Source organism: Chlamydotis macqueenii, chromosome 11 (assembly GCF_036417535.1).
Source record: "Chlamydotis macqueenii isolate bChlMac1 chromosome 11, bChlMac1.mat, whole genome shotgun sequence".
Classification (NCBI taxonomy): Eukaryota; Metazoa; Chordata; class Aves; order Otidiformes; family Otididae; genus Chlamydotis; species Chlamydotis macqueenii.
The window spans coordinates 13,030,821-13,607,536 of NC_141566.1; the positions used below are offsets into that span (position 1 = coordinate 13,030,821).

At 43.7% G+C, this 576,716-nt stretch overlaps 6 protein-coding genes, 1 long non-coding RNA gene and 1 other non-coding gene across 13 annotated transcripts; 5 read left to right on the forward strand and 3 right to left on the reverse strand.

The window, feature by feature from the left end:
- Nucleotides 1-13,347: 13,347 nt before the first annotated feature.
- Nucleotides 13,348-294,764, forward strand: HTR2C (5-hydroxytryptamine receptor 2C). The gene is made up of 4 exons (XM_086756328.1): nucleotides 13,348-13,470; nucleotides 245,087-245,729; nucleotides 280,146-280,346; nucleotides 293,492-294,764. The coding sequence occupies exons 2-4, from the start codon at nucleotides 245,345-245,347 to the stop codon at nucleotides 294,322-294,324; spliced, it is 1,419 nt and encodes a 472-aa protein (XP_086612454.1). The 5' UTR covers nucleotides 13,348-13,470; nucleotides 245,087-245,344; the 3' UTR covers nucleotides 294,325-294,764.
- A 15,625-nt stretch (nucleotides 294,765-310,389) lies between these two features.
- IL13RA2 (interleukin 13 receptor subunit alpha 2) lies at nucleotides 310,390-325,397 on the reverse strand. The gene is made up of 9 exons (XM_086756307.1): nucleotides 325,258-325,397; nucleotides 319,467-319,618; nucleotides 317,188-317,341; nucleotides 316,598-316,718; nucleotides 314,599-314,783; nucleotides 313,337-313,494; nucleotides 312,354-312,498; nucleotides 311,631-311,733; nucleotides 310,390-310,707 (listed from the first exon to the last, which is right to left on the reverse strand). The coding sequence occupies exons 1-9, from the start codon at nucleotides 325,340-325,342 to the stop codon at nucleotides 310,665-310,667; spliced, it is 1,146 nt and encodes a 381-aa protein (XP_086612433.1). The 5' UTR covers nucleotides 325,343-325,397; the 3' UTR covers nucleotides 310,390-310,664.
- A 21,386-nt stretch (nucleotides 325,398-346,783) lies between these two features.
- On the reverse strand, nucleotides 346,784-407,031 carry LRCH2 (leucine rich repeats and calponin homology domain containing 2). Of its 2 annotated transcripts, XM_086756739.1 has the most exons (22): nucleotides 406,722-407,031; nucleotides 386,452-386,596; nucleotides 383,678-383,804; nucleotides 381,464-381,569; nucleotides 381,223-381,359; nucleotides 380,874-381,007; nucleotides 379,374-379,461; nucleotides 378,116-378,227; nucleotides 377,706-377,803; nucleotides 377,552-377,619; nucleotides 377,218-377,322; nucleotides 375,303-375,380; nucleotides 370,614-370,682; nucleotides 366,868-366,916; nucleotides 365,644-365,760; nucleotides 362,387-362,431; nucleotides 361,881-361,931; nucleotides 359,518-359,575; nucleotides 357,317-357,429; nucleotides 356,019-356,156; nucleotides 355,654-355,731; nucleotides 346,784-354,524 (listed from the first exon to the last, which is right to left on the reverse strand). In XM_086756739.1, exons 1-22 carry the CDS (start codon nucleotides 406,987-406,989, stop codon nucleotides 354,405-354,407), a joined length of 2,304 nt encoding a protein of 767 aa, XP_086612865.1. In that variant the 5' UTR covers nucleotides 406,990-407,031; the 3' UTR covers nucleotides 346,784-354,404. The 2 variants fall into 2 exon arrangements, with proteins under 2 accessions (XP_086612865.1, XP_086612864.1); XM_086756738.1 differs by lacking the exon at nucleotides 375,303-375,380.
- A 362-nt stretch (nucleotides 407,032-407,393) lies between these two features.
- On the forward strand, nucleotides 407,394-414,296 carry LOC147599401 (uncharacterized). Its single transcript, XR_015259806.1, has 2 exons — nucleotides 407,394-407,572; nucleotides 413,770-414,296. It is a non-coding gene; the product is annotated as an uncharacterized LOC147599401 (long non-coding RNA).
- Nucleotides 414,297-416,528: 2,232 nt separating this feature from the next.
- On the forward strand, nucleotides 416,529-431,128 carry LUZP4 (leucine zipper protein 4). 4 transcript variants are annotated; one of them, XM_086756591.1, is made up of 9 exons: nucleotides 416,529-416,653; nucleotides 421,012-421,155; nucleotides 424,507-424,649; nucleotides 426,602-426,729; nucleotides 427,580-427,664; nucleotides 428,092-428,135; nucleotides 428,222-428,296; nucleotides 428,945-429,056; nucleotides 429,807-431,128. In XM_086756591.1, the coding sequence occupies exons 1-9, from the start codon at nucleotides 416,572-416,574 to the stop codon at nucleotides 429,900-429,902; spliced, it is 909 nt and encodes a 302-aa protein (XP_086612717.1). In that variant the 5' UTR covers nucleotides 416,529-416,571; the 3' UTR covers nucleotides 429,903-431,128. The 4 variants fall into 4 exon arrangements, with proteins under 4 accessions (XP_086612717.1, XP_086612720.1, XP_086612718.1 ...); XM_086756594.1 differs by having other exon boundaries at nucleotides 428,095-428,135; XM_086756592.1 differs by having other exon boundaries at nucleotides 427,583-427,664.
- A 47,929-nt stretch (nucleotides 431,129-479,057) lies between these two features.
- PLS3 (plastin 3) lies at nucleotides 479,058-532,215 on the forward strand. Of its 2 annotated transcripts, none has more exons than XM_086756142.1 (16): nucleotides 479,058-479,174; nucleotides 510,249-510,335; nucleotides 517,271-517,434; nucleotides 520,249-520,378; nucleotides 520,832-520,964; nucleotides 522,256-522,337; nucleotides 522,996-523,161; nucleotides 524,404-524,546; nucleotides 526,027-526,122; nucleotides 526,643-526,838; nucleotides 527,199-527,277; nucleotides 527,935-528,049; nucleotides 528,166-528,299; nucleotides 529,236-529,359; nucleotides 529,936-530,060; nucleotides 530,903-532,215. In XM_086756142.1, the coding sequence occupies exons 2-16, from the start codon at nucleotides 510,260-510,262 to the stop codon at nucleotides 531,033-531,035; spliced, it is 1,896 nt and encodes a 631-aa protein (XP_086612268.1). In that variant the 5' UTR covers nucleotides 479,058-479,174; nucleotides 510,249-510,259; the 3' UTR covers nucleotides 531,036-532,215. The 2 variants fall into 2 exon arrangements, with proteins under 2 accessions (XP_086612268.1, XP_086612269.1); XM_086756143.1 differs by lacking the exon at nucleotides 479,058-479,174 and adding an exon at nucleotides 501,937-502,014.
- A 7,664-nt stretch (nucleotides 532,216-539,879) lies between these two features.
- LOC104479135 (uncharacterized) lies at nucleotides 539,880-541,166 on the reverse strand. Its single transcript, XR_015259643.1, has one exon. It is a non-coding gene; the product is annotated as an uncharacterized LOC104479135 (transcript).
- A 17,047-nt stretch (nucleotides 541,167-558,213) lies between these two features.
- Nucleotides 558,214-560,350, forward strand: AGTR2 (angiotensin II receptor type 2). Its single transcript, XM_010116735.2, has one exon. It carries the CDS (start codon nucleotides 558,283-558,285, stop codon nucleotides 559,399-559,401), a length of 1,119 nt encoding a protein of 372 aa, XP_010115037.2. The 5' UTR covers nucleotides 558,214-558,282; the 3' UTR covers nucleotides 559,402-560,350.
- The last annotated feature ends 16,366 nt before the right edge of the window (nucleotides 560,351-576,716 follow it).

Genomic DNA, 576,716 nt, shown 5'->3' on the forward strand with positions numbered 1-576,716 from the left:
GAATCATAGAATCATAGAATAGTTAGAGTTGGAAGGGACCTTCAACGGTCATCTAGTCCAACCCCCCTGCAAGAAGCAGGGACATCCCTGACTAGATCAGGTTGCTCAGAGCCTCATCCAGCCTGGCCTTGAACAATTCCAGGGATGGGGCTTCCACCACCTCTCTGGGCAACCTGTTCCAGTGCTCTACAACTCTCATTGTAAAAATTTTTTTTCTCATATCTAATCTAAACGTACCTCCTTCTAATTTAAACCCATTACCCCTTGTTCTATCACAACAGGCCCTACTGAACAGCTTCTCCCCATCTTTCCTGTAGGCCCCCTTGAGGTATTGGAAGACCGCTATCAGGTCTCCCCGGAGCCTCCTCTTCTCCAGGCTGAACAGCCCCAACTCTCTCAGCCTGTCCTCATAGGAGAGGTGCTCCAGCCCTCTGATCATCTTTGTGGCCCTCCTCTGGACCTTCTCCAACTGGTCCATGTCCTTCTTGTGTTGGGGACTCCAGAACTGGACGCAGTACTCCAGGTGGGGTCTCACCAGGGCAGAGTAGAGGGGCAGAATCACCTCCCTCGACCTGCTGGCCACGCTCCTCTTGATGCAGCCCAGGATGCGGCTGGCCTTCTGGGCCGCAAGGGCGCATTGCCCACTCATGTTGAACAGGCCAGCCTTTACTTACAAAGTCCAGTTGTTTGGAAAAATATCCCACTGGTCGTTTCCAACTTCCCACCTTCTGAGTCAGCACTCCCAAGGCGATATGTTGTCTTTCGTGTACAAACAGCTAGAAGTCTTTGGTCAAATCTGGAAGTCCCAAGGCTGGTGCTGTCATCAAAGCTTGTTTTAAGCTTCGAAAGGCTTGTTGCTGGTCTGGACCCTATTCGAATGGTGGACCTTTAAGAGCTTCATATAATGGCTTAACCAACAGACCATAGTTCATTATCCACAGCCGACACCACCCAGCCATTCCCAAAAATGTTCTCAACTCATGGGTATTCTTTGGCTTCGGAATACTGCAAATTGCTTCTTTGCGATCTGTCCCCAATTGTCTTTGCCCTTGTGAAATTTCAAAACCCAGATATATTACAGTTTGTTTTGCTATCTGAGCTTTAGTCCTGGAAACTTTGTATCCGCTTAGCCCCAGAAAGTTTAAAAGGTCAATTGTTACCTTTATGCATGCTGGTCTTCCTTCCGTCGCTATCAGTATGTCGTCTACATACTGTAGAAGTAGATGAGCAGGTTTAGGGCCATCCTGTTTCCACATCTGCAGTTCTTTCGCCAATTGGCTTCCAAAAATTGTTGGAGTATTCTTGAATCCTTGTGGTAATCTGGTCCATGTCAATTGTGTTCTTCGTCCTGTGTGGGGATTCTCCCACTCGAAAGCAAACAACTTTCGACTTTCTTCTTCCAAAGGTATGCAAAAGAAAGCATCTTTTAAATCAAGCACTGTAAATCATTGATAATTCTCTCCTAAAGCTGTTAGGAGTGTGTATGGGTTGGCTACCACAGGGTGTATATCTTTCACTATCTGATTTATTGCCCTCAAGTCCTGCACTAATCTGTATTCCCCAGATGGCTTTTTCACAGGTAAAATTGGAGTATTATATTCAGATTCACATTCCTCCAAAATCCCATATTTCAAGAATTTATCAATTAATTTCTTTATCCCCAGTTTAGCCTCAGTTTTAATTGGGTACTGCTTCAATCTTACTGGCCTCACATTCTCTTTTAAGTCCACTTTTACAGGTTGTGCTGCTTTAGACTTTCCAGGTACCTCTGTGTTCCAAACTACAGGGATTACAGCATCATCAACTTCTTTCGGAATTTCCTGAATTTGAACCTTTTCTCGAATCATTAATATTTCTCCTGCCTTTGACTCTGGTATCTTTAAAAAAATTTCTCCCCCTTCAAAAACTATTTGTGCATTTAATTTAGATAGCAAATCCCGACCCAGCAAGGGTATTGGGCATTCTGGCACATACAAAAATTCATGTGTAATTGCCTTATTTCCAAACTTCAAATTAAAGGGTTGAAGGAATGGTCTATTTTCTTCTTTCCCTGTCGCTCCAGCTATGGTTGCGGTTTTATTCCCTAGTTTCCCTTTACAAGTATTCAAAACAGAATACACAGCTCCAGTATCCACTAAGAATTCAACTTTATCATTTCCCGGCTTAATTACAACCAGAGGTTCAGCTGGGTTCCCCTCCAGTCCCCTTCAGTCATCTAAAATCATTATGTCCATAACCCCTTGCTGATTTGCTTGCAGCTTTGGACATTCCCTTTTCCAATGTCCCTTCTCTTTACAGTATGCACACGGATTTATTCCTAGAGGTGCATTAGATTCTCATGTACCAAAGTTTCTAAAATTTCCTTTTCCCTGAACTCGTCCCCTCCCTGCTGCTGCGCTCCCTGTTAAAACAGCAATAAGCCTATTGTCTCTCACCCTTTTCCTCTGTTCTTCCTCTCTCTCCCTATTATTATAAACTTTCCACGCTGTTTCTAACATTTTAACCAAACTTCTCGAGTCCTCTCCCTCCAATTTTTGAAGCTTTCGTCTTATGTCAGGTTGTGACTGTGCCATAAAAATTAAGGCTAATTGTTGTTCTTCTGCCTCTGTTTCCAATTTTAAATCCGTATATTTTCTAGAGGCTTCTTTCAATCTTTCCATGAATGCAGAAGGCGACTCAGTTTTGTCTTGTTTTATTTCATATAATTTAGACCAATTCAGGGCTTTTGGCATTGCATGTTTTACTCCATACAGTACCCATTTTTGGTAACGAGTTAGCCTTTCCCGATGTACCGGGTCATTCGGATCCCACTGGGGGTCTGCCGTAGGAAAATTCTGTTCCAGTGTTCCCGAGAACACTCCACCCACACCTGTCGCCTCTGCTTGTGCTTTTCCAACCTTTAAAACCATCTGCTTCTCCGTGCTATCCAACAAATTATCTAATATCACTTGTAAATCATTCCAATCAGTATCCTGAGTTCTAATAATTGTTTCAACCACTCTCCCTACCTTTTCTGGGTCCTCTCTATAAACCCCTGCTGCCTGTTTCCATCTATCTGTGATAGAAAATGGTGTTTTAACGTATACCGGTCCATTTACTCCCACTCCTTGCCTTAAGGGAGCCAGCATCTGGGTTTGCTGATGAGTTCGTCTAGACACCGGAGTATGAACTACTACCTCTGATATTTCATCAGTTTCCTCCCTTGTACTGTCCGGTTCTATTCGCCCTGACTCACTCCTTCCTTGTGAGGAGAGAGACTCCGCTCCCCCCCCTTCCCGGTGGGGCTACATCTAAGTCTAATTCCATTTCATCCTCTTTTGGCACCGTACACCTAATGTACCTCTTCCCAATATCACAAGCTGAGCAACAACTCTTAGTTCTCTTAGTTTTCTGATTTCCTGAAGTTAATGCCATCACAAAATTATCTCGACTTATCAACTTACACTCATTCTGCCAATCTGTCCTTAGTCTCAAGTAAAAGAACAAATCCACATACGGCACCTCACTCCATTTACCCTCTCTTCTACAGAACAGCATTAACTGTAAAATAGTATTATAGCTCAAAGTCCCATTAACTGGCCACTTCTCCTGATCTTCTAGGACATATAAAGGCCACAATGATTACAATATTCAATCATTTTACTCCTGCGTAAATCATCATGCAGCTCAGTCCAATGTGCCAACAAACATCCTAACGGTGATGTTTTCGGTATCTTTTCATTAAGGCTTCCTGTACTATTACTCTTACTCTTAAACAACTTAAACAAGGACATTATAACAAGTAATAAGTATAACGAATATAGCGAATATAGCAAATATAGCGAGGATAGCAAAGATAGCAAGTATAGCAAGTACAGCAAGTATAGCAAGTATACACGTGTATATATATCAGAGTACCAGGTGTTTCCAAAAACCAAATGCCGTATTCCATATATCAGTTACCGTGTTCCGAGTCCAAATATATATACCAAATAATGCAAATGACAATTGTCCCCAAATACACAAATGTCCAACCCAGCAATAGCTTTCGCTTATGACTTACGGGCAGACGCCCAGGCTCCCAAACAAATGGGTACCCTCTGAGCCCCAACCCTGCGAAGCTTTCGCTGCATCTTATGGGCAGGCTATCCAAATTCCAAATAAAAGAAGTGCCTTACCCTAATCCCAGGGGTCTTGCTTCGAGCCCTTCAGTCCGGGGATCGGAGGTTCTCCCTGAGAATCCCTTGGTGCGCGCTGGAGGTCCTGCGATCCCTCGGATCCGTCGAGGTTCAGAAGCTGTGTCCCATCTGGGTCGCCAAAACTGTTACCGAAATCCGGAACAAAACTCCTTAACAGCAATGAGAAGTTAAGAAGCAGGCACTTCTTTATTGCAGCGCTGGGCACATGGGGGATCAACAGCATGGGTTAAATACACATTAATTATACATATTCATTAAATTCCAAGGAATAATATGCATAAACATAAATTTTCTGAGAAACCATTACATCATTTCCCCACCCACTCGCGCATGCCCAGTCTTTTGAGTCGAGGGTCTTCTGGTGGTCTCGGTGGTCGTCAAAACGCCCCCTCCTCGAATTTGCTGGTCAAACTCCTCCTTGAAATCTCCATATATGGTCTTGAGAACAGGTCGTGTTGCTCCTTGGTTTTCCTGGCTCCAAAGTGATGGCTCAGGGCCTATTTCTGCAGGTGGGGTTTGGGGGTGTTTGGGATTTACCATTGTATTAAAGATATGCTAGGCTAGCTTCTAACAAATGTGTATTATAAGATCTCTAGGGTCCCACTCCCTATGTGGCTACAGTTCTACGATTAATAAAATTATCTCATTAATCTCCCTTATCTCTATTGCTTCGATTCCCAGATCGAGATGGAAAGGGTAGGGGATTTCTAGCAGTAAATTGGTGTCAGTGGCAGTTTCCTTATTTTAAAGTTATAATTTGTAATTACTGTTGATTCTTAACACTTCTATATTCTATGATTCATTTTAACTCCTAATATCTGCAACAGCGGGAGGCCAGAGGGTGAGGCCTGCAAGGCCCACGAGGCTCGCACCTCCCCCTCTCTGCCCCCCGCTCAGCTGCTTCACATCTTCTCCTTCTCTTTTCCTGTTTTCCCCTACTTAAATATGTTATCGCAGAGGCATTATCACGGGACATTCTGCTACCAATTGGCTCGGCCTTGGCCAGCACTGCGTCCGCCCTAGGCCCGGCCGAGTCCACTGAACAAAGGGGAGCAACTTCTAGCAGTTTCCTACAGAAGCTACCACCTTAGCCCCCCCCCTCACTAACAAAACCGGAACAGCAGATCTGTTCCATGTTGCTTGGTGTGGACCTTTGAACAGAAACCAGATTTATCAAATTTTGACAAATGTGTGGGCTAGAATTCTTTCAAAACCATAAATGAGTAGAATGGATATGAATCAAAATTTGAACTTGGATATAAAGTTTTATGAAATTATTGATGAAAGGAAGAATTTCATTTGGAAGAAAATCCCTGGAAGGAACATGAGTTGGGGAAGGGTGCCAGAACGTCTCCAGTTACTTTGGTGCATCTCACTGTACCACTAGCTGCTGGTTTGCTCCCACAGTTTTGTGGGTCCCAAGCCTGTGCATCTCTGATTGCTGCTGATGGCACATGAACTCGTCGTTTGACATCAACTGCAGTGTTTCTTCAAGAGATCTCTTCGCAATATTTCCATAGTATTTGTATCTCCCAGGTGACCACAGACCTTGGTCATCATGGCTGCCTGGACAGACCTTTCTGGTTTTGGAGCCTGTGATGTTGCAGGCAGATGCCGACGGGGTCTATGTGGCATCGTCATTTTCCAAAGCACCTCCCAAATGTGTATGGAATCATTAGAACTGTTTTAAAGGATAGGTTATGAGCTTAAATGGTTAGCCCAAAGTAATTCACCATGCCAGCACTAGACGGAGAGGCAGAATCCATGTTTCCCAGCTTCCTGCTAGCAATGAGTATTACTTTCGTGTTTGCTGAGCAGGAGAGACAAGGGCCCTGGAGCAGGAAAGTCAAGAGAGATAAAAGTTACATGTTCTTCCTATGACTGGTCAGTCATTCACAGCACATATGGCCAGAAAGGAAGTTTAAATAATTCAGTTTCATTCCTTTATAACGCAGCTCAATTTAACCTAGTTACCCCTACAGTAAACCTGTGCTTACTTTCCTAAAATGCTTCTAGCTGCAGTTTGCCAGCAGCAGAGAATCTACTGCTTGCAGTTTGGAGTTTGTATCAATGTTTAATCATTCTTGCTGCACCTGTCTCTTATGAGAGTTCACCTTTCAATTCTTAGGTGGCCAGTACTGCCACACTTTGCTGCAGCCTGTTTTCCATTTGGTATTTTTGTTTTTTTTTATTCATAGTTATTATCTTTTTTTTTTTTTTGGTCACTGAACCAGGAAGAAGAACCACCAGTCAGAATTGTGGCCCTCAACTGCTGAATGATGCCATTTCTTCTTTGAGAACTCTATTTCAGGATAGATTGATTTGTACTTGTAGACCCCATAGTTGGTTGTGGGTATAGGGTTCAGCCCAGATGTCTCTGACTGCATGGAGTATATAGAAGATTATTATCTGATGAGTTATTCCTGTAGTCCTATTTTAATGTTTCATTTTTCAAATACATTTGAACATTTCAGAGAATTCAAGACTGACTTCTTAAAAACAACAGGATGTTTTTTGTCTTGCAAATACGGTGTTTGAAAGGGCATTTAGGTTGGTAATGTCCCTAGTTTTTTCCTCCAGTAAACTCCCATTCTGATCCACATGCATCTCTTGGGGTAAATACTGCAGACTGGTCCTGTGATGTTTCCCAGTGAGGTGCTGTAGCCTTGCAATGTGGCTTGGATGCTGTGGTGGTTTAGCCCTCCTCACCACACAGTTTCTCGCTCACCCTCTCCCTCCGCAGCAGGATGGGGGAGATAAATTGGGAAGAAAGGAAAACTTGTGGGTTGAGATAAAGACATTTTACTAAAATAGCAAAGGAAAACTACAAAAATAACAGAATATAAGGATATTAATATATACAAAATGAACAATGTATGTTTTCTCACCACCCTATGTCCCAATGACCAATACAGCCCGTTCTGAGCAGCAATCATGGAAACAACACTGAGCAGCAAGCAAAGGAGCGAAAGCGAGCCAGCAAGGCAGAGGGAATGGTGCCAGCAAGCAAGAGAGATGGAAAAATGGATACAAAGGATGCCAAGGGTGGAAACGATGCCCCCTCCCTTGGGCAACCCCCACTTATATACTGAGCATGACGTTTATGGCATGGAATACTCTCTTTGGCCAGTTTGGGTCAATTATTCTGTCTGTCTTTCTCCCAGCTTCCTGCATCTGCATGTTAACAAGACTTTAACAAGACTTGGAAAGCCAGACAGTGTCCTTGGTCTCATTAACAACAACTCATATAATCAGAGTGTTTTTATCAACATTCTTCACAAATGGAATCCAAAACACACTGGCTATGGAGAGAAAAATTAACTCCATCTCTGCTGAAACCAGGACAGATGCTAATGTCTTTTTTGAAGTTCTGAAGTTTTCCCAGTGTAAATAAACCTCAGGATTGTCAGCTCACCATGCTAATATGTGTGCAAGTGTTCAAAACTGTACATGCTTTAGATGCTCCTATTGTTATCTTTGCTGGGAGTTAGTTTCTGAGAAAACTGCACATTAAAGCTCAGTGCCATTACTTCTTAGCCTCCACACTCTGTTATCTGCTATTGCATCTGAACTCCCTCTCCAGTCCTCTTTTCTGGCTGGAATCACCTTGCTATCAACCCAGCATTTCCGAACTGTAGACATCGACAGGGTTATGGTAAGTGCTCAGCTGGTTACTGGTAGGGGTTGATGAGTAAAGCTGAAGAGTGGCACAAAGTGTTTTGTGGCTGCTCTGCTAGGGAGCCTGGAGAAAGTGAGTGCAAGGAACCCTGGTGTGAAAAGCTTGGTATATCCCGTAGTCCCCTTAATTTATTTGTAGCTGAGAGCTTGTAGGGAGTACAGAATTGAGCATTACTCGTTACTGTTTCTGGGCATGTGTGTGAAATGTCCTTCTAAGAGAAGCTTACCTATATGATATCATCTCACCATTTGGCATGTTTTTTTTTTCTTGGAAGTAATCTTCAGTTCATGGTCTGTACAGGAACTATTCACTAAACTGAGTATGGCTCTTACTGCATGTTTCAAAAGTGAATGTAAGGCTTAGGAGGTTCAATCTCCCTGCCTGCCACTTACACAGGGCATGCTGGCTCCTTCCAGTGCTGCTATTGCCATAGTTACATGCAAGAGTTCAGGTGCTTGCCCGTGGCAGTGTACGTGGGGGTCCTATGCAGTTGCTTCAGTGCATGAAGCACAGAGTGAAACTCCAGCCACCTTCCATCACCCTCCAGAAGTCTGAAATGATTGTGCTGACATTGGTTTTCAGTATAGAAGCTTAGAAATGGGAGGAAATCCCATTTCTAAGGATTTTCTTAAACATTACCTGAAGGATGTGTTGGCAATAGATGTAAGAATCATTTACTTACCTGTTACAAACCAATTATGATCATGCGCAACTTGCTAACAGCAGATTCCCTAAAGAATGGGCAAACTATTTCTTAGAAGATGGATTAGCCTTCATGCACTATATGAATGCAGTAGAAGAATAATTAGAAAAGGGAGGTTAGATGTTGGATTTCAGGAGTGTAGTAAGTTAATTTTTTTTTAGATGTAGAAAATTGAGGCCAGTATTCCAGGATTTCTGAGCAGAATTAGCCACAGTATTTTGCAGGACCCATGCAAGTGAGTGGGTGCAGTCTCATCCTGCCAGGCCTCCAACTGTCTCTTGCCCCTGCCTGTTGTTTTTTTTTTTCCAAAGCCATTTAAACTAGTGGTGTTATTTCTTATACAATCCCAGTAGGGTCAGCATGCTGGATGCTGTCAAATATGTCTGCTGTCTCATGGATAGTTGCTTGTTTTGTGTGCTAGGCATGTCCTTCAACACGGACACATCCACCACCTGAGAGGTTTGAGTTTCAAAAGGTTTTACAGTTTGCATCATTATTCCTAGGGTATTGAGTTGGAATACAGTTTAAAATATGTTTCTAGAAGTTTTGAATAATTGTAGTTAGGTTTCTGACTTCGAAGATCCTCTTTTTTAAAAACCACTGTAATGGTGGCTGTGCTTCTTTAGGTTTACATTTATTTATTATGCGTTTAAAGCCTTTGAGAAGGGTTATTTTGTAGTGTTTTCCTTTTTTGTGAAGAGCTTTGTATTCTAATTGGAACACATAGTTTTGGTGGAACATACAGTTTAGTACAAATGCCATGTGAATTTTGGGTCACGTGTTGTAGACATCTTTAATGATTCAGCTTTCTATAGTATGACACTTCATAGCCTGATGGTTTCCTTATACTTAAATCTTTTTAAAAACTAAGTCTCATATTGTCCTGAATCAGAGACAATGTACTCCCTGCAGCTAAGTGTGGCCCACTTCTACCCTCACACACTCGTGCATAATTCTAAGTGACTGATCTGGTAGCTGACAGAAGAGGTGACCTGGGTTTTTCACACCAAACTACTCCATTGTACACAATGCAATAGCTCAAATCAATATTTGATCTTATTGTCGTAGTTCAACCCTGATCAGGACCAGACTACGCAGTCTCTCTCTCACTCCCTCCACCCTCCGAGAGAACAGGGAGAGAAAATATGAGGAAAAACGGCTTGAGGTTTGAGATAAGGACAGGGAGAAATCCTTAAAGTTACTGTCACGGGCAAAACAGACTCGGCTTGGGGAAAACTATGCATTTATTATTACAAACAGCAGGATAATGAGACAGAGAACAAGATAACCTCCATCCACCCCTCCCTCTTCCCAAGCTTAACATTATCTCTACTACCTTCCCCCCTCCGAGTGGCACAGGGGGGAAGAGGGAATGGGGGTTGCAGTCAGTTCATCATACGTTGTTTCACGCCGCTGCTTCATGGTTGGGGGAAGAACTCCTCACATTCCTCCCCTGCTCCGTTGTAGTGTCCCTCCCACGGGCCACAGTCCTTCGTGAAACTGCTCCGGCGTGGGTCATCTCTTCCACGGGGTGCAGTCCCTTCAGAACAGCTGTCCCAGCGGGCCCTCCATGGGCCACAGCTGCCTTCAGGCATCCACCTGCCCCGGTACAGGGTCCTTCATGGGCTCCAAGTGGATCTCTGCTCCTCCGTGGACCTCCATGGGCTGCAGGGGGACAACCTGCTCCACCATGGTCGTCACCACAGGCTGCAGGGGAATCTTGGCCAGGAGCAGCATTACTCCTCCCCCTCCTTCTGAACTGACCTTGGCGTCTGCAGCCGTTCCTCACAACAGGCTGGTAGATGTCTCTCAGGATCTTTTTTTACATCTTATTCACTTCTCATCTCCTTTCCACTTCTTGCAGCTGGGCTGGGCCGAGTCGGGCCCAGTCGGCTGCCTGGCGAGAGGCCAGAGGGTGAGGCCTGCAAGGCCCATGAGGCCTGCGCCTCCCCCTCTGCACCTCTGCCCCCGCTCAGCTTCTTCACATCTTCTCTTCTCTCTCTTTTTTGTTTCTGTTTTCCCCTTCTTAAATACGTTATCGCAGAGGCGTTATCACGAGACCAATCGGCTCGGCCTTGGCCAGCAGTGGGTCCGCCCTAGGCCTGGCCAAGTCCCCTGAACAAAGGGGAGCGACTTTAGCAGTTTCCTACAGAAGCTACCACCTTAGGCCCCCCCCTCACTAAACAAAACCACGACACTTATGAATTTAATAGGCATCCTTTCCACTGAATTTAATTTTGATTGATCAGTCAAGTCTTGCACATTAAAAAAAATAATAATGCCTGTACATAGAATATTTCTATTCAATACGTTGCAGGGGACTGCTACACATCAGGACAGATACTTGTAGTGATGTGATGGTAGTCACTGTGCTGTGTTTGCATACTAATCAAATGAGTTCATGAAGCACTATACTTGAGAAATCCTCAGCCGTGCTCTGTAGAACAAATTTGATCTTTGATACTCAAGGGGGAAAACTTCAGGAGTATAAAGCTTTAAGTGTCTCTGCTAGCATTTTAATTACTACTTACACGTGTTTTGTAGGTCTGGAGTCAAAAAGACTTCAAGACACGTGATGCTTAATAAAGACAAATTTGAACTAATTCACTGTGATATTTTTGCACGAAGATGCATGGCCTGGAAGCAGTGAAATTTGCATTGCACTCGTCTCATCAGGTGGTCACGTTTTAATAGCCCCTCTATACTAGAACAAAGGAAAGCAGATATTTATTATGCTGTGATGCACCTTTGTGTCAGTGGTAACTCTGCACTGATTCTCTGTTAATGGTATAAAGTCTGTACCTTTTATTTTCAGGCTATTTTTCAGAAAAACCTGAAGTTAAACTATGCTTAGCTTACAGCTTCCTCACCATAGTAATTTGTTTTGTCATTGCATGCTCAGGCTAAAATGTCCATTCTGCTAATAGCTTCCCTCATGGTGATAGAGGCAGGTATCAATCAGGTTAATTTTGGTGCCTCCAATGGGATTGGAGAATTGAAGGTGTTAACGCGATGCTATGTGATGCAAAGCGGTTTAACAAGGTCTAGGGCTTCATGTAACTGTCCTACTCAGACAAGCATGTTGCATATGGCAACAATCGCTACTGAGGAAAAAGTATAGATTTTTAGTAGGTTAAATTCCCTGTTTAATAGACTTCTAGAGGGTGTTCCAGATGCTAGCTGTTTGGGGGGCAGGGGCAGGAAAAGCTTGATGTGGGCTGGAGTTACTGGCATTGTCCTTGTTGAATCCTAGCTGTGATAAACTGAAGGACAAACCAGAGTATCCCAAGGCACACAGAAGTGGGTATTGAGAGAAGCAAAGAGAAAACATGTGGCTTTCAGCTGGTGCACAGCCCCCTGGCCACAGCCCTGTGGCAGGAGGGCGGTGGCTGTAGCAACAGATACTACAACCAGTCTAAGACCTGCTGAACTCATCACAGCTTTAGCATGTGTGGCACATCAGTTTTCAGTGTCTCACAGCTCTTGGCTCTGAGAAGAATTGCAGAAGGGGTATCCTTTCGGGGTAACATCAGGGTGCAAAACTGCAGCTACTGTAGGCCTGGCCAGCATCTCCAGTGGGAGTAGTGCCACTAGCCCAGCTCCCCTGGCAAGTCTATAAGATGGGCACCATGCCCCCAAGGTGCACCAGGTCCTCCTTGCCTGCTGGAGACGATGGCTGGGGCTGTGTGTGGGATATGGTGCAGCAGTGGCCAGGCTGCCCTGCATCTGTGGCTGGGATGCTGGCAGGGGGGACAGTGATAGGGACAAGCATTCAGACTGGGTGAATTTGGCTCCTGGGACAGTGGTGGAGATGTAGGAGGCCTCACTCCCAGACCCTGATGTAGGGGCTCTTCTGCTGGCTGCCCCTTCCCTTCCCGGCTCCCGGGGTGCTCTCCTTCCCCTGACTGGGACAGGGCTCCTGCCTGGGCTTCTTGGCTGCCTGCAGATGGGTGAGATGCTGGGACTGGAGCTGTGGGTGTTTGCATCTCCAACAGGCACATGTGAGCAATGTGCCTTTAAGACTAGCAGGAGAGCAATAGTATCTCCCTCCCTCCTGTTAATTGTAGCATATTTTTCAGCCATGCTTTCCAGTCACATTCGCAGGCTGAGACAGAGAGAGAGCAACGTGGAAGCTTGCTGGCTGAGCGCCATCCGGACAGTGTGAGCTCGCCCACGGCATGGGTGCCCACAGGTGATGTGCAGTGCCTGGAGACAGAGAGCTTTGTGCCAGAAGCAGGAGCCCTATATGCCTGAGTTTCAGTGACGCTGGTCGGCTCACCACATCACCTGTGCCTCACCTCCTCGCCTGTGTGGCCGTGGCCTCCAGCTGCAGGTCCAGTGCACTGGCCACCCCACCACAGTGGGCCCTCGCCGGGGCTCCCACATGAGCTTTGCCTGTCCTTGGGGACCTGCAGTGGGTGATGCAGCGGGAGCCTGGCCGGGGATGCTGTGAGCTGCTGTGAGCTGCTGTGGGAATGCCTGGCTCCCTGAGTGCAAAGTGACTGCAACTAACTCGAGGTTGAGACTACTGCTCGGAGGATGCCCTGTGTGTCTCCAGTCACTCCTCTCTGGCCTCACTGCAGGATATTTGCAGTTGCTTGCTCACCCTTGCTGAAGGAGGACAGAGACTTAGGCCTCCAGAGGGTTAAGAGCACCTGCCTTTACGCCAAGTGTTCGAGCAGGAAATAATCTGCAGAGATACATGTGCAGCAATTCAACTGCTGCTGCTCTCCGAGGCTGCCACTGCTGCAGTTCGGTGTGTGAGAGAAGCCGTGCTGCTCACCGAAGATGCTTTCTTGGTGTGTCTGAAGCGCCAGGCATGGCAGCAGAGCCCCGGCTGTCTGAGCTGGGGTAAATGTCTCCATCCAAGAGGAATTATGTTGACTTTCTGGCTCTGTTGGCTCACTGAGGTAGGTGCTGCTGCCTGTGCAGTATACTGTGATCTTTGTCAGGGAGATACAGTCCTCAACTCAGCCTGGGCTGTAATATTAAAAAAATCTTTCAGTGGGAATGGGGTTTAATTTGCAGCCTAATGCCAGATAGAAATATGTGTGTGTGGTTTTTGTGTGTGCAGCAGGGAGGAGAGAGCAGAGGATACCTAAGTGATACCTTTCATGCCTGGCAATAAAGTTGTTGCACTTAATTGGAACAAACTTGCCTTGGTCTCTGTGGAATGCACCTGGGAGCTTTTACTTCTTCCTGGCATATGACCTTTTGAAGGGATTGGCCACGGTAGGCTGGGTTATGCTTCGATTCAGAAACAGGGACACAGTGCACTCTACAGGTCCCTTCATCCTGCTCCTGTGGATGTAGGGAGGACAGAGGACACCCGCACTGAGAGGGAAAACGCTGCTGACAGGGAGGCGGTGTTTTCTGGTGGAGTGCAATTACACTAAAAGGAAGAAAAGAGGTGTCTTTCTCTGAGGCAGAGGTTACTTTGAGGTCCTAAGGATTGTTCTTGGTGTTTGGAAGTAGAGAAGGAAATTTGTTTTAGAAGTTTGGTTTTTGTGTTTTGCCTTCCTGGCTCTATGGAGAGGAGTTTTGTTCACCTCTGCTAACTACTTTGCCACCTGCAGCCTTTGCTTGAGGATTTTTTTTTGCAGCAGTACCTGGGAGAGAAAAACTGCCCATGCCATCAAATTTCCTTAGGCTTGTTTAGGAAGGTGCCTTCTTGGGAAACTCCTAACAAAATCAGTAGCAGCTAATGCTGTTCCTTTCTCACTGGCAGGGCATGCATTTTCAGTTTGTCTTGAGACCTCTGGTGGGAGCTTTACTCTGCAAAAATTAAACTGAAAGGGAAGTTTTCAAACAATTTTCCTGTGGAAAAATGCCATGTTGGGCATTGGATATGTATTTGATTTGGTTCTTCTGGTTGACCTACATCTGTATGTTTCCATGTTGGCTCCTGAGCATGTGAGGGCAGACCCTGCCAAGGAAACCTGGCAATGCAGAATAGGTAGAAGCTCCCTGGATTACGTGCCTGGATCACGCAGAGAGAGGTTTGTGCACGTTTCTGGCATTGCAGATCTATTGAGATAGCACAGCTAACAGTGCCCTTGCTGCGTAATAGTTCCAAAGTGATTCTGTGGCATCCTGGCAGTGCAAATGTGTCATTCATAACTGCACGCTTCAGGGAAAGAGCAGGACTGTCATCTGCACTGCAAATCTTTTTAGTTGCTTTAGTGTTCTTTTGTCAGAGCTTCCTGACTGGAGTGTGTTGCTACCTGAGCAGTTTGGTCAGAGCATTTATCATTGCCTCCTCAGCTTCCCCAGGGCTGTTGTGCTATGCTTGACTCAGCGCTGACATATCTCATAGGGAAGGCTGGAGAAGAATCCCCTTTTTAGCTGTAATTTGGGCCCAAATGCAGGCAAGAACATGGTTCCGTTTTTGCAAGAACAGGGCACTCACATGGTGCATCCTCCTTTGGGATCTTGTAGAGAAGACCTCTGCTGCTCTGCAAGACCTCCCTGGAGGAGGAGGAGCAGGAGTGGGTCTGGTGGATTCGCTGCTGTGTATGAATCAAGAAGCCATAACCCCTGCTGGGGACAGAGGCTGTGACGATGCCTGGGGAGTAGCTGCTCCTCTCCGTCCTGGGAAGGAGGATCCCTTCTTACTCACACACTAGGTAGGGCTGGACAGCAGTGCTCCATAGCAACACCTGTTTCTCCCACAAAGAGGAGAAAAATCTCCTAGCTTTGCTCAGAGAGGTGAAAACACAAAGGTAGAAACACTCAGTGGAGTCTCACTGGTGTAATACTGGTGTAAGGTCATCTGAATGACTTCTCTCTAGAAGAGCACTTATAAAAGGTGGTGAGCGTTAAATAACCCAATTACCTGTGCAGGAAACGCTAGAAAAATTATATGATAGTTATCCCATTTACTGCTATTTGCACACAGACAGAATGGTGATTAGAACTGGCTGAATAAAAGTAAAATTCTTCTTAGAAACCTGTTTTCAAAATTCAAAATTAATTTGGTCCTTTCTGGCCAGCAACTGTTTGGTGGTCTTTGTGCCCTTATTCCAGCAAGTACATTTTTTGAAAAGTACTTTTGTGAAAACAGCAAAACGTTGGAGCTTATTCACGTGTGATGTGGTCTGAAGCAGCGGATGGGAATATGTGCCTTACAGCCGTACTCACATCCACTCAGGAAATCAAACCAGTACATTTGAACTACTGATTGTTTCTAAGCAGCCTTTCTGGCTCTAATTATGTGAAAGTTTAGAGCTATTTGCTAGAATTAATAATGATAATTTTAAAAATTGTAATTTATTAAATAAGGGCTGGTCAGCATTGCGTGTCACATGCAGTATACTATTACCTTCCTCTGCCTGACAGTCACATAACTGCCCATCTCGTAGAGCAAGGGTAGGGTGCTCCTCAGCATGCAAGATGGGGCTGAGCTTGGCATTCATCTGGGCCCAGTGGTGACCTGGCAGCAGTGATACTAGGATCCCTGTGGGGTTTGCGTTTTTGGAGACAAATGTCTATACTTATCCATCAGGTTCCATGCCTGGCGAGCCACACTGGGGCAGCTGGGCTCTCGTGTGCTGCTTGGCAGTCACAGGTGGTGCAGGGAATGGGTAATGGACAAGTGCAAAGGAAATAAATTGAATATTCAACAACTGTTTGCTAGGGAGTGATTTCCTTGGTTTCTGTGGGGCAGTAAATGAAGGCCAGTCACTAGGTGCCTGCAGTCTTTCAGCAACCATTGCATTTTTATGTGTTGGATGCTGCCTGTAAACTAGCTACAGATGATCAAAGCCTGTGGTCCAGATTTGAGATAAAATTGTGCCTTTCTAGTAGTGCCTGGAGTATCTTTAAGAGACAATGCTACTGCATTTGAAATCTCTCTGGCTTTGTACCGCTTATAAAATATGTTCACAGTAGGTGGTGGCATCAGCCTCCTCTTAGTAAATGCAGATATTTACATTATGCAAAAGGTTTTCTCACTTTGCTGCATTCAGATGATGACTGGAGATACCATCCTTGTTAGACAAAAAATTGAGTCTGACTTTAGAGGTGAATTCAAAGAGTAATTTCTTTTAACATATATAGCAGCAAATAGGAACAAAGCTGCTTAAAGATTACTTTAATGATGAATCATTATATGGCTCTCACCCGTCTGAAAAGCAGCAAAAGTCAAAACGGAGTGCTAGGATTCAGTTGCTTAGAAAATGCATAGAAAAGGACCTATATTGTAGAGATGGTTTTACACCACATCAAAGTAAAAATGTTTTAAGGTGCAAAAGTATCAAGTGACCTTCCACTCCAAACATAAGAGGCAGCTGCTACCTTTTGTTTATTGTTCCAGAAGGTTATTTTCTTTGGTTGTTAGTCAATCTTAATTTTTTTCTTTTTAAGCCTGATTGATTTTCCTCTTGTCCTCACCCTGTTTCAGGACAGATGCTGTCATAATACTTTTTCTTTTGAACGCTATAATTTTTATTACTAATCTTAATTAAATACTGTAACTTTTGAAAATTAGATTAATTTGAACCATCAGCCCAATGGAAATGCTGTAATCATCAGAGATCATAAAATGTTCAAGGGACCGTAATTTTACTACAGAGCTGCTGTGGCATGTGTCCAAGGATCTTGCTACCTTTGTCCAGATGACATGAATTGTAATGTGTGTGCTTCTGCATAATGCAGCACGAATAGAAATTATATGTTCCTTAGCTGTTGAATTGAACTCTAGCCGTAAGTCAACAAACATTAGAGAAATGACATCACCTCTCCCCTCCCTGAAATACTTTTTCCTCACTATAAATATTGTATGAATTCTATGGTTTCTGCACAACAGATAAGGGGGCAGATAAAGCTGGGAAGTTGTAGCACACCAAAATTGCACTTTATTTGTGAGCTATTAGTGGATACAATACAGGTAGTCCCACTGTCACCGAAAATATTTCCACCCTTGGACCACAATCAGTGAACTCAGGCTGCACAGAAGCTACTTCAGGTGGTTTGATCTCCAGCCAGGACACACAGTGATCATCGCTTCAGTCTCCTGGGCAGTGAGATGGATACTGTGAGGTTCTGGTAATCTGGTTCCTTTTAGACCAATTTTTGGTATTTTGGTCTTTTTTTCTTTTGCCACTGATATTAGGTAGCAAATAATTAATTTTTGTTCCAACTCAAGCAGTGGCAAAGTTGGTCTCCCTGCTCTGTCCCAGCTTTATTTCTGAGGTGGTGACATTAGGGAAAATCTCACAGGTCATTATGGATGTAATTACCCAGCACGGAAAGACAGAAAGGGATTAATTTGACACTGCAAACATTTACACTGGAGTTTGTTGTTTATACTTTCTTCACAGTAGAGGAAAAAGGCATGCTGAGGCAGCCATTACCCCTACTCATTTTAGGAGTCTACAGTAAGATGAGATGAATCACAGGCTAGAAATGCCCAGTACTCTCTAGTCATGCAGATGGAGCCTGCATAACAGGCTTAGGGGGGTTGTCTGCAGCACTAGATGAGATGAACCCCACTAAGCAACAGTGGCTGATTTCAGTCCTCATCCAGCAATCTGCTCAGCTCCACCTCGGCTGCTCCAGGCACTTTTGAGGGATTTGGTGGGAATGAGAGGCATGATGGAGGATCTGACTCTGCAGGTTTAACTCTGCCTTACTGGACTTGAGTGGTTTTGTCAATCCTTATTATTGAGTATGGCTGTGAAGTAGGTGCTGCTGTTAGAACACTGAGCATCCCAATAGCAGATACCCCTTATGTTTCTGTTCACTGGGACCTGATATTGCTGCTTGACTGTAAATATGTCTTTGATCAGTACTACAAGTCATGCTTTTCCCCCGTCTGTTGAATAGCAATAAAATCTTCCGAACGTGTACTTTCCAGGCTTTATAGTGAAACTGAGGTGGGAAAATCCATGTCAGTTTAGAAACCAATGTGCATGATACATGTTTGTGTCAGTGGGTTTTGCGGATCTCCTGCTCCTGTCCACTTCCTCACTACCTTGATTGTATGCTGGCAGTTACCACTGCAGAGAGAAGACTAGTAGTATGAGATTTGTCCCATAAAACATTTTATATTTGGGATTTACCCAGCAGACTCATTTCAGCCAAAATGTGGAATTCAAGAGTGTGTTTTCATGCCAAGACTTGTAGCATTTGACCACAAATGCGTAGCTCTGTTCTTTTTCAGCATATGCAAAATTCAGAAAGCTCTGGGCAGACATGTATGATTTTATAACAGCTATTGCTTGCAAGGGAAAAAAAAAAAAAAAAAGATTGCAAGAGCATATTAATTATCCACAGTTTAATGTATATGGTGGTTTGCAAACATTTATTGTGGACATTGTTATCTGAAAGATTGTAATTTTAATGGTTCTGATGGGGGCTATTGTAGGTCTACTGAAACTCTTACAGTTGTGGTTTAATTTTAATATGGATTTTATTTGGAAAAGCCTGTATTTCTAGATTTTATTGTACCCAGTGTTATGTGCTTGGCTTATGACAATAAAATCCTAGCTGAATGCTGGAATTAATGTGAATATATCTGTACCAAAGAGATCTCTTGTCTTGATAACTTACCTATTTTTAGGTGTTAATCATCACCTTTTCTATTTTCTAAAATTGCATGTAAATACAAAACCTCATGTAAGCATGTAAGTCTGAGCATTGTGGTGTAAATGTGGCAAATACTGTCTAGCAGTCCTGGGTTCTGTAAGATACACGATTGTTAGGATCATGTTGTTTGATCTCCTGATAACATAGGCTATAGAAGATTTTATCCAGCCATTTCTCCTTGCCTTTCAGAAGCATAGCCAGCCTTATTTAAAGAGTGCAGATAACTAGGACTCAAAGGTGCCCTGAGAATAGTTGTTTCAAAGAGTAATTATTTCTGGTGATTTAAAAAAAAAAAAAATCTCCAATCTGAGTTTATTTCCTTGCTGAATCTTCTTCCTTTGTTTACTTAATTACGGAGCCTGCTAGTAACGGAAATAATTTCCCATGACTGGACAAATCATTGTTCAGCCTTCTTTTTGCTGAAGTGATAATACCATTTAAACTCTTTCCACACAATCTCTTTTCAGGCCCTCAAATCCTATGCATTTCTCTCTCAGTTTTTCAGCATCTTTTTGAGCCATGGACATCAGAGGTGGCTATTCTGGGGCAGTAGAACACCATATTCTACTAATATTCTCACTAACACCGTACACAGAAACATCATCACCTTTCTAACCTTGGGCAACCTTGCCTCTCTTCAAACATCCAAGTGTGTCATTATATCCTGTAGCTCCAGCATGGCCCTGGGACCTCATGTTCCATTTATCTGCCCTGACTCCCGTGTATGTTTTGAGTTTCTGATTTCCAACATATGGTTCACCCCTGTGTAAGTGGGGTAGATCATTCATTGTTGCATTCTTTGATCCTAGACAAGCAGACTTGTGTTTTCCTGCATTACAGTGTCTGGTCTTTGACGAGGCCAAGCATGTGAACAGGACTGAGGTGTTTGGCTGTAGTATCTGACTTTGGCAGTATTTGTCACTTAAGCCAGTTCTGAGCTTTGGGCGGAGAAACTTGTCTCTGTAGGCCCAGTTAAAAGCACTCCCATTCACTGATGGTTCCTCATTAAAATTACATCTTGTTGATTATCAGTAATTTTTAAAGTATTCTGTAGTAATTTCATGTGATGATTTTCTTACAGTCAGTATGTGGTGTGTCACTGAGCTGTTTGCAAAAAACAAGACTGCAATGCTGGCACAGCTGCTATTTCTCCTGCCCCCCTGTCACCTGCATAATTAACTGTATTAAAAATCATTCCAGGCTGATCCAAGAGGGCTGAGTGAGGTTCCCATCCCATGCAGATACAGGGGTCCCTGCAGTTGCAGCCATCTCTACTGCTTTCCACTTCCTGATGGCCATTGGGTGATATTTTCCAGGAGAGACTGAACGGATTTCTGTTGCTGTTGAGGTATTCATAAAATCACCCATGACAAAGATAAAGCAAATTACAAATCTGATGTTTAAGCACTTTTTTGTTTCCCCGTACTTTTTGTTGGTTTTGGGTTTCCTCCTGGTGTCTAATTTAATTACTTTCCTTTCATTTCTTAGGAATTCAGTCCTCTAGCAATTGCTCTGTGATGTTGCTCTGGGGCTCATGTCCAGGCTGGATAGCCATCTTGACCACTTACAATTGTTGGAGTAATAGATCCCTTTGTGGTCCTGTTCAGCTCCTCACCTCACACTGCTGGCATCTGGGTCTTTTCCTTAGCTTGATTATCATTTTCCATTGCTCCTCCCTTGAGGTACTTCCCTTCTAGCTGGAATATGGAGTAAAATCTTTCCTCTGCTGATCACTGTGAGGTTGCTTTCTATTTCCCACCCCCTCAGTGCTCACCCTGGTATTTATTATTTATTTAGTACTCCTTGTCCTTATCTCTGGGTCTCTGTGACTCCACCTTGATTATGTTTTTCTCTCTCTTCTTGTCATCTTCATTTTTTCACACTTTTTGCCTGAATAGTCCATTTGTTTCCTTGACATAACAGTTACTGACAGCATGGTATCCTGTCTCCAACAGTGGCAAATAGCAGATGCTTAGAGAATAGTATAAGAATCAGGGTGAGAATATGATAACACTAATATATCCTGTCAGCAGTGATCAGTATCACGTATGCCTGACTGTGTTGTGAATGTGTTTAAGCACAGCCCATTGGGTGATATAAAGCCTAAAACCATGTAGGTAAGGAAAGGGTAATTTTACAAAATGGCAAATTTTCTTGCGTAACTGCCTCTGTCCTTGCTTGGTGTTACTTTGCTTAGTATAGAAAGCCACGGCAGCACCACAATTGTTTCTGAGCCAGTCCTGAGACTATCTGCAAGGCTCCTCGCACCTGACTGAGTAGGAGCTTGTGTTTCTCTCCCTTAGAGGCTCCTTGGGGAGATGATTGCAGTGTGGCAATATGAAGGGAGAAGTCCTGGTGTTTGGTTATGAGCCCTTATATGATCATACTGTCTGACAGATTCCTCTAGCTTTCAAGCTCAGACTAGTTGTAACACAAGCTGACATAGCTGGAAGTGTGATGTTGCAAACAATTTTGTGAAAATCATGGCCACATAGGGGAGGGAGAGACCCAAAACAGTGTCATAGAATCATAGAATCATAGAATGGTTAGGGTTGGAAGGAACCTTCAAAGGTCATCTAGTCCAACCCCCCTGCAAGGAGCAGGGACATGCCCGACTAGATCAGGTTGCTCAGAGCCTCATCCAGCCTGGCCTTGAACGTTTCCAGAGATGGGGCATCCACCACCTTTCTGGGCAACCTGTTCCAGTGTTCTATAACTCGCATCGTAAAAAATTTTTTCCTAATTTCCAATCTAAATCTACCCCCCTCTATTTTAAAACCATTACCTCTCGTCCTATCGCAACAGGCCCTACTGAACAGCCCCTCCCCATCTTTCTTGTAGGCCCCCTTGAGGTACTGGAAGACCGCTATCAGGTCTCCCCGGAGCCTCCTCTTCTGCAGGCTGAACAGCCCCAACTCTCTCAGCCTGTCCTCATAAGAGAGGTGCTCCAGCCCTTTTATCATCTTCGTGGCCCTCCTCTGGACCTTCTCCAACTGGTCCATGTCCTTCTTATGTTGGGGGCTCCAGACCTGGACACAGTACTCCAGGTGGGGTCTCACCAGGGCAGAGTAGAGGGGCAGAATCACCTCCCTCGACCTGCTGGCCACGCTCCTCTTGATGCAGCCCAGGATGCGGTTGGCCTTCTGGGCCGCAAGGGCGCATTACCTGCTCATGTTAAGCTTCTCATCCACCAGCACTCCCAAGTCCTTCTCCTCAGGACTGCTCTCAATCCATTCTCCACCCAGTCTGTATTTGTGCCTGGGATTGCCATGACCCAGGTGCAGGACCTTGCACTTGGCCTGGTTGAACTTCATGAGGTTTTCATCGGCCCACCTCTCCAGCCTGTCAAGGTCCCTCTGGATGGCATCCCTCCCTTCCAGCGTGTCGACGGCACCACACAACTTGGTGTCGTCGGCGAACTTGCTGAGGCTGCACTCTATCCCACTGTCCATGTCGCCGACAAAGATGTTGAACAGGGCCGGGCCCAGCACGGACCCCTGAGGGACGCCACTCGTGACCGGTCTCCACCTGGACATCGAGCCGTTGACCACCACTCTCTGAGTGCGGCCATCCAGCCAACTCCTTATCCACCGAGTGGTCCGTCCATCAAACCCATGTCTCTCTAGTTTAGAGAGAAGGATGTCATGCGGGACAGTGTCAAAAGCTTTGCACAAGTCCAGGTAGATGATGTCAGTTGCTCGTCCCTTGTCCACCGATGCCGTCACCCCGTCATAGAAGGCCACCAAATTGGTCAGGCATGATCTGCCCTTGGTGAAGCCATGTTGGCTGTCACCAACCACCTCCTTGCTCTCCATGTGCCTTAGCAAAGGAGGTGTGTCCTTCACTTCCAGAGAGGTTACAGGTATCTGTCTTGCTTGCCTCATGGCAGGGCAGCCTGGGAGCACTATCAGCATGCCAATGGTGGCCAGGGCTGGCCCAAAGCTGCACAGCTGCTCTTCTTGATCAGAGATTTGGAGATGCAGGGCTTCACATACAGCACATGGGAGGCTGTGAGGGTTACCAGGATGTGGACTTTGCTAGGGTGCGACATCGAGGTGTATTACAGCAATGAAGGTTGTAAGAGGGTGTATATGGGAGATTTGGGGGGATTTTTCTGTCTGCATCTTCATGGTTACTTTGGGGTTTATTCTTTATTTCCAGATTATTTGTTTTCTGAAAATTTCTTGAGTATTAGTTTAAACCTGAAACAAGGTCTGAGCTGTGTGAAGCAAGTAGAAAAATGTATTTTATTTTTAAAAAATGCTAGGTTTGAAGTTGTGTTTAAAAATATCTTTCTTAACAAGAAGAATATATCATCCAGGGCACTAAGCAGCTTAATTAGAGGAGTGATGTTGCAAGTGTTAGACCTCTAATTACTAGTTCTTTCAGTTGTGTGCTTCCTCTGTTACCATCACTACTCTAGCAGCCAACATCCTTACGATAGTTTGATTTATCCTTAGCTGATGGTCCACTTTACTGATAGAATGATTTTATTTCAGAGTCATATTTTCTTCATGTGATATATTTTCTTTTGTGATTGTTGCTTCGTTCATTACTATCTGCATTTTTTTTTTGAGAAGTCCCTGGAACTTCCTTAGGATAACATAAAAAAGACCAATGGGAAGACACAGGCACTTTATTGACATGACTAGCCTTCAGTACCCATCTCTTCACTGTTTAACCTCACCAGTAATGGTAAGGGTTCTTCTGTTCATATAGGTGAGTCCATAAGTCCCTACAGCTCTAACCACTCCAATGTGGATGGCCATGTGATTGTTGAATAAGATTGGACATTATTCTTTTTGTCTATTTTTTCCCCTCTCCTCCCAGAAGCAGAGGAGTACCTCTAATGACCTATGCCAAGTGATCCTAGCAGTGGCTTTAGGGGATGTTCAGAAGAAGAGGGTGGGGCACGCAGTGCTCGTTTCTCAGACAGAGGTTTTCAACTTTGCACAAAGTTCTGCTTGTCAGAGCTCAGGAGTGTGTGCATATGTAAATTAGCTTTTTATAAATTCAGGGCAGAAAGGCACATAATTTCTCTGATGCCAAAGGGAACTGTATCTAGAGAGTCCGAGTAGAAATATGCCTACCAATATATGTTTTAGTTCTGGATAAATCATCTGTAAGTTTAGCATACTCTATTCATTTAGCTGGTGACAGTGTTATTTAGGGGTGATATGAAACAGTCACAAAGTAATAAGGATTGCCTGAGAAGAAAATATGTGCTAAAGCTCTTAGATGTAATGCTAATTTAAATAAAATATGTCTTATATTAGGGCTGTAGAATATTTTCCTTAGAAGTCTTAATAATATTCAAGCCTTGGATGCTTAAAAGTTAGTTTTCTTCAAAATGAAGATGCCATGATTATTTAAGAACACTTAGACTAATTTTTAGCTTGGGTTGATTCATTCTGTTCTTAAAAGAATGTTTTATGGTTATCTTAGCAGTATGGATACCTAATGTACGTAAACGCAGTCCAGCTGCTTATACCCCTAACCACGATGGAAAGCAGAGGGAGCTAACTGCTCATCATGCTGCCAAGTCAGACCATGTTTCAAGTAAGGCTGATGAACAAGGGCATGTTAAATGGATATTACTTTAATGATTGTTGATGCTGATACGGTGCATAGAAAATAATGTAACTCTTTCTAAAAGCTGAATAAAAATAAATGTTGCAAAAAGAAACCTACTAACTTTATATTAAGCCAAATCATAAATATGCCAAAGCGTAATAGAAAGACATTCTACTGGGGAGGGGGTGTGTTATTGCCCTTGCTCTTTATTTCTCTAAAGGTTATTCACTGTTTGTGAGGACATTATACTGTAAAATCCTTTGCTGAAGAGATAACCTTGTGCTACTTGCAAACAAAGTGTGGTTAGATTGTAGTTATTGGTGCCGTGTTGCAATGCAGATGCTTTCTAGTCATGGTGCAAATAATACAAGAAACAAGTCTTACTAACTTTGAGTACACTTTTATATATATTAAAAGATACATGTGCGTTTTAAAATGTTTTAAGTATTGGAATGTGGATTAGAGTATAGTCATGACAAAAGATTGCTACATTGACAGTCTCATGCCATAGGACTGCTGGATGAGGTCTCCTTTTCAGCTTGAGAAGCAGTATTTTTTTCCAAGGTGAGATGAAATGTTTTAGTCTGCGGTGAGCCCTGAAAGTAATAGATGCTACTAACTGGAGATTTAAACTTTGTCCCTGGCTGCTACTGGCTGTAGATTTTATGATAGTTCTCTCTTTATTTCTCCAGCTTGTGTTGTATAGGTTGCATTGATTTGGTCCGTCAAAGTGGGCTGGAGAAGCTTGGCTCATCTTGGGCTTCCAATTAATTTTCTGAAGAGTTGCAAGGGGATAAGGTATGGTTTTCCCCCGCCTCTTTCAGCTGTGTCAGGGCAAATACTGTATCTTTCTGCAGCACTTCAGTGAGACCTTCTGTGCGTTGGGAAAGGGTAGATGCAGATACTGTGCTAATGATAGTAATTTTGAAGAAGAGATACCCAGGAGGCAAGTTTCCTCCCTCCCCACTGGAGCAGTAAGCTCCGTGTGTTCATGAGGGTTGCTTCCATTGCTGCTTGGGCTGCTTGGGCTCATGTCACTCCTTTTTTTAACTCTCCTCACCTCTCAGAAAATACCGTTTCAAAGGTCACAGGTTTTTTTTTTTTTAATGTATATCTTAGGGGAAGGAGATGGCTTGCAGTGATTTATTGTCCTGCCATATAAACTTTTCAGTAAATGCATGTGATGATGTGTATGTGGCAGGACAAGAGGCAGTTCTGCCATTGTCCCAGGCCATGAGAAGACACCTGGACATGGATGAGCAGACTGAGGAAGATTCTTATTATTGTATAATTTGAACCACACATTTTAGATTTCTTTTTTTAACCTCACATTTTAAAGTCTATCTAAAATTTAGAGTGTACTAGACTGCTTAGCATCACCACTCTTCCTGAGGGTACAAAGAGTTTAACTGCCTGATTTTTTAAAAATTTTGAAATACAGCTCTTTAATGTTTACAGATATTTTCTTATTTTTGATATCAATATGTTAGGAAAGTTCATACTTCACTGATGAATGCAAAATTCAGCATGTTGACATCTAGCTGTTGTGTACAGACTTGCAGAGCAGTGTAAAATGACTGCACTAATCTTGTAGGCTGTTTATTGCTTCCACAGTACTGGCATTTTTTAGGGGAAAATAAAATAAAGAAAGAAAGACTTGTTTCATGCTGTGCAGCTGTGTTAATTAAGCTGGTGGCAGGTCTTGGGTGACTCTGTTTCCTTCGAGTCTGCTGCCTGTCATTTGTCACGTGGGTGTGTGTTATGCTGAATGAACCTTCTTGACCAGCATAGCCAGTGAGGTGCATTACAAACATCCTTTTACTGTAGTACTGGCTTATGTAAAACGGCATGATGGAGAACTGAGCCAGTATCTGTGCCTATCTCTGCAACGTGTTACCAGTTTAACGTTCATGGATTTAACTTTCATGAGCCCCCTCCTGAGAGGAATGAAGCTAGGAGAAGTGAAATGACCTGCCATAGCTGTAAGACAAACAAACACTTAAGTTTTTGTGTAATGATCTCCAGTACACCTCTACCATACTGTCCAAAGGATCTCTTATTAAGGCTTTACAAGTTTAGGTACTCATGTAGCTTTAATGCTCTGTTTGTCATCCAGTTATTCACTGTGGCTGAAGGAAGAACTAAATCCAGAATCTAAATGAAAAACACTCAGTATTTCTGTAATAAACAGAACAAAGAAACAACCCCTGCCTCTTTTTACTCTCTAAATAATGTAACTCTAAGCTGCATCAACGTTTTTGAATATAGGCTGTGTCCTGGCCAGGGATTCCACAAGATAATTTTGATCCGGAGATGACTATCAGTGACATCACTGCCCCAAGCAATGATGAATCCAGAATCCTCTATAGAGTTTGCAAGTGGGTTTACAATGTTGTCTTACATTGATGCAGAAGACTACATCTCCCAGAGATGAGTAAAAAGCTTGCTGGCAAGCATCATCCCAGAGATGAGTAAAAAGCTTGTGAATGATAATTATAGAGCTGTGTTCACCTCTGATTTTTGTTTTGAGATTTCTGGGAGAAAACTGTGCACACTGAGATAGATAGAATTGTTTCTTTCACTATGTGTTGCTAAGGGACTTATTTTTTGCTTCTGGCTGATAGAGGGAAAATGAGAAAATACTTAAATTGGACACTAGATTTCCTAATAGTATGAAAAACATCCTAGGGGCTGGATGTATGTTGAAATGGCATTGGTTTCTTTGAAGACAGGTAGCTGAGAGGTCAAGCTTGAAAATCTTCATATAATTTTCTAAGATAGCAGAAAAGAGTAAGGGCTCCTTTTTTTTTTTTTTTTAAGATGACAGGAACAGGTAGCTCCTTTTGGACAAGAAGCCTTGTGATCCCCTTCTTGTTTTGCACAAATGTAGATGCTGACTTCAGAAAAGATGACGATCCAAGGACAAATTACTGCCTGGAGTTGTTGCTGCCATCTTTTAAAATATCTCTTGTTGTACTGCTATCTAGAAATCTATTGCAATGGCAGTGTTGGGGTATTTGTAATTCTGGAAATGCATTAGGTTTTTAATGCCTTCTGAGGCTAAATTACCTGTTTGTTAAGAGTTCTTTGTCTATTAGAAAAGCTTTTGAGAGTGCTCAATATTTATAGATTTTGTGATCTGTTTCTTGGGGTTTGGGGCAGTTACTGCTCATGGCAGAGCTCTGCAAAGAGTTGACTTTTTGGATGACATGGTTCATTTCTGTGCAATCTCTGAGGCTTGTCATAGAACGTAACATCCCCGGATTAAACATTTTCCCAAGTTAGTGACTTTTATGTGGATGGTGATTGCAAGCAAAGAGGTAAGGATATTAAAAAGGGAAGTTGTATGTGGATTTAGCACATAAAAGCTACATAAAAATTATGTAGCAGCTACATCCTGTTAAATGCCTTTGAATATCTTATGCGACAGCATCTCCCAAATACTGATTAGTGTTTCACTGTAACTGCAGTGATTCAGGTGGACTCTGAGTCCCAAGCTACTGAAGGGTTCCTTAAATCAAGACTGAGTCTTTCACAATAAATATTTTACTGCTCAGGTTTACACTGTGTGATTATAAACAGCACTGAATAAATGTGTGAAATCCTAGAAGCATGTTATCCAGAAAGGTGCCTGGTAGCTGTGAAATCTGTGTTGACAATCAGCAAGGGGTTACGTCCTCAGGAGCCACACAGTCGCCTACGCGTTATGTGAAGAGGAGGAAGGAAAGAGAGAGGTTGGCCCTCAGTGCAGGAACTCCTGAAGTTTGCAGCTGAATACTTGCCAGAACTAAGTGGAGAAATATCTCTCTTGTCCCAAACTCACTCAAAATGTCCCTCAAAACAGCTCTATCCCACTCTGCCCTACATTCAAAATAAAGATTATAACTTTGCTTTCTGTCTTCTGATTGCACTCAATGAAACACACAAATGCTGGTAAGATGAGACTGAATATCATGTTCTGAAAGTGCAATAGTCTTTTTTTTTTTCTGAGAGGCTTTATTTTATGATTTAATTATTGCATGACAAGGGTTCGTCTGTACTTATAATAAGAAGGCAATTTAATTGAATGCTTAATTTTATAGGCAGGATCTAAAGAATTACTATAAGGTATTTCTCATAATGTTGACAACTCTCCTTTTATAACACTTATTTATAGGCATTTCATAGCTGACACCGATGTATGTACAGAAATAGTACATATTTATAGACCAAGTCTATAGTTTAAGGCAAATAAGCAGGCTTTGCCTTTAGTAGAATACTTTCCTGCATAAGGACTCTGATTTCAAACACTGTGTATAATGGTGTCTTTGCTATCTGAGGAGTGTATGTGTATGACTCACAGTGTCATAATAATACGGCATCCATATTACAGTGTGCATCCAAGTGAAATTACACAAAATTATATATTTGCCAGGATTCTTTTCTCTAATGGCCAAACTTCAAAATAGAAAGCTTTATTATGTATTTTGATGCATTTGAACTACTGAATGTTCTTGCTGGTCCACTAGACAGTTTAATAGGGCTCCTGAACATCATCAGTAATTCATACATGTCTTAAGCAAGGATTTGGTACTTGCTGTTCAATTATAATCTGAGCATATGATATTGTGAGCTACTATAGGATGCAGAGGGGCATGCTCAGTGCTGGCCCTTGACCTTATAGGGTTGCAAGTTTCTTGGATTTGAACCCTCTGTGGGTGGTGCTCCCAAACAGGTGTTCTGGTTTTATTTAGTGATGGGGGGGCTAAGGTGGTAGCTTCTGTAAGAAGCTGCTAGAAGCTGTTTTCTCTTTGTCCAGTGGACTCGGCCGGGCCTAGGGCGGACCCGCTGCTAGCAAAGGCCGAGCCAATTGGTAGCAGAATGTTCCCCGATAATGCCACTGCGATAACGTATTTAAGAAGGGGAAAACCAGGAAAAAAAAGAGAAGAGATGATGTGAAGATGCTAAGCAGGGGCAGAGAGGGGGAGGCATGAGCCTTGTGGGCTTTGTGGCCCTCACGCTCTGGCCTCCCAATGGGCGGCCGTCTGGGGCCGACTGGGCCCGGCCTGGCTGCAAGAAGTGGAGAGGAGATGAGATGTGAAGAGATCCTGAGAGGCATCTGCCTGCCAATGGTGAAGAATTTCTTGTGAGAGGAACGGCTGCAGACACCAAGGTCAGTGAAGAAGGAGGGGGAGCAGTAATGCTGCTCCTGGCCAAGATTCCCCTGCAGCCCGTGGTGCAGCCCATGGTGGAGCAGGCTGTCCCCCTGCAGCCCATGGAGGCCCACGAAGGAGCAGAGATCCCCCTGCAGCCCGTGGAGGACCCCATGCTGGGGCAGGTGGATGCCTGAAGGAGGCTGTGGCCTGTGGAAGGCCCGCGCTGGGGCAGCCATTCTGGAGGGACTGCACTCCGTGGAAAAATGACCCATGCTGGAGCAGTTTCACAAAGGACTGTAGCCCGTGGGAGGGATCCCATGCTGGAGCATGGGAGGAATGTGAGGAGTTCTTCCCTCGATGATGAAGCAGCGGCGTAAAATAACGTGTGGTGAACTGACCATAACCCCCATTCCCTATTCCCCCTTGTGCCACTGGGGGTGTGGGGGGAGGTGGTAGAGATAATGTTAAGCCTGGGAAGAGGGAGGGGTGGGGGAGGTTATCTTGCTTTCTGTCTCATTATCCTGCTGTTTGTAGTAATAAATTAATAGTTTTCCCAAGTCGAGTCTGTTTTGCCCATAACGGTAACTTTAAGGCTTTCTCCCTGTCCTTATCTCAAACCTCGAGCCTTTTTTCTTATATTATCTCTCCCTATTCTCTTGGAGGGTGGGGGGAGTGAGAGAGAGACTGCGTAGTCTGGTCCCGATGAGGGCTAAACTACGACAACAGGGAACTCTCCTCTTTGCCTTCACTGTAACTGTTGCTTTTCCTGAAAAGACGATGACTGTTAGCTGAGGATGTGGTGTGACTTGCCTAATGTGAATGTAATCACATATGACCGTCAGTGCTGGCTGGACCAAAGAGGGGAAACTGATGGTCCAGGTGGAGAGGTGTGAGGAAGTCCAGGCTGGGGTGCATGAGGGTGGAGGTAGCATTAGCAGAAGTGGAAGTGAGTGTTAAACTGGAATGCACTGTTCCAGTTCAAGACAGAACTGAAAAGCCAGTGATCATTGCAGGATATGTTAACTGATATTTATGAAGAAACCTAATGGGATGTGATTTTTTTTTTCTTTTGAAGTATATGTTTGACTTTATTGGTTTTGTTTTTATTTTCGAGCACTGTGACATCCCTTGTTATGCTACACACCATATCCAGATAGAAGATTTTAGAATCAAAAAGGACGTGAAGGGCCAAGAGTGAGTACAAGAAAGGCTATGCCCGAGGGCCTGTCCTCTTGGCATGCCTCAGGGGAGTTCTACTGGCGACATTTGCTGTCTTTGATCTCCTTCTACCATTGGAGAACTGAGGCATGCAAAGTATTGAGGCATGATATGTCTAGGATGATCATCTCGGCAGAGCTGAGAAACGATTTTTAGTTTCCTGGATAGCAGTCCAGTCTTTTCCTGCAAGAACCTTCATCCTTTAGACTTGTCACATTCAAGCGATGCTCATATGTCTCTACAAATAGAGTAAGAAGTTACAAAGAACTCAGAAATTAAGGGTGTAGTGTCTTGCAGAGGTATTCCTGAAAACTGTTAATGATGTTATTTTTGAATAAGAATTTGTTACACAAGAACCAGTGAGATTTTTACTGTACATGGCATGAGTTCAAAGTCAAGACCCTCTTCTCTGTCCCTATTTGAACTTTTTGTTCTTTATCAGGCTTCTAAGAAAAATCTCAAGCTGACTTCCTGAGTTCTGAATTTGCTGCCTGGATAATGACCAGATTGTGCTCCATCTTTGTTCAGGATGCAGAAGAGTGAAGAACTCCATGGCTATGCAGCTTTCGGGAGTCAAGCTACAATTCCCAGGCAATTGTGAGCTGTGCTGGTTTTAAAATAGGTTATCTGCAGCTAGCTTAGGACTAGTAATGCAGCACAGTGTTGCACCCTGCCAGTGTGATGTCTGTGTTGAGTGCATTGAGGAGCAGCAGGAATCTGTTCAGCTTTGTCCCATCCTGACATTGCTTAGGGCTGAGGGAGATGCAGTTTTACTGGCACTGGTGCTGTGTTCCTTATGCTTTAGGCACAGCGTTTCTAGCAAAAATGGGCTGGAGCTCCCATTTTTCCATCCAGGCAGCAGTGAGGTTAGTCTTAACAAACTGCAGCTTGTTCTGGAAATAGTTCTCAGGTGATGGGAGTGTTTGAAAAGAAAGATGATGGTTCTTCAGTTGCTTTTGGCTGTAATGATGGCATTAAGATTTCAACAGTCCTCTCTTAACTGCTGTATTTCAGTGATCCTTTTCCTCTGGCTGGCTGGAGTGTTTGGGCTGAGATGAGAATTCTGGCTTCGCAGCCAAAGAGCAAATGATGAAAGTGGCTGACGGTGATAACCAGCCATCTTGCGCTTATGCCTTGGAGTGGTCTCTAGTATGAAAAGGCCGGTTGTTCCATACCAGGGGTTACTGTGCTTGCTTGTCTAGGACATGGCGCCTGAGCAAACTCACTTTCTCATTAGACTGTCAAGCAGGACACCTGAGATCATAGCTCACGTACCACACAGAACGGTGTTTGTCATGCAGAAGGTGGAAATCCTAGTATTTGAATCTGCAGATCAAAGCTTGTTTCCAAGATGCACTTGAAGCAGTGTGAGTCCCTGCTCATTGTGGCTGAGCTTTGAGCAGTGCTGCCTCTGTTGCCTATTACATGTCTGGAGCTGCTGCTTCTGCAGTGGTACAGGTTGTGTTGCTGTTGCCCAAACTGCTCATCACCAATGAAGTAGCTCTGAAATTTGACAGGATGATACTATTTCATAAAGAATTATTTTACCCTATTTTCCTTTCTCATCACTGTTACAAGTGCTAGAATCCCTCCAGACTGTCAATGGGCTACAGCCAGGGACCCTCTTTTCAAATCTGTTTTCTGCTTTATTTCTTAGTGTCAGGTTTTGTTTCCATGGAAACTCCCCAACTTAACTCAAAGTGTAAGACTGTCAGGTACATAAACAATGCTGTCATTAAAGAGCATTCTCAGCTCTGGACAGATGCTCATCATGTGTCCTACCAGGCAGGCAGTGTGGCGGCATGAGAGACTTCATGGCCACCAAAACTTGATGGGAACCTGCAAGGCTTTGGAAGAGCTGGTGAAGCCAGCTTCTGCACCCCTGGAGAGGAGTTTCCTTTGACTGGTGTTCTGACGTGCGGAAAACAAACTCCACAATCTGTAAGATTGTAAAGTAGGTATGTTTATTCAGTGCTGGGCAGCACGGGGGATCACTCCTCCAAACGTGTGCAACGTGTTAAGGAACAAGTACAGTATTTATGCATCACAGACATACATATTCATAGCATTCCCACGGACTTGGTTATATATTAATTAGGTTTCCAAAAAATCATTATCATAAATTTCCTCCCACAACAGGTTATTCCCCAGCCTCTGTGTCCATCTCGTGTCTGTGCTCAGGAGTCACAGTCTCTCTGGTGGTCATTCTCTCCTCCTTATCACTATGTCCAGCTGCGTGGATTCAGACCTTTGTCCTGCTTTGTTCTTGCTGCCAGGGTGGTTTCTTGATGACTTAATTTTGCTGGTTCCCAATTTCCTTGGTTATTCCACCTTATCAGTTGGTTCTAAGCTTCTTAAGTCCCTTTATCTTGGTTTCAGCCAGTGTGTCTGTACCCTCTCAGGGTGTTCCCATCTAACTTATCTTAGCTCTTGCTAGAGCATCCTGAAAGTATCTCATTATGTTAAGTTTATGACTCTACTGTTCTTTCTCTCAAGGTTAGTAAATCATTAATCACTATTTATCAGCTTGATTCCTTGGTATTAATCCCTTCTTTCAGTTCCTTAAGCTGTTGTGCCTATAACAATTACATCCACAGGAAAGGAAGAATATTTTGCCATGTTCACAAGGATATGCTTGGCTTACATGTAAAAGCCCGTCTACAACTTTCATATTGAAAAGATTTACAACAGTAGTAAAAAAGTTAAACATGATAACGTTGTTTCCAGGCAAAATGGATTAACCACAAAGTGTACCTTGAAGTGAGTGGTTAACTTCCATCGCTGAGCATAGAAATATGCTTGTGAGATATCCAGGTGATTTTTGTGTCTGTAGTGCTGTGATGAATAAGAATGGTTGATTAGCATCAATATTTCCGATCCTGCTTGCACCCTGGCATAACATAAACTGCTCATGGCAATATCTTCCTCCTTTCAGTCCCACCCCTGCTGTTGTAATTGAAGGAGAACATCAGTAAGAGAAAAAATCTTACTTTAGTGATGTAGAGACAAAGTACTGTGCCTGAAAGAATAGTTTTTCCCTTCCTGTCTTTGTGAAGCTTTACAGATACTGTTATATTGGTAATCACTTTTTGTAACTGCCACATTAGCAGAACAAAACCACAGTGCACAAGAGGATTTGCAATCCTTTAAGGGAGAGCTATTAGACTGTGAGATAAAATGTGGCTCTGCATCTCTCTAAAAAGAAGATATTTGCATCTGTATAAAGATTTCAATTTTGGTAGCCAGGAATAGTCTAGGCATCTTCATTGTAATTATTAAGAATTACTAACTTGCACAATTACTACTTTGAGAGAGATGCGAGTGTACATGGTGTTTCAGAGGACATCGAGAAGTGAAGATTTTATTGCTATTTAAAAAGCTGGAGGAGTCTACTTGTTTGCTGGCAAATAGTATGGGAATTCAAGAATTGCAAGACTGAAGAAGGCTTCAGATCCCTCTTGTTTGGTGTCTCTGCTCTGACAGATGCTAAGGTCAGACATTTCAGAGAAAGGGACGAGCCTTGCCTTACAAGAGATGAGGTAATTTCTTCAGTCAGTGAAAGCCAGTAGGAAGAGGGAGGACAGCAGAGATGCAGCATGTGTATTACTTTTCTTATAACTTTTTTTTTTAAAGACTGTCACTTTACATTTGAAAAACCCTAAAAGAAAATAATCAGTTTGCAAAGTGGTCAGTACCACGACGTTGTTTCACGTAAGTCAGCAGCTACTCTGGTTTATGAACACACGATTTTGGTGCTCAGGCTCCTTTCTACATTACCAGTCACACAGCCATAGCCTGAGGGCTGCCTTAGGGCCTCCTGAACTCGAGGAGGAGTCGTCTCATTATTGATTGGGTCTCAGACCATGTTCAAATAGCAGAATTGGGTCCCCAAGGCCTGTAGCCTGGAAGTTTGGAGCAGCAGGAGTTTCTGCAATGTGGAGTGGGGTGGTAGGTCATGGATTTGCTGATCATCATCTTATACAATGCAAGAATAGTAACCTTTTTCTGGAACTATTGCAAAATGCGCACAGCTCTGCATCTTAGAACTGTTTTCACATACTAAGTAAAACTATTTTCCATTTTTCATCTGTAAAACACTAGTCGTGTATTGTCATTCTGTAACGGGACAAAATCTTTCCATTCAGCAGTGTAGATCAGCTCTATTCTTCTGCATCCTCTCTGTAGCATCTTTCAGGTTTTTGTGTGGCTTTCTGTTTTTCATTAAATTATTGATTAAAATAGATGAGATAGGATATACTTTTTGCATAAACACTGCCAGAACTGGAAACCTAAAAATAGGGGTGTACTAACAGGTGCAGATATTCCTTGTCAACAAATAGGTGTCAGAGCCTTGTTCCTGATTGCTTCTTTCATTGGTTGAGTTGTGAATGCTCCTACTGGGTCTTGATGCAGACTACCATTTGGCTATCGGTATTTCCTGCTGCAGAATGCTATTGGAATAAGCTCTTAACATGCCTGTCTCCTGGTCCTTGAACAGCCCCATTTTTCACAGCACATTTTCTTTTAAAGTCTGATTCAAAGCCCATTGTAATTGATGTAGTCTCCCATGCATTTTAATGCAACCAAATCGATCGTCATGCATTTAGGAACAAAGAATATTGCTCACATCTGCAGGGTGGGAGGATTCGGGTGGATTGACAGGGATTCGGGTGTCGTGCTGAAACCCAGCCACGTGTGAGCTTCGGCTTTGTGCGACTGAATGCAGCTCTTGGATGTACCTGTGGAGGGAAGGATTATTGCTCCCGTACACCCAGCTGATGACATGGCTGCCTAGACATTCTGCCCCACTCTGATGTTAACATGTTTTAAAAAAGGATTATAGCATTTTGTAGGGGGTTCAGAAAAGTTCCGCAAAAGTGACTGGATGTCTATAAAACCTGCATTTTTATTTAGAGGCTCGGTCTAGTTAAAATAAGTTTAAGAGGATACTTATCAGAACTGTATAAATCCTATGATGGGAGACTTATGGTTGCGGGAGGCTTTTTAAGCTAACAGGCAAAAGTAGAACTATATAAGTCAGTGGATGGAAGCTAAAATTAGGCTAATAGATGTTAGAAGAAGGGTAACCCTAAAATCTTACCTAAAAACAGAATGGATCTTTATCACTAGAAGTCCTTAGGAATACACCGGTTTTGAATGTCAGCACATTACTGACTTCCGGGGTAGCTGCAGGAGACTATGATTAAAGATTTCTGGGTTATACTATGTGCAAGACTGCATTAAATATTTAGACTCTCGGCCTTAAAGCCTAAGCACTTGGCAGCTACAAACATGAGTGAGCTTTGGAGAAAATTCTTTCAAATCACACCATTAGGTGCTAATTCCCATAAGGATCCAGACTCCATTGGCCAAGATTGATATGGGACACAATGATTTTAAAAAGGATTATTTTTCTTTGCTGTTTTCATTTTTTTTTTTTGTTAACATTTGTTATGTTAAATTTATATTTCTTAGCAGATCTTTTTTTTTTTCTGGAGCAGTTTTAAAATATAATGTTTTTATGTATATATAAAACTATCTTGCAGATGCTTATGAATGTTTTCTTCCAAGAGCAAAATCTCTAGCTAAATGTTCTGGGCAAGTAATGAAACTGTCTTTAAAAGAGTATTTGAAATCCACATGTTAAGCAAGTGAAGAAAGGAAGGATGGGTGAAGAATTTTTTTTTTCTTTCACAACTTAAAGCTGTACTGATCTTAGATGTTGCTCAAAGATTTAATAGGTATAAAATTATCAGAAAGACTTTATATTTCCCAGATTTTACTTTCCTTTAAACAACTGTCTTCAGATTTACAGGTCACTACGTATGTTGCAAATAGAATTTTATACTAAGATCACAGTTTTGAGATTACAGCTACTTTTTTTTTTTAATACAGCATTTATTATGGTAGGACTGAATAATTTTTCTATGCATCGATGTCCTTTGAGTAGCACTCTCCACTTTTCAGTTCTGTTAATACCATGCTTAGCTGATAGCACCATTCATGTAAGGGTCTTATTCCATCTCCATACAGACAGATTGCTACCCATGACCGTATGGCATCAGTTTATGTCCTGCATCTTCCTTAACTGTTTATAAATTTTATGCTTTGGAAAGCAGAAAGTTATTTTGATTTTGAAATACAATGTTCTCAAGGCAGACTTGCCTTGGGAAGCTGTAAGCTGCTTTCTTGCCTTGGAGATTTTTAAATTCACTAAAAAACTTAAGCTTGAGTAGAAGCAAAGGACGTACATCAGTGTGGCAGTGTCACAAAATCCAGATGGAAGATATTTTAATGCCAAACGGAATTGTACTTCTGGAAAATAATAACAACAGTACTTTACCCTGCTTGATTTGTTTCAAAATGTTTCATTTGCATTAATAAAGCTTTGGAATGTCCTTGTATGGTTGATGCTATTAGTACTGCAGACCAATGCTTTTAACATAGTAACATGCCTGTTGAAGTACAGCATATGGGAAATATTGGAGAAAGAATAATATAAATTTAACTGAACTGGCTTAATGTGCCCCTCCTGCTGGGGAAAAAAAAAAAAAAACAACAAAACCCAACAATAAGCAGAGAATGAGAAGGAATGAAGAAGTGAAGAAGCTCATCAGATAACAAGAACACAGTGTGCAATCAGCTACACTGGTCTTTGCAGAGAAACTGCCCCAGAGCTCTTTCCAGGGAATGGGACAGTTGCAAATCCAAAAAGGTAAGTGGGAATAAAAGAGTCTCTGCATTTAAAAGAAAACGGCAAGCAGAATTAATTTTAAGAGATGATTATGATTTTCCCAAGATTTTTGTAATTTAAAATCTGAAGCATCTAAAATACAGAATTTTGGTGTTTTTTTTTTTTCTTCACAAAATTCTACTTTTTTTTTCCTACTTCACAAAGCTCATTTAGCCTTCTGGGAAAATAAATTTGTGTGCCTGGAATTGATACTATGTGATTCTTAGCAAATTTCAGCTCCACTTCAAACAGAAATCCTTTTGATTTAGGGCGCTTCATACCTAGGGTTATCTGTATTGCAGACATGATGCAAACATTTATTTAATTTACACCTAACACAGGTGTATTGTCCTTTTGCTGGATCTTTTTGTGCACATTTTATAACTGAAGCATCTGTCTGAAGTCCTTGCTGCAGAATAGAGGAAGATAATTTTCCCTGGTTTGTGTAATGCAATATCCTTCCGTTGTATGCTCTGTTCTTACTGAGTCCACAGCTTCCATTTGTCCTTCATGTTTTGTTTTTACCCAAGTACCTGAGATATTTCTTAGCTCGCAGACTTTGTGCAGCTGCTGTTCTTCAACTGCTGTTTTGTCAAAGGGCCTGTAATATAGTACATATTTCTACTGTCAAAAAAATAAGAACATCTTGCTACCATCACTCACTAATATGGTTTGCTTTGCTCCTGAAAGTACATAATTCAGAAATTGGAGTCGTCACTTCGGGATGAAATTTGCTGTGCCAAGTGTACTTCTACTTCAGGGAGTGTGTTTTGCAATTGAAAAAGGAAAAGCTTCTTGATTGGGAACGTTAATCATTAAAGATATAGGACACCTCTGTTCCTTTTCTTAGAAATAAAAGTTTTGCAGGTGACTAATCTAGTGTGTGTGGCGTTATTATCATACTGTGTTTGATAAGCCCAACAGGGCTTATGCGTTTGTAATTTTTTTGGAAGCGTATGAGAGTCAATGGCCATTTTGTATAAGTATACATAAATAAAATATCTCCGAAGAGGGCACTGCCAGGCAGTACAGTGCAGGCCTTAATCTGAAGTCCTTGCAGACTGAAGAAAAATATGACTTCTCAAATCATTACCGTTTTGCTGGTATTCTATTTTATTCTCATTGAGTTGTTCTTTAACTCTCAAATATTCCTTATACTGATTTGAACAAATAATCTGCTGTTGTGGAAAGTAATTACTGACATACAGTATGATCTGTAATACTGCTATTTATTTTTTGTTTGCCTTTAAATAACATAAACCCCACCTCCTTGTGACCAGCTGAATTTCTGGTTATTCACTGACAGCATGGCTGCTGCATGGGGAGGGCACAAGCTGGGCGCTGCCTCTCTGACTGTCTGCTGCACTAACTGGGGCTGAGACGCTTTCAACAACTTGCCAAGGATGCAGAATAACAGAAATAATTTCTGAGATTTTGAGACTATTTATAACTACAGAAAAAAAAAAGGTGCTTTTTAAAGACAGAAATTTGTCATGGTTCAGCCCCGATCGGGACCAGGCTACGCAGTCTCTCTCTCGCTCCCCCCACCCTCCGAGAGAATAGGGGGAGATGATATAGAAAAAACGGCTCAAGGTTTGAGATAAGGACGGGGAGAAATCCTTAAAGTTACCGTTATGGGCAAAACAGACTCGACTTGGGGAAAAACACTTATTTATTTCTAAAACTAGCAGGAGAATGAGACAGGGAACAAGATAACCTCCCCCCACCCCTCCCTCTTCCTGGGCTTAATATTATCTATACTACCTCCCCTCCCGAGCGGCACGGCGGGGGGGGGCGCGGGGGGAAAAGTCTCCTGTCAAAATTTCCCTGATCAATGTCAAATTCTCATGACATTGACAAAATAGTTATTTCTGCATGGAAAATGTGACAAAACTGAGTTTTTAATTTGCTACTGAATTTTGTGTCCACTGCTTTCCTTGGAATTAGCTCATTTCTCTGGGAAGGTGTTAATTTTAAGCTAACAATTCTAGAAATTTGTGAATTTTCCCCTCAAAGTGATTTTGATGTTGATTTTTTTTATTAAAACTGTAGTTTACTCTTTTTGAAATGCCTATCACAGGAGCTAGGAGGAAAACTGTGCATAGCAAATTGTACAGCCGGTATACAAAGCAGTAAATTCATGTCCTCTTTCATAACTCAAGAGGAGCACCTTTTGTCATAGGCTTGCCAAGCTGGTTAGGAGGGCTTTAAACTAAAGTTGCTGGAGAATAGGATCCTCAATCCATCCTACTCCTACTGATTTGATGCCAATGCCAGCAACAGATGCCCAGAGCCTGAAGCAGAATCACAAGTCAGCAGGAGAGCACCTGAACAGCAACGCAAAGGAATTCCAGCCGCTCCAGCCAGCAAGTCAGTTTCATCAAAGGCCCAACTTAAATGCCACTATGCAAATGCATGTATCATGGGGAATAAACAAGAGGAGTTCAAGACCTGTGCACACCTACAGGGCTATGATGAAAGACAGGGCCTGGGAGAATGAAGAGCCACCCACTGTAGTAGAAGAGCAGATTCAAGACCATTTAAGGAACCTGAAGGTGCACCAGTCCATGGGACCTGATGAGATGCATCCACAGGTCCTGAGGGAACTTGTGGATGAAGTTGCTATGCATCATATTTGAAAAGTTGTGGCAGTCCAGTGAAGTTCCCACTGACTGGAAAAGGGGAAACATGACTGCCATTTTCAAAAGGGGAAATAATGCAGACCCAGGGAACTACAAGCCAGTCAGTCTCATCTCTGTGCCTGGCAAGGTGTCCTGGTTCTGGGGGGAGTGAGAGAGAGACTGCGTAGTCTGGTCCCCGTTGGGGCTGAACTATGACAGTTATTTTGGTGCCCAACGTGGGGCTCGAAGGGTTGATATAATAACAGATCTGACCTTTTTTTTTTTTTGCTTGAAACAAATTTGTTTATACATGCTTGTTGTATTGGTTGTCAGTTATTGGTCATGATGTTGCAGTGGTTGGTTATGTTGTTGTATTGTCTACGCTCTTATATGTACTATGTGTTCCCAGTGGTGGTGTTTATCACCTCAGGGAAAATGATGAGAATTATCCTTCTGTTATACTATGCCATATACATCTATGACATGGCGACATCAATGGCCTTAGAGATAAATTGGTATTCCTATGTGGACAGCTTCCCGAATTCTTTCACTTCCAGGGTAGTTAAGCCACTTTTTGAGAACTTTAAAGATCTGGGGGATATTCAAGCCACTATGATGTTGTTGTTATGTATCTTGAATGTGTGCCAAGTCTTGTCTAGGGCTGCAAACCCACTTTTTGGGAATCTCCTCCCGAGATTTACCCTAGATAGGCAAGATACTAATACGTGGCATGGTATGAGGGAGAACAAACTGACCTGCAGTGTAGGGACTCAAACCCCAGCAACAGGCATTGCAGATGAATCAGAGGGTGAACCTGTGTTAGTTTCAGTTGCCCCTGTATACAAGAAGACTTGGAAGCGGAAGTCAGCTCGTTTAGTGAGGGATGAAGAAGCCCCTTCTAGGACGGAGCAGGAGGAAGAAGAGGAAGGTTTATTTGCTTCATGCCCAGGAAGAACTCGGCAGGCAGGCTCTTCCTCAGAGGAAGAACTCCTAAAGGAGACAGTGAGCACCAGATTTCTATCCCTGAGCAAGCTGCAAGACATGCGAAAAGATTTTAGCCGTCATCCTGGGGAGCACATTATCAGCTGGCTGCTGTGGTGCTGGGATAATGGGGCCAATAGCTTGGAATTAGAAGGCAGAGAAGCTAGGCAACTGGGATCCATTTCTAGAGAAGCGAGCATTGACAAAGCAGTTGGAAAAGGGACACAAGCACTCAGCCTCTGGAGGCGACTCCTGTCAGGTGTGAAGGAGAGGTATCCTTTTGAGGAGGATATAATGTGTCATCCAGGCAAGTGGGCTACCATGGAGAAGGGTATCCAGTACCTGAGGGAATTAGCTGTGCTGGAGGTTATTTATGATGACCTGGACAATGATCAGTTACCTAAGGATCCAGATGAAGTCAGGTGCACACGACAAATGTGGCGGAAGTTTGTTCAAAGTGCACCATCATCATATGCCAACTCATTGGCAGTTATGACCTGGAGAGATGGAGAGGAAGAAACAGTGGATGAACTGGCTGGCCGACTCCGGCAGTACGAGGAAAGCCTGTCTTCCTCCCTAAGGGCCTGTGTCTCGGCTGTGGAGAAACTATCCCAGGAGTTCCAGCAATTCAAAGCAGATATGTCCCATTCCCCACCGGTACGGGCCAATATTTCAGCTATTAGGAGTAAACGTTTCCCTGCTCAAGAGAGATGGTTTACGCGGCGAGGTACCCTGTGGTTTACCTTGCGTGACCAAGGAGAGGACATGAGGGAGTGGGATGGGAAGCCTACCTCTGCCCTAGAGGCACGGGTACGTGAGTTGCGTGGAAAAACCATTGCAAATAGAAGTTCTCCCCGGAAAATTGTTGCACCAGTCTCCAATAGGGAGTGTAGAAGGAATAGCTTTAGTTCTGACCCTCTTGAAGGGACCTCTCGTGCATATTTAAAAGAAATGAATGATGAATACTGTGGCCAGGATTAGAGAGGCCCTGCCTCCAGCCAGGTGGAGGAGAGGGATAACAGAGTTTATTGGACTGTGTGGATCCGATGGCCTGGCACGTCAGACCCACAAGAGTACAAAGCTCTAGTGGATACTGGTGCACAATGTACCTTGATGCCATCAAGCTATAATGGGGCAGAACCCATTTGTATTTCTGGAGTGACAGGGGGATCCCAACAGCTGACTGTATTGGAGGCTGAAGTGAGCCTGACAGGGAATGAGTGGCAAAAGCACCCCATAGTGACTGGCCCCGATGCTCCAGGCATTCTTGGTATAGATTACCTCAGAAGGGGGTATTTCAAGGACCCAAAAGGGTATCGGTGGGCTTTTGGTGTAGGTGCTTTAGAGATGGAGGAAATTATACAGTTGTCCACCTTGCCTGGTCTGTCAGAGGATCCTTCTGTTGTGGGGTTGCTGAAGGTTGAAGAACAACAGGTGCCAATTGCTACCACAACTGTGCACCGGCGGCAGTATCGCACCAACCGAGACTCCCTGATCCCCATCCATAAGCTGATTCATCAGCTGGAGAGCCAGGGAGTGATCAGCAAGTCCCACTCACCTTTTAACAGTCCCATATGGCCAGTGAGAAAATCAAGTGGAGAGTGGAGGTTAACAGTGGACTATCGTGGCCTGAATGAGGTAACACCACCACTGAGTGCTGCTGTGCCAGACATGTTAGAACTTCAGTATGAACTGGAATCCAAGGCAGCCAAGTGGTATGCCACCATTGATATTGCCAACGTGTTCTTTTCAATCCCATTGGCACCAGAATGCAGGCCACAGTTTGCTTTCACTTGGAGGGGCGTCCAGTACACTTGGAATTGACTGCCCCAGGGGTGGAAACACAGCCCCACCATCTGCCATGGGCTGATCCAGACTGCACTGGAAAAGGGTGGCGCTCCAGAGCACCTGCAGTACATTGATGACATCATCGTATGGGGCAACACAGCAGCAGAAGCTTTTCAAAAAGGGGAGAAAATAATTAAAATCCTCCTGAAAGCTGGGTTTGCCATAAAATGATGTAAGGTGAAAGGACCTGCAAGAGAGAGACAGTTTTTGGGGATAAAATGGCAAGATGGGCGTCGTCAGATTCCAATAGATATAGTCAACAAAATAACAGCTATGGCTGCACCGACTGACAAAAAGGAAACGCAAGCTTTCCTGGGCGTTGTGGGTTTCTGGAGGATGCATATTCCAAATTATAGTATGATTGTAAGCCCTCTGAATAAAGTCACCCGAAAGAAGAGTGATTTTAAATGGGGCCCTGAACAACAGCAGGCTTTTGAACAAATTAAACAAGAAATTGTTCACGCGGTGGCTCTCGGGCCAGTCCGGACAGGGCAAGAGGTAAGAAATGTGTTCTACACCGCAGCTGGGGAGAATGGCCCTACCTGGAGTCTCTGGCAGAAAGTGCCAGGGGTCGACCCCTTGGGTTTTGGAGCCGGGGATATAAAGGATCTGAGGCCTGCTATACTCCAACCGAAAAAGAAATCCTGTCAGCATACGAAGGAGTTCAAGCTGCTTCAGAAGTGATTGGTACTGAAGCACAGCTCATCCTGGCACCCCGACTGCCAGTGCTGGGCTGGATGTTCAAAGGAAGGGTCCCCTCTGCGCATCATGCAACGGATGCTACATGGAGCAAGTGGGTTGCTCTGCTTACACAGCGGGCCCGAATAGGAAACCCCAATCGCCCAGGCATATTAGAAGTAATTACAGACTGGCCAGAAGGCAAAGATTTTGGAAAGCCACCAGAGGAAGAGGTAATGCATGCTGAAGAGGCCCCACCGTATAACAACCTCCCAGAAAATGAGAAGCAGTATGCCCTATTTACTGATGGGTCCTGTCGTATTGTCGGAAGTGGAAAGCTGCTGTGTGGAGTCCTACAAGACGAGTTGCAGAAGCTGCTGAAGGCCAAGGTGAATCGAGTCAGTTTGCGGAGGTGAAGGCCATCCAGCTGGTTTTAAACATTGCTGAACGGGAAAAATGGCCTGTGCTCTATCTCTACACTGACTCATGGATGGTGGCAAACGCTCTGTGGGGATGGTTAAAGCAATGGAAGCAGAGCAACTGGCAGCGTAGGGGCAAACCTATCTGGGCTGCCACTCTGTGGCAAGATATTGCTGCCCGGTTAGAGCATCTGGTTGTAAAAGTACGTCACGTAGATGCCCACGTACCCAAGAGTCGGGCCACTGAAGAACATCAAAACAACCAGCAAGTGGATCAAGCTGCTAAAATTGAAGTGGCTCAGGTGGATCTGGACTGGCAGCATAAGGGTGAACTATTTTTAGCTCGGTGGGCCATCAGGGAAGAGACGCAACATACAAATGGGCTCGTGATCGAGGGGTGGATTTAACCATGGACACTATTGCACAGGTTATCCTTGAATGTGAAATATGTGCTGCAATCAAACAAGCCAAGCGGTTAAAGCCTCTGTGGTATGGAGGACGATGGCTGAAGTATAAATATGGAGAGGCCTGGCAAATTGATTACATTACACTCCCACAAACTCGCCAAGGCAAGCGCTATGTGCTTACAATGGTGGAAGCAACCACTGGATGGCTGGAAACATGTCCTGTACCCCATGCCACTGCCCGAAACACCATCCTGGGCCTTGAGAAACAAGTCTTATGGCGACATGGCACTCCAGAAAGAATTGAATCAGACAATGGTACCCACTTCCGAAACAATCTCATAGATACCTGGGCCAAAGAGCATGGCATCGAGTGGGTATACCACATCCCCTATCATGTACCAGCCTCTGGAAAAATTGAAAGGTACAATGGGCTGCTGAAAACAACTCTGAAAGCAATGGGTGGTGGAACCTTCAAAAATTGGGATAAACATTTAGCAAAAGCCACTTGGCTAGTCAACACTCGGGGGTCCACCAATCGAGCTGGCCCTGCCCACTCTGAACTTCTACATACTGTAGAAGGGGATAAAGTCCCTGTGGTGCATGTAAGGAATATACTGGGGAAGACAGTCTGGGTCATTTCTCCCTTGGGCAAAGGCAAACCCATGCATGGGATTGCTTTTGCTCAAGGACCTGGGTGTACCTGGTGGGTAATGCAGGAGGATGGGAAAGTCCGATGTGTACCTCAAGGAGATCTAATTTTAGATGAAAAGAGCCAATAATTTGAAGTGCTTGATGTCGGTTACTATACAGTACTGTATGTTGTTATCTAGCTATTATGTGTCCCTCCTTGCTTCTTCCTGCTCCACGCCCTGAGATACTTATGTTGTGTCAAAAGTATTATAGTAAAATCATTTATACCAACAAAGAATGAACTTTAATAAAATAGGAAAAATTGCAGCAGTGATGCAACCAGAACTGGCTCTTGCTACTAGCACCTGCCAACAGATCTTCAGTCTGCAGACTATGAACTTGCTAAGTCACTTGCACCAGACAGATTACCTGAGGAAACACTGCGTCATCTGTCCTATGCTGAGAGACTGTTATGACAGATGGAGCCCAAAGTTATGGACTGGATAAACTCAACAGACCTTTTGAAAGGATGGGCCATGGACTAAGAGAGTTACATCTGTGTGTCTGCATACAAGTAGGTAAAAGGAAGAAACAGTTGATGATTAATCGGAAAGTGTAGGATCTGGGCATGATGTAGATGCTATGGAATAAGGGGTGGATAATGTCCTGGTTCTGGCCAGGACAGAGTTAATATTTACCTGAGCTGGGTGGAGAACTGAAGCTGGTAGCCCCTATGGCTGGGATAGTTAACTAATTAGCTAACAGCTGGGGTTAATTTACCCAAATTAGCCAAAGGGCTATTCCATCCCATCTGACATCATGCTCAGTATATAAGTGAGGAGGGTGCTGAGGGGAGGCTCCCTGCTACTTGGAAGAGACTGGATGTGGAGATCTGTTGTGAGCTGTTGTACTGTATTTGTGTTCCATCACTGTTTTGTTTCCTTCTGTCATTACTGTTAAATTTACTTTTTGTTCAATCTCAACCCACGTGTTTGGTTTTTTTTCTTCTGGTTTTCTTTTGTTTGTCAAATCTCCTCCTATTCTCTCGGAGAGTGGGGGGAGTGAGAGAGAGACTACATAGTCTGGTCCCCGTTGGGGCTGAACTATGACACAAGGTCATGGAGCAGATCCTCGTGGAAACTATGATAAGGCGCATGGAAAAAAAGAGGTGATTGGTGACAGCCAATGTGGCTTCACTAAGGACAAATCATGTGTGACCAATTTGGTGGCCTTCTATGATGAGGTTACAGTATTGGTGGATAAAGGATGAGTAACTGATGTCATCTACCTGCACTTGTGCAAGGCATTTGACACTGTACACCACCCTTGTCTCAAAACTGGAGAAACATTGATTTGACAGATGGACCACTCGGTGGATAAGGAATTAGCTGCATGGCCACACTCAGAGAGTGGTGGCCAATGGCTCAATGTTCAAGTGGAGCCATTGGTGACATACGGTGTCCCTCGGGGATCAGTATTGGAACCGGTCCTGTTTAACCTCTTTGTTGGTGACATGGACAGTGGGATTGAGTGCATCCTTAGCAAGTTCACTGACGACACTAAGCTGTGTGGTGCCGTCAACATACTGGAAGGGAGGGATGCCATCCAGAGGGACCTTGACAGGCTGGAAAGGTGGACCTGTGCAAACCTCATGAAGTTCAACCAGGCCAAGTGCAAGGTCCTGTACATGGGTCAGGGCAATTCCAGGTACAAATACAGGCTGGGCAGAGAATGGATTGAGAGCAGCCCTGAGGAGAAGGACTTGGAGGTGTTATTTAACGAGAAGTTCAACATGAGCCAGCAATGTGTGCTTGTAGCCCAGAAAGGCAACCACATCCTGGGCTGCATCACAAGAAGCATGACCAGCAGGTTGAGGGAGGTGATTGTCCTCTACTCCGCTCTTGTGAGACTCTACCTAGAGTACTGCATTTAACTCTGGAGCCCACAACAAGAAGGACATAGACTTTTTGAAGCAAGTCCAGAGGAGGGCCTTGAAGATGATCAGAGGGCTGGAGCACCTCTCCTATGAAGACAGGCTGAGAAAGTTGAGGTTGTTCATCCTGGAGAAGGAAGGCTCTGGGGAGACCTTATAGAAACCTTCTAGTACCTAAAGGGGGACTACAAGAAAGCTGGAGAGGGACTTTTGACAAGGGCATGTAGTGAGAGGACAAGGGGTAGTGGCTTTAAACTGAAAGAGAGTAGATTCTGATTAGATATAAGGAAGAAATTCTTTACTGGGAGGGTGATGAGGCCCTGGAACAGGTTGCTCAGAGAAACTGTGAATGCCCCATCCCTGGAAACATTCAAGGCCAGGCTGGATGGGGCTTTGAGTGGCCCCATGTGGAAGCTGTCTCTGCCCATGGCAGAGGGGTTGGAACTAGATGATGTCTAAGGATCCTTCCAACCCAAATCATTTTATGATTCTGTAACTCTGACCATGGAGCTCCTAAAGATGTCCTCTCCCAATCAATGCAGCAGGAGAAGCTGTTGCCATACACTCTGTATGATGAGTAAGGCAGTCAGTTTGCCATTATAGTGTTGCCCAATACATTATAGGCTTGTACTTAAAAGACTTTCTATGTCTTATGAAAATTTCCACTTGTCTTTCTCACGATAACTGTGAAGGACAATGGTAACCAAGTATATATGAATGTTCTGTGGATGTGATACTGTTCTGCATTGATTTTGACCAAAAAAAATGTAGGTTATAATCCCACAAACAGTAAATTATGGGCAGCTATTTGTTTCTGAGCCCAACCGCTTTTGCATTTAATTTCACATCCTAAGGGAACATCTCTATAGTGGATCAAAAATGTTCAGAAGTTAATAGTCCTTCATCTGCAAGATCATCTTGCTTTTAACCACATACCAAAAGCTGCCCCTTTGGGCTGCGACATCCTCAGCTTCTATTTCGAAAGTCAGGCTCCGTTTCTTGGAGAAGGAAGTATCTCAGGATGTGCACAACATTCTGCTCTGCTTCCCTACCAGGCTCCCTGGAATCAACTGCTTCTGGCTGGCATTCCTCTTAGGAGAGGCAGGACTTGCCAAGGGAGCTGTTTGGAGGCTCTCCCATGCTCACTTTGAGGCTGATTTTTATCCTTCTTTTGCAGATACCTGTCTTTGCTTGCTTGTCTCACAGATCCTATTCAGAAGCCTGCTTTATTTGCATATATATATCTGTATATATAAAATACAGGCATTGCAATCTGTATTAGTGGTATTCGGTTTTTTTTTTTCTGTTTTCTCTCTTTTGGCAGCAACGCACTCTTTTCTGTGAAAAAATTGCTTCGTTAATATTTGTCATGTGGATTGGGCAGGCAGAGGGGTGAGAAAGGTGGCTAAACATCTCTCTCTTCTCCCCAGTAAGTGTGCATGCTGGTGCAGGCTCTGGAGACACAGTGTCATGTGCTGGTGTATGGCTCCAGCTGGGACTGTAGGTACGGCCCTGGGCCACCAAAACCCACCAAGGATCACACTCACAGTGTAGAGGTTGTAATTTTAAAAGCTGTGACCTCAAATGTCTTAAGAGGACACAGTGAAAGGCAAATGGAAGTTTTGGTCACAGTGTTGCTAAGATGGCTTGTCTTGTCCTTTGATATGTGAGCAGAGGAGGATAGAGTGGGAAGGTGGTAGAGGACCGTCAAAAAGGATGCTGCTAACATGGCATTACCTGGTTCCAGAAGGAGATACATGGAAATTAATTTCTGGAGAGTATGTTTGATAAGCATCTTGAATTCTCCTGGGCTTGACTGGGAGCTGGCGATATTTAAGTATACCACTGAGAGGTTCAAATAAAGGTTTGTCCCTTACACAGCCTGTCTGTTACACAGATATCTGTGTTTTGTGGCTATCAGTGATAAGAAAGCAAAGTGAGCAGATGATGCTGGGTTATACAGGCAGTAGTGCATAATCATATTTCTCATTCATGGTGGAGGTGGATGTAGAGATATATCTGAAGTTCTCCTTAAATGTTTTTAATAAAAATCATGACTTACTGGTTTCAAAGCAACCAGTTCCTCAATCTGTTTGATTACGTGTGGCATTACAGAAACCAAGACATTTTCAACATAAAAGACTGCATACAAGTTTTGCAGCTCCAAGGTTTATTGTAAATAGTGTAGAAAAAACCCAAGCATCTTAGTATGTGAATTAAGATGCAATCCTTCTTTCTGCATATTATCCATTCCTTGTTGATTAATTTCTTTTATAGGAGGAAATCCTATCTGCCACAGAACACTGAATCCCAGTAGTAATAAGTCTGGTACAGATAAATATATTTAGCATCAGCCCCAGAGTAACCTATGGAATTTTTTATGCTGTAATAAAAGCAACTTTAAAAAAGAGGAAAAGACAAATCCTGCAATCCTTCATTCATCTTGAAGTTAAATTCTTCTGTACTCTCTGTCTGCATGAGAGACAGCTGGTCCATCAGGCACTAAAGCTTCATGTGCTTCAGAGGAGGAAGCACAGAGTAAATATTTGTAGCTGTCAGTTGAGTCCTGTTTATGTGCTAACATCCAATGTTTGTTTTGAAACTTTTGGATTGTGTGGATCCCATGTGCCTAGCTTAAATATCCCCCAAGAACAATATAAACTAACCCTCTCATTTGATATCCGTAGTGCTTTGTTTTACTGATCCAGCTGCTCTGTAGGTTTAAATCTTCCTGTTGTGGTCCTTGACCCACTGCAGGAAGTTGCAGACTGCAAATGCAGACTCTCTTTAGCAAATTGAATGGCTTAATTGGAAGGTAGAGTTCCCATACACAAGACAGGTATAACAAGATAGGCAGCTTTGTGGGTGCCTCTTACATTGTACATGTTGGATCATAGTGCCTTCATACTCACTCTTTCACAACATGGGAAGGCTAGCATCACCATCCTACTAAAGCACCAATGAAAGGCTGATATAGTTTGTGTGGTAGATCTAGGACAGAGTGGAGAACTGAACTTGCTTTCTTCTATGGCTGCTGAAGTAGTGATGAGCCATGGATGCAGCCAGTTCCAGGCACTGAGTGCACCCAAGATCGCAGTACAGCTTAGTACTGCAGCAGTACCAGCTTTGCAACTGAGTTGCCTTGCAGTATCCAATACTGGAGCATCGTGGGCTCACAAGTGTCTTTAAAGGACATTGGATTATTGGAAAGTAAGCATGTGAGAGCAGGGAGTTTGATGAAGCAGTGGCATGAAACAACGTGTGATGAACTGACCATAACCCCCATTCCCTCTTCCCCAGTGTGCTGCTCGGGTGGGAAGGTGGTAGAGATAATGTTAAGCCTGGGAAGAGGGAGGGGTGGGAGAGGTTATCTTGCTTTCTGTCTCATTATCCTACTGTTTTTAGTAATAAATAAATAGTTTTCCCAAGTTGAGTCTGTTTTGCCCATAACAGTAACTTCAAGGATTTCTCCCTGTACTTATCTCGAACCTTTTTTTCTTGTATTATCTCTCCCTGTTCTCTTGGGAGGGGCTGGGGGGTTGGTGAGAGAGAGACTGCGTAGTCTGGTCCCAATTGGGGCTAAACTACAACAGTGTGTTTGGAGTTCTTTGTGATGACAAGTTTGAAAATTAAATTACACAGTTTTGTCCATCTCTTAAGGAAAGAAGCCTTGATAAATTATTCAGGCCTTTTCAAAAATAGTGTTTAATAAATACTGGCGTATTCCTGTATGAAGTTAGTTCTCTTATCTAAGGTTAAACTATAAAAGGATCTAAACCTTTTACCAGGGTAGAACTGATGCATTCATAATATCCACTTTAAATGCCAGCTAGAATTTTTTGAGCTACTGTGCAAAATAAGTTCATCTTCAGTCAAAGTTACTCTGAATTTGAGCAGCAGCATTACAAAAGCTTATAATTGATTAATTACACCAAGGTAAAGAGAACATCTAATAAATCAATCTATAAAGCTAAGAAGGGTCCACTCTCTCTTTTTGTATGATTTCTTGAATATTGGAGGCCATCATGTTCCATCTCCAAGGCAGGAATCTCTGTATGTGAAAGAATATGTCAGAATTGAGAGAATCATAGAATCATATGATGCTTCTTTTGGGAGCTGGTTTCAGCAACCAGTTATCAGATTTGTGTGGAAGGGAATTCCACCAGGCTGGAGGTGCATGTTTAAATCCATGTACTTGTCAGTGCTTGAGTGCTGAGCCAGACTCAGGCTGCACAACAGCAATGAAATGGCTTTGGTACAAAAAATGGAAATGAGCAAATGTGGAAACACAGGCACATGGAAAAATTGGGCAGGGAGAGCTCCAGTGTATGTGGATCAAATCTACATTTTCAGTTATGGATAGTCAACGAATCTGCATAGCAGCAGCACAAGTTGGGCATGAGAAAGATGAGACTGGGAGCCTGATTGTGAGATAGCTCCAAGCACTCAGGAGTCAGGGAATGGAGTACAGCCCTGCCTTGTGCTTTGTCCCACAGTGGCTCTGACAGCTGTCTTTGTCCCACAATCAGCAGATTTTGTATTGAACAACTAGGAGCAACAAACTCCAAACATGGTAAATCCAAGACTGAGGAATGAGGGACTGTTGATTCCAGTTCATTATGTAACTCAGAGGCTTCATTCTCAGCATATCATGTTGAATGTTTTGCCTTCTTAAATGTCCATGGAACAACTGGGCAAATAGCTGGCTGTGTGCCATTCTCCATGCACTCTTCTACCACGATTTATTTTGTTCACCTAGTCCTCTCTCTTGTACTTTTGCTCTATAGTTAACATCTGTGCACGGAAAATTGAAAGAAATACATTGCAATAAGGATATATAAGAGAAAAGCATCGACAATGGTTATGGGACTTGATTCTATTAATACCCTCTTTCCATCCTTCCTTTTTTTTCTATTCAGATGCTATGTAAGTGGACTGCGAGTCTTTGGAAAATGTTCCAAATGCACAGTTCCCCATGCACAGTAAAAGGAACTACCAGTGTGATTTTGAGTATCAGCAGGTAGCCTCAGTCTTCCTACTGCTATGGGGAATGTCCTGCCTTCATCACACTGGAGACATGCTTTTGTTTTAATAGCTGCACTATGCCACACTTCTGACTCTTTCTCCTTCATGTGGATGTTCTTGTAGTCATGGCTCACCTGTGATCCACCTGATTGAAATGATGAAAATACCCAATAATCTAGAGTTGCGGTGTTTCGAATGGTTTCTGCTCCATGTGTGGTGGCATCCCAACCAGTCAGAAAGTACAGTAAAAATCTATATGCATTTTGCATCATTATTCTCTTATTAAATTCCTTGATGAGGAATCATCTCTTCTGATATTAACATAAAATAGCAGAATAACAAAAGGTCAAAAGAACGAGCTTGGAGTGGCTACTATCTATTTTGAAATTGTGTTTTGTTCCTCCTTTCTTTCCTGAGGCTTTCTTTTTCTTCCATCACTATAATACATTGAAAAATACAATTAATATAAGCAACTGCATCCAGCACTGCACTCAATATATCCTGATCATAGGAATGATAAATAAAATAAGTCACATGCTTGTGTGAGGTATTAAAGTCTTGAAATGCTTTATCTTTTGCTCTGTCTTAAATGTGTTGCTTTCTGTGGTACACTGTGAAAGCTCTTGTCACTTTTATGTATTATATTCTACAAAAGGAACTCAGGGAATAAAGTTAATAACAGTTTCTCAAATACTGATTTTTAGTTGCTTATCTATTTTTTTCTGGACTGCTACAAAAGTGCTTGGCTTTACTTGCAAGAAATCCAGAGCAGATTTGGGGGAAATTATAACAAGTTAAAGTGATGCTGAGGTCTATGACTATGACAGATGTTTGCTGAGTAGCTGGTGATATCTTTAAAGTAATGAAATAACTAATAAGGTTTTTTTTTTTGATTGCTAATGAGTTATACATTCTCATGACCTGTAACTTTGTTATTGTACATCTTGTCTACCAGATGATTTTTATTTCAGATTGCTTAGGAATTATTATTTTATCTTTAATTAAACAGTTTTTTTCCTCGTCTTTGCTTCTTATGTTCAACTGGAAAATAGAACAGATGAAATATACTTTGAGAGCTGAAAACATTATTTTATCTGAACACAATTTTTATAAAATAACTTAGGACTTCTTCAGAGGAATATAATAAGTGTTCACTTTCAATTCGTCCTCTTTATGCTGTCACCTGTTTGTGAGGGGAAATGTCAGCACAGAAAGAGTTTGTATGTTGATTTATTTTCTTTGAATAAAAATGTTTGGGTTTTTTTTGAACTGCAATTATTTTTTTTTAAAGCTTCTGGCCTTTCCACTTCCATCTAGACTCCAAAACCGAGGTTATGGCTTATTAGATATCATCGGTATCTGTTGTTTCTTCATTTGCTGATAAGTTTTTTTTTTTATGTTTCTGGTATGTATAGGTGATAACTATGCAAATTAAACTTCAGAGACTGGGTAAAAGAAGCCAAAGCTGCTGTCAGTGGATGTGAGATCTCAGCTCCCCAAGGAGCAATGTGGGATGCAGTAATACTGTATATGAGGCTTTCCTCACTGCATCTTTTGATTATTTACTAGAATAGATGTTATGCATAGATGCAATAGCATCAGTAGCTTCATCTGAACAGGCTGTAGCAACCAAATACGCCCGTAGCATCCACATTTAAAATCAGCTTGCTCATCATTACAGTCATAATAGCTATATATCAACCTTGCAGCTCTTTTGACAAAGAGAAAAGGGAATGTATTGGTGTCTGGAGTCTTGTAGCTCCTGTAGTTTAACTGAGGCTGGATCACTAGGAATTAATTTATCTAGTGGAATAAATACCTCCAGGCTTGTCTCCACAGGTTACTCAAAATACAATGAAAGGTGGGAAAATTTATTAGTTCAGCATCTTTTCTGTGAATGCAAGGAAATTCTTTGAAGGGACCTTTTGGATCCATCCTGTATTGATGTGGCAGCCTTGCAGAAGATCTGGTTAAATGCAAATAAAAGATGTAATTTCCAAGAGAGTAAACATGTATTGAGGAACTGATGTTATAAGTTTGGGCGTATTCTGCTTTGTGGCAGTTGATATACTGCACTATTTCCATACAATCTCAGTGTTTTTTCCTCTCTTACCAGCAAAGATCTGATACCGGTATGTTTCAGAACAGGAATTGAAGTGGATTGACCCTGGCTGGATGCCAGGTGCCCACCAAAGCTGCTCTGTTGCTCCCCTCCTCAGCTGGACAGGGGAGAGAAAATATAACAAAATGCTCATAGGTCCAGATAAAGACAGGGAGAGATCATTCACTAATTACTGTCATGGACAAAACAGACTTGACTTGGGGAAATTAGTTTAATTTATTACCAATCAAATCTGAGTAAGGTAATGAGAAATAAAAACTAAATCTTAAAACACCTTCCCCCTACCTCTCCCTTCTTCCCAGGCTCAACTTCACTCCCCGTTTCCCTCCCTCCTCCCCACTGAGTGGCACAAGGGGACAGGGAACAGGGGTTGCGGTCAGTTCATCACACATTGTCTCTGCTGCTCCATCCTCCTTGTGGGGAGGACTCCTGACACTCTTCCCCTTCTCCCACAGGAGATAGTCCTCCAAGAACTTCTCCAGTGTGAGTCCTTCTCATGTGCTACAGTTCTTCATGAACTACTCCAGCAGTGGTCCCTCCCAGGACCAGGTCAGGAACAGAATGCTCCAGTGTGGTTCCCCTGTGGACGTCACAACTCCTGCCAGCAAACCTGCTCCAGTGTGGGCTCCTCTCCCCACAGGGCCACAGGTCCTGCCAGGAGCCTGCCCCAGCATGGGCTTCCCATGGGCCACAGCCTCCTTCAGGCATCCGCCTGCCCCGACGTGGGGTCCTCCACGGGCTGCAGGGGGACAGCCTGCTCCACCATGGGCTGCACCACGGGCTGCAGGGGAATCTGCTCTGGCACCTGGCGCACCTCCTCTCCCTCCTTCAGTGACCTGGGTGTCTGCAGTGCTGTTCCTCTCACATATTCTCACTCCTTTCTTCAGCTGCATTACACAGGGTTTGTTTTTTTTTCCCTTCTTAAATACGTTATCACAGAGGTGCTACAGTTGCTGCCGGGCTCGGCCTTGGCCAGCGGCAGGTCCGTCTTGGAGCCAGCTGGCATTGGCTGTATTGGACATGGGGGAAGCTTCCAGCAGCTTCTTACAGAAGGCACTCCTGTAGCCCTCCTGCTACCAAAATCTGGCCACACTGAAGCCGAAAAGGCTAAAATAAAAGAGACTTAATAGTCCATGTAACTATTAAGCAGGTATTCTTTATTACAGCGCCAGGCACACGGGGGATCGCTCCTCCAAACGTGTGCAACGTGTTAAGGAACAAGTACAGTATTTATGCATCACAGACATACATATTCATAGCATTCCCACGGACTTGGTTATATATTAATTAGGTTTCCAAAAAATCATTATCATGAGTTTTCCTCCCATGACAGGTTATTCCCCAGTCTCTGTGTCCATCTCCTGTCTGTGCTCAGGAGTCACAGTCTCTCTGGTGGTCGTTCTCTCCTCCTGATCACTATGTCCAGCTGCGTGGATTCACACCTTTGTCCTGCTTTGTTCTTGCTGCCAGGGTGGTTTCTTGCTGGTTCCCAATTTCCTTGCTTATTCCACCCTATCAGTTGGTTCTAAGCTTCTTAAGTCCCTTTATCTTGGTTTCAGCCACTGTGTCTGTACATCCTATCAGTTGCTCCTAAACTCCTCAAGCCCCCTTATCTTGGTTTCAGCTAGTGTGTCTGTACCCCCTCAGGATGTTCCCATCTAACTTATCTTAGCTCCTGCTAGAGCATCCTGAAAGTATCTCATTATGTTAAGTTTATGACTCTACTGTTCTTTCTCTCAAGGTTAGAATTAAATTGTTAGGCAGGGTTCCTGCTAGGATATATATTTGATAATTTTATTACTCTGATTAGTCTTTTATTCTTCTAAATCTCCTCTTCAACACAAACACAATACATTTCACTCCTACCAAGTTTAACATTAATTTATAAGAATAATGCACATTTTCTGATACATGACCCTTGCTTATTCTTTAAACAGCATCTCCCACAGGTATCTGAAGGAAGTTCTGTAGTAGTTCTTGAATATACTCATGCCTTGAAACCTGGGAAAAGCATTTCTCTGGCATTGCTTGTATTTAGTAGAATTGTTCACCTCTGAATACTTTGTCAGCAGGCAATCCCATTCCCTTAATTTAGGGAGGTGATTGCACTGCACCTGATGCTGAGACTTCCATTAGAACAAAGGGGCTGCTGCTGGAGTGGTGCAAATGTGTTTGTTTGCACTCTGTGCGTGTGCAAATGAAACACACACAGCTGGCATTCCTATGCGTGAGCAACTAATGCAGGTCTAATTCATCATCTGCAACTAGAAGAATTCCCAGTTTGGTTTATTCTAAGGAAGATACATGAAAATAGTCCAGATATCCTCACAGATACATCATTACTGCCTCATCATAACATCGTTGTCTGTTTATGAAACTTCTAGAGAATATATTCATGCAAAATAGACATTTCCAATATGATAACTTCTGCATACCTGCAAAAAAAAATTCATTTTAATTTATCGTACCCTTTCTTCTGTTTTCTAGGGGAAGTACTGAAATAAGATAACACATTGTAAAGGAGATTTATTCCTATGCAATAAATTTATTTTCCTTCGCATTGAGTCTATTATGTATTTAGCAATTTACCAGTTTTTCATAACAATAAACACTTTTTATAGTATGAATAGTTTTACTAAGTTTTATTAAGTTTTAATAATACTTTAAAATGAGCATTTTTTTATGACATATGTAATTTCATTGTCCCACAAAAACAGTTAGTAGAATAGAAAAACTTAATGGTGCTTACCAATAACGGATCTTGTCAAAATTCATTTAAAAATAAAAATGATCACAGTAATTCATTGCAATAAGTTTATTGTGTCAAGCACTCTTTGTGCAATCTACATTTGATAAGAATGATGATTGCTCATCAGAACCCATCTTGTGATCTTGCCCAGATTTCAGCTTTATTTACCCAAATAAATGTGAAAATAAATCCACAGAATCAGTGGATAAACCTCAAAAAGTACAATAAGCACAATGCTTAAATAATCAAATACATATATTTACAAGAACAGTTAAAAAAATATCAAATAAATATCATCTGCAGGAGCAAAATGCTGAGATTTACACTTTATTGATTATTTTGCTCAGCTGAGATTTTTATATTGATTCCAAAACTTACTTGCTTTGCCAAGAGCATGAATTATGAATGCAGTCTGTTGAAAGTGTACCTCCTCTTAATGCGATTGCTGCAGACATTGTGCTAGGCTCTGAGAACAAGGTGCAGGTAAAATAGGGTATGGACGTACAGTGGTGACTGTTGTCTATGATAACTGCTTGAATATCTACTCTCAGGGCTTAGGACAGCTATTACAATATGCAGCTAACATGCTAATTTATAGCTCTAGCCACAAAAGAAACATGGATTGCGTTGACCCAGTCTACAAGCCAAGGTCTGAATAGTATCTTCTTCCCCTTGCTGCTCTTTTGTTTGTTGTCTATTACTGGTCAGTATGCTTCCCATTTTGAATCAGAGGATTTGTAGTTCAGTATTTTGGATATCTTCTGAAAGTTCTGCTGTAGCATCTTTTTTTATTTTTTTATTTATTTTTTTTTTAGTTGCCTCTAATAAGCAAATGCCAGAATCAATCTCACCTTCTCTAAATCATATACTCCCCATGTGCTTTTTACAAAGGACACTTCACTTTTTAGAGAGGTAAAGTGAATAATATTCTGGCCACTATAAAGGCAGTGATGCTCAGCAGCACTGGTGGTCTGATGCTATCATTTCATTACCCTGGCTGGCTTAGGGACTTGTTCCCCTTTCCTACTTATGGGTACAGCTCAAGGGAAATTCCTGCTTAACGGGAAATTCCTTTTTGCCACTCAAGCAATACTTTGCTTTTTGTGCTTCCTGTAGAAGAAATGGTATTTGAATCTCATACTTCATACAGCAACTGGTTAACAGCAAATAAACTTGCAGCATTTTGCATATGTCATGTATTTTGCTGTACGGCATAAGGATACTCTTCTACTGTAGGCCCTGAAAGAGAAAAGCCTCTTGAATTAGCAAACACAAGGACATTCTGTGGGGCAGAAACTGTAGTGCTGTCCTGGCATCTCATAGGATCTCTCTACATCTCCAGTGCTTGTATGGCAGATCCAGAGAGCATTGAGCACGTGTGTATTATTTAATGTCGGATATTTTTCATAACAAATAGTGATCCAGATTTTAATTTTTATATATCAAGCAATATTTTAATTTATTTTATATTCTTATTTTATTTTTCTGCAGAAGTGTCATGCGTGCTGTTGCCATCCAGTGTGCAGTGACTAGGCACAGAGCACTGTTACTCCTGGGCACCGCAGGAAAGTCTCCTCTAGGGAGCTGGGGTGTAGAGGAGGATGTGATGGAAAGTTGGAGAGAGGTACTGAATAAATTGTGCACCTGCTGAGAAATTTATTGTTACCAATTAGTTGTTACAATTATTGGTGTTTTGCCACAAATTTAAAATTACAGTTTCAAGTAATAAGAAACTAAATTCTCAGCATGTTTGAGACAGTAAGAACAAACCAACAGTATCACCTCCCAGAAATATGGATATTTGTCCACATGCCAGACTTTAAGATGTTTTAAACTGAGTATATTATGTCCTACAGACATTTGGAGAACTAATGTAACTACATAATCTATTTCATAAGGCTAGTGTTTAAACTTTAAAACACTGTTTTCAGGAGTTGTTCATTTGGCCTTGAATAAATTCAAATGGATCTGAAACCTGTCATGCAAAATTCAAGTCATAAAGCAATTCTCTGCACTGGTGTATTGGAAAAAAGAAGAAGGTAAGTAATTTTCTTCTGAGATGTTTACTATGAAGAGAACAGCTTGTTGCTACAGAATCAAAAATAAGTTTTTCAGATTTGATTTTTGCAAAAGCTTTAGCTTTTGCACTTAAAAGTGTGGAATTAATTATATTTGAAAATTGAATATGCTGTAGGAGTAAAGAATCTAAACTACCATTTTTTAGAAATTAATGGGCACAGCATTAATACACATTTAGGTCAATCTCTCATTGTCTGTCATAGTAACTGATGCATATTACCTCTCCCTGAATGACACAATTGTTTCAGTGTACTGTGTGACACCCAGCAAGAAGATGATTTAGTCTTCTTTCAGAGACCTGGTATCATCCTGGCTGCAGGCACTGAGTGAAAAAGGAGGCTTTGAGGAAGGCTGGAGGGTGATGGAGCTCATGGGTCAGTCTTGAGGAGTTCGTGCTGAGCTGGCGCCAGCTGCGGACTCAACAGAACTGATGGCTCTGGGCAAGCAGCAAAGGCCCCAGCACGGTGGTAGCATGCACTGCAAGTAGAGCTGTTCCTTCTGGAAGACATCAAAACCTGAGACCCAGCTTTTGTGATATGCTTTGGCAATATTCACCAAGCTTTTATTTAAACCCTCATATTAATATGCTAATATGAGTACTTTTGCTAAATTCTAGTCTGCTTAATTATATTCTGCTTGGCTGCCTTTCCATTGATATAGTTTTATTCTGCACTTCTTACCTTAATTTTTTTTTTGTATTGCATGAGATCTTGTGACAGAGGCTAGGTATTCCACCTATCTTAAGCAATTCCATCTAACTGATATGTGATACGGACTGGGATTCTTCTCCTTAAGGAGCTGCTGGACAGAAATGTGAGGTTTTCCTGTAATAACACTCACCAAAATTTATGATAAAGGAACATTTTACTTCCTCTGATGCTCTGAAAATTCATTGCAACAGATGGGCCCGTGCTCAGTGATTTCTACTCTTAGCTTTGATGCTGTTTATATATATAATATTTTATACTTAAAGAAAACAAAACTTCAGGTCTTTCTGGGCTGAGATAAGATGCAGAAGAATGAGTGAAGCATACTGGTAAATAAGTTATTGGTGTGCTTGCTGACCCTAAAAGCATTATCAATTACATCTGCAAAATAGAAATCACAGTAAGAAAAGAGCTGAATACTTCAGGGAATACTAAAAAAGGAGCTGTCTTGGTGATCAATGGATGCTGCTGGCTTTGGCAGAGCTCTTCAGAAGCTTAACAGTTTAACACAAGCATCTTAAAGGAACTGCTTTTATGAAAATCTTTTATACCTACTTCGTAATAAAGTGGTTCATGAAACAAAGATGGCTCTATATAATAGACTAATTTTTCTAGCCCTGTATTTTTTGAAAAGGTGTGAGTTGTCTGAGGTAGAGGTTAGATGCGTGGAACAGCATCCATTTAGCACTGTCTTTGGATATGCGGGTGCTTTTCCTGCTGGTTTTGCTATGAGAGGGTGGAGTTTATAACATTCGTATGGTTCTGCAGAGATAACATGATTTTTTTTGCCAGTTCTTGACATCAGTTCCTCACAGCAGCGTGGCACTGCTGCAGTTGCTGGCTTTCTGTGAGAGGTGGAGCATGCCACCTTGGCCAGCAATGACGGTTCCGCTTAGCTCACCACCCAGTCTGGCACTGGTGGGCGGTATCCTGTCCCCAGAGATAATAGGAACCGCCTGGCTCAGGACTGGGCTGAGAATGTCTCAGAGAGGCAGGTCCCATACTGTCTGTATTACAGTTTTCTTGCAGAAGAGCGTAGTGGAGGAGAACTAAGTTCTCTAAGTGGATTTTGACTTTATAGATGCTACTGCAGTTGATGGTAAGTGTTTTCAACCTTAAGTGTTGCTTTCCCATTAGTGTAATTATGTCATACTGGTAGAGCAACAAAGAAGTCGAATAACCTAGTGTAATTAAAACACTGATGAGACCTGAATTTGTGGCTCTCTCTAGAGGGTTATGTTCTTTTTTAGATTAAAACCTTTAGGCCGATTGACTGAAATTCAGAAGGAGCTTAGTATTGCTGTGCAAGATGTCAGGGGTACAGTGATCCCTCTAATGACAGAAGCTACTGAGAAGCCCCAAAGTTGGGCAGCTGCAGCCTGGCTCGAAGCAGCCCTGACACTGGGGAGGGGCTCATGTTGAGGGTTTCTGTCTTTATTTATTTATTTATTTATTTAAACAGCAGGCAGGAACTTGATTTGAGAAGGAGCAAGATGGATTTTGATAGGCATAGGAAGACTTCTGATGGGTGATGCACTCTGATGGGGACTTCAGTGCACTTTGGGCCCTTGTGGATACCAGGACCCATGGAATATTCCATATGGCAGGTCCCTCAGCTCTTATGGTCTCTGATGTCTCTGCAGAGCACTCCAAAGCAGTCATTTGGTTAAAGGAGTGGTATGAAGCACTGCAAAGAAAGATGGAGAGCCCCACCATGTAGTGCCCTTCACCAGAGATCAGCAGGTGAGGCTCATCTGGAAGTGAAATCTGACTGCACAGACAGAGACCAGACTGATGCCCTGATTCTGGCTCAGGAATTGAGAGATACTAAGAAAACTGCCTTGCTAGTTGAGTCCTGTATTCACAGAGGATGTAGCACTGGCAGGTATTTTTTCCCCTTCTTGTTCTGTTCATGTCTTTTGGCTCTGGCTTCTGTATAGAGGTGAGCCTCTATCTGCTCCAGACTTCCTGCTCTGACCAGTGTGGAAAGGGTTGGAAAGCATGTTTTACCTTGAGTTGTGAACCTACAGTGATCTCTGATACCTTTGGCCTGGAGTGGCCTGGAAACAATGGGAGGTAATCTGGATGACCCATCATTTCCACCTCTGATACAGTGAAACCTAAAGTAAAGGGCTGGCTGAACATCACTGCCTCGCAGAAAGCATGGTGAGATCACGTAGTGCTGACTCTCTGGGATGATCTTTTAAATGGGACAATGACTAGAAAATGTGGGCTATACAGGTTTCTATTTAATTTATTAAATTTCTTAAGGGATGAATCCTCCAGGCAAGATTATACATTACTGCAGCAAATTATCCAAATGTACGAGAGTTATTGAGGAGTTAAATGCGTCTGAGTTATGGAGTGCCAAACGTCCTGGGAACAGACAATTCTGATAATGTCCTTTGATTGTGTTAGAGCCATTTTATGGGTAATATGTCTGAATAAATCTGAAAATGTCAAACGTATACATTAGCAAGAGATTTGTCTTAATGCTCCACACTACTGAATAGCATACCGCACAAAAATTGCATTGGGCAGTGCGAAGGGCTGGGAATGTGAAGGAGAGCTCATTCGAAGGGACAGCACTGCTGTGCATCTCATAGTTCTGCCCCAAACTCATCCAAACCATGTCTGTGTGTGTGTGTGACCCTGCTGTTTTCTGGGGAATGTTCTAAAAATTTTCCACTTAGTCTGAATGACTGGCAAAATGAGTAATATGGTCAGTTGTAATTCACCTCTACACTGCCTTTGTATTCCAGCTGCACACTACACCTCTCATGGGCTGCTTACCTTATCTCTGGTTATTGGAGCACAAGGATGCCATGGAAAACAGAGCTAACACTCCTGTCCTCATATAGATATGTGGAGAAGTGAATGTAACAGGTGGTTCCTGTGTCTTTTATGTGAACAGAATTGACCACTCCAAATACTATCACAAGTGAGATGAAAAGAAAATCTAATTTTAAAAAGCGTGATCAGTATACTTTTTTTTTGTGGATGTTTTATTTTTCGGTGTTATTTTTTCTTGATGGTTTTTTGATTTTTTTTTTTTTTTTCCCTGTTGTTGGGTTTTGGGGTTTGTGGGATTTTTTTGTTTGTTTGTTTTTCTTTGCTTTAGGTTAATATCAATACAACTGTGTCTGAAGGAAAATTAACCAGATGGACTTCCAACAACTACCTGCACTAACAATGGGATAGCTTTGTGAGGGCGAAGCTGCTTGCTCTGTGTGCGCACCTATGATAGTAACACTGAAATATTAAGTGGCCTACTGTTTTGGGAACAGGTAGCCAAGAGAAAAGCTGGATAGCCTGTTTTGGAGAGGCAAGGCAGGAGACTTTGTAGAATGAAGCTCTCTGATGCCTGTAGCCTTGCTGTGGTGGGAAGGTACATGGGGTAAGGTCTATCCAGCATGCAGGGCAACCTCTGAATAGTCTTGTTCCTGGAGTATTAAGCAGACTTTGCAGTACATAGAGTTTCTGCCACTATGTTAAATTAATCAGGCTGTAGAAATCATGTGAATGCCTCTTTATGAGAAAGAGCCTGTGCCCAAATTGCACGACAGCTTCACTGGTATCACTCACAGGTGTGGATTTGTAGAAATGATAGTGACAAGAAAAAGGTACAGGAAATATATCTCTCTAGAAATGAGACAAGCTTTGTAGCTGATTCACCACCTCCATCACAATGGAGAACGTTTTAGAAGAAGGTATATCCTAGACTATTACATATGTGGCACTAGAAATCTTGCCATGCCATATTACACTGTAGTATCTAAGGCTTTTAATGAAGTTATTTGTCTTATGGGCCTCTGTTTTTTTTCATAATTGTAATTAAGTAGTGTAAGCTAAGAAAAAAAAGTGTAAATATTTTTAATGTGAAAATAATACATATAATAGCAAGCAAGTAGTGGAGCTACTTTTGCTTTAAATGAATAGCAGATCAAATCACCAAGTTCAACTGGGCTTGATGTGTTTTGTCTAACAACATATCTTTGACTTTACTACTCACCTGTATAATGCAGTAAAATGCTAAAATGTGCACCATACACAATCTAAATAAGAAACAGATGAGACATTTCAGAAATTATTTAGGGAATGGTCAGCAGTGGATGGCTTTACAGAATTACTTTTTAGGGCTTGAGTGATTTAGTGGCTGCTGATAAAGTAACTCTTTTTTTTTTTTCTGTGGATAGGAAATCCAAAGAAGAGGCCAGCAATCCAAAGGCAGGTTTCATTTGATGTTCCCAGGCTTTACTGGTTCTCGTAAGAGGAAAAAGATGCAAACTGCAGAATGTTTGGATTGGAACCTCTGCTCTCCATGCTGTTTAAATATTTAATTAACAATAGGCTCCTAATTGAAATTTCTCATAGAAATAAATGCAGAAAATACTACAAACAGATCTATGAAGGAAGACTACGCTGACAGTGTTTGTATTGCTTACAAACAGAATTACAACTTCATAGTAATCCTTTTCCAGTGCTGATGAAGAGCTACTTACCCAAATAATTTAAAAATAGGATCCTGCACCAGGCTGCAGAATCACCTCTTACCCCAGGGAGACATAGACAGTGACTACCAGAGACTAAGTAACTGATGGCACCATACCATGGGGACGAGACATCAGAAATGCCTGGGTTGAGGTGCTATGCCAAGCGGATAAAGCTTGTAAGAGAAGCAGTTTATGATGAGTGAACTGTAAACTGGGGACAGAGACAGTTACTTTGGTTCATGTTCGTAAAGTGCTTAGAACTGGAGCCCTAGTACATATGTTACTGTGTGTGCTGTGGTGCTGTGGTAGTATAGGTACTTACTGAGAAAGATGGTGAATATGGGAATATATGATTATGACTAATTATGGCAATGTAACAGCATTTCCTAGAACACTTTGAATGTTCTTGTATGAGTGTTTGGTTATGTATTTTAGAGTCTCCTTTGTTAAAGGGAGTCCTTGAATAAGTAGCAATATTTAGAGCATAATTTAGGGAAAAAAATAAAAAGAAAGCTTCCACTCTAATGAATATCTGCCCATTTAAGAATTTAATTGTGCAGCTAAATAAGTGCCCTCAACCTGAAACGTGTCAGGAAGCTTTGCCAATGTGGAGTCACAACATGCAGAGCTGTGATCCATCACCTACTAAGCAGCTGTAGCCTCTGCAATCCCATTGATGTATAAGAGTAACTTTGCCTCCTCTGAATGAAGATACTGGTGGTTCTTAAAGCCCTCCTCAGTGGTTCTGTTTTCCAGACTAAGACAATACAACGTTTTTTTGGTCTTTTGAGGATTGGGAGTTCTATCTTTAATGAGAAGCCTATTTCTGACTGACTGTCCATCAGGACTATTCAAGAATTGTTTTTCACTAGTCTAGAAAATGGTAGAGTATGTTGAGTCTTTTTTCCCTTTGCTTTTGTTCTAAACCTTTTTTTTTTTTTTCCCTGCCTGTCTGTTTTTGTTTGAACAGGCTGATATGCAGGAAGCAGCAGCCCACTCTGAGTAAATTAAAGGCTCTGCTGAGCCCTTCTCAAACCTCCCATGAAACCGCCTGCTCCACAACAGGCTCCCCAGCATGTCCAGTTGTAGCAGTGGGAAGGTCCCTCCTTAGTGCACTGCCCTCCCAAACGGCTCATCTCTTGACTAGACCCTGTAAGGGCATCTGGAGGAGCACCTCTGGAAGGCTTGTATCTGTCTTGGACACCTACCTTGGCAAGGGATAGATTGCCTTTTTCTTTGCTGATTGTGCAGTGAGGCTAGAGCACCAATATAGATTTGGATGCCAGTGTTTCTCCTTTAGGCTTCCTATTGCACCACGGTCACTAAAGTGGAAAGAAGCAAGCAGTAGCATTGGGGCTCAAACCTAGAAAGGGCTGGGTTGGGTTGAGTTTGGTTTAAACCACCCTTGGCCCTGGATTCTGTGTTCCCATCCCCCTGCTGAGGAAGTCCAGTTTACTGTGTCCGAAGTTTCCAAAGAGATAGTGCATTTTTCCAAGTAATGACAAAATTCCTAGCTTCTTTCATACTTTTTTTTTTAAATTTGGGTTTGTTTCTCCTGATAGGAAAATACAAAATACCTCAGAGAAACTTCACTACTTTGCATTTTAAAAACTTTTTTCAGTGTATTTCCTATGTGGGAATAAATGAAAAGAACCCATGAGAGTACTTCAGCAGCTGCTCATGATATGCAAATATATTTGCATGCTCTTTTTTTAACCTTGTTTTAAAGCCTATTCTTAAAACATCTAATTTCCAACAGAAATGAAAGAAAAATTTAAAAATATTGAAAGAAGAGGTAGAAATGGAGTTACTTTTGTTTTTTGCTGAGGCAAGATTTCATCCCTCTGAAGACAGAGAGTAGGTGATGGTAAGGACAGCTGTGAATCATTCATCGCTGAGACCTTTAGTTGTTTAAGGAGATGCAGGCCAGCACATCTCAGCTCATGGCTGATCTTATGCCCCAAATTTCCATGCTCCAGAGCAGCTTGCATATTGGGAATATGAACAAGAAGTAGGTTCTTGAGGGAGAAGAGCAGCAAAAAATGGATCTAGTTCAGATGCTATCTGTGTTGCCAGACTCTCTGAGAGAAGGATAGCATCTAGCAGATTTCTGGGCTAAAAAAAAATGGTAATTATGTGAGTCAGCAGAAACTGGACTATCTACCAGTTTGCAAATAGCATAGAAAGCTCACATTTTCCAAGGCATTTTTTTTAGCAGTTCTCTGAATCTGGATGATTTGTGTCTGAGTCTGATCTCCCTTAGTGTCTGAAATGGCAAAAATGCTCCTGACTAATCGATGATATTGGGATGGCTTTTTTGTGCTTATAAGCATATCAAGCCACTTCATCTCCCTGGCCCTGAGATCTGCCTGTTCTCCCTTGTGCTGGGAGCCTCGTTGTTTCACTGTATTGTGGAGTTGTTTCAGCGCCTACAGGAAGCAGCAGAATTGCAAATTCTTCAAGTTAAAAGATATCTTAAAAAGAAGCACCAACCAAAGAAAGGACAAGTGTAACTTTTTTTTTTTTTTACCAGGACAGAAGAAATCATAACTCTCAGACCCTGAATCAGACCCTCTGACCCATTGCTTTTGCTGTTTACATTTTGTCATAGAATCATAGAATGTTTAGGGTTGGAAGGGACCTTTAAAGGTCATCCAGTCCTGTGGGAGATTCAACAGAGGCCTACATGAACCTAGTAGATACAGCAGTAAAATAAGGTCAGGAAAAGGACAAACACAGGTGCAGGAAACGAAACTGTACTCAAAGGCAAGAAATGAAACTGTAATTGAGTAAGAATGAAGAGGTGGAAACGATAAGGAGAAACTGGATGAGAGCATCAATAACCAATCAGAAGTAAGGACAATCAGGGCCAACAGCCAATCATAAACATACATGCTCGGCGCGTGAACAAGGAAAAAATATATAATGAGAAAAACAAGAACAATAAAGGTCTCCATTCCCCAACAGCCTTGGAGTCTGTGTCTCATTCCTATCACAGTCCAACCCCCCTGCAAGGAGGAGCAGGGACACCTCCAACCACATCAAGTTTCTCAGAGCCCCATTCAACCTGGCCTTGAATGTTTCCAGGGATGGGACATCAACCACCTCTCTGGGCAACCTGTTCCAGTGCTCTACTACCTTCACTGTAAAATTTTTTTTCCTAATGTCTAATCTGAATCTATCTCCCTCTATTTTAAAACCATTACCCCTAGTCCTGTCACAACAGGCCTAACTGAAGAGTTTTTCCCTGTCTTTCCTGTAGGCCCCCTTTAGGTATCGGAAGACCACTATAAGGTCTCCCCAGAGCCTCCTCTTCTCCAGGCTGAACAGCCCCAACTCGCTCAGCCTGTCCTCATAGGAGAGCTGCTCCAGCCCTCTAATCATCTTTGTGGCCCTCCTCTGGACCCTCTCCAACTGGTCCATGTCCTTCTTATGTTGTGGGATCTAGAACCAGACGCAGTACTGCAGGTGGGGTCTCACCAGAGTGGAGTAGAGGGGCAGAATCACCTCCCTTGACCTGCTGGCCATGCTCCTTTTGATGCAGCCCAGGATGTGGTTAGCTTTCTGGGCTGCCAGTGCGCGTTGTCGGCTCATGTTGCGCTTCTTGTCCACCAGCACACCCAAGTCCTTCTCCTCAGGGCTGCTGTCAATCCATTCTGTGCCCAGCATGGATTTGTGCTTGGGACTGACTCAACCCATGTGCAGGACCTTGCACTTGGCCTGGTTGAACTTCATGAGGTTGGCACGGGCCCACTTCTCCAGCCTCTGTCAAGGTCCCTCTGGATGGCATCTCTCCCCCCCAGAGTGTCAACAGCACCACACAACTTGGTGTCATTAGCGAACTTGCTGAGGGTGCACTCTATCCCACTGTCCATGTCGCTGACAAAGATGCTGGACATGGTCGGGCCCAATACAGATCCCTGAGGGACGCCACTCGTCACTGGTCTCCACCTGGACATTGAGCTGTTGACCACCACTCTCTGAGTGCGGCCATCCAGCCAACTCCTTATCCACTGAGTAGTTCGTCCATCAAACCCATGCCTCTCCATTTTAGAGAGAAGGAAGTCTTGCAGGACAGTGTCAAAAGCTTTGCACAAGTCCAGGTAGATGATGTCCATTGCTCGTCCCTTGTCCACTGATGCTGTGACCTCATCATAGAAGGCCACCAAATTAGTCAGGCACGATCTGCCCTTGGTGAAGCCATGTTGGCTGTCACCAATCGCCTCCTTGCTTTCCATGTGCCTTAGCATGGTTTTGAGGAGAACCTGCTCCATGACCTTCCCAGGCACAGAATTGAGGCTGACCGGCCTGTAGTTGCCCGAGTCCTCCTTGTTCCCCTTTTTAAAAATGGGGATTATGTTCCCTCTCTTCCAGTCATCGGGGACCTCACCAGACCACCACGACTTGTCAAATATGATGGCCAGCGGCTTGGCAACTTCATCCGCTAGTTCCCTCAGGACTGCTCTTTTGCTACAGAGGGCAGTTCTTTGTTCTCCCAGTCCCAGCTTTTGCTTTCCCCAACTTGGGTGACATGCCTAGAGCCCTTATCGGTGAAGACTGAGGAAAAAGTCATTAAGTACCTCAGCCTTCTCCACATCCTGGGTAACCACGTCACCTGTTTCCTTCCAGAGAAGGCCTACATTCTGCCTGGACTTCCTTTTGTCCCTGATATAACTGTACAAGCTTTTCTTGTTGCCCTTGTCATTCCTGAACAGATTCAATTCTGTCAGGGCTTTAGCCTGCCTTACCTGATCCCTGGCCTCTCGGGCAACCTCTCTGTAATCCTCCCAGGCTCCCTGTCCTTGCTTCCACCCTGTGTAGTCTTCCTTCTTGAACACCACTGTACCTATCCGAACAGCTAGTTTATCCTATCCTATGCTGCTTGCTTAGTTTTCATTGTATTGGGCAGAAGATGTTCGTGTTCCTGTGTGTCTTTACAGAGGGACAGGAGCTGTGGATCATATGCTGCTCAGGAACAAGTATCCTGGATATGCCCACGTGCATGCTCATCCTATGGCCCATGCTGAGTGGCTGCATGCTCCTCTGTCTCTTCACTGTGGTCTCTAAAGGGCTCCACAATGTGAAGCTGCAGAGATTTTGACATGCTTCCGCAGTCACTGGGCTGCTGAAGTTGGGAACATTTTGGACAGTGCTGTGTAGTATTCGGGCTTCCACGTGGAGGACCTGAGGCATCATGAAGTATCATTTCTGAGAGTGCAATAGAAACATCTCTGCCTGGATGGCCCCTGCTTCTGCAGCTGTTCTCCAAGCTGCTGAGACAGTGAGCAACTGGCCTTTTGCTAGTGGGATAATGCAGACTCTAAATGTCTCCAGAGTCCATAATTACAGTTTAGAGCCTGACCACCTTTGTGGGAAATCCCCACCAAAATCATTAATCAGGCTGTGGAGCGAGGTTCACAATCATACTTATTAATCCAGCATAGTGCTTCCCATTGCTAACACTTAATAGCCTGTCTCTTTAATGGCAGTAAGCTGTCAGTTCTGCTTCTGTTGATCTTTCTGAGAAATTGGAAGCATTTACTAATTGAGGCAAAAGGAACCATTCAGGCTCACACGACCAGCAGCTTATTTTGAGAAAACAGATATGAATTCCTAAGGGTCTTATTCACCCTATATTAACACTTTTTCCTGAAGCTGGACAAACTCAAGTTATTGTGACCCTAAAGCAGCAAAACACTGAAATATTCTGGAAATGCAGTGCTGCCAAACATACATGAAATTGTTGTGTGTTTTGGTGGTTTTTTTTAGTTTGAAAAGTCCTTTCTGTGCCAAATATAGGCACTACAGTGTTGAAATGAAGCTCAGATCTGGGATGATGATAGCTGTAGCTTCAAAGAATTAATTGTCTGTATTTTGTATAATTAAAAAGAAAATTATCGCAGTTATGTTTCTGTGTATATAGTCAAAGGGGGATTCTCATCACATGCTAATGTGATTCCATTTCGAAGTATGGATTTACTATTGCTGTAACTTCAAATGTAATGAGACCAGGGGTGGGCTTTAAGTAAGTGTCACAATAAGCTGTGTGTGCCTGAAGTGGCACGGAGCTATCTTCTTTAATTAGCTGAGTGACCATCTCTTGTGAGCAGTGTCACCTACCACTGCCTCACCTCTGTAATGTAGGGCAAAGCATAGCTGCAAAGGCCTGAAAAATTGTAAATCCAAATTTGTACCTGTATGGTTACAGGGCATAGCGATTAGGTTAAAGTATTTGATATTACTGAGTGAAATATCTGTAGATCTACGAACGGATTAACAGTCTCCACAAGGCACCAGCGATATTGTATGGAGGAGGATGTGCGGACAGGGAGATTACTAAATATAATGTTGAAAGATACATAGGATGAACTGAATGCATAGCGCTACTAACAATTTCTGTGCATACTAACCATATGGATGAAACACTCGTTAAATAAGTACATGAGAGATACTTGATAGAAGGAATAATGAAAAGGAGTGCACAGTATCACGTATAAAGAGTGCATATAAGTGCTTATAAAGGAGAGAAAGGATTCTTTGGATAATGATCACAGTGGTCTTGGCTTTTGATTAACGGCAGACCAGTTTGGTGCTAACCTCTAACAAGGAAAGCTGAAATCTGCAATGAAAGCAGCTAGATATGGTGATGCTGGAATCAGTAGTTTAGTGAATTTAGAGGAGCCAGTTAAAATTAAATACCAGCAGCCAGATTGTTTCCCATCATGTAAAGCCATTTCATGCTGCTGAACATCACCTTCTCAGAGACCTGGGTGGGAGGGGGACGTTGCAGCAATTTGCTGGGGCAGAAAATCCTTGGTAGTACTGGCTGGCAGGAGGAGTCAGAAGGACTGGCACTGATGAAACCCCACATTTTTGTTGGTGTATGTCATCATAATTAGCCAATTAATATTTGCTCTTTTTTCCCCCCATTTTAAGGCCTGACCTAATGCATACTTAATTTAAGCATTTACCAATGACTGGAGTATGCTCTGCAAAGTGTTTGTGTATCTGAATTACTTATTCATTTAGATCTAGTTTCTTTTATCCTACACACATCACTTCAATACTTCCTCACTGGGTGTTGTGGACTTGTTTTTCTCTTGAACTAACGTTAGAGATAAAAAGCAGTGCTGGATCTTACCTGTAGCCCAAGAATTTCTTGCCTGCAGTAGCTGTTAATGCAAATTACACGGTTTATCTGTAGCTAATTTGCCATTCTTAATGTCATTCTGCAGATAACTTCAGGAAAAGTAGGTAATACCTACATCTTGATTAATTCTAGATGAGCTCAAACAAAAGCTACACATCCTTTAACACTATGGGGGAAATACAGCCATGTCTTTTAAGCTCAGCAGCATACACATAGCTTGGAGACAATCTTCTCCTGTCACGATGTGAGGATATTGGGGCCCTGTAGGATGTACCGGGAGAAAGTGCTGAATGATGAGACAGATGGAAAAGATGTGCCACAACTTCTGCGGTAGGATAGCGATAAGGCAGAGGTCCCTGGGAAACCTCCTGAGTAACATGCACAGGGTCCAGCAAGGAGTAGAAAGAAGCAAGAGAAATCCCGGTCTTGTCCCCTACTCCATATCTCCCAAAAACCTCTGGGCTGCTGATGTCCCAGTCTGGCCTCAGCTTGTTCCTGTCCTCACAGAGGTGCCTGATGCCCTGGGCTGGAGCTGCCCCCAGACTGCACTGTTCCCTAGCTGGGGTGGTAGGAAGTGCCCAGGCCCCCAGGGAGCCCCCAGCCCTCACTGCACCCAGACAGCAAATTCTTTAAAGTTGTATTTGTGTCTGTAATTAAAACTCTAAATGACTTATGGCTCTTTATCAATGCCAAGATTTGAAAAGAAGAGAGAAAGACAACTTGTGGAGTTCAGTATGAAACATTTAGGTCTTCTTGTACCAAATGTAAGATTAGAAAGGTCTAAACTTGACTGATAGCTTTGAAGAAGGAATAGATAAAAGCATCCACAGTCTGTCTGAAGAAAAATTGCCATGAAGAAGTTACAGTATGATCAAGACAAATAAACTTAAAATTACACTTTGAAAGATTATGGTGGAGGCCCCATCTCTGGAAACGTTCAAGTCCAGGTTGGATGAGGCTCTGAGCAACCTGACCTAGTCAGGGATGTCCCTGCTCCTTGCAGGGGGGTTGGACTAGATGACCTTTGAAGGTCCCTTCCAACCCTAACCATTCTATGATTCTATGATTCTATGATTCTATTACGTAAGCTAGAGGAGAGAGGAAGGAGAGGTTTGAATACCACAAGCAACCTGTGGTTATGTTTGTGAAGTCTCTGCAAAACCATAAGGAAAATATAAATATATGAACTCAGACCAATGTCAACTGTGTCTATGAAAAAAAGCTTGTAAGAGTGGAAACATTCAAAGGAAAACAAGAACAAATCAACAGCACTAATCAGTCTGATATGCAGTGATTGACAAGAACAGGACAGAAAGCTCTATAAACAGTTTTTATTTGGGATTATGCTTCATGTGGTGTAACTGTTGCAAACAAGAAATATTACTGGTTTTTGACAGACTTGCCATCTAGCAAAATATTTCCCAGCAGATGAATAATAGTTTAGCGATATGCTTGTGAATGAGCAAATAAAGGTGATGTGGTAGTAGTTTTCCAGTGAAAGCAAAAAGAATGTTTCTGAAAAACCTACTGAGTTCAGAGAGGCCTCTTTCTATGTTGTGATTTCTGAAGAAAGCTAGCATAGCAACATGGTTCCCTTTTGCTAAACAGCAAAAATGAAAATAAAAACTTCATGGCTTGAAAGGACGAGGCAGGCTTGTTCTTAAGCAGAGGACACACAAGGCAGAGCCACAACTTTGTGTCCAGGGGCACTTGGGTTCATTTGATGCCCTCACAGGGTTTTGACTGATCTGTTGAGATTGTCCTTGTGCTTCTTATAGCACAATTATTCAGGTGCCAAATAATTAGTATAGCATCAAAACTGGAGATGAGAAAAGACCTTTTGGTCTTTCTCCTGCTGCATAAAAGGCACATCTATGTCAGTGGTTTTGTTTTCCTGTTCAAATTATGGAGATTATTTCACCATTTCCATTGAGTGTCTCTCCCAGGGATGGGAAGAGATAAACCTGTGTGGGTAGCCTGACATTCAGCCCTCCATTCTCTTTGACTAATTTTCCCCATTTTTTTTTCATCTCTTATGTATTCTAATTCCTTTCTGCAAACCCCTCAAAGCATTTAGCATCTACTGCATGATTGCTTGGTCCACATGTCCATGGTGCTCTGCTCTCTTTCCATAGTAATCTCTATAGCCCTGTAATCTCCGCTGCTGCCTAAACTAAAAAACTGTATTCATCTGCAAACTGCTCTGATGACTTGGTCCACTGAAAAAGAGCATTAAGAGCAGGTGGTGAGCTGTGATTGCTATTTCTGATTGGAGAAGAATTATGCATGTCTTTATTTTTATGATCTCTTTCCTCTATCTTCCCACCTGCTGTTAAGTCTGGTCTTAATACTGCAACAGGGCCTCCCTTTTTTCCTCTCTCTGCAGTTAGACATGGAGATAATGCTACAGAGAGGCCCTAGTTCTCAGCTGCTGTACTAACTGCACGATTGACATTGAGATACCAGGGTAAAATGTTGGCTGAGAACAAGGGAAGAGATAATCGAATGAATTAATGATGGAGGAAGGATTAAAATTGTGCTCCTAGTTTCCAGCCATGTGTGTTGATTTTGTTTAGTGAAGGGAGGCTATGGTGGCAGCTTCTGTAAGAAGCTGCTAGAAGTTTCCCCTTTGTCCAGTGGACTCTGCCGGGCCTAGGGCGGACCCACTGCCATCCAGTGCTGAGCCAATTGGTAGCAGAATGTTCAATGATAATGCTGCTGCAATAACGTCTTTAAGAAGGGGAAAAATAAAAAAAAAAAAAAGAAGAGAAGATTTAAGAAGCTGAAGTGGGTGGCAGAGAGGGGGAGGTGTGAGCCTTGTGGGCCTTGCAGGCCTCACCCTCTGGCCTCCCGCTGGGCGGCCGACTGGGCCCGACTCAGCCCAGCCCGGCTGCAAGAAGTGGAGAGGAGATGAGATGTGAAGAGAACCTGAGAGGTGTCTGCTTGCTGATGGTGAAGAATTTTTTTGTGAGAGGAACAGCTGCAGACGCCAAGGTCAGTGAAGAAGGAGGGGGAGCAGTAATGCTGCTCCTGGCAGAGATTCCCCTGCAGCCCGTGGTGCAGCCCATGGTGGAGCAGGCTGTGTCCCTGCAGCCCATGGAGGCCCACGGAGGAGCAGAGATCCCCCTGCAGCCCATGGAAGACCCCACCTCGGGGCAGGCAGATGCCTGAAGGAGGCTGTGGCCCATGGAGGGCCTGCTGGGGCAGCCATTCTGGAGGGACTGTACCCCGTGGAAGAGATGACCCAAGGTGGAGCAGTTTCATGAAGGACTGTAGCCCGTGGGAGGGACCCCACACTGGAGCAGGGGAGGAATGTGAGGAGTTCTGCTCCTGAGGAGGAAGCAGCGGCGTAAAGTGATGTGATGAATTGACCATAACCCCCACTCCCTATTTGCCCTGTGCTGTTCCGGGGCGGAAGGAGGTAGAGATAATTGAACATAAAGTTAACCCTGAGAGCAGGGAGGGGTGGGGGGAAGTTACTTTGTTCTCTTTCTCGTTATCCTTCTCTGGTTTTGATAATAAATAAATAGTTTTCGTCAAGTCGAGTCTGTTTTGCCCATAATGGTAACTTTAAGAATCTCGCCCTGTCCTTATCTCAAACCTTCAGCCTTTTTCTTATATTATCTCTCCCTATTCCCTCAGAGGGTGGGAGGAATGAGAGGGACAGAGACTGCGTAACTTGGTCCCAAGCAGGGCAAAACTATGACACCATGCAAAATATTTTGAGACCAATATTTTAATAAGAAGAATGAGAAAAATGCTAAACCAGTGAGATGCCCGAAGGGCTTGGTCGTTATCTCAAGCCTGGGTATGGCCTTTTCCTTATAGGGAAACTCAGCTCTCTGGGCTGGATTTCTAATGACATCTGTTCCAAGACGTGAGTGGACAGGACTCACTACTTCAGAGTTTACTTGCTGGGACACTCTAAATCCACAGCAGAATAAAAGGTCTGTGTTCTTCGTGCTGCTGAGGTTCGGCACATAAGAGCCTGCTAAACAGAGATTTAGCCCTTGGTATGCCTGCAGCTCGAGGAAATCCCAGTTATCTGCGAGCCACATGAAAAGTGCAAGTGGGAATCCTCCAGAAACAGAGCTGTTAAAAGACAGAGGTTCATAATTAGAATATAATAGTTAATTGTTATTATGTTTCTTTTCATGGAAGAACTGCCTTATTAGTCAGTGTGAAGAGGAGGTCACAGATGCATTCCTGTTGGGTTCCTTACATGCAGGAGGCTCAAAATATAAAACCTGTGAAGGGCGAATATTTGCATGCCCAAACAGGCTGCCCTGATGTGCACTGTTTATCCAAGTAGGCTCCCAATGGCTGTCTGGCATTATTATTCCCATTTTTTAGTTTGTGAGCAATCCAACTCTGCCTCAGTTCACAGTTTGGACACCAAAGACTGGTGACTGCTGGGCTGCTTTCAAGTTTTCCTCTCTTATCTGATTCAGCTGTAAGTTGGTCTGTCCATTTTTGGGCAAAATGAAGCCAAAAAATACAGGTGGCTTTACTTCATTTTCTCTGCATTCCTTTTCTGAAGTGCATTTTTATCTTCAGAAAGGGGACACCTTCATGCTTTAACAGCACTACAGAACATGTAGTGAGATGTGTCTTGTTACTGAACAGATAGTGTTTAAGTGCTGTTGCTTGACATTTTCTTGTATGAATATGAAAAAGGAATAGTGAACAAAATATTTTTTACAGTATACAAAAGCATCCAACTACTGCTTTAAGCTGAGTATTTAAAGGGTTCATTGAGCCCTGGGAAGAGGAAGAGCTTTCCATTCATAACCAACTCTAGCTACCTTTGAGCTTTTTGCATGAACTCAGATAGCTGACAGAAATGCTTCAGCTTTTGAAAAAAAGGTGAGCTAGAGTCCACTGCTCTTTGTTGCGGTCTCGGCTAAAATAAACTTTAATAAACACTAATGTGTTCTAAATTAACAGGCATTGTAGTAACTGTGTTCTTTTGATGAGGGAGCAATCAGGAAATTGCAAATTAAGATAATAAAAGAAAAATATAGTAGCTCTTATATACCTTGCAAGTCTAATGAAGTTAATTTTACTGGTTTCAGTTTTAAAACACAGGGAAAGAAAAGCTGCAGCAAGACTACACCGTGCATCAGGAGGAAAGGTGGTGGTATATATGAGCTGCAGAAACTTTAATGCTGTAGACCCAGGAACAAGGCTGTATGTGCCAAAGCATGGGCTTGAGTGGACCCCATGTAGGAGAGTGTCTGCTTTTTAAATAGCTGTTTCTGCCTTGTACAGCCACAATGTGTAGCTACACCTGATGGTATACGAGGAATAGGAGGGAGGTTGTGCCACTACAGTGGGCCAGCAATGTCAGGTGGAATCCCTTTGTGAGCCCAAGTAAAGGACGAGTGATGGGAGGAGGAACTGGACCCCACACTGTGGCCGGGGGACTAGCCAGACTGGGTGTAGATTGGAGCGGTGAGAGGGAGGAATAGCTTTTCCAGGAGAAGTCAAAATTCCCTGAAGTCCCACTGGGGAAAATGACCAACTAAAAAAATTCCTCAACACATGCAGCTCTTGATGCTACTGCTTTGGTTTGGGAAGCCAGTGCTTGCCACTGCGTGCACAGTTACTTTGTACAGATGGGAAATGGAGGGGCTCTTGTTGGAGGTGATAGTTTCAGAATTTTTTTTCTCTACTCACTGCTTTTGTTTCACTCTTGTTTCCAGTTGGTGTGTGCAGAGGATAATGGTGAGGTGCAGGGCACTGCAGGTACCCCAGAGCACCCATAGCCCATGTAGCCTGGAAGCATCCTGCAGGCCCCCAAGGGAAGGCTAAGGGAAGCCTGCAAGTACTCAGCACAGTGCATTACTACAGTAATACCAGTAGTGAAGGGGTTTTCTGAGTCAGAAAAGGATTTCTGAGTCAGAAAATAAATCTTCAGTCTGAGGATTATGTGTAATCCCAATTTGAGATGAAGGACTGCTGTGGGCACTCTGGGGCACAGCCACGCAGCTTTTTGAGCATGGGAACTGCTGAGGTGGATCAGACCTCCACTCAGTCTGATCCTGGTCTGGCTTGGCATCAGAGACCTTTACTTCAGGAGCAGCAGCAAGAAGCTTGCTGCAGGTAAGGGTGAAATGGGCGGCTTGAAGGAGCTTAGTCTCCTGCAAGGAAATCAGGGGCTTGCTGTCATTGGGGAGTCTTGTTTCTTCTACTGAAACCTAGTTTTCTTGTAAGCTGGTATCGGTGCCTCGTCCTCTTTTGAAATTTGCTTCAACCTTAACCTCTGGTGTTTGGCACAAAGTTTTAGTGGATTAGCTGACATTTTATGTTTGGTTTTAAATTGCTGGCCCTTCACTCCTCTGACTCTTCTCATTTCTCAGCACAAGAAGGACAAGAAGCCTAGACGTTTTTGGCCTAGTGGCTGTAGGCTCCTCAATGCTTTATACCATCTTTTGTTTTTCATTGATGTCTTTTCAAAGCTTCTTCAATCTTTTTGTTTTCTATTCATGTAGCATTTCCCCCTGGTTTATGTAGTTATTGTTGCACTCTCTGACCTTCATCCTCTCCATCCCTCACTGTAAATATTTTTCTTGATAGTAATTTTAGGATTACCAAACACAGTTTCATTTGGTGGATGATTGGATTTTTATAATGCATTAATGAATGTGTATTACTGATGTCCCTAGAAACTGTACTCTTGAACAAAGACCTCATTGTGCCAGCAACTTTATAAACACATGATGGAAATAGCTTGTACCTGGGAGAGCTAAAAAGTATGAGATGAGCTGGTGGCAGGCAGGGGCTGCAGCAAAGGGATGGAGTCACTCACAATAGCAGGGGGTCATCAAGCCACAGCTGTCTCTATAGGTGCCTGATTTTGTGATGGAGGTGTAACAAGAAATGGGTGGTGAATGAGCAGGTATGAGTTACAAAAACTTCTGGCTTGAGAGATGTGAACAAAGGCAGGAGTGCTCCCAGGTCTGTACCTTGTCCCACATGGCAGAAAGTATGGAAACAATCTAAATGAGATAGATCCTGTGTGTGTCGTACCACTGCCCATTGTCAAAGTCAGACAAATGCAACTTCTGTTATGGTATTCATCAGACATAGTAATATTCAAGTTCTAATTTATGAAATTAATGTGCTTTGTAGATAGATGAAAGATGGTGATCATCTTTCACGTTGCACTCATTCTCTGTTGTGTTGACTCATACTGAAGAAGTTTCTCAGCTTTTGGTTTTCTTCCTCAGATTCATTCACTATATCTGTCTACATGAAGAAATGTATTTTGTTTAAATTACAAGTGTGCATATCTTAGCTGCTGGGCTAAGCAGGGGTTTTTTTTGCTATGTTGTGAGCAGTGGATGTAAAGAGGGTTTCTGCTTCAAGATAAGTGTGTCAGTAATTCAAGAGCAGTTGGTATCTTCTCAGTTATTGTTATAGTGATCTAAAGACCACAGTTAACCTCTGAATCACTGTTGTATTAGACAGCTGATTTTTGTAGTGTCCTCCAAGAGAAGTCTGCAGATGTGAATAGTATGAGATTTAAGTAAAATGTCTAGAAATTTCAAAAATGAGATGCACAGCCTGTGAGGGTGGGAATGAGCTGAGAAGGAAACTGAGTTGAGCATCAGAATGGAAACCTGGCACCATTGCTGCCCAAGGAAACCTTCCTGGGCCACTGCATTGGTGTGAGACCAGCTGATCCTCTGGTGTCTGGACTTTTTTCTGTCTGGAACTGAAGTGAGCAGGGAAGATCAGGATTCACATGCTTGCAGTATCACATCTGTCTCCAAGTGAACTTTAAAGAAAAGGCCAGTGACGCTGGCTGTCCCATAAGCTTTTAATTAGCTGACTCACTTAGCACTGGGAATAAACAGGGAACTGAATCAAGCTGGGCCTGTCTTGGACTTTTCCCCTGAATCCTATTTTTAGCTACACAAATGCAAATCAGACGTACTTTGCTGAAACTAGTGAGGTACTTTCTAATTTATTTGTCAAATTGGTGCGAAATTTCCGAAACATACAGTTCCAAAAGAATAAGATCTGTTGCTGCAAAACATCCACGCCTTCTGGACAGTGAAGGCTATTCAGCTGCGCCTAAGGCCGTGATGAACTGCTAGGACTGGGAATGTCAGTCAGCACTGCAGACATGAATGATGTGTACTTTCCATGAAATGTGAAAGCAGAAAATATTTAGTATCATTAAAAGAACAAAGTTGACATATTAAATAATCAGCTTAGTAAAATCCATTTTACAAAGAGTCTGCTTTTGGAAATTAGGTGTTAGCATTTAGTAATAAAAGGATAAATATGGGAAAATAGTGAAATATTGCTGTGTATGTTGTGAAAGAAAAACAAGCAGTGTCTATAAAGTCAGCTGCAGGCTATAGGTCAGCACTGATGCTGAAATAAACAGCCTCGATATCCTCAGATTTTCTCTCTTGTCCATGTTCTGCTCCATCTTGTGTACTCACACAAGCAGCAAACTGAATTAAGCTGATCAAAATAAAAAATAACTTTTTTTTTTTTTTCCCATGGAAGGCTTAGTTTTAGCTTACTCCTAAAACTCAGAATGAACCTCATACACACGGTGCATAACATTGTGTATTTTGGGAATGCTGTTGCCTTTATACTTTCATATACGGGTGTATATAGTTTTTTTACATGTTTAGCAGATGCCTGACACTTGCAAACAGTGCTGGATCCCAGTGCCCTGTGCTGTGCTTGCCTCTCTAGCTGTGGTTCAGAAGCTTTCTCTGAATATAGCCTCTGCTGTTAGTGAAATGTGGGTTGCTCTGCAGAGCAAATTACGCCATGAAATAATACTTTAATAGCAATCCTCAGTACTAAGCCTTTTAGAAGCTGTCACTATTTAGGATTTATCTGTATGTAGAGGCTTAGTTTTATCTGCAAGGGAGGCTAGAGATGAAGATAATTTGTGAGTAGAAGCAAATGGGTGGACTCGTTTGTGCGCTCAGAAAGTTCCACAATGTCTGTCCCTGCTCTCGCTTGCAGCGTGGTGCCAGCTAAAGGATAAGGTTTTTCCTCTGTCCAAGGCAGTTGTAAAGATCTTTTGAGATACCAGTTTGATTGAAAGAGGAGGCAAAACACAGGTTAGTGTAGCACAGAGTGTAGCAATCACTGACTCAGGATCCAAACTGGTCATGGTATTAGCTCTCTGCCTATGCCTGTGTAGTTTTAACATGTGGAATAACTCCTTTTTGGGCTACTGACTCATCTGGGATTTTTGTGGTACAAAATTTGGGTTAGGAATGGAGAAAATAAGACTGAGATCCTTCTGTTTGTAATTCATTCTCTGCAACTGCTTTTATGTCTGGCTTTCTGGTGTTTGAGGTCTTCCATCTTTATGTGTAACCTGGCACAAGTAGCCCTCGTATTCAGGCTTGGACTTGCAGGATTACCGGGGTTGAAGAGATGTGTGTAGGAATTACACCGTCCTGAATTCTGTTCTGTGCAGAAACTCAGTTTCTCTGTCTTCATCCCCTGCTTCCTGCAGGCTGTGGACTTGAAGCTTGTTACAGCAGTATGAGGGTCATGAGGCAGGAGTGTGGCAGCAGCATCAGTTGTGCTTTCTTCTAAATTAGAATAAGCCTAATGAAACACAAATTCTTTGTAAACAACCTGTCCTCTGAATTCAGCTATTTGAGGGCTAACACTTCTCCTCTAAGAGATATATTTCCCTACCTTCGATTGAGCCTTTCTCGCTTTTTAAGGTCAGTCATTGTTTACTGAAGTGTCTCTTCACTTCATCATCTCCTATCAGTTGTGTTGTATCGTTTTATTTGGGTGCATTTCTGATTGTTATTATACACAGCCGATGCCCTTGCAGTTATTAATTTGGCTCTATATCTTTCAACCTTTCACTGCTTGCTGAAATGCTGATAACTTCACACAGCCTGTACTGTCCTGTCCTTGCTGCATCTGTAATGTTATTCTTTCTGCCTTTTATAATATATATATACTGGTGGCCTTTTTTTTCCAGAACACTGGTACTGACACCTGGTGAAACAGGATAAAATAATTACCCTTCTATAAAATAATAATACCTCTTTTATATTTCTGAATGTAAAATACACTGATAGGCAAACATTAGCACTTTCCTGACTTGTAATTGATTGCTATACCAATTATGGCTGTTTTTCTTGTGACAGGGAGAGATTGTCTGTTTGTGCAATATAGTTCTGGAGACAGTGGGAGTTATTGAGCTGCAAGGCAAAGCCCAAAGAGGATTAAGCCACTCAGTGTGACAAGTTTCCTGAGGATCTATCAAGGGGAGCAAATGTAGAGGGGGGAGGGGTGGGTAAGTGTGAAAAGATGCATAAAAAGTTCCTCATAGATCACCACTTGCAGAGATGACACCTGCACATATCCCATCTCTCTTTTTTATTTATCACTGAGGTGGGGGGTTAAGAAAGGACTTGCTGTAGTGAAGAGCTGTGCCACAGCTCCAGGGCTGTGTCTGTAAAATTTGGGGTGGAGAGAAATACACTTAGATGGGTAAAGGCATAGCTGTGTGCACTGCACCTTGGGGAAAGGCTGTCAGTTTTGAGGTAACTTGTATTAAAGTATCTGTCAGAAGAAAAGCTGAAGCAAAGCTAGACAACTGTCCAACCTGTCTGAATGCAGTCCTATAGAAAAAGCAAAACAAGTGTCCTGTTGTTAACAAGCACTTTTGTGATGGGAAGGGAGGGTTGATTAACAGCAGGACAAAGACCACAGACAGACCTAGCAGTGGTGCTTCCCATGGTTTACAGAGCCTTACTGAGGCCTCCAAATGTTTACAGAGGTCTGGAGATATGTAACTGGCTTGGCACAGTGGAGGTAAAAATAGGACAAAGACTATTTCCTGAAGATTAATTAATTTCATTGTCATAAATCTTGCTTTATTAAAAAGTGTCTGAAATGTTACTAATCTTAAAGATACATGTTATGAGACATGCGAATGCTACATCAAGGATGCAACCTCTGCATTGACGGCTTTGACAGGTAATGAGCAGCTGCCTACACTGGTCTTCTGTCTGAACAGTTTGTGTTGAAATGGGTGAAGAAGCACCGAGTGAGCTTGGCTAACAAAAAGGAAACAATCAAAGATCAGAAGGCTCATTTTTGCTGGAGATGTTTAAGGACTGTTCACATAAACAGCTCACATAGATGGAGAGGAATATAATCTCTGGTGGCAGGCATGGTGACAAACTGTTGAGGCACTGCTGGGGCACAGCTTCAGGTGGAAGAGGACATCCCCGTACTGACAGAGAAACTGGATTATCGGGTGCCATTTCTGAGTCCACTCTGCCAATGGCAATTCTGTTTGTAGCATTCCTGCTGCTAAGTTTAGTTTATCACAATGTTGTTAGTGGAACCTGGATGCAGTTCTGCAGCTTGATAAACAGGTTTGTTGCACTGTATGTTTAAGCAGAAGCTCCTTATAAGCAACATATCCTTCTGACATTATTTTTATTGCTTTTGTTAATGCTCCTTGAGAGCAGTCACTTTAATTTTACATGATATGTTGTAGTCAGAGTATAAATATCTATATCATTCATGTGGTTGCAGGAAAATTTGACCTGTAGTAACTTTAGGGGAATACAACTCCATAGGGACTCAGAATATATATTTCTTGAAGTCCATGGTTAGTTGACTGCTCTAATCTAAGACACTTTTCTCATGAGTTTCATTAGTTATGCCAAAAAATCTCAAATCAGCATGGTTGTAATCTCCTTGGAGTGTCTTCTCTGGCCTGTTGGATAAGAAGCAAGAAGAAAATGCTAAGCATTAGTGTTTATAGCTGTTATGTTAACTTGCTGTGTTCTTATGGCAAATTCAGCACTGCTCTGGGATAGTTTTTACATGGTGTTAGAATATCTGCTATATAGCACCTTAGCTTTATTTTTTTCCAGTGACCTGTTTTTTTGCTTGTCTACATTTACTATCTAAAATACTCTTTAGCTAGTCTAATTCTGTCTGACTTTTCCTGCTGCTTGCTGGCTGTTCTATCTTCTGAAAAATGTAATGCTGAAATTAAAATTCCTCATTTCTGCTACCTTGAGGGGAGTGTTGTTCTGAGATACTGTCCTGAAAGTAGTAGTGGAAGACACTGTGCCCTTTTATTAGGTCTATATTGGCATTTTGAATTAATTCTAGCAACAGAAATGAGACAGCATGTCAAAGATGATATGCCCCTCTTGTGCTGGCTTACAGAAGAGGATAAGAGCCTACAAATGCTGTTGGGTGATGGTCATTCTTTCTGTGCAAGGGAACCTGCTTTTATTTCCATGTTGAATGAGAAGACATTGCTGAATGTGCACAGCTGAGGGTGAATGAGATAGAACAAGTCTGGTTAAACCTCCTGGCTTAAACCTGGGGCAGGCAATGGATGTGGCCACTGTTTTCTTAAATAGAAAATACTGCTACCGAAATAGGAGATCTAATTTTTCTTCTTGGATTCCAGCTGGACTTTGCATGGCTGCCTGCAGGTGTATCATGTTTGAACTGGGTGGTCTATGACCACAAAATTTTATAATGCATCTCTGTGCGGTTGGCAAAACTTTATGTAGTTATGGTTGACTTAACTTTACATAGTAAATATCTCCACAGTGTCTAAGAAGTTAGTGTAGGGCACAGCCTGCTGGAGAAGCCATCTCCCGGGTGAAATGCAATGTTTGTCCAGGTACTGATGTTTCTATCATGTTGTTTTGGAATACCAGGACTTACACTTTGGCTTAGAGCACTGCATAAGCCACAAAGAGAAAGCAATAGAGCAGCATGTGGGGAGCTGCAGTAGGAAGCAAGGCCATTTGCAGAGAATCAAATACTTGAATAATTTGTTAGATGATTCATCCTGTGATGGTTCTTTGGATCTGTAATAAAAATTAGTACTTCTCCTTACACAGAAAAGGGAAAAATTAATTCAGAGTTTCTAGAAGAGCATAAGAAGTGACTTTGAAGCCTTGTCAAGTGTTTTATGATTTAGGGATTTATGATTTATGATTTACTGCATGGGGGCAGTTTATCAGTCTGGGCCAGCTGAGGGACTGCTTGAAGGAAGTCATCTTGATCAGCACTGGAGTCTGCTGATAGAAAGATGTGAGCAAAGCCAAATATATGCATGCTTCTAGTTTTCTGTCTGATGCTGACTTCAGTAAGATGCTCAAAAAATAGAAAATACAGTAGTTTTGTTTGTATTAAAGCAGTAAGGATGCAGGTCAACTTCAGATGGTGACCTCTTCAGCTACCGGCAAAAGATGTTGCATTTCTTCACTAGAAGAGGCAGCAAGGTAGATCAATTGGAACACAGCTCTCTACTTCTGCTCAAAAAGCATAAACTGTTATGTGCATAAGAGAAAATCTTTCCAGTTCATTAACAAAGAAAGAAGAGACCTCTTGGTCAGACTGTTGGATCACTCCACTAATATTGACTCTCTCAGTGGTACAGATTGGGATATGCTGTCCTTTCATCCCTCTTGTATCAGATCTGTACCTTCCTCCTCTGCCTGAAGCCATGGTTCTAATTTTTCTCACATTCAGGAGGCCCCAGTAGAATCCCTGCCATCATTTCAGATACTTTTCTGGCTGTACTTCTTAACCTGTCACTCCTCCACATACACAGGGCCTTACTTCTGAGGGTATCGGTGCTTGTTGTCTTGATTTCCTAATTTGATACTTAAAGGTTTGTAGTTTTTGGAAAAATGTTAGTGAAGTAACAATGTGTTACTTGGTGTGCTTGAACAATCATTTGAAAATAAAAGTCATCTTCAGTCAGTAACTGTGCACATGCTTTTTGTTATATATTTGCAAAGCAACTTTTAATAATGTAGCTTCAACAGTTGCAGGATTTTATACACAATGACCCGAGTGAGCTTCATCAGTAGCTCTGTAGTTTTATAGACTGTTTTTCTGGCTTTTCTTTTTTATTTTTTTTGGGATTGCTTTTGTTAATTTTTTTTTGGGGGGGGGGTTTGTTTCTTTTTGTTTTTGTTGGGGGAGGGTTGTTTTTTGTTGTGTTTTTTGTTTTGTTTTGTTTTGGTTTGGTTTGGTTTGTTTTTCTGGAGGGGCTTTCCATTTTGGTGGTTCATCCTCCACTTTTATTTCTACAGAGCTTTATTCACATCTGCAGCTGCTTCTTTAGCTGTTTCTATTCTGTATCTCCTGTCCAAGTCCTCCCAAGTACTTCCTGTCAGGGCATCTCCTGACAATGAAGTGAATGCAGCGCTCCTGCTTTTTTCCTGCAGCTCTGCCTTGCTGCTGCCTGCCCTAATGGTGCAAGCCTCCTCCTTGAACATATGTCGATCCTTTCTGTCCTGAATCAGGTTAAAGAGGCAATTCCTGAATCTTTCTGCTTCTTGAGAGAAGCCATGACTTCATTCCTTCCACCTCTGCCGTTCCTCTTTGATGCCCTTTTCTGCCTCTGTCTTCACCTTTCAGGCCAAGGTCCTTCATCTCTTATGAGTCCTCAAGGAAGGCAGTGTGTTGGGCTCCTCAAATATGAGTGTCTTGATTTTTATTTAATTTTGGCCAAACGTTCACTCCTCATCCTCTTTGACTTCCACCTTCTGCCTTTCTGCTCATCTGCCCACACCAGGCCCAGGCACAGGGCACCTGTCAGAGGTATCCCAGTCCTAGTTCAGCCTCTCTACCTGAATCCCAGACTGTCTGTTTCACTTCTCTACCCTCAAAGCTGGGGTTTCTCAGACCGAGAGTTGTGGTGTTGTCCTCTGATATAATTAATTATGCCTTTGCATTCACATCTTCTATGGAAAGATGCTATCTTGCTCTGTTGTATGATGGTATACAATACATTGCTCTCACCGTAAGGCACCGGTGGATGTTGCTTTCAGGTTTGGCTAAAGCTGTTTGTCTTGGGCAGTGTTCACTGGAAATTGTGTGGTCTCGGCTAGCTTCCCCACTAGTGGTAAAAGGTCATCACGTTGCTTGAACAGAACAGTGTGGTGGTGGGTTATGACTGCTGGCATCTGCTCTCCGAGGTGTTCTGAGCATACTTTACCTTTCTAAAACCAGCCAGTCTAATGTCCTAGTCTAATGAGATTTGGTGGGGGAAAGAAGAGGTTTTATATTGAAGATGTTGAGGTATTAAACACATTAACACTTTTAAAACATTTTGTACCTCTTCAGTTTTCGATCTTATGGAAATTTTCTGAAAATGTTAGCTCTTTGCACAACAAACTTATTATAATAACAATTTCTTACCAAGGAGGGGACATATCTAATATTTGCCATCTCTGATTGTAACTCTGAGTGTGACTTGCATTAGATTTTGGTGCAATTTGGCAAGTTTTGTGCTGATTCACTTTGGATATGTGAGGGCTGAAAACTATTCATGCCAACCTGAAAGTGCAGGATGTGAGTCATTGCCTGATGGTCATTGCCTGGTCTGGCTAAGAAGTATATTTGCTATGAACTGAATCTGTGCATCTTTGAAAAATATCCTTTTTCATATTCGTGAAAATTTACCTAAATTCATTGCAGCTTTGCACTGACAGCGAATTTCATCCTAGGAAATGCCATATGGCCTGTGCTTTTATACTGAAAAAATTACTGCATCAGAAATATAAAGCCCCTAAACCTGCTCTCAAACCTTTGGAGAAACAAATCATTTAACTGCCACTGTGGACACATAAGAGCTGCATGCAATCCCTTGCAGGCTTCTTGAAGTCTCTGGTCCGGAGCTGCTGTCTTTTTTTGATCTTTAATCCATTTCTGATGACCCTCCTCGAACACTGGTGTAAGAGCAGAGTGGGTCAGCTTGATTTTTGTGGAGAGTCAAGAGTGGGTGTTGTGTGATGTTTAATGGCTGGCCAGTTTCTAGGGATGACCCTGTCTGTGACACTGGAGCCACTTATTGCCCTGGAAACAGCATCTAAATCTATTCCCTCTGCTTGCTGCACGCTGTCCTGCTGTTCTGCCAGGGAAAGATCAGCTTTAGCATGCCCAAGCTGTGGTCAAGGCCTCTCAAGCTTCTTCTGGCTGCTTTGAGTAGGTTGCACACAGGGCTTTTCAGAGGCACAGCTATGTTAGCCACCAGAGAACATTCTGGCCTGGGGTCAGAATTGAAGTCTCCTTCTGATAAGCATGCAGCAGTATTTTCTGCAAAAATATATATAGACAGCAAGACTATAAACTGTATCAACGCTTTGCTGGAAAGCCACTATGATAGATGCTGCTGTATATTCAAATGTGCTTGAATTTAACTCAGACCTTGCTGGGGAAATAAACATCATGATCCCTAAAGAGACATTAGTCTATGAAACTGGTGTCCTTGAATAGATTTAAGGAAGCTAATTTCTTGTTGAACATCTGGCCTTTTAGGTGACTGGCAATGGTTAACCATGATGCATGGGTTTTCAGTGAATACTGTCTTTATAGAAAGTGTGGAGCTGGTGCAAACCTGCACCATCAGGCCCTAAAATAGCATTCCTGTTCTCTGGTAAGGCGTGAACATTTTGTTATTGCAGATTGGCATGGGATGGTGCACACTTTTTTTTTTTTTAACATTAAGGAAAAATAAAATCATATGCCTTTGGGTTGAGAGGATTAATTAGTTACTGGATGCAAGCTATTAGTGTAAAACACTAAATATTGTTCTTCTGCAGAGTATATCAGCTAGAACTGGCCAAGTATTGGAGTGTATGTTTGCCTCTTCTCCCATGGAGTAATTCGTTAGAGTAATTACTATTTGAAGTCTCCTGCAGAGACATGTACATGGAGGGGAGGAAAGGGCTGTGTCTAAAAATTAGTGTTACAGAAATCTTTTTTTTCCAGCTGGCTCTATTCTCAGTTTTTCCTTCTACTCAGAGTTGCTGCTTCCCTCTCACAACTGATACTGGTAAATAGTTCAGTAAAAGCACTAATGTTCTGTCATAGCAGAGACAGAAAATGAGAGAAAGGATGTTTCTGCCTCTCCCTGCTTATCTCTGCCATTACAAGGTAAACAGCTGTCTCCTTGCAGGCATGCAGGGAGCTGAGGAGAAGCTGGAAGGGGAACCACCACCCAGCATTTCCACTGCACCTGCTCAGCATAGGGTAGGGGATGCACAGCTGTGAGTAGGATGTTTGCTAGTTTCTGTTTTCTCCTGTACTGGCTCAGGATGGCTTGTGGTTACCTCTCACATGACTCCCCCAGCAGTTAGCTTTCTCTGAAGCCCCTTCCTCACCCCAGGTAGCTTTTTATCCCCTTGAGTTTCAGTAAGCAACTAGCTCCCTTTCTTTCTCATCCTGGCTCAGCTGTTGGCAATGTCTTCCCAGCAGCCCACTAGGTTGGGATGGAATCCTTCCGTCCACTCTGAACTGCAGCTTAAAAGATGGAGCAACCCTACGACATCCTTTAAAGGACAAGGAAAATTGGAGTCATTTTTAGATTCTAAAAACTTGCTACAAAGCCATCCTTGGTGAGACTGGTTGTGACAGTTGTAGCACTCCAGAGAGGACGGACGGTTTTGAAGTGTTGCCCTGGCAACTGGGACAGTGAGCACTGGGACACAGTGGTCACTGCCACAGGGAGAACTGCTGCAGGCTCTCCATGTGTTCTGGTCACAGTAAGAGCGTGTGTTGCTTAAAGTGGTGCAGGCATAACCTATGGGACAGGCTGTGCTTATATATATTTAATAGCATCTCAGGCACCAGTTTTTGCTCTGTGCTGACTCTAAGGCTCACTTTTTCACCACCATTCCCTTTCACGCTCCTTCTCCCACCACCCTCCTCTAGCCTGCAGACCAAGGCAAGGCAGGATCTCTGGTCCTCTCTTCCATGTTCCTATTTCAAATCATGGTAAGGGCTAACTTCTGTACTGCAGGTTTTTCTGCATATATTTGTCTGATCCATAGCAATTCCAGAGTTGAGTTCAACTTTCCCACTTGGGGATGGGAACTATTTTTTAGAAAAGTTTTCCCTCCGTTTCCACTATGCTTCAGGTTGTCTGGAGATACCTTCTGCCCACTGCAGGGGGTGAGAAGTTTGTGCCAGTTCCAGCTGCCTGTGCTGGTACAAAGGAGTCTGTGCCCAGCAGCTGTCTTCTGTTTGCTGGTGCTCCTTTGACCAAGGAGGCTGCGTGCAGTGGCTTTGTGCCCTGGAGCTGTACTCTTGGTGGGACACTTCTCTGTCCCTGTTTGCATTGTGCCTCTGGCAGACAGTGGCAGCAGCACTCTGTTCTCCTTTCTGATGACAACTTTGCAAAGCTTGGTTCACCAGTTTTGATGCTCTGAAGCTGAAATACTTGGTAACAGGTTATGATGGGAAAGGGTCATGTGTCATTTTCCAGTAGCATTTGCACAGTCTTGAAGTGAGCTCTCCTGAAGAGACTGCCAGGGTGCGATTCCTTATCCTTGAAGGTGTCTGCAGCTCCTCTTCCTACTGTCTTGTTGATGTAGATAATTGTGCCGTTCTTGAATGCGTGTCATTTCAGCATAAGGGAGTTTTAGCCTTAAAAATAGCAGTAATAGGCCATGGCTGGCTTTTCCTCTGATCCAAGCCAAAGCAGATCCCAGCTCTGAAGACAGTTGATGTGGGGCTGCCTGCTGACAGTGCTAGGTGAAGCAAACCCTCCTCTAACATGTGTCTGTTAATGAATGAGTCTGGAAGGTGTGATTTCACTTTTGTGAGCTAATCAATTATCCTGAGGGCTGCAAGACTCACAGCTTCATTTTACAAATTGGTACTAAGTAATTTTGACTCTGAGAAGAAGGCAAGAAAGAAAAGACCTTATTTTCCTACTTTGCTGACTCCCTAGCCATGCAGGCACATAGAAGGCTCTCTCTGCAGGAAGAACGTAAAAATATTATGGTTTCAGTTGGAAAAAAAACCAAACAACAAAACAACTTTCCTTTCCTGCTTTCATCAGACTGCATCTTTTCTTCTGTGGGATACTTAAACTGCTGCCTAAAATTGCAAATGCAGCTTGTGTCTGGATTTATGCCTGTACCGACAACAGCCTGGTCTGCAGCAGTTTGGTTTTCAGCTTGCTACAAATGGTATTCAGGTGTAAATGCCTGGGTAATGAGAACACCTGGGCAGGTGCATGGGCAGGTAACTTGTATTGGCTGTGAGATTGGGTTTGCTCAAACTAGCTGCAGCTGTGCTGGAAATGCCACCAATTTTTGAGGGAGGGTCAGAGGCTACACTAAAAAGCTCAGGACATCTTCAGTGTTCAGAAAGGAACATAAGGCATAAGGAATTGTTAACAACAGGAAGCTTAGGAAGAAGAGCCCTGCAGTAACACACCCCAAATAGAATCATAGAATGGTTTGGGTTGAAAGGGACCTTGAAAGGTCATCTAGTCCAACCCCCCTGCAAGGAGCAGGGGACATCTCCAACTAGATGAGGTTGCTCAGAGCCTCATCCAACCTGGCCTTGAATGTTTCCAGGGATGGGGCTTCCACCACCTCTCTGGGCAACCTGTGCCAGTGCTCTACAACCCTCATTGTAAAAAAAAAATTCCCAATGTCTAATCTGAATCTACCTATTTTAAAACTATTATCCCTTGTCCTATTATAACAGGTCCTTCTGAAAAGTTTCTCCCTATGTTTCCTGTAGGCCCCCTTGAGGTACTGGAAGGCTGCTGTAAGGTCTTCCCAGAGCCTCCTCTTCTCCAGGCTGAACAGCCCCAGCTCTCTCAGCCTGTCCTCATAAGAGAGGTGCTCCAGCTCCATCTACGTGGCCCTCCTCTGGACCTTCTCCAACTGGTCCATGTCCTTCTTGTGTTGGGGGCTCCAGAACTGGACACAGTACTCCAGGTGGGGTCTCACCAGGGCAGAGTAGAGGGGGAGAATCACCTCCCTCGACCTGCTGGCCACGCTTCTTTTGATGCAACCCAGGATGCGGTTGGCCTTCTGGGCCGCAAGGGCACATTGCCAGCTCATGTTAAGCTTCTTGTCCACCAGCACTCCCAAGTCCTTGTCCTCAGGGCTGCTCTCAATTCTTTCTCCACCCAGCCTGTATTTGTACCTGGGATTGCCACAACCCAGGTGCAGGACCTTGCACTTGGCCTGGTTGAACTTCATGAGGTTGGCACGGGCCCACTTCTCCAGCCTCTGTCAAGGTCCCTCTGGATTGCATCTCTCCCCCCCAGCGTGTCGACAGCACCACACAGCTAGGTGTCATCGTCGAACTTGCCGAGGGTGCACTCTATCCCACTGTCCATGTCACTGACAAAGATGTTAAACAGGGCTGGGCCCAACACTGACCCCAGAGGAATGCCACTCATCAGTGGTCTCCACCTGGACATTGAGCTGTTGACCACTACTCTCTGAGTGCAGCCATCCAGTCAATTCCTTATCCACTGAGTGGTCTGTCCATCAAACCCATCTCTCTCCAGTTTAGAGAGAAGGATGTCATGCAGGACAGTGTAAAATGCACATGTAAGGTGATGGATCAATAAGCAGGTATCTAAAGTGTTTTACGTACTTCCTCCTCAGCTTTGTGTATTCAGGTGAGTAGTAGTAGCAAAGTTGACTTCAGCAAAGTCCTGTACCAGATCTATGTGATCCATAGCAGAACTGTTTTCATTTGTGCATATTATTTTCTTGGTTTTGTGCATCTCTTTCTTGAATGTATCTTAGGATTTAATGATTAGGGTTGGGGTGAGATAGATTTTGGATATCTAATATGGGTCAGTGTCGTAGTTCAGCCCCGACGGGGACCAGACTATGTAGTCTCTCTCTCACTCCGCCCACTCTCCGAGAGAATAGGAGGAGATTTGGCAAACAAAAGAAAACCAGAAGAAAAAAAACCAAACAAGTGGGTTGAGATTGAACAAAAAGTAAATTTAACAGTAATGACAGAAGAAAACAAAACAGTGATGGAAGACAAATACAGTACAATAGCTCACAACAGATCTCCACATCCAGTCTCTTCCAAGTAGCAGGGAGCCTCCCTTCAGCACCCTCCTCACTTATATACTGAGCATGATGTCAGATGGGATGGAATAGCCCTTTGGCTAATTTGGGTAAATTAACCCCAGCTGTTAGCTAATTAGTTAACTATCCCAGCCATAGGGGCTACCAGCTTCAGTTCTCCACCCAGCTCAGGTAAATATTAACTCTATCCTGGCCAGAACCAGGACATTATCCACCGCTTATTCCATACCATCTACATCATGCCCAGATCCAACACTTTCCGATTAATCATCAACTGTTTCTTCCTTTTATCTACTTGTATGCAGACACACAGATGTAACTCTCTTAGTCCATGGCCCATCCTTTCAAAAGGTCTGTTGAGTTTATCCAGTCCATAACTTTGGGCTCCATCTGTCATAACAGTCTCTCAGCATAGGACAGATGACGCAGTGTTTCCTCAGGTAATCTGTCTGGTGCAAGTGACTTAGCAAGTTCATAGTCTGCAGACTGAAGATCTGTTGGTAGGTGCTAGTAGCAAGAGCCAGTTCTGGTTGCATCACTGCTGCAATTTTTCCTATTTTATTAAAGTTCATTCTTTGTTGGTATAAATGATTTTACTATAATACTTTTGACACAACATAAGTATCTCAGGGCGTGGAGCGGGAAGAAGCAAGGAGGGACATGTAATAGCTAGATAATGACATACAGTACTGTATAGTAACCGACATCAAGCACTTCAAATTATTGGCTCTTTTCATCTAAAATTAGATCTCCTTGAGGTACACATCGGACTTTCCCATCCTCCTGCATTACCCACCAAGTACACCCAGGTCCTTGAGCAAAAGCAATCCCATGCATGGGTTTGCCTTTGCCCAAGGGAGAAATGACCCAGACTGTCTTCCCCAGTATATTCCTTACATGCACCACAGGGACTTTATCCCCTTCTACAGTATGTAGAAGTTCAGAGTGGGCAGGGCCAGCTCGATTGGTGGACCCCCGAGTGTTGACTAGCCAAGTGGCTTTTGCTAAATGTTTATCCCAATTTTTGAAGGTTCCACCACCCATTGCTTTCAGAGTTGTTTTCAGCAGCCCATTGTACCTTTCAATTTTTCCAGAGGCTGGTGCGTGATAGGGGATGTGGTGTACCCACTCGATGCCATGCTCTTTGGCCCAGGTGTCTATGAGATTGTTTCGGAAGTGGGTACCATTGTCTGATTCAATTCTTTCTGGAGTGCCATGTCGCCATAAGACTTGTTTCTCAAGGCCCAGGATGGTGTTTCGGGCAGTGGCATGGGGTACAGGACATGTTTCCAGCCATCCAGTGGTTGCTTCCACCATTGTAAGCACATAGTGCTTGCCTTGGCGAGTTTGTGGGAGTGTAATGTAATCAATTTGCCAGGCCTCTCCATATTTATACTTCAGCCATCGTCCTCCATACCACAGAGGCTTTAACCGCTTGGCTTGTTTGATTGCAGCACATATTTCACATTCAAGGATAACCTGTGCAATAGTGTCCATGGTTAAATCCACCCCTCGATCACGAGCCCATTTGTATGTTGCGTCTCTTCCCTGATGGCCCACCGAGCTAAAAATAGTTCACCCTTATGCTGCCAGTCCAGATCCACCTGAGCCACTTCAATTTTAGCAGCTTGATCCACTTGCTGGTTGTTTTGATGTTCTTCAGTGGCCCGACTCTTGGGTACGTGGGCATCTACGTGACGTACTTTTACAACCAGATGCTCTAACCGGGCAGCAATATCTTGCCACAGAGTGGCAGCCCAGATAGGTTTGCCCCTACGCTGCCAGTTGCTCTGCTTCCATTGCTTTAACCATCCCCACAGAGCGTTTGCCACCATCCATGAGTCGGTGTAGAGATAGAGCACAGGCCATTTTTCCCGTTCAGCAATGTTTAAAACCAGCTGGATGGCCTTCACCTCCGCAAACTGACTCGATTCACCTTGGCCTTCAGCAGCTTCTGCAACTCGTCTTGTAGGACTCCACACAGTAGCTTTCCACTTCCGACAATACGACAGGACCCATCAGTAAATAGGGCATACTGCTTCTCATTTTCTGGGAGGTTGTTATACGGTGGGGCCTCTTCAGCACGCGTTACCTCTTCCTCTGGTGGCTTTCCAAAATCTTTGCCTTCTGGCCAGTCTGTAATTACTTCTAATATGCCTGGGCAATTGGGGTTTCCTATTCGGGCCCGCTGTGTAAGCAGAGCAACCCACTTGCTCCATGTAGGATCCGTTGCATGATGCGCAGAGGGGACCCTTCCTTTGAACATCCAGCCCAGCACTGGCAGTCGGGGTGCCAGGATGAGCTGTGCTTCAGTACCAATCACTTCTGAAGCAGCTCAAACTCCTTCGTATGCTGACAGGATTTCTTTTTCGGTTGGAGTATAGCAGGCCTCAGATCCTCTATATCCCCGGCTCCAAAACCCAAGGGGTCGACCCCTGGCACTTTCTGCCAGAGACTCCAGGTAGGGCCATTCTCCCCAGCTGCGGTGTAGAACACATTTCTTACCTCTTGCCCTGTCCGGACTGGCCCGAGAGCCACCGCGTGAACAATTTCTTGTTTAATTTGTTCAAAAGCCTGCTGTTGTTCAGGGCCCCATTTAAAATCACTCTTCTTTCGGGTGACTTTATTCAGAGGGCTTACAATCATACTATAATTTGGAATATGCATCCTCCAGAAACCCACAATGCCCAGGAAAGGTTGCGTTTCCTTTTTGTCAGTCGGTGCAGCCATAGCTGTTATTTTGTTGACTATATCTATTGGAATCTGATGATGCCCATCTTGCCATTTTATCCCCAAAAACTGTCTCTCTCTTGCAGGTCCTTTCACCTTACATCGTTTTATGGCAAACCCAGCTTTCGGGAGGATTTTAATTATTTTCTCCCCTTTTTGAAAAGCTTCTGCTGCTGTGTTGCCCCATACGATGATGTCGTCAATGTACTGCAGGTGCTCTGGAGCGCCACCCTTTTCCAGTGCAGTCTGGATCAGCCCATGGCAGATGGTGGGGCTGTGTTTCCACCCCTGGGGCAGTCAATTCCAAGTGTACTGGACCCCCCTCCAAGTGAAAGCAAACTGTGGCCTGCATTCTGGTGCCAATGGGATTGAAAAGAACACGTTGGCAATATCAATGGTGGCATACCACTTGGCTGCCTTGGATTCCAGTTCATACTGAAGTTCTAACATGTCTGGCACAGCAGCACTCAGTGGTGGTGTTACCTCATTCAGGCCACGGTAGTCCACTGTTAACCTCCACTCTCCACTTGATTTTCTCACTGGCCATATGGGACTGTTAAAAGGTGAGTGGGACTTGCTGATCACTCCCTGGCTCTCCAGCTGATGAATCAGCTTATGGATGGGGATCAGGGAGTCTCGGTTGGTGCGATACTGCCGCCGGTGCACAGTTGTGGTAGCAATTGGCACCTGTTGTTCTTCAACCTTCAGCAACCCCACAACAGAAGGATCCTCTGACAGACCAGGCAAGGTGGACAACTGTATAATTTCCTCCATCTCTAAAGCACCTACACCAAAAGCCCACCGATACCCTTTTGGGTCCTTGAAATACCCCCTTCTGAGGTAATCTATACCAAGAATGCATGGAGCATCGGGGCCAGTCACTATGGGGTGCTTTTGCCACTCATTCCCTGTCAGGCTCACTTCAGCCTCCAATACAGTCAGCTGTTGGGATCCCCCTGTCACTCCAGAAATACAAATGGGTTCTGCCCCATTATAGCTTGATGGCATCAAGGTACATTGTGCACCAGTATCCACTAGAGCTTTGTACTCTTGTGGGTCTGACGTGCCAGGCCATCGGATCCACACAGTCCAATAAACTGTTGTCTCTCTCCTCCACCTGGCTGGAGGCAGGGCCTCTCTAATCCTGGCCACAGTATTCATCATTCATTTCTTTTAAATATGCACGAGAGGTCCCTTCAAGAGGGTCAGAACTAAAGCTATTCCTTCTACACTCCCTATTGGAGACTGGTGCAACAATTTTCCGGGGAGAACTTCTATTTGCAATGGTTTTTCCACGCAACTCACGTACCCGTGCCTCTAGGGCAGAGGTAGGCTTCCCATCCCACTCCCTCATGTCCTCTTCTTGGTCACGCAAGGTAAACCACAGGGTACCTCGCCGCGTAAACCATCTCTCTTGAGCAGGGAAACGTTTACTCCTAATAGCTGAAATATTGGCCCGTACCGGTGGGGAATGGGACATATCTGCTTTGAATTGCTGGAACTCCTGGGATAGTTTCTCCACAGCCGAGACACAGGCCCGTAGGGAGGAAGACAGGCTTTCCTCGTACTGCCGGAGTTGGCCAGCCAGTTCATCCACTGTTTCTTCCTCTCCATCTCTCCAGGTCATAACTGCCAATGAGTTGGCATATGATGATGGTGCACTTTGAACAAACTTCCGCCACATTTGTCGTGTGCACCTGACTTCATCTGGATCCTTAGGTAACTGATCATTGTCCAGGTCATCATAAATAACCTCCAGCACAGCTAATTCCCTCAGGTACTGGATACCCTTCTCCATGGTAGCCCACTTGCCTGGATGACACATTATATCCTCCTCGAAAGGATACCTCTCCTTCACACCTGACAGGAGTCGCCTCCAGAGGCTGAGGGCTTGTGTCCCTTTTCCAACTGCTTTGTCAATGCTTGCTTCTCTAGAAATGGATCCCAGTTGCCTAGCTTCTCTGCCTTCTAATTCCAAGCTATTGGCCCCATTATCCCAGCACCACAGCAGCCAGCTGATAATGTGCTCCCCAGGATGACGGCTAAAATCTTTTCGCATGTCTTGCAGCTCGCTCAGGGATAGAAATCTGGTGCTCACTGTCTCCTTTAGGAGTTCTTCCTCTGAGGAAGAGCCTGCCTGCCGAGTTCTTCCTGGGCATGAAGCAAATAAACCTTCCTCTTCTTCCTCCTGCTCCGTCCTAAAAGGGGCTTCTTCATCCCTCACTAAACGAGCTGACTTCCGCTTCCAAGTCTTCTTGTATACAGGGGCAACTGAAACTAGCACAGGTTCACCCTCTGTTTCAGCTGCAATGCCTGTTAGCTAATTAGTTAACTATCCCAGCCATAGGGGCTACCAGCTTCAGTTCTCCACCCAGCTCAGGTAAATATTAACTCTATCCTGGCCAGAACCAGGACAGTCAGTAATGAGAACTGAATTTTCTGTCGCTGCTCCAGCAGTGGTCAGATGCCCTATGAACAGTTCCAGAACAGCTCCATGCTGCGTGAGTCCAGGTCTGCACTTGGGTCCCATGTAAATGGTTTTATACTGCAAAACCATCTTTTTGTTTGCATGACCGTAACTTTTTGAGACTGTATGCAAGTTAGATCTATACAGAAAAATGAATTCAGAAAGTTTAGAGCTTATTTATTTGGAATACTGTTAAGATTAGAAAAGCCTTTTATTGGATAGGCTTGACAGTGATAGTTAATACCTGCATGTAATTTAAAATTTCAGTCCCTTCTTAGGTGAGGGATTTCCATAAGTATTAATGTGACACCACATCTTTGGCATCTTTGCAGCAACCTCTAGGCAAGACATTTAGGTGGCTGGAGGCGCTGGTCCTGTGAGCATCACAGCCAGCAGCTCCAGCAGAATCTGCCTGCAGAAATCAGCCACCATCCCTGACCTGCCATGAGGATAAGGAGGCAGATGGATCTACAGCGATGGGCATTCCTCACCCTGGACTTCTGTGCTTGCAGATCCCACAGCATTGTTAGGAACCTCTTTAATCATGCAGCTATTTTGTACCCTAATCAACTTTTCCTTGCTGCTTGGAGAGCAGCAGCTGTGGGGGTTACTCACTGAGTGAATCATAGCAAAAATTAGTAGTTGTTTTTATGAATTATCCCCTCACTCACTTACCAGATTTCTGGTTGGGGTTTTTGTGTTTTTAATTTTTTTTTAAATTATTTTGTTTAACATTAGGCTTTAGCTTAATGTGAATGTCTGGAAGTCCTGGTGATTCCGTTGCTTGTATAGATTGGCTTTCCCCCAGGGTACTTCAGCTGGTACTCAGTACAAAAGTACTCAGGGTACTTTTGTTGAGTTACCATGCAGTGTTTAAATGAAATCGGCTCAGTTTTTTTTTTATATATATATATATACAAAATAGACTGCTCTGTTACAAGAAAGAAGAGTATTGCAAATAATTCTTCTTTGTAACACCTCTAATTTTTGCCAAGCTGTGGCTGTGTTTCTCATTCACCCTTAATTTCTCCTACCTGGTAGAGTTCCATTTAGACCTGCAGAAGATGACAGACCCCCTGCTACTCAGGTGCTTCTCATTCTGGTGGCAGACAATTATTTACGTGGTTGAAGGTGTAACTTCCCATTCCTGCATAGCCACAGGAATGAATTTGTCTGACATTTGGTATAATCCTTCAAAGCGAGCACTTGCATTAGCAGAGGTTCAGTGTGCTGCAAGAGCTTCTCATATGCTTCTAACAGGGAAATGTAGCTGTAACAATGAGCTAGCTGAAAAATTTCAATGACTTGATATTGGCTGGATTTTCAAAGAACCACCAGCCTGTGGCTGATGTTTCCCAGACCTGAGGTCTAGTGCTTGAAATCAGTAGATGTAAAAAAAAATCAAACACTGATCATGAGCTTATATAGGCTGGATAGACATTAAAATCACCCCCCCCCCCTTTTTTTTTTTCATTACAAAGAACTTTGAATTCCTACTGGGCTATTTTTGTTCTTTTTCTTGCATTATATTTTAAAATTTTTCTATTCTTTTTTATTTATTTCATTTTTAAAGTACATTTGAAACTCTTGCCCTTGCATTTTTGCTTCCTGGGTGTTCCTGCATTCCCTTCCCAGATCCGTTAGGGCAGTGGCATTTCTGGGTTGAGTTGAACTGCTGCCATTGCTTCTTTCTCCTTCCACAGCAATGGGACTGCTGCCATCACCTCCCGTCTGTCCTCTGCTGGGGATGGCACAGGCCCAGGTGATAAAACTAGCACAGCTGTTAGCCTGGATGCTGCTCTATGCTTGCTAGAGGAAGCTGACCTAAAGAGAGGGTACAAACCAGTCAACTACCTGCACAGCCTATTTCCATGAGTCTTGCTGGTAGTGGTTTTATCTGCTGCTGAGATGATTAATTTTCAAATTGATCCATAATTCAGTATGATCAAAGGTGCCTTCTGTAACAGGTTAATTACCTTTTACAGCAGAATGTGCCATGCCAAGTACTACACTGGCTGTTTCCAAGGATCAGTTTTGGTTGACCACAATCTCTCATAGAGTGAAATAGATTAAGAAAAATGAATTAATTTTTTTTTTCAGGTTTTGGGCAGCATAAAAAAAAAAACCCAGTTAATGTAGCTTTTATGAGAAGTGTGAAGTGATGCATTCACTTTCCCAGGCAAGTGTTGAAAGTTTGGGATGTGGAATGGCTCCTTTTACTGAACCCTGAAGCAGCACAAGTGCTCCACATAGAATCATAGAATCACAGAATGGTTAGGGCTGGAAGGGACCTTGAAAGGTCATCTAGTCCAACCCCCCTGCAAGGACCAGGGACATCCCCGACTAGATCAGATTGCTCAGAGCCTCGTCCAGCCTGGCCTTGAATGTTTCCAGGGATGGGGCTTCCACCACCTCTCTGGGCAACCTGTGCCAGTGCTCTACAACCCTCATTGCAAAAAAAAAATTCCCAATGTCTAATCTGAATCTACCTATTTTAAAACTATTATCCCTTGTCCTATTATAACAGGTCCTTCTGAAAAGTGTCTCCCTGTGTTTCCTGTAGGCCCCCTTGAGGTACTGGAAGGCTGCTGTAAGGTCTTCCCAGAGCCTCCTCTTCTCCAGGCTGAACAGCCCCAACTCTCTCAGCCTGTCCTCATAGGAGAGGTGCTCCAGCCCTCTGATCATCTTCATGGCCCTCCTCTGGACCCTCTCCAACTGGTCCATGTCCTTCATGTGGTGAGCTGAGTATTGCCGTTATCCACTCTGTGAGTTTTAAAAATGTCTGTTAGAAGTGCTTGTCTTAGCTGCCAACTACCTAAGCTGGCAAGATAAAGGTACCCTTTAAAATGTATCTTGCTTTCTTTTGGATTGATTGATTTTTTTTTTTTTTGATTGTTTGTTTGTTTGCTTGTTGGGTTATTATTTATTTATTTTTAGCAAGGTAAAAATGATGATGCTAAACTAATTAGTAGTCAATTTAAGTAGCTTCAGGAAGAAACTCCACTACTTTGAATCTCATAATCTTGCCGTAGGACACTGAAATTTTGCCAATTCTGCAGTATGAGATAACTGGAAGAAAAAATATCCAATTAGGACCTAGAATAATACAGCATGATAGCAAATACGCAGCTTCCCGCAAGCACCAGTGACAGCAATTCAGTTTTCCTTTTAATTCTTATCAATGGGGCTGCAAAATAGAGGAGCAGATCTGTAGTCTCAGAAACTTCCCAGAATAATTTGTAAGCAAATGGGGGATGCAGTGCCGCCTTCTCTGAGGATGTTCTGCGCCTGCACTGCTACCAGTGCTCCCAGTTACTTGTGTGTCCCCCAGTGGATGGGCTTGCTGGAGTGCCTCACTGGGATTTCTCAGTTGTCAAAAAAGTAGCAGGTCCCTTGACAGACCTGCTGTCTTTTAATAGGAAGATATTTTCCCATTTGTCCAGATGCTGAATACATTTTTATAAACAATGCTTCTTGTTCTGGTTTTGTTTGGGGGGGCGGGGGGGGGGCGCTAAGGTGGTAGCTTCTGTAGGAAACTGCTAGAAGTTTCCCCTTTGTTCAGTGGACTCGGCTGGGCCTAGGGCAGACCCGCTGCTGGCCAAGGCCGAGCCGATTGGTAGCAGAATGTCCTGTGATAACGCCTCCGCGATAACATATTTAAGAAGGGGAAAACAGGAAAAAGAAGGGAGAAGATGTGAAGCAGCTGAGCGGGGGCAGAGAGGGGGAGGCGCGAGCCTTGTGGGCCTTGCAGGCCTCACCCTCTGGCCTCCCGCCGGGCGGCCGACTGGGCCCAACTCGGCCTGGCCTGGCTGCAAGAAGTGGAGAGGAGATGAGAAGTGAATAAGATGTAAAAAGGATCCTGAGAGGTGTCTGCCAGCCTGTTGTGACGAACGGCTGCAGACGCCAAGGTCAGTTCAGAAGGAGGGGGAGGAGTAATGCGGCTCCTGGCCAAGATTCCCCTGCAGCCTGTGGTGATAACCATGATGAAGCAGGCTGTCCCCCTGCAGCCCATGGAGGTCCATGGAGGGGCAGAGATTCACCTGCAGCCTGTGGAGGACCCCATGCAAGAGCAGGTGCAGGCCTGAAGGAGGCTGTGGCCCGTGGAGGGCCCGCTGGGACAGCTGTTCTGGAGGGACTGCACCCCGTGGAAGAGATGACCCACGCCGGAGCAGTTTCATGAAGGACTGTGGCCCGTGGGAGGGACCCCATGCTGGAGCAGAGGAGGAATGCGAGGAGTTCTTCCCCCGACGATGATGCAGTGGCGAAAAACAACGCGTGATGAACTGACCACGACCCCCATTACCCCTTCGCCCCTGTGCCGCTTGGCAGGGGAAGGTAGTAGAGATAATGTTAAGCTTGGGAAGAGGGAGGGGTGGGGGGAAGTTATCTTGTTCCCTGTCTCATTCTCATAAAATGAGCCTCACTACCAAGCCCTAGGGAACACCACTTGTTACTGGCTGCCAACTGAGGCCTGATGGCACTTGAGATTATCTGCTCCATAACCTTCCCCAGCATCAAGGTCAGACTGATAGGCCTGTAGTTCCCCAGATCCTCCTTCCGGCCCTTCTTGTAGATGGGCGTCACATTTGCTAACCTCCAATCAACTGGGACCTCCTTAGTTAGCCAGGACTGCTGGTAAATAATGGAGAGTGGTTTGGTGAGCACTACTGCCAGCTCCCAAAGTACCCTTGGGTGGATCCCATTCAGGCCCATAGACTTGTGTTGGATACCTGGAGTACCAGGGGCACTTAGTGAACAATCCAGACCGAATGGAATTGTTATGTTTGTGAGCAGCAGGCCTCAAGGACATCACTGAAGCCGCTTGTGAGAAAGTACTGAAGCTGCCTGTAAGAAAGTACTGAAGCCACCTGTGAGAAAATAATGAGGCCGCCTGTGAGAAAGTAATGAAGCTTCCTGTGAGAAAGTAAACGAAGCAACCTTGAGAAGAAGGAAAACAGCTGGCATACGTGACTGGGGGCTGAACGTGACACAGGGTGCAGGTGGAGAGAGCCGTGCGTGTGAACATAGAGACTTAACGAATCATATTTTAGCTAGGAGCGCGTGCATGATATAGTTAACCAATTAGTAGAGAGCTTGCCCATGATACGGAATTAGAAGGGCTATATTAACCGGGATGTATCAACAATAAATTGGCATTTGCTTGATCATATTGGTCGTCAGCAGTGTCCGTTACTTCCGCGTCAACAGACTTGTGTGTGGCTAAGTGGTGTAGCAGGTCACTAACCATTTTCCCTTGGATTATAGGGGCTTCGTTCTGCTCCCCATCCCTGCCTTCTAGCTCAGGGGGCTGAGTACCCAGAGAACAACTGGTCTTACTATTAAAGAATGAGGCAAAGAAGGCATTAAGTACCTCAGCCTTTTCCTCATCCTTTTTTTATTTCCCTCCACATCTAATAAAGGATGGAGATTCTCATTAGGCTTCCTTTTGTTGCTAATGTATTTGTAGAAATATTTTTTAATGTTTCTTTTATGGCCAGCCAGATTAAGTTTTAGTTGGACTTTGGCCTTTCTAATTTTCTCCCTGCATAACATCATGACTTCCTTGTAGTCCTCCTAAGTTGCCTGCTCCTTCTTCCAAAGGTCATAAATTCTTTTTTTTTTCTGAATTCCAGCCAAAGCTCTCTGTTCAGCCAGACTGGTCTTCTTCCCCACTGCCTTGTCTTTGGGAACATGGGGATGGTCTGCTCCTGTGCCTTTAAGATTTCCTCCTTGAAGAATGTCCAGCCTTCCTGGACTTCTCTGCCCTCCAGGACTGTGTTTCCAAGGGACTCAGTCAAACAGTTTCTTAAACACGCCAAAGTTTGCCCTCTGGAAGTCCAAGGTAGCACTTCTGCTGATCCTGCTCCTTAATTCTCCAAGAATCAAAACTTCTGTCATTTCATGATCGCTATGCCCAGGATGGCCTCCAACCATCACATTGCCAACAAGTCCTTTTCTGTTTGCAAACAACAGGTCCAGCGAGGCCCCTTCACTAGTTGGCTCTCCTACTAGCTGTGTTAGGAACTTATCTTCCACACATTCCAGAAACCTCCTAGACTGCTTCCTCTTCACTGTATTGTATTTACAGCAGACATCTGGTAAATTGTCTGGTAAGACATCAGCTCCAGACTCGAAATGTTCACACTATTATTTTGTGACTGCAAAAAATTACTTTAGCCAATGAAAAATGCCAGGGAAATTCCACTCTGGATGGTTTGTGATTCTTGGAGAGAACATCTCATCTCATACTGATGGTGCTCTCTATTACATTTTTTCCCCTACTTTTTTTTTTTTTTTTTTTTTACTCAAAAATTAGATGCAACTACTTTCAGTAACTGGGAAAACCAAAGATCTGCCTTTTTGGGGGGAAGGTTAGCATCACTCTTTGTTCTACAACTAGCAGAATAAGCAAGTATTAGAGGATGGTGTTAAAATAGTACCCTGCACCTTTCTTTAAGAATATCAAAGTCTTTTCTGCCATTCAAAAGGGAAGCAGAACAAAAACTATTTTATAATAGAACAATGAGCCTGAATAGATAGATTTTAAACCCCTTGTTTCGTAAATGTTTAAAAGAATTTTCACAGATTTAAACTTTATTTTTTATCATTGCTTTCCTTATTATGCACCAGCTTTTAAGTTCCATGATGCCACTACGAAAGAAATAAAATGTCAGATGTGAAGGATCTTATTATCAGTATACAGTGGCACTTTTATATATTGATTATAATGAAGCCTTTGCACATCACTTTCCTTCATTATTTTTATTTCTGCATCTAAAATCAAAAGTAATCAAAAGTAATAAAAGTGCTTCTTGCTCAACAAATATTTTTATAAGATCAGCAATTGATAGCTAAAAGTCAGGCTACATGGATGCTTCTGGACATACCTAGCAATGTGTGATGACTAGTGGAGAGCTACCTCCCTCTTTTTTAAGCACCTCTGTTCTCACAAAGGCATCTGTAAGGGAACTAAGCATGGTGTGGTCAAAGGGCACTTGCTGCAATGTATAGTTTTCCGGTGTCACAATACTCTTCATCCCCTCCCATTCATCTTGTTGTAATAGCGTTCAATTCAATGCATCTACAAACTGTGCTGATGTTCTAAAACTGCGGGAGTCTTGGGAGTTCTTGAGTGGCAACCTCTAGCATTTGTTTTGATAACGTTGGACAATGTTAAAAAACAAACAGCAACAGCTGTTGAATATCTTCAAAACGGCACATAATGACCTGCTGCTGAACCTCACATGCAAGTCTTCGCAGAGGTAGTACAGAAATCTGGCTGAGTGGTAGGAGAAATACCTGTTTCCCAGGTATTTCAGGGAGTGAATAATCCCTTTTGGTGATGTACAGTAAATGAATGGTCTAGCTTTTTCTGCGTACATTTTCAATCTGATTATTTCCTGTTATTTACAATGTTGTGTTAATTCAATTTTCTTAATAGTAATAAATAATATGTAGCCATATGTTGACTTTCACAACTTTATTGTACAGTAGGCATTAATGCAGCATAGCTGAGTAAAGCTTTTGTACCCCTGTGACATAGAGTGTGAAGCCGGAAGAGTAGAAAGATCTATTTAAAACCAAAGTAGGGGTATTTCTGCAGTTCTAGAACATGCCAGGTACTTTCAGGCATCCATTTTTGGCCTATTGCTTAGAAACAAACTTAATAAATAAAAATGAATCATAGAATCATAGAATCATAGAATGGTTAGGGTTGGAAGGGACCTTCAAAGGTCATCTAGTCCAACCCCCCTGCAAGGAGCAGGGACATCCCTGACTAGGTCGGCTTGCTCAGAGCCTCATCCAGCCTGGCCTTGAACGTTTCCAGAGATGGGGCCTCCACCACCTTTCTGGGCAACCTGTTCCAGTGTTCTATAACCCGCATCGTAAAAAATTTTTTCCTAATTTCTAATCTAAATCTACCCCCCTCTATTTTAAAACCATTACCTCTCGTCCTATTGCAACAGGCCCTACTAACCAGCCTTTCCCCATCTTTCTTGTAGGCCCCCTTGAGGTACTGGAAGACCGCTATCAGGTCTCCCTGGAGCCTCCTCTTCTGCAGGCTGAACAGCCCCAACTCTCTCAGCCTGTCCTCATAGGAGAGGTGCTCCAGCCCTTTTATCATCTTCGTGGCCCTCCTCTGGACCTTCTCCAACTGGTCCATATCCTTCTTGTGTTGGGGGCTCCAGAACTGGACACAGTACTGCAGGTGGGGTCTCACCAGGGCAGAGTAGAGGGGGAGAATCACCTCCCTCGACCTGCTGGCCACGCTTCTCTTGATGCAGCCCAGGATGCGGTTGGCCTTCTGGGCCGCAAGGGCGCATTGCCTGCTCATGTTAAGCTTCTCATCCACCAGCACTCCCAAGTCCTTCTCCTCAGGGCTGCTCTCAATCCATTCTCCGCCCAGCCTGTATTTGTGCCTGGGATTGCCATGACCCAGGTGCAGGACCTTGCACTTGGCCTGGTTGAACTTCATGAGGTTGGCACGGGCCCACCTCTCCAGCCTGTCAAGGTCCCTCTGGATGGCATCCCTCCCTTCCAGCGTGTCGACGGCACCACACAACTTGGTGTCATCAGCGAACTTGCTGAGGGTGCACTCTATCCCACTGTCCATGTCACCGACAAAGATGTTGAACAGGGCCGGGCCCAGCACGGACCCCTGGGGGACGCCACTCGTGACCGGTCTCCTCCTGGACATCGAGCCGTTGACCACCACTCTCTGAGTGCGGCCATCCAGCCAACTCCTTATCCACCGAGTGGTCCGTCCATCAAACCCATGTCTCTCTAGTTTAGAGAGAAGGATGTCATGCGGGACAGTGTCAAAAGCTTTGCACAAGTCCAGGTAGATGATGTCAGTTGCTCGTCCCTTGTCCACCGATGCCGTCACCCCATCATAGAAGGCCACCAAATTGGTCAGGCACGATCTGCCCTTGGTGAAGCCATGTTGGCTGTCACCAATGACCTCCTTGCTCTCCATGTGCCTTAGCATGGTTTCCAGGAGAATCTGCTCCATGACCTTGCCAGGCACAGAGGTGAGCCAGGCACATGAAGTTGAGCTTCGCGCTTTTAGTGGATCTGAACTACTCCCTCTATGACTATAAAGCTCGTTTTGCCATTCCATATCCTCTCATTAGATGTACCAGAAAGGCTGCAGAGTCACCTAGCTTTCAGAAAAGGACGTATCATGCTTTCCTTTGGCAGGCTAAAAATGATAACAAGAATTGTTATTTAGCATTCTTTCTTGCCATCAGATCAACCAAGAGCAGTAGATGTGCACTGATTTATCTTTTTTTTTCCTATAATATTTGAATATTAGGATTGTTGAGGGGTGATAGTCACTTGTTTATTTATTTATAATTATTCTGTCCTATTTTCTAGAGTGGAAAGGGCAGTCTATCAGCTGGCATGGAGCGTGCTCACAGCATCAAACCCTGCGCTAAAACATCACATCTCTGAGAAGGAAGGAGGTGGGTTACCACCTCAATCCATTATAAGTATGCTGCTTTCTTACAGCCACTATAAATACTGCTTTGATTGGCATGGTAAAGGGTTATATTTTTGGTACTGCAGGTATATACAGGGCTGCAATTTAACATAATCACGTGCTGCTCATTTCCAAATGAATGATTCTCACCTTGACATTTTAGTACCTGCAGCACAGCTGCCTGGGACTGCAGGGAGCACAGTGGATGGCAGGCAGGTGACTCTCCCATGCTGTCCTTGCCTGCCTCACCACTGGGACTGGCAGAAGCAAAGGCAGGTAGGCTCGAAGGAGGTATAAACATGAGATAAGATAAAAACCTGCCTGTCTAGGGGGTTAGTGCTGGAGACCTGCAGACTGCCACTTTTGCTGTGCTGGGTGCCCTGCATGAGCACATGAGCACTGGGAACAGATTCAGAAATACTGTTTGCCCAGCTTCATCTCCATCTCACTCTGAGTATCCATTTCCTGTTCTGTGTTTGGCTCACTAATCTGATTTATCAGCTATCTCCCTCTAAACTACAGGATTAACTTTTATGTAGTATTTTGAGCATTATACTCTACTTATATTCAGGATACTTTGTAAGGTAAATAAAGCATGCTCTGATATCAAGTATGCATTAAAAACTAACACATTTTCTGTAAAAATATTTTTCCACTGCAGTTTCAAAAAAACCTTTATTTTGCACAGTTTTTTAACATGGTTTTCATTTGGTGGTCACTAAGCTGCATCTTTGACAGTCTCTTTCTGTTTGTGATGAGAATGTATTTTTCCACAAGATCAAATTGACTGAAACCATTTCATGTTTCCAGAGGTGTAGACATGTAACAGGCTGCAGATTGCTTGATAATTCCCTTGTGAGTGAAATTGGAAGAAAAAGAAATTTCCAAAATTAAAAGATCACTTAAATTATAGCCCTTTGTTCTACATTCCAAACAGCAATGTACAAACCTCATAATTTGTTTTGCTGAAATGTACCCAGTCATCTGTGTAATAGTTGACATTATTTCTATTCAAAAGAGACATTGCAGTAGTGGGAAGAGCCCCTACTCCTAGCTAACCATTTCCAGAGTGACTCTAAATTGATTTACATTCATTCTCTATTAACCTATTATAAATTCATCTGCCACTTTCAGCTCTCTTATCGTGTTGATGTACTTCTGATTTTCCAAACTGAATAGTGATTTACTGCAAAGATGTTGGGATGAATCGTTCTCCAGTGAATATCTGAAAGCCTGTTATGCCTTAGATAGCCTCTTTCATTTGAAACCAAGGCCAGCAGCAATCTCTTTGCAATTCTGGAAATGTCCCTTTCCTTTCTGTTCTTCCTGATCCACTGAATATACGCTTGTCTTTCCAAGAAAAGTATCTACGAGATAACAGGTTCAGTGTCTTTGGAGATGGAATGACCCTTGTAGTCTTTCTGGGCTTTGCCTTGGATGCTCATGGGCAGCATGAGCTTATTTTCTTATCTGTTTAGGAGGGATATCCTATCTTTAGCGAAGTGCTTTGATTTAACTGGGTACTGTACGCTATGCAGTTGCACTTGGTGGCTCTTCCATGCTTACTCTGCTTGAGTGGGTTTTGTTCTGTTCTAAAATGTGTGTTTGCATACTGTGCAACCACTAGGGAAACCATATAACTGTGCAGGAATGACGTTACTGCCAAATGTGCATTTTTTTCAGTTAACTTATATGGTAAAATAAATTTGGAGAATGTTTGAATTGAAAGCTGTGACTTAGAAATAATTTTTGAGAAAATTGTAAAGCAATAGTAAAGTAAAAAGCAAAGTTATATGAATGCCATAGGAGAGCAAAATTAGGTATTCTAGGATTGGTCGGTTTTGAAGAGATCTGATTTGATCAGTACTGAGTACAATATAGTTTTTCATCTTTTCACTGGAATTTTAAAGGTATCGCTCTGAGACTCTGCTCTGTGTTGTTGACTCACTAAAGCTGATTTTACCAACACCCATGAAAAATGCAACTAGTACCTTACAGCGTCTTGAAATGACACATATAATTGTTGCTATAGGTGCCACAATTGCACAGCAGATGAGAATCGAGATGAAGGATCCTTTTTGGTCCATGCTCCTGCAGTAAGCTCAGTTCTGCCTCATGAGTGCTGCCCTCAAAATCTTTAGTGAAATATTTGAGCCCTCAGCTGCCAGCAGCAGCAGCTTGGGTATCCAACTATAGTGCTCTGTTGTTTTCCTGCAGTGCTTGTACGCTTCTTGTACCCCGATCGGAAGAGTCAGAGTTAAAATGCACATTTTGGGCTTTGAGGTGTGATAGCTCAGCTCATAGAGATCTGTCTGGAAAGCCTACAACAGCTACCTACAACTGGGACCAGTCTTCCTTCCTTCCGGGATAAGCCCTAACCTTGCTTTGGAGTGAGGATGCTGAACCGCAAACCTCCTTTTTCCTCATGATATTTTGGGGTGATAGCGGATGAGCTGCACAATTAACTCACCACTTATCACTTATTTCCTGGCTGAACCAGAGCCTGTTTTTGTGGACTGCCTAGTGTTTCCTTTTTCCTGTGGCTGTACAAGCCACCATGTTGAAACCACAGCAGTTGCTTCTGTGTTGGGTTTGTGTAGTGAGGGTGGACTACGTAGCTTGGTCCCAAGTGGGGCCAAACTACAACAGCTTCCTAAAGTGGATGATGCCCACACGACTCCTGAAGGTGATCCTGCAGGTTGACTACTGTGATGTGGGAGGGCCCTGGTGACACAAATGGTGACAACCACCCCTCCATGTACCCACAGAGGTGTGAACTGGCAGCTGTAAATGGTGACATGGGACAGTTGTGTAGCAGCATGCCGTACTGCTGCTTCATGGTGGGGAGAGCCTGCACTGCAAACGCTGGTGGTAGCATGGGATTAACTGATCCTGGTGAGTCCTTGCAAGCATGGGAAAAGACTGCCAAAGCTGCTGGCTCTGTGTGAGACGGTGCTTTCGGGCTCAAGACTTCCTCCACGTGGAAATCTCAGCAGGAGCAGTGAGACCCTGCAGTTCACCAAGACATGATCTGTCCTCGTGGTGTACAGAGGCTCCCAGGCAGGAGCTGCTGGGCTCACCAGGGGGGCTGTTCTCACCAGGGAAGTACTGCTGAGTCTAGCCTTGTAATCCCATGTTCTTCTTTATTTCTAGCCTCAGGGTCCACATTCTCCCTCTTGTGTGTAGTCACCAATCGTTCCTCAGTGCTGCTCCCGCCATAGCGGTGGTGCCGCTCTGCACAAAATCCCTCCTGCCGTTGCCAAGTCTGACTGGTTTAACCTGCTGATGTGAGGAGACTGTGAATTGGATCCTACTGTGCAACCGCACCAGAACAGAAAGTGTTCAAAATAAAATGCACTCAGCCTTTTCCTACTTGCATCTGACCTCCTGTAGCACCATGCGACTTCCAAACCATCTTGTGAATAGTCAAATTGTGAGAAAAGAATCTTTTCCAAGTACTATAGCACCATATAACCTAACTCAAGTATGTACTGTAGCTCAGAGGCAGCATCTCAGCTTGTTTTATTAAAGTATAATTAATTACTGTTTCAATAGTGCTACTAGGTGTAAGTTTTCATCCAGTGCATTGAAAAATAATAACAAAGCTTCTTGTTATCTAACAGATGATGTTATACATTGTGCATGCAACCTATTAATATGGAAATACTGACACATTCATCTGGAATAATTAGCATGGTGCATTTCCTGACCTAATAATGAAAAAAGTAGGTCAGCTTCTAAGTTTTCTGAAATGGGAATTAAAACTTTATAGCAAGAAAGTCTTTGATAGTTTTATACAAATGGCTGAAACTTGCAAACCTTGCACATTCAAAATGATTTGCCCCACAGTGATGACTTGGAGATATTTCTAATTAATTGTAGTAGTACATCAGCACTGGATTTCCTTGGTTTTCCCATTATCTCACTGTTTTTTACAATTTAATGGAATTAAAAAGCACTGAAAGATACATCTTACCAAACATGGTGTCATCCAGGAAAAGGTGGTTTTAAAAGGAGCTTTTATAAAATTTAGTTTACAGAAGCTTATGCAAAGCAGTCTTTTTTTCTTCAGGAAGCATTTAACTCAGCAATGAGCATTCCAGGTGCTCTAGGGTTGCTAGAGAATATAAATATTGAACTGCTAGGCCTTGACCTGGCTAGCATTTTGCAAAAGCTGTGTTTGTGAAATAGCTAGTGTATTTATGACCATCTCTAGATGATTCCAGTGTTTAATCAGTGTCTATGCTAACCATCAAAGTTACCATCTTCCTTCTGGAGCTTTGATTCTTTGCTATCATAAATGCGAGATGTTGAGATATGCTGCAGGAATATAAAGATTGCTATGTTGGATTAGAGTTGACATCTATCAAATTCTGTGCTCTTAGGGTGCATCTGCACTGCAGGCAAAGGTGTGACTGCAGTGTGTGCAGGGATGCTCGATCCACTTCAGCTGAAGGACCTGACCTGTGGCCGCTCTGCCAGCGCCCTGCCCGCCTTTCCTTCCTCGATGAGTGTCATCCAGCTTCTGCAGCTCATGTGTCCCATCTCCATGTTGCTGTGGCTGTAGTGTGGTGGCAGATGCAGACTGACAATGAGAAGGCAAAATGGAAAGACCATACTTGGGCAGTATTGCACAGAATTTGGTGACTCTTACCCCAGCCCTTGTGACATTTAGGGAAAGGCACTGAGTATTTGAGCCAAGCACCTCCATCTCTGTGTGGTGCTTTATGCTCTGAAGAAATGCGTTTTTGATGGACTTCTCTGTGCATTGCTTACTGTCATTTTGAATCGTTCAGTGAAAACACATGCTCAAGCTCTCCTGTTGTGCAGGAATATATTTTTTAAAGATTTTGCACTTCTCCAATGCTTTCACTGTTCTCTTCAGATAAATTTCACAGCTGTGGTCTCTCACCTCTCATCCTGCTGCTAGACACTCAGATACTAACTTTTTAAATATAGCACATGTTGTTAGTAGCTGGTTGTCAGAACAGTCATGCTCTGTAGAGTATTTTCTGAAGGAATGGTTATTGTGGATATCAAGCTTTATTTTAGGTTTTCTGCTGTTTTGCTTTGCCCATTTAATATCTGACTGCCCTCCACATGTACAAGATGGCACACAGGTTCTGCTTGAAGAGCAGAGGCTTTGATTTTTCTTGCTTCTGGTCTATGGACTTGTCTCCTGTACTGAAAATGGAGAGTACTGTAAATTCTGAGTCCTTTTGTTTTGACTCATGAACACTTGTGATCCATAAACTGTGCTGAATCTGTCAGATATTTTTTTTTTAGAGTAGTAACTTCTGATAGAGTAACAAGCCAGATTTCAGATAGAGGGCTGAGCACGCTCTGGTCCTGCCTGTGTGCGTGTTTGTGAAGCTGAGAGAAACTTTTTATTGTGGGCCTGTTTGGTCCCTGTTTGTGGTTAATGTCTGTGAGAAGTTCTTGGTTTTATTTTAGAACAAGAAATGTGGTTGAAGAAAATGAAATCAGGGCATGAAGAACATGCTGCAGTTGGAAGGAGTGGTTGCTTGTATTTGCTTTGTGATTTTATGAGGCTTTATAATGGTAATAGGAATCTTGGGTACTGGATAGGCTGCTAGCTGAGTAAAATATTTCAAATACTTGTCTATTTTTAAAAGCAAACTCAAACTGATGCTTTGTAGTACGATGAAATTATTTATGCAAAAGTTGCTTAATTTTTAGGTCTAATGAAATCCCAGAAAGAAAATGAAAACTATTAGGGACCTGGCTTCTGTGGAATTTCTAATGAGGCCTGATAGCACAGGAGTTTGTTTTTTTAAAAAAAAAAGTTATCTGAAATCCTGTTTACTCATAATATTCTGTTCAAATTCCATTACATAAATGAGAATTCTTTTAGCTTTCTCAGTCTTTGTTTTTTAATATTTGTTTGCAGACAGAAAATTAGATACATCTCAGAATAATCAGTTTTCTTTCTATTTAATATGAGATTTTTTTGTGTGTGAAATTAGAAGTTTTCATAAAAGTAAATGTTGGCCTACTCTTGAGTAGTTGCATCTCCTAGAGGACAGTGCCACCTAATATGTGTATGGGCAGGTAAGAGAGCCATAGAAAGTGGAAAGAGAAGAAGGTGCAAGTGTCTCCCCATCCCTGCTCCCAGGTGATGGATGGACTGCTGTGGCATGAAAGGCCACAGTGCAGCCTCAGGGCATGATTAAACTCCTCTTTTAGGGGGATAGCTGGCTTGCACTCTGTCCCAGAGCAGATGACATGTTGCAGCCCTCCAAGTAAGCCTGGCACTGGTTCAAAGAGAAAAAAATGCTACCTTAAACTCTGGAGATGAAACATGTTGATCAGAGTGAGTGACAGGCTGGGCAAGACCTCCTTTTCAAAGTGGATTTGGAGATTTCTGTTGCCAGAATGCTTTAAAGGGTAAGGAGCATGCTGCTCATTAATTAGTAAAATTGGAGCTGGCTCAAGTGGTGCTTCGAAATATTAACTATTAGACCTTGGATTCATGCCTTGAAAGAAAAGTGAGTTTTATGTTAGTTTTACAGTTTTCATTAATAATTCTCCTTCTTTTAAATTAATTATTCAGTTCAGGAAGCATGAGCAGCTTTAAGCAGATGGACCACTCTGAAGGTCAGCACTGTAACCAGGAGTCTTTTAGGGCCAGTGTAAGTGCTGGGTCTAACAAAGTGACATGGCGATCAGTAAGGGGAAGCTCAGAAAACTCTTGGCAGCCCATACCACTGCCATCACTGCACTAGGCAGAAGAGCAAAATCACCAGCTCCTGATGGTTTTCTAAATACTGTACCCTAGCAGGCATCTCACAGTGGTCATCACCAGGTGTGAAGCTTTTGCTGGCAGCACCCTTTGTCGCCTTTGCCTTACCAGATTGTATTTTTCTCCTGGCATCACCTCTTTCACTGTGAGAGATATCAGCCTTCTCCTGGCTTTCTGAACCCTTTCACACATGCCCTCACACTATCATTTTTTTAGGGGTGGTGGAGTTTTGACTTTCAGCTCAAAGTTGGGGCGTGGGTCTGAGATACACTGTGAACCTGTCTGTAACCCAAAGACCCCTCTTCAGTTGCTCTGGTGTCATAGTTTAGCCCCGCTCACGACCAAACCACGCAGTCTCTCGGTCACTCCCCCCACCCTCTGAGGGACTAGGGAGAGATAATATAAGAAAAAAGGCTATAGGTTCGAGATAAGGACAGGGAGAGATCCTCAAAGTTACCATTACAGGAAAAACAGACTTGATTTGGGGAAAACTTTGTTTATTATTAAAATCAAAGAAGGATAATGAGAAAGAGAACAAGATAACTTCCCCCCGACCTTCCCTCTTCCCAGGCTTAATGTTATGTCTACCACCTTCCCCCCTGAGTGGCACGGGGGGAAGAGGGAATGGGGGTTATGGTCGGTCCATCACATGTTTTCTGCTGCTGCTTCCTCCTCAGGGGAAGAACTCCTCACATTCCTCCCCTGCTCCAGCGTGGGGTCCCTCCCATGGGCTACAGTCCTTAGTGAAACTGCTCTGGCAGGGGTCATCTCTTCCACGGGTGCAGTCCCTCCAGAACAGCTGCTCCAGCACGAGCCCTCCACGGGCCACAGCCTCCTTCAGGCATCTGCCTGCCCTGAGGTGGGGTCCTCCACGGGCTGCAGGGGGATCTCTGCTCCTCCGTGGGCCTCCATGGGCTGCATGGGGACAGCCTGCTCCACCATGGGCTGCACCACGGGCTGCAGGGGAATCTTGGCCAGGAGCAGCATTACTGCTCCCCCTCCTTCTTCACTGACCTTGGCGTCTGCAGCCATTCCTCTCACAAAAAATTCTTCACCATCAGCAAGCAGACACCTCTCAGGTTCTCTTCACATCTCATCTCCTCTCCACTTCTTGCAGCCGGGCCGGGCTGAGTTGGGCCCAGACGGCTGCCCAGCAGGAGGCCAGAGGGTGAGGCCTGCAAGGCCCACAAGGCTCACACCTCCCCCTCTCTGCCCCCACTTCAGCTTCTTCCCATTTTCTTTTTTTTTTCCTGTTTTTTCCCTTCTTAAATATGTTATCGCAGAGGTGTTATCAGGGAACATTCAGTCACCAATTAGCTCAGCATTGGCCAGCAGCAGGTCCGTGCTAGGCCCAGCCGAGTCCACTGAACAAAGGGGAAACTTCTAGCAGCTTCTTACGGAAGCTGCCACCATAGCCTCCCCTCACTACACAAACCCAACACATCTGAGTACAATTGTTCCCTGCCACTTGGAGTTTGGACACAGAAACCTGATAATGTGTCACATCTCCAGTTTTGGGCTGGTAAAGCACTACTTTCCAGAGGCCAGTCACTGGGCACATACCAGTATATATTGGCACACTGTGATGGTTTAGCCTGAATTACCACACAGTTTCTAACTCACTCTCCCCCTCTCCAGTGGTAATGGCAGAGAGAACTGGGAAGAAAGGAAAACTCGTGGGTTGAGATGAAGACAGTTTACGAAAATAACAAAGGAAAACTACAGTAATAACAGAATATAAAGATATTAAACTATACAAAATGAACAATGTATGTTTTCTCACCACCCGATGTCCCAATGACTGATACAGCCCGTCCTGAGCAGCGACCACGGAAGCAAAACTGAGCAGCAAGCAAAGGAGCGAAAAGGGGGCCAGCAAAGTAGAGGGAACGATGCCAACGAATGAGAGAGGGGGATGGATGCCAGGAAGGCAGATACCCGCCCTGGCCAACCCCCACTTATATACTGAGCATGACGTTTATGGCATGGAATACTCTCCTTGGCCAGTTTGGGTCAATTATTCTGTCTGTCTTTCTCCCAGGTTCCTGCATCTGCAAATTAGCAAGACTTGGAAAGCAGGGCAGTGTCCTTGATCTCATTCACAACAACTCATATAATCAGCATTCTTCACACACAAAATCCAAAACACACCAGCTACTGAGAGGAAAATTAACTCCATCCCTGCCAAAACCAGGATACACACACTGACATGCAGTGAGCTGGAAGCCTTTCAGGTTTTTTCCTTAATCTATTGAAAAAAAAAAAAGTCAATGTCTCTGTAATATTGATAAAGCTGTTCAGAGAAAGAAATTGTGAGAGTACCACATGCTGTTAGCAATCTGATTGTGTGTGCTTGATGGACAGGTTTGAGAGTAACCAATTGGTTAATCTGTCCTGTAGATGGATATGCTCTTTCGATATAACAAGACCTGCCTCCTTCATAAAATTAGAAACTGAATGTGCACAGGCATTATATAACTGAAAAGCTAATACTGTATATGGCAACATGACAGATTCATATATATTGAAGTCCTTAATTTGTTCTCATTTCTATCCTTCTGGTAGTTTATGGAGATGTATGAAAAGTTCTCAAATGACCTTTAAAATTAGCTCCTAACCTATATAGTTTATCATCATTTTCTGTTCTGTGAGCCTGAGGTGTTAAAGGGTTCATAATTCAGTATTCCAAAAATTGTCAGTGGCCTCACTATATAAAATTTTAAATATTCTGAATGTACTTCTGGCATTCAGTCGTTGTATTTGTTCATTCGAATGTAATGGATATTGAATAGGACCTATTATAAGCTTGATATAGAAAATATATTGGGGTAATTGCATATGCCTACACTTGATATAAATTTCAATCTTTTTCTGCCAAGAGGGCTCCTAAAAGAGAACACCTTTCTTTTTTGTATTTTATGAAGATGCAGTTCAGAATTTTTGAATTCATGGCAGAGGGATTCCTGGGTGAAAGAGGGAGCAGCTTCCCTGCTGCTGGTACACAAGGCAGGGTATCAGTTCTGTACTTCTAGAAAACCTTTCTGCACTCTTTGAATCATCTTCTGTACTTTACTGACTTGCAGAGATTGCAGCCTCTGTTTGTTATAAGCCTGTGAGCCTTTTTCTGAAGGATATACAGAAATGGATGATGTAGATAGTAATGGGTTCTTCAATTTTATTTTTTTCTCTGTTTAACAGTATGGATTTCAGCTTCTGATCTAATATAAAAAAATGACTACCTTGTCTGGTATTATGACAAGTCTATATGGGGCTTTGGCATTATGAAGGACAGATGCTCTCTGATCTAAATGCTATATGCAGAGGTCTGCAGTAATTTTGTTTTCTCATGATGTGGATCAGCTAAGTAACAGTAAGGATCAGTAGCTGCTGAAAGGAGATTCCATTTTGGATTTTCTATTTTCTGCAGCCCCTGGGAGAGACTGGCTTTGAACCAAGAACTGACCTAGTGAAGGATACGAATGAAGGTAGCTATTTTGCTGAACACACAGTACGTTTGATATTGGTTGAAACTCCAGTGAATGTAATTTTTACAATGGCCATGCAGTTCCTTTAGGTCAATAGAAAACCTGCACTTTTTGCTCAGTTTGGTGTGAATGGAAGAATTTTAATCTGACTTTACTTATTATTCTGTGAATTAATGTTTGGAAAGAAGAATTGCATTTTGGAATCTGACTGGATTCACAGAAACTGCTATACTATATCTTACGCTTCCATAGCAACATATAAGTGCAATGAGTTAGAAATCTTCCAGTTATTAGAAAAACTGAATTAAACCAACTATTGAAAAAGACACTGTTTGCATAACAAAGCTGGGTTCTGCCTTCACTCCTGCAGTTCTGACCTTGTTCCAGGTAAAAGATATCCTTGACTCTCAAGAAACAGGCTTGATTGAGATAAACCATTTATACTATGATGAAGAGTATGACAATAGATGTGCTGTGCCATCATACGAGGACTCAGATTTGTGGACATATATTCAGGCTGCTGAGTGTGCTCGAAGCTGTCTTGAAGAATATTTAAAAAGATAGTGATGAATGGTAAAAAAAAATAATGCTTTAGCTTAAATTCCTCTTTTGTGAAATAAAGATGCTTATATGTTTTTAATATATGTAATGACAGATGAAACAAAAAACGTTATGAAAAAGGACATTTCTGGAGGATGAGGAAATAGCAAGAACCTAATATTAACTGTGAAGGATCTTATGAATTGCTGTTCGTTTCTGACCTGCTCTCCTAATATTTGAGGAGAGGGCTGAAGCTGGCAACAGATGATGATTTTGAAAATATTGTGAGGCTAAGAATACTGCATTGTTTTCCATGTGACATACCTCTCTGTTAGGACAAAAAAGGAGAAGACTTCCTAGGGAGCATTAATGGGAAGAAATTTCTGGAAAATATTTCTTTATGAGGGTAATTTCATTTGGAAGCCACCCTGCCACTAGCGTAGTGCCAGGAAGAACAGTTCTGTGAGCCTTCAGGGAATGCGGAAAATCTCATTTTTCTCCTGTTGTCAGTGACAAAGTAAGAGATGGAACAAGGAAATGTGTTGTTATATTGCTTTATTTTTAATCTTATTTTTGCTGGTCTTTTTTATTTTAAACTTTCTTAATGTATCTATTGCATTTTGATATTCTGTCAGAGATTGCTAATATGTCTCCAGCCTATCTTTTCTGCTGTTATTTTACAATTACCTAATTACAATAACCATAAAAACATCTATGGACTTTAATAAAGGAAGAAAGTTTTATAGTAAGCCTGAAGCACAAAGTTCTGAAAGTATAATTTTAGCACTGTTTTACAAAAAGTTTTGAAATACTTTGCAGTTTACAGAATCAGGGGAATTTTTTTCATATTTTTCAGTGTTCCTAGCAATTATCAATAATGTGTTTTTAAAGATCCATGGAATAGAACAAATGTTTAAAAAATGCAAGTGCAGCCGTTTTAAAACTTCTGTTTAATGCACTGATAAATCTGTTGGCTTCCAGTAACACCGCAAAACCATTAAACTAATATATTGATAACTGCAATTAAATTTAGATTATTTCCTGTACACTTTCTTCTTACAAAGCCTTTTGATATAGTCCCTTTCTTTTAACTTACCGGATTTGAACTAGATACTTTCTTCTATTGAATCTTTGGGATTGGTTTTGTCTACATCAACTCTTCCTCCAGTAGAGACCAGTTCCCAGCACTGCCACAGTGCCTGGGCCGCCAAACACTGATTTTCTTTTATGAAGCAACTTGCTGTGACCTCTCTGCTCTGGCTCTATAGTGTCCTCATTGTACATGCTGTGTGTATTTGTTACATACACAGCGCATGCAATGTGGACATAATGGAGCTCAATTTACACCTGATGAGGAGATAAACTACCTGCAAGAAATGTGAGTTTGTTTTTTTTTGTTTTGTTTTGTTTTTGTAGGATTTAAACTGCACTAAGTATTATTCCAGTTGCTAGTGAAAGCATTATTTCATTTAGTCGGAGATTTTAGGAGCTTTGCCTTTCATAGGATTACTAATGATGATGTTTTGTATTATTATTTGTCTGGTTTACACTGGGGAGAAGACTAAATAAAATAGCTAAAGCCACTGGCTGCAGATGTTTTTCCTCCCCTAGACCCAATGTTGCTTTTGCTGGGGTGCAGCGGGCTGTGTGCTGTGGTCTTCATGTACAGCCATGCTGTAACCCTGAGTGATGAATGGTGCTCCCCTGCATTGGATTTATTGCATAAATGATGGTGATTATAATACATAGTGCTTTGTTTCACTTACCATCCTTGCAAGGTGCTCCAGGAGCTGCAGACCTAAGAAAGCTCACTTTTCCTTTGAGTTTGTTCTGTGTCTCCTCATCAGGCTTGGTATATGGTAAGCAGAGACATCACTGTGAACTGAAAGAAGGAAAAAAGTTTCCTAGGCTATGGAAAACTCTGATGGAGCAGTAGTTCTATTAGAAGATGGTGGTATCAGCTCAGTAGCCTTGTCTCATTGCCTGCCCTGAGTCTACATTAATAAAAATAAAGACCTGACATGAGATGATAAGAAGTAGTTTCTGGTGCTTAAAAAAAAGTTTATCCAGTGCAGAGAATACCATGAGAGCAGAGCTTTACTTGCAGGTTAATTTCCAAGAGGACCTGGGATGTAATCCCCTCAAAGCTCAGTCCTGCAGATATTGGTAGTGGCTGGTAGGAGCTGATGAAGCTCCACTTTGACCTTGCTCCATGAGTCCTGCTGTAGTGAAGGGCTCCTTGGAGGCTGTGGCTCTCCTCTGCCGGGGTGGTTTTGCTTTCACTGGATTATTTTTTTCCTCCCTTTAAATCACTATTTGCATTAATCCAATTGCTGGAAAAGGATTATAGTCCCAGAGTAAAATTGAGTCATAATTAAAAATACAAAAGCCGCTTATGTTTTTAGGCCAAAGTTATTAGAGGAAACTATCAACATACTAATATTAATACCTCAGTCTCAGATAGGAGGCTGTTATCATGATGAGAGTGTCTGATAATGGGATGGTTACTGCATATTTTATAGTAGATAACTTCTGGTCGTGTTTGCCTCACATCTACGTACGTCATAAGCTGCACACACTAGACTGCCTCTCATAGGCTTTGTGGGCATCCTGTTTTTTTAATATTTCTGGAAGACTGTTTTTTTTCAGAGCTAATCTAGCTATATTGCAAAAACAAGAAGAGTTTGTGAGGAGACATTCAGGGCACAAGGAATTATCCTCTGTAAGAGGATTGGGGCATATTCCAGTCTTCAACATCTGCATCTTAAGCTATCTTTTCATAACGAGCACTCTCTTATCAAATATCCTCTCTGCGCTTGTAGTTTCCATCTACCCCCTCAGCTCTCCCATTCATGCCATGTGCCCAGCTTTCTGGTGTGCAATTGTCTGGGTATTCAATTTGCAAGACTGCTTTGTAAGTCTTTCCAAGTAGAGCACTTTTTAATGACCTCTTTAGAATTAAATAAATGTAGGAGCTAGAGCTACTTATTATTATTATGGGGTTTTTTTTAATCCAGAGATTGAATCTTTCTTAGACCTTTGCTTTCTTCAAATGGGAGATGTTCAATATCTTTATTGATGACCTAGACGAGGGGATTGAGTGTACCCTCAGTAAGTTTGCAGATGACACCAAGTTGGGTGGCGGTGTTGATCTGCCTGAGGGTAGGGAGGCCCTTCAGAGGGATCTGGATAGGCTGGATCGCTGGGCTGAGCTGAATGGGATGAGGTTCAACAAGGCCAAGTGTCGGGTCCTGCACTTCGGCCACAATAACCCCATGCAGCGCTATAGGCTCGGAGCTGAGTGGCTGGAGGACTGTGAAGAGGAAAGGGACCTGGGGGTGTTGGTTGATGCTCAGCTGAACATGAGCCGACAGTGTGCCCAGGTGGCCAAGAGGGCCAACCGCATCCTGGCCTGCATTAGAAATAGTGTGGCCAGCAGGAGCAGGGAGGTAATCATCCCCCTGTATTCGGCGCTGGTGAGGCCGCACCTCGAGTATTATGTTCAGTTTTGGGCCCCTCACTACAAGAAAGACATTGAAGCCCTGGAACGTGTCCAGAGAAGGGCAACAAAGCTGGTGAGGGGTCTGGAGCACAAGTCTTATGAGGAGCGGCTGAGAGAGTTGGGATTGTTTAGTCTGGAGAAGAGGAGGCTCAGGGGAGACCTCATTGCACTCTATAGCTTCCTGAAGGCAGGTTGTGATGAACAGGGGTTTGGCCTCTTCTTCCAGGCAACAAGCAGGACCCGAGGAAATGGCCACAAGTTGTACCAGAGGAGGTTTAGATTGGACTTGAGGAAAAACTTTTTCTCTCAAAGAGTGGTAAGGCACTGGAACGGCCTGCCCAGGGAGGTGGTGGAGTCTCCGTCCCTGGCAGTGTTCAAGAGGTGGCTTGATGAGGAGCTACAAGATATGGTTTAGTAGCTGTGGCAGCAATGGTAGTGGGAAGACGGTTGGACTAGATGATCTTATAGGTCCCATCCAACCATGTGATTCTATGATTCTATGATTCTATGTTTCATTTCATCTCTGTCACTTTGAATAAAATGAATTTTCTCTAAAAGAAAGGATGCTGAAAGACATATTCCCTGATGAAGGATTTAGATGGAAAATCAGGGACCCGAGTGGCTCTCAAACTGCATTGTTCAGAATCTCCTCCACCTGGATTGTACTGAACTTCCCAGACTCAAAAGTCCTTCACCTGACAGTGTGTGGTGTTTGGTCCTCTGATGCCAAATGGAGTTTACAGCTGAAGCAGCAAATGAATTCTTCTAGAGAATCCTTGCTAAACTGCTAGAGAGATAAAACAAACTCTCCTAAATGTCAGTTTATCAGCCTGTGAGCTACAGAGTTTTCAATGAAGTAAGCTTTTTCTGATGTTTCTTTCTGTTTTCGGTATTTTGATGTTTTAGGTTTTCTTTTTCTTCTCTTGATTTGCTTTTCCAGTTCCTTTTTCAGGAAGATGTTTGGATGTTTCCTTCTGGTAACACCGTATTTGTGGTTCCTGGTTCTCCTCCGAGTGGCCCTGTGCGGCTTGTGCTTGATTTTTTTTTTTTTTTTTTTTTGGATGTCAGAAGCAATGCTGACTTTTCTCTCTGTCTTGTTTAGGGAAGCTTTCTGTTATCTATCCAACATCATTGATGTCCCAGGCAGGTGCTGAGGTACTGGCTCCTGTGTTTTTGTTTGGCTCTTCTGGGAGCTCTTGCTCCATGCTGGGGTTCAGATGCTTATATTCAGCCTGGCAGTGGTGGTTGTATTCTGGTGTGTCTGATGGCATAGCTCCAGTCACTAGTCCAAGTTATTCTGAAACGTTTATTTACATAAAATAAATTTAGTATTTAGGTTGCGCTGAGGAATTATCTGTCTCTCTAGCCTGTGCTAGCTAGAAAGACACTGTGCCAAAACCTCAAAGATTTCACATGAGGCAGCATTAGAAGACTACGTTTTTACTGCTGTGCACAGCTGAAGAATTCCAAATTTAGTATTGTTTGCATGTGGTGGAAAATAAAAAAAACTCAGGAAAGAAGACCAAAAAAAAAGGAGAATTGCCAAGAGTCAGCAGAGCTTTCCTTCATGTATTTTCACTGTAAAAGTAATGAACCTTAGTGAAGTGCTGATTTTTCCTCTGCTAACACACTTGCAGCTCTACTGCATACAACACGAAATTTGTTTGCTGCTGTCAACGGTACCAATCAGCTCTCTCTCATTTGTGGTAGCAGCAGCATTTCATGTGTGCAAGGCTGGCACAGGGGAATGAGTGCTGCGGACAGAAGCCTGTTATAAAAAGTGTCTCATACAGGGAGAACTTGAGACATTGCGTCTTGCCCTAAATGAGCACTAATGAACAGGATTGCAAATCTCTATGTTTCAGATGTTCCCTGGGACTCTGGTCCCCTTTCCTAAGACTGGATGTGGAGTAGGCATCTGAATTAGCAAGCACCGTGGTTTTTAATAATCTGCTCCCCTTGTATCAGGGAGTCAGATATGCTGCCCCGTGCCCTGGTTCACAGGCCGCTGCCAGTGCAGGCAACGTCTCAGCTGAAGCAGCAGTGCTTCACTTTCTGCCTGTGCTCTGTCTGCTGTATTTCTGCCAGTGAGCCTTCTACAGAGGGAGGACTGTTTAAACCTGTCATGACGGGCCGTGCTGGGTGGTTTGTGAGTGTGCATGTGTACACGTGCCTGCTGTTAGGAGTCTTTCATTCTGCATCCTTCTAATTGCTTTCTCTTGTTGATGATTTGCTCTGCTTTGGTGGCAGGTGGATCAGGAGTGCTGAGCAGAGGAAGGTGGGTCTGTGTGAGAAGTCTGGTGTTTGCTTGGTGGTGTTTGCTTCTGCACTGTTGGTGTTCGAGAGAACAACTGTGGAGCAATGTGATGGTGTGCTGGGAGGAGGGGAGTCGTTTCACCTTTATAACTCTATACTTTTTTTTTTACATTAAGTCAAGCTCTGGGGCAGATATGTGCTGTAAACCTTCACTCTGTACCAGTTCCTGAGCATTAACCCCCAGCTCGGGTGCCACAGACTCAGTCTGCCACTGAATCCTGCTTGCAGTAAATTAAAGCTCTGCGGGTACAGATTGCAACACATGCCTGTGTGATGGACACGCAGGCAGCTAAGCATGGCACAGAATCTTCTTGGAGGACTGGCACTTGCTGTAGCTCTGCCTCCTTGGACTACAGGCTGGAAGGGTTGAAGCTATCTTTAAGTATGAAGGATGGAAAGAAATGAGCTGCTGCTGGGCAGCTGCTGAGGCTGACCTTGTCTAGTAATCCTTATCTCCTCAGGAGTGTCTCTGGGCAGCAGTGTCGACTCTCCTCAAAGCAATCCTCGCTGGCCCCTTTCCTGCCCTTGTGCCACGTGAGTCAGGAACGGCTGGGGCTGCCTGTGAAGGCACACGGGTGAGGGATGGGGTCCGGGGAGAGCCTGGCTCCGGGGGACCATCCCAAAGCTCTGTGCAGGGCAGAGCTCTGCATTTGTTTCCTCCTCTTCCATTAATTGTTTTCAGATAGTTTCTCTTTATTAATTTCTGTATTTTTCTAACAGTCTGCTTTCCTTCCTTGGTTTGCCTCTTTCTGTCATTTCCTTCTCATTCTATAGGATTATGCTTTGCATGAGAACCTTTGTGGTAGAACTACCTGGTATTTTTTTTTTCCAGCTTTTTCCAATCCAACAATTACAAAAACTGGAGGACTTTTTAACTACTTTGACACTGAGAAACACAGTTTCCTTTGGTATTTTTTGTCATGCTTCCCTGAATATCTTTAAAATATTTTTAATAGTGTAAATTTTACTGTGAGCTTTTTACCTGATGCTGATAATGTGGATTTAAAGTTGTGTAGGTGTATTCTATAGGCTGTGCATGAACGAATTCACTGCTGTTGATGGGCATTCAATACTGATAAATTAGTGACAGTGAGAGTTACATGTTGAAAAAGGACACAGCACAAATAATTTAAATATTTTTCTCATGTTTGAGTATATTTGCGGTGTCTGATTGAGCTGGTTAGCAAAATAAAGACAGATGGCAATGACTTCATTCCAACATGTTTTCATTATGGTACAGCTATTCTGACTTCTCATAGCACTTGTGCAAATGATTTTCTTGTTTAAACTTCCCTTGCTGCTGCTGTCCACACTCTGTTCAGGGAATTCAGAGGAAGTGTGCTTATAATATATATGGAGAATTGATTTTTATATGCAAAATAAAAATGAAACTAAGTGGAAAGAGAAGCTGCCTATAATTAACCCATATAATTAGTGCTGCAGTAAGAATTTAACTCCTCCTTTAAAGTTCATATCAAAACTTAACAGGACTAGAAGAGAGTTTATCATAGCTGAATTTTAGTCAGATATCCTTCAAAGTTTGAAGATGACATAGTGATTCACAGCGCTGTCTTCATTAGGAAGAGAACATTGCTATTAATACAAGCAATGAGAAGCAAGACAAGGCACCTGCCCTGGTCTGCCTGCACATCCTCCAACAGCTCATGTGTTTGTCTGGACTCTGCCAAGTTGATGCGACCATCATTTCTGTGTATGCGAATGGCCAGCAAATATGTTTTGATGAAAAGTTCTAACAGTTTGTAGGTCACAGCAGAAAAATAAAGGAGGAAAGGGGAATGATTTGCAAGGACTGTAACCACTTGTAATTATTGCTTTGTCTGATGACTCAGGTGTTCTTGAAGCTCCTATTCTAAAAAATATACAATCTTTAATGTTTTTATCTTAATGCAATAATTGTATTTTTTAATAAGCTCATCTATTACTTTGAAGGAATACTTGACATTTCAAGAATTACACTAACCAGTCAGTATCTTGTCTCGTTCCTTTGCCATATTTCAAAGGTGCCTATTATCTTGGTACTTTCCATATGGAGAAGATACTAAAATCCATGTATTTTGCTGGAAATGCTGTACTAAATGTCTATATGAAAAAGTGTGCAGAAAACACGATAAGAAAGTAACACTCACTGTAGTATAATTTTTTTTTGAGATGTCTGCACAGAATTTGCATAATTGCTCAATTTGTTTCGTTCTTCTGTTCTTCTATGTAAAGTATTACTGCTATTGTTTTCATAGATCTGAGGCAACATATGCCTTGACTATACGAGATTAAACTTGTTTTACCTTGCTGTTGAGCATTCTAACAGTTACTGTAGTGTGCATATACTCTTCTGTTGTCCCTCCCAGGCCACTTCTCCATCAGTCCCTACTGCCTGTGATAGGTGCATGCATGGGCAGAGGAAGGGACGGGTCTAGCTTAGCACTCTGCTGCTTCTCACCTTTTTCTACCTCCTCCGCTTCTGGAGAACACTATACTGTCTGCTGATGAGATAAACTGACAGCCCCTGGCAGGGAAGAATGCCCACAGGGTGTAAGCTGTAGGAGGACAGTCTTACTGTCACTGCTGAAGATCAGGATCAGTGCCCTGTGCCCATCATAATGTGCTGGAGTTTTGAGTGAGGAGGTGTTAAAGGAGAAGGATATTAGTCTCCCTGTGGGAGCACTACCTGTCTGCATTAATAGCCTCCTGCAGCTTGGTGTGACTGTAATCCTGGCAGTGATGGTAAGTTTTGCCACTCTCCTGTTAGCGCTTGTACCACTTTTGGCAGGACTATGGGTGCTGCCTGGCATTTCCGCAGCAGCTTTCCTGTAACCAGATCTGCACTGACTTTTACACCACCCACAGTCGCAGTCTGTCCCAAGCCAAAGCACTTCGACTACTCTTAAACAAAGGTGGCTGTGGGACTGTTGTCAGAAAGCTCTGACCAAGGCAGCTGCAAAAACACGGTGCTTTCCTCAGTGATAAAGCACTAATTATTAATCCTGAACCATCTTGGTTTCAATAAGTCTAATTAGTTCACAGCAATATCTGGTTAAAATAACTGTATGTTATGTGTGCTGCATGCAGGGTACTAGCAAAGGTGGAGTAAGAGAGCACAGATATGCCCAAGTGCCCAACAAGTGGCATGGCCACATCTGAGCAGTAGCATTATCAGCCAGGGCAGGGGTCTTGGTTGCAGCCTCTCTGCCTAGCTAATGGCAACACTTTTTCTGCTCCTGAGGACTCTTCCTAGGGCTTCTCCCTCTGTACCATGCTATGCGGGCACATATGTGCATTTTTTTTTTCATATTTAATGTAGCTTTTTTTTTTTTTGCAGAAGAGTGTATTTTGATGATAATTCTTAAATATGGAATTCACAGAGGTGAGGGGTGGAATGTGCTGGTTTTGTGTAACAGGGCAGGGGCTACAGTTGCAGCTTCTGTGAGAAGCTACTGGAAGTTTCCCCTTTGTCTGGTGCACCTGGCTGGGTCTAGGGCAGACCCACCACTGGCCAGGGCCAAGCTCACTGGCGACAGTGATAATGCTTTTGTGATAATGTATTTAAGAAGAGGAAAATTAAAGAAAGAAAAAAAGAAGTGAAGAAGCTGAAGTGGAGGCAGACGGGGAAGGCGTGAGCCCTGTGGCCTCCCGCTGGGCGGCCGACTGGGCCTGACTCAGCCTGTCCCAGCCCAGAGAAGTGAAGAGAGGAGATGTGAAGAGAACATAAGAGATGTCTACCTGAGCCTGATTGTGAAAAAATTCTTGTGAGAGGAACGGCTGCAGACGCCAAGATCAGTGAAGAAGGAGGGGGAGCAGTAATGCTGCTCCTGGCCAAGATTCCCCTGCAGCCCGTGGTGCAGCCCATGGTGGAGCAGGCTGTGTCCCTGCAGCCCATGGAGGCCCACGGAGGAGCAGAGATCCCCCTGCAGCCCGTGGAGGACCCCACGCTGGGGCAGGCAGATGCCTGAAGGAGGCTGTGGCCCATGGAGGGCCCGCTGGGGCAGCCGGTTCCTGGGGGACTGCAATGGAAAATGACCCACGCCAGAGCAGTTTCACAAAGGACTGCAGCCTGTGGGAGGGACCCCACGCTGGAGCAGTGGAGGAACGTGAGGAGTTTTGCTTCTGAGGAGGAAGGAGCAGCACAAAACAACATATGATGAACTGACCATAACCCCCATTCCCTATTCACCCCTGTGCCATCCAGGAGGGGAATGAGGTAGAGATAATTGAAATGAAGTTAAGCCTGGGAGGAGGGAGGGGTAGGGGGAAGTTTTTTTTTTTCTCTTTCTCATTATCTTGCTTTGGTTTTATTAATAATAAATTGAAATAATTTTCCCAAGTTGAATCTCGTTTGCCCTTAACAATAACTTCAAGAATCTCTCCCTGTCCTTATCTCAAGCCTTGAGCCTTTTTGTTATATTATCTCTCCCCTGTTCCCTCGGAGGGTGGGGAGAGTGAGTGAGAGACTGCATAGAGTGGCCCTGAGTCGGGCTAAACTATGACATATTGTTATAAGAATTTGGCATTCAGGATAGTAAAATTTTCTGACTCTGAATTAACACCATGTTCACTAATGGAAATGTTTTCTCCCTAGACATAATACACCAAACAAAAAGAAAAGCGTAAATAGTGAGCTTAAGTACTGCGTGCTAAAAATGTGGTGCTGATCTGTGCTGGAGGTGGTGAGAGGACCAGAAGTACTTTGATAGAAGGAAAGAGGTGAAAATTTGAGAAGGGGGAAAAAAATAACGGCTTGTGCATATGCATCATTCTGTGAAGAGGGTAGGAGGGAATATATTGACATCTGTAGACAAAAGATGCAAGGTAGGATTAGAAAGAGCCAAAGGGAGAAGCATGCCCAGGCTACAGCAGGTATTTTAGGAGAGAGAAACAAAGTAATAGCAGTTCAGGGTGACCCAAGCCCTTCCAGCAGCCCTGTCCACATGGCTTTCCCCAGCAATGGTGTAGAGAAAGCCCCTTGAGACCTCCCTGGGGACAGGGACTGCCAGAAGCACCAGCCTCACTTCTGTCTCCTACCACTGATCTGGAGAGCAACCTGGATGCTGGTTCTCCAAATGAAGCCTCTGGCAAGGCCAGGAGGTAAAAGCCACCAATAAACCCAGGAATGCAGGGGAATGTCAGCCCTTGGAGAGGTGGTTGGTTTGTCATCTCTAGACACATTTTAGAGGGAAGAGCTGTGCTTGTGGGAATAAGAGGGGGCTGTTGCTGGCTTGAGGGCTCTGTTGCAGGGCTGGTTTCTTGGCTGTGCATGTGATCCTGTCCCAGGGGAAGTTTGTTCAGCTGCGTTCCTGCAAGCAGCTCCTGCCCAATTCATCCCTTCTCCCCATGGATAACATGTAGCTGCCGGTTCAGAGGGCACCTCTCCCTGGCACTTTATGCTAGGAAAAGACAGTCATGTAAGAAACAGTGTGAAGAGGTCAGGCTGGCAATGTGCTTCCTACCCCTCCGTGGTGCCTGGAGTGTGAACACCTTTAACTCTGACAAACCTAAGGCCCTGACCTTTATTACAAGTCTAGTTTATGGAATAAATAAGTTTTTCATTTTTACTCTTTTTTTTTTTTTGTTTGCCACCAAAATAACAGGCAATTAAGGGGAACGTGCTGTATTTTTTCTATCCTCTGTATCTCACATTTTTTTGGCATTTACTGTAGTGCTGTAGCATGTTCAGTGTGCAGTGTATTCTCATTCAGTTCCATCTCTTCTGCATTTCCTACAGTGAAATTATATATTTCTATCTTTTCTTTCTCCCTGTCCTCTCCTTTTCTCTATTCCTCTCTTGCTTTCCATTCTAGATACCAACTCTTAGGAACTTTTGAGAGAAGGCTTTCACAGAGGCATGCGTCCTGCATTTTGGTTTGAATTTATTTAGTTGACTTGCTTATAGAAAGAAATTATGTTGCCAGGTTCTAGCACTGCCAGCACTAGAGAACATTTTCACAGGATAAAGATAGGAGTATGTCTATGGCAGATAAAGACCTATATTAGACTTGTGCATGTCGTGAACAGAATAGCAGAGTAACATTTCACCATGTGAAGATAACCAAACCAGTATGCTCAATGCAATAACACAAACCCAGGAGATTAAGCAGCTCCCATTTCACTCTGTCGCCATAATACTTCTGTTACCTGACAGTTACCCCATTAAAGATCACGTAGGGCTGCCAAAATGTGCCATGCTCACACTTCTCTTACTGCAGGCAGTTACAATTCCTGTGTCTCTTTGCTAATTGTCATTTTTATAAATGGAGTGAAGACTCCCAAGTCATTTAGATATGACCTCTGAAACGTCATTGCTAATTTATCCTTTTTCCATCACAGATCATGGAAAGACCTGGCCATGTGTTTGTTTAACTCAGTTATTTGTAACTTCACAGATCATGATATTTCTGGCTTCTGCTGAATACCCTCTGCTTTTAGGGCAGCTTAGCATTAACTTAAAGTGCCTGTCCTGGTATTACCCTGGTTGGTGTGACTCTATTGTGATATTGTGAGTTAGTCTGGGAAATGTTTTTCTTACTGGCTCATCCAGGAAGAAACTGGTGGCAGATGCGACTTGCTCAAAGCCAGCAAAAGTTGGTGGCAGGCTGGTCCTGCTTACAGAAACCTCCTGGAGCTTGTCTTGGCAGGTCTCTTCTCCAGTATGGATTACTGGGGAGTTAGTCTGGCTTTGTATTGAGCTCTCACCTACAGACATAATAATTTCTTACACATGCTTGCATGTTCAGAGTATCAGTTATGTAAAAAGCTGTGCTGCATGGTTTCCCTCGCAAAGGTTACATGGTTTAGGTAGACTGTGTGTGAGTGTTTACCTGGAATGTGTGAAAGATTTCAGAGAAGTATGACCTTGCTGTGCGACAGGATTTCTCAGTGGAAATGCTTTCACATTAAAAGCAATGAAAGACAAAAAGTTTGTCTGAGAGCCAAATGCATGATTCATATCATTAGGGTGAAGTTTGGCACTTCGTTTCATCATCTTATGCCTGAGAGTGAGCTTATGCTTCTCCCTTGGAGCACTATTTACTTTTTTTCTGGCCTCTTCTTTTACCTGTTTGCCAAAGGTTCCCGGTGCTTGCTGCTGCATGCTGATGAGTGCATACAGAGAAGCACCAGAGTTATAATGTTATCTTTGGGTGGCTGTGGTCTTTGAGGATGGTAAGAACTAGAGCCAAAATTTGTGCCTAAGAAAGTTTGGTTTTGGCTTCATTTCTTCCTCCTACAATCTTTCTATTTTTGATTGTTCCAGGGTGTAGGCTTGGAGCAGGAGGAAAAATGGGTGTCTGATTAGAAGTGAGATTTCAGAATATTGTATATCATAAATGTAAACGGTGGAGGACAAATAGTGTGTCTCACTGAACAGCTTATATAGGAGAGAGCCTGCAAAGAGATGTGACAGAGAGCCTGGGTCTTCAATCACTTTTGGAGAGATTAAATCTTCTTGGCACCTTGAGGAAGTAGAGTGTATATTCCTTTTTAGTACTCAGTTATTGGAATTGATTGAAGCTGTAGAAAATTTGCCATCTCAAGGCTATTTTCAATGAAATTTCACATTTTAATAGGTGCATGTTTCTGAGAAATTTTATCCTTCTTCATATTGATACAATTCTGAACTGGAACAGACAAAAGAGTATTTTTGTGGAAATGCTTACAAAAATACTGCTCTGTGTCTGGACCAGATCTATGTAACAGTTGCTAGGAGCCAAAAATAAGTGTAGCCCTTCAGAATCTGACTTGATGTGTGGGAACTAATTTTTATTTAGAAAAAAAATAAGATCACATGGATGCATAGATATTTTGTTTCCTTTTTCCCCCAGCTCTCCTTGCCAACTTAAGCTGAAATTAGAACAGTGTAAGTCACTAAATTGCTACAAGAAACCCTGTTTTTTAATAGCTCTGACTTAGCAACCTATAATTAAAGTTCATATGTGTCAGATGGCATCTAAATTACTGAGGATACTTTTTTTTTTTTCCTTCAACAAAACCAAACTTTCAATTTTCAGGGCAGACTGTTGCCCTCTCTTGTGTGTGTGTTATTTTTGCTGGCTGATGCTTGCCTGGAGTAGCAGACCTCTCAGTGAGTTTCCTTTCCTGATTTCCATGTGAAAGTAACAAGTTACCATGCACTCTGCCAAAAAGGATGTTCACCAATTGCTCTGAATTCTAAGACTGATATTACAGAATGAGCAAACTGTTTACTCCATATTCCAGGGTGTGGTATTAAACACTCACGCTTTCCTTGTGCATATCAGAAGTGTCATTTTTTTTATTATGAATTATTTAATTACCCATGGTAATTGTTTTTCTGAGTTGTAAGAGGCATCATTATGTTTCAAATTCTTTGGGAAAGGAAATGTTGCTTGCTTGGAAAATCATAGTCTTTACGAGTATTTGTAATGAGAGTCAGTGCATGGAGGAGGTGCTGATTTCAGTTTGATTTAGTGTGTTTTTCTTTCTTGCCATAATGTTCTGTGTCTTCACAGAGAGCGTTATCTGTCCTGTGCAACTGTGTCTGGGGGAAGCTGTATAATGAGAGAGGGCCCTTGTTTAGAGGCAAGACTGGGCAAAGATTAGGATTGTTTTGGAGATTGGTAGGAGGGAGATGGCACCCCGACATTCAGGGACTTGTGGTGTCTTAGTCAGGAAGCTGATCATCTGAACTAATTCAGCTGTGGTAGTAAAGAAGGCACCTTCAGAGAGTGATTTGGAAACCTGAATTAGGTTCCTGCTGGCATTGCCCTCTCAAAGAGCATCTTCTCACTAACTGTTGTTTACTGTTGGCTCTCTGCTTGTGTGTATCCACTTGTCTGTTTTGGATGTCACCATAAGCATTTTGGACCCTGAAGAGATGGAATAGAGAAGAACATGTCTGGATGGAGATGTGAAAGAAAAGGAAATGAACATCATTCACTTCTGACCTGGTGAATTTAGAGAAAAGCAGTGGAGGCTGCCATAGTGCATGCTTGTACACCAGCTATCAAACAGGCTAGAAAATTGGCTATGGTGTATTCTCTGCCTAAGCTACTCACTCCCTATGAGTTTGGTTAAAACATCTTCTCCATCCTGGATGTATACTTGGGGAAAGCTTAGGAGCTAAGGAACCACTGAGGAGCGTGCAGGTCAGGTGTGCCATGCCACCAGTGCAAGAAAATAGGCAGTAACAGCAAAGCCATCCTCCTGATCTGTGGTTTCATATTTCAGTTAACTTGGCAGAGATCAAACCCTGATCCATTTCTTCAGGAACAGGAAGGAGTGCAATTTAAACATTGCTGCCACCAGCAAAAAATTATTTATGGGAAGATAATTTTCTAACCATTTATACTTGTTCCAATGTCTTCGAATGGCATCCTGCCCAATGGTAAGTCAGCCGGAGCATGTAACAAGGGCATGAGTACCAAGCAACAATGTGCTCAGACAAGCCTTCTCACCCAGGAGGTGCCATCTCCATGGCAATCCATCCTTGGGGCAGACAGGGAGGCATTTGCCTTTCCTTATGCTTCACTGTACCTCTCACTTTCCTGTGATACTGCTCAAACGCCTCTGAAATGAAGATAAAAGTGCAAATGTCGTAGAGCCTTGTGTTTGCCAAGAAGAAAATGCAAATGTTACAGGCACAGGGGACATTGTCAACACAAGAAAGGATCAGGAAGTCATTGGCTGACTTCCTGGAGAATTAGGACACCAATAAAATAAGATGGTGCAGCAGCTGGTGTTTCGCAGCAATGTCCATTGCAAGGATGTACACATGGTGCAGCTGGCCCAGTGGCTGCAAGTTTCAGCACTTTCATGATTGTATCTGGTAAAAGCCCATCAAATATGCATGGCAATGCTAGTGGGGGGTGCTCAGCAGTTGAAAGGTGTTAGTTTAAAGGCTTGAGTGTTGTTTTGTCTTGCAGCTGCTTATTAAAGAGTAAGAAATTGAACTTGGTACAGGCTTTGAGATTATTTATGGAACTGAATTTTTCATGTAAAAGTATTAACATAATTAGTATATTTATTTAAGCAGTAAAACAGAAAGCTAGAAAATGAAGCATCATCAAAATATTGAAGGTTTTTTCTTACTCCTATGGAACACTTTGTAAGAGGGATTTTCCATGACATGACATGATATCCATTTTCCATGACATGTGATCCTCAATAATAATTTCTAGCTGTTGACCTTTGTTGTTTAGCTCCATTACTCTCTGCCTCAAGGGTTTGTATTAATGGTTTCTCAAACCTGTGCAGTAAACATCAGAGTACCAGAGACAATATCCAGGACCACGGCAGTGTAGCTGCGATCCCAGACAGAAAATGTTGGCCCATTGGGATTACACTGGGACTGTTTATCCAAGTCCACTGCAGGAGGGAGTGCTGGGACTGCATGGCATGTGTTGAATAGTCTCAAATGATAACTTTTTGGCAATGGATCCTGTGTAGCTGGCAGTGTTGCAGGTGCAGTATGGTAAGTTCACATCCAAAGGCCCATCAGTATTCATTCTTCTGTACCAAACATACCAAAGGCGCACAGCCTCCCATTACTGTTAGTTGGTTCAGACTCTATAGGACCTCCAGAAGAAAAGGTATTTTGAAAGCTAAAGATTATTAGAAACAGAAATCTCTTCCTTCTAACATATATGTGGGGTTCAGGGATTGTATTTTACTTTTTAAAATCAAAGATGGAAATTTAGTTTTCAGAGTTTTGAGATGGACATGGTGAACTCTCCTGCAGAAGTAAAGTGTTTGGATACTGATGAATAAGATAATAAGCCTAGCTAGGGCACTAGTGTTTAATTAATAAAGTGATTCAGCACTGCTTTAGCATTTATTTTCATGAGGTTTTTTGAGTACAAGAGGTGGGTAAACTGTGTTTTCCCAAGTTGGATGTGGAAAAACTCATGATTTTGTGCACTTTGTTTCACTGTATCACTGAGCCCACTAAGAGCAAGAGGAAGTGTCCAAAATAAGGTTGCAGGAGTGTGCTGCAGATGTAGTAATAGCTTTTTAAGTCCTTGGTCCTACAAGTCTTTGGTTTTTGTCATTTGGATGGTCTGGTGATGTCTCCTGGTATAACGCCTCAATAAAATAAAATAACTTGCTCCGATGTATTTCAGGCATTCTCAAATATTGTAGTCCTTTATAAAGCTTCCAGTTCTACAGGGACTTACTCTGGTGAGAGCTGTGATTGTAACTGCTTTTGTAACTCTAATCTTGATAGTTAAAAGATGGCATGCTGATAGTTCCATTTCACAGTTGAATTTTTTTAATTATCTCTGAAGATGGATTTTAACTTCTCAGTTTTGCCATTAGGTAGCATAACCTACAACACAGTACACAGAAAGAAATTTCAAATTGAATGTGCTTCAGGTTGTCTTTTAGCTCTGAAGCTATATTTATCTGCACAAGAAAGTTTTAACTTGACCTAAGGAAAAAAGAACAAATCAATAAATCCAATGAGAGTTTGCAAAGTAGCACTGATATAAAATATGATTTATTAAGTCTGTAATAGCAAAAATCTGTTATATGCTGTTGCCTCTGGGGGAATGTTACAGCTGAACGGTTAAACACAACTTGGTTTAAATGTTTTGTGTTTTGGCTCCATCATAGATAAAGGATGATACTGAAATTGGTGTTGAATTGAAATATCCAAGCAGTAATTTTATTGATGTTTTTATATACATACATCTATATATGTTTTTCTATACATACACATCTATATATGTGTATGTATATATATTTAAATATGAGATATATATTTTACTGTCAATATGTAAGTATGTATATAAATACGCAAGTCTGTATCCAGTGTTGCCTTTATGTGTATTGCTGGATAATGCCTCAAGGGAAGACTCAGTCTTTTGGATATTCAGGACTCCACTCACTTTTTCTGAGGTACCCTTACCTTCAGCCAAACCCTTCCATTTGCAGGTTAGCCCTTAGGAGTGACTAAAAGACTTTCAATTTGCATAATTACTTTTGATCTCTGAGAACTGGGTCATCTTGCAACACTGGAACTTTTCTGCTCTCATTTGTGTTTTCCTTAAATAGGGAGAAATTCCTTTTCCCTCACCAGAGTCCTATCCTGCCTCCTTGGACAGGTTGGTCATTCTGGAAAAATTCCTTCTTGACTCTGAAATGGCAATCCTGGAGAGCCCCATAACAGCCCTCCTTCCAATGAGCTGACCATTAGCAGCTGGATGGGGAGAGTCACCTGGTTTTGTAGGTCTGGAGGAAAAAGTGGTAAAAGGTACCTGTAAGGAGCCATTAAACCTCATTGTGAAAACTTAATTTGAGAAAAGAGCAACCTTCACACAGAAATTTGTGTTAAAAAGGCAAATGCAAGGAAGAGAGAGAGAGATGTTTCTGCCCTGACTTTTTGAAGTTATGGGTATATCTGAAAAAGAGATAAGGAGCAGATAAGCTGAGAAACTGGGAAACACCAGGGAAACTCCAGACAAGGGCGCTTTCTGGTATTTTCACTTTAGTTCTTGAATGGTAGACTGCCTAGCACTATGAAATATAATGAATATGAGAAAACTGAAAAGCAAAACAACACAGAAGAAAGTTTTAAGATGGCAGTCGACAGGAAACAAAGCAAGAGCTGATCAATGGGGGACAATTACAGACCCTTGTCCCAGAATCAGGAAAGAGTGGCATGCAAAGGGGCATTTCAGCAAAATGGAACTAAATGCACAACATCATTGAGAAGTACTTGTTTCTGGGCTCAGTAAATATAGTATGCTGGTGTTCTGGCTGGTAATGGTCTATCTCCATGCATCTTACATTATCAGAAATAGTAGAAATGAGTATGCTTTTGGATAGAAAGTTGTGTAGGAATTTACCACCACATCTGTATGCTTTGAACCAAGTCTTCAAACAGTTCAGTACATGGTATTTCTATGTCATATGTTAATTTAGAAGACCACAGACTTTTCAGAGTGTCGTGGTTTTGTTAGTGAGGGCAGGCCTAAGGTGGTAGCTTCTGTAGGAAACAGCTAGAAGTTTCCCCTTTGTTCAGTGGACTCGGCCGGCCTAGGGAGGACCTGCTGCTGGCCAAGGCCGAGCCGATTGGTAGCAGAATGTTCCGTGATAATGCCTCTGCGATAACGTATTTAAGAAGGGGAAAACAGAAACAAAAAAGAGAGAAGAGAAGATGTGAAGAAGCTGAGCGGGGGCAGAGGCGCAGAGGGGGAGGCGCAGGCCTCATGGGCCTTGCAGGCCTCACCCTCTGACTTCCTGCCAGGTGGCCGACTGGGCCCGACTCGGTCCAGCCCAGCTGCAAGAAGTGGAAAGGAGATGAGAAGTGAATAAGATGTAAAAAATATCCTAAGAGACATCTACCAGCCTGTTGTGAGGAACGGCTGCAGATGCCAAGGTCAGTTCAGAAGGAGGGGGAGGAGTAATGCTGCTCCTGGCCAAGATTCCCCTGCAGCCCGTGGTGACGACCATGGTGGAGCAGGTTGTCCCCCTGCAACCGATGGAGGTCCATGGAGGAGCAGAGATCCACTTGGAGCCCGTGAAGGACCCTGTACTGGGGGGAGGTGGATGCCTGAAGGAGGCTGTGGCCCGTGGAGGGCCCGCTGGGACAGCGGAGACTGTACTCCGTGGAAGAGATGACCCATGCCGGAGCAGTTCCACGAAGGACTGTGGCGTAGGGGTGGGACCCCACGATGGAGCAGGGGAGGAATGTGAGGAGTTCTTCCCCTGACTATGAAGCAGCGGTGTAAAACAACATGTGATGAACTGACCACAACCCCCATTCCCTCTTCCCCCCTGTGCCGCTCAGGGGGGGAGGTAGTAGAGATAATGTTAAGCTCGGGAAGAGGGAGGGGTGGGGGGAGGTTATCTTGTTCTCTGTCTCATTATCTTGCTGTTCTTAGTAATAAATGAATAGTTTTCCCCAAGTCGAGTCTGTTTTGCCCGTGACAGTAACCTTAAGGATTTCTCCCTGTCCTTATCTCAAACCTCGAGCTGTTTTTCCTTATATTTTCTCTCCCTGTTCTCTCGGAGGGTGGGGGGAGTGAGAGAGAGACTGCGTAGTCTGCTCCTGATCGGGGCTGAACTACGACACAGAGATGATTAATTCTTGTGTATTGTATACAGTGTTTAGGGTTAAATGCAGAGTTCATGTTATTGGAGTAAATGAGACATTGAGAGATTGTAAGAAGCTTCAGGAAAACATCTTCCCTATGCTTTGCTGGCTGACCCTAAAATGCAGAATATCCAATTGTAGTTTTTCCATAGAATTTGTCTGGTTTTGAACCACAGGGCTGAAACCTTTGCAGCTTTCTAAGCTGCTTACAGGAATTTACCAGCACTGGGCAGGTACTTGATATCTAATCTCTTAATGGGTGTTCCTGTGCAAGCTTTACCCCTTACTCTCTGCACTTCACTGAGTTTCAGGAAGGGTACATTTGTTTAAAGCCTCAGGCAAGGAATCTAAATTCTTAGCTAAAACTGAATGAAGAAATGGTGTCATTGTTTTTTTTTCTCCAGGATGTAATGAAGGCAGTCTTATTTTAGATGCTGAAAAAATATTACAGTCAGGTGAGACAGAGGGAAGGGGGAAAGCAATATATTACACTTTGAAGCTTTCAAGCTTAGGTAGCACAAGATGTCCAATTACTGCACATCTGGATGGAGATTCGCTTCTTCCTCTTAAAGAACTTAAGAGCTCCAGGTATAGTAATTACAAAGGGGCCTAGTTAGCAAAGAAACTAATCAAGGCACAGTGTTCCTACACACTGCTGTTTGTGAGGCTCTAAAAGACAGCTAGGAGGGACTGTTGCAGAGTAGCCCTATCTGGTTGATAAAGTGGCTGATCTCTGCAGCCATGAGATCTGCAATCCATCAGACCCAAGACATTCATCTATTTGACAAATCCTTTTTTTGCTTCTAACAACATGGGCATTGCAGCAACTGCTTCATGTAAGAACTGAGAACATCTGTTCAATAATTTCTGAGGTACCTGGTAAATATAAACTGGTTTATTTTACCAACCTAGGTGATTGATCCTCAGAGCCTCCTGTATGGTCTGACCCAAAGCACCGAGTAGGATAAAAGACATATATATGAAAAAGCTGTACAAGTAGGTGGTATGTGTCATTCCGGAAAAGCTGGATCAGGGTGTGATCTCTGGAAGTGGCAGGCACCCACAATTTGCTGCAGAAGCATCTAATTTTGGATTTTATGAAATTTTTGAAGACAGAGATCAAATAGATTAAGCTGAATGTGTGTGTAAGAGAAGACTGTTGAACACACAGCAGGAGCAGGACCATACTTCCAGACTGTTTGTGGGGCTTCTTTTGCATTGTTTTTGCCAAATTCTGGGCCACTGCTGAGTTTTAGGAATATCTTCAAAGAACAGCAGTTCAACTTTACAGAGATAAATGTTACTTTTAGACTTCCTTGGAAGAAAAGCTGAATAAAAAAAAAAAACTGTAGTGAAATAACAACTTGTTCTCTTCACTAGTCTCCTGTCTGCTCTTTGTCATGTATCTTCTTTTTTTTTTTCCCCTCTTAATGTCCCACTTATGCAATGTGCTGCAGGGCTAGTACCTGAGCAACAAATGAACTCAGTAGGCAGAAGCTCAATTTTCTGAAGAGTTATCGCCTTAAACCCTACTGGCACTTGACAGCTTGAACTCTCCAAACTCATGAAAACCATGGCAGTTGCATTTTCTTATCTATTTTTATTGAAATGCTATTCTGCTTCTGTAACTTATTGTCGGTGTCATGTATGGTTAGGCCATGGGGCTGCGAACTGTGTCTTCTCTATTTTACATACTGCCAAGCTTGATACAATGAGTCAGTAAATAATATTTTCTCCTATTAGCTAAACGAGCTTTTGAGGAATTGTGATTCTGCTGAGATTCGTGGGAAAATAATTGGTTGAATAAATAACGCTGAGGAAAGGGTAACGATTTTAAGATGGCCAGTAATAAGAAATAAAGTAAGCATCAGCACTATGTAGTGGCCGTCATTTGGGATTATCTGAGTAAAAGAATAATTTAACAGAACTGAAATCCAACATATTCTGTAGAAAATCTGTGAAAGTCTGACTTTTTGGTGACTGCCCTTTTAAATGATGAAAGGTGAACCATGCATTCTGCAATTCCTGATAAGTGGTCTGATGATAGAGGCAGTTAGCTGTGTACAGCTGCCTTGCTGTATTTTCCAGATTATGTCAGTTGTCACCAATACTGTTGTGGATTTTTTTTTAGTCTTTTCTCCATTTTTGAGGAAAGAACAGACAATTCTTTCCCTTTCATTTCAAGAATTTCATACAATTCTTTCATTTAATTTTCTTGAATCTAGTAGTTTCTGGAATTGTTTGGGGGATCTGAACTTGCAGCTTGGTGACATTTTGATGTAGTTTTTTAATCTGTTAATCAGCATTCTGACCAAGTGAACAATGAACATTTTATAAGTATTTTTGAGCCATTGTCAATTATCCTAGAATATTTTAAGATTTGTGTGTGTGTTTGCTCCTGTCTGAGCTTATAACTTAAAATAATAAATTATCTTGTCATTCTAATATTCAGAAAGATGTGTTCTGTTCCGTCCTGTCAGTTATCTTGGAAGGTTTCTTGGCTTTGGTTTTAATTTATATATTGTTTATAATTGCAAGATATTTTGCATTTTGGACTTCAAGTTGTCTCTGAAAATACATGGTTTCTCCCAGCTTCTGGAGTGTCATTTCAAAATGCACAGCAGATAAGAACTACTGCATACTGAACACTCTCATGCAGTGTGTTTCCCACTGCAGTAAGTCATAACTAGTTAAATGGCAAGCCCTGGAGAATCTCAGTTATTTCTAAGAAGTTCTAAACATCAGTAATATGTACAGAATTAATGACTTATTTCTACTTCTGAATATTTAAGAGATTACTCTCTTGTGACTTATAGGACCTTGCTCTGATAACTAGAATGAAATGTATTCAATACAGAGTTATGATTTTCACTCCTGAGTTTACACTTCTGTAAGTTTTGGTTTTCTGTCATTCCTTTTCTGGATCAGGGCAATTAAGTGCAAAATCATATGTCTGAATTCCCTAGGAGGAAGTCTGAATATCTGCTAGGGAGTCTGTGAGCATCACTGTGGCTAATGCTATCTGTGGTTTCCTCTGGCTTCAGTACCCATGAAATGCTTCAGCACCTTCAGCCTCATGAAAAAGAGGATATCTTGTTCACTTGTAAGATGATTTGAAGTGAGTTCCAATAACTTATTATCTCTTCTTTTTTTTTTTTCTGATGCTGATATGCCCCTTGATGATCTAAAAGAGTGAACAAACAGTGCTGTATCAAAAGTGCCAGATTATTGTAAATTAGATGCTTCTCTAAATGCCAAAGAAAAAATTCAAAGGTATCTAGAGAAATTCCAAATGCCGCCAAAAAAACCTACTTTGAGATTTATTCTATGAAAGGACAAGCTAATAAATTTAAGGCTTGTAATCCAAGATAAATAAATTAGAACTGAGAGGGGGAGGGCTGGTAAAGCTCTGGGAGATGTAGAGGTAATAAAGGGCTAACAAATAGGTATGACTGCATGACATGAGGCAGCAGAAATTATAACTATAATAATGTGTCAGTGCTGAGCCCTGGAAGAAAGGAGCAGCAAAATGCTGCTTTCTGTGATAGCAAGGGTGGATCTGGAATAGCAGTTTCATTTGGGGAGCAACATCAGAAAAGTGTTAGGGAAGAGGTGGGAGTTAGGAGGAGTTGTGATGACGCTGGGAGAGAGGCATTTCTGGGGGTGGTAGATGTGGATGTACGAGCAGATAATGGCAGAGCCAAGGGAAGTGCCTTAGAGAGGAAAAATCAAGTTAGAGGAAGTAAAAACTATATGTCAAAAAAATCAACAAAACCCAAGTTGCTGACCACAAGGCGTGTTAACTTTTGGAAATCTCTTCAGAAGGTGTGAGGGTGGGACTTCTGCTTCCTGCCTTGATACTCAGCTCTGGAAAGCAATCTGCTTGCTAAGATACTCCATTTAGATTGCAATTTGAGAGAGGTATTGCCTGGATGCCCGCATGGGTCTCTTCAGTTCCAGCCAATAGATTGCATAAAAGTCAAGGAAGGAACTAGTGTGAGTATTGTGGCAAGGTGATATAATTTGCTGTTACCATAGATACCTGTGACTGTACACAAGCGTTAAACTGGCATGGCTTAGCTCTGTGTGAAAAGCGGCTGTAGCTTGATTTCTTCTTTGTGCAAACAGATTGGAATATTTGGAAATGATTATGATAACTTGTTGTCCATGTAACTTACCACTCCACCATCTCATGAAATTAAGGACTGTAGTTGAAGGCAAAATCCCAGAAAAGACATAGGGCATTTGTGTACTTAAACTAAAAAGCAGATTTGCCAGACATGTGCAAGCAAAAAATTGCTAAGGTAGGCAGGCCTGCATTCTTGGAATTACCCATATTTAACCTCCTCATGACAGACAAGTCCCTTCTTTCTCTGAGCCAACATTCTCTTGTTGATGTGGACCTTTTTTTTTGTAAATTGCTTTGAAATTAGCTAATGAAGGATGGTAGAAAAAAGATTATGATCTCTGTCAGGAAATGTGTGTTTTAGCCTTCAGTAGGTGGGAGGCATGAAGGGAAGGTTTACAGCAGTGGTACGAATATGTTCAAGATATGTGTAGCCTGATCTTTTATTACTGGAACTGGTAGAATAGGAATTGTTTTGATGGCAGTCATTTCTGTAGTAGTTAGAGAAACATTGCTAGAGGATTAAGAAAGTGAAATTAAAATTGTTATTTACTATGGTGAATAGAAGACAGAGGGAAGAGAGGGGAGGCAGGAACAGGTAAAATAAACAACACTTCTTAATGTGGAAGAGAAGCACAGTAGCCCAGAGTGGTGGACGTGAGGGACTTCCATAAGCAAGTCATATTTTGACTCATGATCACAGCTTAGGGAAAAAAAAAAGTAGGAATTTAGGAGAGGATACAGCTTTCTGCATTTATGAATTTGGTCCCTGATAGTGCAGGGAAATGGATCTCCTTAGTTTAGTGCAAGTATTCTTGGGATTTTGTGTTGAGTACCTGTTCTGCTAATGCTGACACTGGACAAAGGTGTAGGATCCCGGCAGTGATTTCCTTTTATGCTTTCTTAAGATTTTCAGTTATTAGAGGATGCTGAACAGCTTGGGACAGATAACGTTACAAACAATGACATGATATTTCCCAACCTGAAGAAAAATTTACTTGTAGAAATAAAAACAGAGTGGTGAACAGTGTTGGATAGGTACCCCCCCCATAAGCCAGTGGGGACAAAAATTCTCTACTAGTATTTGTAGTTTATGTGTTTCTGTTATATCTGAACACTTCAGTGCCAAGCACGCTGCCGTAAACATTCATGGAAATGCCTAATTTATATCCAAATGCCTAATTTATATCCAAAATGCATATGTCAGTTAAGAAAAGAAAAAAAAACAACAACCAAGCCTTCCATATGGAAATATTGTTCCTCTATTTTCATAAAAACCAATCTGTTAAAAAGTACCTCCCTCTAGGGCAGAGAAGCTGCCAGTTTTCAGGACAGAAAAATTGTTTTTTGTTATCTTTCAATCCCGTATGTTGAGCTCTGTAAATTTATTCACTTGGTATGTAACACTGAGCTTGCTTTGTATTTTAATAGCATAAGCTATAATTTTTAGTGTTGGGAAGTCAGAGACTTCTGAGTCTGTCTCCGAGGTTATGTAGTTTTTTTTTTCCTTCAGTAATATAAACTATTAATTTGCCAGTTGTGGTTTGTGGCTGGAGATACAGCCCTTTTGGGAAGGTAACGTGTGTTGTACTTCGCTGCAGGCTGTTCAGTTGTTTGCTGTGTTACAGTGAGTATTACTGATACTGGCTGTAAAATGTTTTGGGAGGCATAGTGTTGCCTTTCTTCCTACAGACCAACTTCAGAGAGAGGGATAGATGTTGTGAAAATGGCCTCTAGGAATGCAGATGCATTTTAACCCTTTGCAGACTTTGATGCTGTGGGAATATTGTGTGAGCAGAAGCAACGTGCTGGCCACAGAAGGTCTCTGCAAAGTCAGGGCATAATTGGTTCTGCCAGAAGGTTTTGTACAGAGATCTCGGTCCAGACATTAACTTGGATTATTTCAAACCTTACATTAGCATGGACTGCAAGAGGGATCACTGATAACATCTTGGCAAAACATAAATTTATTACAGAGGGCATAGCTTTTTTAGGCTTGTGTATGCCCCCTGCATTGAGAACTGCTTCAGGCTGCGGATAGGCAAATTTCAGAGGCAAAAATAGCCCATGAACCTCTCTATAGCCTGTGACAGAAATCCTGCTGAAACTTGAAGTGAATGCTGTGTTACTGAGTCAGTGAAAAGAATACACCAAGAGTTATCCTTTCCCCTAGATGGCTCAAGGACTGGCTCAGGATGTGGCTTTGCCTTGTGCAAGCCTTGAAGCAATATGTCTGTAGAGATGATGGTGTAATTGAATTCAGCAGTGTTTCCCATATTGCTGACATGTTCGATGCTTGTCAACTGAGGCTGATGCTTGGAGTGATGTGGTCTATTGTGGCCTTTGCCTTGCCTGTGGGTTGTGCTGGGGGTAGTTGGGCCCACCTGAATCGCAGGGCTGTGCCTCTCTGATGAGTCGTGTTTCTGAGATAAGGGTCAATTTAAAATATCCAAACCCAAAGATGGGCAAGAAGCACAACTTTCAACAATGGACTTCGGTGTCATCATGCTGACACAGGTTGCATGGGAGGGATCTGAAGGTGGAAGGCCTGGGGAGATGGTGACACAGCAGCCTTCTGGGACAGCAGGAGCACCAGGGTTGGTATGGAAATGTCCACAGTATCTGCCTGGAGTCAACCCAGGCCAAAAGTGCTGCCAGGGAGCCTGGCTGCATGTGTGTAGATTTGAACAGTCAGGTCTCAGGGCTGCTCTCAATCCATTCTCCACCCAGCCTGTATTTGTGCCTGGGACTACCCCGACCCATGTGCAGGACCTTGCACTTGGCCTGGTTGAATTTAATGAGGTTTGCACAGACCCACCTCTTCAGCCTGTCCAGGTCCCTCTGGATGGCATCCCTTCCCTCCAGTGTGTTGACAGCACCACACAGCTTACTGTCGTCAGTGAACTTGCTGAGCGTGCACTCTATCCCACTGTCCATGTCACCGACAAAGATGTTCAACAGGGCTGGTCCCAATACAAACCCCTGAGGAATGCCACTTATCACTCACCGGTCTCCACTTGGACATCAAGCCATTGACTGTAACTCTTTGAGTGGGGCCGTCCAGCCAATCCTTATCCACTGAGTGGTCTGTCTGTCAAATCCATCAAGTTGATGGCACAGGCAAACAGTACGAAAATCCCTATAAAAACTTCCAAGGTGATTGCAAATGTGAATGAGAGCCAGGATTTCATCAGGGTGTTTTGTACAAAAGTCAATCTTTTAAAGCAAAGGGAGGGGAATGATACAGCTCTCCTGGGAATGTGACTAAGAATTTACTTAGAGTACTTACTTCATGGGGGCATGAAGCTTTAAATCCAGATGTTATTCTACTTAAAAGTCCAAACAAATAGAAAGAATGAATGTGTGTGAAAAGAATGAAAGCAAAGCAGATTGAGATTTAGTAATTTGGGATCCCACATGTTCAGGGACTGTCTCATAAAGTTGCTGTTACTTGCTGCTGTCAGGGCAGCCTGTAGCCTCAGATTTTACTGGAGCAACATGGACAGGGGAGAAGGTATCTGATTTAGATACTGAAAACCATTGTAATCATCTAAACGTACACATTTCTGTATTGCTTGTAAACATGGTAGCTTGTCTTCTTGTTTGAGTATGCTTTTGAGGAAAGTTAGCTCTTTCCTTTTTATAGCCATAGCAATGAGTCATTGCTATGGGTTTTCAAATTCTGCTGTAATCTCTGTTTTGGTTTAGAAGAGGGACCTAAACTTGCACTGCAAATGACCTTTCTGTCAATCAGACCATTGGGTGGTACCTTTGATAATAAATCTCTTTACTCTCTTTAGGTCATTGCTTTTCATTTCTTTTATGTCATCAGACGCTGCTGCTAATAAGCGGTAACTATGTATTATTATTCTCTCTTTCAAGCTATATACTTTGAAAACCCTACTGTAGTTTTATTGAGTATGGACCAAAACCTTCTCCTTCTTCCAAGCCATGAAGAGATTAATCTTCTATTCTGGCATTTTAAGATATTGGGAATTTTTTTTTTTCACCTACCATTTATATTTGTTTATCTAATAATCTTTACTTAAGATTATTAAGTATCATAACTGTGGGACTGCTTTTCTTTGTCAGGCAGATGCAGGGCCAGCATAAAGGGTCAGGCAAGTTCAATGTTTGTAGCACCTAACCTGGCTTCTGCTGCTGCATGGACAGAAAAGTCTCTGTGTAAATGCTGGATGGAGTGCACAAGGAGATTGCACGTTCTCTGGCAATTCTAGGGAAATTCAAGGCATTTCTGGGGAAAAAAAAAAGGCTGTGAGTCACTGTTTGGGACACCCTGGCTAATGGTTGCAAATGACTAAGACATTCCTTTGGACAGTGTGCTGGCGATGGCAGAGAAACTTGTAAGACTAGCATTGGATATTTCACCTCCTCTGTCCCCAAAGGGATGCTCCGACTGTTGTTATTACACAATCTCTGTCCTGCTGTCAGTCACCTATGAAGCACATAGGGCTGTTTTAGCACCAGTAGAGTGGCAGTTATGAGCATACCTGGAGCTTCAGTCTGAACTGGCTAAGCACAGAGCAGGTACAACATTTCTCCTGTCCTTTATTTTACTCACCTGACTCCTAGAGAAGGTATAATTCAATATAGTACATTCACTCTGTGAAGTACATTCATTTCAGATAAATGTTTTCCAAAAATTGGATATATTACAGGACAAGACTTTGCTTCTCAGAGCATGACTTGTGTAATCTCACTCTTTACAGGTTACTAGCAGTGCATGTTCCCTGGCACTTCAATTATTTTCTGTTTTCTTCTCAGCTTCCCTTCAGAAGTTCAGATGCGTGCTTGGCTTCTGTCATTGGTGATCTCCTGGTGTGAGAAGGAGCTCAGGAGCTCAGACTCCCACTTGCTTCTTTGGAAAGACAAGTCTCATTTGCTTTCTTCTGAGCAGCTCCTTGAAGTTTTCTTCAGAGCATGCAGAGGAGAAAGGAGTCTGTTGCCTTGTGGCTCCTAGCCCAGGAATCTATTGGAATAATAAAGCTAATTTATGTATGTGTGTAATAAAAGCTGAAATGTTCACTCATACTGTTTATTTAGAAGTTTTGCCACACACAGTAATTTCAAGCTTTTCAAAAGTTTCTGTTAATATTTCTAATGTCTTGTAAAAGTAAAATCTTAAGAGGAGAAATAATGGTTGTTTGCTTTGTTATGTTAATTTAATACCTACACTAAATTAAAGACCACCAAAGAACAAACCAAAATCCATTAATAATTAAACTGCAAAGTACAATCTATCTAAAGCTATCATCATTTTGATGGGCTGAAGGGAAACTCGTTTAAAGGAAATGCCATCTTCATGGCTGAATCTTGCTTAGCTTCCAGTTTATGTGAAATGTTGAAAGTTGCTTTCTCCTTCTTCTCTTGATTTGGCGTTAGACATTCTTTAGCAAAGGCCTTGGGATATGTGTGTCTCTATTCTTGATGACATTTTGGATGACAGTTTTTTAATTAATTTCCCCAGGTTTATGTCAGTTCTTCAACCATTTCATTTTTGCATCTCACTTAATACCATTTGATTTCCTCTTTTCTATTTCTCAGTTCCTTTGGGAAATAGCCAACATATCAAGGAATTTGCAGAAATTAAGGTGAAAAAGGTAAGTTGAAACACAAATCAGTGAAGCAACAAATCAGTCACCTGCATTGCTGGGAGATACATGAGGACTGCAGTCCCTCAGCCACCATAAATCCATGAGCCCCAGTGGGTTACATTGCTTTGTCTTGCATGCTGCTGAGGGCCAGGTAAAATAATAATCCTTTGCTTATTCACTAGAAGGATGCTTAATTTGGGAGGTAAAGCTCCTTCTAGGCTCCCTGAGACAGTTTCCTTCATATCTCTGAGTCAGCCTTGATTTAGAGATGCTGAAAGGTGGCCTATTCCTCACCATTGCCCATAGATAAGGCTGAGGGTGATGAACCACCTCTGTTCAATGCCTAACTGAGTTTACTGTGGTGTGTGGATGGTGACTCATCGCTGCAGTGAAGGAAAGAGTGTTTCCATTTAGTCGTCTCCCAAAATTATACATCATGTGCTTCAGTTGAAGGAAAAATCTGTCCAGAGGGATGCAGGACTGGTGACAGAGCACTCTTCTTGCTGGGCTTCCTATACTTTATGCAGTCATGATTTTCAAGAAAATGACCCTCTAGTCCCTTTGCAACTTTTGCTAAGTGTAGAAAAGAATGAGGAGAGATTTAAGAACTATCTAGCCTGCAAAGCAGCTACTTTTCATTTACCTGCTGCTCCTGCAGGCTTCAGAACTGTCTGCTAGGCTTAAGAGCTTATAATTTATTTCAGCTGGAAGGTAAGTAATTATATTTCTCCATGTGCCACCTTTTACTGTACCTTGTTCTAGGAGACTAAGTTGGCAGATTGAGAGCCTTATAATTAATTTATGTTCATCAACAAGTCTCTCATCAGTTTCTCTGTCATTTTATCTCTTGCACTGATAACTCTGAGCATGCATTGCACCCTTTGGTGAGCAATGAGGGACCTTAAATTGCTTCAGCACGAGGCGTGCTAGGTCCCTGAGGGGCTCCAGAACTGTTTTGCAAAACCGTGGCCTCTCCTAAACGCAGCCCATGTGCTTGGAGAGCAGCTGACTACAAACTGAGTTGCCTCAGAGGACAGTCCCATTTCCACTGAAATTTCAGCATTCTTTTCTGAAGATGGCAAAATGTGCACTATGTTTTAAGTACAGGTTTAAGAGGGAGAAGATGATTAGAAGGAGAAGCTAAGTTAGTGCCACCTAATGACAGGTAGCCGTGAACAGCGGTATGTTCTGCTTGCTTATTTTTCCAGTACTTCTTGACAGGTTTTCTTCTTTTGCCTTGTCCTTTGCCTCTGTTTTGTCCTTGACATATTTATGAATGTGATTTTGCTGTACATTTATGGGTGGTGGGATCTGGGTATATTTTTAAACTGCCAGATGTAATCTTAGAATTGCTCAAGTGCGTTACTGAATTTCAGAATGACTTGGTGTGAAAGCCAGGTGGCCGTGCATAATTTTCATGTTTAAAAAATATTATCTTTCCATAAATACTTGTAGCAGCTTCAGAAAAGTCAGTTGTTGAAGTCTCAGATAGGAAGGGATCTTCCTGAGTGTGCAAACCTCTGCAATCAATTTGTTTAGCATGCCAGTTCTTTTGGGGTTTTTTTTTGCCCTGCAGTTGCCTGGTTTTGTAGCTGCCAAGTAACTTCAGTTGGTTTTGAATGACATGGGAAAAATGACTGCATCTTTCTCCTTCCTAGGAATGCCCTGTTTTTACTAGTGCTTCCCATTTCTTTGGATACTGTGGCAGCTGTGTGTGTAAATTTGTGCATAAACCAGCCATTGGAGCCTTGTATTATCAGGCAAGAAGGACATAGTTGTATCTCCTGGATCACTATGTATTTGGTGCTAGGATTTTATACCATTAAAACGCCTTCTCCTGGGAAGCAAATAAAGTTGTTTGTCTTGCTCATCTACTGAAGTTGTATTTAAGAATTTTACAGTTTGGAATGCCTTCTTGTTTTTGCCTAAAATTACTTAACTTCATTCCATTAAGGAATAGATGTCTGTCTTTGGGAACAGCTATGTCCAATGGGCATTTGGGACTAGTGTGGAGATTGAAGAGGGAGATAATTTTTAAGAAACAGAGCTCTGTAGTATATTTAAAAAGAATTATTTTGTGATACTGGAAATGCTCTTCCAAATCTGTATCTTAATATTTATTGAGGAGGAAGGTGCAGTAATGTAATAGGATTCACTGCACATTAGGGGAATGTCTATAAAGATCTCTGTTGTAGTATGCAAGGTTTAGAGCTTCATGAAAAGTTCATGTGCATTAAAATTAGCTGTAAACTCAGCAGGCATACACAGTGGGGAATCCTGCCAATGACAATCTTATTGACGACTCAGCATGGGGCTCCCATAAGCAGGGACTTGACTGACTAGACTGAAAAACTTTTGCTTTTTAGGTCCATTGACACCATGAATGCTGTGCAGATATAAAGGAACCACTTCACATTGCCACTAAAAAGCTTAGAGTGGTGACCGCAAGAGTTTTGATATTATCCTACAGAGGTACAGTTTTATGCTTCATCTTTGAGAAATCTGCAGACAAATGGAAGTGTCCAAAAAATGGAGGGATAAGAGGTACAGAATATGTGACTGGTGAGGACAGGCTGACAGAACTGGCTTTACTGAGATTAAAGAGGGCTCTTATGACTTCGTAATACATAAAAGAGTCTTATGAAGAGAATTTTCATGAATTATTATTAGGCTGTTGCAGAAAATAAAAGAAGTCAATAGTAAATTTTGACTTAGGAAATATTTTCAAACTGTGAACATTAGAGCTGGGTGCTTGTGGAAGTTATGGGGTTACGGCATCGGTGGAAAAGGGACGAGCAACAGACATCATCTACCTGGACTTGTGCAAAGCTTTTGACACTGTCCCGCACAACATCCTTCTCTCTAAACTAGAGAGACATGGGTTTGATGGACGGACCACTCCGTGAATAAGGAGTTGGCTGGATGGCCACACTCAGAGAGTGGTGGTTAATGGCTCGATGTCCATGTGGAGACCGGTCACAAGTGGTGTTCCTCAGGGGTCCGTGTTGGGCCTGGCCCTGTTCAACATCTTTGTCGGCGACATGGACAGTGGGATAGAGTGCACCCTCAGCAAGTTTGCCGATGACACCAAGTTGTGTGGTGCTGTTGACACGCTGGAAGGGAGTGATGCCATCCAGAGGGACCTTGACAGGCTGGAGAGGTGGGCCTGTGCCAACCTCATGAAGTTCAACCAGGCCAAGTGCAAGGTCCTGCACCTGGGTCATGGCAATCCCAGGCACAAATACAGGCTGGGCGGAGAATGGATTGAGAGCAGCCCTGAGGAGAAGGACTTGGGAGTGCTGGTGGATGAGAAACTTAACATGAGCCGGCAATGCGCCCTCGCGGCCCAGAAGGCCAGCCGCATCCTGGGCTGCATCAAGAGGAGCGTGGCCAGCAGGTCGAGGGAGGTGATTCTCCCCCTCTACTCTGCCCTGGTGAGACCCCACCTGGAGTACTGTGTCCAGTTCTGGAGCCCCCAACACAAGAAGGACATGGACCAGTTGGAGAGGGTCCAGAGGAGGGCCACAAAGATGATCAGAGGGCTGGAGCACCTCTCCTATGAGGACAGGCTGAGAGAGTTGGGGCTGTTCAGCCTGGAGAAGAGGAGGCTCCAGGGAGACCTGATAGCGGTCTTCCAGTACCTCAAGGGGGCCTACAGGAAAGATGGGGAGAGGCTGTTTAGTAGGGCCTGTTGCAATAGGACAAGGAGTAATGGTTTTAAAATAGTGGGGGGTAGATTTAGATTGGAAATTAGGAAAAAATTTTTTACAATGAGGGTTGTAGAACACTGGAACAGGTTGCCCAGAGAGGTGGTGGAAGCCCCATCCCTGGAAACATTCAAGGCCAGGCTGGATGAGGCTCTGAGCAACCTGATCTAGTTGGAGATCCTCAAGAGGAGGCCACGCTCCTCTTGATGCAGCCCAGGAGGCGGTTGGTCTTCTGGGCCACAAGGGCGCATTGCCTGCTCATGTTAAGCTTCTCATCCACCAGCACTCCCAAGTCCTTCTCCTCAGGGCTGCTCTCAATCCATTCCCCGCCCAGCCTGTATTTGTGCCTGGGATTGCCATGACCCAGGTGCAGGACCTTGCACTTGGCCTGGTTGAACTTCATGAGGTTTGCACAGGCCCACCTCTCCAGCCTGTCAAGGTCCCTCTGGATGGCATCCCTCCCTTCCAGCGTGTCGACGGCACCACACAACTTGGTGTCATCAGCGAACTTGCTGAGGGTGCACTCTATCCCACTGTCCATATCGCCGACAAAGATGTTGAACAGGGCCGGGCCCAGCACGGACCCCTGAGGGACACCACTTGTGACCCGTCTCCACATGGACATTGAGCCGTTGACCACCACTCTCTGAGTGCGGCCATCCAGCCAACTCCTTATCCACCGAGTGGTCCGTCCATCAAACCCATGTCTCTCTAGTTTAGAGAGAAGGATGCCATGCGGGACAGTGTCAAAGGCTTTGCACAAGTCCAGGTAGATGATGTCTGTTGCTCGTCCCTTGTCCACCGATGCCGTCACCCCGTCATAGAAGGCCACCAAATTGGTCAGGCACGATCTGCCCTTGGTGAAGCCACGTTGGCTGTCACCAACCACCTCCTTGCTCTCCATGTGCCTTAGCATGGTTTCCAGGAGAATCTGCTCCATGACTTTGCCAGGCACAGAGATGAGGCTGACCGGCCTGTAGTTACCTGGGTCTTCCTTATTCCCCTTTTTAAAAATTGGAGTTATGTTCCCTCTCTTCCAGACATCGGGGACCTCACCAGACCGCCACGACTTCTCAAATACGATAGCCAGTGGCTTGGCAACTTCATCTGCCAGTTCCCTCAGGACCCGCAGATGGATCTCATCAGGACCCATGGACTTGTGCACCTTCAGGTTCCTCAGATGATCCCGAACCTGCTCTTTGAGTACAATGGGCAGTTCTTCATTCTCGCAGTCCCTGCTTGCACCTTCTACAGCTTGGGCGGTGGGACAGGAATTCTTGTCGGTGAAGACTGAGGCAAAAAAATCATTGAGAACCTCAGCCTTCTCCATGTCCTGGGTAACCAGGACACCAGTTCCCTTCCGGAGGGGGCCTACATTTTCCCTGGACTTTCTTTTGTCCCCTACGTACCTATAAAAGCTCTTCTTGTTGCATTTTATATCCCTGGCCAGATTCAGTTCTGCCAGGGCTTTGGCCTTCCTTACCTTATCCCTGGCCACTCGCGCAGCCTCTTTGTAGTCCTCCATAGGGAAAGGAATTTATGGAAAAGGTAACTCACAAGCTTAATCTCAAACACTTAAACATCCAATGTTGACACACTCAATTTTCATAAAATAGTGATTCACTGCATTAATGTTTTCTTTGCGCTTTTACTTTTCCTGATGGCCTGTTGGGAATAAAAGAGAGACTAAAATCAGAGATGGTGATGATATGTTTCCGCCCTCCTTCTTTCGGAATGTTCAGTTTAATTCTTCTTCAGCATATAGCTATATAACATGTACTGCCCCAGACTGGGAGTAATTTCAACAGAGATCCCTGGGAGATCTTTTCAAAACCTGAAAGTAAATTATAGGCAAGATCTCTTTTAAAGAAAGGACATTTAAGTTTTTATTTCATCTGGAATACCCCTTTCAAGCTTGCTTTCTCCTGCTAGGCTTGTTTTATATTTGATTAGGAGATGGATTTTGACATTTCAAGTATGTGTAATAGAATAATGACATAGTTGCGAGTACAGAAAAATATTTGTCTCTGGAAATGGCAATGCATTGTTAAATACAGGTTGCATCATATCTGAGTATAATAAAATAAAAATGGACATGTGAATGATTGTGTTGGGAATGAATAGTCTAGGAGTGTGACAGAGGAAGACAGAAGAGGGGACCTTGGCAACTCTAGCAATGTAGTAATGCAGCACAGCACAGCTGAAAATGGATTTTGTAGCATGGGTTCATTGTGTTTCCCAACTTGGTGGTCTATAATTTCTTTCAAAAAGCCCAACATCCAAAAATATACCTGAATTAAAATGAAAAAAAATTTGAAATTTAAAAAGTATCTGCATTAAATATAACCGATTGTCTCCCAGTCAGTTCAGACCTCACACAAATCCTTGGAGAACCTCCCCCCAAGTGCCATGACTCCTCAAATGAGGGGTGCATTTGTGTGACTGTGTTATTAATGCTGCTGAGGGATTAAAAGTAAAGTTTTACTGGAATGAGGAAACTAGAGGTTATTTGCAGGGTGGATCATTCCTGATTTGTAGTGTGTCTCCCATGAGAGCTGTGTTGACACAGCTGGGGTGAGCTGATGGCTGGAATGGGAGGACAGCACATGGGAGAAAGACGGGAGAAGATTCAGCATCTGTTTTCCACGATAGCCAGCATGTCATCTTCAGTGGGTGCACTTTGACAGGCTCTGAAGCATACAGTTCGAAGGTTTTTTCCTCAACTCCTCCTTTTTCTGTGTAGCGATGTGCAGATGTGTTTATTCCCAGTTTTCTGATCAGGGATAAACTGTGCTGAGACCAGAAAATTTGATGAGAAGTCCTGTGGGGCCATTAGGATTGGCCACAGTTGCTTCGGTTTGTAGGTGGTTGGGCTATTCTTTATTTTTAATTCATGCCATCGAAGTCAGCTCTCTGGGGAGTTTCTGGTGGGGTGTTAGTTGCTTTCCCAGATCAAACTGAAGTGTTGGCAACCAACTGCCGTAGCTGGTGCCTATGCTGGGGCAGGAGTTCAGTGGCTGACAAAATGAGACTAAAAAGATTAGTTTTGCCTGTGACTTTATTCATGTTAATGATCCTTACCTTTCCACATAGGCCACGTGCTGTGGTCCTTGCTGTCATTCTAATGAGTGTTTATGAATGGGCTTGGTCGCTGTCTTTTGGGCTGGGCTTTTTTTCCAAATTGTTGCACATCTACCTAGGAAGCAAACTTTACAGTGTGAGTGTATGAAGAAAGATACAGAGACAGGCAGCAGCATATTTGCTGATGATTTGCATACTTTTGCTAAGTATATTGTATTAGATGTCAGGACTACAGTTTTCTTGCAAATGTGCTTTTCCTATCCTTTCTGGTTTTCAGCTGTTCTTAATTCCTACTGACAGTAACTGAATTGAGTTCTGTTCTAGTTGTGTTTAAAGACTAGAAAACCAAACCCCAGGAGCAAGGAGTTACAAGTAGTGAAGACTGCTCCAGCTGTCAGTTCCCCGTAGCCCACTACAGCTCAGTTCTGCATGCAGTTGTTAAGGGTGGCTCTCAGAATACCATTATTAGTACAATCTTTTGGCTGGAAGGAAAATGCAGGAGTCCCTTGATCAAAGTGGAGGGAATCTGGGTTTGATTCTTTGTATCTAATCTATGCATTTGATTTACTTGCATTTTCTCTAGCCTCTGCCGTTCTGGTATCTACGTGCTAATAGAATTTGCCCTGCACCTCTCTACTGCTAGATTGCTGCTCCTAACAGAGACATTTCTGAGGCTCATTAAAATAGAGCTGTAGGGAAGTTCATGTTGTGCCTCTGGCAAGCTTAGGGCTGCAACAAATGCAATGCATTTAAAGGAATTATTGGCCATTTGTCATGCTGTAGGCTTCCACTCCTATTTTTAAAGATGTCTTCCTTGTTGCTGAGGACTTAATCCTTGCAAGCCCAAAGCAGGAGCTGGTTGTCAGGGTATGGAGCACAGCTACTACCGGCTTGTGTGATGTGCAACCTGCAAAATATCTAAGAAATTGTATTCCTTTTCCTTTGTGGTGGGATTAGGGATTACTCATGACAAAAGCTGCTGTAGCCCAGTTGAGTCCCTTTCCTACTTGGATATAGCAAGCAGCTATGTTTGGATCTGCACTCTCATCCTGTGCACTTCTAAGTACGGGAACTATTTTCCTCAAATCCCACTGAAGGTAAGACTTGATGCAGACCTTTTGTAATCCTTTCAGGACTTTGGCAGCTCCGTTGCTGTAGGTTGCAGATTTCAGAGCATTCCTGGTGCTATTGCAACTGCCTTTCCCTTGTGCTCTGCCTGTGTTGGGCATTCCCAGATTGTGACATCTTCCCTCAGGGAGGCACATATTTTCCTGGCTCCCTAAAACAGTTACCACTCACTCTAGAGATCATCAGATGCAAACAGGCAGCTCTTTACCTTTCCTCTGACTCACAGGCATGTCTGCTCTGCAATGCTTTTTGTGATTTCCATGGGTGGCCTTTCAGATTTCCAAACGTACTGATCTTGTGGTGTGCTGTGCCAGCTCACATCTCTTCAAAATATAAAAGTGCCTGTTCTTTTTAATCTCTTTCTCCTGTAGCACTTGTGATTTGTGTCATTCAGCTGTTGAGCATTCTTCGTCAACTTCCAGTGTTCTTTAAACTCCTGTTTGCACTTCTGTCTGATGCTGAAAACATTCTGTTATTTAAATCTGCAGATCTTTGCAGGCAAACTGGCTTTCCTGATGGTGTGACTGCTTATTGTCCTGTTCAAACAGTGTCTGTTTTCTTGGTGAAGAGACAAAGTTCATAATTTCAGACCAAATCAGTAATTTGTTCCCCAAGTGATCCACCAAGTAGTGTGCTGTTATGTGTTTCTAAGACTCATGTCTCAGAGATCTCTTCTGGGGTTGGCGTCTCAGAACTTCTGGAGATAGTTGTGGGAGAAGTGTAGGCAGCTTTGTGGAAGTGGGCAGGTTAATATATTATTACATATGTATACATATTATATATCATGAATGCTTGAAGTCAGTGCAGGGAGTCTGTGGTGGATTGTTCTCCTGGCAAGAGATAAAAGAATAAACTTTAGAGAACAGGGTACTAGTTGGAGCTTGAGGCTGTTCGGAAATAAAGCTAGCAGGATGGACTGGGAGGGACAGGAAATTAAATTACATAGGAAATGAGCAGATGGTGATGCCAGAGAAAAGCCTAAACACTGGAAGTAAGTGTATGTGGGCTGCAGGAAGGATCTCTGAACAGACATATCGGAAAGCAAGAGTTAAAGGATGTGTTTAGCATCAGGGATGGCAAAAGTGACAGGTGGCTGAATGTGAATTTAACTTGGGGTATTTCATTCAGTCCTTCTGAAATTATGTTTTTAAGTGCAACGTGGTAGCAACAGCTATATTGGTTCAATGAGGGCAAAGAATATTATGCAGCAGTAAAAGATGGATTGCTAGACTAATAAAAAAAGAGTAAATGGTGTAAGGGGATACGTAGAGTGGGTTGAATGTATTAAATATGAATAAGCAAAATAGTGTCGTTGCTGTGGTTTGTTGACTCCGGTTTTATAAATGTTCCAACTCCTCTGGACTGCTTATTTTTATGTAAGGACTTGCACTGGGATGTTAATCAGCACATCCAGAATCTGTTTTATAAGATCAGTATCACTGTTGTTGATGTCCAAAAACACATCTTCAGAAGTGGTAATGAGTCATAGTTGGGATTCTACAGTTGCTGGTGGATACTTCTCCATGGGTTCAAATAACTTGCTGCAAAAATTCAGACATATTGCAGAAGATGCTGATGGTGCTCATACTGGTTTAGATTATGGTGTGGTCAAAGTGATAAAACTGACAAACTGCAGAGAAAATGCAGATTATTCCCTTGTTTCTGCCCAGCATACATTCTATGCTGTTCAGAAAATGTATGCAAATGTCAGTAATATAGAAAAGAATCTGTCCAAAGTCCATCTAGATTTTTTTTTATATATGAGCTTACTTTTTGCCCCTTATAGATTCATTTACACTTGAAAATTCAGGGAAATTAACCACATGCAAAATGACTATAACGTGTTTGCTAGATCTGTGCTTTTTCAATGGGTCACAGTGGAGCTATTTTGCAGAAAACTTGTTCCTAAGAAGTGACAGTTTTTAGAAGGCTAAAAATTAAAAAATAAGTTGTGTTTCACAGAAAATGTTTCAATTTTCGTAATTTTCCCACCCATGTCCCTCTTCTCAGTTAATTAAACCTTTGTTAAATGTTTATCAAAACAAAACATTTTTACTATTTGGAAACTTTGCCCTAACTGGAAAGAGGAGCTCTGGGGGGGCGGGGGGGGGGGGCGGAGCTTGGCACAAGCAGCAAAGCTACAGTTCCTGAAACCGGTCCCAGCTGACTCTATCTAACTTGTGTCTGGGAAGCTTATAGCTTCTGTGTTAAAGTGAGGCAGAGTAAGGTGGAGAGAGAGAAAGCTAAATGCAAAGGGACAAAAAGGAATAAACTGGCAGCGAACCAGGCTGGATGCTCCAAGAGGGAACGGCTAATTTGGTCTCATTAGTACCTTTCAGATACTGATATCCACACACCTGAAAAACATTGACTGCCCGTTACCACAGTCCTGGCTTATTCTGCCTTGTGATGTGGTGGTTCCTTCTGTCTGAAGCATAGATTTGTTTTCAGACCTGTTTCCCACTAAACAGGGTGCCCTTGCTTGGTGTTTTGCCATCAGGCATGAAGAGAGTCCTTGCCCTGGGTAGCTTTAGGTTTGTAAGCATGCTCTGTGATTCACTTGGATAGTGGTTTTGCCCAGTTTCTTGTAGTAAAAAATGTCTTTGATATAGAGGAGAATTAATTAAAAAATCTTCCGCCATACCAGAGGAACTGCGGGAGAAAGGCTTGGAACTTAGAGGAAGGACTTTAAAGTAGGCACTTAATTATATTTGGGGCTTTTGAATGCAATGCTGTAAGTGGAAAGAGAAAACTGTTTCCCTCTTGGTTTTTCAATAATGAAGGAATAAAATGTCTCCTATATGCAGTGAGCCTACTCATATGGGGATGTTAGAGGCATTGCTGGAGTCTTGCCTGAGCAAGAACAGCAGGATGAGAGTCCCATGGAGCAGCACTGATGTGCAGCTGAAAGAGATAATGGAAGAGTGGAAAGTAGCATCATTTAAAGAACACATCATGAAGCAGTGTCAGGAAGTGTTTCTACAAAGATAAATTACCAGTATGCAGTTATCCCATCAGTCAAGAGGAAAAATAAATTTTACTTATGAGAAATAACAGAGCTCCTTTTGTAGGAATGATGCAATGCAGAGAGTCAAGTGGTCCTGATGAACTTCCCCCAAACCAGCATGTAACTGCAAATTTATAAAGGCAACAAGAAACATGTTTCCTATTCTCATTTTCTGTTTTGCCATTTTTTCTCTTTACTGTACAAAGTAGTCATAATTCAGACTTGCCATAATTTGTCAAAAAGAGTTGATCTTCATTGCCCTTCTTTTTGAACAACAAATTAATGGGCATTTTGCGCTTGCACCATGAAGCATATTTTAATTGTTCAATATAGTGTGATTTCACCTCTGCCCTCAGCTGAACATCTTTGGGCTCCCATGCCGGTTTCAGTAGGGCTGGAACATGAGCTAGATTTTGATAGTACTGTGTTGCAGATCTCATCTCCCTGTTTTCCTTTGGTTTTGTTCTGTCATTTCTCTACTTTGACAGATGCTACTCTTCCTGCTACACTCCACTTCTTTTACTAGCACTGCACTGTTGTTCTTTAATCAGTGCAATGGAGAGGGATTTTCAGAGACATGAAGCAATCTCAACGCTTACTTGAATTTTCACTACATCTTAACTTGATTTTTTTAAATTATACTAACAAATCTTGGAGCCATTAGAAAACTAGTGGCACTGAAATGGCCTCAGATTCACCCTTGATTCTCTAATTATGCTTTCCAAGATACTATCTCATTATCTAAAACTTAAATGTGTCAGTAGTTATATCTCATTTTTGTAATTACAAGGTATGTATTTGTTATATCTATGGAAGCAGAAAACATTAACATTATAAATCTATGGCTTATGCAACCTCAGCAGGAATTGCTAATGAGCAAACCTTCCTTTCTGTCTCTTTTTAAATTTTCTTACTAAAAGCATTTCCAAAGCAAAGTCCTGTAAATAGAAACTGAGCCTGAAAATTCAAATGGTGAAATGCCTCCCTTAGGTGGTCTTCTTCCTTTGTTCTTGAGATATCTGTGTCTATATTAATAGATCATGGTAATAAACTGCCTGAATTTGTTTTTTTTCTTTTCTTAAAATGTGTTGTTCTTCATCTTGGTTCCATAAATAAAAATGTTAATGCAAATTTCAGAGAGAAGATAAATGCAGCTAAATAAACAATAATCTTAGGAAGCATCTGTCGTCATAGGAAGACTTTGCACTATGGAGGAAAACAAAGCTCAAATTCAGAGTCTCTCTTCTTTTCTCACAATTTCTATGCATTTGTAGTCCAGATAGTTAGCTGAGTGGTTAGCAAAGCTTAACTGTCATGGCTGACTGGTGAGAGCGATGCATTTAGATTATGCTTTTCCAGGTCAACATCTTGAGTTCGGTCTCTTAGTATTTGTTAGCTGTGGTTGTCTTTCACATCTGTATTATATATTGTAAAATCACTGTAGATGTCTCCATGGAACCATAGCCAGGCTCCAGTGATAGTGAAATCTCATGCATGGCAGATGGTCTTCCTTACATTAAGAAGGTTTCTCCATGCTTCTGGTACCTCCTAAATCATGTTTTCCCAGTCTCTCCTTTTATACTATATGCTCTGTGGATTGATTTTTTTTTTCTTGTTTAAGACCACTTTCCCCTTATCTCTGAAATGCACATTGTGGGGCATTTTTCATTTATTTGTATGTTTTCCTTATTCCTGTGGTTACTAAAAAGTCAGTCATTTAAAGTCTTGTATTTCAAATAAGCAAATATTTGGAGTAGGGCAACTCTGCGAAAGATATGCTTTCAGTTCAGGATACAGTAATAAATTGTAATGCAAAACTTCTTTTAAATTGTATAAAACCTTTAAGCAAACATGCAGAATACTTTTAAATTACCGCTAACTATCTCTCAGTAACATAGTAATTAAAATTCATACTCCTTTTCATCAAATTAATGCTGGCTGTAAAGCATAATATTTAGATCACTTTTAACACAAATACAACATTGTGTTTCAAGAGGTAGTGGTTTTGCTTTTTCTGGAAGTGATGATATATTTCACTTTTGCTTGGCAAAAATGGTGACTGCAATTTACTGGATTTGTTACTTTTATGACCTGTAGATGCACAGTGCGTGTGTGCCAGCATACATAATCCCAATTTTATTCTTTTATGCTGTTAGAGAAGGAAAAAGATTTAACACTTTTATGTCATCCACACTATGAAGACTTGCAATGAATGGTAGGAAAACGGCCATAGCCACTTACCTTTTCGAAACAAAGAACTTCAATGTAGCAGCAGCAATTGCATATGACTATAGCATGGTGCTGCTGCACATGAGGTTGGCTTCCTTTTTTTTCTCTTCAGAATTTCCAGTTGAGTGTTTTTGCATCTGTTCACATGCACTGAATGAACTTCAGTTGAAAGTCCTGTCTACATCCCTAGTCATTAAAGAAAGCAACACAGATGCATGCCGTGTAGGAGCAGAAATAAAGATGTTTGAAAAACTTTGCTATACAGTCTGCCTAAGGAACTGCATGAGGTTGCAGGACTTGGTTGGAGACATAGTATGCCATTGGAGCATAGCATGTCCTGAAGTACAGCTTGAACAGGTGTCTACTGGTTTCCTAAGGAGTCATGAAAATGCCTTCCAGTTTTTTAGGTGTTTCCATTTTGAGTATTGTCACAGTTAGTTATTTCCCTTCCAGTCGATCTTTTCTTCTGGCTGACAGAATTGTCTTTCCATGACATCATAATTAGCAGTGCTGAAGTCATTAATTTCATTTTAAGGTAATCTTTTGTCTGTTTTCATGGCTTTCCTTCCTATCATATTCTGCAGTTTGCTTTGTGTATGGAGGTAATGCCAATCTTATTCCAAGGGTGTTCAAATGAAATGACAAAACATTTCAGCATTTCTGTTTACCCGAAGCAGCCGGGTTTTCTATATCTGTAGAACTCAACTTAAGTTTGTATTCTTCTAAAACTAAACCGCTATTCAAATAATATATTAAATTGTTCAAGATGCACAGTGTTGCTTTGCTGACAACAGCTGTCTGTTCTAGAACCAACAATACTGGTGCCTAATAGAGCTTACATTGTGAAAATTGTGTCTATATTTTATAGAAGATATTACAATTTCTACAGAAATGGAAAAAAGGCCTAGAGGATATTCATACTGCTCTACAGTATCCTAGAGGATATTCATACTGCTCTACAGGGCCTTAAAAAAAAACCCAGACACTATTTCACTTTATGGAGTTATTGAGATTAAATAGTAAACTACAAAAATTATATATTTTATAGTCTGCAGGTCCCCACCCAGCTATAGGTTGTTTCTAAAGGGTCATGCCATGGCAGCTTTCCTGGGGGACCTTTGACAGTGCTCACCCCAATGGCCAGAAGCCTGGCAGGGTCCCATGCCATCAGCCACCTCTTCCCCGTCTTTGTACCCCTCCAATCTCTGCAAAGGGCAGGCTCCCCACAAAGCAAAAAAAAAGAGCAGAGCCCAACTTTGAGCTTGTTTGATGGATCTCCCCTAACAGATTATGTGTGCCAATGCTGGCACCATCCAAAGTATTAAAAACCTAGTTCACTCATGCCAGTGTAAATCAGAAGGGTTTTTTATCAGAGCTGGTGGGCTGTTGCATGAAGCTGATTTGCTCCATTTGTGCCATCCCACAGTGAGTCCCTTCACCTGAGGGCTTGGCGGAGCGGGCAGTGGCCCATCTCATGTGTAGTTTTGCTCTGTGGAGGGATGAGACTGGGAGGACCCCACAGGTCTTCACATGTGGGTATTCACCAAAGCAGGATGTGTCGGAGTCTGTCCACGGCCCTGGGAAAAGCATAGCATAAAGTGAATGTATTTGAAGTTTACTTTACTGGGCTCATTCACCTTCATATTATCCATCTCCTGTCTTTTTAGAAAGAAATCTGCTAAAATAACTCTATTTTGATGACAGCTTTTTTTTCATATAGATTTATAGGAACAAGGTCTTTTTATGAAAATCTTTTTCTATATTTTAATTCAAATGAAATTTGTATTTAAATCGTTCTCTTTAGCTAAAATGTAAATTCAGATGCTAAACTGAACCAATCTGCTGCATATGCTTTATCATCTAGCTATCTTGACAACCTTTGTTAACATTTACATAAACTGTAGAGGCTAATAATAATGACGATGATGGAATTAGCTCATTACTATCTTATTTTTATTATATAATTTTAATATCTGTAGGAAGGAGAGCCACTATATCTTTTGAATTACTCAATGACTCTGCTTTACTTATTATTAGTTATTTGTATGCATTTGTTTATCTAGATAGCACAGGAAAGCATGCTGTTTTCCTTGCAGGGTATCTAGAAAGCTGTCTGTTGTGCTTGTCATCTAAATTATTATATCATTTCATAATGATATTTTAGCATATTTAACTGACCTTTCTCTGAAATGTACTCAGTGCTGAATCTGACTGACAGTAATTTGCAAAATAATTGTGGACAACATGATTGTGCATCCGATCTGCTCTATATAGATGTTTTAGAAGTCATGTCATGTACTTGTGCAGAGAAGTTAGTGAGTTGGTGTCGACCTGCTGAGTAGTCAGTAGAGCAAGGTAGAGTTTACAGTGTGTGTCTGGGAGGAATGGGACAAGAGTCATCTTACAGCCTCTGAGGTCCTGAGTTTTTTCAGTTCTGCTAGTCTCTTTACTTGTTTACAAGATGTGTAAGTTTCGTGGTTAATATATTTCTGTATTTTTCTATATTGACATATGGGGTTTTTTTCCTTCTGCTTCTTGTATCAGTGATACATAAAGACAAATTTAGGTAATTTTAATGTTTTGTATTTTGAATATGAAGTGCTTAAAATCTCTAGGACGGTATTTATGAAGATTTTGAACTGGAGAAGAAATAGTGATTGCTAACCAATCTGTAAGAAAGAAAAACCATCAGTTTTAAAGGGTTATATGAAATACATATATATACTTAAGAACATGGTTTCAGCATGTAAAATTATTTATTGAGCTAGTTTTAACTTCCTATTTAGGATGGCAAGCTCTCAGCCCTAGACTTAAGAAGGCGGACTTCAGCCTCTCCAGGGACCTGATGGGCAAAGTGCCATGGGAGGCAGCCCTGGAGGGAAGAGGGGCCCAAGACACTTGGTCCACATTCAAGGAGAACCTCCTCCAAGCTCAGCAGAGGTGCATCCTGACAAAGAACAAGTCGGGCAAAAAGGCCAGGAGGCCTGCGTGGATAAGCAAGGAGCTCCTGGACCAACTGAAAGTGAAGAGGAAAGCCTATAGAGGGTGGAAGCGGAGACAGGTAGTGTAGGAGGACTACAAAGAGGCTGTGCAACTGGCCACGGATCGGGTAAAGAAGACTAAACCCCTGACAGAACTGAATCTGGCCAGGGATATAAAAAGCAACCAGAAAAGCTTCTACAGATATGTCAGGGACAAAAGGAAGTCCAAGGAGAATGTAGGCCCCCTCCAGAAGGAAACCGGTGTCCTGGTTACCCAGGACATGGAAAAGGCTGAGGTACTCAATGACTTTTTTGCCTCAGTCTTCACAGATAAGGGCTCTTGTCCCACCACCCAAGCTGTAGAAGGCGCAAGCAGGGACTGCGAGGATGAAGAACCGCCCACTGTACTCAAAGAGCAGGTTCAGGATTATCTGAGGAACTTAAAGGTGCACAAGGCCATGGGACCTGATGAGATCCATCTGCGGGTCCTGAGGGAACTGGCAGATGAAGTTGTCAAGCCACTGGCCATCGTATTTGAGAAGTCGTGGTGGTCTGGTGAGGTCCCCGATGACTGGAAGAGAGGGAACATAACCCCCATTTTTAAAAAGGGGAACAAGGAGGACCGGGGCAACTACAGGCCGGTCAGCCTCATCTCTGTGCCTGGCAAAGTCATGGAGCAGATTCTCCTGGAAACCATGCTAAGGCACATGGAGAGCAAGGAGGTGGTTGGTGACAGCCAACATGGCTTCACCAAGGGCAGATCACACCTGACCAATTTGGTGGCCTTCTATGATGGGGTCACAGCATCAGTGGACAAGGGACGAGCAACAGACATAATCTACCTGGACTTGTGCAAAGCTTTTGACACTGTCCCGCACAACATCCTTCTCTCTAAACTAGAGAGACATGGGTTTGATGGACGGACCACTCCGTGAATAAGGAGTTGGCTGGATGGCCGCACTCAGAGAGTGGTGGTTAACGGCTCAGTGTCCATGTGGAGACCGGTCACGAGTGGTGTTCCTCAGGGGTTCGTGTTGGGCCCGGCCCTGTTCAACATCTTTGTCGGCGACATGGACAGTGGGATAGAGTGCACCCTCAGCAAGTTCGCTGATGACACCAAGTTGTGTGGTGCCGTTGACACGCTGGAAGGGAGGGATGCCATCCAGAGGGACTTGACAGGCTGGAGAGGTGGGCCCGTGCCAACCTCATGAAGTTCAACCAGGCCAAGTGCAAGGTCCTGCACCTGGGTCATGGCAATCCCAGGCACAAATACAGGCTGGGCGGGGAATGGATTGAGAGCAGCCCTGAGGAGAAGGACTTGGGAGTGCTGGTGGATGAGAAGCTCAACATGAGCTGGCAATGCGCCCTTGTGGCCCAGAAGACCAACCGCCTCCTGGGCTGCATCAAGAGGAGCGTGGCCAGCAGGTTGAGGGAGGTGATTCTCCCCCTCTACTCTGCCCTGGTGAGACCCCACCTGGAGTACTGTGTCCAGTTCTGGAGCCCCCAACACAAGAAGGACATGGACCAGTTGGAGAGGGTCCAGAGGAGGGCCACAAAGATGATAAAAGGGCTGGAGCACCTCTCTTATGAGGACAGGCTGAGAGAGCTGGGGCTGTTCAGCCTGGAGAAGAGGAGGCTCCAGGGAGACCTGATAGCGGTCTTCCAGTGCCTCAAGGGGGCCTACAAGAAAGATGGGGAGAGGCTGTTCAGTAGGGCCTGTTGCAATAGGACGAGAGGTAATGGTTTTAAAATAGAGGGGGGTAGATTTAGATTGGATATTAGGAAAAAATTTTTTACAATGAGGGTTGTAGAACACTGTTCTACAGTGCCCAGAACACTGTTCTACAGGTTGCCCAGAGTGGTGGTGGAAGCCCCATCCCTGGAAATGTTCAAGGCCAGGCTGGATGAGGCTCTGAGCAACCTGATCTAGTTGGGGATGTCCCTGCTCCTTGCAGGAGGGTTGGACTAGATGACATTTGAAGGTCCCTTCCAACTCTAACCATTCTATGATTTTATGATTTTCAAATGAGTAATAACAGCATATAGTTTTGCAAAAAACTCACTGAAACTCTAGTTTGACTTTAGTTTTCATTTCTCTTGTAAATTCATTCTTTTTTAAATTATGTGAGGGAGCAAGCCGCGTGACTGGCTGTAGCTTGAAATATCTGTTTTATAACTATAGCTTTTAAATTATAAGAAAAAGGAGAAATTATCTTTAATTTTAAACTTTATATGTAGGGAGCTAAAATCAGTGGTGCCAATGCACAGAATTATAGCAATATATATAGCACGATTTGGTATTGTCATGGAGGGACTTAAAAAAGAAAAAAAACATTTAAAAACTCCACTGGCCATTTTTAATGATGTGAAAGGGATTTTCATGCTGTAAATTCTTGCATATCATACTGACTGGTTTTGATTTGTACTTTCAAGTTTATTTTCCTCTTAGGTTTTGTTCAGAACCTTCAAAGCCATCAGCAGCCCTCGAGCCGGGAGCTGCGGTGAGCCCACTCCTCATGCCCTGTGTCAGTGCTTCCAGCTGGTTCCTTTCTACAAGTTTGCTCCCCCTTTCACATACTCTGGTACAAGCCTATGTATCCAAGACAAAATGCTGCCTTTACATAAGGAAAGCGACTTGTACGGTTCACAAGTGGTGTGTGGGTGAAGGCACATCTTGGGGAGAGCAGAGTGATGGGCTGTGTAAAAATAGGCATTGTGGTACATGCCAAAATGAGTAAGTTATATTGTTGACTGAACGACTAAACCTAATCCCCCTTCTCCTGCCCACTTTCCTCCCCCAGCTTCTAATAACTGTAATCCAATAAAATAAATAACATGAGCTGAAAGGAAGTAGAAACTGGCTTAATTTCTGTCACTCGTCAAATATTCAATCATTTTGCCTGCTGTAAATTGCGTTGAAAATAAACCACTTTTTTGATTTTGAAAATATTTTAGTGGGCAAACAGAAAGCACTGGTTAGTTCTATGTGTGTTTATGTATAGATATCTGTCTACACATATAAATAAAAATCTACATGAAGGACCGTGCTTCACTGACTTTTTTAGGATCATTCAACTGCTTTTAAAAATGTGTTAAACAGCAAACAGGGTGGAAGTTGCGAATAGAATGGTTAACTGTGATGAATTAGCGGCAAAATATGAAGCTGATTAATCATTTTATAACAGCTGTAATTATGGAACATTACCACAAATAAATCATGTACACTGGGTTATACCAAAAGGTAATGTTATTGATTGCATCTGACATTTAGATAATAAGCTCCTATTGAAACCATACAAAGGGTAATTTTAAACCTTATGTCTTTGTTAGAGTTATGGTTTTATGGTCAAAACATTAAATTAGTGTTATACTACAGCTGTGATGCAGTTTAATTTTGCAGTGTTGGAAAGGCAGCTCTATGTTTGAAAGGCTAAGTTTGAAAATGTTTTTCATCATGCACTGGTGTGGACAGTCACCAAACCAGAGCTTCAGATGCTTCCAGGTGCCGATAGCTGTTTTGTAATATTGCACTGGTTGGCAAAAGGCCTTTGAAAATCCAGTCTGTAGGGACTTCCATCTTGCACAAATCGAGAAACCATTGATCTGTACTTTAGCTTTGGGTTTTGTGACATATTTTCTGTATACCTTTGACTTAAAGCCAAAGGAGAGATTAAATCTTGCAAATTAACTGCCATATTACTAGCCAGCTTTGGTTCAGCCTTGGAGTTTGTAAATAGAAAGAGGCTTTTGTATGCCAGGAGTTACCAGTATAAATGTGAATTGACTGGCAGAAGTTCGCAGTGCTAGCAAGGATCTTGTTTTTCTTCGTAAAAAGAGTGGTTTGCTAGGATGCATAGAACCATCCCTTTAATGTGGCTGTTTGTTCTTGAGTCTTGAATGGCCCAGAGGAAACCTCGTACCGGATGCGCGTGAAGAATGGTTTTGTATTGCTTTGGCAGCTGCCAATGGATGCTTGAGGCAGCTGAGCAGCACCCACCTCAGTTTATAACTCTGCTTTGCTTTCCTCAGTATTGCAGAAAAAGGCCAGCAGTTGTGGTGAAAACAATGGAGTTAGCAGGTCTGAGCTTTCAGCAGCTTGTGAGCTGTTCCCATGTAAGGAACAACTTTGAGGCATGCGATAAAGGGATGTAACATGTCCACTTTGTAAAAAGACTGTGCTGTTTTGGGTATGTGCCTTGCTGAGCTGCCTGTTTTCTCTTATGCGGAACGGCCTGCTGACCTGCAGGGTTGTTGCTGCAATGGGTGAGCTCTGTTTCTCTAGCAATTAGAGAAATCTGCTATTTACTAATTACAAGTGCAAGAGTGAAAGCTTTTTTTTCCTGAAAGATATATCAGTATAAGTTAATTGTGCTCAACAGATCTGTGTGTGATTACATAAATCACAAATTATTTGAAATTATGACTGTGATTTGATGAGCTTGGCTGTTAAGCACCTTAGGAGAGTGAGGGAGACTTTCAATGGTTTGTGTAAGCATAAAGAAGCTTAACTCTAATGCTTCACTGTTCATGTTTGTGATGCATTCATCTGGTCTCTATTTGCAAAATCAGAGTCAGCAGGCTAACACTTAAAATCTTTAAGATCCAGGCAAACTGGACTTTATGAAATCTTAGCTTGGGAGGGGTAAAAGGCTGCATGAAGGCAAACATAGGAGTTAGTTAACCTGTTGTTCACAGATGGACTCTGACAGCCTGGCTAGAAGCTAGCATGTACCTAAAGGTATCAGAGAAAGTATATCCCTTACCGATCTGAACTTGCCAGCAGAGGAGATAACTCACATGTGCCATAATTCACATGTGCCATAACTCACACATGACTTCTTTTTGTAAATATTGTGGTCATATTGGGATTTTTTTTTGTTAACTCCCTCAATGCTGTCTTGGTCAGAAGCACATGACTGACTCATTCTTACATCTGGGTATGGACGTCATTGTGATGCACTTCTCTTTTCTAGCATGCATGTTCCAGTCTCTCCAGTAGGGAGTTTAAAATGAATACATGATGTCATTTATTATTGATGAGAAGTAAATGAACTAGAAAAATGACATTCGTGGGCTTTCCAACTCATTCTCCATTGCATTGAACATATTGGACATCAGAGCCTGTCAACACAGTCATCTGAAAATGTCTCCTTCAGTATTTCACTCCTAAGAGCCTGAATTATTCATCAGAGATTTTACTGTAACATATTCTTATGATCATATTGAATTTAATTTCACTGCATGAAAAAGCAAGTTCGCTGTTTCTGTTTGCATAAAAACAGGTAAATGTATTAATGCTTTGTCAGCCATTCTTCTAAATCCATTGTTGCAAGTCAGAGCAGAAGGCAGCACAAAGTAATGTCAGATCACGTAAAATTAAAATGTTTATAATACCAGAGGTGATCATGAAGCACTAGTGAAGAAGTTTCTAGTTCTTAGATGAGTGACATGAAATAACAGATGTCTGGATTTAGGAGATTGAAGTGTTTTATTCTGTAGGATGGGGAGTCTGCAGCAGGATTCCCTCTGTGCTCAGGGCCACATGCACAGTGTCACAGCACTGTGGCACAGGGAGTTAGAAATGCCCTGAGCAAGATGAAATACTTTGGAGCACTAGAGAAAGTGATGAAGGCCTAGAATTCTGATTCAGTTACTGCTGGGTGAAAACGTGGGAGGTTTCTTTTCTAGTCTTTTTTTTTTTTTCCTCCTTTAGAGACAAATGTATTCTAGAGAGTTTCTCTGAGCTGATGTTCTGAGGCTTCTTTATGACTGGCACTGTGACAAGTGACATAGAAAAAGCAAATCTGTTTTTCTGGGGGAGAAATTACATTCTGTTTTTTCAGTGAGCAAAAAGGCACTGATGACTTTTTCTGAACCTGATCAAAAGTACTGTAATTATAGGTCTGTTTACAAGGTTTTCAGGGTTAACATTTACACATGTACATAACTGTGGATGATGTCATGGGTTTAGTTATGCATATGTAGTATTGTTTAACTTACAAAGTGGAGGTTAGCATGCTGGAGCACAGCTCTGAGCCAGAATCCATGCAATTAATCTGCTTCGAGAGCTTACTTGGAGAAAGGAGATGATTGTGTTTCTATGCGTTCAAAATGTTTATGTTCATGTAGCCATAAAGCATCACAATGGTCATTTCCCCATCAACTCACAATTGACATCTCACATCAAGGAAACTTGCGGTCCTGCTGAGGTAGCTAACTGCATGGTTACACAAAGAACAGGAATAGTATTTCTGACTGTTCATATGCTTTTACGTTCAGGGATAGGACCAGTGCTGTGGACAAAGCTAAATATTTAGACATAGTGTGAATAGAGTCCAGGAAACGCATTTTGAGTCCCAAGTGCCTCTCATACAACTGAACGTTACTGCTTATGCAAAAAAAAAGCCTCTCTTAGAATTACTGGCATCATTTAAATGTGGGTCAAGTATGAATTTATCTCGGATACTAATTTGAAAGACAAGCATAAAGTAGACCAAATAGCAGGATTGTGGTTGTGGATTTTTGGTTTGGGTTTTGTTTTTTGGGGGGTTGTTTTGTTTACCTGGGTGTTTTCTTTCTTTTTTTTTTTTTTTTTAGGGGGGGGGTGTTTTGGTTTGAATCAGATTGAACCGTATTTTTAAAAAACTTCCTTGAGTTGGAATAACTTAGAAAAGTTTATTTAAGAAACCCCAGTCCACAGGCTTTCTTGAATAGGATGTATCCAGTGACTCTGCCACTGACACAAAGACCATTCAGAGAGTGTCAGCAGACGGAAAAGGGGACGTGTTGAGTACAAATTGTCTGACACCATAAGGAGACAGGAGTGCCTCTTGTCCATCTGTCTCTTCCCTGATGAATTTTAAAGGCCAGTGCATTTCATACGACCAAATGCATTTGGTCGTATGAATCCCGCCCACAGACCAGATGGTCTGGTTAAAGTCTGGGCTTTCTAGTTCACAGCTGGAGCAAGATTTCGTTAGCTGCTGGCTGCCTTGGAGGTGTGGGCAAGGGATGCCTGTGTTTCTGCAACCAGAGGCAGGGAGTGAGGGCTGCTGGAGCTCTCAGCAGGAGCCCTGAGAAGCTAAGCAAAACTAAACTGTTCAGTGTTCTCTAGGGTGAAATCTTTTTAGCAGAACAGGGGCTTTTTCCACTAACTTGTACTAGACTAATCAAATCAGCAGCATGGTAATCATAATCTGTTTGTTTTGAAAACTCTTTATTACTCTCTTGCCACTCAGCAAGCATAGGCTTTTGATATGGGAATTGAAAATAAATCTGTAAGAAGCATTAGAGGTGTTTACATGTCTAAAGTACTATAACTCAGTTTGGAATATTAAAGGAAAAAATATTTTAAAATTTGCTGCCTAGGGATATGTGAGTATTTTTGTAAAAGGAACAATTATGTAAAACCAACTTAATTTCAAACATTCATATTTTATGAATGTGAAATTCAGCATATATATTTTATTATTGTTGGGAAGGGGTGCTGTACTGTGCTGACTGCTAATGATTGCATTGGTATTGCATCTCATTGGTAACAAAATCATGACAGGAATGCATGCCTAAAAGTTTGAATGCTGCATATTTCCACCCAGGGTTTGCAAATGCAGTCCTATCAGATGTTTTGCAAAAAAAATTAATAAGTAATTCTTAACTTGACATCTTTTTGCATGGCTCCTACCTATTTTGCAAGCAAAAAAAAAAAGATAAATTTGGTAACAAAATATTCATTGCTAATTACTGCTTAAACCTATGTGGACCTTAGATTTCCTCTGGTGTTTAGCTTTAAACAGATTATTTTTTAAAAGCCCTCATGGTGTCTTGAGTTACTGTTTTTAGCACATTTTCGTGAAGTTTTGAGAGCTGTATACAGACTATGAACGTATGTGGTGTAAAAGAGGTGGAGAAAAGGCTACAGCAGATTTCATAAGACCATTTTGTGAGGAAAGAAGGCAGTAGGCAGTACTGAAGCCTCCATGTCAAGTAGAAGCATCAAAACTTTAAGTCCTGCATGGTGTGGCTTCTGCCAAAGAAGTATGACAATTCTCAAAACAAAGCAACTCTCCCCCACATATGCTTTGGATGTGAATATCACCTCCATTTATGCATGACTTGTGAAGCTCGCTGAAAACACCCTCTTCTCATTTCAAGGAATTCTTTTTGGCTTTTTATTTTCTGTTTTTGTATTTGGAAGTTGTTAGTTATCAGTTCTGCCCTGTTCACACCTGACTTCTAGTTTACTTGCAGACTTTCAGAGTTTGAATTGCTCTGCTGCTCTAATCTTTAAGACAGTGGGTTTTCAAGGTGTGGTTTAAATGCAATAGTTTAGATTTGATCTTCATGTGAAGAGTTGCTTCTTGTCTCTAGAATTTCACCTAGCATATTCTTGGAAAAGGAGGAGCATCACAATATGTCCTCTTTAAAACTGATCCTGTTTGCAAGGTGAAGAACTGAAGGCGCCAACACCCATCCCCTTCCCAAGGGCCAGAGTTCTGCATCAGGATGGGAACAGCTCCTGGGATGAAAAAGGGATCAAGGGCTCAAGGGATGCAAAAGCCAAACAGATTAAACCCAAACTCAAAATGAACAAATGAGCAAAAAGCCTCGTCTTCTTAGCTTTCTTATCAGCATATTGCTTTCTCTAGGAACTTCATCTTCTGTACTTTGCTTTGTACAAGAGTAACCAAGTCTTGCACTAGTTGTTTTCATACATTGATTTAAACTGCAAGTTTAATATATAACTAGTGGATAACATATTCTACAAATATAGTGTTATGCTAAAATATGATTGAGAACTGCAGTTTGATGCATATTGTCTATTTAAAGTAGCCACGTAATTTACTGGAGCCAAGATTGTACTGAAATAGTTCAGCAGTTTCATTATCATTTCTGTAGGCAGACCTCTGATCTAGATAACCAAGTGAGTACTATTTTGGAAGAAAATATTCTAAATGCTTTTCTCTTTGAAAATTACAGGGAGATAAAAGGGGAATACTTCCCTTGTGAATCAAAGGATGATATTTATTTCTCAAGTATTCCAGGGCTTGATTTTCATGAAGATTAAAATAGAACTTTGAGAGTTTTTCACCTTAACAAAATACTAGGTTTCTAAAAACAGAAATATTTCTGATCCCATGTATTCTGATAGTTTTTCTTGTAGTGTTATTTTTGTCCAAGCTGTGATTTTTCAGCCCATTCTGTAAATGTGCGCCAGACCTTGTCTGCAAATCCATAGTGCAGGTAGCAGTTCTGAACAAAATACATGTCTGTAGGCTCTGCATTGTGGTAGTTCTTCACAAATCATCCTGATGTCTTAAAAGCTGAGTTCCATCTCTGAAATGCCTAATTGTTGGTTTTTATATAGATACTTTTAAAGCTGATTCAAAGTAGCTATGAATCAAGGCCGCAGCCTCTGAGTTTCCTTCTCAAAGATGGCTTTGGAAAGCACCTGCTCACCCTGGCCTTTCAGTCTCCAGAAACTGCAGCAAAATATTGAGACTTGAAAATTGTCATGAGAATCTTGGCTCTGTATCATAGCAGCAACCTAGTGATGCATGTGATGCAGGTTGTTCTTTGTTTACCTGTGTCTGCATCTACATTAGTCTATGGACAACTCCTCTATTCTGTGACTATCTGAAGGGCTCTGAATGCGCAGAGAAAGGTGAGCAGAGAGGCAGCAGTGAGAGCTGCTATGGATCTGCTCTGTAAAACACATCCCTGCAGTATGGGTTAGATACAAGATCAGATCTTGAAGCACATACAGCTATGTTCCTGGGTTTCAAAGAACACTGAAACTTCTGCAAATAGTTTTGTTTGTTTGTTTGTCTGAGTTGTTTGTTGTTTTAATTTGGTGGGGTTTGTTGGTTTTTTTTTTTGTTTTCCTTAGCACTTTGTACGCTGCTAATAACAGAAGCCAGCAAGCTGCAAGATCTGCAGCATTATTTTGGCAGATTCCCTTGACAGAGGCTGAAAAAGCTTGAATTCCAATCTACACCTCTCCTTCCCTTGGTAGAAAAAGGACAGTTAACCTCTTACATCTGTAAATGTTTTAGTGAGAAATAGTTGGGGAACTTGCCTAAAGCTCCAAGCCATGAGAAAGTTTCACTGGGTGAAGTCCTTTAGTATGTGTGGGGAAGGAAATGGCTTAGACAGTAGCCAAGGACAACAGCACGTCTAATTTTTGTGTTGACTAAATACAGAGTTTTCATTAAATGATTATTTTTCCCAAGTAAAAGACCTGATTGCTGATCTCTCTGACAGGTTTCATAAATATCTGTTGCAGTTATGTGATCTGGTGGTTTTAGGGAGAAGTATTCTTAAAAGCTTTATTTTCTTGTGAACAAATTTTCTGATGAAAACTCTTCTAAAGAAAGATGCTTTCTATTACTTTTTATTTTGAGGGAAGAAAAAGGGAACAATCATAGCATATTGTATTGAAATAAGCTAAGAGAGGAAGACAAGCTCACTGAGAGTGTCCGCTTTAGTTCAACTGTTTAAGACTCTCAGCCATGCTGTTGCTGGGACCATGAGGCCCTGGCCATTAAGGTTTCATGAATCGTCACACCAAACCCCTATATCTCTGACTTAAACTAGATATGTTAGATAGTGGTAGACTTTCCTACTCTTTTTTTTTTTTGTCTGTTTTTAGGTCGTTTCTTTTTGGTACTGAAGGAACATTTAGCTCATAGTTTTCTTTTGAAACTCTCCAAGCCATAAGTGAAGATTTATCTATGGTATGCTGTTCAGTAGACAACACCTGCATTTTGGCTAACTTCTCCAGTGCTACTAGCTTTGTAGTCTGGGAGTAATTCAAAAGCTAGGGAAGGCTATTTGTAACAACTTCATGGAGCTCTAAATACTATTGTTTATTGCAATAGTAAGATGGAATCTTCAGAAGGTTCTTAGGAAATATACCCTGTAGTTCAGAGCTCGTTAAAAAGGAGCGAGTAGGGAGCTGCAAGGCCATTTGACTGTGCTATAGGCTTTAATATCTTGCTGGTCTTATTTCAGATGCTTGGAGTCACACTTTGCTTGCTCAGCTAATAGCACACAAAGTGATCATTAATCAAAGTAAATAATGTGGCTGTAGCAGCAGACACAAGGCACTGAATGCAGAGTTTGCATTGATTCCAGGGGATTTTTGACAGCTGGATATCATTGCTGCAATGTAAAGAGATAAGGTTTCAGGTTCATGATTAGTTTTGCAGTTCACCACGCATTGCCTGAGCTGTGGTAATGGTATACGAGCCCTTAGCCTCTGGTAAGTGCTGCTGGGTTTTAAATGAAACTTTGACTCTTTTCTCTTTACTGCAGGCCAAAATAGTGCATTCATACAGCTATTGTTACTCAGCCTCCCGTGTGCTGCAGGGTGTTAATCTGCCGTGGCTTCAGTACATGTGTGAAGGGTTCCCAGGAGGAGTGTTTACAGCCAAGACTATGAAAGGGAGTGCCTATCACACAAAGCCTCCCCTTGCAAGTTTCACCAGATCGTCATTGGGTTTTATGTCATGCTTATGGAAAAATATTAGTCAAGTATCTAATGAAGTGATCGTACATTTAATATTTTGTACATGATGCATAAATTTTATCTGTTGCCTTTGGAAGGCTGCATTAGAAGCAAGCAATTTGAAGCAGAGAATGTGCTAATTAGCAAGCAAGCAATATTGGTGCAGGTAGGCAGGCAGTGAGGTTGTGTGCAATATCAGGGCAGGTACTGCAGTACCAGCCATGGCGAAGGAGAAAGCCCTGTTAAGCTGGCAAGAGATGTTGCACTCTTGAGCTGAGAGCATTGGCACCTTAACAAAGAAATCATGTTTTACCTCAATAGCAGGAGTTCTCACTTAACTATAGAGAGCCAGGGCTGTGAGCTAGTTGCTTTAGCACTGGAGGCAGATTTTTTTTCTGTTCTGTGTCAATAATGTTTTCTAATTTCAGAATCATAGAATGGTTAGGGTTCGAAGGGACCTTCAAAGGTCATCTAGTCCAACCCCCTTGCAAGAAGCAGGGACATCTCCAACCAGATCTGCAAAATAAATCTCTGTTGTTTGCAGAGGATTTTGAGAATGCAGATATGTTAACGTTGGCTGTCTCAGATCCCTTTGTAGAAAAATCGTTGGAGGGGCTATACAGAAGTTTTAGAAGACTGCTGTTATGGCTCTGCATTGGCTCCAAAAGATCTTTTGGCACAGATGCTGATCTGAATGAGGAGGAAGGGTCTACACAGCAGGAACTGGGTTACAAGCCATGGAAGCTGATCTGCTCCCCTGAGTAGTGCTGATGGGTGGGTGAAACGCTCCTGCCCTTTCCCTCATACAAATCTGCAGCTGATGCCCTGCTTCTTGAGCCTGCATGCATTGAAAATTATTGTGATAGTATGGGTGGTCAGCTGAAAAATCATTGCTTTTGTGTCTAGGATTTTCTTTTATGTGTTTGGTGCTCTATAAAGCATTCACTGTTAAAAATAGTTTCCGCCTTCAGCACATGCAACTGCAAAAAGGCCTGTGCTTTGGGAGGCAGTGGAGAAGTACTAGCAGGCTGCTCTGGGAGCACAGCACTATTCACATGCAAATGCTCTTTGTCTTACTGAACTGGTACACTGAAACTGAAGTAGGTGTAGTAAAAAATTTTGACCCTGTGTTATATCAGTAGAAACTGGAAAAATGTCTGTGTATATAGTAGTGGTACTATCAAGCAATGTGAATTCAGTGGATAATACGCTGAGGAGGAATACGTAAGGTCTAGGCCTGAGAAAATGTCATACTAAATCACTCATGGCACAAACTTCCTAGCTGCAATGTACCTGCATTGGAGCACAATCCTTCATTTTGAAGAGTCCAAACAAGTAGGTAGCAGAAATGCACTGGTATCATCTCTCCAAGTACAGGAAGAAGATCTCGAGATCAGATGTGACTGCAATGAGGTTGCTTTGGTGCTGCAGAAATCACTGGCAAAACTTGCATGGCCTTCAGAGAGAGAGGCTCTGAGTGAGAATGGGCATTTGCCCTCCCGTCCTGTGACTCAAAAGTGCTTCATCTTGGGAATTGTTGAGTGTAGTGGTGGAATTGACAATGTGCTGGTGAAAGAAACTGTAGTAGGAGGATGAATAGTTGTAAGGAGGTAGGAAGGGAATGAATGCTGAGATCAAGGGTGACATTCGCATGCTGCCCTGTCAAATTAATAGCAGAGACAAAAGCTAACACAGAGCACTAAAGAGCAGATTGTATTCAGTCAAATGGCTCTGGTTTACTTATGGTGCCATGCAAAGTGACTTTGGAAATGATCTTATTTTCCACTGTGCACGCACAGAGTCCTGAAAATAGCACAAATACTTGAGCAGATTTGCTTAAAAAACTGAAAAATTTCCCTTCTGTGAGAGCTCCTTTGGTTGTTGTGGTTTAAAATAAATCACATTTCCATGCATTTTGACTTCCTTGGCATTATGGGAGATTATAATATGCAGGGTGACATTTCAGATGTGGGTGTATGGAGCCCTCACATACATTTTGCAGCTATTTTCTTTATCACTTACTTCATCTGTATGCGACCTGACTCCATCAGTGGAACTTGACATGTTCTGCGAAGTTCCTGCAGGCTCCAGTTTGCTGAGAGGATCTATTTCTTCATTAAACTGTAAATATGTGGGCGCTATCATTCAGCTTCTTGGCAGTAGCTGCTAGTACTGTAAACAATCTTTGGGACTCTTTGATCCCAAACCGCTTGATGACTCTTGCATGTTTGATAGCAGCTGTAGTTTGAACCAACTAACCAAATCAAGGAGATTTGGACTCCCTTGGAGATCAGAGAGTCTTCAGCCCTGTAATAGCATCCAAGAGGTAGTTAGAGTCAGAGCTGTTTTAGAGGTTCTGGGATAGCTGAGGATTTCCCGAGATAGGCAAATAGTGAGCTCAACCATTTTTGGGGTGTCTTTGTGGCATTGTAAGATGCATCCAGTAGGGTGTTTGATTTATAATGCTGGGTAGGACAGAGGAGGCTGGGAAAAGAGAAAAATAGCCAAAGGAGTAAAGCAAAAAGCCTGAAAGGAAAAAATGAGAGAACTTTCTCTCAAAGAGACCAGGTGCTAGAACTATGCAGCTGAAGATGGCCCTTGCTTGCTTCTGAAGTACCACCAAATACCGCCCAGCTGTGGCTCTGGCAGTGCCTGGCAGCAGGAAGAAGTGTGATTATTTGAAGTGTGTGACTGTAAAGAAATGCTGAAACCCTGCAGATCATGCTGACTCTGGAGTGTTCTCACGTGCAGCTGTTTTCTACCAAATAAACCAGCTGATCCTCTAGGTAACTGTCAGTCATGGAGCAATACCTGGAAACTGGTGAAATGCCACAGACAATATTTAAAACAGAAGTCTTCCACTGTACATCTCGTAACACTAAAGCCAACTTCTGCAATAATGTCTAGCAGTTAGTGATAAATGTTCTGTAAACGCAGAACAACATGATCACACCTGTGCTTTATGATCAGATTTGTCCCAGTAACACCCTGCTCCGAGGTATGGAAATTTAAGACTGGGATTTTTTTCAATGCTTCACCTCACCTGCATAGTGGCAGTTTGTCTACCAGTGACCCACAGCCAGCACAGCTTGATCACTCTCAAATCAGCCCTGTGTTAGGGTTGTCCTTTTCCTGACGTGGGTATGATCAGGCAAAGAACATACTTTATCCATTTGGGAAGAGACAACAGCTATTACCTAGTTATGGAGATTTGTCCCCAAAGGCAATATTAAAATACATCTATTGATATCATTCCAAACTCAATAAATAGACAGGGGGACATTCCTGTGCCTTTTCTCAACAAGTTTTACTCATCTGTTACTTCTCATCAACTGCAGTATCGCACATTTTGCAAACAAATAATTAACTTACTGCCATCTAGTACTTCTTAATGAGATTTTTTTTTTTCCTCAGGATACTGTGAGAGACATTTAGATGATATTATTAACCTCAATGATACTTTGCAAACTAAGAACAACTTTCGTATAACTGAAAAGCTTTCTAGGACTACCAGTGAAAGATATAATTATAAATGAAAGATTGAGGTATTTATAAAAATACTGTTGAAATACCGAGCGATAGCTGCAGGCATCCAGCATGGATTCTGTTTTCTTGTTTGCAGAGGTTATTTATTTAGTCACGCACTTGCGAAACAGCCCAATTGTAAAAACAAGCTGTAGCATATTTTTTTTTCTCTGAGTGCTTTAAACTGAGGAACTGCCTGAGTAATTTTCTTCTGAGTAGAAGTAATTACCCAGGTTTGTGCTTGGTGGCTTTCCTTTTATTAAGGTTTAGAAACAATACTCTGTATTTTCAATCCCATTATTCTTTTCATTCCTAGCATTAAGCATAAAGTTGGTGAGCCAGCTAAGGGGCACAGGGTGAGCACAAAGAGCTTTGCTTTGCTTGGGGAGGAAAAACATGATTGACGTTTATCAGTGGTTAATAAATTCTGTGGCTAAAGTCATCTGTAGCAGTAGCAAATAATGTTTTATAATGCTATTTCCTCAGTAAATGACATTATAGAATTTCCTTGATTATTCATCTTTCTGGTTTTGAAAATTTCTAATTTATTTTGGAAGCTGGGTGGTAATGAGCTTGCAGGCAGCTTATCATGTAATTTCCAACTGGCAACAACACTGGTCTGTGATTGTATTTTTACTTCTGATAGTGTTTGTTTGCTTTATGCTTTACCAAGCATTAAGGTGAAAAATGCATTTTATGGTAATTGAGAGCCCTGCCTGTACTCCACTGGAGGAAAGATGAGTTTAAGGGTATCTCATCCATCAGCATGCCCCTGAAAACAGGTATGAGTGTCTTTGTGAAATCTTTGCAGTGAGAGACGGCAGTGGGGAAAAGGCTGTGCAGCTGCCACACATGACTGTATGACGATGAATACCCATCAATGGCAAAAGGGATTGTTTTCATTCTGCACAATATCTCTTTTCTCATGCCAAATGGATTTAGAAAGTGAACACAACCTTCTCTGCTCCCCTGTGCTGAGGCTCCAGGGCCTGAAGAACTGGACTTGGGCCATGAAAACTTGTCTACTAGACTGCAGGGACTTTCCTTCCAGGGGCCACAGGCTGATAAAACCATCCCAGCAAGGAAATTGGAGTAGTGGCACTGAGCCTGCAAACCAGGACACATGGCCAAGGCTCCCTCAGCTCCACGAGGTTTTCTTCCTGGCATCTGGGGGTTTGCAGCCCCCTTTGCTGAAAGGAGCTCACGGTCTGACCACAGCAATTTTCCCCGAGAGCAATGTACTCACTATTGCAGACAGACGTGTGTGCAATATGTGTCTCTAGAAATGAGTGCTTTTATATGCGTCTCCAGTAATGTTCCCAAATGGTCTGTGCTAAATTAAATCTATTGTTTTGTTGATTTAGCTTTTATCTTAAGAGCGGGGGTTTTCAAATAATCATGTGTCAAAAACCATCATATTTTGGAAAGCATTACACCAAATAAAATAAGGAACTAAAACATCATCTTCCAATACTCTTGCAACAAGTATATTTAAAATTCAGGTTGTGTTGGGGGCTAACACAGCAATGAATGCCCTGAGACAGGATTGAGACTAGATTTTGGCAGGTCAGAGCAATTAATCCCAATGCTCACAGCAGATGTGAGGTTTGAACCCCCTTTCCATGTGGGGTTCAAACCTTGCTACTCCAAAATAATTAGCGTGCATACCACAAACTCAGCATGTGTTACACAAGATAAAAATGGACATTCATTATAAATCATGGTGGGTACAAAAATATATTATTTTGAAAACTTAAGGGTGCTATTATACCCATTTGTTTATGAGCTCACAGAGGAGATATAAGGATGACTATACAGCTCATGCAGGCTCTGCTGTTTTAGAGTTGGGGTCATTTGCTAACTTCTTAAAAAAAATATTACTGTCAACAATAAATAGGCATTTTTTTGTTGGACTTTTTCATACACTGGCACAGCTGATGTCTGAAGCATGAAGATATTGCACCATGAGGGTATTGTGTTGTTTTTTGAGTCTTAGGTTACAGATGAAGAAAAGTCTTATTTATTTGTTCTAGATATTTATAGAGATTTATTTGCATTAAATTACATTGAATTACTCATAGTAAGCAGGCTATTTTCTCCCTGCCTCACCAATCCAGGGACCTGATTTAGCTACTGAAGACAGGAGACCTTGGGCTGTGCTGCAGTCAGCACAGGAGGAGGATTTCCTCTAGGATGCCACTTGGCATGACTGTACATCTATCTGATGCATAATTGCCTTAGTCCACTCCATCACCAACAACATATGTGAAGACCTTTCTGATTGATATCGAGGCCTAGCCATGGCCATTAAGGTGTATATATAGAGAGATATATATGTAGGCCATTATAGGTTATAGGCTGCTGGTTGCTTTAGAGATGACAAGACTTGAGAGCAACTCCCTGTGTGGGTATAGCCACAAATGTGGAGGTACAGGGGCTGCAGCGAGCAGCTAGAGCTGGCCCATGGATTGCGCAAGGATTACAGCAGCTTTTCAGCAGGTTTATGGGAGTATATGCAGTATTTTCTCCTCTATTTTCCAGTGTGACAAATGATTTTGAAATAACAGCAGAGATCTTTCAGGTATAGAGTGAAGAGGAGATAAAAAAGGGAAGAGCAGGTTTTATAGAAATCTGTACCTCTGTGTAATAAAATATTGAAAGTTATGAAGTGAATTCAGCCTCATTTTTGGTCCTTTTAAGGTCAGAGGATGATAATGTAAATGAAAACATATTCTAGACAGTTCTTCATGCATTGCAGTTACTTCATTAGCCTTTATTTCTTCTCACTTCTGCTCTCTGACAGCTTTTCAAGTCTCACGTTCTTCCTTTGATATGCTCATGTGTCTGACAAACTGTTTAAGGTCTTGATCTTAACATTTGTAGATACCACAGAGAATTTTGTTAATGAAGTCTTTAAAATACTAAATGAAGTTCTAGTTTTCTTCATGAATAAGGTTTTATCCTTGACGTTATTCTTCCTTTGGAATGATGTTCCTATTTAAGATCTAGGAAATTTTTTTTTTTCCTACAAAGCAACAAAGGGCTTTTATGGCTAGGAATGTAATTAAATGAGGATTTTATATTTCTTTGGGGGAACTTTTGTTAAAAGAATAGGAATACGACATGATTGAAAAGGTCTTTTCAGTGAATGAAGCCTTTGATAATGCAGAGGCATGAGAGTATGTGGTTGCCCAAACTCAGATTAGGAGTGGTCCTGCAAATTGATGTGTAGTACACTGTTTTCTGGATTGAAGCCATGGTTTTTCCTGTCTCAAGTTTGGTGTAAAGTAATGAAATTGAACTGAGGGTTGTTCATAATCTATATTAATTAATTTTGGAGATACTGACGATGGTAGTAATCTGAATTCCTGACTCTGTATAATATGGGACTGATGGGAATAATTCATTGCAATGTTGTAGCCTGATGTGGCATTTCAGATCTGTAATATAAGATGCAGTGGCTATAAAAGCCTCCTTGAGGCAACAGGAAAAAAAACGTATATAAGAGGAAAAGGTTGACATTAAGAGGAAGAAAATGTTTCTAAAAGACCTGTGAAACTAGGAAGCCACATCTGCCTTATTGTTAAGAATATTTGAGGCAATTATGGGAGTCCAGCTGCAGTGCTTAGGGACCCATTGCAGCCCGGAGGAGAGACTGAACCAAGGAGAGCACAGATGAGAAAGGAGCACATACACACTGTCCTCTTTGCCTTCACTGACACTGGCATATGCAAACTTTCACTATAGTCTGGAATTCTTTTCTACTTGAATGCCACAAAACATTTATTTACTATAGTAGTATTTGCATTTTTAAAAAATAAAAAATAAAAAAAATCCAGGAACAGCTTTCCTGGCAGTGTGAATAGCATAAACGTACTGTCAGTTTTAAGGCATTTATCATAACCTTGGTCAGAGCAGACTAGTCAAAATGTGATCTTTTAGAAAGGCCAAAACAGTAACTTGTTTTTCAAGGGGAAACTTTAGGGAAAAAAAATACTTCTGCAATGTAGAATTTGCTATTGCTTCTAATTTTCCAGCAATTGGCAGTGTTTTGGTTGCTCGTTTTTTTCCATTAGGCTAATGTGTTTATTCTTCTTAATTTTGAAAAAAAAAATGTTTTCCCTCTGGTTGAAGTTAAGACTCAGGATGCATAGCCTCGCCACTAAAAGGGAGACATTTGAATCTTTGTACAGGCTCATTCTTTGGATATAGACTGAGTGATCTTTAAAAGTGAGAAAGCTACATCAAGAGGCTTGACAAGGTTCATTAAAGTCCAGTTAGAAAATTAATTTTAATGCTAGGTATCCTGTCCCTTTTTCCAAGCAAAAACAATAAAAGTTTCATCATATACAAGTAAATATATATTTAAAATGTATTATGGAAATAAATAATCTTCATGTTTAATTAATCTTCTTATATAATAATTGATGTCCATTAGGGATTCTGACCAGGCATTAGGTAGGACCAGGTTCATCATAACACAATGTAGCATTGGATGTGTGATTCTCAGTTGTCCATAGTGGGAATTTTATCAAGTGAACCATAGAATCATAGAATGGTTAGGGTTGGAAGGGACCTTCAAAGGTCATCTAGTCCAACCCCCCTGCAAGGAGCAGGGACATCTCCAACCAGATCAGGTTGCTCAGAGCCTCATCCAACCTGGCCTTGAATGTTTCCAGGGATGGGGCATCCACCACCTCTCTGGGCAACCTGTGCCAGTGTTCCACCACCCTCACTGTAAAAAAAAATTTTCCTAATATCTAATGTCGATCTGCCTCCCTCTATTTTGAAACTGTTACCCCTAGTCCTGTCACAAGAGGCCCTACTGAAGAGTCTCTCCCCGTCTTTCCTATAGGCCCCCTTGAGGTACTGGAAGACCGCTATAATGTCTCCCTGGAGCCTGCTCTTCTCCAGGCTGAACAGCCTCAACTCTCTCATCCTGTCCTCATAGGAGAGGTGTTCCAGCCCTCTGATCATCTTCATTGCCCTCCTCTGGACCCTCTCCAACTGGTCCATGTCCTCCTTATGTTGGGGGCTCCAGAACTGGATGCAGTACTGTAGGTGGGGTCTCACCAGAGCAGAGTAGAGGGGGACCTGCTGGCCCCTCCCTCGACCTGCTGGCCACACTCCTCTTGATGCAGCCCAGGATGTGGTTGGCCTTCTGGGCCGCAAGGGTGCATTGCCTGCTCATGTTAGGCTTCTTGTCCATCATCACTCCCAAGTCCTTCTCCTCAGGGCTGCTCTCAATCCATTCTCCGCCCAGCCTGTATTTGTGCCTGGGATTGCCATGACCCAGGTGCAGGACCTTGCACTTGGCCTGGTTGAACTTCATGAGGTTTGCATGGGCCCACCTCTCCAGCCTGTCAAGGTCCCTCTGGATGGCATCCCTCCCTTCCAGTGTGTCAACGGCACCACACAACTTAGTGTCATCGGCAAACTTGCTGAGGGTGCACTCTATCCCACTGTCCATGTCACTGACAAAAATGTTGAACAGGGCCGGGCCCAACACGGACCCTGAGGGACGCCACTCGTGACCGGTCTCCATTGGACATGGAGCCGTTGACCACCACTCTCTGAGTGTGGCCACCCAGCCAATTCCTTATCCACCGAGTGGTCCGTCCATCAAACCCATGCCTCTCTAGTTTAGAGAGAAGGATGTCTTGCGGGACAGTGTCAAAAGCTTTGCACAAGTCCAGGTAGATGATATCCGTTGCTCGTCCCTTTTCCACCGATGCTGTGACCCTGTCATAGAAGGCCACCAAATTGGTCAGGCACGATCTGCCCTTGGTGAAGCCACGTTGGCTGTCACCAACCACCTCCTTGCTCTCCATGTGCCTTAGCATGGTTTTGAGGAGAATCTGCTCCATGACCTTCCCAGGCACAGATGTGAGGCTAACTGGCCTGTAGTTACCCAAACTGAAATAAAAATAATTTTCAGACGAGTTGTGAAAGATCTTTTCTAAAGAGTTAATTTGTTTCCTGAGCAGTGCAGTCTTGGCATACGCTCAAAAAAACATGACTCAGCACCTTTACATTGAGGGATTTTTAATACTTCTTCAAAATATTTCCGTAAGTTTTATTCATTTTAGGATCATATTATTTTCAGTTATTGGTTCTCAGCCATGGGGAATAACATCCTCCCCCCTACTCCCATATTACAGAAATTGAAATTTCCACTTGGTTGTTTGATTACAGAATATGAGTTTTGTGAGACTCATAATGATATGGACATTTACAACATCAGTAAATCCAGATGTAAAATTCAAGTGTTAGGCAGCCTCTATGTTCTATGGCTCTTAAGGGTGCTCTTAATTCCTTTTTTCACCAGTGAGCTGGCCAAGCATGCAGCATTTGTTGTGCCATGGTAGATGTCATGTGGAGCCAGTCCTTTTCCCCAGTGCCTGCCCTTTCCCTGGCTTCGTCTCCTCTGCAGTATGGCTTGTCTGTGCTATATTGTGCAGCCTTCTGAAGTTGTGCAAAACCTTTAATAAACATTGTATTTTGGACTCAATGCAGGTGTGGGAACTGGGATGATGGCTTTCCAAAGTGCTGGATTGTGGCTGTTCAAACACTTGTCACGGCCCACTTGGGACTCGTGATGGTTCTTTTAGTGCGATCCTGAAGTGCAAAATTATGGCCAACACGCCAAAGGGGTTGGTTTCAATCAAACAGCACAAACTTTATTATTTTGCCCATAAAGCAGCATGCGATAGGTGAAAGGGAGTGAAAAGGAAAAAGTAAAGATAGGAAAAAAAAAAAAGGATAATAGCTACCACTGTGGGTCCAAGGCATCTCTGTGGTCCCAGATCCAGGCAGCATCCCACCAGTGCTCACGATAGATGATGATCCTTGGTGGGGAGAGCTCTTCAGGGGTCTCGTTTTTAGGGGTCGACCTTTTATGCCAAGTAGCAAACCTTGCTCCTCCTTTACTTCGGGGATCTCTGCCTGTTCTCGGCCCTTAGGATAGAAGTGTGGTTTTTGTACATCATAATCAGCAAAGTTCCGTTAAAGGACACTTTCTCACCGTTGTTTTTGAGACAGCAGTTGTGATTCATCCTCCTCGATAGCAGCTGCACGGTTATCTCTGCCCGTCTTGACAACAGGGATGAGCCGTGGCACCTCCGCTCCACTCTGTCTGCCGTCTCAAGGATGTCGTACATTTTGTTGCTAGGCCAGAGTCGGCCTTGTCCATAACAGTTCCATTCTGTTCCCGGGAAAAAATAACAACTGCATCTCAGGCAGGGTGCTCGCAGCAACTCATGTCAAGTTGTGAGCCTAACTTTTAGGCCAGATCAAGTCCATAGTCCACCTGGAAGTCCTTGATGACACAGTTGAGACAATACTGATTTTCTAACCAACCCTTACAACACTACGTTTGAGTGGCCCATGCTGTAGGTGGATACTACATGCCTGAAAGATTATGCATTAGAAAATAATTGGGAAAGGTAAATGAGTTCTGTGACACTTTTTAATTGCATTTTTCACAATTACATGCAATTCATGTAAAAGGATTTCAGGAATCTTAAAACAGTTTCATATGAGCAAATCACATTGCAAGGAAGGAAATGACCATTGTGCTCTCACTCTAAGTCTGGGCCATAATGAGTTTAGGAGAGTTTTTAATTCCCAAATTGGTGAAGTTCAAAACTTTGCTGGAAGTTGTACCTGCTCTTAGCCCAGTGGCACGGGTCATAAGGGACTGCAGTGTTTTGGCTACCCCACAAGAAATATATTTCCATGAGTTTTAAATATTATTAATTAGTACTGACCTTGCAGTAACAGTATTTCCCAGAAGAAACTCAATTTTTAAGGCTTCATAGTTTTCAATGTAAATGACTTTGGAACCCTGCATTAAAGAGGAAAATCCTCGTAAGATATTTATTTCACAACTGTAATTATAAAAATAATGCTCTAATCTGGAAAAAAAGACTAATAAATTAGAAAATCCACAGAGAGCTCCTTAACATCTAAAACCAAGCTAGCCCAGTGACTCAGATATTATAGTTGTTATCATTTAATGTTCTTAAAGGACTTTCTATGAGACTATCTTGAAAGACTAATAACTAAATGAAATAAGCAGCACTTTTGCTGTCTTAGGTAGGCTAGGTCTTAAAGCTAACAGTGCAAAGTGTAGCCTCATAGTCTTTAAATATGAAATAAGCATTTTGCGAAGGCAGTGGCTGTAATGGAGGCCCTGGTGTGTGCTTCTTCACCCCTCTGTGAGCACTCAGCCAATTATTTTGGTGAGTCTCACCTGAAGGGATAGAAATAAGCACACCCATTTTAGTAGAAATGGCTTGGTAACTTTCAGATGGTGATAAAATTAGACTTGTGACTATGAACTCTTGAGGCAAGTACACTTCATCATTCCTAAACAGTTGTCTTAAATTCAACCCAAATGTTTCCTGCTGATAGAAATGCCACTTCCTTAATTTTGGATATATTCAGAATTGGTACCTTATGTGATGTCTGCAGCTTGGACATTGCGTGTCATTCTGTGAAGAAAAGAGCAAGCTGACATGGAATTTGCTCTTTCCAGTGATACTGTTTGGAGGCTCAGCTATCTTTTTCATGCCTGTACTACTGTCACCCAGGATTAAAAGCTGTACATATCCCAGGGCTGCAGCAAGGGCTTTTAGCAACTTGGATGAGGACTGCAAAGATGCATCAGAACAGTGTGGGCAATGACTTCTGGGAAGATCATGAAAAAATAAAGTATGGCTAATAGACCTGAGTTCTTCTCTCTTCCCTTTTGGCAGTCGCTCATGGTAACACAAAGTAAGTATAAAGCCTGGTGCCAAGACAAAGTGCTAGTGATTTATGCTTGCTTTAAGAGATTCTAAAGCCAAGAGGGATCTTTAAGGGCTTCCCTGAATTAATTTCTGTTTGAATTAAAGCTCAAAGCTTAAGCTAGACCTTGCAGAACTGCACCTGCCTGCACCATGGTTGTAGCACCAGTGAGCTGATCTCACAATCTGGCTTTGTTGCAGGGCTTGGATTCAGCTGGACATGTGGGGAAGTCCACCAGCAGGTTTGTGGGATGGTTTGCATGCTCAGACCTGAGCAGAGGGAGTGCTTTGCTCTATGGGGCCATGAAGAGCTCTCTCCTGGGCTGCCCTGCATCTGCTGGCATATGGACTTCACTGCGAGATAAAGGGATGGCATCCCAGTGTGTGGGAATGAGCCTTGCTGAGCATCTGGACCCTCCTGAGACCAGCACAGGTCGTGTTTGTGAGGCTGAGCAAAACTGATGCGGCAAAATTGCTAGGGCAAGTAGCATGTGGAGTTTTCCCACTTTGGCAAGTGGGTCAGTGGGATACAGTGAAAAACAGAGACTGAACAAGGGGGTGTTTGAGCCTCGTGAGGAGCTGAGACGTGCCCGACATGCTGCTTAACCCAGCCACTGCCGCTTATTTTGGATAAGACCCCTTTGCTCCTGTGAATTGGTTGTGTGGGAGTGCTGAGCTACATTTCCTGCCCCATCTGTTTTGGTGCCATTGAGGATTAGGTTTCTGGATCTGCCCTGTGCTTCTTCTTGTTGTCTTGTTGATAGCATCTTTCAGATCAGTTCCATCTCCAGGGGGCATGAAGTGCTGTGGGGTTTTTTGGTGTTTTTTGTTTTTTTTTTTTTTGTCTTTGTAGCTTAAACTTGGTATTTCTATTTGAAATCAAAGCATTTTAAAGAATCCCCTTCAGAATTGAAATGACATCTCATCATTTTTATATTGAGATTTAAACCCATTTACGTAAACCAAATATTTAAGCATTAGAGGTTTCCTATTAACATGTAAAGAAACCTACAACCCAGGGAATTGTCTGGCTAAACACATGAAATTATGATTAATTGCAAACCATTTTAGTTCAGAAGACCAGCTATCATAAATCCTTTCTTAGGCAAAAGTGTAGGTGAGGTGAAGTCTCTTCTAGCCCTTTGGTAGTAGATCAGCAACAATTGGCTCAGGTCACTAATGATGGAGAGAATTTTCTTCATATGATGACTCATTTAAATGCAAATGATGTTAGATGTTTTCTTTTGTAGCCAGTGCACCTATTAAAATACTTTTTTTCCTATATTGTTAATTGAATTCCAGCTTCGATCCAAAAGCAGTTTGACACAAAGTGCAGGTAAAATTAATAATTAATCTAATGAATAAGAAATGTAAAAATTAGGAAAAAGTATACTTGCTAACCATGGTGCGCACCATGGTGCATTAAAAAAAAAATTGAAGTTACTGTAATGAGACAACCAGCGGTAACTGTTAAGAGGCAATCAGAATCGATCTTTTTCTTTGGGGGATAATTAACAGGTAAATAGATTTATACAATAGGGTTAACATCAGTTACTTAAATGAAACTGGTTTGCCTGCAATTAGTGGCTTCTTGGTCAAACTTCTATTTAGATCACACTTCTGCTTTGCATAGCATTCCCTCTAATGCTTTCTGCTCTTTAAATGCTCAAGCTGGGTTTAGCATGCATTGCTTTGGAGGTGAAGATGGGAGCTGACGCTGCTGTCACCCTTCCTGACTCCAGAGCAGGAGCTCCCTTCTCTCCACCCACCCTGATCCCAGGGCTGGGGGTGGTGTGTGGGTCATTGGCTGAGGTGTTGGGCTGAGTATTTGGTCTAAGGGAAGGGAGAAAACAACCTTAGCGTTGTGCCAATGCAAATAGCTTTGTCACTGGTGGATTAGACTCCATCTTTGCAAGGGACAATTTTTTGCTCTGTTACAGAAAAGGACCTAGACTAAAGACAGTTGGGGCACTTCTCTGTTGGCCACAGGGCACTTGTGTGTCAGTGGCAGAAAGCAACTCCTGACCTCGTAAAATGTGGGCAGTCCAGTTGAACCTCAGTGGTGAAGAAGGGATGTCTTCTGCTCTAAGGCATTTCAGGAAAGGAATATTGTCTCCTGTCATTTAAGAAATCCATTCTTATACGAAGCATATAATAACAGTAACCTGCCTCTCATTTTGGGAGGAACTGGTTGACTGCACTAAAGTTATTACGAGTGATATATTGGATATCAAATAGGAATGCTAATTGGAGACAATGTCAGAGGAGCAGTGTCTGGGGACAGAGAGAAAGGTGATGCTTGCATCCGTCTCGTTCTCTGTGCAAAGGACTACAGTAAAAAGGAAGATGACAGAGGGGTAAAGCTGAAGCCATGTAGAATTAATGTGGGTTTAATGTGTTTGCTGTACCCTGCATTGGTGGCAGAAAACCTGCCACTTTGCAACCAGTTTGATTTCAGCCCACTGGATGAAAATTCAAGTGTGGTGGAGAACTTGCTTTTTCTGGCTGTGAAAAACCTTCTGATTCACTCTTTGCTCTTCTCTATTCTATTTCCTTTCCCAATAGTGTTCTACGTATCACAAATTGCCTATACTGACTTTTTAATGAGGAAAGGACGATGTACTCATACGTTGAGACTTCAGATATCACCAGTTAAATTGGTATAACAGATTGAATTTAGATGGATGGCAGGTTGAAAATACTTCTTTGGTCTGTGCTACTCAGAGTTACTTAGTGTCCACTGGAGAAAATACAGTTCTGTGTCAAAATTGTGCTCTTTCTCATCCAAAGATCAAAATGAGAGTTAATCCTCTGCCCTCTTGTGAATGTGTGTGGGAATTGCTCTGTTGTGGGGTGTTGGCTCGGGTTTTTGTGGTGGGTTGTATTTTTCTAGATCATCAAGTGTGCTGTTGGTTATGAATTAGAGGTTTTAAATCTGGAGATACACATCTGTCTTCTTATGTGCCGTGAAGCCATTCAAAGGAAAACTGAAAGCCATTTTCTGTAAAATAGTAATTTTCCTTTGCTTCAGTTAGTAACATACAGTATTACTGAAGCTGGATTTAAGTATTCTTTCATTCTATTTTGGGGGGTTCTACTTGCTGGTTCCTAGTTCAATCCCATTTAGGCATTTCTGGGGTAAGGGCCAGGCGTAGCCCATCCTCCCACCTCTCTGTCTGTCTCCCACAAACCAACGTGCAGAGCCATGCAGAGAAAAAGTTGTCCAGTACAGTGTCTGTATTGTGGTCAAAATGCAACTCAGTCTACATAGTCATACTTTCAAAGATTAGAACAAATAGAAGTAAAATTTTTAATTGTTTGCGGACTAAGAGCAAAAAAGACTTGCAGTTAAATCTGTGTGATGGTTTAGCCCGCATCACCACACAGTTTCTCGCTCACCCTCCCGCTCCCCAGCGGGATGGGGGAGAGAATTGGGAAGGAAGGAGAACTCGTGGGTTGAGAGGAAGACAATTTACTAAAATAACAAAGGGAAAACTACAATAATAACAGAATATAAGGATATTAAAATATACAAAGTGAACAATATATGTTTTCTCACCACCCGATGTCCCAATGACTGATACAGCCCGTCCCGAGCAGCGACCACTGAAACAAAACCGAGCGGCAAGCAAAGGAGCAAAAGGGAGCCAACAAGGTAGAGGGAAAGATGCCAGCAAAACGAGCAGAAAAGATGGATGCCAGGAAGGCAGATACCCACCCTCGCCTGCCCCCACTTATATACTGAGCACGACGTTTATGGCATGGAATACTCTCTTTGGCCGGTTCGGTTCAATTATTCTCTCTATCTCCCAGCTTCCTGCATCTGCAAATTAGCGAGACTTGGAAAGCAGGACGGTGTCCTTGGTCTCATTCACAACAACTGGTATCATCAGGGTGTTTATCAACATTCTTCACACATGAAAACCAAAACAAGCTACTGAGAGGAAAAATTAACTCCATCCCTGCCAAAACCAGGACAATCTGAGATTTATAACCTTTGCAGTTAATTCTTCTCTAGTTACTTCTTTCCAAGACTGTATTGTCCCCATTTCTGTCCAACAGTTAATTACATTAGTTCACTGATAAATTATTGTTAAACAACAGCAGTCTACTTTAATAGCTAGTTTTCTAATTAAATATATGCAATGTTTTTGTTCTCAGTGCTGGACTTCAGGCATCTAATTTGTTGCTATCCAGTGTCTTGCATCTTTTATGTATTTTTTTTCCTTCTCAGACATGTTTTTGATGGGAGACCTTTTCTCTTACTGTTACCGTAGTGTTGGAAATGCCAGGTATAAGGCTCTTCCTTCCTGCAGAGGAAGCAGGTGCATGTTTTTGCCAAGCCAGTAACACACAGAAGTTGCCCAGGGCACATTTAGTTTGACTAAGCTGTTCTGCAGGGTCGCCTTTTGCTGTGTGGACAGCTGCATGCTGGCTTCATCGCATGCCTCATCAGATTGTGTTCCCCACACACAGCCTGTAGCTCACAGTGCTTTCCAGTGAAGCCTGGTTCAGTAAGCATGGACATTTCTGCCTCCTGCACACACACATAGCTTGAGGAGGATGCTCTGAAACGGGTATCCTCAGCATGGGTTCGGTGTGCTGGGGACATGCACTGAAGTGAATGGGCTACCCTTCAGTCTTCTTGGATTTATTTAGTACCATGGGAGTCCATGGGTAGGATTCAGATATTGTACCCTCATGCAAGGAATCAATATTTGTCTTAAATAGGATTGTAACTGGTTTATTTTAAAAGCATAGTGTGAAGTCATCACAGGTGGCTTTTCTTCCTAAAGCCATATAAATCTCCATGAGGCTTCTTCGTCAGACACGGAAGAAGTCCAGTAGGCTCAAAGTCATAGGCTCAGAGTTTTGCTTGTGGAAGGAACGTCTGGAGAAACCGGGCTTAAAGTAGAAATAAAAATGGAAAAAAAAACTGAGTAAACCCCTGTGCTGTGTCTCAGTAACAGCAGTTTAAAATTGTGTTAAGTTTTCAGTTTTTTGGAGGGGGCTTTTTTTAAAGATGATTCTGAGTAGTTGTGTAGCAGCTCAACTACAGTGCTAAGTACACTGTAAAATGTATTAATAATGGTATAGAATCTTAAATGCCCTGACATTATCCTGCTACAGCATTGGCTTTAAACATTTACACATTTCAGGGGAACGGCAACTTAATTGTTAATTAAAATCACTAAGCAAATGCAGATTATATTTAATTTAAATATTTATAGAATTTGTTTAAGCTTTAAAAATAGATTAGAAGTTGAACAGCAAAACTGCCAACATCTGAATGATAATTTTACTTCCGAGCCCAATTAAGAAACTAGTCAGGAATACAGCTAATAAGTTGCTGTGTTTGAGGAAATATTTTATAATGTTGTATATACAGAGGGCCTTTGAAATATGAGTGCTCCCTAGTGAAAGGGATAGTTTAGAAAAATTTTATGACTTCCAATAGTATTTTAAAATCTTGCATCATCTCTTTGCTTTCTGGGAGCTGCAGTTCTTCACATTACCCTGAATACAATTGTAAAAAATATATGGTGAACCAAAGACAGATGAAAACATACCAACATGCCAATCCACTTGATTTTTATGATGTTTAACATGTTAAATTGAAGCACATGATTATCCTGGTTGATTTTACTTAGTTAATATGTATAAAGTTAAGCATGCGTGTTAATGTTTTCAGAGTAGAAAAACATTTTTACAATCTTAATTATGTTTCTGTCTGTAAACAAATTCTCCTATTGCAGTATTCCCCCTAGCAATATTGTTTTGCTCATCCAGCATATCCTTTGACACAGCTTTTTGTCCAATGTGGTTCAGCTGTCAGTATCGGAGCATCAAGGCTTTTTCAGGGACAAGTTTAAACTCTTGGCTTCTCATTCCTGTTTTCCTCAAAGTCAGTTTTATTCCCTGCTACACCTCTTCATTTTAGGATACACCTTCCCTATTGCGTTTGTCTGTCACATACCTAAAAGTGATCAGATCCTACAGTATTTAGGATGATTTAATGGAACTGTAGGTTTCATTTTGCAAAAAAAAAAATATTAATGTTCCCCAAATAACCTGATATCTATGAAATCTTTTAGAACTGGGTCTGAACTTTCTGGAAATCTGTTTGGCAGTGTCTTACATTTTTCATTGTGTCAACAATTGCTCCTGAGATTGAAAGGCTCCTTGTGCCTTTCATACAGGTGTTTCAACAGTACCTCTTAACTTGCCTTATGGTCCTGCACTGGTTTTTACTCTGTATTATGAAATCTGTAAGAACTGGAAGATCTTTTCTGGTTTTCCTTTACAATGCTACTAAAGGTTATGTGATTGTTTTAGATTGTATTTCCTGTCTATTTGTACACTGCTATTTAGGCTGGAATATAGCATGTGTTTAATTTTTTTCTTGGCCTCATTACATTTCATTCCTTGCTTCATTGCATCATCTGTCTTGTTAGTCCATAAATCTCATCTGTTCTAATCACTGTAAATTCTCTGTTACCCCTAGCTGTGTGTCACCAGCAAGACTAGCCACTTTAGAAATTGCATTCCTGAAAAGTCATTTTATGAAAGATAGAAGAGGAGGCATTTGCTGATGCTTAAGGCTGGGGGCTTGTCACTTGTCTTAGCCTCAAACAGCTGCCGCAGTCTGTTCTCTGTTCATAGGCTGATCTTGGTAGCTATTGCATGCTGAGATGGTTAGCAGGGGAGTGCCTTCGGCCTCAAACTAGTAGCACAGCAAAGGCTTCACTGGGATTTGTGATCTGTATGCAGTATAAATTACATCATATTTGTAGGATGGCCTGGTAAAGGAGAGTTGCCAGTTCAGAGTCACTTTTGTTGGAAAAAGGACTTTTCAAAGACAGAGGTTTTGTAGTACTTAGAAACAGGCAGTGATGCAGAGCCAAGAACATGCAGTGGCTGCTCCACCACAGTATCCTCTTGTACAAGAACACACTGTGCAAGTCTCCTGTGTGTCATGCTTGCTTTCTTCTCTCTTTCAAGAGCACCAATGGGTTGGTACTTGGTATATCAATATGACAATAGATCTGTGGTTTAGCTGAGATTGGTCACATTCAGAAACTTTCCCCTGTTTGCCATGCTTATAGATGTCAGTGCATCCACTATGCTCTTGTTTCTGTGCCGATCCTACTTTGAGGCTGGTTTGTTGGTGTAGGCACTGTGTGCTGCAACCAACATGCATCTGCTAAAGGTCTTCCTTGTATTGCTGCTGCTTCTCCTCCTCCTTCCCACTGATTTAGCACTTCTGTATTGTGTTAGATATCTACAGGAAACTCTTGAGCAGAGATTTCCATCTTTCTCGGATGCCTGTACAGCCTCTAGGAGAATGAGCCTTGGCTGATGCTGCTTCAATGGTTTGGAGTCTGTGTGAGTGCATAGGGTATGTTGTTGAGTTTCGTTGTTTTATCTTTGTAGGCTGTGCAGCAAGTTTTGGAGCAAGAACTGTTCAGTTCATCAACCTATCATGTTCTTCCCTGGCCTGGGGCCCTGTGCTGCACTGACTCGCTTTGCCAGCCATGCTGTGTTCCATGATCATAGAATCATAGAATGGTTTGGGTTGGAAGGGACCTTTAAAGGTCATCTAGTCCAACCCCCCTGCAAGGAGCAGGGACATCCCCAACTAGATCAGGTTGCTCAGAGCCTCATCCAGCCTGGCCTTGAACGTTTCCAGGGATGGGGCTTCCACCACTTCTCTGGGCAACCTGTTCCAGTGTTCTATAACTCGCATTGTAAAAAATTTTTTCCTAATATCCAATCTAAAGCTACCCCCCTCTATTTTGAAACCATTACTCCTTGTCCTATTGCAACAGGCCCTACTAAACAGCCTCTCCCCATCTTTCTTGTAGGCCCCCTTGAGGTACTGGAAGACCGCTATCAGGTCTCCCCAGAGCCTCCTCTTCTGCAGGCTGAACAGCCCCAACTCTCTCAGCCTGTCCTCATAGGAGAGGTGCTCCAGCCCTTTTATCATCTTCGTGGCCCTCCTCTGGACCTCCTCCAACTGGTCCATGTCCTTCTTGTGTTGGGGGCTCCAGAACTGGACACAGTACTCCAGGTGGGGTCTCACCAGGGCACAGTAGAGGGGGAGAGTCACCTCCCTCGACCTGCTGGCCACGCTTTTCTTGATGCAACCCAGGATATGGTTGGCCTTCTGGGCCGCAAGGGCGCATTGCCAGCTCATGTTGAGCTTCTTGTCCACCAGCACTCCCAAGTCCTTCTCCTCAGGGCTGCTCTCAATCATTCCCCGCCCAGTCTGTATTTGTGCCTGGGATTGCCATGACCCATGTGCAGGACCTTGCACTTGGCCTGGTTGAACTTCATGAGGTTTGCATGGGCCCACCTCTCCAGCCTGTCAAGGTCCCTCTGGATGGCATCACTCCCTTCCAGTGTGTCGATGGCACCACACAGCTAGGTGTCATCGGCGAACTTGCTGAGGGTGCACTCTATCCCACTGTCCATGTCGCCGACAAAAATGTTGAACAGGGCTGGGCCTAACACGGACCCCTGAGGGACACCATTCGTGACCGGTCACCACATGGACATTGAGCCGTTAACCACCACTCTCTGAGTGTGGCCACCCAGCCAATTCCTTATCCACCGAGTGGTCCGTCCATCAAACCCATATCTCTCTAGTTTAGAGAGAAGGATGTCATGCAGGACAGTGTCAAAAGCTTTGCACAAGTCCAGGTAGATGATATCGGTAGTGGCTCGTGGCTGCAATTTACGCTTGCAAAAGGATACTATTCACTGATTTGAATAAATGAGTTTGCGATTCATGAATGAGAAGAACAGGATGAAAGCTAGATACTAGTATTTATTTTTCTTCAATCCGTCCATTCTCTTTTTTTCATTTCTTTCTGATGTTTCAGATGGATGTCTGATGGTGCTGTAGATCTAACCAGAGAGAATAAGTGGAGATGGAAACATGCCAAGTTTTGGTTGGATTACTGAAGGGCAGTTTCCAAAGCCATGTTATACTACTATAGCAAAATTCAACTCTGCTGTTTCATAGAGGTTTTAATTAATGAATGTATTTATTTAATTTTGTGAGGTTTATTAGCTTTTTAACGAATTTTTGAATGTGTTTCTATTTCTGGGTGACTCAGATTACTTACTTTTCTCGCCCGGGGATGCTGCAACATCATATGTCATGCTATACTGGCTTTGATAGTCCACAGGTGAATGCAGAAGGTAGAAATTCTCCTTGTTGCATAGAAATATGCCGTTACATTCCCTTTTGCTAATTTGTCAGATATGCTACTTTAATTACCAAAGTTAATGCTTAGAGGTCTGACTGCTGAAAAAAATCTGGTGATGGAATAAAGCTTCCTGGCTGGAGCTGGTTTGTTGTGTTTGCTTTTTCAAACAAGCGTGAGCTTGTGTCAGTTGAACCTGAAGAAGAAATTCAGATGTAAACCAGAATAAACAAGTAAAGTGGAGTGTCGAGTGGTGTGAGCTCTTGCTAGTGTTTGTGTGATGAAAGCTGCTCGCATTTGAAGCTGTTAATTATGGGTAATTTTTGCTTGGTGTTGTGAGATTTGAATTACCAAGAACTATGTTTGATGATAAAATACTAAAACCACAACAAATTCTGAGTAAGCCCCAGCTGACCAAGACATCCAATTAATAGGATTTTATCTAATGGACTAATTTAATGGGGATGTTTGAAATGTACTGTGTAGAAGCCACAGATAGATTTAAATTTCAAGGATGAATATCATTCTTCATTCCTCCCTTTCTCTCCCTCTCTTTTTCTTTTTCCCCAAAGCTCTCCCTGGTGTATATGAGTTTCCTCCCTGATAAGCAGTACAGCTCAGTGCCATCCACAAGTGCAGAGTGCTTCGAAAAGAGCCCACTGAGGGCATGCTAGCAAGACCCTGAGTCACAGATGGAGCAAACTTTCCTAGCTTGTCACCATACACTGGCCTCAAATCCTCTTTGGAGCAGCTACCAGAGGGGCTGAAATTTCCTGTTTCCTGCTGTGCTGCCTGGGACCTTTTCCACATTAGCAAAGACTGATGGAAACCTGCATCTAGGTGGTACCACGTGAGAGTGAGATACTCGCTCAGATCCCTGATGGCCTCTCCTTGCTTTGGTCCTTGCCAGCAGCACTACGTCACCACACACCAGATGTCCAGGTGGCTGCAAAGAACTTCCCTCCCTGAGCACAGGTGTTCTTTTTCAAGAAAAAAAGTAAGTGTTGGTCAGTAAATGTTGGACAAATGTATTACTGTATGTTCAGATTTTAAAAATGTTGCTTCTTGGGGGCAGGCGAGAGGGAGAGGACAGTCCAGTTGGCTGGGTTGGCGGGATTGGGAAAGTGCCAGTCCCAACCCACTGCCCTTAATTTGCCTGGCAAGGCAGCTCTGCCAGACAAGATGAGATGAAGTGAACCCAAGACTCTCTTTAGGAAGGTTGCCTCGTTTAAAATGTTTTACTAGCAAATACTGCTTCTGACTTCTTGTAACTTTTAACTACCCCCAGTTCATCTCTGTCTTTATTTTAAATTGAGAGGTACTTTACCTAAAATGTTCTCATTAGCCAAACCACTGCTGGATTCATACACAAAACAGTTTAGTGTTCATCTGTCTCATTTCTTTACTGTTCAAGGTGAATCTCAGGGGACTAAAGCTCTGAACAAAGTGACTTTAGGCTATTCATCTGGAAAACAGAGCCACTTAGACCTTTTTAAAAAAGTATTTTAGTAATCAGTGAAAGAGACCTGTCTCTAAGCCAACCCATTTAGAAAAATTGCCAATGTGGTGATTACAAACATTTTATCATAATAATACTGATGATGCCTTTCTGTTATTGCCAGCATTTCTTCTTCCCTGCAGCTACAGGATTGAACTGTTTTTGCATTCTCTTCCATGATCCTGCATTAGAAGTACTTTGCAATTTGAGATTGACACTGCAGAGCTGGACATTGAGCAGAGACGTTTTTCTGACAATTTCCCTGCACACTGATGCAACTAAAACCATTGAAAAGTGAGGAAGATATTGCTGCTGCACTGCTGGCAGGGCAGCAAGTGTTTCCTTCCAAGCTCTGTACATCCTCCCTCTGTAGCAGAGCTTGGAAGGCAACACTTGCTGCCCTGCCAGCAGTGTAGCAGAGGGAGGATGTACAGTGGTCCTTCCGACCCACATCTCTGCTCTCCTGTAGGAAGGGGACGAAGGGGGCAGAGAAGTGTTTGCCTGCAGGCTCCTGCCTGCCAGCCTGAGCAATCAGCAGCAAGTGCCAGGTTGCTAGTGTCTCTGGGAACACACCAGTGCCTATGAGAAGGAACTGGTCTCCTACTATGCCCTCCAAATGTGCTGATCTTAGGTATTCTCACCCAAACACAGAAGTTTCTCACTGTCTCGTAAAGTATCAATGGATCAGTGTTTCTGTGCATCCTGCTAATTAGATATATATAATGACTCTTAGAAATCTAACCTCAAACTTCAGGCACTTATCTTGTAGTTTTTCCTCATTCTAATTGCAAATGAAAAAATACTTACTTCTGTTCTTGAACACACATTTAACAGTTTCTGTACTGTCGTGGTTCAGCCCCGATCAGACCAGACTACGCAGTCTCTCTCTCACTCCCCCCACCCTCCGAGAGAACAGGGAGAGAAAATATAAGGAAAAACGGCTCAAGGTTTGAGATAAGGACAGGGAGAAATCCTTAAAGTTACCATCACGGGCAAAACAGACTTGACTTGGGGAAAATTATTCATTTATTACTACAAACAGCAGGATAATGAGACAGAGAACAAGATAACCTCCCCCCACCCCTCCCTCTTCCCGAGCTTAACATTATCTCTACTACCTTCCCCCCCTGAGCGGCACAGGGGGGAAGAGGGAATGGGGGTTGTGGTCAGTTCATCACATGTTGTTTCACGCCGCTGCTTCATGGTTGGGGGAAGAACTCCTCGCATTCCTCCCCTGCTCCGTTGTGGGGTCCCACCCCTACGCCACAGTCCTTCGTGAAACTGCTCCGGCGTGGGTCATCTCTTCCATGGGGTGCAGTCTCTCCAGAACAGCTGTCCCAGCGGGCCCTCCACGGGCCACAGCTGCCTTCAGGCATCCACCTCCCCCGGTACGGGGTCCTTCATGGGCTCCAAGAGGATCTCTGCTCCTCCGTAGACCTCCATGGGCTGCAGGGGGACAGCCTGCTCCACCATGGTCGTCACCACAGGCTGCAGGGGAATCTTGGCCAGGAGCCGCATTACTCCTCCCCCTCCTTTTGAACTGACCTTGATGTCTGCAGCTGTTCCTCACAACAGGCTGGTAGATGTCTCTCAGGATCTTTTTTTACATCTTACTCACTTCTCACCTCCTCTCCACTTCTTGCAGCCAGGCTGGACTGAGTCTTGCCCAGTCGGCTGCCTGGAGAGAGGCCAGAGGGTGAGGCCTGCAAGGCCCATGAGGCCTGCGCCTCCTCCTCTGCGCCTCTGCCCCCTCTCAGCTTCTTCACATCTTCTCTCCTCTGTCTTTTTTTTTTCTGTTTTCCCATTCTTAAATACATTATCGCAGAGGCGTTATCACAAGACATTCTGCTACCAATCGGCTCGGCCTTGGCCAGCAGTGGGTCCGCCCTAGGCCCGGCCGAGTCCACTGAACAAAGGGGAGCGACTTCTAGCAGTTTCCTACAGAAGCTACCACCTTAGCCCCCCCCCCACTAAACAAAACCATGACATGTACCTTCCAGCTAGCAAGGTCCTGTGGTGCTGGATATTGCACAAACACAAATGATACTTTTTTCTATTTTGAAAAGTTTACTGGCAAGCATAAAATCTGGGGTGACATACTGCCCAAAAGCAAAGTGAAGGGTAGGCTGGTCTACATTTGCAATGTTAATCCCACAGTTTTGGCTGTGTAGTTTTTTAGCTTTGCTTTTGTTTTGATTATCAGTTGTTTGTAATAAGCATAAGTATTAGGTTAAGGATGGAGTTCCTGTAGCTGTGCTGGTGAGATGCTCGCTGCTGTCCACCAACAGTTACATGTTATTTAGGGCAAACTTTTGCAGGGGTTTACTCACCTGACTCAGTTGTTGTGGACTACTATGTGGAAAAAAAAATATTTGTAGGGGAAAGCTTCCCTTGCAGCTGGGAGCAGGGAGACAAGTAAGATGGGTTCTCCGGTTTTAAATTCGGGAAATCTCAAGGCACCACTTTTTCCTGTTGTTCACAGCAAGGCAGTCCAGGACCAGCACACATATCAAATCTAATGTTTTACCATCTTGGTTTCATGTGATAAAGGTTACTGCCTATTTAAATTAAAAACATGGAAAAATACCACAAGGAGCTGAAGTGATGTGCCTTGAGGAGCTGTGCTGTTACTTGTAGTCACAGAAGACTTTTCAGTGCCTTTCACAGGCTGGATTACACTGCTGGCAACTACTTTCAGCGTTGTTTTTTGAGCAATATTAGTGAGGAGGGAATAGAAAGAAAACAATTTTAAATTAATGAGCTCTAAAGGGTAATCTAGAATATTTTCACTAGCTTCGTAAAAGCCCCTTTAGACTTAATCTAAAAAACTGTAGCAAAGATGGTTTGTCTCCTTTTCATAGTCTTGTCTTTAAGCATCTTGATTTTTAATGTACTACCTTTGCCCCTTAAAATCCAGAAAAGTGTTTTGAAGTTTTTCAGACTAAAAACCTGGTAGGTACCAATCTTGGAGGATGTTTTGAGCAACACTGTAGCAGGTCTCAGGGAGACAGAGGTCTGCACACAAGGACAAGACCCCAGGGGGGTCTTGCTGGTGACTGGAGACTTATGAAGTCTCAGATTGCTACAGCACATCCTCCTCTGATGCAGGCAGAGGTAGGTTTTTGCCCCAGCTGTCTGTGTGCTTGCTAGTTTTGTCAATGAGTCCCTGATTCTGTAGAGATTTGGGGAGCAGCAGATCGAAGTGGTCAGAGTTTACTCTGAGAGAAACTTCTCAAGAACAGGTAGGACAAGAATCAGTGATGAATGGACTGGCATTGGCAGCAGAGGTGACAAGTGAGTGTTTCAAAAAGGCAGACTCTTTTCTTGTTCTTTAAGAGATTCCTAGTATTTGGACAAGTCCATTGAAGAACAAACTTTAAAAATATGTTTATTCCAGAAATGTTATTAAGAGGATGTGGAGGCTGTTATGCAAGTTCTGCTCAAGGAAAACATTTGCTTTTCCTCTCCTGGCGGGGGTGGGAACAAATTGTTAGAATTTATCTAATAATTCATGAGAAAATAACTTTCTGGTGGAGAAACAAAAAAAAAAGCTTTAACAGCACTGACACATTATTGCTTGTAGATTTTGATAGTGCAGATTTGTAATCTCGGATAGCATACCTATTTCCATGAAAAATCCATGATTGCTGTCTAGCAGTGAAAATGCTGTGAGGAACCACACAGGTTCTGGTTGTTTCTGGGGGAGCATTTTTCCCTGTGATGGCTGCAGTAGAACTGCTTCATGCTTCTCTCAGGAGAGAAAATGCCCTCCTAACCCACTGTTGTGTTCCATGTGATCATCTACAGGATTTACCAACTGCCCTGTTAATCACCCAGTGGATGTAGGTTAGGATGTCCTGACATCAGTGTTCAGAGACCAAGAGGCAGGGAAGCCACCTCCAGCTGGATTTTATACAGAGCTATTTGTCTCCAAAAGTGCCAGCAGATTTAAATTACTGCTGCCATTGTCAACAAGTTCCTCCTGCATGTTCTGTAATGATTAAGGTCCTTGGAGGTTTTGGATCACTTACATTTCTCAGTGTAGCTACAGATTGTGAACATAAGGGTTGCATCAAGTATATTAAATAATGAATTGAAAAACAGAGGTTCCTTTCCTTCTGTGTACATCGAGTAGAAATATTCCTGCTAACTCTGTATTTCTTGCTACTGAAAAAGATAACCTGGTCAGGTAGCTAAATGTTAATTTGAAGCTTGGCAACTTTTTCACATACAATTGCTCTTAGAAACAGCAGCTGCCTTGCTGTTATCAGTGCCAGAGCACGTTTTGTTTGATGACTTAATCAACGTGATGTTCTACCAGGGCCCATTTGTGGATTCAAATGCAGATGTAGGATGATAATTTTGGGAAAAAAAAAAAAAATTCCTGGAATTCAAAACATGTTCATCATAACAGCCCATGTTCTATTCCTGATATGCTCTAAAGCCAAGTCTGAGCAGGTTGTGAACCTAGTCCAAACGATGCAGGGCAGTGACTTTGCTCTTATTGTTTGCAGCAGATTTTCTTAGAACAGGATGGCTAAAAAAATTGAGGCCAGCTTTTTTTTTTTTTTTTTTGTTAATGTTAAAACTCTATTGGTATCTCTTTGCAGTTTATTCTTTATTGTATGATTACTTTTTGTACAGACTGAACCATGCAGTAGCAAGTTTGAGGCTCACCTTTCAAAAACTTGAGAGTTAAAATTAAGTGCCAAAGCCTCAGATGGTGCTGGCTAATATGGACAAACCATAGTGTCTTCTGATCCCTTCTAGGTAGTGCGCCTCAGGTCTGTCGTAAAAAAAAAAAAAAAGAAAAAAATTAAATTTTAAAAATATATATATAGTCTTGGTCTTTTCTAAAGCAACAGCTGAATATCTGTATGGGAATTGGTTGAGGAAACTTCTTGCAGCATCACATCTTTGGAAGTATACAGAGCAGGAACAAAAACCTGTGAACAATGGGTCCAGTCCTTGTGCTTCAGTAGAGTGATGCTGAAATTTTTTGCTGGTATGCAAGTCATTCATTAAACCCAAGGGGAAACAATGGACACTTGGAGTTTTCTTTTCTCAGCAGCAGTATGGATTAATGCAAGGAAAAACTCAGCAAAACATAGTATTTATTGCTACTTTGTCTACACAACCTATTTCTGATGCTTATGAGATTGAGCTGAGGTTCCTTCCCTGTTCCCATTCTATTCTCAGGCTACACATATTGTTGACCCATCATTAGTTGCTTCATTACATGAAGTTTCCTGTGTTCTGCCAATGAATGGTAGTAGGAAACCGGTGTTTCTAGGGAAGAGAAGCAAGCTGGAAATACTAATCCCTTTTCCTTTTCCCATGTATAATACCCACAGGTTTGCCAGTTTCTTTTTTATCACCAAGTATGTAGAATCAGCCACGTTATTAGGGTGGAGCAGAAAAAAGAAAGTACAGGTCCTGACTTCCAATCATGAAATGTCTAGGTTTAAGTCTTGAGAGAATCTGAGCAGTGCTCTGCTTTGCCAAAGAGTACATCTTAGGTATGATAAACCCATTACCAGATAAATTACATCCTTCTGACTTGTACCTGGCTCAGTATGTGATGCCTGAAACATGCAGTCAGACCTCAGTCCTCTCCCTTGATTTGTGTCTGTACTCAGCAGCATGGATGAGTAGTTTCTCTCTCTTGTCTTTTTAAAAGTTTATGGACTGCGGAATAGCTGTTGCTTGTCCACTGTGAAAGCAGATGACATAAATATTTACCAGTGCTTTTTTTTTGGTACCAACAGCAATGCCTGAAAGTGGGCTACTAAGTTTCAGGTTTGTTTTGCACCCTTTCTTTGTTCCAGCTCCCTACAAATAGTGAGGCCAAGTTAATAAGAGCATTGAGAAGGTTCAGATTAGTAATGTGTTTAGCATTTACAGAGCTTTATTTCTTTGAAAAGAGAGATGAGGAAGGGTCTTTCTCCTCCATTGCAAAGACTGTTGCTTTTTATGCTGAGCAGAGGTTTGCTTGGTTTTTCTTTCCCCTGGAAATAAATTACATTGAAACTCTTTACTGCTGCATTGAATTAAAAACTTCTAATCTATAGATATTTTGACAATATTGCAAGAAACCAATATCTGGTGACTTCCAGAAGAGACATTTTCATCCAAATGAGGCTTCTGCTGTTCTTTATTCTAGCCGATATTAGACATTTCAATAGATCAAATATATTCAGGTTTTTGGGGGCAATGTAAAAACATACAATTAATATTATTGATCTTTGATTTGGGAGAGCATATGAGTTAGATTAGATGTTACATTTTCTTTTGAAAGGCATTGCAAATGTTTCCTTTGGCAAAAATTCAGGTACAACAAAGTGAAGGTCAGCTTTCTGATATGACCCTGTGTTACTTGAGTTTGCTTCTAATCTTTTTTTCTCAGGTTTTGTACTGCTGCAAATCCTTTGTGCTCAGAGTAAGTGGGACCAAACCCACTACTATTGTGTTTATCCTTAAGACCTTGATAGCAAGCTTACTTTGCATACCTCAGAAGAGTTAACAGTTCTTTTTGACTCCTGACCTGTATGATTTCAGTACTAATTTAGCTGCTAGACTGCCCCAAAGCTTCAGCATTAATTTAGGAGATAATCAGTAATCCTGGTTTTCACAAACTTTTGTAAGTTTACAAAATTACAGAGCTTTCTCTTACAAGGATATTTCTTGATCTTATTAATAAGGAAAATAAGAAGCTTAAAGCTGGCAGAAAAACTGGTTTATTTTTTTAATCCAGAGTCTGATCATAGCATGCTTCCTCAGTTTGAAAGCAAGGACATGAAATGCATCTCATTCACAACAGCAGAGGATTTGCTCCGGCTTCTCCTGGGGAGACTGGTCATCCTTAAACAGTCATGTTTCCTCTCCTCTTCCTTTTCTCCCTATTATCTTTCTGACTAGGAGTGCCCGATTATGTCCTAATTGGCTACTTTCTTTTTATTGACCAGCTCTCCTTCTGAATGAGGGTCAATGCTGACCTTCTTTCTCTGCTGGATATGCTTGCATATTTTTGTAGCTCTTTTGAGATAAGCTGTTAAATAAAAGAAATAAAGAAATAAATCCTAATTTATCCAGCTTGTGGATAAGCAGAATTTCAAATGCTGCAGTTTGCTTCATAACTCCCTATAATGAACAGGAGAGGACACCTACCTATTTTCTTAAGCTTAGCAAGTCTAGTGTATCCTATACAAACAGGGATGTAACTGCTGTTCCTAACTTCTAGTTTCCTCTGCTTGTTTTAACACTTCCTGGATAGGTTAATCAGTAATTTTAACTGCAATATTTTATTATGACCTGGAGTCATCTAGTAGAGGTTGCATAAGGATGTGTTTTAAGATAAAGCAAGGGTATGCACACTGTATCTTAAGAGATATTTCTTTTGGCTCACTTCTTAGCAGACTTTTCAGGGGGCTTTTCCTAGTTTATTCTTAGCTTCTTCTGACACCCACAAATGACTGCAGAAAGATGGGTTATCTCTGTTGTGTAACGACCGTCAGCAAGCAGGACTCCTTCACTTCTTTGGGCCTATAACAGCAGGAGAACAGCTGACCCTCACCCAGTTTTATTCTGAGTGATGACACTGACTCATGGCGCTCTGTAACCTTGTGGGGGATTCTGCCATAAAAGCAGTGATGTATAGAGAGTAGACGGCATCAGAGAAAATAGCTTCAGCTGCTATGAGTTACTTTTGTCCATTTGGCAATCTGCTCTTATCATCAGTTAAACACCATATTGTCCTGATGTTCCAGCATATGCATTGTTACCCAAAACAGGTATGAAATAAAAACTACTATATTAAAGGAGATGTGTGACCACACAATAAGAGTGTTGGGTGGTTAGGGAGATGATCACTGCAACTTATTCTTAAATACAATGATATTGTAACTGCTAATTTGTATAAGCTAGTGACTGTTCTGTTCTCCCTGTCTGACCTCTTTCTGTGTTTGGGAGAATCTGTTTTACATTGAGTGTCATCAGGGTTCCTGCCTTGCCATCTTGCCATCTCCACATGGTAGGAGGAGATATTAGGAGATTCTACCTCATGCTGAAGCCTACATAAGGTATAGCATTAGAAAGCAGCTTGCAATTATCATGGGAAAATACTAAAGACCCTATCTTCAGACCTTGTAAAATGTCCTTAGTTTGGCATTGTGAAAATATGAGATGATATCTCTGGTGGTTCTCACACAGTTATTTTGGCTTTGTATTGCTGCTCAGTAGGAAAATGTTGAGGGGACCGAGCCAGTTTATGCATGTCTTCACTGGGGCCTGGCGGAGTGGCTCATAGGGACAATCACAAACAAGAAATCTGGCTTATGCAACTATCCATCACCCACCACCATTCTTTGGCTCTTTGGCAGGTTGGTGAGATTTTCTTGTGAACATCTATAGTTGTGTTTAGTAAAAAGGGACTCCTGGGCTAGAGGCAGACAACTTCTTACATTTGCCATGTGGAAATGTGCTGGAAGTGAAGAGTGCTCACTACTTAAGGCTGTGTTTAACATCCTGTCCAGTGCCCTTTTGTAAGAAGAGAGCTGAGACCACTAATGCCCTGGGTAGTGTGTGAAAGGATATGTGCTTTGAAACAAGTTCCCAATAGTAAAATAAAAGCAATAATCCTTTTAGTATTCTGCTTCTATTATCTCTATCTGTGTTTTCCAAGGTCACTAAAGCAGTAAACAATAGGGAGGATAAGCTTCCAAGGAGTTGAACTGTAGAGCAGTGAAAAACATCACACCCAGCAGTATGGATTGCTCTCCTGATTCCAGCTCTTGGTGAGGAAGTCAAACCTGGTAGAGAACAGACTGAGTGGTTTCCCAGGGCACTGGTCGTGACAGATTGCCAATATAGCGTAAGCTTCCTCTTGTGGTCTCTGAGCATCCTTTGTTACACTCAGACTGAGAATGTGGACTTTTTCTCTTACCAGGAGACCAGACTATTTGGACTGGGGTAGGGAGGGAAATTATTTTTATAGTTGAGGGCTCTGATTTGTTTTGACTTCAGTGAGTTGGACACAGCTGACGTGGGGCAGGAGGGACAGATTGTGCTGGGGGAGCTCTGGGGTCCTTCCCCAAACACGAGGTGTTGTTGTTTAAAACAACAACCCCACCCCACTTGCCCCAAAAAACCTGTCATGCACTGCTTGTACTGATTTCTATTGGTGAAATTTTTAGCATAATAGGTTGGATGCAGTAGCAAAAAGATGATGTCATTTATATGTCCAAAGTGTGCTTCTGTTCTCAGCTGTAGTGAGTAGTAGCAGACATGCATTTTCCCTTGACTTCATTAGACTCTGTATACAAGAACCAAATCTGGCTGTTTGCATATTAAAGCAGCATAACACTGAGTTGCCAAGAGTGAGCTCTTGGCATTCTAGTGTCTCTACTGGGTCAGTCCAAAGGTCCATCCAGCCCAGTATCCTGTTTCCAACAGTGACCAGAAAATACTGCCTAGGGAGGAACGCAGGCCAAGGGCAAGCACACAGTCCTCACCCCTGTAATCTCCCAGGCTTCATTAATTTCTGCTTAAGGATTTCCTAAGCCAGATCTGGTGTTATCCTGTTTAATAGCCTCAAATGAACTTTTTTGTTCTCTCATTATTTTGTTTAATTGCTTTTTTAATTAATCTAAAATTTAATATTCTGTGGCAAGAGTCCAGTAGTTTTAAGAGGGCATTTTTTGAAGTTGTATTGGAGGATTTCTATAGGTTACTGGAGGATTTCTCTAGTTTACCACCATGTCACTGGTTTTGGCTACTCCTATCTTTTCATGGGAAAATACAAAAACTTTGAGATCAATACTTATTTATTGAATTTCCTAGAGAGAGAAATGTGTTCTTTGAGCAGTCAGTAGTATACTGGTGTCATTAACTTAATATAAGTTGTGGCTGGTTTAACTATGGATGATGTCACCTTTACGTATATAAATACATTTTGAATGCACCTCTTACCTCTAATTTAGTACTATTCTATGCCATTGAGCAGCAATTTTTCTTTCTCCAGCATAGAAAATGCACTGTTTAGGCCATGATTTGTTCTTGCTTTGATGTTGCTTTAAATAGAACAAGAAAGTTTTGTCCTGGAGTACTAAATAGTTGTTTAACTATAGATGTTTTTGTTAACTAAAATATGTAGTCAAGCCTCAATTTGTAGTACAAGATTTATTTTGATTGCCAAAGCCTTGAGCTGCCTTTACAGCGTTGCAAGTTCTGTGCCTTAAGCTGTTCACATGGCAGGCCATTCTGGCTCCGTCAGTCAAAGGACTCCCCATAGTGGACAGGGGGTCTATGAGGACAGCATTGTCACATACATGTTGTGTGTGTACATAGGTGACAGAGAAACGAAGAACAGTGGTAATAGATTATAAGCAGCAGGATCAAATAGTACTTTCTCATGCTAGAAGAAACTTTGTGAACTAATCTGACGTTTTTGCATCACATAAACTGTAACATTTAATCCCTTGCAATTCCAGGTCAGAAACTCTTTTATTTTAGGTGCTGGCCATGTACCTTTCCTCTCTGTAGCATTACTGTCAGTGTTAAAGCCCAGTTTTATTGCATACTGCGGCACAGTAATGATTTTGTTTTGTGTACTATGCTGTAAACATCCAAGCCAAATTGTTGATAATCTTAAGGTGTTTTGGAGCAAACTCATTTCCTGAGGTACAATGTGCTCCACCTTATCCTTTAGTTAATATATCAATTCTTCTGCCTCAGGCAGAGATGCTTAGGCTTGTGTCTCTTGGTTGTTGCTTTTAATTGGAATTCAGTTATGAGCATTGAAGAAACTGTCTCAGACATTACTATTGCTTTAAAATCATAATAGAAATGGTCCATGAGCCATCATGTGGTTTTCAGACATTCATGCTGCTGAAATTCAGGCACCTAGTTTAGGCTGTGCCAGGCAGCTGTAAAGAATAGCTTTCCACGTTGTCTGAATAGAACAGCATTGATATTCAAGTTACATTGAAGTTATATGAGGTGAGTTGAGCCCCTCTGTTCAAGTAACTGCTGACCATGTAACTGCTTATTAAAGGACTGGTCCTGCTCAGGTTTCCCCACCCTGCCTTCGTGCGGGGCTGTATGTTGCCAACATTTCTTTTGCATTAGTTCTTTCCCTCACTGAACCCATTAGTGAACTAATTCAACTCACTAATTAGATAGTGAATATCCCAGCTTGGGGAAAAAAAAAAAATAAAGGAAAAACAGAAAAAAAAGCTGGGCTCGTGAACTGATATAGTTTACTTCCAAGTGATGAATTTCAGATATGATGAAGAGCCAGTCCAAAACATGCCCAAAGTCATGCTTTTCCTCAGGTATCTGATGGAACAGCATTGAAGCGTGAAAGTTCTGTGAAATACATTCCTGACTATCTTAATTTTATCGTCTCCTTCTGTTTTCTGCCTTTCTGTTACTGCTGCTAGTCTGGCAAGCAGAGTGGTTATCAGAGAATTACAGTTTATATAGAAGGGTGTACATTGCTGTCATGGCTGAGTAAAAAGCTTGAAAACTTTGAGTGTGCACAGTCCAGGCTTTCTGTAGTGAGAAACCAGGGATGAACCCAGCTAGGGTATGTTGTTTGCTCTACTGCTTCTCTCAGATTTTATTTCCAAGATAGTACATCTTGATTTATCTACTTGTAAATTGAATATAAGTGTGTTTACCAGTGTTGTACAGACATTGCATGGCTGAAAGGCTGTCTGAGAGTTCGTGGATAATTGAGTTGGTATGTAAGCACTTGTGATGAAGGAGTCCTGCTAAATTAGCTGTCAGTCTTTCTGTAGAATTTTTCCTGTGAAGATATAAGAGTATATTGGTGTTTTAAGGATGCTTTGAAATATGGTCAAATGAATTAGTTCACCTAAAGAAAGAATATATCTGAATTATAGTCCCATTTCTCTCTGTATCTGACATAAGCTGGTTTCTAAGACACCAAAGCCAAAAGAAACCCAGCCTGTGGTGTCCTCCATTTTGTTCTTTCTTCGTCTCCCATTTTGGCATCCTTGCATCGTTCCTACCACTGGCCAGGTACGTAAGTGGATGGTTGGCAGTATTAGCCACAGGACACCTTCAAGCCTGACTTAAAGCAAGACTTGCTGAAGATGTGTGGGGAGGCTTCCTCAACATGACTCTGCACCCCACTGTGCAGTTCCCCAGTGCTGCCTTGGGTCAAACCAACCCATAGGTCCTGAGGCTGGTGGAAAAGCATCAGAGTTTCATTAAGATGCAGAAATGAGCTGATTAGTCATGTTGATTTACAGCAATGACTAACTGATTGGTGAACTTCTGGGTGCAATCTGAATTTCAGGGAAGGCTGTTGGCTCTGTGACAGTTCCCTGGTTTTTGTTTATGGTTGAAACAGAGTGGCCTTTTATCTCAGTGTTTGGCAGTAGGTGAAGCAATTGCACTGTTTTGGCTGCCCTCTGACAGCTTCTCACAAGGATGCTGGGACTTGAGATAAGCGTGAATCAGCTGGCTTCTCAGAAGAATCCTGAGAACTGACTTTCTGCCATTCTGCCTGAAAATGGGACAAAAATAATGTCATTGCTCCATTCTCTTCCACTTTGCTGAAATGCCCCGAAATCCTCAGGCAAGAAAAACGGTCCACAAAACAACAACAAAACCAAAAAACAGCAGTGTGCTTCTGTTGTTAATAATGATAGGATTTAGGGTGACTGAAAGACCCAAAGTACTTGGCTTTGCCTGGTGAACTGAAGCAGAGAAATATGGATTGAACAGTCAAGTGCTAATCTGCAAAGAGCAAGTGGTGTGATTTTGCCTTGGGAAGAAATCATGCTTGAGTGATGCACAGCAGGGAGCAAAGCTGGAAACTCCCAAACTAACAGCTCGAGCTGCTCCCTCTTCACTCACCAGTTGCACACCGTGCCTACTCGTTCTCTGCAGTGCTGCCTCAAATTTAGGAAACCTGTAAGGGATGTTGCTTCAAAGACATGGTATCAGAAGATGTTATTATGGTTATTTCCCATGTGTGGAAGACTCGAAAATGTAAGGGCAGGTGATGAATGCAGCAGCAGTCATTTGGGGAAATGCTCAGATGCGGTTTTAAGCCTGGGAGGACACCTGTAAAGAGCGGATGTCCCATATTATTTGTTACAGGGGAAGATAATTTTCTTTCAGTACTACAAACATATTTTTTAAAAACCCAATGTGTTAAGGTTCTTAGGATCTAATTAAGGGAGTGTGTGCAATAAGCAAGAGAGCTGGCCCCTTCCCAGAGCCGGTGTGACCATGCGGATACCTGCAACATTCCCATCTCGGGAGCTAACCTCTGGCAGCTGAAGGTCCGTGCATCTTTCAGTGCCTTACCTTTTGTCTCATTTGTTGACAAGATTAGTGTGTTCATATTTCATAGCATTTCTGAAGATACGAAACCAAGCTGGTTTTAATGTTGTGTCTGGAATGTAAAAATGCTTCAGTGTGCTTTTGCAGGGTCTATTATACTCAGTAATACAATTTGCTTTTTCCATTCTTGTTTAATTAATTTTGAATTAAAAGGATATGTCTAGAATTAAGCATGTTCTTAGCAATTTAAGATCACTTATTAATAATATATTTGGACCTTTAACAAAGAATAAAATTTAGTATATTAGTTACTTTTAGGCAGCTTAACATTTTTAATAGGGAGAAAAATCCATCTTATGTAACTAAGCCTGTAATCCTAAATGAAACTGATTTAGCTGATCTGATAAATAATTAGTGAAATTGGAAATTAGATAAATTCTGATTCATTAGCATCTAGTTTTAGAATGTGATTGTAAGGAAACATGAACGGGAAGAGGATGCTGGAAGTGTATTTTAGTTAAGATTTAAGATTGCCTTAACTGACAGTACTCAATTTTTTTCCCACAATTAAATATAAAACAGTGCTAAAGATTTCTCTGTTATTATAAAACTGAAGTGAAAGTGAGGGTCATCAAAACTCCTATGAAGACCATGAACATATTGAATGAACTTGGATGAATCAGTAACTTGTATCAAGTAAGAAATAATAAATTTATCTCATTAATTAGTCTCTGGAGTTTCATCTGGGGTTTATGTGATTGCAGGGTAGAACTGATGGGAGCAGGATGAGGCAAATGAACTGAAACATGGCAAAACCTGAAGGAAAAGCTTATCCCACCCACTGCAGAGAAGAATTCTCAAAACCTAGCATTAATTTGTTATAGTCTGATGTATCTAGTACAAGATACACAGTAGTTCTATAGCTGTTTGATATGAGCTGTTGTTAGATGGTGCTAACACTTCTTCCATGTGCAGGATTTTCTTCGGCTTGTTTGCGGACAGCTGGTGGTCTGTGAAGAACTGGCTGTTGATGTGGCTTCTGGTTGTCATTTTTAATCCTAAAAATACATGAAATACTTCATCTTACTGTTCTGTGCCACAGAATTGCCCCAAGACTAACCATGCATCTGTGAAGTGTAGGAATGACAGGATCCATTAGACAAGGTACCTGGTAGGGGTCAGTCAGTGCTAGGGAAATGTCTGGGAACCTTGTATGAAGCACCAGAAGGAATCTAGTTGCTTTAAAGATTTTTAGAAGTTCTGGATCCACAAGTGAATGTTACTCTCTGCAAACCAGCATCTCTGACAGTTTGAAATGTTGTTTTTTCAGTGCCTGATTCCCACACATTGCTGTACCTTAGATAGCAGAGAAGCACATTGCACTCATCTGTTCAGAAGCTTCTTTCTTGCTGCTGGTGGTGCAGTAGGTGCATAGGTATTAAGCACGGGTCATCCCTGCCCTCTCTGTGCCCCAAAAAGGGTTTACCTGTACAGTGGTTATTCCATTCTGTGGCATGTGTTTTGGTGAGCAACCAGAGATGGTCTGCATGTGGAAGAACAGAGCTTTAGGTGACAAAACAGATTTTGGACATGCCGAGATTATTGCACTAGATTACAGGAGTCTCTGAGCCCAAACTGGAGGTGAGGGATAGCAGGATGATGAGCTGAGAACTCACTAAGGCATCCTGGAAGTCCTTGAAAAAAGGAGTCAGAGGTACCGTTGACTAAAGATCTGTGAGAGGCTATTTTTAGCTCTTGCTCATGGTGTTTGCGTAAGTTACAAATGGTTGAATCTTTTGTCCTCTGCTTTCTGCTTTATATCTAGTATGCAATGAGTAGTTTCCTCAATCTGTAGTGACACAATGCAATGATTCATTACCTCACTATCATTCTGTACACAATTTATCAACCCAAAACCAACCTCTAGAAAATGCCTGGTGTGTTTACAGTATGGAAAAAATACTCAATAACGGAACTAGCTCTGTGGATAATTAGAGGTTGGGGTCAGGGCCATAGATAATACATTATTGAAATGGCTAGTTCTATAAATATGTTGGCAAAATTCAGAAGTACTGGGAAGCAAATTAACAAAGAATAAAGGCCCAACTGTTCCATTGGCCCCAACGTAGCCCCTAAATCTGTGTGAACAAATGTTTAAGAGCAGAATTGGTCCATTTGGCTGTACAATCTGTGCATTTTTTACTTGCTTTCATTCGGAGTAAATGTGAACAAAAAACTTTATATTCCCATGTTATGTATGCAAATCCCTCTGGATCTATAGTGATGCATAGTGTGTACGTTGGTACAGAGGCGAAACTTTAGACCAGATCTTGAAAATGAAACCAAACAGGTCACAAGCCCTGGTCCTCATGGGGAACTTCAACCACTCCAACATCTGTTGGAGAGACAACACGGCAGGGCACAGGCAGTCCATGAGGTTCCTGGAATGTGTGGACGACAGCTTCCTCCTGCAGGTGACAGAGGAGCTGAAGAGGAGGGGTGCCATGCTCGACCTTGTGCTCACCAACAGGGAGGGGCTGGTGGGGGATGTGAAACTGAAGGACAACCTTGGCTGCAGTGACCACGACACGGTGGAGTTCAAGATCCACGGGGCAGCAAGGAAACTATATGGCAAACTCTCTGCCCTAGACTTCAAGAAGGCAGACTTCAGCCTGTTCAGGGACCTGATGGGCCAAGTGCCATGGGAGGTGGCCCTGGAGGGAAGAGGGGCCCAAGACACTTGGTCCACATTCAAGGAGAACCTCCTCCAAGCTCAGCAGAGGTGCATCCCGATGAAAAACAAGTCAGGCAAAAAGGCTAGGAGGCCTGCGTGGATGAGCAAGGAGCTCCTGGACCAACTGAAAGTCAAAAAGGAAGCCTATAGAGGGTGGAAGTGGAGACAGGTAGGCTGGGAGGACTACAAAGAGGCTGTATGAGTGGCCGGGGATCAGGTGAAAAAGGCTAAAGCCCTGACGGAATTGAATCTGCCAGGGATATAAAAAGCAACAAGAAAAGCTTCTACAGGTATGTCAGGGACAAAAGGAAGTCCAAGGAGAATGTAGGCCCCCTCCGGAAGGAAACTGGTGTCCTGCTTACCCGGGACATCGAGAAGGCTGAGGTGTTCAATGACTTTTTTGCCTCAGTCTTCACCAATAAGGACTCTAGTCACATCACCCAAGTTGTGGAAGGCACAAGCAGGGACTGCGAGGATGAAGAATCGCCCACTGTACTCAAAGAGCAGGTTCGGGAACATCTAGTAACCTGAAGGTGCACAAGTCCATGGGACGTGATGAAGTGCATCCGCGGGTCCTGAAGGAACTGGCGGATGAAGTTGCCAAGCCGCTGGCCATCGTATTTGAGAAGTCGTGGTGGTCTGGTGAGGTCCCCGATGACTGGAAGAAAGGGAACATAATCCCCATTTTCAAAAAGGGGAACAAGGAGGACCCCGGGAACTACAGGACGTTCAGCCTCACCTCTGTGCCTGGCAAGGTCATGGAGCAGATTCTCCTGGAAGCCATGCTAAGGCACATGGAGAGCAAGGAGGTGGTTGGTGACAGCCAACATGGCTTCACCAAGGGCAGATCGTGCCTGACCAATTTGGTGGCCTTCTATGACGGGGTGACGGCATCAGTGGACAAGGGACGAGCAACGGACATCATCTACCTGGACTTGTGCAAAGCCTTTGACACTGTCACACCACCTGGAGTACTGTGTCCAGTTCTGGAGCCCCCAACATAAGAAGGACATGGACCAGTTGGAGAAGGTCCAGAGGAGGCCACGAAGATGATAAAAGGGCTGGAGCACCTCTCCTATGAGGACAGGCTGAGTGAGTTGGGGCTGTTCAGCCTGGAGAAGAGGAGGTTCCGGGGAGACCTGATAGCGGTCTTCCAGTACCTCATGGGGGCCTATAAGAAAGATGGGGAAAGGCTGTTTAGTAGGGCCTGTTGCAATAGGATGAGGGGTAATGGTTTTAAAATAGAGGGGGATAGATTTAGATTAGAAATTAGGAAAAAAATTTTACGATGAGAGTTATAGAACACTGGAACAGGTTGCCCAGAAAGGTGGTGGAAGCCCCATCCCTGGAAACGTTCAAGGCCAGGCTGGATGAGGCTCTGAGCAACCTGATCTAGTCAGGGATGTCCCTGCTCCTTGCAGGGGGGTTGGACTAGATGACCTTTGAAGGTCCCTTCCAACCCTAACCTTTCTATGATTCTATGATTCTAAATAGAAAACTGTGCTCCTGGTCCACAGTTCTTGTTTCAAAAAGCAAAGTCCCAGAAGGACACTCAGCTTTCTTCTTCTGGTACCTACTTACTATTTTCAGCATCCCAGTGAAGAACTGTAAATATTTGTAAAGACCTAGACTGAGCATGCTTTCTTCTTCAAGAGATTTTTTCTCTTATTAGTCCTTTAAGGAATAACTAAAAATAAAATAAAATATAAATAATATAATTAATATAGTATAATATAATATAACATAACGTAACATAACATAACATAACATAATATAATATAATATAATACAATACAATATAATAATATACTTTTAATAGCCCTCCAGCAGATTTTTTTTTTCCTTTGTCACAAGGTAGGTGTGTTTTATCATTTTTTTCCAACACACTCAAGAAAAAACATTCACAAAGTTTCCAAAATAGGTGTTGTGATTTGTAATTGGCAAACCAGACTAAGTTTCATTCCTAATATTACTTTGATGTGGGAGTTACGTTTTGTTCAACTTCAAGCTGCTCTGCCAAGTTCAATTTTATAAGTGTGCAAAAATCCAGGAGATTCTTGAGCCCTTCCTCAGCTGGAAATCTGAGACAATGTGGGTTTTCATTTTTCCACTCTGCCTGCTTCCATCCTGTCTGAAAATCAAGACCAAGATGAAAATTGTACACTTTCAAATATCAGAAGAATGCCAGCTTGGATTTATGCCTAGTACAAGGGTAAAAGTGTTGAGCATTTTCTAACTAGGATTGTCATTCTCTGGAATACAGTACTACGGTTGACCCACTACATATGAAAACAATGTAGTTAATTTTAGTTTGTAGGGACCAGAAAAAACTCAGAAAAGTAACCCTACTGGGTCATGATTTTCTGCTAGTGATTCGTACAAGTCAATCCCCTGGCTGAGTGTTCTTGAGGATGATCTTTCTGTAAGAAAGAAAAATCTCAATTATTGCTTTCAGCAGAAGTTAAACAAGTTGCCATCTTGAGCAGTTTGGAAGTAATAAACTGTGCTGAACTGAGCTCAGCTACAAAGATGCATCCTACACAAGGCTCTGGCCCTAGATGCGTACAAACTACTGGCTATATATATATATGCTCCAGGGACTATTAGGTTAAGAAACATTTTCTTTTGTACGAACACTGTGTGAGTGATATATGCCAAATGACACACAGATTGTCACATATTTGGGCTTTAATATGTTCTGTTTTCCAGGGAAAGCATCAATTACAAGTAGATCAACAGCCAATGCACCTTGGGCACTAATGTCTGCAATCCCAGCACCGCCACAGAATCAGGCTCATAGAAAGGCAGCCCAAAATCAATTCAAGTTAAATAAAATTTTGTAAAGTTCTGAGGACTCCTGCTTAGTTGAACCATAACTGACAGCAACACATTAAAAAAAAATTATCGGGTAATTATTAGAGAACAATAACATTGTTAGGCTGACTGGTCTTATACACCAAAGGACTGTCAATCACGGTTGTTATGAAAAGCAGAGCATTTAGAGGCTGTCAATCATACCTGTTTGTAAAAGCCAAAGGACTTCAGGAATTGTTATGCCTGAATTTACCAAATCCAGAAACAACAAAAGCATCCGAGTCTCATGCAGACTGATATTACAGTTTACGTAGAAGTTCTTGCGTAAGTTTATGCCTTTATTCATCTGAAAATATCTTATGACACTGGGAACTTGGAAAGGTTTATGTTCCAGCTAGCTCCTTTATATGACAGATTTTTTTAAGGCTTTAAGGCTGCTTAATGTGTCATATCTGGTAACAAAAAAGTAACTTGTTACTTTCCTTTGCTGTGAAGGAAGTTAGTATCCAAATAGCAGAGAGCTGGTGCTGGAGCCTTTCAATTTTCTGGGGAGTTTTGCACATTTCTGCATATCCAAAACACTGCAGAAAATACCAGCTAGACAATTTTAAAAGACTCAGGAAATCCTTAACATGGAGGGACTCATTGATAGATGCTATGAGAAATGGTCTTCATGGGACCAAAAAAACGCCAGAGAACCTTGTGTCAGTTTATTTTTAAGAGAAGGGTTGAACATGTGTACTCGCGTGATTAAAACCAAAAGCAGGAGTTAGTTGTTTGGGATTTTTTTTGTTTGTTGTGGAGTTTTTTAATCAAATTGAAGAGCTTTTGTGAGAAAATGGCTTCCTGATGATATCTTTCTGCATTTGAAAAAAAAAAAGGAGTTTCCTGTACTTTGCATCACCCAGCTGTGTCTTGGATTTGTAAATCACCGCATTTTGTAAATGAGGCCAAGCAGAAGTGTATGTCTGCCCGTTCAGTGTTTGCCACTCTGTAGAAAAACCTGTTTGTTACTGAATAAATCATGAATTTCTACTACTTTGAAAGGTTCCCATGGAGGAATCAGTATTGTTCAGTTTTAACCCAGAAGACCAAGGGCTTTTAGCAGGTTTCTTGCTGCTCTGGGCCCTCAAGGGGCCCCAGCATGAGTAACCTTGACATTAAGCCCTATCTGGGCATGGATTCTTACATTAATTTTTTTCTCATATTGGGAGCTTCACTTTACCAGACACAAGATCAGGAGCATGTTCTCTGAGTGCTGATACCTCCCCTCCTTGCCAGCAGTTATTATTGCAATGATGACCTCGACGTCCTTTTATTAAACATAGCACGGATTGAAGGAGGAGAAAGGGGAGAAGTCCCTGTCTCAAAGAAATAATGGCCTGACCATCCTAAATCGATTTAGAAAGGAAAGAAAAAGGGGTTAACCTGCCCAAGTCATCCAGTGAGTCGATATCTGACCTTCAGAGGAGTTTCTTCAGTGGACATGGACCACACCACCTCCCCTGGTGGCATGCCCAGGTACAGCAGCTGTAAGTATCATGACACCAAAGCAGAAGCTTCACTCACACAATTGGTAGTTAATTCAGTGAATTTTGAAAGCAAATGTTAATGATTAAGCTCAAGTGGTTAATGAGTTTCTAGAGAAAAGATCAAATTATACTCTTGAAACACGGAGTTAGCATTTTTTCTCATTAGAAGAAATATGTTTTTCCCATGAGGGGCAGTTGCTGAAGTGACAATTTGGAGACTGTTGTGACAGCATTTGCAGAGATGGGTGCCAGCCAAAGAATAGACCTTTTTTAGTATCTCTGGTACTGTAGTAGTTTCTTTTGAAGGCATAATTATGTTGCATTCTTTGCACAGTTCATTAGGAAAAGAAAAACAAAGAACTTGTATTCCATGTGGTTGATGTTCACACATCTTAGCATGATAGAAGAAGTTGTTAAATCCAAAGAGTAATATGGTGTCTCTCCCTCTTTTACTGATAGCCTAATAATGTAAGTAGTGCTAGGTGGAAAACAGCTTTTCTAGCCCACAACTGTTATTCAGGAGTCCTTTTTTTTTTTTCAGCGTGAAATCTCAGAAAGTGTAAAAATGTCAAAAGGCCTACGTAAACTGAAAATCTCAACAAGAAATACATTTGGGTCCATTTGGGTAATTTTGGCATACTGAAATCTTTGATTTCTAGATAATATTTAATTGACTTTTTTTTTGCTGCTACTTTGTTAAATATAAAAATGGAAAAGTAATTTCAACTTCAGGATTATTTTTGTTTTCAAACGGTAAAAGGGAAATTTTCTCAACATTTTTTCTGTTGAGAAATGCATCAAAACTATTTCCCTTCCAAAAAAAAGTTTCTATGTTAACTTAACACATTTTTTTTTTGCAAGAAAAAAAGTTTTGTGGAACTATTCCTAACCAATACTAGTAATAAATATTCTGTTCTTTACATTTTACCATTTGCAAGCAAAACAAGTAAACAGGATTACTACAGAGCCAGAATTTATCAGAGGTGTCAAGATAAAGCAGATTCATTTTCTTTGAGCATACATAAAGCATTTTTATGAGCATATGAGAGAATAGACAATCTTTACTCATAATTAAATGGACATAGCATAACTAAACCATCTCATACTTCCAGAAACTAGGAATTACTTTTTCACACCTCTGGTTTAGTCCCTTTATACAAAGGAGAAAACCAAATAAATGCATTCCAATACCCATACCTACCTGATATCAACACAGTCCATTGAACTGGTTATAAATGCTCTAACTCTCATTTCTGTTTAGTGATACCCTGAACTGCCCTGATGCGGTGGGAAATTAGCTCCATACTCAGACACATCCAAGCTTCAGTGTAGAGACTGTTAAGCAGTGATACCTGATCTCCTCAGATGGCAAGAAAGGTATTTTTAAGTCAGGAGTAAGGGTCTACAGTAATGGCTTGTGCACTTGCTAGCCTTAGTTTCTGCATTTTGAATTACCCCAAATTCTGCAGGTGATAAGATGCAGAAAACAAAAGTAAAACATAATAACTACTGAGTAACTACTTCTAAAATGAATTAAAACCAAGGTAGTATACTTACAGAACTGCCTTTTATCTGCAGTTTCCAAGCTTGTTTCTCTGTAATGAAATTGTTACAGGTTGGGCATATTAGGACTGATCTCCTTTCAGATATAGATGTCTCCTCCGTGGCAGCGCAAGGACTCAAGTCGGCAGGAGCAGGGGATCTGTGATGGTGCTCTGCAGAGTGAGATCCTGGAGCAGTGCTAGCACCCACACTACACACAGCCCATGCCAGGGCTGAGGGAAGTTACATGCAAGAGCTGCTGCTTTACTGACTTTTCTTTTGCGTAGCTGTGACATATACTGCAGGGATTTTATAGGGTAATTTGGAAAAAAAAAAACCCTTCCTGCAATTCTCTGTTGGTTTATTCACGCTTGCAGAAGCCTTTTCCTCTGCCTAGGGCAAAGGGAAACTTTTCCTGCTGCGGAGCCTGGACAACTCACCAAAACAAATGACAATCCTCCAAATTTGTAAAGAAATAATATGAGGCTAGTTATTTGGTAATGCTGCTTCAACCTTTTTAGGCAATTTGCAGCATCCTCCTTACAGCTAAGGGAAGGAATGGATGCAGGATGCAGGAACATACAGTGGAGATGTTTTCTTGTATGTAATTTTTGTCTGTAACTCTAAGCTATGAGCTGTGAAGGTAAATCATAGCAGCTGTGCCACATTTGTTTTGGAAAGAACCTAGTGGTACCCCAGGATACAGCTGTCACTGGGAAAAGGAAGGGTGAAAGATACTATTTCAGTCACATAGGAAGATAGTGCTCAGCTCTGAGTTCTGCCCAAACCCTCTTCCAGGTAGGATGGTCCTTTCCCAGATAACAGAGATTTGAGACAGATATTGTGACAGGGGAAATGCCTAAGACCTAGGAGTTTGGTTTTATTCTCCTTCCTTTTTTTTCTTCCCCTTGGATTTTTTTTTAAATAAATTATTTCTGAGTTATTTGTTACTGACAAATGGATTGAAATAGAAATCATGCATGGATCATATACATGTGTGCATATATATATATATACACACACAAAAAGTTTATTACCTTCCAGCCTGAGCTGGATGGTGGTCAATTGGGAAGAAATCTTGGTTTTCAATGGCAAGCCATTCTGGCAGAACCCAGGTAGGGCCAAGTCTTAGATCTCACAAAACAGTGCAGAGCTTTGTATTCTGTGGAAGATCTCACAAGCACCAAAAAATAAAAATCTCCTAATATAAGGGATACTCCTGGCATGGAGAGATTCTCTGATGGTTTGTTGCTATCACTGTATCAGCTCTGCAAGTGAGGCATGTAGAAAGCAGAGCGGGAAGAGAGGAAGAGACTTAAGTGCACAGCTGCTGTTACTCAAAAATCAGGCTAAAACTCATAAAAATCAGCACACCAGGCATACCTTGGTATGTATGGCTTTGGTTTTGATAGCTCTGTGTGAAGCACATCAGAGCAAACATGCTTCATGCTGCCTGTATTGATAAAGAGATCTTCTAAATGACATTTATCTAAGCAAAGAGGTAAGAGCATGTTTATAAAAGTCTTTCATGCCCTTGTCTTGTCCAGAAGAATTGTTTAGGATTATAGCTTTGCTCAGGTATTATTTGCGTACATTTTGTATCATTGAGAGCCTCTGGGTTTTGTCTTCATAAAAATGTAGGAAAAAAATTTGCAACCAGCTGCTCACTTCTGGGTAAAATGTGATCAGGCAGCATAGCCTGTTGGGTTAGAATAGTGTAATCCTATCTGCTCATTTTGTCAACCCCTGGATGTCAGTGCAGTAAGCCATCCTTGGTGACCTAAGGACAAAAGGTTAGGATGCATGGGTTTGCCTTTTTTTCTATGTGCCTATAATATTTTTTTTGGCCTTTCACTTAGATTTCTGTTGTGGTGCTGGTAGCAGAGACAAATTCTCTCTCCAAAATGGTTCCAGTCTGAGGCCTTCTCACTAGTAAGGAAATGCATTCAGCTGACACAACATCTGTTGACAAAAGGCTTGTGAATGTCAAAAACATTCTTGTTTTAGGAGGCTTGTCATACAAACTGTGTGTGTACTAAGTTTGTATGGACTCTGGCTTATGGTAAGTGTCTGTGACTTGTAGATTATTATTTTTTAAAAAAAAAAAAAGTTTTCCAATGCAAACGAGGTCTCTTGGCACCAGGAGCTCTTTCAGGCCAGAATGTCCACCTGTGCTGTGGGATGCCCTGCTTGCAGGCTACGTCCCAGCTGGCCAGCTGCAGACTCTGCCGTGAATGCTCCTTTCTGCTCAAGAGCTCTTAGTCACCATCTTATGATATTAAAAACTTGTTTCTTACCTGTCTGAGCAAACGCCCATAGTGTTATAGGAGAAATTTGCCCTGATCTGGTTCATCCCAGAGACTGACTTGCCCCAGCTGTGACTTAACCAGACTGTAGATCCCACTTGCATTGTGCTGGAAAGGGATAAAAGTAGCACAGCTTGCTCACAACGCAATGTACAGGAGCCTTGTTCCCTGCTGCCTGGCCTCTTCTTAGGTGTGGCACAGTTGAGACGTGCGAGTCGGAGTGCAAGTTTGGTTTAGGGAACAGCAGTGTTGTGGAACCCTGCAAACTTAAATGCTGGCTTTGGGGAATACAGCATGTCATTCTGAGGACGTCTGCAAACAATGTTGTGGTGGAAGGTGTCAAATATAAAGCTTGAACCCTTTCCTGAAATCTTAACTGCTCTGGATGTGGAGATTTTTAAAAGTCTCTCACTGAAGTTTTTGAGTGCAAAGTCACTGGCCTTGAGAGCCTTTTAGAACGGCTCAATGTCCATGTGGAGACCGGTCACGAGTGGTGTCCCTCAGGGGTCTGTGTTGGGCCCGGCCCTGTTCAACATCTTTGTCGGCGATATGGACAGTGGGATAGAGTGCACCCTCAGCAAGTTCACCAATGACACCAAGCTGTGTGGTGCCGTCGACACGCTGGAAGGGAGGGATGCCATCCAGAGGGACCTTGACAGGCTGGAGAGGTGGGCCTGTGCCAGCCTCATGAAGTTCAACCAGGCCAAGTGCAAGGTCCTGCACCTGGGTCGTGGCAATCCCAGGCACAAATACAGGCTGGGCGGAGAATGGATTGAGAGCAGCCCTGAGGAGAAGGACTTGGGAGTGCTGGTGGACAAGAAGCTTAACATGAGCAGGCAATGCGCTCTTGCGGCCCAGAAGGCCAACCGCATCCTGGGTTGCATCAAGAGAAGCGTGGCCAGCAGGTCGAGGGAGGTGATTCTCCCCCTCTACTCTGCCCTGGTGAGACCCCACCTGGAGTACTGTGTCCAGTTCTGGAGCCCCCAACACAAGAAGGACATGGACCAGTTGGAGAAGGTCCAGAGGAGGACCATGAAGATGATAAAAGGGCTGGAGCACCTCTCCTATGAGGACAGGCTGAAAGAGTTGGGGCTGTTCAGCCTGGAGAAGAGGAGGCTCCAGGGAGACCTTATAGCAGTCTTCCAGTACCTCAAGGGGGCCTACAAGAAAGATGGGGAGAGGCTGTTCAGTACGGCCTGTTACAATAGGACGAGGGGTAATGGTTTTAAAATAGAGGGAGGTAGATTTAGATTGCATATTAGGAAAAATTTTTTTACAGTGAGGGTTGTAGAACACTGGCACAGGTTTCCCAGAGAGGTGGTGGAAGCCCCATCCCTGGAAACGTTCAAGGCCAGGCTGGATGAGGCTCTGAGCAATCTGATCTAGTCAGGGATGTCCCTGCTCCTTGCAGGGGGGTTGGACTAGATGACCTTTGAAGGTCCTTTCCAACTCTAACCATTCTATGATTCTATGATTCTATGAGTCAAGTACCTAAGATCAGAAAATTCAGAAGATAATACACCCTGCTTTTATATATATATATATATATATAGTTTGCTAATATTTTGCTTTCTGTTTTTGAAACCTTTAGGAGATGTATTTTTCATCTCTTGTCTGCAGCTGTAGACCTACTGTCTCTAAGGGCTGGGATTTAAAAACCCAAGACACAAGATATTGTAAGGCTTGCAACGCTATAGGCTAATTTCATTTTTCCCTAAGTAATATGAAAGCAGGAATCTGAGTAACTCATACTGCTGTTACCTGTCAAAACTGGACTGTGCTTTTGTAGCCTAAAGAAAATGAACTAAAAGGAAGTAATTTGGTATTAAATAGTAGCCAGTGGGAGCAAGAAGTATTTTAAGATGTTTTTCAGAATTCTTTATAACGTTGTTTAAAAAATAACTTTAAGATTGAAATTCCAGCTTTGTCCTATAAAAAAAAAAGCTTGTTCTGTATTTTTCCCATTATATGTTAAGATTCAGACCTATGAGGTACCATCTGTGTTTCTCTCCTAGCAGCAAGCTGCATGGAGTATTTGGCTTTGTTGTAAGCTCTTGCTCTTCCTGGGTCTTGTTTTTCTTGTTATGTTTTAAATACACATATTATCATAATGAGCAAGCTAACAAAATATCTGTAGTTCTCAAGAACTAAGCCCTGTTCTTCCAGCCTTTCTACCCTGCCCTCCCAATTGCGGTCCTAGGTGTTCACAGCTGTTCTGCAGCTCGGTAAGAAGTGACCCTTTCTGTAAGCTGTTGAATGAAGCAGTTTTATCTCATTTGCCATACAAGCAGCAGAACTTACTTTGTTCTCAGTGGGCTGCAGTGGTGTGGTGAGTAGGATCAAGGGGAGAAGTACAGCAGCTTCTGTGTGAATGAATCAGCTGCTCTGATTCAGAGCTGGGTCTCGTAGTGTTTCAGGGCTTCTGTGCTGCAGCAGATATTTAGTGCTGATATTTTTGGCAGAATAAAGCCCTTCTACATCCAAATTACTACAATAGTGCTTTTATCTAGAAAGTGCAAAGTGTTATGTCTTTCAGTCTTCTAGATGAATTTAATGCTACAGAAGCATCAACTATCAACAGTTTTGCTTGGTACTGTTATGCTTTATGAATCGTCAATGAAGTTACAATCTCTAGTTTCTGGTGGTGGGGTTTTTTCTGCTTTCCTCCTCAGTTCGGTGCTCGAACAATGTCTGTCCTCCCACACAGCTTGCTGGAGAAGTGAAAGCAGGGTTAAGTTAATGTTTCCTTATTTTCAGAGCTCTTCTCTTCTGTGCCCAGGGCAGAATTGCCTGCTGGTTTTGTGGGGCTCAAGTGCCCACATTTGGTGAAGTTTCTGTGCCTTAGGTCAGTATATACCATAGTAATAATACTTACACCATCCCTTGGTCCTTAGCAACGTGGCTGGTAATGAAGGATCTTTAAGATAACATGCCTTACTTTGCACTTGCAATTGGCTCAGATGGGATGCTCTTAGTGTTAAACTTTTTTTTTTTTTTTGATTGATACAGAAACTACTGCAAGAGGATTTCTAGGGTTGCATCATCTGTGCTTAGGTGACTTTCTGCAGTGTTTCAGAGGCATTTGGTTTCTAACGTTTCACATCTCAACAATTCTCACAGCTGTACATAAACACTGCAGCTAGGTTCAAAATCCTCAGTTTAGCTCAGGAGCTGTAAACTGGTATTTCTATCTATTATGTTTAATGATTGCTAGTTGCATCCCTAAGGTTTCTAATAGCTTGTATAGTGCTCCCCACTGTGGTGGAATGTGTCTGCCTTCCTCTAGTCCTCCTTTCAGATGCAATATTGCTGATGGATGTTCCCAGATGTGTGTTTTGGTAGCCTTGGTTTGGAATAATGCTTAGATGCCTGTTTTGCCAGATCTCCTTGCTTTCTTTGATGCTCTTGCAAAGTGGTGTGTAGTACCACATCACTACCAGCTCAGTTTTTGATATCTGCCACCTATTGATGTTCCTGCTCAAAGGGGTTGTCCAGCAGAGAATATCATCCTGTTTTTTGTCAGTATCTGTATTGAACTCCTTGGTTTTCTGACAGCTCAGACTTGCAGAACAAAGCACTTGAGTAAAATACAGTTTTTAATAAAGCTGAGAGGTCTGTTAATTTTGGAGCAGAACATAAAACCCAGGGCAATCTCATGGAAATATGTATGCTGTAACTAGAAACAAGGCTTGGGTCACACTCCTCACAGGAATTTCTCTTCAGTATGGTTCCAGTGCTCATGTAGCCCTGTGTTATCAGCTTCTGCATCCTACCTTCCTCATCTTTACATAAGGATCACGTATCAACAGGAGTGAATTTGGTTTTACTTTAGGGAGTTACTGAGACAGTTCAGTAAAGGGCCTGTGAGCTGAAGTCATGAGTTCAAAACTGTACACCTCATAGATCAGCTGGAGTTCCTGCCCCAGTGTCTTTTTCCCAAAACCATTAAGGACATAGCGAGTAGTGGTGGCAGCAGGGATTCGTGCCATGTCCCCTAGTCTGAAGGTCGCAATTTCAGCCCTGCAGACTGATTCCCACCAGCAAGGCACTGTGGCTCATGGCAACATCAACAGGGTGCACACGCTCCTGTTGACCCGCGTGGATGAAGTTGATTTCAGTCTCACTGAGCAGTTAGTGTTTCTAATTGCTGTTTGTGCTGCTTTAGTGTAATAAAACTGGGAACTGAGAAATTTTTTTTGCTACTTCTTTGACCTTTATATGCAAATCTTCCTTGAGGATCAGATTTGTGGAGAGAAAAACAATGCCAGTGTAATTTAAAAATTAAATGATGACATTTGTGAGCTCATCTGCACATGGAAGTCTATTGTTGCTGGTTAATTAATGGAAGTAACACAATTGTTTCATTTTCAGAGTGCTGTCATTTATCAAAATGTGTTTGTAATGGTTACACTGTGTGGTGTAAAGTTGCTTTAAGTATTACACTGCCTGGCCTGATGGTGCTTGTTCTTAAATATTCCCACCACCATTTTTTGTATTAGTTGGTGACAGGTTTAGAAAACAAAAATCTAAGATGCACTTTTATTGTCACAGAACTCAAGAAGTGTTTGTATTGTTGTTGCACAAATATACCCAAGTCCCATTTTGCAACTGTTCCAAGTGCCAGTCTGCTGATACAGGGGCGAAGATCTCCCTTCAGCTGAGATGTGCAGGAAGCATGGACAAATAAGTGGGAATGATACAGGAATAGGGGCTTTGAGCTTCTGCTGCTTGGCTTTCCTGTATGCTAATAGGTCAACAGGCCAGCATAATTATTAACCCACCCTGCACAGAAGTTGTATCTATCTGCCACAATGCGTGCCTGTAATGGGAATCCCAAACTGCTGTTGATGGAGCAGGAGTGTCTGCATGGTGCAGTGCACACTGTGCAAAGACAGCCAAACACAGCCTGGCTGTGATTGTCTCGCACTCGTCCCCACATTGATCAGCAAAGTAATTAATGGGCTGTATGCCCAAAGAGATGTCTCTGCCACTGCCTCCCCAGCCTTAGTTTATGTCTCTTCATCCAGTGCTTGCTGTGTGCTGTAGTTATACCTACAAACTAAAGTAAGTTCTGCCTCAAACTGTTAGCTTGTTTGAACTTCTTCTCTGGCAAGAGACCCACTCTTTACTCAAAGACTTCAGATGTCATAAAACGTGTTGTCCCCATTGCCTTCGTACATAGTTTTGCTCCTTGTAAGACTAAACAAAAAAGAAGTAAATTCCAGCTTAACTGGAGTCAGTGGGAAAACTCTTGCTCACTTATAATCAATGGTGCCAGAACCCAAATTATTTTAGTATGTGGTGTACTGAAGTTCTTACACATAAGAAGTCAGGAGTGATGGACCTACCCTGTTGTTTCTGATGGAGTAGTTCCCTCCTGTGAAGAGCTTGTTGTTACCAGAGGAACAGAAGAGCTTCTTTTTCAAATGTACTTTACCCACAAGGGAAAAAATAAATGTTTTTCCCCACTTGACAACTGACTGTTTGTTACTTCCTTAACTCTGAGCTGTTGGCATAGATATTACCGTACTGACAAAGTTAAAGCAATTTAGTAATCACTTGCAAGAGAAAATAATCTCCATTAGAGTTCAGTTGCTTTTGTTCCAGCCATTAAAATACAGACACTACCTAATTCATAAATAAATTGTTTTGATAGTTTCATTATTTTTCCTTAGTTGAGTTTGTTAAAAGTGCATTTGACCACCTCCCTCTGATATACTTGTGCTAGCATGACCTGCGTAAGGAGAGGCTTGTTTCCTTGTCACCCATCACTTTGACAGAGATGGCTCTCTTTGGACCTCTCACCACAAAATAATCATCATCCGCAGCCTGGCTGGAAAAGACTGCTGATGCACCTGACAAATTTCACCCAAATTTTAGGTAAAGGTCCTTTAAAAAAGGAAGTGGCTGCTTTGGATCGTCTTTGAATGATGCCATTTCTAAATACCAGTTTTCCTTCACTTCTAAATGCTAGTCTTCCTTTGTCGACTGTCATTGAGGCCAGAGGTTGTCTTTATGTTACAGTGTCTGCTTCTTTGTTAGTCTTTAACCTTCATATTTTCTCTGTTGTTATGTTCCTGGTTTTGTCTTCAGTTTCTCTCCTATTTTTGTTTTCTTTGTAGTCCTAACCATTTTGTTAAACACAGCCAAACATCTGCCTGCTCTTTGCAACACCAGCCATCTCGGGACTGCTTCCCTTGCTGCAGTTTCAGCATGCTTCTTGCACTCTATTTGTGACAGAATCTGAATTGTACAAAATCCTTGTTTCATGTGTATGCTCATAGAGAGAACCAGGTTAATCCAAACTGCAACAGCTTTTATAGATCTCCTTTGCATTTTACGTCATACTGGAAAATGAAGTATTTTCCATTATGTTTTGTCTCCTTCATTTTGTTTTTCCTGACTCATTTGCTGATGTCATAGATGACAGTTTATGTCATTGCAATTTGCTCCCATGGAAATGACTCCTGCACATGTATGTGTGCCATCCAACTCCTCGCTCTTCACTTTTTACATATATGGGAGCTGTCAGAGCTCTACTCCAATATGCCCATCTGTCTATTCTCTCAGAGTTAATGAGCCTTTTTCTTCTTGCTTCAGGCATATTGCACACCCTGACTTATTCATAGATGATGTCTATTAAAATTTCCAAATGCTTTGAAAAGTAAATTATTTCTCTAAATAAAGAGCCTGCTTCTAATCTCATTGAAGATGTTTCAATGCAATTGGCCTATTTTTGAGTACAAATAAAGAGTGACTATACTGAGGTCTGTCTGACCAGAGAGGTGATTCGGCCTTCTTGCTTAATTGAAGATATTTGTGATTTACTAGAATCATAGAATAGTTAGGGTTGGAAGGGGCCTTTAAAGGTCATCTAGTCCAACCCCCCTGCAAGGAGCAGGGACATCTCCAACCAGATCAGGTTACTCAGAGCCTCATCCAGCCTGGCCTTGAACGTTTCCAGGGATGGGGCACCCAACACCTCTCTGGGAAACCTGTGCCACTGTTCCAACCACCCTCAGTGTAAAAAAAAAAAATTTCCTAATATCTAATCTGAATCTAACTTTCTCTATCTTAAAACCATTACCCCTTGTCCTATTGCAACAGGCCTTACTGAAGACTTTTTCTCCATCTTTCTTGTAGGCCCCCTTGAGGTACTGGAAGACCGCTATCAGGTCTCCCCGGAGCCTCTTCTTCTCCAGGCTGAACAGCCCCAACTCTCTCAGCCTGTCCTCATAGGAGAGGTGCTCCAGCCCTCTTATCATCTTCGTGGCCTCCTCTGGACCTTCTCCAACTGGTCCATGTCCTTCTTATGTTGGGGACTCCAGAACTGGACACAGTACTCCAGGTGGGGTCTCACCAGAGCAGAGTAGAGGGGGAGAATCACCTCCATCGACCTGCTGGCCATGCTCCTTTTGATGCAGCCCAGGATGAGATTGGCCTTCTGGGCCACAAGGGCGCATTGCGAGCTCATGTTGAGCTTCTCATCCACTACCCCACCCAAGTCCTTCTCCTCAGGGCTGCTCTCAATCCATTCTCCGCCCAGTCTGTATTTGTGCCTGGGATTGCCACGACCTAGGTGCAGGACCTTGCACTTGGCCTGGTTGAACTTCATGAGGTTTGCATGGGCCCACCTCTCCAGCCTGTCAAGGTCCCTCTGGATGGCATCCCTCCCTTCCAGCGTGTCAACGGCACCACACAACTTGGTGTCATTAGCGAACTTGCTGAGGGTGCACTCTATCCCACTGTCCATGTCACCGACAAAGATGTTGAACAGGGCCGGGCCCAGCACGGACCCCTGAGGGACGCCACTCGTGACCGGTCTCCACATGGACATTGAGCCGTTGACCACCACTCTCTGAGTGCGGCCATCCAGCCAACTCCTTATTCATGGAGTGGTCCGTCCATCAAACCCATGTCTTTCTAGTTTAGAGAGAAGGATGCCATGCGGGACAGTGTCAAAGGCTTTGCAAACGTCCAGGTAGATGATGTCCGTTGCTCATCCCTTGTCCACCATTGCTGTAACCCCGTCATAGAAGGCCACCAAATTGGTCAGGCACTGTCTGCCCTTCGTGAAGGCATATTGGCTGTCACCAACCACCTCCTTGCTCTCCATGTGCCTTTGCATGCTTTCCAGGAGAATCTGCTCCATGACCTTCCCAGGCACAGAGATGAGGCTGAACGTCCTGTAGTTCCTGAGGTCTTCCTTATTCCCCTTTTTAAAAATGGGGGTTATGTTCCCCCTCTTCAAGTCATCGGGGACCTCACCAGACCACCACGACTTCTCAAATATGATGGCCAGCGGCTTGGCAACTTCATCCACCAGTTCCCTCAGGACCTGCGGATGGATCTCATTGGGTCCCCTGGACTTGTGCCCCTTCAGGTTACTTAGATGTTCCTGAACCTGTTCTTCTGCTACAGTGGGCAGTTCTTAATCCTCTGAGTGCCTGCTTCTGCCTTCTGCAACTTGGGTGACGTGACTTGTTGGTGAAGACTGAGGCAAAAAAGTCATTAAACACCTCAGTCTTCTCGATGTCCCAGCTACTAGGTCACCCGTTTCCTTCCAGAGAGGACCTACATTCTCCTTGGACCTCCTTTTGTCCCTGATGTACCTATAGAAGCTTTTCGTGTTGCCCTACTATAGTGTAAGAGCTCAGAATCTGCCCCTGGCTTAGTCTGGGAGTAGCAGGACAATGCAGAATTCACGTAGAATAAGGCATCCAGACTAATGTGATCTCTCATGGCATGAAGAAGTCAGCATGGCAGGGTGGATGTTTGTTTGTTTTTAGACCAGTGGAACATACTGAAAAAACATTTGATGTTAACTATTATATTTTTCAAGAATGAAAGGGGAAAAAGGGAAAAAACCTACAGTTCATAACAGAGTTGCTACATGAGTCTAAGGAGAATTAACAGTGAATTATGAATATGAAATAGTAAGACATTAACTGAAGTTAGATAACAATAAGCAAAGTAGGGGTAAAAAGCTCAAATTCCTATAACTGTATTAAGAATATCAGTAGCAAATTTAGTTTTTACTGGAGTGTGTTTTCCCCAGAACAATTTTGGGGAAAAAAAGAAAAGTAATTTGAGATTTTTCATAGCCGATCTTTCTATTTTTTTTCCTTTCTTTATTACTAAACCCAAAGCTGATAAAACATTTTGGTTTCTGGCCTCTTTTTTCTTTCTCTCAGCTGTGAAGCCTATGAAAGGAAAAAAGCTAAAATTAAAGAAATGAAACAAAATACTGTTTTTAAAAATGTCAAGCTAGTAAGATTTGTTTTTAAAGTCTAGTTAATAAGTTTTAATCAAAAAGACATGCTGTTAGACCAAATTTTTAAAAGTATTAAACCGTCCCTATTCGATCCTGAAAAAGGAAAGCATGCTGAGGGAGGAGTGCCGATGGGAAGGTAAGGTCAGCAGGGCTGGGGGTGACCTCCTGAGGGACAACCCCTGTTACCAACCTGTGGTGCTGCGGGTGAGGAAGGAGCAGGGTGAGAACTGATGGAAAGAGCCCAGGCAAGAGATGTCATGGTGTGAGGTTGAGGAAGAGCAAGAGCAAGAGGAAGAGCAAGTTGGTACACAGAGAACCATGTCATCATTTGCATGCTAAAGAGCACTTAGATGATCAATGTAGCTGAAGAAGAAAATGTACTGTCTTGCAAACACAGAACTTAACAAGAAAGGCAGAGGTATACTTGGAATTCAGAAATGTGTTACAAGAGGCTTTGCCTAGATATCACTCAACTTCTTAGTGCACTAATTTATCTTATGTGCAACATACCCATGGTCTGCTGCCTGGAGTTGGCTCACAGGCAGGATCCTCCTGCCCATGAATGCACAGGCTTGTTCTTGTTTGAATCATCTTTATTGAAAACAGAAAACTAGTGAATAAAAATACAAGTATTAGGACTCAAATGTCTTGCACCATTGGCATTGATTCCTCCTTATCTTCACAGGAAGTCCCTTACTTGGTCTATATATAGCTTAGATTATATTTGTCTCTTTATTGTCCTTCTTGTGCTGATGTATGGTTCAGATGTTGAAGTAATTACCTTTGTTTCCAACTGATAAACGCTTACTTTACAGCCAAATTCTGTTAGTTATTTATAGTTTGTACTATCACATTTCATTTTTAGTTATGTGGTTAGTTCAGTCCTCAAAGCCGTTCAGCTTCTCCTGTGCAATGTTCCAGCCTTTCCTGGTGGAGGTGTTACATCCTGGTTTTGAATCATCAGTACATTTAATTCTCAAAGTAAATATTTTGTTTTGGCTTCATTAAAATATATATATATATATATAATGAAATTACTATAAAGATTGAACTTTGCTAACCTCAATGAAGAGCTTACTTCTAGACCAGGGTTTGGTTTTTCAGTCTAATCCATTTTCATCTCCTCTGCAGCCAATTCCATGGCAGTTTCACAATTGCCCTGTTCATCTTTTTCTCTGGAGTTTACCTAACAATTTCCCTGGTGACATCATATCAAATGGTTTAATGAAGTCTGTCTAAATTGGAACCACTGCTTTTTTTTTTTTTTTTCTTTTTGCCTAGAGAATGGAGTGTTAAAGAACAAACAAACAAAATCCCAAGACTGTTACAATGTACATCTGGGAAACTCATGTCACATTTTATAGCACTTTCCATGTGTCTTGGTGTCTTTAATTTTCCTTTAAAATCTGTTCTGAAATTTTGCATGGTTAAGGTCAAACTAAGAGGTTTATAATTGTGATGATCACTTTCTCTCTTTAAATGCAGGCATCACACAGACCAGTTCTTTTAACCATTTTGGTCTGATGTCGTTCTTTGTCCTTTTTAAAAAATATCTGGTTTTAAGGGTTTTCTTTTCTACCTACTTCTGTCTTTAGGGTTTCCCTTAGTATGAATTTACCAAAATATCCAGTTGTGATATACTTAGATCATAGAAATGTTGGCTTTCTGAATTTATACTGTCAGTCTTTCAGGTCTTCCAAGAGGGAGGGGGGAAACCCACTGCAAACAAACAAAAAACACTAAAAAGGAAAAACAAAACCACTGCACTAATCTTTGGGAGTGTGTGTATTTGCTGGGTTTTGGTTTGTGCTGGTTTTGGTTTGTGGTTTGGGGTGGGGTTTTTTTTGTTGTTTTTTTTTTTTTTTTTAAATCTCTTTCAGGAATTACTTTACTTGACTTTTCTAGGTCTTTGTTCCCTAACATTCCTAGGATCCAATATATTCCTCAGATATTAAATAGCCATGTGGGAGTCTGTAAAACTGGAAGAGGCAGAAAAATACAACTGTCAGGTCATGGTCCCCTTCTCTGCTGGGAAAGACAGCACATCTCCACAGACCTTAAAGAGGAGGTGCAGTGGTGGGACCAGAGCTCTGGTATGTAAGGAGGCTGCACACGGCCAAGAGCTGAGTTTGAATCACTCTGTGAGCATTATCCATATCATTATAACCTTTGGCTATTCACATTTTTAATGAATGTGAAGTTTCCCCAAAAGTATAATTTGAAAATAAGTGGCTTCATGACTATTTTTTTATTTAGATGCATGTATGTATTTAGATGTGTTTTCCTACAGGTTTGTACATGCTGGTAACAAATGCCATATATATGGCAGCTTAGAATTATGAAGATACTCAACAGCACACGGGATAGATCACTGCTGCAAAAACTGCTAAGAATTGTGGAGTCTTCAGGTTTTTAAATAGGCATGGCTTTAGAACTCACAAAAAGTTAGCTGCAGAAAGCTACGCAAGTGTTTTTGTTGTTTTGTTTTATTATGTTTTATTTTGGGAGCAAACATTGCAAGTGCTCAGTTCTAGACCTTAATGCTGTAAAAAAAGAGCTGTCATGCAAAGCATTAAAGAGAGCAGAGAAAAAAATAGTTTTCTTGTGAGTAGGAAAGAGTTTAATAGTACTTTACTGCTACAACTCTGAAAAGCTGAGAATAAAAAAAACTAAACACATAAGATTTTCCACCAATATTACATTTGATATTTACCATGTCATATGGCTGAATTAAAAAGGGACTGAGGGAATGTCACACCAGTGGTGGCAGGAGGAGCCTTTACAGCCCCAAGAGCTGCCCCAGGGGATTCTGCAGAGTCTTAAACCTCCACAGTATGCCTATAGCAAGTGTTGACTTTTTAATGCTAGTATTGAATGCTTTCAGTTATTTATCAATAAGGATGAAGCAAAATCCAAATTTCAATTCATTATTAACTCCATGCACAGTGGCAGGCAAACATGCCACATAATAATAAGGATCCCAAAATATACCTGCTGAGGAGGCTGAGAGATGCTCAACTGGTCTTTTTACAAAGGTGAATTTAGCCACTGGGGACACACTTATTAAAAAAAAAGAAAAGGTAAATTGGAATGATATCTAGACGTAGAAAGTATGAATAACTATGGTGTAATAATTCCAAGAAGTTAGGACAGTATGTGATGAGACTTAGTTTTATTCTGTTGTAATATTTCTGCATGTCTGAGCTGAAAGAGCAAGTTTATCATTGCAGGGAGTGGCAGAGTATCTACATCTTCTTGTGAGGTTCCCAAGTGCTCTTCCACTAAGGGAAAATAAAAAATAAGGATGCTAGTCTTACTGGCAGAAGGTAGACTAAGATCTCTTCTGTGTGCTTGTATTGCCTTGAAATGTCTGGAAAATAAATTAATGTCTTTCTGACTCAGTATGAGGGAAGGTACTGAGAGGAAAATTAATGCTATTTGGTTTTGGACAGAATGGTAGTGATTCATTATTATGACCCTGCAAAATATCATTACTTGAGCTTGTGTCTGAGAAAATCCATTTTCCTCTTGCTGCGGAAAAATTGAAATATTCTTTTTCACTTTGCAAGTAATTAAATAGTTATTTTCTGTGTTGGGATTAAAAACCAGTGGTAAAAAGCTCTGTTTGGGGAAGTTTCCCTAAGGTTTTATTAAGTGGTTTTTACACTGATTTACTTCCAGTACCTGCTGGGAAAAATCCCAGAATTTCTTGCAACACTGACGAGGAAATGTCAAATACTTCCTTAGAAAGAAAGTCCCTAATCAAAGTGCTAGTAATATGGTCCCCAGTTCAAGAGTGGCTCTGAAAAGTATTTACATATTTAAAATTAGACATAAGCACTTCTTTGGACTGTATCTTCAGTTATTTTTGAAGTGAGTGTCTGCAGAATAATCATTAGGGTTTTATTTTTCTTTTCCCACTGAAATTATTTTTGAAAACCTGCCTCTATGTTGATAGTGCATGTATTGCTTTCAAAAGACAGGAATATTTCCTGATGCTACCAAGTGACTAAAACAAATTGCGACTTTCTACAATTGCCACTTTTCAGAATGTACTTATACTGTAGGTTCCTCAGATGCCTGCAACCTCAACAGGTGACCAGAGGTGAGGACTTGGCATTGCTGTGTGCATCTCCACAGTGTGACAGGGGCATGTATTGGTGCAGCTGTAGAGTCCTGGTCCCCACATCATGCAGACTGGGATCCTCACTGTTGTGCTCTCCCACCTGGGCATGCAGTTTTATTTCTGGCCTTGAGGAAACAAGAGGGGACCAGATGTGCTGGTCTTGTCCTGAGCTTGAGTAGTAGGGACAAGCATAGGGTGTGTATCCAAGGATGGGATATCAAAAACACCCACAGGTTGGACAGTTTTGCTCTGAAGCATGTTCTTTATCCAGTCATAGAATAATTTAGGTTAGAAGGGACCTCTTGAAAGTCTCTAGTCCAACTCCATGCTCAGGGCAAGACTACCTTCAAAGTTAGATTGGGAGTCTGAGGGTAATCCCTAGCTGTATTTTGAGCATCTTCAAGGATGGAGATCCCACAGTCTCTTTGTGACCCACTTCCCCTGTCTGACCATCCTCAATGTGATTTCTTTTATGGTTTTTTTTTTCTCCTATTTTATACATTATTTCCTTAGATCTATTACTGCGACAGTTGCTTCTTTTGTTGTGCAGCTCTTGGAAGAGTCTCACTGTCTTCTCTATAATCACCAGCAGGTAGCTGTAGACAGCAAATACATCGTGGTTCAATGCCTTTTCTCTAGGCTGAAGCAAACTCAGGGCTGAACCAAACCCAGTATTTAATGTGCTTCAACCCCCATCACCTTGGTGGTCTTTGTTGGACTTGCTGCAGTCTCATACACCATTTAAAAATATATTTGCACAGAAATAGGGATGCAGCTTACTGCTGCTACAAAAAAAAAAAAGGAGAAAGATGAGTTGCAAGTGCCTAAAATACATAATTCTGTAAATATAAAAATATTATTTTATTCAGTCACTAAAACTAAACGGGCCCTTCCAAGGGTGTTATGAAAAGATGTATTTTAAAGCAACCTTCTGTTACAAATAAAAATAAAAAGGAATTTGGCAATGCATTAAAAAAATGAATTAGTAAAGATGCAAATAGCAATGAATACAGAGTTTAGAGTGAAGAATGAAGCCTTAAATCTGCCTTCTTGAGCCTAAACTGTGTATTCTATTGTATAATTTAAAATTATTTGCCATTTTGTAAAGGGCTTCATGGTGCTATAACAATTTATATCAGCTGACTATCTGGCTCAGATAATTGTGAACTATCTGCAACTGTTTTCCTGTCAAAAATTGCAGTACTTGCAGTTCAGTTTACTCAACTTCAGAATTATTTTTACCCTTGTGGGGATCTACCATCAAAGCCAAGGCTGAAGGAAAACTTTTTATTTAAAAATACGTTTGATCTTGAACAACTTGTTCGTTCCATCTGCTTATCAATGAAATGTGAATACGACTCAGAGAATTGAGTACTGCTGATAGTTTAGGAGGAAAAAATCTCTTTTGCTCACATACGACCTTTGTGCCTTTGACAAGCCATTGGATATTTCTTGGGTGTTTTGCGAGGAGGGAATTGCTGAAAGTCATCACTTTTGATCATTATGTACTCTTGTTTTATTCAGCAAGACTTACTGTGAATTAATGTATTATTCTCCTCTCTGAGTCTGCCTGAGACCCAGATTCTTTTTTTGGGCTAAATTGACAATACTTGATTTTTTACCCAATTTCAAATGCATATTGTTAACATCCAGGCTATGAGTCCCAGAGAGTTATTACATGATTTATGAGAGTGCAGGAGCTCTTCAGTCTGCCCAGGACAGGCAGGATCCTAGCTGGGGGCTGGGGAATGTCTTGAGTTCTCAGCAGGTGGCTGATTTTCTCCAGAAGAAAATATTCTGAGCTTTGAAGGGTAAACCAACTAAAGATTAATGCATTTAATTCAAAGGAAAAATTGATTATGTTTATTCCAATAAAGGTTGGTTTGGTTTGTTTGTTTTTTTCCTTTTAGCAAGAGTAATGGTGGTAAACACTCCCTAAGGCATGTGAACACCCCAGTGCCCCAGCAGTACAGACTCACGAACCACTGCAGCTTTTGTTTCCCTTTGACTTAACCTTCTGGAGTATCTGAAAACTTCAGCATAGCAAACTTTTGCTGTAAATAATTCATGTGTTCTTGATAGTTGGGATTGTTTAGTCTGGAGAAGAGGAGGTTCAGGGGAGATCTCATTGCACTCTATAGCTTCCTGAAGGCAGGTTGTGATGAGCAGGGGTTTGGCCTCTTCTCCCAGGCAACAAGCAGGACCCCAGGAAATGGCCACAAGTTGTACCAGAGGAGGTTTAGACTGGACGTGAGGAAAAACCTTTTCTCCCGAAGAGTGGTCAGGCACTGGAATGGCCTGCCCAGGGAGGTGGTGGAGTTGCCGTCCCTGGCAGTGTTCAAGAGGCGGCTTGATGAGGAGCTACAAGATATGGTTTAGTAGCTGTGGCAGCAATGGTAGTGGGAAGACGGTTGGACTAGATGATCTTATAGGTGCCATCCAACCATGTGATTCTATGATTCTATGATAGAAGAGAAACAAAAATGTTTTTCTAGATTCAGTTTATTGTAAACTGGACTTAAAGACTGAGGGAAAATAACATGACCAAAGAACTCCTTACTTACCTCTATCAAAAAGCAAAAGTGGCAGAACTTGGTTTTGCTGATGTTTAAATTATAATTTTAAGGACTGTTGGTAGTTGATTGAACTGGAATTAATGATTGACCACAAAATTCAGTATGTGTGCTTTGAAGTTAGCTGTTGGAAAAAATCTGTGGTAGGCACAGATTTTAATTTAAAATTATGGAGATATTTCTTAAATATATGCAGAATTTATGAATAAAACATGAATTACTTTTCTGGTACAGTGGTGTGCTTAGAAGACTGTAGCTGAAGGATTTAGTCATAAAGTTATACCTCATGGAGACAGTCAAAAAAGCTGATGATTTCAAGCCAGAATCCATGTTAAATAATAGAAAAGTATTAACAAAGCAATAGGATGGTTAATTCTGAAGGTGGAGCCCAATCTTGAGCATTGCTGTGGTAAAATTCCCATGTATCATTTTTCAAAATGAATATGTAAAATATTTCCTCTCTAGATTTTAAGGCAGTTGAGATAGGTTGAGGTTTTGGTTTGTGTTGTAGGGTTGTTTTCTGTTTGTTTCTTTTTTTAAACCATTACAGTCTTGGATAAAACCTGAAAACCCTCATTATCCTGATGTCCTCTCCAAGGTATTCCTGTCACTAGATAAACTGATGCTATTCTGGGATGCATAACAATAATTTTCCAGGCAGTGAAAACCAAAAATAAAACAATAACTAAAAGTAGTGTAGAAAAAAGGGGGTCAATGAGACTTGACAAGGACTCTAGTACAGAGTTTTTCACAGAAATGTGGTAGAATGAAGCCAGAAGCATTGGATCAGTCCCAAGAGTCACCTCTCTTCCATGTGATGTTGTTCTTTCTGTTTATGCCAAGGTAAGAGATGAAAGTCTATCACTCTTTATGCCAGACCTGATGATGGCTGAATTTAGGCAACTTCAAAACAAGCAGTGATGCTATTCTGGTCTGAGAGATTAGCTCTTCCTTCCTCCATTTCCCAGGTGCAGGGAACTAGTTGCACCCAAGGGTGGCTATTGGTTGCAGTGCAAATGAGGGCTGCCAGCTTCTTTCTGGCCACTATCAGGGAGAAGGTGACATACACAGCAGTGCCAACATCTTTGATCCATCTAAACCAGGAATTTAGGAGCTATTGGATAAGGCAGATCTCCAATGTCATCACTCTTCTTCTACAACATATGTACCAAATTATTTCAGGTATTGCATTTCCATAGTGCACCTGGAAAATGCTTGTTGGGGAAACCCACAAAAATTAAATTAGATGAGGTGATGTCGTAGTTCAGCCCCGATCGGGACCAGACTACGCAGTCTCTCTCTCACTCCCCCCACCCTCCAAGAGAACAGGGAGAGAAAATATAAGAAAAACGGCTCAAGGTTTGAGATAAGGACAGGGAGAAATCCTTAAAGTTACCGTCACGGGCAAAACAGACTCGACTTGGGGAAAACTATTCATTTATTACTACAAACAGCAGGATAATGAGACAGAGAACAAGATAATCTCCATCCACCCCTCCCTCTTCCCAAGCTTAACATTATCTCTACTACCTTCCTCCCCCGAGCGGCACAGAGGGGGAAGAGGGAATGGGGGTTGCAGTCAGTTCATCATACGTTGTTTTACGCCGCTGCTTCGTGGTCGGGGGAAGAACTCCTCACATTCCTCCCCTGCTCCAGCGTGGGGTCCCTCCCACGGGCCACAGTCCTTCGTGGAACTGCTCTGGTGTGGGTCATCTCTTCCACGGGTGCAGTCCCTCTAGAACAGCTGTCCCAGCGGGCCCTCCATGGGCCACAGCCTCCTTCAGGCATCCACCTCCCCCGGTACGGGGTCCTTCATGGGCTCCAAGTGGATCTCTGCTCCTCCGTGGACCTCCATGGGCTGCAGGGGGACAACCTGCTCCACCATGGTCGTCACCACAGGCTGCAGGGGAATCTTGGCCAGGAGCCGCATTACTCCTCCCCCTCCTTCTGAACTGACCTTGGCGTCTGCAGCCATTCCTCACAACAGGCTGGTAGATGTCTCTCAGGATCTTTTTTACATCTTATTCACTTCTCATCTCCTCTCCACTTCTTGCAGCCAGGCTGGGCCGAGTTGGGCCCAGTCGGCTGCCTGGCAAGAGGCCAGAGGGTGAGGCCTGCAAGGCCCATGAGGCCTGCGCCTCCCCCTCTGCGCCTCTGCCCCTGCTCAGCTTCTTCACATCTTCTCTTCTCTCTCTTCTTTTCTGTTTTCCCCTTCTTAAATACGTTATCGCAGAGGCGTTATCACGGGACATTCTGCTACCAATTGGCTCGGCCTTGGACAGCAGCAGGTCCGCCCTAGGCCTGGCCGAGTCCACTGAACAAAGGGGAGGAACTTCTAGCAGTTTCCTACAGAAGGTACCACCTTAGCCCCCCCCTCATTAACAAAACCACGACAGGTGATAAATTCGAACAGGATTTATTTGTAACAAACTGATAATAAATTCAAACTTAGCTCTATTTTTAACCAAAATTGCTTTAAGACTCCAGTATCATTAACAACCCACAGGTTTGAAATGTCACTCAGGAATTAATACTGCACTCAGGAATTCCAATGATCCAAAGTGTGCAATCTCTCACCTAACAAAGGGACAGCCCTCCACCTCGAGGGGCTCTCCACCTCAAGGGGTTTCCTTAGGCAGCATCCAAACCTAAGGGGAGAGTCCTTGACTGCAGCCCCACTGCTCCAAGGAGGACTGGTTTCAGCTCACTCTCCAGCGGGCTCAGTTGAATCTGAGTTGCAATCATATATGATCACATCAGTTCTCATTGGCTGAAGACTCCAGTTTACAACAGCCACATAGTTCTGGAAGCTTCCTAGCTTAGGGCAAGTGTACTTGCCACAACTCTTTTTTAGATGTCTTGTTTCCTTTTCTTTTCCTAGTTCTGTATTGGCACAAAAATAGTAATGGTTCTCTTCATGAGTCACTCCAAACAATAGATAGGTGAATGGACCAAGTATTGAAAGAAATAATAATTCTTTCTAATATTAAAGATGGAATTTGAGCTTGAGATTCATTTTTACCATTATAATCCTAATTAAAAAAAATAGTTTCTCAATATCATAACCTGGTTTTACTCTTGCATGTAGAACATGTACATTTTTAACTACTGAGAAGAATGTGGGGGGAGGATTATTGAGAAATCTGTTAGACTTTTGAGAAAATGTAATTTTCTTGCTGAGAAGTTACTGTGTACCAGACTTGCAGAACTTACTTTGCATAGTAAGCATTTTGCTCCAAGTCTGTCTCTGTGTGTTTGAAAACTGCTTGTTTAGAGCAAGCGAATGAATTTTGAAGTCTTCCTTTCTTACACCTTCCTGACAAAATTGATTTTTCTCCTGAGAATAACTTAATTCAAAGCAAATTGTATTTGGTGACTAGTGTAACTTTGGAACCCCATGCTTCAAAGTACATTAGTAGCCGAATGACATACATTTTATTTTTTAATAATAAAACTGATGAATAAGCAAGTGATAATTCTGCCTATTGACTTTTTTTTTTAGCTCCATGCTCTGATGCAACATCATTCATGGAAGAAAATGCTATTGCAAGTCATTTGTTAAATGCAAGAGAGAATTACCCTACTGACTATTTCAGAATTCAGTCCTCAGTAGTTATAAAATTGGACATTTTTAATTCAAAAATCTTATCTTGCAGTTAGGTTAGTTTGGGGTTTTTTGGAGGAGTTTTTTTAATTATCTAGAGTTGAGACATCTCCCTGTCCATGTTTCTTCAGCAACCCCAATTAGCACATGCCAGGAACATCAAGCTCATTCACATCTATGGCGAGAGTGGTGGTAGCATCACCTTCTCCAAGAGCTCAGACCTGAGAAGAAATAAGACCAAGGCTGGACATCCTGCTCTTTGACCATATCCTCACGTTTAGGCATGAACTTTCTGCTCCTTCTGCCAAAGTATTACTGTGTCATGATCAGGAGTGCCCAAGAGTCATGGAGACAAAGAGATTTTCTGGAGACCCAGAAATTCTTACTGGCTTTAATGGAGGTGGGTGTCCTGCACAGCAAAACTGAAGTGCCACAAACCTGCCTAGTGTCTCCTTCACTGTGGAAAGGTGATTTGGAAAAATGGTTAATTTTGTTCACAGCTTTAAAATAAAAGCTGTGTTTTGAAGAAAATGCTTTGAAATATTTTGAAACTTTCTAGAGATTCTTTTTTCAGACCAGCTAAGTTTGAAAAATAAATGATCCAGTGACTACTTGCTAATTCATCTGCATGTGCAGCTGCAGAATTATTTTTCTGTGCACATAGTGCAGAACTTCTTCCCAAATATGAGGTTTAGAGACACTTTGGGAGTAATTAACTATAATGCAGAAGCAAATCTGGGTTCATTGTACACACTGCTCATTTAAGAAATGTTTTTGTGCACGAAGCCCATTAGTAAGTTTCCAAAACCTCCATGAATGTTAAACATTTTATTATAAGACTCTGAGCGCTTCTTATTTTGCATAAAATCTAATGTAATCCCATGAATTACATTTAGCTTTTGATCCCTGGATAGCAAATTGCTGTGTCACATGTGTGCCACAGTGTATTCAAAGGCTAAAATCTGGCTTTTATTTAGTTATTTATTTAACAGTGATCGGACAGCTCCTTTTGTGTGGACTACGCAAAAAGTTGAGGGTATGCTCAATGTAAGTTGCATGCTATTGATTTTATTCTACTTACTGGTCAACTTCTATACAGTGGTATGGGGAGTTTGTTGTTCTAGTAACTGCTTTCCTTCAGTGCTTTTAGTCCTGTACGCAGTTGTTAGGATCTTGTCTCTGATGCAATGGAAATGCAAAGCAAAGCTGCTGTTTTCATTAGTTGTACAGGATTGACAGTCAAAACATTTTTTTCCCTGAGAATGTGATTTAGTCAGTGTTATAAATGAGTTGAGTCCCAAAACAGGATTCCAATTATAGTTTCCAATTTATTGAATAGAAACAAGCAAACAGCGCTGGGTGCACCGGGAGTCTCCGCTCCACCAAGACGCACACCCCTTAGTTCACAGTTACAGTATTGATAACCTCTCCCGGTCCCCCCATCGTGCCTGTCTCCTTTTTGGGGAGCTCACAATCTACACTCCATTGGTTACTCACACCGTTCGCGGCAGGTACTGATTGGCCAAGATCGTATCACTAGCCACTATACAGGTGTTAATTGGCTAAAAGTACAGAAGCGGCGGGTCCCATCTTTGGGGTTGTTTAGGTGCCCGTGGTCATCAGCCCCCAGCCCGCTTTTCTCGTCGTTTGTTCGCTCCATTGTCAAGTGTCTTTCTTATGCAAACAGCGCTGTTAAGCAGGTAAAATCCTTAATTATGTGAATCCTGCCAAACACATTTTTAATAACTTAAATAAACCTCCCAAAGACGTTTATAACTTTAAACAAAACTTATAGAACTAGGTACATATCTTCCTGTTTCCCCTGAGCCTGTGGCTACATAAGAACAAACAGGATAATCAAAGATTCCATATACAGAGAGGGTCACATCTCACCATGCAACCCTAGTATTGCTTCACATTAACACGAATCAGGTGAACATATCTCACAGTCAGGATGGAGAATACATGCCCTTAGCTTCAGTGGTTGTAGGCATGTGCCTGAAGTTAAGAGTATGTTTAATTTGCTGAATCAGGTCAATGCATGAGGCTAATGGACTCCTTCAGAGGCTGCAGTGTGATGCTTTCTGGTGTGTATTACATGGGCAGTCAGGGGACGTAATCTAACCTGCCCTCACTGTCAGCTAATTTGTGAAGAAGCATAAATCATGTGAGATACTCTGAGGAAATCCATCCTACCGACTGTGTGTGTGATGAGGATGCTGATACTTGCACGTGCTGGGCAGCAGGCTGGTGGGACTGGGCTTACTGGCCCAGCTTCCTGCTGGTGATCAGCACAGAAGCACAGTAGCACAAAACAGATGAAGAAGAGCAGGAATAACTGGTCAGCTTTTATGAGTTTGTCTTTTCTCTTCTCTTATCTCTTTGTTATCTGTTTGGAGAGATTGACAGCATAGCATCATATAATGTTACCCAATATATATTGCATCTTAGCCACCATTTATTTCCTAATAAAAAGCAAACTATAGTCTTCATTATTACAGAAGAGCTAGTCATTGACATCTGAGGGTTTTTACAACAACTGCACTTTATCTCAGAATATGCAAAATATATCCAAACAGTTCCATTTAAGGTGATGATTTACACTGTGCTTTGCCTGCTCTATCTGGAATGGTTGGAATTTCATGCAATTACTATTTTACACAGCAGCAGAGTATCTGTGAAGTGGCTATCAAGTGAAACATATTTTGCTCTTCAGATTTGCTTTTGCAGGTTTCACAAAACATTTAATTAGTGATAATCAGCTTTTAACCAGTCAGAGCACACTGATGTGATTCTCTCCCTCTCCCCCCTATAATTGTCTGTACCCATAAGATAAATTACTTGCAGTCTGGAGAGCATCCTAGCCAGCAGGAAGGGAGAGAATAAGAATGTCGTTTGTGTGGGAATAAAGAAGGTGTTGTATATGCTGTGATTTCAGTGAAGAATATACTTTTTCTTTCCTTTTCAGAATGGTGGACCTGGAAACCAGCTGGAGATTGCAAAGTCTCCTTTCCCTCGAGTTTGCTGGTCAGTGGTCATCTTCCACCATAGCCAAGGAAACTAGAAGAGCTCCACGCTAATTTCTGTAAGGTTTATTTCACTATGGAAGATCAAATTATTTTCTGGCTCAGGTTTTGTGAAGTTCGGCATCTGCCTTGGACCTGCAATTTGGAAAAGGGATCATCTCTGAGGCACGGTTAAGAGACAGAAAAATCAGTCCCAGACGATGAGCACTTTAAGTAGCACTGGAATATTACTCAGTTTAACAACAGTGTCTGTTACGCTGGATTTTAGTTTGCATGGTGGTCTGATGGCTTGGTCCTTAAGCAGCAATTTGACTCTGAATCAGAGTTTGCCTACATCTGATCCTCTTAATGCCTCTGAGAAGGGTGAAGTCTCTCGGATGTCCGTGAGGGAAAAGAACTGGCCGGCCCTCCTGATCTTGGTTGTCATCTTGCTGACCATTGGGGGAAACATATTGGTAATTATGGCTGTGTCCTTGGAGAAGAAGTTGCAGAATGCCACAAACTTCTTCCTGATGTCCTTAGCAGTGGCAGACATGCTGGTGGGTATCCTGGTCATGCCCGTGTCGCTCATTACAGTCCTGTACGGTAAGTGGCTTCCCTCCTTGTTTGACTACATGCTTTCACAGGGAATCCCCAGAGGCTGCAGCAATCTGCTTTGCCCAGTTTTTCATTCCTTGGTAGCTTGAGGAGTACCAGTGTGGACTTGACCATGGGTCTGTGCTGATGTTCACGCTCTGCTACGTGAAGACAATACTCTGCTGAGAGCAGAGCTTGTTTCCCTGCTGCTGGGAATGACCCAGGAATGGTGTTGGCATAGTTGTTTTTTATTGCCAAGGCCACCCAGAGAAACTGCAACAGTGAGTCAGTCCAAACTTTTGGTTGGACTGCCCCAAAATTAGCTAGGACACAAGAGCTTAGGGAAAAGCTGAGGAGTGTGTTTGTGACTGACCCAGTTCTAAGCCAGGTCAGAATCAGTCCTTGAGCTCCCACTGATATCAGTGGGATTTGAGCAATAATGTGGTTAAGAAAGGAGGTTTGCACTAGTGTATTTGGCATTCAGATAAAAGCCTTCACTCCTGGCATTCTTCCCGTGCCTCAGTTTCCCTGTCTCTAACTTGAGAAAATGCACTCAGTTTTATAATACTTTGAGATCTGCATGTATAGGTGTAAGCACTTATTGCTCTGCTACCATATTAGGGTCGGTGTGTTTGCGCTGGAGTGGGGCATTGCTCCTGCATTTGAGTGTAGAATCACTGTGAGCACTTCAAAGGAGTAAAACATCAAACACATCCAACTTTCTTATCTGTCTGAGACTCTGAGTCTGATTTTTTTCACTGTGGTGCTAGGACTCTCCATCCCTGGATATTACAAAGGAGTATTGCGTTCCCCTCTGTATCCCTGATCATCACGTTTGTATACTCACATATCAATATAATGTGTGTGTGTTTAATAGATAACACTTAATCTTTTTTGAAGTCTGTTTTCAGATTTTCTTTGAAAAGTATTTTAATATTGATATTTCTTGGAAACAAATAATGCTGTTTACTTACAGATTTTATTAGAAATTGGTTTACTGTCCTATAAAGTAAAATGTAGGAATATTTATGTGACTTCTTTCTTTGCCTAAATGATTAAGTTAGACAGAGATTCATTTCTAAAACACATTGATCAAGCATACGTAATTCCAAAGCTTATATAACTTGTCTACAGTGAGTTAAATCAATATATGATTTAGGTACAGACCTAGCCATTGAGATCTTATGCATAAAGCTTTTTATTTTGGGCTGTCAGAATAGTTCCGTCACTAAATCTTCCATGTATTACAACATATGTATTTTATTTTTAGCATTTTACTCCAGTTCCCTGGAGCTTGAAAGGGAGCATATAAATATTAAATGATTTGATTGACCTGCACTTGCATAAATTCTAGGTTACTCAGTGACTCTAAAAAGGTGAATTTATGGAAATGATCTTCCTACATACATACTTTCTGAGTCTTTGGAAACTAATGGAAATGGATTTTCTGTTCTGTCTAGAAAAGGATTACTTAAGGTCGTTTAAAGGTGTAAACCATGCTGCATATTTAGAGGCAAGTAAATATCATTGATCTGAAGAGGAATTGTAATTAGTCCTCTTTTGTACCAGAGCACAAGTATTAGCTGTTGATGGCCCAAACGCTTCTCAACAGGCATGGCAAACTTGTGGAAGTACTGTGAGAAATGAGAATACCTGCTGATATTTCAGGGGAGCCAGGAGGCCGCCGGAGCTGTGCTGGGTGCTAGCACTTCTCCCTTGGGCCAGCTTGGCAGCCCTTGCTGGGCTGGACCAAATCAGGTGTGTTGCCTTCAGGCTTTGTGAGGGGAGGAGGAAAAGCTCCATTTGGGGAAAATGAAGCCTCAGAGGGACTTGTGGACTGATTTCAATAGAACCCCTGTGAGATCACTTTTCTATATTATTTAAGCCACTATTTGTGGAAGCAAGCAGCCAGGGCTGTGCTACTCCAGCAGCAAGGGAAGAAGGCTGCCAGAGGGAGTAGAGAAAGTCTGTTCCCTCTCCCAAGTAATTATTTGCTAATTCATCCTGAAAATAAACATTTGGTTTGATACTTGGAAGATAAAGGGCATAGACTGCTTGAGTGTGTCTGAGAGGACCAAAGGAAAAAGACTGAGGCTTTGTTAAGGGTATTGTTCCTATTTAAATCCACCATAAGACGTAGATGCCCTTTTCTGGGCATCTAGAAAAATCATTTAGGATATGAGACTAATAGGGCTCATCAACAATCTCAGCATTTACTGGTTCATGTAAATAAAACATGGATGCAAGAGCACAGAGGAAAAGTAGGCCAAACCTGTCACTCATCACTACATACAACTTGGACCAAATACAGCTGTGTCTTCCTCGGCTTCACATGTGCTGGAGTCATCAGGTTTTTCAGAGTCCTACATCTTTTTCTAGCTTTGGCAGGGAGGGGAGGCAGGTATCTTGTATATTATACTCAGCTTGGTGGACCAGTTGTTGTGGCAACATGAGATGGCAGCTGGAAAGGTTCTTGGCAGAGTCGCAACATTAACAAATGCTGTGATTATAACTGACAGCCACCAGAGACCCATCACTTATTTCCAAGTCTGTTTTATCTGGTGTCATAAGTGGCATCTCTGCACCATTACACACACTGGCTTTGAGGAGAAAATCTGACCTCTTGTGTAACATGGGGTTTCTTGGCTTAGTTTCCTTCCTTCCCTTCCTCCGTTCTTGCAGGAAAAGATTGTTCCTACAAGCACTCTGGATGCCACAGTGGCCAGTAGGACACTGGACTTTATCTTGAGGTCAGGAAATCCAAACATATACAAATGCTTTAGTAGGTTACATGGTAGCACACAAACCAGTATCAGTGACTAAGGGGGCAAATATTCACATATCAGCAAAATTTCTCTAAGAGTAACAAGAGCTCATGGCCATGGACACATCAGGGAGGGCATTACTGCTTGGAGATGTAATTGTGAATGTTGAGTCATTTTTACTCTGTATATTTTACCTTGTGTGTTCTATATAGTCTACATAATATGACACTGGGCTGTTTCTAAAGCTGCTGTGTGCTGATTGGAGAAATGTGTGCAGCCCATCTCTTCCAGATTCATAGAAGGAAACCTTTAAAATTACATATAATAAATAGAAGAGCAATGAAGTTGCTTTTAAGTTTCCACATCAGCTCTCTCAGCCCCAATGATAAATTCTAGTTTGCAGAGTAGTTTCATTTCCTTGCTTTTCAACTAATGATGAAGTAGATTTCACTTCAAGCATAACCAGAAAATTGAGTAGACACCCTCCACAAAGACTTCTGGGTTTTAGTGGTTTTCTTTTCTTAATTAAAAGAAGGGAAAATCAAGTTGACAGTTAATTCAAGAATCTTATTACAAAGGAAAGGATGACAGGATGCATTATGCTGGATTTTTCAGTAATTAGTCAGCGCTCTGATATACTTATCAATTAGTCTTTTTTAAATGTCTTTGACTAATCGATGAGTTGCATTTGATAATTTAGAACATTTTCCATGGCATGCAATTCCTAAAGAACTAAATAAATCAGTATGCTAATTAAGCAAGTATTGGGGGGAGTAAATGAGAAATTAACACTGTGTTTAATTTCAATGAAGAAACTTTTGATTAATTAAAAATACTGGTGTGTTAGGGCATCAGGTATTCTGCATGTAACGGAGATTGTCTCCTCAGCTTGGAGCATTTTAGGGACGAGGAGTGGTGGGTTTGCATCATGTCTAGTGTTCATAGGCAAGAAAGAGAGGGCTGCTTTTTGTCTGCTAGGACAAGTGAAGGAATGCAAGAGAATTTCAACGGCTGATCTGAGCATAAATTACAGAAGGTATTAAACTTTCTTTGTTCTAATGAAATGGGTTCACAGCTGCTAATAAGTTGCCAGAGTGTGGCCAACAAGGGGCCAGGACACTCATCTGCTATTCCAGGTGCCCAGGCTTCTCTCTTCTCTCTGAGTTTCAAATAAACACTGTAATGGTGGCAGCCCGATGCAGCTTCCAGGAAGGCTGGTATTAGATTCAGCATCCATTAGCCCCAACTGCTGAAGTAGCTTTACATCCATATTATTGTTATTATTGATAATTATTGTAATTATTTTGTGGTGATGGAGATGTGCTAAGCACTTGCGGCAGACTTCACTGTTTATTCCCCCTGCAGAGGGAAAGGGGGAGTAGAAAGAGCTGTCAGTCAAACAGCTTGTTCTGCACTCTTATTTCACCCAACTCTGCTTTGCCTTTCTAGGGTGGCACTTGCTATCAGCAGTGAACATCTTGCAGAGAGATCTGATCAGGCAAGACAAGGACAAAGTCCTGCTGAAGAAGTTTATGGGTGCAGTTGATAGCTGAAAGGCCAGACACCAGGTGCCACAGGTGTTTTATGATGCAGATCTCCTCAGCAGTGCCAAGGCATGCTGCACACCTTGATGATGCTGGGTATTTTCTGAAGCTGCAGCAAGGACCCATGTGCTTTTTCAACAGATGAGACCACCTGCTCTGTCTTTATTTATTTATTTATTTATTTTCCCTTGCTCTTTTCTAGTAATGACTCAAGGTACAGGTTAGTATTTACTGCTGCCAGCCAGCTACAGGCACCTGCACCCGAATAGGGTGTGGGAAGGATACAAGGAGTTAAACACAGTTGTTGTTTTCGCCCGTCATTATGAAAAAAAAAAGGAAGTGTTGTGGTTTTGTTTAGTGAGGGGGGGCCTAAGGTGTTAGCTTCTGTAGGAAACTGCTAGAAGTTTCCCCTTTGTTCAGTGGACTCGGCCAGGCCTAGGGCGGACCCACTGCTGTCCAAGGCCGAGCCGATTGGTAGCAGAATGTCCTGTGATAATGCCTCTGCGATAAGGTATTTAAGAAGGGGAAAACAGAAAAAAAAAAAAAAAAAGAGAGAAGATGTGAAGAAGCTGAGCAGGGGCAGAGGCGCAGAGGGGGAGGTGCAGGCCTCATGGGCCTTGCAGGCCTCACCCTCTGGCCTCTCGCCAGGTGGCCGACTGGGCCCGACTCGGCCTGGCCCGGCTGCAAGAAGTGGAGAGGAGATGAGCTGGATGATATGAAGAGATTCTGAGAGGTGTCTGCCAGCCTGTTGTGAAGAACTTTTCTTGTGAGAGGAACAGCTGCAGATGCCAAGGTCAGTTTTGAAGGAGAGGGAGGAGTAATGCTGCTCCTGGCCAAGATTCCCCTGCAGCCTGTGGTGACGACCATGGTGGAGCAGGTTGTCCCCCTGCAGCCCATGGAGGTCCACGGAGGAGCAGAGATCCACTTGGAGCCCATGAAGGACCCCACACCGGGGCAGGTGGATGCCTGAAGGCAGCTGTGGCCCGTGGAGGGCCTGCTGGGACAGCTGTTCTGGAGAGACTGCACCCATGGAAGAGATGACCCACACCAGAGCAGTTCCATGAAGGACTGTGGCGTAGGGGTGGGACCCCACAACAGAGCAGGGGAGGAATGTGAGGAGTTCTTCCCCTGAGGAGGAAGCAGTGGCGTGAAACAACGCGTGATGAACTGACCGCAACCCCCATTCCCTCTTCCTCCCTGTGCCGCTTGCAGGGGGAAGGCAGTAGAGATAATGTTAAGCCTGGGAAGAGGGAGGGATAGGGAGGTTATCTTGTTCTCTGTCTCATTATCTTGCTGTTCTTAGTAATAAATGAATAGTTTTCCCCAAGTTGAGTCTGTTTTGCCCATAATGGTAACATTAGGGATTTTCTCCCTGTCCTTATCTCAAACCTTGAGCTGTTTTTCTTATGTTATCTCCCCCTATTCTCTCGGAGGGTGGGGGGAGTGAGAGAGAGACTGCATAGTCTGGTCCCGATCAGGGCTGAACTACGACAGGAAGAAAAAGATGAAATAAGAAGTGATGTTTCTTATACTGGAGTTTCCTTAACTCTTTTAGTGTATTCATGGTTGTTAATCAAATTACTACAGTTGTGTGTATGTGTGACTGTCAGTCCACCTGGATTAATTAAGTCTTCCCCTTCTGACAAACTCCTGGCTTAGTTTTTAGCTAATTATTATCTGATCTAGTCATTGGATGTAGTGAACGGGTGAGATCACCCTCCATTATTTTAATGTAACAAGTTGTTCTTAAAATCCATCAATGGTGTGGAAAAATGGCAAACCCCAAATTCATGAACTGGCAGTGGACATTTTGTCCGTGACCTGTGACCCATCTCACTGCTTTGGCATTGTCCTCCCTGTGCCACATTACCCCAGGTGCCTCCCTGTGCCATGGCAACCGGTTCTGGGCTGTTGGATATGCATTTGCACACCGCAGGGAGGACCACGGGGGTCCCTTTCCTCTCCCAGCTGGTGTAACTGTCTGTGTCACTGCCAGTAGTAACTTCTGCTCCGTGCTCAGCTCTGCTGGCGATGGTGTCAGCTGAAATTTTTAACTATCCTAGGATTTTCGAGCCCTCCCAGCCTGGCTGATGAGCAGTGTGGTGCCCTGAGCCAGGGCTGGTGGTGTGGCAATGGAGAGCAGAAACACTGTGTCAAGAAAAGCAGTGAAAACAAGCACAGTGTCACCAAGGTTTCATCCCCAGAGAGTACTGACAGTATGTCCCAGAACAGTGGAAACTCGAGGAGCTCTTTTAAAATGAATATTTATCAGGTTTAGCATTTGGGCCCTCCTAGGGCTACACAGATACTTACTAATTGCTTCTCAATACTGTAGTGAGGCTTTAAATATTTATATGATTGATATTAAGTATTAACATGATTACTGTCAGGAGAAAGGTGAAATCTCACCTTGTTAAAATAATGCCCTAACAAATGATGCCAGAGGTACAACATCTTCACTCCAAAGGAGTCGGTATTGAGCAGTCCCAGGCTCCCATATGTGTTTGTTGCCTCTGATCAGTGAGCTGGGATGGTGGGAAAGAGCAGAGGGAAAACAAGTTTTTTATGGCTTATGACCAGGATCCTCAGAGAGCAGCAGGAAGAGAAAGCAAAGCCAGAGACTCGCGGAAGAGCAGTGAAGACAAGGGAAATGCCTGCAGCATAACCTTGGGGGTGAGGGTAAAAGCTGTGGGCTGCCAGCCCAGCCACGGTGTGAGCCAGTGCCAGCTGAGCCTCCACCAGCCTTATAAACATCCACCTCTGCCCTGAGAAAACTGAATTTTGGCAGCAGTTCAGTTATATTTATAAGGAAATTATTTTTAGGTATGTGGATAGGCCTTAGCTCTCTGACACCCAGAGGCAAGTGCTGCTGTTCAGTGTGTGTTCTGCCCCATGACGTCTCGTGCAGGTGATGATCAGGAAGCAGAATCTGCTCTGCCTTGGGCAGGGGTGCTCTGAAGATACTCCAGGAGCTGTGGGGACAGCTGCAGGTATGGGAGGAGGTGCTGATGAAATGCACTTCCTTTCAGAAAAGACAACAATGAAAGGAGAGTGAGAATTAATTAAAATCTCTGAAAAAAACCCAAACTGCGTAGTTATAGGTTCCCTAAGCCTACCACCAGTTGGAATGAAAATAAGAAAGGAAATAGCAAAATATAAATGGTTGCTGTTATCTAAAATATAGACTAAGGTCTTCATGAATCAAAAATCCTGGAGAGTGAGTCTGGAGTATAACTGCCAGACCAGATCAGACCAGATGTCCAACTAGATTAATATTTTGTCTCTGACGGGGGCCTGAGAAAAGCGATGAATTTTCCTGTACCAGACTGTTACAGAAAAGCCTTCTCAAGGGGGGCATTTCCTCCTAGACTATATTGCCTGGCGTTTGAGTTGTGCCCTGTATTATGAGAATTATATTCCTGTTATCTGTGTGTCTCAAGGTTTTGTTTAGCACTTTGTGATATCATATTCAGGTACCTAGAAACAGTCGGTCATTTTAAAAATCCTGCCAAGTCTTGCCCTTAGCTGCATCTTGACTACACCAAGTTCCAGACGGCAGTTGCATTGTTTTTAGAAATTATTTTTCATGGATGTTAATTTTAAATGCATGACCTTTCTGTTTGTACTGAGTAACTGCTACCTTTTATTCTTCTGCTAGTGTGTGAGTGAATGGAAACACCTAGGCTGCTTGCACTATCTACTATGTCATAAACTCAGAGATGGGGCCTTTTTTGGTCTCCAATGACACCTTGTACCTGAGATATGTGCAATGAAATTTATATCCAATAGCATGTATTAGTTTATTTTGCCATGAGTAAAATCCATTATCTGCTATGTTACGTGCTCATCCAGCAGCATTTATTCTCTTTTGAAGGCCCCACAGCTTTCTTGTAGCCTGGGCTAAACTAAATAATTCTGTGAAATCTAAAAACATGCTACCTTATTGTTCGCACTCTTTCCTGTTTATTAAATACATAGAAAACTTTAATTCAGATATTGAGTATCCTACTACTGAATTTTCTCCACGTGAACAACTGCCTGTTTACCTAATGTGTCAAAAGGGATTAAGTTGTGGCATTTCTGTGTTGTTGTGGGGAAAGAAAGCTCTGTATGATGTGCCCTGAATCCATGTAAAAGCTTCTCTTCTGCTACGCAAGTTTTAAATTGTGCTCAGAGTGAGAGATGGAGGGAAATATTAAATGGTCTCTTAGATACTCTCTGTATTTTGTTGAATACATGACTCTGGTTGTAAAAATATTTTGAGGCAGCTAAATGTTGACTTGCAGGATTTTCCAGAGCCCCTGCAAATATTGCACCCTATGACGATGCTCTACTTGATCATGTTTGGAAATCGCATTAGGACCCTACGTAGCTTTAGGTTGCATTGGTGGAAAATTGATGGCTTCTGGTCAAGTGAGAGCTAAAGGCTGAAGAGCTGAAATCAGCACAGGAGCTCAGGACTGGAGAGGGTGAAATACCTGGCAAGAGGAGGGAGTGATGCTACATGCCCTTTCTCAGCAGTGATTAAATTTGGCTACTTGAATTAGCATCAGCCTCTTCCAAAACATTTTGGGTAGGAGCCTTTAGCTTTTAATTGTTATATTGAAAGCTGGCTTTGCTCCATACACATAAATTTCCTCTTGATTTCATTTCTGATCTAATCTGAGATAATCCATACCTTTTTTTGGTTGTTTTTTTTTAAAATCTTATTTATTTTATTTTTTGGTTAAATATTTAATGTTGGACTTTGCACAATAAAGACTGGAAGCCAGACTAGTGGGGAGAGTATCATCATCTGAGCAGTGCAAAGCACTTTGCAATAAAGACCATAGTGCTCCATAGTACTTCAGAGTCACCTTCTTGCTACTTCTATTAAGACAGAATTGTTTTAAAAAATTGTTACAGGAATTAAACTTATTCTAGCCTTTTGTTATTCTTTCTCATTATTTTGACGTGTCTTTTTATTGATGTCTTGTCTGAAAATCTCCTCAAGGTTTTTGTAGTCTTTTGTTATGAGAGATGAGAAATCAATTTTGGTATTTGCAGAATGGCACCAATATGAGCTGATCAGTCATTTGGAATTTTTTTTCTAAATGATGAAATCCCATTTGTTCATCTGAGGAGCAGCCCCATCCCAAGGACTTTCTCAACAGGCAGGTTGTGTATGGCTCTAGTGCAATATTCTCCATTGAGATATAATATTTTATATGAAATTAGCATGTATGCCTTTTCTTTCTTTCTATGTCTTTAATTTTCTCCATTAATTTCATAGAACAAAAAAAAACTGATGGGAAAAGTGCAACGAAATAACATGTTACCGATAACATCTATACTGGTTGTTCCTATTGTCTGTGAACTTTCATTTGACTAAAGTGGATTCTTCATACACTCGTCTCTAAGCCCCCTTGAAGTTTTAGTCCTTATTAGATTGAGAAAGAGAGAGATTAAAAATGAGCAGCCCATAGAAAAGGAGAAGGATCATCTCTACCTCTTCCATTATGGGCTGCTGCCGTGCTGTGGAAAACAAGACACAGAGCACTGATGGTGAGGTTCTGGTCTAGGAAGGAGACAGTGAAAAGTTTTCTGGTCAAGCTTATACCTGGGCTTGCTTTGTGTTGAGTTTTTGCTTTTGAGACAATGCATGGATTTTGATTTCAAGGCTTGCAAGCAAGGGAACAATCCATAAATAAATTGTATAAAGTCAAGGAAGCAAGTCAGGGAAGTCTCTGCAGCCTGCTGACTGTTGTCAATTAGGAGGTTTATTTTAATTATGCTAAAGGATTACTTTGAGTTGAATTTGACTTCTGAATGGTGTCTCAACTTAAAGTTGGGAAGAGCAAGTAGTACTAGAGTGCCCTTAGCTCCTCTGGAAGGTAGTTTTGCATCACTTCTAAGATCTGCAGGATCTGTCTCCTAGTAGACTAAATTATAATAGTCTTCAGCATTTGACCTGCCATCACTTCTTTGGACAGATGGTAATGTCCTTTATCAGTAACTGAGCTGTTTTTTCTGTGTGTGCTGCAGCTGCATGGACAGATTTAGAAAGCTTGTCACTTCTAATATAATAGAAACTGGCTCAATAAACATTCAGCTTTTAGTAAATCTTTGGCTTGAATTGTAAATTCCTCCTAAAAAATGCAGTGGGACTGACTGTAAATGGAAACTCTTTTCTCTCCCTCAGGACAAATTTGTCCCTTCCTTAGCAGGCCTCTGTGCAGCAACAGCAGCTGGTAAATTTGCAGCATTATCATGGCAAGCAGAATGTGACAGCTAGGGATTTATTTCAGAATATTGGGAGGGAGTGAAGCAGGCAGGGCTTGCTGGTAGTGCACCCCAGGTATCATCTGAATTGTGTCCTTGGAGATCCTGTGCCCCACAAGAAAGGATTGCAGCCAGCTCCTTGTGTCAGTGATTCCCGCTGTGTCTGTTTGGCAGGATGATTTGAGTCTTTCCTCCAACCCGTGTAAGAGCGTGCAGGCACACCAAACCACAGCCCAGGCCTTGGTCTTTGCTGTGTGCAATGTGTAGGGGCCAAAGTCAGAGCAAGTATTGTGAGGCAACCATGCATAAGTGTAACCAACTGTGTCTATCACCCAGCCTCCAAGATATTTTGATAGCCATCTTACCTGCGCTGCCATCTGTTACCTGAGGCAGGACAAGTGAACTGGGTGTTAATAAATGGCTATAATTAATGCACAAGTGTCCCTCCTGGCCTCTTGGCAAAGCTTCATTAACTTTGGTTACAGACGTGAAGGTCACATTCCACAAGGTACTGCTCTGCACTTTCCTTCTGAAAATGAATGCTGTTATTCTTCATTCTGTCATTCTTCGCTCCAGAAGTGAATGCTTTACTTAGTGAAGCTCCCTCTCTCCTGTAGCTGCTCTGCTGTAGCTTGTGGGAGCCTGGGCTCTGTTGTGCTACACACCACTTATAGAATCATAGAATGGTTAGGGTTGGAAGGGACCTCCAAAGGTCATCTAGTCCAACCCCCCTGCAAGGAGCAGGGACATCTCCAACTAGATCAGGTTGCTCAGAGCCTCATCCAAACTGGCCTTGAACGTTTCCAGGGATGGGGCTTCCACCACCTCTCTGGGCAACCTGTGCCAGTGTTCTACAACTTGCATTCTAAAAAATTTTTTCCTAATATCCAATCTAAATCTATCTCACTCTATTTTAAAACCATTACCCCTAGTCCTGTCGCAACAGGCCCTACTAAACAGCCTCTCCCTATCTTTCTTGTAGGCCCCCTTGAGGTATTGGAAGGCCTCTGTAAGGTCTCCCCGGAGCCTCCTCTTCTCCAGGCTGAGCAGCCCCAACTCTCTCAGCCTGTCCTCATAGGAGAGGTGCTCCAGCCCTTTTATCATCTTCATGGCCCTCCTCTGGACCTTCTCCAACTGGTCCATGTCCTTCTTATGTTGGGGGCTCCAGAACTGGACACAGTACTCCAGGTGGGGTCTCACCAGGGCTGAGTAGAGGGGCAGAATGACCTCCCTCGACCTGCTGGCCACACTCCTCTTGATGCAGCCCAGAATGAGGTTGGCCTTCTGGGCTGCAAGGCTGCATTGCTGGCTCATGTTGAGCTTCTCATCCACCAGCACTCCCAAGACCCTCTCCTCGGGGCTGCTCTCAATCCATTCTCTGCCCAGCCTGTATTTGTGCCTGGGATTGCCACGACCCATTTGCATGACCTTGCACTTGGCCTGGTTGAACTTCATGAGGTTTGCCTGGGCCCACCTTTCCAGCCTGTCAAGGTCCCTCTGGATGGCATCCCTCCCTTCCACTTGATGCCTCACGTTGCAGAAAAGCGGAGAGCAAGGGCATCTCTCCAGCTCCAGAGACACATCCAGAGACACATCTGCTCCAGAGACACATAGCATCCTGAGCGAGTGTGTTATGGCAAATAAAACTGCTCAGAGTGCTTTTGTCTAATTACATTTTTGATTAAAATATGGTGCATTGCCAAAACTGAATACACTATAGAAGTGTATCCATGTCTACAGTGCTTCTCCTGAGAAACTGGAAGAGGAATTGGATTTTTCTCGTTGCTGGTGAAGTATTTTTGCAGCATGTGGGAGTCCAAGTCCCCATTCTGCAAGTTTCATGATGATCTGTTGTGCAAAAATTAAAAATTTAGCCAGTAACATAATAATCACTAGGGCATATTGAACTATATTTCAAGCTATACAGTGGAAATTTTGTCTTGAAAATGTGTATTTTTTAACATAACTCTATTCTTGCAAAAATCTTCAAAAGTTCTCATGTTTATTCTAATGCTGAATGAAAACAAATTTCCAACCCTGCAACACTGCCGAGAAACTCAAATGCCACCTTTCAGCACTCGAATAGCAAAAGCTACTTCAGCGCTGTGAAGCTTTGAGGTTCAGTCTGGAGTTTGCAAGTGTGTGCTGTGAACTGGGCAGCTCTCTGGAGCCTGAGGGAAATAGGACCCAGTTTCTGTGGTCAGCAAGCACCTTCCTCCAAGGAAGGAGCTCAGCATGTCCGTCTCTGACAGCGAGGAGGACAGCTGTGCCTGAGCTCCCAGGATGCTCACATATTAGTTGTTCCCTGCAAGCTTTTTGCCCATCACTTCAGAATTGCTTGGGTCCACTTGCATGTGAGAAGTCTTGTCTTTTTTTTTTTTTTTTTTTTTTTTCTGGTACAGCAGAGCACCCCTTGCCTTAGGTCTCTATTCTTGTTTCCCATACTGCTGAGCTCTGGATGATGTCGCAAAGGGTTTGCTGTTGCAAAGAGGATTTTCCCTGGAGTAAATCAACATCAGACTTAAGAGAGTTTGAATGGCACCTTTCTTACCTGCAGTTTTCTGTGAGGTCCTTATGACTAATTTAAGCTCTGCTATAATCCACATTGTGGAGCATCAGTTTATAGTACTCTGAAGACCAATTTCTGCTGTCGGATACAGAGGCAGAACTGTTACTATGTAATTTTTTACCACCTGCCTTTTCCTTGTTATTTCTTCACTCTGCATTGCCTGTGTATCATCTAGCTCTGGCTTCAGCCTGCTTCTCAGTGTAGGCAGAGGTATTCTTTATTAGCCTCCTGGTGTTCATTCCCATTGACAAGAAGTTTTTGTCCATATGCCATCTTTAGAAAAAAAAACACCAGAGAACAATAAACATTTCACATTTGTAAACATGCTTTTTTGCTCCTCCTAACCTCTTGCTGTTTAAGCAGCCAGCTACTTTGCCTACTGTGGGTTGATGGAGTCTTTAGCCTGCGATCTGCCAGAGATGATGTTTTTGCACACGGAGCTCAGGTTGCTCAATCCAGCACAGATTAACACAGCACAAAAACTTCCAACAGCTTCTGTTTAATTAAACACACCACCCCCCCCCCCACCCCCGAGAGGTCGAGGGGATCACAGAGACCCTGGGTATGCCCTCAAGAGCAGAGTGCACATCAGCAGGTCAGGGGGCTATGCCTGTGTCCCAGCCTGGCAGTGATGGGTGTCAGGTGCAAGTGAGACACACACGCACCATTTGATAGTCTCAGTACGTTACAGCACTGCCAGGCTGAGAGCTAATCCTGGCCTTTTTCAGGAAAATGTGCTTGTGGCCTCAATTTTTCATAGATTGTGAGGGATGCTGCAGAAACTCATAATTTGCCCTGTGAGTTTGACAGGTTTTTTTGCATATGGAGCCTCTTGTAGAAAGGCCTGAAAAAAAATCAGTTGTACTAATCTGGAAAATGCTGCATGGAAGCATGAATCCATATTTCTAAGATTAAAGGTGACCCATCTTGTAGAAAAGATAAGTCTTTTCCTTTTTTTTTTCCTTTTTGTCCAAAATGTAGGAAAAAAAAAAAGGAATGCCAAAGAACACCCTAGATCTTGTTTGTTAAATGTGTTACTGCCTCCTTTGCTTTGATCAGCAGCAGCAGGCTGCAGGTAGGTAACGTGTGACTTTTTTTTTTTTTTTTCCCCTGTGCTTACAGGTGGACCTAGGGAATATTTTCCTACAAAATGCACCAGGGAAGATCCTGATCATGCAAAAGTCACTGGGAACACTGGCAGCAAGTTCAGAGAGGCCAGGGCTTTTGCCAGAGCACTTCTCTGCCTCCTCCAACTCTCTTTACACTTCTCCTATTTCGTCATGACTGTAGCTTATGGCATGACTACAGCAGCATCCCTTGTCTAGAAGGGTCCCAGATGTTTTGCTGCCCTCCTCTGAGTCTAAGTTCTGCTGCTGCAATGTAGCTTTGTGGCATTGCTGTTTATTAGGTTTCAGCACCATCACATAAAGCACGAGCCACTCTCCTGTTAAAGCTTTATGGTACATATAAGTAAGAGGAATGAGCTGGCATTTGTCCAAGTAAGATGACCTAATGCTACATGGTGTGAAACATTCAGGTTGGTGCTGAAATGTGCTCACAGCCTGTGCAAGGCCTGATCCTAAAGTGTATTTCAGTGGGCATTCAGTTGCTTAATGTGGTTTGGGATGAAAAGCTTCTTGTGATTGCCTTTACCTTGGCTTTGTGTGGCCGGTTCTCCCTAAGGTGCTTCTCTTTTGCTCTGTTTCCTGCTGGAAAAGGAGTGAACTCCACTCTTCTGGCTTGGCTGAGACTGTTGAGAGGTTTTTGTTGATTTCATTGGTTGTGGTTAAAAAATAAAAATTTCAATAAGGTAGAGGAAGGAAATTCACCTTAGAGAAAGAAATAATATTTTGCTGAGCATCATCATACAAATAGGAAAACGAAATCACAAAGAGATTCCAAGGAGAGTTTCCTGATCCCACAGGAATACAGGAGTGACAGGACTTTCTGACTTGCTGTGACCTGTGGTTTGCTACCAAGTATTAGTAAGACATTGAACTACTGCAGTTGTATCTTTCATCTTCCAGAGCGTTTCCTTTCAGGCCTGCCTGCTGTTGGGATGCCAAAGCCAGAATCTGTATGTGTCAGTGTGTAGCAGCACAAACCCATGACAAATCTCTGAGCACCTTACTACAAAATCAAGAATTCATCTCTTTGCCAACCTCAACTTTCTTGCAAGAAGCAGTTTTTAAATAGAAAATCCTAACGCTGCAGTGTGAAAAAAAGCAGAGCCTCCATGTATCTTTGTAGTTCGTAAGAAGTAAATGTGCTTTGCAACTTTCCTTCAGAAGTCTGTAAACTGGGCCGCTTCCCCTTTGCAGTTTTATCCAGGGGAGTCTGTTATCACTATTTCCTCTCTCCCAGGGCACAAGAAGTCATCACCAAGTCAGTTAGGCACTTCATCTCTAAGTTATTGAAGGCTGTGGTCTGAAATAAAGCTGATTGGTAATGAGAGCAGGTGCAGAGCAAGTTTCTGTAGCGAAGCCTCAGCGGGCACTTCCTGAGGGGAGGCAGGTTTTTTCCACCACTTCCAGCTCCGCAGCTCAACTTGAGATGTGGTCTCACCCTAAAACACACCATCGAAGCAGTTCTAGGTAAGCACTAAACATGTAAAATATCACTCAGGCATCTCAGTGAGGATGTTTCTTTGGATGCAGCCTCTACAAATCTGGCAGAAAAGACTGGCAGAGTCCCCATTTGTCCTCCTCCCAGATTCCTGAGAGGTGAAGGGACATGTTAAAATACTTCATATTTCAGTGAATTAACTCCTACTTACACTAGTTGAACATATGGACCTCTAGTTTTCTAATTTACCCACAGCATGTATGCTGCATCCAATCAGGGAGCTATTTTTCTTATTTTAGACACTAAATTGGACAAGCATGTCTTGCCTGCCCAGTGTAATTGAGAATTGCCCATCCAAGATTAATCTTTTATGTTCAAGTATGACTCATTAGAATGATTTTGAATGGCACACATTTAAGTGCTGTTCTTTAAGGCAAATAAAGATTTAGATCCAATTATATTTTTTATTTCATCCTTTTGCTAAAAATTTTTGGAAGAGGCAATGAGTTCTAAAATTCACTGGAGTGTAAGGCCCCCAAAACCTGGAGTGTGTATAGTTACATGTCTGTTTTACAGGAGTACTGGTGTCAGTTTTAATACAGCAGCAATTTTAATGCTGTCAGTGCAATCTTCTCATGCCCAATTTGCTTCTACATCAGTGAAGCTAAATGTGCTTTAAAATGCATGAATATTCGTTTACTTTTTATGACAGTAGCCTGTTAGATTCAGTAGTAGCTTTGTGTGTTGCCTCATTGTAATTAACTTTTATGAGTTTAGTTGAAAAGAAATATAAACCTACATGCTTTTTAGCAAACGAGAAATTGATACAAGACAATGAGAAAAGCATAGTTGTTATATATAAAATATATAGATGAGGCAGATCAGTGAGATAACAAGTAAAATGAAGACAGCTAATGGGTTTCCCACAGACTTTTAGCCTCATCTGAAAGGAAGAACAGGACCACCTCTGCGTGCTGGGGCCATGTGAGACACAGCCACCCAGAGTGTTCCTTAGGTATGTTTAATCCTCTATTCTTAAACTTAAATTTTAAACTAAAAAGAAAGAATTTAACCAGAATTGCAGACATTTTCCCAAGACTGAGTTCATTTTAATCTATGTCATTGTACATATGTATTTATCTGTGATAGCTTCTTACAGGGACTTTATCTGAGATACAAATGCTCGGCCCAGCCTAGGTGCCCCTTTGCAAAACTCACCTGAGTTCAGCTTTGGCTGTATCTTGGGCCTCCCTCATTCTCACAATCTGTTGGCCATCTGGAGGAAGACCCAGTGAAAATATGCGCTGCCTCTCCAGCTGCACTACAAACCCTGATGTTCAAGCAGCATCTGCTTAGTGAGCAAGGGAGCTGCCTGTGAACTGACATGTACTTTTATTGAATTTTGTAAACAATGTGCTCTTTTTTAAATTAAAAAAAAAAGAAGGGGGGGGGGGCAGAAAGAGAGAGGAATAGTAAATTCCAGGGAATGGCAGGTGGAAAGGATAGCAACTCCTCTTAATCTTTACCCAAACATTAAATTAACTTAGGAAAGTGGGAAATAAAATATTCTCCATTTAGAAGCATGATATGAGTTTGACCTGGAGTTTAAAACACAGATGTGACCACAGCAACCTGGCCTGACCTGTGACAGAGGAGTGCATCTCAATGACTTCATCCATTCTGTCCATCCTGAACATGCCATACCAGTTATTTTACTTCTGTTTTCTCTTGTCCATAAAAGCCTTTGCTTCCACCTCCTAGAAGATGCGTGCAGCTAAATCTAGCAACACTTTCACACACCAAATATCTAGGATGTATTATCTCATACTGAGAACTTGCTATCTCTTCTCACTCACCCTAGCAGAGTGAAATTGGGATGAGGAACTAGTTAGTAGCATGTGTTTCTCAACACTTGCCGACAAGCGGTTATAATTTCCAGGAATGATCCGACTTGCAGTCTGTTGTAAAGATTAGCATATGGCTCATTTTCCTGTGCTGGCTGCAGCTGCAGATATTGGAGAACATAGAGGGAAATGCAGAAGGACTCCAAGGATGGTCAGCTGTATTTCTGTACTCTGCCTTGACTTAACATGTAATTGAAAAACTCTTTCATCCTTGTTCTGTTTGGAAATTATGCCCTGTATTCACTTGGGAAGTCTGTTGTTGTATGCAGATAGATGTCTTATGTCAGCATTTTGGTGTTTGGTATATTTGTATACATCTTATCGTGTTTGTCTCTTTTAGTGTATTGTGTTAAGGGCAGTGTTTTGTGAAAGTAAGTATTATTTCTTTTGAGCGTATGGTAACCTTAATGTTCTTTATGTGATTAACTCAATAATATTGCAATTTCTTGCCTAAGGGATCAACCTGGGTCATGGTGACATGCCAAGACTCCAAGGAACTGCCTAATACATATTTAGAAGAGGCATAAGTAATGGCCAACTGTCGTAGTTCAGCCCCGATCGGGACCAGACTATGCAGTCTCTCTCTCACTCCCCCCACCCTCCGAGAGAATAGGGGGAGATAACATAAGAAAAACGGCTCAAGGTTTGAGATAAGGACAGGGAGAAAATCCCTAATGTTACCATTACGGGCAAAACAGACTCAACTTGGGGAAAACTATTCATTTATTACGAAGAACAGCAGGATAATGAGACAGAGAACAAGATAACCTCCCCATCCCTCCCTCTTCCCAGGCTTAACATTATCTCTACTACCTTTCCCCTGCAAGCAGCACAGGGGGGAAGAGGGAATGGCGGTCATAGTCAGTTCATCACACGTTGTTTTACGCCGCTGCTTCCTCCTCAGGGGAAGAACTCCTCACGTTCCTCCCCTGCTCCACTGTGGGGTCCCTCCCATGGGCCACAGTCCTTCGTGAAACTGCTCTGGCGTGGGTCATCTCTTCCATGGGGTGCAGTCTCTCCAGAATGGCTGCCCCAGCAGGACCTCCATGGGCCACAGCCTCCTTCAGGCATCCACCTGCTCTTCTGTGGACCTCCATGGGCTGCAGGGGGACAGCCTGCTCCACCATGGGCTGCACCACGGGCTGCAGGGGAATCTCGGCCAGGAGCAGCATTACTGCTCCCCCTCCTTCTTCACTGACCTTGGTGTCTGCAGCCATTCCTCTCACAAGAAAAATTCTTCACAACAAGCTGGCAGACGCCTCTCAGAATCTCCTCACATCTCATTCACATCTCATCTCCTCTCCACTTCTTGCAGCCGGGACGGGCCGAGTTGGGCCCAGACGGCCACCAGGTAAGAGGCCAGAGGGTGAGGGCTGCAAGGCGCACAAGGCTCGCGCCTCCCCATCTCTGCCCCCACTCAGCTCCTTCACATCTTCACTTCTCTTTTTTTTCCTGTTTTTCCCCTTCTTAAATACCTTATTGCAGAGGCATTATCAGGGAACATTCTGCTACCAATTGGCTCGGCCTTGGACAGCAGTGGATCTTCCCTAGGCCTGGCCAAGTCCACTGAACAAAGGGGAGCGACTTCTAGCAGCTTCTTACAGAAGCTACCACCTTAGGCCCCCTGCCTCCCCGCCCCCCCCCCCCCCCCCAAAGAAAACCACAACATCAACCCAGCCTTTGAGCTCAAAAGTATGGAAAAATCACTGCCATTTTGCCGGCCAATACATATATAGACAACTGCTTTACACTAGATGGAAATGAATGCAGAGAAGCAACGTGAAATCTCTGAAAAGCACTTAGATATATTGTAAGACAAATATACCAATGTAATACATTAGTTTGAATTATGAATGTCTCCAGGATTGGGTCAATTAACTCAGAATTAACAGATAATTTTTCTTCTACTTACTTTCACATCTGTCTGTTGAGTTGATTTAATTAAATTCTACTCAGCAAATTATGATTTTAATGTCTCTCTCCAATTCACATGACATATCCCTTGAAATTTTAGTTCTTGAGTTGTCTAATATTCATTAAAATATGCATGAATACCTTCGTAGTTTAGTTCACTTCCCTGAAAGCTAATGGTAAGAGTAGCACTAAGTTCCCACTTTGTGTTTTATCAGCACATGCTAGGAAAAAGGCTCTGATGTGATTCATCTGCTTGCATGGTAATTAAATGGAAATTACACTGATGAAAGAGGGGCCAGATGCCAATTGCTCTGCCTTGCGCTAATTTGCATGCTGTCTCATTGACGCAATACAACCCTTTTCTGAATGGACAACTCACAAGGGAAAGAGAATGGATCCTCACTAGCTTTTCTGTCAAAATTGTTGTTAAAGATGCTAATGAGATGAGGGGAATTAGTGCATGAGCCTGTCACAGAGCCTAGGCTGTGATTATCAATATGTGCTATATCAACATTTCGTTTCATGCATTAGTTTCAAATTTATATTCCATTTTCCTAGCCTCCTTCGTGTTTTCTGGTTGTAGTAAGTCTCGTTGTTGGAAAACTTCACTGTTCCTGCAGGAACTCTGATAAGCACAGTGACAGCAGCAGGTTTGGTGAGTGAATATCTCCTCCAAGATGCTGTCTCAGTTCCTGGATGAAAAACGCTTAGGACTACAAAGTTCAATGAGTAATGCACAAACATTAAATACCTAGTTTCTCTGTCAACTCTTAAGTGTGAGATTTTATGGGCAAAGCAGAACCATCAATAATGTTCTGTTGATTCTCTGTCATTTTTTGGGCAGTTTGATTTCCATTCCTGTTGACATGTTTGCAGCAGGCTCTCTTCTCCAGCTGTGCTGGAGTTATCGGGACAAACCAGTTGTTACTCTGGCCAATCTGTTTCCACCTTCTGATGTATAATTTTTTTTCAGTGTGTTTATTTTAGGTAAGTTTTGGGTGTTTCACTTGTTTTTATAAAAGTCTATTTCCATCCTCAATCAGAGGCAGCAGCTGTAGGAAAAGGTCTTGGTGTTGTTGAGATATGGAAATTGTATGACAGGCTTTTACCATACCTATTTGGCACCCTCTGGGATGCAGAAGACTGTAAATGCGTTTCTGACATCTATGAATATTGATGGTTTTAGGAGGCAGGAGAGCTCTGCCCTTACTGCTGCACTTTTGTTCTGAATGATAACTATTTCTTACTCCACTATTTAAATTTTGAATTTGTTGGGCAAAATTTTGAATTTGCCAGTTAAGCTTTTGTTTATTCCTTCTGATCAGCTGATCTGAAATGAACCAAAAGAGAGATTGCATTTTAACATAGCAGAAGCCAAAAGTCATGAGTTTACTTTACTCTTAAAAGCTAGCTGTCTTCAAGATGCACAACAGCAGAACAAGGAGATTTTTTAATATAACATGGCGAGTTGATATTGACAAGCATGAACACATGAAAACCAGCTTCCAAGAAGAAATCCTTTAAACATGCCCTTTGCATCTTACTTTATCTACTTTCCATAATGATTTTTCCAAGCTTTTTCTAGTCCATATTGACATAAGTACCTCTTGTATCTTGGCAGTAACTAGTTCTACTATGGCACCCATATTACTCATTTACATTTGTTAAATCTATGACCGCACTTATTTTATTACATTTTGCAAGATTATTGTGTTAATGGATTATTTTATTGTCATAGTTATTCCTGGTTTTGATTTGTAATCAAGTGCAAGATTACACTGTAATAATAGTATAAACATTATAATAAAATAACATTGCACTTGATTACAAAGCAAAAACAAGTCTATCAAAAAACCCAATGGTATAACTTAACTGAATATAATTTCTTTAGTTTCCTTTTCCACCTCATGAGACCACTATAATTTTCTGGGTAATAGTATTCTTTCTAATTTATCAGTACACCCACACTTCATTTATCCATATTAAATTAAACTTCTACTTCATGTTGGTGGAACTTACAATAGACCTACAATTTCTGCAAAACTCAAAAATAAAGGAGTATGACCGTACCCAGATAGTGGTCATATGTTAAGTTTCACTTTCCTTCTGATGTTACCCATCTGAAATATGTTCCACATGCCAAAACATTGTTATGGGAAACGGGATCACCTCATCCCGCATTGCCATTTTCAACGCAGACCTTCACAGGATTCAAAACTGTGTACCTGCATCATTTGTCAGAGAGGGACATAAAGTCAGGCAGGATTGATGTTGCTGCCTCTTTGTTTTCTTTTTGGCTGAGGGATATCTCCTGAATTCCAGGATGCGGGGATGAAGGGACATGTGTTGCCATAGTCTGACGTGTTTTTAAATCTCTAAAGAAAACTGTGCTGAGTTGAGTCATACGCATCCTCATGCAGCAATTTGACAACAATCTGGCATTTTATAGGCTATAAATGTTGCAGTATGAAAGCACCATAATCTAAGACTAAATCTTATTCCAAGTTCAAGTCTTTTGTATTAGCCTCTGTTAGTAGTGAGCAGTTTTAATAAGTAACCAGTTGTGTACAAAATGTTTACAATAATGCAAATCCTTAACATCATATTATGTAGTTTTACATGTTGGGCTGTCACGCTGAGTAACAAATTGATTGCCTGGAGTAAAGGGCTGGATTAAAATTGCACTGCATTAGGCTGGCTGGGCGTGTATGGACTCTGCTGGGTGGGCGTGGGGCGAGTCGGGTGCAGAAGCCCCATGTTTCTCAGTGCAGCTTCGGCTACATGCAGCCTTCCCAGACTCCTGCTTTCCCAGCGTTGCTTTGGATGCTGGTGACAGGGTGACCTGCCCTGTTCATGGCAAGGGGGCTTGGCACGAGGCAGTCTTCCCTGAGTGTCACACCCAGATGGGAGATTGGTCCTGGCTTGGCTAAATGAATGAAATTCCATGGGAGGTCCAGGAGTTGAGTGTCTCAGTCGTAGCACTGGCTGCTCCTGGGCTGAAGACAGAATTAGCCTGCAGGCCTCTGCAGATGAGAACGGAAGAAATACTGCAACATGCTGAGGTGAAGTCCGCGAGCCTTCTTCCCTCCAAGGCTTAATGCAGAGACATCCCCAGACTGTGATTCTGTCCATACTTCCTCACAGAGAGGTTCAATTAAACATGAGTATTTAAAGTTTGTACTTTCTAACAGTGATAGAAGCAGAGTAGATCACGCCAGGGGCTCTGCTTGCACGTCTGTGTGCTGCGGGAGTCTGGACTGTCTAGGAAGGCCTCCTGTGCCACTGACAGAGAAATGGGCTTTCTGGCAGACACCACACTGTCCGGCGTAGCTGCCAATGAAGCTTACAGACCTAGTCCTGCTGTGCAAAATTATTCTTCAGGCCTGTGAAAGGAGCCTCTGGGGTTCCTGTGGCCCAGCAAAATGGTGAAATATTTAATTATTCTGAGATAACAGGGGGAAGAAGTGGGGAAGGATGGCTGGATATTAAAGTTGAACATGGAAGGAAAGGGACTCCAGACTTTGAAACATTGTACTGGAAGATAAAAGCTACCAAAATGTAATTTTTCATATATTGTGCAAGATTTGAAAAGGTCTCAAGCAGTTAAGTAACTTGGTCTAGTTTAGCTGCACTTGTTTACTTCATCTCATTTGTACATCCTATTCCTCAGCTAAAAGAAAGTTATCAGCAAAATTCCCCCGAAGTGTAAGTCTGGATTGTACCACTACAAGAATCCCGGTGGATGACTGTACATTTCTGGGTGCAATCTGGGGGTTGTTTGTGCACTCCATGGTTCAGCAGGTTGTTCCTATAGAGTATAGAACTGATTAGGAATACATGCATTTTCTAGAATTATCTAATTAAATATTTGAATCTTGTTTACATACTGGATGAATTCTGTTCCACTCCTGTTCCAGGGAAGGACAGTGATGCTTTGTGCATTGCCTTTTAATCGGGGCAGGCTGCACGTGCACAGATTACTGTACTGGATTGGCACACGGTGGCCGTAAAACTCTAGAAACAGTGGTGCTTGTTCACATGTTCACAGATTTCCTTGGGATTACTGCATATCTAATAGTGTTCATTAGCAAATTCTTTCCTTGAGAAAGCCACTGAAGGTGCTGTTCTATCACCTTTCAGACTCCCACCTTTCACAAAGTTTGCATTGTGATGAACTCCAGCCCAGCACTTCTCCTGTAATGAAAGATGTACCTGTTCTTGGTCAGAAGCAGCCTGGGCATGGTGGCAGAAACGCTTTGCAAGCAGAAGGTTTGCATCTAAGGTATTCAGTGACAGGAGGACAGCAGATGGCACTCAAGGATATGGAGCAGAATTTCTAGGCTTCTTAGCAACCCCCAAATAATTGGTTTTTACAGCGGTTGCTGTGGAGCACTCTCACGCTGGCATTTCTACCTGTATGAAGACTCAGAGATGCCCATCAGCTTGGAGGAAGCTAAGCAGGGAATGCATTTTGCAAGTCCTCTGCTCTGAGAAATATCAGAAATGGAAATAAACATCTGTGAGTGTGATCAAAATATGGCTTATTGCCCTTGCTTGAGGTGATTTCTTGCCACTATCAGTCTCACTGATTGCTTGTACTGGCTTTTAACCTCATCAGACAAGCAAACTCTGACTCATGTTGGCATGAAGTTCAGCCAGACAATTAACCCACTGTCCCTAATAGCTTTCCTGCTGTTGAGGAAGATGTGCTGTACAGTAAGAAGGAAAACTGACTCACTGAACTGCTTTGATATCACTGAATTCATCAAAGCACTTGAGTGTGGGTTGCACTTTCCATTGGCATTAGACCGGTGTAAGCATAGCACTTGCAATGCGGGCCAAAATGATGGCTGTAGCCGAGCAACTGGGAAGCAAAATCACTGCTGCTTTTCAAACTGCAGATCTTGCTCTGTATCCTCAGATGCAATTATTTACTTCCCCCCACAGAGGGCATGTATGTACCGGGCATGTATGGTATACCAGACTAACAAAACTCCTGAAAACATCTGCATCTGTATGCAGTGATTTGCAGAAGTTTGTTTTAGAGTAAGTATGTAAATTTTTATTAAATTGACTGTCTTCCTGGAATATTTAGTAAAAGCATTGTCTAGTTAAAGGTGACAGACCTGTGCTCTCTGAATACAGAACCCTTTACATCAAATGAAGGAAATCTCGATTATGTCTTTTTCTGAAATCAGACATTTTATCAGGATTTGGAGGCCAGTTTGTTCAGCTGCATTGCGAGGATGGAGCTTGAGCTGAGAAAGATGATTAATTCTAGGTAGGCTCCCAGACAGCAGTCAGGATGGCATGAATGTCCAGATTGCCACTGAGTTACGCTGAAATCAAACTGAAGACCTAAAAAGATCCACTCTGTATGGTTTTGTGTCCTCTTGCTAGCCCCAGAGCCAGTCCTAGGGTAGAGCCATAGTCTAACTTTATTTGATATTCGAAACTGTGGATTCAAGCAGATGGACAAGAGGTGGATAAGGAACTGGCTGGATGGCTGCACTCAGAGAGTGGTGGTCAACGGCTCAATGTCCATGTGGAGACCGGTCACGAGTGGCATCCCTCAGGGGTCCGTGCTGGGCCCAGCCCTGTTCAACATCTTTGTCGGCGACATGGACAGTGGGATAGAGTGCACCCTCAGCAAGTTCACCAATGACACCAAGTTGTCTGGTGCCGTTGACATGCTGGAAGGGAGGGATGCCACCCAGAGGGACCTTGACAGGCTGGAGAGGTGGGCCCGTGCCAACCTCATGAAGTTCAACCAGGCCAAGTGCAAGGTCATGCAAATGGGTCGTGGCAATCCCAGGCACAAATACAGGCTGGGCAGAGAATGGATTGAGAGCAGCCCCGAGGAGAGGGTCTTGGGAGTGCTGGTGGATGAGAAGCTCAACATGAGCCAGCAATGCAGCCTTGCAGCCCAGAAGGCCAACCTCATTCTGGGCTGCATCAAGAGAAGCGTGGCCAGCAGGTCGAGGGAGGTGATTCTGCCCCTCTACTCGGCCTTGGTGAGACCCCACCTGCAGTACTGCATCCAGTTCTGGAGCCCCCAACATAAGAAGGACATGGACCAGTTGGAGAGGGTCCAGAGGAGGGCCATGAAGATGATCAGAGGGCTGGAGCACCTCTCCTATGAGGACAAGCTGAGAGAGTTGGGGCTGTTCAGCCTGGAGAAGAGGAGGCTCCGGGGAGACCTGATAGCGGTCTTCCAGTACCTCAAGGGGGCCTACAAGAAAGACAGGGAGAAACTCTTCAGCAGGGCCTGTTGTGACAGGACTAGGGGTACTGGTTTCAAAATAGAGGGAGGTAGATTTAGATTAGATATTAGGAAAAATTTTTTTTTACAATGCAAGTTGTAGAACACTGGCACAGGTTGCCCAGAGAGATGGTGGATGCCCCATCCCTGGAATCATTCAAGGCCAGTTTGGATGAGGCTCTGAGCAACCTGATCTAGTTGGAGATGTCCCTGCTCCTTGCAGGGGGGTTGGACTAGATGACCTTTGAAGGTCCCTTCCAACCTTAACCATTCTATGATTCTATGGTTCTATGGCTTCTTTGTTCCCAGTAAGGTAACTGCTCAGCAGCCAGCTGTAATCTGAATAATGCCGCCTCATTTTCAGTTCTGAATTTTAGTTTCCTCAAAAGATCTGTATGTTTTGGCAGCTATTTCTTGTGATAATGGATCTTTTTCAATTTCAACAAAATAGGGAAAAACACCTGTTATTGTCACAAGTTTCTGCAGTTTGTTATGAAACATTTTTTTTTAGAAAATATTTATATTTTAACATTTCTAAGGTATTAATTTGGGGTCTGTGTTTGCTCTTGGTCTTATTTTCCAGGGTCACGTTGGTTCAACTGTTGTTTTATTAGTTGTTTAAATAACAAGTGAAGGCTGATCCATAGCCTGCAGGAAGCAAATTAAAGGAGAGGCCACTGTCCTGCTGTTGTGCTGACATACAGAACATCAGTAAAAAGAAAATGTTTACCAGTGTGTATATTTTATTAGACTGTGGTTTCATTTAGATAAAGCATTATGAAGAACTTATATCTCAGAACTGTGTGAAGAGATCATATCTCTGTTGGAGTTTAAATGCTGTGAGGAACTCTTTATATGAAGTTGGTGATACAATTCAATTAATTGTGCTGTTGCCATGTTAACTGTCCATGTCACTCAACATAAAAATTCCAGATGTAGCTACTGCTGCTTACACTGTGAGCAAATAACATTATTGAGCCTAGAAATTTTTCCTCTGACTTCAAACATAGTTTTAGTCTCTGCCAATAATGAAAAGATGAATGTAACATACGGATTAATGGCATGACAGACCACACCAGAATAATTTGATATTTCCCTACAAGAAGGCATGCTGCCTTTGGGATAGCAACAGCATTCTCTTGTTTTCTTCTTAGCAAACATCCCACTTTATTAGAAGAGTTGTTTTAAGTATAATATACAATAAAGCTGGCTCCTTGCATTTAAAATATTACTTAAATGATATTCAAGTAACCTTTCCCTAGATCAAATAATTACATCCATTCTGGCTTTAAATTTATTTCTTTCAGAAGTAGGCATGAGGGCATGTCATTGCCATACTGGATAGAAAGCAAAATCTAACACAATTATTAAAAATTCTTAAAACAGCATAATAAGTACAATTGTCTAATTTGCAATAAAATACAGTCACATCAATTAATCACTATAACTTGTGAGGCAAGAACCAAATGACCTCTGGAGGCACATACAGCTCTGCCAGGGTTTCTCTTGACAGTGAGGGGTTTCTGAAGGAGACAACACTGCCCTGTGCCCATTGCCTGCTGCTCCCTGCCCCAGGGCCACTTGTGCTGTGCTGATGGCTCCATGAGGTGAAAAATTAATAGCTTGGTGGAAAACTGAAGCTCAGGAATAGTGGCATAGCCCAGTTTGTATGTGATCAGTGGCACAGACTCAAGTAAATCCTTTGTGTGGAGTTGCACTAGGGGAAAATAACATCTTCTGGGCACAGAGGTTCAAGTGCAAGGAGCCAGCAGCAGTGTCACCAACACCACATCTGGACACAGTGTCACCCTCCTTTTTTCACTTGATGGTCTCTTAGCCATTGCGTTACGTGAGAGCCCATCCTCTGCTGAGTTGGGACCCTCAAGCCTTTTTGGACTTGCAGCATTCAGGAATACAGTCCTTCTCCTAAAAGGCATCTTCATTCTTTGTGTGTAGATTATGTCCTTGTGCTTGACTGTGCTTGAGGGATCCAGATAGGATAGCCTTTTTTTCCTCTAGAAAAATGCAGGCTAGAAACTTAAAGGTAAACTCAATTTCACATGTAACCCCAGGAGTTCAATAGATCAGAAAAATATTAAATTCCACTCTATTTATGACAAAATCAGAAGCATTGGCAGTGCTGCCCTTGAGACCAGCCGTTCCTCTAGCCAGGAAGCTTGGCTGCATGTGCATGATCCCTTCTGTGGGTGTGCTGGTAAGCACTGAGAACTGCAGGGAGTCAAGCAAGACGTTCTTGTACTTCTCAGGCCTGATGGAGAATTTCAACAGTCTTGGTTGTGTGACTCTCAGGGTGATTCGGAAGTCTCCATATCATTTGTCTATGTAAATCTGAGGGAAATAAATCAGAAAAAAAAAGAGATACATAGCTTTATACTTATGATGTGGTATTTCAGGCTAAGAAATACTTTCCTTCCTAGATAAGAGAGAGAGAGAAGAGAATAATTTAAATTCTTTTATTCCCTTGGGAGTAATGCAATGTGGTAATGTTAAAACTGTGTGTAATTGCTTTCTATTTTTGTAAAGCCTGTGGCAACTATGAAACTTTAAAGTGAATTCTGGAAGGTCTGGTTAGTATAAAAAGCTTCAGTTGCCATGCATTAATGGTGCAATGGGGGTAAAAAGACTTTCAGCAGTGGGCAAGAGTAGGCTTTTTTCCACGGCCCACAACAGTGGTTTTCCCTGGAACATGTGAAAGAATCTTCAAAAGCTGCAAAATCTATCAGAAAGTGACAGCTTTTGGGTACATCTTCTGGGCTGCTGTTTCCCATCGTCTGCATGCTGCTCTGAGGTACAGCAACGAAACCTGAGCAAATGCCATTATTGGTATTGCACTCTTCTTATTTTGAAAGGCAGTATCCTCTTTTCCCAGAGAATTAAGTGAGGCATCTCCTGGATTTCTGTCATTGACCTTTCTGGAGTCAGAGCACTACACAGTAGGTCAGTGTACGGCCTGGAACAGATCTGTGGCAGCTACAGGACGATCAAGAGATGATTCAAGCATGTGCTCTGCTGCCCTGTTAACTGCTGAGATGTTGCGCTTTGTACTGTGATTAAGATTCATTCAGAAATTATAATTTTCTTCCATTTTAGTTCAATTATAGAATCATAGAATGGTTAGGGTTGGAAGGGACCTTCAAAGGTCATCTAGTCCAACCCCCCTGCAAGGAGCAGGGACATCTCCAACTAGATCAGGTTGCTCAGAGCCTCATCCAAACTGGCCTTGAATGTTTCCAGGGATGAGGCATCTACCACCTCTCTGGGCAACCTGTTCCAGTGTTCTACAACCCTCATTGTAAAAAATTTTTTCCTAATATCTAATCTAAATCTACCTCCCTCTATTTTAAACCCATTACCCCTCGTCCTATCGCAACAGGCCCTACTGAAGAGTTTCTCCCCATCTTTCCTATAGGCGCCCTTGAGGTACTGGAAGACCAGCTTTCCTGCAGTCCCCTTGAGGTACTGGAAGACCGCTATCAGGTCTCCCCAGAGCCTCCTCTTCTCCAGGCTGAGCAGCCCCAACTCTCTCAGCCTGTCCTCATAGGAGAGGTGCTCCAGCCTTCTGATCATCTTTGTGGCCCTCCTCTGGACCTTCTCCCACGGGTCCATGTCCTTCTTCATTAGAATTAGTTCATTCAGAACTAGTTCAAGGCCTACTAATAGTTAAAACAAAATGTAAATACAGTAAATATCAGAAACCTGAAAAGAAATATTACATGTATTTTAGTTTTTGGCAAAGCCCATGAACAACATTAAGAGGCTGTATTTGAACAGATAAGCATCTCTAGTTCTTATTCTGCACCTCTTGGCTCTTTTTTTTTCTATATATGCATATGTGTATTTATATATTATATAGGTGTATGTATATATATATATGCACACAAAATGTCATGAGCGTAAAAGACAAAATATACCCTTATTCTTCCTGTGTGATTTTGAAGGGTGGCTTTTACCCTTTATCCAACCTGACAGATAGAAAGCACTGGCTTAACACAACAAATGTGTTCTGAAGCCTTTTCCAAATTCCTCTTAATGATTGGAAAAGAATCAATTGCTGCAGCTTACTATGAGTTTGCCATGAAAAATTTCTGAAGCTACAGGAATGAATTTTACATAACTCTGCTTTTTTTTTTTGCTGTATAAGCAGGCATTTTGTCACTATTATTCTAGATTTGTCCCAAGTGTTACACTGCATATTCCCAGGAGGTATCCTGGGGCAGATTGCACTAGAGAAGTAGCAAATACGTACAGGCAATGGTCATTTTAAAAAATTTAAATATAGCAAGCCAGTCCATTTGTAGCATGGGGTGTGTTTGTCTGTATGCATACACACAACTCCTGTTTACTCCAACTTAGCACAAAAAGCTGGGTAAAGCTTATGAGATTTTGTTCAAGGCTTTGGGGAGAAGGAAGGGGCTTTGTATCAGCCTCTGTCTATTCTGCAGTCCCAAAGTTTCTTTTCAGCTGCAGGTTCTAACACTTTTTTTTTTTTTTTCAGTTCAGCCATCCTCCTACAATCTGGAGTAATTCTGGTTTACTATTCAATATAATTAATTTTGCTTTCATGTGCTGTGTTTTGGCTTATTCAGTCACCTCCTGCTTCAGTGGCTGGTAATTTTGACTCTTGTGCAGTGAATAGCACAATGACACACAGTGTTATACAACACTTTTTACCCATATGCTTAAAATCTCTGACAACAGTGATTAAATTTCATTGCTGCTATCTTTCTTGATGGAAAGCACAAAAAATTTAAGGGAACTCTCATTCAACAGCAAATTAGCTACACACAGAGATGGTCTGTGACTTTGCCAAAATGCATTTGAGTTTCTATATTTTGCTGCCAACAGTTTGGCCCATCTCAGCTGTTCAGTGTCACAAAGGAACTATGGTTTCCTTTTTCATCCCAGTGCAGAAGATGAAATCCCACCTATGGACCATGACTCCTCGTTAAATATGAGTGTTTGAGTCATGTTTCCCGTGAAGAACAACAGCATCTTAGGTTCCATGACATGCTATTCGGCCTTGGAGGCTGAAGTGATATACACAGGCATTCTGCAGAAATTTCTTTCCAGGGTTTCATACACGGTGTTTTTATCCTGATCAGAGCTAGAAGCTAACACTGATCTAAAAGTAATATCATTGCAATAGTCTTCTGTGCTATGTATAATACTTTTCTCTATGAATTTGTCCAGTGTAAACTTCTAGTATCCACAAAATATCTGAAGGCAAAAAGATCTACAGTTTGATTACACACTGGGTAAAGAAATATTGCCTTTTGTTCTGCCCTGCTAGATTCATCTAACTCCGTTCAGCAGTCCCCTATCTGGTCTGCCAGCCAGTGCATTAAATATATTACTATTTTAAGGGCATAGATTAATTCAAGGTACAAAAATCAAAGTTTCTTACAAAGAATTTGAATACCCAGGTATTTAGCACTGTTTCATTCTTTCCAAGACCAAATTTGGACTGAGATGCATGCTTTCCATTCGAAATGCAATTACTAAAGTTTAGGAGTGCTGGGGTCCAAGAATTTATTTCACTCAGTCATCTGCACTTCTAAATATATAGTAATTGCTATTCTTTGTGTATGAAATGAGAGAAAATAGAACAAATTAGAGAAATGTTACCTTCTGCAGATAGAATATTTCTAAGGATGAGATTGTTTTAAATGTCTAACATCATTTACAGAACATTTTTTTAATCCCTGTTTGCATCTTGGTACAGTCATAGGGCACATTTCCTATGTTTTATTCGAAACAGAATTAGGATAAACTTTTTTTCTTTTTGTACAAATTACTGACTTTGTAGGCTGTGTAGGTGTTTTTCAAATGCACACACCATGCTTACTTAAAAGTAATTGCATTTTGAGATAGGATATATATTATGCCCTTCCTATCAAGGTATAGTCGTGTCTTACAAGCTGCCATCCTACAAATTTCCAGAGTGACATTTTATTATTGCAGATCATTTTAGGAAGCTTCCTGAGAAAGTAAAATGTCTCCTCATAATACTGCCTTTTCAGCGAGAATCATAATGGAGTGCCTTGGGACAGTAAAGGTGAAAAGGATTAGCTATTAGGAGGGCTCTCGTATTGCCTTTATCTTTAAAGACATCCTGACAGTTTTCCTGGGTGGTAATTCTGGGCAGCATTACTTTGATCAGTCAGTGGCTGTGGTTTCTGCAGTGCCAGGGCTGACAGCAGGAGACATCTACTAACCTCATACCATGGGTATGAACATTTATTGTCGCTTTTGCTTCTGGTAATTTTTTGGTTGTAATGCTGTTGCCAAGTTCACATCAATAGCATAAGTTGTTCCAGGGGAAATCAGTCATGGGAAGTGTTCGGGTAGCTTGAAGGAAGAAGTAAGAGAGGCTATTTACCATTCAACAATGCTGAAAAGGTGGTTGCTGTAGAAACCTCTTCCAGGTCTAGCAAATGTCAAGAATCAGATTGTACCCACTGCAGCGCCATAGATCAGATTGGAGATGCTCCCACGCACAGGGAGCCTGCAGGCCTGGCATCCCTTTCTGGAGACACTGGAGATTTCCTGGCCGTCTGCCTGATGGGAGGAGCAGCCATCACCATCACCATCCCTCTGTGCAGAGGCTGCTGCACAGTCACAATCACCCTGCACCTATTCACAGGGACTGCTTCATCCATCAGGGCACGCTCCCCTGTGCTTTTCTCCAGGTCTTGTGCTCATAGCTCGGTTCAGCCTATATCAGAAAGCTGGCTCTAGCAACTCAGAGGGAGAAGTAACAAAGGATAAAGTGTGACTGAATGTGTTTTAGCTTGGGCTGGCAGCAAAAGCCTGGGGCTGTACAGGAAGCACAGGTACCACTTGAAGGAGATCAGGCTTGTTCTTCCCTGGAGCATTCACTGAAGCATCATTAAAGACCCAGAAAATCAGAGGTGTGCTTAGCTGGAGCTCTGAGCTCGATTGCAGGTTGATGGCAATTATGTCCCAAGCTATTGCAAAGTGTGAATGAGAGCAGGAAGCACAGAATTTGAGCGTAGCTTCATAAAGGGGCTGAGTCATAATTTAACCAGGTTCAATTCATCTGTACGGCAGAGGTGCCTTTTAAAGTAAAGATGTTCCAGCCACAAAGTGCTTTACTTATTTCCCTTTGATAAGGATTTCTTAAACACTTGCAGCTTAGGATTTCAGTCCATTTACAGTCCATCTAGTAAGGTGGTGCAAACTGGCTGAAATAAATGATGTATCTCCCCAGAGCTGAGATCTTGTGTGGGTTTTTTGTGTTACTTAGCACTTCTTCTGCAGATTTCCCACTGGTAAAATGAGCTGATGTGTCCATCTCGTTCTGTTGTGCTCTTTGTGAAGGGTTCCTGGGCTTCACTGGGACAATTCGTAATAATTTGCTCTGGTTCAGTTCATCTCGGGTTTCTGAATGTAAGGTATCCTGAGTCTCTCTTGGCCGGGTAATTTGTTTCAAAATGTGCTTTCTGAGACTAAAGTTTCTTCCTTTCCACTCGAGATCAGTAGGATGGAGCTGCATTGTTCTTAATATAACATTGATTCTGCAGAATGATGTTTCTGATCCTTGGGGTAAACTTCAAGATTGCTTTAGTTATCCATGTTCTCAATGAAGATACAAGAATATCTCATTATTCAACTATTATGGAGTCTTTTGTGATTTCAGCTGCTATAGATACTGTTGATTAGTTTTGATAAGTGTGTTAGAAGCCCAGAGCTTGGCAGGACATGTTATTGATCCCACACAATCCATTCTAGACATTTACATGGCAGTATCATTCACAAAACAATTTTCTCTGAGCTTTAATTTAAATACCAGTGCCCCTTGAGGATCTTTCTGGGTCACTTTTATTCTCAAGCTGTACTTCAGCACTGAGTAAACTGATTAATAAATGCAGGTACCCAAATTAGCTGTGTGTCAGCTGCAGTCAGATGGAGGTATCCAGTCTGTTCAGTTTGTTGGCATACTTGTTTCTGTCAAGAATAATACTCAGCTTTGTCTACCTTCAAAACAGTTCTCAAATTTCAGCCACTCAATCCCAACTGCTCTGTAAGGAGGCAAGGATTCCTCTGTTATGAATGCACACTGCCTGGGGAGAATATTAAGGTGAAGTAGTGTCATTTAGCTAGCTGTTAGACTGTGTAGAAAAACTGCCTGCTACGTTTCTCCTCAGTAGACAGAACCTGAGATGTCCCTATCAAGAGAACTTTAGAAAGGAACTGAGTGAAGTTAAAGCCACGTAGCGCTATGCGATTCATGCAAAGAATGTGATGAGGCAATTATAAATGAATGTAATATTTGATTTTGTAAAAATAATGGGAGAAAGGTTAAGAGAAAGGAATAGAGCTAGAATGGTCACTTGGAGTCACTGCTAATTAATGTCCCTTTGCCTTTATTACTGGTCATGGAAAACAGATGTGTGGAAACTGGTACAATGTGTCTGGAGACAGGGACTGCCCAGAGAGAGGCCCCATGAGAGGTGTCTTTGTCCACTCCTGATGCACGTCCCCCTTACTGGTATCATAGAGTTAAAATATGCCAGCAGTTTCTCATAAATCATGGCCTAGCTTCCCAAATTATTTCCTTTTCTATTTTCCTTTCATTTCTTTTCTCTCTATGTTTCAGATTATGCTTGGCCTTTGCCTAAACAGTTGTGCCCTATATGGATTTCCCTAGATGTGCTCTTTTCAACTGCATCTATTATGCATCTCTGTGCCATCTCTCTTGATCGGTATGTAGCAATACGCAATCCCATTGAGCACAGCCGCTTCAATTCCCGCACCAAGGCTATTATGAAAATTGCTGCAGTTTGGACCATATCCATAGGTAAGCAATGTGGCTCACAATCTTAACTCTGTCTTAATGAATAATAGCGTTACTCCAATTTTCATTTGGGATTTTTAAGGGGATACTCAAATTAATTTACCTGGTTTGCATGCCTGAATATAATAAATGATTAGTGGGAAATAAAAGTCATTCATTGTGGTTGGTCAGTGACCAAAATAAGTAGTCATTTTTCAGAATACCACCACTTCCAATGCTGAAGAATCGCTGCTATGTACATATCAATATGCTGATAACAATGGTAACACAGATAAATGGTACTATAAAACTACTGTGTAAACAAAGCACAAGATAGCGTTAGCAAAGACTCTGTAAGGAAAACCCAGCCAGTACAAATGACATGTCTACACTGCAGTTGTTGCAGTTAAACTCGCTCAAATTCCGGTAGTGGTTTAAGCGAAGCAGAGCAGAATTGAAGGCAAGCAAACAGCGAGGTTTTTACTGCTCTTGTGCAGGCTTTATAGCCTACAAAATATAATCCTCTGCAACAGTTGGATTGCTGCTAGTACTGAGCTAGCAAGTTTGAAGTCATAGTAAATGAGGAGTAGACATAAAAGGAGAGACTTTTGTATCAATTTGATAAAAAGCAATAAATAAAGCAGCACTAAGTAAGGAAGAAAAGGAAAAAAATATAACAAAATGACTCTGCAGTATCAGGAGTTATGTGAAGAAAAACATTTTTTGGGGAATTCTATCAATGGGCCTTATAAAAGAGACATTTGAAGCAGGGTCACAAGAATTGTATGACCACTTCCCTCTGCTGTATTGCCTTTTTTGCTTGAATAAAATGCAGTCTTACAAAGATTTAACATTCAACTTTTATTTTATGAAACAATTGTCACTTTCAGTGCTGTACTGCAAGGAAAAGCATGTTTCAGGTTTTTGAACTTCTCTTGGGTTTGCGTGCTTTGGAAGTGGAATATGGATATCTGGGTGCTGCAGGGGCCACTTTTGAAAAAGCTTGCCATGGAAACAGGCTGTGTAAAAGGCAGAAAAATACAGGACATACACCTTCTTTCCTCATGAATATAACAAGAACATCTGTTAGAAACAAATCTTCATGAGCCACAGACTTGCTATGGTTCCTCTAGGTAATACAATCCACAGTGAAATTGGATTGGGTTTAATAAATTAATTTTTTTTAATTATTATTTTAAACTTTCTATGCTGCCTATGCTGTTTGGCATAGGAAAGAAAGCTGATTAATTCAGTGCATAAGCAGTCATGTGCAAACAACTTCACGTGCACGATGCTTAGGCTCGATTTTCATGGGCAGTTCAGAGTTGGTGTAGAATCTGTGCCACGTGTTGCACTGTAACACAGAGGGAGCAGCTAGTATCCCCCCCTTAGCAGAGCCATTAAAATCTATCATCAGCAGCATTAAGTAGCACATTGCAAAACCTGGGCAATAAGACTGTTCTGCTTCCATTTCTTGAGCTAAGTTGCAGATTTTTGCCTTACATGTTGTCAGACATATCCTTAGAAATTTTGGCTAGTGCTGATGTGGCTGCCTGCACAAGTGCCTTTAGGGCTAAGTTGTGGTTTGGACTATGAGTCCAAGGAGTGAAGTAAGGCAATGAGCACTTCATGCATGGTTCACTGAGTAAGAAGACTAGTAAGCAAATCTGAGACCTGACCAAATATGTGTAAAGACAGCTACAGACCTGCCTCTTTCTGGAGTTACTGGGTGGGAAATGGGGTCTACTGTCCCACAAGGACCAAAGTCCCTGAGCCAGGATAGGCGAGGTGACCTTGTGTTGCTGTAGAGTGCAAACACCTCACCCCTGCCCAGCTTTCTCAGGTGATGTTTAACAAGTCTGTATTTATAACAGGATGTGAAACAGATGAATTGATGAACACTGAAAGAAATAGGTTGGAAAGGAGATGGAATGGCACTTTTGTCTTTTGCAGGCACATGGCTCATCAGCCCTCAATAACGCAATGGGTGTTGCAGTTATTCACCAGCATCCAAAAGTCTTTAGGCAGAAGCTGTGAGCAGTAGCTTAGTGGGATGTCTGCAGTGCACGGTGCTTTGGGTGACTGCCCCGGGCAGCACTTCCCTCCCCAGGCTGGGAAGGGAGATGCATTACAGCTGTACTTGCGTGCCCTCCTTTGCTGGGCTCATAGCTGAGAGGGTGTATGACATGTCTGGGCTTTGCTTGTTTTGTTCATTCTCTTTGATGCAGATACAGCTGGCCCAGGGCAGTCTTTGCTTGCATCCCTTTTTCTGAAGATACAGACTCACCAGAGTCCATTCAGGGCACTGAAATGCTGTTGGTTTTCCACTCTCCCCAGCGCTTGCAATAGGGCTTACCCATTTACTCAGGCTTTCTCCAGAAGGCTGCATTAAATGGAGGAAGAAAAGTACTCTTGGTATGTGTCTAACTAACATAGCATCTAACTTAGCATAACTATCTTTACTTCATAAATGAATTTAGAAATGTGACAGACACGGGAATAAACTGGACATGGAATGAACGACAACAACTCACCCAAAGTGTATTGCTCCTGTCTTCTGGCTCTTATCTACTTGTTACTTGGAAAAGCCTTCCAAGAGGATGAAAGAGGTTAAGTAAATTCATCCTCCCTTCAGTATTAAGTATCACAAAAGATACTTAATCACTTCTGTAAGTGATTAAGTATCAAATTCAAAGCAGCACTTAAGTGCAGGCTGGCCAGTTTGCATTTCCTAAATTCTGCTTCAGTTGGACTAAAGAAACTTTTAAATGCATCCCATGTAAATCCTAAATTCAGTTCCTGAACCAGTATTTAAAATAGGAAGTAAAAAGCATGTAATTTATCTTAATTTAGTAGCTTTTGCATTGCATTTTGCTGAAATGTTAATACTGACAGCAAAATATATAATAGAGATTCTTTGCTCATTGAGCTATGAATTTGGCAGGTCGCACAAGCCTAAACCTATGATTAGGTTTTTAAGCAAGGGAACATAACAGAGTCCTCCTGAATGTTGACAATTGCTTTATGAATGGGTCTTTTCCAAAGCCTTTTTCTTCCTGGGTAAAGTACAGCACAGCTTGTTGTCCTGTGTTTTAGCTAAAGTAACCTGAGCAAGATTTTTTGTGTTCAATTAGAGAAAAAGAGAGTGCTGTGAAGTGCTGACCTTTTAAAAATGAGTTTTGTGATAGATAGCATTGTGCTGAGGCTGAAAATAGAAATGTGGGCAACAAAAATATCCACACAATTGAACATAAAAATAAATTATAGATGTGAGCTGGCTGGCAGAATCTTAGTGTGTCAAGGCTTCAGACTTTGCACAGTTGCAAGTGCAAAGGCTTTCACTAGTAACATGGACTTAACCATCTTACCAGACTCCCTGCATCCTGCTCTGAGGAAGGTGGCCTTGGCCACCCTGGCCAGGAGAGGAAGTCCCCATGCAACTCTCAGCAGGAGTGATGAGGAGCTAGTCAAACTCTAAATGCATACCTTATATGACAGGAGAAAGTGTTAACTGAGTAATATTAATATAAAAGAAATATCCCTTTGGAAATGCGAATGAAAGAACTTCAGTGATGTGGAAGGGTGCACACTCATTGCATCTGATATGAAAATAAGTAAAACATTTTCGTTCTGAAGCTCCTCATGGCCCAGCTATGTGCCTGCTACCACAAAAGGGGTTTTCCTCTGCTTCCCAGAAAGCTCAAGGTTTGGTCATTTACTAAAGAGTGCCAAAATTACACATACTACCAATTTCCCAGCTCACAGTTTTACATCCTTTGTAACAGTGTAAATTCAGTTTAATTGCTAAGTGACTGAGATAAGGCTATCCTTTAAATTCTGCTATGATAAATAAGCAGACCTCACGTGTCTTTTTTAAAAACTTGTTTGTTTGAAAAGAAAATAAATAATTTAAAAAAAGGAAATATACTGTTGAACTATGAGAATATCATGATATGTGTTGTGTTAAAATTGGACTTTTTAGTTTTAATTCTCTTTCTGACTCACTAATGATATTATAATTTTAATTTCAGTTAGATATCCAGGGTTTGTATATATAATAAACCATTCAACTTTAAAAATAAATTCTACATTTTTACATTTAACTTTCATACTATTTCATTGTTTTATTGAGAAGATCTGTTTGTAGAAGTATGAAAGACGTGTGCTGCAAGGATCCGTAAATCCTCATCTCAGACTAAGTGATCTTACATCTAACAGCTTTTTGCTTCTGCCCCGAGTATTCCCCTCTCACATAGTCTGAGTAGCCCCATGCATGCAAATTGTCCTACTTATGTCCTTAAAGAGCCTCCAGGTATCAGTTAAGCCTTCCTTATCTCACTGGGGATAATCCCAGTGGGGAATGATACTCAGTTTGAGGAATGCGCTTGGAGTGACAGCATGGATATTAAAAGGAATTGCAGTTTACAGGCTAAGAGCAGGTTGTGCATGGAGGTAAACAGGGACTGGAGTAATTCAAGTAGCCTCCTTTGGGTCATGGTTTTAGAGCATATTTAGGGTTTTGGTTTGTATTTCTGCCCGTAGGTGTGTCTCTGAGATCAGTGACTTTCTCAGCAAAGCGTTTGTTCCCATGACACGCTTGCTCCTGAGCACCCTCTGTTTGGTGCTGGGCAGTAGTTGCTTCTGAGAGACTGTGTTTTGGGATAGAAGAACACAGTCATGGATTTAAAGAAGGCTTCAGGCCCTGGTTAGCAAACGAACCTTTGGACATGTTTCACAGAAAAAAAAATGGCAAAACCACTGCTAATGGAGAAGACAACAAATGGAAGGTCAAAATGTGTTACCAGGATTTTGCTCAAACCTTTCCCACTAAGCAGGTTGGTTCTGTTTGTGGCTCATCACTTCAAGACAAGGAAGTAGTGTTAAGACAACTGTTGCTGGCAAAGTGAAAGTTAGACAGGCAGCTGGAAAAGTGTACAAATTCCTGACTACAAGTACTACTTTGGCAGAAGGACAGTAATATTATTGCTGAGAAAAATGTTAGAAAAGCCAAGAGAGGGTAGCATTAGTTTCTCTCCAGATTTGGGAGAAATTGTATTAGTGCATTTTTGCCTTTTTGTTTTGACATTAAATGACGGTGTATGTTTGATTGAAATTTTTCCATCATGAGCAAGAGTGTCATACTTGATGTCTTCTGTAGGCAGAGGTGCTACAGTGCTACTGATCCTGATAGTTTTTGTTAGCCTCAAGTGAGCGCAGAGGTGTCATTAGCATTGCAAGCCAGGCTACTACTCACTTCTGGTGCAGCTGTAGAGCAGATTTGTGCTCATAAAACTTTTTCAGGCCTATCTTCTAGTCACAGATGAGACAGGAACCCTTGCTTTATGACTTAGAGCATGATACTAAGACTTTGTCTGCCTCTATTTCCCAATCATTTGAATTGACTACAAGGTTATTTTCTCTAAAGACATTCTTATGACTGAATGTTTGTACCATGATTCCCAAGAGTGGCCTTGATCTCCCTAGCACATCAACAAGAGTTATCATGGTGAGGAAGATCATAGCAGTTGATAACAAGCTGCGTTCATAGCAGGGAAATTCCTTGGGATTTCAGACATGGGTGCCTGGATTGGTTTGATTTTGTCATCAGACATCAATGAAATGTTTTGTCTGGGACAGAAGCAGATAGTGATAGTTGCTGAAGTGTTTTGCACATAAGATGGGTTGACCATCCCACCGCATCTGTTCCGAGGGGCAAGGGAGATACCAGTGTATCCTGTTTGAGGTAACTGCTACCGTGCATCAATTCAGGCATCACTGATACCTTGGGGAAGCCCAGCCCTGGTAGCAGATATGCTGTGAGCAGGAGCTCCATCCCTCTTTGTTCAAATGCACCATGGGAAACATGTGGCTGAGCAAACCAAGAGAAGTAATTTAACAAAATAGAAGGGCAGGTGGGAAAATAATTTATTTCTCCTGTCTTTTACTGATGTTCTCTCTAGAACTAGAGAGGCATGGGTTTCATGGACGGACCACTCGATGGATAAGGAGTTGGCTGGATGGCCACACTCAGAGAGTGGTGGTCAACAGCTCAATGTACAAGTGGAGACCGGTCACGAGTGGTGTCCCTCAGGGGTCTGTGTTGGGCCCGGCCCTGTTCAACATCTGTCAGTGACATGGACAGTGGGATAGAGTGCACCCTCAGCAAGTTCGCTGATGACACCAAGTTGTGTGGTGCCATTGACATGCTGGAAGGAAGGGATGCCACCCAGAGGGACTTTGACAGGCTAGAGAGGTGGGCCCATGCAAACCTCATGAAGTTCAACCAGGCCAAGTGCAAGGTCCTGCACCTGGGTCATGGCAATCCCAGGCACAAATACAGGCTGGGCGGAGAATGGATCGAGAGCAGCCCTGAGGAGAAGGACTTGGGAGTGCTGGTGGATGAGAAGCTCAACATGAGCCGGCAATGCGCCCTTGCGGCCCAGAAGGCCAACCGCATCCTGGGCTGCATCAAGAGGAGCGTCGCCAGCAGGTCGAGGGAGGTGATTCTCCCCCTCTACTCTGCCCTGGTGAGACACCACCTGGAGTACTGTGTCCAGTTCTGGAGCCCCCAGCATAAGAAGGACATGGACCAGTTGGAGAGGGTCCAGAGGAGGGCCACGAAGATGATAAAAGGGCTGGAGCACCTCTCCTATGAGGATAAGCTGAGAGAGTTGGGGCTGTTCAGCCTGGAGAAGAGGAGGCTCCAGGGAGACCTTATAGTGGTCTTTCAATACCTCAAGGGGGCCTACAAGAAAGATGGGGAGAGGCTGTTTAGTAGGGCCTGTTGCGATAAGACGAGGGGTAATGGTTTTAAAATAGAGGGATAGATTTAGATGAAATATTAGGAAAAAATTTTTTACAATGCGAGTTGTAGAACACTGGCACAGGTTGCCCAGAGAGGTGGTGGATGCCCCATCCCTGGAAACATCCAAGGCCAGTTTGGATGAGGCTCTGAGCAACCTGATCTAGTCGGGCATGTCCCTGCTCCTTGCAGGGGGGTTGGACTAGATGACCTTTGCAGGTCCCTTCCAACCCTAACCATTCTATGATTCTATGATTCTATGATTGCTGGTTTTCCGTCTGGGCTCGGGTTGGTTGCTCAGTGCTCTCACAAGGTTTAAGTAAAGGTCAGCAGTTTGTTCAGGCAGTCAGTAATTACATTCCTCTTTTTGCAGTTGTGCTAGTTGCGGGCAGGAAGATCCTTCAAAGTTCAGCCCTCTTTTCTCTTTGACTTTAAACCAATACAAGGCTGGCACTGGTTTTTTTATTAGAACAGTTAGATAAAACTAGACCTAATCCAGCCCTGAAGGCACATTGTTGCTGTATTAGCACATGAAATGCACTGCAATTAGTTTGCTGACATATGGGCAATATATGGAATTTTTGTGGTTTTGAACACTTCAAAAGGTCACATTTTTCAATTTGTCTCTGAAGAACGTTGCTTGCTGAAACTGGTAGCTTTTCTTTCACAATGCAAGTCAGGAGGCTACTGTCTATTGGGGTTTACTTCTTGCTGTCTGTTAGTTATTATTACAGAAACATGCAGGCACTTTGCAAGACAATTCTGTTAAGAAACCAAACAGATTTAGTTTAGTTTTCCCTTTTCTTAGAGGTTAGGGGAGTCAGTTCCTATTTCCTCTAGCAGACTTTAATGTTAATATATAGTTACAGCAGCTGCTAACATACAGGTGAATGTCTCTTGAAGGTGTAGCACACATTTATTTTGCATAATAATAAATATGAGGTTAAAGATATGGATGTCTTGCATGGACAGCCGTGTTCTTGGTTTTGCAGTGTAAACAGCTTTTGTGGCAGCCTTTGGATTGTTTGGGACACAGCAGCTCTTGCTCTCTGCTTTTTTTTTTTTTTTAAATTGTGTGTAAATGCCAGGTGGATGGTAGTGAGGTTCAAAGCTCACCTGCAACAGCAGAGCCCTTGCCATGGACCACAGCAGACTTTGGATCCAGTGCTGACACCAGGAGAGGTGATCCTTGGCATTCCCAAGCCCAAATTTCCGCAGCAAAACGTGACCTCTCTTGTGTTTAGCCTTGACAATCCCACACATGGAAAGATAGAGTAAACCCCTATTCAGACCTGTTTTCTTTAGTGAGGTTGTGTCCCTGGAGGAAATGACATATCTTATTGTATAAAAATGTTTTGAGAAAGAAGGGAAATTACTTCCTTTCTTATTGGAAATAACGATCAAAGACTCCATCTTTCCAGTAATCTCTATCAGTCTCATGGGCTTTCACACAAGACATTAAACACAAAAACATTCTTGCTTTTAATTTAAATCTAAATTCTCTGAATGTGAATTTGAACTTTTTAGCTGGCTTTTTCTCTGGAGCAAGCTAGTAAATGTTTTACAAAGCTGTATTTGTAGTCATTTGGGTTTTGCTTTAGTAATTGAGAATCTGTGGAGAGCATCTGTTACTCTGTGTCCCCAGCATCATCTCAGCCCTGTTTGGTGAACCGTTCTGCTGCTTAAGAACATCTTTAAAGCTGGCAAGAAGCAGTTAGGACAACAACTGTAATTAGATTTGTAATCCAGAGAATCTCTTTGTCTTGCTTCCCACTGCTCTGTCAGACAGAAGCTAAAGGAGGGGAGAAGAGAAAAAAAATCATTAATCTTCCTTGTGAACTGCTGTGGTGAAAAGAGACATCCTACTCAAGCTGCTGCCTGACAGAAGGGTGCACAGAGATCCCAGTATTGAGTCTAGCAGGGACTTGGTTCGTGGCTTGCTGGCTGGTGATGGCTGGTTGTCTCTTCTTACTGGGGCAAAACCAGTCACTCTAGGCACTGCTCAAACATCAAGCAATAAGACCAAGTTTTCTCTGCAGAGTAAAGTATGATATGCAACAAGCTTGCAAAGCTTTTACCTTGCAAGTTTTTGGAACACCACCACCTCTCTTTGGGAATTCACTGCTGCCTTAGAAAGGGTTATTTGAAACAACTGGAAAATGCCTCTGAGGCTGGAGACCTCAGCTCACTAAATTAGCCTGATGTTTGTTGATGAAGAGTGTGTCGGCTTGGGTGGAAGACAAAAGCTCACAAAATACTATGTACTGGGGCTCAGAGAGCTGAACAGCATTAAGACTGGATAGCAGTAGGCTTTGGAGTCTCTTGTCTGATTTGGCACTCACCATCCTTGTGCGGGTGTAGTGAGTTTGGCTTTCTCTGACCAACTGACCTTAGTTCTTCAATTATGAACAGTAACAACTGTTAGTTGTTAGTACTGTGGGTTGCTTGAGTCAAGTGAAGTTGAATGCCTTCTCCGTGCTTGTTCAAACAGCTGAACTCAAGAAAGGCAGGCATTTGTGTTTACTCATGTTCAGGCACCATGGGAATGCTTAGTGGTGAGCAGAGCATGTACTGATCAAGGTAACCCTACTGAAATCAGGGCCAGGATGTGACCTGTGTCTGCAAGCAGGTATTTGTGCATTTGGAATTGTGGCAGTAGCAATTTTTCAGTAATACCCCATGAAGCAAACCCCTCTGGGGTGTCTGAGACCTGCCACACTTCACTTCTCACTATGGTGGTGGTGTAGAGTTAATCCCTGTTGCTCAAGTTGTGTAACAGACAGATCCCGTTAGGACTGGGCTGTGGAGTGGTTCAGTGATAAATCTCATATTAAAGAATGAGTTACAAAGGAAAAGTACGAGGTGGAAGAAAGCATTTGAGATGAGGGTAATGCTGCCCATTCAGCAGTGCTGTAGGCTAGCTGGCAGCTGAATGAACGTGTGTTGGCAGCTCCTTCGAGGGCATCTTTCTTCTAACTGCTGTTAACGGTGGGATTTTCCTGGATTAGAGGAAGAAGCAAACAAAGACCAGGTGCTCTCTCTCTGGAGTGCTTTCTCAATTTGAAATCTCACTTCCTTATGAGACAGGTGAGGGACACTTTTCCATTACAGCAGCTGTCTTCTCATTCCATGTCATCAATGCTGAGGTGTCTCATGCTTACGCAGAATTTTAGGCTGCCATCAGTGCTCTTGCTTTTTATAGTCATCATATCCCAGAACTAGGTTATTCTTCCCAAATGTACTTTATGTGTGTGTCCATGAAGATATCCCGAAACCTCATCTCATTTCCCTTGGCTAAAGCAATAACACTAAATTCAATGATGACTAGTTCATCAATGAACCTTTATTCATTTTGGAGTTTTATTTCAGAGGGTATGTGTTATGGAGGGCTCTAAAGCATAAATTTATCCATGCAAATATAATCCCAGTGTAATGCCATTGATCTAATTTAGATTTCTTCTTTTGTATAAAGACTGCTCTGTCCGCCTCCCACCACTTCCGAAAGGTCTGTGGTTTGATGGAGCCGAGGCAGTAGAAAGATATCTTTAATGATAAAGAGTTAATGTCTTGATGAGATGAAGATTATTGCAGTCACAGGGATTTGGCACAGGCAAGGTAACAGGAGTTAACTTATCAGAAAGGAGGCAACTGCCTTGCCAAGGGTAAGCCGATAAACATCAGCAAGTAGAGGGAAAGAAGACTGAATCCTGGAATTATCACTTGGGCTAAGGGCACACACGCTATAACCACAGAAGGCTTTTATAATCATTAATTTTCAGAAGAAATTCCTTTGCTAGATTACTGGCAAATGGTAATTTTATGGTAATGACACATTGCAGATGTATTCTCAAGAGTCCTGGAAAACACTCAGCTGGAATGGGAAAAAATGCCTTGGTTAATCTCTTTAATATGTTACTCTTTCTGTTTAGAAATTCAGAGTCCCACAGGATTAGTTCTAGGTCCTGTGCTGTTCACAGCAACCCAGAAAAATCAATCCAAACATAACAGTGGCCTCAGCATTGGTTATTTCTCACATGAAGGAGCTAAGGAAGGGCATGGCCAGCCCCACAGACATGTCTGCAGAGTGAGTTCTCATGGACAGCCAGACATACAGAGGGTAAGACGGGGAGAACAAAAGACGTTCTCCTGCTCTCTAACTGCTGGGATGTGAAGGTTTTTTCCTTTCTTTAAAAGGACAGAGAGAAATTTGAAAAGAAACAGAGAAAGATAATGAAAGATATAAAATGGGTTTGGCATGAGGAGGGAATAAATATAATAATATTATTCAGTTCCAAAACAGATATTAGACAGTAGGGATGATAAAGGTCTATAAAATCACTGAGAAAGTGGAAAAGGTGACCAGAGGGTGATTATTCACTGTTTCCCACAGCAGAGGAACTGAGGAGTGTCAAATGAAATTACCAGGCAGCAAATTTAACATGAGCAAGAAATACTTTGTTCACATGACAAACAGATATGTTGTGGAACTGAATGCCACTGAGTATTGTGGAGTTATAAATAAGATCAAGAATTCACAAAAGATAGGTCTCTCAAAGGTCATTTTAAAAATGAGGTGTGGATGGAACTTCTTGTTATGGAATTTTCTAAGCTATAATGCTGACAGCTGCCCCATTTTGTACCATGGTCCTAAACCTCTGGTACCTGCCAAAGAGAAGACGCAGCGCTAGATCAACCCATGATAATCTAACTAGATCTGGTCCACCCTGTCCTTTCCATGTTCGCACATACCTCTAGGTTGTGGTATTCCAAAATATGTTGCTTTTTTGGGTTTTGGCTGTGTCTAGACAGATTTCTTTGGAAGGTTTCTGGTCAGTCCTGGTGTGGAAATGAGCTCCACAGATCAAGGGACAAAGTTTGGATCTCATGAAAAGTATTTGAATGAGATTCAGTACTCTGGCACGAGTCCTTTATTCCCTCTTCTTTCTGTCCCACAGTAAATTGCTGATGACTTTCACAAGGTAGAATAGAGCAGATATACAGATATATATTCCTTAAAGAAAAACAGTGTTGGAGGACATTAAGTAAATGCATCTGAATCAGAGCTATTAAAAATACTTTCATTCTGTCATTCCTTTACTCTGCAAGGGACAAGCCATAGTTGTGGCTACTATGTGCAGTGCTGGACAGTCATACTCTGAGATTGACATGCTGTCTGCTCTGCCCATGTGCCAAACAGCACGGAGACATAGCCATCTGCAGAGACCCTCCATGCAGGACTCCTTCTTCTGCTTCAGAAAGACCTGATGTCCTGAAATCATGGACAAACAAGCTGTGCTGAGTGGTGCTAAAGAGGAAAAGGGATCCAAAATGTTCTTAATATCACTTCTGCCATTAAGTCCACAATTGTGAAAAGTGGTGTGCCACCACGATACAAGAGAAGCTACCTTGGCAAGAGCTGTGATTCCCGAGGCTTATTAGTCTGCTTAGTGCTTAGGAGAAGCTAGAAGCTGTGTTTAGTTATTATTATAATCAAATCATTTAAAGTTTCCTTCTTTTCAGCCATAGAATTTGTAGCTAGGGTTCTGATTTCAGTTTGTCACGTCAATCTGATAATCCTTTTAGTTACACCTTTTCTACTCTCACATTCTCTGTTGTTCCAGTTTCTAGCCCTGTATTCAAGATAGAGGAACAGGAATCAGGCAGATGCGTGCAGCAGCCTTTTCATTTGACTGTGTAATTGTCTTCTCTAAGAATTCAGGCAAGACTCTCTCTGTGGTACTTCTCAGTTTCACGCTGTTTGTGGATGAAACGCCTAGGCAGGCAGGGCTTGCAGAAACCACTGTCTGCTTGCACTGGGATAGTCAGTACAGACCCAGAAAGCCAGGAGCTTTTCTTCCATGTGTCTGTGATGCCATGGCAAAAGTGGCCATTTTTCTATCAGGATTATTTTAATGTCTTTAAGAAACTTGCTTCTAAATCTTCATAGCTGTAATTCTTTTGCATTTTTATGTCAGTGATTTCAAACCGCCCCCCTCCTCTGCCAAACTAGCAGACATGGAGTGCCCAGCTGGAACGAAGCAGGGTCATGACTGCATTTTCTACACCCACAAATCACAACTAATTCTAGAAAAAGAACTTGATAAAAGACTTTTGCTGCATTTGCTGTGTCAGCTGTGGAGAACAGCAAAGCTGCAGTTGTTCCTGGCAGAGGGTGTTCATGCTCTGGAGCTGTGCTCCCAGGAGTCTTATTGCACGAGCTTTTCCCTTCCATCTGGGAGTACTAACGTCTCTTTCGAACAACTTTAGGCAGCTGGCTGAATGCATGCAGGATCTGCATAATTGCTGCTGCCTCTTTGGAGCCCCTTTCATCCAAGTAATTATCTCTTTTTTGGTCTCGTTCTTCTAGGGATTTCTACACCTATTCCAGTCATTGGTTTGCAGGATGACTCCAGGGTGTTCGTAAATGAGACCTGTGTCCTCAATGATGAGAACTTTGTCCTCATTGGATCCTTCATGGCGTTCTTCATCCCTCTCATCATCATGGTAATCACATATTGCCTGACCGTCCAGGTGCTGCAGAGACAGGCAACGGTGTTCATGTGTGGAGAGGTCCCCAAGCAGAGGAGGAGCAGCGTAAACTGCCTCAAGAAGGAAAATAACACAGAGAACATTTCAATGCTTCACAATCACGAGGGGGCATCTCACTTGAACTCTCCTGTAAATAAGGAGGCAGTGCTTTTTCGGAAAGGAACTATGCAGTCCATAAACAATGAGCGAAGAGCCTCCAAAGTCCTGGGCATCGTCTTCTTTTTGTTCCTCATCATGTGGTGCCCATTTTTCATCACTAATGTCATGTCTGTCCTTTGCAAGGAAGCCTGTGATAAAGACCTCTTGAGTGAACTCCTTGACGTGTTTGTTTGGGTGGGGTATGTTTGCTCTGGGATTAATCCCCTCGTATATACACTCTTCAATAAAACATACCGCAGGGCTTTTTCCAATTACATCCGTTGCCAATACAAGAACAGTAAAAAATCAGCACTGCGGCAGAATCAGTGTCTGAATGTTGCTTCAACAGCTTTATATGGGAAAGATCTGACTTTAACTAGTTATCGAAATGGCAATGAACTCAATAGCATGGAACTAGATGAAGCTGAGGAGGGCCTTCAAATGCAACCAGGGACTTCAGAGCTCTCCATAAACAGCTGTAATGTTGTAAGTGAAAGAGTGAGCTGTGTGTAAAGGTGGCTCACACAACCTTTTGCTATGGTGTATCTGTAGCCAAAATATATTGTGTAAAAATGTAAGTGTTGGTCAAAGGACAATGTAAATATTGCATTCTGAACAAAGCTTTTTCTTTTTTTTAAAGAAAAAAAAAAAGAGTTGTCTTTCCAGTCCAGTACTTAAAATCATATATATTAATATACTGCAGTGAAGTTTAAGGTTCTATATTTACTGTTAATACTAGATCAGAACTATTAGTTACTTTGCATATGTCATGGACAAAGTGTTTGAATTCTTCTTCCAGTGCATGAACAAAAATGCTGAATATTTATCTCAGGTGGCATTTGCTGGAGTCCAGAATGGCACGTTAATAGTTATATATCAAATACATGCTATTAGACTTGGTCAGTATAATTTTCTTTTTCAAGTTGACAGTAAATATATACTTTAAATCCTCACCCCGATTTGTGCCGTGTAAAGACTGTACAGAAACTTGTCAGAGAGACATCATGAAAGCATAGCGGCTGTGCAGGCACCTGGCCAGACATGTCCTGTTACGAGTAGTGGCTTGCTGCCATACTGGGGCAATCTTGCACTTCAAGGGAGCTCTGTTAAATTTTAACTCCCTCTCCAAGCCTGCTGTTTTCTTTCCATTCCTCAGGAAGCTCCAGCTCTCCTAAGGAAGGTGGGGAATGCAGTTCTGGTGTGGTTTTGCGATCCTGGCTGGGATCACTTGCACACTTGGAGAAGCAGCATAAGAAACAGAGCGAACCCCAGTTACCTGCTTCTACTGTTTTACAAATTGAGTGCCTCTGATTTATAAAAAGCCCTCCTTTGGTCTTACAGATAATCATCAGCTCTAGGACGGAGCAAGCTGTGCTCAGTGTGAATGGCACTGCCTTCACAGATTGCTTGGATGATCAGGGTCTTTGGTTGACGTGGAGAAGAGCGCTCTGGCTTTGTAAGAGCTCTCATCTTGTCAGTCCTTACACCTGTTTATTCCTTAGCTTGTTTAGCATTTGCTTTTATTTTTTAACATTCTGGGACTTGCAATGCTGGTGATAATACACTGCTTTGGGTGTAGAGCAGAAGCTGCTGTGCGTGTGGTGCTGGTCGGGTCAGGCTGTGAGGTGCAGGATACACCTCCCTGGGGGATGCTCAGGAAAGAGGCATAAATGAGGGTCCTTGCTCATTTCTCCTGTCTCAGGAGGGGGTGGGCAGAGCTGGACAGAGTATATGACTGGAATCATTTGCTGATGATATTGTTCCAAAGGAAGCAAGCAGACCTAGAGTTAGTATACATGGAAGATTAATCTGGGTTAACTTTTAAATTGATTTATTCCATTTCACTCCCAAAGTAAATTATAGTATATCATATTACCACCACTTACATCTTAATGAAAGCATCCACATTGGGTTTTAATGCAGTTTAAGCAATCTGCTTTTAATTCACACTATGTTTAATTTGAATTAATTTTCCTCTGCATTCCTGCGTAGACAAACTCTCCAAGGCACTGTGTCTTTCTAGCCCTGTGCCTCTGGGGTGATGCCTCTCATGCAATTTTCCTTGTGTAGAGTATTGTCTAATGCCAGATATCACCCATTAGGTTTTTACACCTTCATTAACTAATACACAAATGCTGTAGTGCCCATCTAACATGGATGCATTTCGCATCACTGAGAGCCTCTGGCTATGAAAATCCTCAGAACAGAAAAGCTTACACTACGCATTTTACTAACATGAACTGCTTGTAATCTAAGCTTGCTCTGTTCATCCCACCAAAATTATCTTGTAGAAGAAATGGTAAATTCTTCTAGTGCTTTAGTGTAACCTTGTGCCGTTGCATTGCTGTGTGCAGCAACAACCTCGCAGAGGTTGAAATACAACATACGGGTTGCATCTGCTGGGTTCTTCCCAGCTTGATGCATTTAAGTTGATGGTCCTCTCTTCTCCCTTTATCCCCTCTTGGGAAACATCCATAGTACTTCCATGCAGGCAGATGAGGTATCCCAGTGCAGAGCATAGCTTACTGCTTGCAGAAGGCAGCAGAGATGCACCATGTGCCAGCCTCCTTGTACTGCTGTGGGCTTGAATGCTCGGGAATCCACTTACCTCTCCAAAAAGTCTGATAACAAGTAGGAAAAGGACTGGCCAGAGATGCAAACTTGTGCCTTCAGTGACTGCCCTTTGCTCTGAGTCAGATTTTACTGTCTCAAACAGTACAGAAAAAATCAAAAAGATCACATTGCTTTTTAAGTACTTTTTTTTTCCCTTGGCTGAATTCATAGCACATCTTTTCCAGACGTATATGTATGTGTATATATGTGTGTGAGTGTGTACATATATATTAAATATATGTACGCACAATATATTTTAAAGCCAACCACAGACTTTGAACGCATTTAGCAATAAGTTGAATTATGTGGCTTCTAGCACATGTGTGAATAGGCCATGTTTGAATAGCTCATTTTCCACAGCATCCTCAAACTCAGTATAAGTCCACACACAGGCATTGTCTTCATGTAGGAGCCTTCATGTCTTACCCTTGTCAGTTCTGTTGTATGGGCAAAAAGGGAACCTACTATATTTGGATGTAAATAATGGGAACTGAACAAAGAATTTACAGAATTTTTATAAATGTTTTTAAAAAATTCAGCACCAGAACTGTGAATATGTCGAGCGTTGTGACTCAGCTGGACCTGTACTGATATATGCCACTTGTTTAGATAAACAGACAAGGGTACTGCCTTACAGCGCCTGCATTCTCTCCCAGCCAGCGGGTGATAACATTTTTGTGAATGGTTAAATACTGTCACTTACCCAGCTTCCTTTGGGTCATTCACATCAGGGTTTTGTGATGCTGCTATTAATTTATTAAAGAAAGTTTGTTGGTTTAATAACTTTTAATTTTTTTCATGGTCTATCAGAAAATAAATAAATGAATGTGCCCTCTCTTTCTTTCATCTATCCCCATGTAAAATCTTTCCTTAGTGAAAAATATATCCTGACCAAAAAAACAAAACAGCAACAAAAAAATAGGATAAGGATGAGGATATCTTTCATTTCTCCTCCTACACTTGAAGTATGGCCCACAGTTGCTTAATCACAGAAATCAGTGTCAGCAGATACCCCAACACTTCCACCTCCCAAACCTGTTAAATACAAAGACGGTGATAAACTATTCCCCCTCTTCTCCTTGCTCCCTCCAGAAACAACTGTTAAAAGTGACATTTTTAAAATTGCCTCAATTTGAAGAATGGATTTAGTTCTCTGCAACTTAACCAAAGCCAGGTTGTCCCCACAGCAGCTTTGCTTCTCCTGAGCTGTAGTCATTAACCATGGTGGTGCCTCAAGAAGCCCTGCCCTGGGGCTGCCTGGTGGGAGTGAGTACCGGCTGGAAGTTTTGTGTGAGTCCTCACACCTTGGCTCAGGTACAGTTTTGTCTTATGAACAGTGTGTGTGGTGGTGTTCTGCTTTGAGTTTGGACTGAACAAGTGAAAATAGTTCCTTGGAAATGGTGCTGTAGGCTGAAATGTGTTGATTGTTTTGTTTCGCAAACCAGATGGGAGATGTGCAGGCAGGCTGCCTGCAAGACTGAGCATGTGGGTAGAGGCTCCGACCCAGCAAACAGACCACCCTGTTTGACTTGAATAGGGGAGTCTACCATGGGGTCAGCCCCTGAACTATCACCTTCCTGAGCTGTAGGGGCTTGCAGCCTTCACCACCGGAGGCCAGAAGCAAGGCTGGCCACGTTTGCTCATGCAAAAAGCCTTGTGGCTGAGCAACCTGGCTTCCAGTCCTGCTGGCTCATCCACATCTGTGACACGTTGCTAGTGTAAGGTGATGTGTGAGCAGTTAGTGTGAACAGTGTGATTAGTGCCTTTTTCTCTGTAGAGACACTCAGGTCAACCATTAGTGCCTTTCTTCTGAACAGCCCTACAACGAGGTTACTGATGTGGAGCACAGCCAGTGCTCCCCCCTTCCAAGCCAGCAGGCTGACTGCAGTCATCTGATGTGCTGGAGCCACAAGGGCCCTGGATATAGAAACCCAAATTCCAAAGGGAAAAACATGTTTTAAAGAAAAAAAGCAAACCACAAGCAGCTCTTCCGAAATATTGTTTCGCTTTGAGCTAATGAAGGGTGTCTGATATTCTTGCAGACAATTTATGCTAATCTGGCATTCCAAAAGCAGCATCCATCATGTGGTAAAGATGCAAATATCTCTTGGATGGATTCCCTCCCTGGGTCAGAGTATCATTAGGTTAGCTACATGCCAAGCCAAGAATTACACTTGGCTCTTTCTCCATTTCAGACTGGGGTGAAAAAGGCATCAGAAGCTTTTTCCTGGGAAAAAGTGTGCAAAGACCACCAAGCCTTCGGCAAGTGCAGCAGAAAACCAGAGATGAACAGATGTGTGCACACTTTTGCACACATGAACACACACATCCCAGAGCCCCCAGAGAGCAACAGGAGATGTCACCATGCTTCACTCTTCCCTTGAAAAAAAAGAGAACAGCTGAACAGCTGGGGAGGAAACCTGTGGTGAGGAGTTCAAATGCAGCTGTAGGTGTCACTGTGAAATACGCGCTGTTCTAGTGGTAATGTAGTGGTGGGGATGTTTGTACCAATAAATGCTTTTATTTTTTCATTTTTACCTATGAACTTGTTATTGACTGTTCTGCCTCTCCTTCATTTTTCTCTAAGTCTCAGGTCTTCTGCTTGTTCACTTCTACCCACACTGAAACTTGTGCTCTGAAGCTGTCAGGAGTCCACAAAATATCTGTGTGAGGTGTCATTCCTTCTCAGCTGTCCAGGGATGCTGCAATCCCATAACAACACAGAGATGGAGAGTCTTCAGGTGAGTGATTTCAGATATGTATCAGACAGAAGATCTGATACCAGAAGATCTTTAATGAACAGTCAAGCGCATGAGCTACACACTGAAAAATTTTGCTTATAACTGTCTTAAATCATGGCTTATGCTGACAGCAGGAGGGTATGTCAGTACATGGGAAGGGCACCTGGCAGCACTGGGTATCCTGAGCTGCGCGCTGCATTGAGCAGCCCTCCTGCACACTCCCTCCGGGAAAGCGCGTGTTTTACCACCCAGCACAGCGTGTCCTGGCAGGCTGCCCAGCGGGATTTACTCCATTCCGTGCTGAGCAGTGCAAATGGCAAAAAAGGTTGCAAAAGCCCGGCCTCCTGGGCCACATCTGCAAAGATCTGGGGAGGGGCCGAGCAAGCGGATCAATGTCTAGCGGTGACGTGAGTCAGAAGTTTTTATTGTGGGAAATTGAGACTGTGAAGCAATCATAGAATCTTAGAATCATAGAAACATAGAATGGTTAGGGTTGGAAGGGACCTGCAAAGGTCATCTAGTCCAACCCCCCTGCAAGGAGCAGGGACATCCCTGACTAGATCAGGTTGCTCAGAGCCTCATCCAGCCTGGCCTTGAACGTTTCCAGGGATGGGGCATCCACCGCCTCTCTGGGCAACCTGTGCCAGTGTTCTATAACTCACATCGTAAAAAAATTTTTCCTAATTTCTAATCTAAATCTACCCCCCTCTATTTTAAAACCATTACCCCTCGTCCTATTGTAACAGGCCCTACTGAACAGCCTTTCCCCATCTTTCTTGTAGGCCCCCTTGAGGTACTGGAAGACCGCTATCAGGTCTCCCTGGAGCCTCCTCTTCTCCAGGCTGAACAGCCCCAACTCTCTCAGCCTGTCCTCATAAGAGAGGTGCTTCAGCCCTTTTATCATCTTCATGGCCCTCCTCTGGACCTTCTCCAGCTGGTCCATGTCCTTCTTGTGTTGGGGGCTCCAGAACTGGACACAGTACTGCAGGTGGGGTCTCACCAGGGCAGAGTAGAGGGGGAGAATCACCTCCCTCGACCTGCTGGCCATGCTCCTCTTGATGCAGCCCAGGATGCGGTTGGCCTTCTGGGCCGCAAGGGCGCATTGCCTGCTCATGTTAAGCTTCTCATCCACCAGCACTCCCAAGTCCTTCTCCTCAGGGCTGCTCTCAATCCATTCCCCGCCCAGCCTGTATTTGTGCCTGGGATTGCCATGACCCAGGTGCAGGACCTTGCACTTGGCCTGGTTGAACTTCATGAGGTTTGCATGGGCCCACCTCTCCAGCCTGTCAAGGTCCCTCTGGATGGCATCCCTCCCTTCCAGCGTGTCAACGGCACCACACAACTTGGTGTCATCAGCGAACTTGCTGAGGGTGCACTCTATCCCACTGTCCATGTCGCCGACAAAGATGTTGAACAGGGCCGGGCCAAATACAGACCCCTGGGGAATGTCACTTGTGACAGGTCTCCACTTGGACATTGAGCCGTTAACCACCACTCTCTGAGTGCGGCCATCCAGCCAACTCCTTATCCACCGAGTGGTCCGTCCATCAAACCCATGTCTCTCTAGTTTAGAGAGAAGGATGGATGTCGTGCGGGACAGTGTCAAAAGCTTTGCACAAGTCCAGGTAGATGATATCCGTTGCTCGTCCCTTGTCCACTGATGCTGTCACCCGTCATAGAAGGCCACCAAATTGGTCAGGCACGATCTGCCCTTGGTGAAGCCATGTTGGCTGTCACCAACCACCTCCTTGCTCTCCATGTGCCTTAGCATGGTTTCCAGGAGAATCTGCTCCATGACCTTGCCAGGCACAGAGGTGAGGCTGACCGGCCTGTAGTTACCCGGGTCTTCCTTGTTGCATGTTAGATCTCTCATGAATGTTGCCTTATGTTCTGCTTCCCCCCAAAACAAAGGATCTCTTAGCATATAAATACAATTTCCCCAGCAGTTTCCTGGGACAATGGCTACTGCTTTGTCACTCCAGTGGACTACCAATAGGTGTTAGGTGACGTGAAAAATGAATTAAGCAGCATCACATAGGGACATGTTAAATCCACTGTTCTGAACCTCCCTGTGCTTGAATAGTTCAATGAATTGGATAATTTACTGTTTAGTTAAAATACAGCCTATTTATCCAACATATGTTTTTAATAGGATCTAATTGTGGCATTTTGAGTTATTTAAATTGCTGATACACTAAAAACAATCTGTAGGCTGGTGCCTGTTAGGCCACTCCCTCGTTGCATTTGTTAAAATTTAGAGCAGTTTTACTTCTGGGTGTGCTGCTGATGTTAGTGTCCTCTCCTGCAGAAGAACAGGCAGGTGCTGGTGATGGATGCTCATCAGAGCCACTGAATATTTTAGTCAGGGCCTTTTTTCCTGGCTGAAGGCTGTAACAGCTCTTCTGTGTCTTTCTGGGGAGGAAGACTTCAGTGCCTCTCCTGCTGAGCCCACGCTTCCCAAAGATCATCATACTGCTCAAAGCAACAGGTAAGTGCAAATGCCCAGCAGAGATTTCAGCTCTGTGGGGGGTTCCTCCCATATAGGCACCAATAGTTCATGTCCCAGAATGTCTTCAGAGAGGATCCACAGGTCATGGTGACTCACCTGTGAAGCCATGGCAGTGTTTAGCCACCTCAGCTAACTACTCCCCTTTCTTTTTGCAGCACAGCCACAAGGCTGGTACACAAGTGGGCTAACCTTCAAATGAGCACTTGGTCCATCTTGCACCTCTCCTAGTTGTTGCTGAAGAGAAAACTGACTGCATCCTCTACCAGGCTGTCCTGTGATGGCATTTATCAAAGTGGTGGGATGTTACGGAATCCATGCAGCAAAGCAGGTGATGCTGCAAACCATGGTGAACAAACAATGTTTTTCCTTACCCAGCTCTTTAGTCCTTGAGGGTAAATGAATGTGATTGCCTGTTATGCTGTAGTTAGTTGGCACTTCTGCTTTATAAAATAGATGGGACTGTGTGTTGGGCCTGAGCAGCAGCCCTGGTGATAGGCACAGTGGGAGGACACAAGTTCAGGCAGGGGCTTAGGGAGAGAGAGTAGAAAAATTAGTTTATTCCTTCTGGCATCCAAAGATGGATGAAGAAAGCTCTCCATCAGGACAGAGGGAGTGCTTGTTCTGACTAACAAGGGAGAGGAGCATTTAGGCTAGAGGAAAACATTGGCATACAAAAAGGGCCAGAAATAAACTAGGAATTAGAAGCAGGTTTCTGACAAGTGAAGTATTCCAGGTCTCAGACTGCATTTACGCGAAAGGCAGCAGTAACAGCAACTGAAAAGCTTATTCAGGGTTCAGCTCTTGCATTCACACAGGAATTTATGCTATAGGGGTACAGTGGGAGGGCCCAGCTCAGCCCTTATGTCCCCAGCCTCCTGGCTGGCAGAGCTCAGCTGCCAAGCCAGCCATCTGCACGGCAGCACCTCTGACCTCCCCGGTGATGTGTCCCAAAGCGTGGGAGGTACAAACATCTTGAAGCAAGAACACAATTTTTGTGCTACAGTCCTTCCAAGTCCTAGCAAAGGCATTAAAAAAATGCCACAATTTTGGAGGAAGGCACATGAGGCTATGCCAAGTCAGTGCATCTCCCACAAGTAGGACAACATGAATTGAGAAGGCTGTGTGTTTCCAGTCCTGAGCCAGCCCCAAATTGTATGAAGCAATATTTCATTTGCATTGTCAGAAGCAGCCAGAATCAACCATCTAAGCTAGCCCAAGCTTGACTGCACACAGTCATGTAAGTAAGATTTATTTACCCACAACAGCAATTTTTGTGGACATTGAGTATTATTGGAGCCAGTGTCAGTCTGCTTTGGAGAGCCACAGCGTTGAGGTAATGTCCTGTTGGGCTGCCATTAGCTGGTGTAGTTGAGACAACACTGGTGAGCAGCTTTGAGTGCTGAGAGCCTGCTTTGTGCTCGCACTGTCTGACTTTTTAAATGCTTTTCTTTGTCGCCACATTTCCAACTGTGCAGTCAGGAACTTGATGCTTCTGCCTCAGTAAAATAAATTGTGTTGTTGGCCTTTTAAGCCCTCTGTTGTTAAAAGTGGACTCAGCTGAATCTGAGAGACAGCAAGGTTATTGTTTTCTCAGTGTGAGTGTTTCTAAATAAATTGGCAGCATGAGCACAAACTTCTGGGCAGCTACCAGCCCAGACCAATTTGAGAGTCCTCAAGGTTGGAATATATTTCCAGTTCAACAGTAAAGAGCTAGAACGTTATCAGATAAAAGGCAAGGACTATCCTCTCCTGGGATTTAGGCATCACATGGGGACTTCTTGATGGCAGAGCAACTCTCCCAGGCTCCCTGGGTGGTCCCAGCTCTGCAGTCAGACCCTGTGAGGGTGCAAGGAACGTTCAGGTACCCAGAGGCAGGATAGGAACCTGCATCTGTTGTCTCTGTCTTCTTCTCCTGTGTAAGTTTTCTGTAGCCATTCCATGGAGAAAGCTGTATGCACCAGATGGTTTAACACATTCTTTGCATCTGTTTGCTGTTACTGAAGTTGCACTTGTGCATCATGGCCACGCAGGGAGGGGCACTTGGGGAGGGGAGGTCGACATGCCCAAGGGCAGCCGTGAAGATCCTTGTGAAGATCAGGTTTTGCACAGGCAGACTGTCAGAAAAGGCTTCCTGTGGACTGCTGCAGCAGCCGGAACACAGGTGGATCGACAGCAGATCCAAAGCAGGACGGAGTAGGGACACTCACAGCAGCACATGTTCAAGGCACTTAGCATCTTCGGTTTATCTGGCATTTGTTTCAGTGCAATCTTTCTTTCCAAGGGTGGGCAGATAAATAGCTCTTTTGTGCTCTGAGCCTGACCGTGTTCCTGATGTGTTTACAGATCTTAGCCCTGAAATACAGAGCTTCCTCTCCCAAGAACATCATGTTTCTGTTTGCTATGGATGTTTTCTCCACAACTGCGTGAATTCCGTTGAAGAACATTCTGACACCCTATGTTAGTTTTTAAATCATAAAAATATCTAGATAGCGTAATTCTGTTAAAGGAAGGTGTTCCCTGGTTTGTAAAACAACCTTGATATTTATTACTTGGGTTTTTTTCTAAATGAAAATTACTCCTGCATGTCCGTGGTGCTTTGGTGAGCTGGGACATGCCTTTATCACCTCCTTTCACAGCTTCCCAGGCCAGGAAAGAAAAAAACATAGTTTGTGGATGGTCACTGATGGCCATGGCTCAAAACCCCCCACTGCAGCTGCAGGAACTCGTGGTGCCCTTTCGCACCTTCCAGCAAAGGCAGGGCAATGCAGCCTAATTCCGTATCTCAGAGAAGGCAGAGGTGCTGCACAGACTGTTCTTGCTGTCAGAGAGGAGTGCGCACATGGTCAGGGACTTAAGCAGGGCTGCCACCATGTCTATCAGGCCCCTATGCTTAAGGATGCACCTGCGCTCAGCTCTCCGTAGAGTAAGAACTCCTTAAACACTCAGGGTGTGTCCTGGGCAGAGCCATCAGGAAAGGAAATGTTAAGGCCATGTTTACGATATTTAAATTCGTTTTCTTTTTTTTTTTTTTGAAATATGTCTGGTGGCATAACACTTGCTGAAATGGCATTTTATCTCCTGAGCAGAGCAGTCCCGTGGTACATCTGGATGGGGATCTGGCATGGCAGGCAAGCAGCCCAGGATGGCAGGGAGGTGAATACTCGGTTTTGGTGCAAACTTAGCAGTGGCCATGGTTTCTCAGCTGGTTGTTTTATCTCTCTGTACTTTGGGAAGAGGATCTTGACACAGACGGTTTGCAGAGCTGTTTCAGCTGTTCAGACAGCTCAGCCACAATATGTTGCCTCAAATTGTTTTGTTAAGCATATGCATCAGCTGTACTTGTTTGCCTTGAAGCTATAAGAACCACAGACCCTCCTGAGAAAATTCTGCTTCTACATAGACATAAAGAGCTTGACAGTGCTCTCAAATGTACCCTGCTGCCCAAGGCATTGACCTGCAAACTTGCCGTGACCCTTTAGATATTAGATTATATCATTAGTTACTGTACTCCCAAAGCCTCAATATCTGGAAGCTGAAGCCAGAAGGGCTATGCTGCTTTACACTGTTTCAAGATCTAGGTCCTCCATAGAGCTGTGGTAGCTCTGGAGTGGGTGCTGAGACCTGTGGAGGCTCCGGGATGGGTGCTGAGACCCAAAGTGGCTCCGGGATGGGTGCTGAGACCTGTGGAGGCTCCAGGATGGGTGCTGAGACCCATGGTGGCTCAGGGGTGCGTGCTGAGACCCATGGTGATTTGGGGATGGGTGCTGAGACCCGTGATGGTTCAGGGATGCAGAAGCTGATGCCAGAGTGATGCAAGGACATACAACAGGGCTCAGTCCCCTCTTGGCCAAGCCTCCAGTTTAAGCCAGTGGGGTATTCTGTGGGTGCTTGGTGGCTCCAGTGGGCGAGGGGGGGCAGGGGCAGGGGCTGGTTTTGGCTGGCATATGCCATAGGAGATGCAGCTCAGGTCAGTGCAGCAGCACTGGGCCATGGTCATGATGCCACGAGGAGTGATGTTACCCGGCATTCAGCCCAGCACTGAATAATGGAGCAAAGGTATAACACTTCTCCACTTAGAAGTACAAGAAGAACAAACTAATCTATATTACAGTGAGAGAGCCGTTGTCCCCTCTTTAATTTTCATGCACTAAATACTGAATTCTGGCAGAAGCGATGCTGCACCTGCTTTCACTTCCTCTGCGTCCAAGCACAGATGCTGACACCCAGTGGCCATGGAGTTTCTAACGCCTGTACGAGATGGAAAACTTCAGCAGAGATGCCTCAAGCCGGTGAGACACAACTTCTAACTTTTCATTTCAAGTGCAAGAGAAGTAAAGAGCTCATGAAAGATGCCAGCCTTGCTTTATGTCTTTCAGCCATAAAATATGTCTTCATATGTCTTCAGCAGGTTATAGTGGTTGAAACTCTTCAAAATCTTGTATTCAGAAGCCAGTCAGAAAAAATGAAAAAAAAAAAAAAGAGGATGGATAATGAGGAAGCAAAAGGTAAACCGGTTTTCAAGTTGGCAGCTTGAAAATAGACCTCAGTGAGAGAAGTAGGGTGATTTTGTGAGTTCAGAGACTCTGGTGACCTTGGTATTCACCTTCCCTGTTTTGCTACTACCCAAAAGCAGTTAGAATATGACAGACACAAATTGATTTTGCATTTCCCTGCAGCATGCACAGGATCGTGCTTTCTTATGTTTGACAAGCATTGACATTCTCCTGGGAAAAAAAAAATCTGTAGGAAAGGTTGCTTTTTATTCTTCAACAAATGGCTCTGAGACTTAATCAGTCAAAGACAGAAAAAAAGACCCTAAACTGAAGAGTATGCAAAGGAGGTCTCTATATGACACGGTCTCTCACAGTATTCTGCTAGGGAAACTGGCTGCCTGTGGACTGGGTAGGTATACCCTTCTTTGGATAAAGAACTGGCTAGGGAGCGGTGCCCAGCGGGTAGTAGTTAATGGAGTCAAGTCCAGCTGGCAGCCTGTTACAAGTGGTGTCCCCCAGGGGTCGGTACTTGGGCCCATCTTGTTCAATATCTTTATTGATGACCTAGATGAGGGGATTGAGTGTACCCTCAGTAAGTTTGCAGATGACACCAAGTTGGGTGGCGGTGTTGATCTGCCTGAGGGTAGGGAGGCCCTTCAGAGGGATCTGGATAGGCTGGATCGCTGGGCTGAGCTGAATGGCATGAGGTTCAACAAGGCCAAGTGTCGGGTCCTGCACTTTGGCCACAATAACCCCATGCAGCGCTATAGGCTCGGAGCTGAGTGGCTGGAGGACTGTGAAGAGGAAAGGGACCTGGGGGTGTTGGTTGATGCTCAGCTGAACATGAGCCGACAGTGTGCCCAGGTGGCCAAGAGGGCCAACCGCATCCTGGCCTGCATTAGAAATAGTGTGGCCAGCAGGAGCAGGGAGGTAATCATCCCCCTGTATTCGGCGCTGGTGAGGCCGCACCTCGAGTATTATGTTCAGTTTTGGGCCCCTCACTACAAGAAAGACATTGAAGCCCTGGAACGTGTCCAGAGAAGGGCAACAAAGCTGGTGAGGGGTCTGGAGCACAAGTCTTATGAGGAGCGGCTGAGAGAGTTGGGATTGTTTAGTCTGGAGAAGAGGAGGTTCAGGGGAGATCTCATTGCACTCTATAGCTTCCTGAAGGCAGGTTGTGATGAACAGGGGTTTGGCCTCTTCTCCCAGGCAACAAGCAGGACCCGAGGAAATGGCCACAAGTTGTACCAGAGGAGGTTTAGACTGGACGTGAGGAAAAACCTTTTCTCCCGAAGAGTGGTCAGGCACTGGAATGGCCTGCCCAGGGAGGTGGTGGAGTTGCCGTCCCTGGCAGTGTTCAAGAGGCGGCTTGATGAGGAGCTACAGGATATGGTTTAGTAGCTGTGGCAGCAATGGTAGTGGGAAGACGGTTGGACTAGATGATCTTATAGGTGCCATCCAACCATGTGATTCTATGATTCTATGATTCTATGATATGTTTGGCAAAGACATGCCTCACCAGACATGTGGGGCTAAGATGGTAAAAACACTGGGGAACCCAGACATGATCTAGAAACAATAAGAGCAGAGTATGCCAAAGGAAGGATTTTGAAAGTGCTTTACTAAAAATATTAATTATAGACTACAGCAAATTAATTAAACCACTGTAATGCAAATACTGTGTAAAAGAAATACATAATTAGTGTAATTCTATAAACATAGGAAAAAAAGCATACTACTGAAATTCTAGCAAGGTCCAGGATGTTAGGAAGGACTAGCAGCTGGCCACCTATTAGGATTAAATTTTGCACACGCTGCAGATGTGGTGCTGTGAGAAAGCAGGGGGAGGAGTGAGTTTTGCTGCTGCTGCAGTGAGGACCCTCTGCAGGGTGAGTTTGGTGAGCGGGGAGCCCCAGCTGGGGCCAAGCACAGCTTTCCTTACCTAGACACTCCTGTAAAGCTGCAGCACACAGATACCATAAGTAGCTGAACTTAATTTATCATTCTGTTACTAGGCAGGTTTCTAGGCAGGCTTCAGCCTAACTTTTATATTTTGTGGTTACTGAAATAACTCCGATATTTTTTGGGGGTGAGTTATAGCTGTGGAGGTATAACATTTGTTCCTTCGACACCTCTTACCTGCGCCTATTCTCTTTAATTCTTCTTCCCTTCTTACTTCTTTTTGGACAAAATTGAACTAGAAACTTTAACCCAGCTTAAACTCATCCAGCAGGTCAGGATTGCAGCACCATTTTGCCCACTCCAAATGCCTATGCCCAGCGATCCCGACATAGTGAAGTGGGTGAGATTGCACCAGATGTACCAAGGGCAGCAGGGTGGGCTCTAGCTGCCTGCCTTGCTTTTCCCCAGAGGAGGTTCACAATGCACTTGTGTGTGTTTTAGTAGACATTTAAACTGTTTAAGAGGCTAGCAGAACACCAGAGGCCTACCAGGAGTTATGTCCAGTAATGGCAAATCTCAATTAAACTCTTTCCAATAGTTTTCTCTAGGGCTTTTTCTGGTTTTAACCATTATTACTAATGCAGTAACTGTAGCCCTGGTGGCAGTTCTGAAAACCCATAGCTCAAATGCTACCCAGTTTTGGATCTGTCCAAGTCTAGTTCCTGAAAGGACCCAAAAACCCTAGAAAGACCTTGGCTGAGCATCTCTGCACATCCTGGTCTTGCAGATCAGATTCAGGCTTCATCCTCCCAGAGACTGCCCTGCCTTGATAACCTGTTGCTCTGCAGGGACGCACATGCAGCCCAGCTTCTGGAGCAAGTCAGAGCAAAATATCTGTGCTGTGCTGGGCAGGGACAGCTGTGGTGTAGAGCTGTGCTCCTTGTCACTGCAAAAATCCTGGTGAAGACCAGAGGGGGAAGGGAGAGGACTTTGCAGCTGGCAGGAGGGCACCCAGCAAAGAGCTGCTCTCTCCCATCGCACAGAGGAGGAAATACCATCCTGAGCCTTCTGCATCTGGCCTGTTGTATGAACTGTGCATTCCCTTGAATTGCTCTGATGAGCATGTTTTGGAGATGTTTGGAGGACATGTCTCCCTGAGCTGGTGGCTCGGGGCTGCCAAGCCAGCTTTATTCCTTCTTCCTTCCCTCTCTCGTGGATCTTTTCACCTTCTCTGTTAGATCAGTCAGTGCCTTGCAAGTCCAGCTCTCTTCTAGAATTCTAATGTGCTGCATTCATCAAGGTAAAACACAGTATTTCAATGCCCATTGTATGCTCATGGGTATTTTTAAATATAAAGCCATCTACGCTTGTTGACCAGAAGCCCCAGGAGGCAACAGAGGCAGAGGTTGTGTCTCATCAAAATAACAACAGCCAGGAAACTTCATTTTTGCTCCAGTCTGTGCAGAGACAATTTTTTTCTGGTGCTTTCCTTCTTTGGTTGCTCCCTAAATAACATTGGGTTTTTGCCCATTTAGCAGTGGAAGCAGCTGATAGTGACTGAATAATTTTGCAGTTGAATGTGTAAGACAGCACTTGCTGTGTTGTTTCGTGCCTGATTGGATTAGCATGGCTCTTTTCATAGCTGATTGACACAAACTTGATTTTCTCTCTGAGTTTCCACTGTTCACTAGAAATTCTCATTTTGAATAAACACTCCTGCAAGAAAATATGTTTTCTGGGTTGTTAAGATGAAATGAAAGCACACTAAATGTCTGGGTTTGAGTTGTTCTTTGACCAAAGAAATCAGAATATATTTGGAAGACGGTGTCTCATCTAGTGCTGATTTTTAAAAATTGTTTTTAATCATCATCATAGGGAATGGTTCTTTAAAAATCAGTCAACAATTTAATTAGCTGAATACATGGTGTTGACAGACATCTTGGGTGCTTCAATTCTGGTACCAGTGCCTGCTTCCTACAGAAGTTCCCACTCTGCCTTTGCCAGAGTAACCCTCACTTCTCCTCTGAAGTATCTGTCCTTTGTATAGCTGTGATCATGCCTTTTTACAGCAGAAGTTTATCTCAAGTAAGGCATATCAGTTAATCAAATACATAGCTCAAGTAGCTGACATTCAGTATTTAGATGCTCTCAGCAGGCTGAATATTTGGGGACTAGGAAGATGTGGTGAGAGCAGGGTGGGGTACAGTGGCTAGTTGCAGGCGTTTGTATCTAGCATTGTGTATAAGAGGCTGCCCTTCAGTGTGTGTGTCCTGTTGGCAGATTTCTAGTGTCCTTAAAAAAACAAAACAAAACAAAACAATCCCCCAGAGCAACGTGTTATCTTTATTCACAGCAGTTTCTGCTGCCTCCTTTTTCTCCCTTGTCCTGTTATCACAAACAGGTTGCTCCAGAGTCAGTTTAAAACTCCTCCAATATTTTCCTGGGCTCACTGAGGAATTGAGTTGGAATGACCAGCCTTGTAAATGACAGCCGGTAGGGAAGACCCACGTGGGCTCAGGGCTTCTCAGCTGTCTTTGGGATGGTGTTCTAAGAGCAATCCATCAAACACAAGCGGTACAGCAGTCACAAGCAGAGTTAGCATCCCACTGATGTATGCAATGGCTTTTCTGCTGGGGATCTGAAATGGGCACAAACTGTTATTCCCAGCACCAAGAGACAGCTGGGGACATGCCACAGCATCCCCCTCACACTCCGCTGCATCCCAGGGGCAATGCAGGAAGCATTTTCTTTCCACAGTTTTCTTGCTAGCATCAACACTTTGTTTGAATTTCACGAACTAAAACATTTGAAAGGCAGATACAAAACAAAGATGAGTGTGCGCCTCAGTGTCCATGCATTCAACTACCAAACAGAGGTTAGTTCATCTCTGAGGACAACATGAGGATATTTCTATAGCCAGTCCTCCCTCATCAGTAATGCCCTAAAGGACATATTAGAAAAGCTGTTCATTTGCTTACACTATATGGCCATAAGGAAAAGATAATAGTTATCAGTAGCAGGGGATCAGTTCTCTTGAAGTGATCTTTCAAACCCAAAGAAAATGTAGTCAGTACCAATAATTTGGATATGGGCAAATTCATCCACTGCATCTGCTTTCTCCATATGCTGTCACTGGCATGAATGCAAACAACTGAGACGGGAATGCAAAGAGGATGAAGCCCTCGCCCATAAAAATGGCACTTCTATGTACACAAGCAGTACAAATCTTTGCTGCCTGTGTGGTTTGGGGCAAGATAATGACATTATTTATGCTGCTATGCATGCAATTAACTTTGCTGCATTTAACAGAATCAGTCTGGGCTCATATGAGCAGGATTTGGGTCTCTGCTGTGAATTTATGTGTTGTTGTGAGGCATTTCATATCAAAACAAGCCACACTTACCAGGATGTCTCCTGAATATAAACTGTTGTTTGGTGTCCGATCTTAGAACATCTATTAATGTTTGGGTCTTAGTATTAAATATGTTGTTTCATTTGTTACTGTAGTCTGAGACACCCACATAAAAACACATTGCACGGAGAGGCTGCCTTGTTGCTTACCTTTTCTTGCACTGGCCAATCAACATAAATATTATGAGGCTACTTAACAAACTCAGAATGAGTGGAATGAGGATAAATAGCTGCTTGTCCTCTTTTCTGGACACTGCAAAGATAAATGACAGCATATAAGAAAACACTAGCATCCAGAACATGCCATATTACCTCTTATAAAGCTTGGGCTCAGATGCAACTCAGTGTGTCCAGGTTTAATACCCCACATTCATTCATTCATTCATTCATTGCATACATATGCCAGGTATATGTTGCTGTATAGGGTAACATACTCCTTCAGGATATATCCTGCATATATATGTAACCACTGCCATGTGCCTCTTTTCTGCCTTCTGCATTTCACAGCAGAGCCAGTGCACATGGGGATAGCGCTATAAACCTATGGGGTGCAAAGGAGTCGATTTCTTGTGCAGGGCAGCCAGGATAATGCCCTGCAGAGACACTTCGAGTACCGTGTGCCCTCTCACTCAAAACAGTTGCTCCTCCATCACAGAAGGGGAAGCTGCTGGTGTGGAAGCATTAATATTTTAGGGCTTGCCTGCTAAGTGCACTGGAGATGCAAAGCTGTAGGAATGGCTGTGCTGGAGTAGGTTGAGGGTGTAACTAAACCAGGATCCCATCAGCAGCTGCCCATGGCAGCCATCAGTGCTTGGTCCCAAACAAGCATTACAAAGGATGTAAAAGAAATGCTGGTTACTTTGGGTTCCATACCAGAGAAACACTCCTGTGTCCATTCACTCCAAAAGCCCCGGTCAGCACAGAAAATATTTGTTCTCCCCCTGACACGAACACATGAACTGCGGCTTTGATTTGCTCTGGAAATTGTTAAAGTGGTCTCCATTTGGGTTGACACAGACTGAGAAACAAAACAGAGACAACAAATGTTAAGGAATTATGTGCCTCCACCAGCAGCTCTCTGGCATGGCCTGATGTTTCTGAACATGCTCCCCAGGTTCTGCAAAACCTTGGATTATGTTTTGGCAGTTTTGAATTATTTCATAATAGTTTGGACCAGCTAATGCCAGTAAGATGATTATGGAGATGAATCTACTGAATACCTACGTTCTGGTGGGGGGGCAGGGAGCATCGTGTATGTTGCTATTTACGCCTGTTAATGTATGGAATCTTTCATTAAATTAGCTAAGTCTCATGTGTATCATATGGCAATAAAAGAAAAAATGTCCTTCAGATGTCCCCTATGATTAATTAGTTCTTGCCATTTCTGCTACCAAAACTGCACCTGGATAATGTGCAGGAGAAAAGCACCATGCAAAAAAAAAAGACGTGTTGTGTTCCAGGCCACTTCTTTGGAGAAATTAGAATTATAATTTAATTGGACCAAGTTATGCCACCATATTCAGGAAAACAAACCACAACAACCTTTAAATTTCCGTGATGACAGCTTTCTGAGATAACAGGTGGGAGGCCTGAGAAAGTGGTCACTCAGAGACTCGCACTGGGATCTGTTACTGCTAAAGCAAATGCTGTGGATGGAGGTCAGGGTGTTAAACAGGAACATGTGCAATGGAGCAGCCTGTGAGTGTTTTCCACCAGCTAATGTCTCTACGCAGTCCACGCAGTAGGTAGCTAACATGCCGTCTGTAACTCAGTGCAAGTTCCAATTTTCCGAAGTGCCTTCCCGCTGCCAGCCATCAGGGCTCCTCCACCCCTTCCCCCTCCCTGCCTGTCCTCACCGCCCAGGCAGCCTTGGCTTCCTTCTGATCTTCCGCCAGCTGAATCTCGTACTCCAGGCATTGGGGCGGCGTTCCGCCGCCCGGGGGGCTCCATGCCACATGGAGCTCCTCAGATGCAGACATGGAAACCACCAGCTGCTTCGGGGGCGAGGGCTTTGCTGGAGGGGGAACAAAAGGAGAGAATGTCAAGAGGTTGCAGTCAAACAGCTCCTGGTGGGAAAGGCTTCAGTTAATCACCACCAACTTCTGCCCCTTTTCCCCCATGATGCAATTTCTGAGCTCTCATTGCTATCAGCCGTGACGCTGCAGGAACAGGGATGTTACTGAGGCTGGAAAGTGGGTTGTTTATTTTAATTAGACACGTGGGCTGGAGTAGGTCCTTGCTCTGGGCTGTGGCACAGGGGTTTCGAAATGCTGGGGCATGAGCATTCTGCTCAGCACATTACCCTCACACTGCGGCCAGCCAGCCCTCCCTGCGCTGCGAGGGCAACCTCTGCCCCTGCAGGGAGAGACCACAACAGTGCTGGCCTGACACCCTCTGCATCCCAGGAGGGGCTCTGGTTTATGTCAGATACCCAAAGCTACACATGGCAGCACTAATTGAATCCAGAAATCCTGCTTATTAGCCCAGTGGCTTAGCTGGAGGATTAGCTATTTATCCCCTGATATTTACGTGTGGTAAATGGATCAGCATGGTAAGTGCCCATAATAAAGAGTGAGTACAAGTATCAGGTTAAACATCATGCTGTGCTTTGCTTCCTTTCCCTGTCTTTGATGGGTTTGAAATCCACCTTTGCTCTGGCAGACTCCATCATACCTTGCACTCAGTTCTTCCCAGTGCTTAGCTTGCTTTGAAGAGCAAAGCTCTGATCGCTCCTGTGCTTGCAGGAGCAGACCGACAGTTTCAGTTCCAGCAGGAGTAAATGAAGCTACCTCTGTGGCAGAGCTGCTAGAGCTAAAAAACCCAGCTGCCCAGCATGCCATTTATGTCCCAAGTTGTCCAGGTGCCGAGCGCAGCACTTGGAAGCACTTGCTGATCATCCTGGTCCCGTAAGCTCGCCTGCAAACACTGCTGGAAACTAAAGTCCTGTGCAGCACAGGCCACACCGCCTTCTCCAGAGGGGAATCCACCCAGACACATTACAGTCACCCATTTACAACAGCGCAAATTTGTTTCAGCCCTCCTTGTGCAAGTCATGAGCCTTGGGTGTGTGGTGGCTGTGTGGGTCCCCAGAGCCCTGCTGCTTTCCTGTCAGTCTTACCTAGGTTGTGAAGGCGAAGGGTGACGTACAACGGCCGTAGCAGAGTGGCTGCTGCTGAACCATTGACACAAATACTCAGATCCTTATATTCTGCCTGGCTCAGATTTTGCAACATGCAGCCGATATTTATACCGTGATCCTGAATATAGTCATCACACTGTGCTGCGTGGTCCAGCCCCTTGTACCTAGAGATGTATTAGGAAAACAGAAAGAAAAAAATAACCCAAGCAATGGCAGTTAATACTTGGGTAAGGCCTTTTTTGTAAGATTGGACCTAGGCCTCAAGTATCACCTATATGCTGCCCACCCTTTGCCTTTCACAAGTGATCCAAAGCAGTGGTATGCATGGGTCACCTGAACTCCTGCTATTGGAAAACTGTGGTGAGGAGAAAAAACCAAATTAACATGCACAGGTGGCTTCGCAGGTTGGTTTGCAGGCCGTGTCAGCGTCTCCCCAAGGCTATTCCTGGAGCACAAGAGGTCTCACGAGGTGCCACTGTGTGAGTGGAGCTAGGGAAGGATCTGGACCCTACTCATGGAGACACCCATCCTCTCACAGAGCACTTACAGCACCATCAGCCACCAGCTCTGGAGTTGCACAAAGGTCCCCCCCCAAGCCAAAAACTATCAGTTTGTGGCAGGTAAGGTGTGCCATAAATGTAATGAGTGTTAACAGCTGATTGCTGATAGGTCCTGTGCATGTACCTGGGCACATAATAACAACCCAGGGGTGGGAGCAAGGAAGAGCATTGCTGGTTATTAGCTAATGTGCAGCTACAACCCTGTCCTCTCAAACTGCCTCCTGACTTCAGGGGCCACTCCCCAAAGCTTAGCTGCTGGCCCCATCCTGGAAATACTAAGTGGTGTTTCATATTACTTTTTCAGACTCCTGTTGGGAGTCCTTCTTCTTGAGGCAGAGCTGAATCTGGCCTCTGTACTCTACACCTAATGAAAGCCTCCCTGCACAGCACATAATGTTGGGGGGGGGAAACTTTATGTGGTACTGCTATAAAAATTAACTCACAGAGTTCAAAGGATGCTGTGGCTGTGTTCCCACCTGCTCTCATTATACAACAGGACCCAGATCCAAATGCCTGGTTTTGGTACAGGCAGTTAAATAAGGGTGAGTTTATTGGGGCTTTTGTGTTTGGTTTTTTTTTTTTCCTTAGGAACAAATCATGAATTTCCATGGTTTCCTTCAAGCAGACTTTTGTAGTTAGCAAAATGGTTTTTAATCAGTGTTTCTGCTTTGTAGCTCTTTCAAGAGCTACATGGAAACTATTTTTGAAAAGCAGCTATGGTTTTCTACACATAGCCCAATGGCATGAAACCCAATGTTTCCTAACTAGTCATCTTTACTGTAGGATCATAGGACCTGAAGCACAAATACAGCATTTACTTTGTCCAAAACCACTAAGCCTAGCTTTGTTTTTCTTGCAGAACAGAATCATTAGGCAGCAGTATAAAAGAAACAACTGAGAAACATGTATTATTACCAACTGTGGCAGCACGTTTGCTTCTATGAGATGTGTGAAGGCTATGAAAATACATTTGAAGAGTAAAACTGTTAGCTGCCAAGAAGCCATGCTCTTTGTATCGGGTTCACTGAACTTGGTAACTTCCTGCTGAATCCTATCCTATAGAGATATATGCACTGTGATCAAAGGAAACGTGCAGCCAGAATGACCCAGGTATGTTCAGCAAAGGGAAAGCAGAAGGCTTTCTGGTGGACAATGTGCAGAAAACACTCCACAGGGGTGAATAAAACGGAACGGAGGAAGGGAGAAGGCATTCCCTGTCAGCACAAGCTTGGTTTTAAGAAGGAAGCAGAGATTTGGTATTTCCTTGCCATTTTGCTTGGAGCATTATTTCTGCCCATTCTGGGTGGATCATGTAATAGCATTGCCAGCCATAAAAGCATATTTGCTGTGGCATTTTAGTATACTGAGAGGTTCACTTGATTGCTACCTGAGCTTTTTTCTATTTTGCTGATACATACCAATAATATAACCCATAATGTACGCCGTGAGGAGCAAGGAGACCTGGTTGCCAAGTGCACTTGAGGTATTCCCAGTCATGATAGATGCAGTGGAAGTTCTGAACCTCTGATTCCAGTTTCCCTGTCAAATGAGATGGAAATAACCACTATTTAGCAATGTACCAGTCAGGCACAGCAGAAATATCATTTTACATCTTTGAACAATTGTGCACTGCAGTTGAAAGACGAAAAAGGAAAAGAAAAGGCCAGTCACCATTATTAGATAGTTTTGCTACCAAGTGCCGTGTTTCCTATAAAAGCCAGTTCACTGTACTTAGAGCAGAAAGAGGCATAACTGACACTGTCATTCAGCAGTGGAGCTTGTGCAGGGCAACTCAGCAGAGCTGGGATATGGGCAGAGAGAAATGAGCCCCAAGTATCCAGTAACCACAATCAACAGCCAGAGGAAGCAGAGAGATCCTCTGGTGTTTATATAGCTCAACAAGCCCTGCAATGGCTTACCCATCCAGCAACCCTCAGCCAGCAGTGGTTCATGCAACAGGCTCATGCAAAGTGCAAAACTGCACCCGGTAGCGAAGGCTGCTCCTAACCTTGCAATGGGACCTGAAAGGTAGCATAAATCCAGTCACTTTGCACTGCCACATCATTGGTACACCGTCCCTCGAGCAGTGTCTGAACCTTCACTTCAGCAGTCCTGCTGAGGTCAAATCCAACTCTCAATTTTAGCTTCCTAGTAAAAATAACCTGGTTGAAAGACAGACTTTATAAGCACCTCTTTTGCCACTAAGTGAGCTGCAGAATTAGCTGCTCTTGCTCCCACGCTAGCTGCGAGTAGGCTCATCTGTGTGCTTTAATGTTCCTTTACGTTTCTGTCCTGCTCCTCCTTCCCAGTGCTTCTCGAGCACTCTGGTGCCACCTGCTCTGCCCAGCCTTGCTGGCTTTGAGTCCCTCCACCCCATAGGACCCCAGCAATAACAAGACAGAGCAGATCATGGTTCAAGGCATCCCCACCAGCCAGGAGCACCGGGGAGGGTCTGAGGAGAATACTGTCTTAAATCCAGATAAAAGGCACTTGTGACATGAGGTAATTAAAAACAGAAGAAACAACCAGTCTTCTAGCTGATGATTCCCATAGGAAGCACAACCACACCCTGCAAGGACAGAGCTGCAGCCAGGCAGTGCAGCACACACCCACACTGCATGCTGCTGGACTTAGCCGTTCACAGGAGTCTCTGAGCACCCTCTCTGAAGGTTTTTCTCTTTCCTTCTCCTTACTCCCCTATACTTCATGCAAGGGAAAAATAAGCTGACAAGAATGACAACAAATGACGAGAGAGAGAGAAGGTGTCGTGTTAGCCCAAGCAGGACAGAAGTAACATGTCATAAAATTCATGTGTGCTGTAGTGGGAACTGCAATGGCACAGCCCACAGTCAGGCGTGTTGTCAGCAGCCCCAGAGTGTAAGAGCCATGTTGAGACATGTTTCTAACAGACATCAGTGACTCTTGCTTCCACTGATGTCCCATGGATTATTTTTCAGACTCACTCTTCTTCATGATCTTATCTGGGGTCAAGGTTTTGGCAAAGTACCAGAGGTGATTTTTTTCTACTTTTTAGATCTGCCTTGTCTAAGACAGTTTTATTACTTGTGATTTAGGGAATTCTGACATGTTTTTAAAACCTGAGGTTTTTTTTTTCCCTTTGTGCTTTTTAAATACCAATTTAAATTATCATAGAAGAATCTGCACAGCCAGACGCTGCATGGCTGGAAGTGTGAGGTGCGTTATGACCGATGTAAGGTCACAGGGCCCCTTTACATGCCCTCGCGATTGCAATCTGTACCTGAAACAGAGTGGGAAGCACCATGCTCCTCCACCTCTGCAGGCTCCCATGGGATGGCTGGGCCAGAACCTGTTTATGCGGTGTCTGAGCACAGCCTGGTAGTCTTGGCTTTGCTGCCTCAGACAGATGAAGCAGATGACCCACTCATGAAGGACTTGTGAAAACCAATCACAACAAGAGGCTGCTAACGTGCAGTGCTGCTAACGTGATGTGACTGCTCCTTCTCTCTCTCTCCCTCGTCTCTTGAGCTGGCAAGCTCTCTAGCACTCCTGCTTTAGATTGTGCAAAAAAATCTCCCTTTCTTTCAGGACACCATTCTATATTTTGGGTTGTTGGAGGACATCCTCAGCATATTTTTCATGTATCACTCAGTACTTTGCACCAACCAGCCTGCTGCTGGGTTTCTCCTCTCCCCACCCCATTTACCTTCCTAACCCTGCAGGAGCCTTTGTGTTCCAAGCACTCCCAAAATATATGCCTGCAACCCTTCCTGTACTGGGTCTGTCTACTATTGCCCTGCTACACATCAACAAGAGAAGACTGACAATTTAATCATAGAGCTGAGTTAGAGTCAACCATAACTAAAAGAGAAAAGTAAATGGTAATTAGAAACACCCTTCTGGATAAAGGGAATGTTAGAGCATTAGGATAATTAATGAAATGTAATATTTTCTTTATTCACCACTTTGCATCTCTAAGGATATGTTGACAGTGAGTTTCAGGTCAAACCCTGTAAAGACTTTCTAAAAAGAGTAGTGGTTTTTACAATGAGGAATGCTGCTAGATATTACTGTATTTTTGGGGGGCAGCAAGCACCACACCCTCTGACAGAAATAGCCCCTTCCCTGCTGCCGCTGTTACATTTCAAAATACATTGCCGTTTGACAAAAGATTCAAACAACTGGAACAGTTTGCCTTTTTCATGGAAAGCTGGAACTGCTTTGGTACCACTTCTCCTTGAAATGCAAACATAAACCTATGTAGGAACAAAAGGCAGAACACTAAGATTTAAGAAGATTAAACCTTACCTTCCAGTCTCTGTCACCAGTGTTGTGGTATTCAAACTTGTATTTTACTGTGCATTCATTGAAGGCTTGTACATTGGGTGGAGGTTTCCACTCTACATCGAGAGAACCTAAGAGTCCAGGATCAGTGATCTGAAGGTCTTGTGGTGGAGCAACTACAGTGAAAACAAAGCAGGGGGTAAAACAAAGTGTTGATGTAAAGAAAGCAAAAAGAAAAGATGTGAAATTTGACAAGATGACAAATGCAGCTGCTAGATGTGGTCCAGGTCCAGCCCTGGCTATTTAATAGCCTGTTCTCAACAAACATGCACAAGCTCTATTCCTGCCCACCCCCTTGAAAAACAGATTTTGCTTATGCTCAGAGAACACTCAAGGACTGTTGAAAAGGCACAAAGAGTGCCACATCTTTGACATTCTTTTTCAAGCTGTTTTCAGCAAATCTACTGTCCTGGGATGACCTTTCAAGTCCTATATTTGCTTGCTTTGAACTTACGCTATTTACCAATTGTCAGGACAAGTATTCTTGCAAACATTGTGTTCATCATGTACACCAACATAGGATGACAGATCACATCATGCTCTCAGGGAAATATATATTCCTTAACTGTAACAGACACAAATCACCCATATTGCTTTAAATATTCTTTTCAAGTATATTAAAGATTAATGAAAAAAAACCAAGACAAAACACAGACAGAAGCAGAAAAGCAGAGAGTTAAAATAATTCTTATTTTGGACATCTATCAGCTATACAAACATGTGCTTTTACAGCCAATCTGGCTTTCATTAAGCTATTGTAAGGTGCTGCCATATGTTAATAAATCAGCATATATTATGGATTAATTCCATACTAAGATATGCTTCCTAAAAGCCAAGCTCTGCATGGAGCTGTCATTCACATGACGAAAGCTGTTTGGCTGTTCAGTGTTGTTAGTTCAAATGAAGTCAATTTTTGTAACATCTAAGGACATTTTTCTCCGCTGTCTAGAGATGAGGGTATCCATTTGGGTTTCTACATATTCACTGCATTATAAACTTTTTTCACGGAGATTTGGAGCCCATGTTCTGGCAGTGTCAGTCCAGCATTTGCCATCACTTCTCTGTTTGAATCTGGCCTCCAGGTCATTGGATTCTCTGTCACCTTTTTCATGTCTTCATCAGGATTTACACAAATTTTTCCTTTTATTTTTTTAAGAAATCCATCATGAAGGCAGACTCTGAGACTATCCTTCAGTGGAAGATGCTGATAGAAATCAAACTTTAACATGCTCCTTGGAAAGTTTGCTGAGAACATAATTAAAGGATTTATTTCTTTTAAGGAAACACTCCCAAATAAAACACACTGCAGGCAGCAGTCTTACGATCCCACATTTCCCAGCATGTAACGCCACACAGGAAATCTGTTGGTACGTTAGATGGCAAAGTAGGATATCATGGCAATGTATTTAAGGAGGAACAACAGACTATAATAATTTGGAGAAAAATTAGATATGCTGTCTTTTTCTGTGTAACAAGTAAAACACTCTCTTTCCCACCAGCTGTGAGTCCTGTGAATGTGGCCTGGATTTGCAGGGTGCTGGTGGACTTGCTGCAGCTCCATGAGCAATGGGGCATGGCCCTGCGTGTGCAATATCTTGTATTCACCAGCCCTGTGTTCCCACAGGAGGCGAGGGTCTGGAGTCACTATGCCAGGCACAGATTTCCCAGCACGGGCAGAGGAGGGGAAATAGGAGCACAGGCGGCTCTGCCTCTGCAAAGAGTACTCAAGGTGGGCTCTTGGTGAGCATCAGAGATGGGAGTGGGGTGAGCTGAAGGCATCTCACCCACCTCCTGAGTCTTCACAAACATGCAAAGGCTCCAGGAAAGGGAGAAGCAATGCAGGGGACAGCAAGTCTGTGGGAATGGTGCTTGAAGAGAGGAGGGCTTCAGGAGGGCAGACTTTGCCATGAGATACAGCCCTGGAGGGAAGAAGGGCCCAGGAAAGTTGGTCCATATTCAAGGAGCACCTCCTCCAAGCTCAGGAGCAATGCATCCCAATGAAGATCAAGTCTGGCAAAAATGCCAGGAGGCCTGCGTGGATGGACAAGGAGCTCCTGGACCAACTGAAAATAAAGAAGGAAGCCTACAGAAGGTGGAAGCAAGGACAGGTAGCCTGGGAGGATTACAGAGAGGTTGTCCAAGAGGCCAGGGATCAGGTAAGGCAGGCTAAAGCCCTGACAGAATTGAACCTGGCCAGGGACATCAAGGGCAACAAGAAAAGCTTCTACAGGTACATCGAGGACAAAAGGAAATCCAGGGAGAATGTAGGCCCTCTCCGGAAGGAAACGGGAGACCTGGTTACCTGGGACATGGAGAAGGCTGAGGTGCTTAATGATTTTTTTGTCTCAGTCTTCACCAATAAGGGCTCTAGTCACATCACCCAAGTTGCAGAAGGCAAAATCAGGGACCAGGAAATTAGGAACTGCCCACTGTAGCAGAAGAGCAGGTTCGGAAACATCTAAGGAACCTGAAGGTGCACAAGTCCATGGGACCCAATAAGATGCATACGCAGGTCCTGAGGGAACCAGCGGATGAAGTTGCCAAGCCGCTGGCCATTGTATTTGAGAAGTCATGGCAGTCTGGTGAGTTCCTGATGACTGGAAAAGGGGTAACATAACCCCCATTTTTAAAAAGGGGAACAAGGAAGACCTGGGGAACTACAGGGCAGTCAGCCTCACTTCTGTGCCTGGTAAGGTCATGGAGCAGATTCTCCTCAAAACCATGCTAAGACACATGGAAAGCAAGGAGGTGATTGGTGGCAGCCAACATGGCTGACTAATATGGATGTCTTCTATGACGAGGTTACAGCATCGGTGGAGAAGGGATGAGCAACTGATGTCACCTACCTGGACTTGTGCAAGGCATTTGACACTGTCCCGCATGACATCCTTCTCTCTAAACTAAATAGACATGGGTTTGATGGACAGGCCACTCAGTGGATAAGGAATTGGCTGGATGGCCACACTCAGAGTGGTCAACGGTTCGATGTCCAAGTGGAGACTGGTGACGAGTGGCGTTCCTTAGGGGTCAGTGTTGGGCCTGGCCCTGTTGAACAACTTTGTTGGAGACATGGTCAGTGGGATAGAGTTCACCCTCAGCAAGTTCAACGACCACACCAAGTTGTGTGATGCCATTGACATGCTGGAGGGGAGGGATGCCATCCAGAGGGACCTTGACAGGCTGGAGAGGTGGGCCCATGCAAACCTCATGAAGTTCAACCAGGCCAAGTGCAAGGTCCTGCACCTGGGTCAGGGCAATCCTAGGCACAAATACAGGCTGGGGGGAGAATGGACCGAGACCAGCCCTGAGGAGAAAGACTTTGGTGTGCTGGTGGATGAGAAGCTTAACATGAGGAGGCAATGCGCCCTTGCGGCCCAGAAGGCCAACCACATCCTGGGTTGCATCAAGAGAAGCATGGCGAGCAGGTTGATGGAGGTGATTCTGCCCCTCTGCTCTGCTCTCCTGAGACCCCACCTGCAGTACTGTGTCCAGTTCTGGAGCCCCCAACATAAGAAGGATGCGGATACGTTGGAGAGAGTCCAGAAGAGGCCACGAAGATGATCAGAGGGCTGGAGCACCTCTCCTATGAGGACAGGCTGAGAGAGTTGGGGCTGTTCAGCCTGGAGAAGAGGAGGCTCCAGGGAGACCTTATAGCAGTCTTCCAATACCTAAAGGGGGCTACAGGAAAGACAGAGAGAAACTCTTCAGTAGGGCCTGTTGCGATAGGACGAGGGGTAATGGGTTTAAAATAGAGGTAGACAGATTCAGATTAGATATTAGGAATTTATTTTTTTACACTGAGGGTTGTAGAGCACTGGAACAGGTTGCCCAGAGAGGTGGTGGATGCCCCATCCCTGGAAACATTCAAGGCCAGGTTGGACGGGGCTCTGAGCAACCTGATCTAGTTGGAGATGTCCCTGCTCCTTGCAGGGGGGTTGGACTAGATGATCTTTAAAGGTCCCTTTCAACCCTAACTATTCTATGATTCTGAGAGCTGCAGCTGCTAAAAAATGAATGAGTGACTCGTCCAGAATGGCCATCTGTAGCCGTGCTGAGGAGCGAGCAGGGAGAAGGCAAAGGTGTGTTGCTGCCACTGGCCAGCCCAGGTTGAGAGCCCATCAGGGCCAGTGCAGGGGAGGGCTTCCACATCACCAGCGTACCACATCAGCCTGGAGTCAAATCCCGTTATGGCAGCTGGCATGCGTAATTTCCATGACAGGCTGGCCAAGGAGATCTGCTGGCAGGGCTGCAAGCCAGTCTCTCCTGCACTCGGGAAGCTCCTCTTGAGTAGATAAATGCTGAGCCTCACAGCCATGCAAACAAGGAGGGGCAAAGCTACTAGCCTTTTTCATGAGCCTGGTAACAAGCTGTTAAGAGAGAATTAGATTCGTCAAAAACAGAATTTCTTACTAGAAAAGATAACACTCTGAAGTTCATTTCCATCCTGAGCTTGAACAAAACAGTAATAATTTTTCAAAACAATTGCAACTGTAAACAGCAATTCTTGCAAAACAAATTTTGACTGGATTTCAGAGGAAAACAAAAAGCTTCTTTTTAGGATGTGGCTCGCATACTGGGACTTGATTGTTTTTTAAATGTCAGCACTGCCTCTTGCAGTTTCTCATTTTCACAATATTGCATGGCAACCCATTCTCACTCATGTCATTCATACAGAACACAGGACTAGAAATACTCTATTTTGTTATCCGGTCTTGAAGGAAAGCTGCTCCTGAATGCTTCTTGGGAAAAAAAAAAAACAAAACACCTCATCAACTTCTCTACTCGATTTGCACGGTGGTGAGTCAGGTAGCATTGTGCTGGCTAGATGGTCACAGCCCTCAGGGCCACCTGCTCCTGGCTGCCACACATGCTGACTCGAATCGCCTGCTCATCCCCAGCTGCCTCCTACTGCTTCACCCCATGCCATGCGGTGCCTTAGGTGGTGCAAGCAGCAGGAGGTTTTGCAATTTTCTGCCTATTTTGCCAGTGGGGAAAATGGCAACCCATCAGATGCCCACCATATCTTCTATGTCTGCACTTCTTGCTGGTCAGAGAGGTGCAGGTGACTTTCCTGTTTCGAGCAGCCCATTTTAAAGGCAATGCTTCTTTCCTTGGCATGGCAGCAGCATGTTTCCTGGCAGCTTTCCATGCCTGCTGGCTGGCAGGACAGGGGGTCTCTCAGGACCATCCTGGCCAAGTTTTCACCTCCCACCATGGCGGTGGCAGGGAGGGCCAGATCTGCTCACCATCTCTCTGAAGAAGGAAAGCTTTTGGGTGCAAAGTCCCAGCTGCTGAAGGCCAAAAGGGTTGGAGCTGGCAGGTACAGCGCAGGAAAGAGGTGCTCGAGGGCTTGAAGCAAAGGGTGCTTGAAGTGCCATTGCCATGGATGGCAGCTTGGAGAGTAATATTTTTTTTAGAAGAAAGTATCATTCTCCAGTTATGAATAAGCTTTGTGTTTCTCACACCTAGCAGTCTGTCCAGCTGGGACCATGCTCGGGAGCATTTATGTATCCAAGTGGTATTTATATTTAATAACTCTATATCATACAACATAGTCATTCCTTTTGAAGTTACTGAGAAAAATATCCACTAAACACACAATATATTTACACAATTGATTACAGGTTTATAAGTCAGCCACTCACTGTAACACACACACAGGATAAGCTTCAGTTTAAGGACTAATTTCATAAAGGACCTGAGTTAATGTGAAGCACACATTAGGCAGTGACACGAATGGCACGCTGGGCTTTACCTGTGGTGTGGTAGGAAGAGGAGAAGGATGCCACGCAGCCCCACACCAGCGCCACAGAGAGAGGGTAAAGCTGCCAGAGAGCCATTCAGAGGTAGGACGTCAGGAGATCTCGCTGGAAGGTCTGCGGTGTCAGAAAAGCAGTCCTGAGGCACGCGTGCAAGGAGGCTGGAGAAATAAAGTCCAGTTGGAAGGCTTCAGTGCATCGGTGAGATCCTGGCATTCCCTCTGCAGGGTGAGCACTGACAACAAGCGGCTTTTGACTCATCTACCAAGTCTGATTAATCATTTCCCAGAGGACCTTTATTTGTAACTTCAGGGGACGGCAACACATGGATGACTTTGACTTCATTTGGAAACAGTTTCTGGCTAGCTAAGCACATTCTCCAAAGGCATGTCAGCCTGCACTTCAGTCACTGAGCCATCTGCCGCTCGTCTTCTGGGGAAACAGTGACGCAGCCAAGCAACTGACCCGCCTGCCATAGGAAGCACCTCGGACCAATGACATTTTCATTTTAAAAAAGCCAAACCAGAATGCCTGAGCTTTGCCTTATCCAATAGACAGACATTTCTTATGCAACTGTTACCAGTGCTTTTGGCTTTACTGCTTCAGGATTTGGTGATGTCGTAGCTTAGCCCTGATCAGGACCAGACTACGCAGTCTCTCTCTCACTTTCCCCACCCTCTGAGAGAACAGGGAGAGATAACATAAGAAAAAAGGCTTGAGGTTTGAGATAAGGACAGGGAGAAATCCTTAAAGTTACCATTATGGGCAAAACTGACTCGACTTGGGAAAAACTATTTGTTTACTAAAATCAAAGCAGGATAATGAGACAGAGAACAAGATAACCTCCCTCCACCCCTCCCTCTTCCCAGGCTTAACATTATCTCTACTACCTCCCCCCTCAAAAAAGCAGCACAGGGAGGAAGAGGGAATGGGGGGTTATGGTCAGTTCATCACACATTGCTTTACGCTGCTGCTTCCTCCTCGGGGGAAGAACTCCTCACATGCCTCCCCTGCTCCAGCGTGGGGCCCTACACGGGCTGCAGGGGGATCTCTGCTCCTTCGTGAGCCTCCATGGGCTGCAGGGGGACAGCCTGCTCCACCTTGGGCTGGCTGCAGCCTGTGGTGCAGCCCATGGAGGCTCACGAAGGAGCAGAGATCCCCCTGCAGCCCGTGGTGCAGCCCATGGTGGAGCAGGTTGTCCCCCTGCAGCCCATGGAGACCCATGTAGGAGCAGAGATCCCCCTGCAGCCCGTGGAGGACCCCACACTGGGGCAGGCAGATGCCTGAAGGAGGCTGTGGCTGGTGGAAGGCCTGCACTGGAGCAGCCGTTCTGGGGGGACTGCACCCTGTGGAAGAAATGACCCACTCCAGAGCAGTTCATGAAGGACTGTAGCCCGTGGGAGGGACCCCACACTGGAGCAGGGGAGGAATATGAGGAGTTCTTTCCGCGATAGGAAGCAGCGGCATAAAGCGACAAGTGATGAACTGACCATAACTCTCATTCCCTCTTCCCCCCTGTGCTGCTGGGGGGGGAAGTGGTAGAGATAATGTTAAGCCTGGGAAGAGGCAGGGGTGGGGGGAGGTTATCTTGTTCTCTGTGTCATTATCCTGCTTTGTTTTTAGTAATAAATGAATAGTTTTCCCAAGTCAAGTCTGTTTTGCCCGTAACAGTAACTTTAAGGATTTCTCCCTTTCCTTATCTCAAACCTCAAGCCTTTTTTTCTTATGTTATCTCTCCCTGTTCTCGCAGAGGGTGTGGAGAGTGAGAGACTGCATAGTCTGGTCCCGGTCAGGGCTAAACTACGACAGCTGCATACTCCTCAGCATTTGTGGCTACAGTGTGACAACATGAAATTGAGGGTCTGCTGAATGGCAGAGCTTCAAGTCAAAGAGGCCTTGAGAAATCTGAGGATTGGGGCCAACAAAAAATCCATCATTTGAAGAAAAAGTGGCTCAGAGAAGACAGGTTGTGCTGGGAGGTGGGGGTGGAATTTAAATTCACCAGAAATTCTAACTGGCAACACATGGCAGCAATTAAAAATATGCAACAATTTTAACAGCTAATTTTCATTTTAAATTAATATCAAGCCACCCCAAGTCCATCACATACGTATAAGTAATACCAGTGATTTTTCTGTTTCACTGTGAACTGAGAACCTATGGAGAAGTTCTAGTTAGAAAAAATGAACAGAATTACTTCTTAACATATCAAACAGGACACAAAACTTGAGTCAGTACAAACCTGGCAGTATGCATAAGTCTCTGCCTCAGGAAGGTCTCATGATTCACTAAAGCCAATGATACGGCTTACAGAGCTGGGAAAAGCAGCAGCTATAACTCACAGCTGGTGACTAACAGCATCCAAAGACTGTGCATGAATGTTAGTGGAGGAAGCTTTTTCCCATTTCCAGTACAGCTAATTTTAACATATTCACATGGTTTCATAAGGCAAGTAAAAATAAACAAAGGCTTACACAGTGTCATTGTTTAGCCCCACTCGGGACCAAACTACTCTCACTCCCCCCACTCTCCAAGGGAATAGGGAGAGATAATATAAGAAAAAAGGCTCGAGGTTTGAGATAAGGACAGGGAGAGATCCTTAAAGTTCCTGTTACAGGCAAAACAGACTCCACTTGGGGAAAACTATTCATTTATTATTAAAACCAAAGCAGGATAATGAGACAGAGAACAAGATAATCTCCCCCCACCCCTCCCTCTTCCCGTGCTTAACGTTATCACTACCTCCTTCCCCCCACCCGCCGAGCGGCACAGGGCAGGACAGGGAATGGGGGTTATGGGGGTTCATCACTTGTCACTTCATGGTTCTTTTCACATCTCATCTCTGCTTCTTGCAGCTGGGCCGGGCCGAATCAGGCCCAGACAGCCACCTGGCGGGAGGCCAGAGGATGAGGGCCACAGGGCTCGTGCCTCCCTCTCTCTGCCCCCCCTACAGCTTCTTCACATCTTCTCCTTTTTTTTTTTCCTGTTTTCCCCCTTCTTAAATACATTATTGCAGAGGCGTTATCAGGGAACATTCTGTTACCAGTTAGCTCAGCCCTGGCCAGCAACGGATCCACCCTAGGCCTGGCCAAGTCCACTGGACAGCTTCCAAGAAGCTGCCACCGTAGGCCCCCTCACTAAACAAAATCAACACACAGAGAAAGATTTAAAACCAGCAAAGTGCTCTTACCTGGACCGTGCATGGGAGTCCATCTACCTCTGGAGTGCCGAGCTCCTCAGCAGCCTTGTGGCTACTCTGCTCAAAATTTTGTGTTCTGTAGAAATTTGGAGGTTTTTAAAGAGGCCCGTCTGTTGTCTTCAGGGATCAGATGCCACATTACAATGTTATGGCACTTGCCGCATGATCACAGGGCTTATTAAGCTAGCAGCAGAGAACATTGCTGGGATTTATGAGGTGTTGGTGTTAATTGTTGCTATAACTGTACTCAAGTAAGTCAAAGGTATGTTTGAAATGTTTAAATGATTAATTAAAATTAAAACCAAATTGCATAATCAGTGCAGGGTATCTGCCGAAGGCCCTCCTGGCAGCACACAGCTGTCCCTGGCAGCACACAGCTGTCCCTGGCACCTAGGAGCCACGGCGCCACACAGCACCTCGACCCACATGGCTCTGGCCAGTGGCCCCACGGCCAGCCCCGGTCTGACCCACTGCAGTGCCTCATCCCAAGCTTACTGGCTCTGCTGGCTCTGGACGCAATCCAGCCATTTCTGCCTCTCAGGGCTCTGGAGGAAATATATACAATTATCCATTCTCTCACTTCTTTCCTGTGGGCTAGGCACATCAAGAAGCGTGGCCAGCAGGTTGATGGAGGGGATTCTCCCCCTCTACTCTGCTCTGGTGACACCCCACCTTCGTCCAGTTCTGGAGCCCCCAACATAAGAAGGACATGGACCAGTTGGAGAGGGTCCAGAGGAGGGCCATGAAGATGATCAGAGGGCTGGAGCACTTCTCCTATGAGGACAGGCTGAGGGAGTTGGGGCTGTTCAGCCTGGAGAAGAGAAGGCTCCGGGGAGACCTTATAGCAGCCTTTCCATACTTAAAGGGGGTCTACAGGAAAGCTGGAGAGGAACTTTTAACAGGGCGTGTAGTGATAGAACAAGGCATAATGACTTTAAACTGGAAGAGGGTAGATTTAGATTAGATATAAGGAAGAAATTCTTTACTGTGAGGGTGGAACAGGTTGCCCAGAGAAGCTGTGGATGCCCCATCCCTGGAAATGCTCATGGCCAGGTTGGATGGGGCTTTGAGCAACCTGGTCTAGTGGAAGGTGTCCCAGGTTGTTGCCGGGTTGTTGGACTAGATGACCTTTAAAGTCCCTTCCAACCTGAACCATTCTATGATAAGCACAGCTGCTCAACATGACCCTTGTATAGCCTTGCCTGTCACCATTTGCTTCATTCCTCCTTCCCTGCATCACTCTACGAGTCATTCCTCACCCTCAGCCTGGAGCACCCTTTGCAAGGAGCAAGTATTTCAACCACACCTGGTTTGCCCCAGGTGAGAGGTCTGGTACCAGATACACCTTGCTGAAAAAACATCTCATGATTCCTGTTGCTGTGCTAAAAAATCAGCTGGGGTCATGACATGGGTCAGCTGGGGTGATACATGGGTGGACCATCTCCATGTTGCCTTGTGTGAGTTGAGGGAAGTTGGTTGCATCAGCTCCTCTCCAGGAGGGACAATAAAGGATGTTTTGGAAAGAGTGGAGCTGTGCTGTGCATGCCCCAACAAGCAATGGGCTGTGGCTGAGTGTGGATCTTCCCGTTACCAAATTTAGGCATACTGACAAACACTTTAGACATACTAAGAACATGAGAAACATCATCAGGAACCAAGGGAGTGCTTCTCGTTAGGAAGAAAACTGCCCTTCTACCTGTAAACTACCTGTAAAAGTCTTACAGTATCGCTGTTTGAATTGATGCCCGAATTAATGTGCTATTGCTTCCCAATCGGAGTCAATGGGAATGTTTTGGAGCAGCAATGGCAGGATCAGGCCCCTTTCCACTTGCTGGTTATCCTCTCCTTTTCACTGTGTGCATGCAGGTAGACACACACTCAGGCAAGGCAGTGCTGCCAGCCTGCTATGTTGGCACGGTCACTTTTCAGATGTGAAGCCATTCCCATCACTTCATAGCTATCTAGTTCTGGCTCCAGTAAGATGCTGTGAAGGTAGGTGCTGATGGAAAGAGCATGACCATCCTTCTCACTTTTGAACTTTTTGAATTTTCAAGATAGTTGCAAGCAAAATTTCAGACCCTTTCTACCTTTCACTATGCGAAAGATAAAAAGTGATCCTGTACGTCTGGTTATAGCAACTGCCCCCCAGAACAGATATCAAGTGCTATGTGCTGGTTGAGACCACAGCTTTGAAAACAGATAGGAGAGCGAGGAACAGCACTCGGACTATGAAGACCAGTTGGTCCTGTTGGGGTCCAAGGGGAGCTCTGAGTGGGGAACCAGGAAGCTCACAATCTACCACTGTCCTGATTTGTGGTGACATTTAGTTGGCAGACAGACCCAGGAGGCCATGGGGGCTTCTGGAGACCACTGAACAGGTGAACAGCCCCTTGCTTTTCATCTTTCCAAAACAAAAAGTAGGAGAAATGGGTAGTACAAACCCTGTTGCCCTGGGAATTTTGTGGGTGAGGGGGGTTATGGAGGAGTTCTTTTTTCACTGCAATTGCACAGTGCTGGCTGTTTCCTTCTTACTTTCTGCAAAGGACGGGGGAAAAAAGTCCCTTGCTGATGGTAAATATATGACCCTGCTTTTAGAGTTATGCAAGATTAGGATTTAACATTCATGTATTTTCATTGTGTAAGCTACTTAAGCAGGAAAGGTCACACTGTACAGATCATCTGAAACAGATGAGAAACATTTGCTAGTAGGGTGAATGCTAATTCCCAACTGCTAAAACTGGGTCAGTTTCTGAGAAAATTAGGTTGGAAAAAACAATAGTTGGGATTTGCAACAAAAGGGCTTCATGATGCAGCCAGCAGCACTGGAGCACCCGGTGAGGAGCAGCAAGTGCAGCTTGTGTGCAAAAGCGCCTGCCCATGCAGCCTCCTCCCACCGGCCGCCTGTGCAAACCAGCTCCCTTTGCAAACTACAGACACTTTTCTTCTCCTCTCTTTGTGCCATTGTGCTGGTACCTGAACACAGCTCTTGCGTCCCCACACTGGTCCTGGAGGAGTTTGGCCAAGGGCAAGCTAGGAAGGATCTGTGCCCTGTTCCAGCGATGAGGAGGCACTGTCCATGGGTGGGAGAGAGAGCAGTGGCTCAGGGCACACCTCTGCAAAGGTCAGACGTTGGCTTGTACTGACCTTACTGGCTGTAGCTGTCAGCAATGCCCTAGCAAGTTGTGGGAAAGCCAGGGAAAATCCCTGCACATACTGGACCAGAGCCTTCTGGCCTTGAGCTCGGGGCAGGAACAGGTCGGTGATTTGCATCTTACTAACCATTCTGTTGTCGTGGTTTTGTTAGTGAGGGGGGCCTAAGGTGGCAGCTTCTGTAGGAAACTGCTAGAAGTCGCTCCCCTTTGTTCAGTGGACTCGGCTGGGCCTAGGGCGGACCTGCTGCTGGCCAAGGCCGAGCCGATTGGTAGCAGAATGTCCCGTGATAACGCCTCTGCGATAACGTATTTAAGAAGTGGAAAACAGAAAAAAAAGACAGAAGAGAAGATGTGAAGAAGCTGAGCGGGGGCAGAGGTGCAGAGGGGGAGGCACAGGCCTCATGGGCCTTGCGGGCCTCACCCTCTGGCCTCTCGCCAGGTGGCCAACTGGGCCCAAATTGGTCCGACCTGGCTGCAAGAAGTGGAGAGGAGATGAGAAGTTAATAAGATGTTAAAAGATCCTGAGAGACATCTACCAGCCTGTTGTGAGGAACAGCTGCAGATGCCAAGGTCAGTTCAGAAGGAGGGGGAGGAGTAATGCGGCTCCTGGCCAAGATTCCCCTGCAGCCTGTGGTGACGACCATGGTGGAGCAGGTTGTCCCCCTGCAGCCCATGGAGGTCCACGGAGGAGCAGAGATCCACTTGGAGGCCGTGAAGGACCCCACATCGGGGCAGGTGGATGCCTGAAGTAGGCTGTGGCCCGTGGAGGGCCTGCTGGGACAGCCGTTTTGGAGGGACTGCACTCCATGGAAGAGATGACCCACGCCGGAGCAGTTTCATGAAGGACTGTGGCGTAGGGGTGGGACCCCACAACAGAGCAGGGGAGGAATGCGAGGAGTTCTTCCCCCAACCATGAAGCAGCGGCGTGAAACAACGTATGATGAACTGACCACAATCCCCATTCCCTCTTCCCCCCGTGCCGCTCGGGGGGGGGAGGTAGTAGAGATAATGTTAAGCTTGGGAAGAGGGAGGGGTGGAGGGAGGTTATCTTGTTCTCTGTCTCATTATCCTGCTGTTTGTAGTAATAAATGCATAGTTTTCCCCAAGTCAAGTCTGTTTTGCCCATGACGGTAACTTTAAGGATTTCTCCCTGTCCTTATCTCAAACCTCGAGCCGTTTTTCTTATATTATCTCCCCCTATTCTCTCGGAGGGTGGGGGGAGCGAGAGAGAGACTGCGTAGTCTGGTCCCGATCGGGGCTGAACTACGACATCTATAAACAGGGTTAAGTTGCAAAAAACTTCTACAAAGTGACGACAAACTCATGGAAGAAGCAGGTAATAAAAATATACCAGCTCTTGCTCAGCAGCAAGCCCTGCATGCAACTGGGAAGGTGCCCTGGCAAACCCCCGTGCACTGAGCCGTCCCCAAGCACTGCGGCTGGCATGGCTGCTGGCTGGGCTCCACCGCCCGCTGCTGTGCCTTGCGCCCACCTTTCCTTGGAGCCCCAAGGTATTGGCAGCAACACACCCCTGCACCCAGCAATGGGCAAAGCCACAGGGATTCTTTCCTGTTTGCAGGGCTGCCTCCGTCATTACAACTGTATTTGGAAGCACACTGACTTGTCTGGTTTGCTCACAAATTAGGTTTTTGGGGATCTGTCAGCCGAGTGACTGACTCCTGCAGTCACTATGTGCTCATAAACATCTCGCAGGATCTTCCTCCTCCTCCAGGAGCCTGGCCAGGTCCCAGAGCCTCACAGCTGCTCTATGGAGGCAAGATTAATAAAAGAGAGAAAGCCCAGGGAAGGCAAACCTGTAAAGGTGCCTTCAGGCTGATTAAGAGATTTCAAAGTGCAGAGAAGTCCTCGGGCTGGGTCCTTGAACCTCTGATAGATATGCTGAGAAGGTGCATGCAGAAATTAAAAAGCACTTCTGTAAAAATTCACTTTTGTTTGAGGAAATAAAGGAAGAGCAGTGCCATTGCTGAAACATCTCATTGCAAGTGGCAAAGCAGTTGGCAAAGATCCTTGCTGAAGTTACGTTCAAAAAATGGGCCAAATCCTTTTTGGTTAAAGTATATTTGATAGATTCATCCCAGTTGTGCTAAATTGGTTCTGTCACACAATCCATTGCCTTCCTATATTAAAATATTTGGATCTGATAGTTCAGAATAAAAGCTTTCAACTTTGCAATTCAGCTCCACGTTCAACAAAGCAGCTTCATGTTCAACAAAATAAAAACTAAAAGGCTCCAGCTTTGAACAGACCATTTGTTATCGAACAGCATGTTTCACTTGATCCAAAGGGATGGTTTTGAAATTGCCAGTGGCTTGAAAAATCAATGACTTATAAAAGCCTCGTAACTGCCTCATGTTTCAGGGAAGTCAATGGCTTTTATACAACTTGCATTAAACAAGCTTTTTCTGAGGTGCCAGAAAAAGAGACCCAGTAACTCCAGACAGACCAGTGGCCTCCAGCACAGTGTCATGAGTTGCACCAAAAATGGGATGTCACCTCAAGGAGATGTGCTAGGAAGAGGAGCACAGGGCAGTTGCAGCAGAATGAGTGCTGTAAGAAAAATCTCTTCTTTGCCTTAATAATTTAAATACTTATGGCTTCCATTTGACTTCAGGAAATGATGGAAGGAATCCAGACTCTCTAGCAATGCCCAATGTCAATATTTATTCTTGTGGTGAGCAGAGACCTCAGTTTTCCCTATTTCTTTCCTACAGCTACTGTTGAGGACTAATCCTGGCTTAGATGACATCTCAAAGAAGGGACAGCAGATGTTTGAATGTGCTTGGATCATGTAAGCCAACAAGGTGGCTGCCGTGGAGCTGACACCACTGAAATCTCTGCTTTTTGTAATCAATTCTTTTCCCAGAAAGGTCTGTCCAGGCGACAGCCAAATGTCATGCACTCCCTCTGCCTTTCAACTTAACTCCGCTGCAGGTTCACCTCTGCGTAAGAGACATCCCTTACTCATCCCGATCATCTCTGTTTCCTGTAATTGCTGATGAAACAGTGTCTGTGCAGAGAATGTCTCCTGCTGTGGGAGCATGCCTCAAGCAAAGAGTCCACAATCTGCTGGCTCCTGTCTTCACATTGCTCTGTGTTGTTGTCTTCTGCTCCTCGAGCAATTTCTTCCACAACCTGCACGTATCCTTTGCCCACTCATGGACTTGCTCTGACTCTCCCACCTATGCAGCTGGGCTTGAACTCAGGGTTTAGCAGAGCCCATGAGAATAATTTCATTCTTATTGTGGCACAGTCACAGCTTTTAATAAACATCTCTGTGACTAGATTCTACCCTGCCACATCAGTGCACATAAAATTTTTGTAGAAAAGAAATACAAGGCAGGCTGAGGAATTAGACAGCATTGACCAGCATGTGTAGCTGCATTTGGGAACCAGCCTGCAGTGAAGATGTGCCCCAGGGGCCAGGGATGCGCGGGGAGGGCTGTGAGGGTGCTGGGGACCGGCAAGCTGGAAGGGGATCAGGAGAACAGTCTGGCATACCAGAGACCAAATTCTGCTGCTGAGTGCACCAGAGCATTACAGGAAGAATCGATAGGAAGACACAAAGCTGGCAGAGCAACAACTGCTAATAAATGGGCCACAAATATATCCAGATAGAAATGCAAAAGAAGCTAAAAATTATCTCTGGAACAGGAAGGCTCTGATGGAGCTCCCAGCAGGAGCTGGGGGGGACAAAGAGCCGTACATATTTGTGCAGACAGAGCTCTGCTACACGGCTGCCCTTGGCAGATCTGGCTGGTCCCAGCACCATGCGCACTGGGTGCAGCTGGGTCCTGTGGCTATGGCAGACTCTGCCAGGGGATGCAGGATTTACTGGGAAGATCTGTGCATCCCTGGTCCCCAGGGATGTAGTTGCTCATTAAGAGTTACAAAACAACCTCCATTTGCTTCCTCCCACCAAACCCATCACTCCCACGGGCGCATTCACCGGTCCCCCAGCCGGCCCAGAGGCTGTCTTAGGAAAGACCAGTGTCTTCCCACCACATGGCTTTGAGTCCAGCTGCAAAAATTAGTTTACCTGGAATGGCACAGGTCTTAAGCCTTTGTGCAATCCTGAACCCAGCTCAGGCTGCAGTTAATGGAGCGAGCAGAGCAAGCTCCCAGGCTGGCTGCTGACATGCTGTGGAAAACCTGAGAGTGCAGCGTCATGCTGAGGTCCTGGTGCATGTCCATAAAAGCAGCTTTGTCATCAGAGTGACATGATGGATGGCAGTCAGGCTTTCAATAACTACTTTGGTGCTAAATACTGGGGGGAAAAAAACCTTACCCTCCCAGAGCCACACTCAGCCTTTTGAATGCCCAGGTCCCAACCCAGCCTCCCTCCCTCTGGCAGATTGCTACTGGCAGGCATCGCACCAACATCACACTCCCCACGGGCCACCTGCCCTGCCTTGTGCTGATTTTTTTCCCAGCAGCATTTGCCCCTAAAAGTAGGGTTGCATTCTGCCTGTAGGTTTTAATCTTCCCAATTTAAGACACCAGGTTTCACAGGACAGTGGTAATTAATTCCAATCTTGTTTCTGGGTTGCTTCAGAATTAAATAGATTAAAAAAAAAAGAGGTCTAGAGAGTTGTCATAAAAGCAGAAACATTTCACATTAAGTGCCCTGACGGTAACTGGGAAAACAAGCCTTGCAGTAGCAAGGCCTTGCTGTAGATCGGCCCTGAGAGCACAGATGGGGAGGAGACGTGATGGGCAAAGCCACATGCCTGATGTGCAGAGACCAGCCGCTTCTGCCAGTGCCAGCACTGACAGCAAAAGGAGCTGTGTTCCATCTCAGCTCTCAGGCTGGCTTATAATAGGAATAATTTCATGGTTTTTGCCTCTCTGCATCATTTTTAAAACTGAATTTTCCTCCTCAAGCCTCCAAGCCCTTGGGACAAACAAAAAAAAAAGTCCCATGTCTTCTCCTTTAAACTCCATCTTGTATTGGAGAGCTCACAGAGATGTTGGCTGAGGTCATTCTATGCAGCAGGAGTAACAAGCGCAGAAAACATATTCTGTACAGCTGAATGCCCTAACCCTGGGTGCCAAGACATCTGGCGATTCCTGCTCACTTCATTTTTGCCTCCTGCCTTCATTTCAAGTGGGGATTCAGCACTGCAGCACTGCCACTGCCAGGGCAGGTTCTGCCAGGGGCTGAGCAGCCATCACCCCCTCGGTCACTGCTGTGTCCCCAGCACACATGGGGCAGGTACATCTGCAAGGAGCCCAGAACGCTCAAGCAGCCCTGGGAGGCTAGCTGGGAGAAGTGGTCCTTCCCCTCATGGCTAGTGAGTCCTAGAGAGAGCTTGATCCTGCTCACGGCAGCAGGATCTGGCAGCCAGATCCCGAGGGATGACCACCAGGTCAGTGTATGAGCAGGGGCGCTCACAAATGCAGGGGAAAGGGCAAGGTCCAGATCAATACCACCAGCTGGTCCTTGAACCCTGAGTTGCAGGACTGTAAAATAGCATTTCCCCTGGGAGCAGGTGGTTCTGGAGCTTGGGTTGCCTTTGGAGGGGATGGAGTGCTGGTCTGCTCTCCCACGCCTTCTATGTCCCATAGAGTGGCCAGGGATCACCAGTGCAAACAGCAGCCCAAGCCCATGTAAAGATCTTAACTGGTGTTGAAAGGTGTTTCATTAAATGTTTTATTAAAGGTACAAAGCTTGGCCTGATGGTGAACAAACTGAGAATAAATTTATTTTAAAAAAAAAAAAAAAAAAGATATCCCAAAAATGCTGAATGGATTTGTCCTTTTCAGGTGCAAATCATTTGACACCTTCCCCAAGAAAGCGAGGATTAACTCAGAATACCTGCTTGGCCAGGAATATAGAGCCCCTCAAAAATATCTGCTGACAGCTTTTATCAGCAAGCCAATGCTGATTTAGGACAAGCCTAAATACTATTAATTATATTAAAAGCTATTTAAGTCTTCCCATAAAAGGAAAAATATGAGAAGACACTTACCTGGGAATGACCGCAGAAAGGATTTCAGAACAGCTAGAATGTGGCTTGCATGGGATAGGACATATTGGTTCAAGCAACAGTGGTGTAAACACATGTGCACACATGCAGTATAAACATGCCTATGCGAAACTCTGCAATTCAAGCATCACATTGAACTCTGAGCATAGGCAACCAAGAATACAAACATTAGTACCATTAAAAAAGAAAGCAGCGCAGAAAAACTCTTTCAAATTTATATAGAAATGCTGGTATGCATAAATCTATATTCTGCATTACACCTGAACAGTTATGTTGAGTTTCAAGAGCATACAATAAAATAAAATCATAGTATAAAGCAGACAAATTCTCCCACCTCTATTTGGCTACATGCGGCAGAAAGTGAGTTGCTGAGATTTAATGCTGATGACATAGTTACCATAATGTGTTGGGATTTTTCTTTAAGCCAGGTAACATGCAAGAAAAAAAAAAGAAAACTGGAACAGCAAAATGGAACAAAAAGTCCTGCATACGTTCCTATTTCTAGAGAGCAAGTTTCAAGCAGCTGCATCTAACAGCCAGCCCGAAAGTGTTTTGTGTGGGGGATGCACATGAAGAAACAGAGAAGGGAAAACAATTGCTGCTTAATGCCTACAGCAGGCATCTGGCTCAACATCCCCTCCCAAAGAGCAAAGTAAGCACATTGCACACATGGGATACAGTAAACAGCCCCACACCAGTGTTTGAGGGGTTTTCCTGCCACAAGATGCAACTTGATCATAAAACCCTGATTAGTATCAACTGAAGTGTTTTGTGGAGATACACTGTTCCAGCTAACTCTTGACAGACTCCTGCGTGGCTGCCGGCCAGCTTGCAGCAAGAGTGCTGGTAACACAGCGATCCCGGCACGGGGACAGTGTCGCAGGCAAACCCCTGGCAGCAAGTGGCTCACCACAGGCTCCAGTGTCTAAGGTCTGGGCTAGGGGATCTGTGGTGAGCAGATGGGAAAACCTTGAAAATCCTGGCTGGTCTCGAAGGTTGCAGGTCTCCCAGCTCCCATTACCTGCAATGCGGTAACTGCCGCAGTTCTGCACTTACTCAATAATGTTCAGCATCTCAGCTATGGGTGGGCAAGTTTCCACAAGCAGATGATAGCTGGACTTCTTCATTTGTGGTGAAAATTTAAAAAAAAAGTATATGAAAGTAAAACACACTTTTTATCCAATGGGAAATTTTAGCCTTTGCTTCCCCTGGGCCCTTCCAAGCTGCATAAGGCTCCTTCTTATCAAGGAATAGCTTCACTGCATTGTTATTTCCCCTTAAATATGTTTTGACCAAGGTCCTGACTGCTGCTTTCGGACAGGAACGCAGCATATTGAAAAAAACTGCCCCAAGCAGTTACAGACAGAAGTGACTCTGATGGGATAGAGCTGATTCACTGAGAGATCAGACCTCATGTCCTGAGAGAAGATGCTGGCAGATGAGCTATGAATTACAGTGCTGAGGGAGGAACTGCTGGCAGGACTGCTCTCCAGGGAGGTGCACGTACAGCTACTGACTGGGATCTCATGGCTACTGGCCAGTGAAATCAGGAAGAGGTTTGATTTCACCAGCATAATTCGGCTTGCGAATGCTCTTACAGAGGTTTGTTCTGCAACAGGAAAAAGAGGGAAAAAGAGTAGATCAGTGTGTTTTGGCAGTGTTGAAATCCCCGTACGTGCCCAGGAGCATGCACACATTAGGTAACAGTGAAAAGAAATGCAGAGGAACAGCAATCCAGGAGAGGCTCACAAGCTGCTTGGCAGCTCTGCTCTCTGCGAAGTATTACTGTGCAAGACGCGCTCCTGCAGTAGCTGCTGCAGGACTGTGGTCTGTTGAGGAAGGCGAGGAGAGAACACAGAGCCTCTTGACAGGGTGGTCTGGCTAATCCAGCTCAGCTCAGCTGGATTAGCCCTGGTTTGAAAACTGTCCCCTGCCACCCTGGCAGTGGGAGACTGATTCTGGCCAGAAATGTCCTTAGGATGTTGGGGAGTTTGTGCCAGGTAATTTGTCAACAATTTATAATACTGATGAAGAAGTGGGTCCACATGACCAGACTTGAAGGTAACACTGCCCAAAGATCTACAAAAGCACAGCAAATTTCCAAAGCCAGAGCCCTGGCTGGGCCATTCCCACGCAAGTCTCCTCATGTTCCTTTTCAATAGGAGCTGTGTGGGGTTTGCCCTTCAGAGAAGCTCACAGAGCAGCATTTGCACCAACCACATTTTACCTTGGGGTAAAAATCTAAGGAATTACAACATCTTTGACCTAAAACAACAATGTTTGGCTCACTATGGATAAAGGAGTGCTAAATTACTGGAGGCAAAAGTCTGATGTCATGGAAAATGTGCAGTTGGTAGTCCAGTGAAAAGATGAATCGAGGCACTACTGGAGAGCTATAAAGCAATGATGTATTGGTTCAGTCCTGGCAGAGACACTACCGCAAAGGCCTATAAGCAAACAAATGCCTGGGTTCCCACTCAGCAACTGCTGAGCGTGCAGAGCTTGTAACACCCAACAAACCACCTCTTCCAAGAACCACTGCAACTGAAAATCTATCAGTGTAGACTGTGTATCTCAATGTCCACGGCTTCCCTGAATAAAAGCCCTACCTCCTGTAATGGCTGGATGCAGATTTGGGTCCTCAAGCACGTAGCTGTCAGGTATCACTGCTGAACTCCTTGGTGTGTAATTTCAGGTTACAGGGATGCTGGAAGCCGGGGCTTTGGAAATCCCCCGTGCTTCCAGCTCTCAGCAGGAGACCAGAGCACAGCACCTCACCATCACAAGTTGTTCTCACCCTACCAGGTTGTGCAACAGATGCACAGTTTAGCCTTGGTCAAGTAGATGATAACCTTCATCACAACAAATGTAATGCCACATGCAAAGTGAGGAAAAATATGAGAGCATGTATTTGTTAACCAAAACAATACAGTACTTCTGCATTTCTCATGCTCAAGTGCTGTCAGAGGCACTGCCACCTCCCAAAATAAACCCAAACTGAAATAGCTTAGTAGGAGATCAGTTGCTGGTAGGAAAGAACTAGCATTTGTCCTAGTTTCAGCTCACAGGTAGGGCTCAACCTGTTCAAAGTCTGCTTGGGCATGTTGCACATAAAAATATTGGCTAACACCTAGCATCTTAAGACTAATGCTTGAGAAATACAGAACTCCTAAGGGTACAGGCGCCTGTGGGTGTGTAGGATTAAGTCCAAAGAACATCCTACTATTTCCTACTTATGCCCTTTTCTGACTTTCACTGGTGCTGTGCTCTGTAGTTGAGGCTTGCCCCAGATCACTAAGAGCTGACTTCATACATTTGAGTAATACTATAAAGATGTACAATAGGAAAAAAATATTTCAACAGGCTTTAAGAAATATACTAATAAATTTGTCAACATGTTAATCAATTGCCACTTACAAGATTGATTTCAGCTGGTAGAGGAAGATTTCTCTTAATAGAGGAAAGAAAAAATATTTATTTTAATGAAAGGATCTCAGTATTTTCCTGCTTTTGTAAAAGACATTCCTTAAACCTGTCAGTGCATCTATCTGCACTCTTTTAAAAAAGAATTATGCTCTCGTAAATTCCTCACAAGTTGACTGAGCAGAGACTTTACAATATACTTTTAATCCAACTACAACCCTAAATCTTGAAGAGTAGCCTTCTTCTCGAGCATGTCGCAGTCTTGCACCAACTGCCTCTACAGAAAGCCCCTGGGAACAGCTGCAGGAACAGAGGCAGTCTCTGATGCTTTCTTAGTGAAGTCATACTTCCCACTAAGTCCCTCAAGCAATTAAGTCCTTTGATCCATGCATTGGCTCAGTCCAAACCATTATATTATATGGCTTGTTATAAGCTGAACTATATTATAATAAATGTAGTTTGAAGAAAACCCATGTATTGTCAGGAACAGGATAAGTGGAAAGATCTTCACAGACATTCAGCCATTTAAATGGCCATGCCTTCACTGTTCCAGGACATTGCCTTTAACTACACCGGCCGGGATTGCAGGTAGCAATGGGCAGAGGCCATCACTGTGCCTGCTGGGCCACGAGCTGCCAGTTCTGCCTGGTGCCCACCCTGCCTGTCCTGTGTGGAGGGGTGGTTGTGGGAAAGGGAAGAGCACTGGGGATACTGGAATGGTTGTGCATGTGCTGGAGGAGAGGAGGAGGGGCTGGAGGGAGAAGAGAAGGAGCTGCCCAGCATAACAAGGAGGTTGCTCCAGAGGAAGCAAATGAGCCACAGCTCACAAGGGAAACTGCCTTGGCTTATCTGCCAGCCCACAGCATCTGTCCCTCATTGGCTCCCTATTTTAAAGTCTGAGAAAATCAAGCATAAAACAAGTTTTCCCATACTTCTAGGTTTTCTCTCTGTGAATACACAGCACGGAAAACATTCATCTGAGGTCAGAAATTCCTCCACACCGGGAAGTACTGCTCAACAGAACACAAATTCACCAGTTTTCTTGTTGTGGGGGCAGCAGGGAAAAGCAAGTAAATACATTCCGTAACCTTAATAACTTCTGACAGTCTGATTTCAAATGCCTTATTTTGGTTTGAAATTTGTCTGCTACACTGTTTAAAAGATTTCTGGCCCACAGCAGCACTTTATGTGGGTGCTTTTCATGGCACCACAAGGCATGAACTGTCCACTCCAAACTGTGAGCTTAACTAAACAGCATGAAGTTGGGCAGGGCAAAAATGCCTTTGAGTTCCCTTAGTCCATCAAAATCACAGCATGCTTGACAAATTAACCAGCAATAGAGATATATTTTCATATCAATCCAACTGTTCATTTTGGAAATGTCAGAGCATACTCACTTGTGAAGAAACATCCGACCCTCTGTTCTGCCAGCAGATAGGAGCACCTGCGTACTGCCCATGTATTTCCGTAAAAAAAAAAAAAAAGAAAAATCACTGTATTTGGCACAAACCACCCTCCACAGCTGTCTGAAGTCTGCTGACCAGCCAGCTCTTCCTGAGGCACTGTCCTCAGGAGCCCATGAGCCAGCAAGCAGGGCAGTACACTGCAGATCTTGTGGAGCAGAAGGATGCTCACAGCTGCAGCACAAACAGACACCCACCAGCCTGAGCAGAGGCAAGCCAAGGCTGGAAAGGACCTCAAGGGACTGTCTAGTCCAACTTCCTGGGCAGAGATGGGTCCAATACACTAACAATCTGGCAACTGCTCTAAAATTTAAGCAAGACACTTTTTACCCCTTGACAAAGCCCTAGATTTTTTTTTGAGGCAAGGGTTATAGAGTGGGCTGTATGGACCTCACCTAGTTTGGAGAGGGAGTGAAGGGATGCCAAGACTGTAGTGACACACGGCAATGCTGCTGGAAGCCGATGGAGAACTGAAACCCCTTTAGTGGCCCTAACACCTGCCCAGATACATATTTTAACTGTATGTCAGTTCCACTTCCCTTGCTTTTCATAAGCTTGCACAAGTAACAGCTTTGGTAGCATCAAGTACAGGCGTTTTGTATAAACAAGCTGAAAAAGTGACAAATGGCAGAATGCTCTGTACTCCTGGAGATCGGAGTGCAGAAACAGTCCTTTACTACCAAAATAAAAGGAGTTTAATGTCTGTAGGCAGAACATGACCTGCGCTCAGAAGTGATCGCAAGAAAATTCAAGTTGCAATACTGTCAAACAGATGTGGTCCATCAGAAAGTTAAAAATACCTGCATGTTTTCACCGATTTTGATGCTGAGTAACCTGTCAATTTAGACATGAATTGTTGCTGCTTTTACAAGGACAAAAGTAATTTCAGGTTTAAAAAAATTCCTATTTAGATAAATTAAATTTAACCTTCTGTGCATAAGATGGGGCAAAGGTTTCTTTCTCCATCTGTACCTGTGGAAACAGAAGTGAGAAGATCTGCTGCGTTTTGCAGATATCTTCTAAGCATACTGTGGCAACTCTGAGTCTGCTCTTAATGAAAAAAAAAAAATCATGTTGTTTATTGATATCTGAAAGGCCAAATAATCTAACCAAATGAAATGAAATCCCAATTTCGGGGCATGTAAATTCTGAAAGAATCAAGTACTTTCTCCTAAATACAGCAAGGTTTGTAATTTCAATTTATGCAAACAGAACTCTTAAGTTTGCAATGAAAGAACTTTTAACAAAATGTTGATGCAAGTTATTGAAAAGAGCACACATCAAATGGAGCCCGCGTGATAAGGCTGCTTCTAAGCCACTAGCAAATGTTAAAAAAATGGCAAAGTTGTGAAGTTCACAATCACACAAATAAGGCTCAATGATGCCACATACAGGCAATACTACAATAACGGATAAACAGATCGCATGGGACTGCTCACAGAAGGGCAAGAGCACTGAGTAACAAATGATGCTTGACTCACTGCGGTGGTTCAAGAGTAATAATTTTATCTACTACCTCTCTTCTTTTGCAATCCTTGTGTTTGCAAAGACAGGAGGAAGGAAACTGACAATTACCCTGCCATTTCACCAGAAATAACATTATAATTGTTTAACTGATATTCCTGGGAAACAGAAGTTTATGTTGCTTGAGCCAAAAAATCACAGAATTATCACTGTTGGCAGAAGTATCATAATTCCATCACTGTATAAATGTCTTACTGGAGAAAAAATGGAATGAACTTACCACTTCGGTACACAGTGGAAGCTAGACCCACTGATCAGTGGGGAAGAATAGCTTTAACATAAACGTTATTTGTCATGGAATTCAATACTACTTACTCATTTCTGAATTATATCACAGAAAGTTTTCAGATATAAGCCTTTCTTTTGCTTGAGTTTCTTAGGGGCTGGAGAACACACAGAGTCTGGAATGTTTTTTTTCAGATGTTCATGTACTTGGAAGCTTATGCTAGAAAAGCATAGTGTTTGCTGTTGCATTACTTTTTTTCTTCTTCCGATTATGGGAGAACAGGAGATGCTGGAGATCAAAAGCAAGTGGCTGATATGAACAATGTCTCAGCAGCTCATTAATTCATATCTATGTGGAATGTCATATTCTTATTAATATAAATTAACATTTACACATAAGATATCACTATTTCTCACTCAAACTGCAAGAAGATTTTAAAAAAACCCTAACACTGACCTTGGAGCAGAAAAACATCTGTAAATGCATTAGGAGGAAAGGCAATGAACCTCTTCAAAACGCGGAAGAGCAGGAAATGTGATGTATCTCTATCAGTTTATGGAAGATAAATAGTAGTATGCCGTTTAATGAGACAACTTACCACTGGCACTGGGGCCATCTCCTGTGAAAGGGTGAGAGTAAGGGTCTGGAATGGTCACACCTTAAACTCATCGAAGCAGTGAGCCCCAAGACCTCCAACAACCCCCTTCAATAGGCTTTCTTACATAGAAAGGAATACAATGCCATATGCAAGTGGGATGGAAAAATATCCAGATGAAGATGCAAAAAGCAGGGGCCTCCTGCAGTTTCCATGCTGGTATGAGCTTTCATAGTTGTGTGCTAGGGTGGTGGCAACAATATACAGTCCCACAGATGCATTTTTAGATATAAACTTAGTTCTTCTTCCCCCTAGCAGTAGGGGCAACTCTTATCATTGACATGGCAACAGAACAAGGTGTAAGTGGAGGCCCTACAGGATCGGCTAACACAGAACACTTGGCTCTCTCTGGGTAAGTTGTTTATTCTTTCTCCAACTTGTGATTATTGACCTAGAGATCACACATACACTGTATCTATCTGTAAGTATATATGAAAAGTTGTATGTATTCTGGTAATGAATTATAATAAAGCCACAATTATAATACTCCAAAGATAGATGTTTATTGAGTTCCTGAAAAATACAAGTATTTCAGTAAGCTTGTCACATTTAAATGTTAGCTAAAAAACATCAGAAGTTCCACAGAGCCCAGTAGTTCCACTTCCCCACTATAATGAAAACTATGTTAAGATGATACAAAGTTGAACTTTTAACAATCACCTGTGAATTTCAGAAAAGTTAACATGTTCTAGTTATTCTTATATTGCCCTTACTAGTAGCTATGAGCTTTTGTGCTGAGTTATGCATCGTTCAGTTCTGAAGGCAGTTCGAGCTGTGAAAACTACATAGTCATATTATAATCTACTCTTTGGCTATGTAATTGGAATATTATTAGCATGAGATTTCCATTATTCATGAGGCCTAACTAATTAAAACCACAAATAATTACATACACATTTTGCAAATAGGATTAATCTGCTAAGGTCATTGCAAGATTAAACTTCAAACTTTTTAAAAAAATATTCTTGGAAGGGTTTTAACAGCCATTTGAGTGCTATCTGTAGCCACTTGGAGTAACTGATTAATGTGCTTGAACACAGAACCAGAAACAGAAGAATTTTGTGAAATCATGGATGAGGAGTCGATTTTTTTTTTTTTTTTTTTCCTTTTGAAAACTCTCATGTAGTTTCCACTAACTAAGAGTATCAGAACAGTGATGCTAGCCTGGGGCACTGCAGTCACTGGTGCAGACGTATCTTAATCAGAGAGGAAAGTTAAAAGGCTAGTTATAACAATCCATCTTAACCAATGCAAACCAGCAGCTGAAGACAGAAAGATGTATGACTGGTCTGTAAGCAGGACACTGAGGAGAGACTGGAAAAGCAGACACTGCATGAGAACATACATCACAGGTATCTGACAACTATGGAGGGAGATGCAGATTTCAAGCTTAAACAAAAAAAATAAATAAGTTCCACTTAACAATAGTTCACCACTTTGATTTCAGAAATAGAAGCTGAATTCCCTGTGTGACATATGAAAAGGTTGCTGCAGTGAGCAAGACCAATACAGACCTAAGAACTACTCCTGAAGAAATCGCTGAGTGGAGGAAGCACTGCCATAAAGATCTATAAAATGTATTCAGTGCCATTAGTTCTCAAATCCTGCTGGAATCAATGCAGCCTGCCAGCAGCAGACACCTTTACCAAGGCAAGCGTAAACTATCTGTGATTTGTTTATAGCTGGAGTCTGCCATTTACAAAATTTTTAACACCTCATGACTCAGTGAAAAAAAGTCCATGTCTGAGCCATATTATCTATAGCTGATAGTCTAAAGGAATGTACTTGTTTGTACTTATACTTGTGGCACCCTCATCAAATGTACCAAGCTCAAATAAAAAATAAAAAAAAAAAAGCCACTGCAAAGCTTCATCAGTTTTACATTCATGAATTTTACATTTCTCTCAATACACTTCATTCGGAAATCACAAATTTTAATTTTTTTTTTTTTTCCTTACACCACTTTCCTTATTCAACAGTGACCTTCCCCATGAAGGTGACCAAGGACAGACAGGATACCTCATGGTTCATGGAGTCCAGTCTGGAACAGAGGCCTCTGCAGATGGTATCATTCCCCCTTGTACACTCAAAAAGGCCTTTTCATAGGAGGAAAGATTTATTTATAGCTGGAAACTGAACAACAGACTCACAGAACATTTCAACCACAAACTCCTCATCGATAACTGCAAAAAAAAAAAAAGTTCCAACTGCTTAGATGCCTGTGTCAAAGGATAGCGTTCACTTTCTTTGTAATGCTGTTCCTCAATTTCTGCTTCACAGTCCCAAATTGTGCTTCATGAGGGAAAAAAGAACAGCTGGGTGCATGCAGGTATAGAATAAAAAGTCTCACAGGGAAAAACATCTCTCAAGAGAATCTTTTACTTTCAATATTCAGGTCTAATAACAAAATTGTCCAGATCTTTAAATAAACAGAAAGAAATTGTTGTAAAATCAATTTCATCATCTAGAATTCTATTTTAAACTACATTTGAATCACCTAAATTATCCACAGCTCTAAAAACTGGTCATTCTGTTTCCCTAATGCTGGATCTAGGAATTAATGACTGCAAACCACACAAAGGTGATCTGAGTTATCACCAGACCCAATGCAGGAAATGGAAGGGAAGCAGATCACCTCTATCAGTAGGAGGTTCTGTACTGGATTAAGCTTATTATTAGCAAGATTAAAAAGATTATGTTGTTCCAAATATGTATGCTATAAGACACTGGGTGATTTTCATGTTGTGTAAGACAGGAAAGTCTGTAAATGTATAAAGACCCTGCTACAAGTGGAGGGATCTTTATCTTCATGTATTCTCACCACTGATGTTCCCGTTGGTCAAAAGCAAAGTCCTAACATATGAAATATGTAAAAAAGTGTCCTATATTTCCCTGGAATAAGAGTCAACATTTCTTTTGTTTCCCAATATAAAATAGCATATTTCTGATATGTAATGAGGCAGGTCACTTATTTATGAAAATGGCAACACAGACATTTGAAAGAACGTACAACAACTTCTCATTAATTATAAAGATATAAAAACTTAAGTGAAACAAAATTTAATAACTTGACTACATGCAAATTATGAAATAGTTTGTATTTTATACACAGAGTATGTACACTGGGTTTTGGAAACGTGGGTTTTATCCATGCAAATTTAATACAAAAAACTATTTACAAAAAAATAACAGTAGGAACATTTTTCAAAAGAAACATATATGTTGGAAGCTCCAGCAATAATGGAAGTCCTGAAAAAAGACTTAATACAGTATTGTACAACTAGACAATCTTCAGAAGTGTGGAAGATGCATTTTACAAGAACATGAAATGCAAAATGAATTAAAAAGCACTATCAAAGTATATACACAATTTAAGCATCTATTTTTAAATGATCACTCTCCAACTGTGCCTCAGAATGACTTCTGTCATGTCCTGCACACATTTACATATTGATCATTTCGTTACATTGCATTTTTGAGTTTTATAATCACAACTTACAAAACAAAATAACTGAATACCAACTGAATGATAATCATAAAGCAATCGCATATCTCCTTGTTCTACACATGACATGACAGTAAAAAGTATTCACATTGTTCTCAACATAATCCACCAAACAACCCTTTTGCAATGCCTGCATATGCCCCCATGGGAATCAAAGCCTTGCATGACCTGCTGGTGCTACAGACATGAACAGTGGTAGCTAGAAATTCCCACAGTTGCAGCAATGCTTTATGTAATACATGCTTTATGTAAACACAACTGTAATAACATTTGCATGTGAAGAGCACAATCTTGCACATGCTCCATGAAGTGTATTAATACTGAACAATGGAAGGTCTCACACCAGCAATGGCATGACCAAATCCTAAACAAACACAGCAATTTTGGAAAGATTTCACTGGTTGACATGAAACAAACCAAAAAGGTATCCTTGTGATTATTTCCAAATATTCTCTATTTCACAATCTGCCTTCACAAAACTATTGTTAAAAAAAAGCTAGGTTTGCCTTATTTCACACAATTTTGAAAGAAGAGAGGAAATCCTTATTAGTGCTAAGAATTAACTTTAAATTACTGACTTCATGTTGTAGCTCTGTTACAAAACTATTGAGGGAAATTCTGGTTTCACTGAAGCCATAGAATCATAGAACTATTTAGGCTGGAAAAGACCTTTAAGATCATAGAGTCCAACTGTACACCTAACATTGCCAAAAAGGAAAGTTTCCCGAAACAATTAAATTTGCTGTCAGTTTGAGCTATTCTTCTCCTTTAATATTTGCTAAGATACTAAAGTAGTCCTGGAAAGAATTTTTGGTTTTGTTTTAAGATTAGGATTCTAAAATGTGTATGGAAAAAACACATTAAAAATTCTTCTTTGAAAAATGTAGTTGGCATTAAAACATTAAAACTAAAAATGACTGGTTATGTCATTTTTATAACTTGTATTCCTTCCATAGAAATTAATCAGGTAGCTTTATAGCAATTTTGCCTCCCTTGGCCTCTCATGTTAAAAAAAAAAAAAGTAAAAACCAACAAATACTGCATACAACCACAATTTTAAGATAATATGTCGTCAGAATTGTACTATGTGAAATAAAGACAAATAAAACATATCATGATGTAAGAAACACAGGAGCCAGAACTGCTCCTGTGCAGTGATAAGTTTAAACAAGAATTCAGTTAATCATCTATATTCTCCATTTTAACAGTAGATCAGTAGAAATTTTCTTCACAGAAAGAGAATATTTTTTTTACCTTCATATTTATTTTACCAAGATGATCTGTGCAATAAAAATCCTGAATAAAAAAATACAGTTCACCTTTCCCTCCATTTGTAAATGAATTGCGTATATACCACAGTGTGTTGTGTATGGAACAGGCAACAGTATTCCTGCTCACTCACACAAGAGGACAAGTGACTCTCTAACCTGTTAAGAGTCATGGCGCAGTTTTCAATTACTGAAGTTCTGTAGTTCATAGAGCAAGCTTCCTCCATCTCACTACATCATTCTTTGCTGGTGGAAGTTAAATATTGGTAAACATCTACTTATCTATTACTTTCAAGTCAAGTTATCCCTTTCCTTAAGTGATTGTATTCAGATTGCAAAAATCTATTTTAAAAAATTCTGCAGCCTATGCAGAAGGAGGCAGCAGCATGAAGTACAGAGGTGTTTCCTTCAGAAGTTGCACCACACATGCCAGTCTCATTGTTACAAAGCCAGAGGGTAGTGCAAACAGCACCAGCAAGGTACCCTACAGGGCTTGGAATGGACAATATTCTCTGCAAAATCAACAATGCAGCACTGGGATAGAGCTATTCAAAATATGCAGTCTTTGGAAAAAAAGCTGCCAAATCTCTTGTTACTGTAACCTCTACAGAAAGCTCCACATACTTAATGATCTGGCTCCCTCAACATAAAATCACTACAAACCAGCTATTTCTTTCCCTACCAAATCTAAAGGCTTTTCATTGTGAAGTGATGCACCCGCTCCTTGGACAACTATACTTTGCCTTTCGCATTCCTGGTCTAAAAAAAATAAAAAAAAAAAAAAAATTAATTCCAAAGAGTCAACATAAACAGCAAATATTTCACCTGATTTGTGTGTTCTGGGGTGGTGTTTTGTTTATTTGCTTCTGTTTTTCAAGTTAGAGGTCACTGTTTAATAAAATGTACCTCTTGAAAGAAACATATACTAGCATGACTTAGTGAGGAAAAAGAAATTTGATTTACCAATACAAAATCATCTCCTATCTACAGAAAGTGCTACAAACTCCCACAAGTTGCTTTCAGTTGAAATCAGTTGAACTATTAACATGCTTTATCTCTGCATTGGTATACAGACTGATTCTGAGACAAGCAGGCAGACCGCAGCTGTATTAGATACAACAGCTACCCTTCATGCAACCATTTAAGAAATCAGAAGGAAAAGTGCCAGACCTTTGTCCTTTTTTGTATATTTTGGAAGGCCTCCAGATACATGGGTAGAGATGGTTTTCTGCGTCCCCAGCAGTGCCCCAACTAGTACACTGGAGTAGCAGTGTTCTGTAATAGATGGGAAGCATTTCTCAGATGCTGTGTGGGAAGTCACCACACTTTACAACAATTATTCTAATGTCGCTGCTTTAAGATCTCATAGTATCTGGGACATTATTGCTTAAATAATCATTCATATGTGACATACTACATCCAGTGACAAAAACTAGAAAAATATATACAAGGCCAGAAGCCCTGTCAGTATGTTGATTCACTGTATGATTTGCAGTTCAAACCACATTATTTTAGTAAATTTGTATAGCATTCCCAATAACAAGAATACTCTATTTAACTCTTCCGTTTAATAGGAAAACTGAATGCAGTTTCCTAGAGCTTTTAATGTTGACTTTTCTTCACATCCAAAGTAAAACCTGAGTGACTACAATAGGAATTGGGCAGGCCTCTGTTTTTAACCATCCTATCAACTGTACCACGTATTAAGCAAAGACGCTGCATCCTAAACAGAATAGGAAAAGGATCTCAAACATACTAAACACTGGAAGCACACACTGTGGAATCACAGTATTTTACCAATGCCACTGGACCAATTTCTTAAAAGAAAGTAAAGAGGAAGGAGGAAAGTAGCATGCAGTAATGAACAATGTAAAGTCTCTAGAACTGTGAACAAACTAAATAAATACGAGGATGCTGGGAATCAAATGGAAAGGGAGAAAGGGGACAGCAGGCAAATCTTGTACACGGAAGACAGTAACAATTTCTACACGCTGCTTTAAAACGAAAACGTAAAATTCAAAACATATTAGTATCTTTTTTGCAGTTGCTCCTAAAAAAAAAAAAAACCACAACGGGAACAGCCAATTTTAGCAAGGCTTTAGATTATTATTATTTGTAAAAGCAGCTAAAGACAAGAAAAGATTCATCCAGGCACAAAGGACCTTTTCTCTGATTGCTCCTAAGGATACTTGAAGGTCTTAATCTTTGCAACGCTAAAAAGGAAGCCTTGAAAGAATCATTATTATCCTTCCCCATAAGCATGAAGGAGGTCATAATAATTTCCAACAAATGGTAAAGTAAGACTGTTTCTAGTAACTTTGTGGGGAAGAACTCTACCGTACTAAAAAAAGAAGTTATTTTAGTAGTTTTCAACTTCAGAGATACAATTTAAAATGAGTACATTAATGTCATCCAGTTTTCAAGTTACTTCAGAAATAAGCTAATCTTAAAAAAAACTGGTAAGCATCTGGCATGCTATATCAAGGGAATTCTTAATTTTTACACTGTGATATAACCTTATAAATTCAGTTCTAGTAGGAAAAAAGTTACTTTAAGATCAGAAAACATATTTAAACATGACAATGAAATAGTACTGTAGATCAGTTTAAGCCAGATAACTGAAAGTGACAACTTACAGTTAGCAACTCTATGGCTAACATACTGAAACAGAACTTTGTTGTCAAATACTATAAGAAGGAATTGAAAAACAATGATTTATTCTTTTTGAATGGTTGTGTTCCTCAAATGTAGCCAAGAACAAACATTTTGTTTAATGAATTACAGGGTTTTTTTGTCTTAGCATGACTTTTCAGATACTGCCTTTAACGAAAAATAGAGATTGAAGGGGTTAAAATGAGTATTATGTGAATCATTTATAAAAAATTAGAAAAACTTGAAATATCATATTTCAAGAGGTCAAAGCAATTCAGTTTCTTTAAACAAGTATTTACATAACCTAAGATTTATATCTAGGACTTTGCAAATTAAGCTTTACACCAGCCTCTCCATGACTTGTATTTTAAGAAGACACTATATAAATAATAGTGGTTTTTAACTATCACATGCTAATCAGTTTATTTCAATTGATTTTAAAATAATGTATCTTTAAAAAAAAAATCTTAACATCAGAAAAAGGTTATTTTTCCTATTGGCTACCAATTTTAAGGAGTATAGTAAATGAAGTAAGGAGTAAATGATACTCCTCCCTCAATATTTTATAAATTATATTACCAAAATTACTTGCAACTTGTTTGGAGAAGGACTCAGCTATGTATGATTTCAGAATGTTCTCAAAACACTGAGAATTTATGCAGAAGCAAACAAATACATAAACTCAGAAGTTTCAAAAAACCACCACAGTGGAAATTTTTCTTTTTCACATTTATCCAGAAACATGTAATGTCTCAGCACAGTGACATTTGTACAAACTGCTTTGTGTGCTATGCCACACTTGTGTAAATTCAGAATAAATCCCATAAACACTAAAAAGATACACACTGATATTTCTCAACTAAATTATGGATATCCCTGTTGTAAAAATGTAATGTGAGATCAGGAGCAATATTACACAACATCCTGAAAGTCACAGCGTAAACCTGAGATTTTGGCAGTTTTATCAAAATGTCCTAAGTTACTCTGTATGCATCACTAGTCCTCATGTCTTACCGCGTGTATTTGTTTGTCCCAAATGAAGAAAAGTGGACAACTTTTGTTTTGTCCAACAATACATTAAACCAAAAGTGATTAGGTATTATCAAATTAAATATCATAAATAAAAAGTATTTACAGTATTTTCTAATTATTAGACAACAAAATAACCAATTCAATGTGCAACAAACTTAAAACACCCAACATCAAAAATGTGAAGTATTACTTGAATCTTCACATACTGGTTTTACAAAAAACTATTAAAATATTTTAAAATTTCCATTTTATCTATTTTAAACAAAGAAATTTCAAAAATGTTTAAGACTATTAAAAGTTATCAGTTACACAGGCACTTCACATGTAAACAATCTACAGTACAACTGAAAAAATATTTGGCACCAACTTAGAAGACTGGAAAAAACTCAATAAGATGTATCCTTTTCCCACTGATTCTGTTCCATGTAATCATCATACACTCAGACTAAATACTGGCAAAGTTAGAAGTGTGTAAATTACAATCAGGAGTGCAAAAAAATAAAAGAACACTAATATTAAGCTTTCTGAGAGACTGGAAGTGGATTACAAGTGATCAGTCGCTTGCATTTTTACCATCATACCGTTGCTACGTTTTTGTCTTGTCAAATGATTGACTTGAAAGAGTAAAGGGGGTGTGGCGGGAGGGGCGTGCGGGGAGGGGCGTGCTCTGTACTTCTAAAGTATTTCAAACAACATTTTCAATGTAGGAAGAAAAATCCAGCATTTAACTGTAACACTGTGAGATGTTAAATGACAGCTTGTAACTTAAATTAACCAGTAAGAGAACACAGTCTCTTTGTGCATCCAATTACAAGGAAAAAAAAAAAAAAAAAAAAAAAAAGAGAATTATGTTCTTTTAACTGTCAGCTGACTCCAAGGTTTTCACATACAACCTCCAAAGTAAGGCTCTCTATAGCATCTGGACAGATACTAGTTTTTGATGGCTTGGATGTTCCCATGTAGGAAGCTGAACTGTCTCAGAGCAATCCAAATCAACAGATCGAATGGTAAGTTGTCTAGCTTCCAAGAAGTCATGTCACATGGAGGAAAGCTGAGATACTTTCAATGTTGGCAACTCAAGCAGAGCTTGAACTGTGAGGCCAACCTTCACCAGACCTCTTTCCTCCAAAATGTGATGAGGCAAGCAAAGTCTCTCCTGCAAAATAAAGTGGTACCTGTATCAAGCTTCATTTATTTTTAACTCCAGGCAGGCAACAAATGCATTTTCTCTGAAGTCACACATACATCATTGTAAGAGACTCGCACAGAAAATGTCATTGGCCTTAAACCTTAAATTTTGCATGTGGCTCTCTGCAGTAACAGAATGGTCGGAAAATAATCATATCCAAGATCTGTTTAAAGTGTTAAACTATGACAACATCAGAAGACACACAAAAGAGACTTAATTTCATAAAGCCAAAGACTCTGTTTCTCTTCATAAGCAGAGCAAGAAAAACAGGCTGACGGGCACTGCTCATTCAGTGGCCTACTTCCCTTGTTTTGTAGGCTTATTGAAGTGCTGATAGACCAGGTCCTCAGTAATGAGCCATTCCCCAAGAAAGTCAGCTTTTAGTTTCAAAATTCAGCACAAGCTGGACAATTTTCCCAACTGCTAGCTTGCATTATGTGTAATTCAGGAGGTAAATCTTAGCATCTCTAACTTCTGAATGGCCTGTGGCTCCACGCTAGATAGAAGCTGTATTAGAACAGTAATCCATGCTTTCAAATCCATGAACTAATTTTCTTGTTCTGATAAAAAAGGGTCAAGGGAAATTTTTCTGTCTTTTGTAATATACAGAAAATTATTCGACCTTTAGGTTTTTTCCCTCCTCGTACAGGGAAGTAAGTGGATGAACTTAGGCAACAGAAGCGTGAATAAGGAGCTGTAACTACAGTTGTGCTAAAAAAAGACAGCTGATCAGGTTATATTTCTGTAATTGCAGGATTTTTCCTAAGGAGACACTGAAATTCATGCCAAAGTGAGTTGCTAAACTCAAGACTTTCAAATATTACATCATCATACTCTCATACCAGTTCTTTAGATTACAAGTTATTTGACAAAGATGTCAGTACTGTTTTCACTATAAGGAACTGACTAGAAACCTGTAAAGTAGCTTCCTCAAGTTCAGGCCAGAAATGGGACGACTTTTCATATCTTCAGGTTCCCTGGTCAGTGTTAATAATCACTATTGCTCACTGAATTAACTCCTCCAAAACCCCCAACTTCTGTATTTGCTGACATTTTCTGTCGTTATTAATAAAAGTCAATAAAGCAATTAGCGTACCTGTGGAACGCCCAACTTTTTACAAGCGTCAAGAAAGTTTTCAACATTTCTTCGGCACTTTGCCATACTGAGTTTAGGCTGTAAAGACAGGATGTTAGATCTTCATCATACATTCACAAAGGATTGTATATTTCTGATGCAAATTCAGTAACAGTTGCTAGAACACAAAAATTCTATGAAGACTCACTATAAGAAAATAGCTCTTAAACTAAACTTCTGAGCCTTGTTTAATGCTTCTTGCAGAAAAAAACAAAGTGAGGAATGTAACCAATCAATATGGTAAATGTGACTCATGATGTTTTAGCATTGGACTTCAAAAACTTGTTTTCACATAAGATGCAACATAAGTGAGATAAATGACTTACCACTGCTGGCGATGGTACGTGAATGCTGGCAACAGAACGTGGTCTTATGTGATTAGCTAAATGGCAAAGAACTACTCCATCCATCAATGCTGCTCCAATGTCATCTGGCAAAATTACTTTTAATCTCGATTCAAGATTCTATTAAAAAGTCCATAAGCAAGTTAATTCAACATTAGCTAATTTTAAATTTCAAATCCAGGGTATTTTAAAGCATTCAGTTTAAAAGGGACATTTTAATACTGAAGTGAAACAAATGGAGTCAATTCACACTTTACTGAGTACAAATATCCTTTTCTTTTTGTCATTAATCTTACATTCCCTTTGCTTGTTTTTTAATTTTAATGACATAGCTCCATACATTGAGAAAGACATTCAGCCAACAACTACCATGATACATAGAGCTTAAAGCCATATGATGAACTCACTATTCATAATAGGAAACCACAGAATTTAAGGATAGAAGTGTTAGGCTTAATACCTCATTAGCTGTTAATGTGCAGAATTTGTGGGTTGAAATCATACGCCATTTTACAAGGAGCAGAAGGAAGGAAAGAAAAAAAAAAAAAGAGGGGAATAGCCATGTCCAAAGTGGTTGTATCTAATTTGTGCAGATGACAGTTAAATAACTGAGGAAAGGCTGGCCAAGAAGTGCCTACACGTGTGTTGCAAAACAGAGAAGGGAAGTAGGGAATGTTTTTTCCCCACACCAGCCACAACCCTTCACTGCTCAGGAAGTGAACCAGACAAGATGGAAACAGCCTTCACAGAAGTTATACCCCAAATTAGTACTGCCCTGGAAAACAGAGCCGCTATGATTTTCAGTTAACTATAACTGTTAAATATCGAGAATAGAACTATACAGAAAACAATTTACTGTCAGTCTGAAATTTAGATCCCATTCAGTATTTTATAATTTGTATAACTTGCAGCAGCTTTCTACACTCAAAAAGCATTTGGCTATTCAGATGACTACGACCATCTTACTTCAAATCTCAGGTCAAACACACACAGACTTACTGTCTCCCTAGGAAACCTAAAACCTCAGAAACATCTAAGTTTTTATTTTTCACTTCAGTGCATTTTTCAGCTAAGAAATATTTAGTTCCTGGTTGGTATTTTGGTTGGACCAAAAATAGTACCAGTGTAGTCTGTTACATGAAATTCCTTAGGAAGAAATATCACTATAGAGATGCCCTTGTACAACTCTAATGATTTGCAGGCCTTTACTATGAAGGTTTAAATTGTGGTACAGAGCAAACCAAATGCACTGCACCCACACAGTAAATAACAGTACATACATTGCGAAGTTGTCTTATTTGTTCCCTTTCTTCCCTTAAATGCTCCATTTTCCTCCTCATTGTAAATCCAGGATCCACTGCACCATAGTCTTGGCGAGATGCACGGCTAAAAGCTATTAAACATAGTGAAGTTAGTTTTCATAATTCAGATTTTAAAAATGCAGTGAGTAAAAATCTATCTAATCAAAGATAAAAATGGAAAAAAAAACTACAGAACTTTGGAGATCAAATATATTTAAGTATCCTCATGTAAAGGTGCTGTCTATGAAACTTACCTTTCAAATAAAATACACAGATCATCTTACTTAAGTGCAAATGGATAACTAGAAAACATGGAGACAGAACTGACTTCAATATTCAAATATCTGTTTGAGACATACATTTGCCCTTTTCCATGCTTATCGTGCAATCTAGCTTTGAAAGTATTTTTTGTTTTACTTTAATCAAGTGTAAAGTCTTTATGGAGACTAAAAAAGGGACAGAACACCCTGATACAACTTACAATGAAAGACTTAAAATACACACACACACATATATATACATGCACATATATGCATGTGTTAGGTATGCATATGCAGAGATATAGTTATTGCTTATTAAAGAACTAATTGAAAAATATGAAGTGCCCCATCTAAAATTTCAGAGTTGTTCTTTAAAAAGGAGGTCTATTAAATAATTACATTCACTCTACTACTCTTGATGGTCAGAAAGCCTTCAAGTGACAATCCTGCTATTCTATAGAACACTGGCAAATAAAAACTCTTCTCTAGCAATACCACTGTATCCTTAAGTATTTCACTCCATGCTTTTGAGAAAAAAAAAAAAACAAAACAAAACAACAAAAAAACAAAACTTACACCTTTCGAACTTTTTATATTGTTTCTAATAGTTTGTATTTTAGCAAGATATCTAACAATCAGAAATAATAGAAATTTTATAGATACTTTTGAAATCACTGGTCTGATTTTATACATTATGAAAGTATGTAACTTGTACACAGAAAAATACAATTACATGTTATTGACAGTATCTATGAAAGCATCTAAAACCACAAAGATTTTGGCTTGTAACTAAGAAACAAAATGCCATTCACTTTCCTAGAACTGAGTGAAAGGGGTGCTGCTCTTTTACAGACATAAGCTGGTAGTGGCTTCTAGGAAGCCTACTACTGCACTGAGAAAAGATGAGATGAAAACTCCTAACAAGCCTGTTTCCTCCTATTAAGTCAGCACCTTCCTACAACCCAGGATGTAGATAACTCAGAAGCCTCTAAAAGATCACAGCCAGGCATGTCCTGGTACATGTAACTAACCTAATTATCTCCGACACAGAAGTTTCATGCAACTGCTTACAAATCTCAAGTGACTTAAGGGCTCTGAAGAAGCCACTTGCATGACCTCAACAAGACATAGTTTACTACTGAGGGCTGAGGCTAGTACTAAGGAGGTCAAACTTTGACACCATAAACACTGAATGAAATTAAACTGAAGAGTTGAAATCATTCTTTCTTAATGAATTTGCATGAAGACTGTTCCCTTAAAAACAGAGAAGAGCGGTATTAACTAGAAAAAGGACAGCACTGTGGCTCTTCCAAACTTGTTTTACGCTCTTGGTATCTGATATTCAGACAGACTCTTGCAATCAAAAGAATACGAACTGAAAAAAAGGTATTTCTACTTAGATTTCAGAGGACTGAAAGTCTGCTTCAGACTATAAGACTTTCTTATGAGGGTATGGCAGAATCTTGGAATAGTCAGGGTACAACAAAGCACTAAGCCATAAAATTCCTCACAAAGCTCTGTTCAAAGCATTTCTTCATAGGGCAAATTACAAAAATCTACCTCTCTTGAAACCTTCCTGCCTCAGCCATCAGTTCTCAAGAACAATTAAATGCTGCTTCCCTGTTCTTCAACACTGACTAAATATGCAAAAAAAAAATCGGGAGGGTCGTGGGAGGGGTTAAAAAAAATATTATTTTTTTAAAAAAGAAAATTACTGTGCAACTTGGGGAACTTTCATTTGCCAAAGCAGCTGTCTATGTCTTTCCCAGTACTATGCTTGTGATAAGTACACTGAGTGGATTGCTGTACTGCAGCATCTCTTCATATTCATTCCAATTCATGCATCTATAATCCTTACCATCTATTCCAGCACAGGAAATAACATCTGTTCTAGCATGCTGTTAGAGAACAGCAGCTTACCTGACCTCGGTTTGAGACCAAACGGACCATGAGCATTACTGTCTGTCCTTTCACAATCCTGTTAAAAGAGATAAAGTCAACTTTTTTCCATTTGTTAAAAGAATTAACTTTTGTTCCCACCAACACAGTGTTTAAATTATTCTTGCCTAAGAAAAGCGAGGCCTCCTGCTTAACTGTAACACAGTTTTTTGAAGGGGACAATATATAATAAATGGAATGAAAATAACCTCACTACATGCAGATAAAGTTATCTTACTGAGGAAGAAAAGCAGCACCAGATTAACATCTACGTTAAACCATTTCAAACTACTGCAAATCATTCTGTGAACAGAGTTCTAAGCCAGCTGTAAGCAAATGCAAATATTCTCCCAACACTCAGCATCAAAATATTTAAGTGTTTACATTCAATTATCAAGATCAGGTTTTTCCTAATTTCAACATCTAAAAAGAGAGATGCAGTCAGTAATTCGGTATGTACATGAGATATCTTTATTTCAACTTATTTTACTGTATTTGGGAGATGTTCTCATTCTGCTCCCTCAGGTTCCTTATTGACACGAGGTGGAAATGTTAATATCTGGTATCAGAGCTCAGTAGTGTAGTGCAGCCACAGTGAGACTAGATGGAGAGTCCTTAAAAAGGAAAACAACCACTGAATGAAGCTGCAAGGCTGCACCACAAAGGCAGCAGCCAGAATTGTCAAGGATTAAACTCTCTAAGAAAGTGTCAGTACCAATTTGGTGGCCTTTTATGATGGGGTCACAGCATCGGTGGACAAGGGACGGGCAACGGATATCATCTACCTGGACTTGTGCAAGGCATTTGACACTGTCCCGCACGACATCCTTCTCTCTAAACTAGAGAGGCATGGGTTTGATGGATGGACCACTCGGTGGATAAGGAGTTGGCTGGATGGCCACACTCAGAGAGTGGTGGTCAACGGCTCAATGTCCAAGTGGAGACCGGTCACCAGTGGCGTCCCTCAGGGGTTCGTGTTGGGCCCGGCCCTGTTCAACATCTTTGTCGGCGACATGGACAGTGGGATAGAGTGCACCCTCAGCAAGTTCGACGATGACACCAAGCTGTGTGGTGCCGTCAACTCGCTGGAAGGGAGGGATGCCACCCAGAGGGACCTTGACAGGCTGGAGAGGTGGGCCCGTGCCAACCTCATGAAGTTCAACCAGGCCAAGAGCAAGGTCCTGCATCTGGGTCGTGGCAATCCCAAGCACAAATACAGGCTGGGCGGGGATTGGATCGAGAGCAGCCCTGAGGAGAAAGACCTGGGAGTCTTGGTAGACGAGAGGTTCAACATGAGTGGGCAATGCGCCCTTGCGGCCCAGAAGGCCAACCACATCCTGGGCTGCATCAAGAGGAGTGTGGCCAGCAGGTCGAGGGAGGGGATTCTGCCCCTCTACTCTGCTCTGGTGAGACCCCACCTGGAGTACTGCGTCCAGTTCTGGAGTCCCCAACACAAGAAGGACATGGACCAGTTGGAAAGGGTCCAGAGGAGGGCCACAAAGATGATCAGAGGGCTCGAGCACCTCTCCTATGAGGACAGGCTGAGAGAGTTGGGGCTGTTCAGCCTGGAGAAGAGGAGGCTCCGGGGAGACCTGATAGCGGTCTTCCAATACCTCAAGGGGGCCTACAGGAAAGATGGGGAGAAGCTGTTCAGTAGGGCCTGTTGTGATAGAACAAGGGGTAATGGGTTTAAATTAGAAGGAGGTAGGTTTAGATTAGATATTAGAAAAAAATTTTTTACAATGAGAGTTGTAGAACACTGGAACAGGTTGCCCAGAGAGGTGGTGGAGGCCCCATCCCTGGAAACGTTCAAGGCCAGGCTGGATGAGGCTCTGAGCAACCTGATCTAGTCAGGGATGTCCCTGCTTCTTGCAGGGGGGTTGGACTAGATGACCGTTGAAGGTCCCTTCCAACTCTAACTATTCTATGATTCTATGATTCTACCTTTGGGCTCCCTGTGATATATAAAACACTAAGCCACAAGTTTCAATTAAATCTTCTGGTTGGCTAGTGCATAGAGGACACCTACAAAATACAGCAAATTTGATTTTTTTGTTTTGTTAGCTATTTTCATTAGGAAAGATAATGGGGACAAAGCAATGCACCTTTCAGCACACATTCAAAAAGAAGAAATGCAGGGGATATTCAAATAATTGCAACAGTAAAACATGTTGTAATATCTGTCTCTAATTTCTATCTATTTTTAAATTTTCATGATGATGAAATATTTCTACTTGTAGTTTCAAAGGGAATTAACAGCTTTATATCTGCACAGAAAACCTGGTGACAAGTAATGTGCACAAAGAAATGTTTGTTGAATGAAAAACAAAACCACAAACTTGTACCTCTGATGACACAGGAGACTGTGGGGACACATTAGTATTATCACTGTCTTGCTAAAAAGAAACCAAAGAGATGAAATTATAAAAAATGAAAATTATGATTTAACAAGAAACATGAAATTATGAAATATACAATACGAGACATGCAACATTTGTCAAGTACATGACAAACCAGCAGCAACTAAATTTAAACACATGCAAGTCAAAGAAACACTTTACTGTTATGTCAACTATTACTTCTACATTACCTCTGCCTGACCATTGATTTATCTTCCCTACTACTGAAGCAAGGAAATGTCCTACTTTTCCCCAGTACACAATCTTGATGGCTTTTTTTTCAAATAAAGGAATATGATACTTATTTCTGCTATGGCTTTGGAAGACAAAGTTAGTTTGCGTGGACTCTAGCCAATGCTCTCCTGTTCCGTGACTGTGGCTCATAGGTGTTCATAAAAGACAAGTGAATAAAACATTTCTTAAAAATATTTTACACAATTACCCTTTCTCACCTCATCATTTTCATTTCCACTTGAACTCTTCCTGGAAGACTTATACTGCAAAACACACACAGTTATTACTTTAAAATGGAAGTATTGTTTTCATTTGACCTAAAAGGTTTGATATCACTCAGATGTTACTTATTACTGATGAAGCTGCTGAGAAAAAAAAAAAAAAAAACAAAACCAAACATCTTACAGAATCAAAGGAGCAAAAGAGAAACAAAACAGGAAAGGAACATATAGTTCCTAGGCTAGTCAAGATCTTAGTTATGTTGATGAGACAATAAAAATATTTTAAAACTAAATATTTGTATTCATGTGTCCTGGTTTCAGCAGGGGTGGAGTTAATTTTCCTCTCAGTAGCTGGTGTGTTTTGGATTTTGTCTCCATCTCAACCCACAAGTTTTCCTTTCTTCCCAATTCTCTCCCCTGTTCCCGCTGGGGAGAGGGAGGGGGAACGAGAAACTGTGTGGTAACTCAGGCTAAACCATCACATAACATGAACTCTGCCTATGACAGTTGATCCAAGCAAAAAATCTTAACTGCTACACTGAAGCATTATTTGTTAGAAAAAACTATGCAACTCAAAGTTACTTTTACAACATGTTTGGTTATGTAACTTTAAGATTGCTCACACTTTGAGAGACTGACTTGATATTGTACAAAATTAAATTTAAAAAAAAAAAAAAATCATTATTTCCTGTACAACTTCAAAGTCAGATCACACCCTTTAATCTGTTTAAGACCAGCACTTTTTCCACAGATCCATAACTACAAAACTCTGATAATTGCGTTGTGTGTATATGGCCAGCCTACCCATCTTTATGATGGAACATAGCCTAAATTAAGAGACTAGCTTTGGAACTGGAAGGATGGCTCTCCTTCAAAGATCTGACTTGAAGGGGTACATATAGGTTTTAGTCAGAATAATTTCTTAAAAAGGAAGAAAAATCTGATTGCAACTATGTTCTTTAATATTAATAAACGCGCAGACTTATATAGCTTTGTTAAAGAAAGTTGTATTTATTAGTTATGCATAGAAGATGCTTGTCTTCAAGGTTATAACAAAGCACTGTTGGACTGTAAAACTGAACAGCTTTAGACAGTTGAATTTTCAACAGCTTTTATATGACATGCTGAATGATGCTGATAATGGTGAACAGCATCTCTCGAAAATCAGAAGTCTAGGATAAACGTAGCCTTTGTAAGCTCTCCTACTGCCGTTCATTTTCTGTGCAAATTAAACATGGGTTTTTTTGAACAGTGATTGAATAAAGTGTCATTTCTTGTTCTTGGGATTCTTTTCTTGTTTTGGGGGTTTTTTGTTTTTGTTTTTTTTTTTTTTTTGGTGGTTTTGGGGTTTTTATTTTGAAGAATTGAGGGGGTGGATTTCTTGTTTGTTTTGGTTGGCTTTGTGCCATTTTAGGTTTTTTTTTTTTAAATTATGCACAAAGTATAGGTAGTTCTAGGGTCAGATAGAGACCTATTACATATATCCATGACTAGATACTTCTCTTCTTGGGTTTATTTCCTGTACTTTGGCAGCTGTTAAGGCAAAGCCTAACTTTCTATGCCCTGCAAACCTCCACGGCTGACTTCTGTTCATTCAGGCCTCTGGCCAGTTCTGTGTTAATGTTTTTCCACCATAATTAACCACATCAAAGCTAGCACACAGCAATTCTTTTCCATTGTGGATATGCTAACAAGCATTTCAGATCAGATGTACCTAGGATCCAAAACAAATACAAACTATTCCAGAAAAGAAAAAATAAGCATTTTCATTGATAAAATTGTAAATTTTTTTTACATATTTAATACAACAAAGATTTCGGGGAGACTCCAGTGCAATGCCACAAGAAAAGGAGTTCTGATTCTCATGAGCGTTCTCCTACCCTTCTGCTGCACAACTGCACAATAAAAACATCTAATATGTATAATAAAGATTCTCTATAAAGACTTCTGGGTGCTGATCCAATGGATTTTCCCTGTTCTAATGATGTCCATTGCAGTAATTTGGCATTTATTCTTAAGGCATTATGTTTAGCCATATAGATACTCAATGAGCTTCTTTATATTTTCACCGGTTTCTCAGAACAGCAGTGGTACCTATTCCCCCCCCACCCCATGTATTATGGAAGACAGAATTTGTTTCACTTGCTTATTGCCTTTTTTTCCAAATGAAACTATCAGTGAAACAGTATTTTTTGTTACTGGTACAGTCTGCTTAATTCACTTTTGGTGGATATCTACAGCTGTATGTAATGTGCTTTCAGGTATCTGCCTCCATCACAGAGCTCAAAACTGAAATCTGTATTAGTATTTACAAACATCCTTTAAAGTTGTGAGGGATCACTAATGCAGGTCTTCTGTATTGAAAGCACAGCAGTTTAATAAGTCAAATGGCTGAACTCTGTGGTTTGTTTTTTTTTTTCAGTATAAAATTCATTTAGGATTAAAACCCTGGAAAGGAGTCAGTAGAATTAAAGTTAGGATACAACTCCATAAATTCTTACGGAGAAAAATTAAATTTCTGTGATTATAGAAGCTATTATCTGAGCTGTATGGCATGCTCTGTTTTTCCTAGAATTTAATTTCTTTGAAGTTCCCATGCATTTCATAAAGATATTTGATTACAAAGATCCAAGAAACTAATTTCATCAGTGACAAATTTAATTCTAACTCAACCTAGCACTGCTGAGAATTCTTCTATTTCTCTAGTATACCCCAAACCATATTTTATCTAATCTTGCTCTAACTTCCTATCTGTTTTGCAATAAGCAGACACTGACGTCTAGTGACCAATGCTATACACTACAACAGCAAATAGACAAAATCTCCTCTCTAAGACACAAACTAATCTAGTGAGAATAAAAAAAGCATAAATCATTCTTACAACCATGCTGCACAAAAAGGTAATGTATATTTTTTCTCACACTACAGAAAAGAAAAAAAAAAATCTTCAAAAGGAATGGGGAAGGACCAATGACTGAAAATTAGTTTCTGGCTTTCCCAGAAGACAACTGTAAATTACTTTATTCAAAGTCTTCCATTGATTTTTTTTCCTCCTGATTTTCTTGCACTCTCACATTACTCTAAATACATACATATTAACTAAAAAGAGCCAAATAAAAAAATCACAGGTTACATGCAAAATTAAAACCATGACAAACTTAGAGGTTTTCTTACGTTTACTTAACTATATAGTTTCTTCTACTCTCATTTAAAAAAAAAAAAAAGTGTCACCCAGCCACACTCCCACCTATTACCTTGAAATATTCTTTTCTTATTTGTTTACTTCTCCTTCGTTCTTCGTTTTGCCAAATCACTGGCTGTGCTTCTGGCCAATGCTGCTCATCCATTGAATCTTTCTCGTTTTCCAGTGGCTATAAGGTTCAGAAATATTTTTATGTAAAAGGTAAATACACCTCATCTGCATTAGGACAAATTATTATGAACTATGATTATGAACTGTTCACCTCTCTCATAATCTAGTTTTATGACATGAAAGTTTTATCAGTCTTCATGGTGATTCTGGTAGAAATGACTTATTTCCTTTCAAATCCTAAAACATATTTCATAGAAGAAAAAGAATCTATGAAATAACACTTTTGTGCATTGAGTCTAATTTTTGCAGATGTTAGGTAGTCACCTAAGGTTGCCATAAATAACTCAAAAAACAGAAGTGTAGTTAGCCACTAGCACATTTAATTTCTCAATCTGAATACACATTGCACAAGAAGAGGATGGCTACAAGCCAATGTAAGTATTTGTCTGCTGCCCCTATCTAAAAGGCTGTGCACATCAACTAGCTGTAAAAGAAATCCCTCTTTCAAAATATTGTATTATGCAACGTATTCTGAACAGAACGCTGAAGTAGCTTTACTCTTAAAATAGCAATGAACATGTATGAATATGTCTATTTTATGTAAACTGAAAGCAGATAAACTGAAGAGACCATTTCATAATAAAGCTAAACCTAAATTTCCAACTATTTCTTCATATTAGAATATTAAGCCATTTAAAGCAATTGTAAATACCCGATGGATTCAAATATAAAATAATTAAAAAGTACTCTATAGTTTCACTGCAATTTTATCATATCATGCAAGCTTTTCAGTGAGGTATGGGGAATGGAAGGACTACATGAATCATTTAGAAATTTTTTTTAAAAGAATATTGTAGTGAGGCAATAATATGTAAAGGAATACTAAAACCAAGTAAGTAAGACTTATGTCGCATTAGTTTCAAGAACTCAAAGCTAGTACCATATGCTCTTACAAGAAAACACCCCCTTACATACAAGTCAAATTATTTTGAAGTGTAAGTTCTTCAAAGGTTTTATATTTTCCACCACAGTTACATACATATGTAAGCAATCATATGAATTAAGTGTTCTGCCAGAAAAATAAAACCAAAAAACTAACACAAACAAAACCCCAAAATCACTCAAATATGAATTTGAATTTGAATATTTACATTTGAATATTTACCTGCCAGCTGTATGGGGACACTGGGGAATTTACGTCATCTGTTGACACGCTAAAAATTAAGATGAGAAGATTTGTGAAACTTTGTACTTTAAAACCAAGTTACTTTAAAAAAAAAAATAAAAAAAATAAAAAAGTGAACACTCAAAATGCAGCTTCTCTAAAGTACTACAGTATTGTTTTGGCTCCCTGTAAAAGGATGTCACAATGTGGCTAAAAAGTTTAACTAAAATCTCAAAACATATTTCATTCCCTGTTACCATATGCTAACAATAGGTCTTCCACACTAAAGTACTTAATTCAGATAAAGCTTTTAAAGTATGTTGATCTTTAAAGATTACTAATGCACCTTCATTGTTTTGTTTCTCAAAGCAAACAACAAAATATTTTGTTCAAAGCTAACAAAACATCTGTTCTTAAACTGCTGGAAGACTACCATGCTTCATTTCACTGTTAGCTCATACTAATAGGGAAGGGAAAAATGTTTTGAGATGGCACAGTGAAACTGCAAGATCTCAAATACACTCTGGAACACAGACTTCCCGAGATGACTGAAAGTTCTCAAGGAAAAGAGAAACGTTTAGATTTGGTGTCACATTAAGTTCTTCTTTCCAGATCTTTCTGTGAAATTCACTTCTGTCATCTTACCTGTAACCATTTCATTCACATTATGACAGTTGGCTTAGAAGCTGTGCTAGCACCAGCGGACCAAAAGTAAAAAGGACATCACACCAGAAGCAATTATAATAAATCCTAAACAGAAAGCAATTAGGCACTTAACTTCTGCTACTTCATATTAATTTTCCTTCCTTTCTCTTTCTGTTTGCCTCAAACCAATAAAGCTACTTTTTAAAGCATAGGAAATCACATCCAACAGCTTGATAAGCAATCTAGTTGAGAATTGCAGGAACTTCTGCAATAAATAACTGAGGTTTGTTGTTGATACATATGTATCTATTAACTACGTTTTCTCCAAGCGTAGATTCTTTAGGTATAGGTGGCTGGTGACACCCAACATGGTGAAGACCAAGGGCAGATCGTGCCTGACCAATGTGGTAGCATTCTTTGATGGGCTGACAGCATCAGTGGACAAGGGACAAGTAACAGACATCATCTACCTGGACTTGTGCAAGGCATTTGACACTGTTCTGCATCACATCCTTCTCTCTAAACTAGAGAGACATGGGTTTGATGAATGAACCACTCATTGGATAAGGACTTGGCTGGATGGCTGTGCTCAGAGAGTGGTGGTCAACGGCTCCACGTCCAAGTGGAGACCGGTGATAAGTGGCATCCCTCAGGGGTCTGTGTTGGGCCCGGCCCTGTTCAACATCTTTGTGGGCAACATGGACAGTGGGATAGAGTGCACCCTCAGCAAGTCTGCCGATGACACCAGGCTGTGTGGTGCTGTCAACACAGTAGAAGGGAAGGATGCCATCCAGAGGGACCTTGATAGGCTGGAGAGGTGGGCCCATGCAAATCTCATGAAGTTCAACCAGGCCAAGTGCAAGGTCCTGCACGTGGGTCATGGCAAACCCAGGCAACAAATATAAGCTGGGCGGAGAATAGATCAAGAGCAGCCCTGAGGAGAAGGACTTGGGAGTGCTGGTGGACGAGAAGCTCAACATGAGCATGTAACACATGCTTGCAGCCCAGAAGGCCAACTGCATCTGGGGCTGCATCAAGAGAAGCGTGGCCAGCAGGTTGAGGGAGGTGATTCTCCCCCTCTACTCTGCCCTGGTGAGACCCCACCTGCAGTACTGTGTCCAGTTCTGGAGCCCCCAACACAAGAAGGACATGGACCAGTTGGAGAGGATCCAGAGGAGGGCCACAAAGATAAGAGGGCTGGAGCACCTCTCCTGTGGGGACAGGCTGAGCGAGTTGGGACTGTTCAGCCTGGAGAAGAGGAGGCTCCGGGGAGACCTGATAGCAGCCTTCCAGTATCTCAACGAGGCCTACAAGAAACATGGGGAGAGACTGTTCAGAAGGGCCTGTTGTGACAGGACCAGGGGTAATGGTTTTAAAACAGAGGGAGGTAGATTTAGATTAGAAATTAGGACAAAATTTTTTTACGCTGAGGGTTGTGGAAAACTGGAACAGGTTGCCCAGAAAGGTGTTGGGTGCCCCATACCTGGAAACATCCAAGGCCAGTTTGGATGAGGCTCTGAGCAACCTGATCTAGTGGGAGATGTCCCTGCTCCTTGCAGGGGGGTTGGACTAGATGACCTTTGAAGGTCCCTTCCAACCCTAACCATTTCATGATTCTATATGACAGCCTCTCTACTCTCTTTGTATGTTGCTTATGCAGTGTGTGATCTGAGTTCCTATATATCAGTGCCACTGAACAACAAATAGCCTGTAACAACTACCTTATCTTGTGTGCACACCTCAAAATTAAGGGGGTGGTTTCTTGTTTGGTTTGGTTAAGTCTCAGAACTCTGTTTCACTAACAAAACACAGTAAGATACATTTACATGATACGATATATTTATACCCTATAATACCAAGGCCTAACATAGCTGTACACTACAATAGGTAACAGCGTCCCAAAGAATAGAAACTGTATGTTAAGTAACCAAGGACTGAGAAGTTCCAAACACACATTATTAGTAGTTGCAGCATGAGTCATACCACCACAGGACAAGAGCATAACTAGCTCTTTCAAACTGCAGATACCAATGAGAAAGAAGACACCCAAAATAGCATGTATGACACAAATACCTACATTGCGTCCCTTTTCTGTTCGAGTAAACGCTTTCCTGATGTGTACCTGAACTGCAGGGAACCGCAGAATGCTGTTACAACCCCCAGCACTCTCTAGCAACACCAACAGCAGTTATGGCATTTGTCTCCCAGACCGGCAGCCAAACTAGAGTCTGGGCACAGGTAGATATTGATCCTTTTGAAGATATAGATACGAGAAGATCAAGATTGGCAAAAATCACAAAAGCTACTGTTCAAATGGAGCGCTCATAAGGAGGCTGCCAGTTAAGCTCTCCCTCTTTAACTTAAAATTAAAATAGATTATTTCCTGACCAAACTGAGTAAGAGAACTGATCTAAGACTACTTAAGGAAAGGAGGCTGAAAACTTGCTAAGTTCTCTCTCATTCATGTAGTCAGTAACAGGAAGCTGTGATTTCTCAATGTCCTAAAGACGAGGCTCTGGGTATTTTCGTTTGTTGGTGGTTTGTGCTGTTTTTATTTCACAGAAAGAGCATAAGAGTACAGCTTCTGCAGACAATGGATTCCTCATTGACAGATCCCCCACAAAAAAATAAAGGTTTTGCAGACTCCCAGCAACACTTTTCCAACAGCTCTTAAGACCACAAAAGGACTGCCAGGGAGGAAAATTTAGATGCCTAAGCAGGCGCTACAGTGTCATTTTATGTAAGACAGGATCTAACACATCTGCACAGGGCTGTTACCTGTGGGAGACATGAGCTTCTGGACTGGAATCAGATGTCTAAAACATCACTGCATGCCTATCTTTAGGCACCTGAACTGCTGCCATAATCAGACCCACAAATTAATTTCTGAATGACATCAACTTTCCTAAAGGCTCAGAAGAACAGATTATTTTTTTTTATCTGAAAGAAGCAAGCTCAAGAACAGACTACTTGTGTAGCTTCTATTTCATCTTGAGCAAAAAAAAAAAAAAACGACAGAAGATGGCAGTAGCAACACAAAATAAACAAAAATTAAATTAACAAAATATTGAAAGCTGTGATATACTTAAATGTATCAATACCATTTTTCAGATTCCGTTGGCTGCTTTAGCCTGTTCCTTGTGCTTACTGAAACAGAATGATTAAGTAGCCTAGAAAGAAAAAAAATAAATATTTACTCAAGAGCTTTGTAGTTAAACCTTTTTCTTCACCATGTAACATTTCCTGTAAATAAACAGTTTTAAACATTAAGGTGACATTTTCCATAAAATTGAAATATGTGTGTATACATATGAAATCCAAGCCCAATCCTGCTTCCACTTAAATCAACAATATTAGTTCCAGCTTTTTAAATATTTCAAGTTCTGAATTTTAAGTAACACTTGATGATAATTCAAACCAAAATGAAGCCTGCTCTTATTTTTTTTTCCCTAAACAGACACTATTTCAACTGATCTCACACTTGTATAAACTTATGCTGCCCTCAGCACAAAAGGCCCCACTGTTCACTAAAACTAGAAGACAGAAGATAGTCAACCTAAAGCAGACTAAGAAATGAAACGCAGATAGAGCGCAAGAAGTCCGTAGGAGCAGGTGAGAAGGTAACTGAGGAAAAAAACACTGCAATTGCAAAGTAAATGTAGGGAAAAAGGAGAAATGGAAAATGGAGAAATAGAGGCTAAGAACTAAATAAGTCTAACGCAAAAATGAATCAATGGAAATTCAATTTTTCTAAACTGTAAGCAGTCAAAGAAGCCTAAAATTACAATAGACATTCAGAAATGTTTTTTCACCTGGAACAAACACATACCACACGTGTGCACACACAGGAAGAAGTCATCTTATATATGGATGTTTAAAGTGTTAAAAATAAGAAAGGAATCAGTAACACTTAAACATTTTCAAGTAAGTGTCATGTTGAACAGTAACAAGAATGATTAATTCAGAATTCTTGGAGGTCGTAATATTACACTTCGACCCTGACTTCATGTGCAGAAATGGTCAAAGTATATTTATATTGAATTATATAGAGAACTAGAACATATTAAGAATCAGAAAGTATTACAAGAATACCAGCTATTCAATGGAAAAAAAAAAGTAAAACAGTAAGCACCTCTTTATATTTCATTATCATTACACAGGGCAGTACAATCATTAACTTTAATTAGTTGATGATTTTCAGACTTCTGATTATTGTGATAATTTTGATCTCAGTAAACTCACTTGTAGTTTAAATCTTCACTGTTCACTGTGCGAACCTCAATTTAATAGGATTATGAGACATTAAAGGCTGTAAACCAACACAGTCTGCAGCATTCAGTCTGCAGCATCTGCTCCCTACATTTTGTCTTCAGAAACTTAATTTTGAGGGTGCATTCCAGAATTAAATTATACAATAGCCTGAAAAAAGTGTTACAAACAATTACTATTCAGAGCACAGGTTATCAAACTGTAATATAAGCACCCTATTTTAAAGTCATTGATTTTTGGAGAGAATTCCCATTTAAATTTGCCTTATATCTTCAACTGGAAGCAATGACAAACTCAGAAAGACACTGTAGCAAGATGTGACCAAAACAACAGAATAAGCTTTAAAAAAAAAAAAAAATGAATGGAAGTTTCAGTCACATAAGGTTTGATGTGGTTTTGTTAGTGAGGGGGGGCCTAAGGTGGTAGCTTCTGTAGGAAACTGCTAGAAGTCGCTCCACTTTGTTCAGTGGACTCGGCCAGGCCAAGGGCGGACCTGCTGCTGGCCAAGGCCAAGCCAATTGGTAGCAGAATGTTCCATGATAATGCCTCTGTGATAATGTATTTAAGAAGGGGAAAACAGAAAAAAAAGAGAGAGAACAGAAGATGTCAAGACGCTGAGTGCGGGCAGAGGGGGAGGCGCAGGCCTCATGGGCCTTGCAGGCTTCACCCTCTGGCCTCTCGCCAGGTGGCCGACTGGGCCCGACTCGGTCTGGCCTGGCTGCAAGAAGTGGAAAGGAGATGAGAAGTGAATAAGATGTAAAAAAGATCCTGAGAGACATCTACCAGCCTGTTGTGAGGAACGGCTGCAGACGCCAAGGTCAGTGAAGAAGGAGGGGGAGGAGTAATGCGGCTCCTGGCCGAGATTCCCCTGCAGCCCGTGGTGACGGCCATGGTGGAGCAGGCTGTCCCCCTGCAGCCCATGGAGGTCCACGGAGGAGCAGAGATCCACTTGGAGGCCGTGAAGGACCCCACACCAGGGGAGGTGGATGCCTGAAGGCAGCTGTGGCCCGTGGAGGGCCCGCTGGGACAGCTGTTCTGGAGAGACTGCACCCGTGGAAGAGATGACCCACGCCAGAGCAGTTCCATGAAGGACTGTGGCCCATGGGAGGGACCCCACAACGGAGCAGGGGAGAAATGTGAGGAGTTCTTCCCCCAACCATGAAGTAGCGGCGTGAAACAATGCGTGATGAACTGACTGCAACCCCCATTCCCTCTTCCCTCCCTGTGCCGCTCGGGAGGGGGAGGTAGTAGAGATAATGTTAAGCTTGGGAAGAGGGAGGGGTGGATGGAGGTTATCTTGTTCTCTGTCTCATTATCTTGCTGTTCTTAGTAATAAATGAATAGTTTTCCCCAAGTCAAGTCTGTTTTGCCCGTGACAGTAATTTTAAGGATTTTCTCCCTGTCCTTATCTCAAACCTCGAGCCGTTTTTCTTATATTATCTCCCCCTATTCTCTTGGAGGGTGGGGGGAGTGAGAGAGAGACTGCGTAGTCTGATCCCGATCGGGGCTGAACTATGACAGAACACTTGCAGCAAAACTGACTATCAGTGTGAACTCAGTGATTGTATGTAACACAAGCTATTTGTTTTCTCTACTCATTGTATGAAATCCAAGGAAAAACTATTCAAGCTAATTCAAACACACACACACACTTTTCAGCTACATTCTTTCTATAAAAATGTATCTAATTTATGCTTGTGTTTATTATAGCCTAAGTCTATTTTTATACTTTGTAAAACAAAACTACAATCATTTATGAAAGTTCCTGTTTAAAAACTGAAGAATATTGATGGGGAAGTGCACTTAGTAGTCCAGTCAGAGAAATGTGACTTTCCTGTGGAACAACAAATCTTTTAGTTCAAGAAAATGGTGAAGAATATTAATCTGAATTTACTAAATTGCAGATTAAGGGATTCTTGGCAAAGAAGAGGGGGGGAAATCACTGCAGTTGTGTTAACAACTGTGTTCCAGGAAATATAATGTAAAACTGAGTATGCAAAATGAACGTACAAGTAGCTTATATTCAGAAGTCATGCTCTTTTAAGTGTGGTATTAATAGTGCAAAGATTCCAGTAACTGTTTCCATACTACAACTCATTAAATCCAAAACTTTCTTTTATTACACAAATCAATTATCAGGCCAATTATTTATTGATGGTGATACTGAATCGCTAAATAAGAACTTGCTTAAGACACTTGCGTTAGTACTGCAATTAATTTCCTACTTATGGTACCTACTAACCGCACAAATTCTGCTGTTACAGAAGTAGTGTACTATTACTTTGAAAGGGTTCTAAAACTCATACAAACTTTGAAATGTAAATTACTCCACACTGCATACACAGTGACACATATTTACATAGATTAAACTCAAACAACATTGTTACTCATTTTTTTGTTCAGTATCGTGCAAGCATAACATGTCCTCCAAACTGCTGACTAGATGGGAGAGAAAGGTGATGGCAAGGCCAATTACGATACTGGAAAATATTATCTAAAGTTCAAGAATTTAAGAAGTGGAATCTCTTCTCAGATCAAACATAACATGATTAACAGACACAACTGAAGTGAATGACAGCAATGCCATTTTAAGGTTAGGTATCTCCAAGTTTAAACAAGGAATCACTACCTAGGATCTATAAAAGACACTAGAAATCTTTTACAATGAGACAAAAAAAAAAAACAAACATATTTTAAACTAATTCAGGAGCCGTCTACTATCTTCACATATAGCTCTGCTTTGTGATCATAAGCTCTGCTCTTAGGGATTTAGACAGTTTTAGGAAGTCACTGCTGTCAGGTAAGAACCCAGACTTAACTTTGACGTTAAACTGAAGCAGGCTCTTTTGGTACTAATGAAGATTATTTAATCTAAACTATCCTACTTTCTTTGAAACAGTTCAGGAGTATCCAGAGTTACACAGTTTCGACCAATAACGTAAAAGTCTGAAATCACTTGATTAACCACCTACATGTCTGAGTATAGTCTACACAGCCAATGCCAAACTTCTCGTTACCTGTGGGGTTTGTGTATCTGCAAATGCTTCCCTTATGGCTGTCAAACGCAAAACAAGTTGTCACTCGTCACACTAATTTGAAAGTGATCACTTTAAAACCAAGATATCTTAAATAAAAACAAGCAAAAAAACGCCAACAAATAAATAAACAAAAAAAAAAAAACCCAAAAGCAAACCACAACCACTTTTGCCTGACATTCTATGCTTGAGGTAATCTAAAAAATAAAAAACTGAAGAGAAAGCGTGCCAAAAGTACAGGAAATTATGCTTCTAGGTTTGGACTCATTTAAATGTTCTTTGGAGAGTGGTTTAATTAAATATTTTCCTTAAATAGTACTTAATCTTAAAAAACAATAAATGCATCGCAATCTATTTTTGATAACAAAGCTTCTTAGGCTAGCTTAGCTCATCCCTTTATTCTGTTTTTGTTCAAGAAACTGCCAAACCTGTTTCTTTTGTCCACATTTTAACTTTGGAAATCTCAAGCTCTACAAACATTTGTACCTTGATGCACGTCCTGCTGCCCTTGTCCTCTGGAAGAGTTTTTCACTGAATGAAGTTCTATAGCTTAATGGCCTTCGTCTGTATTCATATTTCATGTACACCAAAGCCAAAGACGGAAGAAGGAAGCAGGACAGGTTGATGGGAGAGGACAGGGAAGTTATTAGCATAGCAAGCAAAAAGAAAAGGAAACTGTACAATATTTAAAAAAAACACACTGAACAAACAGAAATATGATCAGTAAGAAATTATTTCATGATGCTCATTTTCTGAGGATTCTATTTACTGAGATCAAACACAAATATCTTCACTAAACTTTAAATATTAGTCTTATTGCTGTTTATAGCAAGAAATTATAAATTCACAAAACTACGGATTCAAAATCAGGGCTAAATTTTGTATCAGAGGTGATTTACCCCTGCCATGTACATAAAGATACATTAGTGTTCGCATTTCAAAGCTTGCTTAACTAAGTAAAAGGTAACGACTAATAAGATTGCATATGTCTGAACAATTCAAGAGCAAAGCAGAGCCATTAGTAAGATTGCTGCATGAAGACGCAGCAACATATGACAAGTAAAATTTAAGTTGCAGTACTTCAGAAGAGGAGTGGCTTGGTATTTCAAATGATTAGTTTTAATATTTCCTGGTTATCTAATCAAACAAGACACACACGCACTATAAATAATCATATAAAAACCGAATATAAGGAAAACACAGTTATACTCTCTTTATTAATTAATACAGGAAAATTTAGCTGTCTTAGTCTTTTTTGCAATACTTTGGTAATAAGAAGGTATTAGGATTAATACTTCATTCTTATTTTTCCCTTCCCAATGTGAACAACTAATTCTTAAATACACTGCATGGAGCTGTAAGTAAAACCTATTTTATCTCCGCCCCCTCTCCCACTACTGCAAAACACTGGTGAACTTCTAAAGCTCTGCAATTCATAGCATCAGGATATCAATTTCTCTTTCTTCATATGTATTTCAACTATCTTAAAAGAAAAACAGCTGCGCAGAATCTCATCATTACACAGAAATTCAGAAACAATAAAAATAGTATTTAAGCTGGTATGAAGTTAAATCCATTAATGTGGGATAGTGAGTGACTAATGAACTATTTTAGTTAATGAACTACTACTAACTACAAATTTTACTTTTCAGGGAGTTGCTTACTCTCAAAGTACCTTACTGCTCCTCCTTTTACACAATTGTTCACTTGTTCTATTACATTCCTTTAACCTGCTGCTTGTTCTATGGCTCCTTTTTGAGAACCATTCTGTTGTGATACCCAACATGAAGTGGAGAAAGGCAGTTCATCAGGATGAACTTACACTGTTTATATGTATTTTATTTATATATATATATATATATATATATACACACACACACACACACAAACACAGTCATTTGACAGAATGTTGTTTGATCAAATTTCCCCTTCAGTCCACAGAAAACTTATATCTTGCATCAGACTGACTGGATGAAGTACCATCTAGATTACCTTCTAATTAAATAAAAATAATGAGTCACAAGAACCGTATGCAGGTTCCGCAAGTCATACAAACTAAGACAAAGCCATTTTAACATGTTACCAATAATCCACTTATATGAGAAGCCTACTTACCTACTTTGGAAAAAAAAAAAAAATTACAAAAAAGTTAACATACATCAAACCAGGAAACTAAGAGACTTTCACATTCATCTCTTCCTCTTCATAGGAGGCATATCACTGCTTCTCTAGACAGCAATTTTATGAAAAAGAAACATACAACAGGTATCTTGAAAGTCTGTCGCTAACTTTTTAACATCAGGACAAAACTGTTCTAAGATATCAAGAGCTTTTGGGTATAAAGGTAGGTTAAAGAATAAATTAATTATAACACAAGTTATCTCAACTAATATTGTAATACCTGTGTTTTTGTTCTTGCTGCAGTAACTGAGCTGCTATTTTTCTCAAGTCAGTCACTTCTTTAAGTTCATCATCATCTTCAGCCAGCAACTGTACTTTCTGAAGTCTGAAAAGTTAAACATCAGTGACTCGCCTGACTTCATTAAAACAAGTCACAGAAATGCCTACATTATTGGACAATAACTAAGTGTTTCCTAGAAGCTTATTTTCTGTCCAAGAAGGAGCACTCTATGTGTCCAATGAGATTTGTTTCCTCCATACACAAGGAACTTAAAACAAAATCATCCTCACCTCCCACTGTCAGTAAAACCTTCCCAAAAGAGATCAAGATTTACCTTTTTTCATCTCCCCAGTCGTCATTCTGTTCTATTTTCTGGGATTTCTCAGGATGTTTTCCCCGTTCCTTACACAGAATGAAAAATAAACTTAAGACTTGAATTCAAGGAAAACCAAGCCTGCTGAACAGTTTCTTTTGTCAAGCTATGCTACCTTAATATGAGACAGGATTGGTCCAATCTGTACATCTCCTTGCTCAGGAACAGTTCCTTCTTCTGCATTCGGATCAATGTAATCATACGCCTCCTGGTCTAGTGAGGATTGATGAAGAAAAGATTATATTAAACAGTTCTCTCTCTCAGGAATAACATTTGGTTGAGAGAAGTACTTATGAAAAACATCAGATGAAGATAAAACAATGAAATCGTGTCTCCTTGGGCTAGAAATAATATTTTTTCTTTCCTTCTGGCCTTTGTCTATTTGTGATGATTACACTGTTTTCTGAAGCAATGAAAACAGAATGGCAACATGTGATCATATAATTTTGTGCAATTTTCTTATATTAGATTACTTAAGCAGAAGTAGTCTATTACCTAAAATGACAGATACACAACAGACATTACCTTTCTGTGGATCGAGTTTACTTCCCATTACATGATTATCATTCCGTAATGTCTGTTCCCTTGTTGATTCTGATACCTGGGAGTGAAGGCTGATCGTATCATCATCAGATGGCTGCAAAGACAGTCACATTTAATATACAACTTATATAGAAATTGCATTATTATACGATTTGCTAAGAACTCACAAATCATAGTGCAACTGACCCTATCATAGAATCATAGAATGGTTAGAGTTGGAAGGGACCTTCAAAGGTCATCTAGTCCAACCCCCCTGCAAGGAGCAGGGACATGCCTGACTAGGTCAGGTTGCTCAGAGCCTCATCCAGCCTGGCCTTGAACGTTTCCAGGGATGGGGCCGCCACCACCTTTCTGGGCAACCTGTTCCAGTGTTCTATAACTCGCATTGTAAAAAATTTTTTCCTAATTTCTAATCTAAATCTACCCCCCTCTATTTTAAAACCATTACCTCTCGTCCTATCGCAACAGGCCCTACTAAACAGCCTCTCCCCATCTTTCTTGTAGGCCCCCTTGAGGTACTGGAAGACCGCTATCAGGTCTCCCCGGAGCCTCCTCTTCTGCAGGCTGAACAGCCCCAACTCTCTCAGCCTGTCCTCATAAGAGAGGTGCTCCAGCCCTTTTATCATCTTCGTGGCCCTCCTCTGGACCTTCTCCAACTGGTCCATGTCCTTCTTGTGTTGGGGGCTCCAGAACTGGACATCATGACGGATGCCTCCCAGGGCAAAGAAAATAACATACTTAATCTAGACTTCTACAAATACACAGATAACTTGCGGAAATTTTTGTTCATCTCCTTAAACTTATCAGATCATCCAGAAGCTTATTAAAATTTAAACAACAAGGATTACTAACATATAAAACACTCAAGTTTAGTCCAAATAAACTTTCCTTTTTCTTAAGTACATTCATTTTACTAATAACAAAAGAAGGTTTTAAATAAATTGCCCTTTGTGTAGAAAAATATTATAAACTTCACATATTAAAAGATCCAAACAATTCCTTAGGACAGAATTCAGTTTTAAAATGTAAGAAATTTGGACTGGAATGATCCTCAACCAGAAGAGTCAAACCAATATATAAGTAATTTGTGTCTGATACCAGCAGGTTTAAATCCAACTGTACAGATATTCAAAGAATGTTAAATGCAACTTAGTTAAGTATTTCTCAAATGTCACAAAATACAGCGGAAAAAATCTAAAAACCCAGAAATTACACAAATTCAACAGTGAAAAATACTTACTTCTGTTGTGGACAGCCTTTTATCCCCATTATCACTTCCAATGCCAGAGTCTGGTCCATGATTTTTATTGGGATAAAAGTCTTCCATGCTATATGAAGAAAAACAACGCACGAAAACCCACACAGGAATGAAAGAAGTACTAGTTTCACTTTTCTAAAAGAAAATAAAGATCCTTGTAAAACTGTTCCGTATACTCATCTACAGTTGCTGATACAGAATTTTTGCACAATGCCCTATGCACAGAGAACAAATTCTTAGTCTCCCACAAGAGTTGTTCAAGAAAAAAAAAAAAAACATCAAAGCAAAGTGAAAGTGGAAACGAACAATTATGGTACTCTCTGTATCTATGCAATTTTAGAATTGTTCTACTTCATTCAAAAATGCTGTCTCCAGAAAAAAATGGCTTCCTCTGAAAAACTGCAATTCCTTGAATCCTATTGGCCGATACGGTTTTCTACTAGTAGCAAACATATATTCCCTAATAGATCATCCTATTACAACAGTTTAACTCTGCCTGAGTATCTATGAAATATTTCCTCCAAATTTATGCTTTCTGAAGACATAAAATTGGCAGCATCAGCAGGATGTGTTTTCCAGCTGTGCACTGGAGCTTGGTTTACATCATAAGATTATCTGGGAAGTTTAATTAAACAAGTTTTCACTACTACAAATATGATGTACAGTGGTAATACCCACAACCTTGTTCCTTTGGAATACGTTATAGTTGTAGGCCTTACGTTCAATGCAGAACTTCTGGGGAGCAGTTGTGGACTGCAGTTTTTTAGGAGCATTTAGAAGCTATCTACAGACACTGTGGCATAGTTGCCTGAGACCAAGACCATGGATTGAATCTGATGGTTCAGAGGGTTCTGTGTAAGCTTAATTCACAAAACTTTAGTCTTTCCTTCAGCCTTGAACAGAGAGGCACAAGTTGCACGTGACATTTTAAGAAAACAGGCAAAAAGAGTATTTGTCCATATGGTTTCCAACTGATGACAGAAAAACCAAAAGCATTCCTATTTAATTACACAAGAGGCATTCAGTACAGAAGTCCAACAAAACATTCTGCACTTTTTGACCTCAAGTAATCTAAAAAAATCCATGGTATTTCACTGATGTTTAAGTTAGTTTCCCTTAATATATATGTGGGAGGGAGATTTTCCATTCAACAGACTAACTCTGTATTCAGGACATTTACAGGAACTTCTCATCAATTGTTTTGACCTACCTGCTTGGGAAATACATAACTGAGTTTTCCAACAAATAAATTTAAAACTCATCTTTGTTCTGATTTCCAGATCTTTAATGGAGTACAATGAAAATTTTTTACAGCAACTCAGATGAGCCAATTAAGCTTCCAGTAACACAACCTTAGAAAATAAATACTACGAATCCTAAATAAAGAACAACTAAAGTACGGAAATCACAGCTATTATCTGTAATAACTATATCACTTCATAGCAAATGCTGAAGTAAAATTTAAAAAATTACACTACTTACCTGTCTGTGAGTGGCTGCGAGGGGATTCGTTTACCTAGTGATGGAAGATCCAAAGAATCTGGTTTTTTATCTATTCTGATGCATGCCTGAATGCTGAGGAATTTAAATATATGTACTTTACCCTTTAAACAAATCTGTTGGGAAACAAACATAAAAGTCTTAATTACATAGCATGTCTTTTGAAAATGCACCCCAACAAATACTTTCTACACTGGGTTTATACCCACAACTTCCGAGTAGGAGAAATACAGCTAAAAAAAATGAAAATCTTATTGGTGTAACTTAGAACAGCTTCTTCTTTCTTATGATCCTAAAGCAAATTACTGAACTAGAATGCTTTAATACTAACCTGTGCTGGTGGTATCTGCATTGGATTGTTATCCAACACTATAACTTGTAAGTGACGTAACTTTCTGTAACAAACTGGAATTTCTGTAATTTTATTACAAGAAAAATCCAGCTTTACCAAAGGAAGGTCTCCTAATTCTGTATTGGGTGGAAAAAAAAAAAACAAAAACAAAACAATCAGATATCTTCTTAACACTTTACTTAAGTTACCTACATCAAAAAAATTAAGACTAGTAGCTTACCATCTGGCAACATATGGAGATTATTTCTTCTTATGTTTAATTCTCTAAGTGACTGCAATTTTCCTATCTGCTGGGGAAGAACCTGAAGTTCATTGCAGCTAATATCCTAAGAAAGATATAATCAATAAATTAACTCAACATCTTAAATGAAATTAAACAAACTGCTTTCATAACTACTATAAAGCATACTATCAAAAAAAAAAAAAAAAAAAAAGAAATCCTATCTTTCTTTTTTTTCCACAAAGGGAAGTACCACCATAACAGATCTCACTGTTTCTTCAGTATCTAGTGATTCATGTTTGAGAAACTCAATTCAAAGTTAAACCAATGAATGATGAAAGACTAGTTTTGAGATTAAAACTGTAGCCTAAGAATCAAGAGTTCCTGGTGTAGTTCCCATATCAGTTAAAAACTTCTTGTGCTACTACTGGTAAATTATTTGTATTCTGCTCCTTTTATAAAAACTCTTCTTCCTTAAAAAAACCTTGAACCAACCCACGCAACCGAAAATTTACAAAGAGCAATAGCAGGCTCACCAACTTTCTGGATACAAGCACTAGAGGGTGACAAAGCTGCACCGAGTGAACACACACTACTGCTAATTCTGGCACCAATTTATTTATGTAGTCCAGACTGAGTCAACCACACTGGTACAAGACAGTTCCTAACGATTTTTATTTCTGATTCAATAAAATTGATTTCAGAGACCAGTTTCCTAGACTACATTAAACAGTGATAGATATCTACCTGATAAAAAACCGGAAGCCGATTTTAAAGGCAAGTTGAGTCAATAACCAGAAGCCAGGCCTTAACCAGATGAATCCAGCCTCCTTCTCCACTACAAGCTTCCAGAACTTCACCTTAGGCACTGCTCATCTACTTTTGGCAATGATGATGTCTGCAAACAGCTGGATGTCTCAGGAAGTCAGGCTGCTTGGGATCAACTGCTGTGTATCTATTTCAAGTTCTTCTCTGTCCACGTCACCAAGCTTAAGATGTGATTCCCTTCCTAAAAGCATCTTTCTAGCACATGGCTTAGTTGTCAACTTTTTTTTTAAAATGTAGATATTACTAATGTTCAAAACAGGTCTAAAACAGGTACTGTAATGAAACTCTCTAGTGTGTCGTCAATCTGTGTCATCAAGCACACATTTTTGGTTTCGCCATTTTGAAAAATAAGCCAAATATACTACAACTGCAATTCTGAAAAACATTTACTTCCTGTAAAAAACAGCAGTGATTCCACCTTGAAATCCTACGACATTGAAGTGAACATAAGGAATTCCCCACCAAAGAGTAGAAGACATTAGAAAAGCCTCACAAACATTCAGAATCTCTCACATTACTTGCACATTTTTAAATGAATGTTGATTTGTAGTTCAGAAATTAGGTCATGTTAAAAGAAATCAGAAATCTCCACCGCATACACAGCTACTCTAGAAACAGGATAAGGATTGCTTGCAATGACCAAAGAACTCAGAGAAAAAAAGAATTAAAAAAGAAAATCAGAGCTAGTCCAAGTGCCAGGTCAGTGAATAATTGTGCATAGTTCTCCAAAACACAAGCTTAACAGAGTAATGATGAGAAAAGTCCAGAATATGAAGAAATATAAAGAAAGTAATGGATGACAAAGCACAAAACTTCAGTATATCATCAGATAAAATAGTGTTGCACAGACACATCAACTGTGATTATCACACATCCTTCTTTTCACCCCAATCAAAACAAAGGAATAGCAGAAATGGGGCTGGGGGGAGAGCGGAACACCACAGAACAAGACAACAATGACTAAATGGTATAAGAGTACAGGGTAAATAAAGATGAACGCTTCAACTGAAAAGAAGATTCCTGAAAACATATAAGAAAAATAAATAGAATTATTATTACTGTAAGGAAGATAAACAGAAAAATTCACCATTCTTTAACAAAATACAAACAAGCATGGGACTTAAATGAAAGAATCTGAAGAACCTTTTTATTTATGAACCCCTTAAGCTCTAGTTAACCCAACACACAGATTTGTGTTTAACTCCATTTTTCAAACTATACAACACATTACAACTCTAACTTGAGCTCAAACTAAGAAAAAGCAGTAACTGAGTCTATATTTTGTAGTTCTATACTTTAAGTTATTAATTTATATTTTTCTTATACTGTAAATAAACTGATTATAGTTTAAGTTTACTTAGTAAAATGGTCCACAATTGTACTTACCAGCTCCATTAGATCTCTCAACTTTCCAATTTCTTCAGGAATGGAGACCAGCTTATTATTACTGACAACCAAGACTTTAAGTGGAAGATCAAACAGGTATTTTGGCAGCGTTGACAAAAGATTTCGACTTGAAAGAAAGAAAAGCGAACACACAAGGCTAGATTACAATCTTCTTTTTAAGCCTGACAAGGAGTCTAAGACGCAAACTGTACAACTTTTCTCCTGTTCCAGAAGATATTCTCCACCTATTACAATTTGATCTAAATTTAAGTTATTATCTCCATCGCTAATTCCTTGACAGGTAAAGCCTCTCTCTGATATATGAATATTAGGTTCCCATCTCACTTGATGAAATTAGAATGTGCTATAACTGAATCTAATACTAAAATGTATACATTTTATATTTTTTTAATGTGTATATTTTAACAGATATCTGTTAAAAGAAATGATGTTTGCTTTTATTCTGCTTTCCAATACCTTCAGAAGGACCACTGATCTGACGGTGTCTACCAATATAAAGCCCATGTTCTCAGCAAACCAGAACTTTATAAAAGGCCATTGCTTCTCAGGTCATGTGGTCACATCATTTGTGAGCCATCACAAAAAGCCACTAACAGCTATTTATTACTTCGCTGAGCACTAGTCTGGAAGGTAAGTTTTAATTAAAATTAATTTTTGTGTATATCATTCTCCAACTGCATGAACATATGCCTGCTTTGTACACAAGAAATATACTGTTACTGACAATTTGATTTAAATCCGTATTGGAAAAAACTACCAACTATGGACTGCCACTGCCAGAAGTAAATAGAGTTTTTCTAATAAGGTACTTGTACATTTTAAAAAGCCATTGGAAAACCAGCTTGTTCAGTCAGATGTGGTATGAAAGCAATTCCTTTCATATAGAAAAAATTTCAGTTATTGTTGTTGCTTTAAGTAGAGTCATGTAGAGGCCAGAAGTTCTATTTGAAAAAAAAAGCACCCCCACCTCCCCCGCAAAAGAAACAAAAAAAAAAACCCCCCAAAAAAACCAAAACAAACACATACCCCACAAACTTGAAGGGGAAAAACAAACAAAAAAAAAAAAACAAAAAAAAAAGGAAGTGAAGATGTGAAGAGGCTGAGCAGGGGCAGAGAGGGGAAGGCGCGAGCCTTGTGGCCCTTACCCTCTGGCCTCTCGCCGGGCAGCTGTCTGGGCTCAACTTGGCCGCAAGAAGTGGAGAGGAGATGAGATGTGAAGACAACCTGAGAGGCGTCTGCCTGCCTGCTGTGAAGAATTTCTTGTGAGAGGAACGGCTGCAGACGCCAAGGTCAGTGAAGAAGGAGGAGGAGCAGTAATGCTGCTCCTGGCAGAGATTCCCCTGCAGCCCGTGGTGCAGCCCATGGTGGAGCAGGCTGTGTCCCTGCAGCCCATGGAGGCCCACGGAGGAGCAGAGATCCCCCTGCAGCCCATGGAAGACCCCACACTGGGGCAGGTGGATGCCTGAAGGCAGCTGTGGCCCATGGAGGGCCTGCTGGGGCAGCCATTCTGGAGAGACTGCACTCTGTGGAAGAGATGACCCAAGGCGAAGCAATTTCATGAACGACTGTAGCCCGGGGGAGGGATGCCACACTGGAGCAGGGGAGGAATGTGAGGAGTTCTTCCCCTGAGGAGGAAGGAGTGGTGTAAAGCGACTCGTGATGAACTAACCATAACCCCCATTCCCTCTTCCTCCCTGTGCCGCTCGGTGGGGGGAAGGTGGTAGAGATAATGTTAAGCCTGGGAAGAGGGAGGCATGGGGGAGGTTATCTTGTTCTCTGTCTCTATCCTGCTTTGTTTTTAGAAATAAATGAATAGTTTTCCCCAAGTCGAGTCTGTTTTGCCCATAACGGTAACTTTAAGGATTTTCTCCCTGTCCTTATCTCAAATCTCTCTCTCTGTTCTCTCGGAGGGTGGGAGGAGTGAGAGAGACTGTGTAGTCTGGTCCAATCCGGGCTAAACTACTACAATCATTAACCCTCTTTAGAATTGTCACAGACTACTCTTAAATTATTGCTATAGGTACTGACATCTACAGATTCCGAGACCTAGGTTTTGGTTTGGTTGTTTTTGTTTTTTTTTTTTGTTTGTGGGATTTTGGGTTTGTTTTTTTTTTTACTTTTTTCTTTTCCAAAGCTTAATTCACAAAGTTTTTTCAAAATACATTCTGGAACAAAATCTCACATGTTAAATAGCTCTTAGCTGAGAATACTGGTTTGGTCTCGATGTAGTCAATACAAGAAACAAGGAATATTGTAGAAAATAGGGTCTTGGCTCTTTATGGGAGGCTTCTTTTAGATTCCCTCTCCTTCCAGAGCTCATATTCATCTTCTGTTCTTCTGAGAAGATCCAATCGCGTAATTTTCCAAGTTTAACAGCAGCAACACAGCAATGGACATAAATAATGTGCAAAGTAGGGCCTTCACACAGAGTAATCTACCCTCTTGAATGCAGCAAATTTTTACATATGTCATTTCTAAATATTGTCTGCAAAGAAAACTTTGCAAACTCTCATTATCCTCAACTACCACAGTTTACTGACTGACATTTTGTAATACAGTCCATTCCTTCTCACAGAAGAAGGAACAACCGCTGGCCCTAAAACACCAAGGATAAGGCAAACAAACAACAGAATAATTTTATCTATCTGGGCAAAAATGAAGGCATAAGGGCTCTCAATGACCTGATGAAATGGAATGCCACTGATCCAATGAGATAAGTTATATAAAGACCAAAAATAACAAGCATCACTCACCTAATGTTAAGGTAGGTAAGCATTTGCAGGTTTTTAATAGACTCTGGAATGGATTTGATGCAGTTGTGATATAAATTTAAAGTTTCCAGTGGTGCAAACATCCAGACATCAGGAGGAATTTCAGTAAATCTGTTCTTTGAAAGATCTAGAATAAAAGAAAATATGTATATATCCTTTTTTAGTAAAAAATTTCAATGCAATAAGAGGAGATAAAACTGCCCACTGTTATTCTTGTCACGCTTCTAAAAATTAAGGTGTTGAAAGAAGTGTAAAATAATTCAGTTTTACCAGATGCTACTGCATCTAATACATAAAAAAAGACTTAAAATACTAAAGATTATTGTTTGATATGCAGTTATAACAGAAAATAGGAAACTGATAGGTATTCAAAAATATATTACCCACTACATAATTAAGAACATTGAAAATTCAGCTGAATATCAATTATGATTGTCCCTCATCTATCAGCCTTTGTTCTGTGCAACTGATGGGTTTTCTTCTCCCATTCTAGGCACAACAGTAAGACAAGGTACAAACCCAGTAAACATTACTTTTCCTGTTTGACAGCTACATTAGAGTCTAATTACATTGTACAAAATACTTGCAATGCTAAAGTCAAGCTTGCAAAAATTTACATATTTATTTTACTAAAGAACTACAATTCTCATCTAAAAAATATTCTTTATCGCAAACACAGCAACTGAGACATTCTCCAGCTACACACTTATAACTTAGCTAAAACGAGAATGAAGTCACAAAAAACAATGTCAAATACTTTCAGCTATAAAAATAAGGATTCAATTTAGCCTAGCCTAAGAGCAGAAAGAGAAGGTATCTTTAACAATGGAAACATACTACTAGAGATATTTTGACAATGCACAACTATACTATTATGCAAATCTGCATGCAGAAGTTATGAAAAACTAGCACGCTACAAAAATGCATGCCATCTCTTACTATATAAATCTTTAATAAGACCAGAAAATTCAAGTGGGATGTGATCCACAAATACTGGAAATTATCAGTTAACTACCAAAACCTGTGTCATAATGTCGTGGTTTTGTTAGTGAGGGGGGGCCTAAGGTGGTAGCTTCTGTAGCAAACTGCTAAAGTCGCTCCCCTTTGTTCAGTGGACTCGGCCGGGCCTAGGGCAGACCCGCTGCTGGCCAAGGCCAAGCCAATTGGTAGCAGAATGTCTCGTGATAACGCCTCTGCGATAACGGATTTAAGAAGGGGAAAACAGAAAAAAAGAGAGAGAAGAGAAGATGTGAAGAAGCTGAGCAGGGGCAGAGGCGCAGGGGGGAGGCGCAGGCCTCATGGGCCTTGCAGCCCTCACCCTCTGGCCTCTCGCCAGGCAGCCGACTGGGCCTGACTCGGTCCAGCCCGGCTGCAAGAAGTGGAGAGGAGATGAGAAGTGAATGAGATGTAAAAAGGATCCTGAGAGACATCTACCAGCGTGTTGTGAGGAACGGCTGCAGGCGCCAAGGTCAGTTCAGAAGGAGGAGGAGGAGTAATGCGGCTCCTGGCCAAGATTCCCCTGCAGCCTGTGGTGACGACCATGGTGGAGCAGGTTGTCCCCCTGCAGCCCATGGAGGTCCACGGAGGAGCAGAGATCCACTTGGAGCCCGTGAAGGACCCTGTACCGGGGCAGGTGGATGCCTGAAGGCAGCTGTGGCCCGTGGAGGGCCCGCTGGGACAGCTGTTCTGGAGAGACTGAACTCCGTGGAAGAGATCACCCACGCCGGAGCAGTTCCACGAAGGACTGTGGCCCGTGGGAGGGACCCCACGCTGGAGCAGGGGAGGAATGTGAGGAGTTCTTCCCCCGACCATGAAGAAGCGGTGTGAAACAACGTATGATGAACTGACTGCAACCCCCATTCCCTCTTCCCCCCTGTGCCGCTCGGGAGGGGAAGGTAGTAGAGATAATGTTAAGCTTGGGAAGAGGGAGGGGTGGGGGGAGGTTATCTTGTTTTCGGTCTCATTCTTCTGCTGTTTGTAGTAATAAATGAATAGTTTTCCCCAAGTCGAGTCTGTTTTGCCCGTGACGGTAACTTTAAGGATTTCTCCCTGTCCTTATCTCAAACCTTGAGCCGTTTTTCCTTATATTTTGTCTCCCTGTTCTCTCGGAAGGTGGGGGGAGTGAGAGAGAAACTGCGTAGTCTGGTCCGATCGGGGCTGAACTACGACACATAAAAAAAAAAAATCCATGAAACTATCTTGGAAGAAAGAGAAATTTACTTGAGAACGACTGTCTACTTCTTTTGAAAGTAATCCTGGTTCCCAACCCAAGATATTTCAAAAGGATGTGGTTTCTCAGAAACGCTGAGCAAACTCTTAACAAAGAAGCAATACAGATCCCTTGCTATTTCAGGCTTTAGTTCTCAGTTTTTAACATTGAGAAGCCATCCATACAGTGTGCTGCAGATGCTCATCAAATAAAATGGACTGGTACAACAAAACATCACTTTCCAGTGGCATTATTTTTGGAATTGGCCTCAACTTTGTTTCCTGAAGTCTACAATATGTGAAATTCATGAGCTAACTGCCTGTCACTGCATCATTCCATCCTTTCTAAGAAACATTCTTAAGCTAAAGTATCATAAAGCCTTTCTTCAGATCAGAAGCTGACGCTGAATTCTGCAAACTCTAGCTACAAGAGGCAGAAAAAGCAAGATTTAGGTTGCAGGACTGACATTCTTAATGAACTGAAAGAAAAATGGAATAAAGTTAACTAAAATTAAGCATCCCAATTAAAATTAAACAGCTTATTAAAAAAATTGTATAGCTTGAAGTTTTCACAATAATGAGGTTTGTTTTCTGTTTTCCTGTCACATCAATTTTCAAAACATTATAGAAAACCAGCAACTTTCAGATGAAATAATTTTCTGCAAAACCATTTTTAGGTTAAACAAAGGCTCTCTTATTCTAATATTCAGCAGAGTGGGATAACTGTGTGCAGAAAAGATGCACACAGTGTTATTGCCGGCGCAGTTCTACAACCTCCACCACGTGATGAACAATCTCAGATACAATTCCATTCTGAAGAAATCAGCTCTAAGGTTCTTCCTGATTTTGTTTTATCAGCAGCTGGAAAGATAACAGGCACAGTGGAACAAGGATTCCATTTTTTCATTATGAAAGCCAGAAGTTCTATTAAAATAGGAAATGATAGCCATTATCTATCCATAATAAAAATTAAAAGGTAAATAAAGTGTTGGAAGATAGTATGACTCCTCTTTCAAGCAGTTTTTCATTTATTCATTGCAAAACAGTATTAGAATAGCCTCAGGGGTTCAGATCTGTCTAAAGAGATTCAAGTGTATATAGTTTTCCACAACATTTATACCAAAAGCACTTAGAGCTTTTAAAAAAAACAAGTAATGCTATTCTTTATCCAAACTGAAAAATTAATTCTACTTCAGAAATGTTTTCACAATGAGAAAAAAAAAAAAGTATGAGTTCATCTATTACACTAAATAAAATGTAGATGTGAAGCTTATGCAATTTAGATACCCTTTGAAGGCTAATAACTCAATATATGGCTGAGAAAATACTGTAAGAAAAAAAGGAGGAAACTTCTGGAATAGAGTGTTTCTCTATAAACAAGACAAATTTAATCTCAATCAAAATGGAAGTGTGTTGCTGGCATTTAAAATGAGAATGGTTTTGTAAGGGTTAATAGACTGAAGAAGCAAGGAAAGCTGCTAAATGCAGAACCACAGATGATTTAACATGGTAAGTCCTCTAGAAACAAGATTATAGGCTTTCTGTGCTTAACCAGTTTAGACTGGAAAACTCTAAATTGGGGGTGTTATGGCAAGACTAGATAGAAGACACTATCCATGACTGCTCGTGAATCACAGGGTATTTCAATTCACCATCTCCACAGAAACAATAAAGAAGTGAGAAGTATACCATTGCTAAGCTTACATTTAAAAGGGTAACTACAAAAATATGAAGAACTTGGGTGCAGCTTACTTTCTTTTTAACAGAAAGAGTAAAGCCTTTACTGACTGTAAGACAACAATCAAAAGACAATATACTGAAAGTTCAAAAAGAAAGAATTTTAGGAAAACAATGAGAGTTTGGAGGGGAAGCTATTAGAAGTAAGAAGGCATCTTGTATAAATTTAAGTGATGATCAAAAGGAAAGACAAAAAGCTCAAGCTGTCAGGTTACAGCAGTATGCAGTAGGATAGTCAAACAGTATTAACATGATGTTTGCCTTGGTTTTGCGCTTTTCCCTAAGCATTCATTACTTCTTACTATCAGAGGCATACTGCTAGAACAGACTGGCCTTTCATTTGCTCCAATACAATAATTTTTATATTCACACTTGGCATGCGCTACATGTTGAATTTGAAATACAAGGCTTAGCTGGGAATTTACACTTGAACTTCATCTTGCTGTTACAACATTTTTCATAAAAATATGCTTATTTATATTAGCGTGCTTTTTTACTTGCTTAAAGAGTTCAAAATTTTATTTATAAACTAGATTGAAAAAGAAAACAACCCACCTCCTCCCCCCCAAAATCCAGATCTGCTCTCTTAACTTGTAATAGGTACAGATTTTCCTATCCAGCTTTTCTAGTGATGCTCTGGCAGAGTAAGACAATTCTGCAGAAGAAAAAAAGTAGTCTCAAACACCGCAGAAACACCTGCATATGGTGATTCCAGGAGGCAGAAATTTTCCATGTCCACAAAACACTCAGTCACCTTATAGCTCAAATCCTGTGACGGTTAAAATTTATATTGAACAATAACAGCATTAAAAAACCCCCTCCATTTAATTATATTTCACACAGCAATTATTAATTCACTTGATAGGTCAATGGTATTGAATAAATACAGGCAGGCAAATGTTCTTTCTCAGTGTAATGCTCCAAAACCACCTTATGACCACACGTCCCATCAACTATTCTTCTGTTACACAAATATCCTGTCTTTCTTTTTCTCCCACAGCAAACAAAGCCAAGTCTCCCTCCTTGAGGAGGGTCCTATAAAAAAAGAAATTACCAGATTTGTATTCTATCTGATGGAGTTCCAAGTGTGATATCAGCAAAGCTTTACTAATATGTCACCTTCTCGTACATTAAACTTTAAACGCCTTTAACTTCACAACTGACCACGGTAAATGACGGGCATTATTTGTACCACAGTGTTCAAGGAACAGGAAACAGAAAATAAAATTTCAGAAATTAAGTTCCGCTGCACAAAGATATTCTAGATGCTGAAATGTCAAAATAATTGAAAGGAATGAGGCAGTAAATGGATGCATTCTCCTGACTCCCTAAGGAGGAGGAAGGAAAGTTAAATTCAAGCTGCCAAGCATTTAAGGTTAACCAGAAAGCAAAGATGCATGCATGAAATACAGTCAGACTATACAAGTCTAATATCTTAAGCTCCTATGAGTACAAGTTGCCCACCTTCTACCAGGCATAGAGATTCCAGCAGAAAAGTATGAATCCAAAGCTAAGAACAGGTCAGCTTAGCTTGCCAAAGCAGTCCAGCACTTCACCCACACTATGCCCACCATGGACTCCTGGCATACTGAAGTCAACTTTCAAAGCCCTGCAATGTTATTTTATAGGCAGTGAAGAGAATCTCTCACCTACTGCAGATGAACAACAATCAGGGCTTCAAAATTAGGCACAGAAACTCAAAGCTAAGTAGAAAAAGACCCTCCAAATCTCAGTTGGACTGTTGTTACTGTTCATGACTGTGACTCAACAAATAATTTCTCAGCAGTTGCATAAATTAATTAGCTCCCATCCTATTCTATATTAGCCCAATTTGCACAGCCATACCATGAAAGAGTGCTAGTTCAGTCCTCAGGAGAATGTTCCAAGCCTGTATATCTCCTGTTCAGGTATCTTTGTAATACTACAAATCCACAATTTTCACATTATCGTTAGTCTTGCCTTCTTCTATACTGGGAATAATTAAATGCAGATGCTCAGAAATTTTATTAAAAAGAAACACTGATGTGCTAACACTAAACTTGAACCATACACACGTGAAAACAACATCCTTCATTTTACTACTCTGTCAATATCAAGCTTCCAAAGACCCTGAAGAGCTAACAAATTACAAGTGTTTGGACAAAACAGTTTAGAAAATAAATCTACCTGTACTACATTTTCCTCCTCCTTTGTTTTAGCAATCCTGCTTTGAGAAGGTAAAAAAAGCCATGGAAATAGTATATAGTAGTTGTTTACTAGCAAACTGAAGCTGCCAGCTTCTGTGCAATATTTCAGTAGTGAACATCTACATAATCTAAGAATATGATCGGTCTTTAGTGTAATCACTAAGATGATCCTTGTTTTCTATCTTGTTTTAATCTTCAAAAGAGTCACACAAGTACTATACAAATGACATGATCATTCTAATACTGAGGAAAACTGATTCATGAGTCAGCAGGTATTCAAAGGTCCTATTTGAATTTACTGATCTTAAGCTGAAGTCTATAAACCCAATATTAAAGTGACAAACTAGGTATGTAAAAAAAAAAAAAAAATTAAGACAATAGTATGTTTCAAAGTCTACTGAACTTGAAGCTCCTCGCCCAGTTTGTTGAGAAACTAAGAGAGGAAATAAGAGACCTGGCTTTCATTAGTAATCACAAAACAGACACTTAGCAGGAATAAGCCATTTTCATTTTTATGTAAGAATGCTTTCTTCAGTCAGAAAAATGAAATTAACTGAGGCTTCTAGGAGAATTCAGAGAACACCTCACAGAGAGGCTGAAATATCACTGGAGATGCTCAAAACTCAATTGTACAAGGCCCCAAGCAACCTAACTGGACCTGTTCTGAGTAGGAGGCTGTCCTAGACAACCTAGGAAGATCTCTCAGCCAATGTAATTGCAGGATATAAAATTGTGGTTGGTTTGTGTAACAGGAGTATAACCATCTTTGCACTGTTCAGGTATTTCAAATATCAGTTCCTTACGATGGTAAAGAGGAAAACTAAAGATGCATTGAAAAAGCCTAAAATACAGTGATGGAAGCGGGAAAAAAAAAAAGAAAAAAAACAAAACAACAAACAAACAACCCCCCCCCAAAACCAAACAAAACAAAACACCACCAACAGAAAAATCTCCCCAAAACAACATTCACCTAAAAGAAACTTCTTCAATGTGTATCCTGTGTCCAGTTTGCCAAAAACGAAGTGAACACACTAGAGTGTTTTATGCTCCTTGCTCCTATGTTGTTATCTGTTATTGGGGAAAAACCCAAACACACAAGATGACTAAGCCAGAAACCGAACACACTAGATTTGGCAGGAAGAAGAGAGGCTATTCGAGAGGTTTTTTGTTCCATAGATTCTGATCACAAGCTCTTTGCATAAGCTACCTAGCACTCTCCCACCACAAATGAAACAGAACCAGGTTTCAGAAACTACTGATTTATCCTCATTTTCAGGAACCTCAGGAGAAAGTAACTCTTAAGTTTGCCAAACTTAGGTCAAAAGGGATGTCCTTTAGCATCTCTAGCACTCCCCTCAAACTCTGCACCTCCTACTTTCAGGTTCAGAATTTATATCTTAAATGTTAATGCATTACTAGTGTTGTTAAACATAGAAATGTTTGAAAATTTTCCTTCGAAAAGGAAAAAAGAAGCCTAGTTAATTAAATAACTAATATCAGAATTCTTAATATTTACATAGGTTGCAAAATGAAGCATTGAAAACAATTAAAATGTCCACATGTAGAATGATTGTGCATACTGATATAAAAACCAGCCACTTTAATCACAAAACAGACAAAAAACTTTTAGAATTTACTGGGAAAGAATGTTGAAGAATTACAGCAAAATTATTTTTGCACGCAACTATGTATTTCACATACAAAGATATGTCTGCTCTCCAACATTAAGAGCTATGGTGAAGGACTATACAGAACAAACTCAGCACCCTCAGCTCTTACACACAATAAGAAAACTCCGAGATATCTGTCAGACACGCACAGCTCTCAGGAAACTAACTTGACCAATGTACTTTCCTTGTCACAAGGAAAGCTAAATACTTTTAAAGTCTATTGTTAAAAGTTTATGTAGTAGTATTTAAGTTGATTTTTATCTGTTGTGTATACTCTTAAGCAAAATAGAAGCATAGTCTGTCTTCATCTAATCCTTGTGGTTGCTATATATTTTAATAGACATATCAAAATGACACCGAACAGACAAAAACTCAGGACTAGTTCACAAGCCCCATGAACATTTATTATGGAATCACAAACAGCAGGATTTCACACTCTGCAGCAGTCTTCCCACAAATAGGAAGTATCTTTTTTAACAGAAGACACACACACACAACTTGTTATAACATTATGCCTGAGCATTTAACTCCGATGTTGTTTTACTTTCAAAAAATATTAGGCACTTGCAGAAAACAAGATTTCACATATAAGTACTTAATGCCACATAAAAGATCATCCCCTATTTTTTTTAAATACATTGTCAGACCAAATCACCTGTAACATTAACTGTAAAACCTCCCCCCAATCAATGAAACTTTTAGAAAAGTATAAGCCTTTTTAATCTGAGCATGGAGTTAATGTGTAGAAAGAGCAAATCACTTAAAGATTCTACAGAAGCAAAAGATCATTTTAAGAAAAAAGCTTTTTGGTGTTCCTGCTCAAAAGAACTTACTTTAGAAACTGCATGGTTCATATTTTCACATTTAAGTAAGCTTAAATGATGTTACCAGAACTTAATCTTCACTTCATTATTGATATTTTAATAGCTTATGATTAAAAAAAAAAAAAAAAAATCAAGGAAAAGTCTTACACACACTTGGGATTTTCAGCAATGATACACGTGCAGCTAGTTCTACTTCTGTGTTTCTAGTGTTGCTTCCTATTTATCTTAGGCACAATTTTGTGAGGATTTCACTTTCACATACCTCTCTAGCTTTAATATATTGTATTTAATGAGTAACTCATAAGTGAATATGCTGACATTTCAAAACTGAGATTCATCCAGCCATATTACTCAATCCTTGATTTTTTAAAAATGGCAACTCAAGCCAAAGGCACAAAACAGTCCTAGGAACATAGAACAGAAAATTATTTAATTGCACATCCATATCTTCATACTGCATGCAGTTCCTGGCTTATCTCAAAAAAGATACAGTACAACATATATGCACACGCATGAGAATACCTCAGTGTAAGAGGAGATTATACAGAATAGGTTTCATCAGACTGGAACAGACAACTGAGGACACAATCTGTTTTCATTATTTTCAGTAATAATATGAGGCTGCAAAGGAATTTATCAAGTAACAGGTGAAAAAGATTATTAGCTTTTAATAGAGAATCCTGTGCTAGATGCACCTTTTCTATCAATACAGTTACGTTCAATTTCTATACTAGAATAATATTATTCTAATATATAGTATATATATAATTGTCTATATTTTGTCTCTAGTTATATAGTAAATAATCCTACATATAACTATTATCAGAGAAACTGCACATAAATAAGGACCCGTACCTCTTCCTAAGCACTTATTATGCCAGGGAATATCATGGGAGACAGCAGCAAAGATAAAAAGAAGAACCCTTAGCAAGTGATGTGACAGTAATTTGACAGTAAAAAATAATAGTGAGAAGTTTCTGAAACTGAAAGGAGAAAAAGCACTGATAGAGAGTTGCAGCTTTTATGCAGTCACAAAATTGCAACAGGCACAGATGAGAAACTCTGGACTTCTAAGCAAGTTCAGAAAAAGTATACAGGAGGTGTTTCCTTGCCACCAATGCGACCACAGTTTAATAGCTAGAGAGAGATAAAAACCTTCTAGGAAAATTAATTATTTTGGTCAACTTAACAGCTACCAGTGCATGGTCAATCATCTATTCAGTCTAACACACGTGACGTCTCCTTATATACTATTAAAGTGAAATGCAGGGTATGGGACCATGCTAGCATGAGTGACCATGTTTCTTTCTCACAGCAGTATGCCCTCAAATAGTTTAGCATGGGGCTTCTCCATGTTAGAGAGAAGCTAATAATCTCTTCACGCTGCTTCTCTGTTTCATATTCCTCTGCTTGTGTTTCTTCAAGCTGTTTAAAAGAAAAACACTCCCCAAGACCGTAGGTGGCTACAAGCAGCTTTTACTTTTAACCGGGTGTTTGACAGAGCACAGAATAGTTTCTATTTTTGTGAAAGAGTTATTACAAAGAGGTATTACAAAGTGGTGTTTGGGTTCTAAATTCAATAACTGAAGAGCTAGGAAATACCTGCTTTATGGTTATCCTTGTCACTGATTTTAGTTACACACTCAGTCTGTGCGGTTTAAGTGACAAACAAGGAAACTGTACACAACCACATAATTAAAGTTTCTCGTCAAGCACAGAGGGAAGGTTGTGCAGGCAACCAGAAATTGCATTTTACAGATTCAGAGTTCTTGGCTTTTCAAACTAAATAGCACTACTAAAGAAAAAAAACCCTTCTTTAAAAAAAAAAAATATACTCTTATTACTCCAGGGACTTAAACAAAAAAAACATCCCATCAGATAGAATGACAGTTCTTCCACGTGAAACACGTTTCGTTAACTGGCACAGACCAACAGTTGTCTCTCACTGACTTCTACTACCACAGAGGAAGGACTGAGATCCACCACACTGGCTTGAAAACACGGTAGCCTTGAGAAACCCACTACTCCGACCCATCCTCATTGAACCTAGTCTCCTAGTCTACACTGGATGCGTCTCCATTGAACATGTCTAAATTGGCAGTTCAGTTCAAGCAATTCCTGTTTTTCATGTAAGTCATCTCCACTTACCACATGCTGGCTCAGGTACATGAGATTTTTCCTGATATTTGCACTAATCAAAAACTAAACCAGAAGCTCTGATCTAACGGTTGGAACAACTAGGGAACATGTCAGTGCTGACCTGCTGCACATCAATGCAGGGATCAAACCAACAGATGAATTCAGGGAATTACTCACCATGTTACCATATGAGAAGGACCCAGGTATTTCCAACACAAGACAGCACACTGCTCCAACTGTTGAGTATATATGTTCAGTTCTTTGAGTATAGCATGATTAAAACAAAAAATAAAGAACACAACACCAAGAGGAGGGAATAATTTACTCCTCAAAATGGTATATAAAGGGGTAAATTGGCACACCAATTGGCAATACAGTCAAAAGGACATTACTATGTGTCAGGGGTTATCTTCCTCTCCACTTTTGAAGGCATCTTGTCATGACAAGTCTTTTGTAGTTTGAAATGGTAAGCAGCAACCCCCACAGGGAGCTTATTTGTTTCCCTAAACAACATGGTACTTTAGTATTTAGTCTAGACTATAATTCTTAAAACAGCCTACTACCAGAAAGAATGAAACATACTTACCTGACAAGTCAGGTAGACTTACTAAGCTCGTGTACTACAACACAGGGCACCTTCCTCCCACTTAAATTGCCCATTACTTATAGGCTTAGTCCTGTCAATTTATATTTTGTTTTTGAAATTTTTAAATTCCAAGATTCAGTTTCAAATTATTTTAACTCTTTCACAGTAATGTAAGGGAAAGTAATAATCATTCGTAAAGGAAACGAAGCGTAGTTTTGTTGAGGATTACCCAAAAAATACACAAAACTCCCAAGTAAAGCTTCTTATGTTCGTCTCTGTATGCTCAGTTACACACATGCAAGGCCTTTGCTCTGAAGATCTTACAATCTAAACAGACAGGAGGCACAGACAAAAGGCTACAACCAATCAGCTGTAACCAGCATTTACTGTATGACTTATCTTTTGTGCAGATAAAATTGCTTGACACTGGATAAACTAAGCAGAAACATTTTTAAAGTAAGCTAGACTGCTGGAAGACAAAGAACACTGGAAAACAAGGTGAGTGAAGTAAGAGTGAAGCAGAAAAAAAAAAAAACCTGAAGAAAATAAACTAACAGTCCATGAGCACAGAGTGAACAGAGTCTACCAACAGCTACAGCATGTTCTCTTGAGACATGAAGGCCACTCCTGTAGCAACTTCAGCATCTGTTCTTATTTGCTGGCACCTGCTGCTGATTCTGACCTACTCATGCCAGATCTCATGGCAGCATTTAAAAAAGGCTATAGTCACTCCTATTAGCTTAAAAATAAGTATGCAATATCATTCATTACTGCATGCAATGATTTGAAGTGAACACTTCAATAAACCTTTTAGTTCTAGATCAGTCTTTAAAAGATCAGGTTCTTGATCACTACATACTGGTTCCACCTATTGAAACGGTAGTACAGTGACAAATTGAAGTAGATGTCTGGTTTAATACACAGATGGTCAGGGATTTGCTCATTGTGCAGTTACATCTGCTGGTCAGCAGCCTATGAACAGGTCTGAGATGCAGGGTTCCTTTAAGCCTTGTAAACTACAAAAACCTTTTTTCAGAAACCATACAAATAAAACCTAAACTGCGATCCAATAGCACCCCTGTCGCTCCAGCCAGCAAGTCGGCTTTGTCGGGGCCAAGCTGAAGTGTCTCTATACCAATGCACGCAGCATGGGAAATAAACAGGAAGAGCTGGAGATGCGTGCACACGAGCAGGGCTACGACCTCATTGGCATCACGGAGACGTGGTGGGATGACACGTACGACTGGAGCGTCAACATGGACGGGTATAGGCTTTTTAGAAAAGACAGGAAGGGGAGACGAGGAGGGGGTGTTGCTCTCTACGTCAGCAACCAGCTGGAGTGTGTGGAGCTCTGCCTGGGGATGGAGGAGGAGCTGACAGAGAGCTTACGGGTCAAGATTAGAGGACAGGGACGGACAGGGGACGTTACAGTGGGGGTCTGTTACAGGCCTCTTGGCCAGGAGGACAGAGCAGATGAAGTGCTCTATAGGCAGATAGGAGCAGCCTCACGGTCACAGGCCCTGGTCCTCATGGGGGACTTCAACCACCCTGACATCTGTTGGAGAGACAACACGGCAGGGCACAGGCAGTCCAGGAGGTTCCTGGAATGTGTGGATGACAACTTCCTCCTGCAGGCGATAGAGGAGCTGACAAGGAGGGGTGCCATGCTCGACCTTGTGCTCACCAACAGGGAGGGGCTGGTGGGGGATGTGAAACTGATGGACAGCCTTGGCTGCAGTGACCATGACATGGTGGAGTTCAAGATCCACGGGGCAGCAAGGAAACCACATGGCAAGCTCTCTGCCCTAGACTTCAGGAAGGCGGACTTCGGCCTCTTCAGGGACCTGATGGGCCAAGTGCCACGGGAGGCGGCCCTGGAGGGAAGAGGGGCCCAGGAAAGTTGGTCCATATTCAAGGAGCACCTCCTCCAAGCTCAGCAGAGGTGCATCCCGATGAAAAACAAGTCGGGCAAAAAGGCCAGGAGGCCGGCGTGGATGAGCAAGGAGCTCCTGGACCAACTGAAAGTGAAGAAGAAAGCCTATAGAGGGTGGAAGTGGGGACAGGTAGTCTGGGAGGACTACAAAGAGGCTGTACGAGTGGCCAGGGATAAGGTAAGGAAGGCCAAAGCCCTGGCAGAACTGAATCTGGCCAGGGATATAAAATACAACAAGAAGAGCTTTTATAGGTACGTAGGGGACAAAAGAAAGTCCAGGGTAAATGTAGGCCCCCTCCAGAAGGGAACTGGTGTCCTGGTTACCCAGGACATGGAGAAGGCTGAGGTTCTCAATGACTTTTTTGCCTCAGTCTTCACCGACAAGAGTTCCTGTCCCACCGCCCAAGCTGTAGAAGGCACAAGCAGGGACTGCAAGAATGAAGAACTGCCCATTGTACTCTAAGAGCAGGTTCGGGATCATCTGAGGAACCTGAAGGTGCACAAGTCCATGGGTCCTGATGAGATCCATCCGCGGGTCCTGAGGGAACTGGCGGATGAAGTTGCCAAGCCACTGGCCATCGTATTTGAGAAGTCGTGGTGGTCTGGTGAGGTCCCCGATGTCTGGAAGAGAGGGAACATAACCCCCATTTTTAAAAAGGGGAATAAGGAAGACCCAGGTAACTACAGGCCGGTCAGCCTCACTTCTGTGCCTGGCAAGGTCATAGAGCAGATTCTCCTGGAAACCATGCTAAGGCACATGGAGAGCAAGGAGGTGGTTGGTGACAGCCAACATGGCTTCACCAAGGGCAGATCATGCCTGACCAATTTGGTGGCCTTCTATGATGGGGTGACGGCATCGGTGGACAAGGGACGAGCAACTGACATAATCTACCTGGACTTGTGCAAAGCTTTTGACACTGTCCCGCATGACATCCTTCTCTCTAAACTAGAGAGACATGGGTTTGATAGACAGACCACTCGGTGGATAAGGAGTTAGCTGGATGGCCGCACTCAGAGAGTGGTGGTCAAGGGCTCAATGTCCATGTGGAGACCGGTCACGAGTGGCGTCCCTCAGGGGTCCGTGTTGGGCCCAGCCCTGTTCAACATCTTTGTCGGTGACATGGACAGTGGGACAGAGCGCACCACCAGCAAGTTCGCCGACGACACCAAGTTGTGTGGTGCCGTCGACACGCTGGAAGGGAGGGATGCCATCCAGAGGCACCTTGACAGGCTGGAGAGGTGGGCCTGTGCCAACCTCATGAAGTTCAACCAGGCCACGTGCAAGGTCCTGCACCTGGGTCATGGCAATCCCAGGCACAAATACAGGCTGGGCGGGGAATGGATTGAGAGCAGCCCTGAGGAGAAGCACTTGGGAGTGCTGGTGGATGAGAAGCTTAACATGAGCAGGCAATGCGCCCTTGCAGCCCAGAAGGCCAACCGCATCCTGGGCTGCATCAAGAGGAGCGTGGCCAGCAGGTCGAGGGAGGTGATTCTGCCCCTCTACTCTGCCCTGGTGAGACCCCACCTGGAGTACTGTGTCCAGTTCTGGAGCCCCCAACACAAGAAGGACATGGACCAGTTGGAGAAGGTCCAGAGGAGGGCCACGAAGATGATAAAAGGGCTGGAGCACCTCTCTTATGAGGACAGGCTGAGAGAGTTGGGGCTGTTCAGCCTGGAGAAGAGGAGGCTCCGGGGAGACCTGATAGCGGTCTTCCAGTACCTCAAGGGGGCCTACAAGAAAGATGGGGAAAGGCTGTTTAGTAGGGCCTGTTGCGATAAGACGAGAGGTAATGGTTTTAAAATGGAGGGGGGTAGATTTAGATTAGAAATTAGGAAAAAATTTTTTACAATGCGAGTTATAGAACACTGGAACAGGTTGCCCAGAAAGGTGGTGGCGGCCCCACCCCTGGAAACGTTCAAGGCCAGGCTGGATGAGGCTCTGAGCAACCTGATCTGGTTGGGGATGTCCCTGCTCCTTGCAGGGGGGTTGGACTAGATGACCTTTGAAGGTCCCTTCCAACCCTAACCATTCTATGATTCTACACTTCAGAAGACATTAGTGATAATCATGTCTGTCAAGCAACAAAATATTTTAGTTCTGTAACAGAGAATAAGACTTTTTTAAAGAGTTCTTGCTTAAAGTGCTACATCTTCTCTAGATCTGTCACACCTGGCAACAGATTCTCCTAGCTAGTAGCAAACAATTTCAGGTTAGTTGGAGGAATGATGAAAATCACTGTTGGACAGCTATAGAAAAGCAGAGAATTCAGAATTCTCTCCACACTGTCATGTAGAACTTTTACCCCAAAAAAGATCTAGCAAGTATCTTTGTATTTTCTGTGAAATTCTAGCCTTCAGTCCTGATTCAGTTACCCTTTTGCTAAGGACATATTTCAGCATTAAAAGCCAGCTTTGCCAATAAAATGAATATATAGAAGATTTTTTTTTTTTTGGTGAAAAGTAACAACCTGAAAAAGCAAAGGCCAGTCCATGTTTCTTATTACACAAGGTTTGCAACACAATTTGTGATCTAAATACATTTGCCCTCTCTTCAAAAAACAAGTAACACAGCAGGAATATGTATCACAAAAAGTTCTTTAGCTCAAAAGCACAAATATCTCAGAGGTTACATCTCTTTTATATTCCAAGGCATTAAAATAGCCAACGTGATGTCAAATTTAGTTTTGATGGATGGAGAATACAAAAAAATTACATCCTGCATGTTTCTTGTAGGCCAGTATTTCAGATAAAGCTATAGCATGGATTTTTTTTTAAGATTAGATTAAGATATTAGTGGTACTCTTCATAATGTAATCCTTTTATGCAGGAGAATTAATAATCCACAGTTTTAACTTCAATTCACTGAACTGAGACTTTTCCTAAAATGTCTGTAATACCAAGTATCCTTATGACTGGCCTTCAGCAAGAAAGCTTCAGACATAATACAGAACTCATTTTCCCTTAGCCCCAACACTGGATATGCTAAGAAACCACTGTGGGGAACTTCCACAATAACTTGTTTATAAACTGCGTCACTATCAGATTTTGCATCCAATGCATTTCTGAGCATAAACACTACCACCTCCCCTGCAAAAACCCCATGTAATCCGAATTTCTCTTTTTGTTCAAATCTGAAGAAGTCATTACTGAAGAACTACATGTTTTTCAACACATTTCATTTATAGAATGTAATCTAGATTTAGGATATACATCATATATGAATGGTATTTCTGAACCTGAAACTTGGATTTGGTGTTGCTATTCAGTTACCTGCCATCACTTTAATCAACATTGGTACTACCAACAAAAATAACTTTATTCAGAAAGGAAAACATAACTGATTTAGAAGTGTATATTATAAAGGCAGAATAAGAGTATTATAAGTTAACATTAACAGCAGCACAAGATCTGTTTGAATAGCCAGAAAACAAATCCAGGGAAATAATAAAATAAGGGTTTTTTGGCCAAAGAGTTGCAATGATAATTCATGGTTAAAAAAAAAGATATGACAAACATAAGGTCAGACGTAAACAGCCAGATATCGTCATTATGCTTTTACCTCAGCAATATTTCTGTCATGTAATTTAAGATGCCAAAACATGCTACAGTATTTGCAAATTATGTACTGGCAAGTCATTACATATATCAAATCTAAAATATGGCCAGATCTTAAACAAAAAATCCCAGGGTATTTTTGATAAATCTACAACAGCTGTGTTTTCACATATAGATAGATATATGTGTGTGTGTGTATATATATATATATACACACACACACACACCCCTTCCCCTCTTACTGAGAACTGTAGCGGTTTTACTTCAATCCTAGAAATAACTTTCTGTTGCTGATTTTATTGACATTAAGACAGAATATTCTGGATTTACAGTGATACTGTAGACCCCACTGCATAGGGGTTTGTGATATGGAAATGACATTGTTTACATCCAGATTTCTTAGAGGTTTGGTTTTTTAAAAAAAAAGTTTGTTTCAAGCACCAGAGAACTGAATTTCAGAGAGTAATTGACTTAGAACAGAAAGTGAAACACAGCAAAAATTTTTGACCCAACCCATCTCCCATGCCTCAGTCTAAACCTAAAACTTTATTCATGGATATACTGTAACATGAAACATGATAACTGCTACAAAAATGCCAATAAGTAAGTGACCACTGCCTCTGAGGCAATCACTGATCCTCCATCAAGCTCTATGCCACACTGATACTCTGCAAAGGACATTCATGATCCACCATCAGAATATCATTTACCCACTTATGAAAAAAATTCTACAGATTAAGTTAAAATAAAAACTATAAATCTTTTGTTTACAATCATATTTTGAAAGACATCCAAATTTCCACTTCACAGGATTAATTAAGTAATAAATGCTACATTAAATCAGGATTGTGATGAGATTGTATTTGCAAAGATCCACATCAACTATTTAAGTAGGTTTTTTTAGTATAGCAAGCAGTATGGCTATTTTCATTAGAGACTGCTGTTAAACATTTTCACACAGTCTTTCATGATGAAAATTCAATCCTGATAGTAGTGACTGGGCTCTACTACATCCTAAAAGATAAAGACAAGATCACTGCAGACAGCTTTTACACAAACATGTCAAGATTCAAAATAAAACAACAAAAAAATTAAACTCAAAGTGCAATTAGTAATAGTTAGAAGCAAACAAAATATGGATCCTTGATGCACCTGCTTCAGAATACAGAAAAAGTATTTTAATAAGATCATCTATATACAATGCTTCATTTTTAATGCTTTAGTTATTGAATATTTATACACAGAAGTGACCTACTATGTCACTGAATACATTTTTATGCTACTACTATAAAGAAAAAGAGCTATTATTTCATGGAACCCATTTTTATTTTAATTTTGTGCTTCCATCATGAAATAACTAACACACTTTTACCTATCCCTATTCTGCATTGCACCCAGGGATGCATCATGTGTCAAGAAAAAAAAAAAAAAAAAAAAGGATAATGACCCACAAATCATTAGCAGGCTTGGTATAGGATACATAAATTGGACTTTTAAATCAGTCCTTCAAAAATTCTACACCCTACACAACCTAATATATCACAGAAGAATTAGTACACCTTTGTTTAAGCCTCTGCACAAACGCAGCCCACAACAAAGAGCAACAGAATGAGTATTTGATATATCAGAAGTACAGGATTGTCGGAGATGGATAAGGTACCACAATAGGCAGTCTTATATTCAAAACAATAAGCCAGCTATTTATAATCCATGGGGAAAGAAAAACCCCAAAGCAAAACAAATAAAACCCATGGAATGAATTCACCCAAATAATATTTTGGAAAGTCACTACTACTTGTGAACAAAAGATGCTAGATCTCTTGTTAATATTTTGTTCTAGCACATTACTCCATATTCAGCAACTACTCTAGCAGCAAATAAATCCAGAAGTACATCAGAGATGAGCCAAAACGTAACAGAACCTCATAGAAAATGTAGTTTTATTTTCTAGGAACTCTATAGAAAAATGTTTACTCCAAGTTTATTTCACCTAAAAGCCTGGGTAAATCTAGCCTCACTCTCATGATTTCTAAGCATTTACCAACACGGTGAATACATTAAGCTCTGACACGCACACTGCTAGATGTGCACACATCCCCCTCACCCGCACTAATAACCATCCTCCTGCTGAACTAGGAAGAACCGACCGGAATACTCCAGGTGATGAAGCTTTATTGCAAGGGATCTGAGATCCTTGAAGGTCCAAACTAACCACAGCATGGATCTCTTATTTCCCAGAGTCCGAACTAAATAGCTGCCCTCAGCTTGCACACCCTCTTCCAGGCACCGTGGACACGCACATCCAAACACGCAGAACCCAACGCCCAGTTCCCTGCGAATACCCCCCGCCTCGCACCCACACGGGAAGCGCCACCTTTCCCTGGCCGCACAAGCGCCCACAGATGAGAACCCCCCTCCTCACCGCAGGCAGCCCCGCTCCCCCCGCCGCGCAGGCACACGGAGAGCAGACACACACGCACATACACACACAGAGAGCACAATAACCCTCCCACCGCCCCACGCACTCGGCACGCACGGAGAGGGTTTAGCGGGAGCCCCTCTCCCAGCAGAGCCCTGTTCTCACACACCCCCCCACCCCCGGCGGCAGCCCACGCTGCCGGGGTACCCTCGCCCTTTGGCACCGCACCTCCTCAGGCAAGCGGAGGAGGCAGAAGGTCCCCCCCGAAGCCCAGCCCGCCACCACACATTCACAGAGCAAGAACGCTCCCCCGTAAGCGCACACAGCAGGCGCGACCACCCAACACAGGCAGAGGGGGAGCGCCCCACCGCCACACACCCCAGATCCTCCACCCCTCCCCACCCGACTGCATGTAGGGAGAGCCTCTTCATTGTCCCGCACCCCCAAACATGGAGCCCCCCCACCATCATTAAGGAGCCTACTGCCACCACGGCAGCCCCCAGAAACACCCCTGCCACCATAGCGGGGGCTCCTTAGCGCTTTCCCCAATTGTCACTGCAGCAGCCGCCCGCCACCACAGCTTCACCACTGCCACCACAGCACGCGCCCCCGACTGCTCCCCCCCAAGGTGCCATCTCAGAGGATCCCCCCGCTGCATCCTCCCTCCCCAGTGCCCCCACCGGGCACCCTCTGGCCCACCAATGCCACCAGAGCAGGCCGCTCCCATGCCATCCCCTCCAGCTGCCACCACAGGAGACCCCTTCGCCGCATCCCCTCCGCTGCCACGGCAGCAGGGCCCCCACACCCCCACCATTGCCACCACAACGCCTCCCCCCTTCCCACTGCTCGCCCTCAACTGCCATCACAGCGGGGACGACCCCCGCCCCGCCCTCACAGCCGGGCCCCCCACCCGCCCCGCATTACCACCGCGGCTGGGCCCCCTCAGCAGCGGGCCCCGTCACCCTTCACAGCCGGAGCCCGCCCCCCCACTCCACCTGCTTGCGTGGTGTCGCTGAGATCGTAGCCGCTGCCGGGGAAGTCCCGCAGCTTCCTCCCGCTGAGGCAGAGGATACCCGAACTGCCCGCCTCCTCCAGGGCCCGGTCCAGGCTGCGCACCGTGTGCAGCTGCGGAAGAGTCGCCGCGCCCCAGTGCGGCCCGGCCGAGAAGGAGAGAGTGAGGTGAGCGGGGATCCCCAGCCCCCCCGCGCCGTTGCCGTTGCCGGCACCGTTGCCGTTGCCGCCGCCCCCCTGCCCAACCGCCATCTTCCCACGGCACCGACCAGCCCCACAATAACAACAGCCGGGGCCGCCCTGCCGCCACGCTGCCACTGCGCAGGCGCCGCGGGGCCCGCAGGGGGCGGGGGGAGGGCCGCGAGAGTGAGACGGAGGGGGCCGCTAGCGGAGGGAGCGTAGCTCCTGCGCGCCCCTCAGCCGCCCTCACCAATCCGCGGCGGCGTGGAGGGAAGGGGCGTGGCTTCACCACCTCCCTCAGGCCTTCTTCACCAATCCGCGGTGGCGGGGGCAACGGGGTGGGGTCCCCCGCGGCGGTGCTTGCCAATGAGGGGTCGCGCACACGCTAGGGGGCGGGGCGGCTCGTGCGCGCGCGCTCGAGGGAGCAGCGTGCTGCCGCTGGCGGGACTGGAGCGGCCCCGGGGCGTCCGGCCGCCATGGCGAGCGGGGCCTGGCGGTGTCCCCTCACAGCCGGAGCGGGCGCGGGTCTGTGCGTTTCGGGAGAACGCAGCTGAGGGGGCAGGGGGTGGTTCATGGCAGGGGCCGCCCTGCCGAACAGAGGCGACGTTTATGTGTCACGGCAAGCACAGCGCCGATGGAACGGCGTCCGTTCCCGGTCAGACAGGCTGTTTTCACTCCAGTCGGCCGTTTGGCACCGTTCAGGTTTACCGTCGTATCTATGGCAACGCAAATTATCAATTGCTCCTCGGGTTAAAAAGTCACCCAAAGCAGATGCATCAGAGCATCACCTCTGTGCTGGAAGGCAATGACGAGCAGTGCCTGTCAATAACTGCAGATCCTCGTTAGTGGCATGAAAAACAAAATCAGGGAGGAATCTCCCATGGCAGAACAAAGGGGGCTAGGAGTAAGGTTGTCACCCTAAAATGGGCTAAGAAACATTCTCAAAAGCCTCAAGTGCTCTTGATACAGAATGTGAATAACTGGTGAAACATAACCCTGGTTGCAATGTCCGAGGCACCGTATCAGGAAAATGCTACACATTTGCTGGAATGCTGTGTGGATGAATAATTATCTCTATTACCATGCAATCTGTACTTGTTAGCTGCTGCATATTTATCTGTCAAAAATTACTCTGGAGCCATAATTAAGAAATGCTAAGGAAAAGCTCATAGACCCACATTTTCATGCAATTGCTGTGAGTTTGATAAGCAGAATCTGCCTTTATGCTTTAATCCTCCTGGATTTTTTTTTTTTTTTTGGCATGCATGCATCATGACTAATTTGGGGATCTAAGGGAAATTCCTTCTATAAGCCGTATGGAAGAGACTAGCCTTCAGTCAGCAATATGTCAGCGAGAGACAACTGAGCCATTATTAGTCAAAAGAGGAACAGCCCTGTACTATTCTGTGGGCGATATCTGGCTAAAATTCAATAGAACCAAATTAGCCAAGATCAATAAAAAGGTACTGAAGAGTGAAGGGTTTAATCCTTTGATGCAGTATTGTATGAACTTCAGGATCACTGTGTCATTGTGAATAGATTGGCCTTCCAGCAAGAGAGGCCTATGTGCAAAATGCACACGTGGTGGTGGAAGGGCTCCCATTGTCACCTGCAAATATTGTGGCTGTCTGCTTCATTTGACTTTAGCCATGGATACTTTTGTGAGCTGTGGGACTAAAGCTTACAGATGAATATGTACCGATCAGTCTGCCTCTGCCAGAGTCTCTGCTCTTGCCCTGAAAAAGATAATTGTTCCCTGGATTCACAGCAGGAAAATCAGACAAACCTGCATAAACACTGCTGACTGCTGCCCTTGTGTGAGGGATTTCAGTGATGGTCCGTGTAGGGCCACTGTGGGAAATTACAAACTGCACACAGCTGTGAGAGCGTGACCTTGGAGAGGGGAGCCAGGAGGGTTGTTATCTCAGAGAGGGGAGCTAGGAGGGTTGTTATCTCAGAGAGGGGAGCTAGGAGGGTTGTTATCTCAGAGAGGGGAGCTAGGAGGGTTGTTACTGAGCAGCATGTTGCTGCTATCCGGGAACTGCTGTTAGTCAGCAGGGCATGTACTTGGCAGGCCTTGCTGCATGCGCTGGCCATGCGTGCACCAACACCTGGTCAGTACTCTTCCACTGAATCTGCTGAGGGTATAAACAGAGGCAGCTCGGAGCAGAGGGAGAGAGAAAGGACCCAGAGCACACTCTATGAACAACAGGGGATGCCCTGAAGGTGCTGCGCCTACCTCCCTTCTCTGCTCTGACCCTACTGATCATCATCCTCTTGCTCGGTGGTGTCTCCGGCTTAGTTGGGTCGGTAAGACTCTCATAAAGGGAAAACAATACGCTGGTAACTGCTTATGCTAGGAACTGTAACTGCTTATGCTAGGAACTGCTTATGCAAGGCTATAATAGAGCAATAAATACTGTTGTGCTTTTAAATATCATATACTGGGTGAACTTTGTGCATAGGAATCCTACAAACCGGTTACAGCCCTTGGTTGAATTTCCAGCCAGAGAGGGTGGAGGTCGAATAAACTCACAGACTGATGTTGGGCCAAGCACGTGTGATGATTTTGCCTGTAGACCTGGAGTGGGAGGTGCGGTGGCTCTGCAGCTGGCAACAGTGAAGCAGAGCAGCAGCCAGTACCAGTCTGGGTAACTAAATGTTACTAAATGTTAGAAATAGTTGCTCTGTGTTTGCAAAGCAGGTGGCTTGGCACAGGGTCAGCTCAGAGATGCAGCTTTGCTCTCCTCCCTCTAAGCCACATCGCACAGCCACTTGCTATTTAGAGCCTAAGTGATCTCTGCGCCATTAGACAGAGAAAGGGGTTCAGCTCACTTTGTAAGAAATAGGTCTGACAAATTGTCAGAGGACTCAAAACACCATTTAGTCACGCTGGAGTTGAGAGGCCTTTTTATCTTTAAGAAAATGCTCACTGTGTCTGCAGGTGTTCCTACTGAGAAGCAAACCAAGCACGCTGAGTCTGCTCAGGCATATGTTCACATCTTCAAATGCATTAAAGTGTCCAATACAATAGGCTAGAAGAAATGTCTGAGACTTTTTCTAACAGCTCACCAAAAATTCACAATTTCTTATTTATTAAAGTAGTAAGATGAGTACAGGAAGAGGAGGAAACACTCAAATGCTGTAATGAGACTACACAAGGTAAACGTATTGTCTTGCTACCAGTCTGTGTTTCAGACTCTCTGAGTTTCGGGAGTCTGAAAACCACGGAAAATCCCCCACTTTCATGAAGAGCTTCCACTTTGAAAGTCTTTGTGGTTACCCACATCCGCTCTAGATGAGATAAAAACTCATCCAGATATGACATCAATAAACTTTAAGAGGTAGTGTTAATGCCTGGAGGAATGAGATCTAGATGAGGCTTTGATCTATCTGACTTTCAACATGGATTGCAAGATGTGGTTACTCACAAGTCTTGCAGTGATGCAGTTGTTGGCACGGTCAGCCCAAGCCACGCTCAGAGCAAGTGCAAGAGCTGCATGCCCGTCCTGCTGCTCTGCCTGTGCTGCTCCCACACCTCTTCTGACCCTGGCTCACAGCTTCATCACTCACAGCTCCAAATTTCCCCAGAGCACTGCCTTCTGGAGAGAGCCAGAGAGGTTCATGTACTGAAAATGTCAGTATAAAATTGATTATGAGAGTAGGGAAAGCAAGAGGGGAGACCCTTATGTCTTCTGTACCTTCATAATTTTCCAGCGTGGACACTGCAGGCTGCATCTCAGGTCAGGTCAGTGCATGTGATAAGAACATCAAAGCACAGTGACAAATATGAGATGCTGCCTGGCGTGTCATGCAGTGCAATGCTCCCTCTAGACCTTCACTGGACTTGCAGGCCTCTGCCAGGCCACACAAGCTCTGGGCATCTAAGGCCAAGCAATAGGGATTGCCCAAAGCAGAGACACCCCTGAAGCTTTCGGTGTTCCTGAATTAAATACTTGAGCTGGATACAAAGCAGATCTTTGTCAGTCGAGATTGCCATTTGCTGTGAGAAATGAAATCTTCTTGAGATGTCAGCACTGACCCTTTTTTCCATCCCTTAGAGACTTCCTTGCTTTAAGTAATTAAACATCAGAGCTTTCATAATGTTCTTACTATGCTTCTTTATGTGTAGCCTCAGTCCTCCTACATGTGTGAGGTACTGAGTTAACACATTCACTGTTATTTCAGCCCTCACATAATCCTTGCGCCATTTCCTTGATTACTCTTCAATTCCTTCTCACTTACTTTGCATATCAGTGCATGCTCTATTCCTAATTGGTACTGCTTTTCTTCTTCAAGACCTAGAAGTGTCCGCAGCTTCCCACAGGGAGTTAAAATAATGTCCAAATAACCAGATTGAAGATTCATACTAAAATGGCATCATCTGTCCCACTTTGAAAGCAAAGCAAGCAAACCATATTTTCCCAGTTAGGTCAAAAGGCAAATGTCATGCTGTCCACGCCACAGGGTAGTGATTTATCTGAAACATCATTTTGAAAGAGCTAGAGACATTTCAAAATACTTCAGCATCTGAGACTTGAATAGAAGAGAAGCAAGCAGGATTCCCCCTGGCTGGTTTGGTGAGCATTATCTGTTCTTAAAAGTCTTTTTGTGCAGACCACAATAAGGCAGCAGATCCATTAATGAGAAGATTCCTGGTACCTTTTCCATTGGGAGTATCTGATGAATTGCACAGCTAGCAATGCTTCGTTGAGATTTCTGAAGGCAGGGGGAGGGCGGCCTCTACCCTCAAAGATGTAATTTCAAGTACCACTTTCTCCAATTACATGCACTGGAAATACCTCCTTGTGGTGCTGCAGAGGCCTTTATCCTTAACTGGTCATTCTTCTAGGTTTTCTAACAGGATTTTTCCTTTTATTCTATTTTGGATAACCTGTTTGCCATGCAGCAGCATACTTGCTTTGCTTGTTTCTTGGTAAAATTAGAAATGTAGGACTTTCAGTGATGGTTTACTTTAATATTGAGAGACCCCGAGAAGCAACATGAACTAAAACTACTCCTACACCGCAATCAGATGCAGAGCGGTGTGGTGTGTCTGTGTAACTCAGTTTCCTGGGATGTAGCTAGGCTGGTTACAGATTGCACTGAAGCTACCAAGTCCCCTGTCATTCTGCACATGTGTGTGTTGAGTCCAAGCCCCTGCCATTGTGATTATCTTTTATCAAGTATGCCATGCATTTCACAAGCCACATCTCTAATACACAAAAGATAAGTCTAAGATAAGAAGTAACTGTTGTCACCTTGTCCTAGATAACTCACACAGCACGATCAATTGTATTGTGCTTTAATACAAATGTTCAATCATCCTGCAGACCTCCAGATCTAGACATGCATTTTTATGGGATGACTTTAAGGATGTGCTGCATAGTTTAGAGGCATAGCTAATGGGTATTGTAAGAACAGCATGTACCAGGCTGAGAGCTCAATTTTAATACTCGTACAGAGAGAGAGAAAAAAAAAGAACCGACAACTCTTCTTTAAATACCTTGCAGTCTTACAGTATATGGGATGCATCTGCTCAATGTGTGAGAAGCAAATAATGGAATTTTTCATTAACTATTAACAAGAAATGGCTGACTTCTCGGTGAACAGTTGTTTTCACTGAGCAGAACTCAATGAGTTCTGCAACACCTGAGCATATTTTTGCATCCAGTCACAATTTCGGCATAAAAACTGAAGTATTATCATCAATGTAGCTCACATTCTGGGAACGAGTAATGTAGAGAAATACTGGTGTAATCGAACAACAGTTTTATTATCTTCCATCTTCTCAAGAAGATGATTTTCAAGTAACAACATATGGTTAAAAGGCCATGTTCGGCATCTAACAATAGAACATAAGCTTTTCAGTGGTGGTGCACCAATTTCAGAGCAAGCTAACAAAGCTGTACTGCTACCAGTGTTCCTTGTTAAAAGCTGAGAATTATGCTCCTGTAGTTCTCACCACTTAAAAGGCCTAAACACCCCCCCTTGTGGGCAAAATGCTAAACATCACAAAAATGATTGGATTTTTGGCCCATTGAGATAAGCAACTATTTATGGTTTGAGCAATTCTGATATAGGGTGGAGTGCTTCCCTACCCACAGATACAAATGTATGCATCCAGATGCTAAACATTTCCTTGACACATATTCCTACAGCCACTCAGGCTTACTTCTCAAGAAGAAATATTTATTTGCAATTGCATCATGTACTTTTGGGTCCCTTTCACTGAAAGTGAACAGTCATATTTTTTAAAAATTTGTATTAAATAACTGTGATATGAGGTACCACTGGGAACAACAGACAAAGTGGCCAGCATTAATTTAAAGATACATATTTTTATATCATGGCATAAGACCTATTACAACAACAAATCATCACAAGTTATTTAACATGCAGAAGGTTCACTAAATCTACTAAGACTGAGAAGACATTTCAGATAATATAAGCGTTTGAATGCTGGTGTGTGTTCCCTTCTCCCACTGACTTCTATTTTTATTTGTTTTTAGCTAAAAGCCTTCTAGGGTTCCTTGCAGTTTGATTATGTGACAAGAAGAGCACTTGATAAATTGAAAATAACACTTGCTCACTGTGAAAAAGTTCACTATGCTTGTGCCCTCCAAGGAAGGAATAGCTGGCACCTTTAGCAGAGGTGCCCCAGTTTTCTTTGAGGGCTTAGCTTGGTGGCTGGTTGCCACAGTATTATTTAGCCAACACAAACCAGTTCTAGAGGAAAGCATGACAAAAATCCTTCTTTTCCTTTTGTTCCTTTCTTTTTTTTTTTTTTAAATAATCCTACTTTAACCTTTAGAAAGTCACATTACTGACATTCCTTTCTTAGTTTCCCAGGTTGAGCGTTTCTGCCAGACATCTGCATCCCTCTCCACTGCAGGGGAATTGTGCTTTAGAGGAGGTTCTGGCTCTTAAGGCCTTTTCACCAGCTCCAGCATGTGTCACCTACGCTGTTAATGTGAGAAATTACTCAGAACTGAGTTAATGGCAGTGCTTAGACATACAAAGCAAATGGGACGCTTGCCAAGATGTTAAGAGGTCACAGACTGGCAGCTGAGAGATAACAGAGCACTATCAGCTCGTTCGTACTTCCCAGATGCAGAAACATGGCTCGTAAAGATTTTGTCACTGCTTTTAGAGCTATGTGATTAGAGAAAAACAGCTAACTGGACCTCTCCACCGGTGAAGTGGAAATTGCTGCAAAAGCTATGTTGCAGTTCAACAAAAAAAAAAAACAACCCTCATTTAAAAATACCTAGTATTTCAGAAATTGGTTTTGGTATTTCTAAACTCTATCTTGTTTTGTCTCAAATGTTTGTTTCACTAAACGTGATCAAATGGAAGCTCTATTGGAAATCTGTCAACTGTTGCTTTTAGATTTTCTGAAGATACAAGTGTGTATGATTTGCAGAAAGCCACAAAACCTTTCATTACACTGTCCTCACAGCAGGACCAACTCCAGCTTCTTTCCAGTGCAGAAACCTGAGTCATTCAGCACACAGCTGACCTGTACCCAAAGGAGACTCCAGACCCCTCCTGCCATCCTTCCCTCATGGCTCCCGGCAGCTGCTGCTTCACAGCTGAATCCCAGATACCTCCCAGAGCCCTTCTCCATCCTCCTCATTACAGGATAGAAAATGACACTGCTGTAGATCTCCTCTCCCTGTCCATTGCTAAAGGCTTGGCTTATACGGATACTTCCAGCCCTTTCCCAGCAGCCACAGCTTCCCTGGCTGCTCTGACTAAATTGCCGGGAAATTTTAATGATTCCCTTGAAGTAAAGCTCTTGGACTAGAGAGGCATTAGATCCAGGGCCCCTAAAGAGTAGCAGCATCCCCAGGACACCTTGCGTACCACAGAAAATTGCAAATGTGGTATTGTGACTTTAGTTCCTAACATTTCACATTAAAATGCTTTAATGATCATCCTGTAGTGTCAGTGCAAAAGACAGCTAAGGTTATTTATTGCTCTCTCAATAATTGCTCTCTCAATTGCTTCTCTTTCATGAAAGAATAGTTCCCTAAAACAACACTTTCAGAAACACTTGATCTTGCTAAGAGCTATACACATACCAGGAGGCAATATTGCCCTGATTTATTTGTATGCCAAAATTTCTCTCCCATTTGAAGTGCAAGCGGGGAAAAAGAAACTGTTCTGAAAACACAAGACACTGTCTTGAAAACACAGAACATGCAGACTGTGTTCTGAGATTTGTGTGGTCTTTATTATGTATGTGGTGTGGAAGAGTATTTCAGAGCATTTATTATACGGAAACTTTAGAAAAAACCATGCTGTTCACCTAATGCACAGTGGCCTTTTGGTTGTGTTTGGTTTTTTATCTGGCTTTAAAAGTAGAGGAAGATGCTTTAGCTCACATTTTGTATCCAAATTGCAGAATAGCACCAGTGCCACAACTTATGTGACACAGAGACTGAAAGATCCTCTGAAGAACCTGACTTCCACGAGTGATCAGGATGGTGCTGAAAGACGAATCCCGAATGGATGCTTGCTACCCAAGAAGCTCACAAATGCAAACAGACTTCAAGCTAAGAGTGCCTCTGTTTGTAAAGTTACCTTGTTTTTCCAGTCTTCAAAATGAGGCAAAGTCATTCCTTCTTTTACATTGCTCAGAGATAACTGATGGGTTTTTAAGATACATCTGCTCCTGGCATAAACCCCAGAGAGGAAGGATTCGGGGGGAAAAGAGGAAGAGTGTTAGTATAGAGGCTGGGGAATGGTGCTTAGGAGAGAGCCAGAGGGGAAGTGCTGATGAGAAGGATCCCCCATGTTACTGGGGAGGCTTTGAGGGAGGTGTGGAGGGGCTGAGAGCCAGGGCAAAGGGAGCTTGTCCCAGGGTGGAGAGGGCAGGGCTGGCTGGAGAGCAGGAGGGTGGAGGTGATGCTTTGGAGCGAGTTTGGGGGATCCTTGGTGGGGGTTGGACGGCCAGCTACTGCTGGTCCTCACCATCTGCTGGCAGCGCATCCACAGGCCCACCAACACTGGGGCTCTTCGCTTTCCTGGGCAACAAGCACTCCAACATATCCTGTCGCAACAACCAGCTCCAAAATTGAAAATGTCCTCCAAAACTGCAAACGTCTGGCGAGTGCTCCCACACACAAAGTGCCAGCACTGAAAGCTGTTGCAGCTCCTCGCCGTCCCTTGCCAGCGCATCTACAGGCCCACAAACGTTGGGGCCCCGGGCTTTCCTGGGCGACTAGCGCTTCGACATTTACTATCATCTCGGCCCGGCTGCGCATAGGAAAAAAGGCCTCATAACGGCAAACGTCTGATGATTGTTCCCACACCAAAAGTGTCAGCACGGAAAGCTCTTCGTCCTCCTCACTGTCCCTTGGCAGTGCATCTACAGGGTGCTGCTGGGTGGGTGCCCGTGGCAGTGGCGGTGCTGGGGCGGGGTGGGGGTGCCGGTGGCGGTGCCAGGGCGGGGTGGGGGTGCCGAGGCGGGGTGCTGGTGGCAGTGCCGGTGGCGGGGTGGGGGTGCCGAGGCGGGGTGCTGGTGGCAGTAGCAGTGGCGGTGCTGATGGCGGTGCCGGGGCGGGGTGCCGCCAGCGGGTGCCGGCACATTCCGGGCAGGCGCACTGTGCGGCGCGGGGCGGCGGCGGCAGTGCGCGCTGGGAGCCCATGGAAGCGGCGGGGCCGCAACCGGGGCCGGGCCCAGCGGCGGGGTCGCCGCCAGGAGCCGAGGAGATTGACATGTCCCTGGGTAGGTCCAGCGGGGCGAGGATCCCTGCCCGGGCGGGGGGCGACGGGACTGGGCAGAAGGGCACTGGCGAGAGGGGCCCGGCGCGGGGCTCCGTGCGGCCGGCGGGGCCCGGGGGTTTGTTCTGTGTGGGTGGTGGCGGGGCAGGCAGAGTCCGGCACGGGAGCGCCGTGTGGCCGCGCGGCGCTGGTGCCTCCGCCACGGCTGGGCCCGGTTGGAGTGGAAGGGGACCGGGCAGGAAAAGGCGAAGAAACGGCCCGGAGGGGTGGAGGAGGGGAGAATCACGGCTTCAGAGCCAGCTCAGAGCTTTGCTGGCAGCATCCACTGCTGCAGGGCGGAGAGCGTCGGGCGCTGCGAGTCGGGAGAGGCCTAGGTAAATGAGCCCTCCAGAGAAATAACGATATGAGACATGTCCTGGGGTGCGTGTCTATTTATAGCAGCTTGCTCGTGATGCTCGCCATTCCTCTGGCACTGGATATGTGAACTGTGCATAAACAGCTGCCCTGTTACTAACTGCAAAGGCCTGGATGCGGATGCTTGGACAAGAGCTTAGTGGATTGTCGTGTCGACATCTCTGGAAGGAAGGTCCACCAGCACCTTTTATTATTGGGTCAGCTTCCTAACCGAAACCTTGTGTCATTTCTTCCCAGCAGTGAGCCACATGTCAGGATTAGCAGAACATTTTCCACTGCAAATCAAACTGACACCTTGGCTGGCGCACCCTTATTTTAATGCTGCTATGCGGATTTTCAGCAATAGTGGTTCCCTAATGTTTCATTTAGTTTTTTCCCATTTTTCTGTTCATGTCCAATATTCCCTTTGCTTTTGCTCGCCCTTAGTGCTTCCCTCAGTCAGACCTTCTGTGGTCCATCTCCGTATTCAATCCAGAATACACTTTACTCAGGGCAGAAGAGAGAACTGGAAAACAAGAGCACTTGTGAAGAACTGATACTTTTACTGTCAGGTGTGCTCACTTCTGTGCTTTTAGATAGGTTGGGCCTTACTTGACTTAGCAGTCACAGCGAACTGCAGGAGTTACTTTAAAGCCAACCTCATAGATCTAATTCTGTCTTGAGGGTGTAGGGGTACCTTAAATGACCTCTCAGAGTGCTTTCCAGCCTTACGTAGTACTCTATTACATTGCTCTTTTAACTTCATCTTATTTATGGGCACAAAAGACAGAGTAACAACTCATACCCAAACAAAAAAAGACACTGGAAGGTGACAGACCATGTGGCTGAGCATTCATGTCCTTTTAGTTCCAAGCGAGCCCTTCCTTGCACTGTAGATAGCCTACCCTTGGTTGTCTGCATCCTCCTTGAAGAGCAAGCAGGGATGCTGTTGATATGCTTCAAAGCAGTCTGTGCCCCAAATAGCACATGTCACACAGGCACACTTAGTTGAGAACATTAGCGCATTCATACAGAGAACATCGCCCAGCCTCTCCCAGCGTGCTCTCTTTCTGGCAGGCTTGATGGAGAAATCACAAAAGCAGTCACGCAGCCTATTCTTACATCTCTCATTTCCTTTCCCTGGGCTTTATATTAATTTGGACACAGGAGTTTCTTGATAGAAAATGACAAATGACAAGCACTGGAGGTATGATGTGCTTGCTGTTCATTATAATCTCTCTTTGAAACCTAATGGCACTTCTGTGCTTCCACGCCAGTGGTTCATTAAGGAGCTGGAGTATCCACTGCCTGAGAAAAGGCCTGATTTGGACACTTCTTTGCCAAGTTGTTAAAGTTAAAACATTCCGCTTGGAGCTTAACAGATGTGGCTTTATTACTTGCTAAATATTTTCTGGAAGGTTTGGGGTTAAAAGAACAAATTGTTGTAAAATATGAATTAATAAGGAGATGTCCCTTTCCCTTTGCCTTTCCTCTTTATCTGAACAGCTTGAGTTAAGATCCCTGTGATTTCTGACCAACTCATTGAGAACTGAGGGGCTTTGAGCTGTTTCTTGGTAGAGCTCTATATCTAAAAGTAGTTTGTGCATAGTCCAGATACCTCGACTTCCAATAAAGAGTTAAAAACACTTGTTCAGGATGGGCATGAGCTTTCAAAACTCTGTCAGGTATATTCTGGCTACTGCAGGTGGATCACCACCTTCCTTTGTGTCCCTTGTGCTCTCTCTGTCATAAACAACAGCAATTCAGTGCAGCTCAGGGGATGTGCCGCTGATTACAGCAACAGTGCCTGGGGAGGCACTCAGGCTGAGTTCACACTGGTGATGTACAGTGGCAAAATATCCTTGGGATAAATTTTGTGTCATCTTCTCAATGCTACTAATATAATTTTAAACCAAAAATGTGTAAATCACGGGGGAAATAATTGGTTGTTTCATACAGGTTCTGTGCCTTGGCAACTGTATTTGGATGATATCTTGCAAAGAAAGCGAGAAACATCTTGTAGTTGATGGAGCACCTTTTCAGAGCTGCCAAATAAATTTGGATGAGGGGAGTCCTGGAGTGTTGGCAGGACATTCTGGGTCCATTTTGCTACATTCAGGCTGTTATACCCCTTCTGTGGTGGAGTGGTGACGGGGACTCAGAGGTGAGAGGCAGCTGTGCCTGGTCCCAGCAGCAGCACAGGAGCTGCCTGGTTGCCCTCCCTTCTGTCTGCAGAAAGCTGTGCAGGGTTCCCGAAATACCTTACTGCTCCTGGCAATGGGGCAAGCATGGAAACTGAATCAATGTGTTCAACGTGAGGCACAAGAGCTTGATGAGGTGCAGACAGGTCTGTACGGGAGAACCCAAGTTTTGCAGTGGAGAGCCAGCATCCCCTGCACAGTCCTCTTGTATTTGGGATATTTGGGATATCTCCCATGAGGACAGGCTGAGAGAGTTGGGGCTGTTCATCCTGGAGGAAAGAAGGCTTTGGGGAGACCTTATAATGGCCTTCGAGTACCTAAAGGGGGCTTATCAGAAAGATGGGGAGAGACTTTTTAGCAGAGCCTGCTGTGATAGGACAAGGTGTAATGGTTTTAAAATAGAAGGAGGTAGATTCAGACTGGACATAAGGAAAAAATTTTTTTACAATGAGGATGGTGGAACACTGGAACAGGTTGCCCAGAGAGTTGGTGGATGCCCCATCCTTGGAAACACTCAAGGCCAGGTTGGACGGGGCTCTGAGCAACCTGATCTGGTTGGAGATGTCGCGCTTCTTCCAGGGGGGTTGGACTGGATGACCTTTAAAGGTCTCTTCCAACCCAAACCATTCTATGATTCTGTGATATTCTCTCTCTGCCTCACCAGACAACAGCAGAAGCTAAAAGTTTCTTGTTCTGTGGTTGATACATCCTTATCCAGCTGTTTCTAGGTTAGCTATGTTGAGTAATTAAGAAGGAGCATCTATGCCAGATAGTCAGAAAATCAAGAGTCAGGTCTTGAAGACTGTGGAACTTAAAATACAAAGTACTGCTGATACTCATTGTGCATATTACATCTATTTGCTTACTGTTTTTTGAGTCATAGAGGTTTATGGCTTCAAGCTTCATCTCATACCACCGAGGGCTAGAAACTTGCTTCGTTTTTTTAAAGCACTGAGGAAAGACATGCAGGTAGCTGACTCCAGGAGATGGGAATTGAAAGGAAATGATCTTACAGCTACCTGGTGAACCATGAGTGTTTGCAGGACCATGATGTCCCCTTTCTTGGCAATCGGTCTGTACAAGTGAGGTTCCTTCCCTGCAGCCTTCACATCACAGCCTTCACTGCACCAAGCTTCAGTTCTTCCCTTTACAAATTTAGGGGCTAGGGGAACATTCATCCCCCTTGTGTTTTCATGACACTTGAACAGTGTTTGTGTTGTTTATACATTGGGGATGCGAATGTCCCCTGCATGAGGCAGTGCACATGACCCTCGCATGACAAGGGGAGCCCTTGGAGCAGCTGTGACAGCATAGGTGCACCCATGGGTTCTTCTGCCCATTCTCCCCACTTTGACCACCTCTCCTGCAGCCTCCCAAGGCAGACCTTCTCAAAAAAACGTTGTCTGCCCAGCACCAAGCTTCTGGTGCCCCTGCAAAACACATTCCCTTATGCTTGTGGGAAATCTGCAGGATCGGATCCCTGAGTGGGATGTGGGTCTGAAATCTCTGCCCTGCACACGGTGGGTGCGTGCTGGATGGTAGCATGTTTTTAAATAATTTGCTGCACTCTAATCTCCAGCCTGCAGGAGCCGAGTAAATTGATCCTATACTTTCTGAGCTAAGCTTAATCTTTTATTGTATGGCCAGCGTAGCTCACAGAACCGCAAGCTCCATTTTTACTGTGGACAATTGCAAGCACCAAAAGTGAAAATCGCTGGTGGTAGAAAGTGCAGGTTTTATGGATTTCCCCTTTGCCATTTCGATCTAGATGACATCATAAAACGCCACAGGAAAGAGCAAACAGATGCTAGTGCTGCAGGGGACAGGCGAAGGCAGCAGGTCAAGAACAAGAATTCACCGTACGGGTATGGGCGGCCCCGTTTCCGCGCCTGGATGCAGAGGAATTTGCAAGGTAGGTGAGTGCTTTGGGACAGTGGAGGTCTGCCAAGCTGGAAAATATATTTGTGTAACAAAATACAGCTTTAAAATCCTGCTCCTATCTAATTCCTGTGTGCGTATAAGATGTACTCGGGCTCTGAATAGCTTTTCTCTCTGGAACAATGGAATATCAGGGCCCTTTCAGAGCATAAATTCATCCATTTCACTCCCTTCCACCCTCTCATTAATTACTGATTCAAAGTGACTTAATATCTATTCTCTATTCCCTTTGGCTTTGCATATTTTAATTATGCCTCTTCCTAATCCTCTCTTTCCCAGAACACACTTAAATTACCCCTTCAGTAACTGCCTTTGATAGCTCAGTTATTGGAGCTAATTTGTCACTTTTGCCAACCATGCTATTTTTATGATGAGTTTTTTTATAATACCGTGTGATCACACAGTGATCTATGTTTGGTTCCACTAGCTTTTATCTACAAAACCAACGTGATCTGCTGCATGAAATGCCCCCTTTATAAAAAATTTTGCTTTTTTTAAAAATTACTGCTAAATCACTTCATTGAAGATTTTAGTGACATTTTGCAGCAATGCCTTTGCAGTCTTCCCTTGGAGTGCCAATGGCACATCAGGATAGTGAGATTGCTGGGAGCAATCCTGCTTGTCTCCGATCTGCCTTCCACTCTGATGTTCTTCATCTCCGCCATGTATTGCCTTACTGAGGATCGTTCCGGTTTAAAACAGAATGATGATAATTGCCCTTTGCAAATTGATTTTTCTGTCAAAAATGCAGGCTTTGACATTCATCCACATTCAAGCGACTACTGCATGCAGAGTCAAATAAATCAAACTAAATATTTTTTTTAATTATTCCTTAGAAAGGAGAGCTTTTCTGTTCATTTATAAAATTATTTCTGCTAGTCTTAGTATTTCTTAGGTTTTAACTGAGTCTGAGTTCAGCCCTGCCAAGTGCAGAGACCCACCATGCTGTGTGGAGCTGATGTCAGTAGCAATCTTGGGAAGCTCACCACGACTGGGAATTTAGCTCATAATTCTTCAGGGGCTTGTTTCACTTCAGTCCCTGCTGACATGCAGTCCCTTCTGGGCTGAGACATGATAACCATTATCAAAATGATGATCAGAATAGCCCAGCACTGTAATGACAGAGCATGGAGAAGGGTATTACACTGATTAAACCAGCAAGAGTATTCCTGTAAGCGGAGTGCTGTTATCCCTCCTGGAATATGGCTTAAACCATCTCCCCAGTGAGGGAAAGATGATTTTTAATGAGAAGAAATTTGAATTTCAAATCTCCTTGGCAGAAGCGTCTATCAGACACTGGAACTTCTCCCCAAACTGAACTTGCTGGGCAGAGGTGCCTCTTGGCCAGCCCAGGTGTGGTCAGCACCAGGCTCTGAGCCTGCACCCAAACAAGGTGGGGGATCTTCCCCAGCTACTGATGCTGTGTGACATTACTCCAGTGTTCTTTCAATAAATAGTTGCCAGACCGTTTGCCGAGATGGAGCCTGCCATGTGTCACACTTCAGGATACACATGACAGACTGAGGCCTTGGTCCCCAGCTGGCGTACATGGGGTACCCTTCAGAGGCTGATGGCTCCATCGTTAGTTATTTACACTGGCTGAGGCATGCCTGAGTGCACAGCTGAGCAGGGGCTCTCTAATATGAACTGACTGATGGTTTTCTGGTCAGGGCTGCCTTTTGCATCAGTCTCTCCCATTGCACCAATGAAATACCCAGGAAAGGCAGCTGAGCTCACTCTGTCTGGCATCAGAGGAGATGTCCTCTCCCGGGTGCAGGAGAGCTGTCTCTCAGGGCTTGGTGACCCCCAGGAGAGTGGTCTAGCAAATGGGCAAGAGAGAGGGGCAAGCCCAGGGTGGTTGTTGAAGGCAACAAGAAAAGGAAAAACAAACTGTGGGGACAGAAACCAGAGGAAAAAAAGGGGGCATTAAACACAGCAAGACCTCATCCGGTGAAAAAGACACAGATTGCCAAAATTGAAGTGTTTGTCAGGAGAGGAACATCTCTGCACTTCTGTGGTAAGAGGGCATTGTTTGCAAAGAAAATAACTACTGGCCCCACAGAGCTTGTGAAAAGCGTTGCATTTTTGTGAGTGTTCCCAACCAGCACCTCCAGCCGTAGGGAGCAGAGCACCCCAATGTGCTGTTTGGGAGGTGCTTCCCACAGGCATGCCCTGGTGCCGTTTTGTTTTAGAGCTAGAGCAGCTCAAATAATCTTCAGTTGTATTCCAGTGTAATCAGTCCATGCTTGTGCTGACCTGTGTTACGCCCTGGGGCTGGAGCCTTCATTAATCACTGCGGTGATGGCCCCTGAGAGCAATGCCTCTGCTACCTCAGAACACTTCATTTCTAATTGCCCCAAGTCATTATAAATTGCTGTGATGTAGGAATCAATGTAGGATCAATACATGCGTCTGACTGCTCTGTGGTTTGTATCAGTGAGGTTCTGCTACGTGGTGCAGGGGTTTAACCGCACTCTTGCTGCCCTCTGCCACGCACTGCTTTATGCCTTATTTATACACCCCTTTGACTATATGTGCACATTTCACTGGTATAGCTACTCAGAAAATGTCTGCTTCATTATGACTACAGAAGTTTATCATGTGGAGTAATTAGGCTTTAATGCACTGTGCCTTTATCTGACAGAGTGCCTTTCTCTCGCTCGACACTCCAGCACACTTCAAAATCATAACCAGGCTTAGAGGGAAACATTAAATACAAGATGGGCTGTTGCTGTGTATGTATTGTGCAGTTACATAGAGCAACAGCAGAAGGCGCCTCCTTCAGTATCTGCAGTAAGGGTATGTCAAGCTGAAAAAAAACCCCAAACATATAAAAATTCTGGGCCAGTCTTCACGTCTCAAGTGCGATAATGTAGGCACTCAGAGCTATTCCAGGCTGCTGTGGGGTTGGCTTCTGGATGGTCGAGTCACTTGTTTATCTGTATTAAAAGGCTTTTCCATTTCACAGTTAATTCATAGCAATGTGAGCTCTGACAACAGATTGACAGGTTTCCTGATGCGAGTGTTCCTGCCTTTATTAGGAATCAGAAGTGTGGAAGGCTTTTCTCTTCTATATTCTTTAAAATCAAATAATGTGTTTGTCTGTCCTACATATAATAAGAATATTAATAAGACATTGGAAAGATTAATTATCTAATATTCTGCAAAGACAATTTACTTTTCTGGAATAAAATAATGTGATTCTTGCATCACTGTCTATACAGATGCTCCTATATCATATTAAGTTATCCTCATAATCCATTTGCAAGACTGTAATAATAAATTGAGCTTTGAAGGATGCTAAAATAAGAGTTTATTTTTGTAGGACCTACCCGTTTTAGAAGAGGGTTTGGACAACAACAATACAATCGAAGACAATTCAGGAATACTATGCCCGTTCCCAGGAGAAGAGCAGCTACTGCATTAAATGGAGTGAGCCCTTTAAATCGCCAGGCATCGGCTCAAGAGGTAGGGGGATAAGGAAGGTACAGCTGTTCCTGAGTGTCATGTAGAAATCTGCTGGATTTTATGATCCTGGATCACCCCAAAGAACAATCTACATAAAAATTTACAGGCATCATCTTTTATATGCCTGTGCACAGCATTTGTATGCATAGGGTCATACAGACACATGTGCATATAAAATAGCAATTTTCCAGTTGGTTTTGTAAGCTTATGACTTGGCATAGTTTTACTGAATCAATTCCCATGGGTTTTACAAAAAAGATTTTTAAAAAATGTGTTCTTAAAAGATTTTATAATATTTCCCTAAAAACAAATTCCATGTCATCTCATCTTACTATTATAATTTAGAAGAGGTATGTTAAGATTCACCATTATTTGTCCTCCACTCAGAATATTGTCCAATGTTGAGTGAAGCTGACAAACGGACTGTTGATGACTTCAGGTGGCTTTGGTTCAGAGACGTACTTTTCACTAGCAAGTGGTTATCCCTCCCAGAGGCACTGATTCCCAGTGCTGTGAAAGCCATGGGTCAGGTTGCCCATGTGCTTAGTTTAAAATGCATTTTTTTTTTTCATTCATGGCTTTCCCTTTTTCAGGTTTAAATGTTTAGGTCTTGTCTCTGCTCAAATAGAAATATTTTCATTTGCTTTTTGAGTTATTTTTAAGACTCGAGAGATGAGAAGGAAGATACGTGTTCACCATTGAAGTAATTCTTACGGCTTTCTTCTGAGTATCACAAACATTACACTGGTTTAGTGTAGAAGGTGGAAATCAAGTGGGTAGATAGTCCTCTGTGAGAGGGGGCTGGTTTTTTCCGCACTGATGGAAATTCACTCGGTTAGGAGGTCACATATGCTCAGTAAGCTTTTAAAAAAACACCAAAGTGGTGAACATGGTGGCACTTTTAATGCCTTTGTCCTGGGAGTATAAATAAGAGAGCCCTAAACTAAGCATGCCTGTGCATGGAGTGTGATTATTCCTGAAAATAAAGACTGAGATGACTCAGATATTGTTGTGTGGCTGGGTATTAACAGAAAGTAATAAGCAGTTGCTAGGAGGCATAATTCTATGGTAGCTTCCATTTTGCAGAAATAAACCAAGTGAGAAGAATGTGGAGATGCATCTCAGTGGGTAGTAACAGTGATCGTGGTTGTCCCACAGAAATAAATGAGATCGAGTCTGTGGCAGTTTAAATTAGCAGCTGCAGGAGGACCTACACCATTGAGGGGTCTTCTGATGTGCTTCAGGATTCAGGGCTTGGACCAGGCAATGTATGTGTCCAAACAAGAAAGAGTCAATGACCGAAAAGAAACCTGAGCAAAGCTATAATGCTTGGCTTGTGTGAGATTTGCTCTCCATGGACTAATTTTTTTTTGTATTTCTGCGCCATTAGAATGAAACATTCTTCATGGTACTTGTAGTTTCATGCTTAGGAACCGAGGCGCACATACTGATTTTTGACAACAATGTATAGTAAGTCCGAATGTTGAGACTACAACAACACTGCTTGGGAGAAATACTCCTGCTGTAGGTACAAAAGACCATGGAAGAGGCTAGTTTTTAATAGATTTAGCAAGGAGTCGGTTTCCCATCAAGACAATAACAAAGGAGAGAAAAAAAAAAAGTACTTGCAAAGTAGATTTGTTATGTTGCAAGACTGCAGAAAATGCAAAGGAAAAACAGTTGGGAATGAGAATATGGGGAATGCAGAGCACACTTTGAAGCAACTGCAAGTAGCGCTGAATGTGTCCAAGAGCAGCAGTGTCAGCAGTCTCCACCTGCACTTTGGAGCAGGCTGGATTTCCCCCTAGACAGAGCCAGAGAAAATGCCTTTTCAGACAGCGGTGATTGGCAGAGGGAAGGATGGTCATGTGCTGTCACTCATTCTTGCTCCCTCTTCGTGCACTGAGATTGTGGCGTGGGTGTCAACTGTTGAGCTCTCACTGCTCTTTCAGGGCAACAAGAACAACGATGCTTTTGCCAAAAGCAGCAGCAGCGGGCAGCCAGAGGGACAACGACGGCCCCCGGCAGGCCCCAAGAAATTCAGAGCAGCTCCTGCCAGTACTCATGCCCCAGGGAGAAGGTAAAATCTTTGATAACTGGGCTTTTTTGGTTTTCAGCAATTCTCTGTGCAGCTTGGGGTTTGCTCTCCGTCTGTGCCAGCTGGGAGCGGCTACAGCTGTGTGCTCATGCGACGTGAGAAGAAGAACCCCTGCGTATGTTAGGAAAGCACTTGAAAATAAAACAAGCTCATGATAATAGTTAATAATTGAGGTATTAGATCTGTCATTTTATTTTAGAAAGCATAGAAAATGTGACCTTTGTATTTTTATTAAACAACAACTGACTCACTTTGGGGAAAACTTTTGAAGGGTGAAATAGCATTTATTTTCATAAAGGCAGGAAGTACAGATTCCAGCTGAAAGGGCTAGGCAAGGAGAGGGAGTCTGTCCCAGTAAGGGACTGTGGGAGCAGATGCTGCACGCCGGGAGCTGTGATGAAGGCAGGCTGCTGCGCGCTGGGCACAGTCTTGGTGCCTGTCTCATTGTGGTCCTTGTGTTCTCCAAGCTCAAAAGGAAAGCTCTGTTGCAGTTCCATCTTTCTCTGTTCTGAGTAGAGCAGGGACTGAATGACCTCCAGAGGTCCCTTCTGACCACATTTTTTTCTACAACTTTCTTCCATGATTTTTTATTTTTAGTGAGCAGAGTTGAGAACAAATGCAAGCTGTTGTTTTATTTGAGCAGAAAAACAAGTTCCTCTGAAATCCTTTGCTGGCAGAAAAACTTGTTGGGCTGGACTTGGTAACACACGGCCTCATTTGCTTCTCATACTGCTTTTTACTACTGCTCTGGGTTAGGTATTTCAGCATTAAACTTTAGGAGAGACCTGGCATCATATTCATCGATGTCAATTTGTCTCTCCTCTTTTACCAGCAGACCTTTCCTGCTAAACAGGGGACCAGCCTTCCAGCAGAAGCGGATGCAGCAGCGTTTCTCCAAACCCAACTTTCAGAGAGGGGTCAGTATTGAGACATTTTTTCTGCAACCTGGTGATGGTGACAAGCCTTCAGTTTTACCAGGCTTTGCCCGGTTGTATCTTTGCTTCCAAAAGTAACTGGGGGAGATGGATTACTTTAACAGCTCCTAGGGAAGTATTTGTAGGACAGGCCATTTTTAATGCAGCTTAATATTCTGGCAGCTTTAAAATAAAACCTGGGCAGGTGATAAAAGTAAACCTTGCAGTTTATACAGCAGCACAAGCAGGGCAAAGTAAAGCCACCCCATACAGGTCGCTGTGCCAGCAGGAAACCCAAAGTTAGCAAATTTCTTAACAACATGCAAGGAAAGAGTTACTCAGATACACCAAATTAAATACTGGAAAAGGAGTCATTGTTTCTGAGAGCTAATTCTTTAATTCATTTTTTAAAAAAAAATATATTTCACAGCAGGTGAATGCTAATGGAGAAGGAAAACCACCAAGGATGAGAAGGTAATTGGTGAACAAAGGCACGCTGCAAACTTGATGTGCTCTTTCATGCTTGAATCGAAGCTGGATACATCTCCATGTCTTGGCAGGTGGCAAGTGAAACCCAGCCCTGGAGCAGTTCTGACAGTTTCTGTGGCTAATCCCCAGGCAGGCCAGACCGGCACGTAAGTAAATGAGAGGATTTGTTAGGATGGGAGCCCTACCAAAGCCATTGCAAATCCCTTTAGTATTATTGCAGCTTTGTTTCTTCTATAACAAGTGTGCAATGAATGATTCAGACCCAAAATGGTTAGTAAATGATGTCTCATTCCCTTCCTGGTGTATCTGAAAGGAGTCCCTGAATTGCCATGCAGCTCGTTTATTAGCCAGAGTAAGGAGAAATGGAAGTGCTGGCAGCATGTGGGAGGTGGCAGGCTGGTTGTGCTCACTGGGGGGTGTCATGGGAGAAATGCTGTGCACCCCAAAGGGACACAACACGCTCGCTGTGTAAGAGGAGTGCAGAGCCTGGAAGGGGGCAGCTGCACCGCTGGTGCAGCTGTAGGAGCAGAAAGAAGGGTGGGTGAGGGCACTTGGCATGTCCTGGGCACAGAGTGCACCCTGTGGTAGCCTTGAGGTGACACCGTCCCCAGTGCTGGTATGCTCCCTGTACAATAGCTCTCCTGGCACCCCTTAGGCTTGCCTAGGCTGCCGTGACACGTGCCATGGGACGTATGGGACATGCCAGTGTCTCCTTTACTCCTTGCTGGTTTGCAGACATTAGGAAGCAAGCTGCCTTAGCATCCTGAGTGACTGCAGATCTGTGTTTTCCCCAGGCCTGGATCCAAGCGTCCGTTCCTCCGAAGCCAGAGGTCCCCGCCATGGGTGGCCAAGCCCCAGCCCAAGGGGGTCCTGCTGAGATTCAACTTCCGGGCGATGGCCAACCAGGTAGAGGATTGTCGACGGGACAGGCAGCACCTTGCACCCTGCAGCAGCCCTGCCACTAAGCTGTTAACATCACGCTCAGGTTTTGGGGGCTTCCAGTTGGGTTTATCTAGCATAACCCAGGAGAAAACTCCTGTAGCCGTGTTGGTTAGGTTGCTCACAAAACTGAAGGCATCTGAGAAGACTGTTCAGCAACTACAGACTCAGCTCATTTTTCCCCACTCTGTTGGCTCCTGTTGGCCTGTCCATGTGCTTGCTCAGAGTGAGGAGATGCTCCTTGTGAGCAGTGCTGGCCAAGGACGTTTCACTGTCAATGCTCACCAGTCCTCAGAAACACACAGCACTTCTGGGCTTTGCTCTCCCTTTGCTTTGGTGGCCTTCTCTGTGCCATGTTTTATGCTGAAGTATGGTTCAAGAGCCCTGGGACAGGTCAGAAATCCTGCTCCACCTTCTTCACTGCCGGTGTTTTTTGTCTGGACGGTTTGGTTTTACTTGATGCCTTGTGCTCAAACACCATCTGCTTTCTCCTGTTCTTGCCGAGGAATCCTGGTGTCTTGGGGCTGGCCACTGCTTGGAGGTTTTCCAGCTGCACAGTCTGTTGAGCTCCTTGTCTCCATATGCTGAGTGGTTTAATTGACTAACTGTCTGTCAAGCACCATCCTGACTGATGGGCTCTAATCAATACCCTGCTACAAGTTTGGCCTTCCTTTGCCATGAGATGTGGGACTGACTCACTCTCCCTTTCCCCTGCAGACCAGCCTGACCCTGGATGAGAGGTTCTCTGGTCTGAGGAATAAGAGGCGCTTTACAGCAGCCAGGAACACCGGCCGGACGGTCACCATGCCTTAGCACCGCATGCTCATCACAGGGACTGCCTGTAACAGTCCAGGCCCTGTAACGGGCCGCTCAATAAAACTCAATAGATTTCCTCTGAGATAGCTGATTTGGCAATGTGCCGTCTCCTTCCTTACACACCGAATGGATGAGCGATTGAGGGCAGGGATGAGGCAGGATGAGAGTCGGAGCCAGAGCACAGGGCAGGTGGGACATGAGCAGAGCGGTGGAAGGGATGAGTGGAGATGGATTTGCTAGGAGCGCTCTGCTGGGGAGCCATGGGGCTGGCACCAGCCCTGTCCCCCTGCCAGGGCATCCCGGGCTGCCCAGGGTGACTCCTGCAAGAGGGAGGGGGGACCAGCTCCAGGTCCTACCCATGGAGCCTTCCCTGCATTGTCCCACGTGTGGGACAGGGTTGAGGACACCGTGCCTGCCTGCATGAGAGAGAGAGCAGGGAGCAGAGTATGTGTGGGGCTGAGGGACGTGCCCCAGCAGTGGCACCAGCCGAGATGCTCCAGCTGCCCGCGTTCCCCAGCATTTACCTAATTGCCTGATCTGTTGTGCATGCAGGCAGCCCTGCCCCGAGGTTTGCAGTGTAAGATCCCCCCATCCTGAAAACGTCTCACCCTGCCCTGTTAGTCAGGTCTGAGCACCTTGTATTTCTCTTTGGTTTGCTGTGCTGTTCTGACTGCTGCTGCCAGCCCCGTTGCTGGGATGGGGTGAGATGTGCTATGCCATGCCATGCGGACGGATTGACTGTACTTGGCCTGGAGCACAGACAGGCCACCCCAGCCCAAATCAGGTTTTCCAGTGCTGCGGTAGTTCTGCGTTAGGGACTTCGTAGGTGCAGCTCCACCCGTGCTTAAAGCACCAGCATAATCCAACTAGCAGTTGTAAGAGGGAGGCCAGGCTCTACAGCAGTCCGATAAACATTGGCTGTGGTGTTAATGAGCTAGGTCTAAACTTTTGTTAATGAAGCCTTGTACCAGCTGTGAGTCACTGATCCATTCTCCACCCAGTGCTGCAACACAACACTGAACGCGCTGGACACACCTTTTACAGGGCTCTAAGCTGTACTTATTAAAGGAAATATTTGATAGACTGCCTTACATTTTACACTGAGTGTCTTTAACAAGACACTGGACTCTGCGTTGGTTTTATAGGACTGTGTGAAATATTGTTAGTTGATGAAGCAGCAATGTATGAGTCCAATGCACTGAATAAAAAACTAACTTGTCAAATGTCACCTCTGGTTATTTCTCTTCCTTTAACAGCCTTTTGGTGCAAGTTCAGCCTCTCAGCCTGGCACTACGGTCACAGTATGTGTGGCTGCATCGGCTGCTTCCTTGGCACTTTGGAGGGGGCCATGGTCCCACCTGTGGGCAGTGGGGCACTGGCCTGGCCATGCAGGCGGTTTGCTGCTCATAAAGCTGGCTCCAAAGCACAGTCAAAGGATTGGGAGGTTTTCAGTAGGTATTTTGTAAAATCTTTGTTGTGATCTTTTTTGCCTTTAACGTTACTGGCAAAATTATCAGAGCGGACCTGGCTGCGAGTATGTCCAAAGCGAAATTAATCCAATCTGACTTCCAGGTTAAGGAACTCGGGAGAAGACATCACCCCTTCATGCAAATGATCTGGATGTCATGGAAGATGAACAACAAACAGTGTCACAAATGGCAATATCCCTGATTTCAGTTGCACCTTCATATTGACAAAAGATGGCGAACTCACTAAGAAAAACCAATCACTTCTTAAACCAGGTTGCAAAGGGATGGAGCCATTAGGTCCTGAAAGAACAGCTGAGTGTGCCGCATCTCCTCGGTGTTCAGAGCATGTTCTGATACTATTCTTCAAATAGATGTTTTTCAGCAATCTGTACCTTACATTTTTTTAAGTACTCCTTAAATTAAAATTGAGGGCTTAATGATAAAAACTACACTTTTTTTCTAACTTGATGCTCCCACAGAGCTGGGTGATTTTGCACGCAGCAAGAGATGAAACAAGCTTTGCGCAGAAGGGCACTGCATTTATGAGTACCGAAAAAGCATAACCATGGTGCTAAAAACATTGAGAGAGGGCACAGAGTCAACAGGCACAAAATACCCCTTTCTGACACTGTGCTAAAACCACAGAATAATTCTCTCTAAAATTATCCCTGTTGTCATGCATAGGGCGAGCTGCTGCGCAGAGCCTGGCTGCTTATTGGGGAGGGTGTTTGTGTGACGCAGGTCAGCACACTGCTTTACCCATCGCCTGGGAGATATCTTTGTCCAGTCAAGCCATTTTGGATGGTTTCTGCGGTGGTGTCCGGTGCCACACAGACAGTGTCCGGTGGTCCCCTACCCGAAAGGTGGCAGCAGCCAGCTGCTGGCCGAGCCCCCTGCCCAGATGGCTGCTCTCAGGTTGAGGCTGCCAGGAAGAGGCAGCTGTGCAACCTGGAAAACATTTTTACTCTATTTCAGGCCAGCCAAAGCCATCTCCAGAATAAAAACCTCTGATGGGGTCTGAGAGGTTTTAAAACGCAGGAGCAGCCGTACAGGGTCAAAAGAGAGCCCCTATAGTGCATCCCAGGGGAAGGGGCACCAGCACACACCTGTGGCCCCGGCTGGTTGTTGCACTGACCCCACAGTACCGGCGATTTCTTTCTTCAGCCACTTGTAGGATTGTGTTTAACAGCATTTGGTGGAGTTTTCTTCCACTATTGCTTTTTGCTATTTGCTTTCTCTCTATTTGTTGATGCCTCCAAAGGCTGGTATTACAAGTGAATATTCATTCCTTTATGCCCTTTGCAATTTATAGACCTGTGCTGTGTTCTCCCTTGCTTACCTCCTTTCTAGACAAGAGCCTTGGTGTATCTGCTTGTCCACTGCCTGATCCATCCCTCTGGTCACCTTTGTACCTTTTCTAGCTCTGCTGCATCTGCCTGAGACAGCAGGGCTGAAGCAGACATGATATTTGAGATGGATTTATAGGGAGGCTCTGCTTTGTTTTCTGTTCCTCTCCTAATAATTCCTAACATTCCAGTTGCTTTTTAACCCAGAATAGCCACTTGGAGTAGGAAATAGCAAGGCACATTTATACTGGTTTAATGAAACGAGTTTCCAGGGAACATTTTCTGTAGAAGTTGGTCTTGCAGCCCACATATCGCTGGTAGAGAGGGTATCTGGAAAGGCTGGCTGCAAGAGGACGTGTCCAAAGGTCCAACTTCCCCATCTAAGTACTAGCACTGATGTTTGGTATTTTCTTAGCTGTTCTTGGGATGTCTGGTTTGACTCTAAAAGCTACCTTTAATGAGCTTAACAGACAGGGGTGGAAGGTCAGCTTTCCCTGCAAATTTCCCTGCTTGTCAGTTCTTGCTGATTTTAGTGTCGTATGACCAGGAGATGTGCGTCAGCTTACTCCCCAGTATTCTGGGGAATGCATATTGCCACACTAGCACAGGCCAGGGTCCCAAAGTGGTGCCCCAGGAGTAGTGTGGCAGTAGGGGCCTCAAGAATAAGAATGTGTGGTTTGCGGCAAACCCCTTGGTCAAATCCATCCAGGTAACAAAGCAGCAGCCAAGGTGTCACACACAGGGGCTGGCAGTCTCCCCTGCATTGCGTGAGGGTCCTTGTACCAGCATTTGTCACACTGGCTGCAAAACGGAGTCAGGCAGGGCATGAACTCGCTGCCTGGAGTCAAAGGTGCAGCGAGAAGCATTGGTGGAGGTGGGGCCCGCTGTCAGCAGCAGGAGTTGTTAGTTTTTAGGGGTCCTTGGAGGGATTCAGATAGCCAGAAATTACAGGCAAAAGATTTAAACAGAAACCTGAGATTCAAACAGCATCTCAGACACTGCAGTTCCCTCAGGGGCTGGCATAATTTGATCTACAAGCAGAGCATTTGGCAGGCAGTAACCCAGTAGAAAAGAGAGTCACAGCAAGCTGAGAAAGGATGCGCAAACCCTTTGACTGAAAGGCAAGGGGTGCCCCAAACTGGACCCCAAGCAGCAATACAACTTGGAGGGAGGAAACAGTCTGTGAGAAGTTCAACAGGACTTTATCAACTAACTTATTTCCAGGAACTTCATGTAATTTCTGAACAAATCAGTGGGCCATCCCAGTGCAGTGCTAGGTGAGACAAGGATGTAGAAAGTGCTACAAACCTGAAAGATTTACCACAATTTCCTAGAGGACCAGAAAAACTAACAGCATCCCCCAGACAGCATTGGGCAATCCCAGCCCCTCCAGCTGAGTCGTTGCAGTGGGCAGGATGCCTGCTTTTCTTAGGCTAGTCCTGCTCCAAGCCAGTGTTAGCTTTATCAGGAACACGCAACCTGTGCTAGGTACAGAAACTTGGCAGATTCATTTACTGGAGTCTTGTTCCCACTGTTCATCTGTATCAACTCTGACCACTTTTATAGGCAACATAATTTAAAGTGCTAAAATGTGGAGGTAAGAGGAACAGAAAAATCCAATTTGGGCTTTATCCACTCAAGATCTGGGGTTTAGGATTTAGTATTAAGCCATGTCCTAAAGCAGATCCTTCCTAGCTATGTCAGGACTGCTGCCAGCTCTCACGATTTTACTGAAAGTCCTGTGATGTTTAATGATGCAGTTAAAACCCTAGTTCCTGAAGGCAGGTCAGGAGGTGAAAATCTTGGCTTGCCTGCATTAAAAAGTCAATTTGCAATGCTGTGGCTGTATGGGGAAGACCATGACCCAAGAGCAACTTAAAAGCTTGAGCGTCAGATGCAAAAAAACCCAAGGAACCTCTCAATTTTTTTTAATGTCATGTTTCTAAGTCAACCTCATGATGTTTGGAGCTGGACTCATGACTCTGAAATGCTCAGAGCACACTGCTGGGCCAGAATTAATCCACAGTCACGTCTCATTGTGAATGGGAATCTCTGTGCCACTGCCAGCATTTGGAGACCTTTGTTCAGCAGCCGCCGTTGCAGCAGCACTTTGTTACACCGCAGTAACAGCCCCAGGTTGTTGCACAGGCACATATGCCTGAGAAACATGAGATCTGCTCTTTTCATAACACCCGACTGGAGGAGAGGATGTTCATCTGTAGTCACACCAGGCTGCAGTTATTAACCCTCCTTTTTCTCCAGGAGGAGGCTGATAGGGTGCAGGCTCCCCACCCCATGCCCTCAGATGAGCAATGGCACTGTCGCTCCCTGGCCACCCATCCCTGGAGGCTGAGGATGTCCCTGACCCTGGCTGTGGATCAAGGAGCCGTACTGTGGGGTGAAGATGGAGTGTGGTGACTGGCAGGACCCCCAAGGGGAATCCAGGCTGGGGTGGGAAGCAAAGCCAAGTGCTGTGGAGGGAGAAAGGCTGCTTTATGTCGTCTATGAGCTTATTTGCAGTTGATGATATCTCCCCCAACTGCTCCAGGAACTGCTTTTTGTCATTCTTGCTGGGAGCATTCATAAACCTTGCGGAGCCTACTGTATTACTAGGAATGCCAGCAACAGGTGAGGCTCTGCACATATTTTGTCCTCCCAGTGACTGTCACTGGAGAAATAAGGGGCTGCCAGAGCCAAGGGGTTTGGCAACCCACAGGCACCCACAGGACCTGGGGCAGGCAGGCTCTCCCTCCACTTCTGTCGGGGGACACCCAGCACCCCCTGCTTTGAAGACTAATGAGTTTGAAGCCTAAATGAGTTTATGGCCATCTCTGCCTGTTCCTGAGTCAGCCTTGTCTTATGCTGAAAGGACTTTCCCCTGCCTGCTGTCCTGTGTCCCCCCAGGAGTATATATGTGTGAATGGCCGCACTCAGAGAGTGGTGGTCAACGGCTCCATGTCCAAGTAGAGACTGGTGACGAGTGGCATCCCTCAGGGGTCTGTGTTGGGCCCGGCCCTGTTCAACATCTTTGTAGGAGACATGGTCAGTGGGATAGAGTGCACCCTCAGCAAGTTCACTGATGACACCAAGCTGTGTGGTGCCATAGACACACTGGAAGGGAGGGATGCCATCCAGAGGCACCTTGACAGGCTGGAGAGGTGGGCCTGTGCCAGCCTCATGAAGTTCAACCAGGCCAAGTGCAAGGTCCTGCACCTGGGTCATGGCAATCCCAGGCACAAATACAGGCTGGGCGGGGAATGGATTGAGAGCAGCCCTGAGGAGAAGGACTTGGGAGTGCTGGTGGATGAGAAGCTTAACATGAGCAGGCAATGTGCTCTTGCGGCCCAAAAGGCCAACCGCATCCTGGGTTGCATCAAGAGAAGCGTGGCCAGCAGGTCGAGGGAGGTGACTCTCCCCCTCTACTCTGCCCTGGTGAGACCCCACCTGGAGTACTGTGTCCAGTTCTGGAGCCCCCAACACAAGAAGGACATGGACCAGTTGGAGAAGGTCCAGAGGAGGGCCACAAAGATGACAAGAGGGCTGGAACACCTCTCCTATGAGGACAGGCTGAGAGAGTTGGGGCTGTTCAGCCTGGAGAAGAGAAGGCTCTGGGGAGAGCTGATAGCAGTCTTCCAGTACCTCAAGGGGGCCTACAAGAAAGATGGGGGGAGGCTGTTCAGTAGGGCTTGTTGCAATAGAACAAGAGGTAATGGTTTCAAAATAGAGGGGGGTAGATTTAGATTAGATATTAGGAAAAAAATTTTTACAATGCGAGTTGTAGAACACTGGAACAGGTTTCCCAGAGAGGTGGTGGAAGCCCCATCCCTGGAAACGTTCAAGGCCAGGCTGGATGAAGCTCTGAGCAACCTGATCTAGTCGGGCATGTCCCTGCTCCTTGCAGGGGGGTTGCACTAGCTGACCTTTGAAGGTCCCTTTCAACCCTACCCATTGCATTCTATTATATAGGTCCAGCCTGGACTGTGCTGAGCACTTGCAGTTGCCTCTTCCAGCACAATTTTCCCAGCCCTGTTAAGAGCCCTTCTTAAAGGCCACAAATGGAAAATTCCCAGTCCTAGCATCCCATTCTCAAATGCACCATAGCTGAATAAGTTCTTACCTATGAGATATGAGGAAGGCTACTGCTGCAGATGGACACCCCTTCAATTTTTTAAATTTTTCATAGCTTCATGCAAACCCCACCACATGGATGCTCTGGCAGAGCACCGAGAGCTTCACTCACTGAACAGCATCTCTGCCACCATGCGGGGACCTCACATCTCTTCTGTGTCATATCATGGAGCGCAGCTCTGCTGGGGAGCACAACCATGTAATACTACCAGTCAAGACAGCAGTATTTAATACCAACCACTTTTGCACCACTGTAAGTTGGCCTTGCCAACAAGGTATCTGCAAGAGCTCCTGCGTTTCACACTTTGTCTAGGCCTGCAGAGAGTTTGCATCCTAAATTCAGATTTTCCCCCTGCCCTAGACCCGGCACAATGATTCATCTGTGCATTTGCTTAAAGGATTTCACTGTCAACCAATCCAAGGTTCCCTTGTTGACCACAGTTACTTTTGGTATGCAGAAAATGCCTGGGTAAAGACCGGAATCTAGCTGCAGTTTCAATGTCTGCGAGCTGCCTGCTATATATTAACAACAGCTAAACAGCTCTTTCCGGTTGAGTCCCACTTTCTATCACCACAGTTTTATAGTTACAACCCTTCTGCGATATGGAAAATAACTTGTGAAAAACCTCACCTGAGGAAGGACTGAGCTGAAACATCCTTAGAGGTCTGGATCTTCTCTAATAACTATGGGTATGCAGGAACCTGTCGGTTTCTTAGCCCACATGGATTCAAGCTAGGTCTGACGTGCAACAAGCCTTGGCTGTAGGACACGTGGCATGGCTGAGGGTTTTCTCCCTGTAGGAAAGACTGAGGTCAAATATCTTTATTTGCATATTAGTGGTGATTGAAGTTGCTTGTGTGCAAGAAAAGAGAACTCAGTCCAAACAGCTAGAGACTAGAACAAGATTTATTTCTTTTTTTTTTTTTATAGCTTATAACTTGCTCATTTTTCTGAGAAACTGCTACAATCTGCAAAAAAATTTACTAATTCTGCCTCAACAGAAGAATGATGCAGGAGAGGCAGATTCCTCAGAGATCTTGGTTCCTGGAGAAAAAAACCCTAGCCTTTAAAGTGTTCACTAGCTCTACGTGAGGGCAAAAGACATGTTTGTTCCCTTTGCTGACAGTGATGAAAAGGGAAAGGACCATCAGGAAAGTGCTCTGCTTGGACCTCAACATCAAACAGCTGAGAAGGGTTGGGGAAGATGGAGAGACTACAAGAGGAAGCGAAAAGGAGACAAAGCTCTGTGGGAGCTGTGGGGATCTCTTTTGCTCAAGCAGGGACACTCCAGTTGCTGGCACAAAGCTCACATATCTGTGCTCCCTGGTCACCTCCTCCAAGGCGGGGAAACCCTGCCAGCGAGAAGAAAGCTGGTGAGACAGAGGCATTTTGCACTCCACCACAGCCATGAAGTGCCAGAGGCTGCATCTGAGTGTTAGCAGGCACCAAAGACACACTTGTTCCCAGGGTCTCCTTGGGCAGGGGGTCCCCATCACTGTCCAGACATTTGGATAACCAAGTGCCCTGCTTGCTGCAGCTCATGGCTGCAATCCCTGCTAAGCAACCCCAGCAGGGAAAAAAAGGAGCAGTTTGAGTTGTTGTGTTTCTACAGCAATCCAGAAACACACCAACAGCCCCAGGTATGGCTATGTCTGCTCCAGGGAGATGCCCTGGATTTGCTGACAGGCACGCAGAGCCATGTTGGGTGCAATGGATCTAACACTGCATTTAGAAGCACTTTGATTCATGCTGTTAAATGTGCCTGGTCATGAATCTGTGATACAAAATGAACATCACAGCACTTCTGGAAGGAAAAGGGACTTTTGTGTACTGCATACAAGATGTTCTGGTGGTGTATTTATACCAGCTCCAGCAGTGTTCATTAAAATAGACAGTAATTGCAGCACTTTTAAAGCAGGATGATAACAGAACATAGCCACAAACAGAATGTGAAAATGTAGCAACTTCCACCTAGTACCTAGCTTTAATGCAAGGCTTTATCTTCTAATTAGGGCCCCCGATCACTTCTTTCTATTTGTGGTTGTCTTTGCGTGAAAATAGGCTAGGTGGTACAGATCCTACGTATTTAGAGAAGTTCATTTTTATATCAGTTTCAAATTACAAACTGGTTCTTTGCTGAGATGCTCTCTTACTAGGGCCAGCCAGGAAAAAAATACTAAAAATGTCATGAATGGAGGGCTAACTACTACACTGGTGAGGCAGGCAGGATTTCTCCGGGCAGCCACACTGAGCCTAGGCAGGGCCAGAGCAGAGGTACTCCTCTCTCCGAGCCGTCCTGCCATAGTCTGTGCTGGAAATGAGCTCTGCACAGACCGTGGTGCATGCACACACCATAGTGCATGCTGCTGCTGGCCACACTTCACCTCCTTTAACAGCTCCGTACCTTCTCCTTTGCTCCATCTCCCCACACGCTGTGAGGACCTTGACCTCTTTAGCTGCTATGCAGCAGCTCCTTGGTCCTGGGCAGAGTGCAGTCCCTGCTCCAGCACAGTGCTTGCGGTGTCCTGACAAAGGCAGAATCAAGCTCATAGCATCAAAGTGCCCAGGGCTGCTGCCCACCCTGGACTTGTCAGGCCCATGCTCCACCAGCCCGACCACTGCCACAGACACTTTTACTGTGCTGGAACTGTCAGAGCCCAACTCCACCCTGGATCCATGTGCAGAAAACCCTTGCACTCCAGTCCAGCACTTGCTCCATCTGACCAGAAATCTTTGGTATATTTTCCTGCTTGCTGACTTCTAGCTGGGTAATTTCCTGCTCATTTGGGCTGCTGAGGACTTTGGCTACCTCGGGGCCAGGGGCAGATCCTCAGTTATCTCAGCTGCTGTCATCCTGCTCTGCTCAGCCACACAGATCAGCAACTTCCAACCACGTCTTCCAACCCAAAGACGGAGGGAGGTAGAGCTCAGAAAGCCTGGAGCCACTAAAAAACAGACCACAGTCATTCGGGATTCCCTAAGATGTTTCCATGAGAGACAGCCGGCTGGGTGATGGAAGGGCTGTGGGAGGTTATTGCATCCCAGACCTACACCACTCGATAACTTGCAATAAACTGTCAACAAAACTGTTTTTCCTTGAATGCCATCATGCGAGTCTCTAGGAGCACCTAGAAAGCAGCCATCACCCACATGTAAAATTGTTACAGATGACAGTTAGAACCAGGAAAGGGAATTCTGGATTTCATTCACATATTAAAATTGGTCATTTTTTTTGTGGCAAAGATGAACAAATTACATTTTCAGCTGTTCAGGTGAAACTCTTGAGGAGAACCAGAAATGTTTTCATGAAAATGCAGCATTTCATCAAGAAGCTCACACTACTGGGAATAAAGAAGGTAAACATTTTTATAGGGGTTATTTATTACATACCAGTGTCCTAACAAGATAGGGGATATTTGGTCTTTTTTCAGGTTCTTTTGTATACATCAAATCAAGTCCCAAAACCATTCAACAATTTATGGGCTCCTTTCCACATCGTATCAGTGTCTGCAGGTGCTGTTATAACAGGTCTCCCTTCCAACAGCTGCGATTGTCTGCGTCTGCCTGTCCTCTCCTTCCTGACAGCCGCTGGGAACTGTAAGCTGTAACTCTGGACGCGGTGAAGGAAAATCTTTAAAAGGTTTTCAAAGAATATTCAGCAAATTATAGGAGTTAATGTGACCTGTATGTCAGGGTCAGATGGGCTGAGAGAGGCCCTGCTTGGAGATGCTGCATCATTTTGCAGCAGCAATGAATTTCATCCTCCCCAAACTTGGATGAAGATGTTGGGTAGTGCAAAAATGACTAATGATCCTGCCCACAGCTACGTCAGCCTTGCATTTTCTACCACTCAGACCCAAACATGCACTGCTGAGTGCTGGCTGGCCCTTTGGCGAAGCTGCTGCATGGCCACACCGCAGTTAGGGGCTCCTCTGGAGCAGGGGAAGGATGGGGGGCACCACTGAGGGTAGGCTGTGGGGCCAAGGAACATGGTTCATCTGCTGTCCCCCGCTTCTGCGGGTCTGGGTGACACATCACATTTACAGCACTGCAGTCACCGGTCCCTGTGCTGGCTGCTCCTCAGGATTGCTCAGTGTCTTATACTGATGGACGAGCAGTGCATTCAACTCCTTCATCTGAAGGCAGATTAAGAGACATCCAAGGGGAGTCCCATCCTCACCCTGCTAGCAGCAGAGCTGCGAAGGACTATGCAACTATGCAGAAGAGCAGGTAAAAGGGGATGTGAAGAACACGTTTTGGGCCAGGCGCTTTAAGGCTAAACTGTTTTTTGCTCCACATTCCTTTAAGCCCTGCAAAATCCCTAATGAGTTTCTGCTTTTCTACTAGCACTTGTATTCTTTAAAGACATTGAAATAGCTCTGATCATAAGCCCAGATGTACAGACAATAAGAACTTTACATGTGTCAGGGTTTCAGGACTAGATCTATTTTTTTTTGGTGGCATTTTAAGCCATATGTAAACAAAATCATTTCTGAATATCAACTGGTCAATGAATTCTCATTGGTTCGGTCTTGCTGAGTCTGATTAATCGTGTTTACTAAGCTATAGAAATGCTTGATAAGTTTTTCTTCTCCCCATCTCCTCCCCCCCCTTTTTTTTTTAAACTCAGCATTCCCAGAAATTTCTGGTTGCTTTTTAAAACAACTGACAAAGTAAAACCCACACAATGCATGAGAACCAAAAGATAGTTCCACATGTTATTTTGCTCAATTTGCTAAATCGCAGTAGCACTGTCAATAAATTTCTACTCCCTACCCTAAAAAGTTACAACATCTCAGCCCTTTGTGTTGTTCGCTTGCATTTTTTTGTAAGAGGGAAGTCATCTAGAAACACGTTGTGCACAAAGCTACCCTTCAGCGGATTTTATGCCGCCTTTGCACTGAATGGTTCAACAAGTGTATGTTAAATGTTATCATAAGAGCTGGATTGTAAAGTGATGAAATCATCTGAAAGTGCAACAGGCCTAAGAGTTCATGTCCATTAGAGCAAGCTCAGTCACAAATATGCTCTTGGTTTTTGCCAAGAAAATCTGATATTTTCCAGCAAACACAGAGGCAGGAAGCTGAAAGCAAAGGTTATTTTTTCATCATTAGCTCTTGTCCCTTTTGTTGCATGTTCTCTGTTCCACCCAGGCAATACAGAGCCCAAACTCTCCACAAGAATTAAAGCAAATGGGATGAAAAGATTTTTCAGGCTTTAAAAAAATAAATACCCATTAAGGCCAAAGACCCTCTCTGCTTCTGCAGGTGTCCAGGGCCATGGGGACAGCAGGAGGGGTGCACTGGGTGCTGCAGGGCTTGGGTGACCAGTCTCTCCTCCAACCTTCCCCTGCCACTCTTTTCCCAGAGCAAAGTTAGCAGCCAGCTTTGCTGCTAGGTCGCACCATCCTCAGAAATGCAATTCACTGTGCAGGAAGGGCAAGTAACAGCCCGATGTGTGCAGCCAGATAGTTTGTCATCTCTTTTCAGATCTTCTATCTTCTGCTGCCGCTGTGTGCTGCATTGGCAAGTGCAGTGCATTCATTCACGTTATCCCGACAAACACGTCAGCAGATTTGAGAAAGCGAATTTGTTTCTGCTCTGCCAAAGCCAACCGATGCATGCCTGTGTTTTCCTTTCAACACAGAAGTGTGGTTTGCTGGGATTTACCAACTGCTCAGTTAGTGAGCAGGATTTCAGTCCCCATTCAGATTCTGTCTATTTTTGGACCTAGAATTCATGGTAACATTCGGTCAGCTTTGAATATCTGGCTGATTTTAGCTAAGAAATTTCTGTGTTATCTATTGAAACAGACTCTTTATTTCTCAAACCAACATGTAGGTGTTTTACAGTATTTATATTGTAAAATTTACTGTATATCAAAAAACTTTAAGATCTATAGTGTCTAACAATCTACCAAAACCGCCTTTATATCTGTATCTTGTATTTTACAGCTAATCTAGAATAAAAACTGCAGCTCTCTGCATTGCACTGCTTACAAACTGGGAGACCTTCTCCTGCGCTCCCCTGCCTGCATGAGCCAGAACGGTCATCACTGCAGTGAGAGCAAGACATGCTCTCTCCCCAGACACGTCCTGGAAATGATCATCTAACAGTCCTGCTCCTCCTGCCTTCCACCAGCCCAGATCAGATCAGAATCGCACATTCCCAGTATAATACTCAGACAAAGACCTCTTCTGCTTTGTTCTGTAGTAAGATGTACCCAAGGGACTAATTAGGCATGGCTTGGATGCTAATTGCTTGGCAGCTCTGTTTGCCTTCAAATACCTTGTAACAGTAGTTGCATGGGTTTATTTGTTTCATCTAATCAATGGAAGGAAGTTGGGTAGCAGCCAGGTCTGCCAGGAGTGGTTTCAGTTCCTGTAGCACCTGAGGCAGAAAATAATGCACAAGCTGCAGGGCTCTGTGTTGCCTTGACTCTGAAGTGAAGCATCTCTCCTGGCTTGCAAACGGCACCTGGAACCTGTGGAGCTACAGCTCATGGCGTGGGAAGCGCTAGGCAGAGCTCAGTCCTTTGCCACAAGGAAGACAGCATATAATAGATCAGGTGGTGCTGAGTCCCACAGCCTGCAGTTACATGAATAGTGAGGCCTGAAAGAAGGGAACATGGCATTAATGATAAGGAAACTGCATGAGTGGAGATGCACAATATTAAATGCATCATTAGTGTGGAAGCTTTCTTTAAAGCCAGTAAGTCTTCCCCTAAACAGAAAGACAGGGAAGGTTGAAATGTCAAATTCCTGTGGGAGAGAAACTCTGACTTTCCTAACTCTGCCCATGATCTCTGTGCAGACTGCAGCGCCGTCTCTTACCACCACACAAAGCTCTGGTTTCCCGACACACGTGGATCTTCATGTTTGAGGTTTCAGGAGGCAGAGCCATTGGGCTTGCTGCTCTGCCTTGTGATCCACACAGAATAAAGCAGGCTCAGTATAGCTCTCCAGACAGCGAGTTCTTTCTCAAGCCCGTGTCCTGAACAAGCTTGTTAAGGATGACTTCACATAAAACCCAGGCAACTTGGGATTAGACAGTGTGCTCCCTCCCCCCATGCCGCTCACTTCTGTGCAAGACCAAATAAATACCACTGCTGTGATTCCAGACCAGCAGCTCCTTCTGGGAGGCAGCTCCATCTACGTACAGCCTCTTGAAGATTTTGGCCATGCCATGTGCATCTCTATTAAATGTATGGGTTTAGATGCTGTATTAACTACACTTATAATTTTTCTGCTGCTGCAGACTACAGAATAATTTTTAGCTGACGTATTCTACAGAAGCTGAGTAGGAAAGTGTTAATATCCTGTGGCAAATGCTCCTAAACAGAGAAGTATGCCAACATCCTCAGGAATCCTCTGACATAGTAGTTTGGAGGGACTTTAATGATCAGAATTGAGTTGCTCAGAATATTTTCCTCAGAGGAATCAGTGTCTCACAGCAACACCTATCACCGCTGGTGTCCTGAGCCTGCTGACCTCCTGCTCCTCTGGGACCTGCATCTGCCATCCAGCAACACTCACAGCTACCTGGTGGGGAAAGGCACACCAAGTCAGGCCTTGGAGGCCACGAGCTGGAACTGCATGGGTTTAAGGAATTCAGAGAATAAATGAAAAAGCCCAGAGGCTAAATGTTGAGCTCACACAGGGCCAGTTGAAGCTGATTTATAATAACTACTACCAATTTCCAAATAAATAACAATTCTTAGTGGATTTGTCCCATTTCTTGGCCAAACAGTGAATAATTGGATCTAGTCCAAATATTGATCCAGAAAATGACTTGCTTCTATCGAGTAAACAGAGACATGTTTTGCTGGGAGGCTGTGACTGAATTATCCTGTTACTTTCCTTACAAAGCCCTTTTCCCCAGTCTTGGCTGGAATTTGGTCTAAAAAGGAAGCTAAAGTAATTATTCTAAACAATAGACTTGCTAAACATCATCTTAGCATAGGACCTTGAGATTCAGATTTTGTTGCTGAACTTTATTGCCAAGCCAGGCTTATGGTTCTTTGAAAAAAAACGCACTTCCAGGTTTTTGGTTTGCTTTTTTTCCACTTGTGAATATGAAATCCTTCCGTTTATCTGCACAGGAAAATACAAGCTTCTCCTTAGTTGGTAAAAATCTCTTTTCTGTGGTTAATGGTAATTTTTAATTCTGCCACCAGGAAAGATCATCATTGGCTGTAAAGCGCTGCTCAATCCAAGCTTTTACTGAAAAGAGGAGCTCTGACGTGAGACAACACTTTCTGTTCCTGTAAGCTGTGCCTCAGAGGCCATGCAGACGGAGCAGCAGGACCCATGATGTCTGAACTGCCTTTTGCACAATTCCCAGCCCTCCGTCTGCAGCTCTGAAGGAGGCACCAGCCATCACTGGCGTTTCTCCTCGCTTTGCTGCTGACTAGCCTGACCCTGTTGCCCTGGATAACACCCCTACACATTGCTGTAAGCTCATGTCACCCTACCAAATACACGAAAACAGCTTCATTTGGGGATTAAAGCCCCGATTGCCATGGCAGAAACCTTGCTTAGGAGCACGTAAGGTCAGGCTTCCTCCCATGGGTGGGGAGGTGGTGGCAGGTGGACCCCGGTGCGTGGGCAGGAGTGGGGTAAGGGACGAGCTGCAAAGACAGAGCCAGCTCAGCTGGCACCTGGGCTCTCTGAGCAGTAAAACCAGTTAAGATTATACAAACATAGCTTTACTCTGGAATTAGTTTTGGGTGTTTCAAAGGCCAAGCAAGCTCTCCAGCAGATATTCCTCATGGTTTATGTGTTTTTATACATACAAAATTTCTTAGAGAACAGTCTCATGAAAGAGTTGTTAATGAAACCTTTCAGTCATAACATCCGAAAACTTCAGGAAATGCTGGAATGGTAAATAATAAATATTTTAATAAAATCAGGGTATATCTTGTGCTCTTCCTCTGTCATTGTCTGCAGCTGGCAGATCTCATCTACAAGGTCTCTTAAAAAAGCATGCTTCTGCGATACTTTGCTGTTAGACAAGTACAGCCAAAGATCTGTAAACAGAGACAAAAGCCTGAGAGTATGTGCCCAGGCTATCACAGCCCCAACAGCATGTCCTCAGAGGGGCTGGGTGCCTGTGATTGCTAGGATGACACCAGTTTTCTACAGGAGTGTAACCAATAACATCAAAGAAGGCAATGACATGATAACAGAGCTATCCACAGAAACTGGAAACACCCACAATCTTTTTCCCAGGGTGATCAGATGGCACAAAGCTGTGCTAGAGTACATCTCCTGATGCTTTTCAACAAGTTGGGATTTTTTTAGCCCAGATTCAGAATGGATCACAAGCCATTTCTATGCACATACCTCTTTCCTGCTGCATGGAGATAGAAAACTGAAGCTCTACGTCATGGCATGCTGCTGCTGTGCCCCAGAAGAGCTATGCAAGCAGACCTACAGCCACTCCACTCACCTAGAAAGGAGCAGGGAGTTGGAGGAGAAACTAGAAAGGGAGAGTAGCTACAAACCTGGTCTGCTGTATAATGAGGTGTCAGGGCTGCAAATGAGAAGCAGATTTTATAAACTGAGGCTTAAGTAACAACCAGCTCTTTGTAGCTACTCCTGCTTTGTACCGTAGTTGCTTGCTACAGTGACTGAGTGGAAAGCTCAGCTAAGGACTCCAGATAACCTCTGGAGTTTTTCTCCCATCTGGACCCAGAGCTAACTAGAAAGCTGGTGGAGGCTGAGGAACTGCTGACAAACAGAGCTGATGGAAGGATTCTGTCCTGCCCCTCACACGAAGAGCATGGTGGGCACGTCAGAAACACTCCTGCGGGTCTGTGTTGCCTTGGCTCTGATGCAAAGCACCTCTCCTGGCTTGCACACAGCATCTGGGAGAGGTTCAGCTCTATACAGAAGATAAAAGAGCTGCTCTCAAAGAGGAAATGTGCAAATTAAAGCTGTAACTGGATTAGGCTGTGAGTATAACTTGCTTTTAGATTATTTATGACCCATGTGTTTAGTCTTGATCATACTCATTACAGCATTTACAGCCCAGGATTGCTTAAGCTCAGAGCCAGGACAGCTGAACAGTCTTTGGTCCTGGGGCTGCTGTGAGCAGGTTGGTAGGGAGAAGTGTCAGGAGAGTGACTGCGGCTTTGGGCTTGCTTCTGAATCACGCATGCTATTTCAGGTTGATGACAGGACAACAAAAATACACAAAGAAGTCAAACTTCTGCTTTTTTTTTTTTTTCTTCTTATTTTTAATGCATCCTTGCCTGATGTGTTGTCCTGCCTCTGAATGTCTCTACCTCGTTTTAAGTCTCCACAGAGACTCTCTGAGTACTGTTGATTCTGCCTGACACTGTCACCCAGAAAACAGACGGGATAATGCTCTGATTTGCAGGTGCACAACAGGCCAGGCCCAGCTGTGGAGCAGATACCTGCCCCTTCTTCCTCCAGGGCAGCTGCTGGGTGCCCTCATGGGCATCTCTGCGGACAAGGGTTATGGAGAAGCAGTGGATCTGGTTTGGGGCCTGTCCTTAGGGTTGCTCTAAGCAACAATGGGAAGACAACCAGTGCGTTTGACCCATCCCGAGTAAGGCGGACTCCCATCTGGGGAGCTGCAAGAGTTTGTGGGGGCATATCCCTTATCCATCCATTGCAAATGTGAATACTTGGACACATCTTGCAGCTTCTAGAGATACTGCAAATCTTTTGAGTTACAGCAAGTAACTGTGCCTGCTCTTAGCCCTCAGCAAACACAAGTTAAAACTCCTTACGGTGCTTTGCCTGGCTGCTGATCCTTGAATGTGCAGAGCTTGCTACTGCATCATGTCATGGCTGCATTGCCATGATCAGCACTTTGATTTCTGTTCGTTTAGGAGCCTGTTGGGAGGTCAGTGAGCACTGCAGTGTGCTCGCCACCTCCCAGGGTAAACTCCTTACCCACTGCTTTAAATGAAGTTACATTTGGATTGAGAAGCTAATTTATTTTTGTGGAGAAGCAGTTTGCACAGGAAACAGAGAGGAGAGAAAATAGATTCAGACTTCATTTACGTGAAGACACGGAAACTATAGATTACTGTTCTGCTGTCTCATTGCTTGAAATGACAGACTTTGAGGGTTTTTTACATAACAGATTCAACCATTGACTCCTGAGTCCATATTTAGACACTTGCTCAAGTTTTAAGAGTACCAAATACCCAGAATCTCCCACTGAGGTCAGACAGGATTTTTCTGGGGTGAGGAGAGGACCAAGATGCTCAGTCTATTTTTATAAACAGGCTAACTATAGAAGAGGATTCTAACTTTTGGCTTGTTAGTTTTTGTTGTTATAGTCTGGAAGTAGCTTCCTCTTCTGAGCTGACCTTGGAAAATATGTTAGGAGTATTTTCTGCTTTCCATATCAGGAAATGCTATATGCATCTTATACTCCTTCTTCCCTTTTAAAAAGAAAAAAAAAAAACCAAACCAAACCAAATAATGTGTCAACAAATTGCAAGCTATGAACTTTCTTACGTATTCTAAAACCAAAATATAAGTTTGTGTATCTGAACCTTCTTTTTCACACTGGAGACACTTTAGTCCAGTGTCCAGCTAGTTCTTTGTTTAACTGTTATAACTTGGTTAGTGTAAGTCTGTGTCATGTGTAACAGTAGTTCTGTCTGTGCCTTTGCCATCGCACATACCAACTGTAAGCGTTAAAACACTTCTGCGTTTTTGCAGCAATAGTCCCTCAGTGCTCTGGGAAGGCACCTCAGGATCAATCTGAGCCATGGAAACAAGCTGGCTTGCAGAGAGGCCAGCTCCATGCCTGGCACTGGGAGCCTGAACTGCCACATCAGCAGCACTTGCAATGGCAAGCCCTAGAGGAAAAGCTGATGCTGTAGAGGAAGAGCAGTGACAGGAGGGGCTTGCTGAGCCTGAAGCTCAGGGCGACAGGTCTCAGGGATGAACACGGCTGCCACACACAGCTGAATATACCCTGAGCCACATCCAGACCAGTGAGATGAGCCACCTCCAGGCAGGGAAGCACACGGGATCATGGCTAACACTGCCAGGCACTGAGCTGATGGCTCAGCTTGTGGATATCCCCACGTGGGGAGGAGGCATAAGCCACCAAGCCACATCCCAGCCCAGATGCTCCACGGGCTCCTGTGCTGCTTTGTGGGCACCGGGCTAACGTGAGACCCTGTACCCTGGCCACCTCCGCCTGGTCCCATGAATGAGTTGGCTCCAAGACCAGCCAGATGGGAGGTTGCTGTCTTATCTGTAGCACCATCATCCTATATGCTTCTTCAGAAGGTCTCATAGCTGCTGCATGAAGTCAATACGAAACCCAGTTTTAAAGAGCTGGATTCAACAAAGAAGAATTGTATCTGCACAATCTAAGATAGCCACCAAGTGTTCATCTCAGCCAACTAATTCCTGGCCTATGCTGTATCTTTGTCAAGTCAGAGCAGATCCAGCAAAGAATGTCACCACAAACTAGTATGTTTTAGCAGAGAGATTTTCTGGAGAATGAGGGTTGGAAAAGAAGCTCAGAACTGTATAGTAAAAGCACAGTTCAACATTATTAGAGGTGCTGCATAATTTTGCAATAGGATGTGAAGAATTTTTCTCCTTGTATCATTTTATCCCAGAATTGCTGTGTCACTGTCACACAGTTTTTGGGCTCCAGGTCCTAGGAACTATAAACATGAAGAAAAAAATCAGCTGACACAACCTTCTTGGAAAGGTTGCTGGAATAAACACTTTCTCTAATCTTGTATGACTTGGTCCAGCCCCAAATAGGGTCCAGAGTTGCTCAAAAAGTTCTGGAATGTTCTGATGAAAACAATGAATCGTTCCTACATTCGGACTTGGCACATGTTACCTAGGTCTAGTTACCACCTGCACAGGCTCATACCACCAACCTGCCTCTGACAGCCTGGCTCCTGAGAAGTCCTTGCTCACAGCATTTAGAGAAAAATCTGTCATCGGTGCCGCAGAATCCAGATCTGCCCAGGAGCTCTCCCTTGGTTTTTGAGGCATGTGAAGAAAAGTCTGATTAATGTTAATAATAATAAATTATGCAAGTCTTATTGTTATTAAAAGGCGGATGCTGAATGGACGAGAATTCCCTGAGCCAAATAGATGGCATCACTCACACCTAGGAATGCTAGACTAGAACGCTAGAATATATTCCAAGCAAAAGGAAAGGATACAGGATGGAAGACATTAATGTAGGCTGTACATCCTCACTGAGCAGCTCCTGCATCCAGCCTGTCACTGCTGATTGTGCTGCAGAATATTTTCTAAAAGGCCAACAGCCTCTCTTTCTGTTGCTATTAATGTGACAGAAAAAATTACCTTCCTTCTGAATCGCTTAAAGATTACCTAGCTTCATTACTAGCTATTTGCATCTTAATTTCAATTTTCCCATTTTAGGTCAATTTAAAAAGTGCTTGTCCTTGAAAATGCCTCCTTGTACAGGCAGACTGTGATTGAGTCATCCTCCTTTCTTCTCCTGGATAAATAACTGCTCAGCCCCATGCTTCATGCTTAAGGTATGTTTCTAGATTGCAAGCAAATTTTGTGGCTCTCCCTTGAGTCTCTTCCAAGCATTGAGCATCCTGGAATGTATTCACATCAGAATGGGAGGTGCTGGATTTCGTTTGCCTGTTTCTTCCCCTTCACTCCCGCAGCGTTGTAGAGCAAACTTCTGCTTCGTATGCACAAGTGACAATCCTGCATGGATCTCAAGTTCAAGTTACCATTAATCAATTGGTGTGAGAAAAGCTGTCTGTCTGAGCATGATCTGAGTTGCTTGTATGCCTAGCAGGGAGCCATTTTGTTTTCTAAGGAGTTGCTACTGAAAAAGGGGAAAAGAACTTTAAAGCAGGACCTGAGGCTGACGATGAGGTTTCAGACTGCGCCAGTGCAAGGTCTGGGTTTGCAGCAGTCTAGACAGCAGCCGCCACATCTTGCAAGGGTGGCTGGAAAGCTCTGTGCCCTCAAACCGGAGTGAGCCACCAGCAGCCAACAATTTGACTTTTCTTTTTTGTCCCATTACCCAAGGAAATATTTCAGAACAGTGAAATTTACCCAGGTCTAACAAATCACCTGCCTTGAGCACCATTTGTCAGCTCCTCTGTCATTTGCCTGCTTTGCCGATAACCCGTTCTCAATTACGCACGTGACGGAGCCGGTCAGGCAGCCACTGAGCCCCAGTGACAGGTGAGCCCAGCTGCTCCAGTCTCAGCCCACTGGGACTGATGGCAGTGGGCAGGGAGTGACTGCCCCAAGCTGAATGGGGCCGATGACTCAATGCCTTTGGTGATTTCATTCCCGGTTTTCAGGAATCAGAACTGCTGGTTGAGTACTTTGTTAGTGTCATTGTATTGCTTTTCTGCATTTCTGCCTGGTACAGGCAGATGGAAAGGGTAAACTGGAGAGGAGAGTGTTTGGGTAATTTCCAACAGTCCATGTTCTTGACGGAAAGTGAAGCTAGTCAAGAGGCTGATAAGTTTTCAGGAAAAGGGCCCCACTGAGACAAAAAAAAAAAAGAAAAAAAAATCTTAGCTACATGACAGCATATTTTAAATCTTTTCAGCTCATTAGTGAGAAGATGACTATATGGGCATCTGCAAGATTGGTTAATACTGATCTTCCATCACTTTTAAATCAAATTTCATTTTACTTTTTAGCAAAAATCCATAGAAATTACTTACAGTGGTAGTATGGTACCTTCCCTATAGTTTTTCTGCAGTGATTATTCACTTTTGAGGATGCTTCAGCTTGTTTCTAGGATAAATTCCAATATGATAACATTTCTTTCTTTGCACTCTTGAGGTCATGGAGATGGAACTTCAGGCACTCAGCAGCCCAATTTCAACCCTTGTCAGGCTTGTTCATGGAGTAAATGAGAAGAGATTTTTTCTTCAGACAAAGTCTGTGTGGAGGCAGGAAACTGAGAGCATGCAGCTGTAGGCAGAGCTGTAAGCAACTGTAAATTCAAAGCTCACATTTATCTTGCTGCAAAATGGAGTGGCACAGCAATGATTTTTTTTCCCGCTTGAAGATGTCAAGATGAGATATGCCCATGAAAGCTCGATGCTGAAGCCTGACCCCGAACTTGTGAATAAAATCATAGAATCTTTAAGATTGGAAAAGACCTCTAAGATCATCAAGTCCAACTATCAACCCTACAGCACCATATCCACTAAACCATGTCCTAAAGTGCCATGTCTACATGTTCTTTGAACACCTCCAGGGATGGAGACTCCACCACTTCCCTGGGCAGCCTGTTTCAATGCTTGACCACTCCTTCAGTAAAGAAATTTTTCCTAATATCTAATCTAAACCTCCCCTGCTGCAACTTGAGGCCATTTCGTCTTATCCTATCACTAGTTACTTGGGGAAGAGACCAACACCTGCCTCCCTACTACCTCTGTTCAGGTAGTTGTAGACAGCAATGAGGTCTCCCCTCAGCCTCCTCTTCTCCAGACTAAACAATCCCAGTTCCCTGAGCTGCTCCTCATAAGACCTGTGCTCCAGACCCTTCACCAGCTTCGTTGCCGTTCTCTGGATATGCTTCAGCAACTCAATGTCCTTCTTGTACTGAGAGGCCCAAAACTGCACACAGTACTCGAGGTGCGGCCTCACCAGTGCCAAGTACAGGGACATGATCACTTCCCTACTCCTCCTGGCCACACCGTTCCTGACACAAGCCAGGATGCTGTTGGCCTTCTTGGCCACCTGGGCACACTGGTGGCTCATGTTCAGACAGCTGTCAACCAGCACCCCCAGGTCCTTTTCCTCCAGGAAGCTTTCCAACTACTCTTCCCCAAGCCTGTAGCGTTGCATGGGGTTGTTGTGACAAAGTGCAGGACCAGCACTTGGCCTTGTTGAACCTCATACAGTTCACCTTGGCCCATCAATCCAGCCTGTCCAGATCCCTCTGCAGATCCTACCCTCAAGCAGATCAGCACTCCCACCCAATTTGGTGTCATCTGCAAACTTACTCAATCCCCTCATCCAGATCATTGATGAAAATGTTAAACAAGACTAGCCCCAAAACTTAGCTCTGGGAACATCACTTGTGACCAGTCACCAACTGGATTAAACTCCATTGACCACAACTCTCTAGGTTCAGCCATCCAGCCAGTTTTTTACCCAGTATTGCAAAGAGCGCTGCTCATAATGCATTTTTTTTTCTAACAGCATAACACATTTTATCCTCAGACTCAGCCACAGAAGCATCCTTGATGGATTCCAGTTGTTTCCAGTGATACAGTTGGATCTAGCAGCCACTGCAGGCTGTATTGTCTTTATCTCCTACAGCATGGCACCCTCCTTGGTGAGCAATGCTCTTTACAGTACACTGTATTCCAGCAACCAAGACTTATGACATCTTCATAAGAGAAATAGCTGGATGATGTTGTGGTATATACTGGAAATGTTTCCCTGGTGTAAACTGGTGCTGCTTCATTGCCTCAAGCAAAGTTTTTCCCTTTTACAACAGATGAATACTTGTCCTTTTATACTACAAAGAGCCTCCAGACCTGATGACATTGTTCAGTTTCGCACAACCAGCTCTGAATCTCATCTTAAAAATAAAAAATGTGACAGTAGATGGATGAGCGGCTAGAAAAATATTACACTTGGAAAAAATTCAGTTGATTTGGTAACAAATTAAAATTGTCCAAACTTGGGGTAGGTCTTAGTCCTGGCTACACAGAACTACTATGAATATTGCTCAATGAGTCTAGGGAGTTTGGGATTTTCATCCAGCTCAGGTCTCTCCTACAGCATAAATTGATGGTGTTTGAGCAGTTGGCCTGACCTAATGCTGCAAAATGTTCAATTGAGATTATATGTTCAACTGAGTGCATCACCTTGTCTTGTCCCATTTGTGCAAACATTCATGCATGCGGGGCTTTCCTAGCATTAACGTTCACGGTGGCTGCTGCTCTAACAAATCAGGGCACTTGTGAGACAGAAGGGATGATGGTTATTAGATGTCTTCCAGCATAAATGGGGTCAGACTGCTCCATGTTCGCTCCATGCCTGGCTGCTCCCTTCTCTTCTCTCCCAGAAACCTCTTACCCAGAGACAGGCCAATCCAAGCAAATAGCAGCTCACAAACAACTCACCATCTCGAGTATGCACTTTTTACTGAACAGTTACTGACAACAAATACATCTATAAAAAAGTACATGTTCATTTGTGGGTATCTCACAGGCAGAGAAAAGCTGGCCTTATGTGGCCTGGTAAATTGTTTACAATGAATAATTCAACCACTCAAAGTGCATTTGCTAATAAACCAGAATGGGAAAGGAGATGTGCTAGCGGCAGTAATGTGTTGTCAAGCCAAGATGAAAACGAGAGCAAGAAGTAGGGCACTTTGCTGCCTTCCTCTCTCCCCTGCATTAATACCCAAGAAAGTTTAGAACCTTTGAAAGCCTAAGAGCTTTGCACTCTGGCAGGAAACTCCAGAAATAAAAGAGAGGGCACTGTGTCATACCATTCCTTCCTTGGGATTCTGGAGCACGCACAAATATCTCTATTATTTCTGTGCACAAAATGCGTTTCTGTTATCACACATTTCCACTGAGATGGTGCCCAAAGTCTCCGGCCGGGCTGGCTCACGCTGCATGAGGGGCTGAGCAGCATCTCCCCCTGAAGGCGCTGAGGCTAAGGGTGACTGGAGAACATGACGGCTGTGCGCACCAGCAACTGCTGAGACCTGCCCTCTCTGCAGCTGTCAAGTTTCAGCCCAGCAGCAGAATTATGCAAACACTAACTGATTTCAAACATGCTCCAGACAAATTTAGGAGCAGCTGGTGATTAAGAGGATGGAATTATCACAACATGTTTCTTACTGCCCTGTGTGACATTATCAGCCGGATGCAGCACGCTGCCCATCAGCTGAATTGGCCAAGGCCATCGTTAGCATCAGGGATGCTGTGCATTTTCAGCCCAGTGCTGGTTAAGATGCTGCCTCCACTTGGAAATGAATATTAGCGAAACGGGCTGGGCATCTGCAGGACAGCATGCCTGGCCTGCAGAGAAAGTGATGTGGAGCGCTGATAGTTTTACAGAAAAGCTTCCGGGCTTTTGTTTTCCCTCTTTTGAACTTTCACTTGAGCTGTATGTTTAGATAATCAGATAATTCAGGGAGGGTTTCAGATAAGTCAGAAGGGACATTTCTGTGTGCATGTTACAGCTCAATCTCAAAAGATGCAAAGAATAATCTTTGTATATTCAATGTGCTGCACTGTCACCTTCCTCACAACAACGTGCTTCTGCTGTCATGGATCATGGTGCTGAGTGCAGTGGCAGCCAGGCTGCGGGGAATATTAGCATATATAACTGAGAGATGCTGCTATTTCCATCACACTTTGAACCATATGCATTGCAAAGAGGGATGTTGCTACACACACTGCTGCAATGGGGAGTGTGATACAGGGCAGACCTTGGTGTGGGACAGGAGTTTGGCCAGAGCTCTCTCGGTGGCTGATGGCTAGGTGTTTTTCCCCAGCTGAGCCTCAATCTTCTTATCTCTCCTCTTTGGGTACAAGGAGTATTAACTTCATTGGTAAAGTGTTTGAGATCCACTGGGGAAATCCCCTTGATAAGACAAGGGGTTGTTATTAAAACATTTTAAATCCCTCCATGACTGTTTTCAAACCCTGCTTTGCAACATAGTGGAAAAAATGTTTATTAATGCTTTTTTCTTCTCTTGGCTGCTCTGCCACAGCCCCAGGTCCTTGCGTTAATACTCTCCCCCTCATGTTCCAGTCTCCTTCTGTAACCCACCCACTAGAACAAGCTATCGCTTTGGAACAGACCTCTTCTCCTCCAGTTCTCATCCTGATACCAGGCAATGCCTGAGCACTTCTGTTTGCCTTCCCCAGGGCAGAAACTCCTTTGCTGTGTTTCTTGCTGCCCCATTCCTGAATGCTGCAGCCCCTCTCAGGCTGATGGTGCGTTTCAGCACACGCGATCTCAGCTGGGTGGTCAGATTGACTAATGACGGTTTTGGGCAGAGGGTGCCTATATGTCTGTCCAATGAGTAACACACTGTGTGCACAGTGGGGTGCATTAATTCTTTATTTTATGAGGGCTGGCAGTGTTTGCCGACTTCCTCTCCTGCGGAGATGAGAGTGGAAGCACTGTGCCTCCTCACCAGAGCCGGCCTCCGACCATTGCTGCTGTTTCTTATCCACTCATCAGAGACGAAGGCTAATGGTGGTTATTATAAATGTTATTCAAGGGAAGAGACAGAAATTGCATTAAACAGAGTGTGGCAAAACAGTTCAACAAAGGGCAGCTTTCCTCAAATGTATCTTAAACATCTTAGTGCACTGCTGGGATGCCTAAAATGCTTCTGAATTTAATGTATGTATTTCTTTCTTATGGGAACTGGTCTTTTTCCTTGCAGGGCAAAGAGATTGAAAGCACTTAAGAGCAACACAAGGGGGCTGGTTTATTTGGTGACTGAACACAGGTCGCTGTTGTGAGAGCCAGAAATAACAAACGGCTTTTGAAACAGAATTGCAGTCCAAGGCAAGGAAAGGGGCATCAGCCTTCCGTGTTGCATGAGGCTGTCAATTTTACTGCCTCCAGGAGATGGGCTGCAGATCCTGACTCATGCCTCGCAAAAGTCAGTGTCTCACTGGCCCATTTGGACCTTGCCACAAAGGAGCACATGGTACCCAGTCCAGAGGAACTGGGTTGCTCAGTTCCCTCCACCCGTAGCATCCCATTTTCCCAGCTGCCTTTCCATGCTGCTGGTGCTCCTTGCAGACAGATAGGGGTCAAGGTGATCTGCTGGAGTAAGATTTCAAGCCTTGTTATGGTGCATTTGTTCTCAGTCAGGATTTACGTACTTGACATGCTCATTGCTTGGCCTCCGCTTTCTCTGTCACCATTAAAATTAAGGAACCTGTGAGTGTGACAGCAAAGAAGAGAGCACTCAGCAGCTATTATACTGGCTAAGGAAGAAAGCTATGGCAGGACAGCATATTCCCTCCAGGGCTGCAAAATATCATGTCCTTATTTGCCTTTGAGACAGCCCAGTGAAGCAGACTCTTCCCAGAGCATCAAAACTTATTGCCCCAAATTCGCAGTTCAGGAGAAGCTACCGGCCTGAGCCACTTGCCTAACCTAAGCCTGAGGACACAGCTGCAGCAAAAAGCTCGATTTGCACTGGGAATCAGCAGGGACAGGTCAGCACCCTGACATCCAGCACCATGACATCCAGCACTTCTCCCCAGTTGTGTATCAGCGTGGGCTGCGGAGCTGATGTCCCGCGGGTAAGCCCATCACAGCCCTGCACCAGAACTGCCTGCAGGACAAGTACATGGTGTTCCCCTGCTCCCGACACCACCTCTGCTCTGCTATTTCCTTCAATTTCCTTCAAATCCATGACAATTTCCCATTTGGAAGCAGCTCCCTCACACCCAGCCCGGCCAACCGTTAGCACCATGTTCAGGCTGTTAGACCCTAATGCTGTTCCTGATTTCTCCTCTGAACTTTTCCAGCTTTGTAGCTGATCAAATCTCAAAAGGATGCTTTTTACAGAGATGCCATCCTTCTCGCTGACCCCCTCCCCGAGGCCGGGCCCGCGGGCTGCCAGGAGGCAGAGCACAGTTTGTCGGAGCTGCGTGGCACTTGAGTGCTTACGAGCTGGGTGGAAAAAATGTTGAGCTGTGGGAAGCAATGATCTTTCAATAACCACTGAAAAGTGTATAGTCAGACATTTAAGAACAGCCCTGGCAGAAAAACAAAGAGAAACTCTGTGTGAACTAATCCAAAACCAACAAATAAGTTTTCCTTTGCCCCTCCTGGGTTAGAGCACTGCCTTTCCATAACATCAGCCTGTCTTGCTGTCTCTTTCTCACACGCACCCCATCTACCCCTGCCCAAAGTGTTCAGAAAGGAAAATAACTCTGCTGGGGGAACACTAATTTGCAGATTTTTCTGTACGGCAAGACAAGAGGAGAAAGAAGGAGGAGAAGGAGCCATGAGACAGCACACAGCACGGGGCAGGTCAGCCTGTGAGGGCAGCTAAGCAGCAGCAGAAGCGGTGCTGTGCTGCCGACATGTCCCCAGCAGCCGCATGCTGGCTGAGCTGCCTGCTCGTATGTCAACAGATCTGCCATGAAGGGAGGTGGGGAGCAGCAGTGACAGCACGCAGAGATATGCAGTGGGACGGGTACATGGATGGTCTCTTCTTCCTCACCTCGAACGCATCTAGGCTGCAGAGGGTAAATGGTTCAGAGAAATGGGGAAAGAAAGGCAAGTGGGTAGCCGTTACTCAGTCAAGCTTAGTTTAGTTACTCAATTGAGCTCAGTTTAGTAACTCATAATCATAACGTCACAAATGATACAGGGCATCACTTTATGAATAGCTTGGCTTGTGCTCCCACCCCAGACTGGATGAGGTTTGATCTCCTAAATATACGTTTGGCAAGGAAGGAGAGCTCACCTCCAGCCATCCTTTCACAGAGGCATGAAAATGAGGATTCTTTTTGCTTTTAGGGTTTAAAAGGTTTTTCAAAGTGAGTCCTAGGAGGGCTGCGATGACTCCATCCCCAACATCTGGACCCTGAGCCTACATCCTTCAGTCAGGGGCTGTCTGTCACTGTGTGCTTCCTATCACACTCAATGGGCATTTCCAGGCAAACTCTGCCTCACTTGGAAAGTTCCTGCCTGCCTGGAAGTTATTATTTGCAATAGTGCTGGCTGCTGCAGAGCCCTGGATGTGAAAGGCAATGCTCCAGGGAGCATCTTTCCTCCAGTCCAGACAGCTGCTTTCTGCACCGGGCTACACCCAGACGTTGCCACATCTCCTACACACTGAGGGAGCCACCTCGGGAGACGCCTGGCCATACCTGCATGGAGATGCCCCATTCCTCCTCCATTTGGGTGTCTTAGGAATGCAGCAGGCAGAGCTGCTCTCAGACATCTCATATAGTGACAGCATTCATGGGGCAGTTCTAAGTCCCTCACACATAGGCCTGCGTCCCTCTGCTCCCACTTTAGCAGCTCATCTGCAGCTTGCTGCCTGTGCCAGGCAAGATACAGGGGCCCAATAATCCTGACAGCTCATCCCTTGCTTGCCCAACAGAGAACAAGAAAAAAAAATTATTTGCTGTTTAAACAGACAAAATTCACTAGATTTGCAAGATTAGGGAAATTCTGGATTTTTATCAAAATCTTTTGACATCTGGCCAAATGAACACAGTTGTGTTGGAGCAAATCTGAAGATTTAGAGAAAACAGACTGACATTTTTAGCATCCTTTGCAATTACGTTTCTGATTTTTGAAAAATGCTGGCCACTGTAATCAACTATTTAAAAAAAAAAAAGCCAAGAATAATTACATATGAAAAATAAGTTTCCTGGAATATTTTGAATCACTGTGGAAGACGAGTTTCGAGAGCTTTGGAAGAGACAAATCCCTTTGCTCTTCACAGCAACAGGTGCAGCTCGTGGCCAGGGAGCTGCAGCTGGAGCAGGATTTGTGCTTCAGGGCAGGCAGCAGCACGGCTGAGCTCCACGGCCCAGGCTGCACGGAGCTGCATGCCTCAACAGCAGATCCACAACCAATTAATAATTATTTCTGCATTAGTCTATGATGGCTATTGTAATATTTTCATCGTACATTTCTGCCCTTTTGCAGGCAGCAAAGCCAACACCGTATAAATCAGAGGGAGGTGAGCAGCAGGGAATAGCATGTTTCCATGCAAACTTCTCTTCTGTTAGAGAAAGAATGGTGTTGTCCAGTGTCTCTGCATGTTTATCTGCTCCTGCCCCTTCCCTAGCTTCTTTCGTGGTAGTTATTTCTGCATATTATCTCCCTGTGCCATTTGTCAGCAGGGAAGGATGCTGCGTTTCCCTGCTGGGTGGGACCAGGCGCGTGTGTGTGCTCCTGCGAACCCTTCCCTGAACGCACCAGCTTCTCCTGGCAGTCGTTGGGGCACATACCTTATGAAATAGCACAAAAATAGTCAGCACGCCACTCAAATAACACACTGCTCTTTCTTCAGAAGTACTCAAGACCTGGACCGGTTTGGGAGGAAAAGATCCTCCTGTGAACCATCTCCCTTCCCAAAAACTGCTCCTTTGAATGACTTTCCAAAATATCCACATGGCTCCAGGAAAAGCTCCAGAAATCTGAATTAGAGAGGCTTTGGTCCACAGTTAAGACTTCAAACATTGCCACTACCAGCCTTCTGAAATACAGTATTTCAGTGTCTCTTTGCACAATAGCAGTAATATGAAGAAATTTCACAGGCACAGATGGTCTAAATAACTATGTGTATGAAATATAAACAGATTTCTTGGGCCTGGTACATACATCCTGCTGCTCTGGATGATTTCTAAACACAGAACACAGTGAGCATCAATTGACAACTCATAAACTATTGAAAAAGAATGCTGGGCTACTTCTGTACCCTGAAAGTGTGCACTGTCCGGAGAAAATGGGAAGGAATAATTTTAGTTCTGAGCTTAGCTTTAGTGAAAGGATTTAGACAGCTAAGTAGATTAAAAATATCTTGGCCTGTAGTATCTTTTCTTTTTCTGGAATACGTATTAAGTGGCAACTTAACCATGTATTAATGCAAACATACGAACAGCCCAAACCCAGAAAAAATCAGTGAATTCTTTCTTAAGAAGGAGAAAAAGGAGACAATCTATAGCTCTGGGTTTGGGACAGAGTTATCTCTCTGCGGTCTTTTCTCCCCTCCACAGACCCACTTTCCTGTGTGATGGCTGCAGACCGCTGTGGTGCGGCGAGCTGCGTGCTCCAGGCTGTGCGTGCTCCAGGCCTTGGACTTCTACGTGACTCATATGCATAACCCCAAAAAATCAGAGCACTGCACCCAGGGGATCAGCCCTTAGCCATGTCTGACAGGAGTTAATATAGGGCACGAGATCTGATGAAGGACAGAGGATAGCAGGCTCATTTGTCAGGCTGTCCAAAGCAGTTGTCTTCTGGATATATTTCAGCATGTCAAATTTTTTGCAAGCTGCTGTCTCATGCAACTGCAGACGCCACCATGGTGGCTTTACTCTGGGTAAAGAGGCCACATTATCTTTGTTACTGTCACACTGTAATGCTGGCACTGCTGCACGCACTGAAATCCTGGAGAAGGACTCTGTACCTTGTCTTGATGATACTGTTGACACCAAACCCAAAAACTATATGTGGCCACTTTAGAGATGAGCTAAGAGAAGAATTTAGTTCATTTCTTTCTTTCTTGGAACAGAGAGGGAAATACATACATTATAACCATATCTATTAGTGGACATTTTTTGCAATTTACTTCTCTCTCCTCCAAAAATGGTTCTTTGCTAGTCCAGACAATCATTATTTGATTCTTAAAAACACAACAGCAGGCAGAAACATGTTCAGTATGCATAAAAATAATAATTTTGATTTATTTAATATGTACAAAAATTCTAAGGATTTTGTCCACATAAGTAAAAGCAATACTAGATATCCATTGGTCTACTGAAATCACTAGATCTACTGATACATTGGACACTACAGTTGGGAAATTAGCTATCTTTTTTTTAGAAAGATAGAGTCTATCAAGAAATAAAAGAGGCTGTGGAAGTTTCTGATAAGGGAGAAATCCTTGTTGCAGTGGTGAAGTCCTGGTAACAACATCATCTGCCTCCAGAGACCAGGATCAGCAAAAATAAGAATACTGGAACAGCATTTAATCATAATTTTCTATGTAAGGATTAAAAAAGACAGCACAGTGGAAAAATATGCATTTCCTTGAGACCTGCCAAAAGAGTGCTGTGAATATTCCTGATGTGACTGTGCATGGTGTGGGTACCAGCCTCCGGCACAGAGGGCTGTGGGGCACAAGCCAGGGCATCTTCAACCATCATATTGTCAGGAGGAGATTTCTCCATTCAGAGTGAGAGTTCAGTGACTTTTTTTGCAGCTTTTTGCCTCTCACCAGAATATTCGTGCCAGCAAACTTGTTTATTTGGATATTTGTGGAAGGTGAATCATAACAAAGGAATCACAGACACAGCTGAAACAGGCTGCTGCCTGGTCCTCATTCTGACAGCTCATTTTAGGAGAATGCCATTGATTTACTGCTATCAACATCCAAAATCTTCCAGAGCAATCAGGCCTTCACTTCTCAGACACGTGTTTGATTTTTCTAGCTATGCTGGGTAACAGGGGGACTATTAATTAAAAGAAAACAGTAAGTACAGTGTAAACAAAAGAAACAAAAAGGGAGAGAGCATCGTGACTGCTGTGATACCTTCAGCCTCAGCAGCCTGAAAGTCATGTGGAATTTCTGCAGAACATCAGGCCAAGCAGAGCTCTTTGACTGCCAGCTTTCTCTGTGGTGCTGTGGGAGACCTTCACAGGGTTAAAGAGCAGAAGACAGTGCTGACCAGCTCTCATCCTCCTGCCCAGGGCGGCCCCAGGGATGATGCTGGCTGCTGGCAATACTCTGTGCAGGAACTGTGCAGGTTCTTGGGACCATGGCCCATATCCAAAAAGCATCACAGCATCAGCCTACAAACCCCTGGAATACAGTGTCTTCACCTACTGTCAGGAGTGTGACATGGTAAAGACTGCAAGGAGCTCATCTGCTTTGGTTCTGGGTGCTAGGCAGGGCATTGCTTACCTGTATTTCTGGCCCAAAAGCCAGTCTACAATATCAGGAAGATCCACCTTAAACAGCACACAGTGCATCCTTATTTAGCTGATACATGCTTGTTATTTTGGGGATCAGATACCTTATTTATTATAGGAGCTGTCGTCACTGCATAGTGCCTTCTGTAGAGCTCAGGAGGGGACATGGCAGGAAAAGCTTCTCAGACTACACAAGGAGAAAATGGCTGGCTCCGCTCAGGTTGTGTCCCAGGTTTGTGCATGTAATGGATTTTGGGGGCTGGTTCTCCAGCAGCAGCACAGGGGTGTGGGAGCTCCCCACCAAGTGGGAGCCAGCCCGTGGGTTGCGCTCCCAGGATTGCTGTGTACCACAGAGGGGAGAGGCAGGCACTACTGTGGGTGATTTCTCCTCCCTACCACTTTGGTACAATGGGCAGGTGTTTGTCCTCCTACTGAATGCTGTTGCTGAAACTGAAAGAAAATATTTCAAAAAAACTACTCACATTTAGCATACGATAACTCAAAATCTTACCAGTATCAAAACGCCTCTGATATAAAGAGCCATTACAAAGTTCTTTTAAGGGCTTGACTTCCTTTGCTCTGCAGTGGATACAGTTCAAAGTAAAGTCCAAACCTGAGACTGTCACACTAGCTGGGGGACACTCCTTTTGCTAATGCTAACCCCACTTTTCTAATGCATCTGAAGCTTTGCTGGGGAGGTAGATGCTAACTCTGGAAAATGAGCCACCATCACTGCTGCCATTGCAGGGTGGGACAAGATCTTTTCTGAGTGCTCCCCACCGGGCACCGAGGTCCTTGGGCTGCACGGCTGGCAGGGGTGATGCTTCTTCCAGTACCTCAAGGGGGCCTACAAGAAAGATGGGGAGAGGCTGTTCAGTAGGGCCTGTTGTGATAGGACGAGGGGTAATGGTTTCAAAATAGAGGGAGGTAGATTTAGATTGGATATTAGAAAAAAATTTTTTTACAATGAGGGTGGTGGAACACTGGAACAGGTTGCCCAGAGAGGTGGTGGATGCCCCATCCCTGGAAACGTTCAAGGCCAGGCTGGATGAGGCTCTGAGCAACCTGATCTAGTCAGGGATGTCCCTGCTTCTTGCAGGGGGGTTGGACTAGATGACCTTTGAAGGTCCCTTCCAACTCTAACAATTCTATGATTCTATGATTCTGGGAAGGGAAACAGAAAAGGCATGTTGTGCCAGGACCTGCCATGCCAGAGCCCAGCACAGCAGTCCCTCTGCACGGCTACGCTTGCTCTTCTCATCCGTACTCTGGGTAATCAACTCATGAATCAAAAAGCTGTTCTCAAAAACTCTTCATAAACAAAGATCTCCTTTAAATCAGTTGTTTGTTTCATGCTTTAGCTGATGGAAAAGTTATATCCTGTTTCAGAACAGGAGGCAAAGTACCGTACACTGAGGTCCGAATGCTCCCGTACAGGGAACCTGCAAAACACCACTGCGAAGTTCACAGGTTGGAATGTGTCCTGTCAGGGAGGTGGGAAGAAAAGGTGCAGTACATTGCACCCTTCACCCCATGGATGTGCTGCTGCCGTCAAGCTGAACCACTCCTGACTTTGCCAGTGCCAAGGGACAAGTCCCACATAAACATTCAGAAGGAGTTTTGGCCCTAAAAGGTGTGTCTGGTGCCATCCTGCCCTAAAAAAAAATAGAAGCCAAAAACCCCAGGCTCTCCTGCTTGGCAGCACCCTTGACTCCCCCGGGTACAAACAGCCTCTGAGCTGCTGAACCTGCCTTGCTCCGTGGCAAGGAGGCTCCGTTTTCTCATCACTGCCTCCAGTGCTGGATACTCCAAAAACTAAGCCAGAGGGGGCTTATTGGGTATGAGCCACAGGCTCAAAGGCTGAAGAACTATGGCACCCACTGCTATTTGCTATCAGGTATAATCATACATTCATAACAAATATGCAATCAGTTCAGTGCGGTCAGGAATGTGTTTTGTCATGTGCACAGCAGGGCACAGGTACAAGCTTGAGCTGCCTCCTTCTTCTTAAACTCTTTAACAATTTTCTCTTCTGCTGGATAGCCCTTGATCTGCTGCCCATGAGTAGTTCACACATCTCCCCTTTACAAAATGGAGGCACAATGGCATTTGGGGAGAACTGAAATTACTCATGATTTCGACAACAGATACAGCTAAAAAACATATTATTTTCCCCTTTGTTTGACCTTAGGACCTCAGTAACTATTTGAATTTCCAATGGAAGTTGTTAAAATGCATTTTTTTTCCATTACAAGTGATCTTAAGTATAAGGGGAGTTAAATATAGGGTTAGGAAACACAGCAATGTTCAGGTTGAACTAAGTGCTTTCGATTGCTCAAGATTAAATATTTTTCTCCTCTCCATCTTGCTAACCCAGACTTGTTCTCTTTTTTGGTATGTTTTGACCCCTGAGCTGACAAACGCTCCTGCTCCTGTGCCCACTCAAGGGTAGCCATAACACCAGTGCAGTAGGTGCACCTCGTAGTACATTTCGTGTTTCTCCCCGCGGCGTTCTCATTTGCCTTGAGCTCCTCAGATCTGAAGCCTTCATCTCTGCTTTCCAGTACATTTTCTCCTCTGCCAGCTGAGAAGAGGAGTGACTGCAACGGCGGAAGCAGCCAGACTGAGCCCTGTGGGCGAGGGCTGCGGCTGGCTCACGGAGCTGCAGGAGCCTGGTGTGCCCTGGAGTGCCAGCATCAAGATTTCTCTTATGAGAAAGAAAGGATGCTTACACTTTCCCTTGGTGGATTTTTTTGTTTGTGAAAGAGCCTATCTGACCTAAACAGGTGCTCTTGTACATCTCGCTTTGGGCAGAGCCAAGGCCATGGACCTGCATTACCCTTCATAACTTTCTCCGGAGTACTCTAGCAGCAGAAGGGGACACAGTCTTCTTACATTGTGAGTTTTATATCGTTTATTCATCTGCTCTGTAAGACCAGCCTCTGCTGTCAGCCTGACTGGGTAGGCAGCAGAGGAAGCAGCCCCATCCCCATCCTCATCTCCATGCTCCTGGATGGAGGAGCAGCACGGGAGCAACTCCAGCTCCCAGCCCCAGTCAAGCAGGTGGCCGCTTTGCCACACCGACAGTGCCTGGCTGCACGGGTGGCCATCCCTTGCCGCGTTACAGGTCAACTGTTGCTGCTGAAAGCATCCTTACTTTGCAAGACATGAGGATCCAGAGGATTCTGAGCTTGGCAAAGCGTTTCGGAGATGCATCACGGCACAATAAGATTCCTTGGTTCATAGTTCCTTTGCTTTCTGCACTTTATTTCACACAGATGCCCAACACTGTTCAATTTAGGATGGGTATTTGTCACACACTTAAAGCCTGTCTCCAACTCATCAGGGACAGCCACTTTATCCAGACCAGCAGTTTGATGTGTGGAAGTTTCAATATCTGCACTAGTGGCTTGTCTCATTCTCCTTCCTGATAGCCCAGCATGGAATATTGCCATCCCTGATCCTCCTACCAATGCCTCCTTAGGGTACAGAAATGTCGTAGGAGAGAGTTCTCATTGACAAAACCATAAACATGGGCAGCTTTATGGGAAAGCTGGCATATTATATGTGCTGCAGATAACTGCTACCAGGAGAGAGAGAGAGCAGACAATAAAACTCAAACAATGAGTGTTTGTCCAGCAGCTTGTGAACTTGCAGCAGGCTGCTGGAGGAAGCAGGCAGTAGCTCGTATCAACCACCTCATGGTTGGGGCCAGAGAAGCAGTAAAGGAGAAGTCGGGGATGAAGGAGAAGTCAGGGATGATCTGCTGACAGCTGGGACCCTGTTGGGCAGATCTGCATTTGTGGTCCCTTAGAGACAACCGCAGCCCTCTGGTCCAAACCATCCTGCTAAAACAGGCCATGGACCAACCACGTGTGACTTCTCCCTCTGCCTGTTTTCTTCCACACTGAGCATTTTACAAGGAAAAGGGAAGAGGAAGCAGATGCAGGTGCAAGCAGGAGTGTGGACTGTCCCCAGCTGAATCACACTGCTCACAGAGCAAGTGAGGAAATACTACACTCTTGCACATCTGCCACTGAGTAAGTTATGCTTTCCATAATAGTAATGAGGCTGAAAATCAGTTTTGCAGACACATGGATGTGCAGGAGGGCTGAGAAGAGCTGCCCCCCAAGCAACAGGTGATTCCATAAGCCGCTCTGGCTGCCCACACTGCAGGCAGCTGCCTGCACCCAGGGCTCGACCTGCCCAGGCTGTTGGTTTAGCAGTTGTGTCTCTGTAATCCCCCCGCCACGTGTTAGTGCTCCCTTGGCACGCTCAGCGCTACCGGCAATGGCTGCAGCTCTGCTTGGCTGGAGCAGCTGGGAGCCTGAGGAAGGGTGGCCTCCAAGAAGTCTTTATTTTCATGCTGATAAAGATCAAAGTTCTTCTCTCCATGGCTTCACAACAATTCCCGGCTGGGGAGGAGGGCTGGCTTGGGAACTGAGTGATCTGTCCCGAGGTGAAGGCAGTTGCCACACCAATAAGGCAGAGCTGCACGTGACGCCAAGGGCAAATCGCAAAGGGCAGTTTGGGACAGAGGGACTGTTAGCCCCCAATGAATCTGTGTCCACAAGGCAAAGCTGTCATTAAAGGTCATTCGGATCCCAGCACACGTGTCACCCAAGGGCTTGTCTGTAGAAAACATGTCCTTTCCCAGCCCGTCACCCTCCTGTATCCCTTGGTGATACCACTGCTGCCTCTACAATCACAGCTCTGAGAAATCCCATGTGTGGATCAGCACCCCACTGTGCTAGATGGCACGTGGGCACTGGATATGATCATGTTTATCTCAAAACATCTAAATTCTCTGAACAAAGAGTGAAGGGCAGCAGATAGACACACAGAGCAATGTATTCAAGGAAGTGGCACTGGAGGAGGGCTGAAAATTTTAAAAATCGTGCAAAATATTGCAAGCCTTAACAAAAACAGTTGGGCTGTGCCAAGGAGAATACCCAGTTCACAGGCCTGAAGGACTCATCAGCTAGGGTGGGACTTGATAGGGGAAGCTTTAAGAATCCTGTTTTGCTCACTTGGAGATTATTATCATGATGAGAAGAAGATGCCAGGGTCTCAAGCTGAGATTTGAACCAGAGGAGCTGTGCATGCATCAGAAATGTGGATGTATGCAAAAAAACCCTTCTCCCGCCTGGGGATGTAAAACCATTACAGGCTTATTTGCATTGCAGGGCAAAGGGTGTATTTGGCACGTGTTACACACATTTTCCAGCTCCCAGGTCTGGAGGCTGGTCCCCACTGGGGAAATTAGATTCTTCTTCCCAGTTGCAGGATGGGAAAATAAGGGTTTGGCTCGTGAAACAGAACAGTAAAAGGGTCAGTTATAATCGGAGCAAAAATAAATGCTTCATTTTGTGTTGACTTGAACACTTTCAGCACTTGCAGCCTCCTTTAAATGTTTAACCTCATATTCAGAATGAAGTGTCAAGTGATGTTGCTTTAAAATGTTGCACTTGAACCTGTTGTTAGAATTTGTATTCCCTAGGATTTGAGGGTGATTTGATGAGTTTGACCTGATTCCACACACTTCCTGTTGCTCACCAGAGCTGACCTTTTGGGGAAAATTTACTATCCACCATAAAGCTTACACCCAGCTTTTATGAGAAGGGCCGGCCTGACACTGTTCGTGGTTGAGTAGGAGCTCAGAAGGAACAGCAGGGCAGCGCAGAAGGGTGAACCAAGACCCATGGGACTGTGAAATAGAACCACAACTCTACACCTACATTGGGTTTGTGTGGCAAGGTTTTGGTAGCAGGGGGCCTACTGGGGTGGCTTCTGTGAGAATGTGCTGGAAGCTGTCCAACAGAGCCAATGCCAGTCGGCTCTAAGATGGACCCGCTGCTGGCCAAGGCCGAGCCCTTCAGCAACGGTGGTAACACCTCTGGGACAACATATTTAAGAAGTAAGAATATGTGAGAGGAGCAGCCCTGCAGATGCCAAGGTCAGTGAAGAAGGAGGGGGAGCAGTAATGCTGCTCCTGGCCAAGATTCCCCTGCAGCCTGTGGTGCAGCCCATGGTGGAGCAGGTTGTCCCCCTGCAGCCCATGGAGGCCCACGGAGGAGCAGAGATCCACCTGCAGCCCGTGGAGGACCCCACGTCGGGGCAGGCGGATGCTTGAAGGAGGCTGTGGCCCATGGAGGGCCTGTGCTGGGGCAGGCTCCTGGCAGGACCTGTGGCCCCGTGGGGACAGGAGCCCAGGCTGGAGCAGGTTTGCTGGCAGGAGCTGTGATCCCATGGGGGACCCACGCTGGAGCAGTTTGTGAAGAACCACAGCCTGTGGGAAGGGCTCCCTTTGGAGAAGTTCTTGGAGGACTGTCTCCCATTGGAGCAGGGGAAGAGTGTGAGGAGTCCTCCTCACAAGAAGGACAGAGCTGCAGAGAATGGGTGATGAACTGACCGCAACCGCTGTTCCCTGTCCCTTTGCTCCACTCGGGGCGGGGAAGGAGGGAAATTGGGATAGAAGTTGATCCTGGGAAGAAGGGAAGGGTGGGGGGAAGGTGTTTTAAGATTTAGTTTTTATTTCTCATTTCCTTACTCAGATTTGATTGGTAATAAATTAAACTAATTTCCCCAAATCAAGTCTGTTTTGCCCACGACAGTAATTAGTGAATGATCTCTCCCTGTCCTTATCTCAGCCCATGAGCCTTTCATTATATTTTCTCTCCCCTGTCCAGCTGAGGACGGCAGTGACAGAGTGGCTTTGGTGGGCACCTGGCATCCAGCCAGGGTCAACCCACCACAACACCTCAGCTCGGAGAGGTCAGCATCCCTTTTTGCAGTAAATCTGTAAGTATGAGCAGGACCTCCGGGCTTACAGCAGCCACCCTCAGCATGGGGCCTCAGCGGTGGAAAAAGAAACCAGGAAAGTATAGGTGTGAGCCCAGGGAAGGAGAATGGGGATACATCTGCCAGTGTTGGGTATCACGTTCCCATTGGCAGAGCACGTTCCCATTGTCCAGATCAGCAGGATGGTGAGGAGCCAGCCCCACCAGGGAGCTCATCACGGCCTTTCACACTGTGTGATTTTCAACTCTTTGTAAAACAGGTTTCAATATAAAATTTAAATAAATGTATTAATAAAGAAATGAAACCCACAGTGAACAGAGTCCTTTAAAATAATCTGTAAACAAGGCCAGATTTTCCAAGCTGCCTTCATGGCTAACTGGCCTGACAAATCCATCGGACAATATTGTAGTCATCACCACTGCAGAAAGTGCATTTCAAAAGATAAAGCAAGTATTAGCTACTTAGCGGCTATGTGACAAAGAAAGCGACCTCAGGTTTTCTTCCAGTACCAATATGATGGACCATAAGCATATAATGTTTGGAAAAGCCTCTTTTTGCAGATCAGGAGAGGATATTTAGTGGCTGAAAAAAGTTTTTATGTGTTAATGCCTTTAGCTGTGTTTCATTCTCAAATTTCTTATGAGATACATGTGTGAACACAAAACTAAGTCAACTGTAAAAAATATTTGGGTCAAAATCAAATCTAAGGCCAAATGTTGCTTGCCCTACTTCTAGAAAAAGTGCTTTTTATTCATGGCTTTCTTGCCAGTTGAAGTTGGTCTGGATAGGAAAACCAAAAATATGAAAAGTGAGAACAGATAATGCTAAAACAGCAACAAAAAGTGTAGGAAGAGACCAAAACTCCTCACACCGCCAAGTTTAAGCAAGAGATGAGATCTCTGTAGGCCAGATATGTGTTACTCTGTCTATCAGAGGAGCTTCTTACTCCATCTAGGGTATTTGGTGCTGGTAGCTCTTAACACTGTGTTTTGTCTCCATCTGGAGCACAGGAGATGCTGAAGCTGGGAGAGCTGTAACCGCAGCCACCTCCCGCCCCAGCCAGCTCCGGTGCCTGGAGGCAGGCGGCTGGGCTGCATGCTGGTGAGCACATGGTCACCTCTCCTGCAAGCATGGCCCTTGAAAATGTCTTGGACCATCCACTCCTTGTCAAAAAAGCTGGATCTCTAAGAAATGCAGCTTTAGGCACTTCCATTGGAGTGGCTGCTGCAACAAGGACACAAAAGAGGTGCAGAGACCCAGACCTTAAACCTCGCAGTGATAAAATGCCTGGGGCAGATGCTTTGGGGCATATTTTTGGCTTGGTGAGGGTGGGAGCAGGGGTCCACAGTGCCCTTCTGAGAATCAGTTTGCCCTTTCTGTATAGGTCAGCCTGGCCAGCGTCTGGTTATCTCAGGTGTCCTCCCCATGTGGGAACTGAGGATCCCTCACTGCTATCATCTGCCATCCTTAAAAGACCTTCAGTGCCTGCTGCAGAAGCAGGAGGACATGGAGTGTCCTTGCTTGAAGACCACACTGCCTGTTTTCTAATTCTGCCTATGCCCAACCCACCAGCGAACATTTTGGGTTTTTTTTTTCCCCACAAGAGTATTATTTTCTTCTGTTTTTAAGCCACGTTGCAGCTATGAATACCCTTCCGTTCCACACGTCCCTATCAGCACTAACAAAGAAAGAGAGATAGGCTTCTGGGATGAATTCCTTTCTGGAGCTCATGCTGGGAAACACTTTTTTTATGAGCTGTTTACTGTCCTTTTCCAGTAAATGACTTTTTTTTTATAGAGCATGTTGGTCAAAACCTGCAGATTGCTGTCAGGCTGGAATGTGAAATGCCAGGACAGTGTCCAGTCAAAAGTTGCTGTGATGGAAGTTATGTGAGCACAGAAGATGAAGCTTCTGCTCACCCATCTTAATCGGCACAAATGCTCTTCAATGTCAATAAAAGCAAATATCCATGCAAACCAAGTTTTGCTATGAATTCATAAAGAACTGCCTGTTCAAATGAATTTTTAACTTTATGCAGCTTCTTCATTGCTGAGCACTCTCCCCTTACCCAGGAAAAGGTATAATCCTGCTCTGACTGAAGAGATTTTTTTGGGGACGCAGGAGCTTTCCATGAACTCCTTGCACAGACTGTCCCAAGGCTGCACACTCCTCTGAGGCATTGTTGAAATATTGTCTGCAGGACTGGGCTTGCTCTCAGACCTGGCAACTGCTTTTAGAGAAAGGTTTTATGTTTTCTAAGGTGGCTGTCATCACAGTAGAGCTGTTGGTTTATCCTTGTCTCCTCCTGCCTAGGAAACATTAAACACTAGCTACAGACTACTGGCTGAAGAGGAGACATATGGAAAAGACTTTCTGCACTACTGGAAATAAGTGTGGTAATGATTCCAGAATGCAGACCGGAGGGGAAATGAGCTGGGCTCTTGCCACATGAAGACCAATCATTTTACAACACAGAAATGCAGTTTTCTTGTTCTTTTTGAAGAAAATATTCCTTGTTTTTAAAATGAAGTTTGCAGGAGTTTTGATGCTGATTAGTCATCATTCCAAAGGAGGTCTTTAGTGGTTACCAACCCACAGCCCAAAGCAAATGATTTCAGCAGCTGACAGTCACATACTGCAATGACCCAGCTGCCTAATGACCCTGCCCAGAGTCAGGCACCAAGAGAAAAATTAAATTTAACACATCTAGATCAGCAAAAACTGGAACAGCAAGAGCTAAGCACAGAGAGTACGGTGGTGGGGTCAGGAAGGAGAAAGCATTGCTGCCAGCCGCATCCAGCATGCTGTGTGCTGCTGCCCTGAGGACTGATCCATGCTCCTGTGCTGGGAGGATGGAGCTGAGCACCACTTATGAGGCTGGGGATGAGGCTAACCCCATTGCACCTACATCCTCCAGCTGCTCCATGCGCTGTAGCTGCATCCTGCATGCTGCTTGGGGTCCTGCACAGATGGGAAGGGAGAGAAATCCCAGTGTGACTGGCATGAAGAGGTGCTTTCCTGCAACAAACAGGAACAGCAAAAGCAGGAGAAAAGGCTGGAAGGGCCTTGGAGAGGGCAGCTAGTCTGTCCCATGCCCCACAGCAGAATGACCTGAATATGAACCACCCTAGACAGATTTTTGTTTGCCCTGTCTCTGCAGTTCCTCATGTTCTTCCTGTCCATCACAAGCAGAGCCTCCCTGGTTTGATGCAGCAGGATCAGCCCTGCCCCAGCAGCACTCAGCTACCTGGAGCTGCAGTCAGCCCTGGAGGAAGAAGCAGCTTCCTCTGACCTGCAGACCTGCCTTGCTGCAACACAAGCCTGGCCTGATCTCTGCTCTGCAGGACACAGGTAATAATGCCTTGTGATTACTAGACCCGTAAGAGAAATTGCTTTGCTCAGTAGGTCCCGCCACTGCATGGGATTTCGTGCATGCTGGGCCCAACTGGAGCTACACGGGGTTTTTAGTTTGGCAAGCGTGGTGCAGCCTGGCCTCAGAGCTGGGAACCGTCACCCCCAACCACGGCCTGGCTGCAAAACTGCACTGCAACTTCTCTGCTGGGCAGGCTGCAAAGAAGCTGAGCGTGTGTCACCAATACACTTCAACACATGATCCTGCTGCCTTTTACACACAGCATAGCGCCTGCGCAAACACGCCTATGGCTGGATAGAGAGATACACATTTAAGGATAACCTATTTTTTCCCCTTGGTAAATACCTTTATCCAAAATCAGCTTAAGAGAATTCTGTCTTATCTTGTTCTGCAATTTTCGTGCTTTACACAGTCACTAACAGTTCCCGATTTATTAGCACTGGCACATATCCATGCCATCTCCCAAGCCTTGGGCTTGCAGGAATGTAGACAGCCCTGCTCTGTTTCCGCTCACCATGGATTTTGGAGGCTGTGGGATGGCTGAGTTTTCTAGGAGCTGGGGGAACTTTGTGCCAGCATGAGTAAAATAGAGGAGGAGACAAAAGGTAGAGGGGCAAAAAAATAAGAAAAGCGAGAAGAAAGTTCAGAGAAAATGTGAAGAAAATATTCACAAATATATTATGGACTAGAAAAACAAAAAAGTCTGAATTAGTTACTAGGAAATGGGGAACTATTAGGAGCACGAGAAGCAGTGTCTTTGAGTAGCAAGAACACTTCCTTAGTTATCAAGCACAGCCTCACCATCTCATCCTGTAGCAGATGAATATTACTCATTAGCTGCCATACAGTCTCTGTGTACCTCATTTTAACCTGAGCTGAGCCAAAGGAAGGCAGAGTGGAGAGAAAGAGGAAAGCAAGGCCATCACTGGCAAGCCTGACTGGCACGAGGGCCAGTGCTCAGCAGACAAGAGACCTCCTTGGAGGCCCTGTACACTTTCCAGTTCATCCCATTCCAAGCTCTCTATACTGTCCAGAACTGCCTGCGTCAGCAGCTTTTTTTTTGTTTCCTGCCTCCAATCTTGTCCCAACACAGAACCAACTGCATGAAATATTGACCCAGTTCTAGCTTGCCAAACCACCAGGCTTTTCCCCTTTTAAACCCTTCCTAAAAACTCATTCCAGGGTGATGTTGTCCCACTCTGAGTGGATTGCCAAGACTTAATAATAAGAAGCTGCATGCAGAACGTCAAGTCGCAGTAATAACCAGGTTACTGCACACCAAATTGTCAACCTAGATAAATGACCAAAATGAACTATGGTCAGCTGCATGGGCAGTGACTGTATTTCCCACAGTTTGCAGCTAACTGCTGCCCAAAACTACATATGTCTGACCTTCTGCATCTCGTGCTCTCTGGAAACATGATTTTCTTTGGAGACAGTTGTTTGTACCTTAGCTAGGAGAAAGGGAGTGTGGATTCAGTAGCTTTTGAGAGTCTGATGTGTTGATAAGTGAAGAAAAGAGAGAAAACCACCTTCTCATTGCCATGATGCTTTTTTTTTTGTTTGCTTCACAGCGATGAAGGAGGGAAGTTCACCCTGTTGATATCAACTGCAAATAAAATCTAAAGTCACCCACTCTCCTGCATGCTTCAAAGGTCAATGAGTCCTCTGGAAGCTTGCCCCATAAAAAGAACTGTCGTTAAGGGTTGTACAGAGACATAATGTGAATTACTCTGGCTTGCCACTGTGGGGTTGTAAGCGCAGAGCTCTCCTTGTGCTGCATGGGCAATCACTGAAAAGCTCGCCTTGACAGGAAAGAGCACAATTTCAAACAAATAAAACCTACACTGCAAAATGGAGGCAGCATGAAATCCTGGGCAACCCCTTTGCCAAAGCACGAGCTTGCCTTACAGCAGAACAAACAGGAGGCACTGGTGGTTTCACAACACAGTCCAGAGTCCTGCGACGTGATCTGTTATCTGTCCATCAGGACAGTGAGAGGGAAGGCAGGTGGCAGGCAGCTTGCCTACAGCCTGGCAGGATGATAACTTTGGTGGGTAATCTACATTCACCTGAGGAGCCTCACAGGCTTCTTTAGACTTTTACTATAGATTCCTTGCACGGGCCAACCTTGCCTGGATAAACTTTATTTCCCAAAAGTTGTTTTTAAGTAAAGCAGTGCTCAGAATTATTTGAGTAAATGTTTCTAGCAGGAGGTAAATTCAATTTGCTGTAGTTCAAAATATTATGCAGATTTCCATCTGCTTCCTTGCAATGGAAAAAAAACCCAAAAAAACAGTTCCAGCTTATTAGTCTATTCATAGCACTACTCAGTTGTCCTCCTTGATTGATGACAAGTGTTTTTGACATTAATATCCTGGTTCTTAGATTCTGTTAATGTTATAAGTATTTGCATAAAGCAAACCAAAACAAAAGTCTAGCTGAGGACAGATGCCTTAATTCTAATGGAAGAACTTCACACCAACTGCTTTAAAGACCATTTCTTTAAGGACCACTTCTGAACCCGTATGCTTATCGCTCCCCCAGTATTATTTGCAGTTTCTCTTTCTCTTTGGCTCACCATGCATCAGAGACACAAGTTTTTAATTACCCCATCAGACTTCCGCCCCTTCTTCCTGATTGTCTCCACCCCTCACTATGATGATCTTGATCTTAAAGTAGCTAGCTTATAAATGGATGTGAGGCATACCTTGCCAAGATGCACACCATATGATGTTTCACAGCATCTCTTTGGACCATATTTTTCCTTGCATACCCTTTCCAAAAGACACCACCTTCTCTTTAATGGACAATGAGCTATTTTCTTGTTTGTCATGTTGGTAGGAGCTCTCAATCAGAAATAAGTCACATTTGCCACTGAGAAGACAAGCATTATTTATCCTCATAGTCCTGCTCTAACTATTTCAGCTGAGCATTGCCTCAGTAAGAAACTCTCACAGGTAAGTGACCATAATTATATGCTAAAAACACATATTATGCAATAACCTGCCCAAAAGCAAAGATGCAATTTTTATACAATGGAAAAGCAATACAGGAGATGTATCGCTAAGCTGCCAGATATGAAGCTTACATTTAAACAGACATAATTAAAATTGATTTTATTTCTGTAGGCATAGAGTCACACAAACATTAGGTTGGTAGTGGCAAAGTCTGTTAACGGCTGGTCCAGCTTCCACCGGAGTCAGTGGCAAAGTTGTACTGGCAGCAGGGTCAGCCCTTCATCAGCCTCGTGATGATTGTTACAACAAACTGCATTTATGCAACTTTATATCCTTACAGTTAAAAATGTTCAACACAAAAATCCAGTAGGCAGCCCTTCCATTGTGTCTCTGTAGCCAGGGCATTTTTTGATACCTGTTAAATTCACTATACTCTACTGAAGAAGAGAATTAATGAAGCATTGTTTAAACTAAGCTTCAAAAAATATGGCCTATTTCCTTGCTTCTAAGTTCCTATATGCTAGTAGTTTGTGAAGTTAGCATTTTACAAGTGTGTATTTTCCACAAAAATATTTCACTACAGCTTTATTTAAAACTCATATTAAATAAAACTACCAATGGCGTAAATCAGGTTGGAAATACCTGTTGCCTGTCTGGCCCTAACCTCTCCGTTCATGCATGCCACTATGTGGAAAGTCCCTCTGTGTGAACAGTGCTCTTTGTCATTTTCCTAATAGCACTATTTTTGAAGGGGCTTTAAAAATGTCCCAAACGTCATTTCAAACACTGCCCAGCACGGATATTCCAGATCCACCCTGTGCTTCAGTCTCTGTTTAAAATCTCCATGGGACTTTTTATAAGGGCACTGGTTTTCCCCTTGAACTTTGCCAAAATTTCACTTTTTCTCCCTCAGCTACATCACCTGTGGATATAGTGAAATCAGAATTCAACCGCATGCTGTGAGGTGCTCTTGAAAAAATTTGTTCAATCTTTCACAAATCAGTAATTACTCACCCCTGTGTTTATTTTTCATGAGAAAGGGAAGCTAGTATCTGTGTTAATGAGTGTTTTTTAACCATAAATAATCACCTACAGACGTGCAGTTGTGTGTTTTTGCAAAGAACGCATTTGCCAGTTATGTGTAAATGAATCTCCACGTTTTGACATCTCACTCAAAATGTAGCAGTTACACTGAGTAGCAATAAAAATCTTAAACTGAGCTTGATGACTCTATCTGGATACTAAGTGGTGTTTGTAGCTGAATTAATGGATTTGTCTACCATAGCTTAACTTCCTTTGTGTAGGAAGACATGGGGAAATCCTAATAAAGAGGCAACTCGTAAATGTTCAATATGTTTAATACTTCATTCCCTCATTTGGAGAACAAAGAGTTGCCTGTTTCATACTACTGGTTTGGACAAAAGCAGGGCATGGAAACGTGTAATCTGCATTTTCTGAATAGTCAAGGTCAACAGAGATGATTTCATGTCTCTAGCTCTTTTATGTTGGCATGCTAGCAAGATCTGACAAAAAAAAAAATCTAAAGTTGTTTTTTTTTTTTCTAAAATTCACAACCAGAATCAGAAATATTAACAGTTCTGTTGTGTTTGTAATGCAATGTGAAGCATCGGCCTAATCTGAACACAAGACTACCACTACAGAGCGTAAAATTGCACTAATCCTTTAAATCAGTATAAAATTACTACTCCTATCTCCTGAGAGCTAGTCTAATAAACTGATGAATATGTAAGAGTTTCTGACATCCAATGAGAAATCCAACTGTATAAAAAGAATAAAAAGATGAAGGGAAGAGAATTTTTCTCAGGAAGCTGCTCTTGCTAATGTGATGAGGAAACTCCCACTGTGAACTGTGCCGCTTCCATCATGTGGGACCACTCTTTGAGACCTTGTCATTTTGTAGCTTTGGAAAACTAACTGCAAAATTATTTTTCTGATGGTTTTGACAATGAAATGTGTTTTGTTTTATTCTGCAATGATCGGACTGACAGTCTTTCTGTAAATAATTCATACACAGACTCATAATGTGTGACTATGCAATTCAGATCCAGAAATGTGCACCTGTAACATTGGCAACATAGAGAAATGAATACTCATTACAATGGATTTTACTGGGCAGTTCTAGTCAAATATGGCCTACATTTATTTTTTTAAAGAGAAGAGAGAGAATGATCCTTATCTATTAAAAGTTTGTTAGGTAACTGTCACCTTTCTGCAAGTTTAAATTTTCTGACAGTGGTGGAAAATAGTCAAACACAAAAAAAATGGGACATGTGCTATTACTTTATACAAGAGCTAGCACTTTGCATTAATGCTCCTGTTTTATGCCTGAATTTATTACTTTCTGCTGTTCTCACCTCCAGGCATGGGAACGGCTCATCTTTCTGACCTGAAAAGGGTCTTGTGTGCCTGAAAATATACCTGCTTTTCTCCTAAAACTAGAAGAAGGTATTAACACGCGAGGCCATGTTTTCTCCTGGGTCTGGTGGAGATAGCAGTGTCAGGCTGCTGCGAAGTGTGAGGTCTCTCGTTTAGGGGAACGGCTTCCCCCTTTTCTGGCCCAGCTCTGCAGTGCTGCTTTGGCCCCCTGGCTCCTTCTCTCCATTCTCCTTCTTCCCAGCACAGGTTTTTGCTTTTTATTTCTTGGTTCAAGGCCTCTTTTGAATTAACTTCTATTCTCCACCACTTCTACGCCAAAGCATCCCTAAGGCACTTGGTTTCCTGAGCCCTTCTAGCAATTTTCGGTGTGAATGTCTATGTGACAAATGCAGAAATTAGGACAGTCATGAGGCCACCTATCCCAAATCGGACAGCTGGGTGGGGAAAGGCCACGGTGATGGTCCCTGCCCGGGAGCACAGAGTAGGGGTGCAAGGGCCCAGGCACCTGCACCCCACATGCTCCTCGTGGCAGCCAGGCTCTGGGTCCTTTGTGTGGGTAGCTGCTTGCCCGCTGTGCCCACCAGCACCAGCTTCCCCTGGGAATTCTCAGCACCACCCAGCAGGCTTGCTCCTGCAGAAATCGCAAAGGAAGATTGCAAGGAGAACCCAGAGCTCCCGTCTGCGTGGCAGGGCTGAGGGAGCCACAGCTGCCTGTGCATGGGAGAAAGGATGCCGTCTTGCACGGGAGGAAAGATGCAAGCACGGGGAGAGGCAGGGACGCTCGTAGGGAAGAAGGGATGCCTGCGTGGACGGGAGTTGCCCATAGGGGAAGAATGAGGAGCGCTCGCAGGACAGGAGGGATGCGTGCCCGAGAGGTGGGATGGACGCAGAGTAAAGCACGGCAGTGCAGGCGGGGGACGGGAGCGCGCCCTGGCTGGGACCGCGGCTCCTCCCCGCCCTGAGTGACTCCGCGCCCGCCTAATCGCCGCGCCGGGACGCCGTGATGTGCAGGCGGGCGGCCCAATCCGGCTAGGGCGGCGGGGCTGGCGCGCCCTGAGCGCGGGCAGCGGGGCTGGGGCTCGGCTCGGAGCGGCGGGAGGGCTCGGCTCGGCATTGCACGGCCCGGCTCGGAGCGGCGGCTCGGCTCGGGCGGTGAGTGCTCCCGGGAGTGCGGCTCCAACTCGAGGAAAGTTGCCGGCGCTTGCCCCGCCGCTCGGAGCTGCCCGGCGGAGCAGCCCGCCGGCGGCGGGGCGGGAGGCGCCGACCGGCCCCAGGGGCTCCGCGGGGCCCTCGCTGCCGCTCGCCCAGGCGCGTGTCCTCGCGCCGCCGCCCCGGAGGGGTCCGGCGGGACGGACGGGGAGACCGGTGCCCGCCGGGGCGCGGGGTCCGGCGGCGGTGGAAAGGCGCTGGTGTGCTCCACCCCCTCCGGCAAACTTCACCCCGGCGTCGCTGCGCCGTGGCCGCTGTTAGCGGGACTGGTGCGGGCGGGCCGCGGCGGAGAGGGGCGAGAGCACCGGCTCCTTGCAAAACTTCGGGCTTTGTGCGAGCTGCTGGAAGCAGAGCCCGGCTGCAGGGGAGGGGAGGTGCTGCTTCCCACAGGGCAGCACTGAGTGAGAAGGGGATTCGGTTTGCATTCAGCTTTTCTGCTTTGTGCAGGACGGCGTCCCCAAAAGCAGAAGAAAGTGAGGCGCCGACTTCTCATCTGATTGAAGCGGGGTGAAACAGAGTGAAGTAATGGAACAGCTGTGGAGGTTTATTTTTGTACATCTCTAATTTGGACTGGGAGAGGAAGTGTCACTCTGCTCCCCTGAACAATGGGTTCTTGTTGGGAGCCTGCGAAGGGAAGGAGAAGAGCAGGGAATTTTTTCAGGAGGTGAAGCGTTAGGCTTTCCTTTGCATTGGGAAGGCTGGGGCACCCTGGCGCCGGCTGTAAGTGTTCTAATGGATGGCATCAAATCCTGATGCTCACAGAGGTAACAAAATCCCCAGGCATGACTGTGCTCCAGTGGTACGTTTTTATCTGAGTGGAAATAGCAGTGAGACACGTGGATGGGAATCTAACCTCCAGTTAACGCTTCCTTGGGACAGGCTGCGTGTGTCTGCTCTGTAATAGCATCCGTACCTTGAAGCAGGGCATCACTTGAACTCATTTATTTCTTTTCGGGAGAGCTGTTGGTATAGCTCCGAGCAAATGCCATTGAATCAGCCTGCGAGGTTGTTATTGCTGTTACACAATCCCAGTGGAATGTGTGTGCACACGAGAGCTGGGCTTCCTGTTTTTGGTCAGTCTGTAGAAGAGACTATAAAAGATAATAGCTATCTCAGATAAATTGCTTTTGCATGAGAACTTGGAGCCATTGTTCAAACTAACACTTGTGACTTCTCCAGTGAGCCTCGTAACTTCAGAAGAAAAACTTAACGCTGGGAGACTTGCTCAGAGTAACTTTGAACAGAACAGCTGGAACCTGGATATAAAGAGGGAGTAGTTACAGACATCAACATATGTTATTGCTGTGCATGACGGTGTGTAGAAATTCAGTCTGTTTTGAAAAGCAATCTTGTGCAAAGAGGAGCTGCTGGTAGTTTGTCAGTGGAGAGCAGTAATTCGGGGGGATTACTGGACACAAAGCGAGTCCCCTGGGTGCAATATTCTGCAACTGATTTCTACCCCGGGGGTGTTTGGTGGCCTTCTGTGGGGTGTGTGCTGGCAGAGCTTAAATTCCAGATCTGCTGGTTTACATCTGAATAACTTAAAAAAAAAAAAGTCATAAAATAATTTGCTAAGAGAAATCTTTTTGAAACACTGCTGTTATCACAGCCTGTAAATCTTGCCAAAGGTTTAACAATTTAAGGATGTTGCTTGGTTGTAACCAAGCTCCTTTGAAGGAATTCTCTGCTTGTGAAGGATGAATTACTCATTCTTTGTCTGGGTTAAGAGATCATAATGGGATTATTAAACTCAGTTATTCAGTGCTAGAGATAAAGAGTTGTGCTTAACCAGGGTCTTTGTTCTCTCATCAAAGCTAATCTGACCAAGTTTTCCCTCCTATAAAGTAGGCAAACATCTCCCCAGATTAAAGAATGCTCCATACTCCAGAAACCTATCTACTAGTTTTGGCTAGATTAACTTCACTGTGAGGAGGGCTCTAGGGACTGGCAACTTCATTAGGTATTCCGCTGATGGATGCTCGGATTTGGGATAAATGCAGAGGAACTCCTTCCCCTGGGGCTCTCTTACTGACTTCCCTGCTCCGGGTTTCAGTTGTTGTGAGATTAAGATGGTGAGTGAAGGAATTGCAGCCTTGTTAAATGGGTTTGCCGCTGAATCCACTCATGCGGGATCTTCTAGTAACTCTTTTCTGTGTTTACTTGGCTCTCCGCTGCAGCAATTTCACTGGCTTTGGAGAAGTGGAAGTACAACAGTTCTGACTTGACAGAAGCAAATGAGAGTGCTCCACAGTGATTGATTGGAAGGATGTTAGGGGCAGTAATTCAGTAATTTTGCTTAAGCAGCTACCAGCAGCCTAAGTGATCCAAGTGCCTTATGAATAGTTTTGTAGGTAAACTTCATATTGGAGATTCTGTCTCTGTCTTTTGCATAGTAAAAGTGCTCTGCTTCTTGGAGCATCTGTGCAGGAGCTGTGTTTTTGCTGATGTGTGTAGTGTAATGCATCAGGAGAGGAGAAACGCTTTTTCTTTTTATGTGATTGGCAATGAGTTTAGGGAGGGTGTGCCCATCATCTTTCTATATAGATATTTTAACCCACTTCCTTATCAAAGTAGATCAATAGTAAGTACATGTGGTAGTGATCAGTAGTAAGTGCACTTCATCACTTATGAGAGGTTGTCTTGGGGATTGATATTTCATGTGGCAGTAGTTTGTTTGGTGACATTGCCCAAGTACACCCTATCTGTGTTCTTGGTAACGTGTTTTACATATCATTAAAAGATAGGTGTTGAAATACAAAGGGGCTGTGTTTTCAGCAAAACCAAAGACCAAGTGAGTTCTGTTTTATAGAAGTTTTTCAGGGTTATTTTGTTTAGTTTGGCTTTTTTTTTTTTTTTAAGTTACAATGTTTGACATCTTTCTTTCTTAAGAAGCTGAGTGCTGTGGACCAGAATCCTCTGGGAACATTTGTCCCCCTGTAGATACAGGCCTGTTAGCTTGATTTTCTTGTGTGTGAACTGCCTGTGGCAGAGGAAGCGATGGTGAAGCAGCGCCTGGCCTGTCTGCGTTATTCCAGAGGGGTTTGGTTTTGTGCAGATCCAGTGGTCCCAGCTGACTGATGGTGTCTGACTGTGCTCTTGGAGGGTGGCTCCTGCTGGGAGACAGGCTGACCCTGTGCAGGGACAGGGTGATGCTTTTGATGAAGAAGAGGGTTAGAAAGCAAATGTGGAGAGGGAAGGACAGAGATGTCACCTGCTACAGTATTGCTTTGCAGTTTGCAGAGAGTTGGACAGGTGACATTTATGTGGCGACCATTTGGTTTTATCTGCGTGCCACAGAGTAGCAATAAACAGCAAAAGAAACGGGGTTTGAGTTGGTCTTTTGTTCGGGCTTTGAGTACTGCCTTTGCCTCCATGTATGTTAGAGCAGTCATTCAGCGCAGAAAAGGGGATTCTTGTCTCTCAGTGCCAGCTGTTTAAACGTGTGACTGACAAGCTATCAATCTGCATGGTGCAATAACAGATATTAATTTTTAACTTAATAGTTACTACTGAGAAGTTTCTTGTCATATTGGAAATAGTTACAATATGATGTGTTAATATTTCTTAACTAATTACTGACCTTTGCATACTCAGCACTTTTTGAATGAAATACTATTGTTTGTTAAGTATTCTGGGTATCTTTTTGGACATTGAGCTCCCAGAGTAATTAAAGTTGCTAATTACATCAAAAAAGGCAAACGTGGGTCCAGAAACTTCTACCACCAGATCTGTGTGAAAGGTACAGCTAAATACTGAATTTAAAAAGTTCACCAAATAACCTTAATGCATATGCAGAGCAAAACATTCCTGAATATCTTTGCTTTTCAAGTACATTTCAAAATTCTGATCAGCTCTTTAAATGAGGGAGATACAACCTTGCATCACCCTTATTAAAAGAGTATTAAATCAGTATTTGTTGGGTTATTCTAATGAATGTCACAGTATCACCTTGCTCTTTCCTGTCCCTTGTCTCCAAACCCTTTGATAGGCATCTGCTGACATCTTTGCACTCTGGGAACTGGGTTATTGCACAAGCAGCAGTGGCTGTGTTTGTGGTGAGTAGATCTTGGCTGAGCTCTGCCTGCAGCGCTGCTAGTATGTGGGGGGTGTGTGGAGGGACTGTTTGCACTCTAACCATTCCAGAGCGTTGCTCAGGCTATAACGCAGAATCAGCTTTCCCTGCTTGCACCATTGAAGCCCTTTTCCAGCCCAGAGGTACCTGCTACTCTTGCTGCTGGTAGATGAGTAGATGGGAAGGGTGAGAGGTGTGATCCCATGACTGAAGGCAGTTGGGTGATGATGGTCTACATCTGGTGGTGTGGCTGGGAGAAATGATGCTAACCAGCCATCCTAGAGTTCCTCTGAGCAGCTGTGTGACTGCTAGCCATGAATACGCTACTGTTGTGTTCCCTGCTCCACGCACCCAGGTTTGGGTGTTCATATGGGTGTACTGTCTCTCTTTGATTTATGGGATGGCAGGGAGTTATAAGCAGGTATCCTCGCTGTGGTCTGTGCTGGGAGTGGGTGTGGGGTGGGTGGTGCTTGGACACAGCAGCATTTAGTACAGCTTCAGTCTTGGCAGCTGCCTCCTTCATGTACTTCAATGCTGAAGTTTTAGGTGATGGGTCACACTTGTCCTGTCCATCCTCACTAGCATTTCCTGCCTCTAGGTCAGGTTTTTCTGAAGTGGAGGCTTCAATAACATCTCTCCACCGTGTTTTGTGCTGTTAGATTCACTTGGAGCGCTGCAGCATGGCCTGTGAGAAGTCTCCTGGATTGTGCAGATCCCTTTCCTGAGTGAAAGGCTAGCCTAGGCATAGATTTCCTCTGCTTTACCAGCAAGCAGCATGAGCCTGGCTGGCTGGCTGGTGTTGCCACACTATGCCATCAGCTTGGGGACAGGGAATCCCAGCTGTCAGAAATCCTCCTGCCCCATCTCACTGTGCTGCAGCCCCCAGCACACCCAGTTTCCCTTGGCAGGTAGCACCAGCACACCTCCCAGGGTGGGTGTGCTGCGGCACTGAGTACATGCTGCCTCCGGAGGGTGATGGATGCCCACTCTTTAATTAATGAGTAAAGAGATGATTTGATTACAGCCAGAAGATGGGACTCAAGAGTGTTTGTGGCTGCAGAGCCCATACCTGGGTGCCAGGTGATGTGTTTGAAATTTCAGGTATTTAGTGTGATCCTGTGTGATAAGGTGTTGGTGTACCCTCTGTGATCTGCATAAAGAGCAACCTGTCTTCTTGTACTGGCTGAGCAAGAGAACGTGATGAATCGATGAAGCTGGAAGACACTTAAAAGGGCTGGAGGGTGGGATGGGAGGAGAGAACGTGCCCATCTGCCCTCTGCTCATACCATGCTGTTTGATCTGGGGGTGGTGGCGTTGGAGGTAATTGAGCTCTTCCCTGCGGTGGGCATGTCTGACGTCAGTGCTGCTAACAGGCAGCTGCCCTGACAGCAGGACTGCCTTCGTGGCCCAGGCTACCCTCTCCTGGCAGGTCTGTTCCCATCAGAGGGGTGTGGGTCTTCCTGGACAGGATGCTGAGCAATGTTGGCCAGCGCATTCAGTTGCTGTGGCATCTGCCGGTCTCTGGGAATCTGTAATCCATTGGCTTTTTTGGTAATAGATTAACAATGCCAAGAATGACAAGCAAGTCCTGTCTGGCCCACTTGGAAGAATTAGATCATGTGTGCTCCTCTAACAGCTAGTGTTTCACCTCTGGGTTTTGTGGGTTAGCGCTTGGGCTACTCAAAGCTAGTTTCGTCACTGGGTTTGTGAGTGGTGTGATGATGAAGAGGTAGCCTCCATGTCTCCAAGAGAGTTGCCATCAGCAGAGACTGATGCAGAGCTATTGAAACCCATTCTTTCCCTTTTGCTTGTTTTGCTGATTCATTCCTGTTAGTTTATCTCTACCTTTCAGCAGCCGTGAGGGTGACCGCTCCCTGTGGAAATGCAGCATCCCTGGCAGGCAGGCTGCTTGCCTTAGGTCACCTTCCTTGGGCCCCCCTGGTCCCGGCTGGTCTGTGATCTACAATGCCCTGTGCTGTGGAGTGATGTGCAGGTTCCTGGGCATGAACTGGCTCCTCCTGCAACATCCAGACTGTCCCTGCAGGGCATGGTGGCCTGTGCACTACTGAGATTTGGGAATCAGTATAGAAGAAATAAAATAATGATTACTTTGACATGCATCTGAGGATGTGGGGATCAGGACAACTGTCTGAAATGGGAAGCTCTGGGTAGGATTGCTGCCGATTGCTCATGTCAATCCATATGGGCCATATGCTTCTAACCAGTCTCCTTGTCTCATTTCCTTCTCTGAAATGCTTACAGCTGTTTTTCCTGCCTCTTCAGTAGGTTTTTTGTTCCTGTAAAAAGAGTGACAGCTCACAGATGCTGCTGAGAGTCCCCACTGCATAGCTGGGAAGAGAGGCTGTTACTGTGATCTTCAAGAGAAGACAAGGTGTAGTGTCTCTGCAGGAGGCCTAATTTCTGATGTTTTTAAGTAAGTTTTTTGGTTTTTTTTGTTTTTTTTTTTTTTCTTTTTAAAGCTGAAGATAGAGTTTTCTGTCTCATTCACTGTTTCCCTGTCACATACTGCCCTTAGTGATGGAAGTGAGAGCAGGTACTTGGTGCTGTCACTTACAGGTGGAACAAGGAAGGAAGGAAGAAGTCGTGTTGGCCATGAGTGTATTATTTAGTGTTAACAGGCATTCAGCGTCCAGTATAGCTGCTGCTGTGCTTATAAAATCTGGGTTGAACTTCACAGTTTTGCTTGGGTGTTGTCTTTTTTCTGAAGAGGTCCAGGACTGAAATGATAGCAGTGCTTGAGGTTCATCGTTGCTAGTGTTCCACTTTGCCCAGTGTACTGTCTCTTCTGTTCTTCCCTCTTTGCATTCTGCCAAGAGAAGTAATTGCAGATGTCTGTAGTGGGGTTACTAATCCAGCTCTGGTCAGGTGAAGAAGGAGCTCTAGAGATGCTGATGCCTATGTGAGTGTTTCGCAGTTTATGGATGGATGGGTGAATGTTAAAGGGGCATCTGAAGGCAGTGAGAGAAGCTATATGTACCCTCTTTTAGACAAATGGTCTGTGTACTGCAAGGAAGGTGGGGTTAATACAGCAAAGTAAATTACCACATTGAGTTGGCTTTAGTGCCAAGTTGAGACAGTGCTTGTAACAAAACCTAGTGGTATGTTTGTGCGGGAAGCCTGTGTGATCTGGGGTTCATTTAGGTGCTGAGAGCCTGCAAAACATCTCTGCTCTTACTGCGTTGGTTGCCTGTTGGCTATAAACCCTAAATAAGCAAAACTTTTCTTATTTTGAGGTCACTTTTGTGGCTCTCCTTTGCCTTTTTTGCAGTCCCAACATCACAAAAGAACAACGTGTCCCAGCAGCTGTTGTATTGGTGTCTGAGATAGGAAACCTTCTTGCACAGGCAGTGGTATGTCCATGGCTGGTGACCATTTTCCTGCCTTATTCTCCCAAGGGTCTTGCTGCTGTGCAAGGAGCCACAGTTTGGCTCTTCTTTCTGTACAAAATATACTGAGGCTGTATTCTTCTCAGCCCATGTTACAAATGATACTTTATAAACTGCTGTAGGAAATGGAAAATTAAGTAATTCTGATTTGTGTTCTTTTAGAGCCCTGTTCTTTAGACCAAAATACACAGGATAAGTCTGGCCCTTCCCTCTATTCACTTTTCATAGCCTCTTTTGTTTTTAATTTATATATCTTTTTATTCTAAATTCCTTCCATCCTCAAAATAGAACAGACATCAGCCTACCAGTAAAGGTTGCCAGACATTGGTCTTGTGGATTGTAATGGCTTTTTGGCCTAGTTGGAGACTGAGCCCCACCCTATGTAGGCTTGGATTAAAAATAGCCTTTCTTTTCAGCAGGCTGAAAGCTGTACACAACACGTTTACATCTTGGTTTCTGAGGCACTGGCAGCCACGGGAAGCCCTTCAACTGTAAAATACCTCAGAAAAATCTGTTTGCTGCTAATTCATTCAAAAGTGCTAAGGTGACTGATATCAGGGAGGTGTACAGCCAAGTGTCTGACTGCCAGCCAGGTAGTTATCATAGATATTGAGTAAAGTTTTAGCCATGCTTCTTGCAGGACCTGGAAGAGTTGAAAGCTGTAGTCTAGTGGCCTGGAAAGAGTCCCTGTTCTATACTTGTTAGTGGAGAGAGTTGGCTGGATGGGATGAAGAGGTCAATGGATGCCATATTGCTGATCCTCAGGGGCAGGAAGCAGTCTAGGCCTTTTTTGATTCCTTAAAATGCCTATCTTGGCTTAGGCAGTTCTTAAGAAAACACTGGCAGAAGCTGTTATACTTCATTTTTCATTATGGTAACATCTATTGTGATAGCAAGGTGTCTCATGGGTGGCAGGAGGATGCTGAGGCTCTGCTGTCTGGGGGGAGTGTTTGGGAGTAGAAGAGGTTCCTGGATGTGGAGGTGCTTTCACAGAGGAAGGTTTAGTGGACTTGCAGGTCAGTAGCTCTAAGAATGAAGGATAGAGCTTTGGCCCGCTGAAAAGGAAGGCAAATGCTTCTACAACTGCTCTGCTACCTGGTTGTATGAGCTTGGCAGGGAGTTGGGTGAGAAAAGGTGTGTGTGCTGCTCTGATAGCTGGAGACCATGTGTTCGAGGGGAGATAGCAATCCTGGCCTAAAAAAAAAGTCTTTTATCTTCTTGCCTTCATGTTGACCAGTGTTTTGATGCCCAGCAAGAACAGCAATGTTTTGGGGCTGCATTAGGTGTTAGGCTGCCAATTTAAGTATGTCCCAGCTCAAGAGCTGCGGGGAGAAGTACGAGGGCCAGGAGACTCCTCCTGTCTCACAGCCTCTGGCTCAGTCCTGTCTGTTCAGACCTGAGCTGTACACTCCTCCTTCTTCTTATAAAACAGAAAAAAACATTAAAGGCAAGAAGTGGACCAGTATCTGGTGTGGTGATCTCATTCCCCTACTGTCCCTGGAAAAGCCAAGCCTCAAAACCAAAACTTCTCGGGCAAGTCAGAGTAGTTGGCCATGAGAAAGCAGAAGGGAAGAGACTCTGCGCGTCTGTTCCCTGCCTCATGAACCTCAACTGTGGACTTCTTGTGTTGTTTAATTTATTTTTTACTGTCCTTGACCATGCTTGTGTGAGGCAGCAAGTTGTTTTACAAGTAGCAAATGCCAGCTACCTGCAGGCTCCGACCTGCTCCACGGGGGGAAGGCAGCATGTGACTCATCTGGGATGTGGGAGCAGGTGGTGCTGCCTAGCAATCGAAGTCTCCAGCTTAGCCATGAGCTTCTACGGCTCTTTAGGGCTGGAGTGGGAATAAATGCACGGGGGAGTGGGATGGGAGGAGGACAGGGAGATTCTGCCCATTGCCTGTTCCGTGACTGTTTTATGACTAGCGTGCTCTGTGGGCCTGGAATGGCTTATGTGACCTTGTTGATCAAATTTCTCTCAAGTGCCTTTTTCTCTTCAGTTTTTGTAGACTTCGCCTTGGCCTGCTCTGTTTCTGGTTCTTCTATTCTAGACTAGACTGTAAAAAAACCTTAAAAATGTAAAATATTGTCTGTCTTACAAAATCTTTGTAAACAGTCATGAAACTGGCTGTAGAAGGACACTAGAAGGATTTTGTTTCTCCTAGAGCCTAGGGACAGAGCCTTCAGCTTTTGTCTAACTCAGCTGCATATTTTTACTTCAGCTGTGAGTCAAGGGGCTATTTATTCATATCTCAAATTCTTAAAGTGGAAAAACCAACTCCTGACTCTTTACTACCGACTTTTTTTTTTTTTTTTTTTTTTTTTGCTAGTGGAAACTGAATTTTTATTGAAAAAATGCTAGCTAGGCTGCTTTTTAAAATTGTATAAATACAGGAACAAGGCAATGTGAACTATTGCCACTGCAGGGTCAGGTCAAAAGAAAGAAAAACCTGCAAAACACCAATTTGGGAATAAGCATAAAGAAGAAAATCTGATACTCTGCGACATGAGACGTACAACATAAAACAAGTGCTGCTGCCCTGTCTCTGTGTTTCCAGTGCCAGGTGCTGAATGGGGCTGTGGTTCCAGGAGATGCTGTGGTTTGCGGGAGGTGTTGGTGACCGCTGGTGCAGTTCACCTCTGGTGTGCAGTAGGTGATCCTGCCCCTGGCCTGGGTCTTATTAGTGCAGCTCCTGCCAGAGTTTTGTTTGCTAGAACTGCTTCCGTTGCCTTGGATCCAGATGGTGGGGAGACTGTCTTGCTAGGGGAAAAAAAAAAAACCCTGAAATTAATTGCAGAGCTCTAGGAGCATCCTTTTGGATTCCTACTGAAAGCGTTGTGTCTCACTGAGGTGGTGGGAAATGAAGCTTAAGAAAAATCCCCTTTGCTCTCCCTCGCTTTTTTTTTCTTAAGATTGACATATGGGAAATATTTTGATACTAGAAGGAAGATAGAAAGGCATGTAATTCTGCAGTCAGTTTATATATATGGGACTGATTTTTTGCCAATATATTAGGGATTGAATTAGGGCTCTCCAGAGCTGAACGTGCAAGATTTTTAAAACACAGGTTGGATAACAGGAGCTTGTACACTTTCTGGATTAGGTGGAAGGTGATGTGCAGTAGGTTGTCACTGAAAGAAGGTTTCATGGTTGCCTGTGTGCCATTTACATGTTCTTCCATGCCTGTTGTGTTAGAATCTGAAAACTACAGCTGAAGTCTTGTTTTTCTATCTGTTATTTCCCTCAAAGTATCTTGGCAGCTTGGCATTGCAGGAGCTGACTGGGCAAGTGAGATGTGATCTGCTTCTGTATGCTGGAAGTACTGCAGAACACTCTGCATTGTTAGTGCCAGAAACAGTGGCTACGAGTGATGCAGTTTATGTCAACAAAGAGTGGTGAGATGTTTTGGCTTTGTGAGAGTATCCCACCTGTGATGTACCCATTAGCTTCCAATGGAAACTGGAGACTGCAGCACCTTGGGTTACCAGATTCGTAGCAATGTGTGCCTCTCTTCCTAATTTGATCAGGTTTTGGGTGGTTTTTTTTTTAATGTTTGCATTGGTCTTTGCCCCCGTGATGTTGCTAGTGTACCTGGTACTGTCCCAGCCCTGGCTGCAGAAGCCCATGGTGCCAGGACATCTATTCGATGGCCTGTGCTCAAAATAACAAGGGAAGTGAGATTGCTGATCTCTTTCTCCCACGGTCTTTCCAGTGCTGCAAGGTAGAAGAGTGTCTTGCTCTGCCTGCACAAACAGTGAGGCTGAACCTGCTGCCGCTGGGAAGGACGGGGATGGTGAATGAGGTCCCGTGTGTTTTCACAGTCGCTGTCCTTGTTTTCCTGGGAGAGCTCAGTGAAGCCCCTCCCGGCAGCTGAAACTGCTGGGCGTGCACCAAAGTTCTCAGTGTGTCCAGAACAGCGCTAACCAAGTGGAAATTTGAACTCAAGCTACCCGTCCCTGTAATTGGCATTCGTATTTGTGAAAGCAGCGCTTCAGCTGGGTCGCTTACTAAACAACGTCTGAAAGATCATAAATCCCAGGTCCTTGTTTACACTGCCACTGTAGTCTTGTGCTCCTTCGTGCTAATCAGCCAGGAAGGGTCTGTGGAGTGTTGTTTGGGTTTGGAGCAGAGCTGTGGTTTTGAGGTTTCAGGATGCTGAGTCTCGTCCCAGGCACAGGCTTGGATATTCTCCTGCCTTGGAGCCTCTGCAGCAGGATGCTAATGAGCAGGCTGATTCTCCAGCCTGTCGTTGTTTTCCTTGGTTTAAAACAGTGTTTGCCTTCTCCTATGACTGCTGAGCAGCTGTGGTGGTATATACATATATATATATATATATATATATATATGTTCCACTATAAATCCGGTAGTTAAATATTTCCTTGACCCAGCATAGAACAAGGTGCTTGTCTCCAGCTGGTCACAGAAATAAAGGAAGTGAGTTCCAAAGCAATATTGCAATTAAGCTTTTTCTTCCTGAATTCTGCACAAAATGTTTTGCCTCCAAGAATGGCTTGCAAGGACTTTATTTTAGGAACACATGGGGTGTTGTAGGTCTATGTAAAGTTATCCCGTTATGATTGGTATTGTGCAGACAAACAGTGAGAAGGTTGGCTCCTGCTTTTTAAGAACTGTTTCTGAGATAGCAACACTTTGAAGGAGGTCAATAGAGAACAAATGGAAATATATTTACAAATGTGTTCATGTTTCTTAGTGCTGCTGGAAGTAATAAGCAAGTTTCTGAATCCTCACTTTGGTAGAATTCACCTTTCCATAAGAAAAGAGGGGAAGCTGGGCCTTCTGAAAACTGAAAATATTTTTGAATAAGTGGCCTTAATGTCTGAGCTAAACTTTAGCCTGTTCCTTTCTGCGCTGTTTGGCCGAGGTTGGTACTAAGCTTTCCTTGGGGACACGGATGGGAGGTTCCAGTGCAATCCTGCCCCTGTCCTTCTGTTGCCCACTCCTTTGTAATGTTCTTGTTGATCTGATTTCCAGCTGGGCTCTTGCCACTGTTTTATATAAACCAAATGCTCAAGCAGAGGCAGCATAGTCAGACGTCTTGTTGAAAACTTGAAAAACTTACACTGCTTCTGCCCAGCTAAGAAGCTCCTGGAAGTTACCGTAGCTTTCCTGGATGGATGGTTATGGCAGCACCTAGCTGCTCTACTTTAGTTAGATCCTTCACTGACGGCAAGACCTTTTATGCATCAGTCCCCACCTCACCATTCTCTAAGGGGTGTATACCCTTTTTCTGGGTTATATAGGGTTGTTTTAGTTGATGTTTGCTCCCTGTCTTCAGAAGGTCTATATAAAGAAGTCTTGGAAAGCCATGAAATGGAATAAGATTTTGCCTTGTACTAATGGCCTTGAAATCCCCTGTTATGCAAGAGCCTTTACAACCAGTACTGGTCAATAATTCACGTTAGCAATTAAGGCTTTGTGTATTGGGTTGATATCAACTTGGCATGTAGCAAGGTATTGTACTTTCTTTTAGTGCATTGCCCTTTCTGTGTGACACTTCTAGTTAGCATTCTTGATCAGCATTTGGACATCTTTGGTGTAATCCATGTTGTATCTTGTGGTGTTACTGCTCCCAGCTGTAGATCTTCCCCTCCTGCCTGAGCTGCAAAGTTGCTTCGTGCCTTCTATCAAATAGCATGCCTTGCTTAATCTTGGCTTTGTGTAGGATCTGTAGATTTTTTTGTTTGTTTGTTTGTTTTTTTAATTTGGAAGGATGAGGGTTTTTGTTTAAATATTAATTTATAAAGCATTAAACTCAGCAGAAGCAACAGACTTGAGAGTATGAGAAATCTGCAGTCAAAACAAAGAACTGACTTCACAGTATAGAGATCAGTCTGCTGCTAGTAGCTGGTTTTTATGGGCTGGAAAATGTGAGACAGCTTACTAATTAACAGTGTAATGAGCTGTATGGGGAAGAACACACTCTAGGGACCTGAAGGCTACAGGTGACAACTTGCAGTGTGTGTGTGAGTGGTAATCCAGTTCTACCTCACCTTTTTGCACACCTGAAAGAAGTGCCATGGTTGTGGGAGCCTCTGAAGTCAGCCTCTCCAGCAGGTCCAACCTACAGAAGATTTTCTGTTGGGATCTGAGACAAAAGGAGCACTTTGGGGAAAGCCAACAAATGCAGGCACGAGCTAAATACCAATAAAAGCTTCAAGGTCCCTTGAGATGAAATTCTGGACTAGTTCAACGTGGCTGAATTTGTAGGCTCACTTGCACAACATGATGAGCCGTGTGACAAAAGCTTCGACCTCCAGCATCTGGCAGGATGTCCAGATGAGATACTAGTGACTCCTTAAGGATCCTCACAGGCTGGGGTGAGCGTATGGGCTGCACCAGCTTTGCCTTGACTCCCCAGCACAGAAATCTTTCTGATAATGGAAGATGACCCACAGATGAGTTGTGTGGGATGGAAGAGCCACCCAGTGGCAATCTCCCACAGTCTTCCCCCTAGCCAGGAGTGGTTTGCAGCAAACTGGTCTGGACAGTGGTCAACAGTTGGCTAAATGTCTATTTGCTGGTCGGAGGAGGGTGTGACTGCAGTGGTTTAACCTCTTCTTGCATATAGGTGGCCTCTGGTTCTGCATAATTGCCAGTCTTGCTGCAGTCCATGGGTTTATTTTTCGAGCCACATCCTTTTTGCTGTTGTAATCTTATTTTGAAGATTACACCAATTTTATTAGTAATCTAATAGGCTGCTTATTATGTAGGCAAGTTACTGGTGGTGCTTGGCATTAGAGATAGCTCTTGTTTGCTGTTGACTTCTTAAATCAAAATTAAGTACAGTGCTTGGCTTTGGTAACAGTATTTATGTTTTAGTATTTGGAAAGTGAGTCTTCTCAGGGGAAAAGTCTGCCTTAAGTAGCTGAAAACTTTGCAGAGCTGTTGCTGCTGCTCAAGCTGCGGAGGATTTATCATTGACAGAAAGTGAAAAGGTTTGTGATGGACTTGTATGAATATACAAACCGCTTGTGAACAAATCTGTACTATGGTACAATCTGCATCTGTATTATGGTACAATCTGCAGTTAGGATTGGGTTTTGATGTCTCTTAAGACTTTCTTTTTTTTTCTGCCTGCCAAAAGACCTTAGTACAAAGAACTACATTCCTATTAAATTGCAGCTTTTGCACATTAATCTGAAGTTTATTTCACGAGGATGCAGTCCACATGAACCCTTTATACTTCTCAAATGTAAATGTGTCTAAACTGGATGTTGCCAGAAAATGGATCAGAACAGCTTCCCCGTTCAGAAACCTTGGGCAGTTGCTTGTGTTCCGCAATAGTGCAATTCCAGTATAAAGCACTATTTTCTTGAGTAGTGACTTAAAGTGGATAGTATCTTCTCCAGGTAAGCAGAGGATTGTGTAAGCCATGTCAAGGACTAGCTTGAGTGATGGACAGGCCTGGCAGCTGAGACAAAAGATGCAAAAGCACCTTCGTGCCTGCAGAAACCTACTACCAGCCCCAGTGCCACCCTTTCTCCAGCGGCCTGCTCTGTGGTGCGGCTGAACTGGTCTAAGTGCGGTGCAGTGCAAGGATAGCTCCTCTCTGCCCCTCCTTCCCTGTGCTGATGTCTGTTTGACCCCACAGTGAGCTGGGGTGGGGGGACTGAAATGCTAAGGAGAGGGACAGGGTGGCCTTTGGATGGCAGCCTACAGTGATGTCTGCCCTACTTGGGTGCAGTTTTACTGTGTGTCCAGGTCAGCTCCTGTTTGCTTACTTGGGTCTTTATCAGCCTTCAACTCATGCACTTGTAATTACCCAAAGAAAAGTGTTGTCTTTGGGATGTGATAGGTGCACTTTGTGGTGGCTTTAGGTGGAGCTGCAAAACTGGCTTAAAAATATTCTCCACTTCAAGTTCCTTCCAGCAGCCTCTGTTTAGGCTCAAAGACTATGTAGCAGAAAGGGTGAGAAAGTGCCTCAGGACTGGTGGTGGCCTGCTCCGGCCCGAGACCCGCCTGCGGGGCTGACCAGAGCAAACCCCAGCGGTACCACAGACCCCTGTGGCATCTGCAGCGGATCTGGCAGCTGCTTTTCCAGTGAAAGTGCAGAAAGGGTTCCCAGGTCATCTTTAGTTTCTCTCTCCCTTTACAAAAAAAAAACCCCACCCAACTCTGGACTCCCCATTGCCCGTAATCTCAAGGGAATAACTTGTTCACTTTTTTTTTCCATGTATGCCCCCTCCACACCCACCTTTTGTATCTTTTGAATTTAATGGAGTGACTCGCTACTAAATATAAAGCCTGCTTCCGGTATCATCTGCCTGTGGCTCATTTCCTGGAGCTGACATCAGTGGAGCCTCTGATTTCCTTATGAAATAGCGAGACATGAGATATCCTTTGCACGGTGTTTTGGGCATGCTTGCTGACTTGGGTGAGTGCATGGCTCCCTGCTCTAAGCTGTGAATAACTAGGTGGTTAGCTGAGTGCTGTTGGAGGACAGGGTAAATCGAGTGAGTCCTCAGATCTGTTTTGCACTGCAAAATCATACTCCAGTTTGCAAGCGTTTTTTAAATAAAGGCTAACTTTCAGTCCCTGCTTCATATGCAAGGTTTTTATTAAATAAGCACGAGCCTGACTAATGTCTTGCTGACAGGCTCTCTGAAAGAGCAGCTCAGGAAGCTTTTAGTGGAAATCTAGCAAGGATGGATCTTTTTGTCTCTAAAAAGACTGATAAATTGAGGAGTTAAGGTCAAATGCTTGCTCCTCAGTTGTCGAATCCTTCCGTAGCTGTTTACATTGATGGAATGTACTCTGCAGTTGGTCACAGCTGAAGGTAAAGGCAAGAAGCCCATAAAACCTCAATTTGTATTAAAAAGCACAGGGGAGAGTGCTTCTATCATCTGTGCATAATTCATTAAAATACTTATCTTTAAAAGAGAATGTGGACAGGACTGGAGGAGAGGAGCGTCTGGCACATGGTAAATGGACACTGATCGCAATCCAAAATGGGATAGTGGCTGGCCACTCAGCTTTGCTCTCTAAAGCCCTGGCTCATAAGGTGTGGTCTTCTCTTTCTGATGGAGTACAGTATTTAGGTTACCTGGTTTCTCTTCCAGCTATAGTTACTCTTTTGGTCCTGTCTTGTCTTTTTTAAAGGAGGAGGAATGCTCCTGAAGATGCTTGGTATGTAGCACCAGAGCAGGCAGGGCCAGACAGGCAGAGCAGGAGGCTCAGCCACCTTTGCTGCCCCTGGAGGCCACCAAGGTCCACTGATGCCCTTGGATCTCCTGGGGCTGGTGTGCCTCAGCCCAGCCCTCTGGCCATGGGGGTTTCTCTAGCATGGGGATGCTCAAGGGGGCAGGCGTGCCCTACACCTGCTTGGCTGGATGACAGTGGAGCTGGCTGTATCCCAGCAAACAGCTTTTTTTTAGGCAGGAGCTGTGCCAACAGGCAAAACTCTTCCCAGAAATCACTAGGGCTGGTGTAGCATGCCCAGGGGCTTGTGCATCACCATGGATTTCATTAGTTGTCTTGTACAGCTTCCGGTATTAGCATGGCACCTCTTGGCTTTGCTAACGAGGGGTGGAAAAAACTACTTGTGGAGTGGGCAGGAAAGCCTGCTGTCCAGGAGCAGGTGGTTGTTCTCTCCTGAGTGGTAGGACTTGCCGCAGAGAGCAGCGGGGTTACATGGCTCACTGTAGCTGAAGGCCAGCACATTGGATGTGTTCTCTTCCTCCCCTAGAGCTTTACCTGAGTGTCTGTCCTTGAGGGGCAGTGGTGAGCGGAGAGGGACAAGGTGACTCCTGGATTTACCCTTGCTGCTGCCTCATCACCTGGAAGGCAGCAGCTGCCACTCCCACAGCTGTCATTGAGTAACCTCTGGAGGGCAAATATGCATTAGTGGCCTCCCAGTGAAACTTGGCAGCTGGAGCTGGGGAGGAGATGTATCTTTGCGCAACGATGCGCTGGAGGCATCCTATCAGTGCTGCGGGTCCTTGTTGTGTGTAAACCTCGGTCCTGATGCTCCGTGCAGGGGAGTGGAGATGTCACCTGAGCAGAGTAACTTCTGAGCACCTCAGCCATCTTGTGCTTCCCGAAAAGGCTTTCTTAAAGAGGGAGGAAGAGGAAAATACATTGGTGTACTGGCTTGACTCTAAAACTTCTGATTTTGGAAGAGCCTGGGGAGTGGTGTGTGACCAGCCATGCTTGAGGAAGTGGATTGGGAGTGCCCAGGGAGCTGCGTGTCTGCTGCCTGCCATCACCACACCCTGGCTCAGCGAGTCTTGGGGCATGACGCAGAGATGAGTGGTGCTGGCACTGCCGAAGTGCTATTTTAGGTTTGAGTGTAATTGCAGGTTGGACCGAGAGGACTGGATTTGGAGCATTCGGAGAGCAGAGTGCTCTTAAAGCTGTGATAAAATAGGCTGTCACTGATCCTTTGCAAACGTGAAAGATAGGTGTTCCACGTGCACTGTGTGTGCATCAGTTAACTTCTCCTCACGGTGTAGCCACAGAGCAACTGTGCTGGCTGATGACAGCAGGGAGCAGTGCCCTTTCCCTTCCTGGCAGGGGGAATGATAATAGCTGTTAGCCCTGCAGGATCCATTGCGCTTACCTGGGAAAGGAAAAGTGAGTAAGAGGAGGTTTGAGGACCCATGGGCCCCGATGGCTTTTAGGTGTCTGCCTCTTTAGTGTGAATTTGCCACCTGCACGCCTGCAGGTGCTGCTTTTCTATCCCAGCAACAGGGATGCCAGAGACAAGGAGAGGAGGTTTTTCTTCTCCCTCCCAAAAGCAGACATTGCTCCTGCAATGGCTCTGCAGTTGATAGCAGCAGTCACAACCTAGCTTGGGAGCTGGGCCTTGGCATGCTCTCCCCTGGCCCTGTCAAGCCCCAAAGCCTCAGTGCTTCCTAAAGCTTACAGGATGGATTTACACCGTGTGATGTGCTCGCACGTAGAGCGAAAACAGTGGGGATACTAAACTTCCTGAAATAGGGCTGGTGTAGCATGCCCAGGGGTGCAGTGCAAGGATAGCCGCTCTCTGCCCCTCCTTCCCTGTGCTGATGTCTGTTTGACCCCACAGTGAGCTGGGGTGGGGGGACTGAAATGCTAAGGAGAGGGACAGGGTGGCCTTTGGATGGCAGCCTACAGTGATGTCTGCCCTACTTGGGTGCAGTTTTACTGTGTGTCCAGGTCAGCTCCTGTTTGCTTACTTGGGTCTTTATCAGCCTTCAACTCATGCACTTGTAATTACCCAAAGAAAAGTGTTGTCTTTGGGATGTGATAGGTGCACTTTGTGGTGGCTTTAGGTGGAGCTGCAAAACTGGCTTAAAAATATTCTCCACTTCAAGTTCCTTCCAGCAGCCTCTGTTTAGGCTCAAAGACTATGTAGCAGAAAGGGTGAGAAAGTGCCTCAGGACTGGTGGTGGCCTGCTCCGGCCCGAGACCCGCCTGCGGGGCTGACCAGAGCAAACCCCAGCGGTACCACAGACCCCTGTGGCATTGAAATAAGGTTCTGCAATTTTGTTGCATGTTTGCCTCAGGACTTTGTGGGCTGGCTGCAGTCACTGGTTTGGATCGGAGCAGCTGGACGGGCTCCTTGCACCCAGGGGCTGGTGTGATGCTGAAGCCACAGTCGGAGCAGAGTCAGTCGCTCTCCCCTAAACCCCATCTGATGCACAGGCAACCTGATCTTGGTGGAGTGCAGAAGTGTTTTGCAAGCCAGCTTCTTTCTTTCTAAGTTGCAGCTGCAGTTCTGGGCATAAAAACCTCTATTTTGGTTTCCATTATATTTACCATCCTGAGGAAGCTGGCAGGTTGTGGGGTTAGGGTAGACTTTTTTGGTCTTGTGGGGTTTTTTTTGTTTTGTTTTGGTTTTTTTTTTTTTTTAAACTTCTTTTGAAACTTTACAGCTGGAAGCTACATTTTTAGGTGATGCCCAAGAAATGAGACCAGGCAATGACTCACTTTCCTGGCTGCCGTCATTTTTAAAAAGAAACAAAAAAAACCAGTGACCCTATTGGTCATGTATTTTTAATTTTTAGAACAGTCACATGTTCTTTAAATTCTTCACTAATTCAAGTATTGTGTTTATTAGTAAGTGACATATTTTCCTTTTACCTATGGGAGGGCTTAAACATTATGGACTTAATGGGAGTAGAAATTCCTGAAATATGTGATTATAGTTAGGAAATTCCACTTAACCTTTTTGGTGATTGATTCTGCTCCCGTGCATTGCATCAGCAACAACATAGTACATGATGTTTCTGCTGCTTGTGTCTTCCTCGTTGGTAGCAGATGTCTGTCTATGTGTTTCCTCTAGAGCAGACAGGGAGATTGTTGGAGATTAATTATTGTAATGCAATATATTACAATATGGTTCGGCTCAGAACTCCATATTTACCACCCATTCAGACTGCTTGGTTTTTTTTTTGTTGCTGTTGGTTCTTTTTTTTTTTTTTTTTTTTTTTAAGAACTGTGAGGTGAGATAGCAGGTAGCATCCTCCTTCAGTGCAGGCTGAGAACAAATAGGTCTGGATCCTCATTACTCAATTTGACCTTCTGGCGGTTTTAAAGATATCCATGAAACAGGTACATAAAACAAAATACAAGCTCCATGTCGCTGTTTGGCTGGACAAGCCAAGAGCTAGCAATACAAAATGCATTTAATTGAAAACATAAAAGGTAAAAGAATTTGTGGGTTTTTTTTAAGTAAAAAAAAAAATAAATAGTTTGCTTACCCAAAAGCTTTATATCTTACTGCCTCCTGTTCCCAAGTGCCAAGCAATACAAGAACAAAAGCTAGTTGCTGGGGGAGGATCCCCCCATCCCTGCTCTGTATGTATTTGGTGCTTCAAGCTGCCTGTCCTTTAGCCTTTTTCTAATGCGTCTTTCTGCGACATGACCGCATCCTTTCTGTGGCTCTCCCATTTGCTGGGCGGGGATGGTGGGAGGAATGCTGGCTCTCCAGATCCCCACTGTGGGCGTGGGAGACACTTCAGTGCTCGGGCCAGTCGAGGGAGCGATTTTTTCTTCCCCGAGAGAGAAGGAAAGGTAAGGATGTCTCCGGCTGCGGGCTGACGTTAAGGTGACGCTCCTCACGCTGCTAGCTGCCTCTCAGGGTTCTGGCTGGCTGCGTGGAAGCAAGCACGTGCCAGAGGTTGCCCTGCAATGACTAGTTTTGCTTTTATTTTCTCTGCAAAACGTCTAGTGATTCCTAATGCTGTAGTAGATAAAGGAAAATAGCTCTGGGCACAAAAAAAAGATTAATTTCGGGTTTTAATGTGTTTTAAATTTGGAATTTATCTGTGCACCTGACTGAGCAGCATGTGCAAACAGAGCAGCAGCAAGTGCTGTGACTGACTTTGCGTCACCAAGTATTTAATTTTTCAAGTCAGGACTTGAGGGTGTGCCTTCCCAGAAATTTCTGTCTGGGGCACATCTTATCCCATCTCAGTCTGCACAAGGCTTTTAAAAGCAGAACTGCTGAAACTTGCGTGTTAGAAGTGTTAAATATTTAAATCTTATCCTTGCAGAAAGTGTGAGGAGCTCTGAGTACTTTTGGGAAATGGCTGTAGGCTGCTGGCTGTGGTGGCTACCGAACTTTTTGAGGTCTTTCACCCAGAGAGGCTAGGCTCTGAGTGCTGCTTTGCTGTTCCAGTGGGAATGGTGTGTGGCATCACAGCCTGACAGGAGTTTGTTTCCAAGCAGAGGAGTTTATCTTGCTTGCTACGTTTTCCGGAGAAGCCTGGCTATACTTGATGCTGGAAGCCAGTGTAGACCCTCTCCAACTGCTTTAGCATTAAAACACTTGTATACCAAGTACTTTTGAGTATTGGACTAAAATGCTGAACTTTTTTTGTGCTGAAAGACTTAACATGTCTGAAAACCTGTAGAACACATCTAGTGTAGCTTTTTCATGTCCAGATTTTGTTTGTATTGAGTATGTTGCTCTGAGGTTTTGCTTTACTCTTACCCTGCTTTTGTTCTGCAGAATATCTGGCTGTAAAGAGTGATTTCCACAGCTGGAGGACACTCCCACTCTCCTGAAATTTGAAGCGGAGATGGGATTGCCTGCTGTTTACAGTGCACACATGCCTCTAACCATTACACCTGTCCTAGGGGTATTAGGCACTGCCTGAGCTACTAGACTGAGGGAGGAGAAGGAGGCAAAGCAGCTTGATGGGACTCAACGAGAAGTTAGTGCTTGGCTCCAGGAGTGCTGGATGCATCTTGGAGATCCTACCTGGCCCTGAAACCTGCTAATTAGGGTGCAGTTTGCAGAGATTAATAATGCTTGTCCAAAATCCAAGAGTCATGGAGTAGGGCTTGCCTGATCCTGGGCTGGTGACTACTACCTTTTGCTCCCTATCGCTCCTCCCCGTAGTAAGTTAAACTATAGAGAAGTGTGGGGAACAGCCTTCTGTCAGAGTAAATGTGATTGGACTCTCATGGCAGCCTCCTGGAAGGCAAAACCAGCAGCTCTCCTTCTCTTCTAGCCCTTTCACATTAATCTTTGAGATTAATGCTTCTGCTTTTGTTAAGGGTAGATAGGATCTGTACCATCTTCTCTAGAGAAAGTAAGTATTGGATTTTCAGAGTTTTTTTCCACTTCCAAAAGCCGTTAGGACAGCTATGCGGTGACACTGATTTATTGCAGTCTACTGTTATTTTCTTGCTTTGAATCAAGTTATTTTGACTTCTTTCCCTTTTTCCCAAGTGCTTTCTAAAGAAGATTGTAGGTAGCAGGGGAAGGGTGGAAGAAGGTTTTTCTTCTTTTACTAGTAGCTCTTTCTAGTAAGAGATCAGTTACTGAAATTCCTGTTTTTTTTAAGAGACTTTTGAAACATAATTCCAATGCTTAGAGTATGGTTTGTATTTTCTAGTGTTTTATTTAAGAAAACATTTATTGACACACTTCTCTGAATGTTTATCATCTGGGCAGCAGTCCCCCAGCTGCCAGAGTTTCAGCCCTGGCTGTGCCGTTTCAGGACAGCTCTGTATATCTTCAGACTGATAAAACAGTCTGCAAAATTGCTTGACCGCAGCTGTACCTTCTAAAAGGTTGCACGAAACCCACCCTCCCAAAATTAGTTGCTGAAACTCCCTATTGTCCAGCTTGCCAGGGATCGGCACCATCACGCTGGATGTTTGGCTTGCAGGAGCTTGTTTGCTGGCATTGAATAAGCAGTGACTGTACTGTGATTTAATTCAGGGATCGGGTTGAGCAGGAGGGAAGCTCAACAGACTGAGTACCGCTCCTTGCTTTATCTCATGGCACATTTAATATCAGTTGCTTTGCCTGCCAAGCAAAGGCGCTACCTGAGAGCAGAGGCTGGAGGTACTGGGGGGGATGGAGATGGGTCTGGGCTGTGTGGGCTTGACTCCCTTCAGCCTTTGAAGGGCTTTATCCAGTTGCTGGGGGGCAGGGCGCAGGCTGAGGTCTGCAGCTCATGCTCATAAGGAACTGGGCTGCTTTGGGGCTGAATATTGGGAAACTGAGACACATCCTTAAAGCATGTTGAGGGTAACCTGCAGGTCTCAGCAAGCAGGTCGCAGTTGCTTCTGCTTATGCTGGCCGGGAACTTGTTGTCTTTCCCACCATCGCTCCAAGAGTCCCGTCATAAAGTGAGGGGTGCCTTAGGCTGAGTTTTGCCATGGGCAGTGAGAGATGGGTCCTTTCTTGAATCATTTATGGCTAAGAAACAGAAAAAGCATAAGGAAGTGTTTAATGCTGCTCTTTATTTGGGGGAGTAAGCGAGAATAAGAATCACTATCATCGTAAGAATTTCCTGAGAGGCTAGCATGACTTTTCTGTGCCTGAGTCAGGAATTTAAATTTAGCCTTCTGAGTCTCAGTCCATTAGCTGACATCTGACGCCTGCCCCTCTCTCTTTTACCTTCTTGCACTTACGTTTAAATTGTCTCTGAATGTTATTTGCTTTTGCAAGTTCCAGGCAGGGTGCAGTTCAGCTCTTCCTTTCCTGAGATCTTGAAAGGACCACCTGTTCCATGTTGTACTAATTGATTAATGGGGAATATTGCTGTTCCGTTTCCACTGATGTGGACAAACTATTGAAATTCAAAAGTGAGTTAAACCAGTCTAGTGGGTTATGATCTCAAATGTGATCTCATCCTGGAGTAGTCGCTCTGCTAAAACCAGAGGTGTGCCAAAATGCAACATTTAGAAGTATTTGGCAAAGAGGCTTTTAAGGACTGATTCATTGGTGCCTTGAGCAGTGTTATCTGTGCCCTGCAGATTAGATGTCCTCTGTAGATACAGGTAATAGAGTTGGAGCAGTGAAGTAGTCGGTACGGCGTAGCCCGAGTCTGCAGCGTGATGGGTGTGTGTGAGTGCAGCTGCAAGGTCTAGCAGGCACCTGCACTCCTTGAAACTCAGCACTGTCCATGCTTTGACCATCCATCCAACTCACTTGCTCCTGCTCTTCCGTGTCGGGGGCCTTCAGAGAAGAGTGTAGTTCTGCAGGACGCTTTCTGTGCTTCTCCCTTCCCTTTGAGTTCCAGACCAGTTTTACGTTTGGTTGGTTACTGTTGGTTCTGCCTCCTCGTAGTAAATGCTGGTCCATGATGGTAAGCAAGCATCCATCTACTCTACTCCAGGATTGCGTGTCACCCCTCAATGTGCATCAGAGGCAGCTCTGGCTCATAGTCCTTCAGGGCTGGACAGGGATGTATTATGTGGGACTGCATTGAGGACTGCGGAAGCTTCCCCCCCCACCATGTGCAGCTGGCATGGAGGCATTTGTGTTAATTTGACTTCTGCTCCCCTCCAGCCTTTGGGCAATTGCATATCACATGGCCAAACATCCTCAGCTGCTTGCTATTGTTCTGTTTTCTGTATCTGTGAGATTTCTCTACTCAGACCCATACAAATTTCTGTGTCAGTATTATTCTGCTTTCAGTTTTCTGGATGCTGCCCTGAAGGACATAGCTTTCCTAGGCTTTTAGCAAGGGGCAGATTCCTATTTGATGCTGAGAGTGGGTTTGATGATGATTTTGGGTTTTCTGTGGGTACTGGCTACAGCTCGGTTATAGATCAGGGTGCCAAACATGCTGACTGTTATCTGGGACTGGCTGCACCCCGAAAAACCTCCTTGACTGTGCAGGGGAGTCAGAGGAGAGGCATGTGAATTGACTGATGGGTCAGCAGTTGTTTTTAATACGAATTTAAGTTGATCGAAGCTAGTGAATCTGATTCTGTCTTGAAGGGAGAGAAAACACCTTGAACAGTGTGCAAAAAGTGAAGGATCAGGTTGTGCAGGCTGTCTGTGGATATTGGGACAGTGGTTAAAGCCTGAGCAGAAGGCATAGGAAAACTGGTTTTCTGCAGTTGTTCCCATACATTTGGAGTGACCCTGCTGCTGTGCAGGTCCCTGCTGGGCATCTCAGAAAAGTGCTGGCATCCCAGGTCTAACTAGGAGAAATGGGGTTTTTAACCTGGCTGTGCTGGAGGAAAGTGTGTGTCCAGGGGTGGATACCATGGAGATGTGTCTCCAGATCCGGAGAGAGCCGCTTGCGAGCCAAGTGCAGTGACTAACTCCAGCATGTGTCTCTGCTCCTGATGGATTTGACAGATTTTTTTTCCCCTGCAGCAGCGGTGAGTTGTGTAACAACAGGAGCAAAGTCTCACAGTCTGCTCCCAGGTGAAAATAAGCATAGCAGGGAGCCTGTCTCTCCCAGCATCACACTTTCAGGGATGTGAAACAATGTAAAGCAAAACCCACTTTTGCTGATTTAGAGATGCTTCAAAAACAGCAGCTGAAGGTGATCTTAATATGGGATTGGGAAGAAGTGAGCTGTAAGGTGTCTGTGTCGTGGGCATCGCTATCTGTGGTCCTGTGTCCCTTCCCTGTGATGCAGTAAGTGGCTGTATAACAGCTGGTGGGCTACACAACCAGCATGGACAAGTCAGAGTATACTCTGTGCATACAGGATGTACTGTGCGTGAAGGCAGTAGTTTGAAGAAGCTGGAGAATTGGGAGGTGGGAGGTAGTCAATTCAGACAGCAAGACAAGCTTAGAGAAACTCGGTATTAAAATTGAATTTGTGTGTAGTTGGTCCTTGGCCTGTTGAGGGAGGTGAGTTGTTTGGTACTGTGCATGTACGAGGAAAACTGGATTAATAATGAAATAAAGCTGGGTCTGGGTGATTGCTTTGCAGGTATTGCAGCCCAGTGCTGTTCAATAGTTAAAGCAGACTGTGAGAGCAGAGCTGTAGCTTCATTGGTGTTGAGCTTGATGCACATGGGGCTGGGAAGGCTTGACTGGGGCCACAGACGAGAGATGCAGCTACTGCCAGACTCCAGGTCTGGCTCTGCGAAGAAATAGCTGCTCAAAGGTTTGCGTGCCCCGTTCCTCCCGAGGCAGTGGAAACAGCTGTAACTGAGTCAATTGGAGCACCTCCGTGTTTTGCTTACATGAGTACCGCATCCATGCAAAGAGCAGCAGCAAAGTAATTTCTCGGGGTCGGTGGTTTGTGACAGCGTCATGCTGTTGGCAAGGTGTGAGACACCGTGCAGTGCAGTCTCTGCGGATGTGGTAGCATCTCTTCGTCACTGCTTCTATCAGGACAACACCCATAACCATGTGGAAAGAAAAAAGCATGGCGAAGGTCTGGTTTCAGCCTGTCCCTCTGACTTGTGACTGTCTGGAAGGTAATTGCCAAATAAAAGTTAACATGCTTCCAGCAACCTGATGTTTGCTACTAAACACACCTAACAAGTGGGTGCTGTCTTGGAGGAATTTGACGAACAAAACATTGTTTGAAACGCACAAACTGATTATGAGCAGGAGAGGATGGATTGCATGATAGGTTTTCATGTACAGGCCTTCAATTCCTAAACTTCTGTGTCTCCCCCAACATGACAATAAATATTTATCTTGGAGGACTCATCAGACCAAGTCTGTGCACTGCAAGCTTTCGCTTCCTCCTTTTGCTGTCAAGTTTGAAGATGTCTGTAAAACCTCAAAGGCTTTGCTTGGACTGGACCAGAAAAAGGAGCCAGCAGAGCTGCTGGGTGTGCCCAGCGATGGGGTGCGATGGGTATGTGTGCCCTCTCCTGCCTGCAAGCGTTTCCAAATGTAGCATGAGCCTAGGGCTGGCTGGTGCCCGTGGTTCCTGCACTGTCAAGAGAACCCTGCAGCATCCCAGTCACCTGGGAAGGGATGTAAAGAAAACTCAGGCTTTCAGCCCTCCACGATGACTCACTTCCCTCACTGCTTTGCCCTGAGCAGCAGCTGCCCTGGGCTGGCACAGCAGCTCTGGAGCTTGCACGGCCGTGCCGGGGTGGGCACGATGCTGCTGGCCCTGAGGAGGGGATCTGCGTGGCACTGTGGGAGAGGCACTTGCAGCAAAGGACTTTGTGGTGACCAAGATTCACATGTCTTGCAAAAGGAGCCAGGAGGGTGAATGGGGCAAGGGGAGCAGGGGAGTGTGGATGGCCACCCCGTTCTCTAATGCTGCTCTTGGCAAGGCCTAGCCCTACCTGCAAAACAGGGTGGAAGAGGAGGATGGGGTGAGCCACAGGAAGCCTGGGGGCTGGATCCTACGTCATCTGAATCACCTGGGATTCCCTCCAAATTAGCACAAATTAGCAAGGTGGCTTCATCAGTGCTGCAGGCCCTGGGGCTCTGGCACTTGCCATGCGTTGCGGTGGGTTGACGGAGTTGGCTGGCTGTCCAGCTCATTATCCCTAAAGCAAGACAGGTATGTGCTGGGTTAGTGGTCAGAGACACTTTAATGTCTCTGCCTTTGCCTGTTTCAGTAAACAAATGGATGCTGTTCATCAGTCAGTTGTAGAGATATTAAAACAGGGCGGGTCTGGGAGGGATGGGGCAGCTTGGTTTTCAAACTAATACGGAGCTGCTAAGAAAGCAAATTCTTCTATCTGGATCAGCAGCAAATTCCAGCTCTGTTTCTGTTGGAAGGGTTTGAGTGGCTGTCGGGAAATATTTGGTTGTCGTGTGTTTTCAAAATTGAATTAATTCTCCAGCTTTCAAGGAGATGTGCAAATGCCTGAATGCTTCTTTCCTGCCTTCATTTCCCTCCGATCCTCCGTGCAGGATGCACCTCTGAGGGCTTCCTGTCTTGGGGAAGAGTCTCAGGGATTTTTTTTCTCTGAGCTGGAGTGTTTTTAACTTGCTATCTGACCAGTTAATCCACCAAAATGTCCTGATTAGCTTCTGGTACTTGTGCTGGATGTGCTGAGTGCTGCAGCGGAGGCATCCCTCCGGTGACAGTCCCTGCTGCAGTGGCCTGTCTCCAGGTGGCTTACAGCTGTGAAAACACATGGGCTGGAGCAGCTTCGTTTGACCTGCCCATATTGCAGTTCTGTCTGGAGAGCAAATAAACTAACCCCGATTCAGTGACTGCAGTGTGTTTTAAAAGCTATAAAATTTGTTTGCACAGAAACTTGATACAGCCCCTCTCTGGGAGGGGAGTTGATGTTTGAAAACCTGAGATGCGCTTACAGCAGCTCTGATCTGCAGCACAAAGTGAAGTCCTCAGAGGAGAGAAATGGGCTGCACCGTCTGCCAGCCTCCCTCTTCTGCGAAGAGGTTTCTGTGCATCTGTATGTTACAGAGCTGCCTTTACTTTTCCTCTCTGAGGTGAGGGATGAAGGCAGGAGCAAAAGGGATCTGAAGCAGGAATTGCTTCCTTATACGCTCTGTTTATGTGTGCATTGATCGATGGACCATCTGTCACTAGGGTGTAAAATGGGTGTGGGATCACTAGCTCATTTCTGTCTCCTCTTTTCCCTTTAAGTGTGAGTTTGTCTCTGGCTGTTGTTATTGCATGCTCTGGTAGAGACTTTGCTTGCAGTAGGAGCGAGTGTGAGATGGTGAGGCGTGAGCAGTGTGGTGCTGGGTCCTCGCAGGGCTTTGGGTGAGGCAGCTGATGGGTGAGCCCTGTGCCAGTGTGATAAAAGGGCTTTTTATGTCCGTGAAGACAAAGCCTCTTGTTTAAAAATGCATCTGAATGAAAAACATGGTTCTGAATGCCTTAGACTCAGCTATTAAAAACAAACAAAAAAAACCCCAACCTCACACAACAAAAAACTGAAAAGCTCCCCTGCCCGTCAGCCCAGTGTGCCAATGTTGGTGTAATACCTCTCTTTTACAAAAAAAACCTCTGTAAAATTTCTTGGGAGCTTAGCAGACCCCATCAACTTGTAGCTTTGTGGCCCACTAGCCTTTTCAAATACTGTTTTGTTATATCATAACACACTTTCCCCTCCCAGACAGCTGTAACAAGGTCAGGTGTCTGCTTTTTCTCTGTTGGTTCAAATTCTGCCTCTCTCCTCTCAAGTAGTGAAACAGAGAAGGAAGAAGTGATACAAAAACTGAGTGGTAAACCTGTTTTATAGGGGCTGGGAGGGAAAAATAGAAAAAAAAAAAACTGCAGAGCATATCCAGAGCATGATACTTCCCTGATAAAGTCAAGCAGCAGCTTTTTTTTTTAAAGCTCTCATCTTATGGTGGTGTTCACTGCTTGTGTTGTTGTTAAAGACATTAGAGATAGTCGGCAGCAAATTAAATTCCAATGAAGTGGCTAGATAATGATGCTTTTGGAAATACCCTTTTAAGAGAAGTCCTCATGGTTTGAAAATGAATCGGTGCAAATGAGGATTAGGAAGGAGGCAGAACTTGTGAAGAACTTGAGGCAGAATGGGAGTGGGTCCTGCTCTGGCAGAACTGGGCATCCAGTAAGACGGGCAGTGCTGCACCCAGCATTCCTGCATCTTGCAGGGGCCTGCATGGTAGCATTTCCTTGGTCAACTAGCCTAACTAGTAATCTGTGAAACAGTACAAAAAATTTACCGTAGTGCTTTGTTGGTTTTTTTTTTTCTCTGTCAGTCAGTTGCAGCTTTGCTGCAATTATTCTCCCTGCCCCATTCTTGCAGTATGAGCCCGATGATGAAGTTGGCTGTCTTGCTGTTGGTGGCTTTTACTGACTGTTAAGCATCTCTGGTCCGCTGGCAGCTGTGCAGGCACTGGGAGCTGGAGTGTGATGTGCTCTCCTTCATGTCTGCAGTGATGCAACTCCTTATTGACTTTCTGTGCTGCTAGCACCTGTCTGAGCTACTTTCCCAGCCTGCCACACCTGCCCATCGCTCTCATCTCTAACAACTTCATTCTTTCCAGACTGAGTGAAGTATTACAGAAAATGGATATTTACAGCTACAGGCAAACTTGTGTTCTTAAGCTGAAAAGTGCTTGTGAAGGCAGCTGGGAACCTCAGACAGAACAGGCTTGCTAATCAGAGCACGGGCATTTGTGAAACCGAGCCTCTTGTCCCAGGAGCAGCAAGCCAGCCCATTCTGGAACCTGCCTTCTGACAGTCTGTAAACCTGAATTCACCCCCCTCATCTCTTTGCTTATGGAGGAGGGCTGCTGTCTGTTCCCATAGGCAGAGGAGGAGCCTCTTATGTCTCAACTTACAGCAACCGTATCTAACAAAGTGGGAGCTGGAAAATCTTGGGATGCAAGTTGCATTTGAAGTTGCACTGAGCCTGCCCAGATTCCCATTTTTAAAGATGCTGAGCTGGAGCTAGCATGTGTGCTACAAAGTGCTTATCAGCGCCTACCTTTTCATTCATGCACCTTGTTCCATCAGCTGCTGAGTGGTTGTATTGTCCAAAGTGCCAACAGGGCATCTGTTGCTGCTGTCATGAGTGTGGTGGGGATGGGACATGAGCAGGTCCCTGACCTTTTCCGATCCTTATGGTGATATGTCGTGGCCAGGTTGCACCGAATCAGCGCTTGGAAAGGAGGATTATAGCAGATGGATGTAGGAACTGTACACTTCCTCCTCTCTGTTTCTTAAACACCAAGCAGATACGATCAAAGTGTAGTTTCTGCATACTGATGGTTGAGCATGGCTGATGCCTGCTGTTCCGCGCCGGCTTGCAGTGTTCCTCCTGCTTTGCTCAGGCACGTGGAGGGGTCAGCGGCAGTGCAAACAGCCTGCTGCTTACATGGTTTATATAGAGATTGACTCTGGGGAAATAGGTAGGTGTTTACTTAGTCAAACAGTTTTCTTGTAGAAAAGCAGAGTATTTCCTTTTTGCAAACAACATAAAGTATACTACTTTGTGCAAAAAGGCCTTTTTCAGTACTGTTCAGAATCTTTACTATTTTGGTCTCAGGGGACAGACAGGCAAGCAGAGCGTTCGGTATCTCTTGCATTAATATTTTAACTCTCAATTCTGATTTTGTTCAAAGTTGTAGAAAATCTCTGGAGATGTGAGCTTTTCTGACCTACGGAACATACTGGTAGTAGGTACCTTAATGTGTGCAGAACAGCATGGCCCATAAAATAAATACACAGAGCTAAATATTAACAAAGCTAATGGGATTTTTGACTTGTTAAGGAGTGCATTTCCCATCTTCTGAGTTTCGCGCATCTCTTTTCTTAGTGGAAAGATAAACATGGCTTTGAGAACTGTAGTGACCTTGGTACTGATTGTTGCTATACTGCTGTTCAAAACTGTATGCAAAACTGCATGCATTTGAATGCAGCCTGGTTTCACACAGGGTCCTTTTTCTCTCTTTAGGTACTCCGTAAATGCATGAGATGGCCAACACCACGCAAATCTCCAAAGATGAGCTGGAGGAACTCAAGGAGGCCTTTGCCAAAGTTGGTAAGTCACAGTGAGAAGGGAACCTTGCTCCTGTCTGCTGTACATTTGAAATGGATTTATCCTGCACCGGAGAGCAGGGGTGCCAGCAGGACGTGAGCAGTGTGCTGCTCTCGTGATCTTTTCCGTGCCATGGAGTCCTCTGGCAGGCTTGTCGCTTCTAGCCAAGGAGGACAAAGGAAGGGATGTGGGCAGTCTGGCTGGCTGTGAGTGCTGGCAGACAGCTGTGCCCCATTGCTACAGGGTGGGCTTTGTTGGTTCCTGATAGCAGAAGAAATATCTAAACAGATAGTGCATAGTGCTTGGTTCTGATGATGTTGGTTTTGGCAGGGTCCTGCAGATGGTAAATGGAGGTGCTATGTTTCTGGCTTGTGCAGGTGCATATTTGAGGCGCTGCATTTGGTGAGCTTGTAGGCAGAACCTAATTAGTGCCTGTTTACCTGGCTGTTATGGAGCAACTTGTGGTGATGATAACATGCTTTGCAGCTGCGGTGCATGTGCATTGCCCTCTGGTGGCTCTGTTTCTTCTCTGGTTCTCACCTCCCTAACAGCCTGTGATGTTCAAGGGCTTGCACAGCCCACGCTGCTCCGCCTGCCTTCCAGCTTTCCCCCTGCGTTGGCATTGCAGAAGCCTCTGGCAGGCTCATTCAGGAAGCTGAAAGGGGCAGAAAACTGACATAATGGAGAAAATTCTTTTCTGCTGGTTTAGTTTCCTGATAGGGCTTACTGGAGGATAAGAGAAACGCCAGGGAGGGGCGGGATGGGAGCTGGATCACAGCAGTGTGCACTGCGGTCAGCGTACGCAGCTGGGGAACCGCACCTGAAACTGGCACTGGCTGGGAACAAGTTGCACAAGTGATCAGAGCCAGTGTTTTGTTTGCCTAACTGGACATCAGCATTGCTGGAGCGCTGGTTATAAATACAAATTGGTAGCTGCCTCGCATCTGTATGGGGTAAACCGCCCTCTAGAGCAGTGTGGCTCTTAAAACTCGTGCTTGGTTTAAATTTGCAATCTGCAGAGAGAAATATGAATTTCAAAGCCAACTGATTCCCACAGAGCAGTATTCCCTGTTTGTTGGGACTTGAAGCAAGGTGCATTTTAGGCAGTGCCCTCTCCTGCCTCGCTCTTCCCAAGCTGGAAGTGAGCTGCCGCAGAGGGGCACGAGCAACGGTCGTGCTTCTCGCTGCCTAGTGTGCCTCTGAGTGCAGACCTTAAGGCTGGGATGCAGGCAACCCGTCTTGTCCTTGAATAAAGTTAAAATTATTAACTTGTCCGGAATGTGGTGGCTTTTTGTCATTAGTGGAGAAGGGAAATTATCGAGATTAATTTAGCTGGCTGCCTTTGCACTGGAAACACAAAGAAACCCAAGTCAAATCCTGGTTTGTTTTAGGAAACCAGCTCACCCTGCTCAGGAAGTGGGTCCCTGATTGGTTTTAAATTATAAAAGCAGTGTTAAAACTTAGGTATTGTTGAGAAATGTAACAATTAGCCTGAACATACCCACAAGTGAGATGGGATCTGCCGGTCCTTTTCAGTTGCCTTCTGTTTTGTGTGCTTTGGGCATGGTACAGCCCGCAAGCGTTGCTGTGGAACACGCCTGTCAGGAGTGTCTTCAATGCTTTAATTCCTTTTATTCTTGCCTAAGGGAGCCGTATTTGCTTGGATATAGAACTGGTAGCTAGTTGGGTGACTGGCTTTCACTAGGAACTTCTAATGCCATCTCCACTGAATGTGAAGAAAAGTTGGACTAAGGCTGCTGTTTGAAATGAAGACTTTCAATGAAGACCTGGAAGACTTGGAACGCAACTAAGCGTGGTTATGGCAAAGCTCAACTGGTTGGCTTCTAGGATGTCGTAAAGGAGATGTGGGGAGGAGGAAGCATCTCAAAGGGTGGTTTCTGCTCACCAAGATGTGCCCCGCTCTAATGCGTGGCTGCACACACTTCCTGGAGACCTACTTTAACTCTAGCATGGGGCAAGTTGCTGCTCTGGATGTGTAGGTGGATGGGGCTTTAAAGGTGTATTTTTGACCAGGTTTTCTGTGTGGACCAGACTGAGACATCTGGTAATGCTGGAAGGCAGCAAGGTGTGTTACCATGTACTCTCACCACTTGCTTTCCATGACAATTGACGATATCCCCTCTCTCCCATGCTGCTGGTGTGCTGTTCTCTGACAGCCAGCAAAAGGCAAGAGCCCCACAGACTGCCTGCTGATTACTAGAAGCAATCCACGAGTGAGAAACTGTGCCTTAAGGTTAGCACGGAAGTCAGCTACTGCTCCAACAGGCAGCTCCCAGCATCCTGCAACCAGGTATTTGTACTGGAAGGGATCCCAGTGGTAAACAGCAGTAGGGGGAAAGCATTTTAACAAAAGCATTGAAAAAAATAATTAAGTGAGGCACAAGAACTGTCTAGGCTTTGAATGACCTGCAGGTTAGTGGGAGAAGAGCAGGTTGCTCCAAATCTCAGCTGATCTCTGAATTTGTTCTGTACAGCAGGTGTGTCTATGTACTCGGCCAGACAGTGGCACTTCATAGGGCACGCATGGCAGAACAGAATCTGCAAACGTGCTCTGTTTATTTTTCTTCCTTTTCCCTGCTTCTAATAGCAGAGATAAGCATCTTTTCTGGAAACACAAAGTACTTAAAAATCATAACCCAGCTGAACATTTTGTTCGCTGCTGCAAGGTGGTAAAACAATGCTCTGAAGTGTTAGCTTAAGGCAAATAGAGATCTGTGATCCTGCTACAGTGTGTCCTGCTGAGCATATATCCTTAAAAGGAAACATGCGGGTTACTTTCCCCTTCTTGCATCCTGTTATTTAAGCTATTTTAAGTACTTGCCGGGAGGAAGCTGAGCCAGAGCTTGGAGCAGCTTTTGGGTTTTGTTGACTGTGGCTTTGCTGCGCCACCTGCGTATGGGCAGACGATGGTGCCGCACATCACTGCAGCGACCTTTCCCAGGTTTAGTGTGCTGGCATGCATGCATCTTTCAGGAGAAACAGGAAACTTCCGATGTGCTGTAGTTTCCTTTGCATCAGGCAGGTTATAATGAATCCAGGCTGTAGCCTGTCTGCTAAAACAATTTAGCTTTCTTCCATTAGTAATTCTGGGCCATACACTGAAGGATTTAATTTGGAGTTGCTTCTATTTTGACAGCCTCTTCAGCTGTTGAATACCATTTCAGATTTTGTTAGAGAGGGCTTTTAGATCACCTTCTGTCTGAAGTCTGGCCTTGTTGCAGGACATCCAGCAAGGCACCATATGGTGGGCCTGCAGTAATGCTGGGAATAATTATGGAACTTGCTGGTGCTGCAAAGGTGACTTTCTTTTTTTTTTTTTAAATGCTGCCACTTTGTACATTTGACTACAATACCAGAGAGGGAACAAAGACAGTGGGAAGAGAAGCAGCTGCCCTGTGGGATAGGGGTCTCAGGCCTATGTGTCATATTTACAGGGCTAAAGGCTTTTTGGCATGTTAGGAGAAGAGTGGGTCTATATTCCACCACATAGTCAATCGTTAGTTAATGTTACCTGACTCTGCTACCAAGCCAAAACTATGGGCTAGCACATCCACCAGGCTTTAACACTTAAATCTGCCCTTCTGTGGCCAAGAAGTTAAAACTTTAAAATGAGAACATCTTTACTGCAAAACTAGTAACTTGCTGTGGAGTCTTGCAGTTGAACCACAGACCTGTCTTGCTTGAAAATCCCCCTCCCAAAGTATCTGGGACATAGATGCACTTTTAGCCTATGAAGTAAATCGGTGATTATTCCCCCGCCCCCCCCCCCCAGGATATTATGGAAGAATAACTCTTACAGCTGGATGTTTGGGATGTTGTTAGGAACTTAGGTCCTGAGACCCGAGGGTTTTGAGTGAGTTAAGGTGCATTACTCACCAGTGGGTGTCCTTCACACGTGATGATGTGCTGACTGTCCGAACCCAGTGCAGGAGCCAAGAGCCACTGGCGTGCAGCCCCTCCTGATGGGCAGCATCTTTCCTGATGCCGTGCTCCCGAGTCACATGTGCTCACCTGTGAGCATGCATTTCAGACGGCTCTTCCTGTTGTAGAGCTACTAATTTTGTTGTTGTCGTTATTTTTGGGGTTTTTTTTTGTGTGGTTGTTGGTTTTTGGGTTTTTTTTGGTTTTTTTTTGTGAACAGAGATAAATCTTCTTTGAGCTAGGCACTCCTGGAGGACTGGGAAGATGCTGCTTTGCAAGGGTGGACAGAGCCCTCGAAATGGGCAGATTTTGACCCAGACTGCAGTAAATTCCTGATACCAGCCCTGCAGCCAGGTTCGATGCTTTCAGGCTGAGATTGAGGTCTGCTGAACAAGTGTGTATGGTCCAGACAATGGCCTAGGCTAACTTCTCAGTTCCATTTCAATCAGTATTTTTAAGTTATGGTTTCTGTTCTGCAAGGAAACCAATATGAATGCAAGGCTGGGATTAATTCCTTGACCTAGATTGCAGCCTTAAAACACATGCAGGGCTTCATATGTAGAACTGAGCTCTAAACAGGTTTAAGCATCCTTTTACCTGGTGCATCTCTCCAACATATTAGAGATGAGGATTTTGCAGTTTAGTTGCCTGCTGTCTCACCTAACAGTTGGCTTCTACCTCATGAAATACCATATATTGTGTTTTTTCCTTTTCACTTCTTAATAGGCTCAGACATGGCACATGGCAAGCCTGGTTCAAAAAACAGTTCTGAATGCTTAAGCTAGACATGTCAAGAGGAAAACTTTTCCCAAATCTGAATTGAAATCACACCCATGATCCTATAAAGGATACAATATGTACTTTGAAGTCTTATTTTATTCTGTCCTTTGCCTACTAATGTTTGGGTAGGTGCAGAACTTGGCTTTTTTAGGTGGTGGATTGATTTGAAGAAGTGATGAACAGGTGTTTCTGGATTTACTTGCATGGCAAAGGATTGTGATTGGTTCAGTCAAGCACAGGCTAAAGGGTGTTGGCTGTAGGCATGCTGAGGGTGAAAGCAAAGTTTTGGTTTGGGTCCATAGGCCCTGGAGATTAGCAAATCCCTTCTTGTCTGATTTTTTTTTTTTTTTTTTTTTTTTTTTTTCTCCAGTGGCAGTGAGGCAGAGAAAAGATGCATATTGTGGTGTTAGATTTAGTAATAAGAAAACTGTAACAGAAGAAGCTGTGATTTATCTGGAGGGGAAATAGTTTGCTGATGACATCTCAGGCTGGACTGTTTAATAAAGCTTGCCTTTGTAAGCTTATATTTTTTTGGACTAAAAATTCTAAAATTGAGGGCCAGACAGCAGCCTGTTGCTATCATTAATCATTGGCCCAAACCACTTTATTTCATCAGCATTATTGTAAACATTGACATTTCATTAAGTAGTTTAATGTATTTATTAATCTGCTGCAATTGATGCTCTTCTTTGGTTTGAGACCTAGGGACTGGGGTGTAGAAGGGAGTACAAGTTTGCTCTGTGTTACTTTGGATGTTTGCCACTAAACATTTGAATTTCTCTTTCGTTCTAACTTAAGAAAACAATTTTAAAATCCCATATGGATCTGGAAAATGAGGAAGGTTGGACTGGTGGTGAGGATATGCTGCTTGCTGGAACATGGCTGTGAAATAAAACCTAAAAACCACCACTGATGCCTCATAAAAAGTAAATTGACTTTCAAAATTTGCTAAATAAAATGGACTTTAGAGCTAGCCTGATTGTTTTATTTTATTCTTGGAAGTATCTCCCTTTAAGCATAAATAGCCAGCAGCAGTGGAGCTGGTAACAGCACAACATACCTTGAATACCTGTCTCTTCTAAGATGCTTGGAGGGTCATGCTCATGTCTTGGGATGTGAATCTGGGCCATCCAATGGCTTCAAGTGCTCAGGCTGCTCATGGACCCAACTCTGACGAAGCCTGGGTGCCAGCTGTGCTGTGAACCGTGCTGTCTGCTCATCCTGGTTAGCCTGAGGAAGGAGGCACCCAACGTGTGCCTGTCCGTGGTGGCAGACAAACCCCACTTGCCTGAAGAAAGGCTGGGGCTGCTGGATTTGCCGTATGCAGTCAACAGATGGGGTGATGTCTGCAGAGGGGTTGGGATCTGTTGATGTGAAAGCTCCAGTTTCATACTAGATTCTTTTTTCTTCCCAGATCTAGTAGGCAGTAAGGCCTTAGTAAGCATGCAGTGCTGCTGTGGCTTGGTGGTTGACTGTCAAAGCAAATGTACTTGCAGAGCATTCTTGGGCAGCATTAAAGTATCTGACTGCCATTTTCTGTCAGCAGTAAATGGATAACATCATTATCAACATGATAAAAAGATGTAAATACAGAGCTGACTTAGTGTTTTTGGTTCAGAAAGTTAGAAGTGCTTTGTTTCATTACCATCTATTTTTAACAAGCAAAGCCAGTTACAGTTAGATGTAAAAAGAACGCTCTGAATGTCACTTATGAAAACGCGGCTTCTCTGTTGTGAAACTTTTACACCAGACTTGGTCATGTGTGCCGAGAGCCATCCTGGTCCGCTCTGTCCAAAGCTGCCATTGCCCAAAGCCAGAGCAATCTAATGGTTTGTGCTGGGACCCCCTGAGGGTGTGCTGTGTTTATTTACCATGTGCCTTTGATTCCTGGTGTATTCCTGGCGCTGTCCATTGAATAGCGTATTACTTGGGCTTCGTACTTCTGGTGTGGGCATCCTGCTGTGTGTCTGCGTCCTGCACTGATCTTGTTTTCAGCAAAGATGAATGCTTTGTGTGATGTGGCCCCAAAACAGGTATGACAGGTATGCTGTGATGGGCCACGCTTGGAGATTCCTCCTTGCTTCCATGTCTTGTAGACGTCCCCAGTGCACAGGTTTTGAGTATGGGGGCTGTGTGTCTGTCCTGCTGCCTGGGGCTGGGCCTCTTGGGGTACTGGCGTGTTTCTAAAGCCTTCTCCTGCCCCTTCTTTTCCTCAGACCTCAACAGCAACGGGTTCATCTGCGACTATGAGTTGCACGAGCTCTTCAAGGAAGCCAACCTGCCTCTCCCTGGCTACAAAGTGAGAGAGATCATCCAGAAGCTCATGATTGACAGCGACAAAAATAAAGATGGGAAGATTAGTTTTGAAGAGTTTGTCTATGTAAGTGAATTTCCAGCTGCTGCTTTTAGACAAGGAAGGGTGTGGAAGAAGTTGAACCTGGCTTCTTGGCCACTTACCCTAATCCTAATTTTCTTTCTACAAACTGATCACTTTTGAGGACTTACTGTGTAAAAATCAATTATTTGTACAGGTCTTTGCATATGACTAGTCTTTTGTGCTGTTGCTGCCAGCCAGATTTAGATTGGACAAAGGGGAAATATATTTGTTTTTAAACAAAAAGAATCCACATGCTTTTCCTATATGAAAACTTTGTTGGAGGCTGAAAGACCCATTTCCACATGAGGTGACAACTGGAAAAAGACTTCCAGTTCTCAAAGCTTACAGTATTGACTGGAAGCTATTCAGTTTTTTCCAGGCAAATAGATGAATACTTGTTTTCCCAGTGAAGCAGTATAACTTCCTTTTCTCAATTTAATGGGACTACAAGTATTTGCTAAAGATTTGAGAGGGCATTTCAAGACACACTTGGAGCTTAGTCCTTCATGCTGATCTGGGAAAATTCAGATCCGTTTGTTACCTTAAAAGGGAAGAACAGGAGTAAGGAGATAGAAGCTGGGGGATGGGTCTAACCTTCAGCCTTTTTCTGTAGAAATAGGTCAGATTTTTTTTTTATTTTATTTTTACAAAAGCACAACACTTTTTCTGAGATACTGGTTCAATGTCCATCCCTTCATTCTTTTTATACTCTGATGACTGAAAGCTGAAAGAGTAATAAAAGTATGTGTGGTATGTTGAGGGAGCTATTTTCGTATCAGCTATTTTTCTTGATAATTTATCTTCAGCTTCTGTTCCTTAATTGTTTTCAGATCCTCTGAACTTTTGAGTTCGGAGTCAACTAGTAAGTTGGAGTTTGTTTTCTCTTTGTGAACACTTGCATGCTAGGCACGTGTTTCAGCTGTTGGTTTGAGCTGGTCCATAATTCTAACTTTGCACTACAAAGGAAAAAATAAATCTCTTCTGACACATTTTAATAGTACCAATGATAGCGTAAACGTGAAATGTCTTACTGTCAACTAAGTTGTATAGTAGAAGCAATGGTTAGTCGTAGGATTTTTACAAACGGGACTGTTGCTGTTTTCTAACTCTGAGCACTTTTGCTGGGATTTATGGTACAAAGGATGACATAAACTAACTTGGGGTTGTGGCCAGCTGACTTAATGGTACCTCACCATTAAAGTGTATGTTTTCACGGAAGGTATGCAATACCAGTAATTAGTCCAGCAACGAAGATGATAAAAGGGCTGGAGCACCTCTCTTATGAGGACAGGCTGAGAGAGCTGGGGCTGTTCAGCCTGGAGAAGAGAAGGCTCTGGGGAGACCTGATAGCGGTCTTCCAGTACCTCAAGGGGGCCTACAGGAAAGATGGGGAGAGGCTGTTCAGTAGGGCCTGTTGTGATAGGATGAGGGGGTAATGGTTTTAAAATAGAGGGGGGTAGATTTAGATTGGAAATTAGGAAAAAATTTTTTACAATGCGAGTTATAGAACACTGGCACAGGTTGCCCAGAGAGGTGGTGGAAGCCCCATCCCTGGAAATGTTCAAGGCCAGTTTGGATGAGGCTCTGAGCAACCTGATCTAGTCAGGGATGTCCCTGCTCCTTGCAGGGGGGTTGGACTAGCTGACCTTTGAAGGTCCCTTCCAACCCTAACCATTCTATGATTCTAAAATAAATAAATCTGTATCAAAACCAAACAACCAGAAACCTCAAAACTTTTGGGCTCTTGAATCTTCACTCAGCTCTACCTGATCACTGGGGTGAGCAAAACCTCGGCATGCCGTCAGGAGATGGTTTAACTGCAGTGCATCATCATCCTGACGTGTCACCTTCCCTGTGTTTGAGGGATGGGGAAGGTCAGGTGTGACAGCCAGCTGGCTGGCCCTGTGGTGCCACTTCTGCAGCCAGGTGGGCAAGTCTCCCCCCGCTCTTTTTAACAGAAGCACTTTGTTCTGCTTTACAGTGCTGTTTCAGTGTCTTTTTCTGGGTAGTGTTTAGAGAACCTGCATACATTTCATTTGTGTTTTCAGCGTGGTTGAAACTAATTTGGTTAAGTTCTGAGGGAGTTACAGTAGGCTTTCAAGCCATTGAACATATTTTTCTCTCATAGTTGCTCAGTTTTGTAGGATCTCAGTGCCACCAATAGTAACATACAACCTGTGCAAATGGTATGTGCAATCTTTCTGTGCTAAAGCATTTCTTTCGCCCTCAAACATGAGGGTGTTTTGTCAGTTAGCCCACGCCTGCTGTTGGGGGAGGGAGAATCCTTACCTGGAACGCTCTTTGTCACACATTACTGACATTACTGCAGATTTGCCTGTGACACACTTAAAGAGGATTGTTTCTTGGGTTGTGGACAAAGTCGTCTGTGTGAACAAAAGTCACAGTCACACGAGCATCTGGCTTACACAGAAAGGTTAAAACTGCACAACAGCTTTCTCAGCTTTGGTCCTGCGGAAAGTGCTGCATGTGTACCTGCTCTCAGACTGCAAAAGATTTCATGTTGTTTTTCTCTCGGTCTCTTGAAATCTACTTGAAAAGGTAAATGTATGCAAGGTACTTCATGCCTAATGCGTCTGTTTCAATAGGCACTTGCAATTTGTGTTTGAGAGAGTGGGATGACTCTCTGCTCACTCTCCATGTTAAATTTAATACCACTACACCTTTGCTGGGCCCTTCACATTTGCTGATTTTACTACAAAGTTTGCTTTAAAGCTGAGAAGAAATAGCTGCTTCTGTGGTCCTTTCACTTTATGAAGACAAGGTTTTCCTTGTCTAACAGAGCACTTTAAATTGTAGATTTTCCAAGAGGTGAAAAGCAGCGATATCGCTAAGACATTCAGAAAAGCCATTAACAGGAAGGAAGGCATCTGTGCGATCGGGGGGACCTCGGAGCTCTCCAGCGAGGGCACGCAGCACTCCTACTCAGGTACCGCTCTGCCTTTCGGCTCCTCTCTTGGGTGAGTGGAGGCCGTGTGCCAAAACCAGTAGATTTCTACTGCCCTGGTATGTGCTGTGCTTTTGTTCTCAACAGCTGAATGATCTCCTGTCAAGGTGAGAGCATGACAAAATTAGAGGGAAACGCAGGACTAGCAGCATGTCAATTAAATGTGTCCTTATTTGTTTTGTTAACTGCTTGCTGATGAAGTCCCTGTGTCATACTTTACTGTAACAAAGTTGTTGAGTAACGAGTAATTAACAGGAATATTCTGGTAATTAGAAGTGAAAGTAAAATTTCTTTAAGATTTTTGTGACTAATAAAATAGTGTGGTGATGATAGTGGGACTTTTATTTCCCTGGACTATTGTGCAGTGGTTCTTCTGGGAGAATCTTTGCAATGTTATGAAGAAGCCTGTATTAAATTTACAATTGGTTATTTTAGAGGAAGAAAAATATGCCTTTGTGAACTGGATAAACAAAGCCCTGGAAAATGATCCTGACTGTAGGCACGTTATTCCGATGAACCCAAATACAGATGACCTGTTCAAAGCTGTGGGAGATGGGATTGTGCTGTGGTAAGTCATGATGGCTCCTGAATTTAAAAAAAAAAAAAAAAAAAATCACCAAAATAACTTTCCGAAACTGTAGTTAAGGGAATTTTCATCCTATTCTAGACTGGTTTTGTGACTACTATGCATGCAGCATGCATAATGTTTTGCACATATAAAAAGGGGCTTAGTCACCCAGGCTTTCATTGTCATTGAGTGATGCTTCAGCTTTGACAACTTCACAAGCTGGTATTTTTGTCTAGTGGGTTTTTTTGGGCTTGAGGCTGAGTTTGCTGAAGGAGAGGAGGTGTCTTGTGGGAACAGAAGTTGTCCTGGTGCAAACTCAGCTTGATGCTAGATAGCTTGGGGGAGGGCAGGTGTGTTAAATACCTCATTTTCTTGGATGTTTAGACAGACAATAACCTCTGTGGGAAAGTTAGTGACCTTGTGAATTAACCCAAAAATGTATTTTCTGGGAATCCTCTTGTCACTTTTGATAGTAGCTTCACTAAATTAGTAAAGTAACTTGTTTTGCTGCATGCTGAAAACAGAAGGCATCCAGGGCTGCTAAACACCAGCTGCCTTCTCTGTATGGGTTTTCTTTTGGTGTTGTGCATTTAGTTTGGTTTTTACATATAAAGTGAATTGAGATAGTGGAGAACTGGGTCAGCCTGGAATTTCAGTAACCGTATCAATACACAAAAGATGTTTAGTGGACTGCCCATTGCCTTTCTTTTTTTTTTTTTTTTTTTTTTTTAATTTCCCCAGTTCCAATTAATTCAGGTCTTCAGGTGAAGACTGAACTGAGTGGGAAGTAGTTCATCATATAAAGTAAAAATTTGCCGTGTTTTCTGTTGACTAAAAATTAATTGCACTCATGTACTCCCCACTGAGCTCTCAAAGTGTTTGTGCTTTTTTGGGGCAGTTTTTTTTTCTCACCAGCAGTAGTACACCTTTACCATAGAATGAAGCCTGTTGTCTTACTAGAATCTGCAGTGGATGTCAACTGAGCAATGACTCTTCCCCAGTTCAGTGACTGTCCTGTGAATAATTCATGTGCTCTTTTTGCTCCAGCAGCTGAGATCACTAGTGGCTAGTAACATGTTTAAGGTTTCAGGCTTAGCTATTAGTTACAAATACATTGTTGATAACGTAAATATTAACTTCTGATTTATACAACCTTGATTAAAAAAAAAAATACACAAAACCAGACAGGCAAAAGGAAATGTACTGTGGTGAGTATTGTAACAGTGCCTCGAATTTTGTTGAGATTAAATACTAAATGTTGTTCAAATATTATTGTTTTTCCTCCTGTCAGCAAAATGATCAATCTTTCTGTTCCGGACACGATTGATGAAAGAGCAATTAACAAGAAGAAACTCACACCATTCATAATTCAGGTATACTACATTTCTGAATTTTTGCTGAAATTTTTATTCATATACAATTAATGAAAACTTAGCATGGTGGCTGGAGGGATTATTGTGGAAATCTAGGAAGGAGAGAGTTTTATAACTTGCATTTAATTATTAAAGGCAATTTTGTACTGTGCATAATTGACAGTACTGTGGGTACAGTTGGAAAAGACAGAAATGCTAACTTAATGACAAAATGGGTAAAATGGCTGAAACACTGTATGCACCTGACACTGCTGTGGTGGTTATACACAGTGCTGTGTTTTTAAAACAGTATGGTTATTGGCATTGGCTATCTATGAACCATTCTGTAGTACAACAGGTTGTTGTTGCAAGGATGCCTGTGTGTGTGTATAACTTAACACTTCTTTAGCCTTATTCTTGTTGATGCCATTAGATGCAACTAACTCAGAGGCTGAAACTATATACCAGAGGCTGAAATTAAACCCTGGTGCCTAGTTCAGTTCTTATTGATTCAACCTGCTGCCACCACGGCTCTGTTAAAGCTTCAGCCGGGAGCATTTCCTCCGAGCTGCTGCTGTTGGAGCAAAAACAAGGGGGAAATCTCCGCTCTACTGGTGCTGGATGAAAGGCAAAGCAGCATCTCCCCAGGCTGTGTCTCACTCGGCTGTGCTGTTCGCAGGAGAACCTGAACCTGGCGTTGAATTCTGCATCCGCCATTGGGTGTCATGTTGTCAATATTGGCGCAGAGGACTTGAGGGAAGGGAAACCCCACCTGGTCCTTGGGCTTCTCTGGCAGATAATTAAGATCGGCTTGTTTGCCGACATCGAGCTCAGCAGAAATGAAGGTAAATGAAACTATAAGTGGTTGCTTCTAAAGCATGAGCACTGCATTGCTTATGCTGTCACCTCCAGCCCTGTTGCTTGCCTCTTCCCTCCCCTCCTCCCTGCTGAAAGGAGGGTCCTCGCCCTCAGGTTCATCAGGGCATGTGCCAGGGTGAGTGCTCTCCAGCCTGTTTACAGCTGTGAAGCAGGTTCAGGCGGGTGTGTTGTACCATCCTGGTGATGTGTGTCAGCCTTGGAGAACTGGCTGAATAGAACTCTGTGAGTCAAGATGCGTCTTGGCTCAAGCTTTGCAGTACAAGTGAGTATGTTGCTTTGTGATGCCTTGGGCTGGGCAGGCTCTCCCAGTGTGCTTTGGCCATTGCTATGTAACAGTGTCGGGAGGTGGCAAAAGCTGTGTCCAGCCTTTTAAGATTATAGGCAACTGCACATCTTCCTCAAGGGGGGAAAAAAAAAAAAAGAGGAAGGCTTCAGCTCTTTGGGAATATGTTTGCAATGAGTTGGTTCTTCTAAAATCCTCCTTGCTACTGTCAGTGGTGCAGCTGAGCTCTCGCTTCATTCTTGGAGGTGGGAGAGTAGTGCTGCAGGTCAACCCTTGTGCTCCTTTGGCCCTGCATGACAGCATCCAAAATTTAAACTTTTCAGATCGTTCAAAGAGCTCTGTTATTCCTGCATGGGCTATCAAAGCACCCAGATAGATTGAGGGGCTTCGGTGTCTTCTGTTTTTTTTTTTTTTTGTTTGTTTGGTTTTTTTGTTTGTTTTTTTTTTTTTTTTTTTTTTTTTTTTTAAGACTTCCCAGTTGCGAAGTGGTGACATTGTTTGGCTTAGATGGAAAATTCATGGGAAGGGAAGCACCGGCCAGCTGAAGGGGTGCTTATATTGCCTTCTCTGGGTTTTTTTTAACAGTGCATGTGAAACTGCTTGGAAGCAGTTATCATTGAGATAAAAGTACACTTACATTTAGCTTACTGTCATCAGCTTAAAAGACTGCATGTAAAATCCAGATAATTTTGTTATACAAGAAAATGGAAAGTACTTCTTACATAGTGTTCCAGAACATTCATACTCTTCTCTGTGTAACAACCACTCAGGAAAACTCCAATAATACCCAGGTTATATTGACTTAATCAGGAGTTCGTATTGTCCCCTGCCTCTGCCGCTGAAATATTGCTGCAGATCTCATTCTGGCATGCATGTTTGCCTCCTGAAAACTCCTGCCTTCCTCTCACAAACATTTTTCTTCTAGCACTGGCTGCCTTACTTCGTGATGGGGAAAACCTGGAGGACCTTATGAAACTATCCCCAGAAGAGCTGCTTCTAAGATGGGCCAACTTCCACTTGGAAAACGCAGGCTGGCACAAAATTAATAACTTCAGCTCCGATATCAAGGTACCAAGAGCTCTCCTGGCCCTCATGTGTCTGGGAAAAGGTTGGGAGCTGGCCAGGCTGTGTTTGCATGTGCAAATGAAGCCCTTCATCCACAGACAGGACTTTCCTTAATCTTAATATGCTGAGCGGGCTTAACGGGTTTTATGGATGGTGTATTTAAGGTACTGCAGTGCTGTTCTCTTTTGCTATTGAGATTGAGCCCAGTGTTGAGTTGTCTGAATGTTTAATCCAGTGCTAGTGGGATCCTGCTGAAAAGCTGTTGCATGTTCTAATTAAGTAGGAAACTGGTATTAATCATGTGTTTTCAATTGTTCTTAATCCATCTTTTTTGATGGGAATAATTTTTCAAGGGCATGCAGCTCACTCAGGGTGAAATGCTTTACTGAATCCCTGGAGAGCCTAACTTCCACACACTCTTGGCAGGTGATGGCATTTCATCCAAAATGTCATGGGCTGGAGAGAGGAAAGGAAACAAGACCTCTTATTATCTACACTGGGCTGAGTAGAAATGAGAGTGGGGAGTCTTACAGCTGTTTTGCAGATGTGAGGGGGTGGCTCTCTTCACTCAGCACTAGTGAGAAATGGAGGGTGGTGACTCCTGGTCACTGGGATTTTTGGACATTGGTCTCAGCAGGTTTCTGAATCTTATTGACATGGCCAGCAGTTTCCAAGAGGGGAAAGAGGACTGAAGTGGATTCCAGGTTAAGGACTGTTGAGTTAGGAAAAAAAAAGACAATTGATGTGCATGCGTGCACACACACACACGATCACTCTTATTTCCAACTTCAAAATTACTTACAGCTTTGCTAATAGCTGTTGGCTTGTCTGGTGCAACCCATAGGCTGCCAGTATATGCTGAGGACTGAAAGGACTTAGAATACCAAGTTGGAAGGGAACTCAAGGATCATCTGGTCCTTGTAGTTGATAAATAATTACTGCAGCTATTTGCTCCTCCCGGTTTGTGACCATCCCTGGCCTCTTTCCTTGAAGCTATTCTAGCTAATGGGCACGCACAAGAGAAAACAGTTAGATTTCTTATAATCATCTTTTTTCCTGGGTTTGTCTTAGCTGAGCCGTTTTCATTGTTGCTGTAGCAGTAGGAATGGCTGCCTTGTTTAGGGCCACCTTGGGGCATGTGGCTGTGGGGGCCATGAGAACGAGCAGCAGGGGGTCACTACCTCCTCTAGCCATTGGAAAGGGAGGTATGACACCTGAGCTTGCAGCAAGGGCAGCTTTCAAACAGTTAAAACCCATAATTTTAATCTTAAATATTTCTAACCTTTTCCCTTTCTGTTTCCTTTTCTGCTTGCCTGGATTTCTGCTGTCATACCCTCTTTTAAGCTTGCCGATTTTGGTAATTCAGTAAAGGTACCTAAGCCAGTTATGCACTGTGACTTGTTAAAGATGAGCCTGAAATGCATTATTATGGTGTATTCACTGCTGTACATGAGATCTGAATTTTTTTTTTCATACATTTCAGGATTCCAGAGCTTATTTCCACCTCCTCAATCAAATTGCACCTAAAGGGCAGAAAGAAGGAGAGCCTCAGATTGATATTAACATGTCAGGTTTCAATGTAAGTATTCAGGTTATCATGTCCTCATGCTGTACAGTCATGAACTACCTGTACCCTATAATTGCCCCATGACATCTAGGTTGCCTGGTATATTAATTTCTAGAGCGTGAAAAGTGTCAGTGGGCATGTGCCACCTTGGGTATGTGTTAAATGAATGGTTGTTGCAAGCCTGAGCACTACCCATCAATTAACATACAGGATTTAGAAATCTCTTGTGGTTTTGCTCCATTTGGGAGCATGCTGACTTCTGCTTTTGAACCAACAAGTTCAAAAAGCATGGAAGTTGGAAAGCATATAAACTTGGAAAGCACCATGCTAGGAAAAATACCAAGACAAACGGGGACAATTACATCCACAACAGCAGGAATTAGTGTGCGTGCTTCTTCCCTTGATTAGTAACTGATGGCTAACGAAGGCGGATGGAGTTATGACATTGTCGTAGGTAGCAGTCAAGAGCTTCCCATCTGCCTTGTAGCCCAATCTTTTCCATCACAGCTCTTTTCCGTTGTGTCCCCGGCAGGAAAAGGACGACTTGCGGAGAGCAGAGTACATGCTTCAGCAGGCGGATCGGCTTGGCTGCCGACAGTTTGTCACGCCAGCTGATGTGGTCAGTGGCAATCCCAAACTGAACCTGGCCTTCGTTGCCAACCTGTTCAACAAGTACCCAGCACTTACCAAGCCTGAAAACCAGGACATCGACTGGACCCTACTGGAAGGTGATGGCCATATCAGTCACAAATTAGCAGGAGGGAAATATCGAAAGTAAACACTTTTGTCACAAGAGGCCATGCCCAGTGGAGGTATCTCCATTGAAGTAACACCTATGATTTGGGGTTTCAGTGCTGCAGTGATTGTTTACTCATTTGAGGCAGATGAGAATATCAAACTGATATCCAAAACTAGGTATTGGGGCAAACCTCTTCCTTTGAAAAAGTTATCATAGAAAAACTACCTTTTTCTCCCTGAAAACCTAATCGGTGAGGTATGCTGCTTGAAGCTCCCCACCTTGCAAGGTGGAAAACCCTGCACAGCTTTGAGCTTGCAGAAGTTGCATGAATCTGTTTTCTCTCATCTAGGAGAGACGCGTGAGGAACGGACGTTCCGCAACTGGATGAACTCCCTTGGTGTGAATCCCCATGTAAATCACCTCTACGGGTAAGCATTAGGCTCTTGGGAGAGACCCAACTTGATCAGACTAGAGACGTGCCCGCACCAGCACCCTGTTGCCCACAGTGCTGAGCGAAGAGCTTAAGAAAGGGTGGTGGCAGGGAGTGGGAGATGCTGTCTGTACCCTCCCTGCAGTCCATAGCTTAGGGATTTCTGAACCAGCATTTGGCACACCGGCAATTTGCTTTAAGGGCTGAAGACAGTTTGCTTATTTTCCTCTATCTTGTATTAATCGGTACCCTCAGATCCCAGTACATTTAGATCTGCTTGAGCAACTGCATTAGAGCAATTGGAACTAAAATCCCTGTCACCTAATTTTAGGGCTTAACCAAGACATCATAGTTAGGAGGCAAGACCTCTGGGTTCCTGTAGTCAGTGGAGGGAGGTGGCTAGCTTTGGATTTTATGTAGCAGAAATTCTTCCCTAGATCTGTTGCTGAAACCTGCTAAACCGTGCTAAAACCTGCTTTAGCTCAGCAGCTGATGTTAAGCATGGAGCATTTCTTCTGCCCTGAAAACTACAAAATTTTCTTTTTAAAATTATTGAAATTGCAACAACCTGTAGAGAATAGTAATTATTCATGATGTGACAAAGAGTGCATTTAAATCTTGAAACATGAGGCTTAATCAATGTTTTCTGCTTTAGCGATCTCCAAGATGCATTAGTAATACTACAATTATATGAAAAGATCAAAGTTCCTGTTGACTGGAATAAGGTTAACAAGCCTCCATATCCTAAGCTTGGAGCAAATATGAAAAAGGTAAGCATTTCAGAAGACTTTAAAAGAAGCTGTGGACACTAAAAATTCCTATTTGAGGCTTCCAGTCAAGTGAGTGTATTTGAGTGATTTTCTGTTTAAACTCTTTTGCTGTGTAGCTAGAAAATTGTAACTATGCTGTAGACTTGGGAAAGCATCCAGCTAAATTCTCCCTGGTTGGCATCGGAGGACAGGATCTGAATGATGGAAACCCAACGCTGACACTAGCCTTAGTCTGGCAGTTGATGAGAAGGTAGGACATGTCTTTTTTACATATTTTGAACATGTAAAACTTGTGAATGCAGTACAGAGTTTGGGAAGTTTTTTGCCATGAGAGCACTGCAGCACTGGAACAGGTCATCTAGAAAGATTGTAAAACCTCTGTCCTTGGGGTGTTTCTGAGACACAGCTGGACAAAACTGGCAGAGCTGATCTGCTACACATGGGAGACTGGAACAGAGACCTCCAGAGAACCCACTGGTGGATCTGTGAACATCTTGCTGACCAGGAACATCCTTCTCTTGCTTGCTCAGTTCTGGTCCACATACAGAAACCATAAGCAGGAACATTTATGTTCTAATTTTTAACAACTTTTATGTTCTAATTTTTAATTGGAAATTGAGAGAGAAACATTCCAGGGCTGCTTTATAACCCTCTTCTGCATTGGAATAGGAGGAAGGAGAAACTTCATAACAGATAAAATTGATTGTCCTTTTTCTTATCTATTTCTGAAGAATTCTAAGATGATGGAAATGTATAATATATATCTGCAAAATAACTGCATGGTAGTTGTTATTTGGCATTAGAGGTCAGAACGGTCAGAATGCTAACTTGTGAGTTGATCCACACCTTTTAAGTAATGTGTTAACCCCATGGAGCAAATGGTCAATGGTGAAACAGCTTAACAAGTGTCCTGGGCCCAGACAATTTTGTGATCTCATTTAAGGCCCTGAAAGGCTAGAAAGACTAAATGCTTTAACAGAAATCACACTTCGGAAAAGGTAAAAAGATTCTTCCTTTTTGCTAAAGGAGTTTAGAAAAAAAACCACAAAACAAACGAAAAAACCAGAGCTGAGACTATGTGAAGACTTTCCAGGCTGCCATGGGCTCACGCTGCGCCCTGGCTGCACGCTCACCAGGGCTTTGTCCAGGCTCTGTGCCTGATCTTGTTCTCTCTGCTGGTTCTCAGGTACACGCTGAACGTCCTCGAGGACTTGGGTGATGGTCAGAAAGCTAATGATGACATTATAGTCAGCTGGGTAAACCAGACCTTGAAAGAAGCTGGCAAGTCCACCTCCATCCAGAACTTCAAGGTAGAGTTTCCCTTCTTCCATCCAAAAGGAGAGGAGTGCCCAAAAAGTATTTCCTTGGCTGGAGGAACAGCCGGGGCACATTAGAAAGCCGTTTGAACAGGACAGGATTCAGTCAGTGCTGGCTTCAAGCTACCAGAGAGGAGGCTTTTTAAGACTGCCTGTGGTGGGGCAAGAGAGCTGATGGGGTGGCAGAGGAGGGGAGGGTGGTCGGGCTCTGGAGCAGAGGTGGGAGCTGAGATGCACAGGGGCTGGAGCTGGCAAGCGTTTGTAGGTGAGCGTTGTCCCTTGGGGTCTGGTCAGTGGTGCAGACCTGCTGCCTGCACATTGGTTACTGCTTCGTATTTTCAGAGCACTTGCAGTAGATTGGAGTAATGATCTTGCACTGTTACCAAAGGAGAAGCAGCAGTTTGGTTTTCCCTGTCGTCCAGCTGGGAATAATCATGAACACTGCTGCTTTGAAATGGCTGGTTTAAAGCTTGTTTTGTTGCATGTTGCAGAGCAGCTGAATTTTGAGGTGAGAAGTCTGTTTTAAGGCGTAGACATTCATCTTTACTTTTCTGTCCCTGTATTCTCTAGGACAAGACTATCAGCACAAGCTTGGCAGTTGTGGATTTAATTGATGCTATACAGCCTGGTTGTATCAACTATGACCTTGTAAAGACCGGTCATTTGTCAGAAGATGACAAACAAAATAATGCTAAGTAAGTTTTCTATCTCAAAAGCTGTTTTCCATTGAAATAGTGCACTTTATATGTGCTACCCTTAAGCGGCAAGTGTTCTTACCACAGTTTATTACTGTGGTTTTCACTCTCTTTTAAACACCGTACCTTTTAGACAGGCAGCACTTCTTGAAATCTAATTGCTGTCCTTGCCCGTAACGCTGGAGGGAGTAGTTGGCTGGACTCGTGCTTGTTGAGAGAAACACAGGGTAGCCCAGGCGGTTCTTAGCAATGATGTTCTGTTTCTCACCTGTTTGTTCAGGCATATGAAGTGCTTAGCTGGTGGCTCAGGGTTTTCAAACTGAGCCCCTGTATGTCTCATGTCTCGCTTAATCATCATAGATTGTCAAGTTTAAAGTGTTCCTGTTAAAACATGCCTTTGAAATGTGTGTTCTGCAGCTGTTCAGCAGTGGCAGAATGACAGCAGAGTTTCTTGCAGATAATAGCCTAGCTTGATTATATCTAAAAAGCGAACAGAAGGGGAAATGTAAATGTTAGCTAATTAATCCTTGATTATACATGCTGTCTATTAGCCCTAACAAATATTACTTACAATTTTTTTAAATTGTTGTTAAAGTGGACTTGACATTCAAAGGTCAATTTGCACATTAAAGACACTTTCCTCTGCTGTGGAAAATGAATACAGCAAAAGATAAAAAAAAAATATGTAAAACAAATAGATGTGGTGTGATTGGATTGTTGCACATTTTGAATCTTAATAAAGAGGATAATAGGTGAAATTTTGTTGGATAGGGCAGGAACTGACTCGTCATTTATTGGTAGCAGTCTCAGTGCTGACCCACTCGTCTTTCCGTGGTGAATAGGTATGCTGTGTCCATGGCGAGAAGAATTGGTGCCAGAGTTTATGCTCTTCCAGAAGATCTTGTGGAGGTGAAACCGAAGATGGTCATGACCGTGTTTGCCTGCTTGATGGGCAGAGGAATGAAGCGAGTATAAAAAGGTTGATCCATGTAGAGAAAAAAAAACCAAAACGCAACAAAAACTCAACCTGCCACCCTGGGTGCATGAGTTAGCAGATCAGCTCTGACCACGTTGAAATGCTGTTGGCCTAGGAACTGTTGAAGTTTAAAGGACTTTGTTTTGCTTTGCAAGACAAACTCTTATCAAAATTCTCAGGGAGAGGAGTTTTAACCAACAGACGTGCTCTTTTCCCAAAGGAAAGTTTAACTTATCAAGAGCTCACAGAAATGCATTCATAACAGACCTGCATCTTGCAATACTGCTCTGGAGCTGTTTTCATCCCATTATTTCTCAGATACTTGGTGTGTGTTTGTTTTACCCCTGAGGGCTATAAGATGGTTGGTATGAGCTGTAGTGGAAACAAATCTCATTTCTATCTGCAGTCCAGTTTAATTTCTGTCATACAGTCCAAGCATATTGTTGGTTTGACCACTTCCTTAACATTGCAAATAAAGCTACAGTACAAGTTGGGACCTGCAGGCCAGCTTGCAATGCTAAATGAGAAATGTCTAATTAGGAAGATGGATCTTCCTCTGGTATTCTCTGTACATGGTGCTTTTTTATACATCTAACTATTTTGGTTACTTTACAAATAAAGCATGGCAGTTTTTTCTCTTGCTGCTTATGAAAAGATGATTTTTTTTATTTTGTTTTGGTTTTTTTTTATAGTTATACTATATATGAGAATACCACCATCCTTGGCCTGCTCGCAGTAACATATGATACCATGTTGCTGATGCCAGGGTTACACCTCAGAGTGAAAGTGAATGCATTTTTGTATGCATCTTGGTTCAGTTCTGTGCATCTAGAAAATAATTTTTACAAAAATTTGCATGAAAACTATAACTTTTTTATTTAAAATGCTGTTGGATATAAAACCATACTACATTGTGGGGAGGATCTGTGCAGGGAAGAAGCAAATGTTATAAACAACAGGATTCAATAAACTGAACAGCAAATGTGCTGGAACATAAAACTATTTTTACAGATAAAAGGAAGTGTTGTCGCCAAAGAAGGAAGATGCTGTATCCATAGGATTTAATATTATCTTGCTTTGGCAAGCTGTTTGCTATATTTTGAGATCATATTGCTATTCCAAGCTATTAAAAGTAATGTAATATGGTGGCAAAGCATTAGTTGAAATAAAAACATTTAAATACACGCTTCTCTCCTTATTTACACTGACCCAGCATGGCAGCCTGTCCTCAGTTCCTTTTAGCTTTACTTTGGTTAATCTTTTTCTTTTTGTATCAGATCCATTGATCTGTAAAGTGCCCTAGAATTGGGGTGTGCTTGAGGAGCTCTTGTTTTTTAAAATGGGCACTGGCAGTGCAGTTTTTCTCAGCCTGTGTTTTAGCAAGGCTTTGCCTTTATGGTAGCTCCTGTAAAACCTTGCTCTTGAAGTCTTGCTGTGTGTCCAAAGATGATGTCTGCAGGTGTAGGGGAAGAGCCCTGTTAGGGCAAAACCCAGAAGGCAGAAGAAAACTTCTTCCCTGTGTCAGGAACGTGCCATCTGGGCTTACATCCAGAAACCACAGGTCTGGGGGTGCAGTGGCAGCTGACCAAGTCTGGCATGATTTGGGTCTTGGGGTGCTGTGGCAGGAGAGTGAATGCCCAACAGTCACCAGCTGTTGCGGAGGATTTGCCTACTCGCTATGTTCAGCAAGGCTGGAACAGGGCTGTGGGTGCCAGAGGGATGTGGTGGTCCCATGCACTAATTCCTTCACTCGTGCAACCCATGGATGAGACCCTGGATGTGCAGTGACATAAAGCTGGTCTGGGTTGTCCTGCTCCTGACCTGTCTGGAATTTCCCGCCCCCCCCCCCCCCCCCCCCCAAGTGGTGAAAACAGGGAGGTGTGTTCTGTGCAGGAGGCATGTTGCAGCTTGTCTCCTGATGGAATGGGGATGAGTTTGTGGATTAACCCAGATTACAGGTTGGTGCTTGGCCTTCTCTTTGGGCATCATCTTGGGCAAACAAGGTGGCACAGCTGTTTAACCTACTTCAAAACTTGCACAAGTCAAATGTTTGGAGGAGTGTGGGAACCCAACTGACAAATACGTCATTCTGCATCTCATGCTCTAAACCATCATATGGAGTAAAGGTGCTGGTGTGAAGGAGCTCTGTTCCAAAGCTATATTGTCAGTGCTTCTGAACAGTGCACATGGTTGTGTCCTCACTTTTCTTTTTAAAGCAAGGAGGAAAAAAAGAAACCCAAAAGCAAGCCCCTTCGTTCACCTCTGGGTTTTTCAGGTAATTAAGTGTAATCATATCAACAAGATTATTTGGGCCCAGCAAGGTTCTGCCATGGCAGGGCAATGAGCTGACTCCCCTGTGGACAGATGGGTGGTGCAGTAGAAGCTTCCACCTCAGGAGAGCTTTGTCCTGACCAGATGTTCAGGACAGTGTCAGGGAGTGAACAGGTCTCCAATTTTGGAGCGACAGAGCCAAGTCTGGAGCTGGATTGCCATCCAGGGGCGAGTGCTCGGTACTGCACCCAGGAGTGGAGATGCAGCTTCTTGGAGAAACTTTTGCTTTTCACGCTTAGAAGATTATCTATTTATCTATTTTCCTTGCTTAGTTTGAAAATAGTGGTCATAGCGCGATACTGCCTCCCTCTTAGCCCCCCTTCTCTGGTCAGAAATCTTCCTTGTCCCCCTCCTGAGCTGGTGCTTCTGGGCTGTCTTTCCTCATCTTCAATGGCCAGATGCAAATATGCTCTTCAGTGCTGGTCCTTCAAAGCGTGTTGAGGGGTTGGTGCTGCTGGGAGCACAGCAGGGAACACTGTTAAAAGCAAAGGAGTAACACATTTATGTGAAGCAGCAACTTCTTCTATACCATTACGTGGGCTTCAGAGACAAAAGTTTATATGAGGTCTTGTTGAGTGATAGGGATTTAATTTTTCTATATGTAGGAGATGAAAATAGGGCAAAATGAAAGGGAGGAAGTTGGCAGGGAGCTGGAGAAGGGCTTGTGCACCTGCGAGGAGACATGCAGGAGTCCTGCCTGCTGCAGAGGTCGGGGCATGGGATGCGATGGCACTGCCTGGGAGCACTCGCTGCGCAGAGAGCGCTGAGAGTGACAGCAAACTCTCTCAGTGTCTATTGCATGAAGCCTCACATGCAGCCAGCTAGGAACTTTCCACTGGTAAAATCTTTTCATCAGAAAATATGTAAACAAAATTTCCCACAGGGAATTGTGTATGTTTTCACTGGAGATGGAGCGATATACCGTAAGTCGAGTCACATCCATCCTGCTGAAACAGTGGTCTGGTGATTTATAGCCCTGGCTGGAGGTATGGTATAATTAAGATCGGAATTCTTAGACTTTGGAAGTGACCACGTGCATCTGTCCTTCCTTGCCTCTTTTGCCTCCTGATAGCCAGTTAAAGACGGAAAAACAGATATTCTGATAATTCCTGAACGGGAAAAAATCTCCTTCTGGTGCTGGCTGTATTTAATAAATGGGCTAACACAAGGAAAAGTTTTGGGTCAAAGCAAAGCGGAGATCTCACAGTGAAGGTCCAGCGCAGGGCAGGCAGGGTAAACTCTCAAAAGAAAGCCCCTGTCAAGCAAGCTTTCAAAATAGTTTCTGTTTTGTCAAACACTCCTAAAATTTTCTGACAGGAGCCAGAGATGGAAGCTTTAGCACATTTCTTTGTTCTTGCAAGTCTTTTTGCTCTTTCATATTCAATTATTTGTTTTTATTTATTAAATTTATAAGTTTATTCATTAACATTTGTTCATGTTAATTTTTTTTTTTTTAAACAGTTGAGCTTGCTGCTACCTTTGTGAGTGCATGTTGTCCTTAGTCTCAAGGATCTGCATCAAACGTCTTTCCAAGCCCAGACTGCATCTTCAGGGCCTGTGTTTTTTGATGGAAGTTTTTCTTGTGTTCCTTGCAAGTTTCATTTTTTTTGTAGATGAAAAATGTAGCCACATGTTATTCCTGAATGTGCTGTGTACAACTTGTTAAGTATTTCTATTGCTGCTTCCTCGTAGCACAGAAGAAGCAATTTAGTTGTGCTCCTGTTCAATATTTAATGAAGTGGCAGTGTAAAAGTGGAAGGAATATTTTCTGCAAGCATCCCAAGGACACAAGGCTTTCCTTCATGTAAACTTTTCTCCAATATATACTTTTCAATGGAAAAATATCTGGTTTTGTAGGGAGTTTAACAAATTGCTGAGGTGGATTTTGTTTGCTTGGTTTTTACTTCTGCCTTTTTCTATTGCAAATAGATAGCAGAGAGAAATGCAAAGGCAAGAGAAGAACTGGAGATTTTTTTTTCCACTACCTCCCAAAGTACATGAAGCTGAGGGAAGTGAGGATGGTGCTGAATGCACAAACAAAATGGTGAAACAGCACAAACAGAATGCAAGCAAAAATGTATAGTCCACTGAATACTTTGCACAAATCTAATCACAGATCTGATGATAACCATGAAGATGCAGCGTGTGTGGTTTTGTTGTGCAGCCCTAGTTTGTACCTTCACTGGTACAACAGCAAAGGTTGGTCTTACTCTGCACTCCACGGCAGATTTCCCTTGTTAAAACGTGCTGGTTTGTGTATTTTTAGTACTAAGCAAAGGTTTACTTCTCTCTTACCTCTTATCAGGCTGGGATAATCCCCCTAAGGACAGGGATGAATGTGGTCTACCACGAGTTCTGTTGCTTCCTTCTATGAGCGCTCAGTAAACACTGGACATGTCTTGTGGCAAGTGTTTACACAGTGATGACTGCTGAAAATTTGGTCATCTCTGTGCAATGTTTTCTAGGTGTTCTTGCTTTTGGAAGTCAGGTGAGAAATAATCACTGACAGCATCTCGGAGAAAAAGCCAAAGAGCTGTAAAGAACAACATTCCTTAGAACTGGCTGTGCTGCCAGCAGCCCACACGGCCGATGGCAAGGTCAGAGCAAGGGAGCTGTGGTCAGTAGGGGCTCTGCTCACCATGCCTTTAGGAATTACTAAATTCCTGAAGTCTCCCAAAAGTGGAAAAGAAAGAGATACTGTGAGGCACAAATGCTGTCTGTGCAGATTTTGTGTCTTCTGCACAGCAGCAGCCAAAGCCAAGGGAAGACCATGCTAATTCTGCAGGACAGGTCTCTGTGGGCAGACTTAATTAACTGTGGTGCAATTTAATTTCTGCAGGAAATCCAGACTGGCCAAGGGTAAACAGCCAGCATTGACTGTACCTGGTGTCTGAAGGATGGGATTTGCCATCACCGTTACTGTAAGCACCAAACAAGTTGGCTGAGCACTGGCAAATGGTGCTGCTGGTTCTGGAGGCTGTGGGGCTCCTTCTGTGACCTGGTACAGGGAAGTGCTTCCTGCATAGCAGAGGGGTTTACCCCTGCAAGGGGCTCTGTGCCAGGCATGGGTTTAGCCCAGCAAGGTGTGCTAACTGTCCAGGAACACGTTCCAAGTCAATAATCTTGCAAATGAAAAAGCATCCAAAAATGCATGATATTTCTGGATATGACTACCTCAGTGAACAAGGGAAGAGCTGGATTCTTTAAGGCGTTTGACACAGTCCCCCACAACATTCTCCTCTCTAAATTGGAGAGATACAGATTTGATAGATGGACTGTTACATGGATGAGGAGTTGATTGGAAGGTCGCTTCAACAGGGTAGTGATCAATGGCCAGCAGCTGGTTGAGGGAGGTGATTCTCCCCCTCTACTCCACTCTCCTGAGACCCCACCTGCAGTACTGCGTCCAGCTCTGGAGCATAAGAAGGACATGGACCTACTGGAGCAAGTCCAGAGGAGGCCATGAAGATGATCAGAGGGCTGGAGCACCTCTCCTGTGGGAACAGGCTGACAGAGTTGGGACTGTTCAGCCTGGAGAAGAGAAGTCTCCAGGGAGACCTTACAGTAACCTTTCAATACTTAAAGGGTGCTTATAACAAAGATCATAGAATCATAGAATCATAGAATGGTTTGGGTTGGAAGGGACCTTCAAAGGTCATCTAGTCCAACCCCCCTGCAAGGAGCAGGGACATCTCCAACCACATCTGGTTGCTCAGAGCCTCATCCAACCTGGCCTTGAACGTTTCCAGGGATGGGGCATCCACCACCTCTCTGGGCAACCTGTGCCAGTGTTCCACCACCCTCAGGGTAAAAATTTTTTCCTGATATTTAATCTGAATCTACCTCCCTCTGTTTTAAACCACTACCCCTCATCCTATTGCAACAGGCCCTGCTGAAGAGTTTCTCCCTGTCTTTCCTGTAGGTCCCCTTTAGGTATTGGAAGGCCTCTGTAAGGTCTCCCTGGAGCCTTCTCTTCTCCAGGCTGAACAACCCCAACTCTCTCAGCCTGTCATCGTAGGAGAGGTGTTCCAGCCCTCTGATCATTTTCGTGGCCTCCTCTGGACCCTCTCCAACTGGTCCATGTCCTTCTTATACTGGGGGCTCCAGAACCAGATGCAGTACTGCAGGTGGGGTCTCACCAGGGCAGAGCAGAGGGGCAGAATCACCTCCCTCGACGTGCTGGCCATGCTTCTTGTGACGCCAGTCCAGGATGTGGTTGGCTTTCTGGGCTGCAAGCACATATTGTCAGCTCATGTTGAGCTTCTCATCCACCAGCACTCCCAAGTCCTTCTCCTCAGGGCTGCTCTCAATCCATTCTCCTTACAGCCTGTATTTGTGCCTGACATTGCCCCGACCCATGTGCAGGACCTTGCATTTGGCCTGGTTGAACTTCATCAGGTTTGCACAGGTCCACCTTTCCAGCCTGTCAAGGTCCCTCTGGATGGCATCCCTTCCTTCCAGCATGTCAATGGCACCACACAGCTTAGTGTCGTCGGTGAACTTGCTGAGGGTGCCCACTCTATCCCACTGTCCATGTTACCAAAGATGTTAAACAAGGCTGGGCCCAATACAGATCCCTGAGGGACACCACTCATCACCAGTCTCCACCTGGACATGGAGCCGTTAACCACCACTCTCTGAGTGTGGCCATCCAGCCAATTCCTTACCCACTGAGTGGCCTGTCCGTCAAACCCATGTCTCTCCAGTTTAGAGAGAATGTTGTTGTGTGGGACAGTGTAAAATGCCTTGTACAAGTCCAGGTAGATGATGTCCATTGCTTGTCCCTTGTCCACCAATGCTGTGACCCCGTCACAGAAGGCCATCAAATTGGTCACGTGCGATATGCTCTTAGTGAAGCCATGTTGGCTGTCACCAACCACGTCCTTGCTCTCCATGTGCCTTAGCATGGTTTCCAGGAGGATCTGCTCCATGACCTTGCCAGGCACAGAGGTGAGGCTGACTGGCCTGTAGATGGGGACAAACTTTTTACCAGGACCTGTTGTGATAGCACAAGATGCATAATGATTTTAAACTAAAAGATGATAGATTTAGACTAGATATAAGGAAGACATTTTTTTATGATGAGGGTGGTGGAACACTGGCACAGGTTGCCCAGAGAGGTGGTGGATGCCCCATCCCTGGAAACGTTCAAGGCCAGGTTGGACAGGCCTCTGAGCAACCAGATGTGGTTGGAGATGTCCCTGCTCCTTGCAGGGGTTTGGACTAGATGGCCTTTAAAGGTCCCTTCCAACCCAAACCATTCTATGATTCTGTACCAGCTTGAGGAAAGCTTTGCCTTTGAACCTGTGCTGCTGAAGCTTGCATGACTTCTCTGCATTGGTGTGCCAACACAGGACACTTATTTGCCAATTTAACAGAACTGGCAAATAACATGCCAGTTATGGAGTGACTGTGTTTGGAGTGACTGTGCAAGGGATGGTGAGTGAGGAGCAGAGGGAAGGTGTGGATGGAGATGAGACTGTGGTCAGTGTTTAATATTTGAATAGAAAGGGGTGTACTTTAACGTTGGCTCTTATACTGTAAATGAAGTTCATCCCTGGCCATGTGGCTACTCGTGGCTCTGATGCAGCACATGGTTGGCATGAGAGCTTTCTAGTGGAGCATCACATAGTCCACAGCAGGATTTGGGCTGTTTTTAATATACCCACAGAAATGGAAAATTCCCTTTGGGAGGATAGAGAAGGGTAATCTGTGTGAAAGAGGAGAGCAAGGTGAATACTGCTGTGATGGAGAGATCATAATGACCCATCAGTGTCTCCCAGCAGCTGGAGGGAGGCACCTGGGGAGTATGGCCCTGGTGTGATGCCATGCCAGAGCTTGTTGACAAAATGCAGGGAGACGCAACTTGTACAGACCATCCCTGAGACAAATGAGATCTTTGCAGGGGTAAAGGCAGAGCCGTGTTAGCTGAGGCTCCCTGCTGCAAAGAGCAGATGAGCAATAACGTGTTATACTTTGTGACATTTTCACCCACTCCTCCAATGCTGTCCTATATTCTAACAGCAAAGCATCTCCTGTGCCAGCTGTGGGAAGCTTCCGCACATTCACAGAGTTGCTGATAGACTGAGCATTTTCTAGGGTCCCTAGATGTACTGGAACATGTGCAATTTATTCCTGCTTCAGCAGTACTCTACATATCCCCAGTGTGGGCTGGGCGCAGGAAGGCAGCCCCTCCCCGAGAGATCACACGTGGCTGTGGTCAGCTGGGAAACAGGGACTGCAGAGGCTGTGGTGGGGCCATGCTTCCCAGCCCCCCGTCCGCACAAGCCCCAGTCCTGAACTTGCTAATGTGAGCTTCTCTGCACATGAACATTTGCACTGAATTTTGATATCAGCATTTCAGATTTGAGCATTGCCCATAAATGAAAGCATTTATTCCTATGTAATAAAATCCCTCTATTTCCATATAAAACCCACCTGTAATGAAAACCATGGTTAAACAAATAGCAAGAAAACAAATAAATGGCCTCCACTTTATAATTTAAACATTGTCAAAATGTGGCCATGGAGGTGTCCTATCCCCTCACAAAATACCATGCGTAGCAGAGAAGTGCCAGCAGCATGACCTTGCTGGGGAAAGCGGAGGGGCCGGGAGCTGCACTGGTGCCAGCCACCCTGCACTTGTCTTCACTTGCCAGCACAGGTGGCATCGCGCAGTCCATCAGGTCCCCTGGATGGGGAATGTGGAGCGCCGTTGTGTTGTGAGGGCCCAAGAAGGAACAGTGCAGCCCTTCAATCGCTCCCCTGTGTGTTGCAGTCCACCGCAAGAACCAAAGCATCTTGCAATCGCATTTCCAGGGGTTGTGGGATAGAAACACATACTTCAGTTTTGGCAGTTCAGTGAACAAGCGGATGGGGAGGGAGCTGAGGTTGTTCTTGCTCAGGTGAAGGAAGTGCAGCTTGTTTAAGTATGAGAAAGCAGAGTCTGAGATCAAGGAGATCCAATTGTTGTTCAGATACAAGTTTCTCAAGTTCAGCAGATGTCTGAAGGTGCAGTCAACAGCAGTGATTCTGTTGGCTTCAAGGTGCATGGTCTTGAGCTGGATCAACCCATCGAAAAGCTGATTAGGCAAATCAGTGATGAAGTTGTGTCCTAAATTTAGCACACCCAATCTGAGAAGCTTTGTAAAAGCGCCATTTTGAATGATCCATATCCGATTCTTCCTGAGATTCAGATCGTACAGGGTTTCCAGGTCCTTCAGGGAATCTCTGCCAATGGCTTCTATGTGGTTGCCTTCCAGGGACAGCCTCGTGAGGCTGGAGAGGTTCCTAAAGGCTTGTGGGACATACCGCATGTTGTTGGAGGCCAAATCGAGTCTTTCTAAAGAAGGCAGATGTGAAAATAGAAGTGGATGGATTTCGAAGATATTGCAGTGGGATAAGTCCAGGCTGATGAGGTTTAACAGTCCTCTGAAAGTGTTCACGTGCAGGTAGGTGAGGCGTGAGTTCCTGCTGAGGTGCAGCTCTCGCAGCTTGCTGAGAGCATGGAAGGTCCCCGGGGACAGGAAAGTCAGATTGTTTCCATCTAGCCAGAGACTGTGCAGGAAAGTCAGGTTTCTGAAGGTGTTGGTGGTGAGAATCCGCAAATAATTATTAGAGAGGTTTAAAGAGACAGTGGATGCTGCTATTTCTCCAGGGAGAGCTCTCAGTCCAGCCCTGTTACAGTGGATAATCTCTTCAGGTGCACATTTGCACATGCTTGGGCATGAAACAGATATATTCAGAGTCAGTCCAGACTTTGCTGCACAAATAAATATAAATATAACAAGAAAGAACATGACCAGCTGCAAGTCAGCCACCACATCTAATACCTGTTGTAGAGAAGTAGAGAAGTAGGCAAGAAAAAGAGCGTGTACCTTTTGGACAGCTGAACAGCAAGCATTGCAGGATCGGTTAGGCTGTGCTTTCAGTGCGCGGTAAAAATAAATTAGCCGGTTCTTCCTGCTGCAGACCAATGGGGATCAAGCCTTCAGGCAGATAAAAGCCGATTAAGTGCCGCCCTGCTCTAAAGAGCATTACTGAGACGCAGGGAGATTTCTCTGCCAAGCATCACGCTCTGACAGTGGTTTTTGCTACCTCCTGCGTTCCATAAACAGCAGCAGCTAACAGACTTCCCTTGGGATCTGTCTGGGAGAGGCTCCTGCTCCTGGGTTGATCACAGTTCTCAGGATCTGCTTAGCAGTTTACTCAAAAAACCTCTGTTTTAGGGGGGGATTTTTAGACTTTTCTCCAGTTAGGGCCTCAGCAAAGGCAGCTGAGAGCGGCTCAATGTGAGATGAGGGTCTCTCGCCCTGGTGTGGCTGCGCGTGCTGGCAGATGCCCTGGGCTCAGGCCATGACCCGGACACCACGGAAAGTGGAGCTGCGGCTGAGCCCTGAGCACAGCCCTGTCCATGGCTGTGACTCCTCTGTGGTAACATGGGAGACTCGCAGGAGCCGCACAAGCCTGACGCTCCCTGCCAGCTGGTAATGTGCGGAGGATTGCTGTGTCATGGTGGAGCCTGTTCTTGGGATAAGCCCTGAGCCATCTATGAGTGGTAAAAGTTGATCCCCATGGGTGAAAGGCAGAGCACCCCAAGGGCATTGCCCTTCCCGGGGCACTGCCTGTGTCCAGCAGGTCTGAAGATGATGCTGAGCAGCTGGAGCTGGGCTTGGTCCCTAAAAGCCCATGTTCTTGGGCCCCTCCCTGGTTTTTATCCTATACCCAGAGTTCAAAGGAAAAGTGCAATCAGGGGGCTGATTCATGCAGCCAGAGATCAGCAGTCTGCAGGCTGATTATTTTGCTTACGATGCCAAGAGAGCTAGACCCAGGCCTTGCAGCTGATGTGTCAGCAGGGCAACCAGTGATGCAGTTGCTGCTCTTGTTTTTTCTTGCTCTTTTAATTTTTGTTTTCCCCCTCACTTCTCTCTGCTGGAGTTCTCATGTTTTTATGTGTTTGAAGCATCTTCGCTGAGAACCCTCCCTCCAGGTGCATTTCCCTGCTATTAGTTTCTTGGTCTGCCTCAGTTTTTTTGTTTCATGTTTTAAAGATTTCTGTTTCCTTTCTCTCCCCTGCTCTGCCAGCTCTGTCCAGCCAGTGGCTAAAAACCCAAATATATGATACACCCAACCGCAAGTGTGAATTGGACAAATTTGCAGATCCATTGTTTTCTTGGCAGAAGCAGATCAGTTTTCCTGTGCTGTTAAATTGCTGTGTTGGCTTCAGCTAGTTCTGTTTTCTTCTTCATTTTTTCAAGAAACAACCCTCCAAAGAACAGCTTCTCCCTGGAAGCTTGGCTGGGATGGCCCTCTTGTGTAATGGAGACCGTCTTCCAGCTGTAAACAACATCATTTGTTTAGTTAGACAGACTTTGCCACAGTGTTACTAGGGGCCAAAAGCTGGTTTTCACCCTGAGAGCAGTGGTGACGGCACCTTGCCAAGGAGCTTGTCCTGGGAGCCCCAGAGGAAGGTGGAAAAGTGTGCTGCTTGACCCATCCAGCTACTCACATTTGGGGCCATGCTGAAGGTTTTGGTGGGTGAATCTTTGTTTTCTGTATTCCTGGCTTAGCTCAGCCTGCCCTGTCAAGGACATCACTTAGGAGGGATGTCCTGCTGCTGGGATCTCCATGGCTTCTCTTACCTCCTGCTGCAGCATGGCTTTGGTTATCCACTGCTCCACAACTTTGTGTTTCCCTGTGAAGGAGACAGATTTCTGCTGGTCTCTCTGCAGGAGGAGTGAGCTGCTCTGTGTCTGCTGGAAATGGTCTCACCTCTAGCTGAAGTTTTGTAGCTCAGGCTGAAGATCCAGTTTTCTCTGGTGTCCTTTGTATTCTACATAGGCTTTATTTCTGGTTGTAATTCCAACAGTGTTGCCATGTTCTAGGCCTTATTTAAGCCCAGCTCTCTCTAATTCTCCTTGATTTCATATTGGAAATTTTCAGAGACCAAAAGTATGCAGCTCTTAGAGCTCATCATTGCCAGATGTTGCTTAACTGGACCAAAAGACGGTGGTGAAACAGGACCACGCAGCCACAGAATGTCTCCTTGCTTCAGAGCCTGTGGGCCCAAGGAAGCCCATAAGTATCAAAATGACCAGGTTTTTACACCTTGTCGTGGGTTTGGCAATTCCAGTTGCTTCCTGTGATGATTCCATGATGCACAAGGGGTGGCAGCTGCCTTGCCAGGATTTCAGCCATGGCCGCCGCCTGGGCCGCAGGGCCACTGGGCCACACTTACTGACGGCAGCTCCCTTGGGGTGGAAGCAACGCAGTGATGTGCTGTCGCTCAACACTGTGGAGACCTAAACATTTGTTGAAGGCTGAGGGTTGATCCGAGATGATGACGACAGAGATATCCTGTGTGTGCTGCAGTGTGCTGTGCTCCTTTGCAAGAAGCACTCAGCATTGCCTGTCCAGCTTCTGCTTCTTGAGCATCCTCGCTGCAGTCAGCAGTAGCCAGCGTCACTACCACGACAGATGCTGCAGGGACAAGGTAAAGATGTGATCCTTGAGAAGAACAACCACATCATTTTTGTCTCTAGATACTTTTTTAACAAATGCTTTCCCACTGTGGTCCATTTAATTATGAGCATTATCTCTCGGGCTGTCTTTTCCAGGCTCAGCTCAGCTCTTTGTGCTTCGCATGCAGGGATTTTGGTTGTCTCACTACATCTGCTAGGAGGGTTTTCTGGAGTGCATCATGTTTTGGCTGAGGTGGCTCATCCTTCCGGCTTTAGTGGAAAGGCTAAGCCACTGCAGGTCTTCTGTTAGAATGAATGTATTCCACCCACTGCATGACCATGAGTTTGTTTTGTCTTTTCTTCAGTCACTGATTTATCTGACATTTGGGATTTATAGCCCAGCACACCCACTTCAGAAATTGTTTGGAAGTGATGTCAAGAGCCTTGCCTAATATTGCAGATTTTAAGGAGCTGTATTTGCTTTACAGGATCGAGGTTTGATACAAGCAGTACAAACATCTAATTTGGGATGGTCTTGCTGGTCTAATAAGTTAAAAGAGCAAAGTTTACCTTCTTTAAACTTTCTGGTGGGCAAATGTGGGTTGAGCAGAATAACTTAATAGCTTTGTTGATTAAAAGAAGGATTAAATAAGTTGGAAGATTAAATAAGTTGGAATACCCAAATGTCAGGAATATTCTGACTTCCCCAAAGCTTCATCTAGCTGGTGAACTCTCTTTCATCTGTATCTCCGCATTTTTGGTAGATAAGAGAAATTCCTGACAAAAACACATAAAAAGTGGGAAATGATGCTTGCAGTGAGTATAGTTTGAAACAGCAAAGGAAGGAAGACTTTTATTTTTAAAGGATCTCTTGAAAGAGACCCCCTGGGTACTCTGTAGCCGTATAAAACTGGCCAGGGAGTCCTAGCTCTTTCTAAAAAATCACTTTGAGACCCTAAAAAGAAATGAGAAGTGTGCTCACACATCCTTTAAATGCTGGGTTATATACCGATACATTAACACTAATAAAGCAGAAGCTAGACAGGCGGGAGCTTTCTACCACAAGTTGTGGGCGTCAATGTCTTGACTTCTGCTGCTCATCACAGCAACTGGTCTGGGAGAAGTGAGCAGGAGAAAATTACCTGTAATGAAAAATTGTTCTTTATGAAAGTTGAATGAGGGTTCCCATTGCGATCTGGCTGAGCAGGTCTCACTTGCTGAAATGCTGTGCTTCAGCCATAGCGGCGTTAGCGGGATTTAGGCTCTATGCCTGTGGTGGGCAAGCCTTGGTGCCTGGTGGTTCATCTTTATCTGGGGCTGTGGCTGGAAGGTGTGCAGCACTTGGGAACGGAGCTCTGGCCAAGTCCTGCTGCCTTTAGCAAGGCCAGGCAAGCTGCTGTGCTCCTCCCAAGAGCGGGCAGCCGTGCCAGGGCGCCGGTGCACTCCCTGCCTTTAATAGCAACGGGTACAGCATGTTTTCAAAGTCTGTCACTTTTGTGCTTGTTTTCTTTACTACTTTTAGTAACTTGTAAAATGCTTACAGCCAATTATTTGAACAAACAATGTCATGGAGGATAATCTCTGTTTTGGCAGTGCTATCAGCTGGACACAAACATCTCATAAAATAAGTGCTTTGGAAAAGTTTTCTGCATGCTGGAGGTGGAACAGGCATCCCTCTTCCCTCCAAACTGCCTCGGAGACACTCTAGACATTGAACTGTTTCAAAAACTGGCTTCTTCCAGCAGATGAATGGGACCGTACTCTGATGGGTCCTGGCTGAGTGGCCCTTGTGTTCACCACCGTGCTGCTGTGAAGCAGAGAAACAGGGCTTTTCCCAGGCCTGCTCAGTGCTTCCACGTGAAATCATGGCTCCAGGAGGGAAACTGAATCACTGACCAAGGTCTTCCCTTTAAAAATGGTAGTAGTTCTCCCTCCTGACCAAAACACTGGGTTTGCAGACACCTGCTGTCAGAAATGATCATGCTTCATTCAGAGGTATGTGAGACAGCGTTAAGACCCAGCACGCCAAGGCAAGAACCATGGATGCTGGGTATGAGCAGGACTCTCTCCCTCAGCATCAACTTTCAACTGGTCGCTGCTCACAACTGCTCTCCTCCCTAAGGCCCCGAAAAGGATGCAAGAAAGCAACTTTCTCTGCAGGAGTGCTCTGGGGCTGGGGAAGGTTGAGGTAGATATTCCAATCTTACTTGCAAGACTGAGCAATTAATCCTGAAAGAAACCTTTAAACAAACAAAGGCGGGAAGGAGGAATGTGTATAAAAGTTTATGGAGTGCTAGGGGAACCTAGCTGCAGGCAGGATGGTTTCGGTGAGGGTGTGCAAAAGGCCTGTCGTTTGGCATGATGCAAATGTGCCATCCAGCACGATGGAAATCATCACTCCCCCGGTGGTGTGTGGGAGCTGGGTCCCCAGCTCCTGCCACCAGCCCCAGGACCAGGGAGTCAGGTCATCCTTCTGTAAATTAGCACCAAATGGGTCAGAGCCATACCGTCCTGCATTTTGTTATGCATCCTGGAGAGCACATTTATGAGAGATTTTTTTTTTTTCCCCTCTTGCTTTCTCCAAAAGGAACAAATCAAGCCTGTGAATACAGTCTGCATCTGGATCCCACATTGCTTTGAGGATTTGGCAGGCTGGCAAGGTTTAACGTCAAGAGCTGGCTCCAACGGTCTGCTGGCACAGTCAGATACACTGCCTGTTCGGAATTTTCCATCCCTGACAGCAGCACTTCCCTGCAAAAACCAAGACCTAGGACTTGGAGTGCATGGATTCTTCTTTTTTTTTTTTTTTTTTAATTTGCACAATTGATCAGAAGTTCCTATTTGAATTGTGTGTGGTTTTGTGCAGGTGTTTTTTTTTTTTTATTTTGGGTTTTTCTGGAGGTTGATTTGGAGTTTTTTTAACACTTCTAGTGACTTCTTTAGATGCATGGTCTTGATCTTGAGGACAGAAAAGTAAATCTGAGTGCTGTCTGTGAACCTGCAGCAAAATTTCTTGCTTCTCTTGAACTGGGATTTTTTTTTTTCCTTAGTATAAAAGACATGCATAAAATCCTTCCCCAAATACATGCCCCAGAGAGCACTAACTCCTCACCATTTAACATCAAACAGGTCTTCCTGTGGTGAAAACTCCCAGCTTTTGTACCTTTGCAGCCAGATGAACAGCAAATAGCCTAAAGACTCTGCCCCTGTGCTGAGCTGTGTGATGGGCTCTGACACAGCTGGATTTACCAGCCTGGTTGTGGAAGCCGGACAAACACGTCCTGCCAGCTCAGGAGGCACTAGCTCAGCTGCAGTGCTGCATAGCACAAGGTTGGCTTGTGCAGGGACAGCTTCGGCATCCGTATCGGGTGTACCTTCTATTTCACAGCCATTCATGTACAGAAGTACACGTGTGATGAAGAAAGAAATAGTGGGGCAAACAGAAGAGGGAGAGTTTTTATACATTGGCCAAATGGAGCTTTGGAGTGAGAACTTGGGATCAGGTAAGGAATCGGATGTACTGAGCACTGGCAGGGGAAAGGGTGGCAGCAAGACTTGGCAAAGGGCAGCGTGAGGAATGACCCCGTTGCACTAGGTACATCGGGCCCATCTCTCTTCTACTAAGAGGCAGGAACTGAGCACAAAGTTTCAAACAGTTTTGGAGGTAGAACAGAATAGACACAGTCTGTATCTGTGAGGATCAAAAGTGCATCTGGAAAGGAAAATGTTATATTTAAATCGAAACAATTTATGTTTGTTATCTCTGCAAAGTAAACATTCTCATGCATTTGACTTTTTCCCCCTGCTAACAAAGCACACTGGATGTTTAGTGAAGGACTGAACAAAAGCTTTCACCAGTTGTTCACGTGAAAAGCAACTAGCAGCAAGAATTCCTGGCTGAGGGTGTCTTGTCACATACTGTTAGTAAAAAATTGAATTAATATGAGTCAGAGTGAGTGCTGACATCTCAAGTCATTCACCTGAGAGCCAGCAGTCCTCCGGACCTGAGGCAGGGTATGTACAGGGGGAACTGGTGGCAAGAGGTGCATTTCTTCTCCTTTGCAGTGAGATATGTGGCTTCTGCACTTGCACATCCCACATGCTCCTACTGACCTGCTTGGTAGGTGTCTGGTTTAGAGAAAGGACAGAGTTCTTGCAGCATGTCTCTAGAAGGTGCATTGTCTGTTTAATGCCTCTTGAACAAAACAGAAACTCTAATAGTGATTCCAGTATGTGGGAACTGAGTGCAAATCTTCGGTTTAAATATTTTTTGTTAAGTCTTGACTTTTTCAGCCCCCAAGATATTATGAATGTTACTGTTTCCTTTACAAATTTTCTCTATTTTTTTCTTGAGTAATGCAAATTCCAGTGGTTTCAGGGTGTCTCTCCTCCTCCTCTGCCTTTTCCATGACAATCTCAAATGAGGGAGGAATGATGGGAAAATGAAGAGGAAGGGATACCCTAAAATCAAACTAAACATTTAGGAATGGGGTCCAAAACCACCGCCCCTAGCCCTAACCATGGCCCAAAACCCCGGCCCCTAGCCCTAACCATGGCCCAAAACCCCGGCCCCTAGCCCTAACCCTGCCCCAAAACCCCGGCCCCTGGCCCTAAACCTGGCCCAAAACCCCGGCCCCTGGCCCTAAACCTGGCCCAAAACCCCGGCCCCTGGCCCTAACCCCGGCCCCTATCCCTAACCCCGACCGATAGCCCTAACCCGGACCCTAGCCCTAACCTCGGCCCCTAGCCCTAACCCTGGCCCAAAACCCCGGCCATTAGCCCGAACCCTGGCCCAAAACAATGGCCCCTAGCCCTAACCCTGGCCCAAAACCCCGGCCATTAGCCCGAACCCTGGACCAAAACCCCGGCCCATAGCCCTAACCTCAGCCCCTAGCCCTAACCCTGGCCCAAAACCCTAACCCTGGCCCAAAACCCTGGCCCCTAGCCCTAACTCTGGCCCCTGGCCCTAACCCCGGCCCCTGGCCCTAACCCTGCCCCAAAACCCCGGCCCCTGGCCCTAACCCTGGCCCAAAAACTCGGCCGCTAGCCCTAACCCCGGCCCCTAGCCCTAACCCTGGCACAAAACCTCGGCCCCTAGCCCTAACCCCGGCCCCTAGCCCAAACCCTGGCCCAAAACCCCGGCCACTATCCCTAACCCCGACCCCTAGCCCTAACCCTAGCCCTAACCCGGAACCTAGCCCTAACCTCGGCCCCTAGCCCTAACCCTGGCCCAAAACCCTGGCCCCTAGCCCTAACCCCGGCCCAAAACCTTGGCCCGTAGCCCTAACCCTGGCCCAAAACCCCGGCCACTAGCCCTAACCCTGGCCCAAAACCCCGGCCCCTAGCCCTAACCCCGGCCCCTAACACTAACCCCGACCCCTAACCCTAACCCGGCCCCCAGCCCTAACCCCGGCCCCTAGCCCTAACCCTGGCCCAAAACCCCGGCCCCCAGCCCTAACCCAGGCCCAAAACCCCGGCCATTAGCCCTAACCCTGGCCCAAAACCCCGGCCCCTAACCCTAACCCCGGCCCAAAACCCCGGCCATTAGCCCTAACCCTGGCCCAAAACCCCGGCCCCTAGCCCTAACCTCGGCCCCTAGCCCTAACCCTGGCCCAAAACCCTAACCCTGGACCAAAACCCTAGCCCTGGCCCAAAACCCTGGCCCCTAGCCCTAACTCCAGCCCCTGGCCCTAACCCCGGCCCCTGGCCCTAACACCGGCCCCTGGCCCTAAACCTGCTTCAAAACCCCGGCCCCTGGCCCTAACCCTGGCCCCTAGACCTAACCCCAGCCCAAAACGGCGGCCCCTAGCCCTAACCCTGGCACAAAACCTCGGCCCCTAGCCCTAACGCCGGCCCCTAGACCTAACCCCGGCCCAAAACCCCAGCCGCTAGCCCTAACCCCGGCCCAAAACCCCGGCCCCTAGCCCTAACCCCGGCCCAAAACCTTGGCCCCTAGCCCTAACCACGACCCAAAACCCCGGCCCCTAGCCCTAACCCTGGCCCAAAACCCCCGCCCATAGCCCTAACCCTGGCCCCTAGCCCTAACCCCGCACCCTATCCCTAACCCCGGCCCAAAACCCCGGCCCCTAGCCCTAACCCTGGCCCAAAAACCCCGGCCCCTAGCCCTAACCGTGGACCCTAGCCCTAACCCCCGCCCCTAGCCCTAACCCTGGCCCAAAACCCCGGCCCCTATCCCTAACCCCGCCCACTAGCCCGAACCCTGGCCCAAAACCCTGGACCCTAGACCTAACCCTGGCCCAAAAAGCCCGGCCCCTAGCCCTAACCCTGGCCCAAAACCCCGGCCGCTAGTCCTAACCCTGGCCCACAACCCCGGCCCCTAGCCCTAACCCTGGCCCAAAACTTCGGCCCCTAGCCCTAACCTGGCCCCTAGCCCTAACCTGGCCCAAAACCCTGGCCCCTAAACCTAACCCTGGCCCCTAGCGCTAACCCTGGCCCCTAGCCCTAACCCTGGACCAAAACCCTGTCCCCTAGCCATAATCCTGACCCTTAGCCCTAAGTCTGGCCCAAAACCCTGGCCCCTAGCTCTAACCCTGGCCCCTGCCCGAAAACCCTGGCCCCTAGCCCTAACCCTGGCCCAAAACCCTGGCCCCTAGCCCTAACCCTGGCCCAAAACCGTGGCCCTAGCCCTAACCCTGGCCCCTTGCCCTAACCCTGGCCCCTGGCCCAAAACCCTGGCCCCTGGCCCTAACCCTGGCCCCTGGCCCTAACCCTGGCCCTTTGCCCTAACCCTGGCCCAAAACCCTGGCCCCGAGCACTAACCCTGGCCACTAGCCCTAACCCTGGCCCCTAGCCCTAACTATGGCCCAAAACGACCGCCCCTAGCCCTAACCATGGCCCAAAACCTCGGCCCCTAGCCCTAACCCTGGCCCAAAAAGCTGGCCCCTAGCTCTAACCCTGGCCCCTGGCCCAAAATTTCGGCCCCTAGCCCTAACCTGGCCCCTAGCCCTAACCTGGCCCAAAACCCTGGCCCCTAAACCTAACCCTGGCCCCTAGTGCTAACCCTGGCACCTAGTCCTAACCCTGGCCCAAAACCCTGGCCCCTAGCCCTAATCCTGGCCCTTAGCCCTAAGTCTGGCCCAAAACCCTGGGCCCTAGCTCTAACCCTGGCCCCTGGCCCAAAACCCTGGCCCCTAGCCCTAAACCTGGCCCAAAACCCTGGACCCTAACCCTAACCCTGGCCCAAAACCCTGGCCCCTAGCCCTAACCCTGGCCCAAAACCGTGGCCCTAGCCCTAACCCTGGCCCCTTGCCCTAACCCTGGCCCCTGGCCCAAAACCCTGGCCCCTGGCCCTAACCCTGGCCCCTAGCCCTAACCCTGGCCCTTTGCCCTAACCCTGGCCCAAAACCCTGGCCCCGAGCACTAACCCTGGCCACTAGCCCTAACCCTGGCCCCTAGCCCTAACTATGGCCCAAAACCACCGCCCCTAGCCCTAACCATGGCCCAAAACCCCGGCCCCTAGCCCTAACCCTGGCCCAAAACCCCGGCCCCTAGCCCTAATCCTGGCCCAAAACCCCAGCCCCCAGCCCTAAACCTGGCCCAAAACCCTGGCCCCTAGCCCTAACCCTGGCCCACAACCCCGGCCCCTAGCCCTAACCCTGGCCAAAAACCCGGGCACCTAGCCCTAACCCTGGCCCAAAACCGTGGCCCTAGCCCTAACCCTGGCCCCTAGCCCTAAGCGTGGCCCCTTGCCCTAACCCTGGCCTAAACCCCGGGCCACTACCCCTAACCCTGACGCCTAGACCTAACCCTGGCACCTAGCCCTAACCCTGGTACCAAGCCCTAACCCTGGCCCAAAACCCTGGCCCCTGGCCCAAAACCCTGGCCCCTAGCCCTAACCCTGGCCCCTAGCCCTAACCCCGGCCCCTAGCCCTAACCCTGGCCCAAAACCCCGGCCCCTAGCCCTAACCCTGGCCCAAAACCCCAGCCCCTAGCCCTAAACCTGGCCCAAAACCCTGGCCCCTAGCCCTAACCCTGGCCCACAACCCCGGCCCCTAGCCCTAACCCTGGCCAAAAACCCGGGCACCTAGCCCTAACCCTGGCCCAAAACCCCGGACCTTAGCCCTAACCCTGGTCCACAACCCCGGCCCCTAACCCTAACCCTGGCCCACAACACTTGCCCCTAGCCCTAACCCTGGCCCCTAGCCCTAACCCTGGCTCCTGGCCCAAAACCCCGGCCCCTAGCCCTAACCCTGGCCGAAAACCCCGGCCCCTAGCCCTAACCCTGGCCCAAAACCCTGGCTCCTAGCCCTAACCCTGGGTCCAAGCCCTAACCCTGGCCCACAACCCCGGCCCCTAGCCCTATCCCTGGCCCAATACCCCGGCCCCTAGCACTAACCCTGGCCCAAAACCCCGGACCCTAGCCCTAACCCTGGTCCACAACCCCGGCCCCTAACCCTAACCCTGGCCCACAACACTTGCCCCTAGCCCTAACCCCGGCCCCTAGACCTAACCCTGGCCCCTGGCCCAAAACCCCGGCCCCTAGCCCTAACCCTGGCCAAAAAACCCGGCCCCTAGCCCTAACCCTGGCCCACAACACTTGCCCCTAGCCCTAACCCCGGCCCCTAGACCTAACCCTGGCCCCTGGCCCAAAACCCCGGCCCCTAGCCCTAACCCTGGCCAAAAAACCCGGCCCCTAGCCCTAACCCTGGCCCAAAACCCTGGCTCCTAGCCCTAACCCTGGGTCCAAGCCCTAACCCTGGCCCACAACCCCGGCCCCTAGCCCTAACCCTGGCCCCTAGCCCTAACCCTGGCCCCTAGCCCTAACCCCGGCCCAAAACCCCGGCCCCTAGCCCTAACCCTGGCCCAAAACCCTGGCCCCTAGCCCTAACCCTGGCCCAAAACGCCGGTCCCTAGCCCTAACCCTGGACCAAAACCCCGGTCCCTAGATCTAACCCTGGCCCCTAGCCCTAACCCCGGCCCCCTAGCCCTATACCCTGCCCCAAAACCCCGGCCCCTAGCCGTATCGCTGGCCCAAAACCCCGGCCCCTAGCCCTAACCCCAGCCCCTAGCCATAACCGTGGCCCAAAACCCTAACAGTGGCCGAAAACCCTCACCGTGGCCCAAAACCCTAACCCTGGCCCCTAGCCCTAACCATGGCCCAAAACACTGGCCCCTAGCTCTAACCCTGGCCCAAAACCCTAACCCCGGCCCAAAACGCTAACCCTGGCCCGTAGCCCTAAACCTGGCCCAAAACCCCGGCCCCTAGCCCTAACCCCGGCCCCTAGCCCTAACCCAGGCCCCTCGCTCTAACCCTGGCCCAAAACCCCGGCCCCTAGCCCTAAACCTGGCCCAAAACCCCGGTCCCTAGCCGTAAGCTCGGCCCCTAGCCCTAACCCTGGCCCAAAACCCAGGCCCCTATCCGTAACCCTGGCCCAAAACCCCGACCCCTAACCCTAACCCTGGCCCAATACCCCGGCCCCTAACCCTAACCCTGACCCCTGGCCATAACCCCGGCCCCTTGCCCTAACGCTGGCCCAAAACCCTGGCCCCTAGGCCTAACCCTGGCCCCTAGCCCTAACCACGGCCCCTAGCCCTAACCCTGGCCCAAAATCCCAGCCCCTAGCCCTAAACCCGGCCCAAAACCCCGGCCCCTAGCCCGAACCCCGGCCTCTAACCCCGGCCCCTAGCCCTAACCCCGGCCCAAAACCCTGGCCCGAAGCCCTAAACCCAGTCCCTAGCACTAACCCCGGCCCAAAACCCTGGCCCCAAGCCCTAACCCCAGCCCCTAGCCCTAACCCCGGCCCAAAACCCCGGCTTCTAGCCCTAACCCTGGCCCCTAGCCCTAACCCCGGCCCCTAGCCCTAACCCCGGCCCCTAGCCCTAACCCTGGCCCAAAAACCCGGCCCCTAGCCCTAACCCCAGCCCCTAGCCATAACCGTGGCCCAAAACCCTAACCGAGGCCCAAAACCCTAACCCTGGCCCAAAACCCTAACCCTGGCCCAAAACCCTAACCCTGGCCAAAAACACTGGCCCCTAGCCCTAACCCTGGCCCAAAACCCCGGCCCCTAGCCCTAACCCCGGCCCCTAGCCCTAACCCAGGCCCCTCGCCCTAACCCTGGCCCAAAACCCCGGCCCCTAGCCCTAAACCTGGCTCAAAACCCCGGTCCCTAGCCGTAACCTCGGCCCCTAGCCCTAACCCTGTCCCAAAACCCTAACCATAGCCCAAAACCCTAGCCCCTAGCCCTAAGCCTGGCCCCTAGCCCCAACCCTGGCCCAAAACCCCGACCCCTAACCCTAACCCTGGCCCAAAACCCCGGCCCCTAACCCTAGCCCTGGCCCCTGGCCATAACCCCAGCCCCTTGCCCTAACCCTGGCCCAAAACCCTGGCCCCTAGCCCTAACCTGGCCCCTAGCCCTAACCACGACCCCTAGCCCTAACCTGGCCCAAAACCCTGGCCCCTAGCCCTAACCCTGGCCCCTAGCCCTAACCCTGGCCCAAAATCCCAGCCCCTAGCCCTAACCCCGGCCCAAAACCCCGGCCCGTAGCCCTAACCCCGACCTCTAACCCCGGCCCCTAGCCCTAACCCCGGCCCAAAACCCTGGCCCCAAGCCCTAACCCCAGCCCCTAGCCCTAACCCCGGCCCAAAACCCCGGCTTCTAGCCCTAACCCTGGCCCAAAACCCCGGCCCCTAGCCGTAACCCCGGCCCCTAGCCCTAACCCTGGCTCAAAACCCTGTCCCCTAACCCTAACCCTGGCCCCTAGCCCTAACCCTGGCCCAAAACCCCGGCCCCTAGCCCTAACCCCGGCCCCTAGCCCTAACCCTGGCCCAAAACCCTGGCCCCTAACCCTAACCCCGGCCCCTACCCCTAACCCTGGCTCAAAACCCTAACACTAGCCCAAAACCCTGGCCCCTAGCCCTAACCCTGGCCCCTAGCCCTAACCCTGGCCCAAAACCCCGGCCCCTAGCCCTAACCCTGGCCCAAAACCCCGGCCCATATCCGTAACCCTGGCCCAAAACCCCGGCCCCTAGCCCTAACCCTGGCCCAAAACCCCGGCACCTAACCCTAATCCTGGCCCCTAGCCCTAACCCCGGCACCTAGCTGTAACCCTGGCCCCTAGCCCTAACCCCGGCCCCTAGCCCTAACCATGGCCCAAAACCCTGTCCCATAGCCCTAGCCCTGGCCCCTAGCCCTAACCCTGGCCCAAAACCCCGGCCCTAACCCTAACCCTGGCCCCTAGCACTAACCCCGGCCCCTAGCCCTAACCCCGGCCCCTAGCCCTACACCCTGGCCCAAAACCCCAGCCGCTAGCCCTAACCCTGGCCCCTAGCCCTAACCCCAGCCCCTAGCCATAATCGTGGCCCAAAACCCTAACCGTGGCCCAAAACCCTAACCCTGGCCCAAAACCCTAACCCTGGCCCAAAACACTGGCCCCTAGCCCTAACCCTGGCCCAAAACCCTAACCCGGGCCCCTCGCCCTAACCCCGGCCCAAAACCCCGGCCCCTAGCCCTAACCCTGGCCCCTAGCCCTGACCCGGGCCCCTCGCCCTAACCCTGGCCCCTAGCCCTAACCCCGGCCCCCTAGCCCTATACCCTGACCCAAAACCCCGGCCCCTAGCCCTAAACCTGGTCCCTAGCCGTAAACCTGGCCCCTTGCCCTAACCCTGGTCCCTAGCCGTAACCCTGGACCCTTGCCCTAACCCTGGCCCAAAACCCCGGCCCCTAGCCCTAACCCTGGCCCAAAACCACGGCCCCTAGCCGTAATCCTGGCAGAAAAACTTAGACCCTAGCCGTAAACCTGGCCCAAAACCTCATACCCTAGCCCTAACCCTGTCCCAAAACCCCGGCCCCTAGCCCTAGCCCTGGCCCAAAACCCCGGCCCCTAGCCCTAACCCCGGCCCCTAGCCCTAACCCCAGCCCCTAGCCATAACCGTGGCCCAAAACCCTAACAGTGGCCGAAAACCCTCAGCGTGGCCCAAAACCCTAACCCTGGCCCAAAACCCTAACCCTGGCCCAAAACACTGGCCCCTAGCTCTAACCCTGGCCCAAAACCCTAACCCCGGCCCAAAACCCTAACCCTGGCCCCTAGCCCTAACCCTGGCCCAAAACCCCGGCCCCTAGCCTTAACCCCGGCCCCTAGCCCTAACCCCGGCCCCTCGCTCTAACCCTGGCCCAAAACCCCGGCCCCTAGCCCTAAACCTGGCCCAAAACCCCGGTCCCTAGCCGTAAGCTCGGCCCCTAGCCCTAACCCTGGCCCAAAACCCTAACCATAGCCCAAAACCCTAGCCCCTAGCCCTAACCCTGGCCCCTAGCCCTAACCCTGGCCCAAAACCCAGGCCCCTATCCGTAACCCTGGCCCAAAACCCCGACCCCTAACCCTAACCCTGGCCCAAAACCCCGGCCCCTAACCCTAACCCTGACCCCTGGCCATAACCCCTACCCCTTGCCCTAACCCTGGCCCAAAACCCTGGCCCCTAGCCGTAACCCTGGCCCCTAGCCCTAACCACGGCCCCTAGCCCTAACCCTGGCCCAAAATCCCAGCCCCTAGCCCTAACCCCGGCCCAAAACCCCGGCCCGTAGCCCGAACCCCGGCCTCTAACCCCGGCCCCTAGCCCTAACCCCGGCCCAAAACCCCAGCCCCAAGCCCTAACCCTGGCTCAAAACCCTGTCCCCTAACCCTAACCCTGGCCCCTAGCCCTAACCCTGGCCCAAAACCCCGGCCCCTAGCCCTAACCCCGGCCCCTAGCCCTAACCCTGGCCCAAAACCCTGGCCCCTAACCCTAACCCCGGCCCCTAGCCCTAACCCTGGTGCAAAACCCTAACACTAGCCCAAAACCCTGGCCCCTAGCCCTAACCCTGGCCCCTAGCCCTAACCCTGGCCGAAAACCCCGGCCCCTAGCCCTAACCCTGGCCCAAAACCCCGGCCCATATCCGTAACCCTGGCCCAAAACCCCGGCCCCTAGCCCTAACCCTGGCCCAAAACCCTGGCACCTAACCCTAATCCTGGCCCCTAGCCCTAACCCCGGCACCTAGCTGTAACCCTGGCCCCTAGCCCTAACCCCAGCCCCTAGCCCTAACCCTGGCCCAAAACCCTGTCCCATAGCCCTAGCCCTGGCCCCTAGCCCTAACCCTGGCCCAAAACCCTGGCCCCTAGCCCTAACCCTAGCCCAAAACCCTGGCCCCTAGCCCTAACCCCGGCCCCTAGCCCTAACCCCGATTCCTAGCCCTAACCCCGATTCCTAGCCCTAACCCGGCCCCTAGCCCTAACCTCGGCCCCTAGCCCTAACCCTGGCCCAAAACCCCGGCCATTAGCCCGAACCCTGGCCCAAAACAATGGCCCCTAGCCCTAACCCTGGCCCAAAACCCCGGCCATTATCCCGAACCCCGGCCATTAGCCCGGCCCCTGGCTTTTAGGGGCTCTTGAGAATTCTTGAAGGCTTGAGTGGGTCTATAAGGACTTAATTAAAAAGGATTTGTCTCTTTCTGTTATGTAAAAAAAAAAAATTAGGTATGATACCTTCTTTATTGACTGTAAAATGTTAGTTTCAAAAATCCCCTGCTTAGAGTGCAGACACAAGCTGTTGAACCAGAACAAAGACAGACCGGTCAGTTACCTCTCCTATTTTAGCTGGTTTGTAGCTACCTTTTTCCCTACTGAAACCCAGTCCCGATCTTTCTAAATGAATGGCAAATATTACTGTTAAATCCAATGACTGCAAGGACTGAGCGCTTGACGCTCTATCGCTTGTATCTACATTGAAAATATTTCTTTCACTGTTCTGATTAAAAGCCGCCATGAGGGCAGGATACGCAGATGTGCTTTGAGAAGGACTCTGACAGTAAATGGCATTTTGCAACAATCCTTCAGTGTCTTTGTATCCAGCCCTGTGAATTAAAAAAAGGTCAAAGCTTGCTTTCCTGCGAGCCTTGTTAAAAAGCTGCTTTCACGCCTGTGAAGTCCCAGGAGACCCTCAGGTGTGAAATACCTGATCCCCACTGGCGAGTGCTGCCTTTCCACGTTATTTTCAGTGTGCAGAGTGCTGGAAATAGTATGAGAAAGCTGAGAAAAGGATCATGAGGAGCTTCAGTGCTGCCTTTGGTCATAGAAGTTCCTGAAGTATCTCTGGCTCCTGAGTCAATAATTGTTCTGCTCTGCTGGCCACAGACAGCACCAGCTGTAATCACAGATAAAACCCAGCTGCTTGCTTCTCTGCCAGCCTAATTAAAAAGTGCTGTGACCTCCCCAGAGCTAATTGTGTCCTGTCAGTGGGACAGAGGAATGGAGTCCAGCAGGGTTGCCTGGTATTTCAGCACTCAGCTTACTGACATAATTTTAAATGGTTTTTATTTTATCACGACTGTGTGATTCCAGAGCTAGGACGGCTGCAGAGTGCATGTCTAACGCATGGTTTCTGACCTGCAGGTGAGCGATGTGACAGAAAAGTGCTGCTAGCACATGAATTTCCTGCAGAACCTCCCTTTCCACCAGCACCAACATGCAGAGTAGCTGCTCCCTGGTCGTCACCACCAGAGAAACTCTCCAGGTCCTCTATACGGCACTGACAAACTCATCGGCTGCTTTGCGCTCGCCCCCTCCCTGCCCACTTACCTCGTCGGATTATCAGTTTTCGCTAATTCCAGCACTCTTCTCTGTGGTTTTTATTCTGGGGTTGGTTGGCAATAGCATGGTGGTTGTGGTGCTTTGTCGTCACCGTGGCCCCAAAACAGTCGCTAATATCTACATTTTCAACCTGGCCATTGCAGATTTGCTGTGCCTCACCACCCTTCCCTTCTGGGCTACCTACTATGCGCAGGGGTACAACTGGCTCTTTGGGTCTCTCATGTGCAAAATCTCCAGTTCAGTCCTGTGCTTAAACATGTTTGCAAGTATATTTTTCATTACATGCATGAGCGTGGACCGTTACCACGCTATTGTCCATCCTATTCGCTCTCAGAGAAGAACTCCACAACAAGCTTATTTTATAGCATTGGTCATGTGGGGCTTTGCCTGTTTGTCCTCCCTCCCAACTTTTTATTTCCGTGACACTCACTACATTGAAAGCTTGGAGGTCAATGCTTGTATTATGGCCTTCCCTCATGAGAATTATGTAAAATGGTCTGTGGCAACAGCCTTCCTGAAGAATACACTTGGCTTCTTCATCCCCTTGACAGTGATCACCATGTGCTACATCTGGATAAGGAAACACTTGCTCAAAGCACAGGAGTTTGGGAAAAACAAGCAGAAGAGGGACAAAGTCCTAAAACTGGTGGCTGCTGTTGTTGTGGCCTTCTTAATTTCCTGGCTCCCGTTCCACATTTTAACATTTTTGGATGCCTTGGCTCATATGAACATCATTAACAACTGTGATGTGACAGGGATCATCGACACGGCGCTGCCATTCAGCATCTTCATGGCATTCGCCAACAGCTGCATCAACCCTTTGCTGTACTGCTTTATTGGCAGCCAGTTCCAGGAGAAGCTCCATCACTTGTTTAAGCGACGAGTTTATCAATTTAACAGCCATCGAGAGAGCTCTTCTTTGAGGAAAGGGAGCTGCTTCAGAGACGCTGAAACTGCTGTGAGCAGGGAAGGGGGGCTCGAATCCTTGCTGTAGGCACTGGGGCATGATGTGGGGCAATGTCAGTGCAACTGCTGTCCTTGCAGCGGTGACACTCCTCTCTTCTGTTCCCTTTGTTTTGTGCCTGTTCATTCACCAGCTGTTTGAAGGAAAATCTGTTTTTCAGATGGGGATTTATTCTTCCTTCCTTTCTGCAATGAGCACTCAAGCTTTACGTAGAGGAAAGATTCTGGCAAATAAATATATTGATGGCATTTTAAATGTCAGCTTGTGCGTGGCTGAGATCAGGCAAGTGTTTAGACGCGAAAGACAAAACACAAAAAGACGAAATATTCCAAAGGACTACTGCACAACAGCAACAATTGTGTAGGTGCTGAGTGTTATACTCTAAGCTGATTTTCTAAAAGAGATTCTCACTAGAGAATGTGTAAATAAAGCAGTGAAGATACTTCTGTACCTATCTGTAAGGAAATATTTTGACCTCTATTTTATATATATAGTTTAAAAATATATGTCTAGAGATGTTGTATGTATAATGCATCAAATATACCTCCTGCTTGCCTTGACCTGGGATCCTGAGAACAGGTTGAGACATGGTTCTGCAAAACTGCTTGTGGCAGGAGAGCATTCCTGGGGGAAAGTACAACCACATACATATTTTTACACTTTCTCAGAGCAGGTAGCAGGTTCGCAGGCCAGATGGTCCTTTGCTTTGATTCAGTGTGGTCACTTTTGACAGTAATGCCCCCAGAACTGAACATGCTATGTCCCACTGCTACATGGGCGTGCTGAGTCCCATGCACTGTCCAGAAGCCTCTGGGAAAAGGACTTGAGTTTTGCCTAGACTTTTGCATTTTAAATGTCAATTACTACTGTAATTTTGGGATACTGTGTATACAAAGCTTCAGTGACTTCTAGAGCAAAACCATGGTGTGATTCCTAAGACTTACCCACATCTCAATACGGGAGTTTACTCATTTGTAAATAAAAGAAAGAAGGGGAAGGAAAAAAGTATTTGGCAAATACTGATTCTATTTTGAGGTCACTTTTGATGATTATTTTAAATTTTCTTTTGCTGGAGAGATACTGGTCCTTTTGGAGCCTTCAGAAAAAATCATGTTTGGTAAGCTCAATCTAAAAGAGAGATCTTTTCACACCTTGCTCAATTGCCAGCAGGTTGTCCCCAGGCTGGGTGACCCAGGGTGACCAGAAGATCATTAGCTTCAGGGAATTCTCTCTGACAAGTTACTCTTGAGTCTTACATTAGCAGTTTTGGGTCCATGGGTCAGAAATTATACCTGCCGGTTGGGTAACCAGGATTCTGGCCTCCCTGTAAGTCCCCAACACTGGCTGATGCCTGGAAGCTGTAGGAACCTAGTGCAGGAGCCATTGTTCAGTGTTAGGGTGGAGGTAATTTTCTTCACTGGTGCCCTTGAAAATGGGATTATGCAACAAATGTGCCAGTCTCAGAGTGATACGAGATGAAAAGTTTCTGCAGAACTTGGTGAAACAGGGCCTTGACCACAAATAACCACTTCTCCCTGTCCTGGTGTGGTCTTCTGCAATGGTGTACATAGCTGGAGATGCTTGTCCCAGAAAGTGGAAGAGCTGCTAATGCATCTCCCTTGGAATGTTTTTGTTGAAAATGTTCCGAGGAGCTAATAGTGTCTGGGACGTCGGATATTTCTGGAAGGACAAACTGTTAATTGCTTAGCAATGAGCACAACAACGCAATCATGCTAGAGCAAAACAAACCACCATAGTAAGAAAATTACCAGGTGTTCAAAGTGCCAGGCTCAGAGCAGTAATAAGAGGTTATGGAGGCTTTTCACCTTTGCTGCAATACAGGGCAGTAATGAACACAACTGTGCCGTTAATTTGCATCTTTGTAGCCTTAAAACAAAAGCTAAACTACACCATCTGACCCCAGTGATACCTGTGCTTCAGCTGTACACATCCTGAGCGTACGCACAGACCGCACATGTTCTATATGTCAGTTTGGACCGGCTCATAAAGAACAGTTTTTAACAAGTATCATGCCTTCTGCCTGGTGTGTAGACCTATGCAAATAGGGAAATACTTCAAGAATCTGAAATCCAGCTCCAGTTGCATTTAAATCTGTGAAAGTCTACAGAAAATGAGGACAAATCTTTCCTGAGGAAAGAGCAGCGCTGCAGCATCTCCCACCGCTGCAGCTGGAGGGCAGGGATTATTGACCGCTTGCCAGGGCTGAGGCAGCTGCACTTAATGTTACTGTCCCAGAAACAGGGAAACGAAAAAGAGTATTAAATGGGAGGCAAAACTGAGAGGGGAGGAAAATGCCTTCTTTCAAAATGCAGTTTCAAAAGACGTCTACCCTGAAGGTCATATTCTGCAAGAGTGACAAACCAAGTGACCCCGTCAGCACAGCAGTGTGACATTTCTGTTTGCAAGATCTGCCTTGTACCTCTAATAGGTCATGAATTTGAGTAATGTGGTTAAACATCTGAAAAACTGCCTGGAGAGGAACCTGAGATGGAAGTAGGGGGAGTGCTGCATCCAGGGTTTCGCTTTATTTTTAGAGAAAATTGAATAATGTTGAGCTCTATGAATTTCTTCCGTCATGCTCAAGTTTCTCATGAGATTTTTTTTCAGGGATTTTTAATGGAAAATGTGGGGGGTTTCACAGTTTCAGTGTGTTGTGTTTATTTTTTCAGGATTTTCTGTGAAATAATGTGGTCAAAAATTTAAGTAGTTTTTTTTCCTTGAAAATTTAGAAGCTACTTTTTTCCTTGCAAAAGAATATTTTGCTGATATTTCCAAATGATTATAATAGTTGTGCAGCGCTACAGCATCTCTCTGTCAGACCCCAGATCCCCCTCCCACCCTGGTCCTTTGCAAACTCTGTGTTCCCTTAGGCACTCTTAGAAAAGGCAGCCAGCCCACCCAGGGCAGGAGCCCTGCAGCCCCTTGGCAGAGGGTGCAGGCCTGGGAACCCCGCTCGGCTGAGCCAGCTTTGCCGTCCCACAGCCCCCTGCGCCTGCCCCAAGACTGTGCCCTGGAGCAATTCACGCAGTTTTGGCAGGGACATAGGGAGTGTGCGTGGTTGCTTGGTGTCTCGTTCGCTCTGCAGGTGTGGTGAGATGTATTTATGAGCAACAGCTGGATTTTGGCTGGGGCTGCACCCGCTCTGCCCTGTCACGGTGCAGTCATCGTCAGTGGAGAGGAAAGCCCGCTGTGGGAGGGGTGCGTTGTGATTTACCAGGTTGAAGTGCTGATGGGTTTGGAGCCAAAGCTGAGAGTGGTAGCAGGGTTTCTCTGGAGAGGGGGATGTTCCGAAGCACTTCTGGGCCTGTCAGTGGGTCCTTCCCCAAAGAGGGATAGAAGCAATGGTTTCCTACAAGGGTCGGTCAGTCTGTCTCTGTCATATTTGCACAGCAAATCCTGTTTGTGGCTTCCTTTTCTAGCTGCAGTTGATTACTCTCAGCTTAAATGAATTGCAGAAAGAGTCTCAGTCCAAACTGAGCATCCTGTGTGTGTCCCTGAGCAGACTTGAATATCTAACTTCAATATATGAAGCAGAGAAAGTCACTGGCATTTATTAGCATGATCTAGCACTCGGTGGTGAGCTAAATGCTTTATTTATGTAAGATATACAATAAGAAATGTTTAGTACAGCATGTTCTCCCTGAGAAGTCAACACAGCCTGAGCCTGTGCTGGCACCCACTCAGGACGCTTGTCCCATTCCTCTGGCCAGATTTTGGACAGGAATATCATCTTGCCATCTTGCAGCTGACTGCCACAACTTGGCTGGCCTTCACAACACATCCCGTTGTCCTGGCTGAAGGCCAAGAAGGTGCCGTGCAGCAAGTCAACTGCTCACATTTCCCCATAAAAATGAGGGCTTTTGGATACTGTAGTTGAGTGGTCCTGGCGGGAACACAGGAAACCTGAAGCGTGGGTATGGAGGTGATCTGGCAGCCTTTCCTTCATGCTGGCAGACCTGCTGCTCTTGTCTCAAATCTCCTTCCCTTGGAGGAAAATGAGTGCTGTTTTTGGGAAGGGCTGCTCCATTCAGCAAGTTCCTGGGATGTGCCTTCCTCACGTCTGCCTGCTGCGGGATTCGGTCGGGTACAACAGAGAGGGGCTTGTTGGTGCTGGCCCATGGGCTCTTCCAGGGGGGGGTTGTGAGTCTCCTATGACTTTGTCTCACCAGGTACCTTGCTACAGAAGGAGCCCAGGGCTGCTGTCTTCAACATCATGTATCTTCTGGTCTGAGTACACTGGTCAGCCTTGCTGTTTGGCAGAGCATCCAGTGAGGTACCTGCTGAGAGCCAATGCTCCTCCCTGTTTGCTATGTTTCACTTTAGAGAAAAGGAAAAAAAAAAAACCCAGAGTAAAAATTGAGATTTGTTTATGGAAAACAGTGGGTTTGTGTGCGTGTGTGTGCGTTTAAAGGGAAGTAATACCTTTCTGTGAGATACCCAGCTGCCAGCAGCAAGCCTGTCTGCATTCATCTCACCTAATGAGATGTTTGCAGACCTTCTGCCACACCAGCATTTCCACATCTGTAATCACCACTTTGCTGTATTGCGATGCCCTCAACTTTGCCACCACTGGGAAGCAGGGCTGTGGGGTGCTGGGCCCGTGTTTCCATGGGATACACCCACTGCTGTGGACAGTAAGGATGGGAACCAGGGGGACTTACACCTCTTCTGCACAGGAAGCCCAGAGGGACCTTCCCACAGCACTCTTATCCTTGATAACCCATAGGACATCCATCCATCCATCCATCCATCCATGTCTCCCTTCCTCCCTCCCTCTCTGTGCCCAAGCTGTAATCCGCTTTGAGTATCAGCCCTTACATCTGTCAAAGACAATAGATGGTGATGTAACTCCTTCGGCTTCCAAACCCAGGTTTTTTGGCTTTGCTGTCTGTTTGCCACTGGGAGACATGAGGGGCAAGAAGCCAGAAGGCAATTGCACAGGCCTGGCTAAAGTGTTTCAGGACCTTGGTCTTGGAGTGGAGAGTACTGGGACAAGGAGCAAGCCAGCCTCTCTCATTGCCTCTTTCAAATATTTACTTTCCACTTCCTTTTCAGCTGAGACAGAATCTGAATTTGACAGTATAATCTCTGGATAGAACTCTACTAATCCCCAAAACATTTCACAGGGACAAAGCAGAGCAACATGGAAATGGATGAGGGTCATGACATTAATTTCCCTGCTGTGAGATACATCTGAACATACACCCCCCCCACCCCCACTGACAACCAGTTGCTCTTCAGTTTAAGTAAACATAAGTTTGTGGAGCTCTGCTCCATTCCTCTAAGATGAGCAGCTATGGGAAGCCAGGATCCAGTGTAAGTTTTTGCTTTAAGAACTGTGAATTTAAATATTTTATTGTTTTTACACAAGTAAGAAAATTAACAATACCCGACCTCTATGAACTGCAACAGTGCAAGTGCAGCTTGTCCAACACAGCTGCCAAGTCAACATGAGACAGCTAATAAAATGAAACGGAGGATGAGGCTGTCTCTAGAAATCAGACTCACATTGTAACAAATGTAAGAAGCCTTTCTAGCAGGAAGGAAAAATGGTATAATCATTAAATGCATTTAAACAGATTTATTTTTTAGATAAGATATAATTACTGCTGAATGATGTGTAGGAGACCTTGCAGAAACTTAATGCAATGAAATTGAAAGATGTCACATTCATGTAACATATCCATAAGGAAGCAGAAGCAGCACGTTATTATTGCTGTTTAAACTTGGCTTTAACAGTGCCTTCTGTGCCTCTGAGGTTGTGCTCCGCAGCTGTCTGCCCACACATAAGGCAGTTCATTCATCGTGGAGGAAATACATGTGTGCAAAGGTGTTTGCTGTGGTGGAAGCATGGGGCTGAACTCTGAAATAACTTGCCTGTGCCCGAAACTTGCCCCTTTGTGCTTTGCTGCAAGATGGCACACGGGCAGCTGGCACTTGAGCCTGTGGTTGGGCAGTGGGGAGCCGTCAGCCGTCAGCCATCCCCGCCCCAGGCACTACGGGGTGTCCCGCTAGCCGGGGTGCGGTGCCATATGCACTGTCCTTCAAAAAGCACAGCAAAACATCTGCATTAAGAATTAGGACAGCATCCAAACATGCAGCTCTTTCGCAATGACCAGAAAGGGAAAATTATTAATACAGCATGTGCTGAGCATGCAGCTGTGACATGACAGAGTAGAAAAAAATGTAGCAACTACCACTGTCTCTGGAGAAAATGAAGCACTTCATCCATAATCTTAAAATCTGTTGCTTCCCAAAATCTTTGCTGAGATGATATTTATAACGCGTACAACTGGTTAGGGTCTTCACTTGCAGGGGAACATGGCAGGTTTTCTTTGCAGATGCTGGGCAGCACTACTCTGTATTGTTTGACTTGCTCTGGTAAATGCTTTAAGGAGTTTTACAAACAATGAAATAGGTCTCATGACCCTCATGCTGCTATTATCTCACCCTGTAAACACCTTCACTGACCGCAGCGAGGCTTCTTCCAAAGCCAAGAGCAGCAGGATTTGGCTCTCTGTACGAATCTCTGCTGTTGTGAGCTCCAGGGTTTTAAAGCGTCATGAAGCCCTTGTTATCATAAAGTGCTGAATTAGCTCTCTCCTTTTGGATGAGTTTGGTGTGCACAATTTGTTCTTCAAAGTGCTTGTGCTTCTTTGGAAGAGGATTCCTCCATATTCAATTCAGTATGCATTAAGTAAGTTTAAGAAAGGTCTGCTTAAGAATGTACTTCCAGACCCAGATAGACTTTGTAATGTAATCAACATGTTTAATAGTAAAAAGATTTGTTTTCCTTTCAGATCCGTGGTAATAGACGGCTGCAGTTTGGAACAAGTGGGCTTTTATTAGGGAAATGATACAACCCATGGGAGTTGTTTTCAAGGACAAGTCTACGAAAAAAGGCTTTGGTGTATGATACTAAACATGCTATATTAACTGGGGAGAGCCCTGTGGACATCACTGGCTCTCAGCCTGGGATCTGGCAGTCCTTCATCTGATCTTTTTTTTAATCTTCACCTCCTGCAGGAGTGTAAAGAGATCTTTCTTTCATCCACTGGAACACCCAGAAAAGAAATTACCCAGCACAGTCAGGAATGTTTATTCCTTCAGCTCTGAGGCCAGCATGAATCTGAACTACAAGACAACTAGCTGCTTTTCTAGCTACTAGCTACTTTTCTGCTGAGATTTGATACTTTACAGGTAACTCTCTCTAGGATGAACTGGAAACACAAACAAGTAATGAAAACAGATAGGAAAGTTCTTAATGTTGGGCTACCCTGTAGCTAATTCAGCTGCAAGAGAACCCAGAGCAGGCTTCGTGCTGAAGGCAGGAGCAGATTTTATCCATACCTAAGCTGGGTGGGAAATTATGTTGTTATCGATTGCTAAGACAGCACTCGGGTTAAGCAATGCCTCTTCTGAGGCATACCATTGAAAAAAAAAAAAATCCACCATTTGAAAAAAATGTTGGGAGTTCATGTGGAACAAACAGGGTGGATTCAGCATAAGAATCTGTTGAAAGTCTTTGAATAATTACTGAGAATGTTCACAGGTTTTCCCTGAGTCGCAGAGCAGGTGACAGCGCTGACGACTTGCTCTGATGCATTGGGACACTGGTAACACGTGGCCCAGCGAGCCAAGCTAGATGCGGTTGGAGACACATGAAGAATTGAGAGGTTGTTCCTGGAGCTCTCTCCTGCTGTGGATCCTGTTATAAATCTTTACTGTGTTCATGTTGCCACCTGTGCCTGTCCTATAAGCTTTATCTTAACATTACTGCAGGTATGCATGATAGACCAGGTGAAAATATAACAGTAAATTCAGTAACATTTAACATCCTCTCTGAACAGCTCATAATAAAGTACTGTAATGCTAGCAGTTAGCATCAACAGCTGTTGTACACAGCATTTACTTTGCCCTTGCTCCCTTTGTGTCTCCAAGTTCTTTATAGACCCAATATTCAATGAGACCACAGAAAGGAAATCTGTTTTCAGCTTCTCTGGGGTATTAAACCCTCCCTGTCACTGGTTCAAGAAGAAAAATACTCTAAAGAAGCAGTGGAACTAAGTCAGAGGTACAGCAGGACAGCAGAGCGAAGGGAGAGCTATGTGTTCTCCTTCACATGGTGACCAAAAGAAGTCAATAACCAGTTTCCTCTTCACAGAGGTGTCCATATGACTCCCCAGAGAAGCAGCCAGTGATATATCACCGTTGTGCTGGCTCTTCATGTAGTGGCTCTGCAGGCTCCAGTCTTTATTCTCTGCCTTTATTCCTCTGGCAGGAAGCATTTACCTGTTCTGTAAACAAATTAATCCTACTTCTCCTGATGGCGGAAGTTGCTGTTCAGCCACACCATGGCAAAACATGCTTTATTTCCTCATATGATCTCATATAACAGCACATAGTGCTCTAAAGGCAGAACGTGCTTGCACGCATTTGTTTAGCACAAAGCTTATTCTGCAAAAGCCTGGTGATTTTGCAATAAAGTGATTGTGCTTTCTGTGGTTGGGAAATACTGAAAGGCAAATTAAGAGCCCCTATCCTGAAGCCATTTTTCCAGAATGCTCTCTTGCTGTAGGCAATACCTCATTTCCTTGTTAGCCTCTTCAAGAAAGCTAAACGCTCCAATTAAACTATTATGTGCTGGTCTCTGTATTAGAAACCTCAATTCATTAGATTTTTTTTACCATTCATGAAAGTCTCTTAAATGCTCCATGATTCATCACAGTTTTCTGCTTTTGCAGCCTGCTTGGAAGCAAGAGAAAATGCTACTGGAGTGCACAAGCTTCGTTCAAAGTGGGAGGTGAGGCTCTGCTTCTTTGGATCTCACTTGGGAAAACCTACGCAGAGTGGAGAAGAGTAACTATTCTATCTTCACATCCTCTTCCCTTCTGTGTGCTCTTGCACCTATGAGTGGGGTGAAGGGATATTGTAGGGGGGGTTTTCAGGAATAAAATACTTCATGTACTTCCTTGGAGGTTGCTGTGTGGATAAAACATTGTTCAAGGCTTAGGCTGCAAGCCAAGTTATAGATACTGAGTTCTATATTCTGAGTTACAGTGAATGCGTTCCAGTTAGGAAACAATGAGCTGTTTTGCAATGTTCGTCTTTAAACCCTACCAAACAAAGTTCTGTAGATTTTTATTAATATTTTTTTTTTTGCATTGGTTAAGTTAGGCAATATAATGACATATTAGACCTTCTCCGAAAGAAGGAAGAGGCCACCTAGTGCCGAATTATAGACTGTTGCAGAAAACCATTTGCTTGGAAGGTATGCAAATATAACTTCAGCATTATAATAATATTATTTGTGGTTTTAAAAAAAAAAAAGAGGGGATGTTAGACATTGAAAATCAGATTGCATTCTGCAATCGGCCATATTTTAAGAAGTTCAGCATGTTTATTTTATGGGTGTATCTACTGAGAGTGGGCTGTATTTAAACTACTGAAAGTTCCGAATAGTGCTCGGAAGAAGACCAGTTCCACTCTGGAACATAGCTATGCTGACATATTTGTGAAAGCCCCTCTACCCCGCAGAATACTATCAAAGCTGAGTGAGAGGTGAAGGGTAATTGAAAAATGTTCATGAAAGGTAACGGCCAGACTGGCTGCTAGGTTACTGCAGAAAATCCCTATGCGCTACTCTCCTCTGTAAGCAGAGATATCACCAGCATTGCAGGACCTCTGGCCTCCCTTATATTCCGTGGTGAAAAAAGGTGACCCAGCAGTTTGTTTTGTGTCTTGTAGGTCTGAATTGCCTCCTGGCATTGCTCCTCTTTCTGCATTGACTTTTAAGGGAGCTTAGAGCTACTACTATGTTTGGAGGAGGGTCTAAACTTACGGGGTTTTGACCTAACATCTCTTTGTTGTTCTCCAGAGAGACTTAGCTTTTCATGCATTGTCTGCACAAGGAAATGGGGCTCCTAGCTGGCTGTGCTTAATCTCACTTGGATGACTAATATTGGTGACATGAATAGCTCCCCAAGGCATGTCTGAAGCATTTCTGTTAAATATCGATCTTGCATGCTTTAGGTGTTCAGCCAGGCTTCCAGTGACCCTCTTGCTTTCAAAGGGAATCTACTGTCTAGAGAGTGCTGGGTGATCTGGGTACATACAACCACTGCAGGGAAATGCCTGTATCCATCTGGAGTGAGTCTGTCCATACAATATGAAACAATTTCCCTGTGAGAAGAAAAAAAACCACTTTTTCATGCCCCCTTCTGAGCCATGATGTTGTCCAAAAAGATGGCTGAAACAATTAAAGTTCTTAAATTTAAATTTGTCATATTTTAGTGCTTAGTTTCTCTTGTTAGTCACAGGCAGCTGGAACCTTCTCAAAGTTTAGTACTTTCCAAATTAGACCCTAACTATCTTCTTTGAAGCATCCAGAAATGGAGGTGTCCAAAATCAATGTCTGTGCACTTGTGCCCATTTTATTGTATTCAAGCAGTATCATGAAAATACTTCCTCCTTACAAATATTCACTGTGCAAATCACAACTTTATTTTAGTATCTGCAAGCACAGAGAATGCTAGCATGAGACTTCACAAGTCATCATATATTGCCCATGTTATGGTCCTTGGTGGCATGGAATTCCAGTAAGGTCAGTTTCAGTTTTTATGTAGCTATAATAAGAGTAGAGTTCTGGTGTATGTGACTTTTAAAAAAAAATTCTACATAGAAGTAAAAGGTAAAACAGAAGACAAGCTAAGATTCCATCTAAGATTACACATCGATGAAATCAGCTTTGTTCTGGGTTTCGAGACATTTTGCTGCAGGCATAAATTGTTTTCCAAATTAGATGGGAATAGCAAAAATAATAATAATTTTTTTAAAGTTGCATAACTTCAGAGAAAAAAAAACACATTTAGAGGACTCAATGTGACAAACTCCACAGATTTGAATATTAGTTTATACCTAAATTAAATATTTAATATATTTTGTAAATGCTTGTGACAGTTTCTTGTGGCAATTCCAGCCCTTTTACATATTTCAGTAGAAGTTCTAACTCAATCTGGTGCCTATGTGTGTATTAAATTAATTTCAGAGCAAAGCAGTTTGTTTTCTATTTGATGGAATCTAAATTAGTCATAACTTAACAGAAAAAGAAGTCCTTAGGGCCTGGCTTTAATGCCTCCCAGTTATTTGGCTCATACCAAGTCTATCCCAGGTATGCTGTATGATACGTCCTCTGTTCATGAATAGGACAGTTCACATCAGCTAGCGTGAGCTTAGGCTTTTCTCTACAGCTGTCTAATATCTGAAATTCAAAGGTTTTAAGACAGGAGGGATATTTATAATTGTCTACTCTTATCTCCTGCACAGGAGTCTGGTGTAATAAATTTTGCTTCAGCCAGGGCTTGCAGTTGGACTTAATCAGTGGTTTTCTACCTCTTTGGATATATGAATCCTAAAAAAAAAAAAAAAAGTCCTGTGAAAGTGCAAGCCCAAGAGAGTACTAGCAGGCTGTTGTTTTATAATTGCTCTTTATAGACCCTTGGAAGTAATGCACTGGTCTGCTGGGATCGTGAACAAGAGACTGCAAACCACTGAGCTGTGTTTTCCAACAGATTGGAAAACCATGACGTATGTAATTAAATATTTTAACATGCTGAAAAAATGTGCATGTGCCAGCGTGTACACACGCAAACTCATATACTTCTAAGACAAAAGGTATCATGAGTGCTAACGCTGATCCTCTTATGTCTACAGAGTAGTGGCTCCACCTGTGAGCCATTGATATCAGTATTATTTACAGACCAGTTAGGCTGATCATGGAGAAGGAAAACACTTGTTGCATGGAGGTCATCAAAAGCTCTCAGAAAATATTTCAGTTAAATATGGCATTCTTTTCTGGTGATGATCTGTCTGGTAGGAAATTTTGGTTGTGGTTTGTTAACTTTGTTTGAAGGCAGCAGCAGACTTTATCTTCATGTCCCCTTCCAAAACACAGCCCAGGAATAACACACTATCATGAGAGTCCACAAATTATGTGTTTGACAGTGTGTTCATTGCAATAAGCTCTCCCTCCTCTGGGCTGCAACTAAATAGAGGAATCCATTTTTCAATACGTACTGTCACAAGCAGCAAATTTGCCGCTTCTTTCCGTTGTACCTTTAACAAAAGCTGTTCCCTCTTCTATCTGAAGCAGAATGATTACTTGAGTAAATAGATACCACCTGGTAGATTTATCAGCAGCTCTGTTTCATTTCAGAGTGCTAACTTCTGCTTGCAGAGTCCTCCAGTGTCTTCTGTCTTGTGCAATGGAGGAAATGTTCATAAACCCTTAAGATAAAAGAACTAAAGGAATGCTCCAGAGCTTTTCTGATAAGCTTCAAAATTCCCTGGTAGTATTAATGTCTTAACTTTTGAAACTTGAAGAAATAATACAGATAAAAATTGCACACAGAATGAACACACGCAGACAAAAATGTCCTGTTCCAGCCAAAGGGAACATTCTTCTGTAAGGTTCCTTTTAACAAGATACTACCAGATTTTTTTTTGCCATTTCCAACAAAAACTAAAGCTAATATTGAGAAATTGGATACTGCCCATTAGTCTTACTCACTGCAACAACTCCTGATGAGAGAGAAGCACCCAAAGCTTCCCTTTGCTTTCTCTTTTCCTCCCTTTGCTTTTTTGCAAGCCTACTGAAGCTGTCTTTTAAAAGCTGTCAGGTCAGCGCTTCAGAGCTGAACCTGACTGTCCTTGCCCTGAGTAGGGCTGGAGTCAGTCATCCTTGTTAGTAATGACCTCGTCAGTTCTACTTTTCTTTTTTTTTAAGGCTACCTTTTCTATTTTGCAAATTTCCCCACCATCTCTGCTCATGCACCTTCCTATCTGGCTGGCAGCTCTTACAGAGCTTTAGCACTGCATTCCTCAAAGCTGCAGTTAGATTTTTGTGTCTGATTTTACTTGTCTTTTGTCTCCTGTGTCATGGTTGCTTTCTTTCCTCAGACCTTCCTTGGTTTCTGTAGAACTGGTTAAGCTTTGTTTTTATTTTCCTTCTGATAGAAAACACGTTTTGCTGAGTGATTTTATTTTTTAACACAGCAAGTAGCATATAGTCAGACCCATCAGTTGGTTGTTTCCATTGAGTTTCTTCTAAATTTGTTAATCTTGTCCTCTTTCTTCCCTCAAATCCCATTACACAAATGACCAGAGTAGTGTTGGGATGCTCCTGGCATATGTTACTGTTACAAAACTTAATACAGGAATTCTGCCTTGTATTCCGTTAAATAAATGAACACATCACCTCCTTCAGCTGTTGGAGTATGCTGCTTGATTTACAAGGTGGGAAGCTATGGCTTCTTTCTTTCCTTCCTTCATTGCAGCTTCAGAAATTGAAGTTTCTTGCTGTTGGGAATTCTTGGTACTATCAGTAAAGACAGTAATTCTTTTAGAAGAATGGCTGTGGGTGGGCAATCAAGGCACCTTTGACCTGCAGCGTCAAACCCTCTTTCTCCCTCTTCCAACATGTACAAAAAAAGCTTATAACAGAGCTTCCTCAAGGGAGAGGATCCACGCCAAAGGACTTGCCATGGGAATTTTCTTACTTTTTAACAAATACATTTCTTTAAACTACTGCACTGAGACACATCCAAGGAAAACCCTAAACCAACCATCCAGTAATTATGCCTGCATCTGAATTTGTCCAGGCGCTGTACTGGAGAAGAAGACACTCTCTTTAGTTTCTCCTAATTGTCTTTCTGTGTTGTTTTTTTAATCACTGCTTGATGTAGGAAACCTAGTGTATTTGTCCAAGATTTTTGACCTAATAGCTTTGCAAAGGGTCAGCTCTTTTTTTCACAGCCTTCTTAACTTCTTGTGTGAGTCATAAAAAGCAATTATTTGTGTAGGTGTAACTCTGTGAATGTTCCTCTGTGTCCCTGCACAGACTGCACAGAAAAACTACTCCCCAAAATTATGACATGAAAAATCTGTTATGTACTTCCTGAAGAACTGGTCAAGTATTGCTTCAGTGTAGTGTAATCCTCTGAACTTTTTGCTGCAGGCCTTAATCCTCTAAACAGGTATTTCTCTAATTCTCCATAATGTACTTCAGGACACCATCCAACAGAGCCAGTGATAGTGCTTCCTTTTCTCTCTCCCACCAGGCGTCAGGTCAGAGGTTTTACTGTCACTTGTTTTTTTTTTTATGAGAGGGAAACAGTTGCTGGGAGCACCTGAGGAGGGAAAAAAGGCTGCTGCTGTATTTACCTGTGGATGGAGGCAGGGAGAGGGGCTGCTCAGTGTTGGTTTTTGATCTAGCAGCCAAAGGGTTCCTAGCTTTGTTCCAATTCCTTGGAAGCATTGTCTCATACAATCACAAAACTCTCCCTATAGAGGAACAGTTTTGTTCCTCCTCTGGAGCATAACTACCTGAGAAAGGTCCAGCTGGAGCACAGAGTAACCACAGGGCAAGGGACTGCAAATCTGACAGCTGCCTTGGGCTGGTCAGTGGTGAGATCTGCTCGGAGCAGTTTGGAGGGGATGTCACTCTGTGGTCCATGCCTGGCTGCTGTGCTGTGGAGATCTCCAACACCAGATAAGGAGAATTGTGCTCACCAGCCTTGGTGCTGGGAGCCCGTTCTGATCAGAATGGGTGTGATTCCTAGACCAGCCTCAGATGAGTCGGAACACTTTTTCCCAACTACAGCTATGTGCGAGTCAAAGGAGGTCCCATGTGTGCTTATTAGTTGAGCAGTCTGAGGGGAGAAGCCTCTAAAGGAAGGACTTTCTTATGCAGCAGTAAAGTTGTCTGCAGTATTCTCACTGTTGCATTACAGCGGGGGGGTTACTACGCACCCTCAGTGCACGCCGTGCCAAACTGTACCAGTCATAAGACGTGAGATCAGACACAGCCCGCGTGGGCGGGCTCCAGTCTGGTGGAGGCAGGCTGTGGGATTTTAATGTTCCTGAAGTGCAGGGCCAGAGGGGAGTCCTGAGAAGGGGTGAATATGGTGGGACAGAGGCCTGAGAAGAAGGAGAAAGTCTCAGTCTCACCTTTACTTTCTACTTCAGCAGAAACACCTTTATCTTGCGGTGAAGTCCTCCTCCCCTTTCTCCACCCTTTCAGTGAGGTCACTGTAGCTGAGGAATGTGTACATGAGTTTTGGGAGAGAGAAAAACATCCTTCTCCCACATCCAAATATAGCTCTTGGAGCCTATGCTGTCCTAAGACTTAATAGCATGTCACCTGCTGGTATAATGATAATGATATAATGAAAGACTAAACAGTATCTTCTCTTGCTAGTACTCTTCTACAGTCTAGTCTGGGTCTGCTGTCAGCTTCTGAGAGGCTGCCAGAAGTTCAGATTTGTTGTCTTGAATGGCTGCAGAGCCCATGGACGTACTCCTTGTATGTGGTCTCAATTTTTCTCAATATTTGTGTGGTGCCATGAACACGCTGGAGGGGAGGGATGCCATCCAGAGGGACCTTGACAGGCTGGAGAGGTGGGTCTGTGCAAACCTGATGAAGTTCAACCAGGCCAAGTGCAAGGTCCTGCACATGGGTCAGGGCAACACCATTCTCTCTAAACTGGAGACATGGGTTTGACAGACAGGCCACTCAGTGGATAAGGAGTTGGCTGGACCGCTCGATGTCCTGGTGGAGACCGAGGATGAGTGGCATTCCTCAAGGGTCCGTGTTGGGCCCAGCCCTGTTTAACATCTTTGTTGGCAACACGGACAGTGGGATAGAGTGCACCCTCAGCAAGTTCAACAATGACACCAAGTTGTGTGGTGCTGTTGACACGCTGGAGGGGAGGGATGCCATCCAGAGGGACCTTGACAGGCTGGAGAGGTGGGCCCATGCAAACCTCTTAAGTTCAACCAGGCCAAGTGCAAGATCCTGCATGTGGGTCAGGGCAATCCCAGGCACAAATACAGGCTGGGCAGAGAATGGATTGAGAGCAGCCCTGAGGAGATCTTGGGTGTGCTAGTGGATGAGAAGCTCAACATGAGCCGGCAATGTGTGCTTGCAGTCCACAAAGCCAACCGCATCCTGGGCTACATCAAAAGGAGTGTAGCTAGCAGGTTGAGGGAGGTGATTCTGCCCCTCTGCTCTGCCCTGGTGAGACCCCACCTGGAGTACTGCGTCTGGTTCTGGAGCCCCCAACGTAAGAAGGACATGGACCAGTTGGAGAGAGTCTGGGGAGGCCCATGAAGATGATCAGAGGGCTGGAGCACCTCTCCTATGAGGACAGGCTGAGAGAGTTGGGGCTGTTCAGCCTGGAGAAGAGAAGGCTCCAGGGAGACCTTATAGTGGCTTTCCAATACCTAAAGGGGACCTACAGGAAAGACAGGAAAAAACTCTTCAGTAGGGCCTGTTGCAATAGGACGAGGGGTAATGGTTTTGAAATAGAAGGAGGTAGATTTAGATTAGATATTAGGAATTTTTTTTTTACACTGAGAAAGAGACAGTAGAGCACTGGCACAGATTTCCCAGAGAGGTGGTGGATGCCCCATCCCTGGAAATGTTCAAGGCCAGGTTGGATGAGGCTCTGAGCAACCAGATGTGGTTGGAGATGTCCCTGCTCCTTGCAGGGGGGTTGGACTAGATGACCTTTGGAGGTCCCTTCCAACCCAAACTATTCTATGATTCTATTTTGTGATTCTATGATTTTCACCCCCCATGAGATCCTCAAGCACGTACCAGGGAGCAAGCTGGCAGCTGGTCAACCTTTGCTTTCAGACAGCGTTCTGCAAACCTGTGCCAGCATCCTACAGCTGATCAGGTATCTGCTCCCAGTCTGGACCTGAAATTACAAATTCCAGGGCAGATTGTCTGGTGGGTGAGGGGAGGAGGGTGGTTAAGGAGATGTAGCTTTTTTTTTTGTATGATGAAGAACATCTACCTCTTTCCTGACTGCACTCAGATTCTGGAAGGGATGTAGCAAGAGCTCTGGGCTCTGCCCTTTTTGAGGCACATCAGCTGTCAGGACTGAGGAACACACACCCCTACATATACAGCTTTTTGGAATGACCACACATAACGTACTAGTTCTACTGATAAATCAAACAAGTGCAAGATGTTGAGTTGCTCTGCACTATAAAACACTACGCAAGGATAAGCTTAAGTTAGATATGTAGTTTAGCAGTTTTATGTAGGAGGGGACAGAAAGTTGAAATGGCCCTCTTCAGCCATGTGTCTGCATTCCAGGCATATCCCAGCCTCCCACAGGCTCTCTGCCAGCTGTGGGTGAGAGAAGATGGAAGCTGGTCAGCAGTGAGTCCTTGTCAGACTCAGGATGGATGTTTGTAGTTTTGAGTTCCCTGTTCTGCCTGGCAAGCTATATGGTCTCTGCTTTAAAATTTGTAAG

Bases quoted from the DNA above. Each gene is read 5' to 3' on its own strand.
- HTR2C (XM_086756328.1), top strand. From the start codon at position 245,345: ATGAGCACTTTAAGTAGCACTGGAATATTACTCAGTTTAACAACAGTG. The intron at 245,730-280,145 runs GTAAGTGGCTTC...TCTATGTTTCAG, and splicing joins GCTCATTACAGTCCTGTACG to ATTATGCTTGGCCTTTGCCT. The intron at 280,347-293,491 runs GTAAGCAATGTG...TCGTTCTTCTAG, and splicing joins AGTTTGGACCATATCCATAG to GGATTTCTACACCTATTCCA.
- IL13RA2 (XM_086756307.1), bottom strand. From the start codon at position 325,342: ATGGCTCTCTGGCAGCTTTACCCTCTCTCTGTGGCGCTGGTGTGGGGC. The intron at 317,342-319,466 runs GTAAGGTTTAAT...TCTTTCAACCAG, and splicing joins CTGGTGACAGAGACTGGAAG to GTTATTTTTACTAGGAAGCT. The intron at 310,708-311,630 runs GTAAGCAACAAG...TGCCCATTTCAG, and splicing joins ATTGGCCAGTGCAAGAAAAG to ATCCCCAGCAGAAAAGCCAT.
- LRCH2 (XM_086756739.1), bottom strand. From the start codon at position 406,989: ATGGCGGTTGGGCAGGGGGGCGGCGGCAACGGCAACGGTGCCGGCAAC. The intron at 386,597-406,721 runs GTGGAGTGGGGG...CTTTTATTCTAG, and splicing joins CAGCGACACCACGCAAGCAG to ATCTTTCAAAGAACAGATTT. The intron at 355,732-356,018 runs GTAAGTCATTTA...CTGTCTTTACAG, and splicing joins ACGTACCATCGCCAGCAGTG to CCTAAACTCAGTATGGCAAA.
- LUZP4 (XM_086756591.1), top strand. From the start codon at position 416,572: ATGGAAGCGGCGGGGCCGCAACCGGGGCCGGGCCCAGCGGCGGGGTCG. The intron at 428,297-428,944 runs GTAAGTAAATGA...TGTTTTCCCCAG, and splicing joins CAGGCAGGCCAGACCGGCAC to GCCTGGATCCAAGCGTCCGT. The intron at 429,057-429,806 runs GTAGAGGATTGT...TTTCCCCTGCAG, and splicing joins TCCGGGCGATGGCCAACCAG to ACCAGCCTGACCCTGGATGA.
- PLS3 (XM_086756142.1), top strand. From the start codon at position 510,260: ATGCATGAGATGGCCAACACCACGCAAATCTCCAAAGATGAGCTGGAG. The intron at 520,965-522,255 runs GTAAGTCATGAT...TCCTCCTGTCAG, and splicing joins GGAGATGGGATTGTGCTGTG to CAAAATGATCAATCTTTCTG. The intron at 528,300-529,235 runs GTAGGACATGTC...GCTGGTTCTCAG, and splicing joins GTCTGGCAGTTGATGAGAAG to GTACACGCTGAACGTCCTCG.
- AGTR2 (XM_010116735.2), top strand. From the start codon at position 558,283: ATGCAGAGTAGCTGCTCCCTGGTCGTCACCACCAGAGAAACTCTCCAG.